General features: G+C 53.8%; 133 protein-coding genes across 133 annotated transcripts; 58 read left to right on the forward strand and 75 right to left on the reverse strand.

Moving 5' to 3' along the window:
- Positions 1-2495: 2495 nt before the first annotated feature.
- On the reverse strand, positions 2496-7590 carry CGGC5_v005313 (Uncharacterized protein; the record flags this gene model as incomplete). The annotated part of the gene is made up of 7 exons (XM_032026827.1): positions 2496-2711; positions 2766-3148; positions 3203-3309; positions 3363-3739; positions 3812-4151; positions 4203-7065; positions 7137-7590. 7 exons carry the CDS (start codon positions 7588-7590, stop codon positions 2496-2498), a joined length of 4740 nt encoding a protein of 1579 aa, XP_031876705.1.
- Positions 7591-8887: 1297 nt separating this feature from the next.
- On the reverse strand, positions 8888-10571 carry ANP1-1 (Mannan polymerase II complex ANP1 subunit; the record flags this gene model as incomplete). The annotated part of the gene is made up of 5 exons (XM_032026828.1): positions 8888-9151; positions 9205-9300; positions 9358-9677; positions 9730-10406; positions 10498-10571. The coding sequence occupies 5 exons, from the start codon at positions 10569-10571 to the stop codon at positions 8888-8890; spliced, it is 1431 nt and encodes a 476-aa protein (XP_031876706.1).
- Positions 10572-11674: 1103 nt separating this feature from the next.
- CGGC5_v005315 (uncharacterized protein) lies at positions 11675-12784 on the reverse strand (the record flags this gene model as incomplete). Its single annotated transcript, XM_066151432.1, has 6 exons — positions 11675-11717; positions 11845-11908; positions 12255-12289; positions 12322-12330; positions 12524-12588; positions 12782-12784. 6 exons carry the CDS (start codon positions 12782-12784, stop codon positions 11675-11677), a joined length of 219 nt encoding a protein of 72 aa, XP_066009123.1.
- Positions 12785-13300: 516 nt separating this feature from the next.
- MTR3 (Exosome complex component MTR3) lies at positions 13301-14232 on the forward strand (the record flags this gene model as incomplete). The annotated part of the gene is made up of 2 exons (XM_032026829.1): positions 13301-13418; positions 13475-14232. 2 exons carry the CDS (start codon positions 13301-13303, stop codon positions 14230-14232), a joined length of 876 nt encoding a protein of 291 aa, XP_031876733.1.
- A 1177-nt stretch (positions 14233-15409) lies between these two features.
- On the forward strand, positions 15410-17826 carry CGGC5_v005317 (uncharacterized protein; the record flags this gene model as incomplete). The annotated part of the gene is made up of 2 exons (XM_032026830.1): positions 15410-17522; positions 17717-17772. 2 exons carry the CDS (start codon positions 15410-15412, stop codon positions 17770-17772), a joined length of 2169 nt encoding a protein of 722 aa, XP_031876699.1.
- A 665-nt stretch (positions 17827-18491) lies between these two features.
- On the reverse strand, positions 18492-19411 carry tsp-4 (putative tRNA-splicing endonuclease subunit tsp-4; the record flags this gene model as incomplete). Its single annotated transcript, XM_032026833.1, has 2 exons — positions 18492-19340; positions 19388-19411. 2 exons carry the CDS (start codon positions 19409-19411, stop codon positions 18492-18494), a joined length of 873 nt encoding a protein of 290 aa, XP_031876704.1.
- A 369-nt stretch (positions 19412-19780) lies between these two features.
- Positions 19781-21097, reverse strand: ELP4 (Elongator complex protein 4; the record flags this gene model as incomplete). Its single annotated transcript, XM_066151433.1, has 5 exons — positions 19781-19889; positions 19987-20052; positions 20220-20490; positions 20555-21001; positions 21094-21097. 5 exons carry the CDS (start codon positions 21095-21097, stop codon positions 19781-19783), a joined length of 897 nt encoding a protein of 298 aa, XP_066009121.1.
- Positions 21098-21484: 387 nt separating this feature from the next.
- RPB8 (DNA-directed RNA polymerases I, II, and III subunit RPABC3) lies at positions 21485-22001 on the forward strand (the record flags this gene model as incomplete). Its single annotated transcript, XM_032026835.1, has 2 exons — positions 21485-21831; positions 21896-22001. The coding sequence occupies 2 exons, from the start codon at positions 21485-21487 to the stop codon at positions 21999-22001; spliced, it is 453 nt and encodes a 150-aa protein (XP_031876698.1).
- Positions 22002-22193: 192 nt separating this feature from the next.
- CGGC5_v005321 (Uncharacterized protein) lies at positions 22194-23834 on the reverse strand (the record flags this gene model as incomplete). The annotated part of the gene is made up of 5 exons (XM_066151434.1): positions 22194-22436; positions 22506-23157; positions 23209-23318; positions 23374-23442; positions 23712-23834. The coding sequence occupies 5 exons, from the start codon at positions 23832-23834 to the stop codon at positions 22194-22196; spliced, it is 1197 nt and encodes a 398-aa protein (XP_066008894.1).
- A 366-nt stretch (positions 23835-24200) lies between these two features.
- Positions 24201-24698, forward strand: OPI10 (the record flags this gene model as incomplete). The annotated part of the gene is made up of 1 exon (XM_032026838.1): positions 24201-24698. The coding sequence occupies one exon, from the start codon at positions 24201-24203 to the stop codon at positions 24696-24698; it is 498 nt and encodes a 165-aa protein (XP_031876694.1).
- Positions 24699-25143: 445 nt separating this feature from the next.
- Positions 25144-27292, reverse strand: YND1 (Golgi apyrase; the record flags this gene model as incomplete). Its single annotated transcript, XM_032026839.1, has 3 exons — positions 25144-27082; positions 27149-27194; positions 27280-27292. 3 exons carry the CDS (start codon positions 27290-27292, stop codon positions 25144-25146), a joined length of 1998 nt encoding a protein of 665 aa, XP_031876711.1.
- Positions 27293-30452: 3160 nt separating this feature from the next.
- CGGC5_v005324 (uncharacterized protein) lies at positions 30453-31088 on the reverse strand (the record flags this gene model as incomplete). The annotated part of the gene is made up of 3 exons (XM_032026840.1): positions 30453-30508; positions 30561-30827; positions 30878-31088. 3 exons carry the CDS (start codon positions 31086-31088, stop codon positions 30453-30455), a joined length of 534 nt encoding a protein of 177 aa, XP_031876697.1.
- Positions 31089-31127: 39 nt separating this feature from the next.
- CGGC5_v005325 (uncharacterized protein) lies at positions 31128-31497 on the reverse strand (the record flags this gene model as incomplete). The annotated part of the gene is made up of 3 exons (XM_032026841.1): positions 31128-31213; positions 31273-31394; positions 31442-31497. 3 exons carry the CDS (start codon positions 31495-31497, stop codon positions 31128-31130), a joined length of 264 nt encoding a protein of 87 aa, XP_031876710.1.
- A 2546-nt stretch (positions 31498-34043) lies between these two features.
- Positions 34044-37118, reverse strand: CGGC5_v005326 (Lactose regulatory protein LAC9; the record flags this gene model as incomplete). Its single annotated transcript, XM_032026843.2, has 8 exons — positions 34044-34949; positions 35011-36187; positions 36242-36365; positions 36434-36506; positions 36578-36668; positions 36755-36768; positions 36928-36945; positions 37095-37118. The coding sequence occupies 8 exons, from the start codon at positions 37116-37118 to the stop codon at positions 34044-34046; spliced, it is 2427 nt and encodes an 808-aa protein (XP_031876713.2).
- Positions 37119-41138: 4020 nt separating this feature from the next.
- On the reverse strand, positions 41139-43798 carry nae1 (NEDD8-activating enzyme E1 regulatory subunit; the record flags this gene model as incomplete). Its single annotated transcript, XM_032026844.1, has 7 exons — positions 41139-41494; positions 41549-41858; positions 41907-42479; positions 42537-42706; positions 42765-42932; positions 43005-43120; positions 43728-43798. 7 exons carry the CDS (start codon positions 43796-43798, stop codon positions 41139-41141), a joined length of 1764 nt encoding a protein of 587 aa, XP_031876712.1.
- Positions 43799-45273: 1475 nt separating this feature from the next.
- Positions 45274-47188, forward strand: CGGC5_v005328 (Efflux pump FUS6; the record flags this gene model as incomplete). The annotated part of the gene is made up of 6 exons (XM_066151435.1): positions 45274-45383; positions 45437-45732; positions 45787-45955; positions 46003-46709; positions 46765-46954; positions 47005-47188. The coding sequence occupies 6 exons, from the start codon at positions 45274-45276 to the stop codon at positions 47186-47188; spliced, it is 1656 nt and encodes a 551-aa protein (XP_066008895.1).
- A 753-nt stretch (positions 47189-47941) lies between these two features.
- Positions 47942-49126, forward strand: CGGC5_v005329 (NADP-dependent 3-hydroxy acid dehydrogenase; the record flags this gene model as incomplete). The annotated part of the gene is made up of 6 exons (XM_032026846.1): positions 47942-48249; positions 48336-48508; positions 48561-48697; positions 48762-48817; positions 48932-49040; positions 49094-49126. The coding sequence occupies 6 exons, from the start codon at positions 47942-47944 to the stop codon at positions 49124-49126; spliced, it is 816 nt and encodes a 271-aa protein (XP_031876702.1).
- Positions 49127-50039: 913 nt separating this feature from the next.
- Positions 50040-52073, forward strand: CGGC5_v005330 (E3 ubiquitin-protein ligase RNF216; the record flags this gene model as incomplete). Its single annotated transcript, XM_032026847.1, has 1 exon — positions 50040-52073. The coding sequence occupies one exon, from the start codon at positions 50040-50042 to the stop codon at positions 52071-52073; it is 2034 nt and encodes a 677-aa protein (XP_031876726.1).
- A 472-nt stretch (positions 52074-52545) lies between these two features.
- fox-2 (Peroxisomal hydratase-dehydrogenase-epimerase) lies at positions 52546-55708 on the reverse strand (the record flags this gene model as incomplete). The annotated part of the gene is made up of 8 exons (XM_032026849.1): positions 52546-52834; positions 52897-53510; positions 53608-54030; positions 54086-54494; positions 54544-54931; positions 54993-55082; positions 55140-55476; positions 55550-55708. 8 exons carry the CDS (start codon positions 55706-55708, stop codon positions 52546-52548), a joined length of 2709 nt encoding a protein of 902 aa, XP_031876725.1.
- A 1460-nt stretch (positions 55709-57168) lies between these two features.
- Positions 57169-58137, reverse strand: CGGC5_v005332 (uncharacterized protein; the record flags this gene model as incomplete). Its single annotated transcript, XM_032026850.1, has 1 exon — positions 57169-58137. The coding sequence occupies one exon, from the start codon at positions 58135-58137 to the stop codon at positions 57169-57171; it is 969 nt and encodes a 322-aa protein (XP_031876727.1).
- A 1464-nt stretch (positions 58138-59601) lies between these two features.
- CGGC5_v005333 (Uncharacterized protein) lies at positions 59602-62854 on the reverse strand (the record flags this gene model as incomplete). Its single annotated transcript, XM_066151436.1, has 6 exons — positions 59602-60641; positions 60694-61977; positions 62043-62133; positions 62234-62515; positions 62572-62661; positions 62726-62854. The coding sequence occupies 6 exons, from the start codon at positions 62852-62854 to the stop codon at positions 59602-59604; spliced, it is 2916 nt and encodes a 971-aa protein (XP_066009113.1).
- A 1254-nt stretch (positions 62855-64108) lies between these two features.
- On the forward strand, positions 64109-64569 carry sme1 (Small nuclear ribonucleoprotein E; the record flags this gene model as incomplete). Its single annotated transcript, XM_032026852.1, has 4 exons — positions 64109-64188; positions 64245-64311; positions 64367-64460; positions 64514-64569. The coding sequence occupies 4 exons, from the start codon at positions 64109-64111 to the stop codon at positions 64567-64569; spliced, it is 297 nt and encodes a 98-aa protein (XP_031876724.1).
- A 112-nt stretch (positions 64570-64681) lies between these two features.
- Y106G6E.4 (putative 5-formyltetrahydrofolate cyclo-ligase) lies at positions 64682-65474 on the reverse strand (the record flags this gene model as incomplete). The annotated part of the gene is made up of 2 exons (XM_032026853.1): positions 64682-65331; positions 65381-65474. The coding sequence occupies 2 exons, from the start codon at positions 65472-65474 to the stop codon at positions 64682-64684; spliced, it is 744 nt and encodes a 247-aa protein (XP_031876719.1).
- A 2207-nt stretch (positions 65475-67681) lies between these two features.
- On the forward strand, positions 67682-69899 carry FAA1 (Long-chain-fatty-acid--CoA ligase 1; the record flags this gene model as incomplete). Its single annotated transcript, XM_032026854.1, has 3 exons — positions 67682-68552; positions 68607-69742; positions 69807-69899. The coding sequence occupies 3 exons, from the start codon at positions 67682-67684 to the stop codon at positions 69897-69899; spliced, it is 2100 nt and encodes a 699-aa protein (XP_031876722.1).
- A 632-nt stretch (positions 69900-70531) lies between these two features.
- On the reverse strand, positions 70532-71512 carry ncs1 (Calcium-binding protein NCS-1; the record flags this gene model as incomplete). Its single annotated transcript, XM_032026855.1, has 4 exons — positions 70532-70711; positions 70813-71108; positions 71252-71337; positions 71502-71512. The coding sequence occupies 4 exons, from the start codon at positions 71510-71512 to the stop codon at positions 70532-70534; spliced, it is 573 nt and encodes a 190-aa protein (XP_031876720.1).
- A 1171-nt stretch (positions 71513-72683) lies between these two features.
- On the reverse strand, positions 72684-73961 carry CGGC5_v005338 (uncharacterized protein; the record flags this gene model as incomplete). Its single annotated transcript, XM_032026856.1, has 6 exons — positions 72684-72821; positions 72904-72937; positions 73017-73099; positions 73182-73706; positions 73785-73854; positions 73948-73961. 6 exons carry the CDS (start codon positions 73959-73961, stop codon positions 72684-72686), a joined length of 864 nt encoding a protein of 287 aa, XP_031876721.1.
- A 730-nt stretch (positions 73962-74691) lies between these two features.
- Positions 74692-77378, reverse strand: CGGC5_v005339 (Cell division control protein 45-like protein; the record flags this gene model as incomplete). Its single annotated transcript, XM_032026857.1, has 3 exons — positions 74692-75427; positions 75483-76555; positions 76620-77378. 3 exons carry the CDS (start codon positions 77376-77378, stop codon positions 74692-74694), a joined length of 2568 nt encoding a protein of 855 aa, XP_031876736.1.
- Positions 77379-79185: 1807 nt separating this feature from the next.
- CGGC5_v005340 (Secondary metabolism regulator LAE1) lies at positions 79186-80365 on the forward strand (the record flags this gene model as incomplete). The annotated part of the gene is made up of 4 exons (XM_032026858.1): positions 79186-79340; positions 79400-79587; positions 79657-79861; positions 79912-80365. 4 exons carry the CDS (start codon positions 79186-79188, stop codon positions 80363-80365), a joined length of 1002 nt encoding a protein of 333 aa, XP_031876737.1.
- Positions 80366-80808: 443 nt separating this feature from the next.
- Positions 80809-82392, reverse strand: CGGC5_v005341 (Secondary metabolism regulator LAE1; the record flags this gene model as incomplete). The annotated part of the gene is made up of 9 exons (XM_066151437.1): positions 80809-81256; positions 81323-81460; positions 81509-81569; positions 81626-81646; positions 81738-81836; positions 81901-81919; positions 81991-82064; positions 82160-82226; positions 82303-82392. 9 exons carry the CDS (start codon positions 82390-82392, stop codon positions 80809-80811), a joined length of 1017 nt encoding a protein of 338 aa, XP_066009282.1.
- A 2580-nt stretch (positions 82393-84972) lies between these two features.
- CGGC5_v005342 (Cytochrome P450 monooxygenase lolP1) lies at positions 84973-86921 on the forward strand (the record flags this gene model as incomplete). Its single annotated transcript, XM_066151438.1, has 6 exons — positions 84973-85192; positions 85403-85599; positions 85683-86041; positions 86116-86225; positions 86394-86737; positions 86808-86921. The coding sequence occupies 6 exons, from the start codon at positions 84973-84975 to the stop codon at positions 86919-86921; spliced, it is 1344 nt and encodes a 447-aa protein (XP_066009281.1).
- Positions 86922-87896: 975 nt separating this feature from the next.
- On the forward strand, positions 87897-89896 carry GAMP (Glucoamylase P; the record flags this gene model as incomplete). Its single annotated transcript, XM_032026862.1, has 4 exons — positions 87897-88095; positions 88154-88523; positions 88580-89029; positions 89083-89896. 4 exons carry the CDS (start codon positions 87897-87899, stop codon positions 89894-89896), a joined length of 1833 nt encoding a protein of 610 aa, XP_031876709.1.
- Positions 89897-90029: 133 nt separating this feature from the next.
- Positions 90030-92641, reverse strand: aurR2-5 (Aurofusarin cluster transcription factor aurR2; the record flags this gene model as incomplete). Its single annotated transcript, XM_032026863.1, has 4 exons — positions 90030-91397; positions 91463-91945; positions 92027-92060; positions 92178-92641. 4 exons carry the CDS (start codon positions 92639-92641, stop codon positions 90030-90032), a joined length of 2349 nt encoding a protein of 782 aa, XP_031876732.1.
- Positions 92642-94545: 1904 nt separating this feature from the next.
- On the forward strand, positions 94546-96705 carry aflT-8 (Efflux pump aflT; the record flags this gene model as incomplete). The annotated part of the gene is made up of 5 exons (XM_032026865.1): positions 94546-95090; positions 95153-95334; positions 95391-95472; positions 95538-95944; positions 96056-96705. 5 exons carry the CDS (start codon positions 94546-94548, stop codon positions 96703-96705), a joined length of 1866 nt encoding a protein of 621 aa, XP_031876728.1.
- A 2630-nt stretch (positions 96706-99335) lies between these two features.
- On the forward strand, positions 99336-100836 carry SEH1 (Nucleoporin SEH1; the record flags this gene model as incomplete). Its single annotated transcript, XM_066151439.1, has 4 exons — positions 99336-99345; positions 99403-99428; positions 99487-99726; positions 99790-100836. 4 exons carry the CDS (start codon positions 99336-99338, stop codon positions 100834-100836), a joined length of 1323 nt encoding a protein of 440 aa, XP_066009283.1.
- A 476-nt stretch (positions 100837-101312) lies between these two features.
- bms1 (Ribosome biogenesis protein bms1) lies at positions 101313-104854 on the reverse strand (the record flags this gene model as incomplete). Its single annotated transcript, XM_032026867.1, has 3 exons — positions 101313-104603; positions 104662-104732; positions 104791-104854. 3 exons carry the CDS (start codon positions 104852-104854, stop codon positions 101313-101315), a joined length of 3426 nt encoding a protein of 1141 aa, XP_031876707.1.
- Positions 104855-106221: 1367 nt separating this feature from the next.
- Positions 106222-106618, forward strand: CGGC5_v005348 (Uncharacterized protein; the record flags this gene model as incomplete). Its single annotated transcript, XM_032026868.1, has 4 exons — positions 106222-106236; positions 106303-106343; positions 106395-106463; positions 106528-106618. The coding sequence occupies 4 exons, from the start codon at positions 106222-106224 to the stop codon at positions 106616-106618; spliced, it is 216 nt and encodes a 71-aa protein (XP_031876696.1).
- A 583-nt stretch (positions 106619-107201) lies between these two features.
- CGGC5_v005349 ([3-methyl-2-oxobutanoate dehydrogenase [lipoamide]] kinase) lies at positions 107202-108636 on the forward strand (the record flags this gene model as incomplete). Its single annotated transcript, XM_032026869.1, has 2 exons — positions 107202-107407; positions 107478-108636. The coding sequence occupies 2 exons, from the start codon at positions 107202-107204 to the stop codon at positions 108634-108636; spliced, it is 1365 nt and encodes a 454-aa protein (XP_031876717.1).
- Positions 108637-109018: 382 nt separating this feature from the next.
- Positions 109019-114497, reverse strand: CHS6 (Chitin synthase 6; the record flags this gene model as incomplete). The annotated part of the gene is made up of 3 exons (XM_032026872.1): positions 109019-110387; positions 110447-114139; positions 114199-114497. 3 exons carry the CDS (start codon positions 114495-114497, stop codon positions 109019-109021), a joined length of 5361 nt encoding a protein of 1786 aa, XP_031876718.1.
- Positions 114498-120737: 6240 nt separating this feature from the next.
- Positions 120738-126219, forward strand: CHS8-0 (Chitin synthase 8; the record flags this gene model as incomplete). Its single annotated transcript, XM_032026873.1, has 3 exons — positions 120738-120817; positions 120878-126132; positions 126188-126219. The coding sequence occupies 3 exons, from the start codon at positions 120738-120740 to the stop codon at positions 126217-126219; spliced, it is 5367 nt and encodes a 1788-aa protein (XP_031876735.1).
- Positions 126220-126818: 599 nt separating this feature from the next.
- Positions 126819-128260, reverse strand: gto2-1 (Glutathione S-transferase omega-like 2; the record flags this gene model as incomplete). The annotated part of the gene is made up of 7 exons (XM_032026874.1): positions 126819-127070; positions 127121-127145; positions 127249-127517; positions 127572-127795; positions 127854-127941; positions 128011-128169; positions 128258-128260. The coding sequence occupies 7 exons, from the start codon at positions 128258-128260 to the stop codon at positions 126819-126821; spliced, it is 1020 nt and encodes a 339-aa protein (XP_031876716.1).
- An 883-nt stretch (positions 128261-129143) lies between these two features.
- Positions 129144-132515, reverse strand: UBA1 (Ubiquitin-activating enzyme E1 1; the record flags this gene model as incomplete). Its single annotated transcript, XM_032026875.1, has 4 exons — positions 129144-129887; positions 129941-131930; positions 131983-132359; positions 132510-132515. 4 exons carry the CDS (start codon positions 132513-132515, stop codon positions 129144-129146), a joined length of 3117 nt encoding a protein of 1038 aa, XP_031876715.1.
- Positions 132516-134056: 1541 nt separating this feature from the next.
- fkr-3 (FK506-binding protein 1B) lies at positions 134057-134800 on the reverse strand (the record flags this gene model as incomplete). Its single annotated transcript, XM_032026876.1, has 5 exons — positions 134057-134084; positions 134159-134200; positions 134265-134346; positions 134461-134525; positions 134676-134800. 5 exons carry the CDS (start codon positions 134798-134800, stop codon positions 134057-134059), a joined length of 342 nt encoding a protein of 113 aa, XP_031876714.1.
- Positions 134801-137120: 2320 nt separating this feature from the next.
- On the forward strand, positions 137121-137469 carry CGGC5_v005355 (uncharacterized protein; the record flags this gene model as incomplete). Its single annotated transcript, XM_066151440.1, has 2 exons — positions 137121-137271; positions 137399-137469. The coding sequence occupies 2 exons, from the start codon at positions 137121-137123 to the stop codon at positions 137467-137469; spliced, it is 222 nt and encodes a 73-aa protein (XP_066009105.1).
- A 7691-nt stretch (positions 137470-145160) lies between these two features.
- CGGC5_v005356 (uncharacterized protein) lies at positions 145161-148232 on the forward strand (the record flags this gene model as incomplete). Its single annotated transcript, XM_032035620.1, has 1 exon — positions 145161-148232. The coding sequence occupies one exon, from the start codon at positions 145161-145163 to the stop codon at positions 148230-148232; it is 3072 nt and encodes a 1023-aa protein (XP_031885507.1).
- Positions 148233-150047: 1815 nt separating this feature from the next.
- On the reverse strand, positions 150048-153383 carry ROG1 (putative lipase ROG1; the record flags this gene model as incomplete). The annotated part of the gene is made up of 1 exon (XM_032035621.1): positions 150048-153383. One exon carries the CDS (start codon positions 153381-153383, stop codon positions 150048-150050), a length of 3336 nt encoding a protein of 1111 aa, XP_031885540.1.
- A 2440-nt stretch (positions 153384-155823) lies between these two features.
- On the reverse strand, positions 155824-158575 carry ARI4 (putative E3 ubiquitin-protein ligase ARI4; the record flags this gene model as incomplete). Its single annotated transcript, XM_066151441.1, has 5 exons — positions 155824-156805; positions 156862-157371; positions 157444-157638; positions 157693-158426; positions 158489-158575. 5 exons carry the CDS (start codon positions 158573-158575, stop codon positions 155824-155826), a joined length of 2508 nt encoding a protein of 835 aa, XP_066009106.1.
- Positions 158576-163120: 4545 nt separating this feature from the next.
- Positions 163121-165370, reverse strand: ecdB-2 (Echinocandin B biosynthetic cluster transcription factor ecdB; the record flags this gene model as incomplete). The annotated part of the gene is made up of 4 exons (XM_032035623.1): positions 163121-163382; positions 163463-164603; positions 164664-164922; positions 165002-165370. 4 exons carry the CDS (start codon positions 165368-165370, stop codon positions 163121-163123), a joined length of 2031 nt encoding a protein of 676 aa, XP_031885538.1.
- Positions 165371-167332: 1962 nt separating this feature from the next.
- Positions 167333-169567, reverse strand: CGGC5_v005360 (putative 6-phosphogluconolactonase; the record flags this gene model as incomplete). The annotated part of the gene is made up of 5 exons (XM_032035625.2): positions 167333-167674; positions 167752-168214; positions 168277-168689; positions 169221-169334; positions 169391-169567. 5 exons carry the CDS (start codon positions 169565-169567, stop codon positions 167333-167335), a joined length of 1509 nt encoding a protein of 502 aa, XP_031885536.2.
- A 1009-nt stretch (positions 169568-170576) lies between these two features.
- On the reverse strand, positions 170577-174440 carry CHO2 (Phosphatidylethanolamine N-methyltransferase; the record flags this gene model as incomplete). The annotated part of the gene is made up of 6 exons (XM_032035626.2): positions 170577-170698; positions 170797-170862; positions 171087-171096; positions 171149-173811; positions 173887-174086; positions 174343-174440. 6 exons carry the CDS (start codon positions 174438-174440, stop codon positions 170577-170579), a joined length of 3159 nt encoding a protein of 1052 aa, XP_031885537.2.
- Positions 174441-176361: 1921 nt separating this feature from the next.
- On the forward strand, positions 176362-176823 carry CGGC5_v005362 (uncharacterized protein; the record flags this gene model as incomplete). The annotated part of the gene is made up of 1 exon (XM_032035627.1): positions 176362-176823. The coding sequence occupies one exon, from the start codon at positions 176362-176364 to the stop codon at positions 176821-176823; it is 462 nt and encodes a 153-aa protein (XP_031885543.1).
- A 1252-nt stretch (positions 176824-178075) lies between these two features.
- Positions 178076-179205, reverse strand: tif35 (Eukaryotic translation initiation factor 3 subunit G; the record flags this gene model as incomplete). The annotated part of the gene is made up of 3 exons (XM_032035628.1): positions 178076-178300; positions 178378-179032; positions 179186-179205. 3 exons carry the CDS (start codon positions 179203-179205, stop codon positions 178076-178078), a joined length of 900 nt encoding a protein of 299 aa, XP_031885544.1.
- An 859-nt stretch (positions 179206-180064) lies between these two features.
- CGGC5_v005364 (uncharacterized protein) lies at positions 180065-182488 on the reverse strand (the record flags this gene model as incomplete). Its single annotated transcript, XM_032035630.1, has 1 exon — positions 180065-182488. The coding sequence occupies one exon, from the start codon at positions 182486-182488 to the stop codon at positions 180065-180067; it is 2424 nt and encodes an 807-aa protein (XP_031885441.1).
- A 7642-nt stretch (positions 182489-190130) lies between these two features.
- Positions 190131-192014, forward strand: CGGC5_v005365 (uncharacterized protein; the record flags this gene model as incomplete). The annotated part of the gene is made up of 6 exons (XM_066151442.1): positions 190131-190163; positions 190309-190339; positions 190385-190906; positions 190965-191251; positions 191338-191767; positions 191833-192014. 6 exons carry the CDS (start codon positions 190131-190133, stop codon positions 192012-192014), a joined length of 1485 nt encoding a protein of 494 aa, XP_066009261.1.
- A 1381-nt stretch (positions 192015-193395) lies between these two features.
- CGGC5_v005366 (L-2-hydroxyglutarate dehydrogenase) lies at positions 193396-194786 on the forward strand (the record flags this gene model as incomplete). The annotated part of the gene is made up of 2 exons (XM_032035632.1): positions 193396-193500; positions 193662-194786. 2 exons carry the CDS (start codon positions 193396-193398, stop codon positions 194784-194786), a joined length of 1230 nt encoding a protein of 409 aa, XP_031885439.1.
- Positions 194787-195127: 341 nt separating this feature from the next.
- On the reverse strand, positions 195128-197535 carry CGGC5_v005367 (Uncharacterized protein; the record flags this gene model as incomplete). Its single annotated transcript, XM_032035633.1, has 5 exons — positions 195128-195212; positions 195264-195849; positions 195935-197301; positions 197384-197452; positions 197513-197535. 5 exons carry the CDS (start codon positions 197533-197535, stop codon positions 195128-195130), a joined length of 2130 nt encoding a protein of 709 aa, XP_031885438.1.
- Positions 197536-199431: 1896 nt separating this feature from the next.
- CGGC5_v005368 (Heat shock 70 kDa protein) lies at positions 199432-201589 on the forward strand (the record flags this gene model as incomplete). Its single annotated transcript, XM_032035634.1, has 3 exons — positions 199432-199458; positions 199527-199725; positions 199791-201589. 3 exons carry the CDS (start codon positions 199432-199434, stop codon positions 201587-201589), a joined length of 2025 nt encoding a protein of 674 aa, XP_031885545.1.
- Positions 201590-202361: 772 nt separating this feature from the next.
- Positions 202362-204306, reverse strand: SRP68 (Signal recognition particle subunit SRP68; the record flags this gene model as incomplete). The annotated part of the gene is made up of 3 exons (XM_032035635.1): positions 202362-202881; positions 202929-204062; positions 204116-204306. 3 exons carry the CDS (start codon positions 204304-204306, stop codon positions 202362-202364), a joined length of 1845 nt encoding a protein of 614 aa, XP_031885383.1.
- Positions 204307-205168: 862 nt separating this feature from the next.
- Positions 205169-208651, forward strand: CGGC5_v005370 (Pentatricopeptide repeat-containing protein; the record flags this gene model as incomplete). Its single annotated transcript, XM_032035636.1, has 1 exon — positions 205169-208651. The coding sequence occupies one exon, from the start codon at positions 205169-205171 to the stop codon at positions 208649-208651; it is 3483 nt and encodes a 1160-aa protein (XP_031885437.1).
- Positions 208652-208885: 234 nt separating this feature from the next.
- CUTI-1 (Cutinase) lies at positions 208886-209920 on the reverse strand (the record flags this gene model as incomplete). Its single annotated transcript, XM_032035637.1, has 2 exons — positions 208886-209451; positions 209521-209920. The coding sequence occupies 2 exons, from the start codon at positions 209918-209920 to the stop codon at positions 208886-208888; spliced, it is 966 nt and encodes a 321-aa protein (XP_031885436.1).
- Positions 209921-211000: 1080 nt separating this feature from the next.
- CGGC5_v005372 (Uncharacterized protein) lies at positions 211001-213613 on the reverse strand (the record flags this gene model as incomplete). The annotated part of the gene is made up of 4 exons (XM_066151443.1): positions 211001-211064; positions 211146-211652; positions 211704-213271; positions 213326-213613. 4 exons carry the CDS (start codon positions 213611-213613, stop codon positions 211001-211003), a joined length of 2427 nt encoding a protein of 808 aa, XP_066009089.1.
- A 2063-nt stretch (positions 213614-215676) lies between these two features.
- Positions 215677-218145, reverse strand: CGGC5_v005373 (putative RNA-binding protein; the record flags this gene model as incomplete). Its single annotated transcript, XM_032035639.1, has 5 exons — positions 215677-216018; positions 216076-217100; positions 217286-217852; positions 217906-218027; positions 218081-218145. The coding sequence occupies 5 exons, from the start codon at positions 218143-218145 to the stop codon at positions 215677-215679; spliced, it is 2121 nt and encodes a 706-aa protein (XP_031885384.1).
- Positions 218146-218775: 630 nt separating this feature from the next.
- Positions 218776-221663, reverse strand: cot-3 (Elongation factor 2; the record flags this gene model as incomplete). The annotated part of the gene is made up of 4 exons (XM_066151444.1): positions 218776-218793; positions 218847-220629; positions 220724-221413; positions 221656-221663. 4 exons carry the CDS (start codon positions 221661-221663, stop codon positions 218776-218778), a joined length of 2499 nt encoding a protein of 832 aa, XP_066009087.1.
- Positions 221664-223396: 1733 nt separating this feature from the next.
- Positions 223397-233186, reverse strand: CSF1 (the record flags this gene model as incomplete). The annotated part of the gene is made up of 5 exons (XM_066151445.1): positions 223397-226075; positions 226133-228719; positions 228765-232979; positions 233036-233071; positions 233131-233186. The coding sequence occupies 5 exons, from the start codon at positions 233184-233186 to the stop codon at positions 223397-223399; spliced, it is 9573 nt and encodes a 3190-aa protein (XP_066009088.1).
- Positions 233187-234450: 1264 nt separating this feature from the next.
- Positions 234451-236472, forward strand: CGGC5_v005376 (Transmembrane protein 184-like protein; the record flags this gene model as incomplete). Its single annotated transcript, XM_032035643.1, has 6 exons — positions 234451-234539; positions 234602-234619; positions 234673-234726; positions 234783-234870; positions 234918-235952; positions 236002-236472. The coding sequence occupies 6 exons, from the start codon at positions 234451-234453 to the stop codon at positions 236470-236472; spliced, it is 1755 nt and encodes a 584-aa protein (XP_031885319.1).
- Positions 236473-236819: 347 nt separating this feature from the next.
- On the reverse strand, positions 236820-239360 carry CGGC5_v005377 (putative secreted glycosidase; the record flags this gene model as incomplete). Its single annotated transcript, XM_032035644.1, has 4 exons — positions 236820-238127; positions 238182-238658; positions 238714-239223; positions 239280-239360. 4 exons carry the CDS (start codon positions 239358-239360, stop codon positions 236820-236822), a joined length of 2376 nt encoding a protein of 791 aa, XP_031885320.1.
- A 2124-nt stretch (positions 239361-241484) lies between these two features.
- On the forward strand, positions 241485-244035 carry CGGC5_v005378 (uncharacterized protein; the record flags this gene model as incomplete). The annotated part of the gene is made up of 3 exons (XM_032035645.1): positions 241485-242007; positions 242180-243727; positions 243794-244035. 3 exons carry the CDS (start codon positions 241485-241487, stop codon positions 244033-244035), a joined length of 2313 nt encoding a protein of 770 aa, XP_031885321.1.
- A 1039-nt stretch (positions 244036-245074) lies between these two features.
- Positions 245075-248376, reverse strand: SEC5 (Exocyst complex component SEC5; the record flags this gene model as incomplete). Its single annotated transcript, XM_032035646.1, has 3 exons — positions 245075-245794; positions 245845-247934; positions 248046-248376. The coding sequence occupies 3 exons, from the start codon at positions 248374-248376 to the stop codon at positions 245075-245077; spliced, it is 3141 nt and encodes a 1046-aa protein (XP_031885322.1).
- Positions 248377-252081: 3705 nt separating this feature from the next.
- Positions 252082-252341, forward strand: CGGC5_v005380 (uncharacterized protein; the record flags this gene model as incomplete). The annotated part of the gene is made up of 2 exons (XM_032035647.1): positions 252082-252203; positions 252257-252341. 2 exons carry the CDS (start codon positions 252082-252084, stop codon positions 252339-252341), a joined length of 207 nt encoding a protein of 68 aa, XP_031885323.1.
- Positions 252342-255460: 3119 nt separating this feature from the next.
- Positions 255461-257018, forward strand: CGGC5_v005381 (uncharacterized protein; the record flags this gene model as incomplete). The annotated part of the gene is made up of 2 exons (XM_032035648.1): positions 255461-255485; positions 255913-257018. 2 exons carry the CDS (start codon positions 255461-255463, stop codon positions 257016-257018), a joined length of 1131 nt encoding a protein of 376 aa, XP_031885324.1.
- A 276-nt stretch (positions 257019-257294) lies between these two features.
- Positions 257295-258194, reverse strand: CGGC5_v005382 (uncharacterized protein; the record flags this gene model as incomplete). Its single annotated transcript, XM_032035649.1, has 1 exon — positions 257295-258194. One exon carries the CDS (start codon positions 258192-258194, stop codon positions 257295-257297), a length of 900 nt encoding a protein of 299 aa, XP_031885325.1.
- A 1177-nt stretch (positions 258195-259371) lies between these two features.
- On the forward strand, positions 259372-262930 carry STU1 (the record flags this gene model as incomplete). The annotated part of the gene is made up of 3 exons (XM_032035650.1): positions 259372-259955; positions 260017-260916; positions 260965-262930. The coding sequence occupies 3 exons, from the start codon at positions 259372-259374 to the stop codon at positions 262928-262930; spliced, it is 3450 nt and encodes a 1149-aa protein (XP_031885326.1).
- An 11237-nt stretch (positions 262931-274167) lies between these two features.
- On the forward strand, positions 274168-278099 carry rga4 (putative Rho-type GTPase-activating protein 4; the record flags this gene model as incomplete). The annotated part of the gene is made up of 6 exons (XM_032035652.1): positions 274168-274245; positions 274319-274349; positions 274527-275837; positions 275907-277715; positions 277769-277902; positions 277956-278099. 6 exons carry the CDS (start codon positions 274168-274170, stop codon positions 278097-278099), a joined length of 3507 nt encoding a protein of 1168 aa, XP_031885421.1.
- Positions 278100-278846: 747 nt separating this feature from the next.
- On the reverse strand, positions 278847-279701 carry CGGC5_v005385 (uncharacterized protein; the record flags this gene model as incomplete). Its single annotated transcript, XM_032035653.1, has 2 exons — positions 278847-279532; positions 279587-279701. The coding sequence occupies 2 exons, from the start codon at positions 279699-279701 to the stop codon at positions 278847-278849; spliced, it is 801 nt and encodes a 266-aa protein (XP_031885420.1).
- Positions 279702-281361: 1660 nt separating this feature from the next.
- vlmB-1 (Verlamelin biosynthesis protein B) lies at positions 281362-281922 on the reverse strand (the record flags this gene model as incomplete). The annotated part of the gene is made up of 1 exon (XM_032035654.1): positions 281362-281922. The coding sequence occupies one exon, from the start codon at positions 281920-281922 to the stop codon at positions 281362-281364; it is 561 nt and encodes a 186-aa protein (XP_031885423.1).
- A 539-nt stretch (positions 281923-282461) lies between these two features.
- prlL-20 (MFS transporter prlL) lies at positions 282462-284287 on the reverse strand (the record flags this gene model as incomplete). The annotated part of the gene is made up of 3 exons (XM_032035655.1): positions 282462-283438; positions 283490-283837; positions 283897-284287. The coding sequence occupies 3 exons, from the start codon at positions 284285-284287 to the stop codon at positions 282462-282464; spliced, it is 1716 nt and encodes a 571-aa protein (XP_031885422.1).
- Positions 284288-284905: 618 nt separating this feature from the next.
- CGGC5_v005388 (uncharacterized protein) lies at positions 284906-285892 on the reverse strand (the record flags this gene model as incomplete). The annotated part of the gene is made up of 1 exon (XM_032035656.2): positions 284906-285892. One exon carries the CDS (start codon positions 285890-285892, stop codon positions 284906-284908), a length of 987 nt encoding a protein of 328 aa, XP_031885425.2.
- A 2300-nt stretch (positions 285893-288192) lies between these two features.
- CGGC5_v005389 (uncharacterized protein) lies at positions 288193-288875 on the reverse strand (the record flags this gene model as incomplete). Its single annotated transcript, XM_066151446.1, has 2 exons — positions 288193-288329; positions 288386-288875. The coding sequence occupies 2 exons, from the start codon at positions 288873-288875 to the stop codon at positions 288193-288195; spliced, it is 627 nt and encodes a 208-aa protein (XP_066008969.1).
- Positions 288876-291503: 2628 nt separating this feature from the next.
- CGGC5_v005390 (uncharacterized protein) lies at positions 291504-292511 on the forward strand (the record flags this gene model as incomplete). Its single annotated transcript, XM_032035659.1, has 3 exons — positions 291504-291515; positions 291613-292144; positions 292201-292511. 3 exons carry the CDS (start codon positions 291504-291506, stop codon positions 292509-292511), a joined length of 855 nt encoding a protein of 284 aa, XP_031885426.1.
- Positions 292512-295565: 3054 nt separating this feature from the next.
- Positions 295566-299426, forward strand: hbx4-2 (Homeobox protein 4; the record flags this gene model as incomplete). The annotated part of the gene is made up of 4 exons (XM_032035660.1): positions 295566-296607; positions 296662-297414; positions 297472-298672; positions 298724-299426. 4 exons carry the CDS (start codon positions 295566-295568, stop codon positions 299424-299426), a joined length of 3699 nt encoding a protein of 1232 aa, XP_031885419.1.
- Positions 299427-300283: 857 nt separating this feature from the next.
- Positions 300284-301487, forward strand: CGGC5_v005392 (uncharacterized protein; the record flags this gene model as incomplete). Its single annotated transcript, XM_032035661.1, has 2 exons — positions 300284-300437; positions 300538-301487. The coding sequence occupies 2 exons, from the start codon at positions 300284-300286 to the stop codon at positions 301485-301487; spliced, it is 1104 nt and encodes a 367-aa protein (XP_031885418.1).
- A 1600-nt stretch (positions 301488-303087) lies between these two features.
- On the forward strand, positions 303088-303608 carry CGGC5_v005393 (uncharacterized protein; the record flags this gene model as incomplete). The annotated part of the gene is made up of 2 exons (XM_032035663.1): positions 303088-303303; positions 303552-303608. The coding sequence occupies 2 exons, from the start codon at positions 303088-303090 to the stop codon at positions 303606-303608; spliced, it is 273 nt and encodes a 90-aa protein (XP_031885299.1).
- Positions 303609-303645: 37 nt separating this feature from the next.
- On the forward strand, positions 303646-305549 carry met9 (Methylenetetrahydrofolate reductase 1; the record flags this gene model as incomplete). The annotated part of the gene is made up of 2 exons (XM_032035664.1): positions 303646-305344; positions 305401-305549. 2 exons carry the CDS (start codon positions 303646-303648, stop codon positions 305547-305549), a joined length of 1848 nt encoding a protein of 615 aa, XP_031885300.1.
- An 877-nt stretch (positions 305550-306426) lies between these two features.
- DCL1 (Dicer-like protein 1) lies at positions 306427-311316 on the reverse strand (the record flags this gene model as incomplete). The annotated part of the gene is made up of 5 exons (XM_032035665.1): positions 306427-308010; positions 308060-309622; positions 309675-310628; positions 310680-310783; positions 310836-311316. The coding sequence occupies 5 exons, from the start codon at positions 311314-311316 to the stop codon at positions 306427-306429; spliced, it is 4686 nt and encodes a 1561-aa protein (XP_031885297.1).
- A 1417-nt stretch (positions 311317-312733) lies between these two features.
- On the forward strand, positions 312734-313834 carry CGGC5_v005396 (Uncharacterized protein; the record flags this gene model as incomplete). The annotated part of the gene is made up of 1 exon (XM_032035666.1): positions 312734-313834. One exon carries the CDS (start codon positions 312734-312736, stop codon positions 313832-313834), a length of 1101 nt encoding a protein of 366 aa, XP_031885298.1.
- A 324-nt stretch (positions 313835-314158) lies between these two features.
- On the reverse strand, positions 314159-317005 carry CGGC5_v005397 (uncharacterized protein; the record flags this gene model as incomplete). Its single annotated transcript, XM_032035667.1, has 2 exons — positions 314159-315796; positions 315851-317005. The coding sequence occupies 2 exons, from the start codon at positions 317003-317005 to the stop codon at positions 314159-314161; spliced, it is 2793 nt and encodes a 930-aa protein (XP_031885303.1).
- A 3158-nt stretch (positions 317006-320163) lies between these two features.
- CGGC5_v005398 (Calcium channel YVC1) lies at positions 320164-323883 on the reverse strand (the record flags this gene model as incomplete). Its single annotated transcript, XM_032035669.1, has 5 exons — positions 320164-321961; positions 322012-322080; positions 322129-322200; positions 322255-323530; positions 323598-323883. 5 exons carry the CDS (start codon positions 323881-323883, stop codon positions 320164-320166), a joined length of 3501 nt encoding a protein of 1166 aa, XP_031885301.1.
- Positions 323884-328886: 5003 nt separating this feature from the next.
- pyrABCN lies at positions 328887-336164 on the forward strand (the record flags this gene model as incomplete). Its single annotated transcript, XM_032035670.1, has 4 exons — positions 328887-329499; positions 329549-332019; positions 332502-336056; positions 336108-336164. 4 exons carry the CDS (start codon positions 328887-328889, stop codon positions 336162-336164), a joined length of 6696 nt encoding a protein of 2231 aa, XP_031885302.1.
- Positions 336165-337068: 904 nt separating this feature from the next.
- Positions 337069-338032, forward strand: CGGC5_v005400 (putative pyridoxamine 5'-phosphate oxidase; the record flags this gene model as incomplete). Its single annotated transcript, XM_032035671.1, has 2 exons — positions 337069-337108; positions 337311-338032. The coding sequence occupies 2 exons, from the start codon at positions 337069-337071 to the stop codon at positions 338030-338032; spliced, it is 762 nt and encodes a 253-aa protein (XP_031885295.1).
- Positions 338033-338493: 461 nt separating this feature from the next.
- Positions 338494-339596, reverse strand: CGGC5_v005401 (uncharacterized protein; the record flags this gene model as incomplete). The annotated part of the gene is made up of 2 exons (XM_032035672.1): positions 338494-339266; positions 339404-339596. The coding sequence occupies 2 exons, from the start codon at positions 339594-339596 to the stop codon at positions 338494-338496; spliced, it is 966 nt and encodes a 321-aa protein (XP_031885296.1).
- Positions 339597-347296: 7700 nt separating this feature from the next.
- Positions 347297-347826, reverse strand: CGGC5_v005402 (uncharacterized protein; the record flags this gene model as incomplete). Its single annotated transcript, XM_032035675.1, has 2 exons — positions 347297-347316; positions 347376-347826. 2 exons carry the CDS (start codon positions 347824-347826, stop codon positions 347297-347299), a joined length of 471 nt encoding a protein of 156 aa, XP_031885466.1.
- Positions 347827-347915: 89 nt separating this feature from the next.
- CGGC5_v005403 (uncharacterized protein) lies at positions 347916-348178 on the reverse strand (the record flags this gene model as incomplete). The annotated part of the gene is made up of 2 exons (XM_066151447.1): positions 347916-347969; positions 348026-348178. The coding sequence occupies 2 exons, from the start codon at positions 348176-348178 to the stop codon at positions 347916-347918; spliced, it is 207 nt and encodes a 68-aa protein (XP_066009199.1).
- Positions 348179-351070: 2892 nt separating this feature from the next.
- CGGC5_v005404 (uncharacterized protein) lies at positions 351071-352327 on the reverse strand (the record flags this gene model as incomplete). Its single annotated transcript, XM_032035676.1, has 5 exons — positions 351071-351093; positions 351149-351985; positions 352035-352088; positions 352139-352176; positions 352317-352327. 5 exons carry the CDS (start codon positions 352325-352327, stop codon positions 351071-351073), a joined length of 963 nt encoding a protein of 320 aa, XP_031885465.1.
- Positions 352328-354141: 1814 nt separating this feature from the next.
- CGGC5_v005405 (uncharacterized protein) lies at positions 354142-354828 on the reverse strand (the record flags this gene model as incomplete). The annotated part of the gene is made up of 3 exons (XM_066151448.1): positions 354142-354551; positions 354619-354718; positions 354805-354828. 3 exons carry the CDS (start codon positions 354826-354828, stop codon positions 354142-354144), a joined length of 534 nt encoding a protein of 177 aa, XP_066009200.1.
- Positions 354829-355335: 507 nt separating this feature from the next.
- CGGC5_v005406 (putative serine/threonine-protein phosphatase) lies at positions 355336-356776 on the forward strand (the record flags this gene model as incomplete). Its single annotated transcript, XM_032035678.1, has 4 exons — positions 355336-355352; positions 355413-355536; positions 355597-355687; positions 355758-356776. The coding sequence occupies 4 exons, from the start codon at positions 355336-355338 to the stop codon at positions 356774-356776; spliced, it is 1251 nt and encodes a 416-aa protein (XP_031885471.1).
- Positions 356777-357056: 280 nt separating this feature from the next.
- On the reverse strand, positions 357057-358496 carry CGGC5_v005407 (uncharacterized protein; the record flags this gene model as incomplete). Its single annotated transcript, XM_032035679.2, has 2 exons — positions 357057-358014; positions 358081-358496. The coding sequence occupies 2 exons, from the start codon at positions 358494-358496 to the stop codon at positions 357057-357059; spliced, it is 1374 nt and encodes a 457-aa protein (XP_031885470.2).
- A 1686-nt stretch (positions 358497-360182) lies between these two features.
- Positions 360183-360733, reverse strand: CGGC5_v005408 (uncharacterized protein; the record flags this gene model as incomplete). Its single annotated transcript, XM_066151449.1, has 5 exons — positions 360183-360296; positions 360350-360408; positions 360507-360520; positions 360574-360585; positions 360723-360733. The coding sequence occupies 5 exons, from the start codon at positions 360731-360733 to the stop codon at positions 360183-360185; spliced, it is 210 nt and encodes a 69-aa protein (XP_066009201.1).
- A 7889-nt stretch (positions 360734-368622) lies between these two features.
- Positions 368623-370442, forward strand: AFG1 (the record flags this gene model as incomplete). Its single annotated transcript, XM_032035680.1, has 4 exons — positions 368623-368872; positions 368924-369007; positions 369069-369516; positions 369575-370442. The coding sequence occupies 4 exons, from the start codon at positions 368623-368625 to the stop codon at positions 370440-370442; spliced, it is 1650 nt and encodes a 549-aa protein (XP_031885469.1).
- Positions 370443-370790: 348 nt separating this feature from the next.
- erg-3-0 (Delta(14)-sterol reductase) lies at positions 370791-371606 on the reverse strand (the record flags this gene model as incomplete). Its single annotated transcript, XM_032035681.1, has 1 exon — positions 370791-371606. One exon carries the CDS (start codon positions 371604-371606, stop codon positions 370791-370793), a length of 816 nt encoding a protein of 271 aa, XP_031885468.1.
- Positions 371607-373163: 1557 nt separating this feature from the next.
- Positions 373164-374488, forward strand: LAP1-2 (Leucine aminopeptidase 1; the record flags this gene model as incomplete). Its single annotated transcript, XM_032035682.1, has 3 exons — positions 373164-373352; positions 373410-374156; positions 374213-374488. 3 exons carry the CDS (start codon positions 373164-373166, stop codon positions 374486-374488), a joined length of 1212 nt encoding a protein of 403 aa, XP_031885463.1.
- Positions 374489-375970: 1482 nt separating this feature from the next.
- styx-a (Serine/threonine/tyrosine-interacting protein A) lies at positions 375971-376936 on the forward strand (the record flags this gene model as incomplete). Its single annotated transcript, XM_032035683.1, has 1 exon — positions 375971-376936. The coding sequence occupies one exon, from the start codon at positions 375971-375973 to the stop codon at positions 376934-376936; it is 966 nt and encodes a 321-aa protein (XP_031885489.1).
- A 1027-nt stretch (positions 376937-377963) lies between these two features.
- Positions 377964-381287, forward strand: CGGC5_v005413 (uncharacterized protein; the record flags this gene model as incomplete). The annotated part of the gene is made up of 2 exons (XM_032035685.1): positions 377964-378246; positions 378298-381287. 2 exons carry the CDS (start codon positions 377964-377966, stop codon positions 381285-381287), a joined length of 3273 nt encoding a protein of 1090 aa, XP_031885518.1.
- Positions 381288-382281: 994 nt separating this feature from the next.
- Positions 382282-383601, forward strand: END3 (Actin cytoskeleton-regulatory complex protein END3; the record flags this gene model as incomplete). The annotated part of the gene is made up of 3 exons (XM_032035686.1): positions 382282-382518; positions 382581-382815; positions 382880-383601. The coding sequence occupies 3 exons, from the start codon at positions 382282-382284 to the stop codon at positions 383599-383601; spliced, it is 1194 nt and encodes a 397-aa protein (XP_031885343.1).
- A 407-nt stretch (positions 383602-384008) lies between these two features.
- ptaL-2 (Oxidoreductase ptaL) lies at positions 384009-385436 on the reverse strand (the record flags this gene model as incomplete). Its single annotated transcript, XM_032035687.1, has 3 exons — positions 384009-384230; positions 384304-385080; positions 385320-385436. The coding sequence occupies 3 exons, from the start codon at positions 385434-385436 to the stop codon at positions 384009-384011; spliced, it is 1116 nt and encodes a 371-aa protein (XP_031885344.1).
- Positions 385437-387267: 1831 nt separating this feature from the next.
- CGGC5_v005416 (putative acyl-CoA-binding protein) lies at positions 387268-387712 on the forward strand (the record flags this gene model as incomplete). The annotated part of the gene is made up of 3 exons (XM_032035688.1): positions 387268-387364; positions 387430-387497; positions 387563-387712. 3 exons carry the CDS (start codon positions 387268-387270, stop codon positions 387710-387712), a joined length of 315 nt encoding a protein of 104 aa, XP_031885345.1.
- Positions 387713-387887: 175 nt separating this feature from the next.
- On the reverse strand, positions 387888-389558 carry CGGC5_v005417 (putative tyrosyl-DNA phosphodiesterase; the record flags this gene model as incomplete). Its single annotated transcript, XM_032035689.1, has 3 exons — positions 387888-388300; positions 388360-389125; positions 389184-389558. 3 exons carry the CDS (start codon positions 389556-389558, stop codon positions 387888-387890), a joined length of 1554 nt encoding a protein of 517 aa, XP_031885516.1.
- A 574-nt stretch (positions 389559-390132) lies between these two features.
- On the reverse strand, positions 390133-391895 carry Ank3-3-0 (Ankyrin-3; the record flags this gene model as incomplete). The annotated part of the gene is made up of 5 exons (XM_032035690.2): positions 390133-391339; positions 391397-391482; positions 391553-391667; positions 391764-391825; positions 391887-391895. 5 exons carry the CDS (start codon positions 391893-391895, stop codon positions 390133-390135), a joined length of 1479 nt encoding a protein of 492 aa, XP_031885517.2.
- A 262-nt stretch (positions 391896-392157) lies between these two features.
- Positions 392158-392726, reverse strand: CGGC5_v005419 (uncharacterized protein; the record flags this gene model as incomplete). Its single annotated transcript, XM_032035691.1, has 2 exons — positions 392158-392224; positions 392278-392726. 2 exons carry the CDS (start codon positions 392724-392726, stop codon positions 392158-392160), a joined length of 516 nt encoding a protein of 171 aa, XP_031885341.1.
- A 1234-nt stretch (positions 392727-393960) lies between these two features.
- On the forward strand, positions 393961-396358 carry CGGC5_v005420 (Uncharacterized protein; the record flags this gene model as incomplete). Its single annotated transcript, XM_032035692.1, has 3 exons — positions 393961-394151; positions 394229-395951; positions 396011-396358. The coding sequence occupies 3 exons, from the start codon at positions 393961-393963 to the stop codon at positions 396356-396358; spliced, it is 2262 nt and encodes a 753-aa protein (XP_031885342.1).
- Positions 396359-397083: 725 nt separating this feature from the next.
- CGGC5_v005421 (Phospholipase D1) lies at positions 397084-400242 on the reverse strand (the record flags this gene model as incomplete). The annotated part of the gene is made up of 10 exons (XM_032035693.2): positions 397084-398403; positions 398456-398558; positions 398611-398892; positions 398949-399048; positions 399104-399223; positions 399274-399297; positions 399361-399631; positions 399717-399727; positions 399781-399954; positions 400026-400242. The coding sequence occupies 10 exons, from the start codon at positions 400240-400242 to the stop codon at positions 397084-397086; spliced, it is 2622 nt and encodes an 873-aa protein (XP_031885519.2).
- A 2143-nt stretch (positions 400243-402385) lies between these two features.
- Positions 402386-403009, forward strand: ttr (Acetyltransferase; the record flags this gene model as incomplete). Its single annotated transcript, XM_032035694.1, has 2 exons — positions 402386-402802; positions 402857-403009. The coding sequence occupies 2 exons, from the start codon at positions 402386-402388 to the stop codon at positions 403007-403009; spliced, it is 570 nt and encodes a 189-aa protein (XP_031885520.1).
- Positions 403010-403809: 800 nt separating this feature from the next.
- On the forward strand, positions 403810-404434 carry CGGC5_v005423 (Uncharacterized protein; the record flags this gene model as incomplete). Its single annotated transcript, XM_032035697.1, has 3 exons — positions 403810-403989; positions 404047-404198; positions 404254-404434. 3 exons carry the CDS (start codon positions 403810-403812, stop codon positions 404432-404434), a joined length of 513 nt encoding a protein of 170 aa, XP_031885444.1.
- A 759-nt stretch (positions 404435-405193) lies between these two features.
- TOP2 (DNA topoisomerase 2) lies at positions 405194-411021 on the forward strand (the record flags this gene model as incomplete). The annotated part of the gene is made up of 3 exons (XM_032035698.1): positions 405194-405253; positions 405722-409297; positions 409354-411021. The coding sequence occupies 3 exons, from the start codon at positions 405194-405196 to the stop codon at positions 411019-411021; spliced, it is 5304 nt and encodes a 1767-aa protein (XP_031885445.1).
- A 1136-nt stretch (positions 411022-412157) lies between these two features.
- Positions 412158-413522, reverse strand: RTN1 (Reticulon-like protein 1; the record flags this gene model as incomplete). The annotated part of the gene is made up of 5 exons (XM_032035699.1): positions 412158-412580; positions 412650-412951; positions 413009-413170; positions 413251-413283; positions 413447-413522. The coding sequence occupies 5 exons, from the start codon at positions 413520-413522 to the stop codon at positions 412158-412160; spliced, it is 996 nt and encodes a 331-aa protein (XP_031885446.1).
- A 3636-nt stretch (positions 413523-417158) lies between these two features.
- Positions 417159-420504, reverse strand: EVI5L (EVI5-like protein; the record flags this gene model as incomplete). Its single annotated transcript, XM_032035700.1, has 3 exons — positions 417159-419133; positions 419239-419849; positions 419908-420504. 3 exons carry the CDS (start codon positions 420502-420504, stop codon positions 417159-417161), a joined length of 3183 nt encoding a protein of 1060 aa, XP_031885447.1.
- A 4321-nt stretch (positions 420505-424825) lies between these two features.
- Positions 424826-426870, reverse strand: CGGC5_v005427 (uncharacterized protein; the record flags this gene model as incomplete). Its single annotated transcript, XM_066151450.1, has 5 exons — positions 424826-425267; positions 425325-425740; positions 425791-425996; positions 426070-426288; positions 426597-426870. The coding sequence occupies 5 exons, from the start codon at positions 426868-426870 to the stop codon at positions 424826-424828; spliced, it is 1557 nt and encodes a 518-aa protein (XP_066009186.1).
- Positions 426871-428843: 1973 nt separating this feature from the next.
- Positions 428844-429951, reverse strand: aes1-6 (Acetylesterase; the record flags this gene model as incomplete). The annotated part of the gene is made up of 2 exons (XM_032035702.1): positions 428844-428917; positions 428982-429951. The coding sequence occupies 2 exons, from the start codon at positions 429949-429951 to the stop codon at positions 428844-428846; spliced, it is 1044 nt and encodes a 347-aa protein (XP_031885449.1).
- A 1524-nt stretch (positions 429952-431475) lies between these two features.
- On the forward strand, positions 431476-432793 carry his3 (Histidinol-phosphate aminotransferase; the record flags this gene model as incomplete). Its single annotated transcript, XM_032035703.1, has 2 exons — positions 431476-431549; positions 431620-432793. The coding sequence occupies 2 exons, from the start codon at positions 431476-431478 to the stop codon at positions 432791-432793; spliced, it is 1248 nt and encodes a 415-aa protein (XP_031885450.1).
- A 2504-nt stretch (positions 432794-435297) lies between these two features.
- Positions 435298-436991, forward strand: DCW1-7 (Mannan endo-1,6-alpha-mannosidase DCW1; the record flags this gene model as incomplete). Its single annotated transcript, XM_032035704.1, has 4 exons — positions 435298-435394; positions 435452-435531; positions 435594-436553; positions 436662-436991. 4 exons carry the CDS (start codon positions 435298-435300, stop codon positions 436989-436991), a joined length of 1467 nt encoding a protein of 488 aa, XP_031885451.1.
- A 1194-nt stretch (positions 436992-438185) lies between these two features.
- On the reverse strand, positions 438186-438993 carry CGGC5_v005431 (uncharacterized protein; the record flags this gene model as incomplete). The annotated part of the gene is made up of 3 exons (XM_032035705.1): positions 438186-438552; positions 438619-438755; positions 438841-438993. 3 exons carry the CDS (start codon positions 438991-438993, stop codon positions 438186-438188), a joined length of 657 nt encoding a protein of 218 aa, XP_031885442.1.
- A 2683-nt stretch (positions 438994-441676) lies between these two features.
- CGGC5_v005432 (uncharacterized protein) lies at positions 441677-442379 on the forward strand (the record flags this gene model as incomplete). The annotated part of the gene is made up of 2 exons (XM_032035706.1): positions 441677-441966; positions 442040-442379. 2 exons carry the CDS (start codon positions 441677-441679, stop codon positions 442377-442379), a joined length of 630 nt encoding a protein of 209 aa, XP_031885443.1.
- An 888-nt stretch (positions 442380-443267) lies between these two features.
- Positions 443268-444094, reverse strand: andL (Anditomin synthesis protein L; the record flags this gene model as incomplete). The annotated part of the gene is made up of 4 exons (XM_032035708.1): positions 443268-443330; positions 443384-443528; positions 443589-443789; positions 443907-444094. The coding sequence occupies 4 exons, from the start codon at positions 444092-444094 to the stop codon at positions 443268-443270; spliced, it is 597 nt and encodes a 198-aa protein (XP_031885314.1).
- Positions 444095-444857: 763 nt separating this feature from the next.
- On the reverse strand, positions 444858-445819 carry CGGC5_v005434 (uncharacterized protein; the record flags this gene model as incomplete). The annotated part of the gene is made up of 2 exons (XM_032035709.1): positions 444858-445363; positions 445417-445819. 2 exons carry the CDS (start codon positions 445817-445819, stop codon positions 444858-444860), a joined length of 909 nt encoding a protein of 302 aa, XP_031885313.1.
- Positions 445820-447257: 1438 nt separating this feature from the next.
- atnG-7 (ABC transporter atnG) lies at positions 447258-452343 on the forward strand (the record flags this gene model as incomplete). The annotated part of the gene is made up of 13 exons (XM_032035710.1): positions 447258-448400; positions 448451-448667; positions 448718-449403; positions 449454-449627; positions 449676-449841; positions 449908-450252; positions 450306-450429; positions 450489-450560; positions 450615-450665; positions 450718-450782; positions 450835-451000; positions 451065-452048; positions 452112-452343. 13 exons carry the CDS (start codon positions 447258-447260, stop codon positions 452341-452343), a joined length of 4425 nt encoding a protein of 1474 aa, XP_031885312.1.
- Positions 452344-452426: 83 nt separating this feature from the next.
- Positions 452427-454007, reverse strand: CGGC5_v005436 (uncharacterized protein; the record flags this gene model as incomplete). Its single annotated transcript, XM_032035711.1, has 2 exons — positions 452427-453757; positions 453914-454007. The coding sequence occupies 2 exons, from the start codon at positions 454005-454007 to the stop codon at positions 452427-452429; spliced, it is 1425 nt and encodes a 474-aa protein (XP_031885311.1).
- Positions 454008-457329: 3322 nt separating this feature from the next.
- Positions 457330-457721, reverse strand: CGGC5_v005437 (uncharacterized protein; the record flags this gene model as incomplete). The annotated part of the gene is made up of 2 exons (XM_066151451.1): positions 457330-457469; positions 457643-457721. 2 exons carry the CDS (start codon positions 457719-457721, stop codon positions 457330-457332), a joined length of 219 nt encoding a protein of 72 aa, XP_066008968.1.
- Positions 457722-462145: 4424 nt separating this feature from the next.
- On the forward strand, positions 462146-462851 carry CGGC5_v005438 (uncharacterized protein; the record flags this gene model as incomplete). The annotated part of the gene is made up of 4 exons (XM_066151452.1): positions 462146-462177; positions 462383-462505; positions 462552-462571; positions 462811-462851. The coding sequence occupies 4 exons, from the start codon at positions 462146-462148 to the stop codon at positions 462849-462851; spliced, it is 216 nt and encodes a 71-aa protein (XP_066008967.1).
- A 299-nt stretch (positions 462852-463150) lies between these two features.
- Positions 463151-467798, forward strand: vib-1-1 (Transcription factor vib-1; the record flags this gene model as incomplete). Its single annotated transcript, XM_032035712.2, has 8 exons — positions 463151-463225; positions 463457-463621; positions 463680-463792; positions 464408-464490; positions 465016-465032; positions 465208-465269; positions 465980-466168; positions 466310-467798. The coding sequence occupies 8 exons, from the start codon at positions 463151-463153 to the stop codon at positions 467796-467798; spliced, it is 2193 nt and encodes a 730-aa protein (XP_031885310.2).
- Positions 467799-477496: 9698 nt separating this feature from the next.
- Positions 477497-479108, reverse strand: fol1 (Folic acid synthesis protein fol1; the record flags this gene model as incomplete). The annotated part of the gene is made up of 3 exons (XM_032035714.1): positions 477497-478463; positions 478515-478723; positions 478857-479108. 3 exons carry the CDS (start codon positions 479106-479108, stop codon positions 477497-477499), a joined length of 1428 nt encoding a protein of 475 aa, XP_031885308.1.
- A 1294-nt stretch (positions 479109-480402) lies between these two features.
- Positions 480403-481674, forward strand: CGGC5_v005441 (putative nitronate monooxygenase; the record flags this gene model as incomplete). The annotated part of the gene is made up of 3 exons (XM_032035715.1): positions 480403-480415; positions 480490-480751; positions 480828-481674. 3 exons carry the CDS (start codon positions 480403-480405, stop codon positions 481672-481674), a joined length of 1122 nt encoding a protein of 373 aa, XP_031885307.1.
- An 827-nt stretch (positions 481675-482501) lies between these two features.
- On the reverse strand, positions 482502-484163 carry glo3 (ADP-ribosylation factor GTPase-activating protein glo3; the record flags this gene model as incomplete). Its single annotated transcript, XM_032035716.1, has 5 exons — positions 482502-482839; positions 482894-483597; positions 483653-483836; positions 483886-484021; positions 484092-484163. The coding sequence occupies 5 exons, from the start codon at positions 484161-484163 to the stop codon at positions 482502-482504; spliced, it is 1434 nt and encodes a 477-aa protein (XP_031885306.1).
- A 404-nt stretch (positions 484164-484567) lies between these two features.
- Positions 484568-485431, forward strand: TIM21 (Mitochondrial import inner membrane translocase subunit TIM21; the record flags this gene model as incomplete). The annotated part of the gene is made up of 4 exons (XM_066151453.1): positions 484568-484830; positions 484949-485086; positions 485137-485191; positions 485246-485431. 4 exons carry the CDS (start codon positions 484568-484570, stop codon positions 485429-485431), a joined length of 642 nt encoding a protein of 213 aa, XP_066009176.1.
- Positions 485432-487893: 2462 nt separating this feature from the next.
- On the forward strand, positions 487894-488550 carry CGGC5_v005444 (uncharacterized protein; the record flags this gene model as incomplete). The annotated part of the gene is made up of 1 exon (XM_032035719.1): positions 487894-488550. One exon carries the CDS (start codon positions 487894-487896, stop codon positions 488548-488550), a length of 657 nt encoding a protein of 218 aa, XP_031885429.1.
- Positions 488551-493884: 5334 nt separating this feature from the next.
- On the reverse strand, positions 493885-495439 carry rhp55 (DNA repair protein rhp55; the record flags this gene model as incomplete). The annotated part of the gene is made up of 6 exons (XM_032035721.1): positions 493885-494190; positions 494300-494622; positions 494671-494952; positions 495011-495063; positions 495120-495330; positions 495379-495439. 6 exons carry the CDS (start codon positions 495437-495439, stop codon positions 493885-493887), a joined length of 1236 nt encoding a protein of 411 aa, XP_031885427.1.
- Positions 495440-501879: the final 6440 nt, after the last annotated feature.

The following is a 501879-nucleotide window of genomic DNA, read 5'->3' on the forward strand; positions in this document are numbered from 1 at the left end:
ATAACTTTATATAAAGAAGTATTCTATAACCTTTTTAAAACATATTTCTTATTATACTTAAAGTAATTCTATATTACTATTATATTTATTTATTTTTAAAAAGTACTCTTATATATAAAACTTCTATTAGTTATTAATATAGTCAAAGAAGTATATAGTGAAGTATTTAGTAATATACTATATCCTTTATATAGGAGTTTTAATAGATACTTACTAAAGAGTAAGTTATATAAAATATATAAGCTTAATATACTCAAGATATAAAGTATATTAAGAGCATAATATTCTCTTAAAAAGATATACTTTTACTTAACTCTTTAGTCTCTTCTAACTATTACTTATATAATAAATACTTTAAATAATGTTTTTAATAAAGATAGCTATATATTTTTAGATTTTATTTAGTTTATTTTAAATAAACTAAGTATATTAGTATTTATATAAAATCAGTTTATTATTAACTTTTAATTTATAAATATCATTAACTATATTCTAACTAGTTTAAGTAGTATTATAAAGCTTTTTAAAAACTTAAAAATCCTAATTAGTTATTAATAAGAAGTAAGAGAAAGTAAAATATAAATTTATAGTAATAAATTTAATTTTCTATTATTTATAGATAATATAAATAATAGTATTTTTTTCTAAATATATAGTAATATACTTCATATATTAAATTTTATAGAAAAGAAGTAGTTAATATAAAAATATCTCTTATTAATAAAACTATAATAATCTCAAAAAAAGAATTTATTATTATATTGAAACTTAGAGAGAACTTTAGCTATTTAGATAATATAAGATATGTTAATAAGCTATTAATAAGAAGTTAGTATAAGAAGATATAAAAGTTAATAAGATTATAAACTTAATAATATTAAAAACAACTAATACCTTTTAGAAAAACTAACTAAAATAGGTAATAAAAAGTAAAAAAAGAAAAGAAAAAAAAAGAAAAAAAAAGAAATAATAGATTAATACGTAAAAGTATATAAAGCTATTAATAAGATATTTAATAGAAAATAAGACTAAAAAAGCATAAAATTATTAAAAAAGTATACTAAAAAAAGAAAACTTTAAAACTATATAATAATAAAAATGATTATTATTATTATTACTAACTACTTTAAGTATAACTATATTAATAAATAAATAAAGAATTATCATTTAAAGAAAGAATTTTAATAATAAAATAATAATAAGCCAGTTAATATAAGAAATTATTTAAATTTTAATAATAAATAAAAGTTTTATTTTTAGTTTATAAACTTATAAAATAATATAAATAATATAAACTAATTAAATAGTATAAAAAGCTATATACCTATGAGTATAAAGCTATAAATATATTAATAAAGTAATTTGAATATAGAAAGTATAATTAAGAATTAGATTTAATTAGATAGGAGAAACTATAAGAAAGCTTATTCAAAGAATAATTATATATATATATATATATATATATACTAAAAACTAGAGTTTCAAAGAAGGTAGTAATTATAAAGATTACTAAGTAGAGTTATTAATAGGTATTTAATAAAACTTTAACTAATTAATACTTTTATCTTAATAGTAAAATCTCTACTTCTTAAAAATATAGAGAAAGTAAGTTATAATGAAAATATTAGATTAACTCTTATTATAACTTCTAAACCTTTCTTAGTTAAAGCTTCTAGCTTATTATCTTATAGAGTGATATCAAGAAGGTTAAAAAGTTAAAAAAAGTTTATAATAATTAAACTAAGTTAAAGTTATAAAGTTATTATTAAAGTAATATTAAAAGTAATGAGATTATTTAATATATAACATATATTACTATATATACGAAGAGTAATATAACTAAAAAAATTATATAACTTATAAGCTATTAGCTAAAAAAATAAGTTAGGAGTTATTATAAGATAAGTTTTAAATAAAGATTATAATAAGTAGCTAAAAGCTTTCTTAAAGTTTTATTAGCTATTTAATAAAAAAAGGCTTAATTTTTATAAAAATTTACTAATATAAAAATTAGTATATTTAGAGATATATTATATACATACTAATATATTATAAAGTTATAAATAGGGTTATATTATAATAAAATATTCTAATTCTTATTATTTATAGGTATTTATTTATATAGATAATAATAAGGAATAAGAGACATTATTATAATTATAGTCTTAATAATCTATAATTTATATTTTAAAAAAGATTTTTAATTTAAAATATAAACTAATAAACACTTAATTATATAGTAAAGTTATATAATAATATATATTATATAATCAATATAATAGTTATAATTAGAAATAAATAGAGTATTTCCATATAAGGTTTTATATTCTAAAGTTTATTTGTTTATTTTATATATAATATTTAAATAAGTAAAGTATTATTATAAATAGTATTATTAGTATATGAAATGCTATATATAAATAGAAATAACTATAAGTAGAATACCTAAGTATTATTACTCTATCTATATAATCTACTTATTAAAGTCTATTTACTTATATGCTTGCTTCTACTATGACCGCCTGTTCTCCACTAGCTTTTGGTTCTTCTAACGCTAAGTCACCCCTTAGGTCTGGCACAAAGCGGTCAATTCGCTTCCAAGTCTCACTCCAAAGGGTCTCTTTCAAAGGATCTTGGCTGGGCGCTACCAAGTATCCACTGCTTGCTAGAAAAAGGACCACATTCTTGAGATTCTCGCGGACTGCCTCCTCCTGTGAAACTGTTATCAGCAAGCATGGTCGTTCCACAAAATCCGAATTACTCACTAGACTGTCACCCTGCCCACTGTTCATCAAACGATCCATGATATCGATGATCTTAATCCACAAATCCAACATCTCGTCCCATTCGGAAAGAAGCACAAGGTATTGGAGAAAGACTTTGCACAGCAAAGAAGCGGCCTGAACTCGCATCTCACTCATACCTACAGGGTCGGAAGAGAAGACCTCTGGCTTCAAGAGCTTGTGGATCAACGGGAACAGAACCTCTCCAAATATCGCTATCCACTCCTTGTGGTCGTTGCAGGTGAGATCTGGCGAGAGCAAAGATCGCTGGAGTGAAGTGAAGGCCTGGAGGCGAACATCTCGACATGGATTCGTGCATTGCGTTGTGAGAGCCTGAAAAATGGGCAACCAGTACGCAGACCATGCTGGGGCAGCGTATCAGACATTGTTTGCAGCAGGGATAATCACTGTCAGCGTACCTTCATTGTTTTCAAGATGGGACTGCTTCATCAAGAAGGGAATGCGTGCCGTCATACTGTAAATCGTGCTGATTGCTTTGGAGCCACGTGACACAACTTCGACAAGACTGCAGAATGTTTAGCTGTCTCGAGGCTTCAGATGCGGCCTGCAGCTACTCACCTAGGGTTTTCGCGTGTACCCTCACGAGTCTTGCGCTGCTTTGCATCAGCTACAGCAGCACGGCCGGCCACCGAGGCGAACTCTCCGAGTAGCAAGATAGCAGACTCATAGTTATCCGCAATGATGGCTGGCGGGGCTCCACCGCAACCCATTTCCAGTATATCGAAAACAAGTGGCGCCGAGTCATGTCGCAGAGCCAGTGCTCGCATAATGGCCCAGAAGTCCGGAGAGGTCATGATCTCGTTGCGAAGTGGGCTTGGCTCGTCGATGCAAATTCTCAATCCCTGAAGGAGCAGAACCGAGGTCTTTGCCAGCACGTCCTTCGCAAAACTCGATATGGTGTGAAGTAGGACGGGCACGTTAATATAGTCATGAGTCTGCGAGGAGCCAGAATTAGATCTAAAATGTTGCAGGGGTACAATGGGAACTAAGCCTTTGTTACTACTTACGTAGCTAACGTGCAATAGCTTCAAAAGGTAGAAGGCAGCCCTTGAGACGAGAATGTAGTGGTAGCGTCCAGCATCCCGCAGTACTGCTTGCAATGCGTCGATAACCCGCTTGCCAACAAGTTGGATGGTGTCTTGGTCACGAAGAGCAAGCACGGTACTGAATTCCAGGATGTAGGCCATTGCTGGGTCATAGACGATCCCAGCTTGTGCGGTCTTCTGTCCATTCAATGGCGAGGACGGCACATCAGATTTGACGACTATCACCGTAGAACTGTGATCCTCTGGCAAAGCATCTAACAGCGCATTGACGAGAGGCTCCAATTCATCAGGTGGCAGGTTTCTGTGTCCCATTAATCAGCGGTGGCTAACATCAACCCGAGTGCAAACTTACGAGATGTTGGCAAAGACTTCGCCCATACGGCATTGGTTGACGCAGTCGACAGTGCATAGTGTGCTTTCGAGCTCTTCCTCCGAAGGCTCGGGGGGGTCGTCAGCTGCATAGCTGGAGATGTAGCTAGTAAACGCAGAGAAGAAACCAGTCTCCACGGCTTTTGAACCTCTATCGATGACTTGAGAGGGCGTCTGCAGCGGAATAGGGTTGATGTCAAGAGAACCCTCCAAAAAGAAGGACGGGACGAGAGAGTTGACGAAGAGGTTGAGCCAGATACGAGTAATAGATTTCCAGCCGCTGCGAATCAAGTGCTCATTGCCAGTCACGACGCGGAAAAGTACCAGCGTGGCCAGCTGCGCGCGGAAGTCTCTACCCAGCTTGACCGCCAGCTCACTGACCATGACACTGCTCTCACCAGCTTGAACCTCGGTGTTCAAGCTTGTATTGAAAGGAATCTCGGTGGCCAGCGTTGTCATGTGGCTGAGTGAGTATACAATCTGATTGAGAGCATCAGCATTCTTGTATTTGGCAGCTACTCGCGCGCACTCATCGAAGCCGGTAACAATCCTGGCAAAGACCGCATCGTCCGTGGCAGACATGAAGACGTATGACAGTGTTGAGACGATTGGCCGCCACGTCGCCGCGAACATGTCCGCGTCGTAGATGTTCGTATCGCATAGGACCAATGGCCGCACCGACTCAGACTTCACAATAAGCTCCCGCCAGGCGTAGTCGAAAGCGTGCTTATTGTCGTGTTCGTCAGGGAGAATGATCTCATTCGTTCTGATGTTGTCATAAATACTTTGGAGGTAACTAGGGGCAAAGTCTTGCCCGTTATTGACGCCCCTCAAATTCCGTGCAAAGTCATCTACTGTCATGCGCTTCTGACCCTTGAGGTTGGGGTTATGCTGGTCCGTATTCAGCATGATGATGGCATACGTCAAGACGAAGACTGCATCTGCGTTGGCAACTTCAGTCGGTGTTGCCATGGAGCAGTATTTGGCGGCGAAACAAGTGACGATCCTCTCAATCAATGCGGATTCTCCAGGAAGTCGGAACGTCTCCAGGAGGCCTCTGAGCGCCTCGTCAACTCGTTTTTCAGAAAAGTCGAAAAGATTCATGTATGCCTCGAGGACGGTTTCACAGCCCTTCTTCGACAGATACTCCCCAAGAACCTTCTTTGACACTCGAGAGGTGCCTTTGAGGAACTGGGCAACCGAGACAGGATCTTTGACGTTCTGGATGATGCCCTGTGCCTCGAGATAAGCCAGACCTCCCTTCGGATTCTCGTTGAATTTGCTCGTTCCTTTGATAATAATCTTCTTCTTCCGCCGTCGCTCTCGTAATTCGGCCGGATCTAGGTACTCTTCCACTACTGGCGGCTCATCCAGTCGCTCAGCGAGGAACTGTATGTATCGGAGAAGTGCGTCTAAACATAGCGGCGGAACGCTTGTGGTAGACCAAGTAGCGCTGTCAGGGAGGGCATTTCTCGCCAGTAGTCCGATCATGTCTTCGCAAAGATCTGCTCGATCGGCGTCGCAGTCGTAGTTGACAAACAATTCGGCCATGAACGTCGGCATCCGTGCCAAGACACCAATGCTTTCAACCATTGCCTGTCGCGCGTCGGGCTTCCTTGCGCCGCCTTCAAGGCCCAGTTTCTGCCTATCCTTCACTGGTACTGGCGTGGAACGTCCGCTGCTGGTCTGCGACGGTGGAGGTTTGACCAGTTTGGGAGACTGCGGTATTCCGGCATACAGCGTTGGGTCAATACCGGGTTCGCGTGGTATTTCTACTGATGGGTGAAGACACGCAACGAGGTATGAGAGGAACAGTTCCTGCTGCAGTTTTAGAACGCCGCGGCAAGTGGCTAACAAAGTGCCAGCAACAATCAGGGATTCTTGAAGAATGGCCATATTATCAGACCTCACAAGCTGAAAGAGGTAACAACAAAGCCTGTCTTCCGCAATGCCAGCCAAAGCTGGATGTCGTGCGATGGAGGGCCCTGATACCTCAAGTGCCACGTGTATGATGCGCAAAGCCATTACCCTCATCGTATCTGTGTGCTGGCGGTCGTTAGGATCTAGAAAGTTGACTAGGACTCTGAAGAGCTCCCGAACTGATGGCAGCGAGTAGGGTCGCAGGTCGAGGGATTCGGAACTTTCTTCGCCATCACCTCCTGCTTCGCCATCACCTCCTGCTTCGGCGCCAGTGTTGATATTGGGCTTGGATTCTCCAGAGTCGTAGCTTTCTTGAGATGGTTGGTTCAGGTCTACTGGCGTTGAACTCGATGTCGACAAGCGAGCTTCATTCTCTGGTCCCGGGGCTTGCAAACCAGCAGCAGCATTTGCAGCAGGGTCCATCTTTACGCTGTCCATGTCCGCACTCGTCTGTTTATCGAGAGCATCAGACTCGTCTCCGGCTTCGACTTCCAAGTGCTTCACGTCCTCGAAGATGATTTGGCACATGCGAACCATTGACGCCTCAGCCGTGCGGCGTAGCACGGGTGAGAAACGGGGTTGTGAACAGATGGCCAATCCTCTGCCCATCATATCGCATACGCTTTCGTCGCTGAGAATGTCACCCCCAGGCCCTGACATCATGTCTTCCATCAGATGGAGAATCATGAGCAAAACAACTTCAACCTGGCCAGAGTCACTGCCATCAAATTGGCAACGCGTCACTGCTGCGGATAGTGACTGCATCGCCAGGGCGAATCGCGGGGAGGTCGGGCCAATGAAGCCATAGGCGAGGAACTTGCGGAGTGCTCCGAGCGTGAGTATCGTGACAGGCGCAGCGGTGCCTTTGGTTTGTATGATCTGCAAGAATGGACCCAGAAGCGATAACGCGTCAAACGAATGAATGTCTGGTACGTAGACAGTGGTCAGCAAGGCTGGTCTATGGTATACCTCAAAGGAGAACAAGGCAATATCTTACCTCGAACGCTGGCCAGTTCGTGTCGAAGCTTCCCAAAGCCAGCCATCAGAGGATTGTCCTGTATGCTGCGGCCCCTTTTCCCACGTAGACCCCATCGGTTGGCAGAAGCCGCATCCTGTAAATTGTCTGCGTTGAGAACACTGCCAGTAGCTTTCGGGCCTCTGGGTGTAGCATTCGTGGGGCCTAAGTATATCGGGTTCGGGTTTCCGCCGAGAATGGCGGATACAGAAGAATGCGGTGAGCGCGCATGCTTGTGCAGTGCCGACGTTATGGATATGCACTCCGACATGACCAGAGACACTGGGTCTACGGCGACCGAGACAGGCCGACTTCGATATTGCATTCTGGGATGCATCACGGAGGGTCCGATAGGCCTGCGCAGGTCGAGGCTGAGATGACCGGTTGAGGTAGGCGCTGCCTCGGGGTGCTCGGGTTCGTCACCATCTCGAAGCATGGTTGATTGAGCGTGGAAGTGGTGGACGCGGATGCGAATGCGGCGGATACTTGCCCACAAGGTTGGATATTCTGCAAGCTTGCCCCTTCTCGGACAGAAGTGAACCGAGAAATCGGACAGGGAACGGATACGCTCATGCGCGTGACAATCGTATTATCTGAATCGGATCAGAGCTCGAGGGCCATCAAGAACGCAGGACCACTGGACATTGAGCCTTCAGGTTCTCGCCTGCAAATCGGAGGTTGATTGTTGCGTGTCTGGTTAAGACAGCTGTCGCCAAAAAGAGGACCCCGGCAATTGACCAGGTTGCAGGAGCTCCAGATTAACGTGTGAAGTCTGGGTGGCACTCGTGGTAGCTGGCAGTACGTCTCTAGGTACCCGAGGTACCTGGTGGTCATCCAACAGGGTGCTTGCTTACCTTATCGGGTGGACCGTCCTATCAGGTCTACTACTATGTAGTATCTAACCTCTGCTAGGCGTTGTGCCATCTTGGGGCAGACTCGAGACTTCCCATGTACCTTAAGGCATAGGTATGTTTGCGCGAGGTAAGAATACACACCTACTCAGCTAATCAGGTAGGCAGGCACTGTTTGGAAGTGTTTGAGACCAATTCGGCACGCACACTCTGCTCTTAGATGCAACTATGCCTTGAATACTACTAACGCGAGCACGCGAAGAAGATGGGTTTACATGGCATCATGCTTAGCCATGTGTGCTCTTATTTTCTCCACTTCAGCAACGTCAACAATATCAGCAGTGTCGTCAGTGCCTTGTCAATGATGGCGTGTACATTCGTTCCTTGTTCATGACGGGAATAACGTGTTAGGGCCGACCCATCAAGACCGCTGGGTATTTTGAAAATGCCTCAACATACCGAACTTTCTCAGGGCCAGTCACATAGAGGATGCTGGTCACAATAGCCTCGATTTGAGTCTTGAAGTAAGTGCCTGCCCTCACACTATTCCAACTTATCGTCACTCGACACTCACCTTCCCGCTCAACAAACGATACATGTGGTACACGTAGATCCTCCTGTTTCACCTCGTAATGGTAAATGAGGCGACTGCATTTAGTCGTGCCTTTGTGTACCTTCCAACGCCTCTCTAACTAAGGCACTGTCCCTTTACAAAACATCCTATAGTACCCCAAATCGAGGTACATGTAGTATACACAGTGAAAATGCAATTGTGAAGAGCATCTGCCGGCCAGGCAGATGATGAACTCAAAGTCTTTCGGCTGAACCTCGGCACGTTCTACGACCATGTAGATTCGTGTTTAGCTCTGCTTGCGGCTGACTTCAGCGTTCTGCATCCTTCGCGAAACCTCCACCCTCCTTCTCCCTCTCCTTCTTCTTCTCCTTCTTCTCCTCCCCCCCAACAGCGTTCTGTCTCTCCTTGGTTTCTTGCTTGCTCTTCTTGTCTTCCGTCGCAAGATGCTGCATATCGGATTTGTCCTTCTCCCACTGGCTGCTCGCGTCGCCAAATTGCTCCTTGACTTTCTTCGCCTTCTCTGCCTTCTCCTCCTCTTCCTTCTCTCTTGCCAACCTCTCTTGCTCCATTTCCTGACCACCGTTAGATCTGATTATTCGACCTAACGAATCGACTGACAACATACCTCCATGTGCTTGATGTCATCCACGCTTGGTTCGTAAAGATGCCAAATCGTGTAATGCGGCAGGCCAACGACTGAGTAGTCCATCCGCTTCGCCATCTATGCCATCGACGTTAAAAAAATTGTTGACTCAAGCTTAAGCACACAACATCTTACCTTGCCAAATCCCTCCGTCTCCGCGTGCTTCTCGAAACTGAAAGCTGGAAAGTGAACGCCTGACCGGAATACTCTTGCTTTGGCCAGGATGCTGACGCCCCCCACCCCGTCAATCTCCATCTCCATGTCGGGGTCCCCGTACGGATCTCGCAGATATGCCAGGTGGGGTCGCCACGTAGCGTACTCGGCATAACCTTCAACAATGACAGCATCCTCGTCCAGGGTGTCAGCGAGGGCCAACGCTGTCTCTGACTCCTGCCAAGAGTTCAGATCGTAAGGCTGCTCACCCCCAAGCCAATCAGGCAGGGGACGCCAAACGTCTTTGCGGTGTTCAGCCATGGCAATGGGCCTGCGAGGTTCATTAAGACTTACTTGGCACGATGACATCCTTATTGTGGCGCATAAGATCCTCAAGGATGGTGAAGGGTGCCGTTTCGACGTCAACATCTCTCCAATACACCCATGAGTGATAAGGCCGCAGGGCTGCACTAAGAAGCCAGTTCCGGGCCTGAGCCATCAACTTCCGTCTGCTTGCCTGAGCAGCGAAGCCGTGACGACTCTCAACATCCTGATTGACCTTTTGCCCGAAGTCCTTCTCAATGATAGAAATCTCACCATATGGCTGTTTCACATCCTCGTCGGCCTGGAGCCCCTCTAGGTTGTTTGACAGAACCTCGAGAGTTCGGTCTTTGGAATCGGATACGAGGAAGGCGAGATCGATCAAGTGATGTGGGTACGTGAAGTTTCGTAGATGGGAGAAGAACATCGGCAAATGGTTCTCGGCATCTCTCAGAGGCACGCAAAGAAGAATGCGCTCCTCACGCTCCCAGCCGCGGGCGGTGCCTTGCACATTGCTGAGGTCGTAGTATCGTACTGTTTCAAGCTGCAGGTCGTCGCTCGCTGAAAGCAGGCCAAGAGACACAATCGAGGTCAGTGATGCACCTGGCCATACGAGAATTAGGAAAAGGATGGCCAAGATGGCAACAATGGCCAAACGGGTGAGCAGACGCTGTCGACGGCGGTTCGCGGGTGTCGCTCGGGGCTGGTATCTACGAGGGAGCATCGTCAGGTTTCGTGGCAGTTGAGGAATGAACCGCGCAGGAGGAAGTGTTTGAGGGCAATGACAGCTGTGCGACGTACCTGTGAGGGGAGATTTCAAACGTGTTGCCCCTGGGGTATCCATTGGAGAAACCGCCGGAGTGATGGCGAGGCATCACTTTGGAGCCCGACGATGCATATGACGGCAACATCCAGGGCACTGGGTAGAGGGACTAAGCCCTTAGCTGGGAATGGAGCTTCGAACAGTTGCGGTATAATTCCACCGGACGTTGGGAGTCGTGATGTTCAAGCAGTCGAGGGCATCTGGCAACCGTAGCACTTTCGCGTGGAACGAAAGTTGATTGCGCTGGGACGATTGCGCGGCGGGGAGCACTTGTATGAATTCCGAATGCAAGAAAACCGGTTGAGCAGCGCGCAACTGAACAGGGCAGGATATCTCAGCTGTTGCGAGCCGTAATCGTGATGTTTTCGAATGATTGTCGTCGAGGGGTGGGCCAAGCGTCGAGAGCTCGCGTCGTTGCGAGAGGCAGGGTAGATAGGTACAGGGGAAGGGAGGCCGACGTGCTCAAACACGGCGAACGCTTGTGCATGAGGTAAGGCACCTTGAGGTACCTTAGACATACTATGCCACTAGGTGTTCTGTGACCTGCAGCGCCATCCCCACCTCATTCTCAGCTTGAGAATTAGGTGGCCTGAGCACCTGCACGATTACTGTAGGGGTACAGCACAGCGAGCACAGTGTCTTGCCTCGGAACCTGAGTAAGCTCTCAATACCTCTCTTCATTGGCTCACATCTCTCTCCCAGGGGGCTCCCTCAAGTATCGCTTCCGCTCCCAAACTGAGGATCGTATTCGTACTCTGGAACCTCGTCCGCATGTGTACCTTTCCTTCCAGATCCTGTCTTAGGTTGTCTCGCATGGTAATCTGCTCTGTGGGCCGTCTATTATGTACAGACAGACACACGGCTGCACGCTCGTAACAAGGGAGAAGGGCATCTAGCCGGCAGATATCGATACCGAGATAGTCTTACGTGCTAAAGTCTCAGTCGTTTGTCCTCCTCTTAGTTGCGTCGATTCCCTCACTGACATCGAGATATCATGTACGGACCAATGGCGGTCGCATTCTCCCTGAAACAGAAGGGCCCAACTACTTAAGTTGGCGATGTTGTCGAGTTACAGCACTCGCACATGGTCGACATGGAACACAGCACCTGGGTGAAGCCTGCCGCCTAAAAGAGGGCATGTGTACGGTTTCAACCTCAGCCGGCATCTTGGCTTTTGGAGCGGCCAACAATACATGGACTTAGGCACTGGTCAAAGACTACGGAGTCGACACATAGCGGGCGTCACACAATCGTCAATCATAGACGCATAAGCGGAGCGCGTCGAAGTCAAGAAACACCTCGGCAGTGCAAAAGCAAGGACATACCTCCAAACCATTCCGATGATTTGACCCAACCTGCCACCAGTTGCCCCAGATATGATCCTAATATCTAGAACGCGCCATTAGCCGGGATCCAATGTATGGTCGCAGTAGAAATGGAGACAAAAACGGCGAGTCAGACAAGCCAGTTTACTCATTCAGTCGGCCGGCCCCAGCCTCCCAGAGCTTCAGAACGAAGGACCGAGAGGCCGGGACACTGAAGCTAAATTACGGTTCCGGAGGAATCAACTCCACCACCATCCTTATCCCTCGTATGAGAGACTCCAGTGCGAGAGTATAGCTCGGCCGACTTGAGATAGTTGAATGGATAAGCTATGGTCATCATGTAGATCCCGAGTGTCACTGAGATGGGGATCATGGGGAAAGAGGGTTGCGAGAGTAAAGAGTAGACCTACCATTGAAATAATTTCCAGCAGGTGTCAAAAGCAGCCTTCTGAGAAGCTTTGGAGGCCTCAGTCGCACAATTTTTGCCTTCAGACAATGCCGGGTTAGCATACGATATTATTTCAAAACTCTCAGCAGGCAGTAGACAGGGTATCCATCAGAAAGTTCTTTTTGGTAAATGGGTATCATCACAGATCTCAGTAGCAGAACTGAATGAAAAGGTTGTTCATCACGGACGTGGGGTGGAGGAGGGGGATTTGCGTAGATAGCTAGAACTTACCAAATACACGACATTCTGTCTACCAGAAATGCTGGACTGACGATGAGAGTCGGCGGGGTGATGCTCTGTGTCCAAGTCAGCGCCTGCCCCAAAGAATAGTTGCCGCAAAGGTGACTTGGAAGAAAGGTCCCAGAACAGGTTGAGGTCAGATGGTAGTGCATGTTGTTCGTGCGCTCAGGATATCGCGTGAACTAGTGGAAGATGTTGCATCATATGCAGGGGATAGATAGGTGATAGGAATAGGCATTGAGCACTTACCATTGAGATGCAGCCCGGCAGCCCAGGACTGAGCCTGATGAGGATGAAAATATCTCGACGATGGGTGAAATCAAGGAACAAATCTTCGAACGAGGTGCAAAAATTTTTGGGCTTGAAGTAGTAGCCCACTAAGCTGGATACGCGCATAAGCCCACTTATCGTCTCTTTTGTGCCGAGAGCTGTGAGTGGGACCGGCTTGCCCCTGTTGAATTCAGTTAAACGAGTCTACCTCTCTATTGAAAAGAACCTCAGCTGAATGAAAATTCACCTCCCAGCAACTTTGATAACAAGCCTCCCAAGCGACCAGCCGAACTGTGAAGTGACTATTCAACTAAGAGCCCAATTCTTTCTCAGAAAGATTCGAAGTTACTTCGAACAACCAGTTGGGCGTTACGTTCACTACTTCAGATTAGTTGGCTATCTAGCTTGCTATACGCCCTGCGGTCTTTCCGACATACGCTCCTGCCATTTCCGTGCCTTCAACCGCGAAACTGTCGACACTGTCACATTCATCACGACATGTCCGACCGACGAAGAATTAATGGCCCGCCCGGTCCCACTCTACCGCCCTTGTTCGATGGCTGCAGCTCTAAATCAAGTTCCAGAGCAAGGCCAGCAAACGGAATCCGAGGATTATGTTGGTTCAATCCTTTGCGGTAGTCTCGTCACTCACAATACTAACTATACGACCAGTTCTCAAGACCGGCGTAGCCCCCACGGCATCTGGATCCGCCTACATGGAAATCGAGCCCCCTCAGCTTCAGGCCAATCCTATAGCAAATGCCAATGGCATGAAGCTCATTTGCACCGTTCACGGACCTCGTTCCCTTCCCCGGTCCACACCCTTCTCACCCTACCTGGTTCTCTCCACACACGTCAAGTACGCACCGTTTGCTACTCGTCAACGCCGTGGATACCTGCGCGACTCGAGCGAAAGAGACCTAAGTGTCCATCTCGACACTGCTCTACGTGGGGCCATTATTGCTGACAGATGGCCCAAGAGTGGCGTTGACGTCATTGTCACCATCATCGAGGGGGATCAAGAGCGAGAGCTCTCTTATTCCCAAGGTAATGAACAGTGGGACGTGATGAACGTTTTGAGTGGCTGCATCACGGTTGCGGCTGCCGCTCTAACTGACGCTGGGATTGACTGTGTGGACATGGTAACTGGAGGCATTGCTGCAGTCGTAGGAGAAGCGGCCGGCGACCTGTCGGCAACTTCAATCGTCATGGATCCTGTTTCATTCGATCACGAAAGAATCTTGGCTGCTTGCTGTGTTGCCTATCTGCCTAGCCGCGCCGAGATGACCAATCTGTGGCTCAAAGGTCAGCTTCCACCTTCTGATCCTCTCCTTCATATGAAGTTGGTGGATCGAGCTATTCAGGCGTCGAAAGGCAACTATCGGGCGGTTTTAGAGAGGCTTCAGGATCACCAGCCACCCCAAGGCTAGTCAAGTCTTGATCTGGATACAGCTAGAGAACGCAATATCTTGCCTAGTTCGCTTATTGGCGGCACTCTGTTCCACCGGAGTACATGTCTATCCCAGCTTTACAAACGAAGCTGAAGGGTTTTGAGTGGATCGCAAGGCATGTCATCAGGCACAGGAACTACTTCGTTGGACATTTACTCTGGTCAGGATCAGTCGATCAAAGACACGCGAGGGATTTGGCACAAGTTCAGAGCTACTAATGGTACCTTGGGGGACGTTGGCGGCAGCTCGCACGCTCCCATGGTTTGCAGTGTTGTTGAAGTGGCTTTACAGTGCCAGTCCACTGGTGTAGGTGGATCGAAGAAGCTGGAATTAGGGACTGTAGCCGGGTGGGTCACTTGTGCCGTGCACCATCCCAGTTATGTAATGATATTATCAGCGGATATATGATACCAGTAGACGAGGCTACGAAACTTTGGCACTTAAAATCCTTCTTCTTGATGACGTTTCTGTCTTGATGGTCTGTTGTACGAATCATCTTCATAGAATTCAAGTAGATTTCTACTGTGAACTGTGCCGTCTATATGGTCTTCAAAGGTGCTACGGTAATCAGGTCAGTCCCGTAGATTTTGTGGAATTGCGTTAACGCCTTGGTCGGTATTTACTAACCGCCCATGAATGATGTTACTGTACCTCAGTACCTCAGGGTACCTCACCTTACCTCCTTAGGGTAGGTAGGGAACGTAAAGGACCTGGAGGAGCCGGGCCCCGGCTCTGTGCTGTGCCTGTGCTCGCGCCAAGTACACCCTCCAACAACTTATCCGAGCTTCCGACGCCGATTCTCCTCAGCCTGCGTTGATGCGGGATCTACCTCATTGTTCGAGCTGCTTCAACGAGATCCGATTGATAGCAATCACTGCCATTTCGACTATCGCCTTCTGATAGTGCAGTCTGCTATACCTTGCACATCAGCATACTCCACGATAAGCCATCTTGCATCTGCAGTCTGAAGCCCTCGCGGTCCCTTTCACGTTCCGTCCTTTCTTCTTGCCTGCATCATGCCCTTTCAACCCTTCGCCTACCGCCCATGATTCGTTTCGCGACGCTCTCAGCCGCTACGAGCGACAAGGCCGCCACCGCTGCCTTCGCTACCTTTGCTGACTTCCGACTTTGAATCTGCTTTGCTGTCCAGCTGAACATGGCGGATCAGCCCGCCTCTGCATCAGTGGACAACTCCACGATCTGGCGGGATCTGTCGCTGTGGACCGCCCAATATCTTCAACAAGCCGTCAACATCACGAAGCTCGCCCCTTCCTTCGAGGATCTGGTACAGGCTGGCCCAAGAATCGTCAAAAAGCTGACAACATTCATTCCGGGTCCCGATACACTTGATGGCCTTGGCCAGAGAGTCATTCCCGAAGCGACCGAACCCGGAATCATTCGTACGACCGACGCCGCTACGACCGCTGCGCTCGACATGAACATACCCCCTCCGATGGAACACCATCATGGGCTTGGGACAGGGCCGGGGCATGATACCCTAGTCGACCGTGATACTGGAATTGCCAGTCCCAAGTTTACCATGGAAGGGGCAAAGGGTCTAGGCAGCGTCTTTAGCTATGCCACGAGCAAATGGGCCCTTTGCTGTATCGCTATGGCTATTGTGCTCAATCGCACCCACATATTTGCAGCTACGAGACGCCGTTTACGCCTGACCTTACCTATCCGTCTCCTCCTGCGCGGTCTCCCGGTCTTACTATTCCTCATACAAGCCCGCGGTCTCCTGCGCTCCATACAATGTCAAACATCCCCTGACTTTGCCGAGATGCGCTGGGGTAATACTAGCAAGAGTTCAGAGTTGATGTTCTCCCAAACCGGCGGCTTTCTTCACACAATGAGCTCCACACTCCTACTCGGAGCTTCCGACCAAGAATCATGCACAGCCGTTGGCATGGTGCCCGCGAACGACGAAGATCCGGCGCAGTATTTGCGAGGGTCATTGTCACTTCTGTGGCCGTTATTCGGCACGTTCTGCCTTAGTCAATTTCTCGAGACTGTGTCATGCGCCGTTCAGGGCCGTCCGGTATCGGCCGAAACGGGTATGACGCTATTCGAGCATTCACTCGCCTTCGCCGAGGCTGATGCTGCAATTAGCAATCAGCTCGGTTGGGGCTTGTTTACCCAGTCACAGGCCGCTGAGGCGCTGTCTGAGCCAAGTAGCAGTATTGCTATTAGCCGGTCCATGATTCTTCGAAGGGTCAACACTCCGCCTGAAGTTCTCCTCGTGGCCTTCCTCTCAACTATGAGCCACATAACTAGCCACGTTCTGGGCATCTTCAATCTGCAATCCAAATTTCGCCTTGTCAACACAGGGTTTTGGGGCCTCTGTTTCATGGCGAGCATACTCTATAGCGCTTTCACATTTTCCTTGGATGACCCTTCAAAACAAGGACTGCTCAGGTTTCCCACAGTTTGCATCATCGGTTTCATCCCTCATGTTCTTGTCCTCGGTGGCATACTCATCTGCCTTTCCATTTATCTGCTTGCGCTAGGCTTAGCCGCCCTCACCCCCGTGGAGGGGTCCACAGGCCAGCGTCTAACACTTCGCGAGCGGCTAGCTCAAGCCCATGAGAACATGCAAGCCAACTTGTCTTTGTCTGATATTCGTATCGGCATGGATATGGACTTCTATACTGCCCTGTTGAGAACCGGCTTTGGTGCTATCACAATGGCCAGTGAAGCGGTTTACTTGAATGAGGACCGAGACATCAACCTCAGACACCGCACTTGGCTCGAGGAGGAGAGGTTTCGAGAGCTGGAGGAGTTGCGAGCGCAGTGGATAGGAGCCAGCTCGTCTGACTCGCAGTACGACACCATCGGCACCATTGGCTTGGTCCCCGTGAAGGATGACCACCTGCTGCCCATAAATGGCTATGCTCGCGAGCGAGCCGCACAGAAGGTACCGAAGGCTCGTTCAGGCGAGCGTAGGGTCAGGGATGGAGTTGGCGCTGCGGAAAGAAGTGGAAGGTGGCTCATGGCGCTGGATTTTCTCATGAATATCAACAGGTTGATAATCCGAACCTGGGCCACCGCCGCCATCAAAATTCTCTCCAAGATAGGCATCCGTTCGCCACAGTTTCTCTTATGGATAGCACGCCGGCCCAAAACTGCCACCAACATCGTCAACCGAAACGGCAGTGAACACTGTGTCGACCACACCATCGAATCTATTGAGTCCACCATGGACAACCCGATAAACGAGGCCGTCGATGTTGAAACAGAATTCAGACAGCAGGCCTGGAGGGGAAGCAGTAGCTCAGCATTTATCGACGAGACAGATCTGGATACGCGGCTCTATGGCTGGTGGTTGAAGGGCGGATATTGGGGCACCACGGACAATAGTGGTGAATACCAACCTGAGGAGACCGCCGATGATGACGCCACTAGTGTCGTCTCGTTCAGCGCCCACGACGACAGTGATTGGGAATCAGAGCATGACGGGCAGAGAACACCGACGCAACCGAGATCCTGGACAACCAGAGATACCACACCAACGCCTGACGACGCTTTACAGTTATCGGATTTGGCCCGTCTACTGCATCCCAGCAATCCTGAAGAGAGAGATGAGGCGTTTACACTGGCCGCCCACTTGGCTAGTGATAGGATCATGACAAGGGCACAGTTCAAAAGGTCGCAGCAGTTACAACGGATGAAGATACTGCAACCAGTCGGAAGACCAGGCCAAGAATCAACTAGGTCGTGCAAGATGAGCCCTGACGAAGAGGCTCAGCGCCTGGAGCAACTTCTGCTATCTCGCCGTTCTGACACTCCCCGAGCTCTTCACAGCGAGTCGACCTGGGCAGAAGGGGCCGCCGGCCTAGGTCCCGACGGCCCTCAATGCGTCGTATGCCAGAGCTCTCCAAGGACAATTATTGTCTGGCCTTGTCGCTGCCTGAGCCTTTGCGACGACTGCCGGGTGTCCTTGGCCATGAACAACTTTGATAAATGCGTGTGTTGTCGCAGGGAAGTAATCAGTTTCAGCAGGATTTTCGTCCCCTGAAGCCCTCTAGGCATTTGGTGCGACGATCTTTTTGGCGGCGCCTGATTCAAGACCACATGATGGAAGTGCGTGGACACGAGGATAACGTCGCCGCTGGTGGGGTTCAGTTGTTTCATTAGACATCAGGGGGTATCTTTTGCTGGTATTGTACACAAACACACGCTACCTTCGTACTTCAGCGCCGTTCCACACTTTGGTTCAGCGTCCAAATCCATCGAATTCACATCCCAGCCCATTCGACGCAGAACGTGCGTACATGCTTCGCAGTCGCGTCTCCAGGAACGACGGCTTCACCTCCAAATAAGAAACCTTTCTTGACCGAGGTGCCTAGACGTCCGCTCCCCACTATGTCGAGCATGGGGATTTTCTCATCGCATCCATAATTCGTAGCTAGGAAGTGAGCGTGATAGCGTAGTGGATCACCAGGGTACACGCTGTAGTCGGCACCGAAACGCAGACCTGGTGTCATAAAGTAGCCTCTTGATAAAAGGTACTGGTGGAGAGGGCCGAGTGGCGGAGACGGGACGGTCAGAATCCTATCTTGGGCATTCTGAAGACCGCCACTCGTTGTGGGTGTGACCGCCAGCAGCTTGTCCTGTGGCAGAATATTCTCCGAAGACGCCTCGCCCACCGTGAGGTTACTTTGCTCCTGAGCGCCTGCAGCCCTTCGTGCCTGCACGGATGACTTCTTGGCTTGGTCCTCGGCTATCAATTTTTGCGCCTGGTCCCGGCGGTCCTTCAAGATTGTGATGTAGGCTTGGCGAGTCTTCTGGTCTGGGGAACCAAGGCAGGAAAGGTGTTGGGATGTCTCGTCGACCAGGCGGCCTACCTTCTTCTCGATGAGCATACTGGCTTCCTCGGGCAGTAATTCCAGGGGCAAACTCAGAAACACATTCTGTGTCGGATTTTGCGGTGTAGTTCCAATCAGCACTGAGCAAATGCTGTGGTTTCGTCGAATCCAAGCTACATCTTCTGCATCAAAGACAAGATAGCGGTCGGCAATCTTGGAGATGCGCACTGGCGCCAGACCTAGTTCAAGCGACACATTCATGCCGTCTTCGAGTGATTCCTGTGAGAGTCAGCTACGGTTCAACCTAGATTGTACGCTGCACGAACGGCATTTGACGTCCCCAAAATCATATTCGCTTTGGAAAAAAAAAAGGTATCATCACAGAGTATCAGTGGATTGACAGATTGATGTTTTTTTTGGTTTAATCATTGGAGGGGGAAAATCTGCAAGAGGGGCAGAGAATATCTTACCTGAGCGGACATTGTTGAATGTAAGAAACTCAACGAGAGAAAATTTTAGCGACAGAGAATATTTCAATGCTGTGCTTGGTGGGGCACCAGGGACCACTTTGTACCTTACGGTCTTCGATGCCTTATCGGTACGTATCTTTGGGATGGAAGGTAACTCTTCACGCATTCACGCCTCACACTATCTCGTTCATGTTTCTCATTTCTGTTGCTTACGGTGAGGCTCCTATTTTCCATACACATATTGGTCTTTTAGAAGTCGAGCTTCTCCTCTTTCTTCCTCGCCTCGTTTGATCCCGTGTCGTCATCTCCATCCAGCATCGGTGGCAAGCTATAGGGCTTGAATATCAGGCCGCTCGAGCTACTCAACCGGAATGAGAGATTTTCCTGTGATGAGCCGCCCTCCAAACCCCCCCCTCTTTCATGATAAATGGGAAGGCTGTGGACCTTGAGCATACCTTGAACCACGTCTTCCGATTTGATATTCGGCTGTATATGCACCTTGCGCTGCAGCGGTAATAGTTCTAACACGCTGTCACAAAGCAGCTCCATCCATCTAGTGAGCCCGCTGGAGCGAGGATACAGTGATGTTGATATGGAAATGACGGCTGTTAGACTTCCACTGTATTGACGCAGTAAAGCTCTCAGCCCGTGCAGGAACTGCAAGGCATCCTGAGGTCGGCACACAGACGGGCCATAGATCGCAGGCGACAATAGGCTTGGGACTAGGACTCGATGAATTGCGTCCGGCGCTGAAGACCTCAGTTTCGCCGAGAGGTTGGCAATGAATGTATCCAAGGGCGACGGAACGTCGGCGCCTCCTGGAGATTGGGACCAGGTCATGGCAGGACAGCAAAGCGTCGTGTCAAGCCTCCCTTTGATATCGCTGGGTTGTAAGCGTTTCGAAAGGTCGAATTGGTGGCAAAAGCTGTCTGTCATGTTGGCGTTTCCTTGGGTTGCATCTTCATTAACAGTCAATTGACGTACTCAGTGGATTACAACCCGAATGACGCATGATCATCGTACCTGTGCCTGTCTTGTTGCCGTTCAGAGTCTCATATCTCCAGGCGATTTTCATTTTCTCGTTCGAAACCGAAGCTGGCTGGCCGCGAAGCGAGCTGCTTGTTTTGCCAAGCCCAGGAAGCTCACCCTTCCACGCTTCGGTTAGACCTAGCACATGAACCTCATGGCCCTGTATGAGGCCTTCTGCGCCATAGTACTTGAGAAGGACACCCGCAAAGTCCGTCGTTCCAGCTTCCTCTACTAAAATGCTGCTCCCAAGAGGCAGCCCGGCGTGTCCCGCCAGCAGTTGATCTAGTGACCCGGTGCCCGTCGAGGTTGTGAAGCGCCCGTCCAAGGGTGATGGGCGAACTCCCACTGCAGGCGATACTTCCTGCTTTTTGGCACCGGCTTCTCTCACTGTGCCCCGGGCCTGTTGGCCAAGTACGACATTCTTCTTGCGGAACGACATGACTTGTGCGGAGCGTGCTCCCACGAGTAAGTGACTGGTCCAATGTCTTCAAATTTGACGGGGCGATCAACATCAATGAGGAGTGCGAACTTACGCATTCGACTAAGGGGCCCTATAATGACTTGTTCCGATGTTGGGCAGAAGCAGATGATGTGAAATCGCCGTCTTAGTCGGGTCGCAGACGCACGCACGAGCTAGGGAATGCGAGCCGAAATTCCAACCCCTGGTGCGATGGCTGCTGCCCCCCACCTTTCAATCGTATGGTGCCTAGGTACATATCTTATCTTAACACGGGTAAGTGAATTTCGGGGTCCGTAATTTTTTCTCCAACGTGCCTGCCTCCAAGCTATCGTGGGACGCAGTTCTTGTCGACGATTTTTGCGTGCTACCTCTTCCAAATACAGGTCGGCCGCCTTGACAGAGCTTCTGGGCCTCATTTGAACTACAGTCACTTCTACATTTTCGCAGACAGTCAGCCATCAACCATGTCAGGCGGAGGCGATGTGACCCTCTTTGAGGAGTCCTTCACAGTTACGAACTACGATCAGTCCAAGTACGATCGAGTGGCGCGCATCTCTGCCACCTCCACGGACAATCAGACTCTCATGACACTTGACATCAATATTGAGCTCTTCCCCGCCTCCACTTCCGACAGTCTTCATGTCGTCCTGGCTACCTCCCTAGCTCACGACGGTAGTAAAGACGAAGAGAAGGGCTGGAGGGACGTTACCAAGGGCAACCACGACCGAGAACCCACACTGGCCGACATGTTTGATTATGTGTGCTACGGCAAGATCTACAAGTTCGAGGACGCTGATGACGGGCAAACCATGTGAGCAGCCATCTTAAACCACGCCGGCGAAGCTCTAGCAGAAGAAGCTAACAGTGTCTTATAGCAAGGCGTACGTCTCGTTCGGCGGTCTCTTGATGTCTCTGGAAGGCCCGTACAAGAAGCTCACTCCTCTGAGAGTCGATTATGTCTACTTGTTAATCAAGAAATGATGAACGATTCTATTTACATCGCAACGAGCTGTCCACCAGGCTATTGACTTATAGCGCGAACGAATACGAGGGGTTTGACGAGGCCACAAGAAACGTGCCTTTGGAACCGTTTGTGAGCTGAGGTCGTTTGGAAGACACCTGGCCCTGGCGAGAGAGGTCATCACAATCTACCTTCTCGGAACTGACACTGGCTCAGCCATCTATAGCCCCTAGGGATGGGTCCTGGTTGTGCGGGCCTGGGAATGGCAGTCTTCGGTGGATTCTTCGCAGAATATGGTCGTAATCGGGCTCATTGTGTTTCGTCAGGATGCCGTGACGGATGAAGAATTCGAGCATGACGAGAGCGCAGTTGGGCTTCCATTCTCCCCGTGCCAGGCTATGCTGGACTTCTTCAACGGTGCACAGGTGGAATTCGGCAACCTCTCCATCCTTTGGCTGCGGCACAACATCCTCAGGTAGTTCGAGATCGTATAACCATTGAACTTCGGGATAAATGAGACCCACCTGCCCTGCTTCTGCTTCGGTGATATAGATGTAGGTGACGCCGCCCACGTGCTTCGTGCGGCTGCGAACAAGCTGGTCCGGAAGGTTGGCCTCCTCATCCGCCTCGCGGATGACACATTCGAATGGGTCTTCCCCCGTCATCAGTCCTCCTGCCACTGTGTTGTCCAACATGCCCGGAAATGTCGACTTGGTCGGAGAGCGGCGAGGTACCCAAATTTTGATGTCATGACTTGCAGATGGGCAGCGTACGAATGCTGTTAGATGCACCCCGTACCTCATGACTCCGAACAGGCCGGATGCAGATCGTTCCATGTCGATGAGTAGCTCGCCTTTACGCCCGTAGACAGGCCACAGCTCGTCTCGCCACCCGCGCAGTATCGGAAAAGCATCGCGCTTCCTCCAGAAATCAAAAAGATCGGCTGCCAGCTTACTGCGGGCACCTAGTGTGGGTGCTTGAAATGCAGAAATGGTGCGCTTCGCAGTGTCAATGCTGATTTCGCCTCTCACACTGGCCGGCGCCTCTGCCAGCTTTTCTACCACTTCTGGCAACACATAGCCCAGAGACACGTCGCCCTCACCGTCGCCACAGATGAGGGTGTATAGGGAACCACCAATCTCTGCATAGCGAGTCGTGTCGTGCTCGTACGGATACCTGCATGTGTTCAGCACAGGTGACCCAGACGTTTGGGCAGACATTTCTCACGAGTCTACCTGAGCGATGAGGTCGAGATTGCTGAAAGCTCCCATATTTCTCCTGAGCATTTGTCTCTCAATTCGGGCGCAGGGGATCATGCGGCGGCAAGAAACGGAAGCCTTGAACATGTGCGGGTAAATAAATGTTGATGCAGAACGACTTCTGAGGGCAAACCTGAGGCTTGACGGCACAATTGTGGTGTGTAATAGTGAACCAGTCCTGTTCTGCTTGGAACTCGGCCGTCTGGTTAGACCATTTCGCGGAGAAGTAAGAGACGTCACAATAAACCACCGACCAAGAATTAGAAGCTGTTAGAGAGGGAATTACTGGCGCATTGCAGCTGGGTGAGACCAGTTGCGGGGTACGTATGCATGTATGAGGGGTTAGGTAGACGCACACACCGATCTAACTACTTTGTCCTCATCTAATCAGTTTAACGTGGCCCCAAGGTCCAGCCATAAGTTGACGTCTGAATTCAAGCCTTCGTTCTGAACAGTCGCAGGGCCAGCCACCTGGTTAACCCCTGCAAGTCGTTCCTTGAGCTCGCCACCACCACCGGGGCATTGAGTTCCTGCGGTGTGAAAAATGGCAGTCCACGAAATGGCGCTAACGCCCGTGGAGGATTCTCCCAGCATCTCGGAGCTTCCTGCTGTCCCTTACCCCACCCTAGGAGGACGTTATTTCTCATCTGCAAACCAGTTTTCTTCATCACCCTTTCAGGCACCGTATTTGTCTTCAGCGACGATACATGGCAACAAGCTTTGAACGAATGCGCAACCCAGTCAATCAAGCCCCGAACATCGCTGTCAAAGTAGGCCCTTGAAACAGCTTATTCCAGCCCCGACGCCCATTGCCAGATCAGCCTCAAAGCAATGTCCGGCCCTTTATTTGGCATCGTCCCAGCCGGTCAACCACTATTGACAGAGCCAACCTCGGCGCCGTCTGAAACCTCTTTTCTCTATTCAATATCCGCCGCTCGGCCTTTCTCCCACATAACTGTCATGCTCTTACCTGGGATCGTTCTGCCACCAAATACCGCCGCTGCCATCTACTTCGCTTCAGCAACTGATGTTGCTGCTGCCACTGCAACAAGCGAGACGCCCAATTTCAAGTTTCTGGGCGGCATCGGAACCGGGAAGGAAAGCGCCATCTTCAAGATCAACGCAAGTAGCGCCGATGCCACCCAGAATACTGGCCGTGTTATCATCGGTATTTCAGTCGAGCCGGCTGGCTCAGTAGCTGCACGCATGGAAGAGCTTTCCGCGAACCGATTATCCAACACGGGCTCGGGTGCCTTATCGGCATCCCAGCCATCAACCCAAATCCTGGCCCAGAACATCATCAAAAACGCGTTCAATTTCCTAGCAAGCTTTAGTGGAAGTGCCGGGCCCGGTGGCGTCGAAATGGTGCCACTCAAGGCATTCGAGGAGTGGTGGAAGAAGTTCGAGAGCCGCGTGCGATCTGATCCAAGTTTCCTTGAGGGACCACAGAATGATTAACCCTCACTCAGTAGTTCAAATCATTATCACATCCGTAGTAGCTTTAAAAGATACCCATAAACCAAGTTGTTTTGCTCATGTATATCGGTTCATTGGTACAACCCGTCTAATATCTCGTTACTACATCTCGCCGGGAACGAAGTGCGTTCAGCGTATGCGAAGCATGAATCACTTTCATGAAAACCTCGAGTTCAAAAAGGAAGAACGGTCCCGTCTAGTACATGGCCTGCAAGATGCCTGGTGAGTTTCAACGCCAAAGAGCTGCGCCTATCCCAGAGTTACCCGCAAACCACCACCCCAAAAACGCCGTCTCATGATAGAAAGGGTCCAACGCACAAAAATAGAGGACTGGAAATGAAGAGATAACCCTCGCGCCATCGCCATCTACTAGGTAGACAGGACCAACTGCACAGTCCGTTGCGTTGGATAGTGAAGTCTGCGCCTCTTAATCCTCATCCAAAGGCTTCATGAGTGGACTCTTCATCCTGGTTGGGCTTCCAGCGCGACTTCGACGTCCAGCATTCACCAGGCTTGGAACGAGCCTTTCACGGCTCTCCGTCCTCACCGCCAATCCACCTCTGTCTAGAGAGAAGGGCGGTCGCCCGTCATCGAATCTCTCAATGTTGAGCTTTGGCGTGGCCAAGCCAGAGGAACGCCCGGCTCTTGAGCCTTCGCTGCTGTCAGACTGTTCGTTCTCATCGGAGTCGACGTCGCCCAACTCAAACTGATCTGCATCGCCATCTTCCAATACACGTTCGTATGTTGCCGAAGAGCGCCCGAAAAGCTTGCTGGTGATTGAGAACCCGCGTCCAAACTTCCGAGGGCTGCCGGGACGCCTGTTTCCTCGAAGTGCAGAGGTCATTCTGCCGAACCATCGTGTGCGTCGATCGCGCTTTCGGAGAAGAAACCCTACCACTAAGAGAATCACAATGAAGAGTAAGAGACCGGAGCCAGACTTTGACTTGGCCTTGTCCAGTAGCTCATCCGCAGTGTCCCAATCATCATCATCGTCTCCCCCTGCAGCGATTGGGGAGAATTTGGATCCAGCTGGCTCAAAGTCCGTAGCGCCAGCAACATTGCTGCCAAACCCAACCGGTAGTGCAGCTCCCTGTGGGGGAACCTGACCAGCGGCGTAGAGTACCATCTTCCCCAGGGTCCAGCTGACCTCAATCCCATCAATTTCATTGACCGGTTGAAAGGGGTCCATGAATCCCTTTTCCTTCACATCGTCAATGGTCCCTTTCGTTACGTTCAAGCCAGGGTTTGGTGTGTGCTCCAGCCCGGGTCGGGGGATTCCAATCCCTTCATACAGTACGTTGATCAACCACGACGCTTTGAAGCAAGCTTCCTGCGCGTTCTTGGCCTTTTGCGTGGCCGACTTCTTCCGCGCCTCGATGCTAGCCTCGATATCTGCCCAGTCGCGAGTGCAGAAATCCACCACATTTTTCTGGTACGTGGCCAGGTCGTATGCCGTTTTGTGGCTCTTGCTGAAAACGCCGTGAGTCGTGTGCCAGTACTCGGAAACCCCGACGAAGTGATTCACATCGAAATCAATGCTTGGCACATGCTGGCCATTCAGGAGACAAGGTTCGTCTTCGCAGGGAGTGTCCTTTCCTAACAGCGGCTCGGTCTGTCGGAGACATTCGTCGAATTGGCCAGTACCGATGAGGGACAGTTCATGAATGGCAGTTTTGGTGCTTATAGGATCGCCCGATAGAGAAGACCGCAAGCCAGATGGGAGGCATGGATCGGGGATTTCAAGACTATCCGGTTTGCCGTACTGCTCCTTGAGGCTTTCGACATATCGCTCGCGGGCTCGATTTGCGCCGTATCCTAGCCAAGTTGCGGTGAAGACGCGGTGTTCGATAGTTGACCCATCGAGGGTGCGTAGGCGGACAAGCTTCAAGTCGTTTGCATGCTTCTCTGCCTCGGTACTATTTGGAGCGAAAGCAATCTGTGCCGATGCGCCTCCCATATCCAGAAAGCCATACGTGTGATGGCCATTGCCGTGTTTGTGTCTATCGGGATGGTCAAAGCCGCCGAGAAGGTAATTCGTGGCAAGCCAGCCGTATAAACCTTCGGTCTCGCCCGATATGACTTGTATATTTGTGTTGCAGTCAGGTAGTGAGAACATTGTGTTTTCCTGCAAATAGGCGCACATGTTGCGAAGAAGGGCTCGCTGCTTATGCTCGGGAAGAAGACGCATGCCGGCGGTGGCCATGAGATAGACAGGAGTGTCGGCAACTTTCTTATCGGGCACTTCCTTGAGGGCTATGTCGATGAGAGACTGGAGGTGTTCGCGACCAATCTCTTCGGGCTTTTCTGCGAAGGATGACACGCCAGGTCGGATCTTTTGACTCGTTTGTAGCTTGATCTTGGGCAGACTGTGCAGTGCGTCAATGGAGGCATGTTTGATGGCCTTGGCGTGGTCCTTCCATTTATAGACATACAGACGCGTCCCCGAAGAGCCCGCATCGAAGATGATACCGTACCGCCCTGTACGAATGAATTGTTACAGTCAGAATGCCGCTTCTTTAAACAGATAGATTATACTAAACCAAGTCTTCTCTGCAGAACCTACATTTCTTCCCCATTAGTGGCAGCTGGCGCAGTCAGGCTGCGTGATTGAGAAGGCCGTGGGTGACGCAAGGGGTTTTGCGCCTTCGAGGAGAGCACTATGGCAACTGGATGAGGATTCCGCGTGGAGGTAGGAGTTAAAATGTCGCTGGGATCCGATGAGGTATTGAGTGGCTCTGTCAGTTCGTCTAGTTCGCCGACGAAGTGTAGCGTGTAGCCGGTGATTTCGCAGGTGGAACGTATTCGAATTTCGAAAGCGATGCAGCCGTGGCGAGATGCGAAAGGTGTTGGTACAGTCAGAAGCGAATAAGTCCAGTGGTGGGATTAAAATAAACGACGACGAATAATGGCTGCTAAAGTTGAAGATGATTTGTGTCAACAGATGATTTGCGTAGGGTTGAAGCGAGCGTCGGTCATCCTGGAGGTTGTCAGGAGAGATGTAAAGAAAGAAATAGGTTGGCAACTGATTGCCCGATTGATGTACGGAGTAGTCGTGCAGCTGTGCAGGGGGCGGAGCCAAGGCAAAATGCGTGGGAACGGGGAGTCTGGGAACGACCTTCAGTTTGGACCGGACTGGACGCTGATTATGCCAGGGATTGGTGCTCGCACTTAGACAGTCGTGGAAAATTGTAGGCTTTATTAAAGTGGGGTTGTCTGGCGAGGGAGGGATGCTGATGGAGACGACGCAGACAGGAATAAACTTGCTTATTAGGTAGGAAGTGAACAGGATGTGGAAAAGTGCAACACAAGACTGTCTGTCACTGTGGTGTACTCGTGTTGGATTACTGAGGCAACGTGGACAGGAGACGACTCCAGCGACAGTGGCAGGCCGGGCCAAATCTCGGACAGGTACAGACACAAGCTCGGGTCCAGAAGCCGCTTGGCATGGAATGATAAGACGGTGGTGGACTGGCGGTTGCAGCACTGGGCTGGTCCTCAAACGGAAGGATACGTAACCATCTGATGTCTGCTATGATTGGCCGTGGTCAGTCGAGGTCATATCCGCGTAAGGCACCTATGTACGTACATTCGCCGTCGTTTGGGAACGTCCCGGCTGCGTTTAGCTTTCTCACCTTCAAGCTGGCTTGCTGGGCAGTACCACTGGAGCAGCAGTTATTTTTACTCTTCTTCACCGGCGAACCCTTTGTCGTGCTTTCCACATCCTACTCTTCCTTGCATATGAGGCACGATGGGCTGGCAATGTCTCTGGCACCACCTGTAGTTATGCTCGGGTTGCTCACTCCCTTGCCCTCTGGATCTGCTCCTGGCAATCATGACAAGGATGAAAAGAGACACCGCAATCGCGATCAGTGCCCTTGCACCAGCACTCGCAGCCTATCCGTACAGTATGTGCGTGATAACAGTGAAGGTCAGGTTTAACCAATGATTAGTAGGGGTCCTCCCCCCTCCCCCCTCCTCTCCAGTCTCACTGCCGCCACTCGCTCGCCATCGCCTCTGTCTGGCCTGTGCACCGTAAGAATTCCCTCAGGAGGCACTGAGTAGGGGACAGGTGTGGGTCGACGCTACACCCGCACTGACGCAGCGTCGTACATGATGTACATAGATACCTTAGGTACATACGAATAGTACATAGTCCGTACAGCGATGGTGCACGGCAACACAGTATATCATTGTATATCATTGGAACCCGGACTTGGCGTATCACATTGGCTAGAGGGATTCCCACGTCGCCCGCTTCCAATCGCAATGTTCCATCCAAATTGCTTTTGTCACGTACTATCCGCCTCAAAGTATGCAGGCTGCCACACTGTGTCGCATATCTCCGCGCTTTACTGCATACATATCCGTACGTCGCTGTATCAAGTTGAGACAAGCCTACGGCCGCCGAAGGTACGCGATTGATAGGGCACCATTGAACCCAGTTTCGCCGCCCATTTGCTCTCTGGGTTCCTGCCGTCTTCGGCTTGGTCCGTTTGTCACGGACTTGACTGCCGTATGTACAAACGTACGGGTTAGAGTTGGCCCCATACGTGTAGCAAACAGGATAATCAGTGTTGTATTGCTCTACATCATGCCTGATCTTTATGGTTTTGTCAGGTTGGTGGGATAACTCGTCCAACAGGTCGCTGCTGGTATCTTCTTGATGTTAGTTGCTTGGAATTTGCCGTTCCCCAATCGCGATTCATAGCAGTACATGACTAACTCGTATCCTAGCCCGTTTTCCCTGTCTTCCCCTTCTCTCTCCTGCCTGACTGTCTACCCCCCCTTCCCAAACAAAAAAAAAAAAAAAAAAAAAAATTTAGCCTTCATTTCATCCCAGCATTCATCCGCTCTTGTGCCCTTCTCCTACCGACAATGACACTCGACACCACTGAGCGCCGATGTTCAGTCTAACGTCATCTGCAGCAAACCTACCTTACACAAGTTGACAAGGACCTGGGCACTCGTAGCTATTCGCGCCACAACCGCGCTGCCCGCCGTCCGTGTCTCATGTCATCTGGGATGAGAGCCCGCAACCGCCCACCGCAGTCCGAGCTTGTCAATTCCCAAGCGCCTGGTACACTGTTCAAAGCTAGCAGGCTTAGAGCTTCCAGTCCATTCCGTTTGTTTCGTCTCTCTCGCAGTATCATATTTGAGCGTCACCGTTTCTTTGGCTAACAGGCTTCGCGATCGCCACGCCAGCCATGAATAAATGCCCCAGTTGCCAGAGCCATTTGCTGTGACTCTCGCCAGCGAACCATCTAGCACGCCCCACATCCGTCGTGTTCGTCCCGCGACGTAACACAGCTGTGATTGATCACGTACTTGGGATGTCAATCAGGGCTCTTTGTCTGCATTGTCGTCACCTGCCGAGATGATAAATTGATCTCCTAGACAGGCATGATAGTAAGCGTTGTTCTCAACCCGCACCAAGCACCTATGGTCTCTCATTTGCTGATTACCATAAGAGTGTACAAATTTACTACGGACTGATTTGCATACATCGCCATACTTGCTACTCAAGTGATGTCATCTGCAAAGAGCTTCCAAAACTCCTGGCCTTCTCACGACAACCGCTACTCTATGTCTCTGGGCAACTGAGTCATCTCCCAAAGTGCGCAAAGTGCGCAAGTTGAGATGGATGAACCGGTCATCGCTTCCCCTCGCCTGCTCGCTCATAGTTGGTTTGTTCCGTCGTTATTAAATACCACACGTCATGCCTTATGGTCGTATTATTCACATGCTTGTCAGGGGTCCGAAAGCAGAAGGTACCAGAACTGGACGGCTGGCAACTGTGCCTAGCCATTAGCAGGGTGTGGGAGGCGGCTGAGGCTATTCGCATACCTTTGTGATGTGGTGTGGTTTCTCTAGGCTCCGCCGGCCCGTTGCCAGTCTGGCTGGCCCTAATCCCAGCAGACAGGCCAACCCCCAATCCGCGGCTCCGTGCTGAGGAGGGATTTCGTTGGGCTGTATAACCAGCGTGGAGGTTAGAAAACCCACGGGTTAATGGCGTTCCAGCAGGCAGTCTGGATGCCGTTGACAGCCTGTAACCACGGCCACTAGCGAAACTTTGTCCTTGGGATGCTCCGCGTGGGGTTTGCGGTATGCCCACTATTCAAGTCAGAGGCATTTCCCAATATACCGGCGGAAGTCGGACTAACCGGGGGTAGGGCCAGGCCTGGACCACGGTTCCTCTTCCCGGGACGCAACGGAGCCATACTGTCCGTAGACCCTGATCGGACCCGCGTGGCGTTGGGGATCAAGGTATGTAGGCTCCTGTTGATGTTCGCAGAGACCCTGTGTTGTGTTTGGACCTGGACCAAGAAGCTGGAAGTCAACTGCATCTGATGCGGCAGCCTCCACTTGGCCCATTTCGACTCTCTGCTTGACCTTGTCGTACAAGTCCTGAACTTAGTTCAGTCTGCGACACTTGTCCTTGTAAAGCTTCCCCAGCTCTTCATACTTCCTGCGCAAGTCACTATAGTCGAGAATCTGGGCTGTTCTGAGATTAATTCGTGCAATCAGGAGGCGGGGCATCATACTCCAGATCGCGTACCTTGGAACCTCTCCTGCAAAGTTTCCTTTTCTTCGATTACTTCGCTGATCGCACTTTGGTGCCTTCTTTCCATTGTCTTGAGCTGAGCAGTCATTTTCTTGACGGTTTGGCGCTGGAAAACGCTACGCGACGTCAGCAAAGTTTTCCTTTGGGGAGACAACGGACGCACTCCTCTTGGCTTGTTTGGTATGCCCAGAAGCTCAACGCTCTCCCGGTGCATTCCATGATTACAGTTGGACTTAGTCCACTCAGAACACTAGTTTTGTAATCCTCATTCAGGTTCAAATTGGCCAGGACAGCGTCATCAGGTCCTTGGAGCCCAGTCCGACAGGCTGGGCATTTTCTCTGCCGATCGGAGACTGGGCCTGAGAGACCATGTCTGGCGGCACACTCGACGCAAAATATGTGACTTTTCAAATGATCAGAGTATGAGCTCCCTCGTCCTTTCCCACTTTTGCTTGGTTAGGTTGGCTCACCTGCAAGTAGTGACTAACGCCTGTTGCCCAACCTCCCTCCGGCACTCTCTTACGTTGCATCTAAGTGGGTGCTCCATTAGGTCATTCGGCTAGGGCTGTGTGGCAAAAGTTGGCTGCAAAAGCTTCGATGTTGTTGATACGGCGACGACACTCTGACAGTTGCTGGCCGATAAGACGAATCCGTTCTTCGGATGTGAACTAGACCCAGCTTGAAAATTTACAACACCCGCCGGAAGGGCGTCGGAGGAAATTTACCAAAGCGACGCTGGCATCAACGATTCTCCGCTTCTCGGAAGGGAACATGGATGCGCGAGGGGAAGGAGGGACGAGTGCCAGCAAGTGGCAGGTGAGGTCGATTCCAACATTCCGTATGGGTGCAGGTGTGGATGCAAGTGCAGGTGCAAGGCTGGAGGGAGCTCGAGGCTGCTCGGTTTTTCCATTAAAGATTCTTACCTACGTTGGGTTGCTGGAAGTCACTGCCTACTGTAGTGTCATCCCGTTTGTCACACACCGGACGACATGCTGAATGACGTGCGTCCACCCACGTCTTGTATCGAAACATAACTAGTGAAGAGTGAGAGTAGCAATTATAGCCGTGTTCTCTCTTGCCACACCCGTTTATAGCCCTTGCTTGGTGGGAAATCATTCCGTGGGACACCACCTGGGATTGGTGTTGGAGTCTGGGGGATTCCGGCTGATGTTGGCATGTTCGGAAGGTTGGGTGCGGGGCCGTCGCCGGAGCCTGAAGTCCGGACGTCTCCGCAATGGGGCGTTTGGGTTCATCGCTACGGAGCACATGTCTTACTTGTACCAAAGGAAGTGCCAGGACACGCTGGTCGGGTTCGGATGGTTCGCCGATCCGTGGCAGATGTTTTTACATCAACGCCCGCATGACATCGCAGTCACTCCACCTCGTCTACTGCCGTTCAGACATCGCAACGCAAACGCAGTTACAACCACATCAGCCGGTATGTCGGGCCTACACACACATAATACCATGCCCAACATTCCCTTCTCGTGCTCGTAATCATGGACGCGTATTTCTACTTTTCTTACACTATGTCTATCGTGCACAATTCTTCTACAGCGCTTCCCTGCGTTGCATAAGCTGGCTGATTCTTGTCACATATGGTTGCCGCAACTTGCCATTGAGACTCGGGCTAGACGAGAAAGCAGCCTTACTGGCAGAGCAATAAGCGCATGGATCATGGGACAGCTGGGTGTGGGGTGATTCACTGCCGGGCAAGCAAAAATCGATGCGGCCCGACAATCCAAACAACCATCAGGTGGTCCTCCACTTTCACATTTATCCGCCCAATTGCAACGATATCCTTCAGATACCTATACATCCACCTGCGCGCCCTAAAATGTTTTCGGCATGACCAGACTCTGCCTCCAGGAATGTTCTTCCTTCTAACCGGATGGTCGGGGAACATGGCCGTGTGCCCTTTGACTCTGACTATGGAATCTCAGCTCCCCACCTAAACTACGTCCAGGCGCATCTGTTCACCCTGCGAAGTGTGCTTCGGGCTTTTACATTCGCATTCTTGCTCCATTCCTCAGATATGTCCGGCTTCGCTGTTCAACACGTGCCAATACTGCCCTCTGCTGTTCTAACCGTCTCCCTCGGCCCATCTACAACCGCGTCAATATGCTCGGATTGCTCACTTGTTCACCTTGCTTACCAATGCCTAGCGCCCATGCGATGATAACCAAAGCTGCCAGCAAGTCTGCCTATAGCTTTGTCGCATGACGCTGTTCCAATGACTAGTAGTCATGGCAAATTTCCATGGCAGAGACTGTCTTCTCCTCAGATTTAGAAAATGCCTTCTTTGGACATATCGGTGCAAAGTCTCTGGTGGTACTAGGCCGAGATTCCAGTCACTATCCATGTATCGGGTAGAACTGGCAGTGGTTGATATTTATCTTTATGGTAAAATTTCCTCTTAGCTGTCATCCCCAGTACCAGTGTTCACTTGTACATTCATCATCGTGGTCCTCGCCTTCATGGTGTCATTGGATTATTTACGATGATTGACTCCCGAATACTGCTTATCGTGGTCAACTGTTCGACTCGTAGAGAAAAAGGCCGTAGTAGTATAATATGCAAGTATTTCGATATTTATACAAACAGCTACTATGGCTGGTTGCCCAGCTGGCCAGCGTCCTCGCCGTCGTTGGTAGCCAATGCCAGGTTTTCACGCTAGACCTGAGACCAAAAAGGGAATTATGTACAGAGAAAGAGAGATCCATACGAATAGAGAAGAAAAAAAGCCATCTCAGAGGCTTGCCCCTTTAGGGGCCGAAGAAGTTGCTATCCATCGGCGCGGCCTGGCCACCTATCATGCCGTACTCCATGCTCATCATCTGCTCATTGACATGGTATGGGGCAAATTCCACGCCCTGATCAGGACTGTGACCCCAATACATACCGTCTAGGTCCCAGAGACCATGCTGGTCAAGCATGCCCATTATGCCCATCCCCTCCGGCTCCAGTCCGATGGGTGACATGTGCAGCTCCGTCTCGGTCATCAGTAAGCCCTGCTCATCTCCAATAGCTTGCAAGGGGCTTTCTGACCGCATTGAGGGTTGTCTAGACGCATCATACATTCGCCACACCACCTCTCGGCTTCGGCGTGCTGCCAGGGACCAGTCCTCCATAGCCTCGAGAAGATCCAATATCGTCTCGATCTGCTGGTGCCACTCGGGAACGCGTGGGCTATTCCACTGCCAGAACACACTCACAAGTGGTATCATAGCAGCCTGGTAGAGGAACCATACAGCGTTCCATCCGGACATTTGATTCCGAGTCCATTCTCGCGCAATGTCCTCGATCGTCTGCTTGGCGAGCTCACGGCACGTCTCAACAGCGTCAACATCTTGCTCTGCGACTTGGGAGGAAGCGACGCTGCTGGCAATGCTGAGCAGAACTGGTCGATGGAGAAGCATGCGGAGGTTTTGATAGCGCCACTTCATAATACACCTGGCCATGTACAGTGGCTCTGCACAGGGATCGGTCGTCCTCAACAACCATGGCAGATTGCCATACCAGTTGACCAGCTGACCATCCAGATTGCAGCGATCTTCTTCCCGCAGCAAAGGAGATATTGCCAACATGTCTTGTATCTGAGTGGCTATCTTGCAGAACTTGATGTTCTCGATCAGGGGCAGAATACCGGCGTGCTGAGCAGAGTCTCGGGCCTACAAAGACAACTGTTAGCTCCTTTACCACGCTTGCGACGGCACTTAGTCGGTCACTTACTTGGTTGATTCCAAACTCCGGCGGCCGAATGTTGATCGCGGGCCCCCAACGGCCAAATGATGGCCGGCCCATCGTAGTGGTAGCCCAAGTGTCAAGACAGAACAAGCTCCACCATGTACGGCGCCGGGTTTCGGCAGCAGCAATGTCACTGGATCCCTGCGCCAGGCTCTCGCGATGAAGGCCAAGAGCACTCGCCATTCTAATTGCCGCACCAAGAACAGCGTTTGCCATGTTGGGCCTGTTGATATAGTGAAGATAGTAACCGCCAATTAGAGCCAAGGCCTGAACGCTCTCAATGTGGCTACTTCCAAAGGCATCTACTGGAAGATACTCCATGGCCCTGTTGTAATAGTTGATGTGATTGTAATCGTCCGACTTCATGGCCACGACACTGCCCATGGCAAAAACCATATTGAGCAGAGCCAGCCATGGTGCGTCAAATCGCTGGCCTTCGAGGTAGTCAGCACGGAACGAGGCTTCATCCAGCATGGGGACGAAAACATGGATGCGCTTGAAGTAGGCATCAATGAGGGTCTGTCCTTTCCACGACCAGGGGATGCGTTGAGTGTCCTTGGATATGGTGCCCCTTACTCGCGTAGTCGGGAAGTTGTGGGTGACTTCGACGCTGTGGAGCGGGGTGGTGAGAGAATTTCGCAGCGCGGGCTGAACTTTGAGCAAACACATTAGGGCTGCCTTGATTGACGAGGCGCCCAGGTAGGATGATTGCCGATCCACAGATAGGGAGAGTGCGTTGACGTCGTCGGCTTCAATGGGAATGGGGTCGCGGCCACGGCGTTCCTCATCCCACTCAGCGTTTCGCCCCGGCATCAATTCAAGACTGGTAAGACCCTGCTCAGAGCCTGAGCAGACAGGAGACTCGAGCTCTTGGGAGAGAGGAGACGCATGGAGAGGGGGAGAGGGAAGCGCGGTTGGGGTATTATGAACGGGTCGTTCGAGGAGGCTCAGTAGCTCCTGGCGAGAGAGTGGCAGTAGAGATGGGACGTCTTGGCTTGGGAACAGGCGCTTCAAGATGGAGCGGCACTCTTCGAGGGACTGTGACAGCGCCTCGAGGGTCTTCCTCGAAGGAATGACGCGTTGCCTGTGCTTGTCATAGAAGCACCTTTTCGGCGCACGACTCGAGAGGCATTGGCCACATGGCTGTTGACCATCGCAGCGGCTGAGATAGAGTCAGATGGGTTCCAAATTGGTAGGTCTGGGCATCAATGCTCACATTTTTCGCCTCTTGCATTCGGCACATGCATGTGGGGTGGTGATTCGCTTAGAGCCCGTCGAGCCAGGTGTTTTCCCGTTGTCTTGGGGCTCATTTGAGGGTTTTCGCGGCGTGACGCCCTGAACTGAGGTACGCGGCTTGAGCAACGATCTAGAGGGAACGGGTGTGAACGTATGCTGAACAAGTACTTACAAGTATGGAACATGCCACCTTGGTTGGGAACCGGAATTGAAGGAGCCATGCTCACCGCCGGCGACAAATGCTTCTTGCTTTGGAGTATCAGGTGCAAGGAGGCCGCTCAGCTTGAGGGCCGCGAGTAGAGGCAAAGAGAAAAACCCCGAGATAGCAAGCAGTACAGCTCTGGGAGACCTGCCTCGGTCGTTGCCTGCTTAGGGAGTAACAGGTTCGTTTGTGTTGAGTGAAGGCACTGGATGAACGGTTGGATCATGTCGGTTGAACCCAAATCTTATATATCTACAAGAGAGGCTAGTTGAGGAAAACCGGAAGACGCACGAGAAGTCCGGCAGCTATTCAGAGGACCGCCAGATCGGCAACATTGGGTGTGGAGAAGGTTGTCAGGGGTATATGTGAGCATGTATGACGAAGAAGGGCGATGGAACATTAATGCCGTGTCGGCTGGCCGGGCTGGGGCGAGTAAACCAAGCCTGAGGTGAACTTGAACGAACTGGCTTGTGGGAGGCACCCTTCGGGGGTTAGCCGGGGTGGAAGAAGATGGGGACGGAACAGGGATTAACCTAAGCCAATGTTAGCTGGGCCAGCCGAAGCGGTTGAATGCTGTATATTTGTTCCGGAATAGCGACGATGTGTGCCCATGTCGTAGGGGACGATCCACCTTTGAAGAGTGTGCGGTAGCCATCACGGCTAGCGAGGTGGGTTGAAATGTTGGTGTGTTGTTACCAGGTCTGGTCGCCCAAGATGCTGGGCTATTCTCATGCGAAGGCTGGCTGTGATGGCACAAAGCGCATGTACGATGTTTGGTATCGCCCGTCTTGAGTTGCTGAGATCAGGAACATGTTCAAGCAATACGGCGGTATTCACGCAAAAGAAGGTGGGACGGGTCGTACGGATCCATGAATACGATTGGGTATGGCTGTGAGTGTTTAATATCAGATGCGGAGAAGAAGGGTACGTATGTGTAGAAAATGTGGTTGGGTCCACTCGATGGAAAGTCGGAAAGTCGGTTGAAGAGCTGATTGGGGCTTGGAAACCTGGAGAAGTTGGAGCAGGGACGAACATTCGTTCGCATGACCAGCCGTGTGAGGGGCAATAAAAAAAATAAAAAAAAAAGGACGGGAAAAAAGAGAGGGTGTTTGGAAGGACATGAAGGGGACTCCAACCCAGGAAAAGCAACAGCCACTTGGAGAGGGGGTGGTAAGGTGATACTGAGGGGTATCTCAGGCAGGTTACCTTAGGTACCTACCTGACCTACCGTTCCCGATGGCACTGGCGATGCGATGTGATGAATTTGCCCATGACAGCCGTTAACCATTCACTGGTGGGGAAATCTCAATCGGGCGGCGCCATGGCGGAACACCACGACGACACAGGTACGGTCCACGGATACCACACCTGTGCTTGATTAAGGTCAGGCTGCCCCACACTTTCCGCCGTCCGAAGTGAAGTAAGGTAAGGCACCTTACCGAGACTCTGAGCGCCGACGGGACCTCGGGACCTGACGGGACCTGACCTGGTGAAGTTCTCCAGGCACTATGTATTTCCGTCCCTCCGCTTCACCCCCATAAGGTACGTAGAGTCGGGTCCTCAATTCCTGCATCTCTCCAATATTTTGCCACACCTCAGTCTCGCGATAGCCAGCAGGACCGCGCCGCCGATCCAGGGTAGACCCCAGCGATGCCCCTGCTTCTCCAAACCACCCCACAACCTAAAGGTTATTGAAGAAAACGAACGATTGACAGAACAGATCATCTACGGATACTGTCCACGGAGACATGAGGGTAGGGTGTCAAGACCAAAGAAGAAGAAAATAAAAAGTGCCAATTCGAAATGACCCTCAACACATCAAAACCACAAGCAGCCCATAATCGCGGCTGTGCACGATTGTCCAACTAAGATCCTCCACAACGGAGAAACGGCCCTGCTGCAACCACCCGGGACGCATAATATCCCATCCAGTAGCGAATCTCGTTGACCACACAAATGAAGCGGCCCATGATCCCGCCGCGTCTTCCTGTTCACTTCAACTAAGGTACCCGGGAATTGCGAACTCTACCGGCCGTCCCATGACCCATTCTCTCCCTCCTTAGTATCCACCGCCATTGGCACAAGCTGTTTCTCTCCCAGTTTTGTCCCCCCAATTACTTCCTCTTAGCGCCCCTGCGTCCCTGCACTTCACATCACAGATGTGCAGGACCAGATTTAAGTGCTCGGCTACGAGATGTGGCGGACAATGCTCGGAGGACCCACGTTGCATGCAAGGAACATCAGGTAGGTATCCGTAGTACAGATGCCTCACCTGTCTTCTGCGCATAGATTGTCTGGTCGACACGTTGGCTGGCAACCCTGCAACGCCGTCATCTTCAACGAGACGGGAAAATTGTGCCTGGCCTGGAACTTCTCTCGGCGAACCGCGCCGTGACCATTGCCATGCACACCTACAGAGAGACACACACGCACATACCCCAGCTTTTCCTCTGCCGCCCGCTATCCGCTAAAGGGAGGCAATTGCCTGAAGTTAATCGACTGCCCTCCTTTACCCGGCAGATGATCCAATGCACCTCTTTCACATGCGGTCTAGCAGACAGACAGTAACAGCCGTCAAACAGCGCGTAGGCCTGCTCAACCGGCTACATCTCTCGCTTCTGCGCCCGAGTGGTCATGTGTGAACGTGCATCCGCCCGTCCCTGATCCTCGGTCTGGAACAACAGCGTTGTCAGACTCGATGCGTAAAGTTGATTGGGGTTGCGTTGTGTCTCGACGTCGCATCGTGCGACGACTGCCCGATTACCTCCCCACATCCTCGCGTCTTTCGGTCGACTTGGGAAGGAGACAAGCAGATTTCCATGCAAATGTTGGCTACCATGGCTGGGAAGACTCGGCCAGCTGCTGATGCTCCGTGGAAGTCTACACGTCCTGTCGTTCAGTCTGTGAGCTTGTTTGTCCACGGCCCCAACCCTAATGCTGTCCATATGCATTCATTCTTCATCTTCCTCAGCCCTCCCCTACGGCTTCTGCCTCTTCTCTCTCCCCATCTACCCTTCACATAGCGGCAACTCTACAGGCTCAGAGCGCGGATATTATTGGAGGCTGTGTTGCTAGACGTGTTTCTCGGCAGATGCTGCGAACTCCATACCGCAACATCCGTTAAATCTTGAACGGTGTCGATGATGTCAACAAAGTACCGGGGCACCAAGCGACTCACAAGGCTGTGTCCGTAATACCTCGTTAATGGCGGGGTGAAATATGCGCATTCCACACAGACTTCAGACAGGGGTCTAGCGACTATCAAAAGTTGATGTCCAATTCCACATGCCCCATGTCAAGAGGTTCTGCTTAATACTGGCCATCGGACCTAACGACCCGTCTGAGTCTCTTCTCCTTCCCTAGCTGCATCCTTCCTGTGAGAATGAAAAGTCACGGGTGGTCAGGACAGGGGTATATGTATGTCTGCGCGCGAATGAGCTTTGGCTTGCTGGATTCAAAGGTACCTATGCATTGTTGCAACTAATAGCTTGATCTGACACTGACAAATTTCCTTTTGGTGGCATCTGGAATAATTCAGATCACTTTGCAGTCTCCATTCTCAAGACGGCTTAAGCTCACAAGACCCAAGCAACAGCGTCGACCGCGGAGATTTTGCATGTCTATGACACTGCCCATCACTTCGGGAGACTCGTTTGTGCCTATCGCAAGGCACTCGAAGTCAACATACCCCGCCCGTTTGAGAACCCCATGAGAACTCCTGGATAGGAGGTCGCTCTCAAGTTGTTGGAACGATATCTTGCAGAGGGCATTAGGTGGTCAGCAGAGCTAGCATAGGGCAACGATGACAAGACGGTTTGGTGCCCGTCGGGCATTTTCACTTTTCCTTCTTTGTTCCTAGAGACTTAGACCGGAGGTTGTTGCTGGGCGTGGGAGGCATCCCCTCTGCTTGCCCACTTGGTCTCCATCGTCAGCAGCAGAACAAAACTCGTCACTGGGTGCCCTTTAAAGCCAAACGATATAGGATTGCTGACTTGAAAATTGGGATTCTGACAATACCTGCACGGAATCTAGCTGTGCGTGATAAATCGCAAGTATGTGAACGACACACATTGTGTGAGGCCTGCCATTCAAGTTACAAACTTATATCTCACGGGGAAGCCGCTATTCGGCTCCCAACTCTAAGCCCCCTTCACAGTCACATTCTCAGAAACAACACTTACACCTCTCTACTAGACCATACGTCCGAACCCCGGCAGTATTGATGCCCTTTGCGCCGGTCGAGCCCACCATCCCCCAGCGTTCCACCCAAATCCTGACTGCAAGGGACTGCGGTCCGACGAGATCCACGTCCTTCCCCAGGCCCCCCCCCCACGCTCAACCGGGTCTTTCGAATTAGTTGTTGAATGGTTGCATTCCCCTGCCCTGCACAACAGTTTTGTGCACCACACATGCAAGAGTGCCGTCTTCACGCCGAGCCCAGAAGCCTAAATATCTCAGCGACCAGGGTTTTTCTCACACTACTAGTTGGACGTTCCCCAATGCCAGGGGACCCTTCCCTCCGAGATCTGCAAGCCCGACGCTGAAGTCCATAGGGAGATTGTGCATGTTTTCGTCTACCCCTCCAAATGCATGTATGCCGGTCGAAGGGTGCCATTGATTGCGATGCGTGCTGAAGTGGCAAGGGAGGTCGGCAGAGTGGAAAGCTTTCCCGGGTCTAGAAGCGAAGTACCTGGGTCCGGCTCCCAATGCCGTCGAATATGCACGTGTTCTCTATTGGGATGTACTGATTCGTGATTATCTTGATCGTCTCCTGGGCCACCATGCCGCCTGCCGTGGCGGAGACGTTGTGAAGTTCTCCGCCACGAGCACGGGACACCTCGTGAGCGGCTTCGATGACTCGTTTGTTGCCATCAGCATCTGGCAAGATTTTCTGGACGGATGCCATAATGGCATCCGGTGTGGCCGAAGATGTGTGAGATGTTGCGTGGAGAGCAAGATATATTGGCAGAAGCGAAAGAGGCATCGGCATCGACGGGTCCTTAGCCAGCTCATCGTTGGCAAATTCCTGTTCTGTCAATGATTCAGCTGTGGCACCTCTGAAGTAGACAACGGTGCTATACTTACGAGCTACGCTTCTTAGTTGGCCGTCCCCGTCAGTTGCAGGGATGATTAACTTGATGAAAGCGGCATTTTTGCAAAACATGTCAACTTCAGCTGGGTCAACGCTTTCGCCACAAGGGTTTTGGCGAACAATGCTCAGAACCTCAGCGGCGTCCTTGCGAGCCTTGTCCTTGTAGATGTTTTGTAGCTTGATGTAGACGCTCGATTGGGCCTTCATGTCCGGAAGACCGCCGGGCAGCGGCAGACATTTGTGCTTCTCGTAGAAGCTGCGAACTGCAGCGGCAATGACCCAGAAACTTGATGTTGATTCCAACTGTGACTAGGTGAGCACCGATTCCTATGCGGTTTATTCCGTCCGTACCTCGTTAGTGTGCTGGTACTCAAACACCTGCTTTACAGCACTGGGCAGGGATGGCTGCGAGATGGTTTTCAAGACCGCAGCGACAGCCTCTTCAAAGTTTTCCTCGCCACCTTCTGCGTTATCGACCCTGGCAGCGTTGGCCACCATCTTGCGGAACTCGACTTTCTCCTTATAGTTGGTGGGCGGCACGTCAGCATGGGTTGATCTCCACACTTTGAGGTAATGTAAAAGAATCACTACGAACGGCAAGTGACCGTGCTCGTGGTTATCAAGGCCGTCGATATCCTTGGTCATGTTCTCGGCAAAAGCCGTCAGTTCTTCCCAAGGTGTCAGAAGACGCAAGTCCGTGGTGGCAATTGCATCTGGGTGAGTGTCGACGATGGGGTAGACGCCAGGGAGACGTAGCCTAAAGTAAGCGTAAAACCCCGCTGAGTGGATGGCGATGAGTGGCGTCTTGCGTTCTCGGCTGTAGGACTCGAGTGCGTTGAGATGTTCGGGTCTGATGGGCAGCGCATACAGGATGATTGTGAAAGGGCTGTCACTGCCTAGAACTTCTCCAAGTTCCAGGGTTTCCTGTTCCTGTAGTTGGCACATGAGCTCCTTGATATGGTTCATTCTGTGGTAGCTCACCGAGTTCCGAGGATGCCAATCACCCTCCACTTCTGGGTTGAGCTCAAGAAGTAGCTCGGTGCAGCACTGTGCACGAGACTTACCCAGTGAGCTCTCGTCAAGGAAAAAGTTGACACCCAGATCAGCCTCAGTCACGGTAGTGTCGTCGGCGATGGTGAATTTTCCGATACCTGAGTTCGATCAGCTGCTCTTTTCGGCTCCAAAGAGGTATAGTCACATGATGCCTACCTGGGAGAACAAGATTCTTCAGTGTTTCTACGCCTATAGTCCCCGAGCCGGAGTTGACCAGCAGTACATTGGCTGACTCCAGAGCAGCCTGGCCGCTGGCGGCCCATAATCTGAGCTGGCGATCATACTTCTTTTCCTTCTCTGAAGGAACAGAGAGGCAGGGCAGAGCTTGACCGGCGATGATATCAGTCATATTGGACTGTACGCCACAGAGGATCGAACGATCTGGGAGGGTTGTACGCTTATGTTGTGACGCTGACAGACGGAACTTGAAGGCTGTGAAGACGTCCAGGTACCGTTGCCGCGAGATGTCTCCGCTGAGATGAGTAGAAGGCCGACTGATCCGCTTGGTTGACCTGGCTGGGTGATGCGAAACCAATTCGAAGAATAGCGTATGTGGTAATCCGATTGCACTTGCCTGCCTAAGGTAGCAGGGTAGGTAAGTAAGGTATGGAGCGTTTGCTGAGGTAGTCACTAGTGTACGCGAGGTAGGCACCTACAGGGCTCGGCACGTCCCAGAAAGACTGGTCAGGGAATGCTTACATAACAGCAATCCGAGCTGGACCTAAGGTAAGGTAGGTACACCCGGCGACCCCGGTAGGTGGCCGTGCCGGGAGCTTGAGGTGGCTTCACTCTTTCGGAAGTGTGGCAACTATCTTCCGGGCGTGACAGCGGGCCCAGGTCTCGTCTTGTCAGTCTTCCACGAGTGCTATCTCGTCTATTCTAGACAGGAAATCAAGCTGAAATCGGGAAATAAGCAAAATGGGGAGGTAAGTCAACTTTCATGTTCCCCTTCATTTTCGCTTTCGTGCCCGCGGGAGAATTTTCTTGCCGCCCTTCACGTCCTGCTGTTGTCTCCATCCGTCCCCTTTTTTGCTTGCCCCTTGCAAGTGCTCCGATAGTACTGTTTAGCAGAGAGGGAGCTCGGCCGCCCTACTTGGTAGAAAATTTCGACTCACGCACCTTTCACCAGGCGCCCGATGCCACAGAGACACCGCCATCTCCATGAATGTCTTCTGCGCAAAAGCAATCATGTTCGCCTAGGTGGGAAGGTGTATCTTGTCGTCTTGACGTTGATGCGGAATAGGTGCATACACGTTCAGATGCTGGCTGACACCGAAACGAAGCCGACTAGAACCTCCAGGGCTTCCGGGATATTGCCCAAGGATTGAGACGCTCAACGAAGCGTTGTTCAACCTTCAGCCCGCATTCTCCAATTCATTCCTCGCGCATGCATGCCCACTAGGGAGTCTACCCATATTGTGGCTTGGTGTCTCTGATGCGCGCTGCGCCTTTGCTTTGGTTGGCCCCCTTTTTGTTATGCCGGCGTTTGGTGCATCATCACGTTGCCAGCAGACACCGACCCCGATCTCCAATGACCTCCGATGCTAGGTTCGGTATTGAGGCTCGTGGACCACAAGAGTCGGCTTACCCACAAGATGGCAAGAACGAGACCCGTGGACGGATTCAAGGGAACCGACCACTGGCATGTTGCATTGGCTCAAGTCGAACCTAGACCGTGCCTGTCGCCCACAACCTCAACGGCGCGCGGCTCGAGGTCTTGACTACTTAGCATTCCTCATCTGTAATCAAAACATGCTGGCCCCGAGCGAGAACTACGAGACGCCGAAAGTAGTGAGCGCCTGCAATCTTGACGACCTTCTTCTTTTTCCTCTTCTTCTGTTCCTCTCGGTTGGCTTTGCCCTTGCTTACACTGGCCTTGCGCCTTGTCTCACAACTGGTCTCAGTCTCTGGGGTCGGCGTGGCGCGCCGGCTCCACGCCGTCTTCGCCCACGGAATCAGCTTACGGCCGGCAGCGTCGGGCGAGAGACAAACGAATAGGGCCATGAGCCGCGAATTCAGACACACTAGGAGGTTGATTGCCCAGAGACGGTGGTTAAATTATGTGACTTGCCTCGGGGCGTAGTTCGGAGCTAGTGGATCAAATGCGAATGCATTCTGAACGCCGAACATGCTTTTTCGTGTGGTCCTGTTTCCATTTGTCGCTCCGAACGCCGACTCGTTTTTTCCTTGCATTCGGAAATGGCACCATCTATCTATTTGTCTTTTTAATCGCGGTTCTCCGTTGAGTCGTGTCTGCTCTGTCGTGTTTGCTCGCTCCTCGACGCGCCTCCCAAGCGCCATCCACTCGCTGTTCCGCCCATCTCAACGCCGCGGCATTCTTCACTATGAGTTGTGCTGTCCTGCCGCCAACCGCTGTACCTGTTTATCACGAGTCGTCGTCGCCGCAAATGGTCCGAGCCAAAGGACCTACAGCCTGACGTTGTGGTGCTGTCCTTTCCATCGGAGAGGTTGCCCTGCCCTAGCACAGTTGGCTTTCGTCTCTCTTGTTAGAAAGCTCCAAGCCTGCCGATGCTGTCGCCAAACGCCATATATATACCGCATATTGTACTCACGATCGATCGACAAGCTTTCCTTATCAGAACACTCAAACGCTCTATCGGACGGCCTGTCAGGCAAGCCTGAGATCACTGTCACTTAGGTAGCTATGGGTCACTTGAGGGGCGATGTCGAGACCACCAAGGCGGAGACGTTGCCTAGGCATCAATATCGCGATGCCTCCCTGCCAGCATGGAGATTTTGGTTACTGAGTGTCGGGTGTGTAACTTTCGTCCGCATCGCCTGTGTCTCCAGCACTGATCAAGAGCTAGACTTTGCCTTGGCCTTTTTCTGTCCATGTTGGACTCTTCTATTGTTGCCACGAGTCTGTATACGATCGGCGCAGAATTTGAATCCATGGGTCTCATCAACTGGGTCGCGTTGGCTTACACGCTCACCTATCTGAGTTGTGCAGTACTCTTTGCTCGAGTCTCCGATGTTGTCGGGCGCCGTAATGCTTTCTTGGCAAGCTTCGTCATCTTCTTCTGCTTCTCCCTTGGCTGCGGCTTTTCTCAGAACCTTGAGCAGTTGATCGCATGCCGCGCACTACAAGGCCTAGGCGGCTCTGGTATGCTGAACACATTGTATTCTCACCGGAAAAGAAACTAAGTGACTGCAACAGGTTTGTACTCCATTACTATGATCATATTCCCAGAGGTCAGCCCGAAGCATCTGCGCCAGCATATCGCCAGCCTCGTAGGAATGGTGATCGCTAGTGCTGGTGTTCTTGGACCCGTACTTGGCGGCATCTTAACGCATTACACCTCTTGGCGATGGATTTTCTGGATCAAGTAAGTCTACTCATAGCCATAACGGGCTGGCGCTAAATTGCTACTAGTGGTCCAGTTGGATTTGTATCCATGGTCGTTTTCTACTTGACTTGGCCTCAGGCTAAGCACCTCCCAAGCCTGCAACGTCGAACTTGGAAAGAACTAGACTTTGTTGGGTCCTTCCTCCTCGTGGCTGGCTCCGTGCTTGTTGTTTTCTCGTTTCAAAACGTTGGCTCGGATGGAGACAAGTGGCATCGGGCTATTTTCATAGTCCCAGTCACTGTAGGTGTCTTCTCCTTCATTGCCTTGGTGGGCTGGGAGACACTTGTAGCTCGGTTCTGGGACAAGCGCGTTATGGCGGCAATTCCGATTCGACTGCTAAGAAACCACGTGTACGTCGCTGCTATGCTGCACACTATGTTTTTGGGATTTCCGTACCTGCTTGTTGTCTACGCCTTCCCTGTTCACCTGCAGATCGTCAACAACAAAAGCTCCTTGCTCGCCGGCATACTTCTCCTGCCGATGCTAGGATCCGTCGCTCTAGGCAGTACTCTTGGGGGCCTGGTGAGCAAGAACAGAAACCTTCTCTTTGAGACTCTGTTCACCGCAAGTTGTTTCATGACGCTGGGGTGCGGACTGTTAACAACATTATCACCGTCGGTCGAGCTGGAGCCGAAGGCACTAGGTTTTTTAACCCTGATCGGCTTCGGATTTGGATTGTCAGCAACGTCGGCCACTATCCTTGGCACAACAGAATCCGAGATTCCGGACCATGGTAAGTGCCGCGTCAGCCCTGCACCTCTTCTATCTCCGCTTCTGACAGAGCACAGCTGCAGCCCAGGGAATAATCGCACAAGTCCGTATTCTCGGCGGTAGTCTAGGAATTGCGGCGTCGACGGCGATCTTAGGCACTCATATGAGAGAAGAGCTGGCAGGAGTCCTAGGACCAGACCAGTTGTCAACGATAACTGGAGCGGGGACGAGCTTGACGGAGGCGCAAGCTATGGCTGTCCGACAGGTGTACGCAGACTCATTCCAACAAGACATGAAGGTTGGTTCCATCTTATCAGGCGTGGCAATACTGATCAGCTTGGGAGCCTATCGCCGAAATCGGATTTCGATCGAAGAGCAGCGACAACTGCACATCAAGACAGAGATGGAGAGGAGAAGAAGGGCGTCGGCAGCGACGACGCTCGTGTCTTCAACAGATTGAATTTGGATAAGGCTGGCTGGTCTGGTTTTGGCGTACGATAGATGACACATAGATTGGCGAGCCCGGCGGCAACGCATGATGAATAGACATGACAATGCATTCTTTACTGTAGGTTTCCATACGCACTCTTCTGCTGATGAGCAGCGGGAGTCTTGGACTGCAGGGGCGGGGGAAGTAAATGCCGCCAAGTTCGACGTTGCCTTGCACTCATCGTCCCATTAGTGGGCGTTTGGTATGACGAGCAGCTTCAGGAGACAACACGCAATGTGGTATTGCCTGGCCCCTAAGTACCTGCGCCAAAGCGCGACGAAGTTCTCTTTACTCCTTTTCTGGTCGTTTACAGCGGTGAAAATGAAATGAAAATGAAAACGAACGACCGTACCCAAGATCTATAATAAAAGCACACGCCTCGGATAGAAATGATGCAATCGCGTTCCCCCGCCGGTTATCGGGCTGTTGAAACCCCGCATAGTGGGGCTTATCCATTCCGTCCGCCGTATCGTCTTTCTACCATCTGCTTCCCCTCGTCTTATCCGTCTCTTGACAGTCGGAAACGTGCTAAGAATCATTCGTCCCTGAGGTTACACGCTGCCTTGGCCTAAGGGTTCAAATCAACATTTTAAAGTCGGCCCTTACTTTTAAGTCCCGAGTTTTGCAATCTCCCTTCCCTCCTCTGGCTCTTACACATGAACCGCATAGTCTGCTCGCTGTCTTCTACGCTCTGCTCTCGTCAACACCTTCGTCTATCGCCCACCTTCCAGACCATCTTCAACAAGAGCCACATCAGAACCATCATGTCTGCCACCGCTGCCGCCAGACGCCTTGAGGGCAAGACGGTGCTTATCACTGGCGCCTCCAGTGGTATTGGAAAGAGCACTGCCTTTGAATACGCGCGGACGTCGCCTCATAACTTGAAACTCATTCTCACAGCCCGTCGTATTGACAGTTTGAAAGAGATCGCCGCAAAGATCAACGAGGAAGTCGGAAATGGCGTCAAGATTCATCCTGTCAAATTGGACGTGAGCAACCCGGAGGAGGTCCGCCAACTTGTGCCCAACCTACCCGAGGATTTCAAAGACATCAGCATCCTGGTGAACAACGCGTAAGTCCCCACCCATGATATTCTAACAGCTTTCCTCATGGTCCTCGCGGTTGCAGTCATTGAGTAAGACTGATGTTGGCATGCAGAGGTCTCGTCAAGGGCGTCGCAAAAGCCCCTGAAATTGCCGAGGAAGACATCAATGTCATGTTCGCAACCAACGTCACTGGTCTTATCAACATCACCCAGGCCATCCTGCCCATTTTCAAGTCGAGGCCCGACGGTGGCGCCGGTGACATTATTAACATTGGCTCTATTGCCGGTAGGTAGAACTGGTCCATAGGGCTGAGAACTTTGTTGACGTAAAACCACAGGTCGCGAGCCCTACCCGGGTGGTTCTATTTACTGTGCCACCAAGGCTGCTGTGCGTAGCTTCACGGACAGTCTGAGAAAGGAGCTCATTGCCACTCGCATCCGCGTCATCGAAATTGATCCCGGACAGGTTGAGACTGTACGTCCCCGACTCAAGGCGGAACGCCAAATGCCTGCCGGCTCCTTTTCTAACCCAAACTTAGGAATTCTCCGTCGTCCGCTTCTATGGTGACAAGTCCAAGGCCGACGCCGTCTACGCGTAAGTGAATAGCCTCGGAGTTCCCACGGCTTTCGTCGATGTTCTTTCCAAACATCTCAGACGCTCCCCCATCTGGAGTTGGTATAGACTGAGCTGACGATCGCCTGGGTACAGCGGCTGCGAGCCCCTGACTCCCGACGACATTGCCGAAGTAGTCGTTTTTACCAGCACGCGCCGGGAGAACGTGGTTGTGGCAGACACCCTCATCTTTCCCCAGCACCAAGTAAGTCAATAAATGAAGGCAAATCGTCAATGGCTCGACTGATATGCTACTAGGGTGCTGCTGGTATCCTCCATCGCAAGTCTTGAAAGTAATCCGCAGTACTGGGGATATTTAATCGAGAAAGCTTAGCGTTACTTAGCATTTGCGACCTAGGCGAAGTTGATGAGCCTGGACTCGTTGAGTTAAGCAACTGCATAGATAGATTCAACTAACTTGATAATGAGGAATTGGGTATCCATTTCTAAATGATATATCAGCAGTAACAGGCCATGGCGATGTGCTCGATGCTGCAAAGAGCCGTTAAAAAAATGTGCGAATGCAAGCTCGGAAAGATGTCCGATAATGCGCTTTTCCGTTACTCAACAACGTGTGTAGGCACATACCTTAAGGTACCGAAATACTTACGCACGCCTCCCCGCCCGGGTCACGAAAGTAGGTACGCAGTATGGTACCTAGGTATCTGAGTAAGGTAGGTAGGTAGGTACTGATTTGCCGCCTCCTACCCAGCCCAGAGGAACACCTGCCCACCGACCGCCTGGCCGAGACTCCCCGCAAGCACGTTGCGCATCGGCCTAAGGTAGGGGGTCCACGGGTAACGTTTGGGACACTCAAGTGCCCTAGCAAATACCTACGTACGTCGTAGCCTAGTCCCTAGGTACCTTCGGGTAAAGGTAGTCCCCAAAGAGGCGACAGCAAATTAAGCAAAGACAACGACATCCCCTAGACCGCCTCTTTAACTCTTGTCAACAGTCCTCATGCCCCTCTCCTAACTCTTTACTTACACACCTTGCTTCCACGACGACTGCCTGGCTCGACAACCCCTCAGCTGTGTCCATGCCGCGCGCGGTTGGCATATTGCTCTCAGTCGCACCGCATCAATCTGCTCTGATCCCAATGTCAATGCAACTTCGTTGACACCTACTTCGTCGGTCCGATTCAACCGCGTCGCAGTACTGCTTTCGCGCCATGCAAAGCCTACCACGGCCATGAGCAATCGAAATGGGCTTCACGACCTTCCTCGGCTCCTCCACCGAACGAGTGCATTCTCCTCGCACAAAGCCTTCGGCTCCTTCATCCACCGACAAAGTCGACAACATTCTGAATGTAGACTCGGACGTGACCGAGGACACCACCTCTCACAATGGTTACATCTACGACGAATCACACCTGTGCAGTCTGCCAGCCGACTGCCCCGATATACGCGAACTTAATAACAGTTTGGTGGCCCTGGCCGCCGTGTTTCCCGACGTCCAGATCCAGGTTTTCCGCGAAATGCTTTCCAACTTCGACCAAGAGTCCAGGCTTGCCGTAGTTGCCGACGCCCTTCTGAAAAACCGTGTCGCCTGGGTCAAAGGTCGCTGGAGAGTCGCCAGTCATCAGCGCACAGAGCCCCAACGGCACGAAAAAGACCTAGGAGAACCAAAAAACCTGCTGGTTCCCCGTGTCGAAACATTTCGAGCCTCTGACTACAAGCAGGCCGTTCAAGCCTTGGCCTGGCACGAGTTCAAGGGTCTCTCGCGATCCACTATCAACGCTGTCCTTGCGGAATCCAACTATTCATATCTCGAAGCACGCAAAATCCTCGTGTCTCTCTCGTCGAAGTCCTGGCGTTTTACCATATCCTCTCTTTTCCTCCGGAGGAAGCCTGTGGCATCTGTCGACGCCGAGAACCATCCCCTAGTAGTCTGGAAGTCAACCGGACAGGGCGCTATCGTGCCGTCTTTGAAAGCTACGGGAAATGCCGAACTGGACGGCGAATTGTATCGTAATCTAATCCAACCACTGAAGGAGAGGGCCAGGCAAACGCAGGAGGAAAAAGACCACGGTTATGCCCTTCTACTGAATAACGAACAGGCCGAGGAGGTTCACGCCTATCACGAATGTGCTTGCTGCTTTACCGAGTCCACCTTCGAGGAATTCACGAACTGCAATGCGGATGGCCACATGCTATGCTTTCGTTGCGTTCAACATTCCATCAAAGAGGCTGTTTTTGGCCAGGGTTGGCACAGCAGCATCGATATGGATTCCGGCACGCTCAAATGCCTGGCGGTCGAAGGGGACGGATGCTCTGGCTTTATCCCGTACGATCATATGCGCCGCGCAATGCTAGAGGAGAAGAAAGGAGCAGAAATCCTCCACAAGCTCGACCAACGTTTGGCGGAAAACAGCCTGCTGGCATCAAACTTACCGCTCATCCGGTGTCCATTCTGCGAATATGCCGAAGTTGATGACATTTACCTGCCGGCTGACGAGACACGATTACGCGTTAGGCTTGACAGCCTTCTTAGCCTTTTACTAATTTTACTTTGCATCCTAACGGTGCCCTTCATTCTCCCCATAGCATTACTCTCATCAATCGTCTGTCTCTTGGTCAGCACCGAGCGCACGATGGGCGACTACCTCGTAATTCAATGGAAACTCGCTCTCGGTCGCCATCGAAGGCGGCGTCGCGGACTGAAGTTCACTTGTCAGAACCCTGATTGCAACAAGAATTCTTGTCTATGCTGCTCCAAAGCGTGGACAGACATTCACGTGTGCAACGAGTCATCCTTGGTTGCGCTGCGTACACAAGTGGAGCAGGCCATGAGCATGGCCATCAAACGAGTCTGCCCGCGTTGCCATACGTCCTTCGTCAAGAACTCAGGCTGTAACAAACTTACCTGCCCTTGCGGATACAAGATGTGTTACGTATGCCGCAAAGACATCGGGGGCATGAACGGCGAGGGCGAAGGTTACCGGCATTTCTGTGATCACTTCAGGCCTGATGGCGACCCGCGACCATGCACTGAGTGCACGAGGTGCAATTTATGGGAGAGTGAGGATACGGACTTCGTGCTGAGGCAGGCGAAGGAGGAGGCCGAGGCCAAGTGGCGGGAGATGGAGAACCGGGAGTTGAGTGGTGCAGAGAAGGCCTTTTTGGAGACGGGCTTCGCTAGGAATGGAGTCTCGTCGGTCGAGAGTTACATCAAGAACGGACGATTGCCGACCTTGGCCGAAGTGTGCGACTTTATAGTCGAAACCAGCTTCGTCTGACGTCCGGCCAGTGAGTGGTTTACAGATCACCCACATTGTTGCCTGGTTAGACAAGCTCCTGAAGAACACCACTTCTGTGGTTTGGGCCGAGACAGGGCGACTTGAAATCCAACGGTTGTCCCACTTTTGGCTTGCAGGAGCACATCTGGTCGTCGTGATGTAGGAATGGCACCTCCTGCCAGCCAGCCGTCCCAAGCGGGATGCCCAATAGGGGTTGGGATCATCAAAACGTCCGTATCGGCTCGCTATGAAAGAATTATTTGCAGCAAGTACTACTTGGTAATTGGCAAACAGGCTAAATCTGGATGCATTGCATCGATTTCCTGATAACATGTATCATTACGAAGAGAAGACACGTAATGTCACTGATTGATTGTACATGAATTTACGTGTCGAGCCACGAACTTAGGTCCATTTCTATGAAGCCTGCTGGAGTTCCAGCTTGCAACTACACCAAGCAAACCCGAACACGCTAGATCTTACCCTTATCGGCCAATAGCTCTGCTGCGGCGCCGCCGATGGCGAGCTTGCCCGTCTCCTTCACCTTGGTCTGGAAGATGACCTTACTGCCGTCTTTCCACATTTCCGTAACCAGAGTTTGGCCAGGAATTACGGTGCCAGCAAAACGCACCTTAACGTTCTTGATGGGGCCGAAACGCTCATAGACGGCCTTGCCGGCGATGCCAAAGAAGCATAAGCCATGAAGGATGGGGGCTTTGAAACCTCCCATCTTGGCAAAAGCTGGGTCGACGTGCAGAGGACTACGACCGAAAACATTAGGGTGAACTCGACAAGAAAAGGGCAATCTTGGGGGCAAACGTACTTGTAGTCGCCGCTCAGTCGGTACAATGCAGCCTGCTCCTCGGTTGTCTTTTCCTCAGTGACGACGTCAGGATGCCTAGAGGGAGGCTTGTTTGCAGCGGTGCTGGCTCCGCGGTCAGCTGGTTTCTTCTGGCCGCCAAAGCCACCACAGCCTCTCAAAAACACTGTCATCTCGTTGTAGAAGATGGGCTCCTTAGTCTCTGCATTGACAGTCGTGATGCCGTTCTTGACGATGGCAGCGTTACCCTTGTCAACTACCTCGAGCAGCTTCCCGTACGATACGAGCTTCGCCGTTGTAGGTATGGGATACTTCTTGATCTCAAGGTACTGCTCCCCGTGTAACAGCATCATTGGCGAAAAATTCGGAACGATATCGTCGAAGTTGTATGGCATTTCTGTTCCAAAGGGAGGTATGACTCCAAACGTCGGAATTACTTGGAAGTCATCAGCACCCTCGAAGACATACTTCAGCTGCTCGCGCTTGGCACCAATTCCCAAGTTGTAAAGCATGACGTCACGCTCTTCGTACTGGAATTCAGTGCCCTTTGGTTTGGCATTCATCGCGGCCTTGATGGCTTCGAGGTACTGCGATCCACTGCCAGACGATTCGTCTTGCTGTAACTCATGGTCAACAACTTGGGTTTTTTTTCTGAAGACTAGCGCTACTATACAACGTGTGCCGACAGCATCATCGGGAAGTGCAAAGTCATACCTTGTTGGTCTTGTTTTCCATGTTCGCCATGACCTTCTGAAGACCATCCTGTGTCTTTTCGGGATGGTCGGCGCGTCCATCCTCAAAGTTGCGAATAGCATCCCAGTGTTTCAGCACCTCCTCAGGTGTTAAAGGGACGTCGACCGGGAAGCCGTGGCCGCCGCTTCGTTGCCAGCGGGTCTGGCCAACCCAGCCACTGCCGACTTCGTATAGACCGCCGGTAGGGTTTTTCGGCACTTTATCACTGCAAAGGGCCAAAACAACTGGGGCGATGTAGTCAGGCTTGAAGGCCTGGACCATCTCCTCGGGCATGATCGTCCTAGTCATGGCTGTACCAGCGTTGGGCGCGATAGTGTTGACGTAGATGTTGTACTTGTAGCCCTCGAGAGCCAGTGCGCGAGAGAAGCCCAAGATACCGCATTTCTGCGTGCCTGTCAGTCAAGTAACTTTGCGCGTGCGGGGATGCAGAAACACGTACAGCAGCTGCGTAGTTTGCCTGGCCAAAGTTACCGTAAATACCCGAGGTAGACGTAGTGTTGATTACGCGACCATACTTCTGCTTCAGAAAGTAGGGCCAAGCAGCTTTGGTAACCTTGTATGTGCCACGGAGGTGTACGTTCAACACAGGGTCCCACAGACTGTCATCCATGTTGTTGAAAGCCTTATCGCGGAGGATGCCTGCGTTGTTGATAACAATATCAACCCGGCCAAAGGCATCGATGGCAGCTTTCACGACTGCATCGCCGTCCTCAGCCGATGCCTTCACTCCGACAGCCTTTCCTCCGAGTTTCTTGATCTCGTTGACGACGTCGTCAGGATTCGCTAGGTCATTAACAACCACGGAGGCGCCATGCTTCGCAAACGCTAGACTGTAAGCGCGGCCAATACTGAGCCTTGTTAGCCGAGTCAAGCAGACGTAGGCATGAGGTAACTTACCCAGCACCTCCGCCGGTGACGAGTGCAACGCGGCCAGTGAAGTCCAGCTTTTCTCCCTGATCGTTAGGGCCCATCTTCATGGACTCCTCCAGAAGAGTCAAGAAATCATTGGGACCCGATGGATATTGAGGATTGGAAAAGTCGGTGGCCTGATCCCAGTTTTTAAGAACAGCTCCAGGAGTGTAGCTGTCGTCGGCCTTGAGCAACAAACCGTTGGATCGTTCCCAGCGCAACTTTGCCACATGGCCGCCTCCGACCTCAAAAATGGAGCCGTTCTCGTCCACATTGTCTTTATGTACCAGGACAGCAACAAGGGGAACGACCCAGTCAGGCTTCAGATTTTCCAAAACATCGGGCGGCATCACAGTCTGGGTCATCCTGCTGGCAGCTGTCACACGACTTAGCGCGCAATCTCGCTTGAAACTCCGCTTATCCCACGTTGCACTTACCGATTGGTGCAATTACATTGGATAAGATATTGTACTTGGCACCCTCCTTGGCCAAGGTTTCGGTGAAGCCAACCATGGCGAGTTTGGCAGCTATGCAGCAGCTTAGCGTCAGATATCATAGATATTGGGCCTTGCAACGAGGCTTACCCGAGTAGTTGGTCTGGCCGAAGCTGCCAAAAAGGCCAGCTGCTGATGCAGTGTTGATGACACGGCCGTACTTTTGCTTCCTGAAATGGGGCCATGCTGCACGGGCACACTTGTAAGAACCCTTCACATGAACCTTCATAATCAAGTCCCAGTCTTCATCCTTGATGTTCTTAAAGCTGATGTCCCTCAAAATACCGGCGTTGTTGATGAGGATGTCGATGCGACCGAAGTTTTGGATAGCCGTCTCGATAATTTTGTCGCCATTCTCGACCGAGTCGTAGTTCGCAACAGCCTTGCCGCCGGCAGCCTTGATCTCGTTCACAACAACGTCGGCAGCCTGTACCCATCGTGATGTTAGCAACTTCCGAGCTCTTAGCGGCATGTGTCGTGATACCATCGTGACCACAAACCTTTGTCGAGTTGCCTTCACCCTTGAACGAGCCGCCTAGATCGTTCACAACGACACTGGCACCGCGGGAGCCGAAGAAGGTGGCATAAGCCTTGCCCAAGCCGCCGCCAGCGCCCGTGACAACAACGACCTGGCCGTCGTAGCGTAGCTGACCAGCCATCCTATCTCTAGAGCCTTGGGGGCACAATGAACGAACAGTCGGTTAGTGATGTACTGGGAAAGGGTTCCGATATAACACAGACGCAGAAGAATGGATGATAGCGAAAGGATATGCGAGATGGGGAAATTGAGAATTATAAGGCTGGGATTGGGACACTGCGAGAGGATGGGCGGATGGTTTTCTAACGCAGCACGTCCGGCAACTCTGAAAGAGCCAGCGTGACGGTTGCCGCAGACAGAGCCGAGGCAGCTTCTCTGACCGAAGCCGACAAATGGCGCTAGTCCGTAATAAGACAGAGACTGGATTCACATGCAACTTAGCCGTGGGTTTGGCGGAAGTCTCCATGAGGTCATGTGGAGAAAGAGACATCTCCCCGCCCCTCCCCATGTCACATGTCCCCAGATTTTGTAAGTTTGACCAGTGACACGAGAGTACTCCGACGGGGCAACTGCGTAGTGTCCGTACATGCAGCGAACCTAGTATCAGTACCTAGGTATCACCGCAACCACCAGGTAGTAGGGTAGGAAAGACGCCGCACAGGTATGCGGGTAGATATGCAGTAGGTACCGCATGTTGCGACCAAGAGCTGGATGGACCCAGCTACCTACAATTGACAACCGGCCTCCAAGCTCCAGCTGCCGAACAACACCAAGGTAATAGGATATCGACTCGTGCAGCCAGCAACCTAAATTGATTACAAAACCCAACCCCTGGATTCTCGGAAGCATGCTTCGGCACATGCGACGCAGCGACGCAGCGACGATGGACCGGTTGACTGGTTACGCCGCAGAAGACGTACAACACTTCTTTAATGTTTGGGAGAAACTCATCTCAGCAGCATCGTCCACCCTGTGATGCTTGGATATTCACCAACTAACAATCTCCCTCCCCGAGGTTTCGGCACACCTTCGGGACGTCTCAAGGCCTCTACTTGTACCACAAGCCCGAGGCCTACTTGCTGCTGTTGCCGCTAATCTAAACATCATCTTGGGTCAGTCAAAGGAGAAACCTATGACATGATGACCGATTCCATGGACATATTCATTCAGATTGATGCGGAGGATAATGAACGCGAAGACCTTGAGGTTTTTTCTTTTCTTTGATGAATAACCCCCATCATATGCGAGGTATTCTTCGACCCCATCAGAGTCTTCGCAGCAAACCAGGGCATCGAGTTCAGACTCGCCGTGGATAGAAACATGACAATGACGACACACACAGCAGCAGTATAATCAAAGTTCTCTCTGATGACGTATTTTTGGTGGCAAAATTGATTAGAATACAGTATCGCGGCGGATCTTACTGTCGCAGAAAGGTTCGTTTTCTCCCTAACTCCAATCGTGATAATCGTGATTCGTAACTCATAATAATTTTGTCATAGGAAAATATACCCTCCATGAATCTCATGCTTGTGACCGTGGGAGAGAAAAAGTAGCTCAGAGGCAAGCTGGTGAATCGTTTCAGAATTCCTTATCCGCCAGCATGTCTTCGCCCTTGTGTTTGATTTGGTTCAATTTTTTGGCGATGCTCTCGGCCCGAAGACGAACAGCTTCCTCCCTGGCTGCAATTTCGTTTTCAAACTGTTCGACCATGTTTCGCTTGTTCTGACGGGCAGCTTTCACTTTCTGGGTAATCTGGCTGAACTGTTCCAAAAACCAGTCGCCGGAGCGTTCCCAATCGCTGACTGGCATTTGCATAAAAAATTGCTTCTGGTCTGCTTCACGCTGGCCTTGGAAATGGTCAAGCTTTGCAGGTAGACTATCACCAGTGAGGGGACCGATTCCTTTCAGGGATTTCTTCGTTGGGTCATCGTCAAACGCTTGCTCACGCAGCTCAGAGTAGGTCATTCCTGCGAGCTCGTCATCAGCATAGTCGCAGCTGCCCCGGCGCCGCTTTTTTGTGTTGTTTCGCTGAGTGCGACTGGGTGCCGGCAGAGGATTCTCCATGAGAGCCGGCTCTCGAGATAACGCCTTCTTTCGATTGGCTCGAGGAGTGCCATTGTCGTCCTCGCTCAAAGGGTAGTCGCTCGCGAGGCTCCCCTCGACCTCGTCATCCAGTCGAAGATCGGCAGTGTGGCGAGTTGGCTGGGTTTGTCCAAGCTTTTCAACCCTTACGAGGTTATTATTGGGGATCTTGTATGTTGGGGAGTCCGAAAAGACTTCCTGGTCGTCCTCGTAGGCAGCAGGTGCATAAGACCTTCGTACAGTTGCGGGATGCAGTGCGAGTTTCACGGGACGTTGTGGTGAAGATGTATATGGCTCGCTGGAATAGGTATCCTTTTGAGCTGCAGGTTCGACAGAGGCAGGATCATCGCTTTGAGCAAGAGCCAGATCGGGGCCATCGTTCGAGGGTGCAATGCGCATGGCACCGTTCTTGCTGATCGTGTATGGTAGTTTGTCAACAGTCTGCAGCGGTGGGAGATTGCCCATGGCGAAAGTAGGCGGTGGGGAGCGGAGTCGACTGTGAATGTCCATTACGGCGTCATATTTTTCGGACCGCTGAGTCGTAGGCGAGCCGAATTGGCTATCGATTTGTGATTCTGGCCAAAATGCGGACCTATCGCTGCTCTGGGAGCTGGCTCGCTGGTGATGGTGCCTTCGCGGTGAAGCATCAGGAGCGTTCGCGGCAGAATGCACACGCAGGGGCTGCATTGAAGATAATCCCGACTGAGGAGGCTGTCGGAGCATTGTCAGATGTGTAGCATGCGCTCTAGCAGATGCAAATGGTTTTGGGGCGGGAAGCTTCGTGGAGTCGGTGATTGCGTGACTTGAGATTGAATATGCCGGAGGTGTTGCGGAACGCTGTTCCACTTCGTGATTTCTGGCGAGGTTCGCAGCCCCATCGGGAAGAACCGAATCAGGGGAAGGGTTCCTGGCGTACTGGGCCATCCTGTTCGAGCCCAGATTCGGAGGCATGTTGCCAGTGACGTTGCGTCCGTCACTACGCGCCGCCTGGTTATGCTGGGTGTCAAATGTCGAGATCGAATGTCGGGGAAGAATTTTGCGGAAATAATTGAGACTTGGTCATTGCAGATGACCACAATGGTCAACAAGGCGTGGGTAGAAAAGGACCGAGACACAATGAGGTGCCGGGCTTTCTTTTATCGAGAACCGTAGGCTGACGCAGCATCAACTCATCTCCGGTGAGGAGGAAGGAGGTGTTGGATGCAGCAAGTAGTAGGGTTTAGCTATCGGACGCGTCAAGGTTCGCGTATTAATGGCCAAAGCGCGCTCAGATGCAGGGGAGTACACCACCCCGCCACCCTTTAGTACCTAAGGTGTAAGTATACCTTTTATGGCGGTATCCGGCTTGCCTCACAGACAAAGTTTCAGCAACGTTCTATTACTATGCGGTCAGGTGCAGAAGGCGATCCTCAGATTTGGTGAATTATTTCGATATTTTCCGGTTCCTCAATGGATCTAGTCTAGCAACCATCTTGGCTGGCAGGAAGCTGAGCATGCAGCTCTGCTAACCGCTACGCCGCTTGCGCGCCTCACACGAATTGCTCGACTGCTTCTTCCGATCTATCCTCTTGTTCTCTATGGCGAAGCAATAATTTCGCTTCTTCCTGGGCAAATATCGTCACCTGCACGACCGCGCGTCCCGCTTACCAGTCATGTTTACTGTCTCTTGGTCTCAGTACTTTCCGCTCGCCAAATCTGCAGCAGCTTCATTGCCAGCCGGATCGGCCGCAGCTCGACTCCAAACGCCGTAGCTCGCAGACGCATTATGAACAAAGTCTGACGGCAGGCAACGAAAACTGGTGTCGTTAGTTTGCCGATGCCCTTCACGCCTGTCCGTTGCAATCACAGGACCCATCCTTCCGGCCAACCTCTCATTCAGACTTTTGTTCTGGTGCTGCCAATGTTTTTGTGGCCGCCATCACCTGGTGTTTAGCCCGAAAAGTGGAAACGCGCCGCCTCAAGTTGGCCGAGACCCTCTCGGGGAGCTACATATCGCCGGCGGTAGGTGTTGGTGAAATCTTGCAGAAGCGCTCTCACTTGTCTGATTGCGCTAGGATCATCACCGCCCAGGCGCTCCTTGATTTTAGTCATCAGTCGGTTTGCTTCGACTGGCGTGATTGTGCCCTGTGGCAGGAGATGGATGGTGCGCTCAACCCAAGTGGTCGTCTCGGCCGGGAATAGCTGGAACATTGCCAGAAGAACGCCGCTGCCATCTGCGAAGCAATCTCGGGGGAAGGTGATCATCATTCCTGCCATGACTTGCTTGACCAGTTTCTCACCGTGTGTGCTGAGCAACTTACTGACGACCTCGCGAATGTGAGCAGCAACATCTGGAGGGAGAACATCTGATGTTGCCGGGTTGTCGCCGCCGTATGTAAGGAGGTCGCGAAGGAAATGAAGCGTAGCCGAGAGAGGATCGCGTTGTTCCAATGTCAAAGCAAAGACGGCTGCTTCAAAGATCGGACCCAGGAGCTCCGAGGGTATCAGTCGTTGCGGGTAGTAAAGTAGTGCGTCAATCAGCAGTCGGAAAAAGTCCTCAATGACATCTGGCACCTCGCCCGGCTGAAGCTCGCTCATGACGCGCAGGAATGTCGTTGTCTGCGCCTCGAAGAAGGCGTATATGCTTTGCGTGATTTCCTGGTCCACGTGCTCCCGATCCTCCGAGAACTCTCGAAGTATAGCTGCCGTAACCCAGAGAAAGGCGCCTTGGCGAGAGGCTGAGAAGCCACTGGCCAGCTTGTTCGCCATCTCTGGCAAGAGCGGCGTCATAGCCGTTCTGTAAGAGATGATCATATTGCGCCAGCACCGGCAAATTCTTTCACAAATGGGAACGAATCCCAGAAAATTGTCCAAGATCGTGGCAAGCACAGGAAAAACCTCTTGCCAGTACTTGACAGCGGGGTTCTCTTCCCCAGGTCCGACATATGGCACTACAACCTGCACAAATGTAGTGACGAGTTGAAGATGGTCTGATATCATGTCAGCGGCGTGTTCATCGATAAGTCTCAATTGCCAACCCACCAGCGAGTGCCAATTTGCCCTTGTCGTCAGTGGCGAGATTGGCTTTGTTCATCAAACGTTGAACCAGTGGATCGCAGTAGAGCTTAAGAAGTTTGTAAATCTCAGCAGGCGGCTGGACGGCAACAACACTGGCCACTCCCTCTGTGATTTCCTCCTGACTCATATCGGGAAGTTTGTCGAGTATTTGATCGTAAAATGTTTGCATCTGGAGTACTTGCCCGCTGAGGAGCTGCTTGCAGTCAGTGCAGAAATATTTGATGGCCATAGCTGCCGCCCTTACAACCTCTTTTGAGTCTGTCTGGAACGAGGTTACGATGTAATTGAATTGCGGCTCGAGATATTCGGGGTGGGCCGCCGTCCATTCCGTATATCGTCCGAGGACCATGATAGTGGCAAACCGGAGCTTCTCATGGCTAGGGATCTGGACGAGTAACGGCATCAACTGCGGAAGAACAATGTTCTCGTCCTTTTCGACCATCTGTCCCATTGCCCGCATCGCAAATAGCGGAGCCTCTAGCTCTTGCCAATGTGGAACGGAAGTTGCTGTGGCTTGACCGGCGTACTTATGCATCCAAAGCTTGATAGCCTCAAGAACCTTAGTAAGGCAGTCTGTCACGCCCATTACTTCGCACGAGTCCTTGAGAGTGTCGCCCATTTGATGTCGGAATTCGCGAAATCTTTCCTCCTGCTCCCGATCACCATCAAACAAGTCAGTTTCGTCTGTCGATTCTGACTGGGGGTATTCCAAGTGCTTCAGAAGTATATCCACGAGTTTGGAATAAACGTCGACAAGCTCCAATCTCGCCTGAATGTAACGTTCCAGTGTCAGGTACTGCTTGAGCTCATACCAGAATTGGAAGGTGTGCTCAATCACATCTCTGTCCTTGTCTCTGGCCGCACATTCCAAGACTGAATCGACAAGAGGCCGGAAGTGTCCCGGCTCGCGGGCAATAGCTACAACCCATGCCTCTGCAGCCAGAGCGAAGATCTTGGTCAGGGACTTGTATACTTCCGTATCTTCCTCGTTGACAACAGCCTCGATCCTGGGACGGAGAGCAATAACGCGAGGTAGGAGAGCTTGTATCGTGTCGAGATTGTCGTCGACGTCTCTCGTCTCCCGGAAAATTGTGCAGAGACATTCTGCGGCCTCCTGCGAAGCCTGATCGTTGCCCACAGCGTTGAAGATAACGTCGAGAAGAGGGGACTTGACAACATTGCTGACGGGAACCTCACGGAGCCAAGATGTAATACACTCCATTAACTGGGGGTTTTGAGCAGCAGAGGCTGCATGAATGACTCATCAGCGTGGGTTCTAAAATGTATATCGTGTATACGGGTTTAGGACGTACCAGATGATTGGGAGTAGTTAATAAGCAGTTGCACGACCTGGTCCGTATTGTCACCCAGCAATTCCCTGGTCCGCTGGGAAAGCTCTTCTTCCTGTCATTGCCAATTAGACTCTGATCCCTGTTGATATAGGCCCAGCAAAACCACGCCGCTGGAAGTAGAAGGCCGGTCGGTATTTCCGTGATCCACGTACAGTTAAGGTGATTTTGCGGCCTTCGGTCACCTCCTCGGGTAGCACGCGCAGAAAGTCGAGAATGGCGGCGTGGCTCTCAACGCTGTCCCCGAGAGATGATACTACCGTGGGAAGAACATCCTTCCAGTCCTTCATCTGCACTGCCAGTGTCGCCAGACACACGCAGAGCTGAACTCGTATGGGTTTGGGGCCGGGCGCAAAGTGCTTCAGAAGGAGCAGGATTTGGTCTCGCAGCGCAGGTAGCTCTGTTTCCGATACTTGCGTCGTCAAGTCGTAAGTAATCTGTACAGAGTCATGATCAGCTCACCATTTCAAGAAAGACCACTTGAATGTTCTACCTTTCCGCGCAAAGTAACAGCCGCAAAGAGCTTGGCCTCGGGCTCTGCGTCGGACTGAAGGATGCCAATGATGGTGCCCCATGCATCTTTCTATAACCATTGTTAGCAGAGAAGTAAGCCGGTGACAGCTGCATCGGAATTGTGGTAGTCTGACAGATTTCTGGAAACGTTCCAGGTAGGCGTGCGCCTTCTTCTTTGTCTCTTGCTCGCCGCCGCGCATGGTCACCATTGCCGACAAGACGTCGTTGGGCGCGAAGGCCTCTTGAATCCCGTTGGTGGCCATACTTCAGACGTCTAGCAATGTCGCAAGTGTCAATCGGCTGTTTGATGAGGCGGGGAGCGGGTATGTGGTCGAGAGAATGTGACAGCAAAACCGCATATGACGTCGTGCGGAAGGACCGCAGGTGCCGCAGAAGGGGTAAGCGATGAGAGATTAAGTTGCAACTCAGCTCTCGTTTCTTTTGAGGCGAAAGGAGCGTTGGGCCAGTGAGGTGGCAATTGAGAGGCTATCAAAGCAATGCGGCGACGTCCAAAATGGGCGGATGGAGGGGGTGGAGGAAGGTCGCGAAAGGAAAATAAAACGTCAGTCAGGCTGGCGGGACAGCAGGCGGGTCCAGACACAACCTAAGGTAGGTAGGTACCTAAGACCTTAGGAATCCGACCTGACTAGGTGTCTAAAGCCGGCTACCTACGCTATGCCTACCGCGCCTTACCTTAGGTAAGGTAGGTACTCCGTAACCTAGCACCTACCTACCTACCTACTTAGATATGGATGTAAATTCACTAGTAAAATACAAGTATGGTTTACCTGCATACAGTCCATCAGTGTAACGCATATAAGATCGCTGAGGCACACCTAAAGGTTTGGTAGTGAGCGCCTCACATAATGTACCTATCCGTAGCTGCGCCGACAGCATGTCCTCTCGTACCTTACCTTGGATGCCTAGCATTTCATTCCCTGGAGCTTTCAGTGTAGGCAGGTGCTTACTTACTGGAGATTCTCGAGTTGTTTGCCACGAGCAATCGCCGCGGCACTATTGGAGTCGTTAGAAATATCTTTGGAGTTGTCTGTAGCACCTTTCAGTGCCCAGTCAGGTGCTGTGAGGCGCCGCCGGCTTAGGCAACCAAACCCGGATGAGCAGAGTGGCCGGGGACGGGAAGGGACCTGATCCATCCCGCGGATGAATTGCACTCGGCTGGCAGGTCCCGTACGGGTCCATCCATGGATCCATTGGATGCGTCCAGAGTGCCCGGGCACCTCAGTACCTTAGACCGGATGGAACATCATTTTGCCAGCCCCACCTAAATTCTAGCAAACCGCGGGAACCACCCATACCTGTAACTGACTGAGCCAGGCCGAGAGTCGCGCACCCTCATTGCGCCCCAGCTGCGAAGAAGGTGCTCGCCGACAACTTGCTCCGCCACAACACACTCGACGAAGCCGAACGCGAGCGACAGACAGCATTTGCCGCTGTTCCATATCGTGAAATATCCGAACTCATAAGCGTTGCTCGACCTTTCTCCCACACACCTAAATATGTCAGGACGCGGCGGCGGCGGCGGCGGCGGTCGCAGAGTACTGCTTCCTCCCATCAACTTCATCTTCAGACTTCTTCAGTATGTCGCTGCACAAGTCAGGCCCTATGCGTACCGAGAGGCTAAAACTTTTACAGGCAGCACACGACCGTTCAGATTTGGCTGTACGAGCAGCTTTCGATTCGAATCGAAGGCAAGATCAGGGTGCGGCGAGTCGTTGAGATTCTATCAACAAGCGCTGTACTGACTTGGATCACAGGGCTTTGACGAGTTCATGAACCTTGTCATTGATGATGCAGTCGAGGTCAAGCAGGTCACAAAGACGAACCCGGAGGAATCACGGCGGCCATTGGGTGAGTGCCGAAGCTGGTGTCAGGCATCCTGTTAAGCTAACAACATTGGACAGGTCAAATATTGCTGAAGGGTGACAATGTCTCGCTGATTCAGAGTGTCTCGGAATAGAGAGCGATCATGTCGAAGGAACCACATTGCGATGACGGGCCTTGCACACAGATGATAAGAAGGAAAAAAAAAGTTTGATACCACGAATTTATCAACATGATGCGGCGGACTGTCAGCGGTTTTTGAAGCTTTCCGCCGGCCTCCTAACCTCCCCGCTGCCGAGGACCACGCCATCGAGCGGCTGGTCGTGTTGTGCGACGGGAACTGTGCTATCTGACGGCTGGGAGAGAAATTGCTCCGATAGAGCCAGGCCAAAGAGCATCAGGGGCTTTGTCGCTACTGACGAAATGTTGTTGTACTTCGCAGCGTAACGTCGAATAAAGAGGTCATAAAATCCCTTGCCATGGCCTAGTCTTCGCAGCGAACCTGACTGGGGGTCAATGTCAAAAGCAACTCCTGGGAGCAGCATAAGGTCCAAGAAAGAGGATTCTGGGGATTCGGCTCCATGCTCACCCAGGACGCGTTGTCTCTGGTCGATGGTGGCCGGGTCAATGCTGGGAATGCCCCATTTGTCCGGCTGCAGCGACTCGTAGTCTTGAAGATCGCGCAAACGGACCATGTCCATGACCCTGGGCGGCGTCTCCTCGGAAGGAAAAGGTGATTTGTGAAGATACGGGACGTAAACTTGCTTTCCGGATGACAAGGCATGGCGCACAATGTCGTCCGTCTGTATCTCGCCGGACGACATGGAGAGGAAAACACTGACCCTCTGTGCCTCCACATAAGGTTTAAATGTCTTCAGAGTTTCGCAGACAGTCCGGCCTTTTGGCGAAGCTGAGCACGTGCGTTCCAAAAGAGGTGAGCAGCTTACTTTGTATGTTGATAGACTCATGAGCTACGCCAGCTAGCCTGTCCCTCATGACAGACCGCAACTGCTTCTTGGCAGCCACTAGCGCGGAGCCCATTGTGATTTGCTACTGTTCCCTCGACTGTCTAGGGAGCGGATGTATGGAAAGAAGTTCTCTGGGTCTTCTGGCATCGGCTTGGTTCCAACTGTGAACGTTATGCGTTAGTTAAAGATGAACGAAGCATGCCGTCGAGAGGGCTTCAAGTGGGGTCTAATTTGAGCGTCTTACTGACGTTCCGTGCGTTCTTAAGATATCTATTATCGATGATTCACATGCGGGCAAGCGGGGCGTTGTCAGTCGGTGACTTGCACCACAGCGATGTTCTGGGGAGATATGTAATAAATGCAGCATGCAAGTAGAAGGTACAGCGGGGAAAAGTATTGTATGCAGCAGTGTCTGCAACGATAATCCGCATTCACAAGCATTATCTACGTGAAAAAGAGACAAACAGTATCTGGCGTAGATTCATCAAAAAAAACGCATGCTAAGGTGTGTGATAGTGGCTGTGTCGGCCACTGAAAAGGCCACGCGACAACCTCGTCGGGCGAAGCAGTAAGTTCTCCATGGCTGATGTATTGGTGGTGGCTCTCAGCAAGCCATGCTCTGAAAGGATTTGTCAACCAAACCACGCCAAGTCTATTGGATTCCGGAACCGCACGTACGGATACTTTGGTGCACGTTAATGCGCCAAGAGGCTTGTTGCTTGGCTGGACGTGAAGAAGCCGACACAGGACAGCTCAGTCACATATGGATTGCGAGGCTAAGACGCGGGGGAAAGCGTTGGGGCAGGCGAGGAGGGCCGGCCAGAAGCATCACTGGCAACGCGCCAACCCAATTGCCAAGGCGTGGCATTCCGCTACCTTGCTTTGCGACTATTCCGACGGCCTCAATAGGCTTGGATCTGTTGTTGGTGACGGTATCCCACGACGAATTCTGGCCTTAATTTCCCCGGGCTGCAGGACTTGAGAGGGACAGGGCGGGCGCATTTCCTCTCCCGACGCGAAGACAAGCAACTCCGTGGTGGAGGGAGGGGGTACAATTTGTTTCTTGTGTTATGGTGAACCAAAGACGACATGGGAAAACCCAAGAGCTCCAGCCCTTGAGAAGGATGTACTACATCGTCTATCCGCCGAAATCCGTTCACTAACGCTGCCAGGCGCAACTCGATCCATGCGCAGATTTGACAGGAATGTGGATTCATCCAGTGTCTTGCAGTAAGTTACCTTGCCTACTCTACTTGGTACCTTTTTGGCCAGCGAGTTACGACGCCATTCCAGGTTCATGTCGTAGTATTGTTCAGATAAGGCGTACGCCCACGAAACAAGGGGACCGTCCGGTCTACTATGCAATATACTACCCCGCAAAGGCGCGTCGCTGCGCTGCGGTGCATCATCTGTGTCGCCGCTGTGCCTGTATCCGTACGTAGCTGCGTGAGGGAGGGAAGCTTCGCGACTGAAGGCTCCTGGTACTTCGTGAAATATATAGATCCTTCCCTTAACTCTCTTGTTCATACTTTCAAAGCACCAAAGCAAATGCGTACGCGATAGCGTTTGTTTGTGGTGTAGGCTCATTACTCGAAGGCACCTACTGTGGCGCGACGAGTGTTTCCATTCCGAGGTACCTGCCTCATCTTATCCATGGATGGATGTAGGCAGGTAGCCGATACTGCGGTGGGCAGGCAGGTACATGTGAGGTTCCTACTGTAAGGTAGCCAGCGGCTGCAGTGATCCATTGGAAAGCACAGCAGTCGCGGGACGCTTCATAGGTAGGCAGGTACCTAGGTATCTAAAGTACAGTCCAGCAGGAGGTAGAGTACAAACTCGACCTGACTTTCACGCTATGCCTAGCTAGACCTGGAGCTTGAGCCACACTTTGTGGAGATCCACTCGCCCTTTCAAAGCAAGTTGGAAGAGCCAAGAAACCCCCCCAGAAGCTCCCACGAGCGTGTCGGGCGTCTCTTAACGGCACCTTTTGCCTTCCCTTCCCATTACCTGTGCCTTCTCGCCATCCGTCCAACAAATACCCCGACCACCCCCTTCCTTAGCTGCTTTCCTACGTAGGCCTCTCCAACGCCAAACTCCACAATCTGAACATCTTCAGCTTCTACCAAGCGCTCACGGCGTCCTCCCCCAAGAAACCTACTGTCGCCCACCTCGACCCGTCGCTTCCGTCCGCGCCGTCCACGTCTTGTTGTCAAGCTCCCGAAGGCAGCGACTGCGCACAGCCATAATACTTATCCAGGTAACTAGACGCTCACTTTAGCAATGGCTTCGCCGCCAAAGTCCAAGTACGACATCCTGCCCAGGATGCAGGTCAAGGGCCCATTCTCCGTCACCTCGCCTGGTGCAATTCCGAAAGAGGGGGAGACGTTACCTCGTCGCCTACCCCAGGCTGTTCCCGACCTGATCACCCTTCCCGGAGGCAACATCACCACCACATACGAGCTAGTCAAGTCAAGCGCCGAGAAGTACGGGAACGCAAAGTGCCTGGGTTCCCGCAAGCTCATCACCACCCACCGCGAGTCAAAGAAGATCAAGAAGATGGTGGATGGTGAGGAGCAAGAGGTCAGCAAAGACTGGACCTACTTCGAGCTGAGCCCTTACGAGTACATCACCTACCACGAGTACGAAACACTCACCCTCCAGCTCGGCTCTGGCCTGCGCAAGTTAGGCATGACCAAGGGCGATCGCGTCCACATCTACGCTGCCACCAGTGCGCATTGGCTAGCCATGTCCCATGCCGCCGCTTCTCAGTCCATGCCTGTCGTGACTGCCTATGACACTCTAGGCGAGCAAGGTCTGAGATACTCAATGGTTGCTACCGCCGCCAAGGCCATCTTCCTTGACCCTCATCTTCTCCCTACACTCGTGAATGTCCTCAACGATGCCAAGGACATCCGCTACGTTATCTGGAACAACCAGAACCAGGCTCAGCAGGCACACGTCGACCAGCTCAAGTCTGCACACCCTCAAATCACTATCCTTAGCTTCGATGACCTGAAGCAGCTTGGCCAAGACAACACAATCGATCCTGTTCCTCCTACTGCTGAGGACTTGTGCTGTATTATGTATACTTCGGGCTCGACTGGCACTCCAAAGGGTGTCCCCCTGAAGCATAAGGCTGTCGTTGCCGCCGGTATGTTCCCAATCTAGATCTTGAGATCATCTTGATGGCTGAAATTCGTTCCAGTTGCCGGTGTCAGTGTCGTCGTGCAGCCACACATTGGACCTGGCGATGGTCTTCTGACGTACCTCCCACTCGCCCATATCCTTGAATTTGTTTTCGAGAATGCCTGTCTCTACTGGGGGTCGACCATGGGCTACGGCAACCCCAAGACATTGTCCGATACTTCGGTCCGAAACTGTGCCGGCGATATCAGAGAGTTCAAGCCCTCCGTCATGGTCGGCGTCCCTGCAGTCTGGGAGACGGTCAAGAAGGGCATCATCGCAAAGGTCAATGCTAGCGGCGCGGTTGTCAAGACGCTCTTCTGGAATGCCTTGGCTACGAAGACGAGCCTAATGAATGCGGGCCTCCCGGGATCTAGCCTCGTTGATACTGTGTTCTTGAAGAAATTGAAAGAAGCGACTGGTGGACGCCTCAAGCTTTGCATGAACGGAGGTGGACCCATTGCCAAAGAAACTCAGCATTTCATTTCCATGGCCATTGCGCCTATGATCATAGGATACGGTCTTACCGAGACTACTGCCATGGGCTGTCTCATGAACCCATTGGAGTGGAACGTCAACAATATGGGAGCCATGCCTGCGTCAATTGAGGTCAAGCTGGTTGACTTCGCGGAGGCTGGCTACTTCGCTCACAATAAGCCGAACCCTCAGGGCGAGGTGTGGATCCGCGGCCCGTCGGTCATGGAAGAGTACTGGGACAACCCTAAGGAGACCAAAGAGGCTATCACGGAAGATGGCTGGTTCAAGACAGGCGACATCGGTGAGTTTGACGGCAACGGCCACCTCAGGCTCATCGACCGAAAGAAGAACTTGGTCAAGACTTTGAACGGCGAGTACATTGCCCTTGAGAAGCTGGAATCCATTTATCGTGCGTCCGCACTTGTGGCCAACATTTGTGTGTATGCCGATGCCCAGAAGGCGAAGCCTATTGCGATTATTGTTCCTGCCGAGCCTGCTTTGATGAAGCTGGCAGAGAGCATCGGAATCAAGGGCACCTCTTTGGAAGGACTCGTACATGACCGGAAACTGCAGAGCGCCGTTCTCAAGGAGTTACAGAGCGCCGGCCGACAGGGTGGTCTTTCTGGCATCGAGATCATTGAGGGAGTTGTCTTGTCCGACGAGGAATGGACACCCCAGAACGTGAGTTTATATAAATGACCCGGGTTGTCTCTAAACCTTCTTGGATGGCTAACATCTCTCGCAGGACTTGGTTACAGCAGCCCAAAAACTGCAGCGCAAGAAGATTTTGGATAAGTATAAGACTGAGGTGGTCAAGGCGTACGGCTCATCCAACTAGTCAAACACCTATATGCTTGTTTTCAGGTTGAGTTCACGTTCTCTAGGACTTGTTATTTGTCAAGGTCTCTGGTTTTTTTCGCTTTTTTTTTTTTTCTTCCACAGGTTGGGTTGGACTTCGAAATGCTTGATATCCAGGAGTACAGTGTACACGATTCGACTTTGTAACACATAATAACGATCGAGGCCCCTGTTTTCAATCAAAACCAGTTAATGCAATTCGTATTTCACAGTCACAGGTAGGGCTAAGGCTCTTGCAGAACTAAAACGGAGCGAGTGCTGGAATTCCGTGGTTTTCGCACGCAAGCTGCTGCTGCCCGGGATGGCCCGGGTTGTTTTCAAGGCTGTCTTGCCGACTCGGGACTGCCGGGCAGACAGTAATTATGTTGAGGACAGCCGGTTCTGGCCACCATCTGTTCTGGGTTTCCGACGGACCCAGCGGCCCTGGGTCCAGCAATCAGGTGGAGCGTGTTGGTCAAGATGATATTGTGAGACACAACACGGTAAAATCACTGGAATCCCATTCCTGCCTGGCCTCGGGTAGGAAAAAAATAATAATCGCACTTTGTCTCGCACAGCTCGCCTAGCCCGCAAAACACCACAATACCTTCCAATTCATGGCGAAAGCTCCACTTACACCAGGCCATCGTACAGAGACAGGGCGGATACGATGGTCTCATCACGTTTGCTACCCTCCTTGAATTCTTCCATGTCGAGACTGCCGTTCTCGTCCTTGTCCATCATGCGAAAAATCTTCCGTACCCGCTTCTCGGGGGTGTCTTCGTCCTCAGGAAGCTTAACCATGGAGCCAACCTAGTTCCGAGATTGTCAGCGGGCAACATGGGACAGGCCGAGCAGTTTTCCTGAGAGGAGGGTACGGGATGAGAATAGGACCAGCACCATCGCAAACTGACCATCTTGTAAATCGCCTCGACGATCTTGAGCATTTCGTCGTAGCTAATCTTCCCGTCGCCATCGATATCATACAGCTGGAAAGCCCAGTCGAGTTTGTCCTCCATTTTTCCGCGGCTCGTAACGCTTAGAGCGCATATGAACTCCTTGAAGTCGATGCTTCCTGACTTGTCGCTGTCGAAGACGTTGAAAACGTAGTCTGCAAATGAACTTGGATCGCCAAACGGGAAGAACTGTCTGTAAATCTTCTGAAACTCCTCCTTAGTGAGCATGCCCGATGGACAGTCCTTGAGAAAGCCTGGGTTGCTGGTCAGAACCGTTTGTTCCCGGAAAGTTCGCGATGCGCCCCGAGGAAATAGGGGAGGAAACGAGGAGATGTTTTCCGGGCAATTCGTGATTCGTTTTGCGCGCGATGAATTTTGGGGACTGTGACCAACGTACCCTTGTACCATTGTTGCAACTCCTTCTTGTCGAAATGGGTCGACTTCTGCAGTTCAGCAAGCTGCTCTTGGGAAAGCTTGGACTGGCTGTACAACGGCTTGTTAGCCCATGTCTCGGATGATCTCAATCGACGCAGGTGCTGGAGTCCTCGCTATAAGGTCCGCAGGGTGGGATTCAGTGCCGATGATGGTGACAGAACAGGGAAGGACGGAGGACAACGGCACTGTCCGGTGGGTGGCGATCGACTCACGATTTGCCCATGGCTATTTGAAAGCCTTAGCAGCCGAGAACAAGGCGCAGCGAGAGATGTCCTAGAGATGCAGGAGGGGAGTCAAGGATCGTGCGAGCGGGCGGTGCGCGATAGGCTTCAGTCGGCAGTGAGTCTGTCGCAAAGAGGGATCGTGTGTGAGAATGATTAGCGTCGGCGGTTGCGGAGGTGGTGGCCGGCTCGGCGTCAGGTTGTCGGCGCGACAAAGTAGGTGAAAACAGGGTGTCCAGGATAAGCGCAAGGAGGCTCTTCCGTTTGTTGGCCAAGGCAAGTGACGAGGACGGCGCGTAGACGAAGACGAGGAGGACGGCGAGGCTGGATATAGGCAAACAAGGTGATGGTGGTAGTTGTCACAAGCGGGGGAGGGGAAAGAAATAAAGCCCCAGGATGCTTGGGGGGGACGGGACACTGGAGGCGACCAACCCAGCCAGGCGGGGGACCAGACCCGACGACCTGACGGGAACTGAGGGTTGAGGCCGGGAACTCTAGGTACCCAAGGTAGGTAGGTAAGGTAAGCTGAGGTGGCGGCGATAGGAGGGGCGGGTACCCTGTAACGAGGAAGCTGTAGCAGAGTAGATGCTGTGCCCGGCCTGCTGGGCAGGCAGTCAGCGAGGCGAGAATGAGGTGGAGATACCTCTCATGAAGTGGCTTTCAACGCTGTGGGGGAAGTAGCTATCCACCTATCCCAGGTGAGCTTGCCTGCTACCTACCTCATCTTAAGTGCCTAGGTACTAAGGTAGGTAAGTAGGTACGTGAGGCATGCATGATTTGAGGCTACCCGCCTCCCCTCCCCTTTTTTTTTTTTTCGTTCTTTCATACGCGCTGCAGTCGCCGCAGCAAAAGAGCGAGCTGGTCACTGTGGCCGGTGTCATCCGTCCAATATGGTGGAGGCAGCCCGACAGCTTCGATGACACTGCGCGGCTCGTCAACTATTGTTGAACTGCTAGGACGGTGACGGTGACGGTGACGGTGACGGTGACGGGACTGCATGCGTGTGCCACCAGCCACACTACGCTTGGATATCTGCTCAGCGGCATGTACTGGAGCCTCGAAACATTCGCACAAGTGGGGGTTATCTTTTCTACGACGGCGAAAGTACTAGGCACGCTACTTTATTAGAGCAGAAGGCGAAGAAAAAAGAGCTGTCAGAACCCTCCAATGACGTTACCTCGGGCTTCCAAATGCTGAACGGGGCCCGCTCCTTCCACCAAAATGCGACTTGTCCCACTCGACGTCCAAGTTGCCAAGCGGCCTCCGACAACACAGCCCGCCACTTGGGTGCGCAGGAACGTGGTACCTAGTCTGCCAATGGTAGGAGACAGGACGTCAGCTTGGCTCCTTCCCAATGAACAGTGACCTGAACAGTCTGCCCCAGTCTACATACGTCTTCATGCAAAAGGCAGTTCCTTAGGCATCCCCTGATCATCGCACGAAGAAAACCGCCACCAGCTTCTGTGTGTGGGGATGAAGAACCACCGGAACAGTATCACGACGAACCACGGCAGCGCTGGCCACCACGCATATATTCCGTCCTCGAACGACTTGTCTCGGTTTGTGAGAAGAAGCGGGATCGTTGTTGTCTGCAATTATGCCATCATGTCAGCCATCCAGTCGCGCGTCTGTGCCGAGGGAGAGGGGAACAAGACCGTAATTGGTACATACCTTAAGCGCCGGGTCGTTGCTCTTGCTAAGCAGCTCTTTCATGAGTCTCTCAAACCACTCGTCCCATTCGACATCATATTCTCCGAGCTTCAGCAACGTGTCAATCTCGTCACTCAAGTGCTGCCGAAGGCCTGGCATGAACGAGTCAATGATGCCCTTGAGCTTCACTCCGCTGTACGCCTCCTCGCCCTCCCCTTCCCCCTTTTGCACTTTCTCCAAATAGCTCAGGTACTCATGCAATCCGCCAGTGAAGGCCTCATGTTGGGCGATGTTGGCTTCCATGAGCCCCGGTGCTTCTGCCATCTTCTCGATTGCCGGGAACACATCCCTCTCCTCAGTGTGATGGTGTTCCTCCACCATCTTTGCCCACTCTATGGCGTACGAAACAAAGTCCCGGACGTCGCTCGGCGACTTCTCTACGTTGATGCACTGCAGGTAGACCGTGTTGATGATGCGGATGATCATGTTGTGGATAATGATCATGTCTTCGGCCATGCGCCTAGCTCCGGTGGTCTTCACGCCTTTCTAACCGGGCACAGAATGTTAACCCAAGTTCGACGATTGCCAAGCGCTCACCACAGCAAAGAGTCTCTGTAGACATACCTGAGATCCTACACGAGCACTTCTGATGAGGATAAAGGGCCCGTCGGCCCATGGCTTTTGGCCAGTCATGCTGATCGGATATTATAATCAAAACTCGACTCTTTTCGCAAATGTTGGTGGTAGAAATGCTGTCAGCTATCGAGGAGATGGCAAGATGACCTACGTATGCTCATACATCTGAACAAAGACTGCAAGCGAACAGGAGCTGCCTGGGCCATATTTTAACTGTTCCTCGAGACTGGGACTGTCAAGCCTAGTTTCCTTTCCATGAGCGGCTGACGAGACAGGATTTTGAGTGCTGACGATAGCACCGAACGCGGCAAGACGAGCCGGGTTGATGGCCCGTCTGAGATGCTGTCACGCCTTGGCCCTTTTTTACCCAACGCCTGCCAACCTATCGTTGTCTTTGGATTGTCAGGATTTGCCCTTTGATTGGGCTTACCGTTTTAATTACCCCCGGTTTGCCACAGAAAATCCAAAGTCCCAAACGCTGGCAGGTTGCCCTTGGGAGCATCTGCTTCTTCGAGTAAGACCTCGATTGCGGATCTGGGGCGGGAGCTTTTCAGACACAAGCCGACGGAGGAGACTACAGGTCACTAAGAATCCTCATCACAGGATAGGTAGCGATGATTGGAAGGTGCATTATCTGACGGGCCACCAATACGCCATGAACCCAACACTTGAGACTGGTCATGCCGCAAGAGTTGACAAAAAATTTGATAATTACGAAAGCAGAATGAATGATCCATGCCCGTGTCTCGTTAAGCTTGTTTCTCCCAGGCCGGTTCCTTCATCGTCAAAATCAACGAAAAACGCCTTAGTCCACCAGTAAAAAAACCACCCAAGCCACCACCGCGTCTCTCAGTTGAGCTCACCTGGCCCGCCTCATTGTGCGCTGGTATTTTCTTTAACCAACTACGGCTTTCATGCTTAGACTTTCCAAGAACGCCCCTAGATCCTCCTTCTTGACCTCCACCACGCAATGCTCAAAGCTGTCAATTCGAACCCGAGCGTTGGTCTCCGCGACAACTTCCTGAAACGCGGAGCCGAATCGGTTCAAGCCGTATCCCCTGTCTCTAGCGGGCCCGTCCTCGTCCTCGGCCTCGTCCGAATCGGACCCGTCTGATGCCTCTGATTCGGTATCGAGCTCATCATCGTCCTCATCATCCTGCCCTGCCGCTCGGCGAGCAGCTTTTTTTTCTTCGCGAATCTTTTCCTGGTTTCGCCGAGACTCCTCCTTTCGTTTGGCCCTTTCGTCCTTGGCTGCCTTTCGTTTCTTTGCCGCCTCACGGTCGAGAAAGGTCGAGTCCGGCCCACCGCCGCCGCCTGTTCCGACAACGAGGTACACGCCGCGTTTGTCGTTCAGACTAGCGACAACTAGGGGAGTACCGCGGCCGCCATGAGAGAGGCGACCTGTAGCATCCTTCTCCTGCTCCACAAGAGCCTCACCGATCCAGAGGGCTAGCTTGGTAAGGGCAGCTGGATGACCAAAAACGGGAACGTCAGGACCCTCCTTGACCACACACATGCGGAACGCCCGCAGATGCTTGATTTGTTTCTTATTTATGAGCGAAGTGCCAGTGCGATAAATGGCGCGGTGTAGAAATTGGGCAGTCGGCAACCCCGACTTGAGATCATCGATGCTGGCGCGAGATCGTTAGCAGCAAGATGCGCGATGAAATCCAATGGGGTACATACTTTTCGAGGGCATCATACGCTTCCCAGAACCGGCTAAGCCACTCTTCGCTCTGTGCGTTGACAATATCTTCGTCATTGCCTTCCTCGATTTGGGAATCTTTGATTGGATGAGCCAGCTCCGTGCCATCTGCATGTTTGCCGACTTCTAGCAGAGCGCCGATGACAACACCAACATCCTGTGCGCTCAGTGTAGCTCGCCAACCCCAACTTCGAACGAAACCCCAGCCATCCTTGGCGCCAGCGCGGTCTCTGCCATCGGTGTCTACCGCAGGGACCATGTCATCCAAGTTGTAGAGAGAAGCGTATTTTAGGAGCTTGGCTCGAAGCTCACGTTTGAGCATCATATCCATGTGGGTGTAGCTTTGTTTGCATTGAACAAGGCTCACGCCCATCTTGGCCAACAGCTTGTGCAGCCGCTTTAAGCCAGTCTCACTCCACGTCTTTAGACGGGCAAATAGGTAGGGCGAATGGAGCATGCTGTCGTAAAGACTCCAATGTCTAATGAGAAGGAATTTGGGTTCTGGAGAAAGCCTGATGCTCGTGTCCTCCGGGCTCCGGGCAGTAGTCGGAATGATACCGGAGTTTTCGGCCGACGTACGGGAGCTATTGACATCCGGAGGATTCAAACGGCGAACCTCATCTCTGAGAAGTTGGCGGATGCGAGCGCCACGAACTCCCATCCAGCCGTTACCCTGCCCACGGTCTGAGTTGCGGACTGGGACCGCAATGCCTGCAGACGACCTGCCATAGAGCTCCATGGAGGTGACACCAACAATTGTTAGCCAAAGGAGATCATTGTCTTCACGACCAAGCTCTGACGCCAACGAATACATCATTGAAGATATGGGTTCCGAAAACGAGGCGCCAATTTTGTAGTACTTTCGCAGGACCCCCTCTTTCTCTCTGCGCAAGCGCAGCAGGCGACGTCGCAAGGACCTCGCTGAAGGTGCAGGGGGTGGTTGAGCAGCAGATGGGGGCTCCAGAGGGTCGCTAGACAGAACCATGCCAGCGTCACGGAGAGACACTAGTCCTCTGTGAGCTGGTCGCTGGGGCGATGAGGGTATGGACGAGGACTATTCGGTCTACGGTCAGTAGCTGCCCTGTGATGAAGAGCAATCAGGAATGGGTTTAACTCACAGAATTGCTTCTTCTGCGCTGCCGTGGCCTTTCGTCTGTGTCGCTGGAATCTTCGTCCGGATCTGACCAACTTTTTCTTTTCTGGCCAGCATGAACAGAACCTTCAAAGAGATCCTCGTCATCGTCGTCTTCTTCTCCAAGATCTTCTCCGTCGTCGTCGATTTCGGGCATGTCAAGCAGAGCCAGATATGCATCTTTTTCGGTCGTGAGGTCGTCCTCTATGTCGCCATCATCAAAAACAATGATCCCTCCCTTTCCTGGTGTATAGGCACGCCCAATTCGACCCGCAACTACTCCGCTAGGACAGCGTGCCTGAAGACTTTCATCCTCATCAATGGCAGGCTCAAGAGGAAAGCCGCCGAAGACATTGCCAAGGTTCCAGGGACGGTGAGAGTCGATGACCCAGACCTCAACGCCGCCAAAGGTCAATTCGTCTCCTTCGGGCTCCAGCCCAAGCAAAGTCCCCAGGTCGACCATGCCCCCAACACCGAGACAGACGACGACTCCTCCGCTCCCCCCTTGGGTTTCCATCATGGGCTGGACCAAGTCCCGACCGGCGCGCTCGAGATCGGCATAGCCGGAAACAGGCTGTATCTTGTGGGGGATGTAGTCGTGTTTCAATAAACGAGTCAAGATTCGGCATGCGCAGAGGGCGTCAGGCTCGAGCGCAACGAGGACGAGAACGGGTGGTGATAGTGGGTGTCGCGTGTTTTGTAGGTGAAGGTAGAGTTTGGATATCTGAGACCGTGGAAGATACATGGCTCAGAGGATTTCGACGCGTTCCCACGGTATCTGCCAAGCGGCTTCATGAGATGCAAAGGTCGCTTCTTTTTCTCAGGGTACGGAGGCGGACTTTGGATGTTATTGGCGTTCTGGGGCAGGCCGGGAAGACGGGCGTCGGTAGTTTGGAAGCAAACGCGGCAAGCAACTCGAACAATGTGCTGGTAGGATCTGATCTGATTGAATCTTCAAGAACGGCAGATTGAATTTGCTACCTCATGCAAAGTCGATCTGCGGCGAGTGCAGTCGGTAGAGATGTTGACGAGTAGATTTTGACAAGGCAGGCAGTATGGACAAGGTACCAGCACCAGGGAAACGGGGTGGGAGTGATTGACTGAGAGGATGGCCCGGGCGGGTGATTGCCTGAGTGTTTTGCGCGTGAACGCGGTTTACGCGACTGGGGATTGATCTGTACGCGTGTGGTGGGGACGGGACGGGCACGCCCAGGTAAGGTGGTTAAGGTGAGGTGCACCACACCTAGGTTACCTGTCAGTGTCAGTGCAGTGAGAGAGGCAATGTAGCTAAGGCACCTAGTTACCTAGGTAAGGTAGGTAGGTACCTAGGTACCTCACGTGGGATGGACCGGGATACTCAGGGAGTTCGGCCGAATGCACTGACCAGATGGAAAGCCAGAGGGAATGGAAGGGAATGTCTTTCCAGCCCGGGCCCGTTCCTTCGTCAAGGATAGGTACCCGAGCCCCGGTCCTGGCGTTGATGCCATCCACGCCGTCGGATGTCAACCAGGCACAGGCACGCCAGGCAGGCACCTTCGCGCAAAGCCCAGGTTTAGGTTTGCTGGCATCATTTATCTTTACTTCGAGCCGTACAACTCCCGTCCCTTCGCCTCTCTCGACGCCTTTCAGGTCACAAAAATGCTGCGATCGCTTTCTCGAGAAGCTGCAGGCGCATACTGAGGTACACCCGGGCTGTTGTGTCTGTTGCATGCCGCATATGCGCGACCTCCTCGAAATGGCAAAGCCCGCGTAGCTCGTCCTCGCGAATTGGTTTGCCCCCTCCATCTAGTGTGTTGGATACCTTGACTCACAGTGATCCGCCTGCCCGCCATGCAGGGGATTCAACTGAGATGAGGTGTCCGTTGTGACTCTCGCCGTGGTCGTGGATTCGGACATTTACCGCCCCAGCAAGTTGGAGCCGGTTCTGCTCTTGTATTACTTTAATCAACGGATGGGCATCCTTAGAACACTGGGACCAGCCCCGTCAACACCAACGGCTGCGAGCAGTTGGCCGTGATTGGCCTACCACCCCGTTGGTACTGGCAGTAGACCCGGTTCCTGTTACTAGGTGGTGTGCTCTGTTTTCTCTCGCCTGGCTTCTTCCCCGTCCCGCGTCTCCCAGATCATCCTCCCGTCTCGCCCTCTTTCTTTTCCTTTGCCTTGACCACAATTCGTTCCCGCAGTCTTCCGTACACCAATTGTCACGCTCTGCTGCTGCCTGGTCTTTTCGGCATTGCATGTCCAGCAGTCTCCACGGCTACGATTTACTTTGGCACCTTCCCACGTCGAGTACACATCTCACTTGCTGGACCCTCAGCTCGACGCTACCCGACCCTACTGTCCGGTTCGGACATTGCTGATGCAGCCGCCTGTCACTCAACACTTGCCACAGCCTTAGAACAAGCTCACAAACACCGGCAAAACCTGCTCCGTTACGAGGCATCTTGTCTGCCCACAACACCTTACAGGAAGGCAGTGCTATGTCGATGAATTCATACCCATCCGTTTCTCTGCAGAGCTGGTCTTAGGTCTCTCTCGGAGGCGCTGCGGCCATGAATACGTCCACCACCGAGCCAATAGAGCCGGCTCCAGCAGACACAGTGGATGATGACGCATTCGAGGGTTCGGATTACGGGGAGTCGCTCGTATCCTCGGGCTTCACATCGCTTGCTTCCCGCGTCATGAGACATTCGCACGAAGGTGGCAGGTGTGTTGCCCACACCCTCGTCTCCGTCCTTGGAACAAAACTGAGCCTTCACTCAATAGACGATATCAGTCCTTCCTCCAGGGAATATACCCCCTGCCCAACGACGAGACGGAACAGTTCCGGGAAGAAATGAAGCACCAATTGATCAAACGTCTTCTTGATGGCAATGACTACCTCTCTCCCATCAATGACAGTCCACAAAAAATCATGGACGTCGGCACCGGTACCGGCCTTTGGGCTGTAGAAGGTAAGTCTGGTGCTAGTCGTTTCCCGTGCATATGTTGGGTGAAGCTTGCAGTTCTGACCCATCTTCAAGTGGCCGACAAGTTTCCTAGTGCACATGTCATTGGAGTAGACATCTCTCCAATCCAGAATGCCTATGGTCCTCAGAATGTGGACTGGCGAATTGACGATGTTGAAGAAACCTGGTCCCCTCTATACTCTGACTTGGACTTTGTGCATTTGCGTTCAGTCAGTGTCACCCTTCGAGACCCAGTAAAGGTCATCACGTCGGCGTATCAGTAAGATGAATGCCTTGGGTTAACCCGTTCAACGGCTGACCTTGTCACAGTAATCTAAAACCAGGCGGTTGGATTGAATTCCAGGACGCTGGCGTCAAAATCGGATGCGACGATCACACGATACCCGAGCACTATGCTCCAACAAGATTCATGGACCTTTTCGTTCGCACGTTCAGAACTCACTTTTCCTGGGACCTAGGGATTCCCCTCATCCTACCCGAGATTTTAAGAAATATTGGTTTCGTCAATATCCACTGCCGAACTCACAAGATGCCCATCGGGCCATGGGCCAAGAGTAGGCATCAGCGAGAAATCGGTCTCTTCCTGAGTAAGGACGTCTTGTGGCAGCTCGTTCGCGCCGTCCTCGTGAAATGGCCGCAGATGGGCCTCACCCAGCAGGAGGCCGAAGCCATGGAACAGGACATCCGAAAGGCGTTCCACGACACCAGAATACATGCGTATCTGCCGTGGATCTCCGTCTGGGCCCAAAAGCCTTCCGCTTGAAACGAGACCTCCGCTTCCTGTGGTACCTTTACTGGCAGGCTACGATCTACCGATTGCCGACCAGAACTTGCTGCGCCGTTCGCCAATGGTTTCAATATGTTCCAGAAGGTTCAGTTAATTGTCAGTCCGGGTCAAGAAGTGGTCTTTCTGGCCGCGCTTTAGACTCATGCAAGAGTCTCAGCCAGACTTGTGTCGGCCGCTCCATGTCGTGGGTCGCGTCGCCTAGGAAGCAGACAGGGATAATACACGGTTGACAGCATGCGGGGCAGGGCGTAATAATTTGGCTTGATCGCGGTGCGAAGACTCGAACGCATGACCGCCTGGGCACCGATGATACAGTCAGCGACCTCCGACAGGAAAGCTCTCCATCACAACACACCCCCCGTGCGATGTGATGGCCTGAGGGTGTAGAAAATGCGACATCAATCTAGCAGCTATACATGTCATGGCTTTCTCCCATACGTAACGTACACGTCGAAGTAGCCATGCCTCCTTACATCACGCCATTCTGCACTCGCCCTCGCGCTGAAGTCCCATACCTCCTCCTTTCTCCACCCCATAAACCGGGTGAAGAGGGCCAAAGTCATCGACTCAAGACCAACACTGAAGTTGGCTTCGGTCCAGAGGCCCAGGGTTTTATGCCTGACATCCCGCGGCCATTGATTGATGGGCCATTTGAACGGTATTCGCACAATGTCAATGAAGCCTGCATTGGCCATCATTTCCGCTGCCCGGCCACACGTGTCGAGGAGGAAACCCGATCTTCTGCCAGCCTCCATCATGAGATCATTCCATCTCCCCAGATCGCATTCGGGTGGAATCGTCCCGTCATCGCATCGCATGGGAAAGTCGATATCCTGGATCTCGAGCCACCCCCCCGGGTTGAGGTTCCTGCGAGACAATGTTAGCGAAGGATAGGATGATGAGTGCAGAGCCGTGATTGGAAAAGCGACTGACTCAAATGCTTGTCGGTGAAAGTTGGGCCAGTCTCTAAAGGCACCTGTCATCATCATGCTGTGGATGTAGTCAAACTTTCTCGAAAAGCTCCATTCCTCTTCGAGGTCGTCTATTTCGTAGTGGACGTTGGGTGGTGTGCTGTAATTGTTAGTGAAGCCGCAGTAGAGCAGGATGAGCGATTCTTACAAGCCTGGCTGAACGGGCGAAAGGTCCACGCCAATAACCTCGGACTCGGGATGCTCTTCGCCTGGTCCCGGAATAAACACGCCTTCAGGTGCTAAAGGGACTCGGATAGTGTCTTACCAAAGTCTATTGCCCACATGCCTATGGGGTTGTCAATATGCAGGCTACAAAGACGTACGCGCGGAGGCCTAAGGATCGGGGCAGAGACGGAAAGGAAGAGAGCGACACACACCTATGCCACATCCAACATCTAAAACCCTATGTGGGTGGTAGACCGGCGCGAAGTTGAGCCTATTCTCGAACGTCAACTGGCATAGCTGGTACTGAAATGCTATTGCGACAGTTAGAGAGCAAGTACATCGCCGAATTGGTCTGCTAATAGCAGATGAACTCACCTTGGCGGTCGAGCTCCTCCTGCAGACAAAATTTCGTTAGTCCAGACGACATCATGTCGGCAGTCGTATAACGCTCGGAGATACTCATACTTGATCAGTTGGCAAGACATATTTGCCATCTTTGTACCCATGGTAGATACGGCCGTTCTCCTCCATGGCCCGGACTATGCTCGACCGTAATGAAGCGGTTGACGAAGGCCATGCTTCGGACTGTGATGCGTAAGCTCGCGAGTCTACGATTCCATTACTGCTGAATAACTTGCTTCGCCCAATGCCGAGTCGACATCGCTCCCCAAGTTGCTCTGCATATCGGCATCGGAAACTTCCTGTAAGGCGTGGTAAGTAAGGAACATAATAGAGATCAGGATCCCGAAGGTGGTGAGCCTCCACTTCGACGCTGACCTCGTCAGGTTCCAGGGCCAGATTGGCCCCCGGTGGAAGCACAGTGTCGGCACTATGCGTCGCTTCCAGGATCGGGTCCTCCATCGCCATCGTCTTGTCTCGTCAAAGCTCCTTCGAAGTCCCTGGCAGTGGTGCAGCATTAATTCGAGCCTGCTCCGACAATTCCGACAACAATACAGTGGCGAGATAGTTCAAGGCTCTATTAGCTCTTTCTTCTTTATCTATTTTTGCTTCAAAAGAAACCCCGAAAGCGGCTCGACACAATTTTTGAAAGGTGCTTGCCGTATCCCCCCTCTCTGCCATTGAGGATGGAGACGGAAGGTCACGTCTGTGGTAATAACATGAGGGGAACGGCTCGGCTGCGGTGCTCCTTGCGAGGGCAACACGAACAAGTGGCTTCCTTGTCAGGCCGAATTTTCGGTTCCGTGTCACCCGAAGCTGTGTATCTTTCTATCTTCCCTTTGGGCTAATCACCCTCCCCCCTCAACAGAGGGTAGGGACTCCGTGCCTTCTCTCTATCAGCGCAAAGAGCTCGGGACGATGGCGTCAGCCGCCTTCTGGTATAACAACAACAGATGATGCTGTACAGAAGTTAGTCACGGATGCAAGAACGATAGCTATGATATTGCTCGACTGGTTTTGCACAGGGTCGGTCCAAGCCTACGCACAGTTGAGGTATCAATATCGTACTGACGAGGAGGGTTGCACAAGCCACGTGCATTCGTCCAGTCATAACTTGACAGCTATAACCTGCGACTATGGCCAGGGGGTAGGTTGGCGCCTTCCGAGCTGTCAACTGCTGATGATATGCACGAACCATGGTCGTAGCCTGCAGAGAGGGGTAGGGATCCCGATGGCGAGGGTTCAGGTGGTGTTTTGAGAGCCGACAGTCGTAGCATACATCACGGCCGTTCCGCTGAGAGACGGTTTCCTGCATACAATCATGCAGGCAGTCGGGGAGAAGACAAATACGGTGGGTGGCATGTTGCCGCTGTGGCCCACCAACGTCTTGCTATCATGACCATGCCGCGAGAAAACAGGAATAGTGGGTGTGGTAGCCGGCGAGAAAACAAGTCCGTCTGTCCGTTTCCTGAGAATCCTGCAGAGCCCGAGGCGATTCTTGTATTTCGAGCACCCGTGCGACAAAACAAGAGTGGCCGCAACCAATGTGACTGGCTGGGCCCATCCACCCACTTTAGTCCAACGTCAGGTTCGAAAGATCCTGTGACCCGTTCCCTGAAATATCCTCGTGAATCGAAGAGCATGGAAAACTGCATAGTGGCTAGCAGTTCATGGCTGATGGCTGATGGTTTATGGCTATGGCAGTGGAGTTTGGCCACCGCGATCATGCATGTTACACGCAGATACCTTGGGCGGGATGCAGTATTCTCCCAGGCTATAGTGAAAGATGGGCACACGGCCGACGCATGCAGATATTCCTTGGGAAATTGACTGGCAGGTACACGTAGTCTTCCGATGGGTCGGTCGGCAAAGGAGGCCAACAAGTCGGACGTCTTGCGTCTGACCGGCGTATCTGTCACGTCTGGCCAGGCTCCCGTTCGATGCCTAGCAGGCTAGACCGGAAGACTGCAGATGACAGCTCATATTTTCTACTGGATGTAAGTGCAGGAGCGAGACCAGAGAGGTAGTCGGGCAGATAGGTCACGACGGAAGGAGAAGAGTCTTGGACGGGGTGCTGGGAGAAACCCTCGTCAAGACGGAAATGGCAGCAGCGGGAATGATGTCAAAAGCAAAGGAGTGAGGGGAACAGAGAGGGGAAGCAAAAGGAGGGAGGAAACAACAGATCTGTGTCTGTTTTGATTCTTAGGTCGTCACCAATTTGTCTATTACATTACCTGCCTACCTACGATAGAAGGTGAATATTTGCGATTCTGCCGCCTTCCCAGTGCTCTCGGCAGGCATCTGCCATGGATACCGTAGATATCAAAGGACCCTTACAACGATGCGGAAGATATTTGAAATGACCCTACCACACATCGTGCCTGTCACTGCAGGGTAAGGTACCATGAGGTGTCAACAAAGAAAACCCGGCCAGGCCAGGCCAGGCCAGGCCGGAGGCGGACGAGGACACTCACCCTCCCTCTCCCCTTCACTCGCTCTCGCCCACCTAGGTGTTCGTTGGTAAGGTACCTACCTCACCCCATCCGGCAATCTTACCTGCAACTGGTTACTTACACGTTGATTTTCATGCCATCACCGGGCGTCATTGCCGCCTGCCGCACTTTTATGCTCTTGCCCTCCCGGGAAGGACTCGATGCCATCCAAGCCCCGGCCGCCGTGCTTACCTTACCTTCCGTTACCTACCGGACTGCCTCGACCTGAGGTACCTTACCTTACCTGATCACCTACCACTCTTCCCCATCTCTCCGAGGGCCCCGAAGTAAAGTAGGCAGGTAGGTACCTACATAACTTAACTTCTGGTTTGTCAAGTCAAAAACTTGCCTCCTCCCTCGACTTCTTCCGGCTGTCAGACTCACACCCTGCATTCACTCTCACACTCAGCCCGGTCCACACCACCCTCGACAGAGAGGAAGGGGGAGAAAGGAAAAGAAAGATAAAACCAGGTGGAAGACAAAAACCAGAATCCACTCTTCATCTCACATCACGGCCCCAGACCCTGCCTCACACAACCGCCTCAGACAAGGCGTCATGGCTGCCCTCATCGAGCTTTCGGGCCGCTTCCAGAGCCCGTTTATTCCTCTGCTTGCTGCCCTTCTCATACTTCTAACGGTGATGAACTACCGCTCATGGAACCGTCTCAGACATATTCCTGGACCGCCAGGTGCTGCCTTCAGCAAATGGTGGATGCTACGTAACACACTGGGTGGGCAGATGCATCTCGCCCTCAAGCGAGCCTGTGATGACTACGGTGAGTCAGCCCTGGAATCTTCCTACGCCCGGTCCCCAGCACATTTTCAGCCCTCACCACTCAACCGCTCGCCTCTGCCACAGAGATGAGTTGTGCCGTCCGAGAAGGTCTCAGACACACATGCGCACTCGTCCACTGCGTGCTCAAGAGCCGCAGACATTTCCCCTGTCTGGCTTCCACAGGCTGCTGACAAAAACCCTTGCGTTGTAGGCCCGGTCGTCCGCATTGGTCCCAACGACTTGGTAACCAATGACGCGGAAATGCTTCGTCGGATGTGGGCGGTTCGTTCGCCATATCGCAAGGGCGCCTGGTATCAGGCCGTCAGATTCGATCCTACCAGGGACAACATCATCTCTATGAGAAACGATCATGACCACAATGAACTCAGAGCCAAGATGGCCATTGGTGTAAGTTGTGCCATGTTCCTGTCTTTCCTGGTCTTACATTCGATTTTCATCAACGCGCCATCCTCTGACACAAAATCAAACAGTACTCTGGCAAGGAAAATGAGGGTCTTGAGTCCACCGTCGACATTCAAATACAGTCACTCGTCCGGCTCATTGAGGAGAAATATGTGTCCACTGCTGTCAACTTCCGACCTGTGGATTTGTGCAGGAAGATTCAGTACCTCACGTTGGACATAATCACATCGCTCGCGTTTGGCTATCACTTCGGGTACCTCGAGCAAGATGCCGACGTTCACCGATACATCCAGACGACCGAGGAGAGCATGCCAGTCATGATGACACTCACCGTGTTCCCTCAACTGGCAAAACTGCTTCAGTCGCCCCTTTTCCGCCGGGCAATGCCCTCGGAGCATGACCGCGTGGGTTTTGGCCAGTTCATCGCGTGAGTGATTGTGTTGCTCTGTGCCATCTTTGTCGTAAACACAAGACCACTAACTGTTGTTTGTTTCATGCTAGCGTCGCGAAGAGGGTTGTCGCAGAAAGGCTTATGTCAGACAAAACGGCGAAACGGCGGGACATGTTAGGGTCCTTCCTTGCACATGGCCTGACCAGAGAGGAGGCTGAGGGTGAGACATTGGTACAGATCATAGCCGGATCCGACACGACGGCCACTTCAATCCGGACCACAATCCTGTATCTGATGACAGCCCCATCCTGTTATTCCCGCCTTGCCAACGAGATACGGGATGCGGCGCGAAGGGGTATGATATCATCCCCCATTACTAACCGGGAAGCGGGTGACCTTCGCTACTTGCAAGCTGTGATCAAGGAAGGCTTGCGTGTGTTTCCTCCGGTCACCGGCCTCATGTCGGCAACAGTGCCCAAGGGAGGTGATTTCATGCATGGCATGAGTATACCCGAAGGAGCTGATATTGGTTGGACTGCCTTCGGAGTGCTCCGCTCCAAAACGGTATACGGCCCAGACGCCGACGTGTTCCGGCCGGAACGCTGGTTAGAGGCCGAAGATGATCAACTCAAATCCATGACGGCGCAATGGGAACTGGTCTTCAAGTACGGCAAGTGGCAGTGTCTGGGGAAGACGGTGGCCCTATTGGAGATGAACAAAGTGTTCGTTGAAGTAAGTCTTCTCTGGGCTAGCCAGCGTCCTGCGCAAGAGGCATCTTTGGTTGACTAACTGTCACTGCCAGCTCTTGCGGCGATTCGACTTTGCCCTGACGGACCCTACCAAATCATGGAACTCGTTCTCAGCTGGAATATTTATCCAGTCTGGCCTATGGGTTAGAGTGAGCAGAGTGGAGTAGCCGAGACGAGAGGTAGCCAAAAGGTCATTGGAAAGATCAGGTGTGGGATGTGGATGGCGAATCCTTTGAGAATAGGTGCGAATGATGCAGCACACATGCATGCGTTGGTAAAATTGTAGATGGAAGCACATACAACCGAAGCAAGTTGGCAAGAGCCAAGCGTCCCCCCCCTCTCCCCCTTCTTTGGACTGTAGGCTACCAAATACTGTTTGAAGGCATTCAACCTGTGTTGAAAGCGAACCGTAGAGTGCTTTGCATACCGGTCGACCCTGTGGGCGGATGAGGATAGGTCGGTCGCATGCTTCAGAGATCCGAGACCGAAGTTCTCTCGGCGAGTCATGGATGTGCGTTGTCTGTTGTGTTCGTGTGGACGGTTCAGAAGGTTGCAAATACTAATTATATAGATTTCTGATGGACGTGGTAAAGGTGAGGTGCTAATTAGGCGATCCTTTCCTCCTCTCCGCACTCAACCGGCTTAACCGAGCCCCTAAACCCCACAACTTTGAAGTAAGTTACCGTCCTCAGCAGAAGCACCTTACTCGGCCCGCTGGGTTTAGACCAGATAGTCCGGTGTCGCCCCGACCCCCTTGTAAACCTTCCCACTGGGTGCACTTTCGAATGAAATGACAGTACCCACGCACCGCGGCGACTCCTTTTCCACTTCCATTGCCAGGCAGGCAGAGGCGCCATCCCTGTAAACAAGACGACTTGGGATGAACGTGCAGGGCAGTCCAGAACGATGATGCCGGTAATAAGCTTTGTTGCAAACTAATGTTTTCCTGCACAATACGAGTTGCTTGGGATGTCTCAGCACGAGGATTTTCGTTTGTATTGTATACAACAACTATATATATACATATCAGGCAGCCGTCACCAATGGCGTCGATGTTGCCGAACCCTACCTCCGAAAGCCATTCATAGGATCAAGCACGGATTTCGCCATACGCTGGGCACTTGCTTCCCATTTGTGACGCCATGTCTCTGCGATCTGGGTTGCTCTCCCTATTCGGCCTCGTCGCCACTGTCCTCGCGGCAGATCTCGATGACTTTGTCACTCGTCAAAGAGATATTGCTCTCATAAGCGCCCTGAACAACATTGGACCCCATGGTTCAATGATTCAAGGGGCTGGTGCCGGCATTGTCGTCGCCAGCCCGTCCAAGTCGGACCCTGATTGTTTGTTACCGACCCCAAGCTCCATTATCTTCGTTCGCTAACCCAGTACGCGCCGCAGACTTTTATACCTGGACCCGAGATGCCGCATTGACCATGAAGATGGTCGTCGACGAATTCATTCTCGGCAACAAGGATCTCCAAGTCTACATCGAGGACTACTACCACTCTCAGGCTATCCTGCAAACCGTCACAAATCCTTCGGGGTCTCTGCTGGCCTCTGGCCGCGGCTTAGGCGAGGCCAAGTACTTGGTCGACGGCTCACGCTTCAACGGTGCCTGGGGTCGCCCTCAAAGAGACGGGCCGGCGTTGCGAGCTATCACACTCATTACCTATTCGCATTGGCTTATTCAGAATGGCCAGGAATCCAAGGTCAAAGACGTCATCTGGCCCATTATCGCCAACGATTTGTCCTACGTTGGCCAATACTGGTAAGTCAATCTCCCGGAAGACGCATGTCGTGTCGATGGCCTAACAGGGAGCCTAGGAACTCTACCGGATTCGACCTCTGGGAAGAAGTCTCCGGCTCTAGCTTTTTCACCACTCAGAGCCAGTATCGGTCCCTCGTGGAAGGCAACACGCTGGCACAATCTCTTGGCGTCAAGTGCGCAGGCTGTGAGCTGGCACCCGACGTCTTGTGTTTCCTCCAAACTTTCTGGAACGGGGAATACTTCACGGCCAACATCAACACCCAAACACAACGGTCCGGCAAGGATGCCAACGTCATGCTCGGGTCCATTGCTGTGTTTGATATCGCAGCTAGCTGCGACGATCCTTCCATTCAACCCTGCCACAGCAAATCTCTGGCCAACTTCAAGGTCTTGATCGACGCTTTCCGCAACGCCACGCTCTACCCCATCAACGAGGGAATCGCCAAGAACAAGGGTGTAGCTCTGGGCCGCTACACCGAGGATGTGTATTTTGACGGCAATCCTTGGTGAGTTAAATCCGAAATTCCACGCCAAAAGCATGGTGCTGATCCGCGATTAGGTATCTCATCACCATCGGAGCAGCCGAGTTCCTGTACGACGCAGTGGCTCAATGGAAGTCGCAGGGCCAAATCAAGGTGGACTCGACGTCGCAACCTTTCTTCGCTGACTTGTACCCCAAAGTCAAGGAGGGCACTTACCAGAAGGCCGCCAACCTATCCAATGACTACAGCAGCATTCTCAGCGCCGTCACCGCCTACGCGGATTCCTTCGTTGCCGTAGCCCAACAGTATATCCCCAAGAACGGCTCAATGTCTGAGCAGTTCAACAAAGCCCCGCCAGGCAACCCTATCTCTGCGGCTGACCTCACATGGTCGTACGCGGCCTTCGTCACGATGAGTGAGCGCCGCGCCGGCTCGTACCCGCCCAGCTGGACTGCCTCCACGGAGCTACCGGCTACATGCACCACATCTTCGACGACCGGCATTTACGCCCCGGCAATCGCTGCCGGAGCCCCTAACGTGACGGGCTCCTGCCCTGTATCCGTCAGTTTCTTGGTCAATGCGACGACGTACTACGGCGAAAATGTCTACCTTGTCGGCAATATTGCCGAACTTGGTTCCTGGAACGTTGGAAATGGCCAGCAAATGAGCGCATCAAATTACAGCTCTGAACGTCCGCTTTGGACCGTCGACGTAGAAATTCCCGGGGGCCAGAACGTGAGCTATGTCTATGCGAGGAAGCAAAACTGCGACCAAGGCTACATTTACGAGACAACAAACCGTACACTGGCTGTACCTGCCTGTGGCTCGACGAAAAGCCTGGCGGTAAATGATGCCTGGGAAGGGCCTACGGGATCAAGTGGCACCTGCTAAGCTGGGCACCAAGTGTCGTGCTGATGGGTAATAGTAAGCACATAATGTGAAAAAAGAACTCTCATTTAATACATGGACAATTGCCCAGGCCTTTTTGCCTTACCCTTCACATGTAGGAGGGATTGAAAGTTCCTCAGCTCCCAAACATATTACCACCATCCGGGTTCCCCATCATCCCCGGGCCGACCATGCCATTACCGCCCAGAGGAAAGCCCCCGAAACCCCCTCCGAATGCCGCATACGTATCCATGTCGTACCCTTGCATCAAGTAGCTCCAATCCATATCCACAACATCACCTTCCGAAGCCGGGGGACCCATCGCCGGGGTCCCCGCAGTCACCGATGGCGGCGTCATGATCATGTTTGTCGGCATTTGCATGGGGCCGACCTGGGACGTAGTATTGTTGACCGGTGCATTTCTGGCAGCCTGTTGTGGGAATCCGGCTCCTCCATCTGGCCCGGGCCGGCCGCCGCGCTGCTTCTTGCCCGCCTTCTCTGCCCGCTGGCGCAACCTCGTGATCCACATGGGCTCCTGCTCAGGTCTTCCGATCTGTTGCTGGCCGGCTTCGTGAGCGTCCCATGCCTTAATAAATAGATTGCCGAAAGCGATGTGCATCGGGCTATGCAGTGTATTCATCAGCCCTCGCCGTTCGTGGTTCTCAGCAATGGCATCCCATGCTCTTTCAACCATCGGCCCGGTCAGCCGTTGCCGTAACTCCGTCACCAAGAACATGTAGGCGGGAAAGGGGAAGTGGAGGTACGTATACCACTTATATCCCTGCAGACTTTCCGCGGCCTGGACAATGTTATCGTACTCGATCATCTGGATAGCTTCAAGAAAGAGTGTATCGCGCTCATGATCTTGGAGCGTGGTCGCTTCGCCGTTGCCCATCCGTACAAGGAATGAGATGACCCTCATCTTACAAAGTGATTGCCGCGTCATCGTCAGAGTAAAGAAATGTAAGGGTATTTTGGGGTCACACCATTTGAGGTAGGTGCCCTCGATATGCGCGAAGAAGCCGTCTAGTGTGTAGGTTTGATCCTGCCCAGCCATGCGGACCGTCGGGACCGGTCGCGGTGCGATAGCCGCTGGACCGGATTCTTTCTCCTTGTCCCCATGGCGCTGCCCATCGCGTACAGTATCGCTGCTAATAGCCATGGCCAACTCTGTCCGGATGAGGACGAAGAGCATCTCGGTCGCACCCTGGTGTGGAGTCGGAGCATCTTTACCGTTGATATGTAGGTCAGTATCGTTGATATTGAGAGGCAGCTTGCAGTCACCGGCAGTAGACAAAGCTGTTACGGTTGAGCCCGTCATCTCTCCTATTCGACGATCGTAGCCGACAATAGTCCACCAGAGACGCCGCCGTTGCTCGACCTCATAGGGTGAGAGCCCAAAGGCTGCAGCATCCCGATGCAGACCCATCCGCTGGCCGATCCTTACAGCTATGCCGACCAGGCAGAAGATCTGTCTTGGATCGACGAACATGCGAACGGCGATCTATTCGCGTTGATTAGCAAGCCTGCTGTGTAGAAACGCGTTTACAGAAAGCGGTTCGTATCTACCAAGAAGAGCATATAGGCCTGGAGGACCATGGTGTCACTTGTCCGCATAAAGCCAGCGTTGACAAGTGCCTGTTGGAGAGCCGTGTGGAACCTAGATAAGACGGAAGGTTTGGTTTCGTTAAACATCTTGGCGACCTCGGTATCCTCAAGTGAGGTGACTGCTAAAAGATAAATTGCAAACATGAGACATTCCACGTTCTTTGAAATCTTCTCGAGGTTAGCACTGGCCTCTATGATGAGACCTTGAACAGTGGGAACATGTGTTATTTTCAGGAGAGGATTGACGTTGTTGATATAAATTTGCCAGAGTTGAAAGATTTGAATGGGAGATGGATGCAGGTGTGTCACGGAAGCATTCCGGTTGCCGACAATGAATGGGAAGCCATCCTGGTTGTCATACATCTTATCGAAGGCGTGGTGTATCGTGGAACCATCGACCTCATCTTCTGAGGAATCCCTCAGCAGTTCCTCGCTGGCTCTGAACTGGGCCATCAGTTAGGACAGAGGGTGGCAAAAGGCAAAAATGGGGCGCGTAGATAAATGAAGCGGAGGAGGGCAGCAAACCTCTTTGTGAAAGGGAAACCATTTGTTAAAGGGTCTAGTATATCGAGTTACATATTAGCGCATGTACGAAGGGGGAGTTCTTGCTGTAGTAGTAGTAGTAGTAGAAGTAGTAGTAGTAGTTGTTGTAGTGGTATAGTGCCGCTTTACTCACTTGTCGGACTGTGACCTCCTGCTGCCGGCGACGGAGGGTGATGTGCTTCCCTCGGGAGACGTCTTGAGACCCTCGAAGTCGTTTTCCAGCTCAGCAACCTCATCGATACTAGGGCCCTCGTCGATGTGGATAGAGTCTCGGTCTGAAGGCTTCAGGTCGGCTGCGATGGGGTCGAACTTGACGCCATTTTCAGCCAAGAGCAGCTCATACTTTTTCAGTCTGTCGACAAGGTCTCTCTCTTGAAGACGCTTCTTTCGTCGCCTCGGTGGTTGTGGGGGGATGACTCGACATTCGACGCGAGCCTTGACACAGTTGGCACAAGGCTTGTTCTTGTCGCAACGAACCTTTCGCTGCTGGCAAAGAACACATGATGTGCCTCTGGTAAGCTTCATGGCAGCCATGGGGTCGGGTTCGGGGGGAGGAGGAGCCCTCGGCGGAGGTAGTAGTTGTGCTTCTCCCGACATGGTTTATTATGTGGATGCGGGCAACTTCTGGTATGCAGATGGCGAGACGCTGACTGACTGGCTGATTACCATACAGGTCTTGATGTCGGCTGGCTGAATCCCGGTTCGGATCCGAAAGGTGAGGTTGCAGGCGAAACGTTGACGGGGTGCGGGACGAGTTTAACGAAGAGACCAATGAACAATCATCAGATGCGCCAAGGGGCAGCTGGCCAGACCTGTCGGTATGGAGTGGAGTGGAGTGGAGCGGAGCGGCGTCGTATTCTGTCTCGAGGGGCTCTCTGCCGGAGACCACGAGGTTCGGTGAAGATTTGCTTCTGACTACCCGAGACACTGTTGGAATGGACGGTCTGTTGGATTGTCGGAATGGGCAGAAGATGGCTGCGGTAAGCCTAGTAGATGTGTATGTGTGTACGAATAATGAGCAGGCAGCAGGCAGAAGCTCAGCTTAGAGTAGGTTTGGTGGAGACAAGCGTGGATATGCGTGCCGAGATGGAGAATTTGGGGGGACAGGCGAAGTAAGGCAGACGGGGGTAAAGGTATGGATTGGTAGGTCCAGTTAGATACGGATAAGGTACCTAGGTAGGTAAGCGGTTGGGGTCGGTTATGGAACCAGGCGTTGAGGGTAATGGATCCGTAGGCGGTGGGAGTATCAGCATCCGCATCAGCACCAGCACCAGCACAAGCTCTGGTATCCGCAAAGATGGTATGCTAGGGCCAGGCAATGGGACTATTCGTGGACCAAACCGGAAGAGACAGGACGAACGACAGGGCCGTGGGCGTTTCCAGTCCGGTGGGTGTGGTGCTGTTGAGGCTCTTGCCTACGTTATAGGGTAGGACCGTAGCTTAGGTCCGGCGACGACCACACGGCGAGACTGGGACCTTGGAATTGGGAACTGGTGGATGGGATGGGATGGGATGGAACGTCGCGATGTCTGAGGGGGAAGACCGGCAGGGAGAGAGAGCACCTGAGGAGAATACCTAATTAATTACCCGTCCGGGACCGAACGAGAGGTGACGTTGATCCAAGTTGACAGATTAGAGGTCAACGCAACAACAGAGAGCCCAGCTTTCCACAAAGAGCCCTAAGCAGCTTTAGGTACCTAAGCAGGGACATCGGGCAATAAGGTGCACCTCATGCCTTACCACACCACCTAAGGCACCTTACCTAAGGTACCTAAGGTAGGTAGTGCTACAGATACCCAGGCACCTTGTCTATGCATTGCACTACCCGAGCACCCGAGTCCATGCCGCAAACGGCGCAGTCGGGACCCCGCCGGACACCAGTACGACCTCCGGTGCCCGAGACATGGCCTTCTAAGGTCCCATTGATGCTGAGTATCCTTCGCTTCTCCCTGCGAACATGTCCGGAACTAACGAGCGACGACACTCGCCTGGACATCCCCACCGGCCTCGACTAAGCTCTTCTGGCACCCATCCCACCGCCATTGCATCGCAGTCGCGTGAGACACTCGCGGCAGCCACCATACGATGATGGTGTACATAGTATCGCGTCGCGTCCGAGGCACCTTCACTGGTCGCCGACGGCCGCGTTGATACCATGCTAAGTAACCAAGTGTCCGTAGCCACCCATATGTATAATTAAAATGGCCTGAGTCGACCGATTCTCACCCGTCTGTGGTTCATGCCTGCGAACTGCCCGAGCGCCAAGCAGCGAGAAGAAAAAAGCGGCAGAGGCGAAAGAAAAAGAAAGGGGGAAAAAAAACATCAAACAAGCAAATCCAGCCGAACTTGTTGTCCGCTCACTCATTATTCTAATCAATTCCTGCCACCAGAGCCAAAGCCTTTTTTTCCCCTCCCACCGTCTTGTGCGGCCCCTCCATCTCTACCTCCTCGGGGGCATCATCATCGCGAGTGGGCCTAATTAGAGAGCATCCCGAATCATCATGGTCGACACTCACCCAGCGACCAAGTCTGCCGAGGGCGACGGCGCTTCTTTCAACGGCGAAGCTTTCCGAGCAACAAATACCTCAACACCCACCTTGGCCCCAAGGGAAAGCGATGATCACGTGGAGAAGAAATCGGAGGACAGGCCATCAACATTACAGGAGAAGGTCACGGTTCACACGCCGATAATATCAGCCAGCCCTTCAGCCAATGCCAGCCAGCTCGACGTCTCGAAAGAGCCTAATCTGGACGAGAAGCAAGATGCAGAGAACCCCGCTCCGGAGGGGCTACCGGTTGAGATTGACGAGGCAGAAGAGAATTTCAAGCCAAAGAGCATCAAGTTCTGGCTCACCATCTTTTCCAACTTCATCGCCTTATTCTTGGTGGCACTCGATCGAACCATCATAGCCACCGCAATCCCACGCATCACTGACGAGTTTGGGAGCTTGGGGGATATCGGCTGGTATGGGTCGGCTTACATGCTCACCACTGCCGCTTCCCAACTAGTGTTTGGCCGAGTATATAAGTTCTACAATCTTCGATGGTACGTAGTGATACGACTAGGGGCTACAGAAGCGTTCGTGGCTGATTTTTTTGCGCGTACAGGGTTTTCCTCAGCAGTATCTTTGTTTTTGAGATTGGCTCACTTCTTTGCGGCGTCGCTCCCAACTCGGCCACTTTGATTGCAGGAAGAGCCATTGCAGGTGTCGGCTCCGCTGGTATATTCACTGGAGCCATGATGGTCATGATTCCAATGGTGCCGCTACACAAAAGGCCAATGTTTCAAGGTAACCAAACATTACTGTCTTGAGCAGACGTGTCCAAGTTTTAACACCAACCGTAGGCATCTTTGGTATGGTCTTTGGCCTTGCTTCCGTGATCGGGCCACTGATCGGCGGTGGCTTCACGGGCACAGTCACTTGGCGGTATGTTGCACTCAACATGTCTCTAGCTAGAATGGCTTGGACTGACGCGGGAATCCGGAAAACAGATGGTGCTTTTACATGAATCTTCCTATTGGAGGCGCGGCTTTGGTATACCTGTTCTTCATGCTCAAGGCTCCCAAGCAGCAACCACGAGAACCTGCAACACTCACCCAGCATATCTTGCGCCTTGATCCCTTGGGGACGTTCTTCTTCCTACCCTCCATCGTGGCCCTTCTCCTTGCCCTGGAGTGGGGCGGAGCGACGTATGCATGGAGCGATGGCCGTATCATTGCTCTTTTCATAGTCTTTGGGGTTGCCTTCAGCGCTTTCGCCGCCGTCCAGGTATTCATGCCCAAGACGGCAACGGTTCCAGTTAGGATCATCACCCAGAGGACCATGCTAGCCGGCGCATTCTTCATGTTTTTCTTGGCTGGGTCGATGATGTTGGCGGTTTACTATCTTCCTCTCTGGTGTAAGTTCTCTCTCTCTCTCCCTCCCCCTCCCCCCTTCTTACCAAAAAAAAAGGGGGGGGAAAGGGCCGGTGTGTTGCTGCGAGGAGACGATGTGTTAATCAATATTCCAGTCCAAGCTGTACAGGGTGCGGATCCCGTGGACTCTGGTATTTATACACTACCGCTAGTGCTCAGCATCGTGGCGTCATCCATCATCTCAGGGGGAGCGACGCAAAAGATTGGCTATTACGTGCCATCGATGATCCTCTGTCCATGCATCATGGCAACAGGTCTAGGATTGATGAGTACCTTTCAGCCGGGAACTAGCTCGGCACACTGGATCGGATACCAGTTTCTCACAGGTTTCGGCCTGGGGTTTGGCATGCAAACCGTCGGTCTTGCTGTGCAGGCGGTGTTCCCCAAAGAAGACGTGTCAACAGGTGTTTCCATAAGCTTCTTTGCGCAGCAATTGGGGGCAGCTATATTCGTCTCGGTAGGACAGTCGATTCTCAGCAACATGCTTGTGTCGCAGCTTTCTGGCATTCCTGGACTGCCTGCACAAGTCATTGTCAAGATTGGGGCAACCGACTTACACAAGGTCGTTCCGTCCCAGTTCTTGGATGTGGTCGTCAAGGCATACAACTACGCATGCACTAGGATCTTCTTGGCAGGCATGGGCCTGTCATTGGCAACGCTTGTTTGCGCTCTATGCATGGAATGGAGAAACATCAAGAAGGGGAGGAACCGTGCCAGTAGAATCGAGCCGGAAACTGAGGCGTAGTGATGGATCATCAGGCGAGGGGACGCGGCAAGGGCGACTGAGTGACAGAGAGGCACATACATACCATATACGGTACCTTATTTCACCGACCTTGAAATACCTACCTTGAATGATGATTGTATTCGGTGGGCTCAGGCGATCAGGGCCATCTCTAGTGTAGCGCCAACGCACGATGTTGGGCCCTGAACGGGCTGCCATGCATTTCGGGGCTCACTGACAGAGGCCACACACAGCGACAACGCACGTCAGGCCTCTCAAACCACCAAACTCAAAAAAAACTTGCCTTCAAAACCGGTCCATTTCCGATTCCGATCACCTTTTTCTCTCAGGTTCATGATCCTGCCTGAGTCAGGTTCGTTGAGTAAGGTACGGCTGAAGTGACGCTCCGCTTAGGCATCCGTTCCCGTGTTCAGCTTCTCATCAGATCTTTGTCGTCCCACATTACAGTCAATGTGCATGCATGCGCTGCGGACGAGGCAACTGGCTCCACGTATTTTTGCGCGCCTGTTCCCCGATCAATGAACGTCCCATCAATTGAAATCCCCCTCCGTTCGAGCCGATGGTTCCTATCTCGAGGATCAGTGGAAGCACCACGAGTATGCCAAACCAGACTGCTGTTTCTCTGAAACGCAAAAGGGCAAGCAAACCCAAAGTTCGAACAGGGTGCTTGACATGGTGAGCCCCTATTCATTACATACTACTGCATGCCCCTGTTCCCGCGGCTGTCAAGATTAACTGAGCGCAGCAAGTACGACACTCTTACCAACGAGAATGGTGCCTGGGCTGCGAACTGCTGACGCATGGCTACAATTTTTTGTTTATACAGAATAAGACGCATCAAGTGCGGAGAAGAGAGACCTGCCTGCATACGTTGCATATCGACCGGAAGGAAATGCGATGGTTACGACCAAGTTATGCCGTCTCGACCGGCAGAGGCGGACGACGATACGCGTGCTCCCGCTCTAGTTGCCCAGGCATCTTGTATGCAGCCATGCTCTGAAATCAAGGCTCTGCGCATATTACGGCCCTTAGTCGCCGACATAGACGGCACTCACACGGAGCGTGTCTATTTCCACCGCTTTCGTCGCGTTGCCGAGGCCGGTCTCTGTAACCATGTCACCAACCTCACCAGTTTTTGGAGCCGATTAGCCCCTCGGTTGAGCCATGCTGACGAGGCTGTGAAGCATGCCGTTGTAGCTCTTGGCTCCGCGTATCAAATTTATCAGTCGGAGATCCGTCAGAACGATTGCAGCTCGTCGCGCCGGGACCTCGAAATTTTCACGATTCAGCAGTACGGCACAGCAATGTCTAAGTTGTCCAGCTGTGCCCATGTGCCAATGAGAGACAGAATTCTCGTTACACTCCTCTGCTGCGTGTCTTTCGTCTGCATAGAAACACTTCGGAATAATTGGCGGCCAGCGTTGACTCACTTGTCAAATGGCCTGCGTATCATTGAGAGCTTGCCGATGAGTACGCTCGACGAGCTTCGAAATATTCGTCCAGCCCACGAATGGGAGAAAGCAACGGAAGAGATACTGGGGATGGACTATATTCTCCGTCTCTTTGCCACCTGGGAGGTTTCTTGTGCTCTATTCGCCGAGAATTTCAAGCCTTTCATCTCCATCAAGTTGTACGCAGGGCGAGAGCTTGACGACACGCCTACAGAAGAGTTCCAGTCCATAACGCAGGCTCACCGCGTCGTCGTACAGTACACCCGGGATGTATTCGCCCTCGTTTGGTTGACTCGAGAGCACCAAGGAGATGATGAGTTCTGGTCTCAGCCAATTCCCCAACGCCAGCACGACATATTGACTCAGAAGGGCAAGGATATGGCAGGGCTTTTCGAAAGATTTCTGGCCACGTCGCAAGCTCCGCGGGCCGGCACAGGAGAGCATGATTCCATATGCCTAGACACGTTGCATTACAAGTGTGCACGTCTTCTCTGCCACAACCTACGCCAAAGACCTCACCAGAGGTCCCAATCTCCAGAAGTCGTAGCTCGCTATGCGGAGCTGGTTTCCATTGCCTCTCTGTTACAACAAAGGCTCACAGCTAGGCAGAGGGAGACCACAGCCTTGCCTCGCTCCTTTACACTTGACATCGGAATCATTCCGCCGCTTTATTTTATTATCGTCAGCTGTGGGGATCCAGTCGTTCAGAAACGTGCCCTTCGACTGCTGCAGAACTACCCACAACGAGAGAACTTTTGGGATGGTAACTCAGTGCGAAACTTGCTACGAACGGCTGAAAATATCAGCTACGGACCAGCGCACCCTTTGCAAGAGGTGCCCAATTCGCTGGCGTTGGGAAAGGGGATACCCGCGCTATATGAGAAACTCCAAGAGCTACGGATCAAAGTTGAAGAAGACTAAAAACGTGCTTAGGCAAACCGGGTATCGACACAATGATTTACTCATGTGTCCTAAATTGTTGCTGTTGGTGTCCTCTCTACTCGAAGCATGTGCTGGCCCTCATTTGTGTATAGAGAAGAAGATAAGAGGAAAGAAGGTAACAAGATCTACGACCTAAAACCTCAGACGTTTCCGTTCATTAGCAAGTCGATTGTTGAGTGAGTACATACTTACTTCCACATTAGGTTAGGTAGCTGCGCAAGACCGCACTGGTGGTCAATGGCCGATGGTACGTGCCCTTCCGGCATCCTTCGTGGGGCCTTTGCTGTGAACCACATCATCCAAGCTACAATTGCCACGCAATCGTCGCGCGTCTGGTTTGCAACGTCGATACTCGAGAAGCGCATTCAAAACTATTTGACACTAAAAGTCGCACTCGATGGCATCGTTTCCTCACGAAGTTCCCACAATCACCGAAGAGAGGACCGGTTTCGACTTGAATCTCCAGCATGGCCACCAGGATCTTGTTCAAGCTGTAGCCTTCAATGCCTATGGCGATCGCTGTGCAACCGGCTCCGTCGACGGGAAGATCAAAGTTTTCAACCGTCACAAGGATGGTGTCTGGCATCATTGCGATACTTGGGGGGCGCATGGCAGCGAGATTCTTGAGGTAGGCGATTCTGACGCTGCGCACAATCACTGCCCATTCAAGACTGACACTCCCTCCACCCAGCTCCAATGGCTTCCCCCGACCGTATATCCGAATCTCATCGCATCTCTCGGGATAGAAGGCCGCTTCAAGTTATGGGCCGAAGATCCATCTGCTGCTCCAGGCCGTCGCTTCAGCGCCAGCAACCGTGCGACAACAAGCAAAGCCGCATACGAAATGCGCTCCTCGAAATACCCCTACCGCTCGTTTTCCATGAAGCACAACGAGGAGACAAGGCACACGTACCTTGCCCTTCTCGCCTCCGACGGTCGCCTGATTGTGTACGAGAATGAGCAACCTGAAAACATGTCCGAATACACCTCGATAGACGAGTTTAGCATATGTCCCAAGCCGAATCGCGGAGAAGAGGTTAGCTTCAAAGTTCGGTTCGATTCGAATCCAGAGCCGTGTTACAGTGCATTGCGGGCAGGGGTCGCACACGACTCTTTAGGCCTCGTTGTGGCGGGTATGTCCTCGGTCAAGGTGTATCGCTCTAGGGACGTGATCACAACCTCGTACGGCGTCGCTCAATCACAACGCGAGTTCTATCTTGCTGTTGACGTTGGTGTCCATAGAGGCCTTGTACGCGATATAGCATGGGCGCCTGGGAATATCCGAGGATACGACATTATTGCGACGGCTTGTCAGGACGGGTTTGTACGCGTATTCCGCATAGACACACCCTACTCGTCAGACGATGGCAAGACATGGTCAACGGCGGAACTCACGAGACATGAAAATCACCAGGCGCAGGCATTCTCCAACGTAAGCCAGTCCACAGACAACAAGCAGCCTCAATCAGGTCTCAGTGCCAGTCTAGCTAAGTCTGGCTCGCACGTGGAGAGGCACTTCTCGGGCCAGCCAGGACAAGTGAAGCATATTTTCAAAGAAATCGCCAAGCTGGATAGCCATCGTACGCCTGTATGGCGCGTCGGCTTCGATGATGATGGCCAGATCTTGGCCAGCACTGGCGACGACGGAAAGCTGGTGTGCTATCGCCAAACTCCAAACGGCGCCTGGGCAAGAAGTTCTGAGCTGGCTATGGTGAAAACGAGAATGGCCCTGCCTTGAGCCGGCTTCATGGGTCGGTCCAGCTTGTATCGATCGGCCCTCATCGCTTGCTCGTGCCATTTTCGAGCCGTGGTAGTTCTCAACCGACGCCCAGCGACCAAAGTAGCATGGCATGACCTCCTCAAAGGCTAGGGGCCAACATGGCTCCCATGCAAAATCCCGGCTTGCGGCTATCGCAAACCAGTGTCTGACGCAGACATGGCTGCTGCACTACAGATAGCCGGTAGCGAGGGCAATCTGAAAGAAATAGACTGCCATGATGGATCGGGCCATCAACTTTGCCATCCAGCTACCACACATCTCGAAATGCGGAATGACTCGAGTCACAGTCTTGGTTTTCAAGGAGAAGTTAGATACCCCCATTGAATGATTTCGCAGCCTTAGCCTGTCTGATGCGACTGATTGCCAAGCGCCCTTAATTACATATTCTACGAAAAGTAGTAGATGACTTTTGACCTACCCTAGACATTCCCTCACTACTTCCTACGCTTCTGACCTCCGCCGCCGGCCCCCTCGTCCGCTGCTTGGCGCTTTCTGCCGTTCTTACGCCAGAACTCCTTGCTCTCCTTCTTCTCCCTCGCCTCCTTCTTTTCCTCAGACTCGGCCACCTTCTTGCGGTACTCGGCACGCTTCTCCTCCTTTTTGGCGGCGCGGCGAGCGACCTTGTCGTTACGGATCGTGGTAAGCTGCTGCAGCAGGTTGCGCGCCGTCTTCTCCTCCTTGTTGAGCACGACAGCTCGCTTCTGCATGTAGGTCTCTTTGTTCTGCTTGCGAGCCTGCACAATCTGTGACTTGAAGGGCAGCTCGGCGGCCAGGGCACGGGGCACGCGCAGAGGGTTGAAGTGGCGAGTCTCGCGCTCAATCTTGCGATACTGGCTGTTCTTTTGCGAAGGTGTCTCGATGCCCTCAGCGCGGCGCACCTCACCCGTAAGCCGCATCGCCTGCCAGCCGATGAGGTTTGTTACGGGGCTGTAGAAGCGATGTGGCTTGATAGGATACCATGCTCGGAGGAAGACGATGTCGCTGTACAGAATCTTGTCTTCGAAGGTGGCACGGAAATGGCCCTCCGGCTTGGACAGTGCACGTTTGATCTGACCACGAACGCCGGAAACTGTCTTGATGGACGCGCCCTCGAATTTCGCGATCTCGAGCGACGAGTTGAACATGCCCTTGATGAAGGCCGTGTTCTTGTGGATCTTGTCGGCAGTACCCGTGAGCTTGAGCTTCTTGACGATTTCGGTTGATTCGTCGACGCTGAGGACTGTCCCCGTTGCTGCTATCCGGAAGCCAGGATTGGATGACGAGAAGGAATTGAAACAAACAAAGCCGGAGTTGGGCGCGATGAGTGGACCGTAAATGGTTGCGAAACAATGCATATGCTCTGGTGTGTATTTCAGCATGCGATTTCTCGTTCTCGAGTCTGAGATGCTGTAAATAGGCATGGTCTGGAATCGCCTCCAGCCGAGGGAGAAGATCAATGGATCGTTCGTCTTGAGAATCTTTTTGTGCCACCTATGCTTTTTGATTCGGACCTGCACATATCCAAAGCGATCCTCGGTAGGGCTCAGACCACCAAGAATTAGAGGCATCCTCGCATTGAACATCTCAACGAACTCGGCCGGAATACCCTCCAGGACAATCTTGGCATACTTGCCGGCCTTAAAGCCCTCGACAACAGCTCTCTGCCTCTCGTCAAGGTTTTCGAACTCTGCCTTGTTGATATCCAGCTGCTTCTGGATAAGGGCCTTTTGCGACTCGTACCACTCGTCCTCGCCGAATTGCTGTTCGCCGCCTTCCCTCCGGGCATTTGCTTTGTCGTTGAGGAATCCTTCTCTATCTTCTTCCTCAAACCGTAGTTTGAGTTCCTCCTTGCGTTTCGCGTTCCTTTCACGCTCGTCCTCGAAGTTTTCCTCTTCGTCGGGCTCTTCGGGGCCGTGCTGTTCTCCGGTTTCCAGGTCCTCGAAGACACCGTCGCCTTCGTCATCGTCCTGGTCATCATCAATGCCGTCAAATTCATCGTCATCCCCGTCATCGTCATCCCCACCTCGTGACGCCGATGTTGTGAAGCGGCGCCTCAATGCCTCCACATTTGCCTGAAGAGACCACTTTGCGGCCAAATCCTGATAGTCGTACAAGGGTATCGACCTATCCTCCACTTTGTCGTCCGTCTCGTGTTTGGACTTTTTGAAGAAATCGTCGTCGTCTGAAGCTTCGATATCTTCTTCCCCTTCTCGGTCCTCACCACGCCACCTCTTCAGTGCTTCCTGTGGTGTTATAGAGTCGTCATACATGAACCTAGCGAGATCCGGTGTATGATAAGAACGTCTCTTGCCATGCAGCCTCTTGGCGCGCTCCGCCATGTTTTCCTTCCACTTCAGAGCGGCCGCCTCCTCGTCCGAGTCAAGGCCTTCAGCATCCATGTCCCCGTCCTCATCTTCCAGCCCAGATATGGATCCGAGGTCAGAGTCACTGTCAGCGAAGGCCACATCCTCATCGTCGCCATCCCTTTCAGAATCCTTGAGGAAGATCTTGCCGAGCTTGCCCTCGTCGAATTCTTCTTCAACGTCAGACTCGCCATCCTCTTCACCACTGACGAAACCCTCTTCATCGACCATCTCCTCATCCGACTCTCCATCCCGGTCCGGGAGATGCGCAAATCGTTGGGTCTTTCGGCCAGTATCATTGTCCTCGACGACGTCCTTCAATTGTTCGCCGCCCTTGAAAAGCTGGACACCCTCCTCAGTCTGACCTAGCAACTTCCGCTCGCCCTGAAGTCCAACAATGAGCTCTTCACCTTCGCCCCTCTCGCCATCTTCGGCATCCTTGTCGAAGGTGAACCCCTTTTCCCTTGTGATCCAAATTGCGTCACCGTCGATCTTGAGACCGCTGCGATCTGACAAGGGGGCGTATAGTTTCTTCTCCTTCTCGTCTAGGCGTCGGCGTGTCGTCTTGCCTGTGATCTTGGCCATGGCTTGTTCCATAGCTGGAGTCGGGCAGGGGTCTGGAAGCACCTCGAGGTTGGCGACGGTAAAGTCCCCAAGGCCGGGAATATGCACTCTTTGGCCTTGGGAGGCAAAGTTAGTTCCTCTGAGGTAGCCTGAAACAACAACAGAGCGGTCGCATTTGGGGTCCTCCTCGATCTTGGTCGGATGGGTGATGTCTCGGTAGCTGTCGACGATGGTGTAAGGATGGGAGTTTCTCCAGACCAATGGTCGCGGATTCTTCATCACGGAGAGGAAGCGCGAGAGATTGTGAATCTCACGGTCAGGATAACGCCCATTCATAACTCCTGAGAGATAGAAGAGGTGTGCGCCTTGGTAGAGCTCGCTCCAAAGTCTCCTCTTGATCCGCTTCTTCGCATCCTTCAAAGTCTGAACTTTCTTGAACAAGTCCAAGTGAGTCAGAATCGTGAAGACGTTCCCGGGCATGCCGACGGAGCTAAATATATTCAAGGCTTCCATTGTCTCCATCTCGAAGCCGTAGTTGCCATCGATCATCAGCAGGACGATGTCTGCGATCTTGGCCAAGTCGACCATGGCCTCGAGTTGATTGGGACACTCGACGAATGTCAGCCGCTGCTTCTTTGATGTAACAACGGTGATGGGACCCTGGGGGTCGGAAATGGTCTCCTTCGCATATCGACGGATCAGAGATTTGAGTAGAGTCGTTTTGCCGACACCAGGAGGTCCTATGATGGTGACCAGCTTTGGTGGCGGCTCGTCGGGGAGTCGGTCGACGAGGGGCACATGAAATCGCCTTTCTTTGATCTATCCAAAAGCATTAGTCAACGCTTGTGTAGAGTGCCGTCGGTTCAGGGGTGCGTACGTCGGCAGATCGCGCGTTGGACTTAAGAAGCTTTCCGGGGTTGGAGAAGGTGAAAGCCTTGGGGTTTCGATCTGGAGCGCTTGTGAGTATTGAACTGAATGCAGCCAAGGTCAGATCCATGTAATTTACCTCCAGTATGACCTTTCTTCTTGTCCTTCGCCTTGCGGTGAGGCTTGTGCACTTGGTCGTCCATGATGGCGGCAGTGTTAACCAGTACTTTTGAGGATGCCTGTAGCGACACGGCGAGCGCATCCAATATTTTTTTTTCCTCTGGTCGCGACGCTGCGCACTTACCTTCCTTAGCTTACCAGAAAATTTGTTATGGGTCTCGTCTTATCTTATCGCGGTAGTGTATCGATAAGATCGCTGGCCCATTGCATGGACCCCACTACGTACCTAGTCCCCGGATAGGTAAGCTAAGGCACTGCACAGGCTGCGTTACGGTTTACCCCTCTTGCACTACCCCTCCCTCCCTCTTTTCCCTTGATTCTGTCGATGAGGCCGATCATCGAGGCGTTGTATTACAAACAACACATGGGGGACACCTGAGATGAGCCGGCTGGGAGGCGTACGTTATTCTTGTACATCCCAATCAGAATGAATAAACAGGCCACGGCCCATGCCCAGCAGCATCTGGGTACAGTTTAGAAGCTTCCGCGGGATGATAACCAGCCAGAGATAGGTATCTATTTCACGCAAGGCGACATTTCTGCAAACCAGCCATAGTCAGCAGTGACGGCATAGCCGCTGACGAGTGTCGTCGAGGCGGATGATGATACTTGGCAGATAGGCCTTGATTGGCTTCTGTGTCGAGTCACAAGACACCAAAGGGGCTCCGCAATCGTCTGCGAGCAGACGCATCATGCCTGAAGAAACAAAACAGACGCTCGAACACTGAAGCTGCGGATTAGGTCGGTAAGATTTCTTATCTGTAATCTGGTACACGAGCGGCGGACATGGTCTGGGGCGTAGTTACGTAGTAGCGGTGTTCATTCAGATGTGATATGCGCTCCACGCGCGTGGGTTAAGGGCGGTGGCTGGCTTGAGGCAGCCACAGCACACGCAGACGAGGGTTTAAGTGCGTTATGGGATGACGTATTGGCAGGTGTGGGACACCTCATTGAGGTGTCCGTGATGGATGGGGGTTGAATGCTCTCCGTACGTGCCACTCACATACATCCTCACCTACCTACCTACCTGACGCTCACGTTGCATGGGCCACACTGAAGCACCGCCTACGGTACGCTGTCTCCTCAGAAGCAAACTTCGCGTCACTTTTAGTTCCCGGCAAGTCGCGAAGTTCCCACACCCCGTTCAAGCCTTGCTACTGGCCTGTTCTCCCTACCTTCCTACTGACCTTCCTGACCTGTCTGTGCCTCCCATGCCTGGGAAAACCGGGCACGTATGAGACCCGTTGGCCTGGTTATAAAGACTGCCTTGCAGGCGCACTCCCACCTGCGAACTTCACCTCATCATCTGCTTCAATCTCTACACACACCTAAAATTGTCGTCACTTACTACCAACCTCAAAACTCTTTCCACACCATACAGCCCGTCACCATGCCTACCTACATTGTACGTATCAAGCTTGCTTTTGACGTTGTTTCTGGAACGCATCGTGTTGACGTGATGCTTTCCTAGGTCACCTGCAAGGAGGATGCTACTCCGGAGCAATTCCAGGCGTAAGTCGGCAACTACGTTTCATGAAGCACACGTTTTAACTGTACACGCAGGGCCAAGAAGCATGCCGAGGACCAGGGTGGAAAGATTGGCCATGAGTACAGCCTGATCAAGGGTTTTTCGTAAGTCACTGCGACTATGTAGTCCCTTTATGCTGACTACGACTGACCTAATCAACTTCGTCAGTGTCGAGTTTCCCGAAGACCAAATCTCCACTCTCGAGAAACACGAGCATGTCAAGCACGTCGAGAAGGACCAGGAGGTTCGCACGCAATAGACACCGAGCAAGGCTTTGCTTGCGGTTTCAATGAGCCTTGTACCCGATTCAGTACATACCTTAACTAGAATCATGACGTCCGTAATGATTTGATGCTCTTCTTTTCTTTCCGCTCCCACTTGCAACTTCTAGGCTCTATGCGTGACACACGTGAACGATCCATGGCGCTACAGCAGAGCCTCGCTTTTCACTGGAATTGTCTGGACCACCGCGAATTCCCTCTCAAGATTGTCTCTGGAAGAGTGACAGTCATGTGTCTAGGCACCATTCGTGCTCCGTACCCTTCGGCCGCCATTTGCTTGAAGCGCCCCGCGGTTGGCGTCGGCCCCCGCCCGTGTCTCATCACCCGGCACGGAAGCCACAGGGATCGGTCTATGCCACTAGCCACCCCTGCCTTCAAGCCCCAGCACGGACAGCACCCGGTGACTGCGCTAAGATCAGCTCCCTGCGTCTAATTCGTTCCGAGTCAAGCCTCCGGTCCTGATGCATATGATCTCATTCCTTCCTAAGCCAAAGCTCTCTCCCTCGCACTCCTTGACCGCAAAATCTCTTGCCCGGCAACTACAGCTCTTACAATGCCGCCATGAGGAGTATCGCTAGACCGTTGAGGCTCACACAGCCCCAGAGGATACCCCTAAGAGCCTGCTCTTCTTATCCTTGCCGTTCCTTCACCTCACGCCATGGCCACGGCGGTGCCAACTCTTCCTATCTGTCGCGTGTCGACGAACACGAGATTGTGCAGCTGGCCAAGAAACCTCAGCATCCACTGAGCCTCGCCGATTTGGTCAAGTATTGATGACCCTCCCAGCCCGATATTCCCATGAGCTTTTCAATCTGACGTTTGGTCAACCCAACCTAGACATGGCCGTCCTCCGCTGACCGAAAAGTCCCTCTTCTCTTCGGCCAACTTCACCCTGTCACTACTACCCATTCGCCTTGCCCACCGCATCCAGGCCCTCCGAAACCTGCCATATATCGTAGTGTCGAACCCCAACATTAGTCGAATCTATAACAACTACGTCCACTCACTCTCGACACTACTTCCTTGGTGGACTAAGGGCGGCAAGGCGGGCGAGAATGCGGTTCGGACGCTCGACGATGAGATTCGCTTCACAGAGGTCCTGGCAGAGCTCGTCGCGACACACACCGATACCATACCGATTCTCGCTCGGGGTTTCCTCGAGTGCCGCCGCTACATAAGCCCCGCAGAAGTCACTCGCTTTCTTGATGAACATCTCCGTGCTCGCATAGGCACACGCCTCGTGGCCGAGCAGCACATCGCCCTTCACTACAGCAGCCAGCCGCATTTCGACCCGGGTGCCAGTCCGACGCCATGTTCGGAGCATCCCAGCTACATTGGCGTTATCGACACCGCTCTACGTCCTGCTCACATTGTCGAATCCTGCGCTGGCTTCGTTGCCGACATTTGCGAACTGCGGTACGGCGTTCGCCCACATTTGATCATTGATGGAGAACCAGACACTACTTTTGCCTTTGTGCCAATGCATCTCGAGTACATTGTCACCGAGCTGCTCAAGAATGCCTTCCGAGCCACCGTAGAACACCGTGACAACAAGGAGCCTATCGTGGTAACGATCGCTCCCGAGCCGCCCGCTCGCAAGCAGTCGGGGCAGCCCCTCAAGATTGACGTGCCCAAAGAGGGTAGGGGTGAATTTAGGAGCGATGCTATACGGCCGCTGGATGACAACGTGCCAGGAGTGACCATTCGGATAAGGGACCGAGGGGGTGGTATAGCCCCTGAGGTACTGCCCAACATCTGGTCGTACTCATTCACCACGTTCTCCGAAGATGATGAGTTTCCTGGTTCCGATAACGATGGATTAAACGTGATATCCAATGCGAGTGCAGGCGGAAGCACTATTGCAGGTCTCGGATACGGTTTGCCGCTTAGCCGAGCATATGCTGAGTATTTTGGCGGTGGCATTGCTGTGCAGAGTCTATATGGCTGGGGTACTGATGTCTACCTTAGACTCAATGGTGTGGGCAAGATTCAATAGAAGCCTCGTTCCGATGCACTGCCAAGCAGTCAACGCTCGGTCGAACAGCTAAGATTCACATGTGCAAGAGGGGTAGGAAGCGTTACCAGCACGAGCGCCATCAAGATAGCGCATCACCTGTTCGGTTATTCATACATATTAATTGAACTACTAGGAGATTGATTACCAAGTGGATGCCGTCCACATTTGATGCGTTACCAATAGCAAATATGTGCCCCTGACCAACAGAGAGAGAAAAACGATAGAATCAAAAATGACGTAATCGAGTAAACTCGTTCGATGATCGATTGCGCAACGCCCCAGATTTTTTGACCAGCCTCCTGCAAATGCCCTCATTTTACGACAGCGAAACGGCTCTTATGTACGATCTCTTGCATATCTTTTACATGTTCGCCAGCTCGTTGTCGATCTGCCTGTCCATGAACGTCCTCCTCTCGCCGACGAGTCCGGTCTGCAGCCGCTGCTCAACCAGAGCACGCACTTGCTTCTTTGTGACGGTGTCGAGGTCCACCTCCCTCAGGACGCCCTGAATGGCTTCGATGATCATACCGTCGTCGGGACCTTGCATGTTGCCACGCTGGAAGTCGAATGACGAAGTAGATTGGTTCGCGCTGGGACGGTTCAGACCCAGTGCTGATTGTGACCGGCTACCGCCGAGACCAGGCGAAAGGCTAGCCTGGCCACGGAGGTTGGAGACGCTGGGACGATTGCCGGGGAAGTCTTGATAGGGGGTCTGCATGCGATGGATGTCGTGAGTACCCAGAGAGGCCATCGATTGCCTGTTGGCCATGGTCTGGTCATTGTGGTACGGGCTGGTCGCACCCGATGCGCGAGCCATGTGGCCTCCGAAAGGAGCCGGGGACTGAGGCGGCATGTAGGTGTTGTTGCGGTTCATACCGGTGAGGACGGAGCCCTGGCGAACGGACGAGTAGACCGACCTGATCTCGTCCATCTCGTACTGGTCGTCATAACCCATGTCGGTCTTCTCCATGTAGCCGCCACGACGTCCAGGAAGGTTGTTGGCCATGGCGTAATCATCCCATCGCTGCAAAGGAATGCTCCTGGGGTCAAATCCTTCGTCGTCAACAGCGACCAACTGCTTAGCGCCCTTCTCTCCAATGACGATACGAGTGTTACCCCAAGAGAAGTTGTCCTGGTTCCAGAAAGAGTAGATGGGAAGGGCGAAGGAGTAAATAGGGAAAGCAAGAATGTAGATGATCATCCATCCGATGTGTTGCCACTGTCTCTTCAAGATGAATATCAAGGCTTGTAGACCATACACTGCAGCGATCATGATAATGGAAATGTACGGAATCTGGCCAGTACTGGTAGCCAAGGTGTAAATGAGGTATCCGAGATAGACGGTGGTGGCGGGGAGGATGATGGTTCCGAACAGATCGATGAAGACGATGAAGCGCATGCTGAAGCAGCAGAATCCGCACATTTCCTTCAGCTTCATCAACTCAAAAAGGTTGTGGATGGTAGAGTTAATCCAACGGCGACGTTGAGACAAAAGAACGCTCCACGATTCGGGAGCTGCGGTTTGGCAGTACGCATCAGGAATAAATTTGTACTTCATAGACGGGAAATATTTCGTCATCAGCGTTGTAAGGTAACGATCCTCACCGAGAGACAACAGGTTCTTCTTGTGAAGGGTGTCGACGTCGCAAACACTGTAGTCGCGAATCACGCCGTCAGAGATGATGAGCGGCTTGCCCTTGTCAACGGTTCGCAGACGGTACATGGTGAAACTGGTGCGAAGTTAGTCAAGTGTCCCCAGTGCGAAAGTCATCGGCAGTCTTTTACTTACCATCCAGGCAAACAGGTAACGCTACCGAAAAGAGACTCGAAGGCCTTGGCGAGGTTGTGGGAAATGAAGTACTCGTAAACCTGGATCATAGTCCACCATGTTCTATCATCGTTCTGCAAGCCGGTTTCGCCGCAAATACCAGCAATCTTGGCGTCATTGGCGCAAGCCGACACAAGTCTATTCAGCGAATCTTCCCTGACGCAGGTATCGGCATCAACCATCATGAGATACTCGTAGAGTTCTGGATCAACTCCAATGATGTTGTTGATCTGGTGGAACATCTCAAGTTCAAGAGGACTCATGGGGGCGCGGTGGTGAACTCTGTTCAGAAAGCTCATCAAAAGAATCTGGGAATCACGCTTGCCCCTGTTACCGGGCTTAGCCTTGGACTGCTCAGATTCCTTTCCAACCTTGACGACAACGATGTATGGGACTACATTCCCCTCAAACTCGTACAGACCCGAGTAGACCTTGCCGTAATTCAGCTGCTCACTGCCAGTGCCAACAGACTTGAAAGGAAGCGCGGGTGGGTCAACCTTGGGATCAACACCGAGGATATCCAGAACGATTTTGGGGGTTGGACGATCGTTACCGGCACCAACGATGATACCGTCACAAATGACGCAAATGAGCTTCCGTTTGTTGTCATATTGCAAGGCTGTAAGGGAATCGAGGGCTTTCCGTAGTGAGTCTTCGCCTTCAGTATAGGCAGGAACCTGGCAGATAACAAACTTGTCCTGGGGAGCTGGACGTCGCTTCGAGCCAAACTGAAGGGCGGACAAAAACTTGATAAGAATGACAGAGCAGAGAATGATCGTCATCGCTAACATAATGTAGTTGTTTGCCTGACACTTGGCGGAATTTCGAAAGTCCGGAATACCAACGTAGAAAAGATTCTTTATGCAGTTCATGCTGTTCTGCACAGATGTGTTCTCGGTCGTGTTCGAGGCCGCAGTCTTGATGACGTCGTTCCACAAGTCTGTGACATCTTCGCCAGGGTTGTTGGAAACGACGTTGGTAAGTTTCGTGTTGAGAAACTTGTACGTGTCGACGTTCTTCTGTATATCCATGGTATTATAATAGTCGGTCAAGTCGTAGACGGCGCCATCATAGATAACCCACATGTGGCTGTCGTTGGAGCCTTCATCTGACACAGTCTTTTTGTCCCAGACGAGGTCACCCTTGTAATATTCCTTCATACGGGGCAGGAACGTCTTGCTGTACCAGTCGGTGTTGCCCAAAGCACTGGTGCGGTCAGAAGCGTAGTAGCCAGACGTATGGACGCCTGTGGTGTACTCCGGGGTGTTGTTCGCCGTCAACTGAGTGGTTTCCGCGAGTCCGAGACCAGGACATACCAGCGTCAGGGGAGGGGGGAAGTACTCGTCCAAGTTCATACCCGCGAATGGCAACATATTGTCCTTAGTGGTCTCGATGGCCGTGTCAGAGTGCTGCGTCTTCCAGAACTTGGAAATGTCGTAAACGCGACCTCGAACGCTGACATAAAAGTCGGTTTCGCCACCATGATACCCGACTTCTTTGGTATTCCAAGCCTTGTCGAAATTGGGGCACAAGAGTTTTCCGAACCAGATAATCCAGAAGACGATGGCAGCATTCATGAGAATGATGAACCAAACGAGGACGAGCTTCTCGCGCCAGGCCATGCGGACATCGGGCCGCTTCATTCGGCCAACAAAACTCAACAGAGGAGAAGGAATCCACCAGGTCCAAGCCCAGACGATTGCGACCCAAATCCGTCGCTCCTTGGTCATCTCCTTGGTTTCGACATGTTTGCCGTCAGCAAGCTCGGGATCCATCTGTCCGACGAATTCGCCCTCGTTGTTGTAGAAAACTTGGCCCTTGTAAGTATCACCCTTTGTACCCAGTCCATAGTCTCCTGACTGTTGCACATTGCGCATTCCAGAAGGGGCAATGGATGGTGCTCGCATGGCGTTGTTGTGGTTCAGGGTGGCTTGGGAAAGATTGCCTTGGCTGTAGTTTCGCTGATGAGCAATGAGGTGATCACGGCTACCATTAGGAGTTGTTTCGCCAAGCATGGGAGTTGGAAAGTAGCCGCTGCCGTTTGCCGAGTATCCCGACTCCAAGTTGTTGGCAACCATGACGTTACCCATGCCAGGAAGGTTGTTGTCCAGCGGCTTCATATCAAGCATGCTCTCGGCCTCCCACCACGCAGCCTCCCGTACCCAAACACGTTCTTTACCGATGACTACTTCGCCATTGGTCCATCCGCGCTCGAGAATCCAGGTTTCAATGCCCTCGCGGCCATCTTTACAGCCAAGCGCGGCATAACGTTGGACAAACTCGTCAATGTCGAAGTCTGCTGTGAAGTCGAGGTTCTTGTTGCGTCTGTTGGCCCATTCAGGCAGGCGCCAGGCGCGAAGCTGGCGGGAAACGGTACCAGCGGACCAGGCAGAATTCACCGAGGGCAGGGCAGCCAAGCTTGCAGGTGAATCGTCAGTAGGATGAACGGCAAGATGGTACCAAACACGGCTGGAGCTCATCAAAGACAACAGGTCGATGCGACCGGCACGTCCCAAGGTGATGCCTTCGCCCGCAACGGGGAAAAGCAACTTCTTGAGGAAAGCATCGTCGTCTGCAGAATGTCCAATCTTCTCGAGGACCTCCTCACGCTTCTCCAACTCATGCTGACGGTCCTTACCGGCCGCACCTGACATGATGCCCATCTCAGGGCCAACCTCGCCAATCGCAGTCTGCATCTCTCGCACGATAGTGCTGCCTGCAGGGGGGACTTCAACGCCATCCGCAATCATCTCAGCATTAATGCCAAGAGTATCATCGAATATCCCCCTCATAGACAAAGCCTTGCCCAAATTCGGATCAGGCACATCCAATATAGTGATACAGACGGTGTCACCGCTGTCACCATTGGAAGTGGGCGTATGAGTGCCGCGGCCGTCAATGGACTCAGCACCATCTTTGATACGCTGCATCTGGGCAGAAATGGCCTCGTTGGCTTTAGAGATGACCCAATCGACCAGTGCCTCGTAAAGACCAGCAACAAAGGTCGATCGGTCCTGGGTTGTACACTGCCTGGCAAGGGTCTCGGGATCCATGCCCAGCAGCCCACTGACATCCTCGCAGATTTCCTCGAAGACCTCCTCATCGACATGGTAGTCCAGAGTGTCACCAAGCTTCAATAAGCCTGCAAGTGTGGAAATCAGGTTGCGGTGAGCGGAACCCTTGATACCGATTTCTTTCAAGGCGGAGCGGAAGTCGTCAGCAGCGGCAGCATCATCGGCGGTCGGCAGATAAGAGGGAGGGTTGTATGTGCCAGATCTGGAAAGTAGAGCGTAGTTGGAGGCAGCCTTCAGGCCCAAGAATTCTCTCTCGGCAGGGGTGGAAGCCGAAGTGAGGAGGTAGTAGAAAACGTCAAAGGCGCGATATCCGGCCTCAGGAGGAATACTAAGCAGACCCTTGGCAGTATCAATGCCGCCCTGAGATAAGGAAACTGATGCCCCATGAAGATTTCCCGTCAGGTTAAGTGTCAAGGTGACACCGAGAGCAGACTGGCGAGATGCAGAAGGGTTGTATGGGGTAGAGCACCTGAGGAATGGTTGGATGGCTTCCAATGACCTGAAAACCGACGAGGGGATCGAGAGGGGGAGAGATGAGAGGAACGGAGTGAGGAGAGAGGGCGTCGATGTGTGAAGAGACCTGGGAGAAATCAGCGACCAATCCGGTTGAGACCAAGTATAAAGTATATTGAGTCTTACCCAAGGACGATGCAGCCGTCCTCGGCACGGCGACGAGCGTGTTCCCATGCTCTCGCACCGAGGGTAGGGTCTATGGTGCCACCGGGTCTTCCATCGGAGCCGGCCTGAGCTGCGGTGAGCCATGTGTTGACGACGAGGCTCGTCCCAGCATCCAGATTATAAGGCTGGGACGACAAGTAGATGTTGTGAACGGCGTTGAGGAGAGTGGTGGTGGACACAGGGGTAGACTGTTGGGCACCACGAGGGCCTCCAAGACCCTCGGATGCCACCGAGTACATGGACATTCGACCGCTGGCCATATTGATGGGGTTCTAATCGTGATGTCCGGCGTGGACAGCCCCCTCGGAGGGTCAGGACTCTATTCGGGGTCGTTTATAAGACGGATTGGGTTACGAACGAAGGTTGAACAGGCGTCGAGGTCGTGGCCTAGAAAGCGAAGGGCAGCCGTGGATGGAGAGAATAACAGATGGCGACGAGGAAGAAAGGAAGCGAGTTATTCTGTGGTTGTGCTATTACGAGGAGTAAGATAGACGGGTGGTAAGACGGATTGAGGCGGAGTGCTATGCGATTTGTCGCTGAGCAACGCGTAAAGTTGTGCTTCGAAGGTGGGCGCGAAGCCGATTTCTCCCTTTCTCTTCTTGCCTTCCGGCAAGCAAACGAAGAAGTCGACAGTAAATCGAAAGCAGGAGAGAAATCCGAAAACTCAGCGAACGATGGGACAATCAGACCACCAAAGCGAGTGAGGCGTCTGTCGAGGGGGAAAAGAGGTAGGAGGAAGAAAAGCCAAGTTCCCTGTCCAAGGCTTCGACAACTGAAGATGAGGGTGATGGAAGAGGGTGACAGGCGAAAGGGGAGGGAGGGGGCGGCAGGTGAAGCAGGTACCTCGATTTTGCAGGTTTTCCCTCAGGTACCTAGGTAGGTAGGTAAGGCAGAGGTACAGACGCAGGCGGAGGAGCAGGCAAAGCATAGGACACGGCTACCTAGGTAGGTACCTAGTAGAAGCAGCCAGGCTGCAGACCAGGAAGTTTAGGGAGTGACGGAACATGGGTCTTGTACAGATGGATAGGTAATAGGAGCCGAATGAGTGAACACTGAAAGTTCGGGGATGGTCTGCCGCAACGCAGCAAGAGGAACAGTACGAGCGTGTCCCAAATAGAGGCTGAGAACTCCCGAGGGTGCTCTCATGCGATATCGTATTGTTCTGCAGCTTACCTTAGGGAAGCCCGATCTGACGGTTCACCACACCATGGGCCTGCCACTCAGCTCGGAGAGCACATCAAAATACAGCACGCGTGCCTGTTGAGATTTCTTTTTAAACCCCCCCCTCCCCTTCTGATCCCACCCCCTTCCCTTCCTTTGATTTCGTCGCCTTCCTTGCCTTGGCCCCTGGGATGAGGCGGGCGGAACACGCCCAAGACGCAAAGTGTCACTCCAGAGACCCCCGGCCAAATCTTGGACGAAAGAAAGGAGACCCCGGCAACGTCGCCAAGGGCACTCCCTAAAATCAGCATGGGGCTCAGGTCCCTTGCACTGCTGCGCAGAATGGAGTAGTCAATCCCACAGGTCGGCCCGCGGGCTCGCACTGTAAAGAAACCCCGACTTACCTTACCTAAGGTAACCTGCGTTTGCCTGCTGCTTACTGCGTAGGTACGCGACGTCTTCAACCTCAGCCACTTGATGCATTCACATGAATTCCAGATGTCCGCAGACACCTTACCCCAGGAAGTCATAGGGCAGGCATCCGTACGATGACAACTCTGGGAGTGCTTGGAATCAGTCATCCATTGCAGAAGCAAGTTTTACCTGGTGCATCCATAGCTGGGGCTGATGGCCCGCAATGGCTTTCAGTCAAAAAAAAGGCGAATACAAGGAACTAACTGCACGAGGTTGCCAAACGACCCCCTCCACGACAACGGCGACGGCGGCGGTTCTTCCACAACCGAACATCCATCGTGTGTGCTTTGCCACCGGTAGCTCGCAAGCGCCAGGAGTTGGCCATCATCGTGCTGGTCCGATGTGCCAAGGCAATGCAACACGCATGACAGACCAGGGCACAACTGCCACAGCGGAACAGGGGGGATGCAACATGCAACACGCTCAAAACCAGATTCTCAGTCGAAGACGACATTGTTCCATAACAAATATCCGTACATAGTAGAAAACACGAGCAAGCATTACTTAGTACGCCCAGCCGCCACTCGCCCGTCTCCGCGAGTCCACAGTCGTTCGTCGCGAATTTGCCGCCGTGGCCACTAGTACAGTGGCTTGACTGGGACTGCTGCAGATCCGGCCGCGGGCAGTCCTTTTCTTGGAACAAATACGAGCCTGGAGCCCCGGGACACGCCCGGGGAGGCAGTGGAGAGGGCGAGAAGTCGGCCCACCCAGCCGATCGAACGGCGGAAAATGCATTACACTAAATGCGAGCTGCGTATCTGCAGCATGTTCTTGGTGCCGACGGCGGCTTCCTCAGTGTGCGACTCTGCCATGCAACTGCGTACGCAATGACCGCGGCCTCAACCAGTGCTTCTAAGAAGGGTCCTGCTGAGTCCTGAGGCGATTCCATATTCCAAACGGCGGCATGAATCATCGGACAGGCGATGGATGAACAGTGGGTGCAGGGCGTCCGTGTAATTACGTTCGTACTCACGCACTGCAACAGTTCAGCTGATCTCGTGGTTCGGGCAGGAAGAAGGAAGCTCATACGTGTCTCCACACCTTTGGGTTGGATGCTAAGGATGCATCAACAAGCTCTGTGTTTTTGTAACTGCCACCGTCGTGAATGCGAGATGGTGGCTGGGCTGGCTGGGCTGGCCACGGCTGGTTGGCTGAATGGTCCCAGCTGAAGAGACAACAGCCCGCTTCTTCCCTGGTGTTGGTAGCATTATACGATGTCACTGAACCAACATGTGTGTTGTTGTTGTTATTGTTGTTGTTGTAGTAGTAGTAGGAGTAGTAGTTGTAGTAGTAGTAGTACGTAGTTGTTCTTTTTCCGACCCCCTCTCGGTGCATGGGGCGTCCCTCTTTTTCCCGCCGATTGGTGCTCATAACTGACGGCATAGGATGCATGGCCGGAGTTGGCTTGGCTGCGGAGATGGTTGGTTGGTGAGCAATCGGGCTGGAACGCGATGAGGCTGTGCACTGAGTATTGGCCTGACGGTTTTTTTTCTTCCTCTTCCTTTTTGTTGCGTACCCAAGTACGTACGTAGTCTGAACCTGATGCATGCGAATGACACTAAAGCTCTAGTTGCCTTAGTTTTGTATTCGCAGAGGGTGTAATGTGAGGTAAGCTGAGGTACCTTACCTTACCTTGAGGTCGGTCATTCCCTCGCGTCGTACTGTAAGGTAGGTAGGTAGGTACGGATAGATGGACGAGACTTGATGCAGCTCAGTGCTTTTTTTGGACTATCCAGCGGGTTAGCGGCCGATGGGACCATTCAACACCGGCTCTTTCCAGACCCAGTAGATGGAACCCCACGGCCCCCTTTTTTCCCAATTTTCTTCAAGCGAGTACTTGCCCCGTCTCTTGCTCCGTCTCTTGCTCCGTCTCTTGCTCCGTCTCTTGCTCCGTCTCTCTGTCTCTTGTTTACCCTACATCATTATTTTACAGGTCCCTTTTTTTTTCCCCCTTCTTTTTACCTTAGCCTACCCTGCCCGGCGTCCCGCTCAGTCTTTGGCCCGCACCTGGGCTTCCTTGCAATCTTTTCTCGGCTGCTTCCCTGTCCTTTCCATCTGCTAGCAATGGGATCTCCCGACTAACCCGCGGGTAAGGTACGTATCATCCTGCCGAAGGTGCTGGACGTGCCGTGACGGAGAGGAAAGGGACTCCCTGTGCACTGTGTTCTGGGTGACTTCCCCAGGTTGGCAGGTACCTACCTACGTAGTACAGTCCGCACCACATTTCCCTTCTCTAATTGAGACGATGATAATTCGAGGCAATCAAGGCTCAAGCCCGGGTTCTCCACGTCTTCTCCCACCGTGGCAGAGGCCAGAGCACCCAGGGAACAGCAAAGACTTCGCGGCTCGAACCGCCTGCCATCCAAACTGCCCAGTGCCTGCAACTCATCAGACATCAACCATGCATTATGCTTCCTTCACATTCAAACTCAGAACACCGCCCTCCACTGATGCTTATTGTCATTCCGATGCTCGTCCGATGGCTGTTTATGGGATGAACAGCGCCTCCTCTCAAGCACGCACCGAACAATACATTCCCGTCAACATCATCCTCGCATGTTGCTACAGGGACATCGTGCAATTACACACTGCATTCCAGATGCTGCAAGTTGCCAGAGTAGACACATTCCTCGCCGCTGTCCTATCGGACCAGGAAACATTCAGTCTCCTATTACCCCTTGAACCGCCATCATCGTCATCCTCTTCGCCATCATCGGCGAATTCTGCGGCCCCTGATACGGAGACATGTGCGAAAACGCCGTTGTTGGGAGTTGGGACGCCACGCAGCAACCCGTCTTCTAATAGGTGCACAAAGTTTAGGCAGGGCATTTTTGAACCTCAGTCCATCGTTGCGGCCTTCAACGTTTTGTTTCAATCCGGCTAGCTGTCGCCCATGTGCCTGTGAAGCCAACTTCAAACAGCCTCGGTGCTACCGATACTGGCGTATGCAATGCCATCTTGTGCCTTTCGTGTCCTGGTGATGGCCCCCAAAGGAGACGAGAGCAGCGGAAATGCAGCACTCTGATTGCAACGGCGAAATGATGCCAAAAAAAAGAAGAAAAAAAAGAAAAAAAAAGAAAGATAAAAAGGAAGGAAAAAAAAAACCTCCGGCGGCTTGCACAGTAAGAATACCCCTGATCTCAATACCACTCGATGTTGTCATAGTCTCACCTCAAAGGCCGCCAAGGCACGCCTGTAGAGCCCGGGGGAAAGGGGGGCCTGCGGGAGAACTTCAGGCCTCACTCGATCAATCTAATCTTCACCCGGGGAGCGTTGATTACCATGATGATCTTCGGACCGCCAGCGGTCCTCTTGGTCCCGACTCCATGGGAGCCATTCTATCCTATACTGCGACATGACTTGTATGCGGCAAGCGCCCTGCGAGAGTATCACCTCATCATGTCTTTGCTATTTACTGGTTTGTTCGGGAGTTCAGACGACGCGAGGCGCAGTGATACCCTCGGTACGAACGGACAGGAATAGAACCCACGCTAGCGATGTGCGAGTGCACGTATGTAGGTATACGGGTACCAACTTGCTGGCTGGAGTGTACTCATATCCATAAGCATCGTAGCTTGACGGCAACAGGCTCAAGGAACCCCGCAACGAACCGCTGGACGATGAGGAAGCCAGAGGGGATATCTACGTAATAGACACTGAGAGAACACTGGCGAATACTGCATAGGTTACACTCTCTACGCTACGAGTACGGACACATCAGAATGAAGAGTGGAAATGGACATCTGGAACGAGGTCAATATGGTCAACGTTGGAAGCACAGTGCGCCATACTTGATCCACTACAAACGGAGATCAGGAAATACAGGAATGGGATGGGAATAGTCGAGAAGAAAAACGAGCAGGGGTCAGAACTTGTCATTTCGTCGTCCCCGAGCCTGGATGGAGGCGATAATAGGCAGGCAGGGCAGGCAACGCCTTGATGCTGACGGAGGTGTCGTGAATTGTCCCCGGTCTCCACTGCGTGTCCAATGTGTGTGTGGTGCTTGTGGCACACAGTTCGTATGGGAAAGAACTGCGTTTTAGGTCTATCTCGTCCGCCGTGTGGAACCACTGCTGAGGACTTGCGCCCCGAAGAAAACAATCCCCTTTCCCAGTTACCACATTCGCTCGTTGCTGTTACCCGCCCCGTTGCACCATCCTACCTCTCTGCCTCTTAGCATTTGGAGGGAAAAGTGGGATTCAGCGCGCGCGAAGAAGAGCACGCACGATTGATTGCCCAGAAAGAGAGCTACAGAGAGGAACCGCTTCGTTCGTTTCGTGCCTCGAGCTTCGCTCACTCGGTCATCTCAGCCTTGGTGGACTAGTCCGCTCTTCTCTTTCTTCACCTCTCCCTGCACGCTCGTTTCTTGTATAGCAAGTGCTGTTGTTGTGGCACGTCTCCTTCGTTTTGAGTTTTCGACTTCTCCTCGTTTGCCTACCAACTATCACGCCTAATTCGAGTTCGATCTTACCCTCAGGATTATCTTGTCCCTTGTTCGACTTCCACATCGGCTCCTTACACGCCTTGGAATACCTACAGCCTCTCCAGCTCCTCTATTCCGCGATTGACCGATCGACAAACGCGTTCGCAGAGTTCGTCCACACCAAGTTGTCGCCGGCGCCATCGTGCCCAGCATGGCAATGAACCTCCCACCGCTTGGTGGAAACGGCGGGGGCGCCCATAATCAACCTTCTCTCCCCTCCTTGCCCGCACATTCACAGTCAGACACGCAATTGACTGCCCATTTGGCCAGTCGTTTTCACGTCTCGCTGCCGACCGCTCGACTGTCATCCCACGCACTCATTTCCCTCAATACCTACACCTCATCCGCCAAGGGCCCTGATGGAGGCAAGGAAGGGAGTGCCATGGCTGGCGCTGAGGATATCGCAGACCAGGCGTGGGTCAGATTGGGTCACAGATCAGAGAACCAGGCCGTCGTCTTTCTGTACGCATTTGTAGCTCCATCTTGATCTTTTTGGCTGTTTCGTACTAACTATGCAAATAGGGGTGAATCTGGCTCAGGAAAGTCTACCCTTCGATCCCACCTCTTGACCGCGTTCCTGGGCAAGTCCTCGACTCCTCTCTCTACGAAAGTATCTCTCGCTGCCTACGTTTTCGATACCCTCACCACAACCAAAACTGCGACGACTCCAACAGCCTCCAAGGCGGGTCTTTTCTACGAACTTCAGTATGACACGGCCACAACAACCAATCCGGTGCTTATCGGTGCCAAGCTTCTGGACCACAGACTTGAGCGGAGCCGTATTACAGACATCCCGACGGGGGAACGCAACTTCCACATCTTGTACTACCTTATGGCGGGTACCAGCGCCGCGGAGAAGGCCCATCTTGGCTTCGAGACCCCGGCTGGTGCTGTTCAAAAGAGGTGGAAATACCTTGGTCACCCCACTCAGCTCAAGGTCGGCATCAATGATGCTGAGGGCTTCCAGGTCTTCAAGAATGCGCTCAAGAAGTTGGAGTTTCCCAGAAGCGAAATCGCCGAGATTTGCCAGATCTTGGCCGGCATCTTGCACATTGGCCAGCTAGAGTTTGAAACGACGTCCAACACCCAGATCACCGGCGACGACAGCGGTGGTTTCTCCCACGAGGGAGGCCAGACCGTGACGGCTGTCAAGAATAAGGATGTCCTCAGCATCGTTGCTGCTTTCTTGGGTGTCGGCACCCAAGACTTGCAGACGACCCTGTCATACAAAACGAAGATGATTCACAAGGAGCGCGTCACCGTCATGCTGGATCCCACCGGTGCCCGGTCCCACGCCAACGAGCTGGCGCGTACCCTCTACTCCCTCTTGGTTGCGTACATTGTCGAGTCTATCAACCAAAGAATCTGCGCCCCTGAAGAGAGCGTCGCGAACACTGTGTCTATCATTGACTTCCCCGGTTTCGCCCAACAGGCGGCAACTCATTCAGCTCTTGACCAACTTCTCAACAACGCTGCTTGCGAAGCTCTCTACAACTTGACGCTACAAAACTTCTTCGATCGCAAGGCAGACATGCTTGAGAATGAGGAGGTAAGCGTTGCAGCTACCAGCTATTTCGATAACTCCGATGCCGTCAGGGGCCTACTCAAGCCTGGGAACGGCTTGCTCAGCATTTTGGATGACCAGACCCGGAGGAACCGCACCGATCACCAGTTCCTCGAGAGTCTGCGCAAGCGTTTCGAAGGCAAGAATCCCGCCATTACCCCTGGCTCCACAACTGCGAGACTCCCAGGCAGCAACTTCCTTACCGAGAACACGGCAGCTCTTTTCACCGTCAAACACTTTGCAGGTGAAGTTGATTACCCCGTGAAGGGCATCATTGAGGAGAACGGCGAGGTGATTTCTGGCGATTTGCTCAACATGATCAATTCCACCAAGAGCGAGTTTGTTGCTCGTTTGTTTGGTCAAGAGGCTCTACGCACAGTTACTCACCCCAAGGAGAGGTCGACTGTGATGCAGGCTACCATCAGCTCCAAGCCAACAAGAGCACCCAGTGTTATGTCGCGAAAGACTACTAGGACCGCTCGCAACCAGGCTCGCATTCAACGATATCAACAGCAGCAGCAAGAGGAAGCTCAAGAAGAACTGGACAAGTTGAGCGATGGCAACTCCCAAGCCGGAGGCTCCAGGCTTCAGGCGTCGGAGCAGGGGGCATCCGGTCAATTCCTTGCATCCTTGGAGAACGTTACCAAGGCAGTGGCTGATCCCAGCACCAACTCCTACTTTGTGTTCTGCTTGAAGCCCAATGACAGGCGCATCGCCAACCAATTCGACAGCAAGTGCGTTCGCACCCAGGTGCAAACGTTTGGAATCGCCGAGATCAGCCAGCGTCTGCGTTCGGCTGATTTCAGTCTCTTCCTCCCATTCGGCGAATTCTTGGGCTTGGCCGACTCCGACACCATTCTCGTTGGTTCTGAGAAGGAACGTGTTGAGCTTGTCGTTGAAGATAGGCATTGGCCGAGCAACGAGGTCAGAATTGGATCCACCGGCGTCTTTCTCAGCGAGAGATGCTGGATGGAGATTGCGCAGTTGTCCGAAAACGCTTCTGCTTCTGGAAGATACGCTCTACCATCCGACAACGGCGACGGTCTCACGCCTCAGGACACCCCTTTTGCTGCCTCCAAGGAGCGTCTGCTCTCTGCCGGCAACACGCCCATGGGGTACGGCGAGAAGGGCAAGAGCGGATACTTTGGCGGTCAGGACGGCTCCGACGCTCGCTCCGAAGCTGGCGTTTCTGCCTTCGGAGGCGGTGACATGTTCAAGAACCTAGACACCCGTGAGCAGATGGCCGAACGTGGAAATGAGAAGAGCCTCGAAGAAGTCGAGGAATTCAAGGACAGTGCCAGTCGCAAGCGCTGGGTCTTTACCGTCTATCTTATGACCTGGTTTGTTCCCGACATTCTCATCCGCAAGATGGGCAAAATGCCCCGCAAGGATATCCGTGTTGCTTGGAGAGAGAAGCTGGCCATCAATATGCTGATCTGGCTCTTCTGCCTGTTTGCTGCTTTTTTCATCGTGGTCTTTCCCAAGCTCATCTGTCCCACGCAACACGTGTACAGCGCTGAAGAACTGTCTTCCAACGACGGACAGGACGACAATTCTGCCTATGTTTCGATTCGCGGCGTCGTCTTTGATCTTGGTTCTTTTGCTCCTCGTCACTACCCGCCGTATGTTACTGTCAAACAGTTGAAGAACTATGCTGGCCAGGACATCAGCTCCCTCTTCCCTATTCAAGTCAGCGCCTTGTGCCAGGGCAAGGACGGTTCCGTCGACGAACACGTGTCACTGGATTACAAGAACACCAACACCACTGGCTCCCCCACGCTCGCCACCGTTGACCAGAACTTCAAGTTCCATGATTTCCGTTCTTGGACCAACGACAGCCGCCCGGATTGGTACTACGAACAGATGACATTCCTCAAGGCCAACTACAAGAAGGGCAATGTAGGCTACTCTCCTGAGTACGTCAAGACTCTGGCCAACAAGCAGCAAATTGTTGCTATCCTGGACAGCCGTGTATACGATTTGACGCAATATATTAGCGGCGGTTTGAGGATGCAAGCCGCGGCGGGCGAGTCCGTTCCCGAGGACACGGGTCAGACCAAGTTCATGGACAACACTGTTGCCACGCTCTTCCAGCAAAAGGCCGGCTCGGATATCACAAAGCTATGGGACAACCTCAACATCGATGCCGCCATGAAGAAGCGCATGAAGACCTGCCTCAACAACCTCTTCTACATCGGCGACGTTGACACCCGTAACTCGGCCCGTTGCAAGTTCGCCGAGTATCTTGTTCTCGCGATCTCCATCATTTTGTGCGCTATTCTCGGCTTCAAGTTCTTGGCGGCGCTCCAGTTCGGCGGCAAGAATATGCCTGAGAATCTCGACAAGTTCGTCATGTGCCAGATTCCGGCTTACACGGAAGATGAGGAGTCTCTTCGCCGTGCCATTGACTCTTGTGCCAGGATGCATTACGATGATAAGCGCAAGCTTCTCATTGTTGTGTGTGACGGTATGATTATCGGACAGGGTAATGACAAGCCGACGCCTCGTATCGTACTTGACATTCTCGGCGTCTCTGAGACGGTCGACCCCGAGCCACTCAGTTTCGAATCTCTCGGCGAAGGTCAGAAGCAGCACAACATGGGCAAGGTCTTCTCCGGTCTATACGAGGTCCAAGGCCACATTGTTCCTTTCTTGGTAATTGTCAAGGTTGGCAAGCCGTCAGAGGTTTCTCGTCCAGGAAACCGTGGCAAGCGAGATTCTCAAATGATTCTCATGCGATTCTTAAATCGCGTTCACTACAATTTGGAGATGAGCCCCTTGGAACTCGAGATGTATCACCAGATTCGCAACATTATTGGCGTCAACCCAACCTTCTACGAATTCATGTTCCAAATCGATGCGGACACAGTCGTCGCTCCCGACTCGGCCACACGCATGGTTTCTGCCTTCCTTAACGACACCCGTCTTATTGCCGTCTGTGGTGAGACGGCACTAACCAACGCCAAGGCATCCTTTATCACCATGATTCAAGTATACGAATACTGGATCTCTCACAACCTCACCAAGGCTTTCGAGAGTCTGTTCGGCAGCGTCACTTGCTTGCCTGGTTGTTTCTCGATGTACCGCATCCGCGCTGCCGAGACCGGCAAGCCTCTGTTCGTCAGTCGCGAAATCGTCCAAGATTACTCTACCATTCGCGTCGATACTTTGCACATGAAGAACCTGCTTCATCTTGGTGAGGACCGTTACCTCACAACGTTGCTGCTCAAGTACCACAACAAGTACAAGACCAAGTACACCAACCGGGCCCATGCTTGGACTATCGCCCCTGACTCTTGGGCTGTGTTTCTCTCCCAGAGACGTCGGTGGATCAACTCGACGGTGCACAACCTGATGGAACTCATTCCCATGGCTCAGCTGTGTGGATTCTGCTGTTTCTCCATGCGTTTCATTGTGTTCGTCGACTTGCTGAGTACTGTTGTCCAGCCTGTGGTCGTCGCGTACATCATTTATCTTATCGTGATGGTTGTCCAAAACCCTACCGTGGTGCCAGTCACGGCCTTCATCATGCTTGGAGCAATCTACGGTTTGCAAGCTATCATCTTTATTGTCCGCCGCAAGTGGGAGATGATCGGTTGGATGATTCTGTATATCCTTGCCATTCCCGTCTTCAGTTTTGCCCTGCCTCTCTACTCCTTCTGGCATATGGACGACTTCAACTGGGGTAACACTCGTGTCATCGCTGGTGAAAAGGGAAAGAACATTGTTATTTCCGACGAGGGCAAATTCGACCCCTCTGTCATTCCCAAGAAGAAGTGGGAAGAATATCAGGCCGAGCTCTGGGATGCGCAGACCGTCCGCGAGGATGCTCGCTCCGAGGCCTCTGGCTACAGCTACGCCACTAAGGGACAGGTTCCTGTTTCTGAGTACGGTTACCACAGCCGCCCTGGCTCCATTGCTGCCGGCTATGCGCCTCCAAGGGCCCCTATGGGTTACGATCAGCGTAACATGTCGCGCATGTCCTTTGCAGCGTCCGAGATGGGCGGTAACCGCAACAGCCAATTCGGCGGTTCGCAATTTTTCTCCCCCGAAGATATGGTCGGCCTGCCCAGCGATGACGCGTTGTTGGCCGAGATCCGCGAGATTCTAAGGACGGCCGATCTGATGACGGTGACGAAGAAGGGTATCAAACAGGAGCTGGAGCGTCGCTTTGGCGTTCCTCTGGATGCCAAACGACAGTACATCAACAGCGGTTAGTCTTCCTCTGGCCACTTTTCACATCTTTCTCTTACTGACGTCATCTGCAGCTACGGAGGCGCTATTATCAGGCCAGTTGTAAAACGCAGCGTCGTTGGTGATTTATATCTAATTTAATGCATCACATTTGGCTACGGGGACACCAAAAAAGAGAACACCTCTCACGCTTACGGACATTTGCTATTTGTTATCAGCTGGGAGGAATTGCATGCACCGGGAAAGTGTTTATTATATTGCACATTGTTATATATAGAGGATTCTAGCATAATACTGGATGAAGTTGTCAGATGAGTTGCCGATTAAGACCTCGAATAAAGGTGGTTAGGAGCGAATGATTTTAGTTTCATAATTTGGGCAATACTTGTTCTTGCATAAAATGCATCCACGTGCAGCCATGAAAATGCCAATAATCATTCGGCTGCTTGTGGATATTGTCGGTAGTACATGCAATGGTGGTCTTCTACCACACCGGATAAGTAATGATACGTGATTACTTGACGTCGTCATCAAGCAGACTGTGCGTGCGATACATGCAGATTCAGGATGACCCCATAATTAACCTGACGACAAATGTAGCATACAGAAAACACTCCACCCAGAAAATATCCAACAGCATTAAACATCGAGCGGGACATAGGTGTTGCCTTTCTTTCTGGCCGTGCATGCTTTCGCGATGGATCCTTACAGTTTTGTGCTGACTGCCGGAACCTCCTCGTCGAGGGGGAGAACATCAGGCAAAGGACCGACTGGAGTGATGGAGAAAGGGTTGATATGAGTGTGGCTCTTGGTGTAGTGCCACTTGATATGCTCGAACTGGGTCGTGTCGCGGAAGGCTTGGACATTCCAGTAGAGATTACGCATCCACCTGTGAAGGAAAGGGTATCCAGAACGGATATCGCGTATGTTCGTCTTGAAATGTTGCACGTAGACGGGCTGTGCAGCTGTTAGTAACTTTGTGGTCAAGAAGATGCAGCTGAACTCACATCGAATCGAATAATGGTGACAAAGCTGCGCGGGGAAAGACAGAGTAAGCTTGGCCTTGATGCCCAACTGAAGAAGGAAAAACAGTAGTAACAGTAAAAATAGAAGCAGGGGATCGCCTGAGACTCACAGTCTGATATCCGCTTCAGTGGTAACCTTTCCAAAGTAAAATGGGCCCTCGCTATATGTCGACTTGAGGTGCGCCTCGGCTTTGTCGAGAGCCTTGAAAAGAGCGACGACGTTGCGTTCATACGCCTCCTGCGTCGTGGCGAAACCAGACTTGTAGACGCCGTTGTTGATCTTGTCGTACGTCCACTCATTTGTCTCGTCAATCTGGGTGCGGAGAGTCTCAGGGTAGAGGTCGACTCGACGGTACTTTTCGTCCACGAGGTCATCAAACTATGGCCAAGGTCAGCTACACAAAATCTTTCCTAGGTTCCAAAATTAGGTCACCTCGGTGTAGAGCATGCGGATGATCTCGCTGCTTTCGTTGCTCACGATGGTCTTGAGCTTCTTGTCATACAGCACCGGGACAGTGAAGCGGCCCTCATAATTGGGCTCTGACTCGAAGTAAACGTCGCGGAGGTGCGTGAAATTCTCGTGGCCCTGGATGGGGTCTGGGACGACATTGTCACCGGGGACGCTCTCTTGCTCGCCCTTGGTGACGAAGCGCCATCCTGTTGGGCAATCAGCCCAGCTACCACACTGAGATTTTGTGCGTATCACCAAACCCACCTTTTTCTCCTAGGTGCCAGTGGACAACGGAGTAGCTGATGATGTCCTCTAGACCCTTGAGCTGGCGGGTGATCAAGGTACGGCAGGCCTGCGGGATGTGAGCTACTTGTCGCACAGCCACCAGAAAACAGGGCCCTGGAGTGTTGGTAAAACTCACCCAAGGACAAGCATAGCTGACATAGAGATGATAGCGGCCCTTCTCAGCTTGAAACTTGACGCCTTTCTCCCGGGAGATCGAGTCACGGAACGAGCTTTGCTGACGCTTGAACTCGCCGGACTTGTCGCCGGACTTAACCCACTCGGTGATCTTGCTGGCCTGCAGCGTTTTCGTGTCAGTCCTGTGCCTGATCTAGAACCTGCCCGCTGGGTTCTGGTCATCTTGTTCCAGTCGCGGCCTTACGTACCATTCTGAGCTGTTGGCTGCGAAAAGCGTCTTTATGCTGGACGAAAGTTGACGAATCTGAAGGCGAGAGGTGTCGAGGCGATGGCACGGCTGACGTCAAAGACCGAAACTGTTGACGGTGGCATAGGCTTTGTTTGCCGAAATAGGAGAGACGATTCAGAATCCTCACGTTCATGGGCGATGATGATGATGTTGGCCGGCAGCAAGGACCCGCCGCCAGGGTGCGGGGGCGGAATGATGATTTTATACGGTATGGTCTAGAAAGGGACGATGTAGTTGCGTGGTCGTACGTTTGTTCGCATTGACGAAGCGAGGACGACTAGCCCATGCGAGCCACTCAACTTGGGCGCAAGGTATCTTTGGTGATTATTACAAAGGCATGCATGACCCATGTCATCTACGGTCTTCTCCCCTTACATGCCTAGAGTCGCCATCCACAACGTCCCTCTGCAAACGTCCGCGAAATGGCTTCCGTGAGATAGGTAACAGTTGCGCAACAGCTCTAAGCATTGCTAATGGTGACGTAATCAGGACCCAACAGATACTGTCCCACCCTCTACGCTACTGAAGCAGAGCGCTTACAAATGGCCACTGCACCTTACTCGTACACGCTTGGGCTTATTCATTCGGGTACGTACTTGGGGGTATCGTCCTTTGATGCGGATCGGTTATCCTGGCACCAGTTTTCTCGCCATCATACCATTCCATGAATGTCAAGATGCGACATAAGTTGTTGTTCCTAGTTGCCTACTTGACTCTGTGATACATCCTTTTCTTCTTCTGAATCCTATCTTGAATGCTCAACATCCTGATCTGTCTGTTCGTCTAGGGCTCCTCCCTGACGACATACCTCAGTCAAGACGTATCAAACCCTCCAATGTAGACCCTTAGGCCATCTTCATCTTGATGTACGGAACCTCAACATCCTCGCCGTCAACATCTTCTGCCACCATCTCAAAGATGACCTCCTTCTGGTGAGAGGGAATAGGCTTCTTAGAGACAGTTTCCACCAGCTGGCTCAATTTCAGGTTCTGGCGGTCCTTCAACTTGGCAGGAGGGAAGAAGCTGGCATACAGCAAGCTGACGCCTGAACTGAGCATAGAAATGCTGAGACCTTGCTTCTCGAAGTGCTCGAGAAGCTCCTTCAGCGTGATATCTGCCACTTCGAAGCGATCCCAGATCTTGTCTAGCTTGACGATACCGTTCGGGCCCTTGAACTCCACCTTCGGGCTTGCAATCGGCTCGCTGAACCCGAAGAATGGCAATGCCAAGTTGATGAAGCCGTTCTTGTACTGCTCTAGATCCTGCTTGCCACCGATGACCTTGTACAGCTCCAAGATGACCAGACCTGTGACGAGAGCTGTGGTTGTCGCAATAGCAGGAATGATCTTTCCAGCAATGAACTTCGTCTTGTGACGGTCAGCCTGCTCAATCTTGTAGTTGGCAGCGCGCAGGTTGCTGCAAGCCGTGATGAAGTCGATGTGATGGTTGGAATCGTCGTCCTTCTCAAAGTCTACAGGTTGGAGTTGGAAGCCGGCCAGATCATTAGGAGATGGCAGGCTGGCAATGATCTTCTGTAACTCATTGTTGTCGTCGAAAGAGCTGCCCTCTCCGCCCTCGGCGTTCGGGTCCTATCAAGTATTAGAAATGACCAACAGATGAGTCTTTCGTTCGAGGTACTCACAGGGTCGCTATCATTGGCCTGGATCTTGACGCCTTCCGCAGGCGAGAAGTCAGGCACAATCACATTTTCAAGCTCACGCAGATAAATGTCCTTGTCAGTGCCAGGGGATTTGATGTTGTAGTTGAATGCATGCAGATTGGCAGCAGCCACAACAAACGCAAAGTGAGTAGGGTTCTTGGCATCGAACTTGAGCGGATCAGGGGCCCGCTTGGGACCAGACCAGAAGGGAGTGCCACTGGAGGTTGTCGAGTCCTTGGGAAAGTTGTGCAGAAGTTGTTGGATCTTGTTGTTGAACTCCTTCTCGAACAAAATCCGTGCCCATGCGATACAGTCTTCGAATGTACGCGGGCGATCGGTAGTCAGGTAGTCGCGGAGCGTCTCCAGAGTCAACTTAGCACTGCCGCCTTGTTTCAATGTGGCCTCGATGTAATTGGGCTGCGTCAGATAGAGGTTGACAGTCGAAGGAGACGTGATGAAGAGATTCTCGAACATATGGTCCTTTGCCCAGGCAATGGTGTGTTCGATCTTGTTGGGGAAGCTTTTCACGGTGCACATGGGGAATTCCTTCTCGGGAGGATCTTGAGAGGAGGAGTAGGACTCAGTGAGATGTGGGAGCACAACCTGAGTATTACCCTTGGTTCCGAGGGTGCCGCTTTCAAGGAGAGGCTTGCGGAAGAACACGCAACGTCTGTCAACGTATGTTCTCGCCTCTACGTTGTCAAGTGCATTTGTGACACCATCGAGGTCGTTCCAGAACTGTTCGTTGAAGGTCTCCTCAGTCTCAGGACTTACGCGATCCTTCAGGCAGACGATGTGGCCGTTAAGGTCAGGGTTCATGGCCTGAACGGCTGCTGCCGCACAATCGCTCTTCATATTGCCGACATCCTTGGCGCGGAATAGGAACTGACGGTTGAGGTTGCTCTTCTCGATGGAATCCATGTCAGTAACCGTGATCTTGCCCTTGGGGCCGGTACCCAGGCCAATCATGGCCCAGTTCTTGAGCATCTCGCATCCGATGGCACCCGCACCCACAAGGAACTGGCGTAAGTTGGCGATCTTCTCTTGGTACTCGCGACCGAAAACCACAATCTGTCCGTCGTATCGAGTGCCCAACGGCTTGCAGAGCTCCGCAGTACGTGCAGTACTAGTCGGAAGAGACTCGAGCGAGTCGAAGTACATCCACTGCTTGATGGGCTGGAACTTGCCGGAAACGGCCTTGAGAATCTCCTGCGCAGTAATTCCACCAAACAGAGCTGCCATGGGGTTGAGATCGCCAAGAGCTTGATAACTCAGCTCCTTGATCAGCTTTTCGTCGAACTCAACCTCGAGGCCTTCGGCCTTGGCGAACTCCTCTGCGGAGCGGAGGATTACCGTGGCATCTCCATCGTCCAAGGGGTTGGGGAAGCGGCCCTGGCTCTCCACAAACGCGTGGAGAGCCTGGAAACCAAGATGCAACTGCTGGGGGCGATCGAATTTGGCAAAGTCAGACATGACAAATTCAGGCTCCTTAATCGCAGCGGTGATGCTCTTGAAGTTGATAGACTTGGGCATCTTGACCTGCTGGTAGAGACCTCCGCGCTTGTACTGGCCAAGACCGGAAACATCGCCGATCGAGAATGTGTACGGGCCCTTAACAGTGATCTTGCGAGGCTCGCATCCATTCAAGCCTTCCATACCCTCAATCTCAGAAAATGTGACATAGTCCCCATCCTCAAGTCCATGACGGGTCTCGTCAAGAGCAGAGACGAGTCCCTCCTCGTCAATGCCGGCGACTATTCCGCTCAAGGGGCTTTCACCAGTCTGGTCGATGACGGTAAAGTTCTCGCCAAAGTCACAGAATATGGAGCCAAATAGACCGAACGTGTCGGCGGCAACGACGTAAATGCCTTTAGAGTGGCAGTAATCGCCAATAAGAGTCTGCAGTTTCAGAGGAAGGCTAGTTAAGACGACAACTTGGTACTTGTCGAATTGGGAGAGGTTCTCGCCCAAGCTACGTCGTTCGTCAGCTAGGTCTTCTTCGGCATTTCATTTTCTGAACTTACTTGGACGACTGGTGGACCTTGATCGGTGTGTATGCGTTCAACTCGGCGACTCGAGGAGCCGTAACCTCATCCCTGGGCTTTCCAACATCTTCCGGGTGGAGGAAGAATTGTGAGGACAAATCGGCAAGGGAGACCAAGCCAGGGTCGTAGAGTGTGAGACTCTTGACTCCGGCAAGAGCAATGTTCTTGGCAATCTCGACACCTAATCCCTTGAGACCGGCAATCAGAACATTCGAGGCGCCCATGCGCTTCATGGCCTCGTGGCCTAGAACATAGAGCTGGCGACTGTAGAGGGATTCGTCGATCTCGGTCAGCCCTACGACGGAGTCGTCAACCTGCATACGGGTCACCAGGTCGACCTCCGTTAACTTTTTGTCCTATGCATGGTGATATTATTAGCAGACTGATACGACGCGACGTGAAGAGGCCGGCCACGCCGCGAGCTGCAGCGGCGCTGCGGGGTTAGAAGATCGTTCTGGCGAAGCATTCGCTTCGGCCACAACCGTAGTCGAGGGGGTAAAACGTACAGCCATGGCTTTTTTCTGGGAATTCGGTGTCCCGCCGTTGGAAAGTTTGCGCTTCCCCAGCTTGGCGAGCTGTTTCTCTCGAGGTGCTGTTATGACGTGGAGGGAAACACGGCGGTGGGACGATCAGCTCAACCCCGCCAAACGATGAAGCGAAGTGTCCCGTATGTGTGTTTGAAGGTATCGTCTCGTTCGGCCACGGGGTCCGTTGGTATTGGGTTCGTGAAAAGGGAAGTGCGCTGCGTGGAAATTGGAAATGTGCACCAGGCAAACTCGTAGAGATTCCGAGATGGAGACGCAGATGGCAGAAAAGTAGCCTTGTTGAAGTGATGTGAAGGTGGTCGAGGAACCTGCGGGTGGAGAGGGGTGGTGTTGACGAGGGGCAGGGGGGTAACTGGGTGATTCAGTGGGGGTTGAGGGAGGTGAGAGGCACCTAGCTACCTTCCATAGAGCCCGGTCGCTACCTTACGGATAAGGTAAGCAACTGCCTGACGCTAGAAAGGTGCCGGGCTACCTCACAAATCTACCTTGGCTGGGGGAGCTTCTCTCACGTACTACGCACACACTGCCACACAGTGTATGGCGCTGGAGCTCCACCGCTTGTGGGCACAATTAGGTCCACGGGTAGGCGATTTCTAACAGGAGCAGAAGCGTCTCCCGCTCCTGACATCATTACTAAGTACCTAGGGTGCCTTCAAGCTATCTACGCCCGGGCAAGGCTGGTGGATGACTGCAATCGGATTGACCTCATGGGTTATTGCGAAGTCAGTAGAACATGCTGTACAAGGAAACAAAGTAACGTGTCTGGCTGAACATAGTGGAGGGGTCAAAACTCTTTTCCGGCACTGTGCTTCTGCTGTGCTGAGCCAGCTTCTCCGATGATCTACCGAGTTCCATCGCGGGGCGAAGTCCAGTGCCACTGGCCTTTAAGCTCGCCTGACATTGACATGATCCTCCAACAATCTAGCACCTCTACAGTCTAGCATGAATGAAAGTCGGCTGCTCTGATGCGCACCTCGGAGATCATAACAGGCCACTGTCGGCATCAATGTTAGGTGATTTAGTGACATGCCATCATGAATAATTCATCACCGACCATCGACAACGTTGATGCTGTGAACGCGGTGATCTAGATATCAACAACCCTGGATATCACCATGGTAGGGTTGTCATCCGTTGGCAACTTTTGGCGAGACTGGATCACGACAATGGTTGTAGATAATTGAGCAGATGCGTGACACCCGTCGTCGCTGCTGTGCGAAGTGAACCCAATCTCCGTGCACAAGATCCGGCGTTTACGCAGCTACTGATCAGCTTGGCGTGCTTGACAGTACGAGGACACCGAGGGTCATTTTAGGAATTTCTTTTGGATTGTATTCAATCTAGCGCGTGTCTGAGTGGCTGGCTGAGCAGCATCGCCCAACTGCACGACGGGGCCTCAATTGGATGACGCAGTTTCCATGTGTTCGCGCCCAGAGCAAACGATCCGTACGTATAACATCGCCAGTTTCTCTATAGTCTATAGCCCTCGCGAAGCAAGGTGCTTACAATCATTCGACGTGCTTCAGCTCAACGTCACTGTAGTAAAGCTTGTTAGCTTGATGACAATGCCGGAAAGGGTTGGATCCAATGCCAAGGTAGGTGATACATACAAGATGAGATCGGCGCGAGGGGGAATGTGACCGGTGAAGCCGCTAGAACCGAAAGTCAGTGTCTGTCATGTGCCGCAACGGCACAGCGGCTGAAGAAGATGCTTACCGCTCGCCATAAGCATAGTCGCTGGTAATGTCAAGGGTGGCCTTCTCGCCAACCTTCATGGTGGTGACGCCCTCATCCCAACCTGCAGCGTATGTGTATTAGCGGTCACGCAGACGAAAACTAGCGGGATATCATCTGCAGATTGCTGCGGTGAAGTAAGGGGGTAGTGATCGTGGCAGGCGTGGTCGGAACATACCCTTAATGACCTGGCCGACACCAATGCGGGTGATGAAATCGCCGCGGCCGACAGAAGAGTCGAACCTGTAAGGGAGACGTTGTCAGCAGCGGTGTTGAGCAAGTGCTTCCGAGGATGGCGGGGGGGTGCCACGCAGTGGACGGGCGAAGGAGGGCAGCAGAGCAGAGCAGAGCAGAGGAGAAGAGAGCAGCAGTGGCAGAGTCCGGCGTCCTTACTTCTTGCCCTTGTTGTCGGGCTGTGTGGTGTCCTTCAAGTAGCCAGTGTACTCAATGGTGACGGTCTGGCCGGGCTTGGGAATGGCACCGGATCCCTCCTGATGAGTAGTCTTGGTAACGCCCATGGTTGCTGAAGTTGGCAATTCGTGTGTGGAAGTTGTTGCGTAGTGTGGAGGTGAGATGAGAGTGGGAAAGGAAGAGAAGAAAGCTGAAGCAACGCAGGCAAGCTTAGATACCTAGGTCCCGAACAGTGGAAGTGGGGTATGGAGGGGTAATTTGTATTCTTCGGGTCAAGGTCCAAGGTCAAGGGCAAGGGGCGGCGGCACTACGGATGCGACAGTTCAGCCCGGCGGACGCGACCTTGCACTTTAAATACTTTGTGGGAATTCAATGGGGGAGTCGGATCGATATGGTATAGTATGCGCATGGGTGATATGCGCATGGCAATGATGGCTGAGGTGATGCCGCAGTCGCGACGACTTCGCAGTTGCTTGATGAGTTGCGCTTGCGCGCGTTGGAGGCTAAAGTACCCCGGTACACTGGTACGACTGGCTCTCTCCACGGCCAGAGACCACGGTTCCAACGTCGCGACAGCAAGGAACTTGAAGTCAAGCGCCTTACATTATTACTCCACGTACCTTATCCTAGTCATGGTACTATATCTATACTTTCTCTCTCGTTGCTTGCATTTACGTGACCTGGCACTTCTGGCACCTCCCGCAGCCTGTTTGCCTCTATTTCCTCCAATCAGCCGCACTAGCCAGATTATCTGATCACTCACCGCCCAAACACACATCATGTACAATCACCCAGCTTGGGCTGTTTCAACCCCTCTCTGCCTGACCCGAACTTGATTCACATCCTCAACCAGTACATGCGGTCTGAGGAATCACTGCCGCTATCTCGATCTCGTTGACCACTCACCCGTACTCATCTGAGGCCCTGACGGGCACGCATTTCGTGGGACACGCAGGGCTAACAAGCGGCGAACGTTACGTCGGCCGCTCGGCAGTCCCTTGAATGGAACGAGGGGTATGCCCCAGTTTCCAGTTCCCCGTGCTTGATGCCCCTCCATCCCCTTCGCGCTAGGTAGCCTGCCCATTCGACCACAACGACGACAACGCCTGCTCGGCCTGTGTCTCTGACTGACGAGGTACGTACGATCGGACAGAAAGGTAGTCTTGGTCTTCTTTCGATCAGTCTGAACACCACGTATTATGAACGCCAACCTCAACTGTTCAGCATCCCGCCAGTCAGTGATACCTCGAAATCCTCCATCGTTTAGCTGTGCCAACTTGGTTCGCCTCGGGCGCGGCCCTATTCGCCCATGTCCCACCGTTGAACCAATGGCGCCCGACCAGCAAAGCCTTGTCCACCAGCCACTGACTGCAGCCCTGCCAACAAAAAATGTGATAGAAATCCCGTCAACCCAGCTTGAGAACATGACAACGCGCACATCTCCACCGCCTTTGACAGCCCCGTCCAATCTCTGCCGATGTAAATGGCCAAGTCCGAAAACCAAACGCAGAAAAAGAAACCAAACTGTGGGCTCTCTGCGAGCCAGGATGTGCCGTCTCGCAGATACAACAGGCGCGAAGCTCGTCATGAAGACTTCGTGGAGCATTTGACATATGATGTGATTGCTCAGAACCTCGCCCGCATATGCATCTTCGCGGCAAGCCCAATACAATTCCGGTCAGGCTTGCGAATGCGCCGTCCTCGTCAATTGTCGTCAGAATATGATAGACCCTCATGTCTCCACGTCGGCGGGTGTTCATGGAGCAATTGGTAGGTCGTCCTGCGGGATCTGGCAGCTGTATATCCATAGTCATAGCCAGTCATTGTCGTCAAACACGTATATGTCGACCTTGCGCCACAGCATCGGACCCGGTAACGTGTTCTGTATAGGGGTTCTTTGCAATACGGCCCAGGCCCCTCATTGGCGAAATGCTGTGGCCAAAGACAAGACAGCTGCGGTCTCGACAGGGTATCAACAAATCGAAACCCATCTCGATCTGCGCAATGCTTGCGTGTTTTCCGCATCAGGCCGCCATCAACGACGGATCGGAGCGGGGCATCAAAGGCGCCTGGCTATGAGAAATATCCAATGGGACTCATAATTTAAATGTCAGTAAATCCTCGTCGTAAATCTTGGTAGTGTGCACTTACCAGGTCCAACACATAGTCGACTCTTAAACGCGACTCTTTGCCAGCAGCCCCCTCTCCCCCGAACCAAGTAGCCCGGTCCCCTCGAACATCATGAACAGAGCTGGCTGAAGACATGTATGGCCGATGGCCGATTCATGTGTGTAAGGGTAAACGCAGGGCTCTCGAGAGAATGCGGAACAACTAGACAGGGTTGAGAGTTGCTTGTCCGTCGAAGGTGAGATAATGAAGCCGCGCTGACAGACGAGGCCATTAGAATCATCGGTGTAAATCATCTGAATGCACCATGCATTCGGTTCCGGTGGTGTTGAGAACCCAGACAAGCCCGAGGTATACAGCCGACCGCTCGTCGATGGGGTGGGCCCCGAGGCCCTGGTGCAGACTCGAGTTCTTACTGTAACAGAAATCGATTGGCATCACAAGCGTGCAGGTAGGAGACGTCACAGACTTAGTAGCAACACGAAAATGTTCCAGGGAGTATATGGGATGGATGATGTTGCTTTTCTGGCGCTTCACGGACACTTGTGCGATCAATTTCTAACATGCCCAGTTTACAGGATCGGGACTGCGGCTCGGGTCAGACCGTGCAAACACTCCAGGCAACGTGATACCGGGGATGGCCTGTTGATGAACGGGAATGCCCAAGTCCTAGAAAGCCACTGAAGCGCCGGAAAAGCAAATCCATCGTCACAGAGTGAACCGGGCAAAGTTGCACTTGGACGAACAAATTAATGGCTGGAGCACCCAGTGCCACGGGATGGTCCGGCGTCACCTGAACCATCGCTGGCGGGTGGCAGCATTGCATTCCTATGACGTCTCTCGGCCTGTTGCTGAAACGCAGGACAGGGCCAAGCTCTATGTCTGCGAAGCGTGGGGTGGTTGTGCCAAACGCGTTGATGAGGCGACCGGGACTGACCAGAGTTCATCCGCTGATATCCCAAACATTGACATCTGGATCAGCACAAGCCACAAGTAGGCCTTGCAGCGTTTGGTGGTTGGGCACGTGCAAGAACGGACGAGACGTCAAGGGAACCGGCAGCGTGGCTGGAACATTCGTGCTACTCTGAACTTGCTTCGTCGCAAAAAGGATCATACCAGTGTGTTACAATGGCTAGAATCCGGAAAGAGGTTTGGAAGTCTTAGCTGTATGTGCGTCCCGTTCGTCAAAGCAGAGACACTGCCCAACACGCCGGTGATCAAAATCACGCAGACATACCGTGGGTGGTGTGCTTGGAACGGAAGTCGCTGGTTTAATATGATGCGACTGGTAGCTAGTAGGATGATCGACAGGTAAACAGCTAGCTTTTGCACTCTGGAAGGCGGGGAGAGTGCCTGACAAGTAGCCCCTGGAACGATTTGAAACGAGCTGAAGAAATGCTCGGATGGGTCCAAGGTCAGATTCAGCTGTCACTCACCCACTGATCTAATCCATCCGATATTGTTTCAGGGATTCAGGACGTGCCCACATTCTCAGGTGCGAGTCCAGAGCCTACTCCGTAGCCGCGCAACGTGGCTCACGGTAAGCGCGTCAATGCCAACGCGCTAGAGTAAGAAGAAAGAGACAGAGAGGGAGGAGAGGGAGGGGAGGGAGGAGAGGGATTGGAGGCTTTTGTGGGAGAGAACGAGCGCTGGACGAGGGTTAGGGATGAGACGAGACGACGATGATGAATCGATCTGATCGCCGTGCCATACCTCACATTTCAGTGGCAGCGCCAGAAATGGGAGTTCGTCACTTGAAGGCGCGAAGCCTTAGGGGTGACACTAGATCAAGCCACGCCCGCGCCGTACCTGGAGCTATGCTCTGGTCTCAACGATAGCATGTGTCTTGGCCCCATTTGATCTCAAGCCGGGAGCCTCACTATCGATGGTGGCACGCGCGAGGCCGCAGCCCAAGGGGGGAAAGTCATGCTGTGGTGGTGACACAATGGCCATTGTCTGCATTGGAAACCCAAGTCAACAGGGTTCGGGACCGGACCGGCAGCCGCTGGACAGCCGCCAGGACACCCATCGGGCAATTGCCAATAGTCGACATGGAGGTGATCGACTGAGGTCTAGACCGAGACATGTCCTGGCTACCGATTGCGAAGCTCTATTGATGGCTTCTCCAACGCGGAAGACATGCAACTCAAGGGGACGGCGGGCTGAGTTTGGCACTCTGATGACACGATGGGTTCGAAGTTGGGGATGTAACGCGACCCACGGCGAGACGGGCTGGGCAGTAAGTTGCGAGGAATGGGGACGGTAATGAGAGTATCGGGATGTAGAGAGACGGCTGGAAAGCCGCAAGGCGTGGAGGCGCCGTTCCTGCCGGCGAGAGGACTGCACAGCCTCGACATGTCGTGTTTTGAGCTTCTGTTGCACCGTCCCGCATTCCGTTCACTGAGGACTTCACACCCAGACCCCGGAGCGCAGTGCTGGGGCCACGAAGAGTCTCCTGGACCTGCGACGACGAGGGGGAGGAATACGAGACCTCTCGTCTCAGGAAAGCCTTCAGCCAGTGCTTCCAGGCCTAATTGAACTCAAGTTCGACAGACTCACCAGAAAGATTCGAATGATGATGAAACCGTGCCACGAACGTCTTGTCCTTGTAGCAAACAGAGTTTTGGAGGAGGGTCCTCCCAAGCGAAGAGTTTCCGAAGGGATCGTCCGAAGGCAGAATCACAGCGCACATTAGCTTCAGGGGATTCCAAAAGACGCAGAGCAACGAACGAATGGTTTTGAGCCGACACATTCCTAGGCTTGTCTGTGGTAGAAGTGAAGCGGAAGCTGAAGCTGAAGCTGAGAGATGTGTGTGCAACCAACTTGGTCTGCGGACATAGAGAGAAGGGCTCCAAGCGTGCAACTGCCTGAGCATGCGTTGCACTAATAGTGAGTTTAGTTGTGTGTGTTTGGGGGGTTGATAAGTGACTCAGCAATTAACCTGAGTCGCGCGTGGCGACCACATCAACTGGTTGCAAGCAGCAACTGCAACTGGCAAAGCTTTGGCGATGCTTTTGCGCTGGCATCGGTCATGACCACGTGGGGGAGACGCGCAACAAGTCGAGTCCAATCCGCAGGGTGGCCCTCGGCCGCTGATCGGAACGGGCGAGAACAGTCTTTTGGGGATCCATCTCCTAGCGAGACCGTCTGGCCCCCCAAACGTCATCTGTGCCTCTCTGTGTGCCCCTGTCTGCTCGCTGATCAACAATGGTAAACCCCGCTTGCCGAGTTGCAGAGAGATTGACAAGAACCGGCTTGCCGGCATTGCACTGGAAAAGCAAGCACGTCGCTGGCGACTCGACTCAAAGACTCGATGGCCTGCGTCTCGTGCTATGTACACTCGGCACAACAGTGTGTGAACATGGCACTGTGGGTAGGTAAGCAAGGAGAGAAAGAGGAACGGTGGGAGAGGGTTATTCATTGCGGTTGCTTTACTATGAGTGAGCGGGCAGAATCTTGATGTTTGGCTGTGTTGGTCCAGTGCCGATGTGATTAAAGGCTCAAGCCCACGGTCCATCGATGGGACATTCGAGACAGGCTAACGCGAGCGGCGCCTCCTCCTATTGGATATGGGTTCTGTGCCATCCACAAAGTGACAAGGGAAAGGCGAACCATGGACAGGGATGCAGGGCACGGGAGAGGGACAAGAGCAATTTTGCGTCAACGGTAGCCCTGTTTAGCAACGGCACAGTCGCCTCCGCCAGCGCCGGACGCACATGGGGACGCCGGTACCTGAGCTGGACTGCGCAGCGACCCAGGGCTGCTCACTGCTTGACGCGGCCTGGGTTGTACCTACCTAGGTATCCGTACCCAGCTATACCAATGGAAGGTCCAGCAACTGTGGGAAGTCGCTGCAGCACGAGCCTGGGTAACAGGCGCGTCGCCGAGCAGGCGACCCATTGTTTGCGCGATGATCGGCCGTTGGGCGGGTTTGTTGGCCCCGTCAGTCGTGGCCAGGCGTTTCCAGGATTGGATTTGAAGTTTTTGGAAAGATCACCGCCAACGTTGTATTCTCGAGCAATGAAGCTTGTCACGCCGCCAAAAGTAGACTTTTGTGGGCAGTGGGCAAGTGACGATGGGCCGTTGGTAGGCACGAATATGGGTGAAGTGCTGCAGGAGGCAGGTGAGTACCAAGAAGCCAAGTTGACGAAGGTATCATTATCGACTGCAGGTGGCGGGCGGCCTGAGCACATCAATTCCCGAGCACGGCAGGCAGGTAATCTATTATACTCATAAACATAAATTTAGGCACCGTGGCGGGTTGCAACGCCAGCAAGACAATGCGACAGATGCAGTATCGCGGCTCTACGAATACCGGCCTCTGTCACCTACCTTACCTAGGTACCTACAGAGTGCAGCTGATGGGCGACGGTCAGCATGCATCGCCATGTGTGTGAGGTGAAATGCCAGGCTGCGGCGTGGCGGGACACATTGCGCGATTTCCACAGTAGTAGTCGCGTTCACGGTAGATTATCCGTACCTGCGAAGCGAAGTCCCGTATGCCCGCATGGCCGATATGTGCATGCATTGGCCAAAGTTGTGCAGCCACGTGAGAAGGATAGCGTGTGCACAGCTGGAGAGGAGAGCCTGCTTCCGCCCATCCAACTCTCGAGTTCCAACAATACCTAGGTACTGTACGGATACTCGTGCTGAGTATCCGTACCGTACGCAGTACCTATTCCAATGTTTGATGTGGATTGATGGAGACCCGGACTGCACACTGGTGCAGGGGCTGAGCGGTGCAAAATTACCCGTAGCGTCGTCCTGCTGAGCCTTAGCCAATGATCTGCAATCGCTTGTCAGATTTCCCCTGTCCATTCCCACTACCAGCGGGCCGTTCTGTAATCTGTTCTGCTCTGCTCTGCTCGCTCACTCGGTCGTCAGAAAAAAAGGCCGGTTTTTGGGCGTACCTTTTTACGCCTAGTACACCCTCGTAGCCCACCTTCTAAGTACGATAATTATTAGTATTAAATTAATCTTCAGAGAGTAAGCTATTTTCTGAATATTCTTTTGTTATTTTTCTGTTTTGTTTGAGGGAAGGCCTAAAGGTTGAAGTAAGGGGTGGTCTAGAAAGCGGTCGTTTATTCTGATACCCGAGTGGTCGCTTCACCCTGGAAGGAGCAACAAGCCCCGGCGGGGGAAGGGGCGCAGGGAAGGAAGTCGATGGGAGGAGGCCGGCCTGCCCTCCACCGTGTTGGAGAATGTCTTTCTGATAGGGAGGTACTAAGAGATGAATTGCGCCTGCCAGTCAGTCGTATGTACTCGAATATCAAGCCACACTTCCCCAAGTATGGTCCACGTTGTGTCCCGCCTCACATCGGGAGCAAGTTGATGTACGAATACTTACTATGTACTTCATCAAGTGCCTGCCCTAACTACATAGTAGATCCTGATCCTGTACCATATCCGTAGTGGAGGCTGTGTTCCGAGTCTTTTGTGCTGGACAGACAGACAGACAGACAGACAGACAGACAGACAGACAGACAGACCGACAGACCGACAGACCGACAGACCGACAGACAGCACGCTGTGCCTCCAGAGATAGGCCCGTCGTCCACCGAGGGACCTGGCCATTTTTAGACCGTGCTCCAAATTAAACATGCAAAGCCTGGGACCCCTTTGGCGTCTGCCATCTCATCGAGTCATCCCATCCCATCCCATCCCATCCCAATTGAAGGCAGCCCGGCTACCTTACCTTAGGTACCTAAGGTACTATGCAGTAAAGTATCGGTGCCTCAGTACCGCTACCCATGGACTAAGGTACCTAAATACGTATCTGTAGGCAGGCCCGGTCCCTAGCAGCAACACCGCCGCAACAGTGAGGTGACCTGAACGGTAGACCACGACCAGAACAGCAATGTCATTTCCAAAATTTCCACCTGGCCCACCGGCATGCTGTTGCCGGCCTAGGAGAACAGGGCCAGAAAGGGCCAGAGACGCTCGTGAACACGCCCAAAACGTACTTTGAGCCGTCATCGCCGGTACGACGCCATGGTGTCCTCCGGTGAGAGTCGTCGAGATCGTCTGTGCCATTGCCATTGCCGTTGCCAAGTTCGGTTCAGTTCAGTTCACCTACCTACTTACCTACCTACCTACCTGCCTTAGCTCAGTCTGCAGCTTCATAGGTAAGCAGTCGCGGCAAACACAGATTAAAAGTACCTACGTAGCGGTAGGTAGGCTATGCAGGGACGCTGGCTCCTTGGACGGCCCGGTGCTCGTCTCTGCTAAACTCCCTAATTTGTTTGTACCTGCGAGATGGGAGGGAGATCCTGGATCTGGTCACCTGCGCACCCAACGGACCCTGGCTTCCCAGTCAAAATGCAATTTCTTCCGCGGCATGCCCCTTGTTCGTAGAGCACTGCACTAGTGAACGGCTTGTGTGTGCCGTGCACTGTTGAGACGCTGTGACTTTGCCGCGTACAGAGCTTACAGTGCAGAGAGGCAGACTAGGCATGAGATCAGACGAAGCATATTGGGCGGTTGCTCGTCGCTACCGAGCCGGGTTTGTTTGACTTAGCCGTTGTCACTTCGTCGTCAACTGAGGCGGTTATTCCATAACGATTAGGAATGCATCTACTAAACACACGAGCCGTAGTTTTGCCCGTTTGGCCATCTATGCGCATAAGCGACGCGCATGCACGAACGAATGTATGAGGTACGTACTGAGATAGGCCGCCTTGTTACTCTGTACTTCCGAGTCCACTTGCGCAATCATCGGCCGCCGCTGCTGGCGGCGAGCATAACTCGTACCGCTCTATGAAGACTAGGTAGGTAAGCTGGCATAAGCAAGCTCAGTCGGCCAGGCATTCGGCGACTTGTGTGTGTGTGGTGGGTGACATGCTGGGCTCGCCCCTACAATGTAATGATCTTAGAGGGAATCAGAGGTTATCACCGACGTAAAACTAGTGGAAGTACTGACTGACTACGGCGGACACTACACTATACGTTCTTGTTCACTGTTGGATGCACAAAGTAGCCCAGGTGCCTTTCCATGCTGCCAACTCGGCCTTGGCTCGCCCGCAGGGCGTTGTGTTCCTCCCGAGACGAGTCCTGTGAGTTCGTTCGTTCATTCGTCTTGTTGTTGTTATTGTTGTTGTCGTTACATGCCCGTGCTGTGTTGTTGCTGTTTCGTCGAGCAGAAAGAGGGGGGCGTATGTGTGTATGTGTGTGTGTTCTGAGAGTGTGGTGGGCGTGTGCAGCCGCCAGTGCAAGTGTAAGTGCAGGTGAGAGTGAAGTAGCTGCGGTAGGTGAGCGAGAGTGTGGATGGCCAAGAGCTGGGCTGGGCTGGGCGGATTGCACCGGGGAGAGGGACCGACCGAGGATGAGGGACAACTGGAGGTCGAGGAGGAAAAGGAAGGGGGAAAAAAAAAGGGAAAGAAAAAAACGCCAAAACCAATGGGCTATCACCCCTGTCTGCGCTCTATTCCGTGCCTGGACTGCGATTTACTACTGCCCAGCAGTGCCCGGCTTGTCTGCCATTCCAACTCCCTTCCGTCCCGCCCAAATCCCAACCCATCCCATCTTATTCCCTCTCATCCCCTCCCCTCCCACTCTCATCCCTCCTCCCACCCCCATCCCCCCTGTCTGCTCATCCTCTCTCTCCCCCCCCCCCCCCCCCGTCCTGTCGCTCATCCCTTGTCGTGTGTTTCCATCAATCAATCAATCTCCCATCCTTTTGCTGCCTCGTTCCATCCACATTCTTTCCTGTCCCCTTCCATTCCTTTACCACCCTCGCTTTTCCCTTCCCTTCCCTTTTTACTCCTCTCGTTCGCTCTCCTCTTCTGCGCCCCCACCTCTCCCGACCTCGTCTTCGAATCGTCGACCTCGACCTCCTCTCGCCTCCGTCAAGAATTCCCCGGGCGACGTCGATTCTTCGATTCTCAACCTGCGCCCCCTTTGCGCCTACGCGGTCCACCGAGTCGATCCTCTTCCGTCCCCTTATGTGCCACGAACGGATCTGACGACCCGACAAAGGTCTCGCGGACAAACGCCAACTTCCTCATGAATTCGCGATCGAAAATTGCTGTAATTCTTCAACCCGTGACGGACAACTAACCCACGTCCTTCCCGCACCCATCCGACGATTTCTCGTCGAGTCGCTCATTTTTACCACCTTGCAAAACACAACAAACTATACTTACACTCATTGACACATTTGTCAAGTACATTCGTTGAGAACCCCCTGACAAGTGAGTCCCGTCTTAGTCTAGCTATCGCCGGGCGCCACTGCTGACTCTACATGGAGACTACTAAATACTGCCAAAAATTGGTATCTTACAATCGCTAAAACAAAACTTCAATTGAAAATTCGATAATCGGGATTATTGTTGGGAAGGAAACATGCACGCCAAGTCTGCTCTTCTGGCCGCCGCCCTGGGCTTGGCAACCACTGCCTGCGCCGACCAGGAAAGGCCCAAGATTTACTTTCCCCGTCACGTCAAACGCCAGTTCACGAATTCCACGAGCACGAGACCCGAAACTTTCCCAGCACCGGAGAGCACGCCCTTCGACTCGACAACATCAAGTGGGCCGAGTTCGTCATTTAGTGACTTCCTGACCAGCTTGACCGACACTCTCAATCAGAATCCGTCATCCAGCGCTTCTTCAACAGAGATCCCCGCCGTCACATCACCCTCGCCTACGTCTACTGTCGCATCGACCCAGCTTGTCTCTTCAGGAGCCACTGAATCCTCTGTATCGCTGTCCACCGCAACTCTTGCAGATGGCAGTGTTACGACTGTTGTGATCTCCAGCACCATCGTCTTCGACCCATCAACGGAGACGACGGCGAGCGGTGCGGCTTCCACCAGCAGCCTCCCCCCCGTCATCGTGCCTACAACGAGCGAATCCTCGGCCGTTGCGACAAGCGATGCCTCTACAATCTCACCTCTGCCGACCACGACTCAGACGCCCACGCCGACAGCTGAAAGCTCCGCTGCCGCAACAACCCCGACGACTACCCCCGAGTCGTCCGCTGCTGCCGTTCAGTCTACCCCATCCCCGGAATCTTCTGTCCCTCAGTCATCCACCGCCCCTGAGTCGGCGACTTCGGTGGCTCAGTCATCCAACGCTGCAGAGACCACGCCGGCAGCTTCTAGTGCCGTCGAGTCTACCGCCGCATCCACGACTGAGGTGAACTCGACTCAGCCCACTGACGCCGCTCGTGTGTCCAGTGCCCCCGGTTCAAGCATTGTCGTTGCGCCAACCTCGGAGGCCGTCACGAGCTCAGCCGTCCCTGCTAGCTCTGAGATTGCCAGCAGCAGCAATCTGGCTGCTCCCACAACCCAGGCCGGGTCTATTTCAGTGCCGGAGACGACTCTCTCCATCTCTTCCTCTGGTATCTTGCTTGCCCCGACTGGTGTCGTGAGTGAGACGTCAACTTCGGAGTCCAAGACCTCTGCTGCGGAGTCGACTTCGATTCCCGAACAGCAAACTTCCGGCGTCGTTGCTTCGAGCGTTGCTCCCAGTGTCAACATTACGGAGCCCGCAGTGTCCACTTCAGCCCAGTCCGTCTCACTACCTGCCGAAACCACTTCCGCTGCCGTTCAATCCTCTGCTCCCGCCGAGAACGCCTCCACAGATACTACTATTTCCGCCACTCGCCTGCCAACTTCAGTTGCTTCTTCCGAGGCCCCCCAGACAACGAAGCCTACGAACCCGCTGGAGCCCATTGTTTCCCTGATATCCAGCGAAGTTCCCATCATCAACGCAACCTCTGCCGAGCTCCCCGCCGCTTCCTCCTCTGCCGCTTCGTCCGACGTCCCTATCCTGACGCCCACTGCTCTCCCATCGCCAACTGATCGTACCACGACATCGGCAGTGCCTACCGACCCCATTGTGAATCTTACCTCGGCACTTGAGATCTCGACTGAGCCGACTACGTCCGTGCCGGTTCCTAGCGACCCTGTTGTTAACATCACTTCATCAACCGAGCTCCCCGTGTCCGTTCCCACCACTGTGCTTTCTTCTACGGAAGGCATAATCAACGCTACGTCGACGGAGATTCCTGTGGGAGAAACGTCAACTAGTAAGCCGGTTACTTTGACTAACAGCATTGTCACGTCTGCACCCACAACTACAGCGACTGGTTCCGTGGAGCCCATCCCTGTCAACTCCACTTCGACCGAGGTTCCCATTACTAGCGGACTCCCGACAACAACTGAGCTCCCTTCTTCTGTGACTTCCATTAGCAACACCACCGATGCTGAGAGTGCGACCTCTGTTCCGGCGTCCACTGCTTCTATCCCGCCGACAACTATCGCAAACGAGACTGCTCCTGTGACCGAGACATCCGTTCCGGTTACCTCCCAGCCTACGACTACTCAGCTTCCGGTTGCTACATCTACTGCCATCCCCGTCAACACCACCGAAACGCCTGTTGTTCAGACCACACCTACGGTATCGACTCCTCCTGCCTCGACCACACCCGTCATCACCAGCATTCCTGCCACGGCTACGATCACCGACTCCGAGTCCTGGCTTCCTACCACCATCATTGTGGAGCAATCCACCTCAATCAGTACTCCTACCGAGGCTCTGGCCCCCACGACGACAGCCCCGTTGCCCTCTGACCTCCCCAAGGTCATCAGCCCGCCTGACCCTAACGTTGAGAAGCCGAAAGACTCCACCCTTCTGCAGATTGGCTTCTTGCACGGCGAGAACTACCAGCACGTCAGCAAGAACCCCAACGCTGCAGCTCAGATCTTCAGCTGTCTTCCCAAGGCTTTGGCCGACGCAGCAGGTCTCGACCTGACCCAGATCAAGATGCAGAAGCTTGTTCCTTACGACACCTCTCAGACTCTCGGCTACATTACCACCCTGGCCAGGTTCTACTATCCTACTAGCATGGTTGATACCCTGCGCATGGATATCAAGATTCCTAACTCTGCCATCTACAACAACCCTGACCAGCTTGTCTTCAACCTCACTCAGAACATCAACCCTGCCATTGAAATTATTCCGGGCATGGAGGATGACCCCAACGCCACTGGTGACGGCGGCTCATCGTCCACCGATGCTGCCAACCCCAACGACCCTTTCAACAACGATAATAACGAGCAGACCCCCATCCAGAAGGGCACTGCAGCGGCTATTGGAATCGGTGCTGTTGGTGTTGCTGCTGCGTACGGCGCCGCCATGTTCATCATTGCTCGCCGCTACAAGCAAAAGAAGCAGGCCCACCGCCGCGCTAGCTCCCTCACCTCGTCTGAAATGCGTTACACTGGCGCGGGCAGCCCCCCGATGATGGGCGGGGCTTTGATGAGCAGGGACTTCTCTAACTACGGTGGAGTCGCCGGTGGCCGAGACAGTCATGGCAGTGGCCGCACGAACCGCAGCGGCCCGGGTAATTCAGCAAGGACCGCGATCATCTCTGCCCCCGTTGCTGCTGAGAATTCACTCGGTTGGAATTGATTGACGACCTAAACGCCATTTTCCATATTTGTCACCATTTACGCTTCGATACCCTTCGGGAGGATCCTGTTTGAATGAGATGCCTGGCGATTGCCCGGTGTCGAACCGATGGCAGTTAGAGAGGGCATAATACATTCGGTATATATGTCTTTGGCCATGAGCTATCAGCTCGAAAGATTTCTTTCCTTTTCTTTACTTCATGTCTGGCAGTACGTACCATTCTACTCACCGGGCCAGGGGTGTCGACGGTGTTGTCACCCTGTCCCCCAACCGTATTACCATATTCTCGATGTCGCTGTACTTGGGCTGTTCCACCTTCCGTCCCCCACCTTGCCCAGGAGGAACATTCTTTGGAATATCGAGACTTTTTATCTTATTTTTTAATATTTTGTATCTGTGCTCTGGATCTATACATGGGGCGAAAAGCGGGATGGGTGATGCAATGGAGCCATATCAACGAGTGGCGATGAGTTCGGAGTTGGATTATGGCTGGCGATACCCTGGGGGAAAAGAACCAGGCTGGGTTCCCTTGTACATCTTTTGCTTTCTTGTTTTGCAGATGAAGAGGCGTCTATAACACTGCGCCTCGAGCTCGCAGCTCCACCTTTGTCCTGTGTTATTTCCCCCGCTTGTCAGGTTGAGATGTGCCTATGTCACTGAGGCTGTCGGACAAGGGGTCGCCTCATTCGTATATTTGTCGCAGATACAGCGAATAGAAAAAAAAGAAAAAAAAAATCAAAACCACTGCGTCCGAAGGTCCAGCAATGCAATGTGTGTTGACCTGCGTAGGCTGTAAATAGAATCCAGTATTAGCTTCGTTAACGTACATGAATGAGTATTCATATCTGGGTTTACAGCACTAGGATGGAGTTTTCCAATACCACGGGTGGCTTTCATGCGGCACGGCCACCGCCCCCCTTATCCGTGTCATGTTATCAAGTCTGCCTGAGAGGTGTCTGCCTAGACGACCTCACCACACACATCTCATGCGGCAGTCTAAATCGACAAAACTTTCGGATGCCATTCTGATGATTTGGCTAGGGTCCTGCGTCTGACTCATTTCACAGAGAGAATTTCTTGCGTAAGCGAATAAGCCCGCAGGATATGAGGATCGAAACTGAGCGAGCTACGAGAAATGAAGAAGGTAGGAGCAGCACTACACCCAAAGTTTCTCGAGACATGACCTGCCTTAATTTTGAGACGCTGCTTTTACAAGTTGGGTCGTCCTAGCTGTATGTTGTGATGATTCTGCTGTTGGCGGCCATGGGTATGAACTGCTTCTGAGGCCGATTTGACATGCGCAAGGCACGGGCGAATGGTTTAGTGGTATAATATTCGCTTAGCATGTGAGTGGTCCAGGGTTCGATTCCCTGTTCGTCCATCTTTTTTGGGACTTTTTTTGCAAGCTAGTCCTAAACTGAAAAAAAATAATAAAAAAAAATTGACCGTTTCTGAACGTGATATTTGATACTGCCCACACGTTGCAAGCTGCAGTCTGTTAGGAACGTAGCCGCATCAATAAAGACGCCAGATAGCTTGCTGCGCTAACAAGGCACGTAGGTCTACATCGTCCGATAACCATCGCCTACAAAAATTATACGCAGGAAGTGTAGGGCATATACACAGTCTCTGTTTGACTTTTACTATTTTCACTGCTTGAAGCAAGTTTTTACTGGGTTTATAACTTTACTGGGTTTATAAATTGCGGCCATCAAATGTTAGGAAGGAACTTCATCAGGGCGTGGTCTCATCGATTAAATCAGTATGTATGAACGTAAAGGTATAGGCTTTTTGCACGATAGTGTCCCTTGCGCTCTAGCTGGCTGGCGCCGTCACCGTGGTGGCATTCGTCTTCTCTGGCTTGGATGATGGCTTGCGACTTGCCCTACCAACAATCTTCTCCGTCCAATTCCAGCCTCCGAGCGGCGTCGATGATCGCGCCTTGTCCTTGTCTTTGGGGCCTGTCGGTGATGTGGGGCTTCTTGCACTGGCTGTCGTTGTTGTAGTATCGCTGTCATCGCTGTCCGCCCAGTCACGTTCGCTCCACGTAACCGAGTCGACACGCTCAGGCGGTCGCGGAGGCCGATTTGCCCTCGGCGGACTGGCTGAGGAGCTTCGGGATGACGAGCGGCGCTTTGGGGGTGGCTGCATGTCAGGGACCATGTCTTCCGCCTCTCTCTGGGAGTTGGGGGACAGAAGCGCCGTCCCCAGAACATCGCTCGCGCCATCTCCGGTAAACGAAGCACCACTATCGTTGACCTCATCGCCAAACTTATTAGGTGGCAGGCTGATATCGTTGGCTCTTTCCCCAGTTGGCTCGTCAGCATCACGTGTCCTCGCCGTAGCGGAGTCGCTAAAGTGGGCGTCGACGAGATGCTTCACCACAGGCCAACCATAGGCATTGGCGAACATTCGACGGACGATGATGTTGTTGTGAGCGTCTGGCTCTAGCTTGACCAAGACCTTCCTCCAAGCGAGTCCACGATGATAAGCACGTGCAATCTTCTCTTCAACCCGCATCTGCGATGCGTCAATCTCCTCATCGGCGCCCTTGTTTGGGTTTGTGTTGGCTGTGTCATCGTAGTCTCTGGTTGAATCCATGGTACCTTCATGTGAAAACCGGTGAGATGGATGCGGAGACGAGTCCGTACTAGTCCTCGACCCTCCAGAGCCAGTCGAGGCGGCCCTTCGGAAAGTGCCTCGCCGAGAAGCCAACGACCCCGTGGGCTTCTTCTTCAACGGCGGAGGCGGAATATCAGCAGGCTGGTAGACACGGTCATGGAAGATTGCGCGAGGCCTTTTGGATGGGTCGATCAGGTATTCGGTGGTAGGAATTTTGGGGTTGATCAGGTCGTGAGCGGACTCGAAGAAGCTCGTTCTCGGCGGGGCAATATGCCGATTCTCTCCTCTTTCAAGTTCGTGGCCGGCAGTGACCTTGGAGGAGCCACCAGATGACTGCGATATCTCGTCAAAATTGATGGTCTGACTTCTCCTGTAAATCTTGTGTTGCTTGTTGGATATGGGTGGTGCCTTGGGCTGCGAAGAGTCGCTGCTCTTGAACATGGAAAAGAAGCCGGCGAATGGTCCACCACTATTTGCGTCTTTCCCGCCCTCAGGTCCATCTTCATTATAAGGCGTGGGTACAGACCGCAAACTAGCCCTATCATCTTCCATCATTGCGTTCCGCGGTGGCTGTGGAACCTCGACTGCATTGGACGGGGCCGTGGGGGTGATGTTGCCGGACTGGTCGTCGGGCGTCGCATCGTCTTCCGGAGGGAGCATGCTAGTTCTCCGAGGTGTAGGAGCCAAGCTACCGCCGGTTAGTTCAGCCCAACCGGCACCGACCAGAGTCTCAACCAAGCCAGCGTCTCGCCGGGCCTTCTCCACGCGTCCCAATCCTTGCCAGTCCAAGAACAAGAGACAGCTAGTTCTGAGTGGCACAATGCCATCGTTGACAACGTTGGAGTACACCGTCCGGTTGCGAAACTTTTTCAGGGCAGTGTGAGCCGGTCCCGTCGGTAGGATCCTCAGCAGAGGCTTTGACTCTGGCTGAACTTCTCCCATGACCCTCTTGTGTGCGCTCTCTCCGAGGTTGCTGACGATTGCCCCCCACCCGCTCCTTGCGATGGTCGGCGCCCTCCAGGTTAGGCCAAGATCCTGGCCGGTTCTGCCTACCAGCCCGAAGTCGAGGGCAAATTTGACATAGAGAGGGTTCTCGTTGCTGAGACCGAGAAAAGGCGTGGCAAGAGCAACAAAGTTGATCGGTTTGATAATGTTGAAGAACTCTGGGGAGTGTTTCTGAATGTATGCAACGGCGTATGTTTGTATCAATCCACCCAGTGAATGTCCGATGAAACTGATGCTGGTAATGGTAAAGGGACGCTTCTCTTGTATCTCTTCTTTGTGTATAGTGCTGTGTTTGTGGGCTGCCTTGTTGCTGTCTGGTTCAGATTTGTTAAAAACGGCAGCGACTGCTGATTCGGCGTGTCCTTTCTTGGGCGGAAGAAAGGGCTGATCGGGGTAGGACATGGAGAGAACGTATCTAGCCAGTCTCTTACCCAGGTATTTAATACCCCTCTCCGTCCTTGTCGCATTGCCAGAGAAGCCTCGAACAATGACTTCCTCATCATCTCCGTCGTCCTCTGCAGGAGAGTCATCTTCGGGGACAGTCTCCTGTGAAGAGCTGGCCCCGTTCGTATCGGCATGTTCTTTGCTTTTTCTTTCTGCACGCTCCTTGGCACGTCTGGCCTTGGCATCAATCTTGGCCTGGGCTACCGTAGAATCAATGCTCTCCTTGAGATAGAGCATGTCTGCCCCGAGGTTACTGTGTAAGCCATGAGTCAAGACTACCAAATGGACCTTCTTTTGCTTCTCTTCGGGTTTCTTTTCGGTCGGAGCACTGCTGTCGTGGGCGACGCTCTCGACGGGCTGGTCCTTACGAGGCCGGCTCTTGAAACGGTCAATGTTGAGATCATCCCAGCCCGGAAGCCTCGGAGTATTCCACAATGCGGCCGTGTCCTCAACCTTGAGCTCGATGGCTTTGGAGAAGACGCCCTTCGGCTGCGCCGGATGATGTCCGTCCTTGGCGCCTAGGCTCTGCTGAAAGTCGGCGACCTTGCCGGGTTGCGGTACCTGCGCCTGGCCACCAATGACGGGCAGAGAGTAGCTCAAGTTCAGGGACTTGGCATCTCTTGCTATTGTCACCTCGTAGCCTACGGCAGCCGAGGTCGAGAAGATGACTTGGGACGATACCTCGACGATCCACGTTGCGCTTTCGATCTCGTGGTCCGGGGATACGCCAAAGTGACTGCCTCCTCCGGTCCCGGCACTCTGCCTTATATGCTCCGGGACAATCAGTTCGCTCTCCCAAGAACCGCCAGCCTTGAGCATGGGCTCGAATTCGGGAACACCATAGCGACGGGGGTTGGCGAACTTGACGTTGGGGTCGAAGTTGGAGGGGTAAGCGGCGGCGGAAAGAGTGTAGGGGCCGTGGACGAAGGCGGCACGAAGGGCGATTGCTGAGGTGTTGCGGACGCGCAGGTAGAGGCGCTCGGGCGAAGGCAGAATTCGGTCTTGAGAGGGTGTGTAGGTGACGGTATAGCGGACGACCTCGCCAATCTTGACGCTCCCGACTTGGTAGACGAGAAGCATGGTGGTATCGAAGAGTGTGCTGGGTGCGCCGATGGGGTTCGGTTCGGTGCGGATGGACAGAGGTAGAGAGCAGGTCCGGCGTATATAACGAGAGAGCTGCTATCGTCGGTCTGTTGGTGACGCCGTCATCTCCGATCGGGTCGCTTCGGTGGCGGCAGACGGGGAAGTGAAGGGGTCGTCGAGTTTGTCGTGAGCGAAAAGCCCGATGAAGTGGCAGCGACGGTCAGATCAAGGGAATAGCGGGAGTCCGGTCGCGTGTTCGATCTCGCATTCGCACGGAGGGTGGGAAAGAGTGGTGTCGAGAGGGCATACGAGGCGTATCCCACACATGCAAGAAGGAAAAGGAAAGTATAGTAGGACGTGTAGTAAATAGGACGGGTAACAGGACAAGGAGGATGGGAAAGCGATGGAAAAGCGATGGGATAAGGTGAAGTAAGGTACCCCAGGAGCGGTAGTCGGGTCGGTGGTCGGGGGATGTGAGGCTGGAAAGCACGAGCAGCTCTTCGTCTTGGAAGGCGAAAGCTCAAACTCGCAGCCCAAAAGGTAAAGTAAGGCACGTTCGGTTCCGGGTTTTGAGCGCGTGCCTATCCCCCAACTTGGCAAGGTAGTAAGCCTTTACAACAACTGCGACAGCGCATCAGCAGAAGCAGAAGCAGACAAAGTCGGGAAGCAGCCATAGCCCGGGAGCGATGGCAGGATTGGATAGGCACGAGGAAAACCCAAGACCCCGGGGACGCCAAGCAAGAGTTGCTTGCAGTGCTTGCAGAGAGCGCACAGCACAATGATGCAACCTTCTCAGCGGGACGTCAAGCAACGCGAGTCTTCATTGGATGCCACCAGCGCAGCTGGGGGCAAGGCATCCGGAAGTCGAGGACGTGGACCAGGGCCAGGACGGATAGTATGTACCTAGGTACTTGGTAGGCCCACTAAGGTATGGAACCTACCTTACCTACCTAGGTACCTACCTACTGAGCACAAGTGCGATGCGCCACTGCCGAATCAAAAGACGGCCCTCTCGCCTCACCATCCCATGATGATTCCCATCCGAGTGCCGCCGTACTTAATGGGCATCTCGGTTTGACTTGGATGATCGGTCCAACATGGAGGTCGCTGCTAAGCTCAAGGGCTGGCTTTCGCCCCACGCAGTCCATACCCAAGCCAATTTCACCTCAAACTCATCATCTAAAGTCGGTCAGACTCAGCACTTTACGACAGAAGCGTCTTGCAGGAACGGGCTCTTGGTCCTCGCCAACGCCAGAAAGTCAATATATTACTTACTCAAAGAGAAGAGAGGGTGTGCGGTCCAAGTGCCACAGCAAAACCAAGCATGCTCATCCTCGCCTCCCCGGTCCTTGCTTGCAGTCCCGCCTGTCCTGCTTTCCACGTCTCAATGGATGCCCAGGCGCAGGCATCGTCTGTCTTGGCAGGGGACCAGGCCCGATCGATATGTGTTAAAGGCATTTTTGCGCCCTGTGGACGTGCGCCCATGTGCACTGGGGGTGCATCCGAGTGCCGCCGCTTACTGTGTATTACTATACGTACGCAGCACACCCATTGTTGTTGTAGCTGTGAGATGCTGCGTCGCATACAGGAGTGCAACCGGCACTACCCTGAGATCTGAGATGGGCATCAATGCGAACAACAGCCAGGAACCGCACCACGTCACGTTCTGCCCCACCCGCCACGACCGCCGCCACGGCAAATGGGCCTCGAGCCTCCCCCGCTGACACAGGTACAGAGCGAGTCAAGATCCGCCGCATGCCTCAGTCTCGTTGATCCCGGACCTGGGTCCGTAGCTAAGGTAATTAAGGTGAGCCTCGACTTTGCAGGCCGCCATATTGCCGCCATATGCCTTGGCAACAACCACCAGACTCCTCTCGTCCCACAATCCTCTCGGCCAACGGCAGCATGGAGATTGCCCATCTAAAGTGCAAGGCAACACAAAGCTTGTTCGATCCAAAAGGTCGACAACACGGCCTGCCAGAGACAAACTTTACTTCGTTGGGCCACGCCTTCGGACGACAATGCACATGAGATTCGTTCCCGCTCCTCGCCGCGCCGCACAGAAGCGAACTGACCGAGGCAGAGATTTCACATGAGAAACAGCCTAACAGCACCCAGTCCGCAAGCGCAGCGCAAAGTAACGCCGGATAAACCTTTGCTGCGACGTTCTTTCCTAGAACTAGAATATACACGTTACAGTCCTCTCTCAGCAACCAGAAACTCTTACGTCCATGCCCACCTCGGGATATCACACGCCTAGTGCTACAAGCATGAACCCATAAAACGGCAAATTGCCTCTCCAAGTGCGCCACGCCAACCAAACGGCCAAATAACAAACCCCCGTAAATCATTTCGTGTGTCCTGTGTCCGGTGTTATGTGCTGTCATTGAGATACCTTGTTGGTTTGGTCCTGATCTTCTGTCGTAGTACAGGGTCGTTATGCCCGGGAACCGTCTTCCGGGTCTCCTGGGTGGACATGATTCCGCCACTCAAACACCCGGTTCATCCCGCGGCCGGGTCCTGTGAGGCCAGCGAGCGTTGAAGACTTGGGTTCCGCGTGTGGACGCCGCCGACTGGGCGTGGCGTGTATCGCTGCCTCTGCCTCGTAGTCATGAGCCACACGTCCATGTACTACTCGCTCTGAGGGTCGCATGGTTCTGGCGCTGTTATACAGTTCCTCCTCCATAGTGTGTCGCCGAAGCATCGGCATTGGCGGCGGATGCCCCATTCCTAGGGGCGCCGTCAAAGGAGGAGGGGGCCCCATGGGGGACGCCGTCATCGGCCCGAGAGGCGAAATCGTATGCGGCGGTGGTGGCCCCATCATCCCCGACCGGGAGGGGCCGCCCGGGCTGGAACGGAACTCCGAGAAGCGCTCAGCCAGGCGCTGGCCCATCGAGTCTCGTTGGCTCATCGTATCCTGAGGGAGGCCTCGTGCCCGGTTGACGCCTGACATGTAGTCGGTCGGCGTGGGGCGCTCGAAAGCCGCCGGTGGCGTTGGTGCGGGTGGCACTGGTGGTCCGGATACGAATACGTCGTCAGCTTCTCTGCGATAATCATCACTTGCGTAGTTTCCAATCGTTGTGTTGGCGCCAGTAAGTTCCCCGTATCCTCTGTCAAGAACGTCGTCGTCTCCGTAACTCGAAAATCTGCGCGTGTCGTCGTCACGGTTGTCTTGAAACCTACGAACGAGTCTGTCTTCGTAATCTTGGGACCGAGACCGAGGTGACGGCCCCGAGCGAAGCGCCGGCCGCATGCCCCTGGATGTCATGGTCAAATCCAGCCTTTCAAGCCGCTGGATCACTGCCGGAATTTGTACGTCGGGAAGCCTATCCGCGTCTGTCGTGTCATAATTGAACCATGGGCAGTCGCAGTTCTTCCATTTGACGCCGCAAATCATGCAGAATTGCGCTCCGCAGCGACTGCTATCGTCAGCAAAGCCCCGATCGCAGACAGACGGTCGACCAATGATGCTTACCATGTCATATGGTTGCAGCCTTCCTCGAGTTCAATCATGTGATTGCACTTGTAGCATCGCTGCCAGCCGGCCTCTTTGGCCTGCTCAAGAAATCTTGTGGTGTCTTCATCGTCGGGACAGTCTCTTGACGAGTGCCATTTCCCTTTGCAAGAGCAGCACACATCAGTTCCGCATACCCTGCAGGAGCCGCACTTGCGACTCCCTCTGCGATAGATGTCCGATGGTCTGATCCATGCTCCGCAGCGTCGCGAGGAGCAGTAGATCCGGTTACGGGTCGAGTACTCCAAATACTTTCTGTTCCAATTCATCTTGAAGTCAGATGACAGCAGACGCTCGACATACTTGAGCGGGATGACATCTGGCGTGCAGCACCTGGGAGGCATAGACTGGGGATCCGTGATGGAAAGCTGGAATCGCCATTCAAGACAAGACTCGCACATGCGGTGGCCACATTTGAGCTTCGGAACTTTCGAAGACCGATGTTCGTCCATACAAATCATACACTGTGCCCTGCAGTGATATCATTAGCACGTGGCACACCAGAGGAATATTGACTCCGGAGGCTCCTAGACGGCGACTCACATTTTGACAGGTTTCTCGGGCGAGCGAGAACGTACGCTCCTGGCGAGCCTTTGGCCCATGAAATTAGATGAATGTTTAGTCGACGAAGCTGTGCTGTGCGATGTGACCTGGGATGCCGCCCCCGAAAGAGTGTGGGAGCGTCGAATCATCCGAGAGTCTCTATACACAACATCTGACTGATGTCTTCTGGAAGGTCTGCTCGGGCCAACATCAGAATCACCTCGGTAAGGGAGCGTTCCGTATGCCAACCTTTTGGAGGACGTAGGAGGTTTGGAGACCATCTCGTAAGTCTTCGCTGGAGGCCGGTGTTGGCTCGGCCTCCTTGCGGGACTGTGGGAGCGCTGCCTCGAGAAATGCCTCTCGGAAGCCGAACGAGACAGACGAGAGCGATGCCGCAAGGGAGATCTGCTGCGTTCATCGAGAGACTGACGCGATTGTCGCGGCGTGTGCACGGTCGATTCATCGTCTTCTTCCACATACACGATTTCCTTAATCTTCCTGCGGCGCTTGGGCGTCTTCTTCTTTCTCTCCTCTGGAGGGAGCCGCCTTTCCTCCAGCACGAGGCGGTGCGTGCGTTTCTCATGCTTCCCTCTCTCCTTCTCCCGCTTCGCCCTCTCGTGCCGTCTCTGGCGTTTCTCTTCCTGGGTCGATATACTGGTCGCTGACTCCTCGTCCGTCTCGGTGTCCGTGCCAGACTCTGAAGATGTGGAAGATCTCTCCCTTGCGTAAGGTCGACGGGGCCGGGAGGGTTGGGCGGCTCTTGGGCTCCGAGCACGCCGAGGACTCACCCTCCGGCCGGGCATGGGCGACTCGGTCTCGCCAAAGTCATCATAGGCGTAGTCTGCGGCTGGATATCGTCCCCTTCTATAGGTTTCCGTCACTGGGGCTCTCGACAGCACAGGTACGGGCATCGTCTCGATGACGGTGGCAGACGCGCCGCTGCTGTTCCTGGAGGTTCGGCTTCGTCCGGGGGACGAAGTTATCTCGGGTCCTTGTATAAGGTCTTTGGGCCTCCGATATGGGAGCGAATCTAAGAACGTCTCACCATCGGCACGCCAACCATGGTCAGCGACAGGCAGCGGCCCTTGAGGGTAGCGGCGTCGGGTCGTTGTCCTGTGCCAGTCTTCCACATCTCGGTAGGCCATTGGGCGTCAGAAAGCCTCATCCGGGAGAGGGAGCGGGAGGAAATTGGGATCGAGGCAGGACGGGACGGGAAGTCGTGAGTCGAGGGTGTGGGAAAAAGGGCAGCGGAACAGCTGGTTGCTCGCGAGTGGGTGGACTTAATGCATGCCTATAGCTGTGATTGGGCTTGGATGACGGGTTGCATGTCGGCCATGCACTATGCAGGCGGGCGAGAGATGATATGGCGCGCCCTAAGAATCGGGACGATGGCGATTGTTTGCCTCGCTCTCGTGAGGTATCAATCGGGCAGCAGCGCAAGCTGTTTGGTCGGGTTGTCGTGTGCTGTGGAGAGGTGAGAATTGAGAGGGACCAAACAGGATGCGGGCTGCTTCCTGTCTGCTGGGCGGCTGGTGGGATCACGAAATACCCAGATAGGTAGACGATCGAGGTGGTCAAGCCAGGCTACCTTACGTACGGACTTGGAACCAAGTAGTCAAGGTAGGCAAGGTAAGTAGGTAGGTAAGGTAGGCAGTAGACATGACAGATGGAACGAGGGGTTCTTGTTTATTCGGCGGTACAAGACACGTCTAAGGCAAGGAAAGCAGGCAGCCTAAGGTTGCCGCGAGTGGCTGTCCCCAGTCCCATAAGGGCAGAAAAGCAAGCAAGGGAAGGGACATTTCCCGTCGAATCCTCAAACCTGAAAATGACTGCAACATGGCAAGGCCGTTTGTGTGTGTGTGTGTGTGTGTGAGAGAGAGAGGGAGAGAGAGAGAGAGAGTCATTCCATAGCCCGAGCTGCAGCTGCGAAAGGGGGTTAGGGGCGCCACAGATGCGGCAACCGATTGGTTCCCCTTCCACGTCCAGGGCTGCGTGTTGCGGCAGTGGGGTGGAATCGAGACGTTGCTGTCTCTGTGTGTCTCTGCCACTCACTCAGCTGCTCCACCTTGAGAAGGCAGATGGAAGCAATCAAAGTCGATTCATACAGATGCACCGGCCCGTTTGAAGTTGGTTCCATCACGTCGGCTTTCCGTCCCAGAAGATGCTGACGTGACAGACAGACGGCAAAGACACACGGCCGATGCGTCCGCCGTGAGTCGTCGTCTGAGCAGGCGGCCAGTCCGAACTCCTCCACCACCTGTTGCCAAGGTTGGCAGAAGGGACTGGACGGTTGGTTCACTTCAGTTCACACCGTGCGCGTCCAGCAGCGCGGGAGAGGAGTGAGGGGGCAGGAGGTGAAGTGCCTTGGGGAACGGTGAGGGAACCCTGAAGGATGCTTCGCGGGAGCGAACCGGAGGCTGAGCCTTGATGCTAGCGCTGTCGCTCTGCAGGGGCTGCCCTGGATGATCTGACCGCTCTGGCCGCCGTTGCCCTGGACCGCCCTGGATTTGCCCTGACGTGCCCTGATTTGTTGCCCTCCTAGAGCAGTCCCGACCCGTCCGTCTTACAAGTTACAACAGCCGTCTGCAGTGTGCGGACGTCGCAGAAGCGAGCGAGCCGCTGGAGTCACGCACCGTGGCGTCGCGCCATGCCATCTTGACCCATGACAACGGTGCCGGCCCGTCATGAGGGCTGTGATCTGACACATAGTCTCATTGTGCACTGAAGGAACCCAAGGTTACTCAAGTACCTACCTAGATACCTTACGTTGGCAATTGGATACGTAGTGCCTTGAGGTAAGGTGCTGAGGGTCTACCCTAACAATCCACTCTTCCCCACGATATCGAACACCGAAATCCCGCATGCTGTGCACAAGGTTCACCACAACGTGCAAAATCGGGCTATGCACCATAATGCACGTTAGCTAGTCTGAACGGCGTCTCGGTCTGCCGATGTCTGCCGTGCTTTCCCGTCCCGGTTGGTCGGTGCGGGGCCGGTCCGGTGGTCGGAGCTCCTGCCTGGTCTCGTGCGGCTGACCGCCTTATCTCATGCCCGGATTCCTTGGCTCAAAATTTCGCAGAATGCATCCTGACCAAGAAATGCGAGCTAATAGAGGCCTGGTGGCTGGATTAATTAGAGAAAGAAGCAGATTAACGGCAATTCCTAACTCTATACAGGTATATACTAATACCCGAGCTCCAAGTGCTTTATTCGGGGAGAACTCCCTTGGGACATCACCTAACTCAGAAGGAATCGACTACAACGACGAGAAGGACGACGAGAAGGACGACGAGAAGGACGACCAGACCGCTGCTCACATGAGGACTGTATATTGTATCCACTAGCATTTCAGGCGGGTAGATTCTCTTGAATGTTCATAGCATAGTTATGGTGTTTCAGCTCGTGTACTTTAAATTTGTGCACGTAGCGTCAACGGCAATCTACTAGGAGTGAATGCGATTTGTTGACCTCAGTGGCCGCTCTTTGAGATACAGCTCCTCTGGTAACGTACCTGTTTTGGTACATCTCAACATGAGACTGCTGGAGATGCGTGGCCAGGCGAAAGTTGCCGCTCTTGCAAGCAAGACCGAACTCACCGCAACCCCGGCGCATCGAGCAGACTATAAAGCGCACAAATACCGGCATCTGCTTCTTTTCCTATGCGGCGGCGCCAGCATACAATTTCTCGCATCCATCGCCAATTTTGACAGTCCGCGTTCGCTCGGATTGGTGGATCTTCCGTCCTCCACACGACATCCTGCACCTCCCCCGATGCTTCGGTCCCACGATTGCCCGTGCAGGGCCATCTGGTCCGTTCCCGCATCCTGGACTCCCGGCTCTGAACCCCACATCCGCACCGGCACTCGAAAACGGATACTTGGTCCCGGTACCACGGTGCCTTTTGCCTCCTTCCAGAGCTGAAGAGTCATCTGTCAGGGAGGTTTATTACGCAGTGGTTCGTTCATGTCCCACGTGTGCTCTGAGGAGGTTCCCGGAAAAGAAGAAAAAAGTGGGGGGTGGCAGCGACATAGCGGCGATTGACCCTCGCATTCCTTTGGACCGACGCCGCCAATCCGCGGGCTCGGAACGCATGTTGATGTCGAACAGACACTGACGAGCAGAGAGGTGCTATCTCACCACGATCGAATGCCGGCTATCGACTTGGAGGCCGTCGGTTGGCTATGTGGCGCGCGCCAGTCCTCGTGCATAGACAATGACAGCCAGTTAATATGAGGCATGCCGGCACCCGCGTTGTCGATAGATACCTTGACTGCTTCCAGAAGGCGCGATATGAAGCTACCAATATCAACTCGTCATTATTCATTGATTCCTTGTCCACAAAAAGCACGGAAATCTGGACATGTTTACATTTCCTCACCCGCGCACATCTCCATCAAATGGGCCGTGTTCGATCAAGAACCCACAAGATAGACAACCGCGAGATTGACTGCATGTTACCAAGAAATCGCGACGTCTCCTAATGACAAGGAAGAGTACAACATAGAGTCAGCATAGCGCGCCTCGTGACTGCCCTGTATGTGAGATCGCTTGACATGCATCCTCCAAGTCTTTCCCCTTGCGTGCATGCAACTCATGGGTGGGAACCCCGCGCAGCCCAAGCTTGTTGGGGCAAGTTTGCGTCCCTGGACTGATCGCCCTGCAGCATAATCTCACGTCCTGCTGGACGTAGACTGTGACCTTCTGAATGGGGGATTATTTGTCCTGTTTGGTAACTAGGGCGCGTTGATGGATGGACGCTGTGCTGCGCCTATCCGAGCACCATCCGGGTTTAAAAGAGGCGCATGCTTTTTGGACTTGTGTTGGTCTTTTCGGCACACGCAGGGGTATTTTGTTGGCAATGCTAATTCCTACAGTGATATCTTGAAAAGTAGACGAGTAAATCCAGAAGGGAAATATCTTTCCTCCCCGCAGACTTGAAAATCTTTAAGATCTTCCATGTTCACTGTCCAAAGCTCTGCGATAAAGTCTAGGTGAAGTGCCCGTCAACAATGGGACACTACATGGGTCGAGCGGCCTCGAGTGGCTTGCGGCCAGATCGCTGGCGAGGCGGCGTCTCTGAAGCCGTCAGCAGGAAACCAGCCGCTGAAGAATCACTCCGAGCACCAGCAGAGTTGTGCTGGTGAGAAATGACAGCAACCAAGCCTCTGTCCTGTGATCCTGCTGCCATTCCCGGAGATGGCGGGTGAGGTATCTTGAAGAGGGTTGGCGTGGAATGGAGTCATTGGTTGAACGAGTGAGCGCCGGAGTGTCGGTCCGAATACCGGTGAGCCCAGTATTACCCGCCAACCACGCCTCCCCAACTTGCAGGTCTCCACACATCCCTTCTCCAGATGATGCAACCCCAGACTGTTTCTGCACCCCAGATGTTTCTCTGGCATTTTGCTGCCTGTGTACCTGTTGCGCCCGCTTCCCCACGTTTGGAGACGATTCGGAAGGCCGGGCAGCGATATCACCGGGGGTTCAGAATATCAGAAAGACGGCAGACGTTTGGTAGTCGACATTGAGGCTGGAGCCAGGATCGAGGGTGCTTTTGCACTCCTGTCAGACGCAAGGCCACACATGCGTGCAGTTTGTTTCTGGGCATAGCACGTCCTGCGTGGGTCTTCTTCCCAAAATATTGGAGGAAGGTCGTACGAGCAGCGGACTGGCACAGCCCTCAACCGCTCAAATATGCTCTCCGTCTGACTTCGGCCTCCTTGATGATTTCCGCTGCCAGGCTGAGACTAGGCGCCAGCGTCGAATATCGCTCAATCTCCATCACCACGTCATTAATGATCTGGTCGATGGTTTCCCGGTGAGGAACGAGGGTCAGCAGAATGCTGCTCAGAGAGGGTGACATGGTGGCACCCATAACAAGAAGCGTCTGCGACACAATCGAGAGGGCACCTTGCCACAAGTATGGCATATGTCCGGCATGACTGCGGCGAGTTAGCAGTGGTACGCCGAGAGTGGCATGCCATCACCACAGCACGTGGCGTGACCAATCAGTAACACTTACTGCGCATTGATGTGCTCCAGTTGCCGAATGGAGGCTTCCAGGCACTTGTGGCAATTCTGTCGGACAGCGGGATCCAACACAGCCTGCTCATTGTCCAGTACGGCCAAGATGTACGGGCGGTAGATGATTGTCCGACAGGCGTAGAATCGCAAGCGCAGGACCGTCTGCACCGGATCTGAGAGCACGGTGCGGCCAAATGGGAACTGCAACGGGATCGGCAGGCTCTCGTACCATTGTTGCAACTGAAAATCGAGTTCCGCCACGACCGGCTCCAGACTGGTGGTCGACGCCATCGAGTCTTTGGAGTAGATGAGTTGACTGACCCTGTTGAGGAGCCGCCGGAGCGCGATCTCAGCCAAGAAGTACCACAAGTCGTCTCGGCCAATCGCTTCTTGCTCCTCGCCCTCGAAGCCACCAGGGAGGCCAACGTTCTCCTCAAACTGAACGACGCCCGAGTGTGGCAAATCCAACTCAGCGAGTAAGTCGCTCTCGAACAGGAGCGAGTTCCAGTAGATGCGCTCAGTGAGCTCCCTCTGATTAGGCGGCACCCTGTTGGGGGACATGAGCAGAAGTTGCAACTTGGTACTTGTGGTGCAGAGTAGGTTCCAGGCCTCGAGCGGTCGCACGAGGTAGAACAGATAGGCCGAAGCGAGAAGGTGGCACTGGGCAGCCAGGACGTTGTTCGATGTCATCATGCCGGGAAGAAGGGCCCAGGCTGCGGTGAAGTACTGTAGGCCGGGCGCATCCTCTCCAGGAACGATTCTGGAGATGCTGCCTCTCAAACTTGCTTGACCCAATGCCAGGACAAGCAGGACGATGCAGCTCTCTGCGCCCTCTCGGAAGCCGTTGGAGAGGGCTGTGCGGTAGTGACTCCTCCAGGTGTAGGGGTTCACGCAGGCATACCACACATTGACTCGTTCAAAATAAGCCTCGATGTAGGCGGTGGTGTTGGAGAGGTCGACGCATGGGGTTTTTGTGAGTGAGTGCAGCGGTTCGCGGGCCATTTCCAGCTGCAGGAGGATCTGCGGGTCGTAGGGTCGAGATACGAGGTCGCGGATGAGAGGCCACTGAAGCAGGTGCAGGGCGGCGTTGGTGTGTAGCTTGGGCATGGTTGAGATGTTGGTCGGGTTGTTCCAGGTGCCTAGACCACCGTTAGGAATAATTGAGACGAAGTTGCCGGTGCCTGAGATTCCCATCATACTGTCTCCATTGAGTCCTGAGCCGTTGCTCATTGAGGGAGACTCCTGGTTGATGGCGATGCCACCGTTGGCCTGGCCTGCGACCATGTTCATCTGCAGCAAGCTCTCGATACGATTCAAGCGCTCCAGAATCAACTTGTCGCCGGCGTCCAGCTTGATGCCCGGCTCTCTGTAGATGCACTCGGCTCCGAGCTCGGTGCAGAGCTTACACTTGGGCTTGGTTCCATCGCAGCGAGACTTGCGAGAGCGACACACTTCGCACTATTGCAGTCGTCAGTGATGAGCCCTGGGCCAGGTCTGCAGGGGCAGGATTATCGTCAAGGGGACCGAAAAAACGTACCGCGATGGTGGCTCTCCTCCTCGGGTAGTCGACGCCAGCGTCTGTGTTTCTCCTTTTGAGCGGGTTGGAGCCCTCATCACTAGACGGCTTATGTACACCGTTGGTCAAAGCATCGGGGCGGTGGTCGGAAGACTGAGACATGTTCCGGGCTTTGTGGGCGGAGCCAATGAGACCATCTCTGCTGAAACTGGGTGTTCTCTGAGTCTTGAGGGAGGCGGGCGACTTGAGTGGATGTATGCCGTTTACGATGGATGTCATTGAGGGCGAGGGAACCTCGATGTTGAAGTTGTCGCGCGAGGGGACGGAGAAGGGCCTCCCCGCTGTGCCGCTGGCTGAGTGGGGAGAGTCGCCCGTCGAGGACGGGGACATTGCCTGCGTCTGGAGGCGCAACAGTTGTGTGGAAGACGTGAGGGGCAGACTTTGATGCGCCGCGAGAGCGCAGCGCAGCGCAGCACAGAAAGAGAAAGCCGAGTCGGGTCGCGTGGTATTGAGTTAACTACCGTACCTAGGTATTTGGTGGATCGTTTGACGGGGAAACGTCCGAGAAAGCGGGCAGCAGTCAGTTGTCGGCCGGGCAGGGCAGGGCAGGGCAGGGGCGGCGGCAAGTACGTCGAGTGGTGGCGGGCTCCTCGGTGCGACCAAGGCTTTTTAAGTCGTCGACCCGCGGCAGAGACTGTCAGGCCACACTCGAGGTTATCGAGGAAGCTTTTTCGCCTGTCACTTGGGAGTAGGGGACGGGAGCGGTTGGACGGCGGGAGAGAGGGTCGAGGGAAGGAGGAGGAAGAAGAGGGTGATGCGATGCGCGGTAGTGGAGCAGGTATCATTCTTATTATTCTGGACCCGAGAAACGACGGGAGGGAAAATGCGGAGGATGCCATACGACGACTGACTGGTGCGATGCTTGCTCTTGCTGGGCAGAGTGGCAGGCCAGTCAGAACCGAAGACTGCAACGGGCATGGGACGAAATGGGCATGGCATGGCATGGCATGGCAGGGCAAACCGAAAGACCACGGAACCGGGGAAAGGATGCAGGACAGGGGTATTGGTTTTCTCTCAGCCGTGTGGTGTCGTGTCTCGTTTGCTGCCATGCGCGTGAATACCAACCAGTAGAGTACATTGGTGTTTGGTTGGCTTCTGGTCAAGTCACCCGCAGCCAATTTCCATCCGGGCAGGGGAGGGTAGTGGTGGTGCTCAAAAGGAGTGAGGGGTTGGTCTTGCGTGGATGGATGGATTGGAGTCGGGCAAGGCGTGGAGGGTTTTGGGGTAACGCGGGAAGGAGGCGCCTCGGACTGGAATCTAGGTAGGTAAGGTGAAGGTAGAGAGAGGTTCACTGGACCTGCCCGTCAACCTACCTATCTACCTAAGGTAAGGTACCTAACGGACTGGACGGTAGGTATGAATTACCTACCTACGTAGTTACCTTACCTAAGACACCTTACCTCGGGCAGGCACCTTCCACCTAGTTAGTGACTGAGGTGCCCTCCCTGTCCTTCCATTTCTTCAGCGTCCCTCCCGTCTTCGGGCTCCCGTCCTTCACGTGGTCCATCGTTGAGGTGCTGCTGCATCTCCAATGGAAGCCAGTGGAGGGTCATCTGCGGCGGGAGTTGCTCGCTAATCTTGGACAATTCCATCACATAATGTTGCTTAGCATTTAGACACCTCCTTACAATTTCAAGCCACGCGAACAACCCAGCATCCCATCCCGCTGCCACATATTACAGCCGTCACTTGTGATCCAATAATTGCCGTCTCGCCAGCTTGGTCCCCGCCCGTGGTCCAGTCCCCGCGAATCCGGGGTGCGGGCGGCTGGAAGGAATCCATACCTTAGGTATCTACATATGTACTGCCTACGGTCCCCATCAATCCCATTCGATACCAGATTCAACTCGCTCATACGTAGCTTGCTGCAGGTCGCTCGCCAGGGCCTTCTCTGCCGTGCCCACCATATTCTCGACGCAACCGCGGCCGGTGAACCAACCTTTGGCACCGTCGCCTGCTGATTTCCTTGGTTCAGAGTCGTATCGAGCCGTTCTTCCGTAAGCCGCGGACGTCTTGTTTCCACTGTCCATTTCTATGACACAGGACGGGAAGAAGCAAGCCTCTTGACCCCCGAAATGCAAGTCGCCAACGGAACCCGATGAACGCTTCAGCTTGCATGCGTGCACGCCAAAAAGACACAAGTTCACCCAACTCTTATTTTTGAACTTAAATCTGGTAATTGCTATGAACCTGCTGCCTTGTGCTTCAAGAAGAAAGACAGCCCGTTGTAAGTGAGGCAAGGCCTTGCTTTCGTAAAGAAAACATCAGACCCCCGAGACCAAACCGGCAAACCTACTCGTCAAAGATGACAGCAGTGACCTCGCCGTCCACCTTGGTGCTGGCAATGATCTCTCCCAGCTTGCCCGAGACGGCGTCACGGCTGATGAGGACAACGCGACTGTCCGACTGGAGACCGACGGCGACGAGCGAGCCGGCCTTGTTGACGGAGAACTGGCGAGGGATGCGGCCTCCGGCAGGGAACTTTTGCAGGAGAGTGAGCTCACCCGTCTCCGCGTTGATGGTAAAGCTGTTAAGGGAGTCGGACGGAATCTGAGCGCCCTCGTTGGTGTCCGGGTTGGTGATGCTGAAAGCGCTATCGTTTCGGGAGGAGACGGTCAGAAACTTTCCGTCGGACTGTACAGTGTCAGCCAAGCATTATCACCATCACCACCATCATTGTCCCCAGATGTTCTTAGAGTCACGGAACTTACGGAAATCCAAATCTCAGCACCGCTGGCTCCCGCGGGCGCGGTGTTGCCAGCGCCGTAGGTCGAACCAGAGTACACCTCCTTGAAGCCGAGAGTCTTGTTCTCGCGGTAGGTGACGTCGTAGGCCGTCACGGTGTTTGCCAGCTCGGCGATGAGATACATGTACGTCTTGCCTTCGGAAGTCACGAGAAACTCGAGATGGCGGGGTCCGCTGCCGGGGGCGGCCACCAAGGGTTCCACAGCGGCAAGGTTCTTGCCATCAACGGCGAAGACGCGGACAAGATCGGCCCCCAGGTCGGGGACTAGCACGAAGTGGCCCTTGGGGTCGAGGACGACCTCGTGAGGGTGGGGTGCCTCTTGTCTCGAAGGGTTAGGGCCCGGGCCGGTCATGTTGAAAGTCTCGGACTTGACGGGCGTGATGGCCGCTGGGTTCGAGATGTCGAACCAGCTCAGAGAGGAGCCTCCACTGCATCAGATTTTAGAGCCATGATCCAAGGAAAAATGTCGTCAACGCCTATTCCGACTTACTACTGAGCAACGGCCAGGCCGGCCCCTTTCTCACCGAAAAGAACAGCGCTCACCGGCCCGCTGATCGTGTCAACCTTGGACAGCTGCTCCAGCTTGCCGTCGGGGCCGGTCGTGAAGGACGAGACAGTGCCGTGGTCGGTGGTCAGACCCTCATCCGTGCAGTAGAGCTTCGCGTTAGGCTTATCGAGGGTCAGCCACGACGGGCTGGGGGCGCATCCGTTGGAGGTCGAGATGTTCTGCAAGGTAGACTGGGTGCCGTTGTTGCCCGAGAGGGTGAAGTTGAGCGTGGTGATGGCTCCGCTGTACGACGACGCAAAGAGAACCGTGGCAGCGGCCGGCGCGGGCCCTGCCAGGGACGACAGCAGCAACGACAGGAAGCCTGCTGGGAACAAATCTCGCATCATGTTGGGCAGCTGGAGTACGACACTGGCAACGAGCTTCGTGAACGAGTGGCAGGGACGGTGTGGGTGACAGGCGAGGCAGCACGCCAGCAGCAAGACGGAAACGAGACACAATAAGAGAGCGAGAGAGACGGCAAGGAAGGCGGGCACGGAATGCAACGATGAGAGAAAGGGACGACGCCGTCTTGAAGAGCGAGGACGGCGCATTTTCGGTAGTACCCCAGCCGGGACCACCCTACGAAGGTCGAGAAGACGCCATGAGCCAGGGGTAAGGACGGGTCCTGCCTCCAGGTCTGTTAACGATTGTCCCATTGATCAATATCCTTGGCTCCCTGGTCTTGCTGGTCTTTTTTTGCCTTGGAAACCCCACAGACTGCGGTTGCTTGGACGGCGAAACTGGGGCCAAGGTTACCCGTCCTGGAGGCGAACGGGATTCTTCCGTGCTTCTGGTCGTAACCTTAAAAGGCTCGACACTTTATCCGGGGCAGGCCTCCGCAGCGGTAACCCCGGAGAGCCGCGGGTGTGGTATGTTTGGATACGCACAGAGAGAGTGTGTCCTGCGTAGAGGCCGTGTGTGAGAAGGAGGGTGAGAGGCGCAGAGAGGCCAGAGTTCAGGCGAGTTGGAACTCCTGTCGGAGGCGGAGTGAAGGGCGGGCACTTTTTGAAGAATGGTCAACGGTCCTGGTGGGCAGTCGATGGCGGTAGGGACATACCCTGTAGCTGTTCAGGGGTGAAGCACCAGTGCCGGAGCGCGCCGTCGTCTTGGGAAGAAGATATCCGGCCGTTGAGGGACCACTCGCTGGGCGGTGGGCATGCAGTACGTACGGACCGGCTTTCCCCTGCAACTCTGGCAAGGAAACTCGGGGGAGAAGAATGAGCGACGGACACATCGGATGAGCCAAATGGAGAGCGCGAACCGCAGTGTCTCTTCATCCGGTGTTCGCGCAGGCACACCACACCACTACATAGTACTCCAGCGAACCGTTCGAAAATAAGTGTCACACAAACTCTCGAAAGTGTGGTTCGGGTGGAGAAGGTTACCTTGGGCTTTTGTCGTGTGCCGTGTCTGATGCGGAGAATGTGGAGAAGAGAGAGAGGAGGCCAAAGAGGAGCACGAGGAGAATGGAGGGGAAAGACTGGAGGGCAGGAGGAACAAGCGGAGAGAAGAGAGTGGGGTGGGACAAGACACGGAGATGATGGTCGGCGAATCGGCCTGGCCCGACGAACCGGGCTCGGCTTGAGAGATGGTTCCTGCCGCCTCTCTTCCCTCCAGGGTCTCAGCCTCCGGCTCTGTCTTTCTCTCTCGCCTTGTCCTCACCTTATTCCCACCGCTGCACATTCACGCATTCACACATTCATCATCGACAATCTCCTGTCACCCAGTCATCTGATTGGGAGCCACCGATCTCCGGCAGTCAGATGACACAGTTGATGGGCGCACCAACTTGATTGGCTACTTATTTCACCTGGCTTGAAGAACGTGAAGCTGCCATGTGTTGTGGCGACGCAGACATGTGGGTGTTTTGCTGGCTCGCATACGTGACGAGTGACCACAGGATGCGCATTATTAGGTAGCATAACCAAGCTATACGGATGGTACTATACGGCGAATGTTCTCCATCCCTCTCTCCCTTACGGACGAGTCACATACGGCTGCAGTCTTGAAGCCCAGGCGGCCTGGGCATCTACAGAATCTAGTGCCTATCTCGGAGATCTTACCTTCACTAATGAAGCTGTCCCCGTTGTAGCCTGGGAGAGTCTAATTCTCAAGTGTCCAAGGCATAGTTTTCGAAGCCAGGCCGCACCAAATGGGCCCCGGTCCTACCAAACTTCCGCTTTGTTGGAGTGCCGTCCTCCTCTTTGCCTAAAATCAGGCACATTGAACCTGCAAGGCTCCTGTTATGCAGAAGGGGAGTGCATCTTGTGGTGGGGGCTGCTCTTGCATAACTTACCTGAAGACATCCGGGGCAACAGGAACTTGCAGCCGTAATTCCGTGCCGTGTCTCGTGGGGCCTGCTCTGCTGATAGGTGAGGTTTGTCAATTCGTGTACCAATGCTGTTGTGCTGCTGAAAGAAATCGCTGCAGTGCGGTATGTTATTGTTCTCAAGGCTAACTCACGGACGCCATCCCAAACGCTTTTTCTACCCCATCCAGACCAACTTCCTAATTGTGGCAGACGGATCGCTGTTCGGGTCAACTTAAACCGACGACGTTCGAGGCCCACTCGACCAAGCCTGTACCGAAATCATTCTGTTGTCTGACCGTGCCGGTTTCCCCCCATCCACGCAGCATTCTGCAAGATCAACGGGCGCACCTGTTTGGGTCAAGATTGACTGCTTGATAGCACACTCATGCCTTTTCGAATGGGGCGCCGGTAGGCGTGCTAGTCCCTTTGGATGCAGACATACTGTATGGCGCCTGCAACTTGTGAGCGGACATCCAGTACGATGCGGTTGCTTCGTTAACTTACCAGAACTTGCTTTGCGTTGCAGATTCTCCAGGCCATCTTCTTGACATTTCCGTCAGCTGGCACAATTGCGGGAGCAAACTCAATGCCAAACATCTGGTGAATAGCGTATACGATCCGCTTGGCATACTTGCCGTCCCTCTCAACATGGCCGCCAAACGATTCTTCTACCGTGTTAGGGGCAATGTCGGGATCACGGTCGCAGCAGTTCTGCACCACGGGCAGCAGAGCTTCCTCGACCGCCCGTTCGTATATGCCGTTGGCGTCTACCTCAACATCCTCTTCGTCGAACTTGCCAATGCGGATTTCGAATGGCTGAGAGATGTTCATCACATTGTGACTGCCAGCGTGGTGAAAACGGAATTCAAAGACACCCTGGGTCCACCACAAGCGATCTCCCTCAAAAATGACCTCGCCCTCCACAAGATCAGCTTCTGACGGATCCTTCTTCGATACAGGACGGTCTGGAACCAAGATGGCCTTGTCTGCGGTGGCTGCGTCATAGTTGCCTGGAGTTGTGGGAACCCATCGCCCCAAAGAAGAGACTTCGGTGATGTCCCTGGAGTGGTTGTCGGTAACCATGTACAGGCCGATCCAATCTTTGCTGTCGTGCTTGGCTGGGGCACGCCATTTGACCTTGAGGGGAGCACCGTATTCGAAGATTTGCGTCTCAACACCGCGAGGGAAACGCGCCGTCACACTCTCCTTGCCAGTAGCCCGCTCATTCGCGGCGGAGAGGCTCGAGGGAGTGCCTTCAACCGTGAGAGAGTAACATTTGGGGTTGAGGCCTGCAAGGTCTGGAGACAGCCTTGTGATGGTCAACCGCGCGGGATACTTGTTGAAGAGAGCAGAAGTATCGCGGACAATAGTCTCGATGCCTGCGGCAAATTTGGGGCGCGCAGTGTCGAGGAACTCTTCGATAAACTGCGCGGTGCCGTCAAGAACCTTGTCAACCCCTCGCTGCCAGCCTTGGACTGGTGGGGGAAGAGACCGCTTGATGAATTTGGTGAGCCCCGCCTCTTGGCGCACGCTCCTGCCGTAGATTTTCTGCATGTGCGGCTTCTCAATGAAGTTGATGAAAGCCAAAGTGAGGATCTGACTGATCAGTGCCATGACGAAGATGGCTCTGCTCCAAGTGATTAGGGCAAGCCCCCACAAGCCTGCGGTGCCGAAGATGCGCTCAGGGTTGTTGAGGAAGCGGTAAATGGACTTGTAGGTCAACTTTGCTGTTGAGTCGTAGAAGAAGTCCCCAAAGAACCAGCCAAATTCTCCGAGCGAGTCGTAGACGCTCACAGAGGTCCAGATCTGAAGGGCAACAAGACCCGCACCAACAACGTGCTTGAGCAGAACCCAGCCGTAGGCCCAGTCCTCGGGAGGAGAGTACATCTTCCAGCAAGCTGCCAAAAAGGAACTTGTGGACATGACCAAGCTCAAGTGGTACATACCCTTCCATTGATTCCAAGCCTCAGTGTGCGTCTCGCCGAACTTGAGGAAGTGCCTTGTCCAAAACTTGTTCTTGGATTGCCCATAGAGGATCGCTCCGAGACCCAAATGATACCACACGCGCCAGAGCAGAGCATGCGACAGGAATATGGCCTGAAAAACTTGGGTTGAGGGCGTGACCAGAGTAAGGATAACCAAGTAGAGTCCAAGCAAGAGGACCGAGGTGTCAGTGATGCGGAATAAGTCGAAGTTGCCTAGACCCAGCATGTTGTGTACTTGAGGTGGGCCTTCTTTGTTTGTCGAGGCTTGTTCGACCCAAACATCTTCAGTATCTGAGGACGACTTGATAGCGACAATCTCGGATTTCTCACCGACGGCAGTCGACACGGTTCGCTTGCGTGGGACAGGAGGATTGTAGGTTTTCTCAATGTGAGGGTTTTCAACGATCACCAAGAAGGCAAATTGGGCGAGGTGTGCAACGACGGAAATGAAGAGCACCTCATAACTGGCAGCCATCATGGAAATGCCGTAGTAGCCAGCGTACCCAATTGAGTACATGGGATGAGGAGCCATCTCGAACACGCCGTCAAAGTTCAGCTCTTGGTCAATGAGGTAGAAGAAGTCACCCCAGTACCAGGCATAGTCCTTCACGACCCGGTGAGCGTCTAGCTTCACCCACAAGTTGAAGAGAACGAGCAGGATGCCGACAATCCATCGACCGGCACCGAGCAGGAGGCTCTCGCCCTCGGGGGTGTGACCACAGATGATGGCAAAGAGACAGTAGGACACGAAGTCACACATCAAGATCAGATCGACAACACGGCGGAAGACGAGCCAGGTGTTGTACTCCATAGGAGCCTTCTCGAAGCTGTAATCTTCAGGTATCTTTGCCTCAAGTTCTCGCTTGAGCATGTTATAGAGCCAGGGCCTTGGCTGCTTGCCAGAGCTGGGATGCTCAAAGAGTTTCCATCTAGCAGCCCACGTCTCCAACCTGCGGTGTTGGGATTGAATGGTGAGAAGATAGCCAATGCCGATGTTATAGGCTGCTCTCCAGAAGAGAAAGACGAGCGCAAAGACGGGGCGTTTCCAAGAGGCCGGGATGAAGTAGGCGGCGCCGATCTGTAGGGCGAGGATGGCCAGGACCAGCAAATCGGAAAGATTCTTGGGTTGTCTCGGGTCGAGCAACTGCGACACCATGTCATGGGTCGTAGGAACGGTAAAGACTGGGCGTAGAGGGCCACGTCAGCCTCCAAAACCAAGTGGGAGTCAGAGTTGAAGAAAGCAACCATGCAGCCTACCTGTACCGTCAGGAGTACGACCAAAGGTCTTGTTGGGTTTCTGGTCAACGTCTAGGTCTTGACTGATGTCAGACGACTGAGACTGGTCGTCTCTGAGAAGTGAGGCATTTAGGTCCTCGGTGTGGGCGGCGGAGGACGCAGGCCTCTGACGCTGGCGAAGACCAGCATCATTGGAGTTGTAGACGATCGAGGAGTTCATTCTGGTAGAATGGTTGGCGGTTGTTGAAAATGCCGACGTCCTGTAGAGAGACTGATGGAACTTCACACACAGGGGGGTCGGTAAGGGCGAAGTGCAAGAGTAGTTCTGATGCTCAAGGTGTCCATGAGCTGCCAGTTGTCTAAATACCTAGTCTAGTAAGGTATGCAGGAGTTGGTGGTTTGCAGGTGGTTGTGCGCATGAAGTAACGTACGTGTGTGAAGAGACAGCGGCAGGAGGGGAAGAGGCAAGTACCTTACCTTAATATGAGGTGTTGAAGGTTAGACGTGGAATTACGACACAGCGACCAGGGGGGGTCGGTTTCCAGTGGGAAGTCCTCCAGAGAGGGCCCCACCATTACACTAGAGCAGTGCACTGAGGGTGGGTTTTTGTGATGAAAGTGCCCGCCCGTCCCGCCCAAAGGCTTTGGATCACATGTCACAGAGACACCAGAGTTTCCTTTTTCAATGTCAAAGGGACAATTGTTGAGGCTGGCCTCAGGCCAAGTGGCCAGGTGCGGACCACTGCGGCAATCTGACGAGACCCCAATTACTACCTACTTTACCAAGAGCAAGAAAGACAGACAGACAGACAGGAGAGAGAGAGAGAGAGAACTGGCCCCCCTCCTTCTCCTTCAACTCAGTGAGCCCAGAGCACCACCGCCACCATAACAACCTCAGTTTGGGTTTGGGGGCGGCAGACCCAATCAAGCATCTGCCCGGGCGCAGATCCGATCTTACAGGCAAAGAACCTAAGGTCTTCAGATAACTTACCTTACTTCTAGTTACTATACCTTAGGGTGAATTAAGAGAATAGTAACCTTAGTAACCTGCAACCACTAATTGCCTACTGCCATCTACCTCTCACGCACTCAGCCGTCAGCAGGTACAACTGTGTGTCTCAGACGCACACGTGCAATCGCGCTCGAGTGTTGTCCCGAGCCCTAACCACCCCAGCCAGCCACCGCCTCAGGTCAACTCGATGTCTTTCTGGGTCTAGGTCTGCCTGGTCTACCTTACCTCAGGTACTTAGTGCCCACGGCGGAAGAGAAAATCCTTCACTGCGCTTCCAGCGTTTTCCTTCACAACGGCACCCAGCACATTTCATAGGTTGTCCCACGCGGGATGGGATGCTAAGGCAACCTGCAGGCAGGACCACCTTCCCGACTGCGCCAAGCCGCGCCCGGATGCGGGGCACGTCAACGACCTCTCGGAGAAGCCCAGCTTACTTACCTGACTCAACGTGTGGTGTCTTTGCAGCCTACAGCTAATTACAGAACAGAGTGCCCGTCTCTCGTCTTCTTTCGCGGCGCTTCTACTGAGCGAGGGTCTCACTGGATGCTTGGACACCCATGTACCTATCTAAGGTACCTTAGCTACCTACCTAAGGTAAGGTAAGGTGCCTTACATAAGACCGTCTGGTGCCCGATAAGAGACGGAGGCTGGGCCGATAAGCAATTCAAGGGCTCGTCGCCGAAGGGAACCACCTTAGTTACCTTCCATGGCTTTACGCACCTACCTACTCTCACTTACAAGTACAACACATCCCTCTGCAACTTCAACCCCTGAGCTTGAGGTCTTTCCAGAATGCCTTCAAGATCTAAGAATCCCCTGACAAGTGTCACATCGAACCAAAACTCCCGTTGCAACGGCAACAAATAAGGCCTAACACAAAGCTTCGAGCGGAGCCGGTCCAGCATCCTGCAGACAGGGCCATGCCAGTCTCACCACGCGATGCGGAACAGCAACATGAACACTCATCAACAACATCCCTCCGCCAAATTCACGCGCATTCAAGCGCGCCACGCGTTTTGATTTGGTAGCCATGCCACCAAACACACCTCTTAGTAACCACTCATTTGCCTGGAGACTGGTCCAATGGAGCCCCTCAAGTTCGGCATCCCTGGCTGGGATTCGCGCTGCCCCTCCAGGGTACGCCCGTTTTTTGCATGAACTTCTAGAATGACAGCATCAAAACACACCCACCTCGCACAAGGGCCCCTTCCTGGCTCAAATTTCTCACCGGCGGGCGCGCTTTGAAGAGTCGCTTCGTTCGGCAGTTGTATAAAGACTGCCGGCGGAGGTCCAATCCCTTTTCTGAAAGCCTGACTTACATGTGGTTTTGCCTGCCAAAGCGTCTTAACTGACCTCCATTCGTTCATTGACTCTCACACACACATATTTGATACTCACTCACATAAGCGGGATACCGCCCCTCGCTAGGGAAGACATATCCTGATAATCATATACCACCCCTTGCCACCAAACAGAGCAAAAGACATGGCACGCGCTACCCCGACAGCCTCTCTGGCAGGCGACAAGCCCTTGCCGACCCGCCCCGGCACTTCAGGCACGGAGAACCTTCTCAGGACGAACCGCCGCCAAGCCTCAGACAATTACCAGCGCGCCCAGCGTGCAGAGAGAACCTACCGGGCCAAGAAGCGCGCCACCGCCGCCCGCGCCGACCTCTCCGACGCAAAGACCCACTACGCCGAGTGCTTCAAGCACCTCACCCGCGGCCTGGCCGTCACCTTTAGCGCCGTCAAGTCTCTCCCGTACGTCTTTGACGAGAAGCACGAGGCCGCCCGCCAGAAGGCCGAGGCCAAGAAGAAGCAGCGTGCCCTCGAGAAGAAGAAGAAGCTCGAGGAGAAGCTTGCGAGGGAGAACGCCGCTGCCGAAGGCGAGACCCCGGCTGAAGATGCCGCCGCCGAGGATGCTCCTGCCGAGGAGAACGCCGCATGATGGACCATTCGCAGAGTCGAGTCGATTACGTGGTTGAAAGGAATCTAGAGCCAGACCGAGACTTTGCAGACGGACTCCTCGTGCTAGCTCTCGAGCTCCGTCTCGCATCCTTGTCTCGCGCCCATGTTTCCCTCCAAGTCAAATACACACATCTCTACCCCGCCTTCAGGACCTCACTCTGCGACGGGTCTCTCAGCTTCGTGCGCAACCGCGCAGGAACGCGCCATTCCCTCCGGCCCAACATATCGACAGCAACACGACAAGACAATGACGACACATCATCGACAAATACCAACCACAAGGACGACACCATCGACTAAAAGAAGAAAAAGCCCTTCACAAGGGGGAAAAGAACACAAGAACGACACTCGTAAGCATCGCAATCTACGCTCATGGACAACACATTCGCTTTCCCGCCCTCGAGGCACTCACATTCGCTTCACTACACACACCATCAACCCATTTTCCTTATTCTCCTCGCCTTTTCTTCTTTCCCCGCTCTTTGTTACTTGTAGTACTGCTTGCTCTCGGCAGCAACATTTTACGGCCTTGGACGAGATAATGATGACGGAGCCGACATACAGACGGACTCTCCTTGTAATAAACACACCACAATCACTTGGGCACGTAAAATGGGGGAACCGGCGGCCACGTTTGGGTCTTCTCCCTCGGCGTCTTGTCGAAGGTTTCCATCTTTCTCTGCTTATTCATGTTATTTTTCGACCTTTCCTATGTAACTGTCCTTTGAATGTTCTTGCTCCAGGTTGCTGGAGAAAAGGGGGGCGGGAAGAGGGAGAGGATGGTTCGATGCGGTCAGGACGTCCCTGCATCAGAGATACCTACTTTGCGATATGTTTTTTTCTGAATTTGAATATGACGGCATACCTTGAAACAAGAGACTCTTCATGCCGTGTCCACTGTGTGAAAAATCTGCGAATCCCGTAGACTAGGATCTTGTCTTCATCGTCTCTGAGGTCCTGGTACAAACAGAGCCAACGCGCCATCTAGCCCAACAAGACCAACGGCCTACGCGTGAAGCCCAACACACCGCCGCGACGGGCTACCTATTTCCATGAGATCATGACTTTGCATTTCCGAGAGAGAGAAAAAGGATGAACTACCAAACCCCAGGATGCCAATTTTAATACCGATGCCGTAGCCGTATCTCCAGTAGTAGCATCATAAAAACCGTCGTTACCGCTCCACACCGTTCCCTCTTCAACCACATTGCAACTCCCTCTTCTGCTCGCGCTTAGTTCGCCTTCTTGGCGAACTCGACTCTGAGAATCAAGTGCTTGAAACCGAAACCGTCCATCTTGGCGCAGGCCTTGACGGCATCGCTCCGGTCTGCGAAGCTGATGAATGCGAAACCCTTGGCCAGACCCGTCTCTCTGTCCTTGGCCAAGAACACACGAGTGACCCGACCGAATCGCTCGAACATGTCGCGCAGCTCCTGCTCCTCCGCCAGCTCCGAAACCTGTGCAATTCACAATTAGTAACCCACGTACGAACGAGAACATCTGTGAGGGATAAAGCCCAATGGAGATGACTCACGTTGGTAACACGCAGGGTAGCCAGGTCGTCTCGCTCGCCGTACTTGCTGCCGCCCATCCTGTCTCCGGCAGCAGCGCCAGCGGCGCCAGCTCTGAGCGCAGGCGGGACATAGCTTCCCTTCTTGGCCCCCGGGCCTCCAGCAGCAGCAGCAGCAGCTCCCGGCTCGTCTCCCATCCCGGCGGCAACGTCGGCCGTGCCAGTCTCGGTGCCGATCGGGGCCATGGTGTCCTTGTAAGGGCAGCGGGCTGTGAAATGCTCGCCGTTGCAAATACGACACTTGACCTTCTTGTCCTTGAGCTTGTCCTTCATGGCCTGGGCGTTGGGGTCCTCGCCCTGCTCCTTCTCATCCTTGCGCCAGTTCGTGCTAGGCCGGAAGATGATGTTCTCACCGACGGAGGTCGTGTCGGGGGCGGGACCGGCGGGATCCTTGGCGCTGAGGCCGAACTTGGACCATGTCTTGCGCTCGGCGACGCGCGGGTTCACCTTTTCCGTGTGCGTGGTGTAGCGGATGCGGCGAGTCGTCTTCACCTTCTGGCCCTGATCGTTGTAACGGAAGGTGATGATGGTCTTGGTGCCGTCCTTGTTGCTGATGGTCTGGGGCGCGGGGAGGTCGGTGGTGGTCTCGTCGACATCTTCGTCGTCGGCCCAGTCGTGCCTGGACAAAGGGAAAGAAGGGGAAGATCAGCATTTCTGTACACCCATCTCACATGAAGGTTTCCCCTTGGCGCTCTTCCTCTGCACACAACTACTTATCCCAGCGCTATTTCCAGAGGAGGGGGGGTAGGGGGTTCTGGGGGAAATGACTGACTTGGTCTTAGGGGTGGCCATAATGGATCTCTTTCTCTGATTGCTGTCCTATCTCGAAGTTGTCGGGAAGGTGATCACGGGTTCTGGCTCGATCGAATCGTGGGTTCGAGGATTGTCAGTGTCGACGAAGCGGGTTGTCGCGATGTCCGATTTCTTGGTGGGGTTCTTGAGGTGATGAATTTTGTGATTTTCGTGGTGCGTCTCCGAGCTTTAGTGTGGGGCAAGCTCGCTATACCGTTTCGGGTCTACCTGCCGGTTTTTTACCACCTCCGTTTTCATTACTGTGGCAACAAGGGCAACACGGTGGAATGTGGACCGTTTTGTAACGGCACCTTCCTGTAGTTTCCCATTGAAGTCTAATTCGACCTTTGAGTGACAATCCAGATGTGAGTCAGTCTGAGACGAGTCCACGAAACACCAATGTTGTGCACCACAAGACACTCGCCGTCCAAAATTTTCATGTTGAATGCTTCTAGCCTTCCCCGAGGTCATCTCGAGGGGATGATGCTTAGCCCGTCCGCTACTAATACAAAAATGCAGGTCATACACTACGTCAACAGGTGTTATCCCAAGGATATCTACGTCGCCTTCTGTGTCATCCAAACCCCAGCCATGATGTATGCCCGCCACCGCCGAAACGGTCCAAATGCCGTCCAGATGGTGATTCATGGAATTGGCCCCTTCTTTCTATCCGTAAACGCCGTTTTGCGCAGCTGAAGGGGTATGACGCAAACAAGGTCCCAAACGTTGAAAAATGACAAAAATAAAATGACGTATGAAACGAAACACCTGTGCCGCCTTAGGCAGTTCTACGAAACGTAACCAAGAGACAGAATGGAAAAGGAAATGGTGGTTCATGATCGAACAAGTGAATGACAAGTCAAGCGTTCTCGCGCGCCTTCTGAGGGATTGGAGGCAGCGCGCAGCTTGGTGGTGGTGCGGGTGGGGGCCCCTCTACGAGCTGCGGCATGCTTCGTCTGCCGAGAGACCTGGAGTCGGCTCGGAGATGCCTGGTCGACAGTGTTGGCGGAGTACTGGGTACTCGGGGTGACGGCCTTGACCTCGGTGATACCGAGGCGGTCTTTGGGGATACCAACATGGGAGCAACTGTCCTCTCTTGCTCCGGGCTGGCGCTAATGGTAGAGAGCGGGGAAGAAGCGTCGAAGAAAGTGCTCGGTCTTCTGGGGGTTTGTTGGCAGGCTTTGGGTGAGTGGAGTTGTCCAAACTCGCCCATGGGTGAATGGGCAACGGGTAACTCGTCGACCTCGTTGGCCGAAGGCGTCGGAGGAGTCCTCGAAGGCAGGATGAAGGTTCTAAGCTCCGGTGAGAGGGATGCCTCCCCCGGCTTGTTCAGCGAAGGAGAGCTCGCGTACTTTCGCGGGCTGGTACGAACTGTTACTGTAGCAGCCTGCTCTCTGGGACTGAGACTCGTTTGTCTCGGGGGGTAGGCGGCTAAGCCGTCGCCCTGCTGGGCTGGAGCAACCTGTTGCTGGCCAAGTGAGTCGATGAGGCCTTGCACTGGGGAGGGCTGATCAGCCACCATGGAAAGCGGGCGAGACATGGCAAGAGCAGTGGGAGGCGGCTTGCGCATGCTTCTTGAGCTCGAAAAAGAGTCCCGGTTTCTGACTTGCTCAGGGCTCGCTGTGGGTGACTTCATGGCGCTGTAGCGCCTACTGATGGGCACGCTGAAGTTTGCAGCAACTTGTGCAAGCTCATGTTCACTGTATAAAGTGGATTGAGGGCGCGACATGGGTGAGCTTCTCAGCTCAAGGTAGCCCGATGTCTGCAGTGACTGTCTACGATCAAGGATTGCCGCGGCGTTGGGCCTCGGCCGGACCGTAGGCACCTCCTGACACGGAGGGGGGAGATCCTCGAGGTAGCTGCTGGCAAAGCTATCGCGAACAGGGGAGCACGCAGGCGAAGAGCCAGCCGAGGTCATGAATGTGCGTTGACCAGATGAGATGTAAGAGAGACGGTTGGTGCTATCCCTCAGGCTCTCCAACGCCCGGTCGTCGTGGGACATGACACTATTGGTGGTAGAGATGTCATCGATGGAGGGTTCGCGGGTCATGTCAGCGTCGATGGAAGAATGGCGTTCGGAGTCGTGCAGCCTGGCCTGCTCCAGGTGAAGGCTGAAATCCGGAGGGAGGACTCGCGAGAACCTATCCGGGTCGCGGACAATCAACGTCCGCTGACTAGGCTGCGCCTTCAGCTGTACAACGTTGTCATCAGCTTTAGGCTTGCCAGTCTCAGAAAGATTCTTCTTGCCGCCAAGCGCCTCGATCTCCCGGCGCAGGACCGTAATCCAGGAATCCATTTCCTCCGCGCTCTCAAAAACCATCAGGAAATTGGCGGCGTGTCTCTTGTCGGCGGCGCGGAAGGGAAGTCGGGACAGGAGTGATCGCGAATCGGCAGAAGACATGCCGTTGGATTCCATTGCTGAGGAAACCTGGAGAACCCAATGACGTCCGGGAATGGCATCGCTGACGAAGGCAGCAGAATCCTTACCCAGATGCAGCATCTTTTCAGGCAGACGGTCGAAGTTGCCCTCACCAGCATACTGCAACAGGTAGCCAGAGGTGCAGAGGACGTATATCTTGGATGTCCACTCCAGTCTGGTGGTGGAGATTGTTCTCAGGTGCTTCTTTCTCGCCTTTTCGTCAGGCTGGTCATCGCCAAGGTCGGAGGCGAGGTTCAGCTGGGTCAGGTCATCGCGCAGGCTGATGCTGCCCTTCCTGTCATTGAAACGCAGTATAACGTCGGCCGACGTGGTGCAGGCGGGAAGCTGCGCGTGCTTGATCGCTTGGGGGTATGCTTGAAAGAGTGGTGGGGGATCCCAGGTCGCGAGATTGCCACGAGAGGATCTGCCGGATGGTGTCTGTGACCTAGATCGCTCGGTGGTGGTCGGTCTTCTTTGGATGGAGGAATCGGTGAAAGGCGCGTTGGTAGCCACTGAGGTTGGTCGTGAGGCGGCGCCAGATAGTGTGATTTCGGATCTCATGTAAGGCCAGTGGCTAATTTCGGCCAGAGAAGCTCGGATACTACTTGGTCTTCCGGTGTCGAAGTAGGATGTCGAGCTGTCGATCTCGCGGACATTCTTATTCCTCCCAAATATGCTCCGAAGCCCCAGGCGCGAATCTCGTCTGCTGAGCCTATTTTCTGAGCGCAGAGGAACGCGGTTCTGCTGCTCGGTGGGGGCAGAATCGAGATCTGGAGGTCGAGAGCGGCGTGACTGAGTGGCGCGGTACTGGAGGGTCTCAGCAAAAGTGGCAGCGCTGGGGCTGCTAGGCTCAACGTCGGCCATGGCTTGGTGGTTTGTTCCAGCCAGACGTTGAAGTGGTGTGAAAGTTCACGGAAAGGAGAGGACCAAAGTGATTCCAGGTTCCAGTCGGAAGAGAGCGGGCGGTGACCTGAGTATAAGACAGAGAGGGACGGCGGCGCGCTTTGGCATAACAAGCAGCAGCGGGTGGATTCGGTAATGTAAGTTGAGATGGTAGGCATAAGAAACAATCGAATGTGGCCAGGGTGGTGTGGTAGTGGTGGATCGTGGAACCAAGCTCTCTGTATCCCAGCAAGCAAACTGTCGGAGTAGGGCTGGAAACTATTGACGTGTGATGAGAGGGACGTTGTGGGCGAGTCGAATAAGTTTTTGAGGGCGAAGACTCGGTTGCGTCGCGGTAGCTGGCATGAAGCTGGTTGGCCAGGTGTGTCTCGTGTAGGTGTGTGGGTGTGACTGAGCCGGCAACGGGTGAGTGATGAGAATAAGAATAAAAAGGGTACCGAGCTCGATGAGTAGTAGTGTTCACGGCAAGGTAAGGTTGATCAAGTGAGGGCCCGCCTGACGTACCACTGCAAGAGCCGGACGCAGTTGCAGAGGGAAGAGAAGTGGATAAATGAGACAGCAGGACGACAAACCTCCAAGGAAGAGCAGGACGGACGGGGAGGGCATTCGGGGATATTCATAATAATAATAATAATAATAACCGAGCCAAAGCAAGAGCCATCCTGGAAATGGGGGCCAGCGTGAGCGTAGGTAGGTAGAGTAAGGTCCACGTAGGTAAGGTAAGGTACCTATGTGACATTGAGATTGGTGGATTGCCCGCGCAAGGTACCTAAAGTACCTACCTACCTGCTCAGGTCGGATTAGAGCTGGCAGCAGAGAGGCGCGGGTACCTGACGGCAACCTAAGCCGCCGCCGCCGCCTTCCATTTGGATGAGGTGTGTGGGTGCGGTGCGGTGCGGCGTGAACGTGAGCCGACCTACTTCCAGCTACCTTAGGAGCCCACCTAGGGTAGGCTAGGACGGTGCGGTCGACCTACCTTACGACCTTACCTTACCTTACCTTAGGTAGGTAGGCAGGCACACCTAACAAGAACAAGGACCGTGATCGTTGTTATTATTATTACTATGATTATGGATTGTCGCTCGTCCGCTTTGGCGCCCTCTGATGACGAGAGAGGAGACAGAGACGCCGAGAAGAGAGCGCGTCCGTCGTCCAGGCTGAAGCGCAGGACCCTGTTCCTTGCACCTGCTTTTAGTCTAGGTAAGGTTGCTTCCATTGCCATTGCCATCGGCTCTTCAGTCTGTCCATGTACTGCGTAGACTGTGGTATCTGCACAACGCTGGACGCCTCGCATCTTATATCCTGGCACCTGGTTATCTCACCCTTACCTCTCTGCTTCGGTAAAGTAGCCTATCCCTGTCCGCCCACACGCCCCCTTGCTTGAGTCCTCTCGCTTTCCGGATTTGTTGTCACTACCTTGAAAACAAGTGCCCAGTATCCGTACTTGTGATTAGCAGGTGAGTGCGGTGCAGATATTTTGCAGTCGTAGGGTATGGGTACTGTTCATATGCCATCCCATCCTGCCTACTGCAGCGAACCCAGGTACACAAACCTCTTCTCAACAAGCAATATGCCGGCGGCCGCAAGCGCGGGACAGAGCCGGTAAGGAACAGTTGAAAGGCATAGGAAAAAACATCAGACAAAAAAAAAAAAAAAAAAAAAAAAAAAAAAAAAAAAAAAAAAAAAAAAAAAAAAAAAAAAGACAAGCCAGCAAATACAAAAGCATCCCGCACGAAATAAACTCTGCAGGTGCAGCCTCGGCAAGCGATGCTTTTGACGGGATGGCCAAGTTCGAACCAGCGCGCCACACACCCCCCCATCCATCGTCGTCATGTCGGTACTCTCGGACAGGGTCCTTAGGGATCTCGACTCGACGACGGGGTAGTGGGACACCAAATCACCGCGGTAGAACAAAAAATTGACACGGCGATGAAAAACTAGATTGTAAGAGGGTCACTCTGATCTTTGATGATGTCCAGTCTCCAGTCTCCAGTCTCCCGGTCAAAGTCCAGGACAGTTTGGAACCAATCACACGGGAAGCGCGGGAAGCTCTTCCCCGAACGCAGTGACGAGTTCCTGTTCCCCCCAATTGCCCGTTGCCCATCAATCACATCCTTAGCGAGCCCCCTGTGAATCGTTGAGCCCTGGAGGTCCAAGAATCCATCACCCGGATCGTCTGGCCCCTGCCTGTGTTTCTGTGTTCCTGGCCTCTGCTACCAAACTTTGGCAAATGGCAAATGAAGCGTCTTCCCAAAAGAGCGACCGAAGGACAATCCCGACATGGGTGGACGACAAAGAAAGGAAGCAGCAGAAATGAGGCCTGTCGGTTTCGCCGTTGACACACGACACGAAATGACCCAATGCGACGCCGGCGGTTGCTGTTCGTGTCCTGTGCGTGTTGGATTATGGATGCATTTTTTTGTGAAAAGTACGTATCGTCCAGTTTACCTGTGGTATAAAAGACATTTAATCTACCTTGGCAACAGAAGGAACTGTTGTCTATCCGTAGGACTCTGGATGGATTGAACTTGGACGGCCTTTCCCCTGTCGTCCATCGTCCGGGGATGTTTTGAAAGTGTGAGGAAGAAACGCGCCAACGGCCCCTTGCTGTCTCCAGCGAATCCCCGACGTGTAAAATCCGACGGGGCGGACACGTCGAGTCTGCAGGGGAGCAGAGCAACGACGTCCCATTCTAAAAGTGGCATAGATCGGACCTCCACAACGACATCTCTCGCAGCTCGCACGCACAGAGTAAGGTACGCGGTAAGGTAGTGTACTGTAAGCTGCCTTCCATAGGTAGGTTCACAAGTACCCCCCACTCTTCCACCAACAGCACGAGCACGGAAGCTGCTGCCCTGGAACGGTAAGAAGCTCACACCCCACTCCCCCACTCCGGCGCATATGAGCTGGAAAGTACTACCTATGTAAGCGCCTTGTATGTGGGAGAAGAGGAAGAAGCAAAAAGCAAATATATGAGATGGGCCCCAGGCTCAGTCCGAGGAGAGAGAAGAAACCGCGTCGGAAAAGAAAAGAAGGCTAAGAGGAATTTTCACAAGAGAAAAGCAACGAGACACCACGATTGCGGATTCATCATTCAGCTGGTATGTGTCACCCAACACCTCGCCTGAATTACCTAGGTATCCGTACCGACCATCGATCGCACCTTGGCTCGGACAGGCACAGCCTCTGCCATTCACGACGCTCACATTACCTACCTAGGTATCTAAGATAATTAGGTAGGTATGTACGACGACGCACGCACGCACGCACAGCAATGCGAATGCGCTCCTCCCGCGCTTCCTTCACAATTCGTCTAGAACCACCATGGGACCCTCGTGCGCTCGACTAGCTTCGTAGCGCGGGAGCTTTGGCGTTTTGGTGTCTGTCGTGTGATGGTATGACCATTTTCTCCGAGCTTTCGAAACAGTAGCCTGGAACCTCTCCAGAGCTTGCCTCCGCAGGTTCGGTTGAGTTTGCCGGTATTCGTAGGTAGCCACCGGCCGGCGGCAGGGTGCAGGTAAAGTGAGGTGTGAGGTGGTGCAAACCAGGGAACCTGCCGTGCCCGCGAATTAATGAAGATGTGCGCTGCTTGCCCCACGGTATGGCCCCTTCATCATGAGGTAAGGTAATGGAAGATATCCGTAGCCGGCTCTGCTCCCAAGCTGCGCGAAACAAATACAGAAGCCCCTTTGATTTGGAGGTCCAGATTCCCTCGGCATCGCTTTCTCTGGTTGCAAGATTTGAAGATCCTGCGACTCTGCCTTGAATCTCGACGCCCCCCCCCTTGCCGCTCAATCCGATTGTTCGTCAGGCAGCCTTCCCCGTCTTCCATTTGTGTCAATTCGATATGGTCCAACACGTCGGCGTCTAGAAACCTCCTAGCCTTTCTTCTCTCTCGGGATTACTTATAGCGCCTCCCTCTTGACACTTGACGAAACACTTATCAACAGCCACTGCCGCCACTTGGACGACATGAACGCCTGCAGATTGCAGCCTGACGACCTCAGAGGTCCAGGCGCCCGAATCCTCTGACACATTTGCGCCGTACCACTGAAGCGTGGTTAGAGGGAATGGGCAGCGCGAAGCTTGTAAAGGAAATGCATGCGAACCCGCGACCTGGGTGCAGAGTGTACAGATAATACCTACGACATACCTCATACGGGATTGCGGGATCGTGCGCAAAGGGTCTCCATTGCATGTCTTCATTGACGACTGATGTTGAGCACGCTCAGCCGATGCAGCTGCCATCCGACAATTGCGCTCGCTCTATCCGTAAGCACAGAGCAGGCGTTTCCAGGCAACCCGCTCAGGCGGCGACTCCCGGCAGAGGTGTTTCTTGGTGTTGTTCAGACGACTAATGCATCTCCAAACCTTTCTTGCGGAGTCGCGGCTGTCGGACCACAGCGTCGACAGTGCAAGCCAGCGGGAACGCAACAGCAACTTGCAAAGGGGCAAATTATCCCCCTTTTACAGTTGTCCACGGCATTGGGAACCGCGTGATGTTTGTTTCTTGTGTCCAAGCTCTCAAGGCGGGCGCCGAGCGGCTCTTTTCGCTCGAGCAATCCCCCATATCATGCCTTCCCTGCCTTAAGTGAACCGACCCTGTTGATACCTTCTAGGTATCCGTAAGGTAAGGTACCAAGGTAAAGTGAGATACTATGTAAGGTACCTTACCAAGGGCTGCTGGCCCCAACCCGGCCACTACTGCCGGACGGGTCCCTGATCTTTGAGCTCTCAGGGCTGGCCGTCAGGTCCTTCCCCGGCCCAACGCCGTTGTTGACACAATTTTCCGCCTCGGAGATGATGTGTGGCAGCCGCCCAGTCAGCTTTCGCCATCCCAGATTCTCAACTAGCAATTACTAAATAACGTCGGCGACGAACTTTTCGCTATCCGTACCACCCGTCCGTTCTCTCGCCTGCGCCTAACCATGACTTGCCCAGGTACATTTGCCGACTGGCCCTTTGAGTCGTCAGGACCCCAATCAACCGTTCGGCCGATAGTGTCGTCACATCCCAACATGGGCCACAGAGTCCTTGGACCTCCAGGGCCTTCGGCACCGCTTGAGAACCGCACACGAACAACATCCAGGCCGGGTGGTTCTCCAGCCAAAGGCAGATCTGGCCTGATGGTCTTCTTTTGGTCAGGCTGTTCCTGCAGTAGCGTCGTTTTCTTGCCCTCCATGTTTATCCCTGCTATCCACTGGCTCTCGGGGCTCGACCCGGTCTGAGCCCCCCGGTCACCACGGCACCTACCAGCAAGCCGGAACCCCTCGCGTCCCTCCAACCAGGCAGGTCCCTGCTTGCAGGGCCATCGCCGCTCGGAAAGGCGCACCTCGGAGACACACAGAGTACGACTCTGGAATCCACGCGCGCAGAGCTAGTTCGGAGCTGGCGCAGACATCAAAACCCGGGCTCATCCGATCGCCGCGCCGTCTTTACTATGGTAACATGGCATCAGCTTCTCGGTACCGGCGTTGCGTCCCTGCCGCGTGGTGTGGCTTTTGGCGGCTTCAACTTTCGGGACCTCAGTTGGACTGGCCAGCAGCTCCAGCTCACATGCGAGCTACTCGTGAACCAACATGCCTCATCCAACCCGCCAGAGACGAAGAAGGCCAGGTTGTGCGCACAGGGTCACCCACTTGATGTGGCAATCATATCGCCACCATCCTTTGGGATCACACCTGGAGGCCGCCGGATTTGTCATTTCGGTTTCCCACCCATCAATGGCGCTGGTTGTTATTTTCTTCAACGCAATGGATTTTCAGTAGACCAGGTACTATGCATGGTATGTACTCAACTGCAGGATGGCGAGATCTGTCTTGCCACTGCAGGAAACGCAGCATGCTCGATCGAGTAGCAATTTGCGAAAACGCGAGGCCGTCAAGTCTACAACTATCCAATGCAACGGCTGCATACCATACCAGCCCTCAGCCCCAGTCTCATCTTCACATTAAGTCCGCCAGTGGATTCCTAGCAAGTGAGACAAGACATTGGGATGTCGTTGATAGCTTGACGAAGCTACAGGCTGGCATTACATGATGATGTATCTGCAGGTACATCACATTGATTACGTGCCTTACGGTTTTTATCTCCGGTCTGACAACTGAGACCGACAGGTCTGAAGGACACTTTCATCGAGCATCACTAAGAATAGTGTCCGGAGACGGACAACGCTGGCCTGCTGTTGGACACGATCCACTCGACGGCTTGACGGCCTGATCCGCGGGTGGCATTAGCTTCTGCGTGCAGTCCGCCAAATGCGCACGTTAGCGCACAGTTGTCAGCCGGATTACCTAGGTAGACGCAAATATCTTTATCTTTCCTGGCTTCTGTAAATCGTCTCGGCCGTGAATGACAGCTATGGCTGTAAACAAATCACGGAAGCCATGTTTGGGGTTCTTCAGGTGTGGTTCCACTTCGTCCTTTTGTCCTTCTGGCATGGACATAGCGGACGGTTGGCTTCACGGGCGGAGACGCCACGATGAATCCGTCGCTGGGCGCTGAACAAAAGGCTGCTGGTGTTCCAGGAACCAGGGCGGTAGTGGAGGATGGGTAGCGGCGGCGGCGTGATCGGCACTTTGCTGTATCGTGTTAGCTCGAGGCGGCGACGGTGACGAACAATCTAGCAACGAGGATCTCCAGATAAGCTTGGGCCCCCGTTGGGCACATGTAGCGGTGGCTTGCGCAAGGTGTTTTCACCTGAGACCTGGAGCAGCTAGAAAGGACGTGGGCGAGCAGACGCATCGGACAGCGGGTAAAGAGGCTTCGCAAGTGTTCTTTCTGACAGGCCGCCATCGAAACAAGCATCTGTTTTTGGGTGCTTTCTCAGGTGGAGAGGCGGTAAGAATGACGCGGGAAGGAAACATCGAGGTTGAGCTGTAGCCATGGCTATAGGCAGGCCAGCAACAAAGCGTCAACTTGACGAGAGACCTGAGGAGCTCGCTATCAGGCCTCTGGCATGCCCGATATCAGCAGGCGAAAGCCGTCAGCAAATGTTCGTGACATCGCAAAGGCTAGCTGGCAAATCAAGGGCTGGACGGTCTTCCCGGAGACTGAACCTATTGGATGTTTCGTCGACTTCGAAGGGTGCGCCACTGTCGTTCACGGGGGTCAAACTGAAGTCAGGTGGTATGCTGCGAAATCGAGCTGGCTTTATGAGTCAACGTTGGTCACGGCTAGACGCCATGGGATGAGCAACAGGGTTGGACGTTGCTGTCATAAGCTACATATCATGGAGAATTACCAAGATGATATTAGACGGCAGTGGGCATGAAGTACTTACGCCGTAAAGGCGTTCAGATGAATTGCTTACCGTAATCGTTGCTCTTGTTTTCCAACCCTACCCACCGTTTTGGAAACGCTGGGATGGAGTGCCTGAGGCATGCACCAGGCACACTGTGCCCGGTTAGCAAAGAGTGCTAAGGTATCCGTAACTCACCTTCAGGTGCTGCAACGGCTGGAGTGGAAGCTCCCCACTGTGGCCTGGCTCTTCCTGCTGCTGGACCGCGGAGGCGGGGGGAGATGGACTGATCCAGTGTCAGCTGCCATGCAGAACCGGAAACTTCAAGAAACTGCTGATCAGCAGGGCATTCTATGACCGAGCATGCCACCGCACTCGTCTCTACACCTCAAGGAGGTATGTTATTCCATTTGATGCCTCACAAGTGCTCTTATTCTCTGACTCGTCCCCTTTTGGTTCGCCCAACCCGACAGAGTCCAACATCGATTTCCTCCGAGCAGGCATTGGACCGCCTGTCAGCACATACTTACCACACAGTGAGGCAGGCACCTACGGGCCTGCCTACCTACCAAGTAAGGTACCTACCCTGCCACCTGTCATTGGCTCAATTAGGATAGCTCCCTACCTTACCTATCCGTACCTACCTACGGCACCTGAGGTACCTACTGGAGCATTACCTCATACTCCAGTATCGCCGCCCACCTCTGACGCAGCCTCAACCCCACCTTTCCCGCCTGTTGTTACTGCAGCTGCAATCATCTTGCCGACCATCTCTCGATTTTCCATTGGATCCTTCTATTTCGCTGTTCTCGCTGGCTTTACACCTTTGCTGCACAGAGTACAATCAAGGGCCAACCTCCTCCCATCGCCCCGAGGGTCTCCAGAGCTCCCACAAAACGCTGTCATCAATGCCATGTCCCCAGACCTGAACTCTCTTCCACCTTCATCGCCCCCATCTCTCCCCATTCGATCCAGAATGTCTTCATCCAACGGCGATTCTCCAATGCCACATTCCGTACCGGCCTCTGCTGGCGCCCCAGCCCGCGGCGAGTCTCCCACTGGCTCCCCGCGTCGCCTGTCTACCTCGTTGCAGGCTGCCGCCACCATGAACGCGGGTCTTCAACACGAACCATCCAGACGTAAGTTGGCTCGCTCCTCAGCATGGCCTTTTGTAACTCACCTGACATGGCATCTCAGGCTCGTCGAGCGGCTCGCTCTCGCGAAACCGACAATCTCCTGGCGCCGGCCGCCGACGATCGACTGTTTTGATGAATCTGCAACTGAACGATCCCTCAGTTCCCGGTCCTGGTGAAATGGTCGCGGATAGCCAGCATACCCAACATAACAGCGGTGTCAACACTGCCAGCCCTCAGCCTATGGCAAGTTCGCCTCTCATGGTAGCCGGCGGTGATCCCCATCACAACCGTGCTCCTAGCTTGGGAGAGCTCCATCAGGAGCTTGAGGCAGAGCAAGAAGCCCAAGTCGTAAGTGTCCTTCTTTCAAGCCCCCTCCCAGTTGGATCTTCTGTTTCAGGGGCTGCACCAAGAAGCTAATGATAATGCCATTACAGAACCGGCTGCTTCACATGATTCGCCAACAGCAACTCCAACTCCAGCAACTCCAAGCCGCTCAAGGACAAGGCTCTTCCGCCATCGAAGACTCTGCAATTACCTCCGAGAGATCCAATCAGGGCACTCCTATCTCTCAGCCAGCCGCTGCCATACCTCCTTCGGGAGTCGCGCCTCTGCCCTCTTCCGGCTCCTTCTCTCGTTCCCCTGGAGTACCTCACCACCCTCGGAGCTCTTTCGACATGGCGAGAGTGGATATTCAACGTCGGTCTAGAACCCCGAGTCGCGGCGCCTCCCCCAGATTGCGATCAACCTCTATGAGCGGCGACAGTGGCGATCATTTTCTTCTCGGGGGCCGCGACGAGAGCGCATTCTACCAAGCAGAAACTCAGATGCTGGTTAGAGAGAATCAGATGCTGCGTCATCGCATTCGTGACCTAGGCAAGCCTGCCCATGTGCGCGGTTCGGTTGTGGGATTCATGCTAACAGGTGTTTAGAGAAACAATTGACGGACTTGGTCCCTGGCATCACAGCTCACGGTAACCCTAGCGAGCCCGCCCATTCATCTCATCTCACGAGAGCTACTTCAGCGGGCGAAGAGGATCAAACCACTGCACGAACCACCCCGTCCATCGTCGCTGTTCCTTCTGCGGTCGAGGCGACCAAAGAGACGTCTTAGCTAAGCTATGGCGTGCAACATGATGTTCACAAGGGGAGCGCGCCTTGTATAGGTTATGTATAGGTTATGTTTCCGCGCACTCAAATGGCTTTCAAATCTGGTGTTCGGTGTCACAAATAGCCCGATATTCTTTTCTCACGAATGCGACGACATGGCAACGGCGTTAAGGAAGTACGAACCAGGGTACAGGTCGTCACCCATATTTTTTAGGCAGGCAGCTTCAACTCAACGGAAACACGGCCTAGCAACCATAATTACACACTCACGTCTTCTCATGTTATCCCGATGATAATAAAGCTCTAGGCTGTCATCTCGCGCGTGATATTATGAGGTACGTCCTGTGGTGATTACGCGAGAAGGCTGAACTTGGCCGGCCACAGAACAACCATGTTAGCACGTTCAACCACTTGGTATGGCTACTTGAGACTTGAGTGTGGTTCAATGGATGGAGTCGTTCATGTGCTAGTCAATGAGAGCGTGTGTATTGTTGCGTCTCGGGGTTTCTGACATCTTGTTTTCGCGAGAGAGTAGCGGTCGGAATCCTCGGGTACTCTCTATTGGTCCATCGTAGGTGTGTTCAGCACAATGCGCAAGATGCTTGGGGCAGAAGCTCAGTAAATGCGATTGATCAGCATAAAGAGATGCACGCTCACGGAGACTGCGTCGCCTTGTAGCATGTCGTAAAAACAGGGTCGCACTAGGTGTTCAGCGCTTTCAAGAGCGACAGTACTGCGTAGAGCAGCCAGATTTACCCGATGAATGTAGGATGGCCTCTTCCCATTGCAAAAGGTGGGAAGCTCCCAATGCAGGAGATCATCAAGCACCACAGAGTGTCCACGAGCTGTTATACAATAGTTGGGTTTTGTGCTCATCAACCTTGTAACGTAGATGATTCGTCGCTCTGATGGCACATCACTCGTTCGAAAGGTCATTTCTTTCAGTAGAAGGACCTCAGTCAAATACACATTGAATTCAGTGCAGTTTCCCTCGGGGAACTACAGCTTGTCCGCGGCGAGCGACTGGTTCTCAGCGTCTTCCTTCTCTCACAGTGCAGCAGATTAGGAGTCCTGTGGCCTTGAACTCTGATCAGCGCTGTATAATTTGTTCTGCCTACTCTCCCCCGGTCTTCATCAGAGCAGGCCCACAAGTGGTGTCGTCGTCGTTGATTGAAGCCAACGAGTTAATCTGGTACACAGCTGGTTGAGACACCGGGAGCCTATTGGGTGCCCCCTGCTAACACTTGAAGCGGACCCGGCGTCCCGGAAACACCCCGGCAGGTCCCCGGTGGCGTCATCGGCACTTTTAAACATCTCTACCCACTTCGAGAGCTCAGGCGTTCCAAGCTCTGCGAAAGAACCACCTCGAGTCGCCATTCTTAAACATGTTGCTGAGGCCGTTTTGTGCGAGATCCATCCATGGCTTGGGCCGGCGGACCCGTCGAGGCTTCTCATCCACGGCTTCGGTGAGAGCCGACTTCACCCACATTGTGAGTTTGGACTGTCACCGTAACTCTCGGATCCGCGTCGGAGGCCGCTCCGTTATGCCGGCGCACGCCATAACACGTAGAATTCCGCCACGCACGACGGCCCTTGATCGCCGGGTGGAACAAAAACGAGAAGACACGGGCTAACTCAGATGACAAAACAGGTCGTAGGGGGCGGCGCGGTAGGTCTCGCAACAGCCCGCGCACTCGCCCAACGCCCGGGAACATCCACAGTTGTCCTCGAGCGCCACGGCGCTGTCGGCACAGAAACGTCCTCACGCAACAGCGAAGTTATCCACGCCGGTCTCTACTACGGCGCCGGTACCCTCAAGACGGAGCTCTGTATCCGCGGCAAGGAGCTCCTCTACGCCTTCTGCCGCGAGCGTGGCGTCGCACACGCCAACACCGGCAAGTGGATCGTCGCGCAAACGCCCGCGCAGCGCGAGGCTCTGCAGCGCGTGCATGACTTTTGCAGAAACGAGATCGACGTGCCCATTCGATGGGTCGGCGAGGAAGAGGCGCGCCGCCTGGAGCCGGGTGTGCGCGGCGAAGCCGGCATTCTCGACAGCCCAACGACGGGTATTGTCGATTCGCACGGCTTGATGGTCGGCCTGATGGGTCTGTTTGAGGATGCTGGCGGCGAAGTTGCGTTGACCTCGGCCGTGACGGGTGTGACGCCGCTGGGTGAGAAGGGCAGTCAGGGGTGGGAGGTGCGTGTTCGGGACTCGACCACGGGGGAGGAAAGCTTAGTGACGGCCGAAGTGCTGGTGAACGCGGCAGGTCTCGGATCCGTCGACCTTCACAACATGATTGTGCCTCTCGAGAGAAGGCGGGCTTTGTTCTATGCCAAGGGAAATTACTTCTCGTACTCCAGCTCGAAGCCAAAGGTCGGCAGGCTAATCTATCCGGCGCCCGAGCCGGGTGCTGGTGGTTTGGGCACGCATTTGACACTGGATCTCGCTGGGAGGGTGCGCTTTGGACCCGATGTGGAATGGGTAGACTCACCCAATGAACTGGCGGTCAACGGTTCACGGTTGCCCCTGGCCATTGAAGCCATCAAGAAGTACCTGCCGGAACTCGACGAAAGTTGTCTCGAGCCAGACTACGCCGGCATTCGACCCAAGCTAGGACAGTTGGGCGCTGTTGCACAAGGCGCAGGTTTCCACGACTTCGTCGTAAGAAAGGAAGAGGGATATGAAGGCTGGGTGAACCTGCTCGGCATAGAATCTCCCGGCTTAACAAGTTGCTTGGCCATCGCGGAGCGGGTGGATAAGATTCTGTACGAATAAATTCTTTTGTCATTCATTCTGTGTTTGACCCAGTCTCGACCGAGATCAGAACAGTATGCCCCTAGATGCATATTATACATACAAGATACTCAGTGACGCTGGCAGACATGCATCAAAACACTCCTCCCAAAGTTGTAGTGCTAACCAGACACCGTATGACGCGACATACTTCACAACGAAATCGTTTCTGCTGTTAGCTCTCCTTCGCAGCTTCCATTTCAACTCCTCGAACGCCTATTCCGTGAAAAGAATCGATGGCAAAGGCTGTTATTGCCGCGATCTGCAATAGTACCCGTAACCGTAACGCCTGTGGAAAAGAGGGATGATTACAGTGACCATGCTTATCGCAAAGTTAAGTTCGGGCGGTACTTCCGCCCTTGTACATCGACGTGAAACTCGTAAATACCGTTTTCTGCGCCGACGTACCTAGACTCGTCGTCAGCACACGCCTGATTGATGTGCCAAAGGTGGCCTTACAAAATGCGGCCATCCTCGCTCCACGAGATCCCAGCCGTGTTGTCGGGCTCTGGAGGAGCCTCATGAACACCATGCTCTAGCACGACGCGTCGCCGAGCATTGCGCTCCTCTAGCTCGCGGATCGCAACGGAGTTGAGCAGTGGCAAAATTGAAGACCGATCTCTGTCACGATCTCTGGTGGCGGTGCGCAGGTCTTGAATATTACTTTCGAAAGACAGGCTGTACACAGCTTCCAAATCGGCCCATCCGCTACCGGAAGGCGTTAAGCTACGCAAGTCGTTGGCGGTTCGCTGGGCAGCAGCAGAGGAGTCACCGGGTCGAATGCTCGCAGATCGCCTCGGAGGATGGGCATTCATCATACCCAGCATGCGCTCTCGGTCAGGGCTCGACTGTAAAATAAGCCGATGGGCATTGCGTATCCGCTCTTGGGCCCGTTCTCGCGAGTCTCGGATATTACCTAAGAGATCCCCGATGGCGCGAGATACACTGCCAGGCTGGAAGTCGCTGCGCTCCCCTGTTGTACGGGTCGCATCACCTTGCTCTACCATGCTGCGAGACACACTACTGCTTCCCGCGCGCGTCGTAGCTACTATGATGTTAGAGTCGTGGTCAATCAAGCGGGGAGTAGCGGCGCCCCGATAAGAGGGTCAGCTGTTGAAGGGTTGACAGACTTGCCGCCTGCTCCGCCATACGGGCTGCTATCCGGTCTCTCTGCTCTCTTCTCCGACGTTCGTCTTGCAGAGCTTCAAGCACCCGCGTCTCATCGGGTGTCAAGGCCAAATGATGCCTCTCCGGACCTTCGGATCCTCGTCGTCGGCGACTTTCTCCAATACCGAGCGGGGCGGCAAAGGGGGACGGCGAAGCGGTTTCCCGCTCGCCACGACCTTCCAAAAGACGAGGATCAATAGTCGCGCGGTCAAGCACGGTAACGTGCTCGTAGTCGCCCTCCGCACTGATATCCAGTACTTGACGCTGTACAAACCCAGATCTCAAGTCAGCTACGCCTACATGACCGCGATCTTCTGTCCACGCCAAGAGATCGTAAGGACCGGGGCAGAAAGCCATGTCACGGACAGCTCCAGAGCCTGCCATTGGTCTCGATGAGGTGAAAGATGTCAGCAGAGGATCGGTAACATCTGGATCTGTCAGCCCGGCAACATCATATATAGAGATGGTGCCGTATTGAGTGCCCACTGCCAGATAGGCCCCCGTGTTCGAAAAACATGCAGCGAAGCTACCCCTGCTGTCGGAGCCATCATCTCTTCGTTGACTCTTCAGCAAGATCTTGCCGCACAGTTCCCAACGATGCTCGGCCTTGTCGTCCGCCCTGAAAGGACCATTTTCGTCGATGGTCGTCTCAACACGATGGTGAATATACAAGAACGGATCGTCCAGGATGGCGACGAGAAGCCGACCGTCGGGAGATATTACGGCACGATTGACGTAGTCCGGGTAGGTCACTACATCCAGTGGCTCAACTTTGTCCTGACCCTCGAAGTCGCGCAAGCTAACCAAAACCACAGTCTTGTCGTTATTTGCCAAGACAGCAGCGGGCTCGGTGTAGGCGCCATGATGCATAGGACCAGCGATAGGCGGGAACCACATAGTTATGCAATTGACGCGGTCACGCGCCAGCTTTTGACTCTTGGCTGTGTAGCTTTTATTCAGTCGACTGCTCATGTTCAACCGTCGTGACTGCGCAACGAGAGAAAAGACGGTATCTTCGGGGCGCGGTGAATCTGAGTCGAATCCGAGGGGTAGTCGAGCGTCGGGTTCCAGGTTCAGCTGGAGGTCAAGGTCGTTGCCGTCATCGGCGGTGCTTTCGAGCTGAATCGCCGTAAACTCGCCAGTCTCTCCCCCACAGCAAATCCATCCGCTCTCGGCAACTAGGCATCGTGGCGAAAACGAAAGGAGCTTGACAGTTTCGCATTCCTTGGTGGTGGTGTTGAGACGCTGGACATGGTTGCTTCCAGAGCCTCCGGGGAAATATATTATGTTTTGCTTCTCGGCGCTGATAAGAGATCGTAGTTGCCAATGTCTGAAGATGAGAAGATCTGTCAGTATTGCCCGCATGTGACAGGGCGCATTGGAAAAGGTCGAGTATGACTGGGAGGACGCACTGGGATCGGACTGGAATGCGATAGTGCTTTCGCGGCTTCTTGGAGATCAGGTTGCTGGTCGGATAATATCTGCATTGGTGTGGAGTGAGTATGACGATGTGCATTGAAGAAGGGTGGATGATGTCGTACGAGACGCCATCTTTCACAGCCATGATGGCCTATGGCTATGGGTCGGCCGGAGGAAGGGTCAGTAGGCGTGCATGTAGATGCGGAGGCACGCGGTATGGGACGGCGAGGGTGGTGTGTCGAAGAGGAGTTCGATTCTACGGGAGCACAAGGAGAAGGCGAAGATGTGGAGGGCAGTAGGCAAAGCTACCTAGCTAAGCGGACATTGAATGGTTGCAGGGTCGGATGTTTGGAGATTATGTGTGAGATGCAGATTGCGCGAGCGAGAGGCAACTTTCCGCATGACGTCCAGGTCCGTGTATGGCAGGAGGGGCCTGGCCTCGGTGACCTGTCTGATTTGATTACAGCTGGTTGGCTGGCGGTGTTGCGCTCTCGCTTTCGACAAGAGTTGCCGTGTGCACTCAGTGTCCCGGGCGTGGTGCCTTGCTGAAGGGTGGGTACGCCGGCCCCACGGGCGGGGAGTACACTACCTATCACTGGCCTCAGGTCCTGAACCACCTTACCTAAGGCAGGTAGGTGCCGACGGAACTGAGTGTGATTGGGAGCTTGGGCTGCCACCCGCTGCAACCAAACATATTGCCTGCTCAGGCATGGATCAAAAGCGATGTACACTACATAGTACACGCTGGAGGTAGGCAGTCGGAGCTCCGTCTGCTACGCCTGGGAGGGACTGGGGAGGCTTAGTCAAGGGCCTCATCCTGACGTGCGAAGTTGGAACTCCCATCTAATCAACTCCATCATCGATCTGAGTTCCGCAATAGACAGGCACAGTAACAGCGTGCGCAATACTTCTTTAAAAAACTGGGTAACAAAACCAAAGCTATACTTCTTTGCACCTCTGCAATCGACATTTCTGATGGCACCAGTTGCCGGGAGATACATAATACCGACTTGAAGTAAAAGCTATTGTACTGCACAAGCGCAGTATGCGCCTCCACAGCTTCTCAGTTCTCCGTCCAATGTTATGATTCCAAACCCTGTCGCCAATGGATCGTGGCCGAAGGCCCTTGTCAATGGTCATCGATACCTGGCTCCATCATCAAATCCGGATGAATACCCTTCGCAGTCAAGGTCTCAGCAACCACCTGGCTGCCAGTACGTATGTAAATTCAAAGGGAACTCGCGGACAATAAGCATGACGAGATAGACCCAATAATGAGCCAGAGGTGCTGGAAACGAATTGTCTGCGGCGCTCACGTGAAGATTGGAAGCACTACAAGAATCCAATTGCATCGTCGCATATCTGTTCCACGTCAACAGGAGCGCCACCCGTTGGCCTCACGAGCATTGAAAATTTCTAGTTCAGCTGGTCTGGCTCCGTACCCGGCGTTTAGTGGGAAAGCCCATGGCCTGCAATTGCCGGCTCTTCCCGTCTCTGGGAGGCTCCAGCATGTTCCTGCCATTCGTTCGTCACGTGCAGTACCTCTATCGACCTAGGTACTCAGCCCCTCATTGCTCAGTGTACGTAACAGGTGAGGCGACACCACTGCCACGGTTTTTATTATACACATTTTTTTTTCTCTTCTTCTATTATAACTAGAAGTAGAATGTGAGTATCGACCTTGCACTAGGTACTGCGGCACCTACCCAAGATGCCCTAGTACATTACCTTAATGTTCGAGTGTAAGGTAAGGTACCTTAAGGTACGGAGCGGGGAACTTCACGGCCGGATTAACCCAAGCCGATCTGCCGGCCGTGCGGGATTCGGTCGGCTTCTACGACCGGGGGCAGGCATCATTTTCGGGACAAAAAATTTCGACCCTCCCGCCATCATCATTTCTCGCACCTCACTACTCCTCCCCATCCCTCCACCAACCCACCCATCATTTGTACTCTATAATTACCGCTCGTCCATTTCTTTTGGCGCGCAGTTCATTTTGTCTCTCTTCACCTCCCTTTATACCCACACACAGCTAGGCAAGATGATGTCTTCACGCTTCTCCAGAGCTGTAAGTCCTCTCTCCCCGCGCATTGCTGCAGCGCCCAAATCAGAGTTTGCATTTCTAACCCACGACAGCTTCCCAGAGCGACCAGCTCAGTAGTCCGCTCGGCAGGCTTTGCCCGCCAGCCCTTTGCCTCCAAGTTTGCTCGCTATGAGTCTACCGCTTCTGAGGGCAAGGTCCAGGGCTCCGTCATCGGTATCGATCTCGGTACCACCAACTCTGCCGTCGCCATTATGGAGGGCAAGGTCCCCAAGATCATCGAGAACTCTGAAGGTAAGCCATTGTCCCAACTGAGCCAGTTGGAATATCACGGCAAAGCGCTGACTTGATAATCGCAGGTGCCCGCACAACGCCATCCGTCGTTGCCTTCGCCCAGGACGGCGAGCGTCTCGTCGGTGTCGCCGCCAAGCGCCAGGCCGTCGTCAACCCCGAAAACACCCTCTTCGCCACCAAGCGTCTGATCGGTCGCAAGTTCACCGATGCTGAGGTCCAGAGAGATATCAAGGAGGTCCCTTACAAGATCGTCCAGCACACCAACGGTGACGCCTGGGTTCAGGCCCGCGACCAGAAGTACTCTCCATCTCAGATTGGTGGCTTCGTTCTCAACAAGATGAAGGAGACCGCTGAGGCCTACCTGTCGAAGCCCGTCAAGAACGCCGTTGTCACCGTCCCTGCCTATTTCAACGACTCTCAGCGTCAGGCTACCAAGGATGCCGGTCAGATTGCTGGTCTGAACGTTCTCCGCGTCGTCAACGAGCCCACTGCTGCCGCTCTGGCCTACGGTTTGGAGAAGGAGGATGATCGCGTCGTCGCTGTCTACGACCTTGGCGGTGGTACCTTCGATATCTCGGTTCTTGAGATCCAGAACGGTGTCTTCGAGGTCAAGTCCACCAACGGTGACACCCACTTGGGCGGTGAGGACTTTGACATCCACCTTGTCCGCCACCTTGTTCAGCAGTTCAAGAAGGACTCCAACATTGACCTGTCCGGCGACCGCATGGCCATCCAGAGAATCCGTGAGGCTGCTGAGAAGGCCAAGATCGAGCTGTCTTCGTCTCTCTCCACCGATATCAACCTGCCCTTCATTACTGCCGATGCCTCCGGCCCTAAGCACATCAACCAGAAGCTCACCCGTGCCCAGCTCGAGAAGATGGTTGACCCCCTCATTACCCGTACCATTGACCCCGTTCGCAAGGCTTTGAAGGACGCCAACCTCCAGGCCAAGGACATCCAGGAGGTTATCCTCGTCGGTGGTATGACCCGTATGCCCAAGGTCTCCGAGTCCGTCAAGAGCATTTTCGGTCGCGACCCCGCCAAGTCTGTCAACCCTGACGAGGCTGTCGCCATTGGTGCTGCTATCCAGGGTGCCGTTCTGTCTGGTGAGGTCAAGGACCTTCTTTTGCTCGACGTCACTCCTCTCTCCCTCGGTATCGAGACCCTTGGTGGTGTCTTCACTCGCCTCATCAACCGTAACACCACCATCCCCACCAAGAAGTCCCAGACTTTCTCCACTGCTGCCGACTTCCAGACTGCTGTCGAGATCAAGGTCTACCAGGGTGAGCGTGAGCTTGTCCGTGACAACAAGCTTCTTGGCAACTTCCAGCTCGTGGGCATCCCTCCTGCCCACCGTGGTGTTCCCCAAATCGAGGTTACCTTTGACATTGACGCCGACTCCATCGTCCACGTCCACGCCAAGGACAAGTCCACCAACAAGGACCAGTCCATCACCATCGCTTCTGGCTCTGGCCTGTCCGACTCTGAGATTCAGCAGATGGTTGAGGACTCTGAGAAGTACGCCGAGGCCGATAAGGAGCGCAAGGGTTCCATCGAGGCTGCCAACCGCGCTGACAGCGTCCTGAACGACACGGAGCGTGCCCTCAACGAGTACGCTGACAAGTTGGACAAGGCAGAGGCCGACGGCATCCGTGAGAAGATTGCCTCTCTCCGCGAGTTCGTCTCCAAGAGCTTGGCTGGTGAGGGCACTGCCACCGCCACCGAGATTAAGGAGAAGACCGACGAGCTCCAGGTTGCCAGCTTGAACCTCTTCGACAAGATGCACAAGGCTCGTGCCGAGTCTGGCGAGCAACCCGCCCAGGACGCCAACGCCTCCGAGAACAAGGACGAGAAGAAGCCTTGAATGACTTCTCCGTTTCCCTCGGCTCTTCTTACCACTTCTTCGGGTCTTGAAAACAACCTGATGCGATGTTTGATTACGGCGGCATAGAATTTCTTCCCACTTGTTTGTATTCCATTGTACTCATAGTTCCGGTCGAATCAGACCGTTCACTCTTCCTTGTTGTCCCTTTTACAATGATTGTTAATACCTGCGGTCGGCGGAACCGGCGTTGGAGCATCAAAACATTCACACGAGATACCTTATGGTATTCATGATATGATCGACGGCATGGATGGATCATGGGGATAAGACGGGGTTGCACATGTACAAAACCAAAATGAATCCGGAGTCGTTAGATGTGAGATAATCTACATCCCCTCTCAAAACAAAGAATTCACAAACAAGTTCTCTTGCCACCGTTCAGCTCTGTGACTTGAGCAAGCGACCGAATTGCTGTGTGCGTATATGTTGAATGAGCAGCAATAGAGTGGGAGGGGGCCCTTCTTGAGTCCGGGTGACATTTCTTGCGCGAGGCATCATTGATACATTGTCCCACACCCACTCCAACTTGGCCATCTGCGGCAAGAGAAGTCCTATTGAACCCATGTTCCCATGGCCAACGCTGGGTGTCCATTTTTCTTGAATTCAAGTCTCCAAGTGTCACATATCTGTCCAGTTTGAATTCTGGTTATTCTTTTCGAACAAGCAAAGTACCACAACACACATCTGCGATGCAATGCTTCTGAACATCACGTAGAAACGGAGCCAAGGACCGGATTTGGTATTCCCTTCTTTATCTACCGAAACCAAACCACCCCCTCTTCTGTGGCTGTTGAGACTTGCCCTCGCTCGCAACGTCAGGTTGCTTGCTGGACGGCGGTACCGCTTGCTGGGGCTCCTTGCCCGGGTAGTCAATGTAGTTCCAAGCAACGTCAAGGAAAATGGGCTTGACGGGAATCGTCGCCAGTTTGGGCGGAATATTGACGATATTGGCCAGGTCAACTCCGTTAGAGGGATACTCGCGAAGTCGCTCAATCAAGGGTATGGAGCTCGTGTCGTCCTCTTTGGAATCGGAATCCTTGAGCAGGTTGGACAGATGCACAAGAGCGCGGTGGCGTTGCAGCTCGCCTTCCGAGAAGGTCAATAGGCCATGTGCGTCTTTCCCCGTAATTTCAATGTGACGGGGAGAGTCGGTAGATGTTTCGCCGAGCGCCGACGCCGCCTTTTGAGCTTCCTCGAATGCGTGCTTGATAAGAGCCAAGGCATTCACTGTGTTACCAATGAGAGCATGAGAGCGAGCGATGGAAAGAGACCTAGAACGATTAGCGTTGAACGAAAGATTGGAGAGCGAGCAGCTCACTTCAAAGCGCGGAAGTATCCAGCAAAAGCCTCGAGCTGTCCTGCGAGGCCTTCGTCGTTGGCTACTCCAGGCAGTTCCTTGGCGGCATCCAAGCTTTGCAGGGTTCCTTCGTAAAGGGCCACCAGTTCTTTCAACTTCGCGGCTTTGCGACTCGGCGTCTCTTCCTTGCGCTTCTTGACCGCTGGGTCCTTCTTAGACTTCTTCTGGGAGACACTGTAGTTCTCGACTAGGCCATCATCGCTTCCTGTCAGAACACGGTTTCGGCCAATCCGCCAACTGATCATCTCGTAGTTGACGGCAGTTCTAGTGATCTGCAAGCTCTGCATGCGGGGATCGCTCTGAGATACACCTTCTCCTCGCAAGTCGTCGATGGCTTCTTTTGTCGCATCGGCAGCATCTTGAGTGGCTTCGAGGATACCATCGTAGGCTGCGGCGACCTCCCTGGGTTCGGCGTCTGCGAGAGAAGGCCATCGCTGCGTCAATTGGGCCTTAGCCTCCTCTACCCTGCCCCAAGCGAGGGAGATTGCAGCGTCTTCGATCCTAACCTCCCGCGAGCGCCAGGTGAGCGTTCTGGGGGCATTCTCGGCATCGGTGTTATCCTTGCTGGCCTCACTGTCTACCTGCTTGAGCACATTGGGATCGAGATTATTGATTTGTTGGACGAGAGCCGAGTCGGATTGGGGGAATGCTCGCCTCGCAATGGCAGGTATCGGTATCGTTCGCGGAGTCTTCAGCTGATAAGCGGCATAGCGGATCGACGGGTCGATGGTGTCGGAAAGTAGGTCTTTGAAGACGTCTCCCTTGGTGGAGGTAGCCATGGCGCTGTATATGGCACGAGCGACGGCATAGCTTTTGAGGGAGGGCTCCCAGTGCTGATTCTCAAACATTGCAGCACCCCGGATCTGTGCAGCATAAGCCCGAGACTCGAGCTTGTCGTTCTCCGTAGCGCCAGCTCCGGACTGGGCCAGCAATTCGACGAGGTTCTCTGCGGCCTTTGCGGCCTTGGCGAGTCGGGATACTATGTGAGAGCGCGTCTTTCCAGTGACACCCTTCGCATCAGAAGTATGGGAAGATTTCATGGCCATAGCATTGGCCCAGGCGCGCTCACTCGTGAGCAGGAGAAGACGTGTGTACCTAGAAGCCGTCAGTGGGCCGGACGAGCAAGTGAGCGGAGGCGGGCGGCGCACTCATGGTTCTCGGAAATCTGGTCAGCGGTGATATCTGCCTTCTTATGGAATTTGCTGCGGTTCTTGGTTGCAATGCCCAGTTTCTTGCGACTGTTCAGTAGTTTTTTGCCTAGCTGAGTCTGGTAGGTTGTATAGTCTCCGTAGAGAAGAGCTGAGTCCCTTCCGGAGACGACAAATCTGGTGATATCCATGGTTTCGAAACTGCCGGCGATCGAAGTGTTCGTCCGTGATAGTCGCCGTCGTTGGGTCTGCGGAAGTCGTGCACCGCAGGGCTGACTAGGTAGGCCAGATGCTGTCGTGAAAAGGCCGAAATCGTAACTGGTCTGCGCTGCGCGGGGGCGGAAGATGGTGGGGCGCACACTCAGTTTCCAGTGTCCTCTCCACCCAAAAAAGTCGCACCCTTATGAAAACCTAGGTACTGGATGGATAATTAGGTACAGAGTACACTCGCTACCTATCCACGCTAGGAGGGCGTTTGGTGAGGTAAGCATGCCCGGATACCTATGGTCGCGTGGAATTTCCAGGTTTTCTCAGGGTCCATTCCAGCAAGCCGGGCCGGAAATGTTCCCCTCCAACGGTTCCATTTCGACATGCCCGGGCGCTCTGAAGGCGCTGGATTGGTCGAAGCTCCTGGGAAAAAAAAAAGTCCATGACACTGGACGATCAATGGGCTGATGATAAACAACACCTGTTAGCCGCAGACTCGCCCTGTTACTCAGTGTCACAAGGGAAAAGTACTGCCACAAGGCAAATCGAGACACTCTCTGTTTTCAGGCCTCTAAGTCAGATTTCTTTGACCTCAAAGCCTGTCTTGTGGCACCCTTCCGGAGGTGTCCGAGCCGCCTCAGGCAATTGTTTTCTCGTCGTCGACGTCGTCGATTCCAACCGGGAGCCCATAAAGATACTCCACCCCCAAAACTTTTTCCCGCCGAACGCGACGAGCCCGAGGCCTACGACGACAACTCCACGACCAGCATGTTCTCAAGTTCCAGTCTTTTCTACGCTCGGAAGTCATAGTCGACAGCTATCGCTTCGTTGACACCCTCATTCCCAATGCTGGAGAGAACGGCAGCGACTCTGGAATCGTGCACGACTCTTCATGCGCTTCCTTCCGCCACTCACTCTTTGAGAAGTCGCCGAAAGTTGCACACCGGCTTTTGGCAGCATGGAGCTGCCCCCATAGACATCCACAGCCCTGCGCTGTCTGTGCACTGCAATGAGCCAGACTCATCCGCCTCAGAGCCATCGTCCTCCTCGCCCTCTTCGACACCTGCGCCGTACGATGGCCTAGTTGCTTCCACCTTCCTGCTCGACTTCCTATACCCCAGTGGAGCCGCTACCCTGTTGCGCAGACTTGCTCACGGTATTAATGACCGCCAGCCGTCGTCGATACAGAGGCTACCTCGTAGGTCTCGGCTATTCACCTCGTCCGCTGTTGCCGCCACCGCCAAAACTCCAGAATCGTCACAATCGGACGCTTCCGATGCTCCTTCGCGATACAGCAAACCGGAAACACCAGTCGATACCAACACGAGAAGTACATTTCGCGCTCGCCTCAACAAAAGCGAACACGATAGTTCTCAGGGAGACGTAGAACGGCGAAGAGATGTTGAGGAAGACGTTGCGGACGACAGCAATGCACACGGCTTTCCGGTTATTCGCGAGGTCGATGTCATAAATACAACCAAAACCCATAGCGGCCCCTCTTACGCCGGCTATGGATCGCGACCCGATCTGATGAGGGATTTGATGGCAGTCGAGCAGACGGAATACTTTGGCTCAATATGGCAACTTTATTCCCAGCTTGAACCGCAGTTACAGCCAACATTCTGTCCGGAAGTTATAGTCTACCTATACCGATCCGACAACCTTTTAGACGCTCGCAGAATCATTCTCCTCTTCTCTCAGCTCGAGCGCAGCCAATGGACGCCAGCGGTTCTTTCATCCGTCGTGAACGCCAATTTACGTCTCGGCAACGAGCGTGAAGCTCTTGAGCTTTACCACACAGGCCTCGATGAACAAACGATGGTTGGCGGACTTGATGATCTCCTTCAATACGGCTTCAGGAAGGCGAAATGGGATTTTGTGAGACATGTTTGGACATCATACCATGTTGTTTTCAAAGCCCACGGGATCAAGTGCGGAAAATTGGAACGTCTGGCAGCCGTTCCGAACCTTGGTGACCTCGCAATTCAATTTTCCAAGGAAATCGACACCTGGTTCACCGAGAGCCCAGAGAACACCGAAAAGGTCGACACAATCAACATTCTCAAGAAGAAGGTGGCGCGGCGAGCTCTTCAGCAGCCTTGCAAACCGAATGAGGCTCTTCCATTGCTGAGGATCGTCGATCAAGTAAAATGGTACACCATCTACCTGTCTGAGGCCGTCCAAAGAGGCCAAACAGAGTGCCTACCAGAAATATACCGCATCTACCGGGCATTCCCTGGCACGAAACCCTACTGGGCCATCCTGCACGGTATGTTCGAGATCTTCTATCCTAATGACATAGAGGGTCTTGAACAGGTATACGAAGACTATCACACTTCTTACCAGGGGTTGGATCGATGGGGTTTCCGCAAGTTTCTCAAGTTCTATGCTGCGCGTGGCGATATCAAGTCTGCCGAGCGTTTGTGGGGCCAATACGTCCAGTCTTACCAACATCGCCAGGTCCTTCAAGAGCCGGAAACCTTCAACCATTTGCTGAATGCTTATGCAAACAATGGAGATCCCGAAGGTGCCCGCAGAGTGTTCGATGAAATGAGGGACCGCTATGGAGTCACTCCCAGTATCTACAGCTGGAACATCCTGCTCAAGAGCTACGTGCGCACGAAATCGTACGATGGCGCCTTGGGTCTTTTTGACGAGCTCTGTGTAGCAACCGCTCCCGACCAAACTTCCTTTGCGACATTTATGTCTCTTACGGGCAGAAGTGGTGACCTAGACATGACCTCAGGGCTCCTTGAGAAGGCGGTGAAGAAGGAAGTTGTGATCAATGTACCCATCTTGGAAGCCATGGTACACGCTTACTGCCAGAACAAGAAGTTCTCGCATGCCCTGGCAACCTGCGTGAATGCCAAGAAGCAGCTGGTTCCGGGAAACCAAACGCGACTATGGAACGCATTGCTGTTTTACCACTCAGAACGTCGGGCTTTCAACGAGTTGTGCCGCGTTCTGAAAATCATGGCCGAGATGGGGATAGAGTGGACGTCAACCACCCACAATGTACTGCTCCAAGCACTGGTCCGTTGCAAACAAACTCACCACGCCTACGATTTGCTTCGAAAAGCGCTGCGAGATAAGAGCTTTGAGCTCACACCAGAACACTTCTCTACCGTCATGGACGGTGGCTTGCGTACGCGGGAGTACGGGCTGGTCACTGCCACGGAAAGGATGAGACTGCGTAATGCTACAGCGCGATCTGTGGATGCTCTGATCCGACTGGTGGAGGCCATGATTAGGCGGCAGATATACAGCACACTGCCGACAGAAGAAGACGCCGGCAAAGCCTTGTTGGCTTCATCGTTGCAACAAATGATTGAAACCATCGATGGAAGCAATGTCCCGGACAGTTTTCTCAGTGCGTCACTTCGAAGCGCGGACTCACTCCACCGTCTGCGACGCGTGTTACCTAGAGCCATTACGCTCTTTTCACGGTATCGGGACTTCCGTTTGGTCAAGGAGCTTTTTCGTTTGCAGACAGACTTTGGGTTAGTGCCCGCCCCACAGAGCTCTGACGACCTTCCTTTGAACATGCTTTGTGCGTTGTTGAAGGAGAATGTCGAGGATCAGAGCTGGGACAAGGCCAAGGAAACATGGAAGCTCATCTGGCAGCATGCTCTCCGGCTTGGATGGCCACAGACTCGAAAAGGCTCTATGAACGGCAAGGTGATGCAGCGACACGCAGTTATGCTCTCTGCCCCAGTCAATACGATTGCAAAGATGTACATGGACCAAAAAGACCCTGATGGATTCAAGAAACTTGTCGACAGCGTGTTGAGTGCTGGCTTCACCTTCGGCAGGCAAACTATGAACGCGATCTGCCAGACTCTGGCCAGACTGGGCTACTGGGCAGAGGCCTGCGAGTACTGCGAGAAGTATCTAATGCCGGGCTTCAGCGGATGGCAAATGAAACGTCTCAGGAACCGCCACAAGAAGAATTTGCCGCTTGAGCAACGAAGAATAGGCAGTGCGCCGCAGTGGTTACGTCCCACTTCATACACCATCGTTGTCCTCGCGGAGGAATACATGGAGATCAAAACCATGATGCCATGGTCCTCCGCCGCCGCAGAAATGATCCACATCGCCAGGGACAAGTTTCCTCGCGTCGTGGCAGCCATCGACACAATCACATACACAGGCATCGGCATTGAGGTGGATGTCTTTGGTGACAAGAAGCTGTCTACAGGCCGGGAAAGGTTGGAGCGGGAGGACACCACCAAGGAGTATGATCAGGAGGAAAGCCGACGGCCAAACTCACCTGGAGCCAGTAATTCAAAAGAGGATGGCTTCACCCAGCGGTTCGAAGATCGTATATAGACATGCAGATTCCGTGCGTAACCGACGTAAATGGTGCGAGGGTGAAAAGAGTTATATATCAAGCGTCTATAGATTATGATTGAACTCTTTTTTGATAAGAGATGTAACAATGCAACTTTTCTTTATTGAAATCCCCAAATCTACTTAATATAACTATACTATCTTCCAAATCCTTACAAGAAATGAAATAAAAAGGGTCTCACGAGCCGGTCGTTCATGTGTGTTTTGCATAGGTCATTGCTTTGGCGTACGCATGATGTCTTGCACCTTTCCCACCATAGTGTTGCCCATTCCTTCATTCCGGGCATCTCCACTGGCTATACCGAGCCGGCTTCTCTGCATAACAAACAACGCAGCCGTGGGCGCGTCCAGGCTGTAGTTCAGATGGGGGTCGAATATAAATTGCCCACCCTGGCAGATGTTGTCGCCTGTGTGGCAGACCACGAGTAGCCGGGTCGAATCAACGCCCTGTATCGCTTTTCCACCGAGCGGATCGCCAAAGAGGACGACGCTCGATATTTTGGCCTGCGCATCTGCCGGCATTGCCGCGATGGCTAGACGTGCCACCTGCGACCCCTGAGAGTAGCCCGACATCGTGAGCTTGGTGTTTGGACACATGGAAATTGTTTGCTGGGCCACCCGGGTCATGAAGGCCGCGCCGTTGGGGGAACCTCCGGCGAAGAACCCGGCGGCAATGGCCGGGTAGTTATTCACGCCTTGCACAGCAACCGTGCCGGTGCCGTTCATGTAGGTTCTGAGGGCGTCGAAGAAAGGGGGGCCGGTGAGGAAGCCCACGTTGCCTGGCATGTTGTGTAAGTGCTCTTGTTTCCATGTTTCAGTACTCCTGGCAGGCACGACTCGTGGCTTACCGGGCTCATTGGTTCCCCTAGCAAACACAATGGCGACATCGGGGCATGTGACGGCCTTTGCCGTGCTGTTGTTCATCAGAGGCATTCCAGTCGTGGTGTTCAGCCCCAGAATGGTGGTCAAGTCATCTCGCAGAAGACCGTTCTCGTCCACGGTCTCTTTCAGGGCCCTGACGACTTGAATGGTCGTGTTGATGGCCTGATTAACGATCCCCGGCACTGCGTCGAGTATGTCAAGGGCGCCAGAGAGAAGACCGGACAAATCCCGCTTCTCCTCTACGCTGGAGCCGGCGGCGTTGACATCATTGTCGCCGGGCTTCACGAAGATGTCTGCTTGGGGTATCGACAAAGCCGTCGTCTGCCGGCATAGCAGCGCCGCCGACAAGAAAACTCTTGGTCTCATCGGGGCCTGTTGGAAGAGGAAAAAAGGCGTTGGCTTGGTAAATCCGGTGAGAGAGTTGTGCACTCGCCCGGCTGAGGCGTGTAGACAGTTCGTGAGCAAGCGGACGATCTCTAAAGGTTTGGGCCAGATCTGCAGAGCCGCAGGCAGACCTAGATTCGACCATCCAGATATGTGGGATATCAATTACGAAAAAGGATTGTAAGATGGGGGTTCGCCGGTGTATTTCAAAGCTGTGACGTTTGCTCATGGAAAGAGTGAGTTGCGTCACGTAGCAACGCATCACATACAGTCATGGGCCGAACAGCCCAACACCAATGGGCCGGGCTAGGCTGCCAATGGCCCTCAGCTGCTGAGGTCAGAGAATCATCGTTCTTGGGGGGAGCGACTCGTAGTACGAGTACGCTCAGCCCCAGTGGCCCGAAGGCGAAGGTGTTTCATCCGCTGCGTCCTACGGCGCGAACATGCCGTATGAAACCATCTGATGTTGATAGCAAATAGACAGAAAGCCCTCACAGCACATAGGCAAAATGCTGCGCGAGGACCTGCGAGTACGTCAGGTTGGCATTTGGCAGTTGCCGGAGGTATTTGAGAAAACGGTGTTGAGGTTGAGGGCAGCGCATGACATTGACCCCTCTCTGCTACTCGATCCGTTGCTAAGAATCGTAAAGAGCCCTCAGTAATCGAGAATCCATCATGGCACTTGGAAAATCCTTGGTGGATCTTCAAGAAGAGTTAGGATTTACGCGTGTCGACGACTGTGACGACGAGCTGTAGTTGCATTTAGCTCACCTTTTCGACTGCGTTCAACGGAGTCCGTGTAATCTAGGATGCACCTTAAAGAGCCAAGACCGCGGCCTCTAATTAAGGCGCTGATCCTCGCATTCGGAACCGGACACATAAAAGCCCCGTAGGGGAGAGTAAAAGTCCGACACAGCTGTGCGACTAGATAGGTTCTCGGTACAGCCAGCACCTCAGATGACGTTCAGCGCTGAACCACGATTGCCGCCTACCTCGACCGTGACCGGGATTCTTCAAAAATTGCTTTCTCAACAGTAATCGTATTCTCTATCGACAGCGCGGCTACGAGCACACGCGGTGAGTACACTGACGCCCTTCTATGAACCTTTCCTTTCCCATGGAACTCCTTGATCCGACCCAATACATCGTATAAGCAGGGGAAATAAATAAGTAGATATAATATGTACAATGCAGGTGTGTAACTTACTCTTGGTTCTCCTGGTTTCCCAAAGACACTCCGCCCTGGTTCTGTACTCCGAGAGACCGAAGTCTTTGAGAGAGGAGACCTTCCGTGCCACCCGGGCTTCCGCGCCCCGACGCATTAAACACATTGCCACCGTACCCGACGTCACCTGGATTCAACTTCTGGTATTGGGCGACCTGAGCATCCCAGCTGTCTTTCGTCGTCGGTCTACTGGCTTGTGATGACTGCGGCGATCGAAGGTCTGCAGTCTTGGTGGAGGCATTAGTGCCATCGCTGATGTCACTTCCTAGGCGAGCCCGACCCGAGAGAGCGAACGGAATGGGCTCTATGGGCTGACTGCTGCCGGGAAAATTAAATGGTGACGGGGAAGACTGCTGGCCGGGCATCGTCTGCGGAGAGTGAGAGAGCCCGTCGGTTGCATCAAGGGTGTACATGGAAGGGCCGAACGGTATGCCAGAACTCCGCCGTCTGAAAGCCTTATCAGCTGCAAGTGTTGCAGCAGGACCGCTGCTAGTGACCATCGGCGGGTGCATCACACGGATTGGCTTGTAGGGGGTGTACCGAGGCTCTGGGCAAGTTGTCTCATTGCGTAGCTTTTCCTTGCCGTCAGGGACTCTGTTTGCGAAAACGATTCGAATGCTCTTGTAGAGATAGTAGCGGCCTCTGGCAGGACAGCAGATGTGCAGATGCACAAGATACCTCAAGATGGGCTTGTCAGGTCCAACGGGGTCCTCCAACCCAGGCGCGTTCTCGATGATCGGACCGGCCGAGTAGCTGCGCTGTCGGATGAACGTCTTGGTTCCTGGTTCCATCCCTACCAAATCATAAGGCACCAAGAACAGCTTGACAGCCGTTTTGTTGGGATTCTTGATTACGATTTGGATCTGACCCTTTCCAGGAATCCGATAGCTACCGCCTGGAGGAGCTCTTGGAGAACCAGATCTCCGTCGCGAGCGTTGCGCTTTGTGTGCATCGGGGTCTGACCCATCTGCCACTGAAGAGCTGTTCCCCATGGCCACGTCGTCTTCGGCGATTCTTCGTTCGGCAACCCTGCTCTGCATCTTCCTCTTGGCCCTGTGGCCCTCCCCTGAATTAGATAGGCCATTCTCCAGATCAATCTGACCGACGTATGGACTGGGTCCGTCTTCGGCGTTGACGCGCCCTTGCGCAGCGCCCCCATAGCTGTAGAACACCGCCGGGAACGGCAGTGTTACATGCGCCGGACATCTCAAGCTTGATTTGCACTTGCCCAGGCCCAGCACTCCGATCTGAGCGAGAAAATCAAGTGGTTTTGACGGTGTGGTTGACATGCGACCCCGCAGGATACTCTCCTCATAAGAGCCGACCATAGATGCATGCTGCAAAGGCGACGCATCCGGGTTATTGAACGATGGCCGTCTCGGTCTCAAAAAGATTGGCGTTTGAGGTGACGTTCCAGTGAGGAATGGGGCATTGGGGGCTGAAGTAAGGGAGCGGCGAGGCTGATGTGCTTGGTAAGGCAAAGCGACGTTGCCTCGCTGCGAAGCTCGTCTATGCAGGTTAGAGGAGCTTGGTGACGGCAAAGCGAATGGAGATGAAATGGCAGAGTGCAACGTATGCCGGCGACAGCCCACTCCCAAGGGACTTGCGGCGATGTCGATGCTGTTCAGCGGTAGTGACAGGTCAAGATCGTCATTACTCTCGGACTGGACCAAGGGACTTGTGGGAGGCTTATAGACAAAACTGGAAGAAAAGGACGAGGACAAAGACGACGGTACTGATATGAACTCGTCATGCGACGGAAACGATATCCTCCTATCAAAGTGAAACGACGAAAAGTCTCGAGGTGGCGACGTCGCGATCCAGGAAGTGCGAGACGTCGAGAAATCATTGGTCCCCTGATTGCCGTCCACCTCTTGCGCCGTCTCTTGACTTGACCTTGGCTGGTCCTCGGTAAAGTCGCCGCTGTGTAGAGCAGATCTCGGCCTCTGTATGCTCAACCCCTCTCGTAGTCTCTCATCTTCCTCCTTTGATCCGTCGAGTTTCTCTGGGGTGATGTCGGCGGGAGGTAGGAGGTTGGAAGAGCTCGACTGCGGGCGCGATGTCCGGGGAGTGATCGGGTGACTTGGGTTACTGAAAAGCGACTCAAACTGATTGATATTGTGAGCAAAAAGACTGTCTCGAGCGCTTCTGGGAGTGCCTACATGGCGATTTGGAATCCAAGTCGGGCTCTCTCCTTTCTTCAAGCGCTCAATCAACTCGGCTCGATCGGACGTGACGGCAGCAGCATCGGACTCGGGGGTCGAAGGTCGGGGGCTTTCGAGTATGGGTCCTTCGCAAAGCTCCGTCCGTATGCTCTCCTCGGATAGTTTCCTCGTCAGGGATGGGAGGATGGGCTGTTCGCATTGTATGGCGATCGGCTGTGGTGGTTCGGCATCCGGAGTGTCGGTGACATTCTCCGGGTGATCGAGGTCGTCCTGGAAGATGGGCATTTGTTCGGTAAAGGATTGGTCTGAACCACAGCGGTGCTGTGGTTCAGAGCTGTCGTCGGGTTCGCAATGTTGGCGGTAGTTTTTGGGCAGAGGCAGAGATCGGAACAGCCATGCCTCGCTTGGATCGTGTTGTCGGTCTTTGTTAGGTGGTTTGATGGTGTTAGTCACCAGGTTGATTATTCTTTAACAAATGGCTGCGACAAAGCGAGGCGGTAGGACGTCATAAGTGTGTAGTGTAGACCGAGACGGGCCGCGACACCCCGATTTCGCTCCCTGTCCCTGGCTTGGTTCTGAGTCAAGCAAGGGTGCCGGTGGTTTGCCGGCGCAAATAATTTGACGAGAACGAGGCTTTCTTGGGATCGAAGAGGAAAGAATTTACGGTAAAAGGGAGACGGTGCCGCAGACTAAAAGAGGTTGGCGAGTTGCGGTCAACAGTGCGCTCTCATCCCGCAGTGCATTCTCCCGTCCTGGCTGCCTCCTGCACCTGCCGTTGCCGTTCGTACGAGTTCCAGGTTGGGTACCTACGAAGTAGGTAGCTAGCTGTGGTCAGCTGCACAGGACCCGAAGTAGCGACACTGCACTACTCCCAGAGGGGCCATGGGCCCGGGGAAAAGGGTCCCTTGGCTTGCCCACCTCACCTCCCTCCGCCGACAACCAACAGCGGTGGCTCCCACTTTGGCGCTGGAAAGTCCCTTTTGGACCGGTTCCAATGACTGATAAGCCAACGCTGGCGTATTGGATTCTCCACTTGGACAATCCTGCATTCACTGGCGGCATTGATGAAGCGAATTAATTCAGCAACACTGTGCACAACTTCCTTGATTGCTACTGAACCGCCCAAGATCCACCTTCTGAGCTGGCACTTGACCTTGAGTCCCACTCATTGTCTACCGATGTGGGTTGTCCTCGTTGATGATGAACGATGCGGTTTCCAGCCTGCATTGAGTCTGTCATGCCAATCCGGCCCATGCGAGCACAACACAGCGCAGCATATCTCAACCTAGCTCATGCTGTATCCATATCCCAAAACCAAAGCACCCAGCGCCCCTGACCACCGGCAGAAAGCAGCAGTGCCGCCGTGCCACACCCGACAAGTGACTTTTCTGGGCAGCAAGGAGGGGTCATATCGTAGTTCAGCCCAACGACGAGGAATAGAGGAGGAGAAGAGGAGAAAGAGGGGAAAGTCGAATCAAACTCCCTTGGTTGTTGGCAAAGCTCTCGGCTGAAACACACCGTAAGCCTTGGGCAGTAGATAGTTCGAACACGCCTTGACTCGGATGCAACTCTGCTTTGCGAAGCCTTAATCCTACCTGATCCCGCTCGAATCCATCAAGGCTTGCATGACAGCTGCGTACTGTCCACACCTTGCAGCATGTTTGCGCCGTCCGGACCGCGCGATGTATTCATCCTGTCGGCGACAACCCGTTCTCGGCCCCGCAGTGGGTCTGGACAAACCGTGTGATCGTAATGAAGCCGACTGTCCCGCCCTGCGACAAAACCCGCGCAAACCTATTTCGACAACCTCTTTGTCAAAGGCGCCAGAAAAACCGCGACCTGTACCTCTAGTTCAAAGACTACAGCTCGGGGTTATGGCGAACGGGATATGATCCTACACTTTTCAAGGTGTGCAGTAAGTAGTTTGTAGCCATGGACGCTTTCACATTTCATCCCGGACAAAAATGAAGATAAAACTCGGCCTCTTCGTAGGAACTGGGGGCTATCACAACATCCTCTTAGGCACGAACTGGCCAGCCATCACATTACGACCGAGATCCAAAGGAAAGAAACACGGAAACGTCGGTATAAGGGGTATCAATTCTTCTTGTTGCTAATGCTTCCTATGCGCGTTTGCCATCCCTAGGCGACAACTTCATCACAAGTGTCGTCAATCCACTTGAAGCGTAAACGAACCTCGCAACTTTGTCCAACGCCCTCCAGAGCCACCTTGGGCATTCATGTACTATAGCACAGTGATGATCATCAGTCATGAGTCTCGCCTGCTTCGCTCCTATGCAACTTCCCATGTCGAAGAAAAGCTCTACGCTTGTCGCGAGGTGTTTCTCCTACTCAACCCCCCAATCGTCGTCGTCTGCAACATCGTAGTCCATTTCAGGCTGTTGTTCAGGTTGCTGGTCAAGGGTGATCGCCGAGGACCCATTAGGAGCGGCGTTGCCTATGGCCACATCCTGGTCCATCACGCCGGAATACTTGGACGTGCCGTTTTCCGCCGCATTCTTGGCCGACACAGGCGGTGTCGCAACCCATGACAGCTCAAGCTTACAATCGACGCCAGGTATCTCATGATTTGTCAGCCCGTAATAGAACTTCTCGGCTGTCTTCCGATCTTTGAAGGTAACCTGGGTATTTGAGGGCGTAGTGTTGATGTCGGTGAACTCTCCAATGCCCTTCACGAAATTTCGTTAGCATATCTTGCGCACTGATTAGAGAATGCGCCTACTTACGAGAAGATACTGCCGCAGAGCCTCGTCCTTCTCTGGTGAGGTGAAGTCTACACCAGTAACGGACACGGTCTTGGGACGGTTGTCCAACGAATAAGCCGCATACGCGGCGTGCACATCGCCTCTGTATCCGCCGCGGTATGATCCTCTGCCCCGCGGAGCGAAGCCTCCTCGCCCGCGTGGCACAAATCCTCCTCGACCTCGTCCTCTACCGCGGCTAGCTGCGTACCACGGAGTTGGCTCATCCATCGCGCTTGGGTCTAGACCAAGGAGCTTAGCCTCGTCTTCCAGAGCCGCAAGCTGGGCCCGAAGAGCAGAACTCAATGATCCCGCGTCCTCGTCGGGATTTTCTGGGCTTCCGTGCCTGGATCCCGCCAGCCTGGCCTGGAGCTTCTTTTGCTCCTCGCGATGTCGCGTGAGCAGCTCCCTTTGACGATGCTCCAGTTCCTGACGTTGCTTATCAAGCTCTTGCTTCTTCTGCATCTTCTCCTGGTGCAGTTTCTGAGCCTCCTCTTGCTTCTGTAGGAACTCTTCCATGTCGAATTCTGGTTCGGCCAGATGCTGTTCTCCGCCAAGGTCAGTGCCATCCGCTCCAGCTGCGGCAGCGGCTTGCTCGTTTTCGTCCTGATGCCAGAAGACTCTGACAAAACGATTGTCAAAGATGGCCTTGGGAGAACGGTAGGCGGCGTTGGCGGCCGCCCAAGAGTCATACTTCAAAACCGCAAGCCTTCTCTGCGGTTGCATCCAAATGTCTTCAATGGTGCCGAATTCCGAGAAAAACCCACGAACAGACTCTTCAGACATGTGCTTGTCGGGGATATTCTCCACAACGATTGTAGTTCTGGTTTCGTCAATGGCAGGGCCTTCCGCTGAGAACGAGGCTCGGTTCTGACGCCGCCGGCTCTTAGCCCCTTGACGACCCTTTTTGCCACCTCGACCGCCTCTCTCGGCGTTGAAAGCCTCCATCAGCTGCTGCATTGCCTGGAAATTCTGCGACATCATCATAGCTGCAGCCTGGACATCGAATTCTGCGTAATGGTCAGTCTATATTCTGCAAGGTAGAATCAATGAGAACAAGAGAACGACAATGTAGCTTTCAGTAGTCAACCTTATAATAAAATTTGTAAAGTCATCGCATAAATGCTCGGACGGAGTTGTCATCACGCTACGAGTAGGGAAAGAAGAAAAAAAAAAAAAGTCGTGTGAAACTTACCACTCAGTTGTGGAGGCCCGTTGGTAGCGTCGTTGGCTGGCAACCAGATCGGCTCAGAGCCGTGGTCGTACTGACACGAGCTTCCACGGGCGCAATAGCCTTTGGTCGCGAAATCACGGCATTTCTGCCTGTTTCTTCTCGGACCTTGCGGCGTTCCATATGGAGGCACCTGAGAGTGGGCCGGCATTCGCGGCGACGCGTCGCGCCAGGCCTGAGGCCCGGCTGGAAGCTGCGAATAGCCATTCGGATATGGTTGATTTTGGTACTCGTCCGTGCCACCATCTCCTCTCGTCAAGAAGCTTGGATCCCATTGGCCTCGACGCGGCTGCTTGTACGCTCTCTCGGCGTGACCGCTCGACGCGTCTGCATCGCCTCTGTCATAGTATGAGCGCTTTCGCGAACCAGTCTGAGGTGATGTGTCGGAACGACTTGTGTGCGAGGAATGTTCTGTGTAACGGCTTTCGCCTGCAGTCTCGGATCGCTTCTTGGGCGGAGGAGGTGCGCCGGGCAGGTAAGACTTGTACTCAATGACGCGAAACAGTTCGTCGACAAAGTCGGGTGCGGTATCTAATTCGCTAGTAAGTGGACACATCGTTCGGAGATTTTTTCTTGATACTTACCTGTGTTGAGAAATTGCGGCAGCTCGCTTTCGCAAGCTGTACGAATCGGCGCAGCGTCCCCTTCCTGGGATGCGAGAAGAGCAAGGACATAATCTGCCAGAATGTCCGTCTCGGTATCAGAGCTGCCATGTGTTAGGGGAGATGCAAGGTATGACGGAGATGGTGCGAGACTGACACTTCGGGCAGCTTTTTCATGAGCCATGCCTTAAGCAAAGGCCCATCCTCCTGAGGAAAAAACATGGTAGCGGTTCGGACTGTGCTGGACCACGGGGTAGAAGCAGCACTGCTGTATCAATAAGTCTGATACTTATGATGTGTCGAAGAAATGGGACGAAGTCATTGTCGTTGTTCGGGGGGAAAACCCTCAAACGAACGAGATTTTCGCGCCTACCGGAGAAATGGATCGTGTGGTTGAAGACAGCAAGAGCGGCACCCAGAGCGAGGCTGAACTTTTTTTTATTTGCGCCTCGCTAGGACAGGCCCACTTTAAACCTAAGTGGGATCACTCCACGCAGGTCATAAGCCTCTTCGTAGATGTCCGTACCCATGCCTCTCTAATGAAAGCCTACCTTGCCGTCCGTGCCCGTCCAACGGGAGAACTTGCAGGGTCCTATAATGTCAAAACAGGCATAAGCCCTCGTGTATCAATTGTGCGATTCCCAATGCATATACGCATACTGCCGCTTACTGGCATTGTCACACTCATTCCAGGAATTGACATATTGAACTTGTTTGTCTTCATTCCGAGACTACGCAAAAGCTATGGAAAGAACCGGGCTCTTAATTTTTGATATCATCCACCAAACCCAGTTCGTCAAATGTGCCCAGAAAAGCACAACGCCATTTTCTATTAACCCGTGGGAAAGGCGTTTACAGCTTGTCGTAGTACTGGAAACAGTTAGCATCATGTCAATGTGAACAGATATCGAGGGTAAACTTACGTTCTCAACACCCGGAACCTCAGTCTTGAGACCCTTACGCTTACGCATCTCCTGGACGACCTGTCCGACCTTGGAGGTGGCATCGAGAGGAGAACCACCGGGCAGAACCTGCCAGTGGTCAAAGACGGACTGAGGGAAAGCCTGTCCGGAGGTGGCCTGGCGCAAATCGCCATTGAAACCGAAGGATTCCATGACGGGCAAGTAAGCTTTAATGGTGAAGAGAGGAGTACCAGGACGCTGCTCCTCGTTGAAAACGTGACCACGTCTGCGGGTAAGGACACCGTAGACACCACCCATGGCCTGCTCGGGAACCTGGATCTCGACCAAGAAGACGGGCTCAAGGAGAGCGGGCTCGGCAAGCAGAGCAGCGGCGTAGAGAACACGACGGGCAGTAGGGATGATCTGACCACCACCACGGTGGATAGCATCGGCGTGCAGGGTAACATCCATGATGTTGAAGCGAGTGGAGCGCATGGGCTCCTCAGCGACGGGACCCTCACGGGTGGCCCACTGGAAACCAGAGACGACGGAGTCCTTGATTTCGTTCAGGTACTGGACGGCCTTGGTCTGGTCAACGAGCAAGTTGGCACCAGTGGTGTCGGGGCCGAAGGTCCAAATCTTGCGGGCGTCGGTGACATCCCAGCCGAAGTCGTCGGCGAGGATACGAGCACGAGCCTTGAAATCGTCACGGGGGCCGATCTTGCCAGCCTCGATCTCCTTGGAGAGCTCCTCGTCGATGGGCTCGGCGATCATGTACAGACGGTTGTGCTTGTTGGGAGACTTGGACAGAGCAGTGATGCTGGACTTGCCGGCAACAGTCTCGCGGTACTGGACGACGGGGTCGGAGATGATGAGAGGGACACCGGCGTGGTCGTTCTCGAGATCGTTCAGGCAAATCTCCAAGTGAAGCTCACCAGCGCCGGCAACGACGTGCTCACCAGACTCAGACGTGTAGGTGAGGACGCAAGGGTCGGACTTGGACAGACGCTTGAGACCCTCAACAAGCTTGGGGAGGTCCTGGGCGTTCTTGACCTGGACGGAGCGCTGCACGACGGGGGAGACGGAGAACTTCATGACCTTGAGGTTGTGGGCGGTGTCGCTGGTGGTGAGGGTACCAGACTTGAGAAGGAACTGGTCAATACCGACCAGACCGACAATGTTACCGGCAGGCATGTCGTCGATGGCCTCGACCTTACCACCCATCATCAGGACGGTACGCTGGATGGCCTTGATGAAAAGGTCCTCCTTCTTACCAGGGACGTAGTTGGGTCCCTGGATGCGGACCTTCAGACCGGAGCGGACGGTACCGGCGAAGACACGACCGAAGGCGTAGAAACGTCCCTTGTCGGAGGTGGGAACCATCTTGGAGACGTAGAGCATGAGAGGACCCTTGGGGTCACAGTCACGGATGGCAAGGGCAGCCTCATCATCGGGGGGACCCTCGTACAGAGTCTCGGCACGGTACTTCTGGGCCGTGACGGGGGAAGGAAGGTGGAGAATCATCATCTCCAGAAGAGCGTCGGCAGCGGGAAGGAAAGTGCGCATGACAGCCTTGAGGAGCTGCTTGCCCTCCTTGTCCTTGTCCTCAGTGGCGAGCTTGAGGTCAAGCTTGGAGAGAAGGGTGGTAACCTCATCCTTCTTGAAGTTCATGACAGCGGAGAAAATCTTGAAAATGGGGTCCAAGATGAACTGGTTGAACGCACGCTCCAGAGGCTTGCCCTCGTGGGTGCCCTTGCTCGTCCACTTCTTGGTATGCGGGTTGAAGTAGCTGTCACCCCAAAGTCTAGAAGGAGAGGGTTAGCCAAAAATAACAAAATCAACGAGTAAGTTGTGTGTCAACTTGCCTCTCCATCATCTTGTTGCGGTCAACACCGAACTTCTTGGCGTAGCGGACGGCGAACTGGCGGACGGTGAAGGCCCAGCCGTGCAGACCGGAACCGAAGGCGATAGTTCCCTTGTAGGGGTAGACCTGGACGTCACCGAGAGACTTGTCGAAGTAGGTGGAGATAATGACGTTGACGGACTCGATGGTACGAGAGAAGGACTGATACAGGTCCTCCTTGGACACCTGAAGCTCGAGAAGAGCACGGTCGACCTTGTTGATGATGACGACGGGCTTGATGCGCTCACCGAGAGCCTGACGCAGGACAGTCTCGGTCTGGACGCAGACACCCTCGACGGTGTCGACGACGACGAGAGCACCGTCAGTGACACGGAGGGCCGCAGTGACCTCGGAAGAGAAATCAACGTGACCGGGAGAGTCGATCAGGTTGATCAAGAAGTCAGTACCATCGGTCTTCTGGCCGACGATATCCTTGACATCCTCGGGGTCGACGCCGTGGTACAGGGAGATGGCAGTAGACTTGATAGTGATACCACGTTCCTGTTCATCTGCACGTGTATCCGTTGCTCTTGCATCTCCTGCCTTGGCGGTGGAGATGATACCGGCCTTGGACAGGAGGGAATCGGTAAGGGTGGACTTTCCGTGGTCGACGTGGGCAATGACGGACATGTTACGGACGTTGGTGGGCTTGTCCATAAGCTGCCGGATCTCCTCGATCGTGAAGCTGTGATGGTGATGCCATAGTCAGCCAACTGAAGCAGCGATGAAAGCTTATCTCCGAAAAAGTGAGGTGTTGTTGCTGCAAGGCGGGGTAGGGAGTGGCATTGCTCAGCAGCGTAGGTGCCGCCCAGCGCGCCAATTCAGCATCATCAAGGAATTGCCCATCGCCGCGGTAGAAAGGGACAAAGCGCGGGCGAGATTGCCAACGACGAAGAGAGCAGGAGCAGGCAACAGGAGTGGACTCACTTGACCATTTTGACGGCGGTGGCTCGGCGAGCACTTCAAAAATTGGTATGTGTAAGGTTGAAGTTGGGCGAAGCGGGGTTGAAGAATTTGCCCCGCGCTCACAGAGTGCTGAGACCTTTTTCTACTTGAGAAAAGAGGCAAGCAGATAAAGCTTGTGAGATGCCGAAGATTGAAAGACGACGGTTCCAGGAACGACAGGGGAACTTGAGCTCCTCTGCCACTTCTTTTATCGTCGGGGAGATGATGGGGAGGGCGGGATGAGGAGGAGAAGAAGAAGAAGATGAGAAAATTTGGATGTGGTGCAGGCTCTGCTTGAGGTGAGGTGGGTTGGGTGCCAGACCAACGTTGCCCCGAGGGAAAAAAAAGTTAGTGCTGTTACGCCGTGGGTGCGTGGGCGCTGGCCCTCGCCGGATGAGAAAAATGGGTATGGTGGGGCGGCCAGAGAGTGAGGAAAAAAAACCCCGCCACTCTCGCCCTCCTGCCATTATTTTTTTTTCCCACCCACCACTGACCAGTGCTCTCTCCAACCACAGCAACTGCAAAACATCACCCCTTCACCACCTTAGGTGTGTGGTGGGATGAAAGTGGGCACCTTTCGATCGCACCTGCTCATTCGGCCATTGAATCAGCCTGCTCGCCGTGGCGCCACTCCGTTTTGCTGCGCGTAGGATTAACACTCCGCATACATACGCTCCCGCCTGTGTTGACCCCTCAGTACCCAGACACCTACCTACCCACGGTTCACGCGTACCTGCCCGTACCTAATGAGCGACCGGGCATCGATGGCGGCCCCAAGCACCCCAAGGTAAGGTAGGGTGTCTAACGCCTCGTGCGCCTGTGCTGAGGAGCGGTCCCTTCACTGGCCCTTGGAGTACTACCTACCTTGCCTACCTACCTGCCTAGGTATGCGAAAATGGAAGGGCAACAACCCTGGTCCCCTCGCACCAGAAAGTCCGGACGGCGGACACGAGCTTCAGTGTCTCATCAGACACGGGGCGCTGCTCGTCCCGGGGTCTCGTTATTGGCGTCGCCAGCCAGACGCATCTTTGACACATAACCCGTTTGAATTAGACCAAGCTCGCTGCTCTCTCGCCTTAAGATTTCCTGCTGTAGACCATCCAAACCACCTCAGTAATCCTGGGATTGTGGTTTCAATGGAAAGATCCAAAAAGCAGCTTAGTGTGGCAGACTGTGTGAATCCAAAGCCCCGCCCTGGCTGTGTGATCAGCACCCCGGCCCCCCCTCCTTGGAACTCGACCCCTCTGTATGACCGACCCAATGACGACGTTGACCGAATTAACTCTGCCCAACTGCCAGCGTTATCCGGCAGGGAGTCATCCGCCTTCCGCCGCAACTATTTATTCAACCGGTCGGCGGCTGAAACCAAAGGATTCTGTGAATAAGGGCGCGCCGAATGACTGGATTTCCAGACCGAGCTGTATCTGTACACTTAGTTGGATCCGGGCCACGCCACAGAGCACACCGAGAAGGTCTGTATTGATGGCGGGGCAAGGTCTAGTCACATGATGCACTCTGTGAGGAATGCGAGTGGGATATATGATTACTAAGATAAGACGGTACTTCCATGTTCACGTCTGGTGCTTATTATTAGTGTACTTGCGTGTGTACGTGAGGCACTCATCAAGCTCATTCCCCGCAAACTCCCTTAACGCCGAACCAAGACTGCAAACAACCCTCAAAGCTTACTTACAGTACACGCCGAGTGACTCAACGCCGGGTTTTATGATCCCAAGATTTTCGAGTACGCATCTTCCACCTCGCCGGCCAACTCAAGTAGAGCTACGATGACGATCTGATGCGTCAGGTTGGGCAGCCGGTCTCGGTGAAGGCCAATCCATTCTAGCGGCGGCGTTGCCTCTCCCATATCCCTCAACTGGGGTGTCTCGATAATGGGCGGTTCCAGTGCCACATAGTCGTACTTCGACTGCGGCACGTTCACCTCGGCCGTGATCTTTTGCTGCGATGAGCCTCCCACCTGCTGCTCCTCTGTATCTGGCACGCCCGTCACCTTGATGGCCGTGAGTGGGAGCTCTTTGCCCCAAGTCTGCTCTAGCGACTTTGCGTGATTGGCCCACATCCCCCTGATGTAGCTGATGCGCGAGTAGTTCCATCCCACCTCGACTTTGCCCTCGAATGCGCTCTTGAAAATGTAATCGATGCGATTTTGATTCGGTGTTTGCCATGTCTGCATGACTGCACCCACCTTGGGCACCTTCAAAATGGTTCCACCTCGGGACCCTGTGGCTCTCTCAATCACGTCCTCCACAGAAATTTCACTAAGCGTCTTCGGCGCCTCAATATTTCGGACGCCGGCGAGTCCAATACGCAATTGACCGAGCGTGAGCCCCAGGATGCTGTGGACGCGCCGCTGTTCAATGCTTGCAGCAAATCTTGCTTCCGCATCCAGAGCTTCCATCTTGAACACTTGGTGATCCGAGAACGTGCTCGGAAATACACCAAGATTCAGGGCCTTGAGCGTCACCACAACATCGGTGTCGAGGGAGATAGGTGACTTTGACAACGTGTCTTCCTCTCGGAACTTCGGCAAGCTTGTCAGATGAGGAGATGCCGCAGTGTTCCCATAAGACCTTCTTCGCATGAACTTCTCGATTTCTTGCAAGGACATTTCAAAGTTGGCCTTTCGTTCTTGTATCAGCTTCTGCACTGCTTGGTAAAGAGCAACACCTTGCGCTGCAGATGTCGTGGTGCCAAAAACCTGTACCGCGTCTCCGTCAAAGATGGCCACCAACCGGTCTCCGCTGCCTTCGAGACTGCGACGAACGTTGTACATGAGAAGCTGCAGAGATGTGATGTCGGCTACGAGGAACGCTTGGTAGTCGAACGCTGCCTTCACTCGAAATTGGCTGAAGCCAAGCGATGCTTGAACAAGAGGTGTTTCGTTGAGCGCTTGCTCTCTCTCAGGCCATTGGATTGACGTCCGAAGCTGAAATTTTTGGAGGGCAATAAATCCACTCAATCTGCCGGTGCAGTCAATGCCAATTCTCTTGAAACCAAGGCAGAGATTTTGCTCCCAGTCGGATGTCTTCTTCGATGAAACCCAGAATTCTTTGATGGCGAAAATGGATTTGCCAATGGCTTGACCCATATCGACGCTGACGTTCAAAGAGGCAATCGATACTGTTGCTGTCCAAGGGAACGCCGCAGTTGCAGCCACCTGCTGGTATCTTTGAACCAAGTGGCCTTGCGACGTTTCTGTGTTAAGCTTTGCCACTGGGGCCGTGGTCGTGTTTCGAAGTTCGTTAGGATACCAGATCTCGCGGAAAAGCAAGAAGTCTTGAAGCTGTTTGGCGTTGATTGAAACATTCATAGGGCTGACTTTGAGAATAGCTGACACGCCACTGGTTCCGCTGACGTGTTTGCTGTTCATCAACGATAGCACAATCGAGTCAACGTCAAAGCTCCCCGTCGACTCTCGAGAATATACATGCTGAACGGACGCTTGGAGTTTGGAGAACGCGCCTGATATGGAGAAGAAGTTGCCTTGTTCCACGGACCGCACGGTGTTGACGGTGAAGTAGATGTCGTCAAAACAGGTTGTGGCAGCAACGCGGGCGATGGGCTGACAACTGAGTGAAAACTCTTGACGACATATCCGAAGACCGAGGTTCAATTTGAGACGACCAATGACGGCGTTCGGGTCGGCAGTAAGAATGTTATCCTCATTGCCAGGTTTGGACTTGGATGCTGCAGGAGTCTGAACCGCCGGAGCATCTGTGTCCTTACTAACAACCTCTTTAACGCTCGTTGTCATATCCATGATTAATGGCACAACGGAGGGATACAAGATATTGCTCGATGCGTCGATCTTGATTTCGCCGTACAGGGAAGGATCTTCGCGGCCGTTGTCGCGATACTCGAATTTCCAGGCCAAACCTGGAGTCCTGAGCACAGTGCTGCTGCCGGAATCATCAGTGCTGAACTGGCCATATTTTCCGGCCAAGGATGGCCTGCCAGTTCTTGAACTTCCACGAAGCCCATCCGTCGGTTTCTTGCCAGATACGTAAACCACAGCACCCGAGAAGTCAGCGTCTACCAAAAGAGATTCTAGACGTTTGGTGCCGAGGACACTGCGTCTCGGGGGAGCCGGCTCTTCGACCTTCTCTATCTTGTCGACTTTGATAGGAGCTGTTCCTGTGGTCCAGTTTTGTGATGCACGCTGCACATTCTTGATCGAGAGTCCGATGGAGTCATTCAATATGGCCGCAGGAATTATGAAGCCCGAGGTTAGACGAAGATCAAGCGACTTGCCAACTGCCTGGAACGCTAAGCGGCGCGTGTTGGGGTTGGAGACATATGCGATGTTGAAGACGACCTCCGGGAGCAAAGCCGAGTGAAGAGACCTGAGGCTCCTGTCTTGACCCGGAGGAACCATTTGAAGCTGGAAGTTCTCGATGGTGAGTCTAGCTGACTTTGTCTGGCGTGTTCCAAAGCTGACCAATTGAACTGATAGGATGAGGTCTTCCTTGCTCCCTGCAAGTGGCATTAAGTCGTCCGAAGGATCTCCAACGAGCCAGCAAACTTGAGTGTCGCGCACTTCGAATCGGTAAACAATAGACGAGAGAAAGGAGTCAATAATGTCCGGTTCCTCCATCTCCTGTTGATCGTTGATCGCAATGCGTGGTCTGGTTTGCCTAATTTTGCGTAGATACTCAAGCTCTCGAGAGGTATCGAGATCTTTGATTTTGTCACCCATGTAACCTAGCGCAGCAACCACCGTTGATACAGTCTCGGGTGATAGATTGATTTCAAGCCCGTCGCTCCTGAAGTTGAAGGATCGCTCTTCTCTGCCGTCCTCTGTGGAACGTGTGTTTGCTGAAATCAGAGCTCCCAGCGCAAGGCTGCCGCAAGATCTCATCGCGTTGTCTTTGCCCTTCTGTACGTCAATCAAGATCTGCCGCAGGTTGACATGTAGCTCGGGTTGCGCCAAGATTGGCCCGTGGGACTCGTGCCGATTCGAAACTTCCAAATGCACTCGATCCAAGGCAAAGGACAAGCATGCGGTTGGGTCGTTTTCTGAGACTAGCGGTGTCTTTCCAAACATTTCGATGCCAGCCAAGGTGAGATGAATTGTGTAGACAAGATTTGAAGTCGACGGTTGCGGAGAAGTCTCCTTGGGCGCGGCAGGCGGCGTCTCATCGAAAATTTCGCTGATATGCTCTTGGATGGCCTTGGTGCTCTCTTGCAATTCAGTGACGGCACTGGAAATCTGCGGTCTGTTTAATGCCCGCAGCAAGCTGTAAACCGCTGAAGCATCGAGTTGCATTAGCTCCACAGAGCCGAATACCGACACTGAATGCTCTTCCTGGCCCATATGGCTAACAACCCGGCCATTCGTGGGTGGAATGCGTAGAAGTGAAATGCTGCGAGGCTGATTTTTTACGTCCATTCGGATCTCGTGCGAGTTCTCCTTCACGTCGAAGTCGAAGATAAGCTCCTTTCCAAAATTGGCAGCCACTGCTGCTCGTGCCACAACGCCAGAGATGTTGTATGTCATGGACTGGAGGAGTGGTACGCTTATGAGGTATTCGTCTAGGAACATCGCAACGTTAACCCGGAAAGAAGAGAGTCGTTCGGCTATCTTGATGCTATCGCGCCGAGGCGCCGGTGACTCTGGCAGCTGCTTTTGAAGCTTATGAATTTGGGTAAACTCGTCCTTGACCAGATAATCGACCACTTCCACGAGAAAGAGAGGATCTTGCTTCACAGCCAGAGTCAAATTGCGACTGCTGGCCGTGGATTTGATTGTGTGACACGACGTAGTGTCGGTCTCTAACAGCTCGTGAGAAATAAACACGCTCGGGTCTCTCAATTGGAACATCCCCAAGAGCTCGGATCGATGGTGCAATCTTGACGTAACTGCATCACAGCTCAAAATGAAGTTGATGGATGAGCCGGTCTTTTCGTACCCATCGATCAAGCAAGATGCTTTCAGATTGTGGCCTAGGGATGTAGCGCTTAGGTTGATGGTGTCGATTTCGACAGACCCACGTCCCACAGCGAGAACAACATGGAAGGCGTCCTGGGACTTCATCTTGTTTTCCGAAGGCATGCTCTGTTGTGGCTCTTTTCGTGGCTTTGCTGCCCGGCTCGATTTGTTGTACAGGCGGAGAACGTCTTCAGCTAACTCGCAGAGCTCCCAATTTAGCATAACGGCCGCTTCGCCGCAGTAAACGTTCAGAACGGTCATGTTTTTAGGGCTCTCCGACTGTTCAGGAGAAACGACAATCTTCCTCTCCAACCTCGTTGTCAAATCAGCGAAAACGATCCGGTTTTCCTTCGGCCCGGGATCCAAAAGCAGTTGTATGTCCCTCAACCGAAGAGCAGCCAGAGTGGGTAAGTCAGGCGTTGCAGAGTTGCCAGTAGCGTTCATCTGACCGTATACGTTTTTGATCAGCTCGGAACCTGCTACGTCATATAGATCCCAGCTGCGCCATCGTTGGAAAGCATCGATCACTCGTTGAGAGGCATCGGGTAGCGGAGTCACCGAGCCAGACAAACAATTGATTTGCAGATCGTCCCTAAAGCTGGCTGGCATTCTGGTCCATATCTGACGCAGCCGGGCGGCCATCTTCCATGAATCATAAGTCCGGAGATGTTCTGATGCCGATCGTAAGACCGCTGAAGGGCGCGTCAGAAAGGATGGATCGCCAACTGGATGGCCATCTGTCATGAGCTTGTAGACGAAGTGCTTGATCCGATCCTCATGTAGAGACATGGTCTGGCTTAGCACCTCTCCTAGCTCTGAAGCAACGCTGCCAGTCCGATGTATTAGCGAAGCCAGATACTCGATCTTCTCCGATGCAGTGCTGCTTTTGATGCCACCAATATCTGCGTCAATGTAGGTGACGTCCTTTGAGCCCAGTGACAGCATTACCCGCTCGATTTGGGCCATAAAGGCTGCTTGGTTTTCTTCCGCCCCGGACAATCGCTCCGAAGCAGACACCTCGGCAGATCCGAGCTTAAGCAGAACCGATGTCCTTTTGCTGCTCTTCACCGGCTCTTCTGGGTCTTCCCAAGCCTCACTTGATCGGAGACATAATGAGAGTTTTGACAACGACACATCATACTGGTCTTGTTCCTCGCCTCCGGGATTGAGATGATCCATAGACGAAGAGTTTAGAAACCGGATGCTGGCTTTGGGGATCCTGAGCATAACGTCCGTGATCTCACCCGCAACCTTCTTCTTCTTTTGATGGTCGAAGATGTCGGTCATTGAAGCGATCTGTAGGCTGTCGAGAATGCTTTCCGGCTCACTTGGCTGCAGTGCTGCAATGAGCAAACAGGCATGCCGTACAGCAGCAGGGTTAAGAAATGCGGTCACCCCGGAGGGTATTTCGATTATGATGCTGTTTTGAGCACGGTCTTCTGCCAAGGAGTCCGGGTCGATGTCATCCAGGTCAAATTCCGAGAAGCCGAACGCTGACTGCTTTTCGTCCATCTCGATGCTTTGCATGACAGCTTCCGATGTATCTGGGCGGATGCTCTCGAGAGGGAATGGTGGAGTGTAAAATTGGCTGGAGAAAGCCACAGACGAGTGGTAGTTCGTATCTCGTTGCAAATCCCCGACAGCACTGTAGAATGCGGAGTGGCGACCAGTCGAGGCTGAGATATCACGTTGGTGTTGGGGATATCGCTTTCCCACTTCAGGGCTGTCAGGATAGAGAAGATCAGATTGCCTGGACTTCGCCCGTGACCTGACTGAGCTTCTTGGCCTCACCACGCTGCTGTTGCTGGAACTAGTAGTGGCGGTGGACAGGAAGGAACTCTTGTGGCGAAGACGCCGGCTGCGGCTGAAAGTTGACCGGCTATCAAAAGATCTTTGATCTCCGATAGCGCCGTCCAAGACCGTTGGATGGGGAACTGGCGGGAATCCCTGGGTAGGAGGATCTAGTTGATCAGGGAGCATCTCCTCCAAGATGCTGGGCAGCAGCAGGAATTCGGTACGGCCTGTCCGCTGATCTTCACGGCGAATGAGTTCCTGTTGCAACTTGCGCTCTTCAGAAAAATGGAACTTTCTTCCGATTATGGCCACTCGGATAGAGGCTTGGAAAAAGGCATCAGTCTCAACGCCGTGCTGAGCTTTCCACTTGTGTCGCATGGCAGACTCGGAGTTAACACACGAAACCTGAATATCGGGGATCTTGATGTCTGCACGTCTGGAGTAATGCGTTCGAGCCCAATCATTGAACTTGACGTCTAGCGTGCCGGTGGAGAAAAGAAATGCTGCGTCTTCCACATGACACCAGACGCGAATGGCTTGCACAGCTACCCTCAAGAAAGTGACATCGTACACAATAATTGATGAAAGCGGTATTAAGGCATTCTCGTCGTCGTCGAACTCGAACGCAAAGGCCTTGCCTCCACTGATCAATGCGGTCAGAAAGTCGGTCGAACATTCGCCTGAGACTGTCCCAACAGAAATATCCCAATTACACAGGTATGTCGGTTCTGTGGGAGGGAGTCCAAACAAACGATGGCCATAAATCGTGACGCCGTCGACGAAGATTTGCGTGCTTGATACTGCACTTATTGGCGTCTCCATGCCTGATTCTGTGTTTCCGAGAGACAGGTTCAGAGGATTGAGGTTGACCTGCAGATCCATGTAGTAGTTCGTGAAACGGAGATCTAACGACAGGCCAGCAGTCTCGATTTGAACGTGACGCTGGCTGGAGTACAGATTCGCAGGCAGAAGTATGCGAGGGTCATCAACCTTGACACACAGAATGACGTCTAAATCGTTTGATTTCTTTGGCGGCGGTCGTGTTGCCAACTCCGCGTCGGGATTAAGCTCTTTCGCTCTTAAAAGTTCCTGATACTCTTCCAGAGTTTTGAAGTGAATGTAGTCTCCGAGGTAATTGTCCTTCAGCACCAGAAAGTATCGTATGAGAAAGCCATACAGGGTTATGGTGGGCGATTGAACACCCATGTTCAGGGTCAGTGTATCAATATTGGCTGGCGACGTCGTGGCGTTGTAATGATACTTTCCGTCAAGCTCGAAATTCTCACCGTGGCCAATCTCTTTCGATGTGATGAACGCGGCTTGTGTGTTCCACGGTGGCACATGCAAAGACAATTTGAAAGCCTCCGCACCGAGGGCAAAAGAGACTGCGTTGACGCTGGGCCGAAATTTGTCGATAGGAATGCAAACATTCGTTACCAGGGACGGGCTCTGGGCTATGACATACGCATTATCGTCCAAGTCAGTGGGGTTGTTGATGATGTTGCCGTCGTTGATGTTCAGATACAACTTGACGTTGCGGAGGTCCAAGTTGAGATAGTATCTGAAGGGAGTAAACACCAGGTATTCGGCTGGCGGACCTGTGGCCCAGTCGTCGACCAAGTCAATCAGAAGGAAGACATGGTCCCTGAGGATGAACAATTCCAACTCGTCTGCGACGATGTTGAAGTACCAGGATCTCAATGAGTTCCACTTCAGGGGCGTAGATAAATCGCAGGATATGTGCTGAGCCCCTGAGCGCCACAGGAGCTCATGATTAACGCTACTTGCAAGCTCAGTACTAGGTAGATCAACGTCTAACTTCATCTGATACCCGGTTGCGCTGGCCAGCATGTCCATTGTGAACGAGATTGTCGAATTGCCAGGGACGATGAAATCAAGCCAACCGCCGGGACGCAGAGGGGCAGCATCAGGCTTCATGTCTTTCTTGGCCCGATTTCGTTGTTTCCGCCGTTGCTGCTGCGGGGGTGTCGTTTTCATGGGAGGCTCCTTTCCTTTCCATCTCCAGTTCTTGGAATCCTCTCGTATTGGTATGCGTAGTGTCACCTCTTCGTCCAATTCGACGTACAACTTGAACTGGGTGGGAACACGGTACGCACCCTCTGCAAGAGGGACCGCAGGAATTGCGTCCTTGGATAGACTGGGCACAAAAACACGCTGAAGATCGGCCCTCTGGCGGTCAGCCCATGGCCCATAGTTTACAATTCCACCCTTGATGGCGAGGATCATTCCCCAAGCAGGGGCTTCATCGCCATTGATGTACGTTGCTGCGCTCGTCTCTTTAGACTGTCGTCTCGCGGCTTCTGCTGTGACCTTTCCGACAACGTCCCAGTAGATTGTCAACGTTGCCTCAGGACTGTCTACGATGGTCGACTCGGCGGCGTATTCTACGCCAGCCCAACGCAATCTGGCATCCTGTTCGTCCTCGTCAAGATATCGTGCCAAACCTTGCCAATGACTGGACCCAGGTATCTGCGATACGGCTGTCGTAAGAGGGCTCCTTGAACCCAACGAGAAGGACTCGACCGATTTGCGCCAATACGGTACCAGATTCCTCAAAGTGCCCAGTGCACGGCGGCGTTGTCTCTTGAAAAACGATGTCTTGTAAGTCGGGCTAGGTTCCTGGGCTACTAGTTTTTCACGACTTGCCCTAGTGGCCTGGTCCTCTTTGAAGTCGTCATTTTCTCTCATCTCTACAATGGGATGCTGGAATTTGATCTTGAAGATCTGTTTGTACGGGTCCGGCGTTGATGTTTTTGAGGCATCGATTTCGCCTGACAGTCCATCGGCTTTGACAATCAAGATGGCCTTCGTGTTGTCGTTTCCCAAGACCACCGCCGCTTTTTGGCAAGTAACGAAGATAGGGAATAGCTGCAGCAGGAGGGGTAGGTCGGAGTCGGGCTGAGTGGCCTCATTGCTTCCTTCAGGCACATCAGAAGGTGTGCTAATTTGGCTGGCGGAAGAGCCACGGCGACCTAGAGTGTTTCCTATTCTGGAAAGAAGCGCAGCTCCAGGAGCTTCCTTTTCAGGGGCATCTTGTGAGCGATCTGACTTCTCGGATTCCCTCTGCCCTCGATTTCTGAGAGAGGCCGTCTCTTCTTTAGACTCGAAGGCCGATGACACGTTCTCGGCAGCGGTCGGTTCCTTGAGTCCAGCCAAAACGCTGTCGTATGCCGGGCTTCGATTGTAGATGAACCACTCCAAGCCAACCAGAGACATGGTTACTCTGCAAGGAAGGTTTGAGTGACGGCCATTTGTGAGAAATGATGCCTGTTCAGCTTGCTGCTGTGCCGAAGCTTTGATGTCCACCTCGCGCACACGGCGCAACCAGTACCTCCAAGTGACGTAGCCATGTTGAACGAGAAAGGTTTCGTTATTGCCGTGATACCGCAGGCCGGTGAAGAATATGCGGCCGCCGAGAAGGGAGACCTGTAACGCCTGGATGTCGAGGTAAATGCGGTAGCGGTGCCAAGTGTAGGTGCGTATGCCCCACGAAAGTAGGGATCCGAAGGCTCGGTTGAAGTAAAGGAGAAAGAAGACGGCACTGGAGAGAGTAAGCAATTGGTCGCGTTGTTTTGCCAAAGAGTTGTCGATTCTCACAGAGCAGCGCAGACGAGCATGTAGGCCAGAAACTCCCTGTAAAGATCAGCGGTCAGCATTGGCTAAGCATTATCATGTCAAATCGCGTCAAGTACCCGTTGAAGGCTGGCGTTCCCGCCGGAGCGGGATTGGGCTCCCCTTCTTGCGCCATTGCAGAACGGGATCCTCAGAAGCGGCAAGACTCAAGCGGTGGCATCGAATTCAGAGGGTCTCGATCTGCTCTGCTGCCATGTCTCTCGTGTGGGTTCAGGTGTTCGTGGTCGCAGGTCGCAGGGGAGATTCGTGCAAGTGTGGTGGTGTTGTCCGAGGAGCACCAGCACGGGGCTAGCAAGCAGTCGCAAGCAGTGCTAGCAGTCCGCGAGATGGAGCATTTGGAGGGGATCGCGTTCGGACTATGGGGGATCAAGAAGTCGAGTCGGGTTGTAATGTTGAGCAGGCAAGAGAGAGCGTATGCGGTGAGGTGTGCTGCGGTCAGTTGTGGCTGGTGAGGTAGGTAAGGTAACGGAAAGCTGGGACGGGATGGAAGCTCGGGATCCAACCAATGCAGATCAAATGCAAAGCGCGGGTGCCCACGGTTAGTACCTTAGATAGGTTCATTGATGCATGGAATGCGCCCGGACTGTGAACCAGCTTCGTGCCCTCCAGCGCATCCATGTGATGGGGCTGTTGTCTCGCGCTAAGGGCCTGAGGTAAGTACCTAGGGTAGGCAGGAGTGGCCCCGAGGCAGGGACCCGGTATGCCGTACGTTGCCCTGCTGGCCGTTTGCAGTGGATCATCGTACATAATCAGCTTCTGGAGGCGTGGGAGGTGGAAGACTCAATGTCCCCGTCCCCCACATGTCACGGCCTGGTCTCTGACCCCAAGCATGCGGTGAAACCATCTACCCCAGCAGCCCAAGGGAGCTGCCTGCCGACTGTCTGCTAACAATTAATAGGAAGCTCTAATTAAGGTATGTAGTTGGTGCTGGCGGAGGGTCTGGCCCGCCTGACGTACATCCGGTACGTACCTACCTCCAGTTGTTGCAGGCTGCAGCGACCTGTGCTCCTTCACGTCTGGCAGGTTACACTTACGCAACACTTTACGAGTGCAATAGCAGCTGAGGGCAGCACGGTCTATCGTCATCGCTGTCGCTGTCCGTCGCCGTCGCGTCTGAAGGTCGCAGCTCCCCTCTTCAAGTCTCGCCCACTTTGCCCTTGTCCCTTGCTGTATCCGCATACCTTACTCTTTGCTGGCGACAGGTCAATTTGTGGCTGCGAAAACCACCTGCTATCGGCCGCCACCGCACGATACTGCCCGTTTCGCGCGTCTCCCAGTTCTTCTTCGACCTGAGCTTCCTCGATGGCTTCTATCTAGGCGCACGACCACCATCACCACAACCCACCGCACTTGACGCATCTCTCCGCGCCGCAGACAATATGGCGGGCGGCACGGGCGAGAAGCTGACCACGGCGACTATCATCGTCTCCGGTGTCGCGGCCTTGATAGCGACACTTTTGTCTGGCGTGTGAGCATAGCCCTTGGTCCTTCTCAGGACGATCAGAGCTGAGGCTAACATACGCTCCATAGTTCCATCTTCCTGCAGTCGTAGGCCGTCCCGCGATCCACTTCACGATGCCCAGCGATTAATATGGATATAGCAAAAACTATCGCAAGCCTCTGCTCCAGCGCTATGTCATTCGGATACTGCTCATGTACGTTGGCTTGATGTCGTAGCAGAAGCGTCCGCGTCGTTGACTGGCTGTTTCAGGGTCCCCATCTACTCCATCGCCTCATGGACGAGCATGGTTTCCACCACGGCTGCCTCGTTTCTTGACCCTATCCGTGATATCTACGAGGTACACCTTATTCCAAAGCTACAGCCTTTCCTATCTGACATTCCCAGGCTTTCACCATCTACACCTTCTTCCAACTCCTTATCAACTACCTCAGTGGGGAACGCGCTTTGATCATCATGACCCATGGCCGGGAGCCCGTTCACCACCTTTGGCCCATGAATCATGTCCTCGCCCGAGTCGATATATCAGACCCTCATACCTTCCTCGCCATCAAGCGCGGCATTCTTCAATATGCATGGCTCAAACCTGTTCTCGCTCTAGCAACCGTCATTATGAAGGCAACCGGAATCTACCAAGAAGGATACATTGGGGCGGAGTCGGGCTACTTCTGGAGCAGCCTGATCTACAACATCAGTGTGACCCTCAGTCTGTACTGCCTTGGTCTGTTCTGGGTGTGTATGCACAACGACCTGGTTCCTTTTCGCCCTGTGCCCAAATTTCTGTGTATTAAACTCATTATCTTTGCATCCTACTGGCAGGGATTTCTGCTCTCGATTCTCGTTTGGCTGGGTGCCATCCCGGATAATGTCGAAGGCTACACCCCCAGCAACCTGGCTGCGGCCATACAGGATGCTCTGATTTGCATAGAGATGCCTGCGTTCGCCATCGCCCACTGGTATGCCTTCTCCTGGCACGACTTCGCTGACAACAGTATCCTGTCTGCCAGGATGCCTGTCAAGTTCGCCTTCCGTGACGCTTTTGGCGTCAGAGATCTGATCGAGGATACCAAGGAGACCCTCAAAGGCGACAAGTACGGATACCGTGCTTTCGACTCAGGAGATAAGATCATGGCCCACGAAGAGTCACGCGCTAGGCTTGGCAGGCTTAAGGAGGGCATGCGGTACTCTAGGGGCGGAAAGGGAAAGTACTGGATACCGACACCCGGCCAGGTTGACCGTCAAGTCAATCGTGATATGAACGAGCGGGATCCATTGCTCGTGGGAACTGCGGGCGGCCCGAGCGAAGAGTACAACTATGCCAACGGCACTTTCAACGAAGACCTGGCCAATGATCCCCAGATTGACCCCGATGAAGAGCAACTCTATACCAAGGCACGCGAGCTAGAGTTTGGTGATTGGAATGTAAGATAGACCCCAAAGCGACGTTCATGCGATTACTAAGCTCATCTAGTATCCCGTAATCACGGCGAGTGAGCCGTTGAGCAAGCGGTATATGTCTTCTCAGGGCAGCTTGGGCTTTGCGTCCTCATCTCGTTCCACCACTGAACATCTCCGCCGGTCTCCTCGGCCTGACCAACCGATAGTAGTTGCCAGCAAGAAGAAGAAGAAACAAAAACAGAAGCAAGAGTCTCTTGAGAGATCAGGCTCAACACCATCCCCGATTCATTCAGGGTCCGGGCCGTCAACCAAGCAGCAAAGTCCGGCTCCTGACTCTGCAAGAGCACCTGCCCCGCCCGTTCAACCTGATACATCCCCTGTTGCTCAACAAGACGCAGACAAAGACTTAGAGTCACCTCATCTACAAGAAGCCATGGCCTCACCTTGGGCGGAGAGCGAACAAGAAAACGACTTCAACAACAACTTTCGTGTGGGAGATGCAGACGATTTCAAGAACGTGTGGGGCGGAGGAGAATCCCGTTGATCAAGAGTAGAATACAACGTTGCTTTTCATAGGTACATTATGAGTTCGATACCCTCACTCCGCATTCTATGTTTAAAGGCAATATTGGCATAGCGAAGGAGTTTGTGTGTGAAAATACGAGTCGTTTTTGCTATCCAGCACTTACCACGAGTCCTTTGTGTAGGAGAATACTCAAATGTGTGATTGTGCGTGAAGAATGTCGACGGTAGCTGTATGATTTTGAGAATTCAACACAGGAGACACTCATAGATTGGCAAGAGATTTAGTGAGCAGAGCGGAAGATACACATTCTCGTTCCGCTCTAGCCAAAGCTAGCTCCACCAGTATCGGCCACAAGACGCAGCAAACTACCATCCAATGGCATCTTCACCGCGACGCCACCAACGCCTTCGCCGCTGCTGTCTCAACCTCGAACTGGAGCTCGGCGAGTCCACACTAGCCGGACTCGGGGGCAGCTCTCCCGTCGCCCACTCCTTGGGCTGTGTCCCCAGCTCGAATTCAAGCGAGCCTCCTTCAGCGAAGAGATCGTTCCATGTCACCCAAGACTTGTCCCATTCCTCACCGTTGACGCGCAATGATTGCACGTAGAACGACTCCTCGGACCCGCCCGTCGACGTGATGTTGAGCTCACGGCCGCCGCCGAGCAACATAGTCAGGTCTGAGAACCAGGGAGAGCCAACGAGGAACGTCGTCTGTCCTGTCAAGGGATACAGGCCGATCATATTCCAAAGCAGCCACGACTCCATAGCTCCAGCATCGGAATTTCCGGGCAAGCCGTTGGGGGCGGGCTTGTAGTAGGATTTGGCGACGAAACGCGAACGTTCAACACTGAGGTGCTGCTTATTAACAAAGTTGAATAGGTACGGCGTGCCAAAGCTAGGCTCGTTGCCTGGGTTGAAAATTGTGTTGCCGAATTGGCCGTTGCCCTTGTACTGTCCCGGTTCGAAGGTTTTTTCGAGCCTGTCAGAGTAGTTTTGCGCTCCGCCGACAAGCTCGATCATGTGTGCGGCATCATGGTGCGCGTTAAACGAGTACTCCCAGGGCGTAGCTTGATAGTATGCCTCCGCCCAGTAGCAACCACCGCAGTCAAGGGGGTCCTGTGACGGAAAGCTCCCGTCCGAGTTGCGGGGGCCCATGAAGCCCTTGAAGCCAAGAGCCTCCATGTTCTCGTTCCAATGGTTACGCCAGTAGCGAGAGCGCTTGAGGTACTTGTCTGCAGTATCCGTCAGACCGAGGCCCTTGGACACCTGGTAGATGGCAAAGTCGTTTGTTGAGTACTCCACGGCGCGAGTAACAGCGCGAGCAAACGTCGGGGTAATGTACCCATACTCTAGCCAGTCCGGGATTGCGCCGCGGCCTTCCTTGGTCGAGCTGGAGCGGTCACGAGGATCGTTGTTGTTCGGTGGGGTGATTTCTCCGTTCTTGAGCATGGCAGACAAACCGTCATTCCAGTCGACCTTGCCGCGGACGCCCTTTACGTACGCGTCGGCGAGGACGTTGTCGCTGTTGGAGCCACCTTGTACGGCACCGTTGAAGAAAGAGGAGCGGGCGTCGGAGACGTAGCCCTCATGGCGCCAGATGTCAATCATGGAACGGATGAATTCTTCATAAGCCTCGGGTTGGAGGATATGAAGGAGCGAAGTGGTGCAACGGAACTATGTAGCCTATTAGCTACATGCTAAGTCAGAATCTCCGCGCGTGAGACTTACAGTATCCCAGAACGTAAAGATGTCATCATAGTACGGCTCCTCGGAGTTCCAAAGGGGGTTCTCGCCTGTCTTGTTGGTCGGAAGCAGGTTCATGAAGTACAGGGCCGTGTACAGCTGGGTGAGCTTTGTTGTGTTCGTGTCGGATGTCCTGACTTTGGAGAGCACCTCCGTGTTCCACGCATCCCGAGTGTCTTGCCTCACAGAAGCCAGACTCTTGTCTGCGGGTATCTCCGTATTTACATTGCTGCAAGCTTGGGACTCGGAGATGAATGAGACTCCGACCCTCGACTTAACGGCAGTGTCTTCGAAAGTGAAGATGGCTCCCAGCCGCTGGGTCTCGGATTCATAAGTCGTCTCTACGCCGTACTCCGAAAGCTCAGTCGATGTGAGGTCCTTACCGAGAAATGTTTTCCAAGTCGGCGTGCTATCAAAGTAGCCGCAGAAGAATACTTGCCATTTCGCCGCGCGGTTCCAGCCCTTTTGGGGGTCAGTCGAGGTTCCTGGGTCAAGTGGCATGGTCGGCATAGCTTACGTTGTCATAGTATCCGTAACCTTCGTAGTGAAAGTCATCGCCTTCCTTGATCTCAATTTTCCCCCCCAAATAATCTTGCCCCAGACCCTGTCCCCTGTACGATGGCAGGACATGGGATACGTCTACGATTACGTTGGAAGAGCCTTTGTCTTTAGGGAAACTATACTGATAGAGGCCGGCTTTTTTTGTCGCCCCGAGTTCGACGGTGACTCCAGAGCTGAGAAACGATTTGTAGTGGCCAACCTCAGTCTCGTCGGGCTGCCCCCGGGTGTCGGTGTTTTGGCTCAACGGGTTCTCGATGTCGCCTACAACAGGCATTTGGTTGACGACGCCATACTTTGGGGCACCTCCAGTACCGGACTCGTGCAGCATAGAGAAGCCTATGAAGTGGCCATCGGGAAGGTATCCAGAGTAGGCATCGACCCCGTTCTCAAGGTCAGGCCCTAGCTTGACCATGCCCAGGGGCCTCGAAACCCCGGGGAACGTGTTGCCTCCACCCACGGAGCCAGTCTGGGGATATGTCAGTTGACCGAGCCTACACTAGCTCCAGGGCTCAGGAAACTTACATCTGTCAAAACATAGCCGGCTAGGTCGGCAGACTGTGCTGCCACCGTCGACGCCAAGTGCAGAAGAATACCGCGCCGCATTTCCCGTCACAATCGCAAGGTCTGATAACTTCAAACTATTGGGGGAAAAAACAAAAGCAAAGGCTCGTGCCAATCGAAGTCTTGCAACAAACCTTCGCCCACCTTGATGTATAAGTATATTTCCAAAGCACAATTGCTCGTAGCACTGGCACCTGGATTGCCCACCCTGGGCGAGTCTCCGAGTGACGGGTCCCAAGTAGGAAGGCGGGGAAGATGCGACTCTGCTGGAGATCTGATAAAGCAACGAACGACCCAGATCTCAAGAACAAGCACGAAACGACGTTGCAGGAGCTCCCACGAGGTAAAGACGACGTCGTATTCTAGGCTGTAGGGACCGTGGTGTGGGTAACGAGGGACAGGCAACGTGCCGCAACGAAAGACTGTGACTGGACGAGACGCTTTTCAGGATGGCATGACAAGACCCGGGGGGGGGATGATAAATATATAGAAGATGGCTACGGAGGTGAGGCAGAAAGCGGTGTTTAAGACAGCGGCTGGATGGCAGGCTGCAGATGACGGTGCGGTGCTCAGAGCGTGAGTGCCGCGAGCCGCGCAAAGTCTTGGTGTTGACGGATTCGTAATGGGGGCTGTTGGGCTCATTTCGCGGCATTACTTATCCAGCTAACCCTTCGCTTGTTGGCCGTCCCGTCTCTGATCTGACCCCTCCGGGAACGGTACTTGGCCAAGTTTACCTAAGCGCCCAACGAGACTAGAAAGATATCCCAGGTGCGCGAAATGTAACCTTTCGACATATTGCCTCGTCGGATAAGCGCTGCGAGGGAGGGGAAAATTCGGGTCTCGTCGGGGTTGCCTGTCTGTTTGGCCACCGCATCGTGGAACTGGGGGCATACAGAGGCTTGATGCGCCGCCCTGAAGGTGTCAAATATTAACGTTTCGATGTGCAGCCCAGCCAACCAACGAGCCAACGCCCGGGCCGAACGGGTTGGCATGTTCCAGGTCTTTGAGCAATCTGGGGGCTAGATGCCGAGACCCGGATTCTTTTGGGGAATCTATGGATCGGAGGGAATCAAGGTTACTGACGGCACCCCCCCTATTCCGTTACCGTTAGCGTCAATCAGACGTTCTCGAGGACACGGCCGGAGACACTGAAGCCACTCGGCCCTCGCATGTGGCCTGCATTCGGCCCCGTGCCGGACAGGTTCCACTAAGTCACGACAACGCCGAGACTTGCACGTTTCTTGAGAGTCCCCAGGTAGCTCAGGTACTCAGAGTGGTTTGAAGTGCCCCCCAACTTAAGGACACGAGCCAGTGCCACCCGACCGCGGAGGGGAACTTTGCGAGCCTACGGGTCAAATGCGCCAATGCACGCGTGGAAGACTTCTCAAGACCCCTCTGTACGCCGTACAACGCCATAGAAATCCGGTAGCAACCGACCAGCAGCCTGCATGGCAACCTACAGCTGCATGGCATATGACAACATCTGTACAACGGGAATCGAAGGGACGCGCACGTAGAGCCAGAATTTCTACTCTTTCGCTCTTGAAAGAGAGGAATCAGAGCACGAATGAAGCGTTCGGAGACCTCGAACGCCTACGAGGCGTGGGTGGTCACGTATTGTATGGCAACGGCAACCGCAACGCACTTACGCTGCTAACGATGTTGGCCGAGACGGGCACATCTGGTGCCAGCTGGGTGAAGCCGTTCTTAGCTGCCACTCACGTGATTAAACGTCCCCACCATCATTAATCCGACAGGTGGACGACGGGGTGTTCCGGATTATCTTCATCCAAATTTGGCACAGAGCGGTGTAAAATTTTGGCAGAATTTGTGAATTGCATCGTTCTCTCCAGGTCAAGCAAAGACAGATCGATCGTTGTCACGCGCTGGAATAATCCAGGCAAGGCAATTTTTTGCCTTCAATATCTCCAGACTGCTACGCCGACATTGGCACCCATTCTCTATATATCAGAGCGCTGATCCGCTGGCAATTCGCCCATATCGACACAGAGGGCAGAATTTCAAAGGCGGTCACCGCGACTCTACAGCGAGCCCGTCTCTCAACCACTCGGTCTCCGGCGGTCAACAGTGCATGCTCTGTCCCGTAAACCAGCACCTCTGAATCCTCGGCCTGTGAACTCGGCTGGGGGCGTTCAGACAGTCATCATGGGCAGAAAACCAAACCCCGTCATTGGGGAGTATTTCACGAGGGGCCCCAAGTTGGCCGACTCAAGTAACCGATATCCCCATACCTGCAAGTTATGCGGTGAGAACTTCCCCAAAGGCCGCGGCGAAGTTTTGCACAAACACATTACCGAAAAATGCCCCGCCATAACACCAGAGGAACGTATCAATGCCGCACTCGGATTTGCTGGTCTTCACTCAGGCGCGTCCGCCCCGCGGTCCATGAATCTTACTGTCAACCAGCTTGATGCTGCAGCCGCAGCAGAAGTCGCGACTGAGGCCCCAGAGAACTGGTCCGCGTTGCGTACCCTCGCAGAAGCTTCGCGTCAGGTTGGCGAAAACGAGATGGGTGTTCCTCAAGCTCCAGGACGAGAAGTCGCAGATCCGACCGCTCGTCAAATGGGCATGGGCATGGGCATGGGCATGGGCTTTGAGGTCCAGGAACAGTTCACCTTGGAGAACCCACCGGTGAGCTATGAGAACAGGCCTGCTCGTGAGAGAAAGGGTGAGTTTTGCTTCTTTTTTTTCCCCCACCTCCTTCACTCCACCCCTTACACCCTTCGAGAACTCTTGTTATCCTCTTTCCACGATCCTCGTGGCCAAAAAAGAAAAACCCAAAAAAGTCTCCTCACCGTGAGTCGAGATTAGTGCAAGTGGTCAATGCTGACTATGTGCAGAGTCGGCCTCCCAGGAAAGCGCCAACCCTCTGAGTTTCCTCACCACTGAAGAGAAGATGGAGCACCTTCAAGCAGCGACGCAGCAACCCGCCGCCAATCCTCTAGACACTTCGGATCTTTCTGTTGCTGCCGCTGCAACCGCCCGTCTCACTCACACCCTAATGGACCCTCAGCTCACTGCCGAGCATCACGAGGCCCAGATCGTAAGCCCCATCATGTCGCCAGCGGAAGTCACCAACACGATTCCCGACCTCAACAACGCTACTACTCCTCAACAGCCCTGGGGGGAGATGACTTACATTACTACCAATCACAACCCCACTATCGCGACTCATGTCGCTACCATTGCACCTCCTAACAGAGGCGGCACCAGAATGCCCATTGGCAATGGGACTTCGAGTGAGCACAAAAGAAAGGCGTATACCCCGGTCCGACGGAAGGAAGTTCAGGCTGCCCGAAAGAAAGGTGCTTGTATTCGATGCCGCATCCTGAGAAAGACCTGCGGCACCCATGACCCCTGCGACCAATGCCGCAAGATCCAAGGCCCCCGTCACTGGACGTATCCTTGTGTTCGAACTCGTCTCAATCAAGAGTTGACCCTCTACTCAGCTGCTTTGATTGTTGTTCTTGCGCAAACTAGAGTTAAGCAGGCCAGGCAGTCCTACCAACTGCTCTCAAACGGCACCTCTCTCGTTGTTTCCTTGTGGGAAGACAGTCCTAGTCTCAGTCTTGCTGCTCTGGTCACGCCTCGTCAGCCCCAGCCCGAAACAGTCCCTGAAGGAGCAGAGCAGCAAAACGGAGATGGCCAGCCTCCGGAACAACCTCATACACTGTTTCAAGTCGTCATGATCGATCAAGACAAGGAAGACCTTCCAGCTCGAATGGAAGAGTTCTTGAAGCTCATTTTGCCCACCCTTATACAGCGTGAGCCTTCCCACTTTATGCAAGTGGTCCTGGATTCTGCGCAGAAATTCCCAGGGGACAAGGCTACCGGCAAAATCTTGAAACTTGCCATTGACCTATGGGGTCTTATTGAGATTCTTGACCGTGAGCGCGGCTGGTACATCTCTGAAGAACATCAAGGTGTTGTCGTTCCCCGCGGCCCTGAGGACTTTGCAGGCAGCGACGATCAGGATATCTACAACCTGATAACATTCCAATTGTCCGCGGCGACCGAGCGCAGAGCGAACAACGTCTCCAACAAACTGATTAGTGAGCTTCAGCGGTGTCTTGAAAACGGCAAGGCCAGGATCCACTTTGACGTGTACCTTTCGATCCTCATCCTCCTGCACTGTCTCGAGAAAACCACCTGGACCTTCAAGGTTTGGGAGATGGACGACTTCCGCCAGCGTTGGCCTCTGGACCGTCCACCCTCATGCTATGTCAACCAAGGCCACGAGATTGCAGACCTGTTGAAGATGCTGCTGACCCTCCGGAAGGCCCATCCGAAGACATTCCGGGCACTCGACGGACGCTTGACCGTACTCGACATTGGCGATCCCGACCATGCTCCAGTGGTGGAGTTCTTCAATGCGCTGAACCTTGACTGTAAGACAACTTTTATTCCATTGCCTCTCTGCTGTATCACATAACTAACCCTCTGGCCTCTGACAGACGACGACGTCGTTCGCAAGTTGGAAACCTGCGCCTTCAGTCCAGAGACATCCCGCTCTCTGGAACTACACTTTTGCAGTCACGTTCTGCTTCCGCCGAAGGAAGGAGAGAGCGCAGCCGGTCACCACATGGGTGCGCCCACTAGCTCCGGCCATACAACACCTCCACCGCCTCCAACCTCGGCTCCTTCAGCTGTCGGCTCCCCGACGGTCACTGACACCCTTCCGACAGTGCTCGCCTAGTACGGCGAACACGGCTTTTTATCTCTGGAGACGAACCCTACAGTCCCAGAAAGAAGGCGACAAGAGAGCGAGTCGATGTGTGACTCCTATGACGAATGAATGGATGAGAACGAAGAAAAGCGAACCGGCAATGAAACCTACCCTAAGGGAAAAAAGAAGGGGGAAAAAAGAAAAAAAAAACCACGAGGTATGATGCCATCAATGACAAGAAGAGACATAACGATGTATGACCTATCCTTCACTTCGATACTCATGTACGCATGAACCAAAATAGGGAATTAGACAGGGAAGAAAATCGGGGGCTAAGAAAAGAGGGAGAAGAAAAGAAAAAAAGGCTGGAGAAGGCACCACAGAACTTTGGCACGAGAAGCGCAAAAGGACTGGCGTTTATGATGTTGGGCCCGATTGGGAATGGAAAAGCTCTTCTTGGCCTTTCGAGGTATACGTATATATCGGAAATCATCAGAGAACACCAAACACGGAATTCATAGACGGACCTCTGTTTATAGATGGCTTGCAAAAATCCGTTCGGTCGGTCTCCCATGGGGACACACACGCACTTTCAAGGAGGATTTGCCCGTAGATACCCCTCAAAACCCCTGCCGCAAAAATATCGACACCTTCATGACAAAGCACTTCCAAGTCACTTGATAAAAGCTTTCACGTGCAACTCTGTTAATGCAAAACATTGGGCTATACGACATTGGACATTCAACATTGGCGCATACATCCTGCGCCTTTGCAAACGTGAAAACCTTCCTCTTTCTCGGCGCGTCCAAAAGCCCTGGCATTATGCTTCGCACGGAGCCTTCAAATCTTCGCCTGCGTTACTCAAGAGACACATGCTCCTTTTCTCCGACGATGCTGTCGTGAGCTGCGCCCTAGATTGCTTGGTTAGAGCTCATCCGTCGTCAACATCAAGCGTGACGATACGGCTGGCAACAAGCAAGTGGTCCATGAACACGGACAGAGCTTCTGGGAGATGCGACAGAACGACTCAGTAATATATAGGTCTCCAACTGCATTCCGGAGGAGGCCTCTAGCCCTTCGTAATACTAGCGGCAGAATCTCCCGTTCCAGTGCGCTGAGGACCCATGCCAGGACGCTTCGGCTTGCGGAAGCACGCAAATTCGTTCTTGCTCGCCTCCCGCAGTCGCTTGAGCACGCTGCGCATCTCTGGAAGTTCACTTTGCAGCCGAGCGCGCGCGTCGTTGTCGGTGCGTCCGTCAAGTTCCGAATAGATTTCACTTTGGAGCTGGGAGGCGCGGTCTGTTGTGTACTGACTTAGAGTCTGGGCCACAAACTCGACGTCGAGGGTAGCCTGCATTAGAGCCTCGAGCGTATACCGTTGCCGAGTGCGGAATGCCTCGAGGAGCTCACGACTGGTTTGCTCGAGCAGGTAGGACAACACTTGCGAGGTGAGAGTCGGGGCTGTTGTAGAGACCTGAGTGTGAACAAGAACAAGACTGAGTAGAGCCTCGTAGACGTAGGGATTCGCCTCTCGTGGCTTCTGTCCCGTCTCGGGAACCCAATCAGGTGCTGCAACACCGGCTCGTACAATGTTCCTGAGCGATTCTATCGATGGTCTAGTGTATGATTGGAAGAGTCTTGCATCGATTTGGCCCAAGACGTCCTTGATCGTCTTGGACTCGTCGCTAAGCTTCACCGAGAAGGCGTTCTCGAACTGCGAGTTAAGATTCGGAACAACCTTGGCTCGAAGTGCTTGCAGGTTGCTGAGGGTGAGGAGCATACGGACATTCTACATAAAATTAGCATGGTCCATCGTGGATGTGCATGTGAGCGGCTTACCCTGTCTCCCGCATCGAGAGTCGCCCTTCCGCCTGTAGGGGCGGGTGGGGCGGTGGTGGCGATAGTGCCGTCAATATCAGTCGTCCAATCGTCATCAGCCTTCTTAACAGATCTCTCGGCGTTTTCCACCATACCGCTCAGCGCCTTATAGAGCGTTGTAACGTATTGGCTTCTCACCATCTGCAAGAGCTTACTAGGCGGTGGGAGGACGATATCCCCCGCACCAGGCTTGGACATGGCTTCAGATATGTAAAGAATTTTCTGCATGCCTGCCAGCAATGCGCCCTCGAAAGCTGCAAAGCTGGAGGGCATCCGAGTGAGGTCACCCAGCTCTGGTGATCGGTACCAGTCCTCGACGTACTTGATGTTCTCGGCGTCTTTATTCCAAGCAGCGCATAGCGCGGTGACACATCTTTCTCGGGAGACGTTCACCAGCGACTTCAGCCTGTCCAAGACGCTGGCATCTGATCCATTCACAACGGGGCCGATGCTCGCCAAGTCGGACGCTCCAGATCCAACAAGAGCAAGCATCTTGGAGAGATAATGGACACCGCTAACAGAGTTCGACCACGGAGGCCAAAAGGCCAGCTTTTCCCAGGTTTCGCCGCGCTTGGGCGAGGGAGGGGGAATGCTATTAGGATCCAGGTTAAGCCGGGGATCCCGCATGCCAGTTGGCGTTCCGGCAGAAGCGGACGGGGGGCTCTTAGGTGACATGGGTAGGGGCGAGAATAGAAGCGAGATATCCTCTGGTGGCGGGCCAGCGAAAAAGGAAAAGACGGTTTCCCGAATCATGTCGATAAGTTCCAGTGTGCCTTTCTGCAGGTCTTCAGCTCCTTGCTCCGTCAACTGGTGATGTTCTTGTGACTCTCCGTTGTAGCCTATCGGCATGGTCCGCTGAATCTTGCCATCCAAGAAACCCTGTACAGTCTGCCAGAAATCCACGACCTCTCCCAGGATTCCTTGCGAGGAGAGAACATTGGACAGGTACGCCAGCATCTTCTCCCACAATTCAATAACGTCAGCTGAGTCGGCCGAGGCGATCTTGTTTTCGACGGCCACGCGACCCAGTGAACGGAGGTGTGATGCGACCGCATGGGGACCTGGCTTCTCGGCGTTTGCCAGCCGGCGACGCAGCACTTCGACTTCAACCTTGGAACGATCCGACGTCGATTGAATTTTGCCCTTGAGATAGTCATATCGGCTCAGTAACCAAACCCAGATCGGATTGTCGTCCACGCCCAACTCCAAGAGAAGACTTATCAACTCCATGTGCTGGTCCTGCTGGCCCAAATTGTCGGCCTTCGAAACGTTGTGTAGAGTGACAAGCTTTCGCCAGACATCCCGCTTGAACGATTGAATCTGCTCATCAACATCGTGCCACATGCGGGCAGCCAGTACGATCTGATAGAGCTGTGTGTCTGTTGAATTGGTTGCCGATACGTTTGCTGCTAGGTAGCGCGCATCGTCCGAGAACTTGCGCGCCTTGTTGTATTCTTCAACGAGACTCTCGTAGTCTCGGCGCTTGATGCTGTCCGCGATGGCGGAGCTCAATTCCACGTACTCCTTGAACTGCTCCAGGTTGGCCGAGACGATCTTGAGATTCTCTTCCTTTTCGCGACCTCCAAGAGCAGGGCCCCAAACATCCTCGGCCTTGGCGGACACGTCTAGCAGAGGTGCCTTGATTCCTGCAACGCCGTACTCGCTTTCCTTGACGAGAGCGTTCTTTTTCCGGGCGTCTGAAGTGGGAGATGCAAGATTGTTGGCAAGGGCGACGCCGCCATTGCTGCTGCGGAAGCTGCTTCGGCTAGCATGTCGGGAATGGCCTCGAGGGCGGCCGGTCGTTGGCGGCGGTGGTGGCTCCGCGCCGCGGTACTTCATCTCCTTATAGACATTATCTATAGTGGCCTTCGCCTTGACGAAACGCTCAAAGTTGGTTTCCACCAAGACCTTAAGTGATGCAGACTTTTGATCAATTGACTGAGACAGAACGTCCAGGCCGACCAGCAAGCTTTGAGTGTCGGCAGTCGCGTGCATCTGTGACAGAAACAGGGCGGGGGAAAAGGTTGTAGAGGAGAGGAGGAACCGATTGCCTAGGCATGGTGTTAGCATCGGGTCAACAGTCGCTGCATTTCCACCGTCCAGTCGTCTCCGTCTCCGTCTCCGTCTCCGTCTCCGTCTGTCCTACCGAGCTGGATACGTACGTAAACGAGGGTCGTCTTGGATCGGCACTCCGAGCTGGCGGAGAGTCCTGACGACGCTGTCGGTGGTGCCCAAGGGGTCAGGTTCATCTCGCTGGACAATATTGCCAATGCCGCCCTTCTCGGACTGCGAGCCGGGAATCATGCTGTTGCGGTTGCTGACAGCCCGCTCGAGCGCCTGGTATCGCGACTTGCGGCGATTCAGCTTCGCCTTCTTCTCATCCTTCTCCTCATCGTCGGATCCACCGCTCTGGTTCTTTTCGTCGGGCCATTCGTTCGGGTACGGGTTGGGAAGCTGGTAGAACTCCAGGATGGTTCGCTCGTAGTCTGACATGTTTGGGTATCTTTGTTTGCTGTCGCTATTGTTGTTTGTGGTCGGAAAGCGGCTGGAGGTTCTGTGAGGGAGCGCACAGCTGGCAAGGACGTGGAGCAGCGATTCGTTTCAAATGCGAACGAGAGCCGATTCCATTGGCCAAAGGGCAGCTAGTCACAATGCTTCCCAGAAGGCACTGAAGGCGCCAAAAGCCGCAAGAGGCACCCGTGGACGTCGGTAAGCGCAAGGAAGGACTCGGTCGCAGATGTGGCCAGCTTCACTCGGTGATGTCAAATCCAGGACGGTGGTAGGAGCCGGAGCAGCTACCTGACTTCAGCTTAGCATATTACCTAACCTTACCTACCTACCTACCGGTACCTACGCGTTCGCACAAGCGGTGGGGTGGGGTGGTGGAATTCAGTGACCTGAGTGACCACGACCTGTCGGGCCGGGTGTGGGTCTTGCCGGCTCAGAGCACCGCTGGCCAGCTCTATGTACGGGGGTGTAGGTAGACCGGTACCTTCTTCTTCCACCGAGCAGCAATTGCGGCGCAACATCCCGACATTGTCATTCACAGACTCCGGGCTATGATTACCGTAGGTCATCTTCTTGAATCAGCGTCGCGACGGGGAATCCAGAGATCCTTGCAGGCTCACGCTGAAGATTGATTAGCGGTGTCCATTCTCTTGGAGGATTTCGATTACCATCAGGGATCGCGACGCTTGGTTGAATTCGCCCGCATGCCACCCAAGCGAGCAGACCGGGGGACTTCTCAAGTGACGCTATTGTGGAGATACTCTAGGTACTTGTCGGACAGTGGTCCTCCACGAACAAGGGGACTTGTCTTCGGCTTCGAGAACAAGTGGATGGCTAATGAGGGGAACGAGCGATATAACAGCAGACAGTGGCCTTGGCCAAGTGTGCCAAGCATCGCAGCTATATTTCATCGTCAATGTCGTCTTGCCTTTGTCGGTGACGAAATCTCCGGGCCCGAGAGGGCAGCTGTCTCATCGGCCAATCCCAAGGTCAGCACGCTGCACGAAAGTCCGCGGTGGATGCACCAGACGAGTAACGCGCCTGAGCCTTGAGTTTCACCACTGGATTTTGTGGCTCACTCGTCGTCCTCTCGTCCGTGTCTGTCAAGTTGTCCAGTGTCTTTTGTCCAAGATGCTTGGCCTCACTTTCGACTCTACGGATACACCAAGGTATCCAGCCAGCAGAATCTAGCCAACGGGGTTTTGCGGAGCACCCCGGTCTCCGTGCAGTGGAAAGAGGAGCGCTACGAGAAACCCGGCCCCACTACCTCCGAGTCGTGACATGCGGCCAAGGCTTGGTTTCTTCCAGTCTCATGGGGTGGGCTATGGTTCACTTTGAGATTCGGCCATCCCTCGGACTACGGGAGGGACTTCCCAGACGAGCTGAATCAGGCGATAGCCTTTAACCTTGGGTTGGAGTGAGTATTTCCTCAGCTGTTTGCAGACCAAGCCTAGCTGCTGTCGAAGCATGTCTGCAGACACATCCAAGCACTTGAGGAAAAATGCGAGTCATTTAGCCAGAATGTGGTCTTGTCACCTTCCCGCCAGCCAGCCCCGTGAACCGAATCAACCTGAGCTGCTTGACGTGTGTCGGATCCGCCAGGCATCGTCCTGTCTCTTGAATGGGTGCCCCGTGCCAACGTGGATGGGTATGAGAAACACGTTCCATCTTTCCCTTGGCCGGCAATAGTCCTTGACCTGTCTCCCCATGGGGATCGCCAAAGAAGAGGGGAGGGAATGAACAGGCAATTACAGAGGGGTCTACGGACACATAACGCAGCGGTGCACGGGAGCGTCCATGGCGTGTGGTTTTCAGCTCTTCTGCCCACCCGCCGATATTTGGGCGAGTTCTCCTCCAATGAAGTATTTTTGACAATGCTCCTGGGCTGCTTCACCTTACCAAAAAGTTGATACTGCAGTGCTGAGGATTTGAGCCGATAATGGGATGGGCTGGGGCATGGGGAAGGCCAGAGAACAGGCCAGTCCAAGCCAAGACCTGGCTCTTGACTTGTTGGAAATGGTGCATCGGAGCACATGAGTGAAAAGATGGGATGGCACTTTGGTCGATTCAGGCAGGACCAAGCTTTCGCGAAGGCTTGGCGAGATGTGGAATGCTTCTGGAAGCATTTGCTTCCACGCTTTTTTTTTCCTTTTTTTTTTCTTTTCTTTTTCCACGTTCAGCCCTCTTGGCATTGGGTTTCCTTGCCCTAGGTACTGTGCTGACAACAGCTAACCAGGTCTCGTCTCTGGTTCTCGGTATCACATAATGACCGTGAAAATTCGAGGCCGACCTGGATGGCGGATGCACCTCAGTGTGACTTTGAACCTTGGGTGGGACACCGTCCTCTGATCCTTTCGGCTGTATCAGATGCAAACACGTTGTGGGCGGAGGTTGGTGTGAGACGAGCAGAAATGAAAGCCTTGCTACGATGATCAGAATTCGAGGTTAACCACTCGCGGGAAACTCGGCGGGACTCGCTCGCCTTACGGCATCTACAACCTCGCTCTCGTCCACACACACACACACACACACACACACACACACACACACACATTTGCCAACTGGGATGAAGCCTCCTCCCGTCGCAGTGGAGGACCTGGAGGCACCACTTGGTCCGCAGTTCAAGTCTCACCGCACATGCGGAACCCCACGCTAAGCGCTCCTCCTCATCTCCTCCAATGTTGACCACTAGCCAGTGGCGGAAACAGGAATGCGAATGGGAACCGATGGGACTGGGAATGTCAACGGGAATGGAACAAAGGAAGCGTGACGAGGCAGTAGACAGCGGAGGAACCAGCGCCAAGTGCAAGTCCTACCGATTGCTCAAATAAGGTATAAAAAGGACAGTACCAAGGTACGGATATTTGGTTGACAGTCACTGCATCCCGCGTACCCGTATACATCGGATTCAAGAAAAGAAGCTCCTGCGACCATGTCGGGTTTCCTTGCAGTGCCTGTGATTAGTCGACATCATGGCAGGACCCTCTAATGTCTGAGGTGCACTTGACTCTGGCCTCGGCACGGAGACACAGACCTGGACGGTAGACACAGACCCGGCGGTAGGTACGCGATACAAGGAGAACGGGGTGATAGGTAAGATGTACCAGATGGATACCTACATGAGGTGCCTCGCCGTCCTCAGTTGGGGTTTCTGGGTCCATGTTCTGCATCTGCATCTGCATCTCCAGTCCAGTCCAGTCCAGAATATCGCTCACGTCGGCTTCCCTTGCCTTGTCTGCCGGGCGGCCACTTGACCCTTCTGCAGGGGTGCTCGTACCTACTACCGTACCGTACCCAAGGTAAGGCAAGCTTAGGTGGTGTATTCGTAGGTACCTACATACACTATCCGTAACCGTAACCGTCCTTGTCTCTCGTAGCCCCGTCTCCCAAATCCAAGGTTCGTGGTTCTTTCCGTGTTGGAGCCCTTCGTCGCGCTTGTTCGTCGCAACTCGGCATGTCCAATAGCCCTGGATAAGTCGGCACTCCCTCTCAGTCTACATTCGCTGAGCTATTTTCCTATATATTGAAGCAGACTTCCCTCCCTCATCCCAAACTTTTCATGTCCAGGTCAGCCATCTTCACGCGTCTACCGTTTACATCCTGCCGCTCTCCAGCCCAGTCCAGTCTTTACTCCTCAGGGACCCAGCTCATATTTCATTCTTGCGCAAACAACAACATCAAACCGTCACAATGCCTTCCGCCGACGCTCAGAAGGGTCAGCTCCAGAATGTCTTGGAGAACAAGGGCATCAAGTTCCAGATCAAGTCCGGCACCGCCAAGTATGAGTGCCACCTCCTGGACCGCTCTACTCAGTGAGTTTTGCAACCAACGGCCGAGAAGTTCATCGACTGACATGCCACTTCAGTGAACGCATGAAGGCTACCAGAACCAACTCGACAGACACTCAGAGCAGCACGTCGTCTGCTTCCACAGTCAGCAGCTCCCACTAAACCACTTTCCCGAACGGGAAGCTGCGGCAAGGGGATAGGAAGCAAGGAAGCACGGAAGTAGGGCCTGGATGCTGCGATTGGCGGGGTTCAATCCGGTGTTGGCGGAAGCCAAAACCGCCACAAATCACGGCGCAACCACGGCGTTAAAAGCGCGCAGCGCATCCAAACAAACTGAGCAGTGAGGCGACACATTTTCAATCCTCGAAGCCTGGTCGGAGTTGACGGCACGCCAACGTGTCTCCACACACCACTAAGACGCTCTCGGGAACTGGCCGTCCATGTTCCCGATGGTGTGCGTGTGCGGTCCTTGTCTCTTGCTCGATCAACCTTGAGGAGCGAGGGCGCGTGGACGATGCACTGGCGCAGCCGCCGGTCGGACCGGGATCGGGACATGGACTGTCACTCATCAATTTCATCTGATATCGATTACCTGCACTAGGGGGGCATGACAGGGTTTCCATGGAGTTTTTAGAATCATGGCGTTAGTAGAGCAGCGTGCAGCTGATACCTATTTTGTTAGTTCAATCCATTAATCCGTAGGGATTCAAACCAACATGTCCTTTCTCCAAAGCGCTGCAGACCAGAATGCCGACTCCATCAGACCCTATTTTCTCGCCCCGGTCGTTCAACTTCCGGCGCATCCGTGGACGTTTATCTGCCGCTTTGCCTGTGAGCGCCAATTACTGCATTCGATTAGATTAAGCACCCTCAGCAACCGGCCCCCGTGAACTTGCCCGATGGGATCCGAAGGGCTGACCGACCTGTGTGGATTCGACCCTCATCAACAGCAAGATGGGTGGTCGTCCCCAAAGCCCCCGATAACCATCGGATTGTGGGTTTCATTTGGACTTGCCGACTTGGTCTCAGGGTCCTGGGGCCTTCGCTATGTTCGTTTGATCCATGGATCTCGCGACCGATCGAATTTCATCTAGCCATACGATGACGACACTAGGCGATGCCGCTGGCCCTAGAATGCGAACCGCGCAACCACGTCCGAGCGTCGACTGCAGTCTGTAGATTCTCTCTCTGGCAAAGTCCCCGAGTAGGCCAGCTTCGGTCCCGAGGGACAATGGACCCCATCTGCAGGCGGAGCGGAGCGCCGGAGATCGACAACAGCCAGACCGGTGTCGGTCTCGCGTAACCGCCGACGACTGATGCAATGTGCCAGTCTAGATGTGAGAATCCTAGTACATCTGGATTTTGAACTAACTCCTTGTCCAGGCACAAGTTGCCCTGACTTGTGCCTGGACAAGAGGCCGCACCTATGGAGAAGGAGGTACATGTCACTCAGAGTTGCTGTTATTCAATAATTCATAGCTGACAGGGCAGATGCGAAGAAGCCGCCAAAAGAATAATTTTCGTTGGAAATTATGAATGAAGAACTGAATTTAGCGCTGGTCTAACTCATTGCGGGCCACGCTGGAGAGGCTTTCACGTCATAGACCCGGATGCTCTCAACGAGCGGAGAATTGCCTGATATCCCATCCAAGCCAGCAGGCTGACGTACGATCTAAGAGCCGCGCATGAGCATGCAAATTCAGATGATGTAAGCAGGCGAGAAGGCTGCAAGATCGTCTTTGAATGCAAACATGGACTTGGAGGGGCGTGCGATGTTTTGAGGATACTCAGCTTCGAGGTTTCTTTGTCTCTCGCAACATTAGTCGTCATTGAGGAAATAGCAGACTATTGTGATGTTATGCTCGGCGGAACAGGCTCAGGCTACGAAGCCCGGCATATCTCTCGCCATCGATTTCGCTATTCCTTTGGGGCCAGGACCGCGCCTTTCCAAGCGCCGCTTGATTAGGTAGCAAGAGACCGAAGCAAACGATGGACACCGCAATTCCTCCTCTGACTGGGCCGCGTATGAGAATGTTTAGGGAGCCTGTTTTCGACGCCGATGTGCAACTTGAGGGCTCATTAAAAGTGCAGGTTGGACTTGGGCGAGTGGCCTACCGGAGTTGGTTTTCTGTCCGAAAGACTCGCTGCCATGATTGTTTTGACCTTGTTGCCAGACCACGCCAAGCAAGACGTTGTCAATGCTAATTGACTCTACACACCAGAGATTCCCCTCCACACATGCCGTTGGGTATGTTTTTGAAACCCGACCCCGCTTGCAGTGGCCCATGCTCCTGATACCTAGTCCCTCACGCCTCTTACATTTGGTTCCTCAGTCCATGAAATTATTCGAAATGCCTCCTTAAATGTGTTAAGGGATGGTATCGCCAATGCAAGCGGTAAGCGTAAATGAACCTTGATCAAGCCCCCGTGAACGAATGAAGACTCAGCGAGATCAGTGTTGGGCAAGCCCTCTGAGCTGGTGATACCTGGGTGCTCAAGGGGAGGAAACATAAGGTACGTGCCTGCCGCGTCAAGGTGGCAGGCAAGGCAGTGAGTTGGACTCGTTGCCTCTCTCCCATGTCGCATCCAAAGTCAAAATGCGGTGCCACGTAAGTATTGAACAGGTCTCTCCGCTGCACGCGCATCGCCATTCGAGAGGAAGCAATGCCACTGTAATATTTCACACCGTAAGAAGGGTGCAGGTGCAGTTGAAGGAACGCCCCAATGGAGAAAGCAGACCGCCTGCAACCAATAGAATGGGCAGACTATCTCTGACAGGGCGCCCCCTACGTTGAGGAAGAGGGCGTTGCTCCTGATAAGATAGATAGCCCTGCGGCGGCCCCCGTGACGTTATCCGGTGCGCCTCGCATCAGACTTGGACAGTTTGGTCCGCGCGGTCAAACGCTTGAGGAATCACACCTCGAGCTTCCAGGCCATTGTGGGTGTCCCCCGAGGCACCCCTCCGCCCCTCCCGGCAGAGACAGAGGAGGGAGGCAGGGAGGGAACTCATGGAAGCTACATACCTTCCTTACCTACCTTGACAGGCTTGGGTGCTAAGGTTTCTCCTGAGGTGTCGTTGGTAGGCCGGTGTGGTGTCCAGGCCAGTCAGGCACCGCTGCTATTCCTGCATGTCAAACTAAAAAAGTACTGCCTGCCGCACCTTCACCTACCTTACCTTACTTACCTTCTCGCCGCATCCTCTCCCCCCATTCTCGTTCAACCTCTGGTCATTCCCTTCGATTCATTGTTACGGTTTGGCTGTTGATCACGGGCCGTTCGAAATGCCTGTACCAATTGCTGCCAAAGGTGAGTGACACCGAACACCCAAGCCGACCTTCTCCAAGTCCCCCTTGTCGCGGCCTATCGCTTGTGCTGCCTACCCCATCCCAATGCCGCCCGAAGATCTGCTGTTTTGTGCTCTTCAATACGCTACCCCGCGCCAGCGCTGTCGCGAATCACGTTGCTTGCCTGAGGTGGTCAGGCCTGTGGCATTGTGGCAAATGCTCTTCAGGACTACGCAATCCCATCTTGACCGTCTGGTGGCCATTTCACCTCTGGAAATCAGACTTTGAAACCTCGTCCTCGGGGTCAGGTTTCTCATTTCTCCATTTACAGACTGTATCCTTCTTCCCTTACACACCGTCCCTCCTCGTTTCCCAAGTTATCGCATTTTGATCCTACCTTCACCCTCATCTTATAATGCCTGGAGTTAACCACGGAGCCCTGGCTTCAGCCGGCGTCATTGCCGTTTCTGTCGCTGTAGCAGCCGCCATCGCCATTTACGAATCGCCCGAGATCCGACGCTATGCTGACGAGCTTCGGAGGCGTATCGCCGTCGCTCTGCATTCGCTGGGCGAGAATATCGACCCGGAGGACCGCCCGCCAATGTTTAACCGCCCTGAGGATGCTGAAGGTTTTATGCAATCTCGTGGAGGACCTGAAGCTGGCGTCGATGCCGACGACGAAACCCGCCGCCGGCAGCGGGAGGAGCTATTGTACTGGAATGCCCTGAAAGTCGCCAAGCAAGAAAAGGAAAAGATGGAGGCCGAACTTGCCGATTCAAAGGAGCTGCCGCCTGCCCCGTCGCGCGGAAGGTCCTTCGATGACTTTATGCGACAGGACGAGAGCAGCGACAAGGGAACCTTCGTTTTCAACACCGGTGCCAACGTCCGCGGCGACGAAGAGGGTCTTATTCGTCGACGTCCTGAGGGTGTCCGTGGCCTGAACGCCTCACTATACGCAAACCCGTTCGCCGACGAGCACCAAATCGACCAGGACGAGCTGCCGACAACTGAGGAGCCCAACCAACTGTCTCCTGGCCACGACGAGGCCCTCTCAGATATCTACAGTGCTACGACCCGTGACGCAGACGAACGCCCACGATACACTGCCGCCGCTATCGCTACCATGCCCGCTCTTGTGGATGTTGCTGAAAACTCATCCGAGACCGAAAGATCTGCCACCCTTGACCGTGAGCTCGGATCCGAAGAATACATGACCGCTGGCCAGGACGACCGTGACGATGCGTACGCCTCTATCCAGGCCTGGGCCCAAGGGTCCAGCCCCTCCAACTTTTACTCACCGCTCCCCATGTCGCCATCCGTGCCCATGTCCGAGCCTGAACTCGTCAGCGACGGCGAGTTGACCCCCACCGACTCGGCATCCCTCGCTGGCTCCGGCGAGGATGTTGCCAACGATGCTGCTTCGTCCAGAGCTGGTGATACCGGACGATACTACGATGTCCTGAGTGAGAGTGAGGGTATGATGACCCCCGCAAGCTGGTCAGAGGTTGGCAGCGTTGTCAGCGAGAGCGAGGCCCAAACCCCTGTCAGGGCATAATCACGTTGGAATGGACGGTGTCACATTCCTCGCACTCGAGTTTTTTCCTCCTTCGTTTCCATGGTTGGTTTATTCGTGTCGGGAGATTCAATTCGTTTGAGTGGGGCGACGGTACAGGCAATAGCAACGGCGCAAAAGGTTCAACAGGACTGGGAAAGAGTACTCTGATAGATTTAAGGCGGTACTGCACATGAATTGAAATTGGCTCCTATGACACCTCTACTCGCTCCATGTTTCATGATACCTAGATGTGAAAATGCTAACCGAAGACTGATTTCACTCTGCGATGGCTTCATCGGCCGCTCTGATTCTGCCGAGCCTAATGTCATCATCGGAAATGTCGTCCTTATTGATGAGCACAGTTTCCTCATCCTTCAGCTTCTCTGCGTAATCCTTCCACAGCTGCTCTACCGGTCGACCAAGAGACTCGGTCCAGAACTCCTTTTCCCGGTATTTTTGATTGCGAAGCTTCTCATTCAACTTTTGCACGGTTCCAGCGCCGAATCGACCCTCAAGGTAGTCCAGGAAGTAGGCCGTGTGCTGGTAGCCGCCATCCCAGTTACCGCTGGACTCTCTCTTCCAGTGGGGCGGGCTGAGTTTGCTGTTGAGACGGACCCAGTCAGCGATGCCCTCAATGAGGCCGCCGGGACAGGTCCCATGGGCATTCCATTGGAAGCAGTGAACCATCTCATGTGTGAGGACACCCATGATCTCATCAGTGCGGCGTTCGGAGGTGATGCCGGCAATATAGGACATGGAGAAGTGGATTTCCTTGTGGTCGTCATCGAGGTCGGAGCCGGTGGTGTAGGCAACGCCGCCCATGTCGCGGAGGATCAGGGTGACGGAGCGGGTGGGCGGGGCATGAGTAGTCGGGTTTGAGGGGGACTCGTAGAGCAGGTTGAGCACAGAGTGGACAGCGGTGGCCAAGGCGGCGCTGGCGTTCACGGCGGAGAGAAAGTGAGCCGCGGCTGGGTGGTTGAGATCTCGGATCTCGAGTCGCAACTTGGGCAGATCGAACTTGGGGTCGGAGGGGCGATGGCGATCGGCAGCAGCACCGGCGGGGCCGGCGGGGCTTATGGCCTTCTGCTCCGGAGATTTGGGACGGGATGGGAGAGGTGTTGCGGCGGGCGGGCCCGGAGGCGGTGCTTGGGTTGCGGAGGGCGTTGCGGAGGACATGGCGGGCAGGAAGAGCGAATCGGGCTTTGGAGCTGGTGTGGTGTGAGGTGGGAGGACCATCTGCGGGAGAGGTCTTGGTGAGATGAGAGGCGACGCTGAGAAACAAGCCTCCGAGAGGTGGGAGACGGCTTGGGACGAAGTTCTGTTGTGTGCCCTACCAGGCAAGGTAACATGAGCAATGGAACAGGCAGATAGATGTACGCGTAAGCGGCAGCAGCTTGGGATCTTTATGCGGTCTTGAGAGCTTGATGCCGGCTGAGAGGTGTCCGGTAGGTAGCTGACACAAAGAGCTCTGTCCCTTTAGGTTCCGTCACGTCAGTGAAGGTGAATGAGATAGGTATGAGAGCGAGAGTGCTGACCTGGCACCGTCAGCTTGGGGCCCTGATCGTGGACCTGACGTACAGGCAGGCACCTCATGCAGTAAGGTCTACCTAGTAACTTGGGCCGGGGCGCAAAGCCAACCTATGCAGGGGTTGAGGGGCCCCTATCGCGGTAGCGAGGAAGCACATCCCAGGCCGTTTCGCGCTTAGCGGCTTCCTCCTAGCGTCCCGCCGCACCTCAGAGGCGGCATCGTGGGGAAAGACCCACTCGCTGGCCAGTAATAACCTTGAGTCGAGCACAACAAGTCCCCGTGGCACGGGGCAACTGCGGCTTTGGATGCCCCCCAAAGTGCCCCCCTTATGTCGGGCTGCTCGAGACATCTGCAAACAATCACAACACCTGCGCGTAAAAAAGTGCAAACGTCGGTTGCGCACCACACACACATACGCCGTACTTGCGCTGCACTGCACGCTCCGTCCCCGGCGCGATACGTTCGCCGCGCTTCTTCGCACTGAGACTTTCCTCCGTGCCGACCCAACGACAACCGACGCGACTTTCAAATCGTAAGCTCCTCGCTCGCTCCCTCTTCCCCGTCGCCCAGTGTCAAACAACCACCCCTCCCCCTCCCCCCGTTGCGCTAAACGACTCATGCTCCCTCTCTCGTCGTCATACTGTCCATCAGTCGTCGCATATCTTGTCCGACTGGATTTACATTCGTGCGCGCGAACCACAGTCCGTTGAGCAACCTGCACGACGGCGACGTCGAAAGGATAAACACCAGCTGACCAATCCCCTTTGCTCTTATCAGGCTCAAAATCAACACCCAACTCCAAGCGCAACCCTCGTTCTGCGGGGAATGGCGGAAAAAATCACCGAGGACCAGGTCGACGACCTGCTCAAGATCCTCCGTTCCGAGGCCAGCATCGATACCAAGGTCCAACACGTTACTGGCATCAAATCCGGCATCAAGCAACACAATGTCCCCGACGTCCTCATCCCCCTCATCTTCGACGGCCTCCGCACCGCATCCGTCTCCCAACATGCAGTGCTCGTTAACGCTGGCTTCACGGCTTTGAATCACCTGCTCACGAGGCTGTCACGCCAGGAGCCCAAGTACATTGCCAAGGAGGCGAAGCACACCCTGCCGTTGGTCATCGACAAGTTGGGCGACCAGAAAGAGAAGTTTAGGAGCCTCGCGTCGCAAGCCTTGACGACGATATACTCGGCCGCCCCAATTGACGTTGAGCGTTCGGTGCGAAACGTCGCCATGATTGGCAAGAACCCACGCGCCAAGGAGGCTGGCATGCACTGGTTGCTGCACATGCACCAAGAGCAGGGCATGCAGTTTCGCGCCTACGTTCCGACTCTTATGGAGCTCCTTGAGGACGCCGACGGCATGGTGCGCGATGTCGCCAAAACCACCGTCATCGAGCTTTTCCAGTACGTAGCATCTGGCAGACGAACTTCCTCCATAAAATGTGCGCTAATCGTTGCGTGACAGAAACGCCCCTGGTACAGCCAAAACAGACCTCAAGAGACAGCTCAAAAACTTCAAGGTTCGTCCCGCGATCGAACAAGCCATCGTCAAGGCGCTTGCGCCGAGTAGCGACCGACCCGAGACTCCCCATGAGCCTGCAGCGGCTCCAGTGGCAAGACCAAAGCTTGCTGCCAGCGTATCGTCTCTGGCGAGCGAGCGACCCGTGACCCCCGCGGGCGAGAAGCCGATTGAGGTGGAACCGGCATATGTCAACACTAAGGGTGAACTTGACGACATTTTCAGGGAAATGATGCTGTACTTCGAAGGAAGGGAGACGGAGCAGAATTGGCTGAAGCGCGAGGAGAGCATGACAAAGCTGCGGAAGCTCATTGCCGGAAACGTGTCCCAAGATTACCCTGACGTCTTCATGTTGGGTCTCAAGGGCTTGCTAGATGGAATCATCAAAGCTGTCAACTCCCTTCGAACCAGTCTTTCAAAGGAGGGTTGCAGCTTGGTGCAAGATATTGCCATTACCTTCGGCCCTGCTATGGACCCTCTGGTGGAGCTTCTTATGCAGACCTTCATCAAGCTGTCAGCCGCAACCAAGAAGATCAGCTCCCAACTTGCCAACACTACCGTCGACACTATCATCTCGAGAGTTACTTACAGCTCGCGAATCATGCAGCATGTGTGGATGGCTTGCCAGGACAAGAATGTCCAGCCTAGGACATACGCTACGGCTTGGTTGAAGACTCTTTTGAACAAAGAAGCCCACCACAAGAGTCACATCGAGCACGGTGGTGGCCTGGATATGGTAGAAAAGTCCATCAAGAGGGGCCTCAACGATGCAAACCCGGGAGTGAGAGAGAGAATGCGTGGTACCTACTGGGTGTTCGCCCAGATCTGGCCTGCCAGAGCCGAGGCGTAAGCGGATCTGTTAAATGCCTCCTGGACCAACTAACACAATCGCAGGCTCAAGGATACATTGGAGCCGACTGCCCAAAAATTACTTGATAAGGACCCGAACAACCCGAATGCCCCCAAGAGGACGGAGACCGAAAGGGCCAGGCCAGGTCTTGGTTTGTCTAAGAGCACCATGAGCAGTACTAAACCGAGTTTACGGGAGACCATGATGGCGCAGAAGAAGGCGAATATGGCTAATCGAAATCTGCCACCTCGCCCAGGATCTGCTATGGCCAATCTTTCTCCTGTTCGACCTCAGCCCGCAGCACCCAGCGCATCAGCGTCAACGGGCCCGGCGCCTCCAGCAAAGACAACCGTGTCCGGCGGCATGTCTGTCCGGCCCATGAGACCCACAAAGAAGCGGCCGGAAATGGCTGCCCGACCGGCCACTGCGGGGCCATACTCCGTGCGGACTCACGATGGACCTTCTAACGAGGCCCCTTCTCCAGAGAGCCTTAGATCCAGGACGACGCTGAAGCAGAAGACGGAAGCCTCGCCGCGCAGAGCCCCCTCTCGGCCTCGGCCTGGACACGCGCCTCACGCGAGCGAATCCAGTGTCGCATCCCCGGTTGCGAAATCAGTGCTCTCGAAATCTGTCTCATCTCCTCATGGGGCTTCCCCGAGGACCAGTCCCGCAAAGACTAAACGATCGCAGACCACTACTGCAATGCCGTTTAGCAGCCCATCCGCAAACAACGAGGATCTCACCCTGGTCGTGCCAAATCTGGCAAGCTTAAGAGCGTCGCCGCCTAAGCGCGCTCAGTCGGAGGAGCCGATGATAATAGACCATGCCGCGGCTTCTGTAGAGATTCCTTTGCCGGCGGAGCGTGTTCCAGAGCCTACGCCAGAGCCAGAAGCTAGAGTTTCTCCGACGCCTTCACTCCAGCCAGCTGCAGAGATCATTCCTGAGAATGCTAGAGGATCGCCTGCCCCTCCCGCTGCCGACGAGCCTGACGAAAAGCCTGACGATAAGCCTGCCGGTGCTCCAGTAGAACCATCTGACAACGTTGCGCAAGCTTCAGAACCAGCTCCGGCTGAGGAGCTGGACCTTCAGTCTGGAACCATGCCTGTCAACGGGCTGAAGGTCTTTGAAGATCCCTTCACCGAAGATCAGCCTGTGGAAAAGGCCAGTCCCACCGGCCCAGTCCTTGAAGATAAGCCGGTCAATGAAATTCCTACACCCGCGCCTATCAACGGCGAGGTCAATGGTGCCCCCGAGACGCCTGATAAGGCGCGGCAGACCTCTAAGCTATTGGAAAGCGGAGTCACCAGAGTCAAGGCGAAGTCCCTGGATGTCCATGGTTTCAGAAAGCTACAGTCCATCATCAGAGACGGTAAAGCCGTTTTCACTGATGAGAAATTTGAAGCGCTTCTTCGTGGGCTTTTCGAGTATCTCGAGTCACCGCTCGCTACTCTCGCGCCGGAGAAGGTTCAAGATGTCAAGGCGCAAATCCTAGCGACGATCAAGCTTCTGCTCAAGAAGGAGCGAGACAACTTCCAGCCGCATGTTTCGCGGGGACTTGAGTCGCTTGTGGAGACTCGCAGCGCCTACGACTCGCGGGCTCGCATCGTCAGCGGCCTTGAGCTTCTCTCCGAGGAGCTTGTTGCCCTAGGCGATCCGCACGAGATCGTCGTCGTGATGACGAAACAGCTTCAGGGCAAGGAGGATAATTCCGTTGAGGGCAGCCGTTGTCTCGCGACGGGTCTGCACGTGCTCAAGGAGCTGCTCGACAAGCGCACCGGCTTCGTGCCTTCGGAGAGTGAACTGGCTCAGCTTGCCGGCCTTGCCGGGCGGTGCCTCGAATCCACGGACTCGGGCGTGCGCATGGGTGCCGTGCAGTTGTGCGTGGCGCTTCACTCGCGGATTGGGGACGGGGCTTTCTGGGAGCTCATCAAGGGTGCCAAGGACGACCCCAAGAACCTCATTACATACTACATTGCCAAGCGACAGCGGGAGAGCAGCGTTGCGGCTTAGATCAACTCAACATACATCATGGTATTTTGGCGATAAACGGGCTTTGGCGTCGGAAGAGAAGTGCGGGACACGGTATAAAAAGCAAACGGAGTTCTTGCGCGGTCGTTGGTATCGAGGGGAGCTAGCTATTTGGGCGGCAGGTCTGGGTTGAGTACATCTGAGAAGACTTTCTTTCTTGTATTGCTGTTTTAATTGCCGGCATAGCTAGCTGAGCGCTGTACTAACATCTATTCTCTTCATCGTATATCTACCGCCCAATGCCTATGGCGAAACGTGGTGCCGACTGTTGTAAGTTGGTCTGACAGAAAAGCCCGAACCTGGTTCGTGACATGAACACCGGTCCCGATATTCCGCCTCGGGCCTGACGATCAAGCTAGATGTCACCTTTCAATCTACCCTCATCATTTGCGGGGGTTTGCTGTATGAATGCACACATATGACACCTACTCCTCAACGAGAAGGAAAGGGGAAATCAGCGTTTGGTCTGGCGCCTACTCAGCACCTAGCTTGTCTGTCTCGGAGCGCCCGCGCGAAGAAGGAGGTTGATGATCCTGCCGAGCGCAAGCGGACGATGAACAACCGCGTGTGAAGCTCGCTGAGGGCACAAGTTTATTTCTGGAAAACCATGTCACCCTGCCTTTCATTAGGACGAGAAGGGGTCAGCCAGATCGAGACAGCCACGCTGGCGCAGCCGCGGCTGATTGAGGGTCCTGATTTGACCGGACGGATTAGCCGGCGCGTGGCGCATTGTGTGTGCCAGACGCCCTTTCATGAAGAGCCTAAGCGTCTCTCTCCCCCCTCCCTCCCCCCTCCCTCTCCGCCCCTGGCTATCAATCGGACTTGTGATGATATTTTTGGTATCGACGGAGATGTGTGGCGGGGATATGGAGGACTAGGCGGATCTACCTGGTACATCCTGAATCTCTTTGCCATCTTGCGCGATGTGATGGGTCGAAGACATGTTAGTTGCCAGAAGGGGTGGAAAACCAATTGACAAACACCGTAGCGGAAGGAGCCCGGGGCGGTCTGCATCAAGTTGACGAGGCCCTACTAGGAATGGTAGCTACCAAACCAGTTTGAGGGATGATTTATAAAAGAAACTCTATCTGTGGGTTGATGGTTGATTACTGAGGCTGCGAGAGTAGGGAGGCAGCATGCTGGCGATGCATGGATGTTGCTAGGCGGCCGCGGGCTTCCCCGGATCGTGGGAGGGGGGCGGGAGAGGACGAGGCATGATAGGATGATGTCCAGGGCTGTGGGCTACGTGATGCGAGGAACCAGGGCCATGCCAATGGGAGCTGAAACGAGTCTCTCTACATTATGTATTACCCGTGGCCGGCGAAGCAAACCTGACGGGAACGTGTCTGCAGAAAAGAAAGTTGAAGAGGGAACAAGGTGCAACGACTACGGCTACGGGGCTACGTTTCATAGCTGGGCTAACAGAGCAGATGTTCATGGACCTGGGTTGAGCAGAGGCTCCTCCGTGTAACAACATCTACGGATATAACAACTGTGAGAAGAAGCACGTGAACCAGCACGGCAGTTGGAAGCCTGTGTGCATCTGGCTGCGCATCGGAGAATAATCACGGCATGTCGGCCGGGGCGGGCGGACGCCGGCATCGCCTGCTGTCCTGAATCTGAAGTTGTGTGTTCGGGAGGGCGGCCGCGTACACGACGGCCGTCACTGATTCCGGCTATCGGGTCCTCAGCTCGCAGTCCGACCCCGCGCTGTAAGCGAAGATGCTCGCTCTGCTACTTATTAACCGTGATGAGTTCCGAGTGCTTGGAATGCCACCTTGCGCATGGGCACTCTCCTTTCCTCTGGGTCCCGTTGCTGCGAGGCCCATCCTAGTATCATTGATCTGGCGTTTGCCACGTTCCATTATATCCGTCCAGTGGGAATGGATGAATGGGAAGAGGCATGTAGGTGTGTGTGTGTGTGTGTGCTTTGTCAGCATGCCATGTTAATGCGATGATGGATAGTGCGATGATGGATGGCGCGAGGCAGTTCATGGGGACGGATTTGATCAGCAATCTGATTGCCCAGGAAAGGCGATTGAGAAGACAGGGAGGTGTCGTGGCAGGGTGAAGGCTGTGACTTCGCAAGGAGAATACACGTGTGTATGCGCGACACCGAGGATTATGTGGTCTTCCGCAGCGTCCCATTCACGTTGGATGTGGGCGAGTTGGTTGACCGTCGAGAATAGGGGGGAATATCCGGCGGGTCCGTAAGGTACCCAAAGCCTGTCAACGTCCAGATGCTGGTATTTGGAGATGGCGGGCATCCAACATCGAACGACTTGGCCTGCGTTTGTGGGTTTGTCAAAGTCGACTTGAACGGTGGAAACGGTCCCGGAATCGACAGTCCAAATTGGAAGGTTGCAGTCAACCAGTTGGGGAGACGTTGATAGCATAGTATTGGGATCTAACAACCTTCCACCCCAATTCTTGCCAGCCAACAACTTTACCGGACAGGGCTTCTTTAGCGAGCGCATCAGTGGGCTTTAATTCCCCGTTCGACACCTAGCTCCAGCCGCCTGCCGTGCACTGCGGTCTTGTTCAAGTCGTCGGGAGATCGCGCTCAAGTCTGTCTGTCTGTCACTGCCATCGTGATTAGCAGCAAACACAGACCCAAACGGCGCGCAGGTTTGTCTTGTGCCGCGCCATGCGACGGCATTAAACGGGAGCTGCTTGGCGAGGCACATCTGAGCTGTCAGTCAAGTTTGACGTGGCACGGTGGTTCTCATAGTAGATTCTCTGAGTTCCAACCGACGTGGGCTCCCTGCCTCGCTTGCTGTGCTGCTTGTAGGGATTCAGGGAATGGCAGGAGGCGCTCTATTTAGCACCCCTGTGTCGCCTATTTAGCACTAACTTAAGCCTTTTTCGGTAAGTTATTACGTTAATACTATATTATATATAGCGAAGTGAATCTCTAGCTTTATAAGCTACTAAAAGATTTATTATACATAGTAATATATAGTTTTATAAAATATAAAGTAAAAATTTATATATTAATATATTAACTTAACGTTAAAGTTATTTATACTATTTATACTACTTATACTATTTATACTATTACTTATATTACTACTTTAGTTAACTTAAAAACTATTTAAATTACTACTAATTAGAAAGAAATAATAGAAACTTAAAATAAAACTGTTAACACATGTATAAGCGTATTCAGGGGCGTGGTATATACGCCTATATAGTATAGGGTTATAGATGGGCTTATGTTATGATGAAATGTAATAATCCTAAGCATTTATAGGCATTTAATCATATCGAGAATAATAAAGGAATTGATGCATTGTGATTACTCTTATTGTTGTTGGCAGGTTGCATCCTCTAGTAGGGAAAAGTGAGGGGAAAGATAACCTGAAATGTAACCTACTAAACTGCTAATTACATAAGGTGCTTACGTAACTATACGTATTACATAATCACTATTATAGTTATAAGTTGTAATAAATAGGGTATTTTTATATAAGGTTTTATACCTTAAATGTTATTAGTTTATTTTATATAGAATATTAAAGTAAGTTAAGCGTTATTATTATTCTTATATTATTATTATTATTATTATTATTATAAAAGAATGTTATATGTTAACAAAATTCACTAATTATAGAAAAACTATTAAAAAGCTAAAAAGTTAAATAATAATCTTAAAGTAATAAAAGCTATTAAGGAAATAATATACTTAAACTTAAAAAAGACTAAAAAAGAAGAAAGTATTTCTAATTTAAGAAATAAATAACTTTAATATAAAATTAAATATTAAAAATAATAATAAAAAATTAAACTAGTTAAGAATAATTCCAATTAAAATATAATATAAATAAGCTTTCTATAATATTAATAATTAGAATAAATAAAAATACTTTTATTAATACTTTAATAGATTATAGTTATAATTGTTAACATATAACATTCTTTTATAATAATAATAATAATAATAATAATATAAGAATAATAATAACGCTTAACTTACTTCAATATTCTATATAAAATAAACTAATAACATTTAAGGTATAAAACCTTATACAAAAATACCCTATTTATTACAACTTATAACTATAATAGTGATTATGTAATACGTATAGTTACGTAAGCACCTTATGTAATTAGCAGTTTAGTAGGTTACATTTCAGGTTATCTTTCCCCTCACTTTTCCCTACTAGAGGATGCAACCTGCCAACAACAATAAGAGTAATCACAATGCATCAATTCCTTTATTATTCTCGATATGATTAAATGCCTATAAATGCTTAGGATTATTACATTTCATCATAACATAAGCCCATCTATAACCCTATACTATATAGGCGTATATACCACGCCCCTGAATACGCTTATACCTGTGTTAACAAATTTAGTTATACTTAGAATAATAATATATTTTTATTAAAGTTTTTATTTATTTTTTCATATAAAATATAAATTAACTCTATCATCTTAATATCTCTGTTTATATTTATTTTAAGAAGTAATAACTTTACTTTAAAAGTTATAAATTAATATAAAATATTATAACTAAATATAATATAATCTTTTTAGTTTTCATATAATATTCTATATAAAGCTTATATACTTGATACACTTATAAAAAGTTAAGTAGTTAATTAGATAATTAAAAAGCTTATATAATAATACTTTATATAAGTAATTAATTTAGATATTATTTAGTTAAGTTATACTACTTATTTCTATAATAATATATTTAAAATAAGGGAAAAATAAAATAAAAGCTTTATTATATTTTATCTTAAGTTTTAATAACTTTCTAAAAACTTTACTCTTTATATTTAAGTTACTATAAGTATAATTTAAATATCCTAAAAGAATATTTAGTTTAAATAAGCTATTACTACTTCTTAAACTATAAAAAGCTATAACTACTAATTATACTTTAAGTTTTAAGTAGAAGTTAATTAAATATTATATCTTATAGTTATTTAAGTAAAAAGTTTAATCTATTTTAATCTTATTATAGTTATCTTTATTCTACTTAAGTTTTTATATAAATATCTAAATAGTTAAGAAGAAGCTATATTTCTAATAATATAACTACTACTATATATTATATATATCTTTTAGCTATATATATTTAATACCTATTTCTTTATTTCTTTATATTATAATATCTTATGCTATTAATTTATTTAACTTTGAAAAAGCTTTAATATATAATATTTTTACTTCTTTACTACTAGCTATTTCAATAATAGCTATCTTATAAAACGTTTAATTTTATATTTTGAACCTTTTAAGAATAAATAGATAGTTATATTAATTATTAAGTATAGTTACTACTTACTTATTAAGAACTAATAAAAGTTATATTAATTACTTATTATTAGTTTTATTAGTTTTTAAATCTTATTATATTACTATAGATTTGTTTAAGTATTTTCTATAATTATAATTAAGCTTTTATTAAACCTTCTTACTATATATATTTAAATATAGCTAAGCTTTAATTATATTATACTTATAAGTTTTTAATATTAATATACTACTTTAATAAAGTTATTAAGACATTATACTTTAAGATTTATAGTTATAATATAATAGTAATATAAAAATAGATAATTTTAATAAAAATACTAATACTATAGTATTTAGAATATATATAGAGAGTTAACTATTAATAAAATAATAAATTTATATATTTTAAATAAACTACTAATATTTATATAACTATTATGTAATATATCTAGTATAAGGATAGTTTAGGTAGCTATAATGTAGTAAGCACTTTTTATAGCTATAACACCTATAAACTACTGAAAAAGGCTTAAGTTAGTGCTAAATAGGGGATATAGGGGTGCTAAATAGAGCGCCTCAATAGCAGAGAGCTCAGGAGCAAATCTGTTCAATTCATATTAAACAGCGTTTCCCAGGCTCTCCCAGGGCCCCCCAAGGCCAGAAAAGGAAGGCTATGATTAGAGCGTCAGATTCAGGAGGCATTTGGGTTTCAAAAACCCCAAGTACCGGAGCAGAGTGCAGTATTTGGCGGTGATCAACGTCGTCCGACAATTAAGCTGAGTAGCAAGCTTCAAGTCTGTGTGTTGTGTAACCGTGAGGTAGCCGTGCTATCGCAAGCATGCCCAGAACGGCCTGAGTATGTACTCGTAGGGCGTTGCCGTGAACGCCGTGACGCCCTCACTTCTGCAGCCGGCGCAGGACCTGGAGGGCGTCAACAAGCCATCTTGCGGTACGAATGCAGTGTAATCTGTACAGGATTCCTGTTGTGTCAGTACGACTGAAAGGAGCAGGTCCAGGATCTTGCCGTAGTCGGGAAGAGAGGGCCCGAAATCGAGCAGCGGTATCCCGACTATGTCCACCCGCACGATGAGCGTTTTGTTGTTGTCGTTGGCGGTTGGCAGGTTCAATAGTTGAAGACAAACGAGGATGGAACCGACAAAGCAACAGCAGAACGTAGCAGGCAAGCAAGACCTGCAGGATCGAATCTTGCTGATCTCGATAAGAGTTCGCAGAGTTGCCAGCCTGAGGCGCTGACGGAGTCGCCAGGGTAAGCTGCAGGGCTGTTGAGAGCGAGGCCGTTCTTGGGCCGTGAAAGTCGAATGCGAGCCAGGAAGTCCCGTCCAGAAAGACGATGAGCGGGATGGAGTTGCGACCCACCTGGCAGCCCGATGGCCCGAGATTGGGCTCGACCAGGTCAGACGAGAAATCAAGGGTTGAAACTTGAAGACACCATCTGTGAGCATGTGTACCTTAAGATATCATGACGACCGCCACTAGCGCAATCCACCAAAGGCGGCACGGCTCAATAGGTACAGTAGGTACAGTAGCAGTAGCGCTGGGTGCAAATAAGATGCAAACTGCAGTCGTCGTCGACGACCTTGTTGCTGTTGGGCGGCAGTCGAGGGCCGCAGGATCGACCACATGGATCGTGACGAGTAGCTTCAGGGTGCGAAGTCTACGAATACTGCGTACTTCGTATACCTCCCCAAGGATTCTAAATGTTAGCGTATTACTTCTGCTTCGGTAGAAAAGCTAACTAGCTAGAAGTTTTGGGGCATGTTACGACCATAGAAATTTAGGTGAGGGAGATATCGAAATACCCGATTTTCGAAGCCGTTTTTCTGGACCTTTTCTCCAGAAAAGAGATATTGTAGAATCGCCCCATAGGTCACCTTCTAATTCCCTAGAGAGACCTCTGCAAATCATGAGAATCACACCAAAGGAGGCTAGTATGGGACGACGCTAACATTTAGAATCCTTGGGGAGGTATACGTGCTGTCTGACTGATGAGGATATGCCCGAACTTCGAAGCTGTCCGACTCCCGGTGGCGCTGTAGCGGGGGGCCGTTTAGCTGAAACGTAGCTGGGTGGGGATTTCGGGACTTCAAGTCGTATTTTCATTTAGATGAGGTGGCCGAGTACGTACCTCGCTCCAAGTGCCTTGCTCCAAGTGCCAACCAAGCCTTCTCCCCTCGTCTCGTCTTGTCCGTCCTCTCCAGACGGCGCCTTCAGATTTGCAGACTTTACGCTTTATTAGACTTCAGACTTCTTTGCGTGAGACGTTTGCTCGATTGATGACAATCAGCCCGACAAAGCGTGATGGTGCCACCCAAGTCAGGACAAGTCAAGTCAAGTCAAGTCATTCGCTCAGGGGCAAGGCTTTCGTTCACCGCCAGAAGGCTACAATGCACCTACCTACCTGTCCCTTACCCTAACCCGTTCCTCCGCGTCGCGAACACTACGTAGACTGACTGTGGTTCTAGTGTGAGCTGCGGCTGCACGAACTGCAGGGTGCTGGGCGAGCCCTGCTGCAGGCTGTTGGGGTCGGTGGAAGCTTGGCCGCTGATCAAAGGGCCAGACCAACACCATTTGGAGAGCACTGAGGAATCACCTCCTTCATCTGTCTTGAGGACAATGGAAACGCTTGTTCAACAAAGATCGAGCCACAGCCGTCTCGACAGCAAAACCCCCCGGGGCCCGAACAAACTACCTGACGCCTATTCGTACAGTAATGTACTTACCCCAGGCCCGCAAACCTCGATACCACCTGACGTGACAGCCACAGCCCGAGCTACGGAAACCAGAAACGACTTGGTTTCAACCGTCGCGTGTCGTGTCAATCAGCCCGCCCGCACCTCTCGTCGTCTGATACTTTTCGCCCTATGACTTGGTCCACAATCGCCATGCAGCATGCTTTGTTTGCTCGCGTCGTCTTTTAACAGTCAGCCTGCGCGCACTGCAGCTCGGGATCAGCCAAGGACCAGCCTTCAGAGGATTGAGGAAGTCGCACGGCGAATTGAAGCCGATCCCGTTGGCTGCTATTATTAAGCATCCCGTCCCCCAAACACCCTCAATCATCTGCAACCCCTTCTGCAACTTCAACTTCTTTGCTGGCCCGGGCGCCACTTTCCGTTAAGTTGGCTGTAACCGCCACACGGCTCGCTTGATGGCCTCACTGGCTTTCCTAGGTAAGCTTCGATCTTGCCTCAGCTAGGCCTGCAGCTATGCCGCCAAAGACCAGTTCGTTGGCCGCCGTCCGGGCACATTACGACACCAGGAGCACAAGCCTCTGAGGAGGGGCAACCAAGAAGACACAAAGAAAAGAAAACCCCAAGATGCAGACAAAAGCAACGAAATGCCCCAAACAGTCGTTGCAAGCGCAACGGCCCTTTCATTACCGTTGATCCCGTTCCGCCTACCTAGCAACGATTCTCGAGTGTCGAGAAAACCAAGCCCAAGACGGGATAGGTCTGGCGATCAGTGTTGGCTAGTTGCACAAGTCCAAGCAGCTGCCGCTGGCTGGGGGGAAAGATGGGCGTTGAGTTGTGGCTTCTTTTGAATTGCTGCAGGCGAGCACCTCAACCTCAGTACGCAGCAGGTATGCAGATGCAATGCAGAGCTCCAGTTGCTGTGCATGCCAGCTGGATGCATTTGCTTCCGCCATACCTATCCTTACATCGGTTGTTGTGTGTCTGTAGAATAATTAAACATGAGTGCCCACAGACATATCGAAGTGCAAGCTCAAAAAAAAAAAAAAAAAAAAAAAAAAAAAAAAAAAAAAAAAGGAAGGGGCCGTCAGGCTGGAAATTCAAGACGCTTGCAATACGAATTGCAATTTCAACCTCATGCGTGGAATTCGCTGGAGGTGGAGAGGACTGTGCTGTGCAAGCGCTGTACCACAAGCAGGGGTAGCAAGTACCTCACATTCACAGCCCTTCAACTATCCCCCAATACCCACCCAACACAATAAGCCGAGCTAGCCAGTGAAGAAGCTGAGGTGCCTGGCTGGAACAGAAGGCGTCCTTCTCTCCGCAAGTCTGGTCAGAGGGGAGGGGAGGAGAAAGAAAAGGGGATCGAGGGGTTCCACCGGTCGTGCCACACTCCCGACTCTGGGGCGGCTTCACCTTCAACTTCTCCTCCTCCTGTCCTGTGCGTTATATGACTGTCATTTTATCTCCTCCGTGGGCAGAAGGGGGGGGGATAATGAACAGACGAGAGGCAGAAGAAGTTTACATACTTTTGGAGGAAGAGGAGGAGGAGGAGGAGGCAGAGGAGGGATTTGTTCTGCGTCTGCAAGACAGTGCAACCAAGTCACTCTTCCCATGCGGCAAGGTCGCCTGCTGCAGTGCACACCGCCAGGAGATACATGAAGCCTCTGCAGTGCCTGTGCAGAAGTACATGCGCCTTGGAGACTCGATACCTTGGCCGGTATTTTGTCGGCGCCCTGCATGCCAGATTCCCACACAAGCCACCAACATCAATCCAACAACGTACTGCGTAATTCAGGGTCAGGTACGGTAAGGTAAGGTAAGGTACCTACCTACCTTGGAGAGACAGAACCTTACCTCCGGGACTCCAAAGTAGGGCCAACCTGGGAGACAGCGGTACCGCTGTCTGGCTGCCGTCGACCTCCCACTCCCCCTCCCGCCCCGTCCCCCCTCCCCTCCGTACCGCACCGCCCCGACCGAAGGACTCCAGAAGTCCTCCTGTCAGACTGCTGCTCTTTCCACCTCCCGTCACCCGGCTCGCAATCCCCCAAAATCCACAATCGGTCTCACTCTCTCCTCCCCCCAAACCCCCAAGAACCCCCAAACTACTGTCCAAATACACGCACATACAAGTGTCCTCTCCCCCCCCCCCAAATTCCACGTCAAGCGCCACCTTCCCACCTCTTCCCCTAAAGCCGTCCTCCGGCTTGCATCGAAGGCAGCGACGGCTTCCTCCTCCTTGTCCTTTGCACTAACATCCCGTCTTCCACATCACCTTCCGTCACTAACGCAAGGCCCGCGCGTATCCACACCCTGCCTCATTAGAGCACTCATTCACTCACTTGTACCTCCTTACGGGCCTGGACAGCCCCCCTGAACCTGTCCAAGGCACCCGTGCCTCTCTGATCCCTACGTGGTCCCTCCTCTCCTCGTCCTCTCTTCTGCTAAGCTGGTACCACCTGGCCAAGCCCTGGCTTGCCATAGTCAACATAGTCTCGCCCGTCCTCCACGTCGGCCGTCGCACCTCTCCATCGTCCCGACGATTCGAGGGCCTAGGTCCTGATCAAAATCTCCAATTTCACGCTTTCGTGTCAGCTTCAGCTATTGTGGTTTTCTCCTTCTGCTTCTTCTTCTTCTTCTTGGTCTTGGTCTTGGTCTTGGTCTTGGTCTTGGTCTTGCCTCGTCTGCCAGACCAGGAGGTCAGCCGCCAGCTACTTCGTAGAGCAGCTCACCTTACCCTGACTTTGATCGACCGCCCGACGCCGCCCTTTTTCGCCCCCCTTCAGAGGCACCGAGCCCTCGAGTATCCGTACCGCAAGTCCATTTTCGAAGTTTCCCCCCTTCGACGAATTACCTCAACCCGCCCAACCAAAAGTCGTACGAACCTACGCTACCTCGACGGTACCTCTCACCCCAAAGCTGCCACGCACCGCCACCGCTGCCCTGGTTCCATCTCCTGCTTTTCATCCCTCTGTGTGGGCTGGCTACCATCGCGACCCCGAGCACATCACCGAGCGCCATCCATTCGACGCTATTCTCCCGACGTATACGCCTCCTTCTGTCGAGCTCCTGGCACGAGCCGCACAGCCTGCCGACCCCTTCCCTCTTCGTCGTCCCATGATACGACTTTTCTCGGTCGATCATTTGCTCACCGACCATCCTGCTGCCGACGCAACGTTCATGATCCTTGACAAATCCCATCCCATCTGTTAGAAATTTGTCGTGACGACGTCCCGTTACGAGGACGAATTGCCCGTCATGGCTGCCGTCATGGAGGACTACTTGGAGAGCCCCATGGACGCTGACGACGTCTTCCCTTGCAAAGGCTGCGGAGAGGTATGATGGCCCACCCCCGTTAACTTCTGCCCGTCTGCGAGCACGTACTGATGGCGGTGCCCTACCCGACTAGATCCTAGAAGAGGGCAAAGCGTTCGAACTTGGTATGTCTGCTCAGCTGCTTCTTTTCCCCCTCGCCTTCCTCTACCTGCCCTACTCAGTTGCATGCTGTCCGCTCGGCGTCGTCTACTGTCTTGCGAATATCGCTGTGCTATCCCCCATGGCCATGTCACCGGCAGTCTCCAAGTTCAACAATGCTAATGAGTCTCCTCCCGATGCAGCCGGCAACCGATGGCATCTCAACTGCTTCCGCTGCAATACCTGCGGCACTCTCCTCGACTCCGACGCGAACCTCCTCCTGCTCGGCGATGGGTCGCTCATCTGCAACAACTGCACATACAGCTGCAGTGCTTGCGGAAACAAGATCGAAGACCTCGCCATCCTCACTGGTGACCAAGCGTTCTGCGCGACGTGCTTCCGGTGTCGCAACTGTAAGAGAAAGATTGAGAACCTGCGATACGCGCGAACCTCCCAGGGGATCTTCTGCATGAGCTGCCACGAGTCGCTCATGGCAAGACGAAGGAAAAAATCAAAAGCAGCAGCCCAGGCCAAGTCGCGGGAGAAGGACGGGTCTCCTATGATAACCGACAAGTCCTTGCCCGCCCTTCCGCCCAATGCCATACCTCCAAATGCCTTTTCCGACACTCGAGTCGACCCTGATTCTGATACACCGACTGAATTATCACCTCGACCCCGCCCCGCCTACAGCAGAAACGATTCGTCGTCCAAGAACAGCAGCCGACCATCGCGCTCCCCTGAGCGCCCTTCAGAAAATGCTAAGGACGGGCTGTCTTTGCCCCCATCCAACTACCGCAACAATCGCAATTCGACAATCGTTGCCCCAAACAATCACGCCGGCGACACCAACGGTGGCGATGACGGCTTTTTCATCCCGGTGGCTCTGGATCCGTCACCGATTTCGAATACTGCCCCACGTTCGACGTCGGAAAACTTGCCAGGCGCTTCCAAGAAAGACAAGGATTATTTCAACAGCGTGCCTCGAGCTAGCACCGACAAAAAGAACGATTCCTCGGCTTCAACGCCGCACATTGCTTTCCAAGAGAAGGGTCGTCAGACTTCATCCGACTACGAGTCAGGATCGGTCAAGCTGCCGCTGCGCAAAACATCCAAGTCGTCGAGAGACCCTCGCGCATCAGTCAGCAACGACGAGAGGACACAAAAGGTGACCGCCGGCAAGCTGTCGCCATCTATCGATGAGTTCAAGTTGCAGGATGCGCCCAAGAGTAAGAAGTTGATCAGTCCAAGAAGCGCATCGCATTCCGCCGCCATGACCCCTGAAAGCGGAAGTGCCAAGAGCAGTGACGGTGTTCTGCGCAAAGACAAGGAGCCATTCCCGAGCTTGCCTTCGTCTGATTCTCCTCCTCGCATGGGTAACGGAACCCCGAGATCGTCCCAGGACTCGAGACAGCGAGATGAAGGCGATGTGCGACCCTCCATGGATTCCATCTCTTCATCTCGAACAGACGTGACGGCCAAGTCCATCACCAGAAAGGAATTGCCCACCCGCAACGGTATGCTCTCGAACCCATGTTTTATATCGATGCAGGACGCACTGACTCTAACTTTTTCTCTCTCTACAGCTAACGGCAAGACCGTCGGCCCTGCTGGGCGACCCAACACATATGATGAGACAAGCTCATCGGGACTTTCCGCTGCCGCGCGCCCGAATATGACTGAGCACAAGCTCAGCGACACCTACATGCAGCCCCGAGCACCCCCGCAACCGCCTGGAGCTCCCGCGAAAACACCCAAACCTCCCGCAAAGGATCAGGCGAATGCGTCAAGCGAAGAAAAGATTTCGCCCAAGCTACCGAGATGGAGTGCAGGTGGCGACTTCAGTATGGACGAGGACATGGCTAGGATCCTGGGCACTGACGAAGGTTCTTCATCGATACTTCGTCGTGTGTCAAACGCCGTTCGTCATGGTCGCACCAACAGCACCGAATCCAATCACCCTCAAATGCCTCAGCACCCTCACAGAGTTACTGGCCACACAAGGAGTATTAGCGAGACCACCCGTGGTACACCATCCCCTCGCTGGCCAAAGACGCCCATCGCCGAGGATCCATCGAACCACGAGATAATCAGCAGTCCCATCTCGCTTCACTCAAGCGACGATCCAGCTCTGCTTAAGCGGCAGCTGCGAAACTCGGAAAACCGCGTGGCCGAGCTTGAGAGACAGTTCACATCTGAGAAGGACCTGAAGCGACTGAACAAGACCCTAATCGAGAAGCGCAAGACCGTCTCGGTATTGGACACCCAGACTGAGATTATGATCAGGCAGTTGGAGGTACTGGCTGGATACGTCGAACGTGCGAAGGAAACGAAGAAGCCTGTGGATCCCCGCGATCTCGAGGACTCCGCGATCAAAGAGTTCGTGCAGAAGCTTGATAAGGTCAAGCAGACTATGAGCGCCGCTATCGAGCAGCTTCACGCCGAGCGTGACGAGTTGATCGACGAAAAGAACCAGGCTATCGCCGACAGAGATCGTGCTCTGCTCGAGTTTGAGCAGCTTTCGTCCAAGAACGCCCAGCTCGCCGACATGAATAACGATCTCACCCACCAGATCCAAGAACGCTTCAAGTCTCAAATCGGGGGCGAACTCAAGTCACCCAACGGTCTAGGCATCTACAGTCAAAGCAAGGTGTTCTCTTCATCTAATTTGAATTTGGCGGACTCTGCCAGCATGACCACTACACTTGTCCACGAGACAGAGGAGCCTGTTGTGGAAGCCAGGCCAACCGTTGTTGATATTCGCAAGGGCCAGGTCAAGAAGTTCAACTGGAAAAAGGGAGGCAAGAGCATGGCGCAGAACGTGGCCAAGGGTGTCAACCGAGCCGTCGTCGCATTCCAGAATGATCGTGAGCGTGGCATACACCAGCCAGGGCTTACAGGCGACAATATCGGCTTGCCATACAACATGACTGTATCTCAAGTCGAAGCTCCGAGTACTCAGCTTCCGAACAACGCCCAGAAAGGTGCACCTTCGCAACAAAGCTTTGGTTTCTTCGGAAAGAAGGCTGCCGGCAAGTCGATGTCTACAACAAATGTGGCAACACCCGCAATTGCCGAGGCACCTTCTACTTTGTTCGGCTCTGACCTTGTTGAGAGAGCCGACTTCGAGCGCCGCACAATTCCCAGCGTTGTCACTCGTTGTATCGAGGAGGTAGAGCTCCGTGGTATGGACATTGAGGGTATCTATCGAAAGACGGGTGGCAACTCTCAGGTGAAGATGATTCAGGAAGGGTTTGACAAGAGCGAGGATTACGACATCTCGGACCCCGGCCTCGATATCACGGCAGTGACGAGTGTGTTGAAGCAATACTTCAGGAAGCTTCCAATCCCGCTGTTGACGTTTGATATCTACGACAGGGTGCTTGAGTCCAATGGTAAGTTTGTTCCCGAAGCAAATCGACCCCAAGTACTGACAATCTCTTCTCAGCCATCACGGATAAGACTGAGCGCTGCGATCACCTTCGCAACGTGTTCGGTTCCATGCCTGAGCGTCACCGCGACTGCCTTGAGTTCCTCATGTTTCATCTTGCGCGGGTGGCTCAAAGAGAGCCCGAGAATTTGGTTTGTCTTCTTCACAATGGCTTAGTGCGTGGTGTAGCTAACCGGCGGCTTAGATGTCTCCCAAAAACCTGGCGGTTGTGTTCGCTCCGACAATCATGAGAGACACCAGCCTTGAGCGAGAGATGACAGACATGCACGCCAAGAACTTGGCTGTGCAGTTCGTCATTGAGAACACCCATGCCATCTTCATCGATTAAACAGTTGGCCTTGGATGGACTATTGCCGTGTTGGAAAAAGGAAAACTTGTATATATCCACACCCCCACGACCTTACGCCTTCGACCGCTTTTCTTTTACCATTCCTAGCTCGGAGACGACCTGCCCATCGCTGACGGCCTTTGACTTTTCACCTTTGGATTTCCGTTTTTTCAGTTGACCGTTGCCACGACTGCAGAAAAAGGGGGGTTCCATGCTAGGAAGCTTTAATGATATCCACATTTCTTGCCTCGGGGCACGGAAGGAGTTTCTTGTTTCTCAACGGCGGGTTTGGGAATAAGAACCGGCGGGACATGTTTACATTCGTTGCGAGCGCACTTTTAACTCTCACTCGTTGGCTTCCGAGTGCTGAGCATGACTTCATTTGTGGCGGGGGTTTTTTTTTTTTTTAGCGAGCTGTCGAAGGGGTGGTGCAGACGATGACGCATGGTGGATGACGAAGAATGAGGATGGCTGACGGGAGGCATGATAGCTGCACACAGGAGGGGTGGCATTGCGGAACAAGGGCATTTGAAGCAGTACCGTTGCAAATCAAGCGGATGGTTTAGCAATCTCATTTTCTGAGGAGAAAAAAAGAACCAACAGCAGAAGAAGAAGAAAAAAAAGAACCGAAGTTTTAAACCCCTCAATGCCTACAACCATATAATATGTGACGTGTGGTATCAAACTGTGCAGGCAATTGAAAAAGAAATTTACGCCGCCGTACTGTATGCGCTTTCAGGCACTTGCTCACTTGGAGTTGCCAACCATGCGCTTCACCTTCTCTAGCAATAACGAGCTCTCCCGGCCAAGCTTCCGTTGACCGTTCTCGCTGCCCTTGCGGGCCTTGGCCATGGCGCGACGGAACCTCTCACGATCGGCGACCTTGCGCTCGCGCTCCTCGCGACGACGCTGGATCTCGGCGCGACGGGCCTCGGCCTCGGCCTTGCGTTTCTCGGCGTGCTCCAGCTGTTTCTCGTAGTAACCTGGCTTGCGAGGGCGGCGGGGCTTGCGCGGCTCATAACGGTCGACGCCCGCATCGTCCTCGCCGTCCTTGCCGTCTGCATCATGGTCGTCTTCGTGTTCTCCTTTGCCGTGCTTGCGCTTGACGGCGATGGTATTTGGGTTGGGTAGCTCGCCGTCGTTGGCAATCAGGTCTGAGCGGGTCGGGTGGACTTCTGAGGGGTCAGGGCCTGATGGCGTCGGCTTTTCTTCAGATTGTTCGAGTTCTGGTGACGTGGAGTCCACTTGAAGTGCCTCTGATGTCTGTGGCTCATTCATGGGTTCGTCCTCATCGTCGCTAGAGTCGGCAAGCTGCTGCTGCTGCTGCTGCTGCTTCTTGGATGACGATTGGGCAGCGAGCTCCCTCTCTTTGATCTTGGCGTATTGCTTCTTGATCTTGGCCTTGTGGATGAGTTCTGCCTTCTTCTTTTCGACTGTGAGGCCTGTTAGCGACTGAGATTGCTGTGTTCAGCAGACGGGAAACCCACCCTTTCTACGCCAGGGCCCCTCGGGCAGGTTCTCTGGGCCAACTCGGAAACCCTTGCGAGGCTTCTTGGATGCATTCGAGGATGCTGCGCCCTCGGCGGCGCGCTTAGGAGCCATTTTCCGGGAAGAGAGGGCGTGTGTGTGTGTGTGTGTGTTCGGCGTTGGTGAGAGATGATCTCGGCGGCCGACGAGATACGAGTGCGCCGCCTTTCTGCTTCGGTGAGTGGATTTGTCTCGCGATTCGTCTGAGCGTCTGTATATTGAGATTTGGTCCGAGTCAGTACCAAAAGGCTCTGCGAATCCCTATGTTGAAATCCGGAAACGCGAGAGTGAGATGGCGGATGTAATTGAAGATGAAGGATGAAATTTTAGGTGGATCCGGGGCGAAGTCCCAAAAATCGAGTCCCAAATAGGTCTAGCGTAGTGACCCGCTTTGGTCAGCCAACGTCTCGTCGTTGGAGCCGCAAGACGTATTCTGCAGACTTCACCTCACTCTCCACGTCTACGATATCAGCCAACATTAACAGCACCTAGACAGGTCTCTTCGACTCTGCTTCATTTGCTGTAATAAAATTCTTCAGCACTACTTTATACCCCGTATACTCGACGCCCTGACTCGGCGGGTGTCGTAGGGACGCCTGGCATCCAAACTGGCTGGCATGAAAATGCGGCGCGAAGCGTTTTGCAGCTCCATTTCGAAAGACGTATCAAGTATTAGAAACCGACTCCTTAATTAGGCTTTTAGTTCGCGTGCTTTCCACTGGTTCATTATCGCCGGAAGCCTCATCTTTCCTCGCAGGAGAGTAGGTAATCAAGTATTATCAGCACGTTGGCCGGAAAACTCTGCATAAGAGGAACACAGGAACCTCGTAAGCTAGGCTGTAAAATCAGGAGGCATCTGGCCCAGCAAGTATCGACAGTGTTTATGGGTCCACCCTTTGGGGTCATTGATAAGGTAGGTTGCTGATCCGGGGTTCCAGCAACCCGGACAGCGAAGGCAACCACGAACCTCAGGTGCCTTCCCAACTCAACCCTCACACCCTGCTGGAACATTCGTGCAAAGGTATATGCCCCCTAAAAAAAAGGAGAGCCCCCATCACAAGTTCGGCATTGATGCGAGCCTTTGGCTCAGTCGGTAAAAGCACAGTTGGCGTGCTCAGATGGAGGCCGTATAAATACCACCAAGTTCGAGTCTCTATTGACTTGTGTGTTCTCAACAAGCTCGAGGTGGCGCGCTATCGCAGCGCGTTGTTAAACTTTTGCCTTTTTCTTCGTTTTGATTTTTTTTTTTGATATTTTTAGGGTTGTAAAATTATGTCGATGTGAGTTCCAGAGATGGTGATGGCGGCATGGTATTTTGGTCAGAACGAACCATTTTAGGTGGTGGGGCGGATGCTCCCTGTGCGTCTCTTGAGCAAATACAAGTCTCCCGCTTCATGAAGCCCGACCCTTCTTTCTCAAAAAGAGAAAAAAAAAAAAGGGACCTCATTTAAGCGTTAGGTGGTCATCTCAATTTACCGTTGTCGCTGCACGCGGTCCCATTGATCACGCATCATGCTTGTCATCAGCGCCACCTGGGACATCTTCTCATCCTCGATATCTACCATTTACTTTTGCTTTTCTCCAGACTCTAATGCCGAATTGGACCGTCCTTTCATATTCATCATATCTACTCAAAACAATACCGGCCTTCCGAGGTCTACTCTATACAAAAACCGAACATCTAGATACTTCCGGCAAGCTGCAGCTTCCCTCTGCGCACCACCCTTCTCGTCACTCACAGCTTCTCCTTAACCTTGACATACAACGACTCCGCCTTGGCCAAGACCTGGCCGTCCTTGTCCTCAATCACGCCCTCGATCCAGTACTTGCGCCCTTCGACCTTTTTCACCGTAGCCACCACCAAGATGGTCTGCGGCGTCTGAACGGGCCTGACGTACTGCGTATTGAGATACGCCGTCATGTACGCCCCGTCTGGGATCAGCCCGTTGATCTTGTTTACCGGGAACACCAGCCCGATAACCTCGTCCAGAATCGTAGCCACGATCCCCCCGTGAGAGACATTGGGGTACCCGTTGACCCCGTGCCGCAGGGTCAGCAATGCCTTGACCTCGCGAATCATGTTCTCCCCAGAAGCAGCGGATGGCCGCTTGTACAGCGTTAGGAACGCCGCGATGGTCTTGTCGGTGTGCAGCGTTGTCGAAAAGAGCTCGTCTTCGGTGTCCTGCTTCGGGAACCGCGACGACGCCGTCTCGCGGACCGTCCCCGGCGCATCGATATGCGCCGCGGCCCATGGGATCGAGAGGAAGTGCTTAGCGTCTGGATTTTCCGACTTCATGGTTGCTGTGGTTGTTATTGTTTTTGCCGCCGCGGCTGGTGACCGGTGAGACGGGATTGCTGCCAAGCTGTGGGTGATGGGCCGGATCTTGATGGAATTGATGTACTTCTTGAATAATAACATGACACACGGTCGCGCCTCACTAAATGAGTGATAATGGCTCCTTTTCACCCTGAGATCGATGGCAGACTGAATTGAGGATGGGGCTGTGAGAAGTCCACCTCCGGCGTTCGGATACCGAGTGACGGTAGATGAATGGGGCCGAGGTCTAATCAGATCCATCTCCACACATATCGCCTGGGGTCTGAACTGGATAACTGGCCCGTGCACGGGGTGTTCATGTCGACTTGGGACCTTGGCTCCAACAGTTTGGATGAGGCGTAGCAACTGTCCACAGATGCGGAAACGTCTGCGCTGATCTTCATTGGCACCCTAAATGACGCGTTCTAACATCATGTCGGCAGAGATAAAACCCCCTACCAGAGATAAAACCCCCTACTCAGAATCTAAATTGTCCGATGATAATGTTTTCCAGGCTATCAAAGCATGTATCTGAAGTTTTCATTCACTGTCTTTGAACGCCCAACAGAACCGACGAGGCCTTGTTCTTCTTCCACATCAACGCTGTCTGCGGTTGATGCGTCTATCTTTCGGTTCAAGAAGCCGAGGTAAAATCTTAGGATGAGCGCGAGAACAGCTACAGCGAGCATCGCGCATGCGCAGGTTCGCATGCCAGGCGCATAGAAGGGTGCATCTCGATCCGGATACAACCTCGTCCCCACGATTGGTCCACATTGCCCAATGAATTGCATCAAGGCGAATCCACCCCCTTGCCTACTTTCGGATGGCTGGTTATTGATGCTCCATGCGATGGTGAGTGTCACCACGTTGAAGAATCCTATCGCAGCGGGATACACAGCCAGGTAGCGCAGCGGCGGAGGCAGACCGAATGGCTCTGAAAATGCCAAGGCGGCATATCCAGCCGCCGATGCGAGAGCGTGGAAGATTATTGGGCCCGATCGAATCTGAAATCGGTCGGACAAGTGTGCCGTCAGCAAAACAAAGAGGAAGGCCAGAAAATAAGGAGGTACACTGAGCCCCTGTGATTCCAAGCGGGAGTGACCCATCTCGTGAAGAATCTTAGGCAGGAACACGGGCAGGGAAGAGTACGCCATGTTGGTTAGAAAGAACATTGCAGCCGTCAACCAGGCCATTGGATCGCAGAGGATGACAACCACTTCGTGAAGCTTCAGACCAGGGGCCTTCTTTTCGCCACGTGTCTGATGCGGTTTCTGATGTCGAAGTCGGAGTCGTGCCACTTTGCGTTCTCGTGCCGTGAGATATGGTGCCGTCTCCGGAGTGTCCGGGATAATGTGCCAGGCAGCTACAGCTACCAGGACGGAGGGGAACCCCTCGACTAGAAAAAGTAGGCGCCACGGAGCAATTGGGCCATATTCGGCGAAATTGATGATCAGCCAGGCCAGTGAAGATGCAAAGGTTGTCGCTAGCGGCGCAGCTACACATAGTCAGTGCCTTGAGGCGGAGGGCGTTGTCGAGTCAGACGAACCTGATATGAAGATAGCAGTACGGAACGCAAGTTCCTCCCTCTTGAAAAAGAAGGACAAATAGAACGGAATCCCAGTGAACCCTGCTTCTCCAATTCCCAGTAGAACGCGGAAAAAGATGAGCATTGGATAGGACACGGCGACTGACTGGAGCGCAGCGGTCAAGCCCCATGATAAGACAATCATGGAGACGTATATATGTGCCGGAATAAGCTTCCACAATAACGACATCCATTCGAAGGCGATGTACGCGATGTAGAAGGCTGTCAGCGTCCATTCGTACCATCCATCCCAAGGCGGCTGCGATTGAAGATCCTCATCCATGCCTGCAATGCGCGCGTTGCCGATATCTGTGTGCGACATTTCATCAGCATCAACATGGCTAGAAGTGTTGCAATGGTAAACAAACTTGACCGATCCAGAAAGCTCAGCATGAACAGAAGCGCCACGAACAGAACCACCCGCCTATCGAATTTGCGAACAACTGCGCATTCCTCATCTGGGGTGTATAGTTGAAAGCTTGAAACGGTGCTGTCGCTCATCCGTCTCCGTGAAGAAAACGAGTCGTCTTCGCCTCCATCGTCCTTCTTCCCTGTTGGGTTTACCAAGCTCTTGAGCTCATAGGCCTGGCCTCCACCGAGCTCTGCCTCACGGAATTGCAAATCCCCTTCCGCATCGTCGAGCTCGAAATTGCTGTCCAAGTCGAATTCGGCTGTTGTTTGGGCGACCGATGGCGACGGCGACGTTTCGCCGGCCCTCGAGGAGGCGTCAGGGACGCGAAGCCTCGAGAATTGGGCCATGATGAGATATCATACGTATCGATGTGTGCGAGACCGCAAGGTGGTCACGGTCCGTGACGGAGAGGAACTGTTAATTAAACCATGGAAACAGGAAAGGCTGCAGCTGGCCGACTCGTGCACCAATTCGCACGACGCAAGCAGTGTAGGTAGCTGCACAATCGCATGGGAAAAATGGGCGTTGGGGATGGCTTTAGTCCATGTTGGTGTCTCGAAGGAGCGAGCTGGGCGCGTTCCTGCTAAAATACTTGGAACAGCCATACAGCTCAGGTGAGAGGCCTCGGCCAATGACGTAGCAAGCCAACCCCTGCCATCGCAACGCGGAAAGCTGGGGTTGCAGGGGGCGCTCATTGCGGCTGCAGTTAGTGGACTGAGGGAGGACGACGATCAAGGCGGTAATAAATCATGGTAGCTTTCCATCATTTTCTTTTGAATGTAAACAAATCTTTTATTATTCGCCGTCGCTTTGTGATAATGCTCCCTTCCGTAGAGTTTGCTCGGCCAGAATTGGGGATATCATGAGGTCGATGTTGCGTGGTGTTCGGGCCAGAACAGCAAATGCAACGATTACACGCACATGATAACAAGCCTTCCCCGATGCGCTCCGTAGACTAAGGGCTTTCATGGCTCGTCTTTTTTCCCAAAGAGCCTCCTGAAGCCACCACCCTTGGGCGTCTTGGGCCTAAAGTCCATAGATGGCTTCGTTTGTAATAGTGCTGGCGTTTCCCCCGTGTTCATGTTGGGGTGCTGGAAAAGGGTGCCATAGGGCAGTCCCGCCTCCTTTGGCGAGACTTGTAATTGCTGCGGGGACATTGCCGACGCGAATTGGCTGGCCGGTACGCTTGATATGTACTCCTTGGGCGAGGCTGCCGGTCTCGAAGATGGGCCTGCACTCCTATCGCGACCCCTCGGAGTCTCGCTTTCTGCATCCCGTGGGTCGTCCTCCCTCGCTTGCTCCTTGGCTGCACCCATATCTTCGGGGAAGTCGCGCACCTCGTCACCACAGACCACGACATACCATCGGATATCTTCACCACGTTGCAGCTGATCCCTCAGCTTCTCAAACCACCCTGCCTTTTTCCCCGATGTCGAGCCCTTCTTGGCCTTGTAAAACTCATCACTCGGGGTGCTGGCCATGGCCTTTGTCTCGCCCAACCGCTCTTCATAGCGCATGATCTCCTCCGCGATTGAGTTACTCAAATCGATGCGCACGACATGGTCGGCGACGTAGGCGTAGGGGCGGCTGACGTAGCTCAAATCTGTCGGGTCGTATTCTTCGAGCAGCTTCACGGCACTCCAGCTGTTCTGCAACACATCGTCCTCCTCGGGAGGCACAGTTGAGGGTGGCACATCATATTCGTTCCTGAGAACACCAGCTTTGAGAGGCTTGGACTTGTTCCGCTTCTTCTTTTCTCGTTGGGCTTCGGTATCTTCGGGAGGTGGTTCGGGGAGAAAATCGAAGAGGGAGTAGAAGGATTCGAGAATAGCGGGAGAAGAGTTTGGCGCTATGATCCATTCCGGGGCGGCATCATCGATATTTTGGACAACGACAAAAACTCGAATACTTCGGCGGTCCCAACGAAAGCCGTGACAGAGATAGGTAGGCATGGCGGGTAGTTGCGATAGAGCTTGGATAGGCGGGGAGGGGTTGAGAAAGATAGGACGAAGCAGCGGATTGGTGGGGGAACGGAGGGAGCGCAGGGGATACGGGTACGATAACGAGCGTGAGGCGGTGGATGACCCCGGAGCTGGGGGGTCGGCCGGGAGCTCGAATGGCCAAAGGTTGAAAGATGAACAGGTCCTGTCGTTGGCGTCGTCTTGGTTGATGCCGTTCGGTATCAAGTTACATGAGGTCGCCTAATTGAGGCGGGCTACGCCGACGATGGCAAGTCGTGACGACGGCGGACGACGATGGTTTGTCGGTCGTGGTTGACGAGGTGGTGGTCGAGCAGGGCAGCGCAGAGCAGAGCAGGCGGGCAGAGGCTGGGAGAAAGGATCAAGATGTGAAAAGCAAGACGAAAGGCTGGTTGCCGACGGGCGCTGAGAGTGGTACGCCGTGCATTATTCAATTTGCGGCCGAGGAAACATGGCTTGTCGCATCGCTCACGCTGGGCTTCGGGGCAACGTCGTGGGCACCAATGGCTCCGGACTGGGCGAAGGCGAGCTCGCGTGTTGAGTGGCCAGATGGTGAGGCGGGAGCTGGGAGAATAAGCAAAGATGAGGCCCGGTCGAGGTCGGGTGGTGCAGAGCAGAGCAGAGAGTGCAGCGAGCGAGTGATGCGAGTGAGTGGGCGTGGGAGAGAAAGAAAAAAGGGCAAATAGAAAAACCAAGTGGACTGGAATGGAAAGTGAATTGATTGAAGGTTCTCCCGGTCGTGCTCCTGCTCCTGCTCCTGCTCCTGCTCCTGCTCCATACTGCTGCTCCATGCTGCTGCTCCTGTTTAGTGAGTGTCCTGCGTCTGGTGCTCTGCTTGCTCCCACCCTGGACCTTACGCCACCCGACCTCACCGGAACGCAACCCGGAGCTGCTGGGTGGTGCTTGCCATTCGGTGTTTTGCACCTGCTCTGGCCTGTGCCAGTCGGGTCCATCCTCTCGACACGGGAACGGGCCTATTTCTGGTACCTTGGGTGCCCAGGTAGGTATACCTAGGTATGTAAGGTACCTAGGTCAGGTCGGGTAGCTGCGACTTGCTTGCGCCAGTATCAGACGCCACTGTTGGCCCACTGCCTTCCAGGTTAAGGTACCTACCTACCTTAGGTAAGTAATGGATGGAGTACCTTACCTAGGTAGGGCTAGATACCTTACTTGGTTGAGATAGGTACTTAGTCGAGGTGCCTACCTCAGGTGCCTTAAGTAATGTAGATGCCGTCAGAGGAATGAAAGAAGAGACAGATGACGCCCAACTGGACGCACTGTTGAGTGTCCTCCTTCATAAGCCTCATCCTCATCGTCCAGGGTGAGAAAATCCCCGAACGCTGCACATCACCATCTCTTGCCATTCACAGGCCGTCGCTCGCTTGACCTCAGCGTTCGAGGCCCACACCGCATGCAACCTTGCCCCGAACAGCTTTCACTTGTGCATGTCATCGCAGCCGAGGTTTACCACCCTGCCACTTTCATGTCCGTCCTACGGATACCTGAAGAGCTTTCGCCTGGACCACCTACCTGTCCCTGCCTTGCGGATGCCAATCGGTCTCGCAACCTTGCTAACCACATTGTACTGCATCGTAGGTAGGTTGCGGAAATGGTAGACTTCAAGCCAGATCCGAGGCCAGTGGATGGACACTTTACCTTCGTCACCACCGACCAGGCACTTGCCCTCAGCCCGTGTGAGTTTCCAGGCCAATCATCACTTGCGAAATGATTTGAGATTTGCCAATGGGGGCATACGCGTTCGTCAACTCTAGCGAAACGCGGCGGGCGGCATAGTTTCAAGAGCCCATGAAACTGGGGAAGGGAACACGATGAAGCTTAATCCCTGATCCAGTAACGTCTCCGCGTCGCTCGCTGCCAATGCAATGCCAATGACCGCTGCTGCTGCTGCTGGACGTACGTACACGGCCCTGCCCAGGAACACACTCTCGCCCACGCACCGAACACGCGGGGTAACCAAAAATCTTCCCTCCCATCTCGACCGAAATGTGTCATGCCCTATCGACCCAGCTGTCAACCAAGGCTGACTGACACTGACTTTGACCGGCCCGAAGCTCACATGCACCTGTTGAACGCACAGTCGTTGACACGTTCCTCGGAAACCTCGACGAGTTTCGCGGGGTAAGCATCAGTCCAGTTGCTGCGAGACATGCCTCGCAACGGCTCAAAGAAGCACCGCAGCAACACTCGCACTCATAATCAACGCGAGAGCCACTCTCGTCAATGTCCGGCTAGACCCGCTAGGTGGGGCCGATTCAGACGGCGCCGCTGTTCGGGAAGCTGTCTCCGCCGGCTGCGACGCGCCGTCCGTGACGCCTGCGGTGGGACTCTTCAGCGAGGTCGTCGGCTCCGAGGACTCGGTCGGCGTCGGGCTGCTGAAAGGCTGGCACGTCTGCGTCCTCCACTTCTCTGATTCCACCGATAACAGATACGATGCCTCCCGCGCACCTTCCTTGTTAGCACCCAATTTGTCCAGTCCAGCGGTAATAGCCACGACGACCGATCGTGCCTCCACGAAGCACGTATTGACGGGGCTTCTCGCACCCGTCATTGTAGAGCTGCCCGAGGTGGTCCCCACCGAACACCATCCATATTGATCTGAAAGAACATCGTCGCTGCCGGTACCCAGATCGCAGCTCCAAAACTTGGTCGTCCCTGCAGTTACCGTGTTGGTCCCCGCCCAGAGAGAGCCTTGGTGATGGGTAATGTTGACCGGATAGTATCCCTCATCCTGACATGCTTCGTTTGCGGTAGGGCAAGCGACCTGGTAGGTTGTGTCTGTTGGGTCATAGCTCACGACGGAGGCCTCGAGACTGCCTGTCGGATGAGAGTCGTAAACGAAGAAGAACCGGGCTGGCGCCGTGATGGAGGCTGTCGACTGCGCATTGGCAATTGAAAGGAGCCCTGCGCCCCAAAAGATGAGACGAGCTCTCTGCATCGTCGACCGTCAAGTTGCCAAATGGTGCTTGAGAAGCACGTGACTACGGCGGGCGATGTCTTGTAAGGGAGACGCAATGGCGAAAGTAGATTGAGCGCATTGCAGGACTTTGTATCATTCGTAAGCGTCCCTCACACGCAGGCAGTAGAGGTCATTTCACGAAGCGGCCAGGGTCGCATTGCCCGACTTGTGAGGGACTGGATGCCTGAACAGGCTTACTAGGCAAATACCCCTTCCGCCAAGGTAAAAAATGAAATGATCAAACTTCGTCTGAGGTTTCTACACCTAGGTTGGCGACGTGATGCTCATGGTTCTTTCTTCGGCCAGAAATTGCAATTCAAATGCGATCAAGCCGCCAGTCTCGAGTCAACGGAGCGGAGGGGTGATTCCCTCCGGCAGCACGTCCAACAATCACATCGAAACAGTCTGTGGGCTTTATGAACATGATGGCTGACAGCCGAGTCGGCGATTCTGCCCTTGTTCACGACCTGTCGTCCACTTCTTTCTCTTGGCGCCTATTCGTAGGCTCGGATTGGGGAAGGTATCTCCAGTGGAGCCAGGTTACAGTGAAAGAAAGCTCGATCGGAGAGGGTGTGTTGAATCCCGGGATTCTGTGCTGCCTAGATGCTATTTCCAGGGGCCCAGGCACACTGATTGGACGCTTCGCCTCGTAAAGCCACAAATGGCTTGGCCGATTTGGCGGGGGCTGCGGGGTCTGGCGAGACTACCTAGGTAACAACAGAAACAGGGGGCTAGAAGCTCAGGCCAGCCCCAAGGTGGCCCTCCTCACACAGGGTCATCCTGGAAGAATTGCCCATCTTTTCATCCTTTCATAGCCAGAGCCTTCTTGCTGCTCCCGCAAGTAGAAAGAAAAGTCGAAAATCTGCAGATTATTGGGAAATGTCGGTCAAGAGCCGGGACCGACGAGGTGATGTCGTGTACATTGGTAGGTCAACGATTGCCGGGAGGTTTTCTATTGATCCTTCAGCCCGTCTGACCTGCCTGTTTTCCGCCCCCCCCCTGCTGGGACAGAGAAGGGGCTGAAGAAGACGAGAGAGATAGGATTCCATCAGCCAAGACGAACCTGACAAATGCGGCAACCCTTCCACGAACCGCCGTTTGTGATAGGTCCCTTCGGAGACGACCACACCACCCACATGACTCTGTGCCTTATGCCGGCGGGACGAAGCGAGGGGAGGAGGAAGAAGGTATTTTCACGACCAGACCTCCATGGCAGGGCGTTCTCGAGACATCGTAGGGCCGGAAGCGTGGCACTTGGTGCACCACAACGCGCAGCGGGAAGGGCTTAAGCTGCTGATAAAACGATAGCGGGTGCGCCACAACGGCGCCAGAAACAAACATAATCACTCAAGGCAGACGGCGCCTCTCCCTTCGTCCCATGTCTAATCTTGGACTCTTCCTCAACACACCTGAACACCGCGGCCACGGAATGTCAAAAAGAAAGACTGTCGTCCCAAGAACCTGGCTGACAGAAAAAATAGGTAGGGTTGCAATAGGCACGCAACTGCTACGACTCTGAGCCAAAGGTAGGGGCCCACAACCCGTCCTCAACTTCGGAATCGTACACTACGAATACCTAGCACATGGGTCCCCTTCCGCAGCCGGTCAGCGCTAGACAGCCCAGCAACGCGATGTCGTGATGCTCATCTTTTCTGGATGGAGATTCTACTATGACCCTTCTTCATTGGCCATTTCCCGTCACCACGGTTGGTCCAGGGGGGTCTGTCTCCGGTGTGGCCTCGTAGGACAAGGCATCGCCGGTGGATATTCTGCAACAAAACCAATTTCAGTCATGAAGCTGGAGGGTCGATCACGGTCACGTTGAACAGCCAAGACATGCACTCGCTGGCAGTGGCATATTGCACAACCATGACAAGCTTTTGTGGCTGGTTTGAGACGACTCGCTCACGTATTTGCCTACTTCGCGGCTAAGTCGTTAACGAAGCGCGTCCCAGGCTTCTACCATTCAAAATCTCACCACGGACGATATCCGTACCACCGTAGATTAGAAGGATGTTTAGCGCCGGCCTTACAAACCATGCCGTGCACGATCAGCCCGTTCATCTTAACCAAGCTTTTTTTCTCACCCTGTCCAACCCCGGCTCAGCTCGTCTAAGACAACATCGGTAAAGAGCCAGCCAGGCAGCCGGCATATCAAACCTGCCTACGCCTGCAAGGTGATATGGATGCTGCTGCTGGTCTCGGCCCCCGTTCCCGCAGCCCCCCTGCAATACTTCGACCGCCGAGTGTGTGTATGGATGGCGATCATGGATTGGATCCCGCTCTGGACTGGCCCCCTCGACTAGTGTAGCAAGCTAGGCGTAGCGACTGTCTCTCCTTATTGTCCACATACTAAGTTGACCATCAGCCCGAAGGATGGGTAACACCGCCGGGGGTGAGGGAGGGCACCAAGTTGTCAGATTTTACTGCAGCTTGGGCTTTAATGTCTTCCCATCCGCCGCTCCTTCGGTTCTTCTCGTTGGTCTAGCTTCATGTCTCCCGTCCCACAACTTGCCAATCCTTTCAGCCAACAAGCACCGCCTCGCCTTTCTTGTATTGCTTTCTGTATTTTGAGCGGGCTATATGAGTAGAGCGGAGTACATAAAAATGGCCCCAGTGGTGAGTCGCCGATCTCCTTCTGTCCTTTGGCTTCCTCAAGTCTTCAACCCTCAGCCAAGACGTGTGGACTGTCCGTACTAAGATGTCGACTCCTCAGCATTATGACGAAGGCCCCGAAGTGGCACCTCATCAAGCATATCCCGAGGTGTACCATCCTCCTGCTCAGTCCTATCCCACCTCGCCCCAACCGCAAGTTGTCACGCCGATAAAGAGAGAGGACTCGACATATGGAGGAGCCTACGCGTCAACGGCAGTTGATCCGTCAGTATATGGCGGCACCGCGGACCATCGTTCGACGTATCATGCACCTGGAGAGTCTGTCGCACCGCAGAAGAGCAGGAAAACCGTCTGCGGCTGCACGTTCCTCGTCTTCATCCTCTCCATCATCATCGCAGTGTTGGCCACGGCCGTCATCGGTCTGGCAGCAGGAACAGGCGTGGAGGCGAACCGGGCGAATGATGCACTCGATAAGCTCGCGGCCCTCGAGGCTTCGGCTAGCACACAGCCATCTACGACGGTTACGGTGACGGCGGCGAGCGCTTCGGCGACGGCTACTGGGTTCGCTTCCATCTCCAACAATTGCTCCAACAAGGACGAGACGACGACGGGACAGACGTACACCACGGACTGTAAGTTCAATTCCGAGAACACGTTTCGCAGGACCCCCCTTTGACAGGCATGGCAGTCTTCAACAAGGTGACTTTCACCATGTTCTGCAACTCCAACGCCCCTAACGCCCCGTTGATGTCGCTCTTCACCGCCAACTTCAACAACTGCATGGACGCCTGCGCTTCCTTTAGCTCATCCGAGGCCGGCTTCAACGGCAACGCGACGTGCGCAGGGGTCAGCTTCATTCCTCTGTGGACGACGAGATCAGGCGCGGTGGAGGGCAAAGCGCCTGGCAACTGCTACCTCAAGCCGGGCCCTCAAAACCGGACGGCTCTCGAGACGCCAAACATCGGCACTGAGTGCCACGCCGCCATCCTGAACTCGTGATAGGAGGCGGGGAAGCAGGTTGCGTCCGGGGTTAGGGTATCGTTCGGGGTCGGTCAGCGCGCGGGGGCTTCTTATTCTATACCTCCTTGTCATTGCGATTTTCATGTGTACTATCAATTGGTGGCGAGACACTCAACTGGCGGTGGGAGACAGACGACACGCCACAAAAGCTAATGATGAAAAGGATTGAACAACCAAAGCGTACGACTGCCGCCATGGTGAATCCTTGAATGCCGCGCCAGGCGTTGTCTTTTCAATGTCCGGGAATAGCTCAGAGGTATGATGCCGATGAAAACGACAACGACAGACGTAGCGGCGGAAAGGACTAGGACATCCAATGGGCGCCAGAGATCAGAATGAAGCCGAGGACAGCCAATAACACCGGTGCCACCAGAAGAATGAAAGAGATTCCGAGAGCGACGTCAACGGCAACGGTCCGTCATCACCTCTTGCGGCATACGATATTCAGTCCAACCAGGTTTGACTTCGAATGGCGCGTCTGTGTTAGTGAATCACCGCCAGCCAGCTCGTTAGCTCGTTTGCTCGTTGAGTATGCAGGCGTGAGCCACACAGCATAGGCTTCCCCAGCAGTCAGCGAACACAGCTAGGCGTCGTGCGCTTCCAGTCGTTCGTGGCCGGGGCCTCTCTGGAGCTTGCATGTGACGGAGATGTTGACAGAGATGTCGTAAGGAAACTGCGCCAGGAGATGCCAAAGAGTGGTCTGCACAGAGTACGGTTGGGGACGGCAACAACTTCCACCATGATCCAATTGCTTCGTCGATGTCCTTCTTTTAGTATGGGCAGGTCGTCAGCCAGCCACTCAGCTTACAAGCCGTTGGCATGCTGGCTAGCAAGATGAAATGTAGTCAAGGTCGAGTCGCTCTGTATTCCGCGCAACATGGAATTCGCACCGTCGTCTCCGCGGCCGATCAGACGCAGCGTTTCGAGGTTATCCACTTCAAACCGAGGCTGAGCGACGCAAGCCATTACTGTCGGCTGAATGCCTTTGTGAAGTTAGACCTGGGCCAACCAGAATCCAACGGCTCTCCGACCTCGCTGAGAGTCGGCGAAAAGGCCAAGGACAAAAAGGGCTTTGTTCAGGCGTGTGGCACGGCGGTGGGGTCCCCCGAGTGGGTGATCCGACGTTAGCGCAGGCCGAGACAGGGCCCGAAGATGACCTGGTTTCATTAAGACGGCGGTCAGCAGCGGGACGGGATGCGGTTGTCGGCATAATATGGTCATTCATGCCTCCCCCAGATGAGCGCGGAGAAACCGCAGCGTGTGTCGCGGGGCTCTGCGGCGAGACGAGTACGGAGCGGAGAGTAGCTCGCAACCCGAACCGGGTTCAAGCCTCGATGGGGATGAAGGAGTCATCTTCGCTTCTCCAGGGCACTTGGATGGTTCGCGATGCCGGCTAATGTTCGTAGAATCAGGCCATGTTGGTATGGAGAAAGGCGGCAACGGCGGTTGTCTTTCCGCCAGGAACACAAAATTGTGTCTTCGCGACATGGCGCCACAAGTCCTCGGCCCCAACCTTGACTCGCATGGGAGGGAAGGGAAGGAATGACCATCTTCATGTGCTTCTATCCCGAAGCCGAAGCCGTCCTTTCGACAGTGGTTGCGGTGCGCGGGTAGGGAACCGGATGCCGCCCCGAAGAAAAGCTTCGCGCTTGTTTCCTCCAACAGACAATTAGCGGCGAATTTTTCTATTGACCGGAGACGTGCTGTCCTGGGAGGATGGCTGCAGAAGGCGGGTCAATTATTAATAATGCACGTTACACAGGTCGAAGGCTTCAAGACGCTCAGCAGCGATGCAGGCTCGGTAAAGGCACACCGAGGGTTGGCCATAGGACCTGGCTCAACCGTCATTATGCTGACGGCCTCACCGTCAGACGGGCATTTCGAACGCCCATCAACCATCAACGAGCAGAATGAGCAAGGGTACGGCAGGCTGCGTTGCAGCCTACCTACATTGGACACGCCAACCAGGTAGCGAGGCAGACCACCGAGCTGCAGCCTCTGTGCTGCATTGGCATGTTGAGTTCGTCCTGTGCAGCGCTGGCTGCCAACCTAGAAATGACTTGAGACTTCTAGAAAGGACCCTGGGATTTGAGCCGGACTACTATGGTAGGCGCAGGAATGACCACCAAAGTCCCCAAGCGCTTATGATGGTCCAAGTGTGTGTACATCGACAAGAGGCACTGCTGGGATTCGCTTGATTTTCAACTCAATTGCAGCCCATGAAAGAAAGGCCTGTACGAGGCGGCCGACGTCGAGGTTGGCTATCTGCAGCTACCTAGGTACCTACCTACCTACCTTACCTACACCAACCACGACTCCGATGTCGACTCCGCAGTTCCTTCCCTCCGCAAACTGGACCTGATGTGAAGGAGGCAAGGAGGCACGGAGGGAGGGACACTCGAGGCTGCTACTTACCTTACCTTAGCACCTAAAAGTCCAAGCGGCACAGGCACCCACCACCCCCGGCGCAGACGTAAAGGTGGGGGCGTCCCCGTCCAAAGGGTGTAGACTTGTCGAGCGAAGGGCGCACTCTTGACAAGTTGATGCACACGCGACCCATACAGACCCCGGTCCGGTCTGGCGAGCCAACCCAGCCATTGGTGACTCCCACTTGGGAACACCCATCGACGCGGGAAGTCCAGCTGGCTTGACCTCGTCTTTGCTGCGAAACTGCGCGAGGCTTTGAATAAAAGATTTCGATGCCAGGAACCAGTTTTCCTCCGTCTTTTTGTATCCTTCATCTTTATACCAATTCCTCCTTTGCCTCCGACCCCTCCTCCTGTACTGTATTTGTCAAGACGCCGCCAGACCCGGACTAGCCTTCCGATTCCATCATCTTGTCTGCTCCGGCAGTCTTACAATTGGGCGGGGCTTCGTTTGCTCTGTGGCAGTTGACATTTGACAATTGACAACGCTCTTGGTTGCGACGCCCTGCCGACTTACATCTGCAGGAGCCGCTCCATGACACCGACGCCCTTCCGCAGGTCATCCAGATCGACCAACCGCGCCCTTCATTAAGGGCGCTCCCTAATCATGACAACCATCCACGAGGACATGGACGAGTTCGTCAACTGGGAGGCGGCCGCCGCAGAGGTGGGCGACATATTCAACATGCCCTCCCAGGACGTCTCGCCCACCGACCCCAACCTGGATCTCGTATTGGAGAACGTGGATGACGACGACTTTGGCTTCTTCGCTCTTCAGCACTTCTCGGCAGAGAATGCGCCAGGTGCCCTGCCTTCGGACAACGACACCCTCAGCCCTCTGGACGCACAACTGACCAGCGCCATGCACCAATCTTTCAACACCAACTGTACCTTCGATAAGGAACAGTGCGACCAGCTTGAAGATTGGTGGGTCGCCCCAGACTTTCCCTGCGATAACTGCACCCTCGGAGGCTACCAGTGCAAAAAGATTCGAGAGGGTCGCTACAAAAACTACTGCACTTCCTGTGTCGCTCTGCGAAACGAGTGCAGCTTTGCTACCCAGCCTGACTTGTTCCAAATGGACAATCTTCCCAAGAACCCCTGGCCCACCATGGGAGACCATCCCAGTGCCATCCCTCAGGAGGATGGTGCAATGCCTGTTAGCATCCCGGGCTCATCGACGCCAGACTTACTCAAGAGCCTGGGCACCTCTTCAGAGGAACCTGCCATGCCGGTACCTAACAAGTCGGCAACTCCAGCCAAAATTGGCGCCCGTTTCTCGAGGGAATCGGTACGGATTCTCAAAAATTGGCTCTCTACGCACACTCGTCATCCTTACCCCAGTGATGAAGAGAAAGAGATGCTCCAACGTCAGACCGGTCTCAACAAGACCCAGATCACCAACTGGCTTGCCAACGCCCGGCGTCGGGGCAAGACACAGGCACCTCGCTCCACATCACCTCACGTCCGCAGCAGCTGGACCGGTCCCATCGACATTCCACAGAGACGGGGCACTCCCGCTCCGGATGGCAGAACGAGCCGCATGAACCCACTGGAGCGTTGGGTGGACTCTCCGCCCGAAAACGAACCTGCCACCGTCACAGCTATCGCCCGCGCCGTCGCTTCCAGCTCGGGGGCCTCTTCATCAGGTACATACATACCCACCATACATCTCGGCCTTTGCGTGTACTGACTATCCTTAGGCCTCAACAGCCCTTACAGCTTCAATTTCACGGATGATGGGTCGGGTAGGTCCCAGTGCAATGCTTCCTCGGCGAGCAGTGTCGGCACTTCACACTCGTCGGGCGGCTCTTTTGCCTCTGCCTATTCGCATGCCTCCCGCGGATCTTTTGGTTCGTTTGGGTCCTTCAACCGCGGCCGCAGGCGTCGCAGGAGGCGCGCTGGTGGCAAGCCCTCCGACGAGAAGACGTCCCTGGCCACCCCTCTCAAGACTTTCCAGTGTACATTCTGCACCGAGACGTTCAGAACAAAGCACGACTGGCAACGGCACGAAAAGTCTCTCCACTTGTCATTGGAGAGATGGGTATGTGCCCCTGACGGACCTGTGGCTCTCAACCCGCAGACGAACCAGCTGTCGTGCGTCTTCTGCGGCGAAGCCAATCCCGACAGTGCCCACGTCGAATCACACAACCACACGGCATGCCAGGAAAGAACTCTTGAAGAGCGCACCTTCTACCGGAAGGATCATCTCAACCAGCATCTGCGCCTAGTTCACAACGTAAAGTTTGTGGATTGGTCTATGAAAGCATGGAAGGTTGCCACGCCAGAGATTCGGTCGCGTTGCGGTTTCTGCGGAGTTGTACTCCCGAATTGGACTTCTCGTGTTGAACATCTGGCAGAGCATTTCAAGACTGGTAATACCATGGCGGACTGGAAGGGTGACTGGGGTTTTGAAGCACCGGTGCTCTCAATGATCGAGAACTCCATCCCGCCATGTATGAGACCCCTCAGATATCCCGTAGACCAGCTTCCGACGTCTAACTGGTAAATAGATCTCATTGACAATGAACGAAACACTCCCTACCCGTACAAGGCCAGCGGCGCACCGGCAGAGAGCCCCAGGAGCGCTTATGAGCTCATCAAGATTGAGTTGGCGTACTTCATGCAGAACCACTTCGACAAGACCGGCCGCATGCCCAGCGACGAGGAGATGCAACTAGAGGCGTGTCGTATTATTTTCGCGTCTGAAGTCTTGTCCATCCGAGAGATTTCCTACCCCTTCTCATGGCTGCGTGATCTGATCATGTCGACGGAGGAAATCATGCGACAAGCCAAGTTCGGTCCGATGCGTTCGCAGATTGAAAACAGACTGTCCACCCTGAAAATTAACGGCAAGGACAACTTGTTCGAGGTCTGCCCGCTCGAAAATCAGCTTCACGAATTCGTCAGAGCGAAGCGTCTGTTGGGCCTGACCGCCATGGACGAAGAGCTCCAGGAAGAGGCTTGTAAGATTGTGGGACGCATCGAGGAAGTTTCGACCACTCCCTCCGATTTCATCGCCAACTGGCTCGTTAAGATGATCTACACCTCGACCGACTGGCTGGCCAATTTCCGACAGCGCGCACACCTCCCCCGAACCGAAGACATTGTGAACGCGAACGAACGGTCGACAGATTTGACCAAAGTCGACTCGACCATCCACAACTATAGCAGACTGGAGCGCTCGTTGGCGGACTACATGAACTCTCAGAGGGCGCTGGGAATCGAACCGGACGATGCCGACTTGCAACGACAAGCTCGTATCATTATCTACGAGTTCGACGACGGCTGGAACCAGACTGCTGCCGATAACCTGGAGTGGTTGGCTGCTTTCAAACAGCGCCATCAGTTCAGTCCCTCTGCCTCTGGCTCGAGCTGGACTACCTCTCCGGAGGCTCAGTTGGCTGTAGGAGGAATTCAGCTCTCCGTCTCGGAGACATCGCCATCCCATATTTCCACCGGCAACGCTGCTTCCAGCCTCATCTGCCCGCAAATGGCGGACCCAGCCATAGGAAGTTACGCTGGCTCCAACTTCAACAATTCCTCCTATGTTAAGACCGGTCCCTTCTTCTTGAACGACGCAAACTGCTACCGACGTCTTGCCCGAGAACTCGGTCGTTGGGTTGCAGCCACCATGTCCCCAAACAACCCGAGCTCCCACGTCCCCACCGACGCGGAGATTCAACACCAAGCTCGTTGGATTCTATACGACGAGTAAGTATTTTCACACAGTCTCCTGAACATTTGATGCTGACCACAATCCAGTGACGACCCATGGAACCAAACCGCAGCCGACAACGCAGAATGGTTGCAACGCTTCAAGCGTGACGCCGGCATCACAAAGGACCCCGGTCCAGGTCTCCCTCCTGGCGACTCCTGGTCCCTGTCACAGGGCGGCACCGGCTTCGCGCCTCCGTATGCCTTCCCCAAGGGCAACATGGCCCCCTTCGCCGACAAGTCGGCCAACGTCCCCATCCGGGACGCGCGCATGTTCGACACGGACTCGGCCATCCTCAACAAATATCTCGAGACGTTCAAGACCCGCTACGCGAAGCCGGCGACCATTTTCTGCGCCCGCGAGCTGGAAGACGGTCTCGTCCGCTTCGTTGAGACGGAGTTCGCTATCACGGGCACTTTCCCCAGCGACGACGCCCTCCGCGCGCAGGCCAGGCTTATCCTTAAGCAGCCTACGACTGCGGCCGATGACCAGGTCTTGTTGGACAAGTTCAAGGGCTGGGTGTCGACGAAACAGTCTGAGCAACAACAGCAGCAGCCGCAGCTATCGGCCTCGTCCTCCACCGCTGCCTTACCCTCTGGCATGGACTTGACCATCTCCGACGCGGAAATGAACAACATCCTGAAGGAGATAAATCTGGATTTCAGCGCGACGGACCTAGCAAGTCTTGAGATGAGCATGGGGATGGACTTGGGCGGCGGTGCGCCTCTTGGTGGGGGCCCTTCTGGTTGATCGATTCTGATGCATCATTGAGGCGGCGAATAACGAAGACTTGAACGACTATTTCATATACAGATACACAGGATACGGGGATGGTTTACTGGGTAAAGAGAAAATCAAAAGTTACGGCCGGCTCAACGAGCTATCAAAAAGGTGGACTGGAATAGAGGGCGGTGATGAGGAGCTTGTCAAACGTATCAACTCGTATACCCAATGGAAAACTTAATGAAATGATACTTAGACAATCGCCATTATGCGCGCTCACTCGTCAGTTTCTCTACAGCACAAAGCGTAGTACATGAAATCATATGTCATGGATGGATTGCCGGGTCCTCCGGATCCGGAAAGCCTATGAAGGCTTTCATGGACGGCGGGGATTTTTTTTTCTTGAACAGCTGCCAACGTCTGAATCAATTGAAGGAAAAGCCGTGGCAAGAGGCTTATGCAAAGTTGCCCTCCATCGTGAAGGATTGAATCAGACGACCTCTGGATATTCCCAGAGCAGCAAGGCTTTCTTTCTACTGACTGACGCTAGGCATGTCCCGACACTGTGAGGAGGAACGTCGAATTGAGAAAATGTTAGCGAGAACCTGTTTCTACACGGCGGAGCGCGCTTCTTACGCGTACTCCTTATCCGTTATGCTTACACAGTAAACATAACGCCATTTTTGACACAGTGTAATGCTCCAGCCAGTTAACGAACATGCTTAAATAACATGCCGCCGAGACGATGTCAGAGGTCCAACCCGTCGAAATGATACGGAATTGGCCATTAAGGAGCACAGCAAGGATCCGATCTTTCTTGCCGTTTCGATACTGCCGCATCGCACATAGTACTACATCAAGGGCCAATCGTTGTGAAGAAGACCATGGCAGACACGGCTAGCTCAACCGCGACACACAACAGGCCCAGGACCCGGCAGAGGGTTCACAAGGCCCCTCCGTCCTTGCAGGTACCAGATATTGAAGAGGACGCCTCAGAACGGAAAAGAGTCCTCAACGTATTGGCTCAGAGAAGATACAGTAAGCTCACCGTTCCTCGCTTCTTCTTCTTCTTGGGTGCGCGCGCCTCATGAGCACGTTTGCCCTGCGCGTCTGGGCACGTGTGGCTGATCTGGAACAGGGGAGCGCAAGAGACAAACCCGTCTCGCGAAGCAGAAGCAAGGGAGCGGCTCAGAAGCCCAACTGGTTGAGACAGTTGCTGACCGCCCTGCCGTTCCTCGTCTCCAAGACGTTGCCAGCCCGATTGTTCAGGCTGCAGACGATTTTCTGCCCCTCAGAGGTGGTGCAGGGGACGCTAATGCGGCGGCGTTTGGTCTGGGCGCGGCTGCGGCCTGGGACGGCGATCTGTCGGATGTGACTGACATGCCGGGCAACTTCATGTTTGGCACAATGACTCCGACGATGCTGGATCAGGGGCTGGGAGGCGACGTGGCGGTGACAGCTTCGTTCAGCTCGGCGTCTACCATCGACCCAGCATCTCTCATGAGCAGATCGGCGTCGTCCATGTCTTCGCCTCCCACCTCGCCCGACTTTCCCGACAGCTACCTGCTACCAATGAGTGACCTCAAGGTACTGAAAGGGCTTCTTCGGATCGCGACCAGGCTCGGATCCTACTCGGTAATGTGGGACCCTGCGGCCAACTCGCCGTTCAACCAGGGAGCTGGTACGCCGGCCGAGCTGCTCCCCGAGACGTGGAGACCAACGGCAACGCAAGCTCTTGTGCCCCATCATCCGATCATGGACTTCCTGCCGTGGCCGGGGGTGCGGGACCGCATCATTGACTTGTTCAGTCTACCCGACGCGGCACGGCCACCGGCAGCCCGGGGCCCGCTTGGGCTGGTGAACTTTGCTTACGACCTGGAGGATTCATGTGAGGGAGCGCGTATCTGGGGGGCCGACCCATACGATGCAACGAGTTGGGAAGTCGGCCAGGCACTTTTCCAGAGGTGGTGGTTTGTCTTTGATAGAGCTGTTATAGACCAGAGTAATAAGTGGCGACGGTTGAGAGGCGCCGCGGCTTTGCAGCTGCAGACCGGAAGTGTGGCTGAAGAGGTGTCTGATGGCAGTTGAGCGAATTGTGTGTGATAGACCTACAATAGTTTACCTGTCTCAAACCATGTGATCTTTCAGCGGCTTCGCTAATTAGCTTGTTGGACGGAAAACGCGGTGCTTGCGATACTGCCGCGGCTGACTTCGGAGTGGTTGCCACACTTCTTTTTCACGGAAGCCAGGCAACAACAACTTCACCGCATGAAGTAGAAAAGGCAAGCCGTCCAGTCCAGGACAAGAAGCCGTAGCCGGAGAATGGTTAGCAGCGCGACATGCAGCACGCAGGTAGGCGGGCTAGTGCATGGAGTTGCGGGTTGAGAGGAGCACGGGAGGAGCTCATTGGCCTTGATCGGAAGCGAGCGTGGGAGTGGGTGATCGGTTGAATGCAACTCGAAACTTGTAAAGGCAGAGTGTCTCGGAGTGAGAAACCAAAATTCCCTGTGTCTTTTGGTTGTTTCGAGAAACGACGGGTTAGGTTGGGCTGGCGTGCGCTGAACTGGAGTCCTGGACTTGGGTGCGGGATTTCGGTGCTGAAGCCCTTTTTGCGTGTCGGATTCGGAAGCGCAGAGGGCTCGGGGAAGTCGGCCGTCATGGAACGGAGGTTGGGGTGGCCGATGTATCAAGAGGGCTCCCGATGGCCAACCTTATTGAGAGAAGCATGAAGATAAATTCCATGGTGTCTGTGACAACGTTTTGTTTAACACGTCACGCAAGCGACCGACTGACAGTTGCAGCCGCGGGATTGTCCCACGAGCCAGGGATGAGTTGCCCAACAACCTTTGCGGCGACTTTTATAGTTGGTTTGACAAACGTGGAGGTTGTGCTACTCAGGGCGCCGGTTTCTGTCCGTCTGAGGATTGCGTGCTTCTGGTGTTGTCGATTTTGAAGTGGTCTCTGCGCCGTTCCCCGGACGGTAAGATGTAATGCTTGAATGCGTACAGCAGTTACATACGCTGTAAACAGCCAATTGCAGGAGCCGTTCGCCCCCATCATCCATGAACATGTGTCATTGATAGGAGAAACAGAAACAGAGACGGGGAATGGAGGGCAAGGGAAGAAAAAGAGAAAAGCGGGTATCTGGAGCTGGAGACTTCCAGTTTGTTGGAGAGAAAACACTGACCGGAGGCTGGAGGTGGCCGACGACCGCTCCGTGCACAGCGGCCCTGGTCCCTGTTTCCTGACTCCAAGGTTTCGGGGGGGCAAGTGAACGTGGCGTCATTGGCGGAAGGCTTGGACGGAGGGACCTGCCTCAACTGCCTCAACCGGGTCTGGCGGTGAAGCAGCGTACTGAGGCGGTCACCGCCTGCCCAGAGTTCCTGTTTCCAGCGTTTCTGCCGCACATCCCGCAGGAAGGTACGCGACTAGGGATCCATGATGGAGGGGTAAGATACGTACCGAGGGGAACCTTAGGTGCGCTACGTACTCGCAGCGCTGCAATTAATCGCCAAAGCGGGGCATCGACCCTCCATCTTCGGAGCTCAGCAACGTACCTAAGGTAGGTTGGTTCAAGCAGAGACGCAGCGTTCCTACCTACTTGCTACCTCAGGTACCTCGCGGCACCCTTACCCACGCTTCGCTGTTAGTGGCCGCTGCCGCTCGTAGTGGGGGTGCAAGCGGGAAAATGGTGGGTGGTTGTGCTGTGCCACTGGCTCTGCGCTTCACTCCCAGGCTCCGGGACTCTTTCCCCCAAATTTTCCAACTTCTCTCCATCTCCAAACCCTCTGCCAGACGTCCTGATCCTTTGAGTTGCCTTGGAGTTTTGGACTGTGCCTTCTTGCAGATCCAGGGATCGGTGCCAGGAGAGAAATTCACACGTCTATTCCGAAGAGATTGTCTAGTAAGCATTCACCCCTAGCTTGATTCTGTCTCGCTGCTTCGCCCTCCTGCCATGCATCTCTCAACACGCCTTTTAACCCCTCGAACATTCCGTCCCTGCAGCCAGTCTCTCCACCCCGCCTCCCATGTTCTCCCTTCCCATCTGGTCTTCACACCACGTCTAAATAGCCTCAATTTCATCCTACACCTTGTCGGTCGTCTGCGCGTGTTGCGTGCTATTCAATTGGATCTAACGTCTTCTCTTCGCAGCACCCCACGGACCTAGAGAGCCCTTTGGCGGCCGTCATTTTCCTCTTCTGCTTCTGATCCACCCTTCACACATCACTTCAGTACCACAGTCAACATGCACATCAAGGCTATGCTCGACGAGACCCGGAGGACGGGTGAGCCCTCCTTCTCATTCGAGTACTTCCCCCCGAAGACCGCCCAGGGTGTTCAGAACTTGTACGATCGTATGGAGCGCATGTACCACTTTGGCCCCAAGTTCATCGACATCACATGGGGTGCCGGCGGCCGCATCGCTGAGCTGACCTGCGAGATGGTCCTTCAGGCCCAATCTATCTACGGCCTCGAGACTTGCATGCACCTGACATGTACGGACATGGGCCTGGAGAAGGTCAATGACGCTCTGCGCAAGGCTTACAAGGCTGGCTGCACCAACATCCTGGCCCTCCGTGGCGATCCCCCAAGAGAACATGAGAAGTGGGAGGCTACCGACGACGGTTTCCGCTACGCAAAGGATCTCGTGAAGCACATCCGGGCCACCTACCATGATCATTTCGACATCGGCGTTGCTGGCTACCCTGAGGGCTGCGACGACAACAAAGACGAGGAGCTGCTGCTGGACCACTTGAAGGAGAAGGTCGACATGGGCGCCAGCTTTATTGTCACCCAGATGTTCTACGACGCCGACAACTTCATCCGATGGGTTGGAAAGGTGCGCGAACGCGGCATCACCATTCCCATCATCCCTGGCATCATGCCGATTGCCACCTACGCCAGTTTCCTTCGCCGCGCCAAGCACATGAACTGCCGGGTTCCTGACGACTGGATGGCGGCTTTGGAGCCTGTCAAGAACGACGATGTGGCTGTACGTGAGATTGGTAAAGGCCTCGTGGCAGACATGTGCCGGAAGATTATTGCCGCGGGTATTCATCACTTGCACTTTTACACCATGAACCTTGCACAGGCCACGAGAATGGTGCTTGAAGAGCTTGACTACATGCCCTCTTCTGAACGCCCTCTGAAGCACGCTCTCCCCTGGAAGCAGTCGCTAGGTCTCGGCCGTAGGGAGGAGGACGTGCGGCCCATTTTCTGGAAGGGCCGCAATAAGTCCTATGTGCTGCGCACGCAGGACTGGGACGAGTTCCCCAACGGTCGCTGGGGTGACTCTCGCTCGCCTGCCTTCGGTGAGCTGGATGCCTATGGCATCGGACTGACAGGTACCAATGAGCAGAACCGCAAGAAGTGGGGCGAGCCCAAGTCAATCAAGGACGTTGCCAACATCTTCGTCCGCTACCTCGAAACCGAAATTGACAATCTCCCTTGGAGTGAGGCTCCTCTGACCAGCGAAGCCGACGGTATTAGGGAGGAGCTCATTGGCCTCAATAAGCGTGGCTTACTCACAATCAACTCGCAGCCTGCAGTCGACGGCGTGAAGTCATCTCACCCGGTTCACGGCTGGGGTCCGCCGAACGGTTACGTCTACCAAAAGGCTTACCTTGAACTCCTGGTTCACCCCGACTTGTTCCCGGAGATCGTCACTCGCATTGAGAAGAACCCCGACATGACGTATTACGCCACTACCAAGAACGGTGCTCTCACATACAACGCGTCTAGCGACAGCCCCAACGCTGTCACCTGGGGTGTGTTCCCAGGCAAGGAGATTGTGCAACCAACCATCGTCGAGGGCATCAGCTTCATGGCATGGAAGGACGAGGCCTTCCGTCTTGGCACCGACTGGGCTCGCTGCTTTGAGGCCGGAACTCCCAGCAGAGTACTGATCGATCGTATCATGAACGAATGGTACCTGATCAACATCGGTTAGTTTGAATGACTTTGGAAACATGTGTTAGATTAAGCTGACTTTGCTCTCCAGTCAACAACGACTTCCACCAGAAGACTGCCCTTTTCGACTTGCTGGATGGTCTTTCCGTCCAGGAATACACCGATATCCCTTCTGAACCCAAGGCGAATGGGGAGACGGAACTGCAAAACGGCACCACAGGTGCTGCTGTCACCGCTTAGGTGACCTTTGATTCTTGTTCAATTTACTCAACCCCCTTAACAAAATTATTAAGTATGCATCATGAACGGCGTTTTCAACAGGTCAAGGATGGAAAAAAGGGGGCTCAACTTGTGTTTTTTCAACAAAAAGACACTCATACCGAATTCGTCAGGCGATGAGTTCAAACCTCACATCACAGCGCAAAAGCCTCGGAGAAGGGAGAGCGGAACGGAATTGGAAGGAGCATGCATACAATCTCAACGATACCCCCAACGGACTATGAAGGTTTTTTTTCCCCCAACGAAAAAAAGAAGTCTTGGAAGCTACGACAAGAGCTAGGAGTTTCAACACGGGTCTGTTTTATATACAAAGATGAAATTTTTTTTCTACTTGGTTTCTTTCACGTTTAATAGCACCTCGCATGCTATGAAATGCGAAGAGACGACGGCGAGAGGGCGGAGGAGGATTGAGAGAAGGGAGTTGGAGTGACAGGGATGGATAGGGCAGGAAGGAGGGCGGGGATGACTGGCTGGCTAGAACGTGGCCTGTCCATTTAGTATTCTTGCAACAAAGCCGAATCAACTTGGGCTTGACTGTTTGCCCCCACACTCACTGCTATCTTGACGACTGCTTGATATGAATAATCGAGACTGTTCCAAAACTGATGGGTGGACACAAGTCAGATTTGATCCACCTGGCAAGGCCCAGAATCTCGCGTGCTTTAAAGTCAAAAATTGAGATTGCAAGTCTGCCGCTGTCTTTCCGTATCTACTTGTTCGTGCCTACCTCGATGAGACCGTCTCACCACGCACGAACCTCGAGAGCAAACTTGGACTCAGCCATTCCCCTTTCCTAGAAATTCCCTGCCAAATACGTCCCCCCCTCCATCCCTGCACTTTATACTGCAGTGCCATGATTGATCGCCCCGGTCTCCTCGCCTTCAGTTCCCTTGCAGTCGCATGCAAACTTCTTCTTGTACTCATCAACAGACAGGCCATCCAACTCAGCAAGCGCCCGCTCTGCACCTCGAACCTTTGCGTATCGTCCGCTCTCCGCCGTAGTGTGGTATCGAACCTCTCCATGGATAATGATCCCACAGAGCACATTGGTGCCGGTAAGAACGCGAGCCCCTTCTCCTGCCGGGGGTGCAACCTCGGTCGTCATGATTCGGTACTCTGTGCACTTGAACTCCTTCTCCATCAAGTGGCTGAGTCTCGTAACGGGATGCTTCTTGGCGAATGAGTCGTAGAGCGACATGTCAGTGAAGAACGGTCGGATGTGTTTGTCAAAGAACTTGCGGACCTCGTTGTAGTCGTAGCCCGAGTCGACAAAGACGGCACCAACGTAAGCCTCCAGCACGTCGGAAAGGTACTTGGGCGAGTGCTTGACGTTGATCCAATAGTCTTGAGAAAACATCCCCGACTCGGCCCCAGATTCCGCCTCTGCCATTGCCAGGTTGAGCGAGGACACGTACTCTTCCTTTTGGCTCAGCATCGCGGATGTACCCACCAAGATATGCTTGTGAAGGCCAAGCTTCACAGACAGACTGGCGAGGAATTGATTGCTGACCATGGCCATCTTGTGCTCTGTGAGCCACTGCGGGTCTGCGTTGGGGAATTTGTTGAAGAGAAAATCGACGCAGACCATGTCAAGAAGCGCGTCACCCAAGAACTCCAAACGCTGGTAGTCTGGCAAGCTCTCGTATGCTCTGGGATACGAAGGATGATGGAAAGCACTCCGGAGTAGAGCAGGAGATTTGAACTTATATCCCATCGACTCCTCGACTTGCTGGGCCATGTCGCGCTGGATTGGGGTTGGCTTTCGGAACTGCCATTCAGGATGCCGATACCCAGCGACGTAATCACCCCAGGAGGTCATCCGATGGGTCTTCTCCTTGACCATGGCGGTCACAGCACGAATGGCCATGTCGTAGTTGTCAGAGTCTGCGTATGAAAGGTACGCGGCGCCGATGAGAGCCTCGCAGACATCAGCGATAGACTTGTCCGCCAGGGCATGCTTGTTCGCAGGCTGACCCTGTTTGCCCCTCATCAATTTCAATCCCTGGGGGTACCAGCTGCGGCGGTCGAAGCTCTGAGACCGCACGTATTCTTGAAGGCCCCTATCAACTGCCTTGTTGAAAAGATTCTGATTACAGATGAGGAGCATGCGCTGGACGTGGTATTGGAACTCGTCATCGTCAGGCTTGGATGTGAAGATGGCGATCGTCGTGGCCATCTTCAAGAAACAGTCACCAAGAAACTCCAACCGTTCGTAGTTCTTGCCCATGCCGCTCTGAAAGTTTATCTTTTCCTGGTCATGCTCGTCGTTGTTGTCGGAATCTTTCGTCATGGCTTCGAGTGCCAGGTCCGGGCGAATGGTGAGATTCAAGTGCTTGCAGGCATCGAGAGCGATCATGACAGAGTCCATGCGATGGATAATGGCCGGGAAAGCAAATGCCAGAACTACTGTCTCAATTGGAAGCTGCGAGTGTTAGTCAAATCCCTACATCTTATGATAGTAGAGCACTTACAGTTGACACTCTCAGAGGCTGCAAAATGACATAGCATATTCTGGATTCCTCGGTCGTGGTCTCGATGAAATCGTCAAGGAGATTTCGTCTCAGAGAGACAACTTCGGCTTCGATGACGGGCTGGTCTTGACGCCACGTGAACTTCTTGCGGCTTTTCGCCCAGAGACTGACGCTGTATTCGGTAATGTTCTTCTCGACGTTGGCGTCTCGCCATGATCTGTGGCCAGGGTCGGGGACTCCGTCGGGAACCATGTCCAAGGGCTTCATATCTTTTCGAACACCACGCAAGTATAACTTGCGAGATCCTGCATAGGGATCGGTGACGAGCTTGTCTCTGAAGAAATCATCTGGTGTGGTTGCGTCCCAGTCCAAAAATTCCTTGCCTTGCGTGGAGCGAAGATGCTCCCAGTCAATCAACGAAGCTGGATCGTCGACTTCAGAAAGCTTTGCCGAGTGATAGAATGTGGCAGGGGCAAGAAAGTACGGCACGTCAGTAATTGGGGCCTCGAACTGCTTGCTGAAGACGTCTTTGAAAATGCGTAAGGTAAACTCTTTCAGGGCTTCGGAGTCTTCTGCAGACACCCGGATAGGAGTGGGCAAGGAAACGGGATAGACATCTGACTGTTGGTCATTCCCAAAGAAGAGCGGGATGGGAGGGAGGTCAGGAAGCATCTCTCTCGTGACAAGAATCAAGGGTCTTGAGTCCCGGCCAACGGATTCGGGATTGCCCATCCTCAGCACCGTGACGTAGACCACGTCGACCGGGCCCAATCTTGACCAAATATCTGGCTTCGAGCGCATCCTGTACTCTGCCTTCTTGTTCGAACTGACCGCAAGTCGGGCGTTGCGCATGACGGGAAGCTTCTTGACGAACACCGGACGCAGACGGTCATCGATGTACTTCTTCTTGATCAGTTCCTTGCACATCTCAAATGCTGCCGAGCAGCGCGCGTCTTGTTTCGTCGAATGAGGATTTCCGGCCATTGTTTGAATCGGGGACCTTGGCGGCAGTTGAACTTCCGCAAGAAACTTTTGGCCTTCATTTACAACCACGTACTCTGGCGCAAGCACCTCGTCATTAGATTGACGTAATGAAGAGGTGAAGTTGGAGAGCACCTCTAGGCTGGACATCCACGTCAATGTTGCACCGGTGGACGCAATGACATATGTCTTCTTTTGTGCTTCACCGTGAAGAAACAAGGCTGTCATGTCGACTCCGGAGATCTTCTTGTCTTCTGGCAGAGCTGTGCAGAATCTGCGCATCGTGACCTGGTCGCACTGGGCTTGAGCCACTGTTCGGGTATGTCTTCCGTTACCACCTTCGATGAAGGTGAGGTACTCTGATTCCGCTCTACGTGCGCGGCCTTTCGACTGAATGTACTGGATCGCAGACCTGTACAGATCAAAGCGAATGACGATACTGCAGTCCGGAATATCTATTCCTTCTTCTGCAACCTGCGTCGCAAACAGGCAGTTGACTTTGCCGTGCCTGAACTTGGAAATGGTTAGGACTTGTTCTTTGAACGACATGTTGGCTGCTCCAGAATCGGGCCGACTTCCAATCTGCCAGGAAAAGTCAGCTTCAAAAATAAATAGATAGCACAGAAGGACTTACCAGAAACTCGGCGTTGAGGAACGGAAGTTTCGTGGCCTCTTGGCGGAACAAGTCGGTCAAAAGCAGGGCTGTCAGGCGCATGTCAACGAACACAATGCACTTGTGATCGGTGGGCTTGGAGAAACGCGCTTGAAGTTCCTCCCACAGACGAAGCACCTTGGTTGAAAGATGATCAAGTGTCGGCAAGACTTCACTGAAATCGTGATCCTTGACAATCTCTCGAAGTTTCTGCACGGCTGCCGCCTCCTTGCCAGTCATGTCGAGGCCGTAGTAGGTCATGTCAGTTCTATTCGTCAACCGCAAAATCGTCGTGTCAGTAAGGAAAAGCTTCCAGAGTCGATCGGACAGCCATGGTCCAAGGAACGATGTTGCTTGGCGCGCAAAGAAGAGTTCCTTGCCGAAGTGGCAGTTGTGGCGGACAAGTCCAGCTACCTTGCGGTACAACTCTGTCTCAAATGGCATAGGTAGCATGCCGTAAAAGACATCTTTTTCCATGATGTTGCGCGCGTGGGCTTTCAACGAGGTTGAATCCTCCGGTATGGTGGCGATCTCGCTATGTAGAAGACCCTCGAGGCGTGCAGCGGCGATCTTGACATCGGTTTGAGCATCCACGGGCGAAGCGGTCATGCCGAATATTTTTGGCCTCTTTTCCATGTCAGGCTCTTTGATGTAGTAGTCCTTGATGATACGTGCGTACGGATGGTCTTTCTTCGTATGATGAGCTTCGTCGAAGATGAGGAGGTTGATCTGATCCATGCGAATGTACGAGTGCGCCAGACACTTTTGCAAGATGGCCGCCGTGCAGACCACAACCTTGTTCTCTTCAAATTGCTGCGCCCAAAATTCGTGAGACCACATCGAGTCGAGCATGTCTCCGCAAAATCTGGCCACGCTATGTCCCAGATTGCATTCGAGGACAGCATGTTGCTGGAACACAAGCGACACTTTGTCGACCTTGTTGAGAGTTAGTTGAGCCCTAATGAGCAATGAACATGCATCACTTACCAGAAAGAAGGCAATGCGCCTGGGCTTGCCTGCTGCACGGTCCTCAACTTCGTTCTGGAGAACGTGTTGCAGTAGCAAAGCAGCTATAAGCGTCTTTCCAGATCCTAGATACTGGTTAACACAACTAACAGATAGTGGCCGTGGCTTGAACCATACCGGTGTCTAAGACTGCGATGATGTTCCTCATCTTCGCCCTTTCAAACAGCTCAATCTGATACTCACGAGGAGCACCAATGATCTGCTTGGTGTCCTTCATAATAAGTCCAGCCGCGGAGAACTCGTCCAAAACCTTCTCACGGCTGTCGTCCAAGTGGACATTTCTTGTGAAATTCTGCAGAGTTGCGAGGTCTGTTCTTGCCTTCTGGGAGATTGTCCGAGACTGAGCGGGGTTTTGGTGCCACTCGCGGTACACATCTTCCTCCTCATCACTGTTCTCATTGTGATTTTCGTTATCTTCACCCGTGTCTCCGAAGACCTCTGATTTAGCGTCATGAAGAACTGCGGATGACGGTTGGCTTTGAGAATCAACATTTGTTGACTCTGTGTTCTGAGTTCCAAGAACTGATGTAGGTGCTGGTCCGGGGGTTTCTGCAAGGCAGTCGGTCAGGACAACCGGAGCTTCCTTCTTGACGAGCATGTTGGTGTCTCGGAGTAGGGTCTCTGATTTTGTCGATTGTGGTGAAACAGAATGTCCGGAGATATGTCGTCCTGGACGATACGCGAGATGGTGAGTGGGAAGGCTCAAGAGGTTTGGGGTTGAAGAAGTGATGCGTGCTCACCTAGGTTGCGTCGGTATAGGAAGGCACAGGCGCCTACGTGATGGGAAGGTGGTACTCTTGCTGATTCAAGAATACAGCGTGCTGAAAGTCGAAGGTGGTAGAGGGCACAACTTGTGGGAACTGCTAAAGTCAAGAAAGCCCCAAAGGAGGGTGGATGTGGCTTCACCCAGACACGGTAACCTATGCCTCAGAGTCTCTGAAGAACTTGTATAGCCTCAGGTCACTGAGGTGGTTTGTGGAAGGGTGAAAGGTAGAAGGCTGTGGAAGAGGAGGAGGTGAGAAGGAGACCTGGAAGAAAGGCAGCAGCTTAAATAGACCAAAGGGTCCCGAGCTGGTGAAGTCGTCGAGAAGGAGCATTCAGCACTTAAGAGGAAGGCAGGTATGGGTTGAAGAGGGGATAAAAAGGATTCACGAGTTGAGGCAGGAGTTTCAAGAAGAGAAGGCAGGAAGTACCCTGCCATACAATGTGAGGATACTTTTCTGGATTACGGGAAGCAGCATATGAGCAAACAGGACAAAACTAGTTAGAACAAAACGAGCCTATTGTGGTCCAATGGCTTCAAGGAATACATAAAATCTTAGGTTACCTCTGCCCACCGGGTGATTCTATCAACATCCTGCTTGTGATGAGCCAGTGTCCATTGATCGTGATCAAGTTGCAAGTTGAAGCACCCCTGCAAGACGTCCAACGAATAAGGGAAAGGGGTCTTGAGCTTGCGCCATTCTGGCGAATATTGTAGTGACATGAAGGAGGAAAGGAGTGGAAGAACATGCGAAAGCTTGAGCATGTAGCAATATGCCTGATTCTTCTAATAAACATCAACTGATACATACATACCTACCTACACTGACGGGTGGCACGTCTGCTAAGTTCAAGTCGTCCATCCCAATTCCATGCAGGGCCAAAATGTAGGTAGTTACATCCGGACCCCTGCACTTACCCCACCACCTTCCCCTGTATGGAAATTAGATAAGATAAGAAGCTAGACCCTGGAGCGGGGCACCCAACAGAGTGCCGTCGCCATCAGAGAAACGTCTGGTCGCCATTATTCTCGTGATACACCTGCCCAAGCAATCAAGATCCTGTTGTCGAGTACTAGCCAGCTTAGTTCAAACCGTCACACGCCACCATAAGACTCGATCGCCACTTGGAGCTTACACGGGATCAGCGCCTCCCGAGACCCGAGGGATATTTAACTCGTGCGCCTTCGTGTTTCCCCCCCCAACCGCCGCTCGAACGCACCCTGACGACCTCGCCATCGTTAGATCGCAAGAATGTCCGACGACGATCAACCCCAGACCTTAAAATCAGTCTTCGCATCCGCAGAGAAGAAGCGGCACACCCTCGAGAACTCTTACGAGGCTTCTTCTCCCACCTACCACGATGACTTGCGCACCGCAATCGCCGAGTACGAGGCCTGCCTCGAGATCGTCTCTCGCGCCGCCCTCTTCTCCCCCAACGAGTTCCTTGAGGATCTTCCGACCTCATCTCTGCCATACCTGATGATCACATCTCATCTCGCCGACCTGCATCAGAAGGCTCCCTCCCGCCGCCCCATCGAGCGCCGGGTCAATCTCGAGCGCGCCCGCGAGTCCTACGAGACCTTCCTCGGACTCCTCGACTCCTACGACCTCCTCAGCGAGTACAACAAGAAGCTGTACTCACGGTACACGGACGACTCCGTCGCATTTTCCACCCTGGGAGGCGTCGACCCCGCGAAGCGCCGCGACACCAAGATTGCCAACTTCAAAGCCGAGCGGGCGCTGAAGCAGCGGCTCGAGACGCTGCGTCGCGACCCCCGGTACCAGGACGATGAGGGCGACGACGAGATTGTGCGGGACCTGCACCTCGCGCACGCCGCGTATGCTACGCACATGGCGTTTCAGGGCCTGGAGGGCATCAACCGCGAGCTGGAGGTTTTGGCGCAGGCCACGGTACCGCTGATGCCGTCTCCGACTTCTGTCGAGGAGGACAACCGCCGCCGCGCCGAGAGTCGCACTGCCGAAGGCTTCACAGACCGACTGGAAGCGCCACGCCGGCTGCACAGCATGTTCGGTCAGCCAGGCGGCCCTTTGCTGACGAAGGAGGGCAAGCCACTGCAGCCATTCACCCTCGTGGGCAATAGGCAGGAGATGGCCGCCAACGTGTTCCGGCCCGGTCACAACCTGCCGACGATGAGCATCGACGAGTACCTGGAGGTAGAGCGGGAGAGAGGTGGTATCATCGAGGGCGGGGGTGACGCGAGCTGGCACCGGCCAGAGCCGGATGAGGACGACTTTGACAAGGCGGACGAAGAGACGATGAAGGCGAGAGCCTGGGATGAATTCGTCGAGGCGAACCCCAAGGGCTCAGGAAACACGCTGAATCGGGGCTGAGCGCCAGCGAATCTGGGTCGGTGATTGGAGTACATATAGGAAGGATGGGAGTTTGCGCATAGATCAAAAGGGAAAATACCACGATTCAACGCCACCAGCTCACTGATGAGCCATCAATTCAAAAATAAAAGACGTCCGCATTGACATAAAGTAGCCCGTAATGCCTATTTGCCTGTTTGTCATTGACTTTCGTCCTGTTTCCTGAGCCTCAAACTTTTCTCGTGTTTACAAGCGTATTTATCTCGATGATGGCACACCCAGAATAGTTATTGCCCTCCTTGACGCCAAAAAGTCCGTAACAAAACCTTATTCCCGATTACTCCCCTAAACCATGATTAAATCATCGTCTCCCTCATCCGCAGAGCAGACAGATAGTGTAGCGATGACCGACGGCGTAGAAACAGTCTCTGTGCCGTCATTGTGCAAAGCGGACAGGTCGCGACTCTCCGTCGCGGACCCTGCAGCGACGATGTACTCAGGGGTTACCTCCCTAGACCGACTCTCTTCCGGCCCAATCTCGGTCATGACTTCATCCAAGTCATCGACATCTTCGTCTTCAAAGTTCAACGTGTCGGCATCCGACTGCTCAGAAGTCTCGTCGAGCACGACTGCACCCACTGCGTTGGCGATAGATTGTCCATCTGTAGGAATGGCGTACTTTGCGTCGGTAAAATCGTACCCGCCATCAGTGAAAGACTCTGAGCGCATTGAGACATCGTCGGCTATGACCTTGCCTCGATTGAAGACCGTGGATATGCCGTCCTGGACATCCACACTACCGGGTCCTACGCTACTGCCCCCTTCCAAACGCAGCTCTCTCAAGACGCTGCTCACAGAACCAGCCGTGCTCGACGCATCTGATGCAATCGAGATTCCAGTGTGGTAAGCCGGTCCAGGCCCTGCCGGCCCATATTCGGCTGGGGGAAGAGATGGCTCAAACACACCGCCCGTGCCGTCGTCGTTTCCACCGGCCCAAAGAGGGAGGAACTTGTACTCATTGTTCGTCAGGGTCAGTAGAAGATGACCGGTCATATTCATGGGGATTTCAAATCCGATGCGAACTGAATCCTGACTGAATGGGTGGAGGAGCGACTTGAGATTTTCTTGGAAAGACTCCGGATCGAAGGCGTGTTGCGAAACCATCAACGCTCCCCCCGGCCCAAGATTCAAGACTGCCCTCCAAGCCGGATCGCGTCTGAAGGAAGGATGATTGGTGAGTACATTTTGCGTGGCGATCCACAATTCGGTGGCCAAATGATAGAAGTTCAGGTTCTTCGTTCCGACCGTGAATAAGTTGAAAGTCCACGTCAAATTTCCCCACTTGTCCCTAATATTGTCGTATATGAAAGGACATAGTGCCTTTTGGACGTCGTTGAAGTAGTTATACGTCAATTCAAAACGATTGAAGTGCTGGATATCGACGTAAGTCGCGCGATGATCGTCAATTCTGTTCAGCCGGTCGGCGTCCAGCAGTTTGCCGATTACTTCGATGACCACCTGGGTTTTCCAAACCTTCTTCAAGGCTTCGGCCAATTTAATGGCCTTCTCCTTGGCTGCTAGACAGGTCTGATCGTCTGGAAGGCTCGAGAACATGACGATGAGCTCGTTCAGGCGAATCCACTCCGGTATTTGCAGGTCATCGAAGATGGTGTCGCTCATCAATTGCTTTACAGGCCGCGAGACACGCTCAACCATGGCTCGAGCAGCATGCTGAATGAGGTTATTGAGATCGTCGCCGGGATCGTGACGTCTGCGGCCAAACACTGTGTAAGTGGCGGCCTTGGGCACTCCATTGGGAGCAGCAGCTTCTTCGATGGCCAACTCATTGACCAGGATTCGGAATGCAGAACGGGTGACATCCTCTGACTGTAAGGCTACACCAATCTGTAAGCTTTCTTCAGGAAGAACTTCAATGAACATGGTATTGTTAGCGCTCATGAGCCATTGAAGAACCTGGTCACGCTACGCTTTTTGTTAGCAGAGTCTCCCAGGGGCGATGTTTAGGAATGGACTTACGACGACATGCGTGCAATCCAGAATCTTCGCGACAGCCACCAAAGTCCAAACTCGAGGGGCAGAGTCAACAAGGACTCGCTTGTCGGAAATCATGTACATCAGGCGGAGAATGTTCACGCGGTGGCGGACAGCACAGTAGTCAGGAATCCGACGCCATGACGGAACCGGCTCAGGTGTTAGATCCTTCTTGGACTTCTTCTCCAGCAACCTAGCAGCGGCTCCTTTGGTGGATGTGTATGCCCTCTGCGAGGACTTTGCAGTCTGTGGACCAGTCTCTCGTAGGCTCTGTGCGATTGCTGTCTCGATCGCGCGTTCCATTGCAACATCTGTCTTCTCTGTGATCTGACGTGAGACCATGCCGTTGGGCGTGGAACCTGGCTTTGCCGTTGCAGTGGCCTTATCACTGTCTTCCGGCTGAGGATCCTTCCAGCAACCACATATGTCATCGTGTCCAGAAACAACGTAATCGTCAGTGCCGTACTTGTCGTACGCCATCCACCAGTTTATGATGCCGGGTGTCAGGGAGACTTCGGTCATCTGGAATACGAGATCGTCACCCTCAGATGGTGGGGTCAGATCAAGGACGAACTTGATACCGTCGGGGAGCTTATTGACCAGCTTTCGCCGACGCATAATGCGGTATTGGTACGTGGGACTCAGCATTTCAGCAAACTTGGATGATCCGGTTGCCTTGAGCTTCTCAGAGTGCATGCGAAACTCCACCGAGTTCCAGGCATAGACGAAGCAGTCGACATTATCGGCAGGCTTCGTAGGGGCCGGGAAGTCAACAAAGACTAGGGTGTCTCCGTCTGAAAGTTCGTTTCGAATATCATGAATAAGGAACTGAGAATAGCGGCGGCGCTCGACATGCGTCATGTCGGCCTTCAGAGTGAAAGCGGGTTGGGAAGTCGGCGCGTAAACATCTTCCTGTGATCCGGACCCGTTATCGAGGTCGTCCTGGAGGTTGTCGTGCGTAGTGTCGGCGTCCTCGACGGTATCTTTCGTATCGAAGGAATCATAGATATTGACCTCGTCGGTGTTGTTTGCGATGCCATGGTTATCATTATCGTGGTCGGGAGCGTATTGATCCCAAGAAGAAGGGAGATCGTCACCCGACGGTGGCTCCATAGGAATGCCTCTATCCCAGTCGTCCATTTTGAAGACGACGTCGAAGGCGACAGGAGGGATGCTCGTGAATGTGCGAGGTAGTTGGACAGCGGGCGCCTGGTAAAGTATGCCGATGTGAGCAAGCGCGGAGGATGCAGCAGGTCTGTTGCAGAGGCCCGAAACGGATGGTGATGCGCAATCGATGAAGTAGAATATCCGAGAGAGGAAGAAGGAAAAGAGGTTCAATTACTTGAGGCGTCTTGGGTGTCGTAAATGAGGCGCACCGGGTGGTAGAGAGGTTGCGCAGCCTTGTCCAGGCAGCAAGGCCTCGAGGAGTCAGATGTTGATGCAGGTGAGTCTACCTAAGGCTCCTGTACCCGGGGCGTGCGGCGGGAGTCTTTCAATGGGGTCGCAAAGGTTGAGATCAAACGCGAAGGAGCTACTTGGGTAGATTTCCGAAAGGAGCTTGTTAGCTTCCAACGGCCAAGTCACCAACAATGAGAAAGTACGATGATAATGCAGCCAGATGGTGAAGGGGAGATGCGGCGGAGGGGTTGTAGAAGTGAGGTGAAGCATGCCTCACAAGTCAACCGACTTGGAGAAGGTACTTTTTTTTTTCTTGTTTTTTTTTCCGGGTCGTGGCTGTTCGGGCAGGAGGTGAACACAAAAAGGGCATAAGCAGATGGAAAGGAAAGGCAGGCTAGGCAACCCGTGACCCTGCCTGGAGCTCGGTACTCGACATGGAGTTCAAGTAGAGGTGGATGGTGCTTTGGACCCTCCTCCTCTACTTCAGTGTCAGCGTGAGACTCAACGTTGATTCGGTGTGGTTCGTTCTCCCAAGAAGAGCGGCGGCCACGTTTAGGCCGACACGTTGGTGGCCGAGAGTTACACTCTTCTTGTTTGGGAAGAAGATGAGAAGAGCAACGTACTACGCAGTAGTATCCAGAGGAATCTTAAGAAAGTCTCGTGCGGGCCCTCTTGATCAATGACAGTTTCAGCCAATGTACAATTTTGCTACACTTTTGGAGTCGTGAAGTGATCGTACCAAAGTCCCATGTCAAGTACCTGGGTCTCTTACCCACCTTTGGAGAGACATTCAGCACGTAGGATCGCGCCCTCATTTGTTCGTTGTTGACGTTAGGAACCATGGAATGAATGTCACTGCTGCCAGCATGTCCCTGCCTGCCTGCCACGCCTGCCTACCTACCTTACCTTCCGAGCCAACAGTGGGGTAGCGGCAGTCATAAGGTAAGGTAGCCCCCGCCTTCCCGCCCTGGGTACCCATAGCGGGGAAGCTTCACCTCGGTGCTCCTACCTAGGTGCTTTAAGGTGAAGTACCTACTAAGCAGGTAAGGTAAACAGGTACCTCCAGCTGCCCGAAGTGCCTTCCTGATAGCTCTCCAGTCTACCTAATTACAACCCTACCTTACTTACCCTTACCTTCGCACGCAGTACATAGCGAGGTACTCCCGTTTTCCGCTTTAGCCGTCACTCCCGTCGCTAAGTGAGAAGAACACAATGAGCCTCGGAATTCATGTTCAGATAGGAAGCCAAAGCGACATTAAAACCAGAGGCTTCAGGCAAGGCTCCAGCTACAAAGCTTCCGTATTCTCACAACAGTCCTTCGTGTTGGTCTTAGCGTACATTACATAACATTATCTTTGCTAATGGCTCTACATCATTATTCTACCACCTCAGCTTCCCTGCATAGCCTTCTGCTCCCCTAGCTCCTCGACCAGGCGTCGGCTGAAACCCTGTCCAACTCTAAAACTCGCCTTATCATTCTTCGCATGGCGTACTGGCCCTTAACTTGAGCGCGCGAGTGCCGCCGACCGGCATGAGCTTCATGCCGTCTTTCTGCGATAAGAAACCACGCGCAGTTAGCTCACGTATCTTTTAACCAGTATCTCCCGTCGAACTGATAGCTCGTCAGGATTGTGTGGCATGGCCATATATTCCATCGCCCAGCCTCAAGCCACGTCGTATCCCTTCTCACAACTACCCTAAGCTTTCCTAGCCCGAAATCATGGTCGTGTGCCGTCCCCCACTGCCGTCTCCCCGAACCCGCCGTCTAGAAACCAAGCAAACCCCGGCCACAGTAGTCGTTCATTTGGGTTCGTTCTAGGCGTCGTACAGGGGCCGTAATGGCACTTTTCGTGCGTTCCCCAAAAATTAGGTAATCGTCATGATACAGTCGAGTCGTCTAATCCAAGACACCAAGCAGCTCCCTCCCGTTTCCCCAACAAAAAACGAGTGCCCCTCCACCTTTGGCCCCAAGATCTGGAGCTAAGCTGAGGTACCGAGGACGTGGAGATCTACTTAATGCCCCCCCTCCCACGCCTTCACACGTCGGAAGCAACCGGTTTATACGCCTACATTGCGTCTGGGAGCTGAAGTTGTGACTTCCCCAACTCCATCACCAATATCGTCTTGATATCTGCCATCATGGATCCCAAGCCAGCCATGCCAAGTCAGATTCGCCCTGGCGTGTAAGTGTACTGTCCCGTCACCTGCCCTAACTTCCGCTTGCCGTACGATATCCGCCACCCTGAACAGCATACTGACACACCGATGCAGACGTCACCGCGGCGTGCTTCTCGCTGCCATGGCTGTATCAACTGCTATAGTCGGCATCAGATACCAAGCCAACTCCAGAAGAACAAACGAGTTGAACCAGCGAACAACTGCCCCCTACTACGTAACTGTCGACAGGAGCGGCGGTGGAATCTGAGATGGCACGCATAGTCATCACGTCTGAGCTGGCGATGCCTAAGGCTTTGCTCTTGTGTCGACGCCCTGTTTTGGTGGCGGTGGACGGGATACTATTGCTCACAGCAATACAGTTCTGTGTGACTTGACACGTCCAGAGTAGTAACTCAGAGTAGTGTTCCAGGGGGAATGCAACGAGAGTTAACGGAAGACAAGAATGAATTTTCGTACATATCAATACAGGAGACTGTGATGACTGGAGGGAAAATGACCTCGAATCGATCCTGGCGCAAACTAAAACACCATCATTACTCCATCTACATGTCCAAATGCAACACGCAACCAGCTCGCGATTTATATGCGACTTGACTTAAAACAGGTCGAACTTCCAGAGAAAATCTCTGGTTCCAAACGCCCCAGCGATGCGACAATTACCAGCTGTGACTGAGGTATAGCGCGCCAGAAAATGCCCAGCAAATCAAAACGCGTCTCCCCTTTTACATTGAGCTCCTCTTCCCTGGCGCCATGCTCTCGCTATCGGAATCATCGCCAGACGAGTGTGCGACTTCCTTGCCCTTCGCTTTTGCGCTCAGCAAACCCACCTTTGGCTCCAGCATGCTCTTCCGACTAGGAGGGCGCTTGCCAGTGGTTCTCCTGACCATCTTGGGTCTCTCAGCACCTTCTTCCTTTCTCGCACCAGCAGGACTTGCCAACCCAGAAAACTTCTGGAGTTCTTCACCTGATGAGTTGCGGCGTGTAGTCGGGGCAGTCGAGTTCGAATTCGTCTTAAGCCCGCGCAACTCCCTGGCAACGTCGGCGAAGCTCTCTTCCAATGTCTTCATCCGTGCCAATACGAGCTTGCTCATACGGTTGCTATCACCGGAATCTTGACCGCGTCCCGCTCCGTTGAGTCGTGCGTCCTTCATCAACGCCATCGCCATTTGAGTTTGGAAGCTCGACGGCATGCCTCCCGTCGGGTCGTCAGGTGCTATGTTGTCCGACAAAATGCTCATGTCAACCGAGGATAGTCGTCTCATCTGGTTCGGACGGAGCCGTTGGTCGATGCCCGTGAGCGCTGCTCGGTTGGGCGCAGTCTGAGTTGCGTCCCTAGGTGGCAGTATAGGCCTGGGCCGTGTGTTGGTTGTCACGTATGTCTGGCGGCGCGGCGAGCGATGGCCGCTAGTCGCTGCCGGCTCGACCACCGCAGCTCGACTAGTCTGCACGCGCGCGCGAGTGGGCGGTGGCTCCGGTGACGAATGAGAAGACGAGCTAGGCGGTCGGCGCAACTCCTGAGGGGCGTATAGGATTGTGTTCGTCGACATTGTTCGACTGTGAGGTATGCGGCGTGCTGAGCGAGGGGTAGCGGCGATGGATGGCCGGCCGCTCGAACCAAGTGATGACGATGTAGGCGGAGCAGCTCTGAAACGCTTCGACATCGGCGTTGTAGTGAAGTAGTCGTCAATCTGCGTCTGGTGAATCACCGGGCCCCGACGACTCTCGCCTGCGTTTGTTGCGATGTCCTCCTCTTCTTCCTCATCATTTGTGACAAGCTCATCATCACCGTCAGCGTCCGTCTGCTGGTTCTCTTCTTCCTTGGCCTTCGTTGCCGCGGCTATCCCTCGGAAGAAAGAACCGATGGCAGGCTGTGACGTAAAATCTGCGGGATCGCTTGCAGCCGATCTGATGTCTGATATTTGACGAGACCGCTGGGATCGAAGCTCCCTCGAGAGACTCAATCGACGATGCCAGTCAGGTCGTATGCTTTGGCCGCCTTCCATCGTCGGCCACTGAGGGACCTGGGGAGAAGCGTCGGCATCATCGGCCTGATCCATCCAGTTACGGATGGCATTTTGCGTTTTCCGTCGTTCATGCCGTCTCTGATTTCGCAACGTGGTGATGCCAGGACCACGCCGAAACACTTCCTCCAGAGCGTGGTCTTTCTGGTAGCCGGTAACAGATTCCTCGCGAACCCGCACATTGGGACTGAATAACGCAGAGCGAGCCGAGGGATCAGCGAACGAAATGGTTCTATCACGCCCATGATGGTGGTTTTCGACGAGATCCGTTGGCTCGAACATTGATGGCGCCAGCCAATACTTCTCATAAAGATAAATTGAAAAGAGGAGAGGAAAATGCGTAACCTTGATGATGGTCCTGTTCAGCCGGACAAAATGCTTCAGCGGCATGCAATACCGCAGAGGCATGAGCAACCACGCGAATATGTTTCCTGGCGCAACGTAGGAGAACAAGGCATCGTTCTTGACCATGGAGATCGTGTTAATGGCGAAGAGAAATCTAGATTGTGTAAGTAGATTGATTTGGCGATGTAGACGGCAGGGACCCACTGATGCTCTTCCCTGGCATTGGAAGCGATCTTCATAAAAGAGTTGGTCAAAACGGTAATCAGGATGGTGCTGCTTTTGTTAGCTGGAGCTGAAGAAAATGGACGGGACTGGGCTTACACGACAACGAAGTGGCAGAGAATCAGGAAGAAAGCCATGAGTCCTCTCTCAAGCCAGTTATACACGGGCCAACTGCACAAAATTAGCAACGAAGACACAGGTGGCTGTGGTGGCCTTGTGACTTACACGTCCCAGGCGGCGGGAGTGAAGCCCATCAATATCTGGAAGATCTTGAAGGCTATATCCGCCGCATCGTTGTTACTATCTGCAAGGGTGAAGAAGACGAAAAAGCCGCTACATGCGATGAGAATGAGAATCGCAACAGCGGCAAGGTCGACTGCCATCAAACGGAATGCAATGAGCAGCTGGGAAAAATACGGGTAGTGGTCCAGTACACTGAAGATACGGGGCAGCAGCAGAATGGCATTCGCCGCGAGGACATCGTACGCGGAATCGTTCCAATGCTTGGGATCCACGAGGAACACTCCGTATACACGCATGAAGTAGTAGACGATCAACAGAACCAGGATTCCCAGGTCGAAGACGTTCCAGAAGCTCATGATGTAAAGTGAGAAACCCTGCTCGTTGAACCCAACAAGCTCATCCAGCATGAACCCGGCACTCCAAAACCAAAAGATCAGCTCCAACGAGCTGATGCGGGCTGAACGCTGGGAAAGGACAGCGAGAAATAAGCCGATGAGCACAAGTAGCGATAGTGTCGAAAGGAAGAATCTGTAGCGGGGAACCCGCAGGCGGGAAAGCTTGAACAGAGACGCCTGACGAGGATCGTAAAGAATAACGCTCCGTCTGCCTAGCACAGATTGGTTCTGCTGCCCTTCCTTCTGGTTCTGCCCACCCAAAAGCGGCGTCCGCGCATCTGGCAACCCCTGGACCGGAGAGGGTGGCGGTTCGCGGTGTAAGCTGTCTTGAGACGAGTAAAAGCTGATGGCACCGTTCCAGATGGCTTCTAATTGTTGGACGACTAAGGGATGGGCGAGAAAGTGCTTGGCGGAAGCACGAATAGCGACTTCTAGGGTGGAAGTTCGTGCGGCAGTAAGGCGTGCCTTATTTTTCGGATCGTTCTTCGGTGCATTCGCGGGCTGAGCCCCAGGAAGTCCTTGGAGAGGATAGAAGTCATATGAGAGGGCGTCGATAAGTTCGCGAGTGTTGTACTCCTTGAGGAGCTTGAGTGCCAACAGCTCACATACCAACGCCCTAGTGTAACTTATTCCAGCATTGCCTGGGTATAACTGGCCTTCCTTGTTGAACTGTAAGCAATTTGCCATGAGGCAGTAGAGAGTCGCGCGGTTGAACTGCTGAGTCCTGATTTGTTGCTGCATAGGCTTGACCAGGAACTGAGAGACCTGCGGCGAGCGTATCTGATCCCATGTCAACGTCGTTTCGGTTCGGGTCTGAATGATGATGCGAATCGCGTGGGTGATGCTGTAGATAGGCAGGGAATCTGCGAAGTGGTTGTTAGTCCGAGTTGATGGAGACTTGGGGTTTAGCCAAACGATGCACTAGCTTACCGAGATATGACTCCGAGAAGAGAGGAAGGACAGGCATGGTACGATGGGGAGGGTCCTCGTCATCCACGGCGTCGGGATCGTCCCCAGACTGTGCTAAGCCATCGTCTTCCTCCTCTTCTTCCTCCTCCTCTTCTTCATCCTCGGCCTCAGTGAAGTCTGCTACCGCGTGTCGTGATTCGCCATAGTGGCGATAAGCTGGTCCGGGGGAAGGCGAATGCCTATCGTGAAGTCGGTCAATGCGACGACTGCGATTGCTCTGCTTGGGTCGCAGCAGAGAGGAAAACATTGTCCAGTCGGAGTGAGAGATGCAGCCCGCCGCCTTGTGTTATTGCGTCTCACAGCGCCATGGGGCGGAGACCAAGCAAGACTGTATGGAGACGCGATGTGGGAGGCGGTTCGAGAGCACCGGAGGGATAGGGGCTCAAGTTTGGGTTGCCGTGGATGCGAGAGGCCGTCGAGAGCACCGGCAGGCCGAAGGAGGCGCGAAAGAAGGTAGAAGGAAGTAGGGGAAGGAAACGGCAGGTCGAGCACGGGAGTAAATAAGAAAGTCAGTGTCCAGACTCCAAAATCCATCCGGTGGGCAAGGTATGCGACTTGGGATTGGCGACTGCGACTGCAACTGCAGCAAGGTCAGGTCGGGCCAGGATCCCAGGATCCCCGTGGTCGAGACGCAGAAACCGATGCAATGTTTTGTGGGGAAGCCGGTCAAAGTCTTTTTTTTTTTCTTCCTCGACAGAACAAACGAAAGTACGGGAAAGACAATTATGTATGTAGGTGGGCGAGTGAGAGGACTGGAGGGCCAAGGGAAGAGAAGAAGTACGGATAGCACAAAGAACAAAAGAGACACACTAAGAGTGCAGCGTGCTACTTAGGAGAGGACAACGGCAAGCAACATGCGCGCCTGAAGCGCGGATCGAGATTTAGAGAGGACGATGCGATTTTTAGCGCAAGGTAGTTGGACAAGTACAAACGCAGTATGGCAGTATGGAAGAGCTAGGTGAACAAAAGGCAAGGCGAGAGATACTGCATCAGGCAGTAGGGACATGGAACTTTCAGGAGGTGGAAGACAGGCAAGGTGTAAGGTTCGGCAGAGACGAAGTGCCGCAAGTGCTTGGTAGGCAGCCCCAGGCCTACGACCTCTGGGTGCTATGCAAACTGCTGTTGGCCTGGCCTTACCTTGGTTTGGATCCGAAGTTGATTCTTTCGGTAACGTCGAATGCTTGGAGCTGATGGTGAAAAAAATCGGTGACGACGTGCATTGGTCAGGATAGCCTGCGATAAGGAGACACACACCACCAACTCACTCCCTCCTTACCCGCCACACGCCAACATGCAGCAGGCAGTGACACCACACTACCTTACACTGGTAAGTCATGTCATAGCCTAGGGATGTCTTCCTACCTCGAGGCAAAGTACTGTAGAATATTCGTCTAGTCTAACTAAGTCTTGCAGCCAGCGAGAGACGAGAAGCCGTAAACTAAGAATAAGGCAGAGAGGAGGCAGGATAGGAGACTGGAGTGCGACGCGCTAAGCGGTGGACAGTGGAGAAGAGTGTCACGTAGTGTCGCGCGTGAAGTACACGCCAGACACCAGACACTGCACAGTGTAATGGCGTCCAGAGTGACCTGAATGCCCATCCAAGATCCAGAAAGCCGCCCAGGCCTCTCGCAATTGATGAATCAGGTCTCGCTAGTGCACGATCCCTGAGGGGTGGGAGTTGGCCTCTAAAAAGTGGAGTGCAACGCTGCAAGTGCTCGCAAATGTGGGAAGGCCAAACCCACGGGATGACACTGGCGTCGCTGGGGCCCTTCGCCTACGAAAATTGAAATGACCCCAATAAAACGGTTCTGGGATACCATGTTCTCTTGCGCTGCACCTCAGCCACAGGCCCACCTGACGCTCTAATCCTTGAATCCGTCCATTGGAGACTGACTGTCTTGGGGACTCTCAGACTCCAGGCCAAACAAAACATGGATATTCATAGATCATCACCATCCCGTATGAAGGAAGCAGGCAGCGGGCGGGAAACCATAAAACCAGGAGAGAAAAGAAGCCGAGCCGAAGGAGGGCAGAGGCATTAAACTGCAGAGCAGTGCAATACGAAAGTCTTTTCAGCCCTGCTTCGTCTGGAGAGATGAATGCCTCCAAAAAAACAACCCGCGCCATCAGACGAAAAAACGGGCGAGACATGTAACCGCATGACTTCTCAAGGGTTTTTAGCACGCGCAAAAAAGAGTGGAGGACCGACATGGAGGGGTCGCAGACAGACACAGGAGCTGGAGACAACCGCCGAGCTCCTTGAGACCTTGAATCAAAGGACCCGCGGAGTAAGACGATGCTTGCCATGATGTTTTGTTGCATCTACGATCACCTACATTGCGGAGACCTCCTACGGCTACTTTCCATCCTTGATTGCAGTCTGCGTGGACGAACAGGGTCAGCTCCAGCTCCAGCTCCAGCTAAGATCAACCTCTCCTGCTTCTCATCTGCACTCTGCAGGACCTGCGCGGCCGCACGTCGTCACTTGATGCTGGGGTCGGCCTGGGCCTCGTCCAATGGGTCGATTCTGTGTCTGTTTTGTCTGCTCTGCCGGCCCTGAATCACCACAATAGAACATGTACAAGACCATTGACGCTCACCGCATGCCTACCCCACGCCTCCAAACACTCAACTTACACCACCACACCTCACCCAGACCACGACTCATCCTTCTCTTCCATTTGTAGGCGAGGCGAACAAGTCCAGTCGGTCAACTCGCCTCCTCATTCCTTGAGCCCCAGAGTCGCAGTCTTTGGCCTAGTGAAGCTTGAGTTGCTTCCATACCACCCCACCTCGAGACACCCCAAGCTATCCCGCCGTCCCGTTGGTCAAGCCCGTCACCGCCATTGGCATCACCCACACACACGGATGCACAGATGGCACCTGTTCACGCCGGGGTGCGACGCTGCTTTTGGGGGTCACACCCGGACTAAACTGCGCTGCCCGGGTTTCTCCTACACCATCGGTTTGCGCGATGCTCCTGCCGTTTCTCATCCCATCATCCACCGCCTTTGCCCTGGACTTGGAATACCCGTCTTGAACACCACCTCTACGAGACTCGGCCCTCGGGAGCCATCTCAGACAGACAGCGGCAACGGGACAGCCCACGGGGTCCGTCACGACGATTCACGCTGCACTCGCCCCAGCCTCCGCCTCGCATCCGCCAGCGTCAACTCCGCAAGCTTGGGTGTCCCATGTCGAGACCCTCATTTATCTACGTGTCTAAGCCTGCACGCAAGCACCAGCAGAAGCCCGTCATGCCAGGTTACATCGGAACACATGATCATCGGCGATTTTGTCGATTCAGATCGCCTCCAGGGTTGTTTCCATCACTAGATCCAGCCCAGACCAGCCCAGCACAACACAGCACAGCACAGCAAGGCACAGCAACAAGGCACAGAACAGCACAGAGACTTGCATCGCAGTCCTGCAACTGCAGTTGTGCGAACCCGATGCTGGGCAACAGGAAATTTCCCCAAATTCCCGCAGTACATGCTGCCAATTGCGTGGCAGCACGGCCAAGCTTCCCATGTTCTACCCAGATGTTTTCCTCCAAGCCGGCGAGCCAGTCCATTCCTGGCATCTTCGCGCAGGGCTCGTGGCTGGGTTGCCAAAGAGGTGCTTACTGTCTAACCACTGTTGATACCCTTACCTATCTCGGGACAGCTGCCGCCTATGTCATATTGAGGAATGTCAGCATCGTCACTTGACTTTCCTCACACTGACACACTGCATTCCTCCTTATCACGTTCAAGGCTCGGAACCGCAGCCGATACCATCTAGAATCCCGTTGCTAGAGCAGTCGCTTGGCGCGTGCGTGAGATTTAATGCTGGCATGTCCCACTCCGACGAATATGAAGGACGAGAGCGACATGGAAATGCGACTCTGCTTCAGTCCAGCCCTGCACGCATCAGCCGAGTCGAGCTCTGAGGTCGTGTGTGAAAGAAAATTCGCTGCCCGCCGAGTGCACAGCAACAGCTGGATCGCAACGAAAAAGGCAGTGATTTGAATTATTGGTGTAAGTGCAAGGAGAAAAGACTGAAGCGAAACTCAAAATAGAGACAAGAATGCGCAGAGCCAATGAGCCGGAGCGCAATGGACAAACACAGCATTCCAGTCGTCACAGTGTTCCCGGATCTCTCTTGGCTGGGGATGCTCCACTCAAAATCTCAGCACCGGCATCGGCGGTATGAGGTGAGCTGTGCCGTCACCTTGGTCGGTGAGCCATGGTCAGACCCCTCGTACCCCTCCATCATGTGTGCCGCCTGTGAACCCCAGCCTTTCTTTCGTCGCCAGCCACGAAATGGGAATGTCTGGATCACCAACAGCACGCCCATTGAACTCCCAAACAAAACTGCGCATACGAGTCGTGAGCTTGTCACCAAACCCTAGGCCCATCCACAGGAATAATTCCCAGACGCGACGGCAAAATCAGCGGCCAGCGTCCATTAACAGATAGTCTGGTGCAGATGGTAGATCGTGACTCGACTCGGTCATCGGGACGATGCACCGCGATCCACTCTGCCACCGCATCTAGTTGTCAGGAAAGCTTCAGGACGCACTAGTGGACAGACGAGAAGGAAAAGAAAATTCTTCAAGGACGACAACAAGATTACACAAAATTCTGCACCGTAGAATGGCTGAGGTGCTCGGCGGGTTTGGCTTGTTGGCGTGCAGTGCTCGACCGCTGGGCTTTTCCCCGCGGCCCGCCTGTGGCTAGAAGCGGCAACATCAATCTTTTCTGCCCACTAGGACGATGGCGCTAGGCCTTTTTCTACTGACCGCCCGCTGTCAAATGCCGTATTCTGCAGTCGGATCTGTGTCAGTGCACAGCTCGCAGTCCCGCCGCCCAAGGATGGTGCTTGCTCATTGGACAATCCGGGCTAATGCTCACACACATCCCACAATGTACACCCCGGGCGATGAGCAGGGAGGGGACCAGACGAATTTTTTGGCTATGTAAAAAAAAACTTTTGTTGCTCCCTCTTTTTCGAATTTTTCCTCCTCCTTCCCTCTTCTCCTCCTTCTAACATGGTTGTCTAGAACCTCACGCGACTTCCCGAAGATCTATCGTGGCAGATGATCGCTGGGAAGCTACTGAACCATCCTCCGAGACTCTGACCACGAGCTCGCTGCCACTTTCTTTAGGCACCTCTTTTACTGTAAAGCCAGCCCTATCGAGAGTTTCGTTCCCTGTCGTTGCCATTGCCCCGCATCACACGAAGGCTCCCGATTACCAGAAAAAAAAGATGGCCGCCATCTACCCCCCGGCTTCGGCCCGCCAGGTTGGCTCTGACGATGAGGGCCTCATGGCTCTCGAGCTTCGCGACGGCACCGTCTACCAGGGTTTTAGCTTTGGTGCTCAGAAGAGCATTGCCGGAGAGCTCGTCTTCCAGACTGGTATGGTGGGGTATCCGGAGTCGGTGACAGACCCCTCGTACCGCGGCCAGATTCTGGTCATCACCTTCCCCTTGGTTGGCAACTATGGCGTTCCCTCGCGGGAGACCATTGACGAGCTCTTGGGCGACCTGCCTGCCCACTTCGAGTCCTCCCAGATCCACATCGCCGGTCTCGTCGCCTCTTCCTACGCCGGCGAGGACTACTCCCACTTCTTGGCCCAGTCCTCCCTAGGCACATGGCTCAAGGAGCAGGGCGTTCCCGCCATCTATGGCGTTGATACCAGAGCCCTCACCAAGCGCTTGAGAAGTCAGGGCAGCACGCTGGGCCGATTGCTGCTCCAGAAGAAAACCATTGCGAACGGCACCACCAATGGCCACGTCAATGGCGTTGCTTCCTTCTCTGTCGACGACTTCCAGACAGTGGACTGGGTCAACCCCAACGAGAAGAACCTCGTAGCCGAGGGTAAGTCCCCCGACGACACCTGGATTTTGCATAAGCTCACTCGTCTTAGTCTCCATCAAGGCCCCTAAGCTGTATAAGCCCCCCTCGAACGTCACCACCAAGAAGCACCCGTCCGGCAGACCCATCCGTGTTCTTTGCCTGGATGTCGGTATGAAGTACAACCAGCTGAGGTGCTTCCTCAAGCGTGGCGTCGAAGTTCTGGTCTGCCCCTGGGACCACGATCTCGTAAAACAAGCCGGAGAAGAGTACGACGGCCTTTTCCTGTCCAACGGTCCCGGTGACCCGGCCATGCTCGACGTTACTGTCAAGAACATCCAGGCTGCCATGGAGAAGACCAAGACTCCTGTCTTTGGTATCTGCTTGGGTCACCAGCTGCTTGCCCGCGCCTCCGGTGCCAAGACCGCCAAGATGAAGTTCGGAAACAGAGGCCACAATATTCCCTGCACGAGCATGATCACTGGAAAGTGCCACATCACTTCTCAGAACCACGGTTTTGCCGTCGACTCCAGTTCTCTTACCGCCGACTGGAGGGAACTTTTCGTCAACGCCAACGACGGTAGCAATGAGGGTATCGCCCATCTCTCCAAGCCCTACTTCAGTGTCCAGTTCCACCCTGAGAGCACGCCCGGTCCCCGCGACACTGAGTATCTGTTCGATGTCTTCATTGGCACCATTGAGGACTGTGCTGCCGACCCCAAGAAGCTGAGCGCCCCTGTCAGCTTCCCCGGCGGTACCATCGAGGAGAACGAGCGCCTGCACCCTCGTGTCCACCCTCGCAAGGTCCTTGTTCTCGGCAGTGGTGGTCTCAGTATCGGCCAGGCCGGAGAGTTCGACTACTCAGGTTCCCAAGCCATCAAGGCTCTCAAGGAGGAGGGCATCTACACCGTCCTCATCAACCCCAATATTGCCACCATTCAGACGTCGAAGGGTCTGGCGGACAAGGTCTACTTCTTGCCGGTCAACGCGGACTTCGTCCGAAAAGTCATTCAGTACGAGAGGCCCGATGCCATCTATGTTACCTTCGGTGGACAGACTGCCCTCCAGGTTGGTATTCAACTGAAGGACGAGTTCGAAGAGCTCGGAGTCAAGGTCCTGGGTACTCCCATCGACACTATCATTACTACCGAGGACCGTGAGCTCTTCGCTCGCAGCATGGACTCGATTGGCGAGAAGTGCGCCAAGTCCGCCTCTGCCAGCACCGTTGACGAGGCCATGGCTTGTGTCAAGGATATTGGTTTCCCCGTCATTGTCAGAGCTGCTTACGCCCTGGGCGGCCTCGGCAGTGGTTTCGCCAACAACGAGGCAGAGCTTCTCGATCTTTGCAACAAGGCTTTCGCCGCCAGTCCCCAAGTTCTCATTGAACGCAGTATGAAGGGCTGGAAAGAAATCGAGTACGAGGTCGTTCGTGATGCCCAGGACAATTGCATCACCGTGTGCAACATGGAGAACTTTGACCCTCTCGGTATCCACACTGGTGACTCTATTGTTGTCGCGCCTTCTCAGACGCTTTCCGACGAGGACTACAATATGTTGCGTACTACGGCCGTCAACGTTATTCGTCACCTCGGCGTTGTCGGAGAGTGCAACATCCAGTATGCCCTTAACCCCTTTTCGAAGGAGTACTGCATTATCGAGGTCAACGCCAGATTGTCCAGATCTTCTGCACTGGCGTCCAAGGCAACTGGTTACCCCTTGGCCTTCATTGCTGCTAAGCTTGGCCTTGGCATTCCTCTCAAGGACATTTCTAACAGTGTCACCAAGTCGACCTGCGCTTGCTTCGAGCCTTCCCTTGATTACGTCGTGGTCAAGATGCCCCGTTGGGACTTGAAGAAGTTCACCCGCGTGTCTACCCAGCTGGGATCTTCCATGAAGAGTGTCGGTGAAGTCATGAGTATCGGCCGAAACTTTGAGGAAGCCATCCAGAAGGCCATTCGTGCCATTGACTATAACAACCTTGGTTTCGGCGAGACGAAGGCCTTGATGTCGATCGACGACGAACTGCAGACACCGTCGGACCAGCGTTTGTTCGCCATCGCCAACGCCATGCACACTGGCTACTCGGTCGACAAGATTTGGGAGCTTACCAAGATTGACAAGTGGTTCTTGCACAAGCTCAAGGGCCTAAGCGACTTCTCAAAGTCGATGACCAACTACACCACCAGCGATATCTCCAAATGTCCCGACATCCTTCTCCAGGCCAAGAGACTTGGATTCTCTGATCGTCAACTCGCCAAATTCTGGAGCTCCAACGAAATCGCCGTCCGCACTCTTAGACAGGAGGCCAACATCATGCCTTTTGTCAAGCAGATCGACACGGTTGCTGCTGAGTTCCCTGCCTACACCAACTACCTGTACCTGACCTACAACGCTTCCGAGAGCGACGTCACCTTTGACGATCATGGTATCATGGTCCTGGGATCTGGTGTTTACCGCATCGGTTCTTCTGTCGAGTTCGACTGGTGTTCTGTTCGCGCGATTCGAACTTTGAGAGAGCAGAATTACAAGACCATTATGGTTAATGTGAGTCTCAATCTTCCCTCTCTCCGTCACACATCACGCATTTGCAGTTTTGCCATCTCGGCGACACTCCTATCATCCCTTGTCCTTCTCCATTATTTGCGCTCTCTGTCTCTGTCTCTATCGGCGCTCTCTGTCTCTATCGGCGCTCTCTGTCTCTATCGGCGCTCTCTGTCTCTGTCGGCGCTCTCTCTGTCTCTGTCGGCCTTCTCTGTCGTCTTCTTGTTCTGTCATCATCTACACTCTCTGGCATCCTCTATATTTTCTGTCTCCCGTTGGGTTCTAGACAACCTTTTGGGTTGCCGCTGTCCTTCCATTCTTCTGCTCGTGCTTTTCTCTTGCCCCCCCTCCCCTCCGGCCAAACCCTGCGGGACCACTCACCCCACCCCACCTTCCCATCTCACCAGCCCCGTCACAACATCACGACAACACCACAACACCACAACATCAATAATGAATTGAAAATATGCTAATAAAAGAGCCAGATGAACCCGGAGACCGTTTCTAGCGATCATTCAGAAAGTGACCGTCTCTATTTCGAAAACCTGGACCTCGAAACTGTCCTCGACATCAACGAACTTGAGGCGTGTGAGGGTATTCTCGGCGCCATGGGCGGCCAAGCGCCGCAGATGATTGCACTTCCGCTGCACCGTGCGGGTGTCAAGGTTCTCGGAACCTCTCCGGAGATGATTGACAATGCCGAAAACCGTTACAAGTTTTCTCGTATGCTGGATACCATTGGCGTCGATCAGCCCACATGGAAGGAGCTCACCAGCTTCGAGGAGGCAAAGAAGTTCTGTCAGAAGGTCTCCTACCCTGTCTTGGTGCGACCTTCTTACGTTCTTTCGGGTGCTGCGATGAACACCGTCTACTCTGAGCAGGATCTCGAGAACTACCTTGCCCAGGCTGCTGAGGTTTCTCGCGAGCATCCCGTGGTTATTACCAAGTACATTGAGAACGCCAAGGAGATCGAGATGGACGCTGTTGCCAAGGATGGTGTTGTCGTGGGACACTTCATTTCAGAGCACGTTGAGAATGCTGGTGTTCACTCTGGTGATGCTACTCTCATTCTGCCTCCCCAGGACTTGGAGCCAGAGACCATTGCCAGAATCGAGGAGGCCACGCGCAAGATTGGCGCTGCCCTCAACGTCACTGGTCCTTTCAACATTCAGTTCATCGCCAAGGACAACGACATCAAGGTCATTGAGTGCAACGTCCGTGCCTCTCGATCCTTCCCCTTCGTCTCCAAGGTCATGGGTGTTGACTTGATTGAGATGGCTACCAAGGCGATGATGGGTAGACCCTTTGTTGAGTACCCACCCACCACCATCTCCGCCGACTGCGTGGCTTGCAAGGTGCCCCAGTTCAGTTTCTCTCGTCTTTCTGGTGCCGACCCCGTTTTGGGTGTTGAGATGGCCTCCACTGGCGAGGTTGCTTGCTTCGGTGTTGACAAGTACGAGGCGTACCTCAAGGCTCTCATTTCGACTGGATTCAAGATCCCCAAGGCCAACATCCTCTTGTCCATGGGTTCCTTCAAGGACAAGAAGGAGATGCTGCCGTCGGTCGAGAAGCTTGCTCGCCTCGGCTACAAGCTGTTTGCTACCGCCGGTACCGCCGACTTCCTTCAGGAGCACAAAATCCCTGTGCAATACCTAGAAGTCCTCGCCAACGAGCAAGAAGACCAGCGTTCTGAGTTCTCACTCACTCAGCACTTGGCCAAGAACATGATTGATCTGTACATCAACTTGCCTTCCAACAACAAGTACCGCCGCCCTGCCAACTACATGTCCAAGGGTTACCAGACCCGTCGCATGGCTGTTGACTACCAGATCCCTCTGGTTACGAACGTCAAGAACGCCAAGATTCTCGTTGAGGCTATCGCCCGCCACTTCGAGCTGGGAGTCGCCACCCGTGACTTCCAGACGAGCCATCGCACCATCACTCTGCCTGGGTTGATCAACGTTGCAGCATTCGTGCCCGGCATTGCCACTCAGGCCAGCAAGGACCTTCTGGCTGTTACAAAGGCCTCTGTCTCCGCTGGTTTCAGCATGATCCGCATTATGCCTGTTGGTGTCAAGGCTTCTATCACGGATGCTCTCACATTGAAGATTGCTCAGCAGAGCGCTAAGAACGGTGGCTTCTGCGACTTCAACTTCTCTGTTTCTGCCACCTCTGATAATGCTGATCAGATCAGCCACGTCACTGGTGAAGTTGGTTCGCTCTTCATCCCCTTCAACCACCTGTCTGGCAACATCAGCAAGGTCGCCGCCGTGACTTCTCACTTCGACAAGTGGCCCACTCACAAGCCCATTGTCACTGACGCGAAGCTGACCGACCTTGCTTCTATCCTGCTCCTGGCAAGCCTGCACAACCGCAGAATCCACGTCACATCTGTGTCCACCAAGGACGACATCAGGCTAATTGCCCTCAGCAAGGCCAAGGGCCTGAAGGTGACCTGCGATGTCTCCATTTTCTCTCTGTACCTCTCGCAGAACGACTTCCCTGATTGCGCTCTCCTTCCCACTGAGGCTGACCAGAACGCCCTCTGGGAGCACCTGAGCACCATTGATGTCTTCTCCATTGGAAGCTTGCCATACCAGCTCGCCAGCTCCCTGGGCAAGACTGCCGACCCTGCCGTTGGCATCGCTGACGCTCTGCCTCTCCTGCTCACCTCCGTGACCGAAGGCAAGCTCACGATTGACGACATCAAGGCTCGCCTATACGACAACCCCAAGGAGATCTTTGAGCTCCATGAACAGGTCGGCACCACCGTCGAGGTTGAGATTGACCGCCCCTATGGTGTTCAGTCCACCTCTGAGTGGTCACCCTTCGAGGGTCGCACTATGCGCGGATCCGTTCAGCGCGTGACCTTCCAGGACAAGACTGTCTGCTTGGATGGAGAGCTGCTGCCTCTGCCTTCTCTCGGCAAGGACATGTCGACTCACGGCGCTCTTCCCATGTCGCCCACGATCAAGCCTCAGTTGCAGTCCATGACTCATCCCGAGAGCCCCCGTGACCGCCGGCCTTCCATGTTCAACTCCACCAGGCCGTCCAAGCTCCGTTCCGCGGATGGCCCTCTTCCCAACAAGACCTTCGGCACTTTTGACGAGCTTAGCCTGCCGCCCCTGCACCCCGCGATCGGCTCCAAGCTCCACGACCTTTTGTCGCAGCCCTCGTCTTGGAAGCAGCACAGCGTCTTGTCTGTTACCCAGTACACTCGTGCTGACCTCCACCACCTCTTCACTGTGGCCCAGCAGATGCGTCTCGGTGTCCAGCGTGAGGGTGTCTTGAACATCCTTCGTGGACGCGTTCTCTGCACCTTGTTCTACGAGCCCTCCACTCGCACCTCGGCCTCTTTCGATGCTGCGATGCAGAGACTCGGCGGCCGCACCGTTGTCATCTCCACTTCCCACTCCTCCGTTCAGAAGGGTGAGACCCTCCAGGACACCCTCCGCACTCTTGGCTGCTACGGTGATGCCGTTGTCCTCCGACACCCCGAGGAGTCGAGCGTCGACATTGCCCGCCGATATGCCCCTGTTCCCGTCATCAACGGCGGCAACGGAAGCAAGGAGCACCCCACCCAGGCTTTCTTGGACCTCTTCACCATCCGTGAGGAGCTTGGTACTGTTCAGGGCCTGACCATTACCTTCGTGGGTGATCTTCTCTACGGCCGCCCTGTTCACTCCCTCATCTACCTCCTCCGTGACTACGGTGTGCAGGTTCAGCTTGTCTCTCCCAAGGGCCTGGCTCTGCCCGCCGAGGTCCGCGAGTATCTCATTGCTTCCGGACAGCTTCTGTGCGAGTCTGAGGAGCTCACCCCTGAGATCCTGGGCCGCAGCGATGTGCTCTACTGCACTCGTGTTCAAAAGGAGCGTTTCCCGACGGTTGAGGAGTACGAGAAGGTCAAGAACTCGTACCGCATCGACAACCGCACCCTCAAGTCGGCCAAGAAGGATATGTGCATTCTGCACCCTCTGCCCAGGAACGAGGAGATTGCGCCTGAGGTGGACACCGACCAGAGGGCGGCTTACTTCAGACAGGTATGTCTCCCCTACCCCCGTCTTTTGGGACGCACACTAATACATTCGCAGATGAGATATGGTCTGTACTGCCGCATGGCACTGCTTGCGTTGGTTATGGCACCATAGATTTGGTTTTCCTTCCTTCCCTTTATGTCGGAACCGGAAGACAAAAAAGACATGAAAAGTTTTCAATGTTCAAGATTTGGGTTTTCTTGATTCGGTGTTATTGGGGTTTCTTTTTATGATATACATAGAGCAAAGTAGAAGCAACTACTTTAAACCAATGGGCGTAAACGCGATAAGACATCATGGCTCGCGCCATGTGTACGAAGGGTATGGTTTTATTAGGTTTATTCGGGCAGTGCGTACTGCGTTGCGTGCGTTTGTTACGTACGTATACGTTTTGCGTATCTGAATGCGTTTACGGCGTTTTACGATATGATACCCCCCGTCGTATGTACGGAATGAGATACGTTTGTTTGGTTTTTCGCTGTGTGCCCTGTGTGTTGCGTGTATGTGTTTTGTGTGTAGTGTGTGTTTTTCTGTAGTCATCCAAGCAAGTACCGCGGCCTGGTCAAGTCTGGGCTGGTCCCTGCTCCGAACTCAAAACCCCACTGAAATGGGTTTCTACAGGCCATGGAGAGACACTGATGGCTGACCACCGCACTGCACCGCAGTGGTGCTCGAAATGCGCGTCGGTGGAACATTCTACGTTCCTTGGAATGTGGGGTGGGGTTCCCGCTCTGTCAAGCTTGCCCCTCCCTCTTTCTCCAAAAAATGCAAGCATCATGAGAGAGAGCTTGTGGTGTCATGTCATGAGAACGACTCACCACCACGATCGCTGCACGAATTGTATTCCTTCTTGCAGAACATCACGCCGATAACACAACGCCTGAATCAGCCTGCAGAATCTGGTCACTTCTACCTCTGGCGTACTTATAATACGAGAAGATTGTTACAAGCATAGTTTGAAGTGTTAGGTACTCTTATGCGGCCAAGCTTAGCAGCGAGACTTTCAAGATCGCTCAGGATGGCTCTTCACCCCCCGCCAGAGAGCGAGAAGCTCATCTGTAAGTTACGCTGCTCCTATGTGTAGATGAGGTGTGGTGAGTGAGATGTGGTAGGTAAGCTGTGTCGACGACAAGCCGTCATCGGGAGGACGTCTGGGTCATGGGTGTCATCACGTCACAGTCACACAATGCAGCCAGATCTCAACACCTCACCTCCTTCTTGGCCCGGCATACAAAATGGAACTAACAGAGAGAGAAAAAGTCGCGCCCGCCGGGTCTCAGCAAAACACCCGCGCCGACCAGTTCACCCTCTCGGCCCTCCACCGGCGCGACCTGGACCCCTCGGGGTCGCCCATCCCGCAGTTCAACGCCTGGTTCAAGGCCGCGCAGGAGTCCCACGCCGTCTCGCACCCGGAGACGTGCACGCTCTCCACGGCGTCCCTGCCCTCCGGCCGCGTGTCGGCGCGCATGGTCTACCTCAAGGAGCTCGACGGCAAGGGCGGCTTCGTCGTGTACACCAACCTCGGCACCTCGCGCAAGGCCGCCGACCTGGCGACCAACAAGCACGCCTCGTTGGTCTTCTGGTGGGAGGCGCTCCAGCGGCAGGTCCGCGTCGAGGGCGTCGCCGGGCGTCTGAGCCCGGAGGAGAGCCAGGTGTACTACGACACGCGCGTCCGCGGGAGCAGGATCGGCGCGTGGGCGAGCAGGCAGAGCCAGGTCCTCGAGCCCAAGCCGGGCGTCGTCAGCGGCACAGAGGGCGTAGACGACGGGCGCGCGCAGCTGGAAGGCTGGGTTGAAGAGGTTGAGAAGCGGTTCGATGGGCAGGAGAAGATCCCGGTACCCGAATTCTGGGGTGGTTTGAGGATCGTGCCGGATAGGATTGAGTTCTGGCAGGGCCGGGAGAACCGGCTTCATGATCGGTTCGTGTACGACAAGGAGGAGGGTGAGGACGATAAGTGGACGGTCAACAGGCTTAGTCCCTGAGTGGGGGCGCTCTCTCATGGATCTTTGGCATGGCATAGGTGGCTTAGATCCTTTCAGGGATAGACAGATCACTAGAGAAGATTGCACGTGTTACAACAATAGATGAAGTTCAACGATGTTGTCTTTGCAGGACTGCATTACCAAATAGGGTATGTAAAAAATAAGATTTCCAGTAATGCCCGACAGTCCCCACTCCAGTGTGGAAGAAAACAGCAGATCCGTTTGTTTGCCCCCATACGCCGGCCACCCAATCGCCCAAAATTACAAGATGCAATTCCATCAAGCCTTGTGTGAAAGCCGAGGTTGGTATCCCAAAAAGAAAAAAAAAGACAAGAGAAAGTCGAAACCGTTGAAAAAGAACTTTCCCAAATCGCCAAGCATGCAGAGATGTACCGTGAAAACCGTATGCCAGACGTTATACACACAAACAGCAGAATGCTCGCTCGCTTACTTCAAATCGTTCATACATCAAGCTCTTCTCCGACGGGGGAGAGTCCCTTGTCATTTCCAGAAAAGGGAAGCGACATGTAGTCGCCGCCGAAGGCCGTCTTCTCCAAAGCCGCGCGTACTTCGTCGCCAAAGGATTCAATCTCGGACTTGGGAGTATCCACAGGGGTAAGCTGCAGACCCAAACCGACGACTGTAGTTCCAATGGTCATGCTCTTGCTTTTGCTGTGGCCCATCTCGTGAGGCTGGGCGGGGCGAGCAGAGTTGTAGTGGCGAGCGGCCATCTGCATGTCGACCATGGTATCCGTAATCAAATCCTCGTCGTCAACCAAGGGCTTGATGCGATAGTTGAGATTCTCATAGATGCAACGCTCGGTTACGTTGATCTGCTCGCACGACCAGATATCCTTGCCCCATTTCGAGCAGTAGTATGAGGTCGAGTCCTGGCAGTCGTCGGTAAATTTGGCAGCGATCACGAGAGCAGCGAGGATGATCAGCTCGGGCTGAACCGAGTCGATGTGCATTTGCTGCTGCTGGCGACGATCGAGGAGGGGGCTGTGGAGGGTGTGGCGCTTGTTGTGCGAGGAGGCGCCGTCAACGAGCAGGGGGCACTGAAGACGCCAGCTCAAAGCGAATTTGGAGTTCAGAGAGTCGAGAATGCAGACTGCCAAGGCAATGGTCTCAAGCGGGAGACCGGCCCGGCTGAGCATGGCCTGGACGAGAGGAACGGAGGGCGTCGTGAGAGAAGCTGACGTGGGAACAAGATTGACAAGATGGATGGCGGGGCCTGCAGGTGGGTGGGTGGTTAGTATTGCATTGCATATACGTAAAGTAGTGTAGGATTGGAGCACATTCGCTCTCTCGAGCAAGTGTTGCGCGGCGGAGGTCCACGTAGAGGGGGGAAGAGTGTCACGTAATACATACCCAGGAACTTCTCTTGCAGGACCTCGCCATCTTCCAGGCCCGTCTTTGGGCTCTGGTGTGTTGAGGTGTTTCTTGAAGAAGGCGGCGGAGTGGGAAGGTTGGAGAGGGGTCGGTAGGTGAAGTAGGCCTCCTCGGCTCCGTACTCATCGTCCGAGTAGTCGGGGTTCTGGAGCTGCCTCGCCATGTTGCCCATTGTGACGGTTTTGTGTGTATCTTCTGTCTCTGCTCTAGTCGCCGGTGTCTGGTGTATGCGACGCGGTGTAGCACAACGAGGCTAAATTGTCGACTGCTCGGCTCGGGTGTAGATTATCTATTCGTAGATCGTAACAGTCGGGTGCAGTGGGTGTCGTAAAAGCCAACTCTTGCTGTCCTCTGTCCTGAGCAGTTGGGGGCGCTGCTCATATTCGTATAAAGCGTATCTTCGGAGTGTATTAGGACAGACTCGTCTCGGATGCTGGGGAGTATCAGGCAACGTCGGATTGATGAAGCGAGGGGACCAAAGGCAGTAGACCAGATCGAGGAGGGAGGTCGGGCCGGTATATGTAGTAGACTGGACGGGGTGGGTTGTACTCGTAGATGGACACTGAGGTGGAGGGAAGAAAGGAAAGGGGTCGAGGATGCTGGCGCAAAAGTTATGCAGGGTTCATAAAGCGAAGTAAGGCTGAGTCCACGTCTTGAGTCGGCGATGGATGATGGATGGGTCGAGCAAGCGCAAGCCCAAGCACCGGCACCAGCACCAGCACCAGCGGGCCCAGCAGCAAGAAACGGCCACGGCCACGGCCACGGCCACGACCACGACCGTGGCCTCGCAAAGAGCGGAAAGCTGGCTGGGCTGGGCTGGGGTGAGGGAGGTATTCGGCGGTGGGCGATGCACCATGTGGGCTGGATGCTGGTATGGGATCCAGAAAGACCCGAATTGAATTGGGGTGGAGGTGCGAGAGATGGCCCGTGTCGACTGTTGCTTGCTGCGAGAAGCTACCAGGTGGATACGTCCAAGCCCCCCACCCCCACCCGGTGCACCCCCCGACATGTACCCAGAAAGTACTAGCGTCGTATCTGGAGCGGGAATCGCTCTGAAGACAGCCCTGAAGGCCTTTCTCTTGCCGCGGGAGACACTTTCTTCAGGCCTCGTTTCCCTGTATTTTGTGCGCTACCGATACAACTTCGGTCCTACACTACAGCCAGCGGAGGCTCCAGAGACGCCGGGACCTGGACAGTCGCAGTGCAGTGGGTGGGATTCCCGGGGGTTCCTCTTTTTTTCGTGCGAGTTTGCTCGGCTCTTTAGCGTATCTGCAAGGCGAGAGCAGGGGGGCAGAAGAAATGCAGAGGCACCAAGAAAGAAACTAAGTACTGTAAATATTGGGAATACGGACATCAACAAGTGACAAATTGCTACGGAATCAACTGGCCACGACACGAATACATGCCTTGCCCCGAATACGCGGCGCCCAGCTTCGGAAGTCGGAAACTATTGATGTCTTGATGCCGGCTCGTGCATATTCCACGCATGCCTAAGTAAGTAGGTAGGCGAGTTTTCGGTAGAAGAAACTCGGCAGAGACAGAAGCCTCACGGAGGTTGCGGTAGACGGGCACCTACCTTACGAATAGCGAATAAGGTATGTAGGCAAGACATGCTCAGACAATCGTCACTGAATCAACACCCGTCAGTTTCAGCCCCTTGGAAACCAAACCACCACCTCAGTCACAAACAGGCTTGCAGTGACGAAGGTTGACGCAACTCGAGACAAGCATGAGCATCCCGGACTCACAGAATCTTGCAATCGCAAAATCGGTTTCGATTCTCTGCTGGTGGGCGAAACAACTGTTCTTTCGATACGTCCTGGCTTATTCCCTGACCTCCGATCATAGTGCCCCAAGTAAGGTAATGCCTCCCTCCCACTCCTAATACATGGCACGGTAAAGTACCTGTGGCAGGATGACGTTGGACGCCGGCGCATGGCTGAGCGCTGCGCTGCGGCAGTTGCGAACGTGCAGTTGGCCGTGCCTCACAGTCACTCACACCCTCCTTACGTCCATCCCAATCATCGTCATTATCTATCCTATTCATCTCATCTCATCTCATCTCATCCCGTCGAGCCATCCCATCTCACTCGTTCGCTTCCCGGGTAATTCAGTTACAGCCCACATGGCACACAGCTCCCCCCGTGCTCCGTTGCCTATCCAAGACAAGGTCGATTCGGGGAAAAAGAAGGTGTCTGGGTGGTGCGTGTAGGTGTTTTACCAGGCACATCCAGGAACGGCCGCGTCGTCGTCACACAGATGGTCGATCAGATGGTGCCATTGCGACAAGTCCTCATTGCAGGTACCTGCCGAGGGGAATCTCTCGCTCGCACAAGAATTATCCAAGGTACCACCTGGGGATGCTGCCCAGGAACCACCAAGGAGCTTCTGGTCCCAGAAGAGGGGCCTCCCGCGAGTTGCCTCTCTCTCAGTGTCGTGTTATTGTGTTGTTCCTGGCCACCGCCAGGGGGTAACCCGGCTCAACGGCCACTCACCGTGACGACAGGTGCTAATTTGGGTGTCAATGGATGTTCGTCCAGTGGGTACGGTGGAGTTGCCAGCGGGCAGGAGGAAGTCGGCAACCAACCTGGCTTGCGGTGCCCTGTCTCCTGTCCTGGGCTGAGATGGGAGCCTGATGTGCGCCTCTCACTCCTTACAACCTACGGATAGGTAGGTAAGGTACCTAGGTATGCAGTAGGTACTTCGCGACTCGCCAGGTACATGACCCAGCAGTTCCATTGTCTCCTCGCATTTCGGGGACGCCTGCTGTCCACTCACTCCTCGGGAAGCCATGGAACAAATGGATCTGCCCTCCAAGACTCCAGCAACAACATCTGATCTGATTTTGATTCTGATTCTGATGGACAGGCGCAAGCACGACACACAACACACGACAACAACCACACAATACGACAGGGCCAGGGTCTGGGACGGGGACGGGGACCAGGACGCGACTGGCAAGAGCGGCAATTCTTCACCGCAGGCGGTAAAGAGAGGCTGCTCCAGACCCATTCGTTCCTTCGCCTGCGCTGGCTTCCCTGACGAACGCGCAGCGGTTCCTTATTCCCACCTTCATCGCCAAGCACCAAATGCCCTGATCCAAGATGAATCCGAACCAGCAAGCCGCCCGCCCGCCCGCCCGAGCGATCCAGCAACGAGACCACCGTCCACTGTCTATCATCCATCAGATGAGTGACATTGGCCGCCGTCACGTCCCCTGTGGACTTTGGGTTTGCGGCATCATGCTACGCTGAGACCCCTAGTGTGCCTAGCGTTCTTAGCATCCCAAGTGACGTGCTAACCCAGCCACAGCCACGCCCAATAGCAGATTTTTCCTCCTTGGACGTCAAGAAGTCCTACCTACCTGCCCATAGTGCTACCCAGTACGGATCCTCGCCGTGCCTCGCCGCTCGTCCCTTTGTTCTTACCCCAGAGTCCCGAGGACAAATCAGGTGGGGAACCCTTGGGCAAAGCAGGGAGCCGCTGCAAATCGGCTTCTCGTCATTTCCGCCCTTCTTTGCCATATCGCGGCACCTGTTCCTGTTTCGGTTCCTGGCTTCTTCTTTGCCTCTCTCTTTGTTGACTGATTTGATATTCATCAGTGACGGGGAGTCGAGGCCTTGCCCTGCCACAAGTGCAACCACAACCGTCACAGGCCAGCCAGTCCAGAACACGGCTTTGGCCTTCACCGCTCCGTCCTTGTTTATCGGATTATGAGATGAGATTGCACCTCAATCCCTGGTTTGCCGATATCTCGATCCCCAGCAAATCTCATGCCACCCACGCCCGCTTCTGTGTTGGTACCTGACTTGGTTGCGGCCAGCGTCATGACAAAGCACTACATGCAGACCTCCCCCAGAGCACACCATCCGTCCAACTCTTACGAGCCAACTACTGCGTACCTACGGATACCTTACACCACGAACCGCTCCTAATGCACCTGAAGCAGTAAGCCGCAGCGGCAGCAACCACCAGGGGGGGGGGGAACGGGGCCACTGAAAAACAGCATATCCCGATCAAAAACGTTCGTGCCCAGAGCCCATGGCTCTGCTAGTGTCCTTTTGGCAACCGCCATTTGCATAACCCGCTCCGCGTCACTGCATAAAACTGCACCCTGTGACGGCATATCAATGCGTCCGCCATATGTCAGATCATCCCCTATTTTCCTCTTCCGCCCAGCCCAACACCTAGCTAGGCACCTAGGATGCTAGGTAGGCGGACGGGCCAACTGCGGATGCACTACCCAGCAGCGGCCAGCACCATCCCGCTAAACAATTTAGCTGCCTTTTGCTACTGCATGGTTGGGAATCCCGAATGTCAGTGCGGCGCCGTTGTCATGGCCGTGATCATGGCCGTGTCCGTGTTTGCGGGTGACCCAGTGTCGAACCTCGGAGCCCGCTCTGTTCATCCCGGAGCTCTTGCGCTGCCCCTAACGCATCTCCCTGCCCCCTCGTGCCACCACGTCACCCACCCGCCGCCGCCGCTCAGTTGCCCGTACCTTGTGTCGATTATCCGTACCTATCTGCGAGACGCTGTCGGAGAGCCGACACTCTGCAGTAAGTTTGGGTTGCAAGCCGAGCCCGAGCCCGACAGACCTTGCCGAAGCAGCTGGGCCCCGTCCGAAAGCGGCGGGGTCACGATACCACGATGAAGCGATTCAGGATCCAGACTTGACGACAACTGCCGTAGCTGAACACGGACGCCCCGTCAAGGGAGGGCAAGCGAACTGTTGTCATTTTGAACCAGTTCCAGTCTCGTCCAAAGGGTCCTGGGTTTTGAGGGGTCCAGATCCCCATGAGTTGCCACAGGCAAAGCCGCATCGGCTCCCAGGCCTCCGGGTCGATCCTAATCTCGCCGGCGTATGCCGCCGGGGCAAGGAACCTCAAAGGCTCACGATCTCTCAACCCCACATGGACCACCACGTTCCACAGCTAAGGGTAGTTTCATGAACTTCAAGATCGAGCACGCCAGCCAAGCTCCGACGAGCTCGTTTTCCCCCCCTCTCCCCAATGCGCCTTTTGATGTGGTCGATTTCGGGGCACGCGACTTCCGTCTCTACCCAACCCAACTTACATCGGTACGGTTCGCTTACCTGAGCCTGTGGCTGAACACCAGTCGATGGCTTCGGTCAACAGACGCCCGACAAAAAGGGTCTATCGCCGCAAGCGGACATGACATGAAGCCACGAGGAAGCTCTTAGCGATTGATGGCTTGTTAGGCCTCAAGCCCGGCCACGCCTATCAGAGCGCCTGCCGGACTATGCTGGGCAATGCCAAATGTCCTGCCAGGCGGGATCACCATGGGACGTTGTCCGAGCGCTCCCCAACGAGGCTACCCAGCTTCCTTCATCTCCTCCATCGTCACCTCTTGGGACGGACCAGGCAAAACGGTGCCTCCATCTCGCACGCGCGGGAGCCGATCGTGCGCAAGCAGCGTCCCGCCTCGCAGAATGCACTGCAGCAGAGAGCTTTTGCCAGCGACATCATTGCGACGACAACGACGAACGACCCTCACTGACTATCCGCGCGTGCTTTAGGTTGTCATGCACGCGACCCGAAAATCAGCTGCTAGTTATCCTTTTTCTTCTCCCAGCCCCACGCCATGCATGCTTCTTTTCAAAAAGTCAATGCCTCTGAGGGTCGGAAAAAATTCCTTCCCCGCCTCTGCTATGCAGACCACTGTTGGGACGTACCGGGGGCACCCAACCAGTCAAGCCCGCCCCGGTCCACTCCGACCGCAGACGCCGTCCGGCCCGGGGCCGAGTCCATGGTCACGGCGCCAAGGTCCCTCCGTGCGGCGGCAGGCTTCAGGTGAGAGTTGCATTGAAGCGCCAAAACATTAGGTGTGATGGCATTCAATAAGGAAACCTATGGAGACGGGTAAGAAAACCGCGAGGTCGGAGTTGTGCGTTGGCATGCCAGAGGTTCATTGGCGGCTTTGCCGAGCTGTGCATGCGTGCGTTTTTCAGCTCCAGCAAGCTGACGCCCCGATCACAACCTCAAACCATGTCTAATCTCCAAATCCACGGAGGGTATTTTGTCGCTCAGCCCTGAGCTGCACCATGCAACATTCCGCTTTCTTTCGATGCGCAGCCGTTCGAGCTGCGCAAGACGTGGTGTTCGCTCCGTTGTGCGAAGGAAATTGAGTCTCACTCACAGGTGTGTTTTGTTTCCTCGCGGCGGGCAGCGGATGAACGGGTCCCTTGGAAATCGTGAACGACAGACCGTTTCATTTCTTATTCTCCGTAGTAGTTGCCTATTCCCCTTTGACCGTGCGTCTGCCAAGCTCCGCCATGCATCGTATTCGAATTGAGGCAGCCCGAAAAGATCGCCACGTCGGACAGACATTTTCAGCCCTTTTTACGGGGTCGTCTACCCACTTCGTATTATCCCTCCTAGTTACCTAAGATCAGCCGTTTTTCTTTCTTTCGGGGTGTATGTAGGCTGCGGCTGCTTGCAACAGCCAGCCTGTAGGGATAGCCAACTCCGCCGCCCTGCCCTTTTTTTTTTTTTTTTTTTTTTTTTTTTTTTTTTTTTTTATTTGGTGCCCTTTGCTGCACAAAAGACGCGATTTCGCTCCAATTGAGGCACGGGCATTGCTGGCTCTCCACACATGTCATCGGTGACCTCCGCCTGCCTGCTCGCCGGCCCCTCCACTCCCCGAGGCGACAGGCAAATACATATTCGTAGAGGAGGATGCGGCTGAGGTTTGATTGGGCCCTCTTTGCGGAATAGTCTTTGCTTTGCTGCAGTGTTCGCGAGCCCGGAGCCTTGTTGCTCCTTCGCGGATTAGGTCAGATGGAAATCCTTCCGCATGGCTGGGAAATGAGCTGGACTTGCAGGAGGAACTTCTGCATGCTCTGCATCGTGCGTGTGATATTGGCATGGGTGCAGGATCAAAGCATATGCGGTATGATGTTCGATCTGGTGTTTCTCGGGAGGTTGGTCAGGGTGAGACTGTCTGTGTGCGACAGGATTGTGCGCCTCCTCCCGCTCTGTGTTGGTGGAATGATATTGTGTTACTGCGCTGCTGCTGTCAAGAAGATGAGATTTAGTGTTCGAATCCGTAGCAAAATGTCAGCGTTCCATTCGAGATACGTATCCAAGAAGCCACTGGGCATGAGCTGAATAAGGGACTGCTGTTTTCCGAGGTTTATGGTTGGCGTCCGCCAACAAACCTCGTCTCTTTCAGTGATCATGAGAAAGGATGACTGCACTCTCGCCTGCTTCATCCTGAAATTGACTGATATGGCAAAATAGCTGTCCCTGACCCTAGCAAGCTCGTCATGCTGAGTTCAACTTATAGCTGACATGAGGTGACAATATCCCATAATATTCGTGATGGCTGAACAATAACGGGCTTGGTCAATAAATCAGTAATGTGGACACGAACAGACAGGACTTCTTACAACGTATATCCCCCAGAGGGCAGAAGGTAGGCACTACAAGGCGAGACGGTAGGCTCATTCGACAAACCACTGTTATTCGTGAGTGAAGCATGGCTATTCGAAAAGGCAGACCCGGCTAGAGAAGATGATAGAATATCCTCAGATCTGCAGGTTGAGCATTCGGGTTGGCCCCAAACAGAAAGTGTAACAAGGATTCCAGCTGCATCACACCGAAAGCAACAATGTGTCATATCGTCAATATCATTCCTTAGTACCTGATCCATCCTTCCATGTCGTTCTAGTATGACCCATGCCCGATCGCCGGTTATAGACTTTAGAGAACCAGACCTCGATGAAAATAGCAAAGAAGAAAACATCAGCATGCTCTGATCAAACATCAATCCGTATACCAAAGATACCCTCGCCTTCTATGCCCGCGAATGGCGTTCAAGTGATGCTAGACATCATAAGATGCCATTACCAGCTTACTCCTTGGCGATGATGACTGAGGAAAGAGTTAGCATCGCAGGCTTGCCAATCGTACGAAAGGGGGAGATGACTTACCAGCAGATTGCTGAACGATCTGCGTGATCTGGGGAATCAGGGCCTGGTCAATGAACTGGCCCAGGTTGACCTGGCCAATGCCGTTGATGAGTCCGAGGTTGAGACCACCAAAGTTGAGGTTGGCCAGGTTCACATTGCCGAAGACGCCTTGCTGCTGGATGGCGAGGATGGTCGACAGCTGCTGAAGCTGGAGGAGGGCGTTGAGGTCAAAGTTCTGGGCGCCAAAGAGGTTCTGGAAAGCCAGGACGTTAAGGTTGTTGACCTGGCCGAGCTGGCCGAGACCCTGGAGGTTGAGGCCGTTCAGGGCGAGGAGGTAGTTGAGGTCGAGGTTCCTGAAGCCCTGGAGGTTGTTCAACTGGGAGAGGTCCACGTTGGCGCGGGGCTCGTTGGTTGTGGGGGCGGCCGCGGCGAAGGCGGCGAAGGCCGAGACGAAGACGGTGGAGAAACGCATCTTGATGTTTGGTGGGTTGGGTACACGGGTTGAGTGTGGTTGATTAAAAGTTATTAATATCAAAGTGAGCACAGCTCTGAGTAGTTCCTTTAAGGAGTGATTTTGGCGGTCTTGAAAGGAGCGAAGTGAAAACACGAGCACAGCTGGTAACCAAGTTAGTCTTGAGGATCTCCGCGAGTGTAGACATATGCGATCTTACCTCTGTAGATAATGAATGAATGGGAATGAAGGAATCGGACCGGATGATTGACTTGATTGGGTGTGAGAGAATGGGGAAAAAGAACGCTTGATACGGCGGACACGGGGAAAAATTATATACATGAAGATTATGAGGCGGCGATGCCAAGCTCATGGCACTTGCGCCATGCGCCGAGAGGGCATAGGAAGTTTGGACCGTTGCCAAGGACGATTAAGGTGAGATCTGCGCTCGGAAGAGTTGAGAAAGAGTCACCCGGTGCGTATCAGAAACCGGGTGTTGCTGGGACGGAAGAGTGTTGGATCAAACAAGTTGGCAGGGGAGGTTGAGGGCCAGGGGTCAGGAGATGCATGCATGGCAGGGGCAAAGTTTCTTCGGATGAGCCAAGCGAGAGAACGGCTGGGGTCGGGGATTTGAGATTGGGTATAGGAAAATCAAAGCCACCAAGATGAATTATGCGAGCGAACACACGCGTGTTTGTCTACAGAATAGCTCATCACCTTGCAGTAGGCAGAATGATGTTACTGTTCGAGTGATCCGAAGGGTTGAGCCAGTAGGCTGGCACTCTTTTGGCCACGCCGGCCTCGCTGTTGTCCGAACCAAAGAAAAGGATGTTGGCGAGGGGATCAAGGGGAAGAAGGAATCATACCTGTACAGGTCACACGCCTCACTTGGCAGATAGCTGAGGCCCAAACAACCTTACTTGATGGGGCCTGCGGCTACTTGGCCGACATCAAACTTTAGGAGGGGGTTGGGTAAGTGCTCGAGGAAGAGCATCACGCCGGAAGCTGACGAGGCTTTGGGGGATCTCCAAGCCGGCAGATAGTCCTTCCAGTCTATCATTGTCCCGACCAAAGGCAATGGAACGATGTCAGGATCTGCGACTAGGAAATCGAGGAAGAGCTACTTCCGTGGGTTCGGCGAAAATGCCACCGCAGAACAAGGGCGGTGTCGACATCGGATGAGAAGAACCGTGGTCGATTGTCATCTTGTCGCTCCCGCCAGCTCCAACACACCCAGAGTTTCAAGCAAGAGCTGTTGCCGCTAACAGCCTGTTCGTTCCACCCGACCGAACTTGCACGATATGGCAACGTATCACCATGCTAATCCATGACCAACAATAAGAGGCAAAGATAGATCCGATGTTCACCAAGAGTCAGTCTAACAACCAACAAAGACAGCGGATTGCAGGATAGTTCTGAAAATCAAACTTGTCGTCTTTCACGGCCTCTGGCACCGCTGAAGAAAACGCCCAGGGTCAGCCTTGGTCCCCGAGAAAATGCTCCACCCACGCTGGAGTAGGTTATCGCAAAAGCTCCGAGTACGAGGGTCGCGAGAAAGAAAGAAAATGTTTGCTAGTTGGATTCAACGCGGCCTGTTGATGTGTGGTGGAAATAGGGTAACGCAAGGACGCTGCAGCCAGCTGCATGGCTATCCCAGCTAAGCGTATGGACTTGGGACGGTGCTGAGATGCCAGGAGTGTCATCCGAAGACTGAAGGGAACGATAAGGAACTTGCGGTCGGATGACATAGGGCCGGATTCGAGCCCATTGCAACTCAAGTCTTCTGACAGCCATGGACGGGATGAAGTAGAGTAGAGTTGGTGCGTGAGTGACGGCGTCACATCGTCCTGATGGGCTGGCTGCCCAGCCGGCGAAGCGGCGTTCAGAAGGCTCGGGATGTCAGACCGAGACCGTGGCTTGTCAATTGCGCCTTGGTGTTATAGGAGAGCAGGGCCGATGATTGGGTGTTTCCATCCAAGGAAGGACACTGGAGCAGATGAGCGATGGAGAAGACCCGTGGAGGGAACCTGAGATGGGAGAGGAGAGGAGAGACGTGGACCCATGCAGCGGACGTCAGAGCGGCTCAACTAAGGTTTAGTGGCAAGGTTAGCCTCAGCAAGTGGAGCATCTGTCAATTTTTGGACCCCAAGGCGGCCCCTGCGTCCGATTCAGCGCCCCGCCATTGGTCCGTCGACCCCCGCATTCCGGTCGTCTCTCAGCGGCCCGGGCGCAAGTTGCAACGGTCTGCCACCGGGAACTGTCAGTTGCTGTCATGCCAGGCCCCTGTTCGCGTGCGATCTCCATCTACAAATGTCACAGGTGCCCGTCGATGAGGCACATGCACCTCTCAACGCATTGAGCGATTGATGATAGCGCGGCCTGCCCACGTCACCCTCTCCTCCAGCCCCTTCTTCCATCTCATGTCTTGACGGCTCGGATCTTGGGCAATTCCGTGGAGATGAGGATGCATTCGCGTTTGGCCAATGCATTTCGCTACCAAACTTTGCTATCATTGAAGCCTCCAGAGGGAGGGAGGAGAGATGGTATCACGCCGACAAGAGACTTGGATTATCTTATCCACTCCGACATCGTCTGTCCAGAGTGATCGGTCAAGTTCTCTTTACCATTGTATTCTTTGTGGTTTGAGGTAGAAGAGTGCAAAGGCAGACAGAATGTTGGAACTGGATGAAGGCTTCCACGATTCGATAGGAAGCAGAATGGTGCATGCATGTGGCATAAGTCAGTAGAAAAGTATTTCTTTACCTTTTGCACACGTGCTGCTCTTTGCGAAGTAGACAATAAGCTTAAAAGTTGTGATGGTGCCACGGGTCCGGGCTCTTACCAGGATCCCTTGACTGAAACCACGAACCGCCCCCAGGATCAGCAGGACTCGAGACAATTCTTCTTTCTTGATACGTCAAAGTCATAATATTTTGGCAGATGCATGTTTGTATAAAACACATTAAGTACATGCAGACCCCTGTCTTCCAAGACAGCCTTTTGGTAATGCACCGCGACCCAATCCGGATTCCTGAGGAACCCTTTTCCCAACTCTAAGCTCATCGCCCCTGGCATGACCCGGGCCTCATAGCAACGGCACTTTATTGCTCCATATCAACACGCCATGCGGCGCTGGTATCCTCGAGTCATGCTTGTGCGAGGTTTCTGTGATGCGGCAGCAATCCTGGCGAAGTGCTCATTCACAACCAGACAGAAGGCAGGTCCACTGCGACTCGTCCAGTGATTGAGAGCTTTGAGGGCTCATTTACTGCTTGCCGCCACTCATGCCTGAAATGGAGAGTTAGCGTCAAGAATACCACATCGAAATCTCAAGTTCACTCACCAATCTGGATGCCGTTGACGACAATGCCCTGCTTCATTAAGCCAACAAGCTGAACGGGCTGGATGAGACCAACGGAAGTCAGTTGAGCAAGTTGTTGGAGCTGAGCGAGCATGATGAGCTGCTGCTGGGCCTGGAGCTGAGCGAGAGCGTTGACGTTGACAACATTGTTGAGACCCATGGCGGCCAGGAGAAGCTGGATATTCTGAAGGACCTGAGCATTGTTGTTGTTCTTGTTGTTGTTGTTGTTGTTGTTGTTGCCTCGGTTGTTGCCCCTCTGAGCCTCCTTCTGGGCCTCCTCGGCCTTCTTCGCTGCCTCCTTAGCAGCATCCTTCTGGGCCTTCTCGGCCTCCTGCTTGGCCTTGTCAGCCTTGGCAGCGTCCTCCTTCTGCTTAGCGGCCTCCTCCTGGGCCTTCTTGGCGGCTTCTTCTTGCGCCTTCTTGGCCGCCTCCTCTTCGGCCTTCTTCTTCTCCTCCTCGGCGGCAGCGTCGCCACCCGCAGCGGGAGGCGCAGCAGCAGGAGGAGTAGTAGCCTGAGGAGGAGCAGCTTCGGCGGGGGGAGCAGCTTCAGCAGGAGGAGCAGAGGCCTTGGGAGCCTCAGCGGCGGGGGCCTCAGCAGCAGGGGCTTCAGCAGCGGGAGCAGCGGGAGCGGCAGGAGCGGCAGGGGCGGCAGGGGCAGCAGGGGCAGCAGGAGCGGCAGGAGCAGCGGCCTCCTCGCGGATGGCAACACCCCGAGCATCCAGCTTGGGAATGCTCAGACCCGACACCAGGCCGGTGGCAATGAGAAGAATCATGGAGGACCTCATTTTGAAAAGACTGTTGAGAATGGAAGAACGAGAAACTGTCTCGTCAGATGAGGTCTTCGGAGTTAATGGATAGGGGCGACTTACGGTGGGTATCAAGGAACGACGGAGAAGCGTGGAATGAATGAAAACAGAGCACAGCTGCTTGAGATTAGTCGTCAAACTCTGTTCGCCGGGGAGAAGCTGCTTACCTCTTGAGAGAATAGAATAGAAAGATGGGGTAAAGACACTGTCCTGAAGAGAAGGGATGAAGAACAAAAAACCATCTCATTGAGAAAGACGATGGCTATTTAAGTTCTGCTTGTTCTGGACAAGACATTAAGCATAAGTTCTCGAGTGGAGCTCATCCGTTATCGAGTAACCTCTCACGGACCAAACATGGCGCTTCAGATGGCATCCATCAGGCCCATGAGACATTCCATCAGGATCACCAGTTTGCGTAACGTGCCAATGGGCTGTGGCGTCTACCTCCCAACTCTCGAAGCAGCATCCGTCCCCACAAAGCAGGGCGGAAGAAGATGGGTTGAGTAAAGCCGGTCTCAGTCGTCCCCGTCAAGAAACAGATGGCACCCGTCAACCTAACTCCCGGCCGCTCCCCCAGCTCCAGTCGTTGCTCACGATTCGTCGCTCGGCTGTTTCGACTGATCTGAGCCGTTCTTGGCGGCTGGGACATCAGACCGCTTGCACCCCCAGCAGTATTTCTCCGCGCGATGAGCTAAAGTCAACCTTGATATCCGTAATGTTATTGACGACCCTGGTCGTCGGGTCTGCTCGACGATGGCTGCGCTCGGCATGCCAAGGCGTGCATCAGGGGCACCCTGTGTCAGAGAATGTTAGCAGATGTTAGAGGTTAGTGCGGTGACATGCTGCGGGTCTTAGCAGCAGAGATCGCTACCCGAGTCCTTCTGACGTCTCATCCTCCACGATCGCCCGGACTACCACGGAAGACACTGGTGCCGCGAAAAATTCGAAAATCACGACTGAGAAAACCAGATTGCAGCTGGCTGCATTGTTCACATCTCTTCTCGCGCTTCCCGGGAGATCATGCGCGATCAGGTCCACGGCAGTTGAAAATAGCGACGTGAACAGGAAGATGGCGTCTAGAGCAAACGGGGGATCCTTGAAGATGTGCACCGATCATGAAATGCCTGGAAAACACGCAGAATGGCTGTCGACGGAGACTGTAGAGTTTTCAGAGAAGGCAGCACAACCGTATTCGCAGGCCAACACGTCTAATGCTGCCGACCTCGATTTTGGGTTTGGATTGCAGGCCCTTGCTTCACAAGGATCGAAGACCCGATGTGACGTGCTGCAAGGGCGGACTGCATCTGCGTTTCAGGAACAATTGTTGGAAATAACCTTGATTTAAGGACGAGTGCTTATTTAAACTTGGCGAGGCTCGACCAACGCCTTCGGAGGGAATGTCTATCTGGTGCATATTTGTATGCGCTTGCGGCTCGAGGTGGCCCGGCATGGCACAGTAGTCCCGACTTCGGGCAGCACTTGAAGGTCGACGTCTCATTGACGCGATGCACGTGTGAACTAAGAGATGACACACGACTGAAGCGATGTGAAAAAGAAGAGAAACAAAAGAGAAGATGCCATTGGCTTGTCTTTCATCAAGTGACCGTTCATTAGGATATGTTTTGCCTAGTTGCTTGCACAAACTAGAGTAGACGGCGAAGCTCCGGTTGTACCTGGGACAGGCTCTGGCGTCCCGCGCACTTTGAATCTGGCGTTGTAAATCAACGTCGAAGCATTGAAAAACACAGAGTTAGAAAAGTGCCGCGATCACTTATGGCAACGATCTTGATGAGTGCAGGAAGAATCGGATGGGTCATTTTGGACGGTCCAGTGTTCGTCCTACACCACTAGGTTTCTCCATCGACGACCGCTCGTCATGGAGTCGCTCCCCTCGCGCAGATTGATGACCTCGAGTTAACCAACGTTGTATGGGCGACGCCTCATCTTGCCATGAGCAATGTAATCAGGCTGCCCTCCCGTGCTCTTGTTCACGAGCACGTGGTTGGGTTGATCACCACAATGCTACCAGCCGGTCTCATGCACTTTGCAGACCCGAGCTGGAGGCTGCTTTGTGTGTGATTCGTCCATTCCTCGACAGCCCGGAGAAGTTACGCCGCATCGCGTCGTTGAATAAAAATGGTATCTTTGATTGTACAAGTATCATATGTCGTCACCTTGAGGCCTTTGGTGTCTCTTTGCTCGGTCCGTGGAATCCCAACCACTCCCCCAGTATGCCACCCGGCTTTGGTACTGGGCACTCCCTCCGCAAGCGCTCCTCTCTCAGTCGTAATGTCTCTTCATCGCCGACTTGGTCAAAGTTGACGATGCCGTCCTTGATCTCGGGGGTCTCGCGACGCTTCCGCCTCCTCCGGCGACCGTCCTCTCCAATCATGATGTCGCCATCGGCGTAAGTGACTCTGGGTGCCGGGCAGGGTAGCAGATGCGGCAGTCCGACGACGAAGAAGCTGGCAACGACTGTGGTTGCGAAGAGGGATGAGGTCATTCGCGACCGCGGATGGAGGGGGTGTGGTGGCATGATCGCGTCTTTTTCTTGTTCGGAAAGGAGGGCCGATGGCTTGTCTGGTGCAATTGGCAGTCAGCAACCCAGGATTTGGCATAATCGAGTCAATCACGAAGATGTGCTCACCTATCGCCGTACCATGCTCGCTGAGAGGGGCAGATAATCCGGGCAAGGTCCGCTGAAGAAGGCGGGAACCTTGGAAGTGGTGTGGATTATTGCCTGCGCTCTGAATTTCTCGCAACCGGCCCGTGAGCGAAGCTCACGCTAATGGTCGGATTGCAATTCAGGCCACATGATTGGATTCCGGCGTACTGGAGTGGGGCCAAAAAGTGCCATGACCTGCCAACGGCTCTTGCCTGAGGATCTGGTCTTCGGGGGCCGTGAAAACAGAATTTCCGAGCTGAAGTTTCGTTCCGTCAAGTCCCGGGTGTCGCCTGGGGTTGGGAACGTAGCGACAGGGATGGCGCTGTACCCACTACATGCTTCCTCGCAGATCCACCCCGGCGCGGGTCGTGGGTGTAGGTGGGCTCTTTCACTGATAAATGATAAGAATTAGCGCGGTTAGGGGCACAGCGCGACCTACCGCCGAAGCCAACAGTAAAGCAGTTCCTTTGCACGTCTCCTGCCGTTGACGCCATGCTAAATCTGCCTTGATCGCGACGCAAATAATTTGCCGACTCGACCGGGGAAAAGCGACGCGCCCGAATCGCAACAACAACATCTTTCCTACGACTTTGCGACGTATTACGAATATCTCATAAACCTCTTTGACCAACGATCGCGACTCGCCGGCCTCGGTCGCCGCCACAACACCGACCAGAGCGCCCCTCCGAGATCATCGCTATGAGCGACCTCGATAAGTGAGCAAAACCGCGGCTTAGATCGGTCAAGAGCTTGTCATGTGCTAATTCTCAATCCAGAGCTATCGCGCAATTGCGTGCCTGCCGCCCAATCCCCGAGGCGCAAGTCCGCGAGCTGTGCCATAAGGCACGCGAGCTTCTCATTGAAGAAGGCAATGTCGTCACAGTCACGGCTCCCGTAACGGTACGCCTCCGTCAGACTACCATGCCAACATCGGACCGGCGTTAATGTATCTCTTTCCAGATATGCGGTGACATTCACGGCCAATTCCATGACTTGATGGAGCTCTTCCGCGTCGGCGGCGACGTACCGGATACCAACTACCTTTTCATGGGTGCGTCACCGCTATTCCATCCCAATCTTGACCCGGTATGTGGTATGCTGACATTACCTTCGACGTCTAGGTGACTTTGTAGACCGCGGCTTCTACTCCCTCGAATCCTTTCTCCTGCTTCTGTGCTTAAAGGTTCGCTACCCCGACCGGATGACCCTTATTCGAGGCAACCACGAGTCCCGCCAGATCACAACCGTATACGGCTTCTACGACGAATGCTTACGCAAGTACGGCTCCGCAAATGTATGGCGGTATTGCTGCGACGTATTCGACTACCTCGCGCTTGGCGCCATCGTTCTCGGCGCATCACATACCTTTAATTCTACCCCGGGCCAAGAGCCCGTCGGCGACGACATCGAGATTCAAGTCTGCGATCAGAGTGGCTCGACCATGAGTCGATTCCCCCGCCAACGAAGGCCACAGAGACAGCCGACTCCCAGCAGCCCCAATGGTGCACCTTCATCGTCCGGCGGCGACAAGACTGGCCCTCCAGGTTCTGGCGCATCGGGAAGTTCGTCGGGGTCACTCGGCAACCCTGCAGGAGCTATTCTTTGCGTCCACGGAGGTCTCTCCCCTCTCATTGACAGTGTCGATAAGATCAGGCTTCTGGACCGGAAGCAAGAAGTACCCCACGAGGGTGCCATGTGTGACCTGTTATGGTCAGACCCAGACGACATCGATGGCTGGGGTCTATCACCTCGTGGTGCAGGATTCTTATTTGGAGCTGACATTGTCCGAGACTTCAACCATAAGAACGATCTTTCACTCATTGCCCGCGCCCATCAGCTGGTAATGGAAGGCTTCAAGGAGATGTTCGACGCTAGTATCGTCACCGTGTGGTCGGCACCAAATTACTGTTACCGGTGCGGTAACGTCGCTGCCATCCTCGAGCTTGCGGAAGATGACTCTGGCACCGGTGTGTTCGCTCGCAGTAATGGCGATGTAGGCCGCAGCGATGGCGGTATCAAAGGCACCGACGACTATGTGTTGCTACCCGGGCCAGCCAGAAGATACCGCGTTTTTCAGGCCGCGCCGCAGGATTCTAGAGGAATGCCGGCCAAGAAGCCGGTGGCCGATTACTTTTTGTAGTTCATCGAAGAGGTTTCGAATGGCGTCAGGGGGCACGAGTGAGATGAATACTAATCTCGAGGATTTTTTCCCCCAAAAAGAAAATAGGAGAATTTCAACCATCAGCTGACATCGTGAGCAATGCTTGGGCTGATATATCCCGTGTCTTTTGATGTGTACGTACGTGCTGGTATGAGATTCGACGGAGGGAGCACTGAGCGCCACACAATTAACAAAAAGAGCAAGCGAATTCTCTAGTCTAATATGTATACATGGACCCCTTTAACACCAAAAACACCCCTTATACTACATGATACTGCCCCCGGCCTCTGCGAAAAAGCTTCGGCGTCTGACGGGCCCTCTCCCCGAACGCGGCCTCGTGTGCAAGATGTCCACGCTCCCCGTTGATCCAATTTGCAAACAGGCCCCCCGTCTTTTCACCGTCTACAAAAACCTTGGCTGCAAAGAGAATCTCCTTCTCTAGCCGGTCGTGGCACTGGCCTATCATCGCCGCAGCGCTGGCGAGCGCCGCCGCTTTTTGTTCTTCTTCTTCCGGGGTCTTGGGGGTCGTGCGGTCCGTGGCTTCGCAAAAGGTCGCGAGGTCTTCAAGAGTACGACACGTGTCCGGGGTATCGAACAGCTCAACGGGGAACTTTCTGAAAGCCTCGAGCAGCGTTTCGATCTGCCTTTGTATCTCGTAATCAGGACTGCTGGCCGTTTGACGACTGAAACGAGTGGTCATGCTGTCGTAGAGTGTGACGAGGTCTGCTAGTTGGTCCCTGACGGCCTTTTCTTCTTGATGCGCCGGATGGAATTGACTTTTCAGGGAAGCAATCCTGAGAAGTCCTTCGACGCTTTTTCCATGATAGTGAGTCTGACTTGTGTCGGAGATGATCTGGTCGTTACCAAAGGAATGCTGGTGCTTGCTTTCCTTTCCATTTCGATCTCTAGAGGGAAAAGGATTCAACTTCTTGAAGAGTTCGCGGAACCATTTGTTCCCCTCTTCCTTTCCGCCACGAAGACCGCGCGCGCGGCTGTTTTCTGTTTGTTGTCGTTTGCCAGGTGTACCGGGCAACTCGTCGCCCTGTCTTTTACGAGAGTTCTGGGATCTCGCCGGCGAAATATCTTCGCCAATGTCGGCCCACCACTTTGCATCTCGCTCCGCCTCTTGTCTTTCTTCTTGTTCATCTAGTTGGCGTCTGATGTGTACGGCTCCGCTCATGTCATGGGCCGCACGTGGCTCAGACACATGTTGTCCCCTAAAGGAAATCGGCGTCAGCGCTGATTTTGCGAAGGCGGGGTCGACAGTTGGCCATGGCTTGTACCTGGGAGCTGGAGACAATGGTTGAACAATTCCGGCGGCTGGTGCTTGTGACGGCGCCTGGATCCCGAAGGCAGCTTGCGGAGGAGGCGATGCTCGTCTTTGGGCCGCAGACGCGAAGACCAAGCCCCGGTCATCCTCTGCCGGAGGAAACGGAGATCCTGGCGGTTGAGCTATTGACGGAAAGTCAAGTTGGCTTGCCGCGTTCTGGTTGTCAGGAGGAAAAGGATATTCTCGGGGGCCGGCCGGAGGAGAAATAGGCGATACTTGAGGAACAGTCCGAGTCGGGGTTGACGCAGTCGGCGAAAGTGGTTCAGCTGGAGATATCGGGTCGCCCGTGACCTCCCCTGAAATACCCTGCTCAACTTCCTCCACCTGCATCAAGAGAAGCTGCTGCTGCTGCAACAGCACATTCTCCATCGTAGCAAAAACATCGCTCTCATCTTCAGCTAGTCCTCGCATATTAGTCAAGAAGATGGCCGCATCCTCAGTTCTCTCAGCCAACCGCTGAAACGCTTGTAAAGCTTCATGGACATGACCACGTCGGTATCGGATCTCGGCTAGATGTCTCCCGATTTCGACTTCTTGAGATATTAGTGAACACCTCAAAAGGTCTATCCGCTGTTCTGAATATTGAATTCGTGTTGGTTGTGGTGACTGCTGCTGTGGCTGTTCATGGTCCATATTGAGAGATGGGGTGTCGAGCGTATGAAAACAGACACGAAACACTAAAAACGACAATGGCTTGAGAAGACAGTGGGATTAAACACAAACAAGTCATGGGGATCTTGCTTCCTTTAAGAACATTAAGAGACATTTGTATCCGTGTCGTTGTCGGGCTGAAGGGAAACAATGGCCGTGCTCCCCACCGTACGTGGTCTTTACATGTGCCCGTTCGCCACGTCTCTCATTCAACATCTGATTTTGCAATGCTGCTGCGATGTGACAAAGACAGCTAAGAAATCCTAGGGACTGGATTCCGATGCCCAAAGAGGTGTACCGGTTTTGGTTCTTTTCGAGAGAGGGTGGTGGTCGAGAAATGTCGTGTAGCCTTTGTTTCTTGTTTGCCATCTCCTGAGCCCCCTTACTTCAGAAGAATAGGACATTCTCTTCTTTTTTCCTTCAACACCCTGATCCTCTTCTCTTTCGACGCAGATCCCTGGAACCCTAATTTCTGGCAACGAAAGCGCGACTTGGCTTTCAGCAAAGCTAGTCTATTCTCAGTCCCAAAGGACGCGTTTCTGAACAATTCACCTGGCTCTCTCGTCTATTGTCTGTTTCGTCTGTCGGAACGCGGCATGCGAGCTGGGTCGAGTTGTTGTTCCAGAGGAGGTCGCGAGTTAGGTGCGGATGAGGAGGAGCTATACTGGCTCCATACGATGTCATGGGCACCATACTGCGGATGCGTAGATTCTTCTTGCGGCCATGGGAATGCTCTCAGGTTGCCCGTCTGTAGATTTCGTCGGTCTTCCGCGCTAGAGTCTGTGTCGCATAAAGATGCGGGGCCGGAGTGGCCAGCACTTCCCGTCCCCAGATGAGGAGAAATAAAGGACTGAGCCTGATTGAGAGGGTCGTAGACCGCGTACGGTGAAGCGGTATGCCCCTGACAGCTTGTCGGCAGAGAGGTTGTTGAGTTTGTCCGAGGAAATGCTGGGTGAAAGTGCAGAGACTGGTTCGACGCGTAGCTTTGCATGTTAATGGCTACGCTACCAGAAGGTGGAGTCGGGTCTCCTGGAAGCCATGGTTGCTGGCTTTGCGGGACGTGATCGTCGCTTGGAAATCGGGGCCCTCTAGTCTGTACATAGGCCGGTTGAGGCGGCACACTCATTGAAGCTGCGGAATCCACCCTGTACGGCGGTTGTTGCGCATCTTCTGACAACGCACCATAACTCTCGCTCGGGGAGTTGGATGCCGTGTCATAAGCAGAGGCTGGGTCGGATCTTGCTTGATGTCCTGTTGCAGGAAAGGGCCTCGAGAGATCGAGGGAGTCTGGTCGCCTTGCTGTCATAATGCTATCGAGAGCGTTCACTGCGTGCCCCTGCTTCCTGCCCGCTGCGGCGTGAGCCTGGAAATCACGTCCGTCCCCATGATCAAGGACATCCGTTCTCAAGTACTGGTCGACTTGATGATCGCCCAGGCCGACTTCACCGAGAAGCTGTCGAAGTTTCTGGTTCTCCTCTGCGACTCGGCGTGCAGCTTGCTGAACTTCGGCTGAAGCCTCTATGCCCTTGAGCTGGCAGTCACGAAGACGCTGCTCGAGTTCCTGGACGTACTCTTTCTTGCGAGCTCGCGAGCGGCGTTGATTGTCCCGGATGCGGTTCCTTTCTCTTTCCTGCAGCAAAAAGATTGGTAAGTTGTTTCTCGCGTAAATCAGAGCAACAAGTTGTTGGCCTGGATGTTTGTCAGAAGTTAAAGATGTAAGGTACTGACCGCCTCCATTGACACTTGACTGACTCAGTATGGAAACAACAGAAATGTGACAGGAGCAGTTTCTGACAAGTAAAAGGAGCTATGCTCGGGATTGAGGGGGGGAAACGGACGGGGGAGTCCCTTCCAGATGGGCACGAATGAAAGCCAACCAGGTGTCTCAAGATATTGGGCATCTACCAGATGCAGAAGGTAGTGGGGTAGAAAGCCTTAGCTCACGTTTGTTGCATCCGAGACGAAGCTCGAGGATGGGAGCAGCAATATGAACTAGCGGGCATTGAGAGGGCCAAGAGACTTTAGGTAAGGCATTTTTCTGCACGCAAAAGAAAGCGTCAAAGCCGGCAAATCATCAGTAGCCTGAAGAGATTTACACTACACTGCGAGTGGAGGACTACCTGCCTGACATGGCCGAGGCTGGTCCGACGGAGTGTGGACAAGGATGCTGGGGTTAGCTGGGCTGGGGTCGTCTCCCAGCATACTGCGAGACTAGAGCCAGCCCGTGCCGCTAGGCGGGATAAGGAGACCACCGACCATGGAGGAGGCCCGGAAACCGGGACATCTGGTCGTCAGATCAAAGTTCAGGCCCGAATAGTCTCGCCTTCGCCGATGGGTTTTATCGAATAGCATCATGAAGGTGAATAGCTGAAAGAGACAAGGCAATGTAGATGGATGCAAGATCAAGGAGGTGACAAAGGAGCGGCTGAATCTGGAGGCGAAGTAAGGCCTCGGAAGTGCTTGGAAGGAGAAGTAGATGAGGCAAGAAGAGTATGAGCCTCGGGTCTGGCACGAAAAGCTTGCAGACAAGCTGCACGTCTGGCCAAAAGCAATCGCCTCTCGGTGGAGCTGGTATGAGATGCTAGCTGAATATCGCATGCCAGGGGCGAATGAAGTCTGAAGGGGCCGACTGTTTTCGTCACCAGAATCGAATTATGAATAAGATTCCGCAAGAAACGTTACTCTTGAACTGTTGTAAATGGTAGTATCTCGGCCGCAATCCAGGACATCGGTACTCCTTTGAGTAGGAATAGCAGTCGGAGAAGGATTTTATTGACACAGCCCCGCCTTGGCCTTAGAGGTTTTGGACAGCGGCATCACCGACGCAACGGTGATTGCATGAATTGTTTCTTCTGAACATTGAGTCTGGGAGGACGAAAATACAACCAGAAGCTCCTAGGACCTGGCTACGTCGCTACTCCTGCTAAGCCGGAGAATCCGCAGTAGCTTGAGGATGAGGTGGAAGTAGAGCTCAAGAATGCAAGAGGGATGTTTGTGGGCACTCGGGAAGATGAACAGCCATCTTGGGGGCGAGACATGTACTTAGGCAGGCCAACGAGGCCCGGCACAGCATGGGTCTACTCTGGGGAACCGAGACCTGGGCAGTGGTAGATCCTGAATCCCAGGTGTTTGGATTTGTTTGGCCGTTCCGGTTCGTTGACGGGAACTCTAGTGCCCGTTCTGCTGCGAGGCATCGGTTGGCTTGGGTGATTCCATAAATCCAAATAGGTCGATGATCTGTTCTCTGTGGAGACGTGGTGACAAACTCGGTAGGCGAGCTTGCGTAAGGGGGATTGCCCCATGCAGCAGGAAGAAGAGTCTCCCGGACTATCATTGTTTTGCAAAGCCCGCACGACGAGCTTACAGGCTGCAGCAGAGATGAAGATGTCGTCAACCCAACGACGGACGATGCACAACGAGACGCAGAACTCTGTCCCTGGGTTAATGGAGGCGGCGGTGGCGACTGGCTTGAGAGATATCCATATAGCAGAAGACTAGGGGCTTTTCCGTGTTGGAGAGTGTCCAGAATAATCAAGAATTCGTTACGTCCCCGGTCGATTGGATTGGAGGGAATGGCTCCCCTGTCAGATGGTGGTATGATGCAACGGTATGGCCGCTCATGACGATTAGAATAGTCAGGTGTGGGTTCACGGTTCGACCGATCAAGAAGAAGCGGCAGGGCCGTTGGGGGTTGGGTTGGACGTCGGAGAGAGGTCAGGCAGCGTGGTAGGCACGGCGGTTCGTCGATGTTTGTCTCTGCGGGCTTCTGGGCGGCTTGGATCGTGGTTGGCGGCTGGGGAAGCGGCTGGGGAAGCGGCTGCAGGGTTTGGTTGCTGACCAGGAGCAGCCCCCAGGGGGAACCCTTCAGGGTCTGCGTCGTCCTATCTCTTGGTTGTCTTTTTGAAGTATGAGGTGCGTACGTCCTCACAGGAAGGCACCTACATAGTAGTCACGTAGTGTATACAGACGCTGCAAAGCAGTTCACTAGACAAGGGGCGTCCGGCAGGCACACTGGCACAGCATGTCGATTACGGTATGGCCTAGCTAGACGTTCCATGCATGTCTCATTTGGGAGGCAAAGCGGGATGAGTTGGGGTTGCAGTGTGCGCGTGTCGGTGATGAGCGACAGATGCAGGCCGGATAGAGCACCCAGGCTCAGACGGGAACCTATGAGTAACCAGTCGGGTGAGAGACAAAGGATGGAGCATGGAGGCGGAACGAGGGAGCGAGAGAGATGTACAGGGCCTCTGGGGCTCGGACTCGAGACTCGGTGGACATGAGTATCGAGAAAAAGAGAGAGAGAGATAGACAGAGCATGGTTCTGGTTGGTAAGGTTAGCTGCTGGGTATTTAGTCGGAGAAGGATTGCTACTTGATTACCTACCTCTATCCAGGCCAGACTAGACCAGACCAGCCGTTGGAGGCAGCCACAAAACACCATGACCACGGGCCGGGGGTGCCATCTTTGCTCTAGCTTGCTCTAGCTGCCCCGGCCCCGGTTGGAGTGATGCTGGGTTTTTGGGACCCCACGATCGCCGGGCAGGGAAGACTGGGGGGGGGGGGGCCTCAAGACATCCCAAGACAAGGGCGCACTAACGCTGTCTCGCCGTTTCCTGGCCCATTTGGCGTTAACAGCATGGAATTACCTATGAGGTAGCACTTCCCTACTGACCGAAGGGGCCAAGACGCAGCGTTTGGTACCTAGGTTGGTAGGTGGTAACCTAGGTAGGTAAGGTACCTAGTAATTAAGGCACGCACATCCGAGCCTTGGCCGCCCGCGCCTACCTTACCTTACACTAACTAACCTTTACCTCCGGGACCCACATAGTTATTTCCAGTAGGGAGGTCCACTTGGCGTGCCTCTCCACCTCTGCTTAGGTAGGTAGCACTCACCACCAGGACAGGACCTGGGCTTTCTTCTTCCCTTCCACATGCACTGAACTCCGGTGCACTCCACCATCGCATCCACGTCCGTTGACGTATCCATCCCGGTATTCGTCCACCTCTTAGTGCACATGTCACGCATCTTTGACGACAATCCTTCTCGTTTGCTACGTAACGAAAAGACGTCCGGTCCACTATTTCGGGTCAGCTCTCAGCAGCACAAGGGCTTCGAGAATGCAAACGGTGCTGAGGCGTCGCCGCCGCCAATACATGCCATACGCACCCACGCAGCACATGACGGCTTGAAGATTTCATTCTTATTTCATCTTTTGCCTCTCTTCCCGTCTCCCATCTCGGTCTCAAGAAAGGCAAAGACAAAAAAAAAAAAAAAAAAAGCGGCTCTCGCCTCTGCCACCTCCGACCTCGCCCTGGCTGGTTCAATCAACTTGGAGAACCGCACTGCATTAGCCTGCCTGCCTTGTGTGTGCGCCCATGGCGTCCTGGCCTGCCTCGCAGCCTCCCGGGTGCCTTCCGCTGCCACTCCGTACATGCATTAGCCCTGCTATCACGCTTCGTCTGCAGCCAGGCGGCATCCGACTGCCAGAGCACCTGATCCTTCCGCTCCAAATTTTGCGATTGCCTGGTCTTGCCGGCCTGCCCAGCCTGCTACCGAGTATTGCTTCAGGCACTCGGGGAATCGTCTCGAAACTCGTTGCTGAAGGCCCAGCCATCACTTTTCACTTCCGTCCGACCGCCCATCGACCTCAGCTGATGGTAAGAACACACAGCTCCCAGGTGGCCAGCCCATGGAAGCCTGCCTCCGCTGTAACCGTCAAAGCCTTCCGTCGATGCCAATTTCGGCGTCGTGGGTCGTCTATTCCTGGCAAAACATTCAGCAGCACACATGTGATCTAGGGGGGTGGAGGAAGCATAGAAAAAGAAACCAACCCCCAAAGAGAGGACCTGTCGGCTGCCATCCTCGTCTTGATGATGCCTACGCGCAATCCGAGACTTTCTACACCGTGTGTCTCACCCAACAGTCGTCTCTTCTTTGGACATCCCACGCCCGTCTGATAGGTTTGAGCTGCTCCGCTGGTCCGCAGCCAACCGGCTGTGCGCTCGGTACTCGATTTCTTTGCGGACCCTCGTCCGGTCACTTTTTACCAGCACGTCAGCCATGCGCTGGTGACCTTGATGTGGTACTCGTCAAGCATAATGTTTTCCAAGTCCGCCTTTCTTTGTATCAAGAGACTGGCGTCAGAAGGACTGTTGGATGCTAGAAAACGGGCTCTTGCCTGCACGAATCGACGCTCGCAAGCCTGTAATCGTGCCTGAACAGCTATGCTGAGCGCATCCTTGTAGCATACGGCGCAGCGGTCTGGTATGTGGCCTCCGTCTGGGATCGTGGTAGGTATAGGAAGATTTCCTCCCTTGTGACGTGGCGTGCAGGTACTCCATGTCCACACTGGCCGTAAGTGAGCTCGCAACGGCAAAACGGGCAGCTGTTGTTCTCTCGGAGCCACTTTGACAGACATCGAGCTCCTGCGAAATGCCCGCAAGGCATGATCAAGGGGATGCTGTCGGAATGCCTCCTTCCGCTTTCGATCTCAGTCTGCTCCTGAAAAGCCAGACGACTGTATCGGCATATCTGGCAGATCAAGTCTTCCGGTTTATCGATCAAAAAGGTGACCTTGGGACTGGGAAAGAAGCATCTTCCCACTTCAGGGGCTGTAGGATCTTGGGGCCTGAGCCAGCTGCTAACAAGGGGCAGAAACGTCTTTTTCAGCCACGAGTCTTCCTCCCTTTGCCGTGCTCTATTACGTCTCGTTGAAAAGTATCGTTTTTGAACCTTGCTAATCCCTGGTACGGTGACCATTGTGCCTGGTTGAGGGGCACAGTAGGTTGTTCGATTGGTGCAAAGTCGACTCAATTTGGGGCGGCGAATGGCTTGCCGAAATTGTGCTCCAGTGCGCGTTGGTTTCGAGATCTCTTGCAGAGGCCCTTCTCGTCTGTAGTTATTATATTACCTCCCGAGATAGGGCAGCGTCTTCGACTTGGAATCTCACAATCACGCTGTTCGACGAACACCGGATGTTCAAAGATTCCCTTCACCATATCGATACTGACCCCTTGATCGATGCTCTTTTAGACTCGAAGTAGAGGCACGACAACAAAGCCAAGCACCTATCAAAGACTTGAGTACCTACTTTACAGCTCCGACTGTCGTCAGGTCAAGGCGCCCAGGGCGTCGCAGCGGGATGCTGCAACTGCGTAGCCTTAGAAGTCTAAGCCAACAGAGACTCATAAGGATACTTCTGCACGTCTCCGAAGATTATCGCTATCAGCATCACACCGTGTACGCTGGTAATTGAGGTCACATTGCACGGCTTGATCTTCAGGGACCTGTCCTGGAGCACAACATGAGTCACGGACAATTTCTAGTGTAAACTCCACAAAATTCACGGCCACGGGCTCGGATCCCGAACTCGAGATCTCAATGCGTAATAAAGATGGCACCGAGCTCTGATGATCAGTATTTCAAACCATCTGGCATCGGCCGTGATAAATTGTGAGAGTTGCCCCTCGCGCTGATGTCGAGCGATTTCGATAAGACTTGTAGCGCGTTTAAGGCACGGCTACTTGGCTTGATAATATCGTGAGCTTTGAGAAAGTGGATTAGTATGGCATCATTACTTATACTAGAGGACTGTTTGAGCATCGTTGGCCGTCTGAGCGAAGGATTGAGCCCCACGACCGCACTGAGCAGCCAGCAATCTTGCCCCCTATTGCTTCTCCCCGTATTTCTCAGGATTGTGGGTAACAACATAAGTCTTCAGGTCTTCTCCTTCGCCGACAGTAGGCCAGAAGCTCACATTCGCTGCTCGTTGCTGCATGCTTCTATTTCCAGGAGTTTGACGGGAGACCGATGCCACGATCTTTGACTTAGGCACCACCAGCTAGTTACAAGCTTTGCTGGCTCCAGTATGCAAGTGTTGCTACATCGATATTGAGGATTCTCCCCGAAGCCACCCTTTGCCAAATTTGACTCCCCGGAGTACCTTAAGGCCTACGGCGTACCCAGCACTCTTCCGGTGTGTGCATTGGTGTGATGACAGGAAGCAAGACACGACAATGCCGTGTACCACCGCTAACGCAGAGACAGCAAGAAATCAGCCGACGGTTGCATGCGATGGATCTCTCCTGCCTTTCACCTTGAGGCTCAGGGGCAATGTAGTGAAGCCTAACGTCCGTTGGGGGGTAACGTTGACAGGGATGGATCTGTCCGCTCAGGGTTGGGCAAGCATGCTCTTGGGGATGCGTACCTGGGTCATGAGAGTCCCAGGGTTCTTTGGACCCATGGATGTCTAGACCTTACGGAGGCTGCAATAAACCGTTCAATGTTTGAGACAAACGAGTGCGCCTCCGCGGACTACGGGCACCTAACCTCAGCGAACCCCCTTTTCCACATTGACAGGCTGGGTGAGGGATTGCTTCTGCCTGGAAACCCCTGTGGATATTAGTTGAATAGCCATTAGCTTCTCTAACATGACATGAGGGCTGAAGGCCTCAATTTTGAACGAGTGCGAAAGCACAACATGATGCGAGGCTGTCGGGCAGTTGGGCAACCGATCTCTGGAGGTCTAGATCTTTGGTCTAGTGCTTGCGCATCAGGCCCAGCCTGTGGCGAATCGAGTCTAGAATCAACAGTACGGTCTGGAATTCCCACAGAATGATCTCCAACAACACTTGGACGGGGCTCTGCGAGCGGCTCCATCGGCATTCAGGTCAATCCGAGCTTGCCAAGATGTGCCTGCTGATGAGGCGCACTCTTAGTGTGTGAATGATTTTCGCGCTCTTCTGTTGAGAAGCAAAAGGTTCTTGTGACTCCCCTCAAGTCCTTTGGTTAAAAATGTTCGCTTCCGTAGAAAACCCCATCCCATCTCATCCGGGATTAAAGGAGCCGGCTCGTGTCCCGAGATACAATTTCTGTCTGGGGCTCCTGGTTTGACTCCTGCTTACACCGGGATCCAAGGCTCTGGGGGGATGGACGCCAACCGCGGACGAGAATCGCCACGCGGTGCAGATTATGTTTTTCGAAACCCACCCAGTGATGTCAAACATGCCTGGTACCAACTTGCCAATCATCTGTTGAAAGCTGTGGGGATGGCTTTGTGTAACCCCAGAAGCTGGAAATTTACCGTCGCGTGGATGCTCAATGCAGATGATCAGGAAATCTAACATGTCCGATTGATATATACCTTGGCCTCTTGCGAGATGCTCTACTTGAAGCGCAGCTCATGATTTGGTTCTCATACACATTCGTCCCCAGCGTTCAACCCGGGGGTCACCGGGGACCTTGTCAATGCATTAGAGAATGAAGGCAAATTCAGTGCAGAAACAACGAAACCGGTGTTCGTCCGTATCAAAATAGGTCTTCATCCGACTCGACAATCCCACGGTTTGAAGGGATGAAGTTGGTTTGAACCATCTGGTCTGAGCGCCAATGCCGAAGAAGCTGAGGCCATCACCAGCCACATCCGATGCTTTGGTGCAGCCAAAGGATGTCCAATCAGACGAGGAGGAAAGGAGATACTTCGGCAAGGTGGGGGGCCCCGCGACGGCACTGACAAGGTGCCCTGCGACCGCCAACAGCAGGCGGGACACTGTCACGCTGAACACCGAAGAACGAAGAATCCGGACAGGATCCATGGATGTCTTCCCGAGGTCAGCCGTGGCGCCCGCTCCACTAACCCGTAAATTCGGCACCTACAAGTATCGCCGGCAGGCATAGCGTCATTTTTTAATGTGCTGGGCGACGAAAGCGTTTCTGTGGCTTCCACATCGTCCCTTTTGCATCTTCTCGTTCAGCCAATGCACCGAGAGCGCGGACCGCATAACATGTCTCTGCGCGCATCGATTCTTATAGAGTTCTGTTTTTGTTGATCTGCCCGCAGCCCACCATGCGCGGCGTCGCTGCTTCTTCCTCCCTCCCCCTCCGTCGCCTATGCCTGTCGCCGCCGCTCGCCCGAAGCCTCCCGAGACAGCCCACCCTCCACCGCACACTTTGTACAGCCTGTCTGGCGAGCAGGACGAGTGCCAACAAACCCAGAACCACGGTCGCGCAATGTTTTCCGGCGCCGCAATACGCGAGCTATGCTGGACAGAGAAGGGCAGCGTCAGCGGTAGCAGCGGCAACAGAGGGGAACAACGGTGGGTTCATAGAAGCCGAGGGGAGAGGCGCAGGAGCTAAAGGTGCAACAGTGACGAGAGATGACTTTGGTCCGATCCAGGAGTACGATCGCCGGGTGGACAACGGCATCTTGCGAAACGACGAACACCAGAGAGGTGAGCAGGTTTGCGGCGCAAAGGCTAGGATCACATGCTAATGCGATCGGGTGGGCGACAGGCATCATTCAGAGCCTTCAACACCTTCACGACGAGCTCGTCAACTACCAAGCGCCAGCAGTCGTGCACCCGACTCTCGATTCCCTGAAGCCTGCGAAATCAGTGTTTGGATCCTGGTTCGGCGGAGGCAAAGCGCAAGCCGCGATTGGCGCCATTCCGGCGAATCTGCCCCGCGGGCTCTATCTGTTTGGCGATGTCGGCAGTGGCAAGACGATGCTTATGGACTTGTTCTATGACACCCTGCCAAGCTCCGTCAAGTCCAAGACGAGAATCCACTTCCACAACTTCATGCAAGACGTCCACAAGCGCCTTCATAAGATGAAGATGCTGCACGGTAACGATGTCGACGCTGTGCCTTTTGTCGCTGCCGACATCGCAGAGAAGGGCAATGTCCTCTGCTTCGACGAGTTCCAGTGTACAGATGTAGCAGATGCTATGATTCTTAGGAGGTGAGTTTTGAGCGGCACAAGCTAGGCATGGGAACTGTGGCCGACTGACCGTCAATAGATTGCTCGAATCACTCATGTCGCATGGCGTTGTACTGGTAACCACATCGAACCGACACCCCGACGAACTATACAAGAACGGCATCCAGCGCGAGTCTTTCGTTCCGGCAATCAAGTTGCTCAAGAACCGGCTCCACGTCATCAACCTAGATTCTCCGACAGACTATCGCAAAATCCCAAGACCCCCTTCTGGCGTCTACCACACGCCGCTGGACGCACACGCAAGCTCCCACGCCGAGAAATGGTTCCGCTTCCTCGGCGACCCCGATTCACCCGAGCCTCACCCGGAGGTTCAGAAGGTTTGGGGCCGCGAGATCCACGTGCCGCGCGTGAGCGGCCGCTGCGCCTGGTTCACCTTTGACGAGCTCATCGGCAAGCCTACGTCCGCCGCCGACTACCTTGAGCTGGTGCGCTGCTACGATGCATTCATCGTAACCGAAATCCCGGGTATGACTTACCGCCAGCGAGATCTGGCACGTCGTTTCATCACCTTTATCGATGCTGTGTACGAGTCGCATGCCAAGCTTGTTCTTACGACGGAGAAGCCTTTGACGGAGCTCTTCGTGTCTCGCGCGGAATTGGAAGAGTCGCTAGGCAAGCAGGGCAAGGAAGAAGCTGGACAGGGCGACGGCGCGATGAGTCATCTGCTCGAGGATTTGGATCAGAACATTGATTCAATCAAGGGTCTCTCGGGTCTCTTTTCGGGCGACGAGGAGGCATTCGCGTTCGCACGTGCGCTCTCTCGTTTGAGCCACATGGGCAGTCGCGAATGGGTTGAGCGAGGCATGGGTCTGGAGGATCAGGGTGGTAAGAAGGAGCGCGACGACTGGGCAAAGGTACGGAGTCGGCAAATGGAAGACAGCATGTGAGCAAGGGTGCATACGATACTAGGCATACGCCCGCTGGGTCGCGGGCTTGGCGACATTTTGACATTTGCCTCTTATCATGTATCAAACTCTTTTCATTTTCTAGGCATATGGTTGATGGTTCAGTCGTGAGCCCGCATCTGGAGGACACTTGCATACCCCGGTCGACTGAGGAACTCCGATATAGATGCTATTACATGAGATATATTTTAGTTTGCGTTGCCTTGTGACCGGGTGTGATAAGTCGTTGTGTATAACATGAATAACTTCTAGGCAATTCTGGTGCAGTGCCACTTGAGCCGCTCGCATGCCGAAACATCATCAGTGTTTAATACCATTTGGACCAGGTGACTAGTAGATGCCAGGTAGGATAACCCACTTCGTCTCCTTCTTGAACTGATCCCACTGCTCGCCGTACCTCTTGGTGCAGTACTCGTTCAGTACCGGCACGGCGCGCGAGACAAAGTCGAATGCCTGTCCAACACCCATGATGGTACCGCCGATGAAGCCAGACGCAGCCATGCAGTAGCCCGCGCGCCAAAGAGCATAACCACCATAGTTGATGTGACGCGCCCAGCTCCAGAGGCCCTCGCGAATGACCTTGCCCTGGTTCTCAGGCTTCGCCTTGAAATGCTTGCGCTGCTCTTCGGACGCGGTCTCGAGGAACATGCCGATGCCGAACAGGGCACTTCCGAGGACGGCCTGGTACGGCAGAGAGGTGCCGGGGAAGTAGAGAGGAGAGGCCAAGACGGAGGTCGAGGCGGCGAGGAAGAGTAATGAGTTGGCGCTATTCACGAGTGTGTTGTAAATGCTCACGGGCACAGCCGCAGAGGGGCCGAACTCTTCAGCACAAACACTGACGACCCAGTACGCCTGCTTGGCGAAGGAGCCAACAGACATGCCGAGGAGGATCAGGTGCGGGAGGGGAAGGTTGAGATTGTCGATGAGGGCGATGCCCGTGTTGGAGGCGGCAGTGAGGGGCAGAACGACATTGAAACCGAGTTTGGAGAGGAGGGAGACGCCCCAACCACCAGCGATGAGCTTGTATTGGAGTATTGGATCAAGACCGCGAAGGCCGACGAAGGTCAGGATGCCTGGTACGCTGGTCCTCTTGACCCCGCGTTGGATGAGGTCGAAGGGTTTGTCTTTTGGCCGAGAGTCTGCCATGGTGTCGGTGGTTCTCAATTGAGTGACGAGGGGCCTGTGGTTCGAGGTGAACTGGAGGAGTATTCTGAGGTAAATCCAGAGGAGGAGGGTATGTTTATTAGGAGACGTAGGAGCTCTAATAAGGCGAGGCTATCAATAGACGTGGTAGCGTCATGCATGAGACTGCTTCCGGCATGACGGCGGCTGCTAAAGTCCCTCTATATACGGGCGGGGATCTGGATTGGGGAAATGCGATGTTTCCCCGTAAGACCATCGCCTTCTTCCGGACGAAGGTTTGCTGTCCGCGCCCAAAGTCCGTTCCCCGAACCTACCATGTTTTTTACAACCCATACAGGGACTTTATGGTAGCTGCCACGTCCGAAGTTAGATGTAGGTTCAGATGAGCTCGAATTGGTTAGCCGGGCATTTGTTTTGGAAGGGATTGGAGCGATACACGCTGAAGGGCCGGGTATCATGTTCCCGCATGTTTTCCCTGTAGGATCCTGGGATAGCCGTGCTTGGGAGTCCATCTACATCTCTTCTACTGGCACTATACTGCTGCTGCCCAGGTCCCAAGTTCAGGATTGCTCAGCTGCGTACCAAATTTACCCAATTTCACCTTGGCTCATAAGCAACCGTGAGACCCAAATCTCAAGAGGGCAAGGCAGTCCAATCCCAGTGCGGCCATTTGTACAAGCCATGGCGTGGTGCGATCGATTGTTCTCAAGGAGCAACACCACTGGACTCCGACACATGCGACCACACCCATTGGAGAACTCGAGATCCCGTCCGCTCTCTCATAGATAAAGTAATGAGGGCCAGAGTAGTAGTCCGGTCGGAGACGACGGGCGAATGCCTGGTGTTGCATGTATTTTTGCGACGGCGAAACGCTTGATGCTGAATGTTAAGCGGCGCCAGACAAGCCTCTGCTATGGGTTGGTTCGTCTGAAGCTGGAGACGTCGCTTGGCCATGCGCGTGTCTCACGATGCTCTTTTCCCCATCGGGCTTTATCTCGGCATTCGCGGCAAATATCGAGATCGCGGGGTGAGTTCCGTGATCTCTGGGTCAAGCAGCATGTTGGAGGCCCGGCGTGTTTGCTGACAGCTTCAGCTTGATGCAGCAGCGGCTGGGCTGCATATCAACAAATGGGACAGGAGAAAGCTCCCGCGCAGATGACGTGATGGTTTCTGGGTAGCTTCAGTGTTCCATGCGGATACCCGAGGTAAGGCGATGCCTCTTATCTAGACCCCTGCATTACCGATAACACTGGCGTCGTTCCCAGGCAACGACACTGGAGGAGCATGATGCGAGGTGGGTCTCTCGTGACCAAATATCCAATGACTGGCCTTGAATCTTGCGGCACCTGGGTGATGTGTTGCAGACAGGGGAGCTTCGGTTCCACACGTTGGGTCCTGCGTAAGCTGTTGCAGTGGCGTCCCCTGCCTAGCTAGGTACTTACCTATTCGTACCTATTAAAGCAACCCGCGACATGACGGCGACTCCTCTTCCCTCTGACATCCACCCGCCCACCTCATCATCCCCAGACTGTACGACTTGATCAACTACATCAATCCAAAATGAAGGTTGCCAAAGCTTCGCTTCTCGCCATCTTGGCGCACTCGGCCGTCGCCCGCTTTGTTGCCGAGGACGATATCAACCGCGTCCAGTTGTATCCCGCCGGCTCCGAGCCTGAGAAGTACCTAATTGAGCTGGCCCAAGGTGATACTCGCTGGGTCACCGAGGAGGAGAAGTGGGAGCTCCGCCGGGTAAGACGACACCGCATGCATCCCGTCCTTCTTGTGTACTGACGTGCAACTCTGCAGAATGGCAATCGTTTCTTCGATATCACCGATCACCAGGACTTTGGCAAGACAGGCCTGCGCACCAGGGCCAAGGCCAAGCCCGTCTTCCCCGAGAAGTGCACGCTCCAAGACAAGGTCAAGCCCTTGATTAAGGACCTTGACAAGAACGAGATCCAGAAGAACCTCGAGAAATTTACCAGCTTCCACACCCGATACTACAAGTCAGACTACGGCCGCCAATCGTCCGAGTGGCTTCTCTCCAAGATCAACTCCATCATCAAGAATGCGGGTGCCGATAAGCACGTCTCCGCCGCGGCGTTCCCCCACACATGGCAACAAAGCAGTATTATTGTTACAATTCCGGGCAAGTCTAACCGCACAGTCGTCATTGGTGCCCACCAAGATTCCATCAACCTTTGGCTGCCATCTATCCTGGCCGCGCCCGGCGCCGACGATGATGGCAGTGGTTCCATGACCATCCTCGAGGTCTTTCGTACCTTGCTCAAGTCCAAGGACGTCGTCGAAGGCAAGGCCGACAACACGATCGAGTTTCACTGGTACAGCGCCGAGGAGGGCGGTCTCCTTGGTAGCCAAGCCATCTTCAAGTCATACGAGCAGGACGGACGTGATGTGAAGGCCATGCTCCAGCAGGACATGACTGGCTTCGTGCAAAGAACGCTCGATGCCGGCAAGCCTGAGAGTGTTGGCGTCATCACCGACTTCGTTGATGCTGGATTAACTGATTTCATCAAGAAGGTCATTGTTGAGGTATGTTCTTCCCATTGCTTCCATGACTCACGACATCATGCTGACAATATCAACAGTACTGCAAGATCCCTTTCACCGAGACCAAGTGCGGATACGCCTGCTCGGATCATGCTTCCGCCAGCAAGGCCGGCTACCCTTCGGCTTTCGTTATCGAGTCTGCCTTTGAGGACTCGGATCAACACATTCACAGCGTCGACGACCTCATCAAGTACCTCTCATTTGACCACATGCTTGAGCATGCCAAGATGACTCTGGGTCTCGTGTATGAGCTCGGCTTCGCTGACTTCCCCGCCCTTGAGAAGAAGAGCGAGACTGTCTCTGAGGAGCTGTAGGAGGCTCTTTAAGGCAGACGTGTGAATGAGCCAAGGTAGTCACGATATCCCAAATACAATAAATAGACGAACTTTTGAACACATCAGCTCCCTATGCCGTTACATAAAACGTATCCATCATATCATACATTATAGAGGCTGTCGTCGCAAATAATTGCATATCCTATCTAAAATTGAAATATCGTATGCAACCTGCACAGCCTTCTCAGGACACTGTTCTTTTACCTAATAGAAGTAATGATAAGGAGAAGACTACGTTTTATTAAGGTCCACATGGAGTGAACGTTTCAAAGATCAAAAGGCAAAAAGTTCAGCTTGAATAGCCTATGAAAATCCCCAGGAGATTCTTACCAACCTCAGGTGTAACGATGCAAGGGATTTTTCTAACGGCGGCAGAGCAAGAACCCACTGAGAGAGTGGGATTCGAACTTGCGCACCCGCGGCGTGGGACTTTCAGAGAAAAATTCGCATGAAAGCGCCTAGTAACCCCACTAGACCACGGGCTGTTGTGAAAGAGAAGGGCAAGATGTGAGCTATTAGGGTCGGGAGTTGGGAGTCGAGAGGTCGGGAGACACCCAGGGTGGGGCTGCGCATCTAGGTCGGCGGTGCCCGTCTGTTATTCACCACACTGCATTTGTGACGCTCACGTCCCACGTTGCAAGGACCCGACTAGGTATTACTGCCTGCCTTGGTAGACGTTGGGCAGGACTCGCCCGTAAGAGATGCAACCTTGGCTGAACAACCCCGTCCGACCCATCTAGCCAGAAAGTTTGCGGGAAAATTCTTTGAAGGATTTTCGATGTTGATAGAGTCTGCTTGTAAGCCATTCGTCTTCTTCAGGGACTCGTTGAGGGCGCTGCATCCTGTGTGCCTTTCATTGCGCAGTCCAATTACTATCCATTGAACTATCCATTGTGCAATAAAATGAATAAGAGAACTGGTGCGGAACACATTGAGTCAAAATGGAGGTGGTCAGGCCCTGATTGTTTCCTGCTGGTAAATACGAAGTTGCTGGCTAAAGGCACCTTGCTGTGTTCACCTCAAGGTGAGAGCCTCCAGGTACCTACCCAAGAAACGACGTTAAAATAAGACGCAGGGGCTTCCGGGTGCGGTTGCCTGCCTCAGCGCAGATCCCACGTGCTTAGACAGGCTAGATCGAGAGCCCCACCGCTCGGCGAGTGCCACTCACACCCTGGAGTACACTTCCCATCTCCACAACCAACTTCACCTCTCGCAACACACTGCCTCTCATAAGCATCGCCGCAACGTCCGACGTTTCTAGGTAGTATATCTACCTCGAATTGCTACAATCAAAAAGTACACGGAAGGATAACAAGCCTCTTGGCAAACAAACCCGGCAAACACACTTCGGAGTACAGCATTGGCCACTTCGAGTCATTGCGCACGGAAGCTACGAAACATACTCTCTTGCGTTGACAACGCCAAACAAGTCAAAAAACCCCGCATCAAGAGGGCATCAGCATGACAGAATCAGCTCCCGAGAGCGTTTCTAACGCCATCGCCACGGCTCCATGGAGCCAAAGACCGCCCAGCCCGCCCTACATCCCCATCCCTCTCACGTTTTCCAAGGGTGCCGACTCTGCACTGTTGCCTTCATTCGACAACGTGGACTCCATGCACCTGACGAGCGATGATCTCAGTATCATAACCCGCAACGTCAAACAAACCATCACTGACAGGTCGGTCGGCTGGAACTATGAAGCACGCCGCCAAGCACAGCCAATCCTCGATTTTCTCTACCTCGGACCGCTCTCTATTGCTCGCGATGCCAACTGGCTGGCGCAAAACGGCATTAGCATGATAATCGTTTCGAGATTCTCACAAGCTGCACGTTTTATGAGCGTCGACAAAGCCGCACTGTCACTCGGCATCAAGGTCGAGTATTTAGATGTAGCCGACAATTTCGAGTTGGTCCGAGGTTTTCCAGAGGTCGTGCGGAAAATCAACAACCACTTGCTCGAAGTCTACCATGCACAGGCGCTGGAGAGGCAGGACGGTCGCATGGTCATCGACAGCAACAGCTTTAGGGGCGGGAAGGTCTTGGTCGTTTGCGAGACAGGCAATGATCGATCAGCCTTCATCGTTGCTGCATACATCATGACAGTCTACGGACAGCCCATGATTCCCAGCGTCCAGTTTGTCTCCGTGCAACGCTTCTCAGTCAACTTCGACGAGGAGAGCAAGAGGATGCTGCGGGCCTATGAGGATCTTCTCAATGCTCAGAGAATAGTATCTGATGCGAAAAGACATGTCCCCAGAGCGGGCGAAAACGACGGCCGCCAAAAGGGAGGCAAGAGAGGCATAGAGGCTACGCTAGACGATGATGACAGAATGGAGGGAGATGGTTACGATGGATTTGTCGTCGACCGTGAGCGATATGAAGACAGAGCCAAGTTCGTTCCGTTCGTGGACCCAGGCCAGAAATAGATGTGCCGGTCAGTGAATATGTAAGCAACGCTTTTGGCGTTGCCGAAGGTGGGACAGCGGGGCGATGAAACATGGTTTTTGTACATAAATACTGCATTCGTGGGAACTGGAGGGCCGTTCGGTTTGCGATCATGGGAGGCGCCGGGGTAGTCAGTATACCCCTTTTTTCGTCGGCGAGGGCGCATTATTGAATATAGAGACTGGCTGTTACTGCTGCCAACAGTCTGCAGGGTATTCAATAGATGTGTGCTCCTTCAATCTCGCAAGATCCTCTTCGCTTTTTATGCTGAACATGGCATCTCATGGAAGGACACACGTGCTACTGGGTCTTCTCGCACTTGTCGACGTATGCTCAGTGATGCATTCCAAGCTGTTCGCCTACATATCGTATAGCTTTACTTGGGCTCGACTAGCTGCTTGTAACATGCATAGGAGCACCCTGTAAAAGGATTCATGACGCTACAAGCAGGCTGGGCGAAGGGAACAACATCGCGATGCCCCAACCGGATCGGGGAGGTGAAGGACGTCGTTGGACTTGGCTTGGAACCTCCACACCTGGCTCTTTGACGAAAACTTCACTTGGTGTCTTTGGGGTGTGTAAAAAATGCCCATTGTGCCATCTGGCGGCCGCACTTCTTCACCTCGACCAAGACCATTGGTTCTCAGCGAGGAGGAAGGAGCGACTCCTGCTAGCCCAATCTTGCTCCTGCCTTCTCCTTCGTTGACCGGTTTTCGCGCGCGCACAACACACGAAAACCGGTCAACCCACAATCTTTTTCTCATCTCTTCTTCTCATCTCACCCACCCTTGGACTTTTCGTCCACCTTCCCTCCACCTCAACTTCCCTCTCCACTCCATCACCGTCGCATCACTCATCCCATCCTTTTGCTACCTTCAGCCAATATCACCACCATCCCTCGTTAGGTGGTGATAGCGGCAAACAGCATTACTTCCAATTATCTTTCCTGATTATCTTACTCGTCTCAATTACCCTCTCTTACCTTCCTGCAAAATTCGTCGCATCAACATGGAGGAGCCCGATCATGGCAGTGACGGCAGACAGCTGCGTCGGTCAACCCTAGCGCACCAGCCCGGTCGCTATGCTGAGATGCTGGTGGCCGGAGTCGAGAGACCAGCTTTCACTGTTCCTGATCCTGTCTTCGACCCTGAGCCTGCTCGCCACTGCGCTTTCCCAACCATCGAGCTGGACCAGCACCCGGGACCCAGCGAGCAGTTCATTGAGGCAAGGGCCAGAGGAGACTTGCATGGAGACAATCATCCTCTCGTCCAATATTCAGACAGCGATAACGGTACGTTCCCCCGCCCCTCGACAATCCATAAGTTTTCCTAACGCAAAGTAGACCAGGGTGACAACCAGGGTGAACGCCGAGCGCTGGTGGCGCACCTGCCCCCGCTGGATGCAGGAGATGATGAGATCATGCGCGGAATCGAGGAACAGAGGGAGGAGAAGAACGACATACAGACTACAGGCGAACTGCGAACCCCCAAGAGAGGCGAAAGCTTCAAGGAGTTCTGTCTGGCTGTGACCAATGATCTGGACTGGGGATCGCCTGAGCCCGAGCCCGAGCCAGAGCCTCAGCAGCAGATTGACGAAGGTCCTCAAGGCGAACTCGAGTCAAGAATGGATGGCACGTTGCAGAGTGAATTTGATCCGGACTCCTGGGACAGCATCGGTACCGGGGCGCAATGGGCAATCCTGTCGACTCTCTGCCAAGCTCATAAGTTCTCAGTGGCCGTCCACCGCCTGAACCTTACGACAGACCAGATCACAACTTTCATCCAAACCTACATCAAATGTCATGAGGAGATTCAGGATTGGTGCAGAAAGATTGACCGGATCCCAGTATTTGATCTCATCCGACGCGCCGAAGACGGCCTTCACTCAGTGGATGAGTACGTCAATTTGGCTCGGCCTAGACTCCCCACGGATATACTCTTCCAGCACGAGATTGAGCTAGCCGGTGCGTTCTTGCGCAAGTCAGGCCATCCTGAGCTTGTTCACCTCATCGACAAGTGGCGTGGCACGTCTACAAACTTCGTCGAGCTCCCCATCAATCAAGACATGCTATCTTACTGCCGTGTCAAGCTTTACATGAGCAGAGGAAGCAACCGTGTGCAGGACTTCCAGCCCATCGAAGACCAAGAGCCAGAGCTGTGGCTCAAGCGATTGCGGGAACCGGAGGACTTCAACAACGGAGTTTGCCACTTCTACAAGTATTACGGAAACCCCTATGCGCTCAACGTCCTCGACCCTCTGCTTCCACAGCAGCAACAGCTTGACGCAAACCGTGGGGTTCCGATTGACCCCAGTTTCGTCATAGAAAGAGATGAGTCCGGCCGGGCTTTGGAGAATGTTTCCGGACGGCCTTTGCTTGATTACCGTGAGCCAACCGGCGACGAACAGCAACAGCTATCCGTGGAGCAAACAATCGCTCACGACCTGGCTGCTGGCGACGCACACAATCGGCCTCGCAATACCGCCACGTTGAATCAACAGGAATTCCAAAAGACAGCCGGGGAAGTTGTGGGAGTCGCAGCTCCTACAAAGACTAGTAATGCTGCACCCAAGCAGACCACCTCATCGAGAATAGCAACTTCTCATCGGCCCAGGCTATTCAACAAACCTGCCCCTGGTCAACAATACACGTCACTGGCGGCCAGACGAGGAACTGGAAGCTACACTTCGCCGTTCATCCTCGACGCCTCCGAGTCTCCAGAGTCCCAGCCAGGCCGTAGTGGCCTTGATGCGGTCGTGGAAGAGAGCGAGCCAGCGCACTTCGAACAGACACAAGTTGACAGGGAACAGACTGCAGCCCACGAGAGCGCAGAAGTCCATAGTGAAGCAGGAAACGTCTTGGATCCCGTTCCGAACCAAGCCCCGCTTGAAGCCTCTGGCGTCGAGATGAGCTATGCTTCGCAGCCAGCGCCCAAATCATCTCGCAAGCGGGCGTGCGATGACAGCGATGACGAGTATGAGCCGTATGATGATGGTCAAAATGATGACGAATACCTGCCCCCCGCGAAAAAGCCCCGAAAGGCGAACACTAAGAAGCCGAATGCTCGAAACAAGACGATGCCCGCAGCGCAGCAGGCCCGACAGTCGAAGCAGACCAAGAGACAGTCGAAGCAGACCAAGAGACAGCCAAAGCAGGTTGCTACTACGATGGCGAAGACTGCCAATCAACCTATTCCAACCGCACCGGAGGCTTTTCACCACGAACTTGCTCATGTCCAAAAGGCCAACCAGGCTGGATTCGCTCCAAACCTCCCTGTACAAGCCGCACAGTCTGAGATGAACCAGTACGGTACCTCGCAGCTCAGCAACTCTGAGAATAATCTCACGCCTTCTGTTGTACCACAGCCCGTCAAGCGTGGCCGTGGTCGTCCTCGCAAGTATCCAAGATCCGAGGATCTCGCTGCCCGAGGCGTTGGAGCTCAACCCTCAGGTTCGCAAGAGCCTGGTAACGCAGCTGGAGCTCAACTGCCCACTACAAAGACAACCTCCAAGCCCACAGTAACCAAGACGAAGAAGAAATCCCCAAAGACACAGTCAGATCCTGATGCTTCAGCATTGACAGCATCTGCAGAGACATTTGGTCCTTCTAGCAGTTCTGAGAACTCCACGGCCCCAGCACCTACGACAATGGAGTCTTCCGCCGAGCTCACAACAGGAAACCAGTCACAGGTAGCCAAACCCAGGATAAAGATCAAGAACTCGAAAGGACAGACTGGCCAAAAGTGTTCGCCAGTGCCTCCTCCAGTCCTGCCTCCCCAGGCAATGCCTGCCTCACAGCCTCAGAACTGCACCGGTGCTCAAATGGGACACATCAGCTACAGCCAACTAACTGCACAGTCTGCTACTCGCACCCAGTCGCGTCCCGCCCAAGCCCTTTCTCCAGAACACATGGAGTACCATCAGCGCAATAAAAAGTCAGCCCATGAGGCGGCTTTTCGACCAGAAGCAAGCGTGCACAATTCGCAGGTTGGCTTTGGATACTCAGCCTACAGAAACACTTCCTCCATGCCGTTCGAAGCTGCCGCTGCTACGGGTACTAGCATGCAAGTCCATCAAACCAATGCACACGCAGGCGGCCAAAGTTCCCCATTTGGTGTCGCTTCTCAGCACCCACAAGCTCGTCCTCAGTACGTTGAGAATAGGCTGGGATCGGAGGCAGGACATCATCAAGCGCCCCAGGCCACTAGCCCCCAGACAGCTGTCCAGCCAGCTTCACAGCCTGTTCAATTTCCTTCCGTTCTCAGAACGGTTCAACAGCAAGTCAAGAACACAAAGAAGGCAAAGCACGCAACTGAGAACTCAAAGAAAGACTGAGTGACGTTATGAACTCAGCTATGATGTGCTGCTGTCTGAAGCTGCCTTGACTCCGATCTATAAAAAGAGGCGAACAAACGAGACCTGAATACAGAAAAACTACACCAGCTTGGCACTACAGGTCGCCAGCAACACCTTCGCAGGCACACGATTGCTACAACACTTGCTCACTCAGGGTGTTATTTTTCTCCACATAAGAGAACATCCTTTACTTGCTTTCTTCTTTCTTCCTTTCTTAAGAGGATAATCCACTTGAATGCGGGAGGCGGATTTCTTTGGAGGAACGTGGATAGCCTCTTTTTTGCTTGCTTTCTTTTTGAGATTGCTTGCATTTTATTTGATTGACCGCAGACACCTTTGGAATTTGGTTTTCGGCTGCTGCATCTGGACATAAGCCTCTTTTTCATGTTGAGATACCAAAACATTGAGCCGACTTGTAGAGTAGTACAGAATGAAGAAGATTGCTTACATGCCGTGATTCCCACCCTGTGTGATACCCTCCCTCACTGTATTTACTTTGGAGAAAGACTAGGAGGGTAATTCTTCAGGCGTGGTTGAGCCATTAGTGTTATGTAATCGCACGATGAGCTAAGCGTCCAGGGTACCCTAGTCGACCACAACAGTGGGTCGAGCTTGCATCACCGAGCTTCACAGGACGTTACGGCGCACACCCAGTCAAGTCAATGCACAGAAGCACCGCCTCCCACTTTGAGAACCACCCCCGACTTACCCCAAGCCACGTCCTTGGCCAAGCTTCGCAAGACTCGACCTGACGACGGCCCACTCAGCAACGACAACTCTCCGCTACCAACTGGTTCTTGATATTTACAGCCGTCGGCGCCCAATCTTCTCCTTTGGTGTCTTCTCGAAAAGACGAACAGGCCAATCGTCTCCGACGCTGCCAAACGAGGCCCGAGCATCTTCAGTCCGCTGCCGCCGCCCACCTTTACACACCACCTCTCCGAACGCCTCCAGCACTCTCACAGACATCAACATGGCTCCTCGCATCGAAGCGCAAGAAATCGAGACGTATTGGAACATCTTTTCGGCTCGGACGGGCGGGTCGCAGTTCCTGACAGGAGAACAAGCCGCGCCGGTGCTGAAGAACAGCGGCCTGACGGACAATCAGCTCGAGCGGGTGTGGGATCTCGCCGACGTCGACAACGATGGCAACCTCGATTTTGAGGAGTTCTGCGTTGCGATGAGAGTCATTTTTGACATTCTGAACGGAGTGGGTGCTGCTGCTGGCTGGTCTTCATGTTTTCAGCTGCTAATGACATTGTGTTCGATAAGGAGTACGCAGACGTCCCCACGACGCTGCCCGATTGGCTCGTGCCCGAGTCCAAAGCACATCTTGTCCAAGCGAATCGCGCGCTCACAGGGAAGCAAATTGCCTTTGAGCAGGTCGAGGACGATCCGGACTCTCCTGGCTTGAAGGACGGCTTCGACTGGTACATGACGCCCCAGGACAAGTCCAAGTACGAGTCGATATACCAGGAGAACCGGGATGCGCGGGGAGAAATCTCATGTACGTCCAAGCCCGCACGCCCCCTGCTGCCGTCATTTTGTTTGCTGACCTGTGATGGCTGCAGTCTCTGCCTTAGAAGACCTCTACGAATCCCTCGATGTTCCCGACACCGACATCCGCTCCGCGTGGAACCTAATCAACCCCTCTGCCGGCTCTTCCATCAACAAGGACGCTTGCCTCGCCTTCCTCCACATTCTCAACAACCGCCATGAGGGCTTCCGCATTCCGCGCACCGTACCCGCGTCCTTGCGCGCCTCATTTGAGCGCAACAAGATTGACTACCAACTCGACAATAACAACCCCGCCTCTTCCCGTTGGGCCACAAAGGCAGACGACTCGACGGCAACGGGACGGAAAGCAAAATTTGGCGATCAGTATCTTACTCGCCTTGGTCGCAGCGGCTTCAAGTCGAGCGGCACCGACTTCTCTACCTCCAAGACGGATGACTGGGAGGAGGTCAGGCTCAAGAAGCAGCTTCAGGAGCTTGACGAGAAGATGGCGCGTATCGAAGCTGGCGTGGAGCAAAAGAAGGGCGGCAAACGAGACAGCAAGCCCGCTCTGGTCAAGCGGGAGCTCGAGCAGCTGCTGGACTACAAGCGAAAGGAACTCCGGGAGCTTGAGGAGGGTTCCGGCAAGGCCAAGGGCGGAGCTAGTCTCAAGAGCGTGTCTGAAGATTTGCAGACGGTGAGAGAACAAGTGGAGGGTCTCGAGTCGCACCTCTCCTCGCGACAGCAAGTACTAGAGCAGCTGCGTCGGGATGTTGAAGATGAGAAGCTCAGCAGGTGAGAAGCAATGTCGAACAAAAAGAAAGTATGGCGGTCTCATGAGCCCGGCTTGGGCTATTTCGTTTCTGGGGCCTGGTGCGGCTGGGAATCTTTCACGTCAAATTTACGCGGGAGTCTTTTTTTTTTAATCTGTCCCCTTGCTTTCATGCACTTGTGCATGCAGGACCATAATGTTCATCTCGGGAGCTGTCACGGACGCGAATCCAAAGAACGCTCTGCTCGGCGGCGGAGTTGGCAGATTGCACTAGATAGATTGGGATAGTCGTAAATATAGTCTGCGAAGAGCCCACTCCTTTTCAGATGACGGAGAAGTGTCTGATTAAGAGGTTGTAAGATGTAGGTACAAATAAAACGGTTACAAGAACACCCCCATTGAAGTCGTCGTCATCGGCCTTACTCATCGCCCGCTCACCATTGTGAACCATTTGTATACTTGGGCAGCCAGTCTGAGCCCAACGTGCGACCCTTGACGGCCCAGACGAACAGGGAGGGGACCTTGACCCAGCCGACGCGACCGGCGCCGCGGCTACGACCAGTGGAGCATACAAAGATGTCGACCGGCATGCCCTTTACGACTTGCTGGTCCTTGCCCTTGATGGCGAGCTCGATATTCTTTACGACGCCGGCGGCCTGCTCATGTGATTTTGATTAGTTTCGGTCACTTGTTTGTTTTCGAAAAGGAATGTAGGGAGAAACAACCAACCTGCTTGTCGGTCACCATGAAGCCCGCGCGGGGTTTGGAAACCAAGTCTCCGCAGGCCCAAACGTTGTCGGCACCTTTCACGCGCATACAGTCATCAACGCTGACGTATTTGCGCTCCGTCAGCAAGCTGGGATCCAAGAACTCGGAGTTGGGGATCAGGCCCATGGTCGGAAGGTAAAGATCTGTCTTGAGCTTCTCGCCGTTCATGAGCGTCACCTCGGTCTGGCCGTCGGGCAAGGGACGGGAGTTGGCGACCCGGGCGTTTCGCTTGACTTGCACGCCCAGCCGGACGATCTCGTTCTCGATGCCCTTCGCAGCGTGGTCCGAGCCGAGAATCTCTTCGTCGCCGCTGAGGAGGATGACCTCTTTGTCCTTGTACTCGAAACGGATCTCGGCGGCGGTCTCAACACCGGTGGGGCCGGCGCCGGCGACAACAACGTGCCGGGCCGCCTTGACCTTCTCCGCCGTCTGGTGCAGCAAGCCAAGCGTCTTCTCGTGCGAGTCAGCGCTCTTCCACGGCATGTCGGGGCTCGCGGAGCGGGCGCCGGTTGCGAGCACCAGATAGTCGTAGGGCAGGGATCTCGGGCCGGAAGCGGTGGAGACAAGGGCCGACTTGCGAGCCAGGTCAAGGCCGGTGGCGGTGCCGAGAACGAATTCGAAGCTTTCTTTTGGGTAGTGTGCGAAGCCGGACTCAATCGGTTGGAAAACCTGCTCATCCTTCAATACGCCCGGGACAATGGCACGGACAGATGCCATATTCCAGTAAAAATGAGTTGTCTACCATGGTGTCAGCCCGAAATGGCCTTTTTTGGCACCTTTTTTTTTTTTTTTCTCTCCGAGAGAATCATGAACCCAATAGCAAGTCCTTTGCCGCCCCCATGCGCAAGACGGTGGATCGCCAGCGAATACGCCGCCTCCCCACGGGCGTCCGAAGCGTACCGCAGTACTCTCCGGTTCCTGCAATGGTCGTCCGGGCTCCCAGTTGCCCTAACAATCAACACATGCACATGTCTTACCTTTGAAACGAGAATGACTCTGAGATCCTGCTCATCCTTTCTCGTGTACTTGAGCAGGCGGTGCGCAACCGCGAGACCGCCGTATGCGGCACCGAGGATAACGACTGTCTTAACCATGTTGGTGTCGATTTGGGGGCTCGATGCTGGCGTTAGGTGAATGAAAGCTATGAATTCTTGTGCAGATGGAGATACTGCGCTTGAGAACAAGTTGAACCGACCAATGTGTATCAGCAATTGCGTGAGGGTATTCGTCTAGTCGTCCAAAATTCTTAAGAATCTTGAAAATCTCTAGTAAAACACCTGGCAGACTTCTGGCTTTTATTTGCATTCGCACTCTGCGAGGTCCGAGACTTGCAGAGCAAAAACGGCATGGAGTGCACCCTTCGGGTCGCAAGGAGCAGATACGCGTCCTCGCCCAGAGCTAACGAACAACGCGGAAGTCTCATTAGTATTTTTGGACAGGTTTCAGTGTCCAAGTCCGTGCCGGTTGGTGATACAACATGTGGTAGGTCAGCTCAGCAGTATTGTCCGTCCTTGACCTGGTAGAGTGTCGATCTGCGGTGTCCGTCCGGGCTTTCCCCACGCGCAGACCAAGACTTGATGGCCTGTCATTTGACGGCGTTGCGGAAGAAGGGATGAAAATGAGATTGGCCATCATGCAATGTGCTCAATGTAGAAAGCCGGTGCAAGCAGAGAGTTGATGGAGGGGATTGCTGAGATCATCTGCGTTTCCCAGTCGTTTCCTAACGGACTGATGTCGGTTGTTTTGACGCGTCAACGCCCTCTAGGACAACACGGCAAAGTGCGTCGCGCAAAGCTGCGCGGAGCTGGCAGAAGCAGTTATCCGATTCGTCTGGTCATGGATCAAGCGGCAGGAAAGCGTTGCGCAGGAACCTTATCCAGACATGAGCTCAATGGCCATGGCAAACCTGGAAGTATCCACGCGAGTGCTCCAGCATCAGAGTGCTGAAGAGGTAGGTGTACGGCCCCGACAAAGCGCATCCTGTCTGTGAAGCCCCTTCGCTTCACGGAAAGGCAAAAGTGCCGACACCGGCGAGAGCAGCACACACCAGAAACGTTGTTCTGGCAGAAGGAGGACCCTCAAACGGCTGCTCATTCAAGCGGTCAGTGGCAACCAGAAGAGCGCTGAAGCCTAGATCGAGTGCAAGAACGCCTGCGAGGTGCTCCTCTATGCATAGTAAAGAGCTCGTCACCGTGGACGAATGCCGTGTGTCCAATCAAAGTGCCTGGCGGAACTCTGCGGCTAGCTCAGTCGCAACGTGACCGAATGGCCGTCTCCTCGATGGCATCGGAGGGCGAGAGGCATCTTGGAGCCGAGGTCAGCCAAGTCCAGTCATGCTGGTACCCAAACCCCCGTTGAGAGGTCTGGCAACCCCACATGCGCTGGAAGGACGTTAGCCAAGCACCTGCACCATCGCTTTGGCCCCCAGTCCAGTCCGTTCCTTTCCCCAAGTTCCAAGCTCCGCCAGGGCTCTGCTATGGGCAGCCACCTGCACCTCTTCGTGAACCGTGTCGGCAGGGACCCAGTCGCTGTGGCAAGGGACTTCTGGCCTGTGAATTCGTCGAGTGGTACGTCCATACGTGCTTGGTAGTAGTACTTGGCGGCTATATGGAGCAAGGTGCCAACGGCAAGTGCTCCTTTGTGCGAGGTGGCCTGTGGCGGTGCAATCAGCAGCGATGCCAGGGCGCCCACCTCAACCTAACCTAAATGACAGCATCAGCTGCCCCGCGCGCATATGATGAAGCGTGGGCGGGCGGGTGGACCTCCTAACCCCGCCAAAAGATCCAACCCTTTCCTCCGCCTCTCAACACTGGGCAACCTTCTCCACGAAACGCTCAACAATCCGTCCTTCGACCATATCTCGAACCAGATTCTCGACAACTTTAGACTTAGATCTTTCTTGTCCAAACGGACCTCACATACACCATGTCTGCCCCTCAGAGCGAAGCCTTCAAGCAGGCTGTCATCGACAGCAAGAAGCTTACCCAGAAGCCCAGCAACGATGAGCTCCTCGAGCTCTACGGTACGTTTTCGTCGCCTCTTTTGCAAACCTCAAGCTTTTGTAGCTGACCATCTATCGCACCGCAGCCCTGTACAAGGTCGGCACTGGCGAGAAGATCGCCGATGCCCCCAAGCCCGGCATGTTCGACCTGAAGGTAAGACCTGGTTGCCGCCAAACCCCCGCATCCCACGTGCAGTGCTAACGAGACACGCGATACAGGGCAAGGCCAAGTACAACTCGTGGCAAAAGGTCGTCGACGAGGGCAAGACCGTCGAGCAGGCCCAGGAGGAGTACATCGCTCTCGTCAACAAGCTCAAGGAGTCTTACGGCTACGACGCCAACAAGGAACCCGAGACCGTCGGCGCGTAAACGTACCGCGAACATAGGAATGCCATGAGAAACGACACGGTTTGAAGCGCAATGACGAGTCTAGTCGCAGACACTTCACATGAAAATCTCCAAGGATCAATATTACGATACCACATGTCCCTTGACAGACAACCGCGCCCTCCGTTCGCATGTGAAAGTGTGCTGCCCCGTCCATCTATGCTACTCCCCAAAACCTTCCCATGTTGTCTGGTTCTGCATGGGCCATCGTTGCGACCCAAGGTATCTCGTCCTTTGCATAATGCTGAAGTGGTAGGTTGTAGGGTATGCGAACGCCAACAACTGGGTTGCTTCCTTCGGTGTTGTTCGAGGGCAAATCTGTCTGGAACGTGCTCATCATGGTCGCCTTTTCGGCCATCATCTCAGGCCATACCAAGACGCCGATCTCCCACGAAGCAATTCTCACCTCCTGCGAGGCTCCTGCCACCTCGCCCCATGCCTGCTTTGAAATGTTGGCCGATGTGACGAGCGCCCAGTCGATTGACTTCTCACCATACCGAATGTATGTCTTTATATGCGGTGCAGCTCGCTTCCTGCCGGCCTCTCTCACGGTCGCTGTTTCAGGCAATGCTACTACCTTGTCAGTCATGTGGTTGATCAAGCTCGATGAACACAACACCGTCCCTCACCTTTTCCATTGGGGGCATCGTTTCCCCAGTGGCAGAAGAAAGGATGCAGATAGGCTAGTTGCTTCGCCTGCTGTTGGGACTGGATCTTGGTGTGAATTGACCCACCAGATGCATAGCCGTCCAAGCTTCTCCTGATCTCGTCGGCCGTCGGAAACACAACCTTGAATGTTGGCTTGGTCTTTTTTGGCCCCTTGTCGCTGGATTCTGAGAGAGGGTTGAAAAGACACTTCTGAATCCAATTGTCGGTGGCTCCCAGAGTAGCAATGGACGAGATCTGCACCACAATCTCCGACTTGCCGTCTTGGACAGGAACATGGCGAAGTACGTGCTTTAAGGCGGGCCAACCCCATGATGTTTGAGAGGTGTCATGTATTGAATGGCGGCCCGGCACGCTTGCGATGAGTGCAGCCTTCACGCTTGAGAAGTCATACTGGCTTAACTTGTCGACCAGATCCCTGAGCGTGGGTCTCCGAACATTGTAAGCTTTCAAATAACTCAAGAGGTCGTGCTTGAATCTCTGGCCGGTCCCAATAGCATCTTCGCAGGACGTACTGTCCTTTTCTTTCAGCAAGCGAAGAAGGGGCGACATCCAGACGGCGTTTGTCATGTTGGTCCAGTCCTTGGCGATCATGTTGGCGGTGTGTATGACGACCTGCGCCGAATCATCATGACGGACCAGTATCATCATTTTGGAATGGTGCGTCCCAAACATCTCTGGCATATAGGCACCGTGAAGCTCTACATTGCTGTATGCTGAGGCTTCTTCCTGGGCCAAACATGAGCAACTGTGCCGCTATCGGCTTTGGAATCTTTCATCGACTTACTTGAAGGGCCAAGCGGTTTGGGTCTTCTCTTTTCCAGAAGCCATGGACCACGTGGACTTTAACAAGACTCTTGGTGTCCTCGTCGAAGTGGCTCATTAGAAAATGGATATCATGCAGGTAGTTGAACTCCCAGCACTCTGCGATCAAGGGGTCTCCGAGGATGTCTTTGAGGGCAACTGCATCTCGATTCGCTGGTTCTGGGAGATCCCGGATCCAAGTCAGCTGGAATGGAGATTTGATGCGCTGGCCACCGTTATTCTTCTTGCGAGGAGGACTGATTGGTCTGCTTAGAGATCGCGGCCCTTCTGCCTGCGTCGACGTTTCCGACTCCTCGACGTCGTCACATATGCGGGCTCTTTTCGTGGGCCGTTCCATCTCGAGCATCCAAGAAACGACGCTTGTTCGGAGTGGCCGCGTTGATGTGCAATCGATGAATCTGTCGCCAAAGTTGAATCGTGGACAAATGCCTTTTCACGGGAGGAGGGAAGAGAAAGGTGGAATCAACAGCGGTTGCTCTTGCATAAAGCAGCGAGACGCCGGGGCTTGGGCTGGTGCGTTGGACACCGCGCACCGCGCCTGCCTGCAGACCCATTTACGTGCCTGTAGACACCTCACCTGCATAAAATATTTGTCTGGACAGAATCAAACCCTGTTTTCAACAAGAAGAAAACTTCTGCTAGAAAGAAGAAGCTTTTTAAGATTTCAGGCTTGAGCTTCACACTCTGTGTACGTCATGATATCTTGGGTTCCCTGTGAAGTGGCATCTGAAGCAGTGGCGCAGGGTTCCAGGGCCGAAACCTTCACCCCGCAGAACCACTGTGCTACCGACCTTTCCCTGTAAATTACCGAATGTGCCTGGAGGTAGCGCTGCCGCAGAACACTGCGATGGCGCGACATTTTACCATCCCGATCTCATCGTTCAGTTACGACACTAACACAATCAATCGACTCAAGAAAAGTCCCCTATGGAGCCAGTTGACAGAACCGTGTTCATATATGCCAGATTGCTCTCAAACGTTCGGTTGTCGTCACCGACGCAGGCGGCTTTCGGCCCGCCAATCTCGGAGATGGCATCGTCTTCGACCGAATCGACGTGGTCTCTCGTCCTAAACAGCCCCAAATTTCGTTTCTGAATTTCTAGCAGAAGCTGTTTGAAAAGGAGAAACTCGTCATATGCTGGCACTGTATCTCCTGGCTGGCGCCTGGCTTCCTCGCCGAGCATTCTGGCCATCAAAATCTTCATCGGCGGGTCACCTGCGACGTTTGGCTGGGTTGGACTTAGACCCCTTATGCAGGCATCCCTAAGAATCTCGATGACATCCAGATTTGCACTCTGAGCCGCCAAGTGCAAGATGCCAGACCCGTTCTTATCGATCGCATCATACCTCGCTCCTCTTTTCAACAAAAGCTCCAATAGGGCGGCGTTTCGCCACAGTATAGCGTCGTGAATGGGTGTTCGACCTTCATAACCTGCCTGCTTCGAGGGAAGGTCGATGTCCATGCCATTATTCACGAGCAATTCCAACGACCGTTCCCAATTGCGTCTCCTGAGGTCATTTCGCTCAACATTGCAGACTCCACGAGCAAACCATGACAGGGGAGTTTCCCAGTTCAGGTTCGTCTCAACAATGGTGTCACATCCATGTTCCAGAAGAATTCTAATCATGTCGGAGTTGTTGAAAGCGAATATGATGGGAGTCTCTCCTCTGGGCCGAATGTGATTTTGAACTCTAGCGTGCACATTTGCCCCAGCTTTCAAGAGTGCCGAAGCCATCTTGATCGAGGCGGGCGGCTCGTAGTGGGCAGCGTAGTGAAGAGGTGTCCAACCTCCTCGCGTTCTCACTTCTAAGCCAGCGCCTCGGCTACGGAGGACCTCAAACGACTCGTGGTCGTTCAAGAAGATTGCCCAGTGCAGTGGAGACCACCCGATATCGTCAAGGCAATCTATGTCGGAAGGAGCCTGTGTAATTGCATCTGATAGGGGAATCGGAACAACTCCGAGTACAGAATCGTGTAAGAGCGTTGAGTTTTCTCCTTGTCGGTCTTCTCCACGTGCAAGTTGCTCAATCATATAGCGATGGTCTGGATTGAACGTGGAAAGATGGTCTTGCTTCGATGCGGAGTAGAGAATTATACGTGCCCGCTTAGGCACGGTCCTAAGTAACAATGAGAAATGGACTATTTGAGTTGCTTGGCGCATTTGGTGAACAAACCATCCTGTCATGTTTCGAGTGCTCCTCGACCAGCCATGATCGAGAAGAAACTTGGCGACCTCCAGGTTTACGATTCGAAGTGAGATCTGGAAAGATGCCAAGAGTCAACAACAGACGAAATAAAGATAACCATAGAGTCGTAGCGTGTCAGCCTACCATGAGAAGTGAGTTACCAGCTTCATCAACGTCTGTTGGCAGTACGGTTGAGTTTGAGATGCCTCGTTTGATCCAATCTATGTCGGAGTTGTAGACCGCTGACAGCATCTGCACACTTGGCATTACCCTCGGAACTTGCAAATACAAGCTCGACCCCAATCCAGTGAGACTCCCCCAAGAGGTCGTGAGAAAGACGGCTCTGGATACGAACCATTTCGGAAAGACGTAGATGAGTCGCAGAGAGGAATGATTACGGCACCCTAAATCATCGCACTTCCGGGGCATCAATAAGGGCATGTCGTTATACTCGAAGAACAACGATCCTAGCACTGACCGTACCCATGTCGGTGTCCGAACCGACGAAGGTGAATGACACTGGCACTTGCAATAGGGGGTGCAAACCTGTCGGAGTGAGGCGTGCACAGAAATCGATGACAGGGGCTCGTCGACTTCGGCATTCGAACTCTGTCCATGGGGAGTGGATGGCAGTGATAGCTCTGCGCTCGTGGCCTCAGCGGCTAGCATCCGATGAAGTGAAGCGCATATGTCGTTGTTCTTGCTCTGCGTTTCTCGAAGCCCAGCGTTGCCCGCCTCGATTCTGTCGTTCATCGTTTTGAAGCAGGCACTGAAAGCTTGTTGTCCGTCGAGCACGACTTTTTTGTTTGCCGTGTACTATGCAACATCAGCAAGTACGAAGCTATATAGTCCGATGAAAATCAAGTCACCTTTGTGACGAAACAAGAGCAATGAAACGCAACATCAAGCTCTGCTTGGTTTTGCTCGCTTTCGCCCGAAGCCTGGCGACGTTGTCCTTCTCACGCAGCCACTTCCGCTTAGAGACACGCAGCTCTCCAACAATGTCTGCATGCCGGTCTGACTTTTGGAGGCGTCCGCAGAGGGCTTCTAATTCATGAACGATGGAGGCAAAGTCGTCTTCCAAGGTCTGTATTGCAGAAGCAGTGATGCCAGGGACGGCTGCATTTTTGGTCTCACCGTTTTCCATCTCCTGAAGAGAAGTTTTGACTTGCTCGGCGACTGCCTGGAGGTCTGTGAGCTCATTGCTAAGGTCGCAGAAGTCCGCTGGAATCTGTCGCATGGAGGAGAAGAACTTGACTCCCACACCGAGGGCCTGAACTAGAGCGATCACGCTCGTCGTGATCGAAAGGGGATCCATGCTAAATTAGTTGAGCAGAGATTTGAGGTTCACATCAGCCGCATGGTCCAAGATGTGCAGGACAACGAAGGGCTGCGAGGAGAACGACCTGCATATCAGCTGAGCATCTGGGCGAATCATCTACTCCTTGGCCGAGCAGCGCAGGCCAAGCCATATTGAGCGTACGGAGGCGGTGCAGCTCACAGGCAACTGTCAGTCAACACGGCAAACACCTTGTCTGAGCCCTTTCAACGAGGCCACGACAGAATATTAGGCCTGACTTGACGAAATATTGCCGGAGTTAAGCGATGAGACTGATGTGAGTCGTCACTCTCAGTCATGCTAGCCTTATGTAATCCGGGGTCACTGAGAGTTGTCCACACCAACCCCTGGCTGGAGTGGTGGTTGACGATCCGCACGTGTCCAGGAAAGCAAGACTCTAGACTTTTCCTTGTTCACGAACTCGCTTTCCGCTGCGGGCGGGTGGCAATCTGGATGGAGAACCTGCTTTTGCTAGACTATTCTTATCGCAATGTGTGGAGCCTTGCATTCAATGATGTTGCAGGGTTGAAGCTTGCGGGGCCCCTGAGTGGCGGGATCGAGGGCGAGACCAGGCGGGCAGCTGGCACCACGCGCTCCCAGCTCTGCGTGCGCTCACGTAATGCTGCTGAAGGTAACCGTGATTGCCTCATCTCTCAGGCAGCCCTTGTCCTTGTTTAGTCCCGGTCCTGCAGTGCTGGGCGTGGCCCTGCGCAACGGCTGGCTGGCTGGCTGGCTGGACCACGCTACCCGCAGAATCTTGACACACGGTCTTTCTCCTGACCTGCCAGCCCAGGCCTGTCACTTCCATCGGCTTTGATGGCTCCTCCCCCTTTGCCAAAGCACCACCACTACCACCACCCTTTTTTTCTCCTTCGACGCCGCTGGACGAATTCGGGAGGTTTGGGCTCAAAGACGAACGAAGGGAAGATCGATTTTATTCGTCTTCTGTCTTCCCCCCGACCGCTCAATCTCCATGACTTCAACTACTCAATAGGTTTACCTAGACCCTTTTTGTGACCCCTCGACCATCACATCACGACACGACCCGATCGATCCACTCTCCTCCTTCCCTCCACGACGCCTGCGCAACCAAGCGCATCCTCAATCGATCGCGTCCCTCTCCTCATTTTTCGCCGCATCTTCCACGACACGCTTCGCGACTTCTCTTCTCTCGAACCACTTCGCACCTGCGCGGTGCAACCTCGTCGCGGTCATGAGGTTATCTCCTTTATTCCTATTCCTCGGCTCGTCCCTACTCGGCGGAGTCCAAGCAGCAGCGAAAGAGGACGATCGCGAGAACACTTACTTCAATTCGATGAAGGTGCCTCCAATACTCGAGCTGACCCCCAATACTTTCGACAAAGAAGTCAAGTCTTCGCAGTTCATGCTTATCAAGCACTACAGGTATGCTTGCTTGCTTGCCACCCCTGTCGACGCCGACGACCGCCTAGCCGCGCGATAGCTGATTGACCGTCTTCCAGCCCTTACTGCCCGCATTGCATAGATTATGCGCCCATCTTCCAGACGCTGTACGAATTTTACTACACTTCAAAACCCGAGACCGAGGACAAGTCTTTCACGGAATTCTACGACTTCCGCTTCGCCACAGTCAACTGCGTGGCATACTTTGACCTTTGCGCTTCCCACAATGTTCAATCGTACCCCAGCACCATCCTCTACAAGAACGGCGAGGTCGCCGAACTGATCAAGGGCGTCAAGGAAATCGATCAAGTCAGCCCCATCCTTGAAAAGTACTTGGAAGCTACCAAGCCTGGATCGAGACCCCGAAGCCTCAGCCTCCCTGAAGCTGGCGATAAGTACTCTCCCGGCAAGGAGCCTGGCAAGGCCGATGACTCGAAGAAAGCTGCGGACGACAAGACCGACGCCAAAGCTGACTCCAAGGCTCCCGCAAAGGCCGATGAGAAGACCGACGCCAAGGCGCCACCTAAGGAACAGACCCCGCCTAAGGCTCCTCCTGCAAAGGATGAGAAGGCCACCGAGGCCAAGGGCGATGCGAAGGCCGATTCCAAGGCCGATTCCAAGGCAGATGCAAAGCCGGATGCCGTTAAGGCGGAGACCAAGCCTAGCACCACTGCAGAGAAGGCTGTCGCGACTCCCACGAAGGCCATTGTCAAGAAGCCCACCGTTACCCCCAACAAGGAGGGTATTTCCGTGCCTCTTACCGCGGAGAAGTTCCAAACGCTTGTCACCATGACCCAGGATCCTTGGTTCGTCAAGTTCTACGCACCGTGGTGCCACCATTGCCAGGCCATGGCGCCTAACTGGCAGCAACTGGCCAAGGAGATGAAGGGGAAGTTGAACATTGGAGAAGTGAATTGCGATGTCGAGTCCAGGCTTTGCAAGGATGTTCGCCTCCGTGGTTATCCCACCATACTTTTCTTCAAGGGCGGTGAGCGTGTCGAGTACGACGGGCTTAGAGGCCTCGGCGACTTCGTGCACTACGCCGAGAAGGCTATCGATATCTGCGACGGCGTTCAGGACGTGGATGCCGAATCCCTGCAGGTCCTCGAGGAGAAGGAGGAGGTCATCTTCATCTACTTCTACGACCATGCTACTACCAGCGAGGACTTCATGGCGCTCGAGCGCCTGCCTCTCAGCTTGATCGGCAAGGCTAAGCTCGTGAAGACCCAAGATCCCGTTCTCTTCGCCCGCTATAAGATTACCACCTGGCCCCGCCTTCTCGTTTCCAGAGAAGGTCGCCCAACATACTACCAGCCGCTTACACCCAAGGAGATGCGCGATGTCCACGGCGTTCTGAACTGGATGAAGTCGGTCTGGCTGCCAATTGTTCCTGAGATGACGGCCTCCAATGCCCGTGAGATCATGGATGGCAAGATCGTTGTTCTCGGCATCGTCAACAGAGAGGACCAGGAAGGCTTCCTGAGAGCCAAGCGCGAGTTGAAGAGCGCCGCCAACGAGTGGATGGACAAGCAGATTCTTCTGTTCCAGCATGAACGACAAGAGCTCCGTGATGCCAAGCAGCTTCGCATTGACGAGGCTGACGATCGCGGTGACCAACGTGCCTTGCGCCAAGCCAAGGCTATTCGCATCAACATGGACAAGTCCGACCGCAAGCAAGTCGGCTTTGCTTGGGTTGATGCCGTTTTCTGGCAGAGATGGATTCGTACCACTTACGGTATTGACACCAAGGATGGAGATCGTGTTATCATTAATGATGAGGACGTAAGTCTTTCCCCACGAAACGCTCACTCGGCAAACAAGCAGACTAATCATATGGACAGAACCGCCGATACTGGGACACTACCATCACTGGTAACAACATTCTTCTGTCGAGGACATCGATCCTGGAGACCATTAACAAGGTCATCACCTCGCCGCCCAAGATCAAGCCCAAGCTTACTATCTCGAGTTTTGAGAAGATCTTCTTCGATATGCGCGTCACCTTTGTTGAGCACCCTTACCTGACTATGGGCTGCATTCTCGGCTTGGCTCTTGGTGCTGCCTCCTGGTTCCGTGGCCGTGTCCGCAGGGGCCGCGGCGGCCACTTCCGCCTGGAGGAGTCTTGGGGGAACAAGGAGCTGATGAAGGAGGGCCTGCTGGGACCCAACGGTAACGGCAAGGTGGACTAGAAGCCCGACGCGCACGAAGAAGGCCTGAGAAGGGCTGAGGAGTTTAGGCACCTCCCCAAACGGGAGTGTCTTCGAAAGTTGGACTAATGGAAAGCCATGAATGAGGCTATGACTATTTGGGCTCGACTAAAGGGCGTGCATGTGCACGTTATGCACGCACGTTTCCGGGGACAGGATGAAGAAAAAGAAAACCTGAAGCATTGCGATGCCTACTCACGGAGTTGACGGGGACAATTTTATGTTTTTCCTTGCTTTCTTTGTCTCTGAGGGAACTGTGGTGCAGGGCAGGAGGTCTGTATAATACTCTTTGTTTTGGTGGAAAATGCAATGCCCTGCACGCCATTTGACAGATTATACATTGTTTTATTCCAGTTACAACACATGATGATGATGTGATGACGCTCTTGGGCTGACGGGAGATGTGGACTGAGTGCAGGTCAGAGGAACATGCCTTGATGTAGACGAGGTCAACTTGATCACACATGTGAGAAGTCCTAGACGGTGTCAATTGTTATTCGATGTCCGTTGGTACGCAAAGCCAGAAATCCATTCATGACGAATCTGTCTGTCTCCTTGCTAGAATGGTGTCCATGTGTTTGACCTGCCCTGAAGCCTTGACTTGTTTCTGGCTATTTTTTCTTTTTCTAAATCCAGAAGTCCTCCAAGTGTGTCTGGGTGTCTTTCCTGCTTGCACCACCCACTGGGTTTTACACGCCACTGCCACTCTATGTGTAGAGCTCATCAGTGAAGCTGTTCAGAGACAGACCCTCCTTGGCAATGTCATCCACGTCCACAAGGAAGTCGAGGGGCATCTCGACAATGTTACCGCGCACACGGTTGAGCCAGTCCTTGACTTCCCGAACACCGCCGGGGAACTCTTCCTTGACGACGTGGCCGTACTCGACCTTGCCAGCGTTGTCGCCCTCGCCCTCGCCCTCGCCCTCCTTCTTGGCGCCGGGGATGATGAAGTGGCGGGAGAAGAACTCGTCGTAGTCCTTCCAGGTCCGCACATGGTCGTTGGGCACGTTGTGGAATACCTTGGAGAAGACCTCGGTGTTTGTGCGCGCCGTGCCCTCCCACAGGTTCCAGAACTCGCGCGACATAGGATCCTGCACCAGGCGATCGGCGGGGGAGCCCCAGTCGTACATGTTCGGGCCGCGCTCGACGGACGTCCAGTTGTCGTCGGGCCGGTCCCAACGCTGGTCGGGCAGCAGACCGAGGTGCTTGCGGAAGATCTGGCGGCGGAGGGATGCGGCGAACTTGGAGGCTGTGTAGGGACGGCCGGCCATCTCAGACTCGACGGGCGTGGGGTCCTCGATGATGACAGCGATCTCGGAGTCGTGGGTGCCGAGCTGAGAGCGATCGTTGAGGTTGGCGGAGCCGACGATGACGAGGTTGTCGTCGGCGATGAGGAGCTTGGAGTGGATGTAGAGCTCCTCGCTGACGAAGGCGTCCATCTCGGCTTCCGGCTCGCCTTGCCAGGGGACGCTGTGCAGGTCCGGACCGGCGTCCATGTAGCAGGACGAGACGGTGTCCCAGGTGTGATCGCCGACGCGGGAGGCGGCCTGCTGGTAGCGGTCGTACTGGGTGTTGCGCCCGCCCCAGCTGGCACCGGTGCCCTCGCCACGGGGCTCGTAGCCAGCACCGACGGCATCGTCATGCTCACGGCGGGCGTCCTCGTACGAGACACCGCTCTCGCGCTCAGCGCGGGACATGTCGGAGGAGACGTTGATGCGGTCGTAGTTGCGAAGGTTGTAGAAGCGTATGTAGCGGCCAGGGTCGTCGATACCGCCCTCGTTTCGGAGGGATTCTATGATGCTGTGTCCGCCGCGGCTGATGGAGTTATATTGGAACTCCATGATGGCGCGGGTGCCCAGTGCGTCGTCCGCCTTGAGATCGCCGGCGAAGGCGGGAACGGCGGGCATGTTGACAATGACCTTGAAATCCTCGCCGTTTCGGTGGGCGCGGAGGATACGGTCGACGATGGCGCGGCCGATCTTGTTGGTGACGGGGTGCTGCTTGTCGCTCGTGGCAGTGATGAAGAACTTGTCTCTGTTAGAAGCGATGTCGGTTTCAGCAAAGGGGAGGTTTGCTTACCTGGTTCTCCATGTAGACGAAATGTTGAGCCCTGGTGATGGCGTCAATATAGGCATTGGCGATGGAGTGCTCGGTGGGATGGCCGGAAGACCACTTGGTACAGCTAATCTTCATTAGTGATTGCATCTGAGACAGACAGATGGACGCCAAATTACCTGCGAGTGAGCTGGATATTGGCCGACTGATCACCGCGGTCTTGACGCAGAGGTCTGCCATCGTTCTCGGGCTGGTCGTCGCTGACCATCAAATGGCTCATGCCTCGGTTGATGCGGTCTCCGAGATCCCCGAAAAGATGGCCTGCCTGGTGGCCAGCGCCGCCGAAGAAACCACCGCCCTGGCCGTCCTCGGCAATTCTTCCCGACTCCTGGCTGAAGCCGTCGATTCTGCCATACTTTCCAGGGTTCTTCTTGGTGTACTTGTCATCAAAGATGAAGTTCCTACATCCAAGTCAGATAAAGTGTTGCTGCCGCCGAGGAATGCAGCATGAACCAACCATCTGTCGACAAAGTGTTCCGACAAGCTTTGAACGATGGGACCACTCAAGCTGATGGCAACATCAGACCAGCCCATTCGCGAGCTCTTGGTGCGGTCGACTAGCGAATGAGTGAGTATGTGTCTCGAGTGTACAGGCCGGAAATATTGACTGACGCTTGTTCTGCTCCCAGTTATCAACGTCGGCAAAGTCATAGACACGCGCGTTGTTGTAGTCTTGGCCAGGGAAGACGATGGCATCCAAGTTGCCGGGATGAGCGTCCGCAATGGGATGACCTATACGTGTGTCAGAGCGGCGCTTACTACCATTCCCAGTTCAAACCCACTGTTGGTATCCCATCTACCGAAGCCTGAAATCTAGTTAGCGGATTTCTCATCTTGATTCAATGGCTCAACCGTTGCTCATCACTTACACATATCCAACCCTCCCATGAAAGCGATTTTGTTGTCAATGAGGCAAAGCTTCTCGTGGTGGGCCCAGAACAGAACGACGCCGTCGGTGGCGGTACCGTAGATGGTCTTCAGGGCATCACCAGAGAAAGTGGATAGCTTGAACGTGCTCAAGGACAGGTTTGAGAAGTTCTCGCCAATCTCACTGTTGAGGTCGTATCCAGTGGGAACATGGTCAGGGTGTCGAAACACGCCGATGTTGGGATGAAGGCTTTCCAGGTAGGTCCTTGTGTGCTTGAGAAGATATCAGCATGAGTCAAGTATCGATGGTGTTCATGGATGGAGCTTTGGTTGCAGGTGTGCATCGACATGGACTTACAGATGACTTCACTATCGAGCGAGTTAGCTTGGTGAGAGGGGTTCTGACATGGATGAATACTCACAGGTCAGGGCGGCCTCGACTTCCTTGTAGACAATGATGTTGACCTTGACACCTCGCTCAGCAGCAGCCTTGAGCAGGTTGTCGAGACGGTATCGTTCATTGGCAGAAGGGGGCCGGCGCAGGTAGAGCTCCGGGCTCAACCACCAATCCAGAATGTAGATACTCTCGCGGGCCTCTGCATAGTGACGCGGTCAGTCGCAGTCAATAGTGCCGGCAGGATGCTCATGTGTGTGTGTGTGTTCTTACGCTCAATGGCCTCGGAAACGGCCCAGAAATAAGAGCATCCGTCGACATACCACTTGGCGTTGCCGGTGGTTTGCGCCGCAAAGGATTGGAATCGGTTTCCAGTGTGGGCATCGGAATGGTGCTCCTCGCAGGAGTGACCGGAGTGAGTGTGCGCGTGCCTCTCTTCCCCAAAGAGGGCTTCGACGCCCCGCTCCACCTTGCGGAAGATGCGATCCATGAAGGCGGGGAGCTGCTGTAGTGAGACGGGATGAGGTCGTGGCCGAGACCGACTAGGTCAAAATGAGGATGTTGTACAGGGCGAGCGAGTGCACGGGAAGAGGACAGCTGCCACGAGGAGAGGAGATGGTGGTGCTGTTGGCTAAGCTTTTGAGGAGGGGAACCGGGAGTTGAAGTTGACGATGAAACAGGGTCTGGAGAGCGACGTCAGAGGGGCAGCTCCCAATTAAGCTGCATGTGAAGCAAAGTAGGTACGAGGGGCAAACGGCGGGAGCTGAGGCAACCTACTACCACCACCACCAATGGAAGCTGGAAGCTTGGGTACATAGATCCAGGTACCTACATCGGATTTACCTCATGTTGTTGCGGTGAAGGGGAGGTGAGACGACACCTCTCGGATGGCCCGTGTGTCCGGGGCTCCCGCGAGTGGATTGATACGGGAGGTTCCCATTGCGCCGAGTTGTGATAGCCTATGGGAAAGGCCATCTTCAAGAGGGTTGCAAGGGTGAGGTGGGCAAACCTGATTTGTCTGTAACATGTGTCCTTCAGCAGTTTGACCGCTGGGGAAGAGGGGAGTCCATGGAGGGGCCGACGCTAGGTGAGGTAGACTATTCGCAGACTGGTGGGTGGGTAGAGAGATACAGATGTTTGTTTACTCGTCAACAAGAGCTCTGTGCATGCATGCATGCATGGTTGGCTGCTTTGGCATGATGAACGAACCGTCGGATACACAGCCAGTGCCTCATCTCTGCCAAGGGCCGCAACTATCCGTACCTTACACCGGTTGAGATCTGGCAGACGCCGGCGCAAGGTCTCAGCTGCCAGGCTAGTCTTGACAAAGACCGAAGGAAGAACGGCTGTATGCTGAGGCCCGACATGCCGCGTCAGTCATGTCAGGGACCGCTTCGAGTTGTCGGCTGATGATATGGCAAACTGTCTAGTGCATGCAGTTTGTCGTCTTTTGATACCTATTTCCTTTTAGTTCCATAAGACTTACTCCGCTGCCTACCTAGATAAGGTACTGTAAGGTACGTAGGTAGGTAAGGTAAGGTAAGGAAATTACAGATACCTACGGGCTATTCACGAATACCTTACATTTGCAACGCCGCGACAGCGTCCGAGGTCGGGTGCTTCAGGGCGACACACTACGCAACGACTTGTAGCCACCTCAGGTAGGTAGGTAAGGTAGGTAGGCACCTTAAGGTAGGTACCTACCTAGGTAGGTGACTGATGCTGCGGGGCAAGCCTGCTCCAGGACCCTGCCGGCGTGCGGTGCCGTGTCCCTTGCGCCGGGAATTCCCTCGCAGCCGGCGGGCTGGGCGAGCTTGGGGCCAATCCAATACCTCTATCTAGGTTCCTTACCTTACCTAGGTAGGTACGAAGAGACGGCAGACCACTGACCAGCGCCAATTCAGCCGTTAATTGAGAATTTTGGAATGGAACCGGGAAGTGCAGGAAAGCTCCCATCACCACAAAAGTCCCTTCTGCAGACGAACCTGAGCATTTCGTATAAAACATCTACCCGTTTCTCAATTACATCAATTGACTCACACGCGGCCCCCGCCTCAGAGCAACCTGAGCCAACCTACCTCACCTTACCTAGATGCACTAGGTAGCTTGTTTTGTCGCACCTTCCTGTCTCGTGCTGTCTTTCTCACCTGAGAGAGACACACAGAGAGAAAAGCTGAGGTGAGCTTTCCTGTCATGCACTCACTCACTCGCTTCCCCCTCACTTGTCAAAGATCCCCCCTCACTGCTTTACAACTTCGCCGCTATATGCCCCGAGAGCCCTTTCTAGACGACCTTGCTTCTCTGGATTCCCACATTCGAGATTGCCAGGGGCCCCCGTTTCTGATATTTTGGTCCAGTTCAACTCTTGTCCAACACCTTATCCCGGTTAAGGTTTGGTGGGCGTCCAGTTCCCCAACTTCGCGCCGGGGTCAGAACACGCATACCCTCGCACCGTTCCTGCGCTGTCGATGTCTGTCAGCTCTTGACTGCCGGTCGAGTTGCACAATAACCCAAGATTACAACGGCCGCATCGCATTGGAGCCCGCCAGCGTGTCTTGAGTCGAGTTACAGGGCAGACGGCGAATATCTAGCCCCCGAATTCGTCCCTCAGAGCCCGAGAAAACCCTGCGACAATGTCCTCAAGCTCGGGAACCCCCTACATATTTTCGCCCGCAGACCACAGCCATCTGATTCCGTATCTTGCTGCCCTTCATGCATCGTGCATCAGCCATGACCGGACTCTGGCCACATTCTTGCCGCCTCTGTCCCATGAGAAGTTGCTGGGTTACTGGAAGGAGCGCATTGCAGAGGTCAGTGGAGGCACTCGCATGATGCTCATTCTCCTCGACGAGTCTGAGCCAGGAACAAAGCCCAAGGGAACAGAGCTCATGGGCGTTGTCATGCTCTGGATGCCATATTCCGAGACGGGTCCTTTCCGCGGCTTTGTCGAGAAGCTTCTCATCAGCCCAAAGTTCCGTCAGCGCGGCGGTGCTAGGATGCTGATCGGTGCTTTGGAAGGCGAGTCCATCAGGAGGGGACGGACGCTATTGGTATGAGCCACCCTACATCCAGTTATCCGACACTATTGTTGACAATTTGCGCAGATGCTTGATACGGAGGCCGGCAGCACAGCTGAGGAAGTATGCAGAAAGTTCGGCTACATCGAGGTTGGCAGGATTCCCAACTTCGGCATCAGCCCTGCGGTTCCACGACAGCTCAAGGATGAAGTCTTTTTCTACAAGGCGCTTCAGTCTTAGTGAACGTAGCCTGTTCTCGTCCACGGCGTTGGGAGAAGAGGAGTTATTCTAGATATTAGGACATTGTTGAGGCGACTCAAATTCGTCATAATTCCGTGGGCCAAAGACGGGATTTGAAATATACTGGTTTTCTGAATTCTCCTGTCTCACCATCGACTTGATTAAATCCCGATGGACTACTTTGCTGACTGGCTGCAACTTGTGGGAAACAAATTGGAAATACTCGGTGACTGGTCGGGAAGATACTTCTCGCCCTGTCTGCATTTGACCTTCGATGCGACTGCATGTGTTCATGCAGCTTTGGCATCCTCTCTGAAGAACGTCTTGGCCAAAGTCCCCCCGCCAGACCGGAGACAGCTTACATATCCGAGTCTGTAACGCCGATCGGCGACGTTGGCAACCCCACTCCGAAGCTGAGCTTTTGGAGCAGACCTCACCTTTCCCAGCCGGGACTGAGCCGTTCTTTGGGATGCGGGGACGGCGAAGCTCGTTGGCTCGATAGCTGTGATATTCACAGAGCCCGGGATCACGCAATCTATCCACAATCAGATACCACCGGCATCACGGCCGGTATTTCTGCTGTAGTTGGGACGTCTCGGGTGAGAGGGGAGGCTGGAGACAAATGGATGTATCTAGCCAAGAGATCTTCCACTTCTGACAATGCCGAGACAGCTGTTAGCTACTTAAGAGCCGCAGTTTCCCTCAACTCGCAACTCGCAACTCGCAACTCGCAACTGCATCTCTCCTTCTCTGCCATTGTGTCACACACAACCTGTGCCTTACACATTGATCGTTCCACAATGTCCGATATACAAAAAAACGTCGAAGCCGCATCCGAAAGCTACTCTTCCGGCTTCACCAAGGGGCATCTGGCGCTGCCTCCGGCCAAGAAGTATCTAGTCCTGACTTGCATGGATGCTAGAATTGACCCGGCGCGGGCTTTTGGTATCGAGCTAGGCGATGCGCATGTCATACGCAATGTGAGGGCTCAAACCTGGCAACGTTGACTGGTCGGCAGCTAATGTTGAAATCAACAGGCTGGCGCATCTGCCGTAGATGCGCTTCGCAGCATTGTCATCTCTCAGCAACTTCTCGGCACGCATGAGATCGTGCTCGTCAAGCACACTGGCTGCGGGATGCTGACTTTCAAGAACGAGGACGCCTACGCACTCGTTGACCAGAATTTAGGGTTTGTATCTTGAAGCCACGGCTGACCAGGCCTTTCTCCGCTAATGTGCATGTAGAGCTGGAGCGTCTGCCGAACTCAAGTCTCGCAGTCTCGACTTTCTGCCATTTTCTGATCTGGAGGAGGCTGTCAAAAAAGACATTGACTACATCAAGGGGACTGAGCTTGTCCCGCAGAGCGTGGCGTTGAGCGGCTGGATCTACGAGGTTGAGACGGGCAAGACGAAGCGTGTTGTTTGAAGCTAGACAAGCGAGCGGAGAAGCGGTCTGGTTTGGGCAGCGGGAGGGCGTACTAGTGAGGTGTTTTATTTAGGGAGGTGCGGACGCGGCGTCAACGATTTTGCTCGGTTTTCCTGTTGAAGTAGCTCAGATGTTGATGCTAATGGAAGTCATCGAAACTTTGGTTGGCATTGTCGAAGCGCGAACCCCTTCCTTCTTAGCTGCCTTTTTCTGTGATGCAGCGACGCCACGATCCAATTGGACAGCGGGGCAGATGTGGCTGCCAACCCCGCTCTCGTGCGCTCCCACGTCCCTGGGCGCTTACCTTGGTCGGGATTAGCCTGAGGCAATAAACAAAGGAGGCAGTCGCCCAAACGCGGTCCAGTTAGAGAAGACCATGTCGCGACTCCCAATGTTTACACCGGGGCAAATATCAACATCGCAAGGGGGTTGCTACCAACAACAAAAGCCAGCGCACACAAACCCACCATCTGACTTCACGATCCCGACCAACATACCCTCCTTTTGCGCATGTAGAAAAGGGACGTTGACGAGCTGGCACACTCGCTCTCCTCCCCCCTCGTTTCCCTCTCACGAGCCTTCGTGCCAATTGCGCGCCTGGTCCGCCCAGCTAGCCGTTTTGCGATTGTCGATTCTTCTTTGTATTGTCGACGGCCGCCGACTTTTCGACGACCACCACCGCCGCCGACCGTAGGGACAACTGCGTTTCGTCTATTCTCGTGTTCCTCCCCGCGCCTCGGGGAGCGTAAGCTGTACAGAATGAGTTCGGACGACGATGCCTCCGTGTTTAGCATGGGAGAGGAGTCGGATTTTGCGCCGGTATGTTTGCTTCTTCGTGATCCCAAATTCTTGCCTACGTGTGGATACCCGATCACGCATTATCACTTCGATCACCAACTCCTTCTGTATCGCAATCTGAGGAAGGAGCGCTCTAGCTTGGTCACTCCTTCCTGTCGATAGCTTGCTTCCTGTCGCAGGGTTTTGCGCTCTGCTGTCCGTTTACCCACAACCCATCCTCTCACAACAAGCTGCTATTTCGTCGCGAAGCGTTTGCGACGGAGTCCGCCAGCTGAACCGCGCAACCACACCTTTTCTTTCCCACTTGTTTGCACGCTTTCGCTCTTGTATCCAACTCCCCTCGATCAACTTCCCTGTACTTTCTTTTTCACACCTCTCACTCTCAAAATGTCTACGCTGCCGCCGCCCAAACCGACGCCGCAGCCGGATGTCCCTGCGTCCATCGCCACGCTTGACAGCTTCGTTGGGGCCACCACTGATCCGTCGCAGAAGCCAAAGGCCAAGGCTCCTGTAAAGAAGGCGCCGGCGAAGAAGTTGACGCAAACCACCCTCAAGACCAAAGCCGCACCCAAGAAGCGCGCGAAACCCGACAGCGACGACGATGACGCCGCTTCCTTTTCCAACACACCTCCCAGCTCTAAGAAGCTTAAGAAGGCTCCTGCCGCCAAGAAGTCGAGCGGGAACCCCCTGGCGGAAATCGAGAACGACAGCATGATGCTCGACGATGACGAGCCGGCCGCTTCAGCGCCAAAGTCGAAGAAGAATGCCACCGACACCTACCAGAAGCTCACCCAGCTTGAGCACATCATCAAGCGTCCCGATACCTACATTGGCTCAGTCGAGCCTACAGAGCAACCCATGTGGGTTTTCAACAAGGAGACGAAGCTTATGGAGTACCGCAAGGTTACCTTCGTGCCTGGTCTCTACAAGATCTTTGACGAAATCTTGGTCAACGCTGCCGACAACAAACAGCGCGATGCTACCATGACCTACATGAAGGTTACCGTCGACCGCGAGAACGGAGAGATCTCTGTCGAAAACAATGGAAAGGGTATTCCTGTCGAGATCCACGGAAAAGAGAAGATTTACATCCCGGAGATGATCTTCGGTCACCTCCTGACGGGTTCAAACTACGACGACGAGGAGAAGAAGACAGTGGGTGGTCGCAATGGTTACGGTGCGAAGCTTTGCAACGTCTTCAGTGAGCAATTCACTCTCGAGTGCCAGGATTCCACCAACGGAAAAAGGTATAAGCAGGTCTGGACCGACAACATGAGCAAGTGCGGCAAGGCGAAAATCACGAGCAGCAAGACTAGTGACTTCGTTCGTGTTACCTTCAAGCCCGATTTCAAGCGTTTCAGCATGACGGGCATCGACGATGACCTTGAAGCTTTGATCCAACGCCGAGTCTACGACATGGCCGGTACTGTCCGTAACGTCAAGACCTACCTGAACGGCACCCACATCAAGCTTGCGTTCAAGGGTTACTGTGAGATGTACGCCAAGGCCATCGCCAAGGAACGCGGTGCCGAGGAGGGCGTCGAACCCAAGGTTGTTGTCGAGATTGACAAGACCGATGCTCACCCACGTTGGGAAATTGGGTTCACGGTCTCGGACGGCTCGTTCCAACAAATCTCGTTCGTCAACTCTATTGCAACCACGTCTGGCGGCACACACGTCAACTACATCGCCGACCAAATCACTGGGTCCTTGCTCAAGACTCTCGACAAGAAGAAGAAGGGTCACGCCCTCAAGCAGAACCACATCCGCAATCATATCTTCATTTTCGTCAACTGTTTTGTCAACAACCCCGCATTCACTTCCCAAACAAAGGAGCAGATGACTACCAAAGTCAGCCAGTTTGGTAGCAAGTGTCCCCTGACTGAGGATTTCCTGAAGAAGATCGCCAAGTCCGACGCCATCCAGAACATTATCGATTTCGCCGAGAAGAAGGCGGACAAGATGATGGCCAAGAGTGACGGAAACAAGCGGTCCCGCATCAGCAACTCGAAACTAGTCGATGCTAACTTGGCTGGCACCCGCCACGGCCATGAATGTACTCTGATTCTCACGGAAGGTGACTCTGCCAAGAGTTTGGCTGTCGCTGGACGAGCAATCCTGGACCCTGACCGCATCGGAGTCTTCCCCCTTCGTGGTAAGATGCTCAATGTACGTGATGCATCGATTGACCAAATCACGAAGAACCAGGAAATCCAAAACATCAAGCAATTCCTTGGTCTCAAGCACAAGGCTGTTTACAATGACACGAAGGGTTTGCGGTACGGTCATCTCATGATCATGGCTGATCAGGATCACGATGGTTCTCACATCAAGGGCCTTCTCATCAACTTCCTCCAAGTCCAATACCCCTCCTTGCTTCAGATTCCGGATTTCTTCCGAGAGTTCATCACTCCCATCGTGAAGGTATGGCAGGGCCCGAACCCCAAGAAGCCGCAGCGCCTCAAGTCCTTCTTCACCCAGCCCCAATACGAGGAATGGAAGGAATCACACACCAGCGAACTTTCTCGGTGGCACTACAAGTACTTCAAGGGTTTGGGTACCAGTTCAAACGAAGACGCCCAAGTCTATTTCACCAACCTTGATGATCATCTGAAGGAGTTCAACACGATGAAGCCTGATGAGGCTGAGCTTTTCGAGCTCGCCTTCTCCAAGAAGAAGGCCGACGCGAGAAAGGAGTGGCTCGGCAACTTCGTCCCTGGTACATACCTCGACCACTCCACCAAGTCTATTACCTACACGGACTTTGTCAACAAGGAACTCATTCTTTTCAGTATGGCCGATAACATGCGATCTATCCCATCTGTTGTAGACGGACTGAAGCCTGGTCAGCGTAAGGTCATGTACGCCTGTTTCAAGAGGAACTTGACCAAAGATCAAAAGGTTATTGAGTTGGCTGGTTATGTCTCCGAGCAGACATCGTACCACCATGGTGAAGTCTCCCTCCAACAGACAATCATTGGCCTCGCGCAAAACTTCGTCGGTTCCAACAACATCAACTGCCTTGAGCCCAGTGGCAACTTCGGTTCCCGTCTTGCCGGTGGTTCAGATGCTGCCAGTCCTCGTTACATTCACACGAGACTGTCCCCTTTCGCGAGAAAGATCTTCTCCACTCTCGACGAGCCTAACTTGGAGCCTCAGTATGAGGACGGCAAGAGAATTGAGCCCAAGTGTTATGCCCCGGTCATTCCCATGATTCTCTGCAACGGTGCTGATGGTATTGGTACTGGTTGGAGCACCTCAATTCCCAACTACCACCCTATGCACATCGTTGAGAACCTGAAGAGACGTATGGGCCGTCTTGACCCCGAAAACCCCGAGGGTGCGCCATTTGAGCCTATGATGCCTTGGTTCCGCGGTTGGAAGGGTACCCCCCAGGTTGCCGACAAGGACAGATACAAGTTCAACGGCATCTGCGACATTGACGAGAAGACTGGCGAGGTCGTCATCACCGAACTTCCTATTCGTATGTGGACGGACGATTTCAAGGCCAAGCTTGAAGAGGTCATCAGCGGCACCAAGGGCCCTGTCTGGATCAAGGACTACAAGGAGTTCAACGACCACAAGAACGTGCACTTTGTCATCCAGATGGATGACAAGCACACCAAGGATGTCATGTCCGACGGTCTCATGGAACGTTTCAAGCTCACCAAGCAGGTTGCCACCTCCAACCTGGTTGCCTTTGACACCAACGGCCAAATTCGCAAGTATGAGAAGGTCGAGGACATTCTTGAGGAGTTCTACCACTACCGTCTGGACATGTACGCCGAGCGCAAGAAGCACTGGCTCGGTGTCTATCATGCCGATTTCAGAAAGCTGTCTGAGCAGGCTCGTTTCATCAGGGAGATTATCGACGGAAAGCTCGTCATTGCCAAGAAGAAGAAGGCCGTCCTGGTTGAGGAGCTCGCTAAGCGCAAGTACGAGCCGTTCCCGAGGAACAAGGACAAGCAAGCCAAGAAGAAGAACACCGATGAGGAAATGGAGGGCGACGAGGAGGACGAGGAAGGAGCGGACGAGCAATCGAACGCCTACGACTACCTTCTTTCAGTTTGTTACCCCATCATCCGAGATTTCCTAAGCTTCGCAACTAATTGATTTTGTAGATGCCACTATGGTCTCTGACGCAAGAACGCCTCGATAGGCTGCAGAGGCAGATCGAGAGCAAGAAGGCCGAACACGACTCCCTTCTCGCCCTGAGCGAGAAGGATCTCTGGTGCCAAGATCTGGACGAGTTCGTTGCCGAGTGGGAGAACCAGATGGCCCTCGACGCTGAAATCCAAACCTCCATCCGCAGACTTGGTCGCCGCGTATCCAAGAAGATAGGTGCTGGCAAGGGTCGCAAGGCCAAGAAGGATGATGACGAGTATGAGCCTGGCGAGCGCAAGAGGGCTACTGCGAAGGTCAAGGCAGCCGCAGCTCCCAAGGTGACAGAGAAGGCTGCTGAAAGATTTGCTGCCATGTTTGAGAAGGCCAAGGCCAAGAAGGAGGACGAGGACGCGTTTTCTGACGACGATTTTGCCTCTCTCGGCAAGAAGACTTCTTCCAAGCCTGCCGCGCCTGAGAAACCACAAAGGGCGGCGACATCGAAGAAGAAGCCTATCTACACCTTGTCCGATTCGGACGATGACGAAGAATTCGCCAGCCTGGGCAAGCCCAGTGCATCTGCTCCGGCGGAATCTACCGAAGACGTTTCTTCGCAAAGTCAAAAGTCCGCGGCAGCCAAGAAGCCCTCGCCTCGGGTGGAAGAGTTAGACGATAGTGACGACGATTTTGCTGGTCTGGGCAAGAAGAGCTCCACAGAGAAGCCCGCTGCAGCTGTGGCAGTCAAACCAACTGCTTCTCGACGTGCTGCATCGACTAAGAAGTACGTTATCGACGACCTGTCTGACGAAGATGAGTTTGCTAGCGCTGCTGAGGACAGTGCTTCTATTGAGAAGAGCGCTTCTGTGGAGAAGAGCGTCTCCGTAGAGCCTGCACCCACCAAGTCTTCAAAGAATGCTGCTGCTTCACGGGGCTCAAGAGCCTCTGCCGTCAAGAAGAAGCCGTCTTACGTCATTGACGACTCCTCGGAAGAAGAAAGCGAGGCCGATGACAACCAAATTGGCGACATTGGTGCTTTGGTCCGAGGTATCGGCGGATCAGCGAAGGAATCTCAGACTGGCCGACTTAGCTTGTTCGCCATGAACCGGCCTGAGGGCCGCGACTCGACCATGCCCAGGATCAAGACTAAACCTTCGAGGACTTTCGATGACGAGGAGGTCGATGATACCAACTACGAGATGCTCGCCCGGTCGTCCCCCCATAAGACAATTACCAAGGAGGATGACATTGACAGCTTCTTGAGCGACGACGGTGCGCCTGCCGCGAAGGCGTCCAAGGCGTCCACATCCAAGGCCAAGCCCGCGCCAGCCGCTGCCGCGCCCGTCAAGAAGCGCGGCCGTCCTGCCGGAGCCAAAAACAGGCCCAAGGATGACGAGGCCCCAGCAAAGGCCAAGCCCAAGCCCAAGGCGGCAGCCAAGACGACGACGCTGTCTCCCGCGGCCAAGGCATACGCCGCAAAGAAGGCCAAGCGTGTGCTGTCCGATGATGAAGATGAGGATGTCGAGATGGAGGAGCCAGAGTCCCCGCCACGGCCAGCTGCTAGAAGCCGCCCTGGACGTGCGGCTGCCACCAAGGCCAAGGCGAAGCCCAAGTACGACTTTGATGATGACAGCGAGATGGACGTTGACGAGGCCAGCGAGGACCCGTTCGACATGGATGAGAGTGACTAGAAGTCCTCGTGAAGGTTGAGGGAGGTGTAGTAAACCGCATATGTACAACATGTGTGTGTGCTCGTTGCGCGTGTGGATGTGTGTCTGTACACTTGGAAAAGGGAACGGCGAAAGGGGGTACGGGTACGGCGGGGTGGTCTTACGGAAGCAGTCATGCCGCTGCTTGCCGATTTGCTTTACTTTATGACCAGGTATTCCTCTTTCATGGTCTCTGGGAAACTCTCTTGCTCTTTTTTTTATTATGTTGGCGGCATAGGCTAGGCCGTCTCTTGCTCCTTAGTATTATATTGTCTGCGAGAACGGGCAATATGGGATACCTATTCTTCAACGACCTGTGCATGTGCAATCTTTGCTTGGTGACCCGCTCGGATGTTGATGACTATGATATTAGCCCGTCCCAGACGCAGTCTGAGAAGCTGTGAAACCTGGCCGCTTCAGCTCGAACGACAAGAAATGGCTTGTCGACGTTCCTCCAACTGCATAAGCCAGATCAGCGCCTCGTTCATCAATCACCATCGACACCCACGTAGTGCTCCCTGGACCGGCGCCAAGTTTCGACGCATCGAGTGCACATCTGCTAGTAGTCGACATTACCAAGCATGGCAGTATTGTAGTGCCAAATCTCATTGTGATACATCTGGTATGCGCAGCCAAGATTACTAGAAAGACACCCTTGAGCCGAACTCAGTCCACACTAGCATATCAAGGTCATTTTTACGAACACCACGTAGGAGTGATGGAAAAACACTACTTTTGTAGAAATAGTTCGTTTCGTTGCATCCCCTAGACAATCTGATGATCCCCCTTTCGCCAAAGCCGTGTGCCATGAAGAGAGAACTAAAAGCAAGACAATACACTACATGCGTACACAATCACTCGTTCGACGCCCTCGTCCCCACATCCACTGGAAGTCAATGTCTGATATCATCCTTTTGTTGCTCAGTGTGTGCAACCAACTCCTGCCAAAAGCAACCGCAAAGTCCTACCACGCCGAACATGTCGTAGAGAGAGGTGTGTGGTGCGTGGTCTCATTCATATTCGTCATGAGTCGTTCCGTTGCCGCCAGACCAGTGGCATACGACGTATATCCGCCAGCCTGTGTACACTCAGGAAAGCCAAGTCGAATGAGGAGGCATTTAGGAAGCGACCATGGGGGTCTCCTTCTCGGGAACGACAGGCTCGCTGTTCTCGAACTCGCTGCTGGGGGCAGCGGGGAAGTCCTTCTCTTCAACCGCGGGGGCAGCAGGGGCGGGCTTAGAGACGGCCTCGGGAGAGGCAGAGCGACGGCCAATCAGCTGCTGGGCCTTGGCAGTGTAGTCGCCCATGTACTGCTTGGTGATGTTGGCAGCCTCGGCAGTATGCTTCTGGGCGACGCTGCGGAACTGGCTCGTCTGCTGGTTGATGACCTCGCCGGCCTTGTTCAACTGGGCATCAATGAGCTCCTGGTTGGAAGTGTAGATCAGCGGGATCATGAAGACGGAAGTGGTGCCGATGAGGCCAAGACCCCAGAGAGGGACAATCTTGACGAGGTAGTAGGCGAAGAAGGCACCGAGGAAGGCCTGCGCGAAGATTTGGCGTCAGTCCCGATGATGTCAATAATTGTGGAGAGGGTCACGCGAGCAACTTACAGCAACGGAGGCAGTGACATTCTCGGCGAACAAGATGCGCTGGGCCTCAATCACGAAAAAGTTGATGAGCTCGTGGACGTCTCCTATCATCGCATCGAGCGTGTCTCTCGGAATGACGTAGTAGCGGCGGGGACGGAGCTGGGTGGCCAAGCCATTGTTGAGGACAAGCTTGCCAGCGACCTCGGCGAGGACGGTGGTGCCAAGCACCATCCAGGTAAGCTTCAAGCTGTATCTCAGGATGTCGAGGTAGCGAGCGGCGAAGATGAGGGTGACGATGGAGGCGTAGGCGATGGCCGAAGCACCTGGAGATTAGCTATTAGTCGGGGTCGGGCTTCAGACGGAACGCGGGCAATACATACGAGGGTTGTTCCACGAGATAAGCTCGAAGAAGAAAGAATGGTAGTGAGTCAAAGGCTGGCCGGTGGCGGCAGGGTTGGCAGGCGTTCTGCGAGAAGCGGCGAGGTTGCCGAACTCAGTAGAAGCCTTTGCAGACTGATCCTTAACATTCTGAGCGACGGGGCCTGGAAGGGAGAGCCATCGGGTCAGTACTCGAAAAATGCGCCGCAAATACGTCATGCGTGGCAGGAAGTAGAATACATACCGTTGGCGAGCTGATTGTAGGCAGCGGCGGCATCTGGAGGGTGCGGGTTAGCTTATCACTGTCGCCAGTCGTGAAGGTGAAGCTTGAAACACTAATCGCCAGGTTAGCCGGAGGTTCCTCAAAGCCATGGATGCCGGGATCGGGAGTCGCGGGTTCGGCGAGAGTGCAGGAGCGGCGCGGCGATAACGTACCTTACTGTCCTTGGTAGCCTGGACGTAAGAGTTGCCGTTGGCAGAGGGAGCCGTGGTCGGGGCGTCCGGGAAGTCGGCCATTGCGATGAGATCACGACGGGTTGCTTGTGATGTTCTGTGTGGTGTTGTAGGTTGGAAGAGTTGGGTTGAGTGGTCGTGTGATACCGGGATCTGCTTGAGAAAAAGCTACAGCACGAGCAGCGGGCGGTGTTTCAAAGAAATCGGAGCTTGGGTTTGGTTTGCGTGGTGAGTGACGACAGCTGTAAGGTCGGTGGGAGGTAGACAGCAGATAAAGGGCAGGAAGAGTTACAAGTTCAGGTGTTAGGTTGTTTGTGTTTGTGATGATCTGGAGGAAAATCCGGAAGCTCAGGCAGATAAACCAGAGAGGTGTGGGTAGGAGAAGTAAGGCAGGTAGGTAGGCAGGCAGAGGTGGAAGGGAAGGGAAGGGGAAAAAAGACTTTGTGTGTGTGGTGCGGCGCGCGCCTGGGTTGGCAGTGATGCAAATGAAGATCAAAAAGAAAGGAGCACGCAGAGCCCACAGGGCCGTCCGTGCCAACGCCAGGTCCAGCGGCCCAGCCCAGCAGCACCTAGCATTTTAGCACCCATATGGACGCGAGAGCATTCGTCCCTTCCCCTTCTGGCGGGACAGTGACGCTCCTACCTCCAAAACAGGGCCTGGCGGCCGGCGAAGAGGGGCCCACGTAGCGGGCAGGAGCTTTCTGTCCTTTCTGATATGGAACACTGAAGTCTAGCTGTCTCTCTCTCTTTCTCTCTCTCTTCTGTCACCTGTTTTTCCTCTCGCCCCTCCGACTTTCCCATTCTCCCTTCTTTCCCGTCACCAGCTGGTGGGCTACCTCGCTTGCTCAGGACACTCGTTCACCGATTACACACGACGGATGGGTACCTTGCCTGTCGCACGTATCGCAGCGTCTGCCTTTTCTGCCCGCAGCTAACCAACTGCTGCCGGCGCGCCTGCAATCCACCACAATCAGTACGCCGTAGCTCCACCAGCGCGACCTGCACCCGTGGATGGGTCCTGCGCCGAGAGAGAGGAAGAAGTAGAGGGGCCCTCCCTTGCTCGGTCGGAGTGTGGCTAGTGCCCGCGCCAGCTTGGTTTCCACACACTTGATGACGCAAAAAGTGTGCCACAGCAACCAATCGACCACTCCAACCAAGGCGACCCATTGACTACCTCCCATTGACAGCAGCTCGGCGCCCAATGACGATGTATTGCCGTCGTCGTCTCCTTCAATGCCGCACCGTGGCCCCATCTTTGGCGTCATCCCACCGTAGCTGCATCCTCCTTTGCGGCGCTAATCATGCAGGCGGCATGTGACGGTCATCGCGTCCCTCCCGTCAGTTGCGTCGTCTGCGAGCCCAGACCTTTTACAAGTATACTTCTCCAGCCTGTCCTGTCCTGTCTTCCTGCACTCAATAAGTAGTGCAGGAAGCAGCATGTTTGCGCGCGGCTGTGGACTGGGGCACGTACAAAACGTGTGTTCACCATCTCATCATCGCAGCAGCGGTGCTAGCCTGGGGTAGAACCAGAATAACCTGAAACCATGGCATTTCGATATCTGATGTGCTGATGTCTGTAATGTATTTTCACTGTCCTGCTTCCCGCCATCCCAGTACCGGCGTCCGGGTCACTTTACATGTCCGCCAGTCACTTTAGAAACCACTGTGTTGTCCCTCCATTCATCCAAGCCAGATTTCGAATCGCGATAGTAATCATGGAGGAGCAGGCATGGTCCTAGCTCGCAGGCGTACCACGTAGCGTAGCGCATTGTGGCCCGCCCTTTTTTAGCCCCTCCTGCTCAGCAACCAAAACTCACGATATCACCCTCAATCGCTCATTTCTTCCGTTGCCCAGGTTATTGAGAGGAAACCCACATAAAAACTGCGACAGCTCCGTCCGTGAGCAAAAGCGAACAGCGGAGTGCCCAAATATGTCAGAATTTGACATGTCCCAGGTGCGCAAGAACCCGCAGTGGGACGGCCGCCAAAACCGCAAAAAGAAGAAAAACCGATTACCATCAGACGAACCATGTGAAGCCCCAACCGACCGCTCTTCCGCCCATTTCCAAAGTCGAAAAAGCCACAAAAACCACCAGATGAACAATCGTAAATGCAACTCCACACGTAGTGCTCAAACCAGCTCGGAATCAGGGCCACGCCGTCTGCCGTCCAGTGCGGATCGGGGTCCGGGGCTTTTCCCTTGTGCCCCTCCTCAGCGGTGCGGCAGCACGTGCCCCAAATCTTTCCTTCCATTTCACACGTGCGAAACGTCGCCCGGACTCAGATCCATGTGGAAGAAACGACGCGACGTTGAGAAGGCGCTCATACGGGCATGCTATGATTTGTCTTTCTTTGGCACGTCTGTCATTATGTTCCGCTGGCTGTGTTTCTCAGAGGCAGTCCAGCACGAGACTGGCTTGTGTCCAGATCGAATGGCTTCCCAAACCTGACGGTTGCGGACACCATATACAATAACGAACCAAACCATACCGATGTGATGGTCAATACCCACGCATCCAAGTACTCTGCCAAAGAAAATACCGGTGACTGCAAGAAGACTTTTCGTCTCGTTAGTCTAGAGCATACTTAGGATCTTCCTCGACATACAAATCAAGGCCTGCCTCTTCTTCCAGAAGGGCACGCTTCTGGCGCCCACAAAAGTGACTGAATATCTCCAATTCCATGACTTTAAAGCTGGAAGTCCTAATAGGCGGTGCACTGAAAATTGCAAAGTGCCTTACCTTGAGGAAGTTTCCATACTTGCGTACGTAGACAAGGTTACAACGTTGGCCAACAACATACGCCCTTTTTTTACCACAGCAATCCATCGTCAAAACCAGCGTATCCCAGCCTCAAGTCCCAGTGGATCGAGCGCCACTCTTTCACATGCTTTTGCTGCTTCCCGTTTAGGAAAGGCCCGTTGATCAAGGTGAGCTCCCCACCTTCTCAGCACGGTGCACCGCCACAGGGGTCCAGAAACCCAAAAACTGCAATCCGTTGCAACTGTGACGCTGGAGGGGAATTCGCCCCACTCAAGATAGGGGGAAACCGTTGGCTGTTTCGACATTGTTCGATGACCGGACGAAGATGCGTTGGTTGACGACGGCGAAATCGATGTTGCATCTAGCTTCCCATCTTGACTGAAGAGGAAAAAGAAATGACGGGAAAGAAAAAAAGGGATAGCCGAGCAGAGACGCAGCAATACATTGTTTTGACTTCATGTCATGATTCAATTCTTGTCAACTGAAGGTGCTACTGGTAAACTAGTACTGTCTGTATCAGGTGAATCTTTCTCCCGGTGCTCCGTCCGTCTGCCCCGACGGGTTGAGGAGGGGGAAAAAAAAGAAAAAAAAAACGGGCAGCGGCATAAAACATCCCTAGTCATAAAGACGAAAATCCATTCGTCTGGGGAGTATGGTTCCTCAACTCCAATGCTATGTGTGAGAATGGAAGTGAAAAAAGGGCAACAGTCTAGAATGCAATGAAGAAAAATGCTCCCCCAACGCGGAGCGCATGCCAGCGTCCGCGGATGCAAAGTGTTGCCTTTCTATGCGATGAGCAGGACGACGGGGCCACGGGGCCTGGTACCCATTGTGAATGCCGCCCCCAACCAGAATGCAAAATGCTCTAGATGCTCCGAAAGCTTCCGTTCCGTTCCATGAGGAACTTTAATTAGGCCATGAATCGATGGCGGTGCGTCTATCGTCTCCAGCCCCAGAATCCTCCTCCCGCCGCGGGCGCGGGAGTCGCTGCTGGCGTCGGCGCCGGACTGGCGGGTTTGACAGGTTCTGTTGATGCGCCCGTGAGTCGGCCAAATACACCCATAGCGGCTGATGCGGCTGCTCCCGCGGCCGTAGGTGCTTCTGCTGCAGGTGCCGCAGCGACGAGACCGTGCGCTTTGCGCAAGCTCTCCAGTTTCTGCTTCATCTCTTCGGCCTCTTGCCTGGCAATAGCTTCGGCAGTCTTGGCTTGTACGAGCTCCAAAAGCAGCGCCTCATGCTGGTCGTCTGTTGGCGGTGGAGGCGCCGGAACCGGATGCGTAACGGTCGGGATGGTTGAATCGTGCGCCTTGATCAGTGACGAAGATCGCTTGCTGAAAATTGATCCCGCTTGGGATGGCGTCGACTTGCTCCTACCAAGTTTCAGCTCTCTCAAGCCGGTGCCGCTTGCAGAGCTCTTCCTAAGTGGCCCGTCGCTTTCGTGGTGACTATTACTCTCCGCCTCTGCAGCCGATGCCCGCGCTCTCATTGTGTGTATCTGCTTCTCGAGTCGTTGCTTGTCCTGATGCAGGATGCGCGTGTGTGAATGCGACTCCCGCACTTGGTCTTTCAATGCAGAAATCTCTTGGTCCAAATCGTGTATCTTCCGGTCGTAGTTCTGGGCCTGCGACACCGCGCTAGCCAGCTGGTCCTTGAGTTGCTGCAATTCCTGTTGCATGTGCGACTTTGACCCGCCACTTGCAGACTTCCTGCGTTCATCGCTAACATGGCGCCCAAATCTTTCTTCGACGACATCGAGCATCTTGGAAAGCTCCTCGGGTGAAGGCTGAACCTGTTCGGTAGCCTTGGCATTTTCTTGTGGCCCTGAGGCCACATCTCCCACGCCTCCCTCGCGTGCCTCAGTTGCGGGGTCGGTGGCCTTGAGAGTATCGACGCTCGCGTCGGTACTGACAGAGTCGTTGCTGGCCTTTTTGCGCAAGCCGTCTAACAGCGACCGCACAACCTGCTTATCCTCCTCGCGCTGTTCCCGTTCCTGTTGTAATTCGCTTGCGAGCAGGGCGTGATTTCGTTGCGCTTCGGTCAAGGCGGCGAGGAGGTCTTCGATCTGAGTGTGCAGATAATGATCTTGCGTTTTCTTTGCGCCAGTGGCATTAATGGACTTTGCGATGCCATTGCCGACCGGTGTCGATTCGCGGATGGAGGCATTGTCGTCAGTGTTGGATGAGTCGCGGGAGATGGTGGTGGCTTCGGTAGATGCAGAACTGAGTACGCTGACGGAGCTGGCTTCCATCGAATTGAGAGTAGAAGCCAGACTCTGCTTCGATGTGCTCCTGCGTAACATGCTCAAAGGCCGTGACGGAGCGGTGAGGCCCGGGCTCAGGGTGGAGGAAGATTTCGGGGAGATGATGGTGGAGGAAGCCCAAATGCGGCCCAGGAATCGGGACGCTGCAGAGGTCACGTCCGAGGAACGCGCCGCATTTGCACTAGCGATCTGCGCGTCTCGGTACCCCTGCTCCAACTGTGCCAATTTCTCGCGAGTAACGATACCCGATAAACTGACAAAATCCTGGACAAACTCATCTGCGTTGTAATGGTAACAATCCCACAGACCTCTCGAAAGGAGAAGTTGCATAACGTCCTCAAGCTCGGTGCACGCTAAAATCCGGGCCTGATTCTTCTGCATCAGGGATAGGGCGACCCGCATAAGGGTCTCCGGGGCCCCCTCGGCAAAGATGACATCGTAGATGCGAAACAGCATTGGCAGGGGACATGTAACGGCAAAAAAGCTGAGGAACCACTGTGAAACGTACGCCGGATCGACCTGAAGTTCTTCCAAATGGTTCGACACCGGCGTCAGATGCTCGCGCAGAAGCTCTCGAAACTGATAGATGCGCACATGCAGACCTGACAGGTCTGGCAGGAAACAGCTGCGCAGATCATAACGTTCCATCAATCTGCCCATCCCAATGTTAGCTTTGACGTCGCATTACCACAGAAACAAGGTTTCTTTTCGGTCGGGAGCTGCCCAGAAGTTGGGATCAACTTTTATTGGCACTTACCGAACCAATACACAGAACGCCTGCTTATCGGGCATGTGCATCAATAGCGGGCCGACCAGAAATGCCAGCCCTTGGCAGTAACCAATTTTTGTGTCGTAGAGACTGAAGCATTTCAGCACCCGGCCCAGCATACGCTGTCCGTCGCCTTCCGGGTCGCGAAACATGTCGACACCGGGGAAACTCCGACCCAGATCTTTGCCAATGGTGGCTTCGTAGGGGCTCGTTTCGCCCGAGAATCGCTCGTACTGCTCTTCCAGCGCGGTATCTCTCGCGCCCGACATGCTTTGCCACACGACGCCCCGCAATGGCGGAGGGACACCTTTCCGGATCTTGTTAGATAACAACGTGGGCAAACGGGCAGCAGTTTGCTGGTAGTCCTTGACCAATGCTGCGTAGAATTCGAGGTCGGTCATCGGTGGCGGCGGGAGCATCGAGTAACGCAGGGCTGGGGGCGTCGGCCCCGTTACCATGTGCCGCAGTTGGGCCATTGATGGCGGTCTGGGGCGATTGGAAGCGGTGACTTGCTCAGTAGGCTGTACTTTGATGCTCTTCGGGTTCGTAGCCAATTTGTCGTTCTCTTTCTCGAGCATAGCCAGTAACATGGCCGTTGACTGTGTGAACAGTCGTTAGTTGGCCAAATAAGATATGATATGTGCGGCGTTCACTCACTCTGTCGGTGTCTGCGTCCCTAGGTTCTTCTGCCTCTGTTTTTTGCAACTCGTCCCAGTTCACTTCTTCCTCTTCTTCGTCGTCGGGTGGAAGAGGGCTGATCACCTCGTCGAGTATGCCTATGGGTGAGACTTTCGTAGGTGATACCCTAGACACCAGTTCGCCGACCTCGTCACCCTCCTCGTCCTCGTAGTCCACAAGCTCGTCTTGGAGGGTCTTTGCAGCGTTTGTCACTGGCAAAGGCGTCGTCGGGTCACTTGGTGGTGTGGTATCGCCATCGATCTCGCCCTCGCCTTCGGCTACGTTTGTGGCCCCAACTGGCGCTGTGCTTTCGGGGAAAGGTAGCTTTTCGATGCGAACAGTACTAGGTCTCCTCCTCGGCGGCGAGCCGGGGCCAACGTTGGTGTCTATAGACAAGATAGGCGGTTCAGAGAGTCTGACGGTTACCATGGAATCGTGGGCCTCCATTTTGGGTGTCGTTTCCCGGGGGTCGATGTCGTCGGCGGCTGCGGGAGCGGGTCTCGATTCGGGTTTGGCATGCGTCAACTCGGTGTTGTTTTCGACTTCATCGCTTCGTTGCTGCAGCGCCGGCTCCATTGGCCAGGCCTACTATGCCTCGGCGGGTATACTTCTTAATTATTTTGGTGTTTGGCCAGGAATCAGAGATGTCGACTGGAATGTGGACTCGCAAGCGAAGGGGCCCAGCAGTCAGTTGGTGGTCGGTAGGAGGGTCAACGAATGTACGGTCGCGGACCAGTGCCTGGCGCGGTCATAAAACGCAGACCAATCTCGCTGAACGAGACCGAGAATTCGAAGTTCGTGGAGTTGGAGTAGGGGTTTGTTGTGTTTGCCCGGCGGGAGTTCGGGAGTCGGGTCAGTCGAGTCCCTCTCGAATCGAGTGCCCAATGAATGTGCCGAGAAGGGAGCGCGAGCCTCAAAGCCAGGAGACAGAGACACACCAGACCACAAGCAATGCGGATCCCGGATTTGCACAAGGTTGGTGGCAGTAAGAATTGGGGCAGTAACACGACAGCCAGCAACGCAGCGGGTAGCTGACTGAGTGTGTGTGTGTGTGTGTGTGTGTGTGTGTGTGTGTGTTGTGCGTGACGAAGTGGTAGCAAGAGTGACCGACTGGCTCGGACGACTTGTGGACTTTTTTGGTGGCTGGCTCTCCCCCGAAATATCTCGTCCAACGGTTTCCTGGTAATAAAGAAAAGCAAGGGGGCCTTCTGTGGGCAATTAACGACAAGGTCAAGCAATGGAAAGGGAATACAGAATCCACAATCCACACTCACACACGCGCGCGGTCTCTCACAGAAGCTCTCCTGGGAAGGGAAGAGGAGGGAACCTAAGGCGACATCCGGCGGCTCAAGGTGACAGGAGGGAGAGAAAGGCAGTCTTGGGACAAGACAATGACTGGGACTGGGACTCGGGAGGAATGAGAAAAGAGGGTTTGGCTGGACGGCAGCAGAGGGGATTGGCCTGTCAGGCGCGACGGGTGATGTGAGTGCTGCTCTGGTTTTGTCGTTTCATCGAGGGGCCAAGGACGCTGAAACGCTGGGGGGGATGACTGGTGGTCCCAGTATGAAGGGTGAGTGGGCTGAATTTGCCGTAGTACAGGCGGTTCCAGCAGTTGCAACCTAGAATGAGTGTATGGGGCCGTTCTCCGTTGCCTCCAGGCACCTCCTTATTGCTGTGTACAGCACTTTTTTCCGCGTGCTCGGGGTGGAAGGCAAGGGCATCGGTTTGGACCTCAGGACCTGTCTCGCTCGTGACGTCCCGTCTGGCCTGCCTGGTTGGAAACTTGCAACACAGCATCCACACCGGTGGAAGGCCTAAGACAGGATGCCTAACTTCCTAGCGCAGGTAGACCGTATTATTCGTGGACGAGCCTTAAGGTAGGAACGCCAGCGAGGTAGTAGGTTGGTGAGTACTGCGATTTAGCCAAGACCACCGCGGTGGTGCGTTCCTCTTCCCGTCCCTGTTCTGGCCGCCGATCGGTGTGGTGGGCAAAAAAATAAAATCAAGAAGAATGCGGGATGTGCACAGGGGCCGGAGGGTGAGAAGAGGGGGGGGCGATGATCAGATGAGATGGGGTTGCTCTGGCACTGGGGATTTGCGATTCTCGACTGGTCTGGAATGAATTTGTAGAACTAAGCGGTCAAGGTCTGCCAAGTATGGTTGCTCTTCAGAGACACGTCCAAGTCGACAGCCCCTTATGTCATTCCAGCGTGATTCTTCCTCCCCGACCTCAGTGTTTGTGATGGCGATGGGAGAGGAGACGCCGAAAGCAGCAGGTGATGCCATCTATGTACGCATTTCTACGCATTATGTCCAACCATTCATTACTTCCATGGCTGACTACTGCGTCAATTAATATGATGGGATACCCAGGACGGAGCAGAGGATGACAACATTTCATGGGCCCAAAGGAGGGGGATGGGGGCTTCAATTTCCCAGGGGCAAACAGCAGCCAGAATAGAACACGCCCATTCGTCACTGGGCCGTGTGTGATATTGACCTCCCAAGTTCTTACTGAGTGCCTACCGCCAGAAATCCCCTGCAATTCAATTGCTTCTTCCAGGTTGCCGGCAACTTTGCTTGCACCTGACGCGTCCGCGTCGACATCCCCTATTTCTGGCATCAACCAACGGCGTTGCCACTGTTTATCTTTAACCACACTTGTATCCAATGACCGATGGATGATCCGCCCGCCCCGGCTGGATTCGATGACCGCGCCGCTTTCACCTCACCCACCCACCCACCTGCACTGCTCCTGCACCTGCACCTCCTGCACCATCCACCGGCACCGCAGAAGATGGGGGCAGCGGGAAAAGCTTGGGATGAGCAAGCTACTTTCTGCAAGGCACAGCACCGCTAGTGCGCCAACGACACCCGCGAAACCCCCCAATGTGCCAATCACGTCGCCGTCTAGCCCTGCACCGAACAAGCTTCCGCATCTGCACGACCCCGTGGCCGCCGCCAACCAGCGGTCCAGCTCAACGACCGGACGCCAAAATCCCCCCCCACCGGGCGCTGTGTTGAAATTGCTTGCCTCGTAGTGTCTCCATATCCACCAGTCAATGTCAATTGTGTGCATGTTTTTTTTTTCCCCTCTTGTGCAAAATCTCCCAGAGCTCGCTTCCTGCTCCTTGCCATTTGCCGGGTATTACCGAGCACCCAGCCTGGGGTCAAGCAAACGGCAAAAACTCCACAACTGAGCCGCCCAACGGCGGGGACGCACGTGAGGATCGGGCTGACGGCCTGGTAACAAGACATCAGCCGTCTCAGATCTGTTGTGCAGATCTTGGTTCACCATCATTCATCCTCCCCCCCAAAATCGCTTGCAGTACCTTCCTATCGGACAAGCCCAAACTCTCCCAACGCCAGCTGTAATAAAGATAGACAGGGGGCGGCGTCGTGCTCACGGCCCACCAGGCTTTAAACACACAGACGTTTTCCCTTCTGTCCGGGTCGGGTAGTCGAGGACGCGAGTCCAACCACATATCGCCTCCCGGGAGATGAGACTTCTCTGCTGCTTGCTGTTTCTCACCACAGGTACGCCTTCGTAATCCGAGCCTCTTTCAGGCCCCTTCCAGAGCATGTTCAGCTCTGTCCTGAAGCTTCCGTCATCAACATGGGCATTCAGTATCTACGTACCTAGATGGAAGTGCACCCTACATGCAGGCAGGTTGTGGCATGCATATCAGAACCAAGCTTCCATCCTACCTTACCTTTCCCCACGTCTTGGTCCGATCTTCTGGTTGTCGCCATGCATACACGGCACGGTCGTAGCTGAAGCCGTCCGGGTGTCGGCTTCTCCCGGCTCGGACACTGACAGCCAGGCAGACTAGCATAGGAAACGCCTTCGCTCCCAAGCTCCTCCCTGACCTTTGTCTCCAGTTTCAATACTAACAAGTTGGTTGCCAACGAAACAACTGATTAAACACAGTCACACCACAAGCACACACAAGTAATGCACCAAAGTGCTGCGTTTACCCCAACTAGAATTCAATTCTCCAAGGTATATAACAAAACACAGCACACCACACCCACTACAACACCATCAATGTTTCCAATTCTATACAACCGTGTTCAGTAGGGCTATAAGGAGTCCGCCACACACTGCCTCCAGTCACAGTTGTTTACCCCTTCATCCGTAGAGATGGAGCCAAAACCCCGGGTACCATTCGTTGCACATCCCGGTGGTTATCATTTGTTTTGTGCTTTTTGGGGGCGTCCTGGACCCCTTCTTTGTGTAATTGGTGCAATGCCATTACCAGAAGAGCGTTGCCCCTGTTGCTTTGTTGATCCGGTTGCACAGCGCTTTTGTCTTCGCACCCCACTCGCCGTGGCAAGAGGTTTCACAGATGCGTATCCACGGTGACCTTGGTCCGGTTCAACTCCAACGTGTGCACACGGCTTAGAAGAAATCGGGTAAGCTTGGTATGTAGTGCCAGTCTGGTTGCAGTCCGGCAGTATCCCTACTCTCTGGAATGACCTGCATAGGATATGGGCCTTGCATCGTTGTTTGAGGTGCAGTATCGTCCCCAGCTCTTGTGTAGCTTGCAATGTGCTGTTGCTGGTCCCAGGTTTGTGGCCACAAAGAGGGGGTATCTGTTGCTTGGATTTCGAATCCACTGAACCATTTGTGAATGACCCAGTTGGCGCCCTTGGCATTGTCGGCAATCTTCACGTCATGAGCAGGAGACGGCGTTCGCCCCACAAGACCACCCGGCTCCTGTGGTTCTGGAATATATACATAGTCCTGTATCGGGTTTTGGCCCGGCGCATCGTACGGAGAAAGGCTACCAAGACAGTCCTGCTAGGCCGGGACCATTACGCCAAGTAGATGCGCATCGGCACCTTGCGCGTCGTTCAAAGGGTCCATATGACTTCCAACAAGGAATTGACCCTCCTAGGATGGCACCATCCCATGGGGTTGATGTGACCCGGGCATATTCTGCATTTGCATCGGACGCTGAGCCTGGGCCATACCGGGGCTAGCTTGATGGCTCGGTGGTCGCTGGCCTTGTGCTATGCCTTGTTGGCCAGGGTGCTGGCCTTGCGGGCGGGCCGGCGTCTGGAATGCCGGCTCCTTCTTTGGGTCAACGTTGGGAAAGAGGGCTTGCAGCTTGTTGTAAAGCTCGGTGAGGTAGCTAGACCTTTCTTGGCGGTCCGTAGTCGGGTCCGGATTGTTTTCCGCCACGTCCCCAGGCGGAGTTTGTAGACGGACTTTCAGCGTCATGTTCAACGGCGGGGAGGAAAGGTAAGCCGGCGACGGCGGTACTTGGACATTGCCTTTCCTATCTGCCAAAGCAGCCAAATATGCCAGGTTCGCTTGAAGTCGTCGCATACAACTAAACACGACGTCAGCTTTGGAAACCATTGAAGGATCCTGTCGCTTTGAAACTTACTGGCTGTAGTCCTGTTGGACTGCGGTTTCCTCTTGCGAGGGCTTCCTCGCTGGGTCACCCTCTCCTGTTGGCGCAGCTTCCTTCTTCAACTCGGTCAAAGTGTGTTGTAGTTGCATTGACTCGTACAGCAGTTCTTGGTTGATCTCAAGCAGCAGTGAAAATCGTTCCTGTTCCCGTGATTCGCTGCCAGGGCTCAAGGGCGTAGACACCGTGGAGGTGCCATTGACCGTCGCATTCTGGTTGTGTGGGGGAAAGGTCGGGGTTTGGGGGGTGGTAACAGAGGCCGCGAGTTGCTGCTGCTGAGGTGCTGTCGTTGCCGGCGGCTGGCCGTGCGACGGGGCCTGTGGGGTTGGGAATTGAGATTGCTGCTGCTGTTTTTGCTGTTGGTGTTGGGCGTGTTGCTGTTGCTGCTGCTGCTGTTGGTGTTGTTGTTGTTGCTGTTGCGCCTGTTGCTGTTGCTGCTGACCAGGTTGTTGTTGCTGCTGAGGCGGCTGATGAGGTGGTTGCTGGGGTTGTTGAGGTTGGCCTTGCTGTGGATGTTGCTGCTGGGGCTGGCCCTGCTGCTGCTGTTGGGGATGTTGCGGGTGCTGTTGCTGGGCGTGCTGTTGATGTTGTTGCTGCTGTTGATGGTGTTGCTGCTGCTGTTGCTGATGCTGCTGATGCTGCATAGCACTGTTTGGTGACCCGTGACCCCCTTGCGCCGCGCTCATCGGTCTTTGCGGTGTCGATCCCAACGGCATCCCACCAGCGTTAGCCTGCCCTTGTTGTTGCTGTTGCTGTTGCGCTTGCTGTTGCGCCTGCATACGCTGCTGCTGTTGCTGCATCATGATCTGCTGCTGCTGCTGAGGCGTCATGGCCGCGTTCATCGGGAAGCCCTGCATTCCCCCAAAGTTGGGATGTTGGCCGCCCGGCGCGGGCATGTTACCGCCGTAGGGATTGCCCTGATACGGGTTTTGGAAGGCCACTGGCAAAGACATTGAGGTTAGCGAACGCGTGTTTCCGTGTTCAGATGATCAAGAGGCACTGCGACTGCGCGTTGGCGACGTGTTCTTCCGATGCTGCGGGTGCTGGTGGTGATGGTGATGGTGATGTCGATGGGGTCCAGCCTGAACAGCCTTGCCGATGACATCTCGCCACGACGGCCGACACGGACCCCGTGAGGAGGCACATGCGGCTTCAGGCAGCGTCATCAGGCGCAACGCATATACGAAAGTCTGCTGGGCAGGTTGGGCGTACAGAGGGAGAGACAGGACAAGGAAGGGGAGAGCTTACTCTGACCATTGGCGGCCATGTGCGGCATGCCGGCGTTCTGCATCATGCCTGCAGGACCAGCGCCAGACATCATCGCAGGATTGGGACCTCCGACAAAGCCTGGCTGGCCACCAGACATGCCAGCGAATTGGTTGGGGTTGTACATCATCTGCTGGCCTGGCTGAGTAGGGCCAGAGCCTTGCTGCATATGAGGGTTCTGATTTGGAGGTGGGGCGGCGTTGTTGAAGGTCGGAGGGACATTGGAGACCTGAAAGCCGTAGCCGGGAGCGTACATGGCTGGGACGGGATGATGGGATGGGCGCGGAGCTATTATTATTATTATGGTTTGGGGGGGGAGGGGATGGGGCTTGACGCGACGTGCCTGCCCAGGGGAACAGTTCGGGCTAGGGTGCTGCGACAAGCGTTGAGGTAGCAATAAACTTAGACTCCAGGCTCTGTCTGGTCTGGCAAGTCAGACACGAGCTGGTTTCCTGGCTGGCTGACTGGCTGATGGATTGACTGGCTGGTCGGGGGCTGGGCTAAGCTGGGCGGAAGAAGTGAGGGAGGACGCGGCACGGTTGGCGGCGGCCGCAGCGGGCGACGTTTCGAGGTGTCGGCCGCAACAAGGAAGAGAGCGGCGCGGCGGGAGGAGTGCGTGGAGCGAGGAGAAGAGGTCCTGGCCTGTCCGGGCCGCAGGTCGACCTGGCTGGTCGGTTGACTGGCTGGTTTGCTGCTGCTCGACGTGTGTGATGAGCGGTGGAGAGCAGGGGTGCCACCGGTGCATCAACGGTTAAGCTTGGGCGATCTCTCAGATAGACGAAGTGACAGGCCGACAACCAGCAGCTTGGCCCAGTAAGAGAGCGATTCGACAAGTCGGCAACAAGTATTGCGTATTAAGGTACAACCATGCAAACGACACGGATCCAGCTGTCCCTTCAATGCTCTCGGGGGTGCCTGGCTGGATGGTATGGCGCGTGGGCGTGCCTGGGATAGGGCTGGCGCTGTTTGTCTCGGCTTCTCTGCCGTAGGTACCCCTGTCTGTAGAAACTCTTGCGACTTCAAGGTGCGCAAAGAACGATAGAAAGGTGCACGGGGGTGTGAGATGGCAAACTGGGGAAGAAGAGGGCTGAGAGATGGGTACGGTGAGTAGGGATGGGGTGCCAGGAGACGGTAGTGACGTGGATGGATGGACGGGGCGCCAGATGGAATAGTTGCTGGTGAGAGATGAGGCGCAACGAGAAATAGAGATTGCCGATAATGGTTTGCGCTCTGTGTAATGGAACCGCGTCCGATGGATGGCCCGGCACGCGAACCCAGTAAGACACGACTAGAACAGGCAGTCGAGAACGGACAGTTTCTGGGTTGGGCGGGTTGATGCTTGATTCAGTGCCAATGCCGAGCTTGATCAGGCCGGGCAGTCAAGGTGCCAAGGGGGAAAGTACCCTCGACGGGATGCGAGAAGGAGTGACGAGGGAATCAAAGGCAGATCCGTCGTCTTGGTGCAGGTGACGGCGCGCGTGGAGCAGCAAGCGGAGAATAGGTAAGGTAAGGTAGAATGGCGGACAACCGTGGAGGAGGTGCGGTGAGCAATGGCTTCGGTGGCGGCGTCGGTGAGGTGCGGTGTGGTCGCGGGCCGGACGTCCCTGATTGCCCTGCTGCAGAAACGACCTAAGCGTCCACGTATGGGATAGGTATGTGAGACAAGGCAGCGCGTGTGTGATGGGTGTGTGGTTGATTGATTGACTGCGCGCGCAAGAGGCAGACCGGTAGCAGAGAAGAGGTGTGTGTGGTATGTGTGTGTGTGTCCATCAGGCATTCGCGGCAGGAAAAGAACGCAGAAACGAAATTTTTTTTGGCTTTGGTTTTCTTCCACCCCTGTGAGTCGTCTGGGAAGGGGCCACAGGTCTGAGAGTGTGGACACTTGGCCGGCTGGGGCAGGATTCGAAGTGGGGCTGCGTCCGAGGCTAAACAAGGGGAGGCACCGGCAGTGGAGGCTAGCCTGGACAGCCGAGGCGTCGCTGACTGGTCTGAAGACATCCGCACCCAACCAGGGGGGTGCCTGCAGCCATCCAGGGTCAGGTACGCAGTACACCTGTCACCACGCAGAGAGCGGTCTTGGAGGGCACTTCATTAAACACTATTCTCACAGCTGAATGATCATTTGTACGTATACAATAAGCATTGATCCAGGGTTCTTCTGGTTGAGCACCAAGACCTTCATCAGCAGAAGTCGACTGGACCTGCCCGTGTGTCTCCAGCTGCTAACTCCTAAGCCGCATATGTCGTACCGTATGTCGAGTTCCCGAAGACAACATCAACGAAATGCTGGGCTATAATCTCGTCTGCAACAAACCACCCACGTCAGCCGAGAGACGAGAACCAAGACCAACATGAACAAATGCTTACCTGCACGCTCCGAAGGGTGCAGCTCGTCGTACCACAAGAACCCCGCCATTGGTTCCGAAGAGTCGACGCACTCGCGCGTAACCGGATCGCAGACCCTGTATGTGCCCGTCACGTTCGCCGGCGGAGGCAGGTACTTGGATGGTTCCGCGTGGATGTCTCGCAGCATACTGTGGACGTCGAAGATGGAAAAGCTCGCTCCGGGCCACCTCTTCTTGACAAGCAGGTGAAATGGCGCCCCGTAGTCAAACATGGTGTTGACATTCGTGGTGTACTCGAGCATTTTGTACTGGTATTCCGTCGTGTTGTAAAGCGTCTTGTTCGGCCAGAACTGGCTGTCTCCAAAGCCTCCACCTTCCACTGCTGCGTACAAAGGAGACTCCTCCAGAGGTGCCAGGTTCAGGAGGACGAAGTGACGGCCTCCCGTCTCGTAAATGTTGTCAAACACCTCCCAAATGCAGTCCACATACGTGGAAATGGTCGTTCCAGGAGCCTGCGAGTCCGTCAGGAAGGCACCATAACCCAGGTCGTTCGTTCCGATCCACAACGCGTAGACCGTGTTGTTCGCCTGCCTGTTGGGGTACAGAGATTCGAATGCGATGTCAGCCTTGTAAGCCGGTATCTCGTAGTCCATCACTGAGGGAAACGGCTGGTTGATGGTAGCGAATTCTCGTGAGATGATCTCGTTAGAACAGGTAGCTCCAGCCACGGCATAGTTGTTGTAGTTCGCGTTTGTGGCCTTGGCGACGAAACGACCCCAGGCATATCCGCCGCTCGCTGTCGAGTTGGATTCCCCAAGTCGAAGTCCCGGGGGCGGAGCGCTGCCGTTGTTCCTAGCGAAGTAGCTTAGGCGCATCTCGTCAGTGTAGCTGTCGCCAAATGTTACCAAGTTCTCCAGCTTCTTCAGTCCGCACTGCGAGGCCGCGGCCGCCGCTGCTGCAGAGACGAGAGCTGCGATTGAGAAAAACTGCATGGTCGCTGTCGATTGGATGGTACCAAACACGAGGCGACTTGAAGGGCCGCTGTGATTACCACGAAATGGTGGGAAGCTCGGAGGATGAGGCAACGGCTACATCTCCACGTTTGCAGATGGGCACCGTCTTCATATACGATTCCCGACAATCCTGTTCGACTGCGTCATGGCAATCAACTGGGCCGTTAATCCGGCAGAACGGAAATGGGGTGCAGACCGATGGAGAGACGGGCAGAGAAGCGCCGCCTATGAAATGGGTTAGATCATGTCTGGGACCATGTAATCCACGCCTGTCTCCGCGTGCTAGGATCCAACGACGAACGATAGCTGCAGCTTTTTGTCAAAAAGATGATGGCTCCTGCAAGTTCCCCAGATCTGACCAGGGTCATAATGGGAATAAGTGAGGGGTAATTGGAGTCTTGGATGCGCTCGCAAGCAATCTGCCCGAGAGCTCCATGGACGTCACATCAAGAAGCACTAGCTTGTCATGGATGGGGAGGTCGGCAGAGGCTTCGATTCGCGCCGGTGAGAGTGGAGGGGAAAATATGACTGGGACGTCGGAATGGCGAGGACCAACAGACTGCGCAACCGACTTGGCGTGGTTGGTCTGCTGTTATCGAGAAGCTTGTCCAGACCGTTGTCCACGACCTGCAGTCGGTTGATGAGAAAGATGGCTAATCAGCCTAAATTCGCCATGATCCGCAGCCCTAGGCCAGCGGGGAGAGCAGGCCTTTAAGCAGGCCGTCAGCCGTCTCAAACTTGAAGCTGGATATCGCAATATTTGTTGCGCTAGAACGATGGAGGCCTTCCCAGAAGATATGTTCAACAGGTGGGAGGCGTAGACGTAATAACAGGCGAGACACAACTCGGAGGAAGAACGTATCGCAGGCAGTCGACACCGGCTCCAAACGTGACCTCGCAGCTTCTCTTTGGCCAAGGTCAAAGTAAGATCGAATTTGTGGTTGAGCTAAAAGGATATACGTGGTGCAAGGCTTTTTTCACGCCTTACATTTCACCGGCTTTCGAAGATTCCAAGCTGATGTTGTTCTCAATGCAACTATAATCCAGTTGATTAAAGTCTGTCTTAGCAATCAAGTCCATCCCATCTCGGCTTCGGCTTGGGATAAGGTAAGGTCGGTCACGTCCAGTATGGCGGAATCGGCTTCGGCTTCTTTTCCGCGGTGACAAACCGTTGACCCGCCCACCCCACTTCAAAACGAATTCTCGATTGGGCAATCGTCTCTCCCAATGAACGTTGCTCTCTTTTTTTGGTGCGGGGCGGGGACATCGGATGCAATCATCGTGATTGGTCAATCCATGACCGCGGGGCAGACAGCGTCGCCCAAGTGCCGTGCCGATGCTCGGGGAGAGGATCCAGTTCTTGAATTTGTGATCCGTTGACTCAGCTAGGGTCTTGATACAACTTCGAGGCTGGGAATCTCAGTTTGGACTTTGGATATAAGACGGCCGAATACATCGTGATAGCAGTTGAGCAGATCAGCAATCTCAACTCGTATCTTCACCATGTCGCCCTTCAACTTAGAAAAATGCGCCCGCCCAAACATTTTGGCTCTCGAGCCTTATCGATGCGCCAGAGAGTAAGTCTTGCTCTCCAAACTCACCCTACACTTGCATGAGATTTGACCGGAAAACTGACACCCCTGACAGCGACTACAAGGATGACGGAACGAACGTCCTTCTCGACGCCAATGAGAATGCCTATGGCCCGTCGCTAGAGTCAAACTTTGAAGCGGGAAATCTGGGCATCGACTTCCTGGGCCTTAACAGGTATCCTGACCCTCACCAGCCCGAACTGAAGCAGCTGCTCTGCAACCTACGCAACACCCACACCCACACAACCAAGAACCTCGGACCCGAGAATGTCTTCGTTGGCGTCGGCAGTGACGAGGCCATCGACGCTTTGCTGAGATGCTTCTGCGCCCCCGGCAAGGACCGTATCCTTACCTGCCCGCCTACCTACGGAATGTACTCCGTCTCGGCCCAGATCAACGACGTGAGCATCGTCAAGGTGCCCCTGAAGCCCGCTCCCGAGTTTGCCATGGACACGGACGCCATCCTCGACACTCTCAGCAAGGAGGACAACATCAAGCTGGTCTATCTCTGCACACCCGGCAACCCCACCGGCTCCGTGTTGTCCAAGGATGATATCAGGAGGGTGATGGAGCACCCGACGTGGAACGGTGTCGTCGTTCTTGACGAGGCATACATCGACTTCGCGCCCGAAGGCAGCTCCCTCGCCGAGTGGGTACTCGAGTGGCCCAACCTCGTTGTCATGCAGACCCTTTCCAAGGCCTTTGGCATGGCTGGCATCCGTCTCGGCGCCGCCTTCACGTCACCGCCGATTGCCCGCCTCCTGAACGCGATGAAGGCGCCGTACAACATCTCCAGCCCCACGAGCGCCCTCGCATGCTACGCCGTCTCCGAGAAGGGTCTGGCGGTCATGCGCGACAACCGGACCAAAATCCTGACGCAGCGAGATCGCATCATCGCTGGGCTTCCCAAGATCCCAGGTGTCGGAAGGCTGAGGGGCGGTACAGAGAGTAACTTTTTGCTCTATGAGATGCTCAACGCCGAGGGTAAGCCGGACAACGTCACGGCGCTGGCGGTATACGAGCGCTTGGCCGAGAATAAGGGCGTCGTCGTCCGGTTCCGCGGCAAAGAGCATGGATGCTTGGGTTGTCTACGCATCACGGTCGGCACAGAGGATGAGGTCACGAGGTTCCTGTCTTCCATCGAGAAGACGCTGGCCGAGGTTCGTGGTGCTGGACGTCAGGCGGACGAGGAGAGGAAAGAAGTGGCGGCGAACGGGGTAGTTGCTTAAGCAACTTTTGGACGAAAATGCATATACAGATAGATGATAGACAATCCAGTAAATCACGAAGCCTGCAGCCATGGAATATTGAACCACGACGAAGCATCTGCGAAACGTATCTTTACAGCAGAAACGACGATGAAGTCAACGACCAGAGCGAAGGGGGGAAACTGTTCAGGCTCAACGCAGGTTGACAACAGCCAAGAGAGCATCCCATCAACGGCTCTTCATCTTCATCTCCATCTCGCTAGACAAGCTAACAAAGACTATGAAGAAGAGAAATCCAACCTGGAGGCAGTGTAATCCCAGGTCAAATCCAAGGTTCCAAAAATTGCGCGGCCTTCACAGGCCATGATTTTAGTTTACTTTGTTTTGTTTTGTTTGGCTTAGTTTGTTTTGGCTTGGTTTGATTCGTTTTTGGTTGGTTTGGTTTTGGGGGCTTCTCTTCATGAGTTTTTCCTCCTTTTTTTTCTCTCGGGGTTTTTTTTCTTCTTAACTTGTTTCTTCTCGTTCTTATTTGCTGCAATTCCTTCTGCTTAGCATTTTCTCGTGTTTCTTTTTCTGCCCGTGTTTGAGGATGAGGGAGGAAGTGGGTTTCAAAGCCTTGGGAGGATGGGTGAGCCTTTTGAAGAATTTCAGAACCTGCCGGGTCCGCATCCGGTGTGCCATCAAGTTCATGAGTATCAAGGGAACCAGCCAGTCAACTTTAGTGAACCAAGTCAGCCAGGTGCTCGGGATCCAGTAGGGCGGTAGCGGACCATGCATGTCGTCGCGGGAACGAACCAGCAGGGTGTCTCGGAATACACGGCCAGGAAGTCAGTTGCGGGTTTCCGTTAATACCTAGACATCTATCGATTCACAGGAGCAGCGAGACGGCGCCAGTGGGCCACCCGAAATCGCACCTCCATACCTAACAGCGGACAGAATTTGGACCCAAAGCGGGCGGCCGGTGGGATCGAGCCCGTGTTGGTTCGTCACCGTCCCCGAAAGCGGTCCCTTTTTTTTTATGATATTTGGTCGCCTTATGGCTACCCTACCGCAGTTTTGTGCCAGACCCAGAGTATTAACTCGGATTGAGGTTGCATAGGTGCAAAGCCTCTCCCAATTAGAGGCGGCTAAAATTGGTGCGCCGCTGTTTCAAATGTCGAGTCCAAAGTAACGGTAACCCGAGCTAGTGGCTCTCAAGTAGATCAACGCTAAACAAGCATCCAATCAGTGGGCCAGAGTCACTCACTGGCACCTGGACAAGCTTGTCGGACGAGCCGATCTCCCATGAGCTCCCATGGGAGTGCTGGACAGTCAGGGGGCCTGCACCAGTCGTTTCTCTCCAGCGCATGTATGGATTCTCTATTCAGCGCCGAGTTCATCGCAACTGCTGACTCTGCGTCTCCTTTCGGCGGCTCCAGGCTGGAGCTCTGCCGCCGCCGTGCCTCTTTCAGCCATCAAACGTGCGTGTGCATGACTAGCGCTCCTCTTCCGCTGGTCAGCAACGAATGTTTTTCAAACGTGGTGGCCCTGTTCTCGCCAGCTTGCTTCCCTGCTCAATACGTGCTTGTGGATGGGAAAGAGCAAGCTCGACCAAGCAAGGGCAATGTGAGGTGTGCCTGGGTCTCAAAGGAATCAAAGAAAGTGGAAGGAAAGCGTCGACATGGGACCGTGGGTTGGCAACTTTGGTAGAGAGAAGGGACGGAGGGACTCGACAACAAGCCCCTGCACCTTTCCTTGTCTTCTGCAATGCCAATGAAATGCCAATGCGGGGAGCGTAAGTGCCTTGCTTCCCCCACAACCCTCCAAGCCCCTGAGGTGGTCCGGCTCTTGACGTTTTCGCCTTAAGACGGCCGGGCCGCCGGTTCATGAGCGCCTTCCCGCCCCTCATCCCTGGTTCCTGCTCCTTACCACGCTCTTTCCGCGACTTTCTGTGTTCCTGACGTGCCCGTGTGTGTTCATCGGTGCTGGAAACTACATACCTTCCCAGCTTGGTTGTGGATCTGCCATCGCCATTGCCTCCGGTAACTGGTTGCCCGCTTATACGCACCACAGGACAGTCGTTCATTCCTTGCGCAACAGCAGCTTCGTTGATCTGACGCTGCTTCCTACCTTCTCTTGCTCGTTTCGGTGTCTTCCCCTGCCTTCCAAGTCCGAAAGAGGCAGCTAACACTCTCGTTTGTGGAAGTCACCAGACTCCTTCTTTCCGTTGCCATAAGCGCTCCCCTCAAGGCCTTGGGGTATATCTACCCAACCTCACCTCCACACATCCATCTTCCTCCAACATCTCCCATCCAACATCCATCCGACTGGCACACGCTCTCTTTTGCTTTGCGATAGCTTGGCTTTCCATCTTTACCCATCTCTAAGCGTCGTCCGTCCTCTTCAAATCATCGAGACTGGCTTGCCCCGTCTACGACATCCTCACGTCAACGGCCAGGTCCCCGGCTTGACATCAGGACGGCATCTATTCTGGAACCGACTTTCATCTGTTGATCTTCCAAGTCTCTCCACCACAAGTCGGCGGCATGGTCTTCTTCAAGTCAGCCCTCGTTGCGTCTGCAGCAGCTGGTGCTTTGGCGGTGCCTTACACGCAGCCCGACACACTCGACCTCAACAACACAAGTCAGCGATACCCGCTTACCACCACCCTTCAAACAACTTTGCTGACCGGCCTCCCAGATTCCATCAAGGCCGTTGCCGGCAGCCTTGCTCATGGCGCAATGTCCTACTACAATGGCAACGTCTCATCAGACGCCAAGGTACGTCGACATCCACCACCTGTCCTCTGCCCCGAGGTCCTCACTGACACATGTATTTCCAGATGGTCGGTGACCTGCCAGAACCTTATTACTGGTGGCAGGCCGGTGCCCTCTGGGGAGCCATGCTGGACTACTACCACTACACTGGTGACCCAAGCTACAACGAAGTTATCGCCCAGGCCCTCACTGCCAAGGTCAACACAGGACCCAACTTCGACTTCATGCCCCCAGAACACGCTTCGGAGGAGGGCAATGATGATCTGGGCTTCTGGGGCTTTGCTGTCATGGCCGCTGCTGAACGCAACTTCACTCAGCCAAATCCAGACGCCCCGTCCTGGCTCCAGATGGGCATCAACATCTTTGACTCTTTGGCATCTCGCTGGAACACAACTCACTGTGGCGGCGGTCTATTGTGGCAGATTTACGAGAGCAACCCCAACGGCCTGAACTACAAGAACTCAGTCAGCAACGGCGGCTTCTTCCAGCTCGCTGCACGACTGGGTCGCGCCACTGGCGAACAGAAGTATTTTGACTGGGCCAACAAGGTCTGGGACTGGTCAGAGAAGGTCGGCTTCATCGACGCTGACCTGAAGGTCTATGATGGCGCCGACTCTCGCGACGAATGCACCAAGGTCAACCCTCTCTCCTTCACGTACTCCACGGGCATCTACCTGTATGGTGCGGCCGTCATGGCCAACGCCACTGGACAATCTGTCTGGCACGATCGCGCGGTCAAGATGTTGGACACCTCCAAGCACTTCTTTGGCCCCTTTGAGAACAGCACAAACATCATGTACGAACCTGCGTGCGAGACTGTCGGCACATGCAACACGGATATGAAGACATTCAAGGGATATCTCTCCCGCTTCATGTACAAGTCGGCCCAAGACTTGCCTGAGCTCAAGCCCGAGGTTCTCAAACTGATGAACCCCACGACCCAGGCTGCTGCCAATGCCTGCACCGCAAATGACACTGGCGTCGTCTGTGGCCAAAAGTGGTACGTTGGCGGCAATGATCAGTCCGTAGGTCTCGGACAGATGATGAGCGCTCTCGAAGCTGTACAGGGCTACGCCGGCGATTCCGCCAACGACATTGATTCCAACAAAATCGAGCAGGCTATCTTAACCTAGTTGGTTTTGAACGACAAACTGCATGCTTCTGCCAAGGGGTCACTGAGCGCCAATGGCAACTTCGACCTTTTGCAGGAGAACATTACTTCGGGCAAACTCAACATCGATTCTCGTGGAAGCCAACCCGGGGCAAACGGTTTGAAGACCACCATTGATTACGAGGTCAAGCACCAGATCAGGCTCAAGGGCGACGGCTCTTTCAAGGCAGGCTTCACAGACCAAGCGAGTTTCGGCGAGAAATGCAATGACGGGCATCGTCTTGGCCTCGGCGCTTGGAACGTTGCTGCGATTGTTGCTGGATCGCAAGTTCTCTTCTGGGGCATTCTCTGATCTGATGCCAGGAATTGGTGCAACTTTTCTGATGGTTTGAATGGCCGGGGCGTTTGGCTGGATGAACAGGAAAAAGGAGCACGGAGTATTGTTTAATAGTTATCATTACTGGAATCACCTAATGATCATGAATCTTTTTTCACGGCTCTGAACTCGTCTGCTCGATTGGTTACCTCTCGTGGGTGTTTCCATGACACCAGTAACTCCTTTTGCAAACAATTCCACTTGGAGACGTCCAGTCTCTTCCACACTGTTCATGACGACGTGATTTGTTGAATTGCGTCTCCATGCCCGACGCCACGGCGTGTTTCGAGGTGTGACGAGCACCTCACAAAGCGAGATGGTATGTAGCATTCAGTGCCATGCTCGTGTGAGCCATGGGGACCTGTCGTAGTAGGAGCCGCCGGATGGATGATGCTGAGCACGCTTCGGCAGGCAGCACGACATCGGCACAGCATGCCCAGGCAGGCGGTGGTATCGCATGATTCCGAGGTGACATGACGCTTGGGTTCCGAAGTGCTGCAGTCGAGTAATGAGTCCAGATCAGTGGCGTTTTTGTTTCTGTATCTTTTGCTCCCCTCTCTCTCTCGCGCGCGCGCCCGTTTCCTTGCAATCCTCGCCATGCTAGTGAAGCTTTCGAAAGGGGCCTTTTGTCTTTCGCTCACATGTACAGTCACGCAGTGCCAAGTCTATGGAACATCGGTGACGGTTGTAAATTGTTATTGTAGAATACTCCAACGCCCCGGCGTTCTTCTCAACCCCGAGACCTACATCTCCCCGCAGTCTCAGTCAGGGTGATGGTATGTAGCTTTCGTGTTTTTGCCATAAGAACTGTACCTGTGGAAACAAAAGCAACTTGGTATAACGCCGATATGGGGGTATCACTCCAATTGGGAGCACATTGCGTGAACAGCAGACCTGGATCGCCAACAAAATCAAGTAATAATAGGTTGCCCAGTGGGTGCCAACCTCTCCAGCACTCCGCCAATATCTCGCGCCGACGGCAAGAGGGCAGCGACCCTCTTGCCCATCATCACCCCGACGCACGTTCCTCTTTGCTCTGTCTACGTGTGGGATCGCGCCAACCCATTTTCGTATTCTAGAGGAACGCTGCCTCTGCACTAGCGCATGTCTGCATGAATATCTTTATGGTGTATATGTACACCGTTTCCGGAAAATGGTGTTCGCATGCTACTATGCTATTACGGTAGCAACCAGCATGGTGCATATTGATGCGGCGATTACCCAGCGGGTCTCGAGACGCGACGCGGCGCTGGGGCTTGTCTCGACGGGCATGGAGGAGGAGATGGCGCCGGTGTAGAGGAAGTCGTCGTAATTTGAGCCGTCGGTGGGCGCGGCCGTCGGCATAGCTTCAGTCTTGTCGGGCTTGTCGGCGAGAGTCAGGACACCCCATTGGACCTCGGAGCCGGTGAGGGACGAGGTCCAGGACACCTCAGTCGGTCCCGTCAGTTTGCCATTCGAGTAGCCGCTCTTCAGGCTCGAGTAGCCAGAGCACGTCGCTGCCGTTGTTCCGCCTAATGTGCAACCGAGGTCCGCGATCCTATTCATGCGTATCAGCCTTTGTCGGATCTAACCTCGAACTCGAGAGACGGGGTCCTAAACGTACAGTGTTGATGTCTTGGTGCCGTGGAAGTCGAGCGTCTGCTGGCCTTCAACGAAGATGAAGGGGAATTCGAGGGCAAGGTCGCAATTTGGGGGCGTTTGCGGCGCGCAGAAGATGGTATATGTCGTTTCCTTGGAATTCTGCAGCAGAATCATAGTCAGTTTACCGGAGAGCGCATACACGAAGGGGGGGGGGGCCATAGCTCCTCTGGATTTCTTTTCGTACACTTGACAATACGCTGCCCCGCACCAGTGACCAGCTTTTAGCATCGTAGTGCGGTAGGTAGATCGGGACGGTGGTAATATCCTCGGCGAGGACGGTATTGGAGGAGACCAGACATAATGACAATAACGCGAGTAACGGCTGAGGGTATTTCATTGTGACGAGAAGTGACGGGGCACACAGAGCACATGGGCCAGCGGCGGAGGTAATCGACAGCACCGGGGAAGAGGGCGAAAGGTGCAGCAGTGGCGATTGACGTCAAAATGCTGAACTCATGTACGGGAGGCGGCTCATCGGAGGCGGGCTACTTAGACAAGGCAGTTCCCGCAAGCCAGCCGGATGGGTAGGAGAGCTGGGTCGGACTTGGAATGGGTGGTAATATTATTAAGGTAAGGTAGCGTAGGGAGGAAGAAATCCAGAAGGAGTTGTTCTCGTTTCGGCGGCGGAGAGTGGGTTCGTTCGTTTCGCGGAGGTCCCGATGCGGGTGCGTATCTGTATCGCGAAATGCACAATGGACCGTTAGTCGTTCGCGGGGGCCAGGTACGGCGGCGTGGGCTTGGCGCAGGGCGACGTCGGCGAGGGGTGTCGAGAGTAGCAATGGCAAGGGGAGGACAAAGACGAGTGAGCTTTGGAGTTGTTCAAGGTCTGGTCATATGCTGGACTTGAAATGCGACAGCAGACGAAGATGGGGGACCTGATCAAGTGAGCGAAGGAGGAAAAGGGCTCTGCCAATGCGCCGTCCTTGCCGGCCAAGGCTGGGCGAGAGAAGGTGAGCAATTGGCATTCTTTGTAGCAAAATGGAGGCCAAGAAACGAACACCAGACATGCCCTTGCAACTCAGCAAGAGGAGCGCAGAGTGGCAGAGGAGGCAGCGCAGCCAGCACAGCAGCGTCAATGTGCAGGACCCAGAGGTGCCTCCACTGCGCTGGGAACCTCAGTCCGCTCCAGGTGGGCGTCCGCCGCGGTTGGCGGTCCCATGGCGGATGCTAGTGTAGAGGCCTACCTACTGCGTACCTAGGCAGGGGAGGGAGGAGCACGGCAGAAACAAACGATGAGAGGTGGAAGGGGGAAAAGAGCCAAGAAATGCCAAGACCGTGAAATTCGCAGAAAAATATGATGAACTGGGTGGGCACGGGCGCATGAACTGGAGCTCTGAAGACTGGAGCTAAAACAACGACTGGCCAACAGCATCGCGCCGGGCCAGGACAGGGCCACCCCGTCCGTCCCATTCCAGCGTAACAACCTTATGCCCGCCGCCCCGCCACGCTGAAGGGAATGCCCTGAGGGCTGAGGCCAGTTGAGGTCGTCGAGGTCAACCAGCTCCTTCCCTCCTGAGTCCTCCCAGAGGAACCTGTCGGAAACTTCCTGCCCGCTGCCTGCCCACTTTCCCGGTCCAATGGTCCCCGCCACCACCACCCAGTGTGAGTGTCCGTCCTTCTTTCCCGCTGATTGAACATGAGCACGATGCGGAAGCTGCGAGGCCAGTGAGACCTGCGAGGAGCTCGACAGGCCAAGCTTGTGCCGAGCTGGTTGCGGTGAGAGAACCGTCAACGAGGGATAAGGTGCTCGCTCGGGCTTGGTAGAGGGATCAGACGAACATCTACCCTTGGCGCCCTTTGGACGACACTGAAGCTACGACCAGTCGCTGGCTTGATTGCACTGCAAAGTCGTGATAGCGCAATGCCAAGTCGCTTCACCACGATGATCCAATGTCATGAATCGGGCGGTTCGCTGCGCCCAAGCGTCGGAATGAGAGACAGCCTATGTCCAAGACATTGCGGCATTCAGTTTGCTGGACGCCGAGATTCTATCATGTCTTACCTACCTGCAGTGATGCAGTCAGTGCTTGTGCAACAAACCTCTCAACCCCAAGTCCTCGGCCCCTGAGATGATCGCGTAACGGGTAACGGGTGACTCCACTCTTGCCGAGAACAGAAGAAGGACAAGCATGTCAGAGATGGCCGACGACGATACCTACAACCGCACGATGATGGCGACGATAGCGAGGACAGCAAAACCCGCGAAACAAATTCAGTTCCACGCCGTCAAACCAATGGTCCCCAAGAGGAAAACATAGCCATCGCCAAGCCTTGTCAGAACGCCCAGAAAGCATGTCGGCTGAGTCTGTCTCGTCATCTCATGTTCCTGCACCCCTTTTCGTTCCCAGCTTAGCCCCCAGAAAGACCAAGACACGCTTACGAAATGCCTTACCCACGCTCTTCTCTCAACCTCTTCTGGAAGCACGAATAATATTCGTCTGGCCTCTTGGAACATCGCTTCAACGATCAACATACCCACATTTCGGCACCGTTGGCCGACCGAAAGACGTCAAAACAAACTCATTCCCGCCCTAGAGAAGGGTTTGCCGATATGCTTCTCTGCTAACCTGCTTCAACCGCCCACCGTCCTCGCACCACATCCTGAATGATCCAGCTGCTCACGCCCAGCCATGCTCAGCCAAACACGGCCCTCCAGCAATTTCTGACCACGCGAAATGCCACACAGTTGTTCGAGCGGGTCGTTTGCCTCCACAAACGGTTCTGTCGACCGGCGCACCCAATCGGAGATTTGCCTTGCTGATTGGAGCCTAAATATCGTGGATGTTCTCCTGCCTTTTTCTTCTTTTGCTTTAACGCTCGCAGGATACGAGCGGCTAGCCAACATTGGGCACTCGTGTGTGTATTGTAAACCTGTTGCGGCACAGTCCTCGTAAAGTAAAGGAACTTCTGTGATGGGGTTGACTATACATATAGAATGCCATGAAGCCCGCAATTGCATCGTCATGTCGCACGAATAGTTGCCCGTCGTTGTATCTTGCGTCACAATATCCAAAAACAAAATGAAGCATTCCGCGCCCGTCCTCGTCGCCTTCATCGGCATGGCTGCCGCGCAGACCACCACCAAAATTGACGTCGTTGTGCCGTACATGGGCAATTCATCCTTCCACGCCTCGGTCCAGGATGCCAAGCCTGCCGCCACCACGTACATCCTGGGTTGCGAAGCAGACATCGCCAAAGGCGGCTGCGTCGCAGACGAGGACTCCGTGATGAACGGCACCTGGGACGGCCTCACCATCATCAATGGCCCCAAGACCGTCGCGCTGCACCACACTTACAGTGACAAGGATATGTGAGCTCTCTCCACGAATAGGGTGGCGTCGAATATATGTGGGAAAGGTGACCTAACATGTTCCATCGTCCAGGTCCATCGGATTCGAAGGCTCCATCGAAGGGTCGACGATGCGCGTTGTGGAAACCCAAACGCAGAGCGGCTCTACCGTGCGCATGGGAGTGTGGAATGTCGACACCCAGAACTTCACCGTCGCCCTCACGGTGACTGCTGGCCTGGACAAGCTGGCGACGCAGGCGACGGCGGAGACGGGGGCTTCGGCGACGGGATCCGGAGCAGCGCAGACTGGCGGGTCGGCGACGGGATTGGCGAGTCCCACTTCCACGCCCAACGCGGCCGTGGCTCGGTTCGGCGAGGCGGACTTCTGGGTGGGCGTTGCTGGCATTGGAGCCGTTGGGGCCTTGGTGTTGTAGGGCTTGGTACAGAGTGTATGTTGCGTGTGTGTCGAACACTGCTGAGTGGCCTTGAGTCAAAATCATTGTTGCTCTGGACGCAGGTGATGTGTGTGTCGAGCTAGACAATGTGCTGACAAGGGGAAGATTTGTTTGTTCCTTGACAAACCACTGTCAGTCAAAGAATCTGTGTGTCCTTCGTCGGAAGCGAATTGAACAATCGGCCTGATCAGTAACATAAAGGTCGCCTCCGTAAACGCGGGAGGACCAGGATAAATACAAGTTGGATAAATCACTTCCAGTCCGAACCTTAGACTTGCGGTATCAGATCCATACATATTCTATCACTTCCAAGCTCGCCTTTTTACTCATCACCCCCACGAACGCAAATCCCCCAGACCTCAATCGACAAGATGGAGACCATCTCAGTAGTTGCCATTAGCCTCAGCGTTGCTGCTTTCTTCCTTGTGTGCTTGGTTTTCGTAATGTGGCGTTGCGTCATGTCCCCAAAGGCTCAAAAGACATATTTCCATCGAAACCGAGGACTTCCTGAGGAAACCATGCCCGGCGTCTAAGGAAGGCGTGGGTATCTCCAGGTGGGATAGTTGAGATGATACTTTGCAAATAGTGATGGGAAATTGGTTCATCATAGACATACAGAGCGGAGAAGACACTCTCCATAGGGGCAGTGGGAAAAATGCAAAGCCTTGTTCGTCCTAATTAGAAACGAGTGGCCGTTCCCGCAAAATTAAGGCCTTGTATAGCGATGTGTTCTAGTAACAGTGTGAATCCTCCAAGCCACCATGCCGCAACTCCGAGTTTGCCATGCCAAAAAGACGACTCCAACAGAAAATCATCACCTAGCAAAGTGGTATATATCCGACTGCGGAAACAAAGAAAACGAGAAAATCACATGAGAGGCCGGTCCTCACGACCGTCCAACCAGCTAGAGCAGTTGACGCAACGTTGGGCCTGGAACGAAATCAGTATTGCAGTCGGCGACTTTGAGCTATTTCGGCACATACTTTGATGCTGATACGCTTGCGGCAGTACTTGCACTTGACCGTAGGTCTGATGATCGGGTCTCGAGAAAAGAATTGAAAGATGTGCGCCAGGCCATAGAGCGCGAAGCCGATGCAGAAGAACGAGACCAGTTGGTTGAGAAAAGAGCTTTCGAAAACAGTCAGTAGTCACGCACAAGAGAACAGCACTCCCAGTGAAGCAACGTACCCGTAAGCCATAACGACTGCACCATCGTCCTTGGCGCGCTCAAGAGTCGTGTACTTGTTCTCGTGGCTGTAGTTGGGACCACCCTTGAGAACGGCGAACTTCTCCTCAATATTGCGGTTCAGAGGGAAGATGATGGACATGGGCGGCATCAAGATGTTGTTCACGAAGTTGTTGACGAGTGCCGTGAACGAGGAGGCGATCCTTTGGGGGAAATGGTCAGTCGCGATTCCTACTCGAGATCTGATACAGTTCTCGAGTCGTGGTCTCCTGGAGACAGGGTCTGGTGCATGTGTCGATCGACACACGAGTGGAACTTACATCAAGCCCAAGGCGATGCCGAGAATGTCGCCTTGGGTGGCAAAGTCGAGGAAGCCCTCCCAAACCTTCCTCGCTTTCACCTGGCTTCGGTTGAGAAGCGGGATGAGCTGGTCGCCCTCCTCGTCACTGTCCTGGAGCTCCGGGTGGCTGTTGGCGGACGAGATGCGGTTGCTGAATGGGAGAGGCATCTTGAGGATTCTCCTGAGGGAGCGGTCCTTGAAAAGATGCAGCGGTTATCGCGAGGTCGGGAAGGCAAAGTTGGGCGCAAGGCGGAACTCTGTTCGGCACGAGAGGCTTGAAGTTGACGCTCGAGTTGGACTTCAGATGTAGTTGGGACGGCGGGGAAAGTCTGAAGTTCAGCTAAGGTTGGGCTTAGGCTGAGGGGCAGCTGAGGTCGTGGCTGGGAAGGTGCTTTCCTGTTTAGGGAGGAATGACGTACCCCACATTCCGGACTACTGCGGTAGTAAGTGGGTCTTCGGAGCCGGAGCCGGGACTCGGTTGCTGCGGCAGACGCAGGACGACAAGGTCGTCAGAAAATAGAGACAGTATGAGCTTCAGATAAGCAGAAGTCAGGGGCAACAAGTTGTGTAAATACGACGAGGATGAAGACGACAATAGGTGCCAAAACGGTGCGGTCTATTACATGCACAGGCTAAAACGGCGACAGACAACGGTTTTGAGGCAAACATGCCATTGAAAGTAATCTATTCTTTTTGCTACATTTCGATGTTCTGTTTCGAAATTGTCCTTTCTAAGAAATCATTTGTCGCATCAATGGTATCTTCTGAAATAATGAAAAGGATCGTGATGTCGGAGTGGCCATTGTAGACCGGCTATCAGGCCAAACCTGACAAGCAGGGTTCAAAAAATCGCTTTCGTGTCGAATTATCCAATCTGAAGAAAAAGAGGCCCACAGGGTTTCGGTTGACTATTCTTCAACAAGGTTCACTCTTAGAAGCTGCCCTTGTTGTGGCGCTTCTCAGTGTACCCTCTCTTGGTTGATCGTCTCGCCACACAGCACTGAGTAACCCAGTAGACGGCAGAGACGGCCATGACTGCAAAGGCGACCCAGGAGATAATCATGAACTTCTGGCCGGCTTCTGCCGATAGACCAACGTCTTCGCCTACGTCGTTGAGCTGCTCCGCGCCCTTCTTGGCACCGATAGTTGTGACCAAACTGCCGGCAAACAGCACGATTGCCGCAAGAATGGCGAAGGTGAAGTTGGGTATCGTCACACGCTTGGCGGGACCAAGGAAGAAAGCAGCAAAAGAGCCAAGAATGGCGAGACCCGAGAAACCGATGCCTAGGACATAGAGAACGAAGATGGCGAGCAGAGCCTTATTGACTTTGTCCAAAGCATCCTCGATGGTATCGGGCCAATCGAGGTCAGCGAGGCTCAAACGCAGGGGGCCGACGGAAAGCTCTTGGTCCAGCATCTTGGTGAGGTTGACATTGGCTAGATGAGAGTCAGTGATGGAGCATAACGGAGCGGTACGACGTGGAACTCACGACCAGGCTTCGGCTGGGTGCAGGCAGAGACGTTGAGCCAGACGTTGGGAGCCGTGACGTTGGGCGCAAAGTCGCCCTGGCACACGTCCATCAGATGCAGGGAGTACCAGTGGGAGATTCCGAGCTCGTCGGCGAGACGATCCGCGATGTCGTTGCCGATGTCGTTGATAATGTCAGACGTCTTGTTGCGGACGATACCGACTAGCCTATTCCAGGTGCTTCCATCGTCGCCGGATGAATCAGAGCTCACGTCCAGAACATTCTGACCGAGTCCGGATGTGTTGAGGCGGATCACGTCGTAATCCTCCATGAAGCCCTCCTTCTGGCCGGCAAAGAGGGCCAGGAAGGAGAGTACAAATGCCACTATGGACAGTACCAGCGGCACTATCGCGGTGAAATGCATGTTGCCGACAGAAGTGTTTGCTTCGTGTAAGACAAAAGAAAGGTGGTTGGATTGGGACGCTGTCGGTGGGCAGGTGGGAACACGGCCGGAATTGTGAGATACGGCCTGTCGACGGGTTGTCTAGTACGTTGTGATTTGGAGCTGGAAAGTGACAGTAACAAAGTCAAGGACTCTTGACTTCAGGGCAGCCAAAGCTACTGTCCTTATGAGGGAGGGTGCGACCTAGAAGATGGGTGAATCATAGCAGGCCAGCCCATCTGAGACCCCATCAAGACCAATGATGCAACCAAAGAGACCCTAACTTCCTGAGTGGGCGTCAAAGAATGCTGTGCCGTGACGATGGAGACGGGGGTCAGGAACAAGGCCGTTTGTCTCCATCGGCGTCACTTGACTGGCCCGGGGAAAACTCAAGGGCCTGGGCGGCAGTTGGGCGGACCAAAAAGAGAAGAGGCGAACATCATTTACGCAGTAGGCTGTTTGTACCCTGTGAGTATTGCTTTGGTGGGTGGAACAGCGCAGCAAGTCCTGTCGGGCCTGACGTGGCCAAGATTTTAGTCATGCGAGAAGGGTTGGTGTTGGCTTGTTGTTGTTGCGCAGGTAGGTTGGTCGGGTCGGTGGGCGAAGATGTCGAAGTTTGCGTCATCGGGGCCCATCTCTCGTGTCTCTCCAGCCATTCTTTCCAGGCTGGTGGCGCCAGTGTTGTCCGTGGGCACACGGGGACCCACATAAACCGGTCTAGCCCGTTCATCGGATGACGCCCGGGAAAACCTGTTTGGACGAGACAGGGATGTGGCGTCAGGTTTTGGGCAGTTCACAGCCACTGAGGACCCTGAAGGGACCTGCTTCTGAGGGTCTGAGGTTGCGTGAGGGTGTTTGGGCAGCGCTAAGCAGACCTCATAGCTCGCCTAGGTACCCAGCCGAATGCATACCCTGAGCAGGGAATTCGCTACACGTCCAAGTATCCTCTGAATTGGCATTGGCCTAGAATCTCCCCAATCAATACCTACCGTAGGTGATGAACGACCTTACTTGGTTTCCAAAATGAGAAGAGGGCTCGACTTTCTTAGACTGATCTGTTTATCCCAAGAACGGCAAACAAAAATCGAAACACCTGAAAAGCTTCTTTCTTTTCCGAGGGATACTGTTGCGTTGTTCTCACAACAATCCTGCCGTCGGTATTCGCACGCGGCGCTCGATTTCGTGAATTTCTCTACGGATAGACATGCAGGATTCTCCGTGTCAGCAGTTTGATTGCTTTGCTTAACCACCTTCCTTTACCGGATAGTGTCTCAGGGGAAGGCTCCCTTGGATTGCTTGCTGGCAACCCGGGGCATTAAAAGGGCCAATCCCTCAGCCCCGACTTACTCGGAATATCCTCTTTTTCGTTAACTTTCTCATTGAAGCCTTTTCGCCCACCGTGGACAACTCGACTTCAACCATGTGCTCCCCAGCCGCCGACGATTCTTTCGGCCCAATCATCCAGGACTGCCGCGACGGCTTCGACTTCACTCTTACTTTTGAACAATGCCTCTTCACTATTCTCCCTGCCTCGCTGCTGCTTCTTGTCGCCCCTCTTCGTCTCTTTCAACTCGGGAAGCTTCCTCGCGCTGTCTCTGGAAACATTCTTCGTCTATGCAAGATCGCCGCCATCGGCGTCCTTGCCGTCTTGCAACTCACCCTGATCGCACTCTGGGCGATCCATCGCGACGAAGGGCGTTTGCGCACCGTGTCTATCGCGGCATCTTGCGTGTCTTTCGCCGCCAGTCTGGTGTTTGGTGGTCTCTCGTACATAGAACACTCGAAGAGCCTTAAGCCTTCGTCCATCTTGAATACATACATACTTGTCTCTCTGGTGCTGGATGGAGCGATCCTCCGCACCATATGGCTGTCGCACTTAAGCGCTGCCATCAGCGCCGTCTTCACCGCCTCGTTTGCGTTGAAGACGGCCATCGTGATTCTCGAAGCCCAGGGGAAGACGAGGTATCTTGTCGATTCAGACGGTCGGTCGCTGAGCCCCGAGGAGACCAGTGGCATTTACAGCCGCGGTCTCTTCTGGTGGCTCACGCCGCTGCTGATGACTGGGTTCCGTCGTCTCCTGAAGCCGCTTGACTTGTTCACACTGGATGAGTCCATGTCGGCTGCGGTGCTGAGCGAGCGCTTCTGGAAGCATTGGAACGAGTCATCGCCGGCGTCGCATGGCACTACGAACGATTCACCTCGCCCGCACAGCTATCAGCTCGTCTGGGCTTGCATCAAGACGCTGAAGTGGCAGTTGTTGGCCGTCGTCCCTGTGAGGCTTTGTCTCCTGGGCTTCACCATCTGCCAGCCTCTGGTCTTGAATCGTTTCCTTGACTTCCTGCAAGACCCTTCCGAGGATGTCAATCATGGCTATGGTCTTATTGGGGCATACGGCCTCGTTTACCTTGGCATCTCCATCACGTCAAGCTTCTACTGGCACAAAGCCTTTCGCTCCTTGACTATGCTCAGGGGCGTGTTGGTCGCCGCCGTCTACTCCAAGACGACGGAGCTCAGGAGTGCTTCCAGCGACGATTCCGCAGCCGTTACTCTTATGTCGACAGACGTAAGTCTCCCGACATCTTACCGTGTACCGCGAGTATTAACTTTCCCAAGGTTGACGCCATCATCCGCGCCTGGCGGGAGATACATGAGTTTTGGGCCAACATCATCCAGTTCGCCCTTGCAACCTGGATCCTCAGCAATCACATCGGCTACGCAGCCGCGGGCCCCATCATTGTGTCGGTTTTTGCTTTAATAGTTACTTTCTTATTCGCTCCTGCAACACAAAAGTATCAAGTTGCGTGGATAGAAAAGGTGCAAAAACGCATCGGTATGCATCCTTCCATCCTGTTATAACTCAGACCACTCACGGAATTTCAGGGATTACTTCGGCAATGATGGGACATGTCAAGAGCATCAAGATGTCCGGCCTTACCCAGAAGCTCTCTCAAACGATTGCGGATCTCAGAATTTCGGAAATGAAGGCCGCCACTCCGTTCCGCGTGATTGCTGCAATCACGTCGGCCGTGGCTCAGATTCCCCTCATGATTTCCCCCGTGGTTGCTTTCGCAATGTATATGGCCATCATCTCTAAGTCTGGAGAGACGCTCGATGCAACCAAGCTGTTTGCTGCCCTCTCTCTGGTCATTCTGTTGGCAAGCCCCCTGTTCTTCATGTTTGAGACGGTCCTGGACTTGAGCGCGGCTCTTGGGTGTTTCCACCGCATTGAGAACTACCTATGCCAGCCGCCACGAAACGATTACCGCTCATTTCCATCAAGCCCCTCTATCAAATCGTCTCACAATGGGAATGGTAGCTCTCATGGGGAGAACATCGAAGTCCGAGCTAAAGACGTATCGTTTCGGTGGAAACAAGAGTCTGTCCCTGTTGTTTATGGACTCAACTTCAGCGTCGGGGCCGGAGAGCTTGCCATGGTCGTGGGATCAGTGGCATCTGGCAAGACTACATTCTTGAAAGGTCTTCTCGGAGAGGTTCCTTACGTTGATGGACTCGTTTCGTTGTCCAGCAGCAAGATCTCATGGTGCGAGCAAAGCCCGTGGCTAATCGTAAGTAAAGCCGTCTCGCCCGTTGTCGGACAAGAGCTCACATTAAATAGAATGAGACGATTCGAAAGAACATTACCTGCTTCTCAGAATTCGACGAAAGCCTCTACCGACAAGTCTTGACCGCTTGCGATCTTGAAAAGGATCTTGCCATATTCCCGGAAGGCGATCGTACGCTCATCGGTAGCAAAGGTCTTGCTTTGAGTGGAGGCCAGAAGCAACGTATCGTAAGTCGTACCCGGCGATAATGCTCTGCTGTTACTGACGTCGGTCAGGCGCTTGCAAGGGCAGTCTACTCCAGGCCCCGGATTGCACTCTTCGACGATGTCTTCAGTGGCCTTGACAATCACACAGCCAAGACAGTGTTCCGCAGACTTTTCAACCTGAAGGAAGGAATCCTGCGGGCTTGGGGAACTACAGTCGTTCTTGCAACACAATCAGGTGAGAGTTCGCCATCCAAGCATGAATACATCCCAGCTTTGTACGTAAGACTAACAAGAGACATAGTCGGCTTTCTATCACAGGCAGACTTGATCATAGCACTTGGGGACGGGCAGGTGTTAGAGACAGGGACATTTGCAGAGTGCCTAGAGTCGGACGGTTACGTCAAAAGCCTTGCAACTCTCGAGGCCGGCAGCGGTGATGAGGTCACTTCAAGCGAACCTCCCATCGACACATCCAGTAATACGACCGGGAAAGAAGCCGCCAAAACCGCTGCCGAAACGGAAGATAAGCGACGTCAGCTTGGAGACTGGAGCGTCTACAATTACTACTTTGGAAGTGTTGGCGCCATACTGGTGGCAGTCATGCTTCTCCTCCAGATGTCTTGGGCTTTCTTCTCGACTTTCCCGAGTAAGTGTTGCAATTCTCATCCTAAACATAAAATACTGACAATATTGTGAAAGCGGTCTGGCTCAAGTTTTGGACCGACCATAATGTCGACAATGCCGCCTCGGACTCGGCGTACTACCTCGGTGTCTATGCTGCTTTGCAGGTCAGCGGCGTTGTTTGTTTCGCAATTCTCATCTGGTAAGTCCATGTACCGCACTCCTGGAGCCAAGACTTCGTAGTGAAACTCATATCTGCAGGTTTGTCCTTGTTCCAATCGCATCAAGGTCGGGCATCAACTTGCACCAGCGCCTTCTCAAGGCTGTCATGCAGTAGGTGATGTTCCCTCCAAGCAGCCAGATTCTCATGTCTGACAACATGAACAGTGCCCCACTGGCCCTCTTCACAAGTACTGACATCGGTTCCATTACAACTCGGTAAGTACCCGAAAGTCCCAAGGTCGGGCTCCAAGACGCCTGATGTGTTTAGGTTCTCCCAAGATATCGGCCTAGTCGACCGCAACTTGCCCCTGGCCCTGGTTGTATCCCTCGCTAGTAGGTTCCTCACCCGTACTGGTTTCTACAGACCAGACTCTGAACGTTACAGGCTTCTTCACCTGCATAGGCAAGGCATTCCTGATTGCCTCCGCCTCTTGGTACATCGCCATCAGCTTCCCGGTCTTGATACTCGTCTTCTACTTCATCCAGAGGGCGTATCTCCGTACCTCCCGCCAGCTCCGCTTCTTGGATCTGGAGGAGAAAGCCCCGGTGTAGTAAGCCATCTTTGACTCCGGCCATACAAGATGAACCTTGGACGTTGACATCGATTCCTAACAGCACCCACTTCCTCGAGACGCTTTCTGGGCTCCCCACCATCCGCGCACACGCCGCGACGACACCCTCCATAGCCCACTCCCACACCCTCATCGACCGCTCGCAACGCCCCTTTTACATCCTTCTTCTCACCCAGCAATGGCTGACCCTCGTGCTCGACCTAACCACAACCGCACTAGCCCTGCTCGTGGTCGGCCTCGCAGTCCGCCTCCGTGATACCGTCTCCGTAGGCCTGACGGGAGTCTCTCTAGTCCAGCTGATCTCCTTCACCGAGACCCTCAAGATGCTGATCCAGTTCTGGACGTCTCTGGAGACATCCATCGGTGCTGTCGCGCGGATCAAGAACTTTGCCGACGATACTCCTGACGAGATCGAGGATGATTTGCTCAAAAGGCAGCTCCTCTGCTCTGAAGGCCGACAAGGAGTATCGGCGACGTTGCTTCCAGGATGGCCTGACAAAGGGTGCATTGAACTACGGGGCATCTCGGCTTCATATGCGTCCAGCGCCAATGATTGTGATGAGAAATCAGTGCCCAAGGCCCTAGACGGTATCAGCATCTCTATTCGTGCGGGTGAGAAGATTGGCATCGTCGGACGCACTGGAAGTGGCAAATCCTCGCTCCTCCTCGCCTTACTCCGTCTCCTGCCTCTATCGTCGGGTTCAATCCACATTGATGGCCTGTCTCTGGACAGACTCCCTCTTCAGGAACTCAGATCGGCTCTGATCGCAATCACTCAGGACCAGTTCGTTCTCCCGGGAACAGTCCGCCAAAACATCGACCCGTTTGCCGCGGCCTCTGACGAGAGCATCACTTCCACACTGACACGTCTCGGTCTTTGGGATGCCATCCAGGAGAAAGGTGGCCTGGATGCAGAATTTGCCGAGGAGGCACTCAGTCACGGGCAGAGACAGCTCTTCTTCCTGGCGCGGGCTGTCTTGCGTCGCGAAGTAGGCAAAATCGTTCTCTTGGACGAAGCAACGAGCAGGTAAGGCCTCCGCCGTTACCACCCGATTCGTTGCAGACGTAGTTGAGCTTACATGGAATGCAGCGTCGATTCCCACACCGAGCGTATGGTCAAGGACCTTATTCGCGAGGAGTTCAAAGAACACACCGTCATCGCGATCGCGCATCGCCTAGAAACTGTTGCTGACTTTGACCGAGTCGTAGTGCTTGACAAGGGACATATCGTAGAAGTCGGTGAGCCGCAGTCCCTCCTGCTTGAGAAGGGTGGAAAGTTCAAGGAGCTGTGGGATGCGAGCAGGCAGAACCGGGTCTCTTGAGACTAGATCACGAAGCAGAGAGTCGTCGCAAAGATATGAATTGCCTTGCAGTAAAGGTTCTATTCAATTGTAATTTGTATGTTCTAAATCACAGTTTGCGCAAACGCCTCATCTATCTGGTCTCTTTCGACGGTGATGAACCGTCCCTTTCCACCTCTTTGCCCGACAATGTACCGTTCGATTGCCTTGGCCATCTCTGCCGCCTCCAAATACCTTTGGCCATCGGCCATAGGAGTATTTTCGCTTATCTCGTACCCATACTTCAATACGAGTGAAGAGACCTTGCTCCACGGCCCATTCCAGTCGACCTTATCACCATCTACATTCACCATGAGCGCCTTGAACCAAGCACCACAACCAGTGATATCTAGATGTTCCAATCCATACAGGCACTTGCTCAGCTTCCGCAGCATGATGACGGCCTCAGTCCAGTCATCGTCAAGGGTGTGAGAATACGCCCCGGTGCCCGCATACTGTGACGTGTGGCCCTCAGGCGATACAATCGTCGTGAACTTTGCCTTAGGCGTCAACGCCGGCTCGGGCCAGTAGGCCAGACTGAGATGCGTGAGGGTGGGTAGTTTCGCCGTGAGTGCGAGCAGCTGCTTCCACGACACACCGGGCCCATCGGCACCAGCTCCTGGAGTGACGGCCAGACAGAGATGCGTGATGTTGGGCAGAAGCTTCGGAGGAAGCGACGGTGCCTCCGCCGTGTCCCAAGAGTCATGTACCTCTTCCGGTGCCAGAGCCAGCTGCAGCGGGAAGAGCACGTCAGCCAGTTCCTTGACTGACATGGAACAGCCGATGGAGCCCGTGAGGTCGAGGAAGTAGATGTCGTTGTTCAGAGACACAAGGTCCTCGGGTTCTTGGGACAGCTGAGCCCCGTCCTCTTCGTCAACGGCGGGAGGTATCAGGATATTGCGCAAGTCCGCAGCGGACAGACCGGTCTCGTACCACAAGCCTACGTACCTGGCTAGAGAGGCCCGGACTCGGCTGGGAAGCGTGTGAAGGTAGTACCGATCGTAATCCCTCTGGAGTTCCCAATTCAAAGCCATCCTGCGCAATAACAGGTCCGTCAAGCTGCCCTTGTCCGGCTCGTAGGAGCCCGGTAGGCCTTGGACGGCGCCGCGAACGGCGATGGCATGGGCGCTGTTGTAACGGGTGGCATTGCTGCAAGAACGGGAGAGCCAGCTGCGGGGAGGTGGCGGACCGGGAGGGACTCGTCTCCCTGTTGCGTCAAATCTCGGGACACGCCTGGGTGGCAGAGGAGGCGGTTCTGGGATATGGAGGATCTGTCGAATGGCAGGCGGGACGGTGGGCGTAGCTGCCAAGGATGCTGCGGTGGTACGACTTGAGGAGGCGTGGGAGGATCGGCGGAGATCGGCCAAGAGTTCGTTAACGCCCTTGCGTTGGCTTTCTGTTTCCCGTGGCTTTCGTGTCAGTTTTCTGGGTTGACACCGCCGATATAGTATAGGGGGAGGGAAAGGGGGATGAACGGTAGGCAGGAAACGTCACGTCCGGAGACGCGGTGGGGGGTGGGGGGAGCTGGGGGGATGTGACGGGAGGTACTCACGGCCAGATGTCGAGGCTGAAGCTGAGGCGCCCAACGATGCGGGGGCCGTGGATTGCGGCTTCGAAAATAGGGATTGATGCCTTTTCTTAGGCATGCCCGAGGAAATCTCAGATACCAGAAAGCTGTGGCGGAAGCTCCCGGGAGGAAGCTGGAGGGAGACGTCGAGATGCACCTCAGTGGCAGACAAGAACTGAGGGCGGTGGGCGGGGGAGGGGTGCAGAATCGCAGCAAACAACCTCGGGCGAACGTTTGTCGCTATGTACTGCAGCAATTTGCGCCTGCCTGGACGAGAAGGGGAAAAAAGCGTCAGCGACAATGATGACCAATTTGCTCCCGCTGGATTGTTAGTCACAGCAGGTCAAAGCCCAGCCAAGCAGTCAGCTTCCGCAGCAATCGTCGGAGTCACACTTGATGGTGGAGTTGCTCAGAATCCTTAGTACGCATGCACCTGCAGTACGTACTCCATAAAGTGCCTAAGGTACACTCTAGGGCGATTCGGATTGTGGAGCTGATTGAAGGTGTGGCTTGACTTGGAGGATGGCCAGGAGGAACGTTACGGATACAACGTCATGTTCAGAGGAAGAAGGGGGGGGGAGGCGGCGGAAGAGGGCGTGCGTGCCTGCTCATGGCATCCATGTTTGTCAGCGCCCGGAGTCGGCCCTGATTCGCTCAAAGCACATTCCATCGCAGTCAGCTTCCAGCATCAGCAAAGAGTATTGAATGAGTCTTCGACAAACATGTGGTCCGTGCATCCCGGCCGGCCCGGACAATGAGGGCCGGATAATGAGCCTGGACCAGCCCACAGACCGAGACGCCTTTGACAGCGCGGAGCCCCGCTTTGGCGCCGGTCTTGCGGCGACCCACTTCGGACTGTTTGAACCTACGGTGCCTTAGTCCCGTAGCTACTCCCAACTTTGCCGGCCCGATTGCCGTTTGCGTCCACTTGTTCCCAGCCCCATCCGAACGACATGCCCCGCCTTGCCGTCAAGGCTGCTTCTTAGAGTTTGAGACTACGCATATTACCCATGTGCCACAAACCTTGGTGCGCTGCTTCAGCATCGTGAGGTGAGGGTGAGCAGCTGCCAATTCCTTGGACCCAAAATGTACCTACTATATCCGGATCTGGAGAAGAAGCCCAGGCCCCATGCCGCTGAGGGACCATGGCGCATCGTCCTTGACTGTGATTGTCGACTTGACATCTTGGTAAAGCAGGGTTGGTGGAACCTGAAATTTGACAGGTAGCAGACCCATGCCCGATTCCATGTGGCAAGAACGTCGTGGAAAACGAAGCTTATTGATCGATGAGCGCTGTTTGGGTAACCCTCTTCTTGCAGAGTGTGGGGTCTGGAGTCGAAGCATTCGTGGCGCCACTCGCCTCGGACAATGTTGATCATCTGCCTGCTGGGCTTGTTGTACCTTTCTGATCTTCCGGTCTACCTGGAGATGAGCTCACTCTGTCCGCGCCTGCAAAGGACTTGTTAAAATTGCCGTTATCAGTACCCTACTCGTGGCTTAGATGCGCGGGCCCCAGTGGCTTCTTCCGGTACCGACGCGTTGTCTTTTCAGCTGCTCTTGTCAGATGATGTCTCGAAGTAGCAGAGGGTCTCTCGGTGACCGGCTCGGAGTGGGCTGACATGAGCATCGGGTGCCCGCACCATTGGCCCTGTTGTCATTCGACCTTCTAGTAGATTCACTGGCTTTCCGTGAGTGCGAGTCATTGGCCCATCGAAGAGGCTTTGTTCGCTCAACTTTAACGAGGACTAGATTACTTCTGCAATCATTGAAGGCGCACAACAGCGACCATCCTGATGTCCTAGCTGTGATCGCCTGCCGTCTTCCAGAGAGGGCTGACGGACGATGGACCGATGGACTATCCATGAAGATCCTGTAAAACGTTGCATCCATAATAACCCATGGTTGAATCCCGACAGGCGGGCCTGAAACCGGTCTGGGAAACAACGTGCATGGGAGCCGCGCACGGTGTTCAGTACTGAGACGCTGAGGTGACGCTCAACTTTCTCTCCTTGTGCTCCCAATATGACAGGATAGTCGTGGTAATGCTCCGGGCCACGGGACTCTTGCGGTCCAGACCTTGACATGGTTCACCATGGGTCGATGGTTCAGGCGGGCGACAACTCACGAGTCTCGGTCCATGTTCATTTTGCGTCCTCCAGGAGGCTTTCTGAGGGGGACCCAAGAGGTCTTCCACAGCATGACCAGGGACTTGGTCGTGGAGACGAAACGTGGCTTTGTGGCGAGAAATTTGACTGATGGGAACTTTTACGTTTGACAGGTCAAGACTAATGGTCCCGATGTGGAAAGAGGAAGCGAACAAATCCGGAAATTGTACCCTTACAATGACCAGATCCGACGTCTGAGCGGAGCTATAGCAACGTGGTGAATACCCTGCTCTTTCAGTGAGCCCATGATACACTTGTCGGCAGATGGCCGGTGTACACCGTGATGATCCCAAGTAGATGGTTCATACGCAGGTCTTCATCTGCTCCGTGTAGCGATACAACTGGCTATGTGCGAGGCACCCCCTTTCCGCGTGGCCACATACGAGCAAGCAATCCACAGCTTTTGGACTGGAATAGTCTAGGCTTTGGCACCCGAAACCAGACGATACAGCTGTTCGAAAAGATGGCATCGGCACGAAAGCGTGACGTTCAGACCCTGATTATGCGTTGACAAGCACTGCTTGTCGAGATGACTGAATCGAACCTCTTTCTCGACCAAGTCCTGAAAAGCGTATCCGCGTTTTCGGCTAACGCCCTCCTTGTACCACCTCAACTTGGAGCTGTCGCGATAGGGGGCCTATCGCCCCAAAGTCACCAAGGAAAAGCCACGGGTAGTCGCGATCGCTGGCTCTTGAACCTGGCAGAGCTTCATCTCCAGAACCCAGCCGGGTACTAGAGGACTGAAAACAGACTGGTTGCTCTTTTTAGTTGGTGCTTCAGTGGAACAAGGTTGATCTTGGGCAAAACTCGAAAAGAGCCGGCAGAGAGCGGGAGAGTGCAAAGGCTCATTCTTCGGAGGGCGAGCATCTGAAGACTCCGATCTCTTGACCGCTTCTTTGATGACTTTTGTGAGGCAACCAGCCCGTTGGGAAAGGCAACGATTCCATCCGCCACCCCTCCTACCGGGGGTGGCTCATTGCAGGCCAAGGATCTAGACGCCCGCTTTGAAACTTCGAAACAGAGAAGACGCGGTGAGCCGCTGTCAACCTGTTGAAGCAGCTGAGATTCCCCTGAGATCCCCTTCCCGCCGGTAGCTAGGCCTCTAACCCAAGGTGCGTATTGAAACCCAATTCCTGGAGCTACACCGAGGATGGCTCAAGCGCCAAGAAGGCAGTTTTGGCAATTTCAGCATGTCTCACTTTCTTGACGAGTCTAAGGGGCCTCAATGAAGAGGCATCATATTCCTGAGAGCCAGACGGCAGCATTGCATGGCCAAGTAATGAACGGCCGGGTCTGCACGCAAGCCGATCCGCTTGGCTCAAGACTATAGCGGCGCCGGGGCGAGATGGCGACATGTGGACCCAAACGGTCAAAAGCTAACCCTTACAGTTAGCGATAAATTGCCGTCCGCAGAGATGGGGTGTAGACGACGAGCTTGCATCAAATAGCATTAAAAGAGACAACATGTCGCAAGCCGCGGTAGGGTACCAGAAAGGCCCTTGGGGGTACCTGGTGGTACATGGAGCGGGAACAAGAAACGTCGACTTACTATGTAGGGCGGGACGATCAGCAGCTCCGAGTGCGCAGATGTTGAATACAGCCTCGGATGCAGAGGTCGAGCCCTGCATTGTAGGATGCGAGGAGAAAGTAGCTTGTGAGGGTTGGCGAGAGCAAAGGAGGCTATTTTGAGGTCTGCCTAGAGACAGAATGTGATCCAATACTCCACTCAACAAGCCGGACGAAGTCGTTTTAGGGCATTGCAGAAAAGGGAAATGCCAAAGCGTTTTCGAAGGCGAATGCCGCGCTTGGTTAGTTTGTGGTTGTTTGCATCCTGGCGGAATTCTAGAAGACGTGTTTGTCGACTATGGCATTGTGTCTCGACAAAAGCCATGTTGAGAGCAAAGAAGAGTGAATCGAGGCATGCGCTAAACAGAGAGATTGAGAGACGGGGAAGAAAAGAGAAGAAGCACGGGCTGCAGTCGTTTCTGCGATGGTGATGCCCACACTCACTCGCACGCAAATGGGCAATGCAAAGCGACTGAGGGAGTGGCTTACACTTGGAAGCGACTGATGAGGGAGGGGCCCATTGTCCCAAGGCCAAGGGAGAGTCACAGTCGGTGAGTGGTCAATGAGGGGTACATAGTAGACAGGCCAGGCCAGGGCAACAGCAAACGTCCGTGACATGAGAGCGAGAGATGCAGCGGGCCACGAGAGGCCGCTTGAAGAACTTCACCACCGTCCTCCTTCTCTACCTTACCTGGGAAGGCACAGTGCAAGGCAGGAAGGAACGGGCTGCTGGTGTGGAGTCACTGGAGTGGTGACGGGAGCTCTTGCCTGCCGGGAGCTGCACAGTTTACTAAGTCTCCAATAGGTAGGTAAGGTAGGCACCTTCCATTACCTTTCCCAGCTCAAGGAAGGAGGCAGGGTCGAGTGGAGGGCTGCAAGACAGTGTCAAACCCACCAACAGGGAACTGTATATCACAGTTCTGCAGCAAAATGCACTGTGCGCCCCGTAGAGGTGAGCCTCCCTTCACCGTCCAATGACCGCCTCCCGTCTGTTTCCTACCTGGCAGTGCCACGGACTCCACTCCTACACCGTACCGTGCGAATCAAATGACATGAGGCGGGGTGGGTTGGCCTCCGCGCTTCTCTGGTCACCGACACCGAGACAGTGCAGAACTTCCTCCTCCATCCACCACGCAGCGGTTTTGACGACTTCTCTCGCCCAACATTCAGCCAACCAGCCAGCCAGCCAGCCCACCCCCCTGGCTCTCTTGTTTCCTCCTTTCTTTCAAGCCCACCCGAGCCTTACGCCCTGCTATATCCCCAGCAGCGAATGATCAGTCAACATCCTGGCTTCCGTCACCTTTCTGGCATGGCTACAGAGTACGGTACCCAGGCCTGCCACGCCGGTGGAGGGCTCCAAGGCACCACCACCGCGCCAGAGAACTTGCCTGGTGCGTGAAAGCACCAACGGCGGAGCGGAGCCTTGACGATAAATCTACCACACTGGGCTTCCGACACCTGTCATGCATCGCTACGCTAGACGCACGCGCAGACGCAGACGCAGACGCAGACGCTGTCCAGCAAGCAAGAAGCAACAAGCAAGCAGCATACGTGGATTCCAATCTCTGTCACCTCACCGGTCTCGCCATATCCCTCCCCGCTGTGCCATCCCATCGTGATCAACAGCAGCCAACGGATTTCAACTTCTCTATCCCGCCGCGATCAAAGAGAGAGAACCCTGCCGTATCATACCGACTCTTGGCCTTGGCTCCCGCATCGCAGATACATACAGGCACCGAGGGCCCTTGCCTACGCGGAGGCTGCCTGCTTCGCAGCGATGCTACGCCGCCGGTACAGAGTACGTACATTGCCTATGGATTCCATACCGACATGGCGGGCAGGCCGGCTCAGGATTCAAACATTACCCCCAGAACAACGCACCCAGGCAGCCCTTTTGCATATTGCACCGCACCGCACCGCTCCAATCACCCCATCAAAATTCTGTGTCACCACTCTGCCCGCCCCCTGTTGTGGCCCCATGCAGTAGTGACTTGCTTTCTGCACGCCAGACCGTCGCCATCAGCATCCGCTCCTACATGCCATCACTCAGGCTTTCAGCTGCCTGAAGCGGTCTCCGCCTACAGCTGATGGAGAAAGGACCCTGGTGCTCGTGATACGTCACATCACACAAGATCTGATCTATGGACGCAGGCAGTGAAGAAACATGGGGAACCGGTACCCTTTACAGTTTCATCTGGCAGCCGGCCGCGAAAACCCGGCGACAGCGATGACGAGGGAGGAAAATAAGCTAACCTTCACACATCTGGGGGCGTGGTTTGATGTGCATATCGATGGCATATGGCCGGCCACAACAGAGAGATCATCAGCCTGCCTCCGTCCTATGCCGTACGTACCATCCGTCCAAACATCAGCAGCTACCTTGGATCCAGCCACGGACAGGTCACGGTCAGGTTCCAGCGGCCCGATCCGATAGTACTGGAGCATACTCGACGGTCTACCTGCCAACCCATGGCAACCACTCTTCCTGGGCTCCCTCGGAAAATGGTCCAACGCGTGGTGCATCAGCATGCTTTGCTGCAAGTTCTAGCTCTGGAGCTCGGCAAACAGCCCCCTCAGCTGTTCGATCTGCGATCTTATGCCCTGCTGAACTGGCAATCTCATCACCCCAACCCCGACGTCGCCGTCCATCCGACCAGTCCGATTGACTAAAAAGCTCCGAAATCAGACTTCTGAAACAATCAAGTTGACTTGATGCCTCAAGTATGGTGGCGCGCAGACGTAACAGCTGGCTAGATCATTCCGGACTAGTTGACGGGAACCTGCACAAACGACCAATCCAACTAACGCGTCCGTCTATATTGAGGCTGCATTACAGAACACGAGGTGTAGAAGTCAATCCTCAGGCCCTGAATCTGAGCTCTTCTGGCTCGAGATTGGCTGTTCATCGCCCTATCCAGAGGAGCCCGACTGTCTGGAAATGGAGGATTCCAGGTTTCTTTACCCTCCTCGGGTACGCTGTAATCTCATTGGGCCACCACGGAGAGGCACAGCTCAACAGGTTCTATTTCTGCGCCCTTGCTGGCTAATCCCACATTGGAAAACTCGCTATTTTTACAAACTTCGGAGGAGAACTTTTGAAGTCACGATGAGTTGGTGCGCAAAGAAGGAGTCCGGTACCTTCCCAGAAACACAGCATCCTGGGGCAAATGATCCGATGGCACCTTGTCAACCGGTTCAAGCGAAACCCTATTCCCTCGCACGTGTCATGTGGCGAGCGTGTCTCGGCAGAGACACGCCTTCTTCACTGTTTGAGCTCCTAGACATGAGAGCTGGCTTGGGCCTCGTCGAACGTTATGTCAAGATAAACAAGCCACCGGGGCTGTTAGCTCGGCGCGGCAGCTTTAGGGCCGAAAGCTTCCTGGTGGATCTTCAACAATCCCATGATTGTCGCCAAACATGTTGTTTTGGCGTGGCTGTGGAAGCCGCGAGGTTGCTTCCGTCATCCCCGTCAGCCCCGACCGCAGGTTCTCTGGCTGCATACAATGGTTCCGACTACACGAGGTCAAAGCTTCGTCATTCGCATTCACTAACATGACCTTCTTTGAGCCAATCCAACAACATCGACGCAGGGTGTTGGTCGAATCTGGACGTCATGCGGAACCTCGATCTCAGTGGCCGAGATAGTCCGCTAAACGCCCACGACCTGCTTTTACGCCTGCAACGTGCCGTTGATAGCCCACTTTCACGCCTGGGCAAATCCCTTCCCTATCAGAAGGGGTTGTTTGTGGCGTTTCATCCAGCCCTTGACGGACGGGTAGCCGCAGATTTGCTGCATGGAAGGAGAGGTCAGCGAGGCTTGGAAGGCGCTCTTCCGTTCACAGCACAAGACCTCGACTTACCCGGATACACACCGACGCAGGTCAGTAGATCCTCCGCTCCTTGGCCTCAGAAGGAAGAGGCTTCCGAGGCCGAGATCCATCCGTTGTATCATCGACAAACCACGTAGAAGCGGAAGAGCAATCCCATATTGTTGATAGGGACAGGCATAATGATGTCGACCATTATGTCGACCAGTCGATAGGCTGAATAGGGAGGTGTCATTCCACCCTGATTGCGTCCTCAGACACGGACGCAAAGGCTGGCTTGCTTGAATGACCCCGTGGCCTTGGGCCATTGAGAAGCTTGGCTAGCAAACTCGCGTCGTACGGGGCCCTCACCCCCTGCCAGAATACCTCGTCTACGGCGGCTTTGGTTCTTTCCCGGTACTTTCACTCGACGGCTTGGCGATAGACAGCTTTCTGTTTTGCGCCATCAGTCTACACGCCCTGGAACCGTATTCCAGCAAAGAGACCACCGACGCAAGGCAACGCACGTCTTTTCGAATAGGAGACTGGGGGTATTGGGAGCTCTCCACACAATTCAATGTCCCTTCACAGTTGTCTCAGAGTCTGCACAACCCATTTGCTCATGCGTGGGACTGGCCCCCGCCCTGCCTTCCGACTTCGTCTTCCTTGCCTTCGACTCCATGGCCGCCGGCAGTGTGCTTGGAAAATTTAGGTATCTGCTCTTTCTCTTGGTCTGTGCGACATATGTCGAGCAGTAGGTCGCATGTTGAGCCTCCAATCCATCTTCGCTGGTTTTGTGCGATCTCGAGCCAGCCACATCTGGGGGCCTGGTATATAGACACCTGGTTTCCAAGATCCTGCACTCTGTTGGTCTTTTCGCATCTTCTTGATCTGACCGTTCATTTCAAAATACCAAGCCTTTCCTCGGACGTCGAACCCATCAACGCAGGCATCGAAACTAGCTCGCCAAAGCTTCCTCGCATCAAGCACGCTACAACGACGAAGCTTATACATCCTCGCGCCATCACAGTTGAAGTCCTGTCAGCTTATATAGCAAATCCGTCAATTGACTGATTTGCGCAAAAGTCGAACGAGACTCAGAGACCGTGAGTACAATTATCTCCTTGTTTTATGCTTGGTTGATTCTCACTCATCCGTTTCCTGGATGACGAACGGCAATGAGATTTGCACCAGGGGGCGTTGGCTTAGACCCATATTGCCGGCTGCACCGCGCCAGGCCCCGACTCGTCTCTATTTGAGGGGTTTGTCGGCGCTCGGAGGGGATTTCTTCTGAGGCGCAGGTGTCGAATTGAACGGAACAGGAGCTGAAGCTGACGGTCTCCAGGTAGCACAATTCGTTCTGCTCTTCTTCCTGCGAGTGAGTGAGCATCCGTCCCATAATGTTTGATTCCTCGGGGGAAACGACCGAGTGGATCGCTGGTACTCGAACGAACGTCCAATACAAAAGACGACGAGTGGAAGTATGCTGTATGGCGCAGAGTGGACGTCGAGTTAAGCTGGCTGGCTTGTCGATTTTACCGGCACATCTGCGTGGCTTACGCCATACCCGTCAATGAATGGCGGTGTCCCTAACATGACCAATCCTGCCGGCTTACGGGGTCAAAAGAAACGACCAGTCTCCTTCCCGGCGAACATCAACCTCAGTTGCTGACAGCAGTTTCAAAATGTTCAGGTCGAGCAGGATAAAGGGCTACAGAAAAACCCTTGGTATGACCGGAGCACTTTTGGAGAGTCAACCGGTGAGTGCTATGAAAACCCATTTCTCAGGCCAGAGAGGGGGAGAGGGGGAGGGGATAAGACATATCAAGACCAGATGGAGCAAGGCAGGATCTCGTGTCAGGTCGCAGGAAACGCCCGCCAACCAACAGGAAGAGAGGGGCGTTCGGGTCTAGCGGGCAAAAGACGGACAAGGGTATTCTGGGAGAGCGTCAGCGTCACAGTTTGCTAACAACTGGGGGTTGGAAAAAAAGAGGATCGAGGAACTGGGGCGAGAAGACCGCTGCTCCAGCACCAGCACCAGTACCAGCACAGGTACGAGCGCAAGCATCAGCACCAGATCGCCGCCCATCTACTACGGCGCGACACCCCTCGTCGCCGGAGACGACCGTCGTATGAATCCTCAACAGCTGCCCAAGGTACCTTAGCTTTTATCTTTTTTTTCCCCTGTCGGATCTCATCCCGTTTCATTTTCAGTCCAGCCCAGTCCAATCCGACCCTTTCCTGTCCGTTCCCCTGCAATGCGACTTCGCGCTTCGTTTTTTCCCCTTTCCCGCCTTCCCCTACAATCTCTTGCATCTAGACGCTGTGTTGGACACACAACGGACGACGGCCCCTACCTTACAAGAGGCGTCGAGCGCACCGTCAGCACAACAACCATGGGCCGGCCGGCTTGATTAACCCAATCAATTTGTCCTCGGGGTTTGCTGGCCATTCGGCGGGGTTTCGCACTTGCACAACGCACACTTCGACATCGTACAACTCAGCACAGCAATCGTCGGGAGACAGCCTGCTTTTTGACAAGAGACGGAGAAGTCAGAAAGCAGAATTGACACGACTTGACGGGTGGCGGGCGAGCCAAAGGGCAGGCAAGGACTGTCACTGGGCCAGGCCGCGTGCCGACGGCGTGATCCTGTCCCGAGGGGCAGCCAGGCGAACAAGCGGGCCGAGTGTGAGGCTTTGCGAAAAAAAAAAAGGTGCGTACGCGATTCGACGCTCATTGCTTTTTCTTGTTTCTCCCGCCTAGTGCACCTTCATCAGCGGCAGTTTTGATTTTGTTTGAATCTCAATCGTTTCCCCTGATTTTCTATTCCACGGCCTCCGTCTGCAAGAAAACAGAAAAACGGACGGGAAGCACGAGGGCGCGCACACAAGAACCCCAGAGATGGATGCACTTATCGAGGTCGGAAGCTCTCCTGCTTTAGCCGGGTTTGGGACGATCAGTTCGACTTCCTGGACCTGGCGAGGCGCACAAGACAGGATGCCATGGCCCTTTTCATGCGGATCGGTACCACACCAGCGCCGTGCATCTGGCACCCAGGAGGCACTGCGATGCCTGGCAGCGCCTCTCGTCCTTGGGCGAGGTGATGGGATGTGGGCTGGGCGGTTGTGCAGGTGGGAGTGGGTGTGCGTGTGCCTCTCCTCCTCCTTCCCATGGCCATCTCTCTTGTGCGTTCGTGTGGTGTGTGTGTGTGTCTGTGTGTGTGCCCACCGCACGACTTGCCTTTTCGACCCCATCGGCTAGCTCACACGGTCGTCTGCAAGCAATTGCAAGACAGCCAGCTAGTCAAGTACTTTGTGGTGCCTGGCGGTATCAGATCGTACTGCCTGTATCCCATGTTGCCTCCTCTCCTACTTCTCATCGGTCGGCCTCAACAAGACGAGGCCAGACCGGTCAAACACCCACCCCTCCGCTGCTGCTGCCACGAGCACCTCCCCTGCCCTCAAGACGTTTTGACTCCTGTTGCCTCTTCGTGGGAAGATGTCTCTCTTACGTGTCTCGAGCTAACTTATCACGACTGATGCTCTGCAGGCCACACTCACTTGCTCGTTAGTCTGTCTATCCTCGATGGATCACACCTGAAGCGCCCCTCACTGCTCAAGCACGGCTTCCTGAAGGTTGCAACAACACAGCGTCGAGATCGGATTGCGAGATCTTGTTCATTGTTTTAATTTCCGTTTCTCAGCAAGAATCATGGTCTAACAAGTCCCGCCCCGTAACTAGGAGTTTGAGCCGTCGACGGGGTATGACTACCTTGACATCCAGCCATCAGGCAATGACATGCGGTATGTGGCAGTTCCATTGGCTTTTTCCTCCCCTTCTTCTGGGGGACTCGTCAAAACAACGTCCCCCTCTCGATTCCTGTGCGCTGGTCAGGCTGCAGTGTGCTAGTCGGCTCTGGTTCCTTTTTAAATGTCCAGACATCTGCAGCCCCCGGCAACAAACTTGTCCCCCCCACCCCAGCAGTCATATTTTCACACACAAGTGTAGTCCCAGACTCTTGGCTCAGCCTCTCGGTTCTTGGTAGGGTCTCTGCTCAATCTGTCTAGCTGGGCAAGCCTCGAGCAAGAATTGCGTTGCAGAGACAAAAAGAAGGCCGCTCTCATTAGCGGCAAAGAAAAAAAAATCAAATCAAAGCAGTCCAGACACAGACACCAGAGGAAGAAAAACGCGAGAGAGATGAAGAGGCATGGGTAGCCGCCTTCTGGCGCCCAACGTGCCACTAGAAATCCACAGGCATTCCCGCCTATCGCCGCGAGATGGTGGTGTGTCCTCGCATTTCCCGATCCTGTATCCGCTGGCGGTTGTGCAACGCGCTGCTGGCAGTACGACGAGCTGGGAGCTGGTCGCACTGACACTGTGTCTCGCATGCGGACGCAGTACAGCAGTTGTCGTGTCAGGCTTCCAACGCTCTGCTTTGCTTTACTTCCCTTTGCCTTGCACATTACTCTCTCTTTGGAGGGGGAAAAGACACTCGGGCTGACGGGAACATCAGATACGAACACAACGTCAATGCTCCTCTGTCGACGATCGAAGGCCCTCCACAGCAGCCGACGGCGCTCTTAAATCTGTTCAATCCACCTATAACCACCACCACTCCGTACTCCACTGACAGCGGCTTCTACCACACTGCTGCCTCTCACGTCTTTCCCAGCCTGGATGTCAGGCCGCGCCTGGGCTCAAAGTAGGTCGCACACCGTCCCCCCGAACCCCCGACAGCGCCGAATAGGATTGCGTCTATCCAGACAAGACGGACGGGCTCTATGCCCTCTAGCTCTAGCTCTAGACAAATCATGGCCAAACTCCCAGACTTACCTGACAGTAGCACCTCTTCGACGGGCATGCACCGCTCCACAGCATTACCCCATCCTGGCACACAAATCAGTGTGAGAGACCAGTATACTTCCGCGACACCATCTTTCAGGAGGGTCTCGGAACACCAACCCAGATCTCCATCTTACCCAACCGCTTTACGCCGCCATCCCATATCTCCAACTTCAAGCCCGATTACCGGTTTCACCGCACCGACTGCCTTGAGGATGGATGCCGCTGGCCATTATCCTCCGTCCTCTTCCAGGACACCCATGAGCGTGCCTCCGCTCAGCCCCATCACGCCCTTGGGCATCCTCCAATATTCCGATGGAGGAGTCGTCAAGATCGACATACATGGTAACATCGACAAAGGCTTCTTCCAGTCCGACGGCGACTGGACTTGCTACAGAAGGAACTACTTCTCCTGTATTTGCTCCTTCAGTCTGACCCCCCACTATCCCGGCCAGCCGCTGCAATTCACTCTGTCCGGGTCCACGCAGCCCTACAACGTCATCGGCTTCGCAATGTCTATCTCGGCTGTCGTTGCAGAGAACGACTCCCACGTAATCGAACTGGTCCAGCACACGCCTAAGAGAGACAAGGGCCCAATCGCGAAGCCCGAGAAAGTGCGCCTTCATCCCAAGTACCCTCACCAAGCGCATCCCCTCGGGCTATACCCTCACGACACCAGCCTCGGAGGGCCATCCAGAATCGGCAGCGGCTTCGCAGACGGCGGAAGTTTCCCAGGTGCCCAGCAGGGGGGCGACTCATTCCAAACGGAGCACACCTTTGAGCGCATCCAGTTCAAGCAGGCGACTGCTAACAACGGGAAGAGGAGAGCTGCTCAACAGTATTACCATCTGCTGATTGAACTTTGGGCGGATGTAGGCCAGGGACCCGATAACCTCGTCAGGGTCGCGTACCGAAAGTCGGCCAAGATGATTGTGCGTGGTCGCTCACCAGGACACTATCAGGCCGAAAGGCGCGCCAGCACAAGCAGCGGGCCAGGTGGATCGGGCGGCAGCATATCCGGCTACCCGAACAACACAATTCTCGGATCGGAATACTCTGGAGGAGGGGCGGGAATGGCAAATTGCTACGGAGGAGGCTACGACACACGCGGTAGTCAGTACGGAGCACGCCACCATACCGAGCTCGAACCTATGATCCCTCCCGAGGACGCCAAAGCCATCGATACAGCCAAGGAGTACCGTTACTACCCCGGTGCTATCTACGAGCCACCCGAGTCGGCAGGAGGAGTGGAAATGTTCCAAAGCCACCAAAGTCGGCAGGATCACATGCCGCACCTGGCTTCGCAATACGATCCACTTCATGACAGGGTCAAGCGTGATCCCGAGAATGGAATGCTGCCAAGCATCTTCCAGCCCGGACCGCTCATGTCGAATCAACGCTGCGGTCCGTACGAGGGCAAACCTACATCAACAGGCTACTACCCGACAATGGTTCCCCAGTCTGGAGTCAACCTCACCAACATGACTTGAGCAAGCACTGGGTGAAAACCGGGCTCCACGAGGGTGGATCACGGACAACCAACATACAAATACACACACTGAAAGCAGCACGAAAAAATGGGTCGAACGAAGAATGATGGCAAAACGGTTGCTCTGCTCTTTTACATTCTTCTGGATTTCGTTCACTGGAGAAATATTCGCAACAATTGGCATAAACTCGACGGCGAGAATCTTGGCGCATGGAAATAGTATAGGGATTTTATTTGGGACGACGCGATATCCGAGCGAGAAAGGTTGCATGTTGGAAGACTCAGACAACCTAGTGAGGAAACAAGGGTTATGGCGAACCGGCGCGTGGGATACAGAAAGATAATTTGTGGCTTGGCTTGGGGACGGCGGAATTTTCGCCCGGCACGCCCAGAATCAAAACAACACGTCATGGGAAGGAAAAGTTTGGGGGAAATCATGTCCACGGGATACGGAGAACGACAGGCATTGCTAGGGATACCCGCTTGCGCATTTCGGATTCTCCTTTTGGTCTTTTATTTCTTTCTTTCCATCTACACCCTCCTTACCCCAACCTTTTTTGGCTGGTCACCCCTCCGTCTTCTCTTCTCTGGGCATATGGTTCTGTAATAATGCGAGGATATGGAACATTCGCTTCAGCAAAGACGACTTCTTCTTTTTTTGGTGATATCACACTTGCGGACGAGACAAAGGGCGGGCGAGAGGATAGGCCGGTGAAGAGAAAGACAGGGGCCGGCGTTCAGGATACGGCTCGAGCGTCAGGACACGAGCCGTCTAGGGCTTGGAAACTTGGGCCAGGTACTGGGGAAGCATGGGCGGGCGCCGATGCCAGGTACTTGGTATGTTTTCTTCCTGGGAGTGCAGTATTTGCGTACCTATTATCTATCCTCTTTTTTGCAATACCTGATATGAGGCAAAAATATGACATACCCTTTCGCTCCTCAGCAGACGAAGCCAACCAACGCGCAGTTTGCTTTCTCGTGTATATTTGCGTGCCTGTTTGCCACTTCTTGCTCCCATCATGGTCTCTGGCCATCATGCGGACTCGGGACCAGCCCCGACTGGGCGATATGCGATGAGCTTCTGAATAGAGATGCATCTTTAGGCAGCGGAATGGGCTACGGAACGGGTGTAGATGCGGACGGCCCCGGGGTTTAGCTGGATGCAAGACCGAGCAAGGGCCCGCAAGCGGTCGTCGTCGTGAATGCAGAGAGCGACAGAGGGAGACCATGGCGGATCAAAGGGCAAACTTCAGGTTCTGTTGCGGCAGTTTCCTGCATCGTACTTCTTTCATGTCGGCTTGGCCCGGTAGATCCCTGCCTCGCCATCGGGTAGACGAAGGGTTGACATTGGACGGGCTGCAGCGCGCGGCAGCAATGGGTAGACTACAGAAGCAACAACAATATGGAATAATGGGATGGTAAGGGGGGGCTGGGGGGGAGGGTGGCCTGGAGAGAAGTGAGACTGGTTGGCTTGTCGTGGTGTGCGTCGCACCAACGAATGCCATTTCCGGGCTGTTCCCCTCTTCTTTCCTCCTTCTTTTCCCTCGCTCTCAGGGCTGTTTCAAGGAAGTGTTCCCCGTATCCCCCGCTGCCCCCCTCCATTTCTCTCTCTCTCCCACACACACACACACACATCCATACACGTCCCACCCAGCCTCAAACGCGGAACGGTGAAGAAACGGGGAGAAGAAGAGGAACGGGAAGAAGAAAGTGTGTATGTGGTGACGGGCACAACACCTACACACAGAACCCGCTGGTCTGGTTCTATACGAACCTTGTCGGAACACAGCATGAACGACGGGAAAGGGGGGCGATGGCTTGATTTGCGGTGAGCTCGGCTGGCAGAAGTGGAATTGCAAAGGGGGCTGAGGGAGTAGGTGGTGATGATGCCGGGAGCCGCTGGTTCATGCGAGTTTGCGGGCGGGAGACGCCGGGCGTGCTACGCGGGCCTTTTCCCTTTCACTGTAGTATGTGGCCCGACAATGATTGGGATGATACAGGGGCAAAAGTCGAGAGCAGGAGGTTCTGTTAGTTCCCGTCGCTGATGAATGGGCTTGGTATGTTTGGTGGATGCTTCCTGTGTGTGTGTGTGTGTGTGTGTGTGCACGCGCAGCTAACCGTGAAAAGTGCGGCCCTCCACCAAAGGGGTGTAATGGGAGGGGGCGCCCCTTGATGTCGGCGGAGAGCAGGCAGAGAGAGGCGGAAGGTAGCTTCTCGGATGGTGTTTGGATGGTGGAGGGTTAGTCGCACCGCATCAGCGCATCCCGGCGCCCTCCTACGGCAGCCCCTGTGACCTGCCTCTAGTTCCTGGCCCGGGCGAATATGACAGGTAAGTTTGTGGGTTTGGGTTGGTTGGAGGGTCTCTCGGTCAAGTCGCTTGTAAGATTGCATTCTGGCACCGAGGCGTTGGTTCGCGGCGCTTGGCTGGGAGGTGATGGCCCCAGTATGGTACCATTTGACGGTTGTCATCTTTGTTGGAGGAGACTCATGTGACGCGGTGAGGTATCCGGAGAACAAGAACATGGTATGTGAGTGCGCGCGCCGGATCCAAGGGAAGTGGGAGGCAAGACGGACTGACGTTGCGAACTGCAGGCGTTGCGAAATGAACGAAACCGGGGGAAGTTGGAATGAGAGAGAAAAAACCGCGACTTACAGCTGGCTGCAAGCCATACATGGATCTAATCATGATCTCGATTTTGGCCCCCGGTTCAAAATGAACCCTTGTTACTCACACTGGCCCCCTCTCCCTCCACCGGACTGTTCTCCTGTCCCTGAGCTATTTTGGCCGGGGTGTTTTATTGCGGCAGTCGCGAAGCTGCCTACGGTAGACGAGGAAAAGAGGGGTGGGAGGGCTTACGTCGAGGTTTCTATGGAAAGAAAAAAGAAGAAGGGGGAAGAAAAAAACCGTCTGCATGTCTCATCGCGCATCACCCTTTTTTCCCTCGTTTTTGTTTCTTTTTTTCTTTTGTTTTTGTTGCCCCCTCCCCCGGGCCCCCAACGCTCCGAGAGTGCAACGTGATGTCAAGATGGGAATAGACGACGTCAAACGTGTTGAGGGGTCCACCGGTTCAACTGATGTCCAATTAAGGTTTTTGAGTGACATCCCGGACCTCAGACGTGTTGTTTTAGTTTAGAAGCTAAGAGTGTTTTAGTGAGGAGTCTAAGACCTTCCAAGGAGGAAATTTCGGGCAAGAAGGGTTGAGCCTTAAAGTGAGGGGGAAGAGAGGTGGTTGGCTGGGCAGAAAAAAAGAAAAAGCAATGTGTGTGTGTGTGAGGAAGACAGAAAAAAAAAAAGACGGTCGGTCCGGGACACGCAGCAGACAGACATGCTGGACACACCCGACACGAGATGCCTGCCGCCCTGCCCTGTTCCTTGCTACATACGGATACCTTAGCTGAATCTGGGTAGGGAGGTGCAGTACTTTCACTTTCGGAGCAGGGTAGCAGCGCTAGAAGAGGCATTCTTTTCGGCATGGCCCTAATTATTCCCGCCCGTCACCTAGGTACTGCGCGGGGGCGGGGACCGGAGAGCGGAGACCAGACGCCGAAGACCGGGGCAGCTCCCGTCCCTCACCTCCCATTCTTGACGTGCGCTGGTGATTGATTCCAGAAGGTGCTGGCTGTCAAGACCAACGCAGTCGAGTTGACTGATTCAGCTGGGCACAATGCGACTCCAGTAGGACTGCATAGTATATCTCCTCCTCTTTTGATATCATTTCCCCTCCCATTGCAAGGGGGAAAAGACGCAGATATGGGTCCAGGTCTGACGGAAGAGGAAAATGCACTATTCAGGGGGACCCATGGAGCTGTCGCTGGAGCGGGACCTGACGCAACAGAGGCCCAGTGTATCCGTATGCTATCCCCGGCCGTAAATGAGATCGCGCTTCGGGGAGCGTCGGCGAATCGGGTACCTTGTCCAGGTTGCGGAGCGTGACCACCAGGCGGTAAATAGGGCAGGCAGTGTGAGGCTTTGGCTTTGCTCACGGTGAGAGCGGCGTCGGGATGTTTGCCTGGGACTTACCTAGGAGACAGGCGACAGAATAACAGTATACGCGGCACTTGTGGCCGCTTTCAACCAGGTATCGCCGGGACACCGAGTCGACGACACCTACCTACTTACGACTATTCGTACCGTCAAAGGTATGACCCGAGGGAATGGGGATCACGGTGGGGACCTCGAGCTGTCATGGTCTTGCAGCAGGCAGGCGGGCTCCGGGTTTTCTGATTGAGGGCTGATCATCCGACCCAACCTGCCCCGCTGCAGCTGCGCAGTGTGTCTTCTGCCTGCCCAGAGCAGAAGACAGGTACCCACTCGAGATTAGATTGAACTACCTAACTTAGCTACCTACACAATACCTGCATACATCTTCTCAGCTTCCTTCCTCTTGCGTATCCCATGCGTTGTTGATCACCCATTCACCGACGGTGAGCCAAGAGAGGCCTCAATGCCCGCCGCAGCCTTGCCGACCTTTGGAGCGTCACATCTTTCATCGTTACGACCTGCCCTGGCCTGCCTTTACCTCGAAGCTCTTGGAGATGAAGAGTAATCAGTAATTTGCTACCTCGGTGCACATTCCCTCATCCCTGTTCCCCAGCTCTCGGTCTGAGCCTCCCAACTCACCGACTGCCTTTGCCGCAGTTTGACGTCGTGAGGGTGCTGCTTACGAAGGACATCGTCATCTTCACCGTTCCCGCTCAAGAGCCGACTTCACGTTGCACAAAGTTTCTTCCTCAACTCAGCCTTACGGCAAGCCATAATCTTTCCGTCTCACTGACCACCCTCCCTTAGCAAAACCCTTACGGAAAGTACACCACCACCACTGCGAGGACGATGATTCAGCTTCGAAAAAGGTGCACGTCTCACAACGGGCAGATTGTTCGCCTCCCCGGCCGCTCGCTCATCGACATTCGTCAGTGAGAGCTCATACCAACTGACCCGACGGATGCGAGGTGTCATCATTCTCCTTTCTTTTCCAGCAGTCTTTTTGGCCTTGGCACGCCGTGTTCCCGCCTGTCTGCCCTCGCAGCCCCTCAACCGTGCTCACCGATCTTGTGATCACCGCCATCCGCCTTCCAATCGGGACATCCCTCGGGTCATCGAAGCCCGGCTTTCCCTTTCAGTCCGTCCACGACCTATGTTTCCGGGGAGAGTCTCGCCCTCACCACTCATCGCCCACGGAGGCCAAGTTCCAGAGCCTGCCATTTGTGAGATTGACACGACGCCTGAGGTAGGCGGCTGCTAGTGCTGAAATCCTGGGGGCGGCTGACTTGTCCCGTGTCACTCCGAGTGATGAGACCTGCAGCGCTGACCTTGTGCTTCTGTATGGGCACAATATCTGAAGTTTTCAGGGATGTGTTCATTTAAGTCTGTCAAAGTGCACAGTCTCCTCCACCGCGGGGCGGGATTTGCTTCCATGCCGCAGCTGTGGCGATGATGTCGTTCGGTGACGACGACGACAACGACGACACACCGACCAGGTTCCATCGGGCCCTGTTCTCATGCACCGGCCTTGGACCTTCCCCCTCACCCACGGCTTGTCACATATCCCCAGCTGCTCTATCCCTGCTCTGACTGATCGGAAGCGTTAGTCCTTACGAAGTAGTCGATTGCCGAAGTCGATGGTAGCGCTCGAATGACCCCATGATCAACGAGGACGGGTAGATCAAGCCGATCCAAATCCGCACCGTCATCGTCATGACATGTCGGCGCGCAGGGATTCCTTTTAGACGGGGTACGGCTATACTATGGTTTCTGAAGGGGGGCGCACCGCAGCGGGCATTTAGGATGCGCAACATACGAAATCACTTTGCATTTCCTGTCTCACAAGACCTCCATCGATTGCTCTCCATCTGCGCCTACCGCTGGCACTTTCTCTCAGCTGCCTGATCACTGGACTTGTCAGCTTATCTTAGGGGTGACGAGGGAAGAACTCCATGTGGCTGGGGAAATGCCGAGACCCCTCGTCGAGGCGTTTTGGTTGGAGGCTTGAAATCTACTCGTATTGATTGTTGAGCTGTCCTCTTACGGGTAGATTATCCGTGTTCTATTGGTGGTAGAAAAAGTTTACAAAGGAGGATGGCACCGATAAGAGCTCAAATGTCGCGTTGGAGGTTTTCGTCGTGAGGATAGCGGGATACTGAGCCTTTGCGACGCCTCTGAGTCCCAGATACCGAGTTTGTTGCTAAGGTGAACTTGTGTTTACTTGCCAATTCAGCCAGTTTAGATCAAAAAATCTCAAGCTTGAGGGTCAGAAGAAGAAGTGAGGTAAAGTTAAGGCCAAGCTGAAGAGGATTATCATCTAAACAGACACCAACATTTGATATAGCATGATGTGTGAAATGTCTCGTTCTATTACGTAGACAACTGATTGAGATACAATAGATGAGTGTTGTTTCTATTATTGTTCCTACTGTCGTTCTTCCTGCTGTCCCTGCCCCTCATCTCTGTTCCTCGTCCCTGCTCGTCGCCCCTGCTCGTTGTCCCTGCCAGTCTTTGTGTACTTCTGTCTATACCTTCAGCTAGTAGTGGCATTGGGAATTCCGGTCTAAAGCTACCGGAAGACATACGAATCATACTTAGAGTAGTATTTGTTGATCGGCGTATATCAGGGAAAGCTACTCTTCCAAAAGAAATACGGAAGAGTGATAGTCTAATTTCATGCAAAGGATATGTAGCATGATGGCTCTCAAACGTTTTTCGATTTGATTCCACGGGTTCCAGATGTTCACACGTTTCAAAGCATCTAGCTCGATAGGAGTTCGGAGTATAGGATTGATTAAAAGACAAATGATGGTCCAAAGACAGTTGCGAAGACCTCAATTATTCACCCAAGGACACATGTCCTCGAATCCCACAGTAGCAAACACCTGTTTGAGTCTAAACAATTCCCACATTCACTTGTTGAATAGAAAGCCATCAGTAATCCCAGTCCATTCAGAGACCCCTTCACTGTGTCATCGTCATTCCGTTTTGTTCTCACACTACGCGTTGTGGTGCTAGCCCAGTCAAAGGAATCGTGATATCGTTTCGAGAACGACCGGCGAATCGAGATTTGTTGGCGGTAGAAGTACAAGGTTGCTAAGACTGCTTCTTTCTGTTCTTATCGACAGCCTCGCCGGCCTTCTTTGCGGCATGATTCGTGAGAACACCAGGGAGGGAGTTCGTCGCAAAGCGGAATAAGATATCAGCGTCGGCGGTGTAGGACCACGAGAGGAGAAGGACCAGTGCCAGGGCGATGGTGACGTGGCACCTCATCTTGGGCAGGTGCGGAAGGCTTGGCAGATGGTATTCTGTGGTCGAAAACAAAGAGCGTGTGATTCTAGGCGGAGTGCGAGTTTGTTTGTAAAGATCAGATTTGAGACGGATTACAGAGGGGAGACCGCTCTAAAAATGGCGGTCGCAGAGGCCATGGATGTGCAATTGTAAGAACTTCGGTATCTTGAGGGAGCTTACCTCTAATGACTCGCGATCTCTTTATATACCCCTTATATCAGCCATAGAGGTTTCTCTCCTATTCCATATCCCCCGTAAGTATCTCCGTCAGAGTTATATAGAAGTCAATAATTTGTACCTGCAGGCGGTAACCTGCCGTACGAAAGTATGCACATAGTTTACGAAGGCTTTCTATAGTGAATCCAAACCGCTAATAGCCCCAGTTTAGCATTCAAATAATCAAATCACATAGGAAATGATGGCTTTCTCCGACAGGTAGATGGCGTTGAGGTTCAGTATGATCAGATGGCAGATGCACGTGTAGTGGAGGACATCATCGTGAGAGCAAGATCTCGTTCTAAACTTGTAGGTATGGCTGATTGAGATGCAAGGACGAAGTTTCCGCATTTATAAAAGCCATCAACGACAATGAAAGTTGTCGACGAATGATGTCCCCACGCGTGTCAAGTCTAAAAACGCCTTCTGAGTGAGGGTTTCAACGTGCATGCAATGTAAGTATGCGTGGAATATGCACAACCCCGATATGTAGAACTACGAACGACTCGCTGAATGATCTCTTAAGAGTCTCCACGCTCAACAATTTCCTAGCAATCACATTATCGTAACGTAGTTTTCAGGATACGTTAATGAGATGCCATTGTTTCACCTCGTCTCATCCGCTGGTGTGAAAATAAACCACGCACTCCTGTCTCTGCTGTCTCTGCTGTCTCTGCTGTCCTCGCCGTCCTCGCCGTCCTCCTTGCTATCACTGTCGTTGCTGTGCCCGTTCTTACTGCCATCCACGTTGCTATCCTTGTTATCGTCCTTGTTGCCATTCTTGTCGTCCCAGTGGTCTTTAGCTATTCCTCTTCAATAGTGACACCGAAGAGCTTCGTACACAAGATTACATCTTTCCCATTAGCCCAAAGAACTCAACCCAAAAGAGTCCACCAAAGAGACCCATACAAACCCTAGCTTCATCTGACTACTAATGCTTCCAGTCTCTGACGTCCACAGCCTTTCTGCGTATAATGATAGAGAAGCCTGCAGTTTCTTGCGTTATACCTTTTAAAATTTTATATGTTCTCAAAAGTCCTAACATCTGGGCGGAGTAGAACGTACCTCTATTACTAAAATCATCCCTAACGTTATTATTATTCCTATTATCCTCATTATATATATATTTTCTATACCTATTCTATTACTACCTCCTATTTCTATAAACTTCATGCAGTATGAAGACGCAGGCCAACGATTGAAGGAGCAAAAACGTACAACCGCATCACTTGATGAGCGTGAGGAATGGGATAAAGAAACAAAAAGAACTCCTCGACGGGGAATTGAACCCCGGTCCCCGGCGCATTGTTGTCAATGACAAGCCGATATCCTCACCACTAGACTATCGAGGACTGATGACATTGAATCAAGGTAAGGTGGAAATGAAGCTAGGTGATGATCCCCACTTAGGGTTGACTCAGTGGCGGCTGGCGGCTACAGTAGCGTGGTCGGGCACGACAAGCCTAGAAATTTTGCAGAGATGGCAAATTATGCAGCGGCTTATAGTTAGATTATGCGTATTATTCTCTAACGTACTGGCATTCTGATGTTGTAAATGGTGCTTGGTGACATGCGCCGTTGCGAATCATGGTGGGTTCGTCTATGGAGCGAGTCGGCGTAGAGACAGCGCCTAGACAGACTCACAAAAGAACCTTTGCCTTTCATTGCGCCAAATGCACACTACTGAGGGCTGACGGGCCTACTCGCGATGCTATCGTGAATGTCAAACGAATATTATGAATGTTTCGCGCATCATGCTTTCAAACGGGATTAAGTGGATCAAGTTCCATAAACTTCCATGCCAGTCTTGAATAAGCCCGCAATTCATAGAGGCACCATCGTGAAACATAATAGTTTAGGTAGTGAGTGTCTAGGGAAGGCGTGGACGACGACGAGGGACAAGGGATAACGAGGGACGACAAGAGACAACAAGAGACAACGAGGGACGAAGAGGGACGACAAGAATACTAATAATGAGGACGATAGGAATGAGGATGATGATGAGGAGAAGGAGGATGAGGATCAGTAATCCAAACTACTTTAGACGAAGTTCATAGCCCCCGCCAATGAGGAGTGGAAAATCCTAAATTATCAAGCGACGTTTTGTCTTCTATTGCGCCAAACTCTATAAAAATGCTTTCCGTTTTATGATCGCTTATTATGTGATGCATGCTTTTGTTTTCCTATCCCATTTCCAAATCAGAAACGCCTCACTGCCTGTAAATGGCGTCCGCCATCTTGGCCACCTGACACATCTCAACGGCATCGTGGACTCTCACAATATCCGCGCCGCTCTGAACCGCCGATACGACGGTGGCCGCCGTACCCCAGATACGCTCCTGAGGACTCACGACTCCAAGGACCTTGCCGATGAAGGTCTTGCGGCTGGAGCCAATCAGCCACGGCAGACCCTCGAGACCAGGCCAAGAGCGAAGCTCGTCCATATGGCGCAGGATCTCGAGGTTCTGAGGGGCCGTCTTCGCAAAACCCAAGCCGGGATCGAGAATGATGCGCCAGCGGCGCACTCCGGCGGCCTCGGCTTCAGCGACTCGGTCGAGCAGCTCGCGAGCCATGGTAGGAATGATCCCGTCAGGGTAGTCCGTCAGAGATTGCATGGTCCGTGGCGTGCCACGCATATGCATGAGACACACGGTACGATTACTGCGTGCCATATAGGGCAGCATGTCCGGGTCGAGCTGGCCGGCCGAGACGTCGTTGATAATGTCGGCACCGGCAGCAACGGCGGCTTCGGCAACAGAAGCGCGCCACGTGTCTACGCTGACGGCAAGGTGGGATAGCTCGGGGAGGCTGCGGACGAGCTTGATGACAGGGAGAACACGGGATATCTCTTCCTCGGCCGAGACGTCGGGCCGACCCGGAGACGTGGAGGCGCCGCCAATGTCGATCATGGTGGCGCCGGCTTTCGCAAAGGACTGCAGTGTTGAGATGAGGTTGTCAGGAGTGTGGACCCCGCCGTCAGAGAAGGAGTCTGGGGTGGCGTTGATGATTGCCATGACATGAGTTTTGCGGGTAGGCGTGAGTGTCACAAGGGCTTGTTGGCCGGCGGAGATGGGAGTCAAGGGCGAAAGGGGTGCTGCTGCAGGTGGCAGCTCATTGAGGTAGTCGAGGGTGAGTTTCCAGGGATTTGATGCGTAGAGGGGCTTATGAGGGATGAGTCTGGGTGAGTGTCAGTCACAGTCGGTGAGTTGATACTCAAAATGGACTCACTCTGCGAGAGGTCGCAGGACAAACTCCCGCTCAGGGATACCGATGTGGGGAACATTGAGACGCGGATGCTCAATTTTCTCATCGCCATACATGAGGATGTCAAGATCGATATTTCGCGGGCCCTTGTCGATCAGCTTTTGGCGACCCAGAGTGCGCTCAATGTCCTGCAGTTCATCAAGAAGGGCCAGGGGTTCCAGGTCGGTCACAACCTGCAGACCATCCGATCAGCTCAGCTCGGCTCAGCCCAAACTCAATTACACAAAACGGGCCCATGCAGGATGACGGTGCCACAGTGAAGAAAAAAAGTTTTATCCGAAAGCGAGAAGGGAGGACGACACTAACCTCGCATGCGCCGTTGACGAATCTATCCTGGTCTAATACATACATAGGCTCCGTCTCCCAGAGGCTGCTTGTACGCTTCACTTTGATGCCTCGACGGTCCATCTCGGCGCAGGCCTTCTCGATCCAGCCGACGCGGTCGCCGAGATTGCTGCCGAGGGCGATGTAGGCTGTCGTCGGGCCCCTCGGGCGCTCGACACGCTTGCCGCCGCATCCACCGCCGCAGCAGGCGGACCGGGTCTGGACGGCGGGCATGTTCGGCGACGGAGACCGGATGGTAGGCCGGGCACGGGAGCGGGAGAGTGCGGCAGGGGTTGTGGAGGCTGGCGAGGATGATGATGTGCAGCGGGAGGGGCGGCGCACGGAGGAGCCGGTGATGTAGCAGTTTCTTGGTATCGTGACCTGTTCCCGGACAAGTCGAGGCGTTAGGGCCTGACAGCGGTGCGCATTGCTGCTGCGTGCTAGGGCGCAAGCTCGCGAAAAAAGGGAGGGGTGGCGGAGAGGAATTGGGGGTTTCATCATGGCAAAACGTGAAGGCGCCCACCGATGGTGTGTGTTTGTGTGGTGAGGGTCGTTAGTCGTGATGGGAGAATCCTGCAGCCAATGAAAACGAAGCGCGGTGGTCCCTTGGAATTGAAGGCTTAGGTAAGTGAGGCGTGGGCTTCTTTGAGTCGTGCGTTCCACCTCAGTCTTCAGGGTCCTCGTTCAGGATTGATAGGCTGCTAAGCATTCACGATGTTAGGCCTGGTGGAGGTCGACACGCAGCGGTCCGTCGTCGACAGAACCCACTGTCTTATCGTTATCGTCGCGGTCCGGAATCCGAGCACTTCGCTCAGCTTCAATCCTCGCTGTGGTTACACCGGACTCCAGCAGTCGAAGTCTGATCATGTCATGATTCAAACAAAGTTTGCGACCTCATTTCCAAACGTTCTGGAACGGAAAGCAAGCGCCTGTCGACTCGGGGGCTTTGACCCGCTGTCAGCCACTGTCACCCTTTGTTTGGAGAGGCGACCGTGGCCCAAAAGAGAATGCCAAGGATGAAGTCCTCAGATCTGAGAATTGAGCCTCGCCTCCAGACCAAGATCCACCCATTCTCGACATGCAAGCCCGTGATGAATCACCTCACGCCGCAATGTGCAACCCCCCAGTTATGCTTTGCCTTGCAGCAACTTGTGAATTGTCCCCTCTTGTGTTTGGCCCTCGGCATCTTTTCCCCAGATCCACCCCGCCGGGCTTATCCACCCTGACGCGCTACTCCCGGATAGGCTTAGTGGCTGAGGTCACAGGTAAACCTCGGCAGACCATGGGCGCATGGCAACGCACTCCGCCCCTTCTTCCCCAGGAAACCAGCTGTTTGAAGCCGAACGCTACTACCGCCGGGCCTCTTTAAACCGCCGATTGCCAGCTCCTTTCCTCCTTGCAACAACACCGTTTCCTTCTCTCATCCACAAACTCTGTAATCCAGCCCAGGTTCCTTTTTCTCTGTACGATTTGCGATCTAGTATACCCAGACTCGAAGTATCATACCACAACTAGCACATCAGTCAACATGGCTTCTCCTCGTAAGTTGTTCAGCCCAGGCTCTCCTGTCACATGCGCCAGGTGAAATAGTGCGCTGACACGTTGCGCAAAATAGAGCAGATTCGCACTCCCATCACTGATCTTTTCAAGATCAAGCACCCAATCCTGCTTGCAGGCATGAACGTCGCCGCTGGTCCCAAGTTGGCTGCCGCTGTTACCAACGCCGGAGGTCTCGGTGTCATTGGTGGTGTCGGATACACCCCAGACATGCTGAAGGAGCAAATCGCCGAGCTCAAGGAGTACCTCGTCGACAAGAACGCACCTTTCGGTGTTGACCTGCTTCTCCCCCAAGTCGGCGGCAGCGCCCGCAAGACCAAGTAAGAAATCATCCCCAAGCCGGAGGAGTCGCGCGCGTCACATGTGAATGCCTTTGTGCTGACCGTATCCACTTAGCTACGACTACACCAAGGGCAAGCTTGGCGAGCTCGTCGACATTATTATCGAGTCCGGCGCTAAGCTTTTCGTCTCCGCCGTCGGTGTCCCCCCCAAGGCTGTTGTCGATAAGCTTCATGCCAATGGCATTGTCTACATGAACATGATCGGCCACCCCAAGCACGTCCAGAAGTGCCTCGACCTCGGTGTCGACATCATCTGCGCTCAGGGTGGTGAGGGTGGTGGTCACACCGGAGACGTCCCTACTACCGTCCTCATTCCCGCTGTTGTCGACCTCTGCAAGGGTCACAAGAGCCCCGTCACTGGCGGCCCCGTTCAGGTCATCGCCGCCGGCGGCATTCACAACGGTCAATTGCTGGCCGCTGCCCTGATGATGGGCGCCGGCGCCGTCTGGGTCGGAACCCGCTTCATTCTTACTGACGAGGCCGGCGCCCCCAACGCCCACAAGGAGGCCGTCCGCACTGCCGGCCACGACGACAACATCAAGACCCTCATCTTCACCGGTCGCCCCCTGCGTGTACGCAAGAACCCGTACATTGAGAACTGGGAGACGGAGCGTCAGCAGGAGATCAAGGAGCTCACCGCAAAGGGTGTTATTCCGTACGAGGCCGATCTTGAGAAGCTGATGAACTCTGGCGGTGACGGTGAGGGTAGCGGCAGCGGCAGCGACGACAACGCGTCCGAGGTCGATATCGACGATGCCCTGGACCAGTTCCGCCCCTTCCTCATGGGCAAGGCCGCTGCTGTCTGCAACGAGCAGAAGCCCGCCAAGGCTGTTGTCGACGAGTTTGTCAACGACGCCGTCGCATGGCTCCAGAAGGGCAACAAGATGATTGCCAAGTTGTAAAATCGTAAAATTTTGTTTCGCGCCACTGGCGAGAAGTTGGTCGCATATTGGGCGGCGTCCGGGGAAGCCTAGGCTTGACGTCCCCGGGGCCTGGAGTTTTGAGGCTCATGTATTGTATATAAAGAATGATCTAGGACACGACAGCTAGCAGCATATCATGAATGATTTCTTTTTCTTCCACGCCTAAATTGTGCTTGCACTATCTTCAAGTTATCATATACGTGCTTCTCGCTTGCTAGCCCGCGCAAGTTGGCCGAATCCCTCTGTGGACATTGACAATCAACCCGCCCGCAGGCTCTTAAACCTCGGCGCGACCTATGCTACTCGCATTCTCTTGCTCTGATGTCTTGTTTCAAAGGTTCCACACTGTCGGAAGCATGACCCCTGATGGCTGTGCGGCAGCATCGTGGGACCACCTCAGACCCAGTGCACATTTCACGTGTCAGTCGGGACCATTGAGTGCTAAGGATAAAAGTTCAAATCTATTCATTCCACAGTTATGTATTACCTAACCAAGAACAGTTTCATCACTCCGTGTCGCCGGCTCTGTCAGTTGACCTCGTGCCCAAAAATCACAACACGCAGCCTACTGTCCCTCCCACCCGCAGGCTCGGTGGATGGGTCCGTGGCAGAGCACAAGGTATCTTTCGCAAACCGCCTGGTGTTTTCCAACGTCCCGTGCCCTTTCTCTGTTTGGGTCCGAGCTGTTTCGTCCGTAGATGCCGCTAGGATGTGTCCACGTTCGTCTTTCTTCGTCGCAAATCGAAATTCGAAAAGCATTCCCTCCTTCCCTTTTGCCAATGCCATACGCCTTCGCTTCAAGTCTCTCAGCTGCCGAGGTACGCACGGATGGCACCCTGGAGCTTCTGGCTGGCCTCGCCTGCCAACTGGGTGAGGTTCTCGAGGTCGTCGCCGGCCGTGATGCCGAATCTGCGAATGAAGTCCTTGGCTGCACCCTCCAGATCGCCGTACTCTTCGGCAGGCTCATCCTCGGGTCGGCCAAAGTAGGCGTTCGAGGAGATCGAAGTAGCGCCCTCGAACCCTTGCAGACGCGTCTTGGCCTCGGCCTGGGCGTTGGGGTCAAACGATCCCTTGCCGAAGAATTCGTCTGAAGAAATACCCTTCTGGGCACCGAACTTGTTGCGCGCGTACGTCTCATCGTTATCTGCAACGGCTGTCAGTGATGATGTTCCCATGTTTTCGAAATTGGATGTCATACCCTCAGAAGCGGCCTTGATGGGTCCAACGGAGCCGAATCCGCCAGCGGCAGCCTTCTTAGGCGCAGCTGCACCCTTGGGCCCACCGACCTGACCAAAACCAAGTCTGGTGACACCCATGCCCAATCGCTCCACTTCGGCATTGGACTTCTGACGGGTATGGCTAGAAGAGCCGTAGCCGCCCTTCGGGCTAGTGGGGGTGGGGGCAGAGATGCTGTCGACCTTGGACGCGGCCTTCTTCTCTTCTTCAGCCTCAGGATCGTAGCCCAGCTTCTCGATGCGCTCGGCCTCTTCCTTTGCCTTCTTCTCGGCCTCGTCGAAGTCGATAACGTCGGCATTGACCTTCTTGACGCCCAACTTGGGGGCCTTCTTGGCGCCCAGGATGTTGGCCTTGCGAGGTCCGCCGGCGGTTGTCTTGCGGAGAGCAGCAGATGTAGTCACACGGCTGGCGGCGGGCTTGTTGTCACCGTCGGTCTTGGACAGCGGAGAGGAAGAGCGAGCAATGTCCTTGGCACCGTTGTTTGCGTTGAGGAAGGGTGAGGGGGTTCGGCCGACAGTCGGGGGAGTCGCAGTACGGGAGATGGGAGGCGTGGGCTTCTTGATGGCAGGCTTGTCCCAGGAAGAGAAGAAATCGTCGTCAGGTTCGCCGGATGGGGTAGAGGCGTCGGCTTCGGTGGCGTCGGTGATCACAACTTCATTGGGGTATCTGAGAGCCAGTCAGTCAACTCGAGATATGGCACGTTGGTAGCATCTTGACGCACTCTTGAGCATCTCTCGCGGCTCGTCTCTTAAGCTCATCCTTGTACTTGGTGGCAGCGCTGGATTGGTACTTCGTCTTGGGGTCCTTGCTGTTGAGAGCGGCGGTGCCTCCGTTTTGCTGGAAGAACTTGGTGGCCGACTCGTTTCCGCCGACCTTCATGAGGCGTAACTGGTCCCATTGCCATTCTGCAGGGGTTAGTCTAAGAAGACGTGGCCTCAAACTTCATGCACATACGATCGAGGTTGGTGGATCGGACGAATGAGATATGGACACCGAGGTTTCGGTGGTTAGACGAGCAGTCGAGGCAGAGGTAGATGCCGAATGGAACAGAGGTCCAGGTAGGGTACTTGGCGCCGCAATCGAAGCAAATCTTTGATGCACACACAGTCAGTATTGAAAAGGGGCCGAGGCCATCAAAGGGCGCGGATGTAAGGCATTACCTTGTTCGCAGGCTTCGTCTTCAGCTTCTCGAAGATCTTCAGCGACTGCTGCTTTGAAGCGAGTGCAGCCATGGTGACGGTGGGTACAAAAGATCCAGGCCTTGACCGAGTACAATGCGCTACCGCTGCGAAGAGGATGTCGAGGACGAAGAGAGCGGGTTGCGGGTACTCAGAGATGGGAGGTGCGCCGGCGAGAGCGAAGCAGGGAGCGGAGATATCTGAATTTCGTGTCCAAAAGTTCAGGAGGCAGTCGCCGCCCTTCGGTGAAGTGGCATGTAGTCAGTGCGCTAGTCCGAATGAGGCTAGCTTCCTTTCCCCACAGTGGACTGGCAGTCTGAATTCTGCCGAGGGCGGTCAACACCTTTTGCAGAGCTCGAAGGCCCAGCTACACAGCTGCAGCTATGCGCTGCCGAGCTTTCTCGATGATCATCCTGCCCTGCTCATCGTCCTCGTACGATGGCTGGCGCCGAACCGCCATGATGAAAATGAATACCAGATCGCTTGTGATTCGAGCTCCTTCGACGTTGGGCCTTGCGCCGCGACTTCAGCCCTTGCTTGTACAACGGTATTATGCGACACAGACGGGTCTGGGAACGACCGCCACATCCAAGTCGAAGCGCCGAACGGTCACGCCATTCAATGATACCGGAGCCGTTCCATGGGCGGAACTTTCGGCAGGCGAAAAGGCAGCGCGAGCTACACAGCAGACTTTCAACTTCGGTCTGATCCTGGCAGGATTGTTCGTCACGGCAAGTCATACGATGCATTACCCCGCGGCGAATGCATAGCTGACATTCATGGACAAACCAGGGCGGAGTAGCATACGTTTTATACACCGATGTTTTCTCCCTCGATAGCAAGACCGCGCACTTCAACCGAGTTGTCGACAGAATCAAAAGCGACGCTAAATGCATCGACTTGCTTGGAGACCCCAAAAAGATTTCGGCCCATGGAGACGAAACGTACAACAAGTGGCGTCGGGCTCGCCCCATTGCGTATGTTTCCAGTCCCGTGTTATTTGGGCATAGAGGCCTAACAGAGACAGTTCGACAATAAGTACCGACTCGAGAGGCCATGAACACCTGGTGATGCACTTCTACGTATGGCCTGAACTTTGACGCCACCGCGCAACCTCATCTGACTTTGGTGTCTAGGTCGAAGGACCTCTTAACAGAGGAACGGTCTACTTACATATGATCAGAACGCCCAGCAGCGGCGAGTTCGAGTACAAGTATCTCTACCTTGACGTCAAGGGGCATCACAGAATCTACTTGGAAAATGCGGATACGGGAATAGGCTCTGGGAAGAAGGGCTTCCGCTTCCTTGGTATCAGCTGGTGACGACTGTACGATGAATTTCTAGGTGGCACGAGTATTGTAAGATAGGGGGAGGTCTAGCCAAGAGGTGGATTGCTAAGTGTTCCGTGCCAAGTGACACTTCACGGAGGCATTCATGACCCTTCGGTCGTCGAAGTCGCGTATGCAAAGTCACCAAGCATGGCTCGAGTGTGAACTACAGTTTCAGACCAATTGCCTCAACTGATGCCCAAAATTTACTTGCAAATAGCTTGGAACACGGATTATACGAGAAAGAGCTGGAGCAAAACAGCATTATCCAATGTTCGTTCTACGCCCGGGCTACGTAGTATACATCCCAAAGTATTCGCATATCATTGTCCCAACAAGACCTCACAGAGGATATACGTCGCTATGAAGTTGATATTGGATCTTAACCAACTCATCTCAACTATCAAGTTCATGCTGATCCGAGGATAATTCATTCCACGGACAATCGCTGGTCACCATACTCCTTAGTGGAACATCGTCAACGATCAGATGATTCGAGGAATCAATGACACATTTCTCCGATTCTTCTTTGGCTTTATCATAAATGCACAGGACGATTCGCTCTCCAGGGGAAGATGCCCAAGAATGTAAAGGACTTTGACCTGACAAGGCTCTGTTCGACAAAACAGCCCGGGACAGCTACAAATACAACCAGCGACGAGATACCATCTTGTTTTCGACACCTGATATTCCGTTGAAAACAGCTCAGACACAGTGATATTGTTCCATAGCTCGCTGCAATCCAATGATAAATGACATCAGGCAACATGCCCCTACGGATCGGTCCGTACATCGTAGCCTACTTGACAATCGTATTACGACTTAAAGGCTGGCGGTTTTCTCGAGCCAGTGTAGTTGAAAATTCTGCTTCGAATGAGAGTATTACAGTGATACCGATCGATTAGAACCCTTGCCAACAGTTGAGAAGTAAGGCGCTCACTGGATTGTTGCTACCCTGCCCCATGCTATATGGCAAGTTCCACCTCAAAGATCACGACAAGAGCCTGGATCGAAGCCGTATCGCTAGGAAACATAGGAATGACTCGCTGTTGTGGTAGGGTTCAACCAAATTATTCTCGATGCCTCAATGGCCCAGAGAGTGCCTCGACGACAACTGTCACCCAAAACTGAGTTCTAATCTAGCGCCCGAAACTGTCAACAACTAATTATAAATTCCTTTCCTTACTTCCGTTTCTGTCGTTATCTCTACTTGCGTGTCATCGTCATTCCAAGTGTCACATTCTTAAGCCCCGATTCCACAGTTCTAGCACCACCGGAGGTGCGTGTCGTTCAAGACGCCCCTTACTACTTGCTGCACGTTTACGTCTCCATTCAACAACAGGAATATCAGAGGAATTAATTGATGACGGTTCTTGAAGCCGAGAGGCCCTGGCTTCGGTACACTGACTGCCATGCAAGGAGCAAGCGTCCAATCCGCAGGTTGTTGCCATTTGGCTGCCGAATGACAGGCTGATGCCCATGATACAGTCACTCTTGGTTACGACATCAACCATTGAGTTATTCTACGTTGATACTTCTTGGCTGTCTGAAATTGGGTCGAATAGTTACCGTACCACAATCCGAGTCGATGGATCGGTGCGATTTTCCCAATTGTACGTTACCACCCGGCATCGATGGTTCAACTAGTCTCCAAAGAGCTGCAAGCAAGACGCTAAGCTCGACTTGGGTGCTTCCCGGTGTTTACAATTAACTCATCATACTACACGTTGCTTTTCATGTCGGACTGTACTTCAGGAGTCGAATCCTGGCTAAAACGCTTGCTAGTCCAGGCTCCATCATCAGAGGCCAAAGAGCGGCAGCCAAGTCTAAGCTTATACTCCGACTAGAGTGTGTTCAAAACCCGCAACCCACTTCGACATTCCACCCGTACATTGATCAATCACGTCTGGATGTAACGAACCCTCCCGAGACTCACTTTTTCGACTTGATTGCTCGATTGAAACAAGTTCTCAAAAAGCGCGCGTCAGCCTCCCGAAGTTCGTGCTTGGCTCCCTCACAGCCACGTAAGCGGGACCGTAAGCAAGCGCTCTCGAGGGCTCTTGATTCGCCCAACCTGCATTCAGCTCTGTTGCCTAAAGAAACGCCGACACATCAAAGCACGGCGCTGCACTTCCACAGAGAGCACAGGCAACCGCTAAACGAATGCCAAAGGCTGGGGTAATTGAGTGGCAGCAATGGGATGCGTCAAAGCAGATCATCGGCAGGGCTGACTTGATGGACAACCGGGCTCATTCACAGGTTGCATATATGGTGATTGCCTGTCCCAGGCAGAAAGACACCAACATCTGTCTCTGCACATAGGTACCTACATACGAATTACAGGCACCTGAACACAAGCCCTCCGCCACAGCCTCATTGACGAGACGAGCCCCTCCAAACCCACACATCTTCGCCGTCAAATTGAACATCAACTTGAAGTAGCCTTCCTCCATCAAATGTGCATCCCTCGCCCTCGCAGACACAAGTCATCCAGCTCCTCGCCCATCCCCAACATTCCCTATCGTCGCCTCGAATCACCGCCCCCAACGCCCCCTCGCATGGCTCCCTGGCCCCTCCCCAACTCGACTCTTCCTCCACCCATGGGCAACGGCAGCGCCATGCCAGGGCCGCCTAACACCTCCGCAGCCCGCGTCTCATCACAACACGAGCGCCTGCTGCTCGAGCTCCTCCCCTTCAAGGAGGCGTCCAAGTTCCACGAGTGGCTCGACAGCCCCTTCGTCCGCGGGCCGTGGAACGAGTTCAACGCCGACTTCCTCATCCCCCGGAGCGGGGCCGCCGCCGCCGCCGGCGAAGGTCCGGCCGGGATCCCGGAGCCGGACAAGCCACGCACGGCGCAGGCGGCGCGCGACGCGCTCAACTCCCGCAAGCCAAAGTTCCTCGTGTACCACCCGGACAAGACCGGCTGGACGCCCGAGGACCACCACGTGCGCTTCATCGTGACTCTCGTCGCCGACAACATGCTGCAGAACCTGTGGTACGAGTCGGAGTGGAAGAAGCGGGGTCTCGACATCGCAAAGGCTGCTTACGAGGTGCTCATCTTCCTCAAGGCTACCTTGTTTGTCGACCCCAGCCCGCCGAGTTACTCGGCATGAGAACTGAAGTCAATCACTGTACCGGGTTTTCCTTTGGCTTTTTTGTCTTTTTTTGATGGGGGTGTGCACTGGCGTGGGGGGAATAAACAGATTAACGGGCGCAATCGGCGTTTGCACATGGCGTTTTCTTTTCACGAGGAAGAGGAGGGGGTGGAGGGGGGGGAATGGACGGATTGAATTTCTCGCAAGGTTGGCCAATCGCGACGCATAGCAGCCATTGACGTCCTCATGGCAAGATCAGATCATCTACGAAAAATCTCAACGGAATTTCCGAAGGGCTGCGGAGAGAGCCAACTCACTCACTCCCCTTTTCACATGGTAAAACTCAAGAAACCCAAAAAATGCCGTCATAAAACCGCTCGTGAACGCGATGATGAGACCGAACAAGCTCCCGTCCCGCACACCCACACCCACACCCGAGGTTGAGTTGACATGGACGTGATGATGCGCCCCGGAAAGCTTCACTTGAAAGGGCGGCGTGGTGATGATGCAAGGCCGAATTCTAGACCACCGGTTCCCCGTGTGCCCTACCCCAACAACCTGGTAAGTGCTCTGCCGTTGTGAGGCGGGAAACGTCTTGTACCTTTCATGCGGGCCAGCGAGCACCCACCATGAGCCAATTCTAATATTGCGGAGCACGCCGGTGTTGGGTTGGCATGTGACAGAATAGTTCAGAGAGAGATAGACACAGAGAGATACAGAGAGAGTATCAGAAACCCGAGAGAGAGCCGTAACTACATCCTTCCGACTTGGCGCATACTTCCCGAGGCGAAACATGACAACTGCCCTGGCGAACTCTGTCAAACTCTCTGAGAATACGCAACAACCCAGACGGAATTTGAAAGTAGCCCCTACGAGCACACCCCCCTTCCTTTCCGTTCCTTGTTCCGCGCTGTTGAGCAGTACTTGTAACTCTTGAGAGAGACTCAGTTTGCGCACGCCGGAAAACGGACCGATATGTGGCCTTGGGGGTTCTGCCTTTCTTGATTGTACAATCACGTATCCTCGGCTATGCGTGCGTGTCGTATAACCGAAGACTCTAGGAAATAGGTGCGAAAGAAGCGACTAATTTTTCGGGGAGAAGGATGTAGCAGGTTTCTATCTCTAATACGCAACCTTCCGGTGTGCATGCATGTCCACGCCAGTTTGCGCAATCAAGTTTGTCACGACACGACGGGTTGCACTTGGGAACGTAGAGAACCATGTTGGCAGACAGAAAACATAATCAGAAAATAGCAAGAAAACTTGTTGCGTCGCTTTCAATGAGCGGTCTGGAACCCGCATATGCAAGACGAGAATTGCGAGCGATCAAAGCAGCTATGCTGCTGCGGCCAAGAGAGAGATACTGCAACGCTCCCGCTGTGGCGAATGGAGCTGGACTCCGGTAATGGAAGGAACGGGGAAGGCTTCAGCTGTTCCTTCAGCCTCATCCGCATCCCATGGGCTGATGCACAAGGTCGCTGCAGCGCTTGAGGCGCGAACGAGAGGGCAGATTGGGGGGGAGGAGCAGGAGGAGGAGAATTGGAGTGAGGAGGCGAGGGAGGGGGGTAGACAGACGGGTAGGTAGGCGGGGAAAGCGGGATGTGTGCAGGGCCAGCTGCAAGTCATTGCTGCAAGCTCGACAACTCTGCTGCTATTTTCTTTGCTTATTTGGCGCACTCTTCGCCGAATCTCGCCTCGACTTCACGGCTTCCGGAAGAGCTAGAACATGCGAAGGGACATATCGTCCCGGCAGTGGGAGCGGCATCGAGGAGGGCCAGCCGGGAGAGCGTTCAGCCATACAGAGACGAGGGATACCTAGGAATGCGACCAAGGCCGAGGGGGCAGCAGCTGCGGAGACAACAGAGACAAAACAAACAAACAGGAAACGGGCTTGTAGCAGGCGAGAAAAGCCAAAAAGATGGCATCGTTCAGTGTTTGCGTGTGGAAGTTGGGGGCCGGGGCGGGAACGCGGGATGCGGGTTGCGGCTCGTTCGCACCACAAGACAACGACAAAAAGCCGGGGTTGCCCGTGAGGACCCGGCAAGATGGAGCCAGGGTTAGACGACCTCCGCACGATTAAGCGGCATTGTGGGCTGACCAAGAAGCGGGAGGCGCCTCTGGGAGGGCTCTCGTGCAGCAAAATCGTCTCAACTCCGCGTCGGGATCTGATGTTTCTGGCCCGCCTGCCGCTGCCGCACACCTTTCTCTTTCACTCTCTCTCCGCTCTCTTCTCCCCTCCCCCCTCCCTTCCCCCCCATCTCTGGTGTGCCCTTACAGCACTCCAACTGTGCCGTGGGTTGCAACCGGATGCGCGGCGAATGGGCGATCTGTATGCGAGGGGAGCGGGAGCAGCAGCGGCAGCGGCAGCAGCAGCAGCAGCAGCAGTAGTGGCAGCAGTAGCAGCGCAATGTAAACAGCCTCCTTGGCAGGCTGGGCTGTGGTCGCTGGCCGGCGTCGTAGTATCCCCAGGGTCCCGAGGTGCGTCGTGGAACCCGCTCACCCCGGTTTTTGCAGGACGCATCACACCAAGGGACAATGCTTGATGGTAGGCATGAATAGGTGGCAGTGAGCAGCGGCGAGGTGTATGTATCATCCGGCGGACGTTGATGGTGTGGACAGTTGCCGGGTTTGGCGATGTGATATCGTATATGTGATTCTCATGCCGCTGCGAGGAGGGCGGGTGGACGCGCCAGTGGTTCGTCGACCCGAGCATCTAATCTGTACTCTTTTTTAGACTGTGTTTCTGTCCACGGCTTCGCAATGGTGCGGGTAAGTTTGTGTGTGTGGCCTAGGCTCTAGCTGGGGTCTGGAGCGATTGTGTCGACCGATGGACATGGCATAGAGAAACAGCGTTTCAGGCGAAGCAACTGGCTGGCAGACTCGCGGCTTGGTCTATCAGACTATCCTATGCTCGTCGCACCCTCTCCGTGCTTCTGGTTCTAGCAGCCTCGGCTAGTCTGGACCGGTTGTATGACGGCAGGCGTAGGTAGTTGCAGTCGCAGAATCTACTGCCTCGCCAGTCACAGGCCAGAAAAGTCCGGCAGAGCTTGGTACCGGGATCTGGAGCGAGATAGGGTGATCTCTTGATTCCCACGATCGTAAGATGGAATGGCGTTATGTTGGATGAAAGAGCGGAGAGACAACTGGAGTGAGGCGGGGAAGGGGGCACGGAGAGAAAGGTTCAACCCATGCCGGTTCCGTCGGTGAGGTGGTCACTCTATTCATCCTATTGTGAGCCTGTGATGCAACGTTTGCCAGGGGAGGGACAGGATTAGTAGGCAATAGTTGTGCTTGTCACGACCACACCAGTACTCGTGCATTTGGTGTGTGCAGAGGACCTACAACCACTTGCGTGTCCTTGTATTACGACTTGACGTTCTCTTACGATGGACCCCCTAGCAAAGCAAAGCGAAGCGGATCGCTGCCACCGGAGAATATTCACAGTATTGCGTACGTAGACATAGATTGTATGGATACTACTCGTTGATGCGCGCAGCCAATTGTCAGTCTCTATGAGGTTGTAGAATATCTACGGATACGCAGCAACTTCAAACAAGGCCAATGCATGTGCATGGGGGCGGGACGAGATTATGTCACCAATTGAAAGAAACGCGGCATTAAACAGAATCTGGTTGAGGAGATCAGTCTTTTGAGTCAACACAACTGAACCCTTGGTTTGTATGGGGAGGGGGGATCCGCACCTCTTCAGCAGACAGTGACTTCCATTACATAACGCAGCAATTCCGTTCCGCGACCCATTGGATTCGCAGTCGCGACAATGAATGAATGGAGAGGGACGGACGGGGTCGCAGGGCTGCTTGTTTGTGGCCATGTAAGGTACTCCAGACGGGCGTGCGGCTAGCAAAACGTGCTCACAGATCTGGGGCTCTGACGGAGGGCGAGATAGTCGCGAGCGGGATGTGACAGGGACCGCCTTAACCACCTACCTGTCCAGAGAGCACCCCAAGCATCGAGGTACCGCAATGTCACTCGCTGCCGAGGGATACCTTTAATGATGGACGGGAGGTGTTGTACCCTCCAGCAGGCTTTGAAACGATAGCGCTCAGCGTTCAGCGCTCCCAGCGCGGTCTGCTCGCTGACACGACAGCGCCACGGCGGCATTCCGTCAAGGGTTTTCAGGGTGTTCCAGGCGGGTGGATCCCTAAGGTACCTTAGCTGGCGCCACTGGAATGGGTGGTGCAAATCCTCCTGTGCGCCCTGTGTGGGGGAGGATGACATGTCCCCAGCTCCACCCACGGTCCAGCGCTTTGGCTTCCTTGGAGTTGTCCCTGGCATGGAGGCGCCTGGAGGACCCCCCGGGGCGACGAGAGGGCATTGGGGAGCAGCTTGGCACGTCGGCGAGCATGGCAGAGAGCCTCTGGGCGCGCCAATTACAGCGCAGAGCCACCACGCCTGCGAAGCGTTCCGCTGTATCGCAGTGGGGCCCCTCGATCTGACGCCATTTTTTTCCTTCGAGAACAAACGGGGCAGCGTAAAAGATTTCCCCACGATAGCCCGCTAGCGCCTCCAGCACCCAGCCATCACGGTCCTCTTTTTTGCCCTCCATTTTTTTTTTTTTTTTTTTTCCTTTTTCCCTCCTTCCCCAGTAGAGCCAGCCAGCCTCCCACCCAGCCGCATCCGGACTTGCCCGGCTCTACCCAACTCCTAACACGATAGCACACAGCACGCTTGTCCCGAGCCAAGCACACAACCGCTCAAAAGGCCGCGCCAACTCATCCTCCGCTGCACCTCTTCGCCTCTCGGCCTCAAATTCTCAGCCTCCATAGCCACTGTCACCGCGGCTTACCAAGATAGTGGGGTGCCCTCCCTCCCCCCCCAAGCACACACCCAGCTGGAGGCTCTGCCCGCCGTCTCCCTCTGGCCGACATTTGGCCGATGGTGACGATGGGATTTTATGCCCTCGGTGGACCCGGGCCTTGACCGACCGCTGCTTCTTATCGGTCCTTAACCGCTGAATCTCTGGCTGCGGCGGGTCAACCGTGTTATTTGGTGGAGTTGCTTGGGTTTTTTTTCTCTCCCTTCCTTCCCCAGAGTGTTTCCGCCTCACAGTTCCATAGCTCATACTGGCCAAGTCTCGGAATTCCTAAGCTTGCCTGGTCAGAAAACTCTGATGTCTCTCAGAGTCTCGTCAACCGTCTGGGGGCCTCTGCTTGCCTCTGCAAAGGGCCACAAAGGGGGGGCCATTACCGTATTATCGATTCATGCTCGTCCTATCTGTCGGCCAAGCTCCGGCGCTTGGCCCGGTCCTTCTCCAGCCGGGCCCTGTCCTCCTTGGTACGGAGTAGCCAAGGTTCCTTACGGTCCGCGGCTTGTTCGTCGTTATCTCGGCCATTAGCCGTTCTGATCCTCCACTTCTTCTGCCTCGTCGTCCTTGTCACCACCATCGCCGCCGCTTCCGTCGCCGTCCTCGTCGTCGCTTTCGGCCTGTGTCCCCAGGAGTAAATCTTCGCTGCCTTGCCATTGCGGCGGCATCCCGGGAAGTGCCGCATCGTCCTCCCGCTCCCACCCGTACTCCTCGTCATCTTCGCTGTCGGGCACTTCCAGCCCTGCCTCTGCCAGCTTGCGCTTCGTTCGTGGGCTTCGAGACAGCAAAATCGATGGCTGGCTAGTGTCGTAATGCACGCCAATCAGGCCCGCCTGTCACGATAACGTGGAGAGTCAGCCAACCCAATCTCCCTTCTCGGAAACTCCGCTTCCGCCAAATTATGCCGCATTCATGACTGTGATGCCAACAAAAGTGACTGACCGCTTCAACTCTGAACGCCGCTGCGCTCTGCATCGTGTCCGGCTCAGCCTTGCCGTCTAGCTTCTGCACACCGGCGAAGCTCACGCTCGACGGGCTGCCATCCTTCCAGACCCAGTCTCTGAATAGGACCACTCGCGTTGACACCCCTTGCTCCCAAACTCCAGCATTAATGGAAGGAATCAGAGTTGGACTCCGCTCCGATTGCATCTTGGTTGCGCATTGGGACAAGACCACCACGGCGCAGTTTCTCGTCGCTGCCAGCTTCTGGAGTGCGCCGACGATGTACTGCAAGGCTTGCAATCGCTTCGCTGATAGACTGGGCCCTGCATGCTGTCAGTTTGTACTCTGCAAGTCTGGACATACCTGCAGACCTTTGCCTGGGACCGGCGCTTTCCTACCGTCCGGTGCCTTGGGAAAGGCGTGATTTACGAGTGCTGATAACGAGTCGATGACGACCAGGGCCGTACTTGTTGGTATCGTTGCGGCCGCAGGCCTACATAGCAGTGCAACTAGGTGAGGAAGACTAGGGCATGTGTAGTGAGTGATTTTATCTCTGTCCAACGATGCTGGTTGGTTGTTTTCCGATATGCGTGCCTGCTCTGCCGCATCGATCACCGCCGAAAGTCTTTGCCCGCAGAGCGAATAGGCGCAATCTTGAGAACGCATCAGTCTTGACGTCTCGTCCAACGTGATAAGGCCAGATGAACCGACCTACCCACACGGCACCTTGGCCCTCGCGCAGTGCGCTTGCCACGAGTTGGATGCTTGAGAAACTGTCAGCCCTGAGCGTAAAGTGTAGGGAGAGATGTTGGCAGCATACCCCAGTGCTGTCTTGCCAGTTCCTGGAGGTCCCCAAACCTCGGTGACCTGGCCTCTCAGGATACCCCCAGAGCGTTTCGACCCAGACGTGTCGACAGTATCATCAGAGCTGAGGGCCTCATCTAACCGCTTGATTCCCGTAGAGACATGCCTTGAAAGGTCATCGTCCAAGTCTTCTAGCACCTGAGCTGCGGACACAGTGGGCAATCGGTCTGCTCCAAGTCAGTGTCCGACATCCTGAGCAACACTGGCAAACGTACGCGTAGAAGGAAGATCGAAACTGGAAACGTCTTCCTCGTGAACAGCATGATACTTCTCCATAACAGGAATCGCAGATGGTCGTTCGCAGCTTGGAAATCTCAGCTGCTTTGATTCTACCTGCCTAATGCCATCGAAGTCGGGAGAATACAGTACGCGTGACTCCATCCACACACGTGCCCCACATCATCTCACCAGCCACATCAGGAAACCGCCACTGTGGCGCGTGCCTACCTATGTACCTGCCTCAACAGCCGCCACAAGATCGATTGGCATCTTCAGAGATCTGGCGCAGGTAATGACGACGATAGGCATGTCAAGGCAGACCAGACTTGGTCCATATCTTCTCCCGTCTTCCCGCCTGTGGCATCAATGGACGGCAGCTACTGTTTACGCCCGTCATAGGAGAGTCTTGCCCAATCGATCCGGACGACTGTGAACTGTTAAACACGACAGGTTACTACCAGCAACCGGCCCATTGACCACATCGAGATGGCCACGGCCCACGAAGTCACAGAAAACCTCACGAATACTCTGCAAAACACTTGGCTCCATTTTCAGCATATCGATACAGTCCGTCTGCTTGAGGAAGTCACCACGGATACCACCTCAGCCCAAACATCGTCTCAGCCATCCAAGCCTACTGTTACCGACTTTCTGGAACGTTTAGGGTGATTCCCGCAGCCCGTGGTTCAAATTCGGACGACAAGATATGTCAGCACCACGGCTGCATCCCCGGCCAAACGGGTGGAACGTGGTCGTCGGGGTCGACTGCTCGAGCGCCCCCAACTCGCATGTTCAGATCTCCCAACAACTAAGTCTATTTCCATCTCGTCCGGAACATCTAGGGCCTCTCCGGTTTCAAGCTCTCTGCGACCCTACAGTCAACGGGATGCCTCCCGCTCAGACGTCGAATTGGCTCATGTTACTGCGAACGCCTGGACGAACATCTCCGCGGTTTCATCAACGTACATCGCAGCATACTTTGCTCGGGGTTCCAAAAAACCCTGCTATTAGTCAAGACGCAAGAGTCAGGAAGCCCCGATACCAACATTCTTGGGTTTTGAACAAGCCACAGGCTGTCCACTGCTGGCGTAATCAACCAGACATAATTACGCCGAGAGTTGCGACCAATGGAATCTCCAGAGATATGCTTTGATCATGCCCATCAACGCCAATATCTCGAGACAATTGCGGCATGATCCCGCGTGGGGTCCTGCGGGGGTTGAGCAACCAACTCATTGACCTTGGGGTCTCCCCGTGGGACCAGGACGACCCCTCGAGAAAAGGCAGTTGCCCGAGCCGGGGCTGAGCAATATCGAGAGCCAGCATGACCTGTCCAAAATGGCTACTCGTCGGCTCGGAAATCGGGACGGTGGTTATCTACTCCACCACACGCAAGCACTATTTGACGTGAGCAGACTGCAGAGACCCTTGCGAAGATCAAGGCCGTACGACAAAAAAATTGTGTCATGCCCGACGGCGAGGTCGCTCCAATTCGACGGACGACGTCCTGCAGTATTGAGCCTCAAGTTCCCAACAAGAACACGACCAGGGTGTTCCCGACGATTACGCTTTGTCAGAGGATTGTGATTCGAGGAGAACATGCCACGATGCTCTAGACGTGTTCATGGATGTAGCGCCCCTTGTTTCCGACCGTCAGTCACAGACTACCGACTCCATTCCCAAGATTCGCCAGATCACGTTGTCCACTTGATGGAGGCCACTTGCTGGAGGCCTGGTGAAGCTGAAATCCTGAATCCTCTCACATGAGCACTGGACCACATGTCGTTCATCTCGCGAACTGGGGAAAAGTGCCAATAATCACCCGTATGGCATGGGTGTTTCCGACCTGGGGTTGATGACGCGGAGCGCAAGCGGAGTTGTCTTCTTCCGTATCATTCTCCCGCAAATTGTGTGGGGGCAGGCATCGGGACTCGGGGCAGCGTTTTGCGGCGCTTCAAATTGCCTGAAATCGCGCGCTCACAGGTGCGGTTAAGCAGACCGTCAGGGCGCCCGATAACTCTGAAGTTACAGTCCGGCTGGTCTGGCCAGACTTTCTAGCTTCTGCATCCATGTGAGATGCAAGGTACGCGCTTCCCCAGCATTTCCCTCTGCCATTTTCATGGGCGGAAATGCTACCGTTTCCCCAATAGATGATTGCGGTTCCCCAAACTTTGTCGCTGACATCATTCCTCGAATTTTGTCTTCGGGGAAAAGGGACCCCTGTCCCCCTTATCTTTTCACATGTGATAGCAACGAGGGGCCTACCACGCAGTACCTGCATTCCAAAACTCAAGCCTTTAACGACGGCACGAATCCAATGATGGAGCGATGCCTCATTGAGGGATGCGAGTTGACGCCGTTCATTCGTCTGTTTGCGTCTCACTGAGTCGACCAGGACAAGCCAGAGATTTCACGGCGCCACTCACATGCCGCCAGCTCTGACCAAACGGAAGCTCAGAGGAGCTGGCTTGCTTGTTTGCTTGTGCTCGTCGGGGATTCTCGGGATCTCAACCTCCCTCAGATGGGACCCAGGCTCATAACCACACACCACGTGTTGGCTTGTACGCCCTGAGGCGTGGCTTTGACTCTCCCCACAACCTATCTACATCCTCTGTATCGTCCCCCCGTAAAACGCCATCCCCGGTCCATTCCCAGGCCCCCAGATATGCTGCCTTTTTCAGGAAGCTGGTTTCAAACACAGGCGTGTCCCGGCAAGGAGACTCGGGTCAATTTTCACCCAGGGCAGATAACACAGTACCGCCGTAACCCAGCCCATCTCGTCCTTAGCTCAATGAGCTACCGCCCTGTCTCCCGAAGAATTTTGCGGGGGTACCTCCATTGAGAGGCATGTCTGGGGAAGCTTGGGCAGATCCATTCTGTCACTGAAGAGCTCGGTTCATTTCCGCTGTACTGCGTACTTATCCCGTCCAGCCAGGCACTGACTCATGCTCGGGCGAGTTTCGTAATCGAGAGCTGTCGCGATAGCCCCCAGTTAACGCGAGGAACTGAGCGACGATACACCCGTTGATGGCATTGAGAAGTCCTACAAGAGCTAGTTGCTCCGGCGCTTGTGAGCCGGCGCGTTCTACGATATCAAATCCCCAGATTCCAGAACATCATGGCTCGCTACATGTCCAAGACAATGTTTTGGGACTGAAGACATCACAAGAACGCTTTTTTCAGGGGCAGAGGGGTCAAGGCAGGACTGGAAACAAGTCAGCGGGGTTCTCTCCGCGCCATTGCCGAACAATAGTTTCGTTGAGTAAGACAACCAAGCAGAGCGCGACTGGACGGGAACCATGCATTATTGCTATTGTTGCCGGCACTGGAAACGCCATCGGTCTTTCGACCCCCGGCACACAGGCAATCGTTATGCAAGATCATCGCGTCTGCCCCGCGAAATCCGTCGGAAATTTTGGGCGTACCTGGAGGCAGCTGTGCTCTATCCCACTATGGTGCGGTGAGCGTACGATTCTCCGCATTTCACGATTCAGTCGCCATCGGACCACTTCATAGAACAAAGTCACAAATGTCTGAATCAAAGCCGACAGACTTGTTCTTCGGCTACTGTGTGATGGATAGGTATCCGTACAAACACGCGTACTGAGAACGGCAAATCGGGCGGCTTTTGCTCTTTGTCGGTACCCGCCAACAGGCAATCCACAACCTTTGCACCCTGGGTTCATCATTACGCCGCGTCTCGAGGGCCTTGTTGGGTACTTCGAAAAATTAATGATCCGGTATCTCAGCAAAATGGGCCAAGAGTTGGCAACCGGGAAGTGGCCGGCATTTCACCTGATGCTTTATCGGGAGGACGGGTAGCGCAGCAATCAGATGTCCTGGCCAGCCATATCCAAGCGTGGAGAAATCCGGGGGCGGGACAGAAGTGTGTGTTGCGGGAGACGACCTTGAAGATTTTCTCGTGGCTCTTATCTCTGCTGGGCGCATTTCATTTAGGCTGTTGATGCTACGACCCATTAGGCAGGGACAGCGATGTCTTCTTGGCTGAAGGCCAAAAGGTTTCCCAGCAGCCGACGCACCTCATCACGCTGTTACATATCACCACCGTCTTCGCGTGCCCTGAGCGTTTTACGAGAAAGTCTGATTCGGTTGAGGACCCAACCGCATTGACATATCCTCAGCGGAAGTTGTAGTTGTCGCACGAGAGAAAGGGCAGAGCTCTACCGGAAACTTCACCCCAAAGCGGTCAAGCTGCGCGGTTGTACGGAAAGCAGTCTAGCAGATATGAGAGATCTGACTTCCCCAACTCTTGGGACAGGGTCGTTGGGACTTCCCCCGGATATCCCAAATGGAGCCTAGCGCACCTGGCAGTTCGGGGGATCGACTGAACCTGGAAGGCAGGTCTGGCCTTGAAGAGGAAGTTGGATAAGGGACTTGCTGACCAGCTGAGCGCATAATATACGATTGCGGACCTGCCGCGGGGAAATCACCGAGGCATGGGGAAGGTGGCGCCGCTTCAACGCCAATGGCAACGGATTGCAAGAGGAGCGCTTGATGGCGATATGCGGGCATCAGAGTGGTGGTGAGCAGAGGATGCGATACCCCCACGTGCTGTCCCTTTTGGACGTTGGGGGTGACATGCTCATCGTCGCAAGTGAGGGGCCAGACCAAAACCCTCACACCCTGTCAAAAGAGCTTTGGGTTCTGCGCCTTTTGATTCGCCCAAAAGTTTTGAGAGGAAGAAATCCCGATCATCCGCCCATGACCGGCAAAAGTCGAAAGCATGTATCGGCGTAGGCAATTGGCAACATATCGCCTGTCTTGAGGGTGAGACGAAGACCACAATCGGCACAGAATCTTTCGATCCAACAAAGAAAACCCAGAGACACGAGGGATTGTGGCTTGCTTCAACGTTGTTCAAGAAGCACGGGCAGCGCAGCCAAAGGACCTGGCCGCTGCTGTGCTGTGTGCATCTGCATCCGCTGCAGACCGAGGAGCGAGCCGAGGATCAGGACTTCCATTCGTCCTCGGCGAGGGACTACCGAGGGCCACCGAATTACAGAGGGAGGCGTATGCGAAAGCCCTGTATCCGCTTGGCGATGCTCGGCGGCGCGCACACAGGGCGAGGGGTGTGGGAATCTAACTCTTAACACAAGGGAACCACCAGCCCAGGCGGCTTGTACGGCTTATCTATTGCGGATCACGTCGTTTGGGCGCGCGCTGACGAGCGCTGAAGAAAAGTCACGATGCGGAAATTTGACTCATCTGCGACAAGTCTCGCCTTTTTTTTTTTTTTTTTTTTTTTTTTTTTCCTTTTTCTCGCGCTTAACGCGCAGTGGAGATACTGGCGAGAATAACCGAGACACACGACGGAGAATCAATGACGAGAGTCGTCTCGAAGACTACGCCCAGACTATATGTCGTCTGAGAAGTTGAGGGTGTCGTGAAAGTGCTGATGACCACAAGGACGTGGGTTGATGTTGCGGTGAAGCAAGCGCCAAATTGGCTGATCGACGATACTATGTATGCGTGAAGGGTCTTATTGCCTTGGGTGTGTCTGTTGATGGATACGCCTGCGGGCTGTCTTTGGAAAAATCATGGCATACGTTTGTGTGCACTTGGTGGGCGGGATCCGGTACCGCTCCAACACTCTTATCTCGACGGAGGAGGGGCTAAATGTAATTTGACAGAGCGGCGGCCCCCATACCACCGGCGGGCCCCCGGACGTGGCGTTGAGCTGCGAAGAGTGTACTATGCAGAACGTGGACTCGGGATAGTGTTCCATGGCGTCGAAAAAGACGGACTAGAATCTTGGGCCTCAAATGAGCTGTTCGAGCGACTGCCTGGCTCGGTCCTCGGAATGACAGAGGTGGAGAGCAGCAGCAGACAAGGAGACAGATACACGCGCAAAGTTGGCTTGAACTTGGGCTGCAACATGACAGCTCAAGGTGGTGGACGTTGATACCGTTTAGTTGGAGAAGGTACATATCTTTGGCGGCCGTGTTGGCTGTGGAGGAGGAGAGCAAACCCCCACCCCGCGGGGTTGCTGTCCCGACCTCATCTCATCGTGAGCTGAGCACTTCGGATCGCGGCGCCGTATCAGCTTGCGCGACGGGTGCTGTGTGCTGTGATACGGCCGGCATAAAGATAGCCCTCTGCTCGCCTGGGAGCCAACCGCATGCTCCGTCGAGGATGTACAAGGGGGCCCGCGGCTGGGCAGAGGCAATGGAGGACAGCATAGAATCAAGCTTACTGGGCTCGTTCGATATGCGCTTCGCCTTGCCCAGCCATCCACGCGTGTACGATCCAGGAGTGTCATGGCCATGGCATGGCCTGCTGGTGAGAGGGCGGGCGGCAACTGGCATGGACGATCCCAGAGAGACGAACAGAAGCTGTCGTATGCTTGCTTGCCTGGTGTTTGCCCTCAGCTGATGCTCATGAGATGGGAGCATGATTGATTGGGTTCCCCACGGAGAATGATCAATGTCTCCCCCAGGTTTCCTTTTGTCAATAAATGCAGGCTCCCGCGGGTCAAG

The sequence above is a fragment of the Colletotrichum fructicola genome (assembly GCF_000319635.2).
Source record: "Colletotrichum fructicola Nara gc5 chromosome Unknown KSG_Nara_v1_contig03, whole genome shotgun sequence".
Taxonomy (NCBI): domain Eukaryota; kingdom Fungi; phylum Ascomycota; class Sordariomycetes; order Glomerellales; family Glomerellaceae; genus Colletotrichum; species Colletotrichum fructicola.